General features: G+C 35.2%; 12 protein-coding genes across 16 annotated transcripts; 5 read left to right on the forward strand and 7 right to left on the reverse strand.

The window, feature by feature from the left end:
• Positions 1-34,359: 34,359 nt before the first annotated feature.
• On the reverse strand, positions 34,360-35,354 carry LOC126755318 (C-type lectin domain family 4 member K-like). The gene is made up of 4 exons (XM_050467791.1): positions 35,193-35,354; positions 35,076-35,137; positions 34,874-34,982; positions 34,360-34,801 (listed from the first exon to the last, which is right to left on the reverse strand). Exons 1-4 carry the CDS (start codon positions 35,305-35,307, stop codon positions 34,521-34,523), a joined length of 567 nt encoding a protein of 188 aa, XP_050323748.1. The 5' UTR covers positions 35,308-35,354; the 3' UTR covers positions 34,360-34,520.
• Positions 35,355-136,980: 101,626 nt separating this feature from the next.
• On the reverse strand, positions 136,981-140,965 carry LOC126754436 (uncharacterized). The gene is made up of 5 exons (XM_050466388.1): positions 140,908-140,965; positions 140,337-140,657; positions 137,406-138,012; positions 137,146-137,342; positions 136,981-137,081 (listed from the first exon to the last, which is right to left on the reverse strand). The coding sequence occupies exons 1-5, from the start codon at positions 140,963-140,965 to the stop codon at positions 136,981-136,983; spliced, it is 1,284 nt and encodes a 427-aa protein (XP_050322345.1).
• Positions 140,966-145,202: 4,237 nt separating this feature from the next.
• LOC126754439 (uncharacterized) lies at positions 145,203-148,094 on the reverse strand. Its single transcript, XM_050466397.1, has 4 exons — positions 148,019-148,094; positions 145,618-146,233; positions 145,363-145,559; positions 145,203-145,300 (listed from the first exon to the last, which is right to left on the reverse strand). Exons 1-4 carry the CDS (start codon positions 148,092-148,094, stop codon positions 145,203-145,205), a joined length of 987 nt encoding a protein of 328 aa, XP_050322354.1.
• Positions 148,095-148,589: 495 nt separating this feature from the next.
• LOC126756110 (uncharacterized) lies at positions 148,590-149,807 on the forward strand. Its single transcript, XM_050468949.1, has 3 exons — positions 148,590-149,378; positions 149,445-149,644; positions 149,710-149,807. Exons 1-3 carry the CDS (start codon positions 148,651-148,653, stop codon positions 149,805-149,807), a joined length of 1,026 nt encoding a protein of 341 aa, XP_050324906.1. The 5' UTR covers positions 148,590-148,650.
• A 2,599-nt stretch (positions 149,808-152,406) lies between these two features.
• Positions 152,407-337,371, forward strand: LOC126756957 (calcitonin gene-related peptide type 1 receptor). The gene is given in 11 exon segments (XM_050470466.1): positions 152,407-153,433; positions 278,862-279,870; positions 282,871-282,984; positions 299,621-299,727; positions 300,481-300,572; positions 307,288-307,414; positions 307,879-308,105; positions 308,422-308,598; positions 313,825-313,948; positions 330,199-330,327; positions 332,242-337,371. Coding segments are annotated over 10 exon segments (2,154 nt in total). The 5' UTR covers positions 152,407-153,433; positions 278,862-279,503; the 3' UTR covers positions 332,932-337,371.
• A 4,999-nt stretch (positions 337,372-342,370) lies between these two features.
• Positions 342,371-396,619, reverse strand: LOC126756958 (surface protein-like). The gene is made up of 4 exons (XM_050470467.1): positions 396,275-396,619; positions 345,935-347,070; positions 342,910-342,968; positions 342,371-342,714 (listed from the first exon to the last, which is right to left on the reverse strand). Exons 1-4 carry the CDS (start codon positions 396,315-396,317, stop codon positions 342,603-342,605), a joined length of 1,350 nt encoding a protein of 449 aa, XP_050326424.1. The 5' UTR covers positions 396,318-396,619; the 3' UTR covers positions 342,371-342,602.
• On the reverse strand, positions 350,529-371,436 carry LOC126756959 (VID27-like protein). 2 transcript variants are annotated; one of them, XM_050470468.1, is made up of 6 exons: positions 371,343-371,436; positions 362,772-363,247; positions 355,012-355,163; positions 354,804-354,886; positions 354,306-354,481; positions 350,529-351,079 (listed from the first exon to the last, which is right to left on the reverse strand). In XM_050470468.1, exons 2-6 carry the CDS (start codon positions 362,982-362,984, stop codon positions 350,774-350,776), a joined length of 930 nt encoding a protein of 309 aa, XP_050326425.1. In that variant the 5' UTR covers positions 362,985-363,247; positions 371,343-371,436; the 3' UTR covers positions 350,529-350,773. The 2 variants fall into 2 exon arrangements, with proteins under 2 accessions (XP_050326425.1, XP_050326426.1); XM_050470469.1 differs by lacking the exons at positions 362,772-363,247; positions 371,343-371,436 and adding an exon at positions 355,229-355,423.
• LOC126756956 (dentin sialophosphoprotein) lies at positions 379,307-382,121 on the reverse strand. 4 transcript variants are annotated; one of them, XM_050470464.1, is made up of 2 exons: positions 381,050-382,121; positions 379,307-380,824 (listed from the first exon to the last, which is right to left on the reverse strand). In XM_050470464.1, exons 1-2 carry the CDS (start codon positions 381,936-381,938, stop codon positions 379,506-379,508), a joined length of 2,208 nt encoding a protein of 735 aa, XP_050326421.1. In that variant the 5' UTR covers positions 381,939-382,121; the 3' UTR covers positions 379,307-379,505. The 4 variants fall into 4 exon arrangements, with proteins under 4 accessions (XP_050326421.1, XP_050326420.1, XP_050326422.1 ...); XM_050470463.1 differs by having other exon boundaries at positions 379,307-380,941; XM_050470465.1 differs by having other exon boundaries at positions 379,307-380,080; positions 380,507-382,121.
• A 4,573-nt stretch (positions 396,620-401,192) lies between the features above and the next one.
• On the reverse strand, positions 401,193-404,571 carry LOC126755434 (uncharacterized). Its single transcript, XM_050468006.1, has 4 exons — positions 404,146-404,571; positions 403,588-404,078; positions 402,816-403,182; positions 401,193-401,606 (listed from the first exon to the last, which is right to left on the reverse strand). Exons 1-4 carry the CDS (start codon positions 404,393-404,395, stop codon positions 401,416-401,418), a joined length of 1,299 nt encoding a protein of 432 aa, XP_050323963.1. The 5' UTR covers positions 404,396-404,571; the 3' UTR covers positions 401,193-401,415.
• Positions 404,572-410,345: 5,774 nt separating this feature from the next.
• Positions 410,346-414,460, forward strand: LOC126755435 (rho-associated protein kinase 1-like). Its single transcript, XM_050468007.1, has 4 exons — positions 410,346-411,707; positions 411,803-411,907; positions 413,864-413,951; positions 414,035-414,460. The coding sequence occupies exons 1-4, from the start codon at positions 410,469-410,471 to the stop codon at positions 414,424-414,426; spliced, it is 1,824 nt and encodes a 607-aa protein (XP_050323964.1). The 5' UTR covers positions 410,346-410,468; the 3' UTR covers positions 414,427-414,460.
• A 3,983-nt stretch (positions 414,461-418,443) lies between these two features.
• On the forward strand, positions 418,444-421,687 carry LOC126755463 (coiled-coil domain-containing protein 96-like). The gene is made up of 4 exons (XM_050468046.1): positions 418,444-419,651; positions 419,717-419,821; positions 421,118-421,214; positions 421,292-421,687. Exons 1-4 carry the CDS (start codon positions 418,551-418,553, stop codon positions 421,663-421,665), a joined length of 1,677 nt encoding a protein of 558 aa, XP_050324003.1. The 5' UTR covers positions 418,444-418,550; the 3' UTR covers positions 421,666-421,687.
• A 25,240-nt stretch (positions 421,688-446,927) lies between these two features.
• On the forward strand, positions 446,928-448,550 carry LOC126755970 (muscle-specific protein 20). The gene is made up of 2 exons (XM_050468710.1): positions 446,928-447,056; positions 447,409-448,550. The coding sequence occupies exons 1-2, from the start codon at positions 447,027-447,029 to the stop codon at positions 447,931-447,933; spliced, it is 555 nt and encodes a 184-aa protein (XP_050324667.1). The 5' UTR covers positions 446,928-447,026; the 3' UTR covers positions 447,934-448,550.
• Positions 448,551-496,699: the final 48,149 nt, after the last annotated feature.

Below are 496,699 nucleotides of genomic sequence, written 5' to 3' on the forward strand. Positions count from 1 at the left end.
AATTTATCGGTTATTTTGTTGTTGATCTTTAATATAACCCTCTTAAACGGCACTTTGTTTTCTGTGTGTGGGTAAACAATAATAGTTTGGTATCAAAAAACTTTGTGCTTGAAAACTGGTATAACTCTCAAATCTTTTTTCAAAGAAAATTTCAAAAAAGTAGTGTTCGTCATTAAATAAGTGTGATTCTCTTTTTAGTGAGAGTTAAAGAACTCTCACGTTTTCGAAGTTAAGAGTGCTAGTTGTAAAATAAGCGACTAAAAATTTGGTATTTTGAAACGAATAAATCGTGTCCTTTCTTACTTGCTTGCTAAGACACATACATATGTATGTAGGTCTATCATACAATTAATGCCACATTAATGTTCCACAGCAAACTGTTACATTTTAATTGTTATTCATTTCATTTGCGTGACTTTGACACATACATACATACTGATGCATATACATACGTACTCGAGCACAATTATTTAATTCGCCACTTGGCTGCAACTTAAATGCAAATATTTGCATTTCCCTGCGCTTCAAGCGCTGAGCACGTGGTCTTGCGCCCTAAGCCTACCAGTAAGCGCTTGTAAGCGAAAATATATGCATACATATGTCAATATACATATAAGTATACTATACTTATAAAGTTTGTTGTATATATGTATATATATGCATATGTGTGTATATGGGTATTTTTACTAGAAGCAAGTACCATATATGTATGTATATATGGCTGTGTATTTGTTTGTGTGTGTTGAAAATTGTTTACTTTTCTTTCTCCTTTTTATTTTGCAATGGAAAATATTTAATTAAAGTTGTGAAAAGCGCATGACAAAGGAGAAATTTTAATGTAATTATCTCTTGACGCTTTGCCGCGCTGCTGCTGCGTTATTAAGCGCTCGAAAGTAGGGATAACGGCGATTTTTGTTGTTGACTGATTAAGCGCACAATTGACGTTGACAGAAAACCATGCAAAAATATAAAAAACACATATTAAAGAATACGCAAATTAATTTAAGCGCAAATAAATTTATTAGCAAACAAAAACTTTTGCGGTCACAAATAACAAAACGGTTACTAAATGCATAAATGTTTGTATATGTGTGCTAATTAAACAACTTTATCGATTAATTTGCATTTACATATTTCTAATTATGCTGTTTATTGTGTAGATAATGTAATAATTACATGTTTAGTTAATCACTTAATTTAGAAAATTTATTCTCTTGTTAGTAAAAAAAATAAATTTTTTTGTATAACATTTTTTTCTCATAAATATAAAATAATTTGAGTATGCAATTTAATAATCGGTGATGCATTTTGAAAAATTTTGGATTCAGTTGATCCCTTATCCGATTTTCAGGAGAACCTCTGAAAACAAGTTTCTGGCCTGTAAAGAATATTTTTCGGCTTAAAATTATCTCAAAAACCGAACCAAAAATGTTCATTAATATAACTATAGTAGAAATGCTCTGTGGACTATTAATACTTTGAATTTTGACTATAATTAAAAAAAACACATTTTGTAAAATATAGTTAAACTTTAGAGAAGCCAAGGAACAAAAATCTTAATGTTGTACTTCCATTACCTGACAAATATACATTGTGGCAAGAAAGTACTCGAAAATTGTAAATAAAATTTACATTTAATTATCCATCAATATTTATTTTGTCACATTCAAAGTAAACTCCACCAGATGTAATTCACTTACATATTTTCCTGTCCTCGAAACAACATTTTTCATGAGCTCTTTTTGGAATGGCCTTCAGCTCATTCAGCGAATTTTGTTTTATCTCTTCGATCGACTGAAAACGGGTTCCACGGAGCGGCAATTTCAGTTTGGACAACAAGAAAAAGTCACACTGAACCAAATCTGTTGAATACGCTGGTTGATCGATAGTATTCATTTCGTTTTTGACTTTAAATTTGGTCACAATCGTGGCTCGATGCGAAGGTGTTTTATCAAACCACCAAAAAAAAAACAAGAATTGTTATTTCACAATTCCGGCGTTTTTGACGGGTGGTCTCACGCAAACGTCTCAATACGGACGTCAGTCCCTTCGAAACAAATTTTCAAGCTTTGGCTTTTGGTAAAACTGAATCAAGTCTTAATTAAGAACAGTCCTTCCATCGTAGTAAAATATAATTTTTGAAATATCATTTACTCGGGGAATTTTATTACAATTTCCGTGTTTTTTTTTGTCACAATGTATTAAAATTGGAGTGCATATGATTCACATTTCAATTATGCTCATATTTGCACTGTAGTCTGAAACTAATGCTAATGTACCCTCAGATCAAATATGAACCACATTAATCCATTTAAACTGTGTAAACCAAATCTATAAAAAAATATCTTCCTAGATTGATTGAATCTTTGGTTATCTTCGTATGAATTTTTATCGTCAATATATCAATTTTACGAATTTACGGCGCGAATAGTCTGTTTGAAGATTTTTATTATAGAAAAAACATTAATTATTGAAATTTGAAATTTTGTGGTTACGGCTACGGAGGTTTTAAAAATATTGCAGAAATCTACTTAAACTGAACACAAGTATAAAATATTCGATGAAGATCGGGAAGCCATCGAATAATTGCATCGTCCGAGTCGTCCATCCACCTCTGGTAATGACGATAACAATAAAAAAGTTAAAGAACCAATGTTTAAAAATTATTGTGTTCTCATTAGCGAGATGGCAAAGCATCTCAACATCACTTATGAATCGACTTAAGACATTTTGGTTAATGTTATCTCAAAGCTAGACTCGTCGTACCAAAAGACCTGAATATTTTGCAAAAACGATGTCGTGTAGAGGTCGCACAAAGTTCTTGATGCTTGACAACGTAGCTGAGGACCCCACATTCACATACGCATCATCACTGGTGACGAAACGTGGGATTTCAATATGATGTCGAAACTGTCTGACAATCTAGAAGTCTCTAGTCCCCCTCTCTAGTCTTTAAAAATGAGCCCAAGCCAAATCAGAATTCGATGAAGGTACCGAAGGTATAAGCTTAGGTGCTATTTCGGAAGCGATAATAAAGATTTGTATTAAAATATGTGATAATGTTGTGTTTTGTATCAGTCCGAGTCAAATTTGATCAGATATACCATCGGCCAAATTAAGTATCAAAATTATTGTGAATAAATATTATTTATTTTTCAGTTAAAATTATCGCTTTTTAACATAATTTAATTTTTTTTGTATCAGTCCGGGTCAAATTTGATCAGATGGTATATTAGCCAAATAAAGTATCAAAATTATTGTGAATAAATGTTAATTATTTTTCAGTTCAAATTTTCGCTTTTTAACATAATTTAATTTTTGTTGTATCAGTCCGGGTCAAATTTGATCAGATGGTATATCGGCCAAATTAAGTATCAAAATTATTTTTAATATTATTTAGTTTTGAGTTTATACATTTTTCATAAATATTTATAATTTTTCGCTTCTTAACATAATTTTTAAATTTATTTGTTTAAGTATGTAAATAGTATAATAAAAAATAAAAAAATAGTCTGTGTTAATTTAATTAATTTTAGAAGTAATAAATAATGTTATTAAAAAATATTTAAAATAACTACTGTTACTAATTAAATTAAAATTACTGACATTTATTAATAATAAGTAAGGTTACACTACAACAATTTAAGTATGATTCCGCCATTATACTCTCAAAAGCTATAATATATGCATTTTATGTCATATTGCGCATCCCTTTACTATACGAACATACTGTAACAGCAGTAATCCAAGCATATGGATTGATGGACACATGTAGTCACAAGAAATGTACATAGTATATACATACATATTTACATATGTATGTGTAGGTGTGAGCTTTAAGCTCGAACATACTGCACTCATAAGCATACATACACGCATACTTCCATACATAAATACATACATACATACATTTATATTTATCTCTGCATTTGTATAAATGTAACTTATGCTTGTGCCAGCGTTTGCATATCCATCATGACAGTGCTGCCATGTTGATTAAATAAAAGAAATATTTGTGATTGGCAATGCAAAGTGTTACACAAAATGGACGAATGAGCAAGAGGCCAATGGAGCGAGTGAAGCAACTAGTGGTGGTGAAAAAAAAAAACAAAAAACTAAGAAAATAAAATGAAATGAAATGAAAAAAAAAAATGAAGGAAAATAAAAAAGTGAAAAGCAACACTTTGGATTACCCAGCGCACAACTGTTGCAGCTGCGCGTTGTTGTTAGTGTTGTTGTGTGTGGGGTCAAGGGGCGACCAATGCTGGCTACAAAGTACGAGCAACAGTTGCCATGAATATGTAATTGAATTTAATTTGGCATGCTGCTGCTATGCAAATACTGGGAGCCAACGTCAGTACATGCGCACATACACACATACATGCATAGATTCCACTACAACAACAATTGCAGACAAGCATAAAGCTTCAAAGGTGGACTCCACACAACTCGGGTATAAATTTATGTAAATAAATTGTATTTACATATTCAAATAGGAATGTCTATGTGTGTGTGCTCTCACTTATTGACAGCTGCTCGCTGTCACATTGTATTAGTTGTTGCATTTTTCCACATTTTTCGAAAAAATAAAAGACATTAGTGTTATTTTTATGCATTTCACACATTTTTATTTCCCCACAGCAGTGGTAACTAACACGCTGACCCTCACATCTCACCACACCACACTCACGAGTCAAGCGTTGAGCGCTTGGACTTTTTTCCACCTTGTTATTACTTTGCGTTGTCAACTGCTGTCAACAGGCATTTATTTCAGTTATTCAGTATGCTCGTTAATAACGGTAATATTTATTATTTATTTAAGTGTTTGCTGCTGTTTTTTTTCTGCGTGCCGCCACCCCACCGCAATTTGCAACAGCCACTGGTGGACTGTAAGTGAGCGCAAGTGTGTGTGTGTGTGCGGCACCGGTGCATTCGTACCCTTATCATTCTTTCGCCCCGTGTGTGCATTGTCGACTGGACGGAGAACTGATAAGGGCTCGTATCACCATGACAACATGTAACTGTAAGTTAAAATTTCATAAATCGAAAAAAAAATTACGCAAAAAATTATAATAAAAATAAATAAATATTGTGTGTGGACGGTCTAAAGTGCATATTTAACTTGACAACTAAAACCGTTATGTGATTATTTGCTTTTATGGTGTCAGTTGAAGAGTAAAAAACGTAAAAAACCATCACGTGAGTTGAAACGAAAATTAAATAAACGTCAATGCCTTTATTTATTTACACACACAGTTGAGTTAATAACTAAAGTCGCGTTTTTTCTTTGACACAAAATTAATCTATTTTAAGTTGCTTACAATAACGGTTCATTTTAAATGTCACAGTATATAATTTACATCATAAATCATTTGAATGTCACATTTCATTTTAATTTTTTTGCAACATTAAGCTTAAAGAATATTTTAATCAAAACTTTAGTAATTAATTTAGTTATTAGTACGCAGAAGAACACTATGAATTTAAGCATGCATTTAATAAATGTTACCTAACCAAAGCGAGGATTAAGTGAGAAAAACCTAGACGCAAGAAAAAATCAGAACTAACTAATTTTAGCGGATTAGATTAAGTCATTTAAGCTACCTGATTAGAAAATCTAAAGAAAAAAGTACCGGGAAATAAAACGCAAAACATTTAGTTATTCGTCAAGATTTAATTTGTCGCTTCTAAAGTAATCCCCACCAGTTATAATACACTTATGCCACAATTCCGGTCGTTTTCAACGAATTTTTTCACTCGAACGCCTCAATACAGTCAAATAGACCTACTTATTGACAGGCTGTTCCTCCGCAACAAATTCATGATGCACCCAACCACGAATATCGAAAAAAAACAATAAGCATACGTGGATTTTTGAGCGGCTTTGAGCGGCTTTGGCGTGGTTTTTTGGTTTCGTCTTGTGTTTTCCCTCCATTCCGATGATTGTTGTCTTATTTGCATGTCAAACTCTTAAATCTTGTCTCATCGGCAGTTATAATGCTCTCCATGAATGTGGGATCGATCAAGCATGTGCAAAGAGACCTGTTGACGGCACTCTTAAAAAAAATCAGGTTTTCGGCACGAGTAGATCAAGAAAATCCACCAAAATCTTTCGATCAGACTCGCAAGAGATGTTGAGCTCTCTTACCATCTCTCTAACACTTACCTGACGATTTTCAAGCACCATATTTTTCACTTTTTTTTTAACATTTTCATCAGTTGAAGAGGTCGAAGGTCTTTCAGAAGAGGTCTGTCTTCAACGATCTCTCTACTGTCTTTGAAGGCTTTGTATCACTCTTAGTCCTGTTTTTTCTAATATGACTTAATCACCGTAAGCCTTTTCCACTATTTGCAACGATTCCATACACGAAATTTGGTTGGAAATACAAAATTTGGAACAAATACTATGTGCGATATTTGTATCCATTGTAAAAATCGCAACGCACTACTGAAGTGTACTGACTTAAGCAGCTCCTGTAAGCAAACTGGTTGACAGTTTATTAGGGTGTGTAAAAAAACGAATATTTTTTTCGCTTGGTACTCTGAAAAATTGATTCTTAGACACCTCTAAAAAAGTCTTTCAAAGTATTTATGAGCTTTTAATTGTAGCAGGTAGGTCCTCCGCCTTAGAGTATTATATTTTCTTAGTATTATCAGAAAGAATTCATATCTCGCTTCCAACTACTTGAGCAAATATTTCGTTTTATAGATTTGATGCAACCCCAGCATCCTATTTGTAAAAGTATTCGCAACTCCAGACAAACACTAACCTTTCTTTGGAATCAAAATATAGAGGGAAAATTATCAACCTTTGCAAAGAACAGTTACTAATATTTAAAATTTATTAAAATGTTTATTAAACTATATTTATGATTTCCTATAAGAAATTATTGTAACATTTTCAAACACGGTAAGATTTGAGTGCTCTAATTTCGTTTACAACTGAAATCAACAAACCGTAATTGATTTTATATTTCATATTTAACCTTCTTCATCGCTTTAATAGTGAGACTTAACATCACAAAAAAATTTGTTTAAGAATAACATATTTTATTACATATAAATATTACACTTATATGGATATCCAATTGTATAATTTTTTACGTTTTCCTTGAAGAAATTTTTGAGCCTCTCTGATAACTCTATTAGATATTGAAAGTAGTCAAACTTTCTGCGAGCCATCTGAACTAGCCAATTGGGAATTTTAGACCTCACAACGGACCCGCGAGTTTAGCATTTCATGTGAGTTTCTTAGTGTCCTTTGTAGAACTTATTGGCGTTTAGACCTAGGTCAACTTCACTGCAACCCTTAATTTCAAAGATAATATTTGTAGATTTTTTTTTATTGAGCAAACTACACAACCATACTTCCGGCGTAATTTTTCAGCAATGAATGTACATACGTATGTACGTAACCTTTCATATAGAGAAATTATTTAATTTAATATTTCAGATTTAAGATTATTATTCCCTTCTCCTACTTTTGCTTGTTCAGGGCGGGTTCAGATTTCCTGATTATATGTTACCTTATGAGAGACAAATCTGATAATACTATTCGGTAAAATCGACGGAAAAATTGAAAACTTATATTCTTTTCATTTGTTGTTAGGGACTTACGATATGCGTTCTATCAAGTAATAGTAGTTTGTGCGATATTAAGTAATAGCAGTTTTTTGTAATAAGCTCAATTTCGTAAATCGAAAATATTTAGATTTTGAATGCTAACTGCGAAAAATTGAGAAATTACGTTTTTACTTAGGAAAGAAGCTTTCGAAGAAACTGTTTTTGTCTTATACTCAGTGTGCGGGTTGATTCGGTAGAAGAACTGGAGTTTCTCTTTCATTTTTTAAATTTTGAAAGTATATACATAGTTAGTAGAAACATTAATGACAGTATATGTATGTATGTATATACTTTAACTCTTTAACACTTCTTTAAACGAAATTTTCAAATCGATTGGATTGTTCTTTTTGTAAACTCTTTTGTAAAATTTTTTCTCAAAGATAAACTCTTGACTGATCTCTTGAAGCGATTTCTGTTCTGTATAAGCAAAACTTTTGTGAATTGAAATTCATTATACCATCAATAAGCACAGTTTCTTGATGGAGCTTCACCGCCTAAACTTGAACTAAGTTCATCGATGCACTGTTTGCAGAGATAGTCCACGTCGAAAGTTGTAAATTATAATCGCGAGAAAATGCGAAATATCGATTTAATGCCATTTTTTGGCGGATATGAATATTTTAAGTCACTGTAAAAGAACAAATAGGGTTCGTATATCAAAACGTTCTGAGTATGTATGTTTTCAAAAATGTTAAATTTTACTATAAACAACTCTAGGGTTGCAAAGTGCCCCAGCATAGAAGACAGCCTTATTTGATGGCTTTCCGTACAATTACTTAGCATTTTTTTTGATCTCATCTGATTTGGCAGCCCAAAAATTACACCATTTCGGGTAAAATTTAACTTCCTGTTAAAAAAATTGCCATTATTCAGTTTCAAGATTTTTTTACGACCATTGGTCATTGAACGTTTCTAGAGAGTTGGTTTAGGTTTCATCGCCAGAGAAGGCCGAAATTATTGCAGCTGTTTTTAGCAATCAGAGATCGCGTGTAACTAGAAAAATATTTTAATATTTTTTTCTTAAAAAATTAGTATTTTCAAAATGTAATATTTTCGCTTTGGTACGATAATTTTATTTTAATTTTTGTTTTGAATTCCCAAAATCGCCTTTTTTAGGCTATCACACTAAGTTTACCGACCCCCAATCCGGTATTAATACGCGTTCGAAGCGCTTTCTCTCTGCTCTGTCTGCCATTCCCGTCCAGAATAATTCGCATAAGTATCCGTTACATTTGCATGAGTGTTTTTGCTCAGTTTGTAACGGAATGCGAGCGCACAAGTTTAATGCTTTATTTAACAGCTCCCGCTTAATGGCCAACAAACTAGCCAATTTTGTAATGGCCAACAACGAGCAAAGCAGCGGTTGCGGTGCACATATGCACCAGTGTAGGTGTGTGGCTGAGTAAGCTGAGGGTGGAGCGCGCCATGATTGCATTCTGCTTCAAATCATTGCAAAGTTTTGCCGTTATTGTTGTTGTTGCTGCTGCTGCTGAATAGCAAGCAAACAAATTTTTCATAAATCTAAAATATTTTGGAAAGCAAACAAAAAGTGCAAAGGGAAGCAACAAAAAGCGTTCACAACAAAAACAAGAACAACAACAACACTGAGCAAAACCATTTTTCAACTATGTGTGCACACATTTCCGGCGGTGTGTGTCGACTCTTTCGTGGGTGACTGGGCGAGCAGAATGCGCCGAGTGGCGACTGTTAAAATGTGAAAATGCGCAAAACTTTTCGATGCACCCTTTGCACCACAGCCCAACGTTCACGCGCGGGCACCCTTCGCACTTTGCACTTGCGGCTGCTGGTTAGCAATTTCGGCGTAGCCACTCCGGCCCCCCTCTGTTTCAATTACACTTTCGCTGCAAACAAAAACAAGCGAACGAACAGACAGCGCGTGGGGCCCTGCGTGGTGCAGTGAAGTTAACCCTCCTCCTCGCCTCGTGCATCGCCAGTTTGCGCACAATTTTGCGGTTGCACTTTTATTGCTTTTGTCTGCTGCAATTGTTGTTGGTTTTTCCTGCGTTTGTTGTTGTTGTCGCTGTTATTGTTGTAAATTTTGTTGTTGTTGTTGTAAGTTTTGTTGTCGTTTTTGTGTGGTTTTATATTTTTGTAGTTGTTGTTGTTTTTATTTTGTTGTTGTTGTATTTTTTGTGTTGTTTTTGTTGCTGCCACGTCTGTTGTCATCGTTGTTGTTCTGCGGTGTTGGCGCAAAGTGGAAATAAAATAATAATCCATTATCTAATTCAACGTCAACGCTCGCACGCTGGGGAGCGCACACGAACAAACTAACAAACTCACCGCACGAAGGTGAAACTGGCTTCCGCTGAGCGCAGCAACGTTGACCAGCTCTGGGTTATTTGTATGCGCTTAAATTTTCAGTGAGTTCACATGTGCACGTGTGCGTTTGTGTGAGTGTAGGTACCGGTGCTTCGGTGGCCATCCCTTCATTTGTCGTCATTTGCTCCCAAAAGCTGCAGCAGCTACTTGTGTTGTTGTTGCTGTCGTTGTTTTTGCGTGCATAATATTTTTATTCCATTAAATTTTTCACCACCCCCAGTGGCCCATTGCGTTACACTCGCCACATGCCAGCTTCCAAGTGAATAATACATACATATTTATACATGCTTGCAATTCCGGCGCAGCGTCAGTTGGTCGCACGGTCAGTTGGTCGTAAAATTTATTGCACTCTGTTAAAGGGTGAGGGTGTGCGCAATGTGGGCACGTGTGTGCATACAGAAAGTATATTTGGGCACGAAATTTGTGTTGCAAATTTTGCGTCAGCCAAAGTATTATGCTCAATATAACCCAATATATGCCAGACTCTATGCAAGTACACACACAAATGTAAATGATTGCAACAAATTTCATTAATAAAAGGTGTTAGTTGCTCAGTTGCCTCGGCTGAAAGGTGTTGCATGTTTCATATCCTGGCGAATTTTGCACGTAGACTTCGATTAAGTGGCAACGATTATCTAATTCTGGCAAAGAAATCAATCTGAATTTCGATAAGACACGAAAATGACTGAATTTTGATATTGATCAGCCCATCATGCTGATCATCTTATATATATGTATATGCTATCATGTTCCTGACGTTGTCTTCGGGAAATTACAAACTTCATGGCGAACCTAAATACCCTATTGAGGGTACCAAATCTGGTGAATACGGTGGCTGATCGCTGATATTCATTGCATTTTTGGCTTTTAATTCGGTCACAATCGTACTATTTTTGAAAAAATTCAGCTTTATCAGGATGAATCGAACAAGAACGCGTTTTATACTCAAAATATACACCACAATCATTCGAACGGACTTGGGAAATATGTTGAGCTCTCTTGCCATCTCTTTAACACTTGTCCTTTGATTTTCATTTATCATATCCTTCACTTTGTTAATATTTTCGTCAGCTAAACAGGTGGAAGATCGGCCAGAATGAGGCATGTCTTCAACGATCTCTCGACCGTCGTTGAAGGCTTTGTAAAAATCGTAGGCTTGTGTCTTTGATATGACTGAATCACCGTAAGCCTTTTCCACCAATCGCAAAAATACCGTACACAAAATTTGCTTAGCTGTTGTACACAAACTGGTTGACAGATCGCGCTCATATTTGGCATAGTGACTAACAGTCCTACTAACTTAACAAAATAAATTTACCCGGAAAATTTAAACTACAATTTCTGGATGACTTAAACTTAATACGAGTATAAATAAAAAATTTGCTGCTAATCGGATTTTTATAACTGATTTTTAATTATATAGAAAATGCACACAAAAATTATTAAGTCAAGATTAAAGAGTCTATTCAATAACTTGTTCATTCTAGTAGAAACCTTTGTCCATAATATGAATACACTGGGACAGTCAATTTGATAAAGCTTCTCTTGAGGCGACCTTTTCACCGGCAAAATCTTTTGCCATGAACAGGAACAAGTTAGTAGCTACTTTATGCCAGGTCCAGGTATTATAAGATGTATGCATAAGAACCTTCTTACCAAGTTTTCGCAACTGGCAGTGATGAAACACAATTCCACACTTTTTGGCCAAATATGGCCGCTTCTAGTGATTGGTTTCATCAGACAGTCCTATCATAGATATTGCACATCCGAGCCTAGCAAAACCTACCTGACAATTTCTGGCTTGCCTACCGTTTTTTGTATTTAGCCTTACTTAAAAGATTCCAAACGTTTTTTGTGCAATATTAAGTTCCTGGGCATTCGAAACGGTGCTTACATGACGATAGGACTCGACGAGTTCCATGATTTAAAGCGTAGTACATTTGTGGTGCGTGATCAGGTCCAAACTAGTTTTTTTTATACAAATCTTACATTTCTAACGCCATATATCGTGACCCGATCGCCTTTATTTACACAACACGAGGTACAAATTGCTAAAACTTTCTACAGAAAAAAAGTCTAATTTTTTTACCAGACATATGTACGAGTACATTCAGCCCACATGCCTTCGAGATATTCATGTGAGGGAAATACTCACTGGAGGAGAAGGGCGGTAAACTTTTTTTATAAAAAAATCAAACCTTGGGGGAGTGTTAATAGAGGAGTATACTGTTGAAAACTTTCCATCAGCTTCAGTTTTAGGCTTCCTGACCACTGTAGCGTCTTCTAAGCGGAGGTAGCTGCCATAAAGGTAGCAGTAGATCTATTTCTCCACAGCGCAGCCTCCTTTAGAGTGTGACTATCCATTCCTATAACAGGGCAGCGATATTAGAACCTTGAGTTTGCTGACTGTGCGCACTAAACTAGTGAAAGGATGTCTAGACTCTTTATCTCTAGCATCGAGTTATTTACTTTATTTACTATTTGAGTGATTTTTGTGCTTGGCCACAACGGTATTTCAGGATCTGTAAGGCTAATAAGCTAGCTAGAACAGGTTACTGAGTGTCAATAACGGCGGATTGGGAACGGTTAGGAGCTTTGTTGGCTTATTTTAGTTCACTACTGGATTGTTGGGCCTCAGAACAGCTTATCAAGCGTTGGCCAGCTGTCAGAATCCGACTGGATTTCTGCAGTAAGATTCAACATCTTAACTCGGATGTCAGCTGAATCAGCATGTCAACACTTCTTCTTCGAATGTGCCGTTTTTACCAGATCAAAGCAAAAACACCTTTTTACATCCAAATTAAAAAGCGAATATAGAAATAAAACAGATTTGTTATAAGTTCGGAGCGATTTTTCCATTAGCTGATATTCACCAACAGAAGTTTTTCGTATGTCTCCTCAAAGAAGCCATCTAACCTAACCTCAACTAGGTCATTCTTTATAATATTATAATATTAATAAATCAGTTCTCCTATTTCATATTGCCAATAATTTTAGGTCATCACAGTTTTGAAATTAGGACTGGGCATTAACGCATACTGTTAACCCAGTTTTCCAAGACTTTTTAATGGTCTATCATACGCAGAACTTTCAAGATATTTGCGTTATGGTCGTAAATTATTATAAGGGTGGCAACATTACTCCATGACACTACATATTATCAAAAAAGATTTGGTCATTTATATATGAATATGTCGAAATTCGCAGGCAGTCATATGACGATGTACTAAGATTTTGACGATCACTTCTTATTGAGAAAGTTACCTTATGGAGTACCGTCCTTTGATAAAGATTTTCAACTGAAGATACAAGCTGTAGTTTACTCAAACAAATTAAAAAAAAAAAAAGCTCAACTTATTTGAATAATAGACAACATCTTATACTTGTTAAAATGAAATAAATTATTTATAGCTGGTCAAAATGGGCGCTAAATGGTATCTTCAAGCTTCTCGAGCGTTGCTGGTTGATTGGCCCAAACCTTTAATTCAAATCTACGTGAAAATAATATACAGGCATTAAATCGCACGATCTTGACTAGGAAATTTCTCGAAATTTACGAGCCGCCAAATCGTATACACATTGTGTCCATGAGGCGGCACACCGTCTTGTTAGAAATAGACATCGTCCACTTCCATTCCATCAAATTCCAGGAAAAAAAGTCAGTCTACATCGTGTTATAACGCTCGCTATTGATGGTAACGGCATTTCCGGCCTCATTTCGAAATAAATAAGGCCCGATTATGCCGTCATACCACCACCCGCACCAAACGATAAATTTTTGTGAATATAATTGCGTTTTTTGAATCACAAGAGCCAGAAATGGACAACCACGAGCTGTCAAAATGATGTCCTCGCTATGCTGTACAGGTTAATTGAAAAGCCCCGGCCTGATACATAGATGGCGCTACTATAATTAAATCCTTATGACATTTTGTTAAGCCTAAATTTTAAACTTCTCTATTGACTACCTTGAAAAAGAAGACTATTACATAGCGTTTGAAGAACAAGAAGATGTTGTTTCACCAAGATAATGCATCGTGTCATCAGTCTGTGAAAATGATGTCAAATATTCCTGCTTCGAATTTCTTCCGCATCCAGAAACTTTTTCGTGTTCTCAGATCTCAAAAGAATGTTAAAAAAATGTGTAATTACTACTACAGGCCGAGGACTTTTCAATTGACCTGGTATATGGGGGCTTTGAATTACTTCAACTTCACCGTATACCCCAGATATTGTCTCTCGCGACTATTTTCTGTTCTCAGAATGCTTGCTGGGAATAAATTTTGGTCGAAGAAAAGGTAATCTCCGAAATTGAGGCCTATTTTGAAGCAAGAGACAAATCGCACTGCAAAAATGGTATTGAAAAATTCGAGGGTCACTATAATCAGTGTACCCTTGAAAGGAACTATGTTAAAGAGGAAAAACGAATTTTGGCAAAAAAAAAAAAAATGTATTATACTACCGTAGACCTAGGACTTCTTACTTCACCAGTTATATGGTACTTATTTATTTTGTGAAAACTTCAGAGAAAATTTCTCGCATACTTGGTATGACCCTAATGCTAATACTCATCAATTCTACCCTAAATTAGACGCGTATTTGTAAAACCAATGATTAGGGTAATCTGATTTTTTTATTAGTCGTACGAACCAGTAAATAGGCTAACCAAATTAATTTTTTTTTAGATCTCTCTGAGAGTAAGAACCGACTTGATCTAAGTAATTTCTAGCATGAAAGCTTTTAGAAAAAGGTATTTAATAACAACAGTAAGACTCCGTACCATTGTTTCAGGCTTTGGCGTCTAACTGAGGTTACGAGAATAATAATTAAATGAAACTTCAAAATTCGAGGGATTTGTTCAAGAGTTTCAACCAAATTCAATTTACTATTTCAGTTACTCAAATTGGCAATTTCAGATGTTAAAGACTCTTATTGCAAGTATTGATAGTTCACAAAGTTGAAACTGCTATTTGACAACCATATTCAACTTCTTGGATCCAGAAAATCCGTATCGGTTCTCAATTTTAAAGCTTTTTGGATTAACTGAATGGACTAATATTCGTTTTTCAAAGTATATTGATGTGTTCATTAATGATATCAGTGTTGGAATATATGCTTAAAAGATGTTGAAGGAGTTAGGTGGTTTAGGGGAGAGAGACAGAAGCAGAGAGGGAAAGAGATAGAGAAAAAGAAAGAAAAGTAGAGAGAGAAAGCGAGAAAAAGACATAAATTGAAACAGAGAGCAAAACATATTCTAGAGACACATCGCATAAATGTGTTCATCCCTTTTTCGACCCATTTAAATAATTTTAGAGAGAAATCTGACTTGAAAATTAGTTAAGATCAATATTGAACACTTCTAACAAATCCAATTGAGAGAAGAATCTAGCAGTCACAAAATTGCCTCTGTCTGCAATCACACCTTTTGCTAAAATAAAAAATTATGAGTCATAAAAGGCCGTACAGGCACTCCGATATTTTCTAACTTCTATGCATTTCTTCTAAACCCTCTCCACTTCTCTGCCTCCATTCTAAATATTGCATCAGCATAAAACAATTTGATAAACCAGCACTTTCCAGTAGACGACGCTCAATCACTTTGACTCTTCAAAAATGCAACGGAGTAATGCATTTATGCAGCCGTTGCATGCAACAAATGACTCACTTTGACAATACAAATCTTTATGCCGAGCAGAAAGCAAACAGCAAATCTTCCTTATTTTATTTCCAATGTCCTTTTGTTGAGCGTGCTGTATCGCTGTCATGAGCGCAAATTTGATTGAAATCGCTGATATTGTTGTGACAACAACAACAGCAGCAACCAATACAAAACTGCCGCCATGCAGCAGCAGCAGCAGCAACAATGGGGGCAACGAGGTCACAGTAACACTCCGACTTATTTATTATTGATGAATATGAAATTGCATTGCATGCATTCAACTGAAAACAATCCGTGGCAAAGTTTTTTTGCACAGCGCATGGGGCCAAAGCGCCGAGGCGGCGAGGTGTGTGGCGATATCCGTTGAACCGAGGCGCTTGGGGCCAACCACAGGTAACAATGCATAGAAAAATGCATATATGTGTGTGTTGTCATATGTGTGTTTTAGTGTAAGTGAAATAATATTCGTATGTGTAAGTGTGTGTGTGTGTGCGCTCGAAATTTTCCTCATTTATTGGCAACGCATAAATCATGTGTGCGCGCTGCGCAATTTCTCGCACACAACGGCAAAAACCTCGAGTCCCTCAAGACATGCGACAGCTTTCTCCTAACGATTTAGCAGTGGTTGCAGCAGTGCAAACTTGCAACCAGCAACAATAACAACAACAACCGTTTTAGCGGTAAGTGCGCTTGCACAAGTCAAGAATTATTTTTATGCCAACGCGTGTTGCAAGCTCAAGCACACCACGTACATACATACATATGAGTATGTCTAAATACTATATGTATGTCTAGTTCCGGCGTCTTCACATATGGTCTTCTTACATGCCCATAGCACTTATGCAAGTGTGTGTGTGTGCGCCAGAGTTTCTATTGTACTTTGCCAATGGCTTTCTAAGTAAAAACTTTACTTCTCATTCTGCCTCTTCTCACAATGCAACCGCTTCATTTTGCTTGGCGTTTCAGCCAGCATTGCGCGTTGTCAAATGAAATTTAACAAATTGAATTTTTACGCTGAACAAGAAATTCTGTTTTGGCATTTATTTCCTGTTTTTCAACAATGCCGAATATTAATATTTTTAGCCAACTTGTTGAACACAGGCCAAGGCATATCATAAGGCTCAAAGTGGTTCCCTCCGGTATTTTAGCTTCACATATATTGACCCTGACACCTCTGATAGTTGCTTATTGGCATGTACTTGATATTGCCGGAAAGATGCCCTTTGCTGTGGAATCTTAAATAATAAAGGTTGAGTTCTGAAAGAAAGAAAAAAAGGACAAAACTAAACTATTTTAGTACGAGCTAAAGTTTACGTCGTGCAGGACGTCAACGCTTTTGCAAAGGTTAGTAGATACTTGATATCTAATACTGACACTTCCCCCATTTACTTAAACTGTGACGCTCCTGTACAAGTATATCAAAGCCAATAATGCCGGCCATACGCAGAGTAGGTAATACAGCGTCTCTGCTCATGCCAAGTTCCTAGTACTATGTACATGTCATTAACGTCTATATGGCTAGCATGTGATGCAAGTAAGTTCTGTCCTGTGACTAAGTCAACAAATCATGTGAGTAGAAAGCTTGAGTGTTTTCCTTCAGCTACCTTAGGCATGATCTTGGCGATCCTGCATGCCACTAAGGCATTTAATCTCACTCTTATCCGTCTGTTAGCCCTTTCCGAAATTTCATTGTGTATCGGTTTTGTCTCATGAGATGGTTCGGTAATCGCGCGAATGGTACTCTTTGCCATCTCATCCGCTATTTCGTTTACCGCAAAGCCCTTGTCCAGGCCACAAGGGCTCAGTGTATATGCAGCCATTATATCTACCGCTTTCCTACTTTTAAGAGCATTCTCTTTGAGATTTTTGGTTTAATTTACCGCTTGGCCATGACTTATATATTGATATTGTTTACGTTCTTTCCTGCGTGGTTGCCTATCTCAGCAACTTTCTTGACGGCAGAGACTTCTGCCTGAAAGTTATTGCAATATTCCGGCAACTTGAAGGACTGTTATTCAGCTCGACGTAAAGATCCCGGCGTCACCTCCATCAACCATTTTTTACTAAACCGATTCTCCGCCTATCGAGCTATGGTCGTAGGTTCTTGTGGAAAATTAACCTGTTGCAATGGATCTGCTGCAGCGCTCCCCACTTGTCATGTAAAGTGTTGTCGTTGGAGTGGTTTTTAGTGCTGCCGTTATGCAGAGAGCAGCGAGCCGCTGTATTCGCTCCAACGGGTTCCTGTATGAGGTTTTACTGACAGCGGTATACCACATCAAAGGGAAATAAAGTAAGATTGGCTTGAATGCTGTTGTGAAACACCAACGCTTAAGCAGAGGTGATAAGTCCCATGTTAACCTTAACATATTCTTACATGGGTAGAGGGCAACACTGGCATTTTTTATGGACCAATTGAGCAAATTCGCATTAGGAATTCGCAATAGGAAACATTTCTCGCTTAATGTAAAATAACGCTGAAAAAACATTGATTATTCGGATATTCCAAAATGAGTCATACCAAACAAAAGTTGATCCTTAAATTTACTCTAGCCTAAAAATGACATGAAAACATTTTCCTTAGCTCCTAGATCTTCAAAAAATACCTCTCAAAAGTTCAAAGTTATAGCCGTGTGAGTGGCATGGCAACTCGAGCCGGTTTAGTCGATTAAACGCGTTTTTCTTTAACTATTTTATAAAACCAGTATTTAAATAATTAAAAAAAAAAATCAAGTTAGTTCAAAAATTAGTGAAAAAATTCGATATCAATTATTTAGTAACCGCCGTTTTAGGCCAAAATAAGCGACGTTTCTTCAAAAGGAATGTACAAAAAACGCTTCCATAGTATACCAATTATACGATTGATAAAATATATTATTATGAAACCATTTTTAAAGAGCAATGTTCATTTTTCTAAGAAATCAAATACGATAACAACAACCTCAATGCAGCAATACTATACTTTTTTATGTTATTTTTAGATAGAAAATAAATTTTAGTTCTTTAGATGAGCGCGAACTTTGCATTTTTTTCATATTCAACTAGCATATTGATGAACCAACAATTGCAGGGAATGTTCTCTCAGTCATTTATTCACCAGAATGTTAGTTAATATTTAGTTCATGACGTCACAGCCAAAAACGGCGAAATCATCTAAATTCCACAAAAAACATTTTACTTAGCAAAGTCGCGCTCCACTTCAGTCGCTACAATCAGCAATAATTATTTAGTACTAAATGTTTTTAATCTGTAGCATACTTTTGCGCGTTACTTAGTACACATTCCTTGCGCAGTGCACTTTGCTACTGCTTAAGCTTCCAAATTCCAAGGAATTGCAATTTTCCTGCGCAAGTCAGTGCAGCTAATCAGTTGCCTTTCAGGTGTCGGTCGCGAATGTTGCGTTTGCTAATCGTGTGTGAAAAAGTGATTTATTGTGCGGTTGTAATGCGTTATTAATTAGTGAAAAAGTGAGAAAAATCTTTGAAAAGTGTTGTAGTGTAATTATTTGTGCTTCAAAGTGTGGTGAGAAATGTTGAAAAGTGGTAAAATGTGTGAAGTGTTGTGCTATATAAGCAAATTGTTTGCTAGTGAAAAAGTGAAGTGCGATGTTATAAAATGGCGGCGCAGGCGAAAAGCTAAAGAGAGCCGTGCCGATTTAAGAGTGTTTAATTGTGTGAAAGAGTGTGGAATTTCCTGTTATATAAGGTAAGTAAACAAATATATTTTTATTTTTATTGAGTTTTAAAAATATTTTTATTACAAAATGGAGAGTAAATTGTGATTGCGAATATAAATAGATGATTGAAACTTTTGGTATGAAATATTTATGATTTTCTAGATCGGACTTAATTTTTTCAATGATACAGGGTTCTTGAAAGGATAGCGAATTACATTTTTCGGTTTAAATGGAAGCAATTAGTATTATAGTTTTCAAGTTTTTTGTTCTTAGCTAGCAGATTTTTAAATTTTATTTAATGTGAACGATTATTTAAGAAACGCACGTTCATTGGTATTATTCAAATTATTTCAGATCTGAAACTACTACATTTTCCAATTATTCTGCCAATTTGTTCTTTCGGTTGTGCTGTGAGCCGTACTCCAATGACATCATTCTGTATTATCTGCAAAAAATGGAAGTCAAGAGGGACAAAGTCTGGGCTATAACGTGAAATCAAAACTTAACATCCACTGTTGTTAACCGGCCTCGTGTCTATTCGTTGTTGTGTTTTTGGGCGATCGTGTTTATCCAACTTGTTGAACATAGCTCAAGGCATTTCATAAGGTTCAAAGTGGGTCCCTCCGTTATTTTTATCTTGACATACATCGACCCCTACACCTCTGATAGTTGCTTAATGGCATGTACTTGATTTGCTGTGGTATTCCAAATTATGAGGAATGAGTTCTGAAAGGGTGAAAGAAACGACAAAACTAAACTATTTTTCATTAAAAGATTCCAGCAAGTTATTAACCACTCCAGAACAAAATTAAGTATATATATCTATATTCGCCAATGATATAGGGTTTACATTTTTACCTGAGGACTTCATGTGAAGGTTATGTTACAATGTCTGGCATACGCCAGGTTTTATGTCATCCCAGATGCAGGCTTGGTATTATTACGAACTGAAGTTTTCGTCGTGCAACGATTTTTGCGAAGTTTCGTGGATATTTGATATCTAATTCTGATACTTCCTCCATAAGCGGAGGAGGAATTCCAAAGTCTCTCTCATGCCAACTTGCTTGCAGTTTTTACATGTTTATAACGACCATATGGCTGGCAAATGATGCCAGTAAGTTCTGACCTGTGACTAGGTCACCAACCGTCCTGTTTTTCGAAACCTTGTGAGTAAGATCCGGGCGTCAACTCCATCAACCATTTTTGATCCACCGATTCTCTGCCTATCGAGCTATGTGCGTAGGTTCTTGTGGAAAATTCACCTAGCGCCGCCAGATCTGCAGCTGATTCTGCTGCCGAGCTATAAAAACCAATATCAAGTCGTTGGAGTGGTTTCAGTGCTCCCGTTATGGAGAGAGCAGCGAATTATATCTTTTTATTCCCTTCCTCTGAAGGAATTATTCTGGTTTATTGACTTTTTTGAATTTATTTTGCCGATTGAATAGTGTTTCCATAAGTTTCCACATAAGAAATCACTTTAAGAGAACAACTTACATACCGCTTCTTGGTTTCTGGCTTATATTATATTACTTCTTGCTTTCAAAACATTAACTGTAATTTTCAAACCCTCATAATTTTATATTAAATACATATTAGTAACAACATTTATAATTTTCTCTAGCCTTTCTTCTCCTCCAACATTTAAAATGGCAATTTCGTTCTTGTTGTTGCAACATTAAATAGATTAAAAATGTTTTATGGCTGCAAAATATATGTGTATGTATGTATGTAAGTATTATTTCCTACACTCACGACTATTCGTTGGGCAAACAATCTCTTTCGACTGCCAACAACTCGTAAATTTAGTCGAGTTTACCTACAATATGTAATATTGAGGTCAAATTGATAAAAGTTTCCAAAAACAAAAAGTGAAAAAGTAACAGAGTCACTGAATCTTCTGCTGGTAAATAGAGCTGCTGTTGGCAGTTGCAACTTTCCACCAGCCACCAGCAACTAACAACTTTTAAATTGCAACAAAAACCACTTCGCATAAAATGGCTGGCGATTGCTGACACCAACTGACAATGAGATCGCACGAAGGCAGCCAGTTGCAATAAGGCAGAGTAGCCCAAAAACAAAAATATGCGCACAACTTAAGCCGAAATGTTTTTTGGGTAATTTAAGCGTTTTGCGGTGTGCCAAGGTTGGTTATTTCGCTGCAGTTGTCAGTGTCGTTGCTGGGGTAAGCATTGTGGAATTTGGTCAATTTGTCCTTTTGACACTTTATATATACAAATTTAAGATTGTCTTTGGTATTAAAATGAAATATTTTTTGTGTTCTGCACTGATTTGTAAAGTGTCGTAGAACTTTATTTAGACTTCTGAGTTAATTTTCAGTCAAAGTTAAATGTCATCTATACAGGAACTTTTTCCCTCATTTATGAAAAAATAAAGCGCATATAATTTACTGTTTTGATCAAGAATGACCAAGAATTTACTTGTTATGAAGATAAGGGTTTACCACTATGTATTAAAAATGATCTGGGGCAAGCGACTGTCACTGGCCCGAATAAATTCCACATGAGAGGTTCAAATTTTGATCACTGTTTGCAGAAAATGGATCCAATTACGCGCCGAATATTCTACTTTAAAGCATCTATCGTCTCGCGATTATCTGTGTAGACGAGCTGCGAAATCATTCCATGGGTTCTCGAATTACCGATGCTGCTGGACGATTATATCTACCGTCCATTGACCATTATTCTGAGCCTAAAATACATACGTTATTGAAGGTGCGCATATATGTATGTAGGTTAAAAATTAAAAAAAGAACGGGCATGGTTTCTCTTTATAATAGGTTTGATGTACATATCCCCTAGACCACTGGAGCTACAACAACCAAATCTGCATATAGCAAATATTGTAGGAACTCCTACTGACATTGTGAAAATGGATGAAATCAAATGATAACCTCCATTTAACAGTACTTTTAAAAACTGCTAAAAGCATGATAAATTAATAAATAAATACACCAGAGACACCTGGGCTGTACATAACATTCTTCTAATATTCCTATTTTATAGTGTGAAAATTAATGAAATCGGATTGCTACCACGCCTTCTTTCTATATAACTCAATTTAATATTTCATTTGTTTCTTTCAATTTCTAGTATACAAGTCAAGATTCGATAACGAAATGAAATTTTGGCCTATGCGTAAACACCAGTCCCTATAAATGTGTGAGATATATAATTGAAATTGGGATAGAGTCCTTTCCTGTGTACCAAAAATGGGTTGAATCGGGGGTCAGTGATAGCCGCCATATAATTAGTTTAAAGATTTTTGAACTTCCGGGTGACTTTATACCTCATACTCGTATATCGACCAATATGTGAGTTATCTTAACGAAATTTAGAGAGCGTTAAGACGCACTGTTGACTTTGGGTTTAGAATAAATAAAATCGGGTGAAAACTTACCCTTCTTCTTTATTGGCGGCGCGACGCGGTTATGCCGAGTTTACAACAGCGTGCCAATTGTTCTTGTGGATGTCAACCTTTTCATCTGCTTTCTCCTGCGGGCACTGCGTCGAATACTTTCAGAGCTGGAGTGTTTTCGTACATTCGGACGACATGACCTAGCCGGTCATACAGCTCAGGATTCCATCGAATGCGATATTCGACGTGGCCAACGCGCAAAGGACCATAAATCTTTCGCAGAACTTTTCTCTCGAAAACTCGCAACGTCGACTCATCAGATGTCATCTCGATGCTTATGCGCCATATGTGACCTGGTCTACGAAAAGGGAGCTAACGTGCGAAAACTAGTTTTCTAGGAAAAGCTGTTAAAAATAATCGTCAGTTTCTCGTTATCTCATTAATTGTTCTCCTTTTTTTTGACACCTAAGCCCACTTTCCGTAGACCAGGTCACATATATGTAGCAGGACGGGAATAATGAGTGACTTATAGAGTTCTTTTCATTGGGAGCGTTTTTATGTGACGGATCCCAAAGCCAGCGTATAACCCTGAGGAGGGATGGTTTGCCTTCTCACTTTAGCTCGCCTTCAAAAGGATGTTCATTGGCTACCCAGAGGATACTTGGTCTAAGACCGGAAGTCGGAAGGTGCTGAAGCCATATGTAAACGAATCGTTCCTGGTCTAATTTAACTGCTTTTTCTCAAATTTTTGTGTGGTTTCTAACTTCGTTAGGTTATAATGTATATGAACAAGTTCGAAGTCATAACCGAAATTTGGTGGATCTCTAAATCTTATCTTATACATATGTCAGGTCGCTACTCAATGACTTTTGCTTGAAAGGAAGGGTCTTCGTCGAATTAAATCTTTTCTAATATGTCTCATGCTAACTAACTACCAACTTGTTTTAGCTGAGAAATTCAAGCTGACAATTCTGGTGCTTTTTAGTACCTTTTACTTCGTAAATCTGTTATTTAGCAAAAAATCTTCAACATTCCCTATTCAACATTATTTACTTACGGTTAATTTCAAGTTGAAATTGCCAATCTCCGCATTTGATTGCAGAGTTTAAGATTTCCGCAAATGAACAACAAAAGAACAATTGGTCACAACCAACAACCAACAATGCAGGAACAGCGCTAACAGCAACAACACAAACAACTATGACGGTGCATGTAAAAGTAAACGTTATGTGGCTGCCGCAGAGGTGCTCAATCACATTCAAATTGTCAACCGCACAATGTCCACCGCCATCACCGACTTCAACACGGTTAGTTGTTAACAACAGTTCCATCATTTTCTATTTCCACATCACTTCCTACAATATCGACACTCCTATACACCTACCATGGTCCACATATATGTATGTATATATGTGTATGCTAAAAGTACCGTTATGCTGTTTTGTCGGCGCTACTTAATGTTGAGGGCAAAAGGCAATTCCTGCAGCTAGCGAAAGCAACCTTACTTATGTACTATTTACTAAAGGGTAGCCATGAAGGCATCTTCATTATTTGTAGCCACCGTTGAGGTGGCCATTCAACCGACAATTGGATTGGCATGGCAACACAAAACAGCAAAGCCACTTGTGTTCAAATGCACTGCACCACTTCAATGGAATTGAGTGTATAAAGAATAGCCATGCATACACAATATACACATACATATGCGCCATGTATGTGTGTGTGTGTGCATGTGCTGTGACTGCTCCTCGCCAAATGCCATTGCGCTCCATTACGCGTCGAATGAGATGCTCGTTTCCGGCAGCACTTTCGGATCACAATTTACGTAAATTGATGTCATCAACAGTACACAGGCATTCATACAAGCACACATACCGTTACTTGAACGCACACAGACGCGTATACTCATGTGTTATATGAATCTTTGCACTTATTTGCACAAAATGAGCGATTGCCATATATTCTAGTCAGCAAGTCGAATAAATTTCACTACCGTTGCTTACTAAATACATACATACATAGTAATTTGCTTGTGTATGCATGTGTATTTCTACATTGTTTTAAATATGGCTAATTATAAAATGGTGAAATTAGTTGCTTAAAGATGTGGTGAAGCAATTATCGATTACCAATTGTGGGGAAATTTAATTGGTGTTACTCCAGATGGTTTTGAAAAAAACCTAAAGTTCAAGTCGTCTATCAGGACTAGCACGTTTAATATTGACTTTTAAAGCCTGTAGAGAGTCTGGTTTATTTCTAAAGACCAATAACTTCAAGCAACCGCACAAGAAGTAGCCTAATGATGCTAAATCACAACTTCTTGGAGGTCTTTCAATGTCACAATTTCTAGAAATAATCGAATCTTCAAACTTTTCTCGCAATAATTCGGTTGTTGCACGTGCTGAACGACAAGTAGCCCCGTCTTGTTGGAACCAGATGTTGCCAAAATCCACTTCTTCCAATTGCGGCCATAAACAGTTGGTTATGATCGATCTACAGCGCTCTCCATTGACAGTAACGGTGTTACTGGCTTCATTTCGAAAGAAGTACGGATCGATGATTCCATCATCCTCAAAACCACACCAAAGTGTCAATTTAGGTGAATATAATGGTTGTGATCGACGACAGTTTTGTTTATTTACCGCACCACTCAGAGGAAAGTGAGCCTCAACGGAGAAGATAATTTTCTTGAAAGAAACGCTATCGTTTTCAAGTTGTTCCAAGGCAAAATCAGCAAGTTCACGTCATTTACGGTAGTCAAATGACTTCAGTTGGACAGCTATAGCATTAAGATGTCATATAAACTGTTCAATAAGGATATTGAAGCTTACTTCCTGAGGAGAAACTTTCTAGTTCTTCCAATGCTCCACAGTGGCTCTTGCAACTCAGAGGTCAAATAAGCCAAATTTCATACTCCGCCTCTTCTTAAAATCATTAAAAGTGCTTTGGATTTAAAATTGTTTTCAATGTAGGGCTCAATGTTCTATAGCTGGAAAATAACACTGCCAGCCACATGAACAATATTTTCTTGCTCCTTCAACTAGAGAATCTGGAGGGTGGCATCCTTTTAATGGGCAACATCTTCTTCTTCGTTATTGGCGTATACACCGCTTACGTGGTTATAGCCGAGTTTACAACAGCGCGCTAGTCGTTCTTCCTTTTCGACGATTGGCATTGTACATTTCGTACAGCTCATCGTTCCATCGACTGGGGTAGTCGCTGGGCCAATGCGCTAAAGAACCTTATATGCGATATTCAGGAGGCTTATCCCACCGTAGTTGGCGCAGATTGTGGGTTCTCCTTTTTGGTGGATTAGAGCAAAGTTAAACCCCAATCGTTGGACTTATGCTCCTTATCAGTTCTTCGTCGCCGTACTTGAATAGCTCGGCCGGATATCCACCGCTTTGTTGTTCTTCAGACGGGTAAATGCTATTCAAAGTTCTTCATGGTGGGCAATGGAACGTCCCCTCCATCGTCATCAATTGAGGAATCAGGTTTACCATTTCCTGGTGTTATTTTTATTAAATTAGCTTTCACTGACATTCAGCAGGCTAGAGTAGTGTTCCCTCCATCACTTTAGTATGCTCGAGGTATCAGTTGCTAGATCACCTCTGGGGGTTCTACAAAAGTATGCTCCGGTCGTGAAACCTTCTGTTTGTTGCCGCATGTTTTCGTAGAATTTTCGAGCTTTACCCCTGTCGACCAGCTTGTCAAGCTTTTCATACTTATGCATTTTGGCCGCTATCGTTTTTGGGCTACATAAGATTCAAAAAATCCCTTGTTAGTCTGCTTATCACACACATCGGTTCAGAGCGGTCTTTTCAAATTTCGCTGATAATCTTTTTTGAGAATCTTAAAGCCAGATATGTACATCAAATATGTAACCTAATAACCACCATGTCCGAAAACTTATCTTTTAATCCTTATCGAAATAGATGAGGCCATCTGATTTATAGTGGCAAGTACCCTTTTTGTAAGTGTCTATTAAATATGGTGTAAAATTGATGTAATTATCTTTTACTTTCGGTTTATATAATGCTTTAAGTGTCAGCATTTGAAATAAAAACAATTTATTCTTATTTCAGCAGCTTTGTATATTTTCTTAAGAATATTGAGAATTAGTTTGAGTAATAATTCTAGAATATTCACAATTAGGACACGTTCGGCTGCTTTCGAGAGCCGATGCATTTAATCAAACCCTTATTTACGAAAAGTTAAAGCCACTGCTATTAGGAAGGCTAACTTTGATATTGTTTGGAGCACGGATCGAATCCAAGTTCTTCTGGGCAACAGAGGGCATGTTGAACATATATATTTTTATTTATTTAATGTCGAGGAAGCACATTGAAACTCAAATTGCGTGGTTTTTGTTCAAAGTGGCTCATTTATTTTGCGATAGGGGGACCCTGCAGCCACTAAAAATATCTCTTTTCAGTTTTCAATGAGTCCATGAATCATATGACCGTCTTGTTTATGTATTGGTGTATTTTCTTTAACATATGCATATACGAAGCACCTAATTCCATCATGAATCTATGTGCTTAAGTAAATATTTAACAACAACTGGCCACCCATATAAATATTATTTTAAATTCATAGACACAGCCTTCAATATTCAACGTAGACACACACAAGCATGGAGCCGAGTATTATATGTCTCCATGCATTATACTGTCATCCATCACTTTGCTGCTTAACACCGTTGGCAGTTAAGGCACTAGCAACAAAGACTACACTAACAACAGCTGACAGCCCATAACGGCAGCGCCAGCAACCAACCAACTCAATCGGTTTGAAAAGGCAGCGCACGAAAACTGTGCGATGATAATGCAAAAAAGGGTCAATTCCGGCACAAAAGGGTAACGAGCACAACATGAGTTGGCATAAAGGTTTCATTTTACAAATTTTATTCAATAAAATTTTAACTTCATTTGATTACAACGGTTCTGAATGGTATGATGGAGGAGGGAGGTGGCAGCGGCGCTGCCTGATGGAATTTATCAAAAATGGCAAAAGCGTATGCGGAAAATGCAAGTAGGCGAAAAGTGTTTGTGTTGAAAAGAAAACTAAATGGATTTGGGAGCGGAAGCGTGAAAGTGTGCGGCACATAGAGAATTTGCGGCCATAAGCGCTTAAGTGTGAACACTTGCGCAACAACAATAGCCAGCATAAATGTAGGAAGTCACAAATTGTAACATATTCACGACAGGAAACGTTAACATATTGATGCCACAAATGCTGTTGGCACCGCAAAGAGCTACAGCACGGCTGACTGGCTGGCTGGGTTGGCTGCTTGACTCTGATGTGGCTGACGAAATCAGTACTTGCCGCACCTTGGCTTGTTTCTAGTTGCATTTTGATAAATACAATATCGAGTGCTCTATTGTATATACACTCGCTAAAGCAGCAGCATCTTGTGTGTCTGCAAGGCTGGTGCTATCTTCCGCTAACTGCAATGTGGCAGCAATATGCGCCTGGGAAGAATTATATCGACGTCAGCGTTCTATGTTGGCGCTATGGCTTCAGCTGCCGCTATTCCACGCTGTTGACCGCAATGTGCCACGCGTTTGTCTGGTTGGTGGTTTCGTGTTGCACTCGGGTCGGTTTGGTTCGTGGTTATATACTAAAATATGTCAACCAACGCTGTTAGGTATTACCACCTACTTAAGCGTCTTAAGTTGTTGTTCGATTCGCCTTCTGCAGGTTGATGTATGCATGCGAAGTGGGTCGTTGGGTCGTTCGATTCGTCTTGTTTGAAGGTGTTAGTCTGTTTGCAACACATAGGTATAGTACCGTTAGTTTGGGCGGCAATTTTCACAGTTTGGCATTATGATGCTAATGAAAATTTATTGTTAGTAAATTTGAGTTGACAACTCTCTTACAGCGTTCTGTTGCGCCTGTTTTCTCTATCTTACTCTATCTCTCTCTCTCTCTCTCTCACTCTCTTTAGCTATCCGTGCGCTCCTGCTTCTAAGCTTACTTATTACTTACTCAGGTCATTGCATAAATCGATGGCGCGTAAGTCAAGTGTGCGCCAATAATAGCATAATATGGAAATTGAATGTGAAGCAAAGTGAAGCAAAGTGACGCTAATGCGATTTGAGTGTTGATATCTAATAAAATGTAAATTTATCTGCATAGCTAACGGCATATCATAAGTATGCTTAATAGTGATACCATATTAGTTACTACTTGTATATTCTAAACTGTCCATAATTTTATCTCGCACAATTTTCTGTAATTTTGTAAACAAATGGAAAATATAATTTTTTTTTTACATAAATCGGGTATCTAAAATATACAGTTATACACTTTTTGTCCGCAGGGTCCAGAGTCTGCGCTAGTAACACGAATATAAATAAATTAGAATACCTCATTAGGCTAAGTTAGATTACACTGGCTGGCTGTTATGCCAAATATATACCTTCAGGTCCTTTGTATTACCAGATGGAGGTTTAAAAATACGAGCTGAAGTTTACGTCGTGCAAGACGGCAGCGCTTTTTGCATCCAGATCCTTGAACTGCGAAGCTACTAGTTATCTAATAGCCTTGACAGACGGCAGCGTTAATCCGGATTAACTGCACACTTAATCAGATCCAAATTTGTAGGTGACAGACGGCAGCTATGCGAGTTTGAAACTCTCATAAACAGCTCATTGTCCTTTTTATAATATTTTCAATGAAAATCGATATAAGATAAACATCCGACCAATTTTTACCAAACCATTTTTTATTACAAAAGCATATCAACACATTATTTTTAAAACTGCATCATAACATAGAAGTTTTATTAATATTATATTATTTCATTCACAATAGATGAAAATTGGCCATTTCTAACAATGTTGCCAACGAAAGTCTCACAAACTCCCTAAAATTTTGAGAGTTATTTTTGGATTCAGCAACGGAGTTAGCTGTGGTACCCGAAAAATGCAATTAATCTGGTTTAACGCTGCCGTCTGTCAATGCTATTAGCTGTGTTCGAGATATGGCCGGACATAAGCAGAGGAGGTATTCCAGCGTCTCTCTCAAGACAACTTTCTTGTAGTCTTTATACCCTTCCAATATGTTGCTACAGAGCATAATAGTTTTGCTCACCTAACACTAGGTTAATATTAATATTAAGAGGTATATATATATTAGGGATGGTAAACTTGATTCCGATTCTACACGAGAATAGAGTTTTCTGGTAAAATAATCGATTTTTCGGAATCGATCTTCAGTAGTCGAAGTCGATTAAGAATCGATTCTTGACATTCGAAAAATCGATTATTTTACGAGAAAACTCGATTTTCCAGTAGAATCCGAATCGAGTTTACCATCCCTACTATATAGATATATATATATATAAAATTTGAAAGAGGCACCTCTTAATATTAATATTAAGAGCTCATCTTTTGAGTGACTTTCTTTTTCACATTTTCGAAAGTTTTTAGCCTGTTTTTCAGTTGAAAAAAAAGGTTGACTCAGAATGACACACCCTAATATATATATATGTAAAAGATCAGGAGGCCGAGACGAATGGAAAGCCGTGTGTCGGTCCATACATCCGTGTAAGCTGAAACTTGAGTAAAAATTGAGATATGTATCTTGCTGAAACTTGGTACGAGGGTTTCTTAGTACGAAAAAAATTACGAGTTCTTAGATGGGCGTAATCCGACCACTTCAATAAATCAATATAAATCAATCAATAAATCGATAGTGGTACCGTCCTTTTGGAACCACATATTGTCCAAGTTCATATCATCCAATTCTATTTGGTTATCATTGAGCGGTAGCGATTTCCATTCACAGTAACGTGCCGGTCTTGATCATCACGGAAGAAGTACAGCCCAATGACGCCGCCGGCCCATAAACCGCTGCAAACCGTAACTTTTTCATGATGTAATGGTGATTCTTGGAGTACGTTTGAATGTACAGGAACAAAGAATTTCATTGATATCTCAATTCATCTTTGTTTTATTAAAAAAAAAACTCGTGTAGTGCTCTTAATGAAAAACTTGCTCTTAAAGTTGAGGGCAATGACTACGAATTTCGGTAGTAAATTTTAATAATTTCGACTCATTGTTGGATCGTATATCTTTCAATGATCAAATGACAAATCCTACTTAAGAGAAATATCAAAAGAGCGGGAGAATGTCGTCCCTATTGAAAACCCCGTTGTATCTTAATTTAGTGCTTAATTATGGCACTTTATAGGCTTTCGGGTAATGGCAATGTGTATTTACAAACTCTTAATTTTTTATACTAAGGAACCCGCATACCGAGTCTCATCAAGATATCTCAATTTTTCTCAAATTACAGCTACGGTCGAAATAACTTGAAAAAGATTGGATTTGTCGTGATTTTGCCGTGTTTTGCTATGCATTATGCTTTACAATTGAATAATGAGTAACAGTTTACCACTGACCTAAGGAGACAGTAGTTAGCCTAGCAATGTGCATAAAATAAAGATATAAGGGCATTAGAATCTCGATGAAAATTTTGTTAAAAATATCCTGCAAGAATGAAAGATCGTATGCGGTGCCAAGTCTTAATATGGTCGAGTCATGAACACAAACCCCTTTCCTATAGTTCCAGGGGAAAACTCAACCGCCCATTAAAAAAGAGTGAGTATTTATGTATTCAACTCACCGCTAGTGAGTAATTTGCACTTTGAAAAGTTTTACACCAATACTTGTAAACTAATTGCTCGGAGTACGAGGTACATGTCTTTCGCAGATAAAATAATGCTGGTCAGAGCAAGGAGTATTGATCCAAAAACCAAGTGTCTTGTTACTCGTCGCAACACAACGGTGACTGAAAACTTGCCTCGGTTCACCAACCAGCCAGTGTGTGTATATAAATGGTTTATTAATTGGTATCCATTTCCATTTAGAGAATTCTTCCAAATTGCTGCCACCAATCCAGTAAATGTTTTTTAAATAATCGTGTCGACCATAGATGGTCTGTAAATCTAAAAAAGTGAGATTGGAAACCAGTTATTAATTAAAATACGATATGAGGCAGTCACGCTGCAATTTCCTAATTTTCTCACGACCATTCAAAATCACCAGACGGCCATTATAAAGCTCACAAAAATGATAGGCGCTTTGCCAATTTATCTACGAAAAAAGCATAAACAAGTATACATATGTACATATACATACATATGTTTAAGTTTTCTAAGTTTCTTACTTAAACCAAATCCAAGTAATTATTATAGAATTTCACCTCCCAGTTCGTTTATAACTGCGTACTCCGTATCGCCAATACGCTTCCACATATTTCTCTCATCTGTTAATTAAAATTTTTAAGTCGAAATATTAAATTCAGCCATATTTTCCATTACATATTATTTCTTCTTCAGTGAGTACTTCGAGCATACGGAACAAAACTAGAAAGCAAATATAGCACTGTCTTCCCATCATCGCACTTTTTAATATCTCGCAAGAATGCAGTAAACCTCTTTAAGTAAAATTTTTTTTTACAACTGAATTTTGTTGTTTAATTCATATCAATTGCAATTTTTTCCTTAAGGTGATACTTATGTATATACTTTTCTAACTAATGCGTGCGAAATTAAATTATAATACATCAACATGGATTGCTGTATATATGCTTATAGCAAGTAAGGAAGGGCTAAGTTCGCAACTAGCTAGGTTTAAAGCCAGCGAAGTACCTTCAGGTACATAAGGCTTGTTTATTATATGGGGTCTAGGGCGAATTTTCACCCGATTTTATTCACTCTAAGCATAAAAATGCACCGCAATTACAAAATCTTGCTCTTTCTACTTTATTGAGATAACTCACATACTGGCCGGCATATGCGGCATAAAGTCATTTGGAAGTTCGAAAATCTTTGTATTAAGTATATTCAACCCATTTACTGCACATTTAGGAAAGGATTCTCTCTGAATTTCAATTATATATCTCACACATTGACCCATATTTTCGGCAAAATGTCAACTATAGGCTCTGGGGTCCCCATATTCGGTATCTAGAGGATTGAGCAGTATTGGTTCCATTTATACAATTTTTGGTCATAAGATGACATTTTCTCTTTGCTTGAACTGCGAAAGGGTAAAATTTTTAATAGCAAAACAAGTAAAATACGCCGAAATGCTGTTTTCGATCTTCCATTTTTGATAGGGCATCAAAAAATAAACCAAAGAGAATTATTTAAAAACAAGTCTTAGTATATCAGCTGTTGTCTTCAAACGAAAGGACTTAATGAATGATCTAGTAGTACTCGTAAACTAAATACGTACTATTACTTTGTGCTATTGCTTTGCATTGCAGGGAGGTCTTATATAAATTAGACTCTCCCCAAGTTAAAAACGGATGTGTTGTTAGACGTGTGCTTTTCAAGAATGCAACACTTCGTTCGGATTTGGCCTGTCTGACAGCTGTTACTTGATTTGTGTATATTCAGTTTAGCTTGTCATTTCATAATGAACAAATTTACCTCAGAACACGTGCTTGCATGTTTGGTTAACAGGCCCAAAATGAATTGGCCACCGATCCCGATTTTCTCAAGAAAATTTTGTTCTGTTATGAAGCTCATTTTGGGTTGAATAGGTACTTTAATAAACAACATTGTCTCATTTTGGGGTGATGATAACTTCTAACTCATTGTTGAAGCGCCGTTAAATACTCAAAAAAACCCTGCTTGATATGCTTTGTGGGCAGAGAGAATATTTGGTCTACACTTTTTCAAAAATGAAGCCAGTCATAATTTTATAGTCAATGTAGAACGTCCTGAGTCTGAATTGGAGGATATTTATGTGGACGACGTTTGGCTCCAACATGATGGCGCTACATGCCATACAGCCAACGAAACAGTCAATTTATTGAAGCAGGTTTTTGGTGAACGCATTATCTTGCGTTGTGGTCCTGTGCCGTGTCCTCCAAGATCGTGCGATTTAACACGTCTGCAATATTTTTTATGGGATTATGTGAAGTCGCTTGTCTACGCAGATAAGCCAGAGACGATTGACGTTTTGGAAAAAGATATTCGGTGCATTATTGCTGACAAGCGGTCCCAAGTTATATAAAAAGTATTCGAAAACTGAGTTTCTCGACTGGAATTTATTTGAGCCAGCCACGTCGTTATCTGCGTGAAATAATTATATCCTGAATAAGGTAGGGTTTGTTTGCGACGAAGTTACATAGTAACACCTAGAAGGAAACGTCGGATATGCTATAAAATATATACATGATCAACAAGACTGGTTGAGTCGAGTCGTGAACTAGCCCCTCAGTTTTGGAAATATCGATCTGAAACTTTGAGTACATTCTTTCCTACCCAAGAAGCTGCTGATTTGTTGGAACCGTTGATATCGGATCACTACAGCATATAGCTGCCAAACTTCATGGCATAGTCAATAAACCCTTTTAAGGATATGAAAGGGTGAACAACCAACTACCAGAGTCATAAGCCAAGTTTGTAGTTGGTGTTTTAACATATTTTGACTGTCGTTATCGTAAAATTCCTTTCCTTCTCAGTTCAGAATGCCTAGTAATACCTATGGAGTAGTTTACTTTTTAGTTAACTTAAGTGAACCCTTAATCTCTTAAAGCTTCTATTCCCTCGAAAAACGGTTCAAAGTTAAATAGGTCAATGGATATCATACAGAGTGATCGATTATTTTAAATTATAAGCGCGATATTTCACATATTTGTTCTCTTTTTTTACCTTTATGTTTTGCAATAGTGACTAACAGGTCACTTCTACATGGTCCTGTCTGTTGCTCTTTTGCAAAAATATTGCATTTATTTCGATAATTCAATTATTAATATAGTGCCAATAACCATTTCTACATTACATACTTTGATGAGTACGCGTCGCCACAAATATGCTTTTCAATATTACAATTCAGTCCTTTGTCGCACAGATTTAAAGCTACGTTCACAGATAAAGTAACGCTTGAAAGAACAAGGACTATTACTCCAACGACCAAGCGCCTTGTCACCCATCTCCACACAACGTTGACTAGAAGATCGCGTCGGTTCACCAACCAGCCAGTGTGTGTATGTAAATGGTTTATTGATCGGTATCCACTTCCACTTATTGAGTTCTTCCAAATCGTTGCCACCAATCCAGTAAATGAAGCCTGGCTCCTCGTCGTTAATACGCGCTTGAACGAAATCTAAGCCAAACAAAAAGTTGTTAATGAGCGTTACTTACTAAAACTAATTTTAGTAAAAAACTATGAACTTACTGTTCTTCACTAAAAACATTTGCAATTTGACAATTTTCTCACGATCATTCAAAACCACCAGACTGCTGTTATAGCGCTCACAAAACTCATAAGCACTTTGCCAGCTCAGCTTTGCAGATAAAATAATTAAAATTAAATTTTTAAGTTTCTTCGGTTTCTTAATTATAGTAATTTCAAGTAATTGTTATAGAATTTCACCTACCGGCTGTCTGTGCCAAACTGTGTACTCCGTCTTGCCGAAACGCACCGAATAAGCGCCTTCAGCTGTTAATAAAATTTTTTTAGTCGAAATATTCAAATCACCCAACATTTCCGTTACCATTTGAATACAATTCTCCAGAGTCCATTTCCCATCCTTCAATGTCTGCTCTTGCCAATGCGAGTACTTGGAGCAAAACGAAAGAGACTAGAAAGCAAATATCCTGTCTTCCCATGACCGCACTTTTTAATAAGCTGAAAGAATAAGAAGAACCACTGCCAGTGAAAATATTATTACAATTGAAAACTAAACGACTTAACTTCATCTCAATTCAGCTTTTTCTTCGCAACCGTTTAAAATCGATCTGTTATGCTAATATACATATTTACTTTTTTAATTAATGCGTGCGAAATTAAATTATAATGTATCAACCTAGATCGGTGTATATATAATTATAAAAAATTAATAGGTACGTTAAAAGAGCATAGCATAACTAGGCTAATTTCAAAAAAAAAGCGAATCGAAAATGAAGCAAAAAAGTACAGTGGATTCAGACTGGTAGTAGTGTTTCCTTATAATAAAACTCATTCTTTGCCAAGACAAGACTCCACGGAAAATTATTTATTAAATCAATATATTGAGTGCTCAAAAATGCAGTTCTTTCAGTCGAGATGTATAAGTTGGTTTTCCAGATTTCTTGAAAGACAACTGCCAAATAAATAGTTGTGTGTCACTCAGAATTTACTGCTCTGTACTATTCTAGCCGTATGGTTACGACGTGTCCAGTTTTTCCAAACACAGACAACTCTTTGCTTAGAAGTACTTCGTGCGCGAACACCTTCTGTTGGGTTCCACTCATCTTGAACACTCATACAGTCGATTGTTGTCTACATTCGGGCCTATACGTATTAATTCAAGATTCGTCACCCGTCACGTTGTCACATACGTGTTTTAAAGCATCGCTATCATAAATATTTTTTGGCTTTTCCTTCGACCAATCGACAGGCGTGTTTTTTGAGCGATTAACCAATTGTGAGTGATCCATCGAGAAAAATTTTTGTACAATCAAATTTCCATGCAATATTGAATTTATGCTGGTCCCACTAATGGTTGCAGTTGTCTTAAGCTCACGATAGGTCAGATGACGAACTTTCAATATCTGTCTGCGCATAGCATCATTACTCGCTACTGATTTTGGACGATGATTTTTTTTTGCGAAAATATTTTTCAATTATCATTCAAAAGAACATTCTTTGGAATATATATGTTGAAGATTATCTCTTTCAAATGTTCGCCGCGCAACGTCTCATATAGTCCATCCGTTGAGTCCAATTTTCGGCTAGTGAATGACACGGGTGATGTTTTGCTCCGAGGCCTGATTCGAAGCGAGATTGTCCGTATAAACTTTAAACCTTACATATCCCTACAGGAAAAAGTCTAACTGTGTAACATTACACGAACTTGGTGGCCAATCGATCGCTCCAAAATGTGAAATCATCTGCTCACCGTAGTGTTCTCTATTCTCTCAATAAATCCATTGATTGATGTGATATGTGGGAAGTGGCGTCGTCTTCTTGAAACCAAATTTGGTCGAGATCACGAACTTCAATTTCAGGCATCAAATGACGCGATAACTGGCAACATTTTTAAGAAATGTGGATCAATGATTCCTTTGGCCCACAAACAGTTATATTTTCTGGCTGAAATGGCAGCTCTCGAGTTTCTTCAGATTGCTTTCGTCCCAAATGCGGCAATTTTGCTTGTTTCCATTCTTTACAGAACGTGAATTTTCGTAATAAAGTTGAATGATTTAAATACATACGTTGTTTAGGCGTAAGTCTTTGCGTCATAAAATGCCAAACAATACTGAAGAAAAATAATATGACAGCCTGACACGACTAACGCATAATCTGTCAAAACAAAGCTATTGAAAAAGTACCTCTACTAAGATCAATTTAATGTGTTAGTTCATCACACCCGATATATTTTCTGTTGTTCATATTGGGTCTGTCTATAGTTAAAAAGAATAATGATTTTTGTTAGCTAATTTACACTTTGGGCTCCTACAATCATACTTACTGTAGTAGAATAGTGGGAAAAAATATTTTCACTGATGAAATTGCTGTAGTTCGAACACTTCGGTCAGTCGATTTCAGCAGGTAAAACTTTAAAATTGTTCCAATAAAATTTGGAGATATCGGTCAGACTGAAGTTGCTCATTTAATGGAACCGCCGATATTTTCATTGATTTTCTTTTTATTTGCCATCATTATTGCTCCCTTTCAATCAAATTTTCTTATAACAGTTATCACATATTGCCATTGTCATATATATCGTACTATTTACCTACATTCACTAGCACAATGCGCCTATATTTCTACAAGTGCAGGCAACACTTGTATTATTGTTGTAGTTGTAGCTGAGTTGCTACATTCCGGAAGTGTTTGTCGCTTCCTTTGTTGTTGTACTCGTTATTATGTTACTATTATTTTTTGTTGTTTGTTTAATGTTATTGTTGTTGTGCTCACACTTATTTGTACTTACTTGGTTTTTGCCTGCTGCGCCGTTGTGATAACAATGTTTGTCTTTATTTTGGGTTTCGCGTCTTTTTCCACTTTTCGGCATAGTCAAGAAAGTAGGCAAGCATAGCGCAGAACAACAAGTTTCATTACTTTGTGAGTAAGTGTGAGCAAAATGTAGGAATTTCTTGAGGCTGCATAGACACGTATGTATACAGTTTGCAGGTGCTTATTGAGAAGTGCATGCTTGTAGCGGTAGATATACATACATACATATGCATATACATATTATATGTAGATATACCTGTATACAAAGTGTTAGTGTGTTCGGAAGTTTTCGAAGTATGTGCGAGTGTCTATATTTATATACACATATTTCTTGCTAAACAAATGATAACGTTAACTTTCTGTGACTTTTAAAGATGTTCTTTCCACAGTTAAGCGACAGTCACACAGGTTGCTCATACGCCATGGTATGGTGTAAAGTACATTAGTCTTAAATGGTTTAAGCACTGTTATTTTGTGAAATTGATTTAAAAAATTTTATAATAAACTAAATATGTAAGTTAATTTGATAGTGATAAAATTCCGTTTTCGAATAAAAAAAATCAGTAAAATTTCGAATAATAGAAATCTAAAATTTTTTCACTCGAAAACTGGATTTTATCAATATCATCAAAATATCTACATTTTTAAAAAACAAAATTGTTAATTATTTGATAAAAATAAATTTCTAAAATTAAAAAAACCTCACTTGAAAACAATCAGGCACGTTCCAGCAACCGAATGAAATTGATGTGATTTCATTTTAGCTAACCGAATGATTTCATTTATTTCGAAGCCTTTTTATTTTAGATTGAAACAGCTGTTTTCCAAGCACATGACATTTGCTTTCATTTTTCAAAAAAATAAAATTTCTTGACTAAACTTGAGTGCTGCCGTGAGAGCATTAAAAATGAAGGATTCAGAGTAGACTTTGAATGGGTTAATTCAAATCCGTTTGAAGTTGCTGTTGTACGATTTTTAACACTTTTATTAACTATTTTATATTTGTTGTTATCTCCGTCTCATATTATCAAGAAGACCATGGATTAAGACATCAGGAATTCCACTTTCTCTGCAATTGGGCCCATTATTACGGTTTCTCGCTATCAGAGCGCATACTGTATTAGGAGAATGAATGCTTGACAATGATATAACAAAAACTAAACAGCAATTCTTGGAAAAATTCGGTCCACTTGAAGTGGTTGGTTGTATTGACGATACGCTTCTCAGATAATCAGATTATTACTACAATATCACAGTGGCAAACTCTTTAGCCTCACCAAGTAAGTACCTATAGGACAGTATTCCGTTAAAAGCCCCAGCGTTGTGGTGAGACAAACCTTGCTTGGGCTAAGTAATTCAATGGAACTATTTGGACCAGAAAAACTGCTCTGTCGTACAGGTGACGGTTGTTAACCAATACTTACTGAGCCATACGAAATCCCAATCTGATTAGATTCGATTAAGGATACCCAGACGAGTCTGATAATGAAGTATAATAATGCTATTGATAGTCAGTGCCGACACTTTTTTTACAAACTTTCAGCGCAAAATGCTAGTTTTGCCGCTCTGAAAATGTAGTAAATAATTACCTCTCCATTTTAATAGTAACTACTTCTTCTTAAAAAAAAAAAAACTGTTATCTGGGATACTGAAGCTAGAGTTAATGGAGAGTTCTTATCAAAAAATATTCCCTCCAACTTTCATCCGTCCCCTTTTTTGCTGGTATGCGGAGAAGAAATCACACGTTATAAATTTTTCGTTTTCAAATTACATTTAAATCTGTGGAATCGATTTTCAAAACAAGGCATTTCATTTCGAAATAATTTTTTTCGATTAACAAATATTTGAAAACAAGTGTCGCGAAATTTTCGTTGAAATTTTAATTTTTTTGTAAAAATGTCTGCCAATTCCAATTTTCAATTTTTTTTCCTTCGTGTCAACGCTATTCGTAAAAAGAGGCCGGAATTATAGGCCAATTGTGGCCAAAGGGAATTTCTTTGAGGGGATGACATAGAGGATAAAGAAAAATTAAGAATTTTAAAGGCCTTTTTTCAACAATTTTTTTCATAAAAAAGTTAAATATTTTATGAAAATTTTTTAGTTTTATAAACATACGCTGTTAACAAAGAAATTCTGAAATTTTTGGAAGAAAATGTTTTAAGCTCGGCCATTGTGACGCCATTTCCAGTCACTCCTCGAAAAAAATTGTGCCCGCGTTGGCTGGATAGCTTCTTACTGGATCATCTAAAGTGAAAAAATACTTGTTTTAGTTAAAACCTTAAACGACGCATAACACTCAAGTAGTATTCCTTGTTGACAGTTTGGCTGGTCGGAAGGAATTCGGATGGCACCAAACCTCGATAAGCGAACAAAACTGATTTTTTAACCTGCTTTGAAGTAGTTTTTCGGCTTCGGCTCACCTTTGTCACCATATTTGGTCAATTGTTAGTCAATTTCCGGGCCGTAAGCATTGATTCAATCCTCATCGCCAGTAAAAATACGTTTCATGATGTCCTGGTGGTCGGAAATCATTGTTTCACAGACGATAACGCGACGTGGTTTTTCGAAAAAATTTAGTGATTTTAGAACCAGTCGTGCTTTCACTTTTCTCAGGGCCAAATGATATTTGAAAATAGTTTTCACTGTATCTTCCGATATTCCAACGATACCAGTAAGATCTTTGACTGTTAATCGTCGATTCTCAAGCCTCAATTCCTTTATTTTTATTGTTGATTACGTGTTGATTATCTGTTGATGTTGATGACCGTCCTGGATGTGGTTCATCATCAACGCGTTTGCGACTCTCTTTAAATAACTTGTACCAATGAAAAACACTTTCTCTCGACAAACAATTATTAACGAAAGGCTTTTCCAACATTCTGAACGTTTCGGCTACAGAGATTTGGTTCCGCCACAAGAAAGTTAATGGAACTTCTTTGTTGAATAATTTTACTCATTGTATAAATCGTCGAATGTACATTATGTACTTCAGAAAGACAAGCATAGACTAAACACTAATGATTATTTTGATGTTACAGTTGGCATAGATGGTACTGAGAGTCATATCAACCTAGAAAAAAAAAATATTTCGACAAATGGGTTTTCGCGCGAAATTTAAATGAAAAAGTGTTTTTATATTTTGCCCACAGTAGTAAATATATAAATATAAATGCCTTTATTTACGAGTATGCTTGTATATCAAACCGACATTGTATTGAACTAACCAACCATTATGCATTCTGCCACATACGTGTGATTATATTCATACATGCATTTTAATACACGCGTACATACTTATATTACATATGTATATGTGTTCGTTTCCATTAATAAATTGATATGATACAACTTATGAATTAATAATTTCTGTGGCATTTAATTTATATTCTGTGAAATTATGCATAAGAAATTAGGGTGAAAAGCAAATTTGAGCCGATTTGAGCATACTGTACCGTATGTAACGTTATATTATAGCTTATTTTCCACCCAGATACCGTTAAATGATTAATAAGCATGAAAATGATGCGTCTTTACATACCTATACAGTTATAACTAAGTATGTGCGTATGATTTCTTATTGATATTATTGTGGCTTAGAGAATTAACTAGCTAACGGAAGTAATTTTATTGAGCTACGAACTCATACGTGTAAATTGGAAACAATTATTTAGTTAATTTGTCTAAGCTTATTTAAATGTGATACAGATTCTGGAGGAATTATTAAGGAAAATAAAACAACAACAACAACGGAACCACAACAATAGAAACTTATGTTGAATAATTTTGAGCAAAGAATATATCTTTATAAATAACAAGTGGATTAACTCGCATTCACATGATTAATATCAACTGATCAAAACTTAACTGGACTGATAAAAAAAAACTGCATACATTTTTGCGTTTTTTAATACAAGGAGGAGAATAATCACATTTTAAGCCAAAATAATTTATTACAAATCTTTATTATCGTCTTTAAAATAGACTGAATTTGAGCTAATACAAGCAAAGATGTCAAACACTTGTTCTAAATCTCGGCTGGGATGGTCTTAATTGTCTTCAGCGTATGTTGGTTTTTTTTCGGTTTTCGAGCAGTTTTGAAGGGCCATATATGAGAGATGTTGGGATCCTTCCCTATCTCATAGATTACATACGATTTTAAAGTATAATTTCTTTAACGTTTATCGATTCGGTTTGCAGGCAATTTATTTGGACCAGTCCGGATAAAAACTGAACAGATGGTTTATATGTACTTTTAACTGGATGTCAGACAAATAAATCAAAATTAAAAAGTTCAGAATGTGATCTGAGTTTACAACCGAGTTAACAGATTTAAAGCACAAGGGTATTCCATATCTTCAGGTATTTTTCTTACACTCAAATTGTCAATTTTCAAAGTTTGGGATTTTGATGATATTGATATCATCGGCCTCAATATCTGCGCCGTTAGTTCTGCTTTCTCCAGACTGCGCAAGGAAGCAGAGCAAATGGGTCTGATAGTGAACGAGGGCAAAACGAAATATCTCCTGTCATCAAACAAACAGTCATCGCACTCGCGACTTGGTTCTCACGTCACTGTTGACAGTCATAACTTTGAAGTCGTAGATAATGTCGTCTATCTTGGAACCAGTGTAAACACCACCAACAATGTCAGCCTGGAAATCCAACGCAGGATTGCTCTTGCCAACAGGTGCTACTTCGGACTGAGTAGGCAATTGAGAAGTAAAGTCCTCTCTTGACGAACAAAAACCAAATTCTATAAGTCACTCCTAATGCCCGTCCTGCTAAATGGGCAGAGGCTTGGACGATGACAACAACTGATGAGTTGACGTTGCGAGTTTTCGAGAGAAAAGTTCTGCGAAAGAATTATGGTCTTTGCGCGTTGGCCACGGCGAATATCGCATTCGATGGAACGATGAGCTGTATGAGATATACGTCGATATTGACGTAGTTCAGCGAATTAAAAGACAGCGACTACGCTGGCTCGGTCATGTTGTCCGAATGGACGAAAACCCTCCAGCTCTGAAAGTATTCGACGCTGTACCCGCCGGGGGAAGCAGAGGAAGAGGAAGTTCTCCACTCCGTTGGGGAAGGACCAGGTGGAGAAAGACCTGGCTACGCTTGGAATATCCAATTGGCGCCACGTAGCGAAAAGAAGAAACGACTGGCGCGCTGTTGTTAACTCGGCTTTAAGAAAAAGAAGAAGACGGTGTTAAGGCATTAACCAAAATCAGCCCAAATTAATTCAGAAAAAGGGGTAGGTATATGTAAATGCAAAAATTCTTAATATAGCACTGAAGTAGTGAGCAAATATAAAATATAGTATACGTTAGCAAAATTAAAAAAAATGTCTGAAATTGCGATTCATATACCAACATTTTAGTGGATGAAACGTTGTTCCTGGAATTTTGTTTTAGCCTTTGAAGCGTTCTACTAACTATCCTTAGAAGCAGTTACGGACTATTTTCTAGATGTTTTCTTTGGTATATGTAGTTGCTTTATAAGTTAAAAAAAAATACGGGGTGATTCATACATATATATTCGATATTTAGTAATCGTTTTTATTAACTGAACAGGCAATATATTATATGAATCAAGTGTGCCAGGAAGTTTATAACGTCGGAGACTCTATAATATAATGGGTGATCCAAGTAGAGGTACTTTTTCAGTAGCCTTTTTTGACAGATAATGCGTAAAAATAAAGCTTGTGGAAGAACTGAAACTGCCCGACCTCCAGCAACATCGCCTCGCTCTATGGGCACGTGAAAAGTTCCAAGAAGAGTCAAATTTTGTTCAGCGATGAGGCCTATTTCTGGCTCAATGGGTATGTAAATAAACAAAATTGCCTCATTTGGGAGAGAGCTGTTGCAAATTAGTCGATCTGAAATTTTGCACACATCCTTTTCTTCTAAAGAAGCTGCTCATTTATCCGGACCGTCGATATCGGACCCCTACTATATAAACAGATCAGAATAAAGTCCCTGTACCGAAAACTTATCAATTGGACGAGATATTTTCACGAAATTCGCCATGCATGATTGTCAAAAGTAACGACATAATCTCTGAGGAGATTATCTGATTGATCAAAATCCAGTCCTTTCATGGAAAACTTGTTCATTTGAGAGTTTATACAGTATTCGTCGAAATTGTTCAGATTAGATCAGTACTTGTATAGTAGATAGCTGCCATACAAACTGACCGATACAAATTTGTGAAGGGTATTATAGCTGTTTCTTGTTTGTAATATTTTTTTTTTATTTTGATAGTGCCAGCACTACCTTTTCCTTTAATAATCTTAATCCTTAACTATACGAACTTATTGAATTTCAAACAATTTTGCTTCTCGATTTATGTTTTCTGTTGAAATGCATTTTCTCCTTAAAGGTTGTGTTACCTGGCAGACCTAGTGAGACTGCCAAAAAATTTCATCGGTTTTAGGGTATTAAAAAAACCAACTGCCGCATGAGTTGATTTGAAATTTTCAGGTTGTATTTATTCTTTTTTTTCAAAATTTCACACCTGGTATGCCGCTTAATAAGAAAACTGCGACTTTTGGGCTTTAGAATACCATATGTCAGCTTTAAGATGAAAACATTGTGTCTCAACCTTAGTATGCTTTTAAAGCGACACTAAATTATTTTTTCTGAAGAGAGAACCTTCTTCTGATCATCTTTGTCTAAGTAGAGTTTTTTTTATTTTTTCGAATAAACGAATATTATATGGAAAAGATTTTGTTTTTGTTACTTCATATTCAAAATTTCAGAAAATAGAGATCTGAAGCTAATTTGACGACCTTAAGAAAATGTTATATATTCAAAAGAGAAAGTTAAGAGTTTAATTCATAGTATAGACTATACCTAATTTAGAGGATACATAAAGAATTATTAAATATTGAAGCAACTTACTTATACTTAAATATAAACGTATTTTCCAGCAAATACCAAGCTTCCAGTAAGTTATATATATAAAACTAAAGTCTGTTATGCTCATGTCGCTTCTAGCTCACTATTTCCCACTATTAGTTGTAAATATACCAAATACGCTGGTAAAGCTGCTTACAACATCCTACATGTCATATGTTGCAATGCCGTACACATGCCACATAACACATTTGGCTTGTGTTCGCGCCTTAATATAGTCGTACTTGTAGTTGGGAATTAACATTTAATCCCGTTACAAGCGTTAGTTGTCAATTACATTTTACGATTTAATTTGTGGTTAATTACAAACCTATGCAAGTGGCGAAGCACATATATCATACATATCGACATACATGAACTTAATTTAATGTGGCATAAGCAAGCTGATTTCTGGTGAGTTTTATGTGACAACTGCTGAATTGTTGCTCGATTTTTGCTGCAATCGAAAACCACTTGTTAGGAAAGGCATGCGCATGAAAGGAAAACAGCACAAACATTTTTTTATTGGCTTTTAAAGATCGTATCCGAGTACGGTTTTATATTGTAGGAGGTTTTATTGATCGTAGTTATTGTTGAAGTTGTAATCACATAGAATGCAAAGTTCAAAGTTTAATATATGTAGCTCACTCTTTTTCGTACGGAATGGAGCCATAGCTGAGCTCACACGAAACTTTTAAGCCATGATTCCACGATGTGGGGATTAGTCTTGAAAAAAAGGTAGGTTATATTACCGCCCAACACACCTACATAGTTATTTAACAAACAAATTTGAAGAAACCACACTTTTCTCAAAGCGATATTAGTGTGTTGAAGTTCAGAATGAGCTTTGAAATTCTTAACGACAACGACAATGCTTAAGTATTCGTACATATATCCGTAGCAACATTTTACTTCTGATATTTACCTCCCTTGATATTTAGTTTGATAAAATCGCATACATTCATCGCCGTTCCATTAAATTCGCCATTCATTTATACTTCCTCAAGTTTCTATAGTAACTCAAATTTTTGTTTAACTTGACCAGCATTTAAGAGCCATTTAAATATCTGTTAGGGCCCCATTTTTACCAGCTCATAATTTACTAAAATGTTTTGTTGCTCTCCGAACCTAAAATACCACTTATTGACTAGATTTGAACTAGCATTATTTGAACGTATATTATATTAGATAGAACCCAATTCCTCTCCAGTTAGCTAAAACTGGCCGCTTTTGGAAGATTGCTTCTCTCAAATGGTCCAATTCCTGATATCATAGGTACGAATTAAGAGCTTAGCCGTAAGGAGTAGCTCATGGGATATTATTCTCTGCAAATCTAACCAAACACATAATGAAACCTTCCTGCCCACGCTGCTTCGGCTTACTGCGATTCGGTACCTTCGTGCTTGTTTGACATTCAGCATTCATTCGAAGACGGAAGTTCGACCCTTATGTCGAGATTGTTTTCATATTTAGTCTCATTTCAATGTTTTCAAAACGGTTTTAAGGCAACATGGTTCTCCTGAGCAATCTGCTTGCATTACAGCCGGAATCAAATACTTGCAACATTTTATGAATATTTTTAAAAATTGGTTTGAGTGGTGCAGCTTTTCGAACAAATTTACCTGAACGGAATCGGAAATGCGCTTGTCTGGGTGTTACAATAAGGACGTCGGATGTCAAATAGCTTATCCTAAACGTACTACAAGGTGCTTTTCAAAGTTAACAGGACTTAAAAAAAACAGAACAAATGGTTTTTTCGGCAAAATCAATTTATTTTATTCAAAATAGTCGCCTTCTGCTTCAATACAGCTTTTTGCATGGTCCAGAAGCATGTCGAACGAGTGTTTTAGCTCGTTGGCCGGTATCGCCGCCAGTTTGCCGGTGCAAGCCTTTTGAATGGCCTCTACATCTGCATAACGCTTTCCTTTCATGGGCAAATGCATATTTGCGAAAATGAAGAAGTCGCGCGGTCCCATATCGGCTGAATACGGGGAGTGGTTGATGGTTAAAATGTGATTTTTGGTCAAATAATCGGTCACAAGGATTGATCGATGAAACGGATTTTTGGTCGTTAGTCAATTTGTGCGGAACAAACCGTGCACACACCTTTCGTAAGCCCAAATGTTCGGTCAAAATTCGATAAATCGATGTTTTGGAGATGTTCAATTCCATTTCCATGCAAAGTTATTGTTCGCCGACTGCTCCGACTGTTTTGGTTACTAGCTCCGTCTAGTCAATTATACTATTATGAGCAAAAAGTAGTAAGACGTTTTTCGTAATTTTAGAATTCTTAAAAATGGAAGTCGTCCCCCATAATAAAGCACTAATACCCTTGTGACAATCCTCGAAGCAGCTGTTACAGTCAATTTCCGAAATAACCTTCAATGCGCGTAGCGATTCACGTTTAATGCCTTCAATTGACTCCCGTTTTCCCCCAGAACGATTGTTTGAGTAAGCTGAATAGCTAGGAGTCCCATCAGGCGAACAGGGTGGTTGCAACAGGATATTAGTTGAATTTGGCGAAAAACTTACGAAGAGTCATTGAAGTATGCGGCGGTGCATTATCGTGTTGCGAAAACTAAGAGCTCTCGGTTCATAATTCCGGCCACTTTTCACGAATAGCATGCGCAAACGACGCATAACACACAAATAGAATTTCTTGTTGACAGTTTGGCTGGTCGGAAGTAATTCGGAGTGCACTTCACTTCGATAATCGAAGAAAACTGTCAACATAATCTTTATTTTTGACCTACTTTTATGTAATTTTTTCGGCTTCTACCCAACTTTGCCACGATATTCGGCCGATTGATCGTCTATTTCTGGGTCGTAAGCATAGATTCAAGACTCATCGCCAGTAACAATACATTTCATGATGTTCTGGTAATCGGAAAGCAATGTTTCACAGACGTTAACGCGACGGTGTTGAGTGATTTTGGAACCAATCGTGTTTTCACTTTTTTTGGTCCTAATTATATCTCAAAATGGTTTTCACTGATACTTCTTCCGATATTCCAACGATGCCAGTAAGATCTTATAAATTTGTTTTATTGACGTGTTGGTCATCAGTTGATGTTGATGACCGTCCTAGACGTGGTTTTTCGTCAGTGCCTTCTCATCCCTATTTGAATAATTTGTACCAATCAAAACACTTGCTATATACGAAACACCAATAATTATTTTGATGTTACATTTGGCACAGATGTCACTGACAGTGATACCAACCCAGAATATTGTTTCGATAAATGTGTTTTCGCGCAAAATTTAAATTAAAAAGTCTTACTATATTTGGCCCACAGTGGTATACCGCCGAAAAGTACACTGCCCTATCTTGAAGGGTGTATGCAAGACTAAAAGCTATTTGAACGCCTTATTGTAAATTTAAGTATTAGTAAATTTGATTTAAGAGAAGTATTCGAAGCAATTGAAGACATTACGTACAGCTAACACTCATCATGGTCTTTCTGCCGCTATTGATGTAAGTACTTAAGGAAAGTTCGACAAAATCTCTGCGGCGGCTAATAAACTTCGATAGACGGGTTTGTCAACACTTTCACATTCTAACCTTTTCTAACTCACCCAAACACATACAAATACAAAATACTTAATGGAACTTAAATGGTACAAAAATTGAAAGTGGCGATAAAAGAAAGGTGAACGAGCGAAAAATTGAAAAGTAAAGTGGCGGATGCGGGGGCGCGGATGATGCGGCTTAGTTAAAAACCAGTTTATCTTAAATGTCGGCGCTTAAGTTGAAAAACATGCATCCGTTCAATATATGTGTGTGTGTGTACGCACACACCTTTACACACACATACAACTGCATCTCTCTAAACTTAAACTACTCAAACTTAACCGTTAAGAGTGTTGCTATTGTTACAGTTGTTGCCAAAGCTGTGCGGCTACTGATGCCACTTGGTTTTTGTTGTTGTTGTTAGTGTATTTTCGTGCATTTTGTTTTTGTCAGTCATGCTCACCTCAATCTGTGGCACTGCGAACCGCAAGGCACCTGCTTCGCCACTACGAACTTCAGCTCGCTCAGCTCAACAACTCAGCTTTGACCCACAAATGCAACGGGCGCAAGTAATCGGGACCTTTTTGGTTTCTTTTTTTTTGTTTTTTGCCAACTCAACTCCTACAAAGCCGCTTGAAGCCACACCGCTGCCGGGTTCTTAGCCTTATTGTCTGTTCTACACGTAAGTTCATTGAAAACTTTTGTCAAATAATGTAAGTAAACTTTTGACTGAAGTGTTTATGTTGCCCGGAAGACACAAAAACGGCGCTAGCAACAACAACAGCAAACAGCAAAGAAAACAAAAACAAGATATTCCTCAAACGAGCAGGCGGTTACCAGGCTATAGTATATAGATGTGTGAGTGAGTGTGTATGTGTGCTAGTGCCTAGCGCTTAGTGGCGGCATGCTCAATGTTGTATGCTGTCTGGGAATGCGTGCCAGGATTAGCAAACAGCTGGTGGCAGCAGAGTGTGCGCTGCGTCTGATTTCGGCAAGGCGGAACACAATCCAGGAAATCCACTTTAAACTTACACGCTTACACAATGGCGCAAAAAACAAAAATCAACTTAATATATTAGCAACTACTACTACGATAACAACAACAACAGCAGAAACAATAACAATGTAGCAGCAGCAACAACACCCACTAAAAGAGGCGCAAACGGAAGTTCAAACGCCTGCTTGGTTAGGTTAAAAGCGAATCCTTGCCATTTGCAGCTTACTTAACTGTGTGTATGTATTTGTGTGGGTGTGTGCGTGCGCCGTTTCTGCGGTTGAGTCATGACTGCTAACCGCACTACTCAATAATATGTCTTCGCATGATCAATGGCTGCTGTCAACGGAAAAACAAATATAGTCACATATTAAATAATGATGTGGTGTACACCTCAGTTCGTAATGTAGGAGGCGGGGAACTCGCTTCGGTGACAGAAAAGACCCTGTAGGAAAATGTTCAACAATATTTAATGTGCTTTGGTTTTTGTGAGTTCCAAAATATCTCGAACATGTGTTTCGTGGAAGCTCACAAAGTTTAGTTTATCTGGTATGAACATTATTTTTGCATGAACTGTTCGTTGCAAGGTTTCCTAAGTTTGCTTTAAGTCAGTTTACTACATATATGGTTTTTCTTCTCCTTGATCAATTTAAAATTAATATTTTGTATGAAACCAGTTTGTTCTGCATTTTTCCGAAAAGGAAGAAGTCGCACGGGGCCATATCAGGTGAATACGGGGAGTGGTTAATGGTTAAAATGTGATCATTGGTCAAAAAATCGTCCTTCAAATGTTGGATTCTGAGCAATTTTTGGTCGTCAGTCAATTTGTGCGGGACAAACCGTGCACACACCTTTCGTAAGCCCAAATATTTGGTCAAAATGCGATAAATCCATGTTTTGGAGATGTTCAATTCCATTTCCATGAAATTCAATGATGATTTCGGCTGATTTTTGATGAATTCACGCACAGTTTCGATGGAATTTCCGGTGATCACGGATTTTCATTGGCGTCATTGATGGAGTTGATCGTCATTCATGTCCTCACTCGTGCACTCTGCTACGGGATAGGCAATCCATCGCCATAAACTTCTTTCTTTAATTGAAATGTTTCTGTAAAAGTTTTACCAATTTTAAAACAAAATTTAATGTTCGCTTTTTGTTCGAAATGTTTTTTTTTTCAACTAACTTTCATCACCTAAGCCAACTCTGCACATATTTGTTTAAAATAGCGGAGAGAGAACTATTGGTGAGAACCTGTTGAATAAGAGCAAAGAAAAAGTTTCCGACCTAACAAGAAAGCAAATATCATTAACAAATGAAGCGATAATATTTTGCAGTTCGATATAAAATCTCCCTCTCTTTTTCTCTTTCTATATCTCGCTCTCTCTCTCTCTGAATCTTTTTTCTATCTCCCTCTCTTACTCTTTATCTCTCTTTTCGTCTGCATAAATCGCTTTTTCTCCTAATATTTCTATTTTTATCTCTCTCCCCCACTCTTTGAATATATTTCTTTCTATCTCACTCTACTCTCGTATTTCTCTTTATCTCTGTCTTTGTCTATATACCACCAATACTCATTTAGCAGGCGTGGCGTCAAATTTCGTCGAAGAAATATTTGAAATTCTCCAGATCTATTTTTGGGTACTACTCCAAAATCCAGATTTTGCCAGACTTTATCTTCGACTATATACCTTAAGAAAGCAAACGGACTTAGGTTAAGCTATGCATCTAAATTTTACGTACCTTCCATATAAATCAAATAAAATAATTTTAGTACTTCTTTTTTATCTCGTTCGCAAAATTTATTTAAAAATTATTTTGCTTTTGTCCAATTGTATACTCAGTGGCTTACTATACACTTACCATTTACATTTTTGCTACGACATTTCCTAGTGGCACTTTACGCACACTCTAAAAATATTTACTTATTACTTACGGCGGCGGGTCTTTGTTTTTGCCATGCATCTCACACAACGGATGTGACATAGGCAAAAGTCAAAAATGACAAAGAGATGATGTGCGCACCAAAGCCGTGGCATGACAGCATAAACTTGCCGAATATCGACAACGAAAGGCGAAAAGCGAAGCGAACTCAGAAGGATTTGCCGATAATACCAGTCAGCAAGTTACACTTTCGCTTGTCATATTGGCGCGAATACGCGTAACGGGATGTCGGTTTGTGCTTCGGTGGTTTGGAAGTATTTTTACGCATATTCCCAGGCAGACTTTCGGTATCGGTTTGTCAACAAAATCAATTTTGCGAAAGAAATATTGATTACTAAATTAAATTGTTGTAGAAATAGTATCGCTACTGTGTTGTTAGTTTTTGATATATGTACTTACTTGTAGATTGGGGATTATTTAGTTATCTACACCCGAGTGTGCTGGTAAAGCATTGTCTATAAAGTGGTGAAAGTTGGTTCAGGTAGAGATTAAGATTCAATTCAATGATTCTATAAGGTAATGCATAAAGTTGGGTTGAACTCTATTGTATATTCCGAAAGTTCTACATTTCAGGGTATAGTTGAAAACAAATATAGCTTTGATTTAGAAAATAGTTCGACTGGGTATTTTGAATTTGAGCTTGCTTCTTTCCGTGTATTTGCATTTTTGATTTATTTGTGGCAGTATATTCTGATGGTATATTAAAATATATCAAGTGGTTTGCTTAAAACTTGTGCTTGTTTCTTCAAGCTTTATATACTTTTGGTATAAATGAGGAATTAAAGCCGAAATAGAAACTTTTGAGGATAGAAGTATAAAAAGTTGATGGTGATCCCTTATACTTTTGAAATATTTCTGGTATATTAAAAATAGATTTTTATGCTTCTAGAATATAGAAAATGAAATTTAAGCATATTGTATGAGTTTAGATGTATATGACTTAAATGACATGTGATAATATTGATTCTATTCCGAAGATAGCTATTTATAGAGTTTCGATACTCCGCGATAGCCCCTACCATTTCCTTTGTTATTCACTGTCCACCGAATCGGGATCACTTTTATATCCATCTTTCATATTTAAATGAAACGAGTTAGTTCTTCTGCAAATACAACTCACTAGTTTCTTTCAATCTACTTTTTGGTCGAAGTATTTGTTTGTTTCACTTATAATGGTTTCATGAAACAATTACTTCGATAGTACCTACTATTCCTAAGTTGTGTAACATTTGGATGAATATAATATTAATATGTAGGAGCACTTTAAAAGGACTGAATACAGTAGAGACTAAATAAAACCAAAAGCTTTTACTGGTTATGATCTAATGCATAAATAGCTAATAGCCTTATGAATGCATTGCTATCAATGGTAAAATGAGATGTGAAATAGAATACTACTGAGAAAAGTAAAAAAAAACAAAATTCCAAAGTTCTATGAAACATTATTTTTTCACAAATTCGCGGAAAGTTCCAACTTTGTATAAACTTGGGCTCTTCTATATTTTTCAATCTGCCTCATAACCTGAAAAACTTATTTGCTTTCTATTCATAGGATAAGAAGCTTCCGAATGTTTTATTGCTTACCTAGTTTAATATTTAAGGTTTATAAAAAAAGTAACCACAGGTGCTTCAAACTTTTTAGTTTATATATTAACTTTAGAGAATTTTCGTTCTTGCGTATCCAAATTTATGATTTTGGTGACTACTCGACAATGGTTTTTTAGATTCTAAATAGACTTGCTACAGATCGAATGAGCTGATTCATTAAGGATCGTATATGTTTTGCTAATAATTTCGACAGAAGATTTAAAAAAATACTATGAATTATCCAGTAAATATTGGTACCCACTCTTGAATGAAACTTCTTACAAATTAAATAGGGTATTCAAAGTTTTCGGTTGCTTAACATTTATTCTTCAGATTTGAAAGCAGATTTAATTACCGACCAATGCGCGAATGATCTGTTGATACACGAAAAGCCTTCGTTTATATCTGAATCGAAACTAGAACGGCAACAAACGACTTATTACTCTTATACATAGGACCACTTGAGATTGACCACTTTAAAAAAATGGGTATGGCACTTCCTTTATTAGATTGAAAACACATATATCACAAACCACTGAAGCTATATCAATCCAACTTGCTGAGGATAAGTCCTTCAAGTACCTCCGTGGACAGGGAGTGAAAACGGATGATAAACAACTTCCAAGTCCATATGATCCTACAGTTGTCAAGTTTACCATGTACACGCGTCTTTGAAGGTTCTAGTGTCGCCATCTATGATATGTGCCAGGCCGGGGACTTTTTAATTGACCTTTTACAAAAATCAACACTAAATATTTTTTCCGCTTCCTTTCCTACAAAATTTATTTAAAAGGTTTGTTATTATCGAAAACTAATGCTGCTCATTTAATTTGATTTACTTCTCTATATTTTGTGTATGTTTCTAAGCAAATATTTACTTTCCAACTTACTTCAGCAACTTCTTTAAATTAAGTACGGTATCCGGAGTTAGGAAATGTGTAGTGTAATTTCTAATTTTCCTAAAATTTACACATCCGCCCCACAACTCCTCTTAACGTACAAACACACATACTTGTACAACCCTCCCCTGTAAAAAATACTGCCAATAAATCTGCACTTTCTGGGGCTAAATTGCTCGTAAGACGCCACATCAATAAAGAAATGCGAAAAAAATGAAGGCTGAAAATTGAAACGGCAGCCAAATCAAAGAAAATAAAACACAAACAAAAACAAAAAAACAACAAAAAACATAAGAATCAAATCACTCCGAAAAAATACGTAGACATTCAATTGAGAAACAAAGGACATTGACAAAGCGAAGGTAAGTAAAGTCTATTGGGACAAATAACAGTGGAGAACAGGAAAAACAATAAACCGTGTGCGCACCAGCGTAAAATGTGAATTGGTCGATTGACGAAAAAAGCATGTTCTCGAACATGGGAAGAATGAGAGTACAAAAAGTAAAAGTATCGAAAACAAAGTTACAATTGTATATTAGAATGTTAAAGCAAATGGTTGAGTGCCTTGTAAATTTGTTTGTGTTATGTGTTTTTACATTTACCTGTACTTCCGGATGGTCGGGCATGTAGGGGATTCACACACACATACATGCAAATATAAACAGTCAACGAAAATCAATTCACTTCAGAAATTGATTGTGATTTATTGCGAATTTGTTTCAGGTGCACACATACATACATACATACACATGTATGTTTATTCAGCAACAGATAATTCAATGAAAGAGGCAATGAAGTTGCGAATGTTATGTTTTGAAAGCTTGTAAACTAACAAAGCAATTTAGTTATAAAATAGTAGAGCTAAGCAATGTCATAAGATTCCCAAATCTTTATCTACAGTGTTTTTCAAAATTTCTGCGAATAACAAAAAAAATAAAAAACCCAGAAAGAAATTCACCATTTTTCCAGCAGATAGCTTAAAAAATCGATCGCTTTATGCTATAAAGCGTTAGAGAGATAAGATTTAGTACTAAAAATAATATATCAGACATTTTTGTGACTTCCTGACTCAGTTGTTCCACGCTTTGGAAAGCCAATTGTCCGAAATATCGTTAAAAATAACGAAAATCGTCGAGTTTGAACGTTATCTTAAGGGGTAACGTCGGTTTCATCAGTCAAAAAACCGCCTTTTTTAACAATTTTTTTCTTATATAAAAAATTAAATATAATATGTTATTAGAATTTATTGCTGTTACAAATATACACTAATAACAAAGAAACTCTGAAATTTTTGGGAAAACTCGGTCATTGTGACGCCATTTCCGGTGACCCCTAGGAAAAAAGATGACAGAACAAATCCTTACAGGATCATATAAAGTGCTTTAGTTAAAACTTTACTTAAATCGATCCACTTCTGAAGCGGATAATTACTGAACATCACCATGGGTCACTTGATAAAACGTCAAGCGAAAAGGGCCACTAATGTGTAGAATAATCTGCTATGAGCTACTTCCCTTCTGCCAAACACTTAATTCGAAGCTTTGCTGTCAACAATTAGATCGTTCAAGGGAAGTGATATCCAAAACATGGCCAGTTTGACCAATAAGAGTGAAATTGTGTTCCATCAGCACAATGCTAGTTCCTGAGACGATCTGGAAGATGCTTCGCCATTCACATTGTTGTTCGGAACCTGGCAGCAAATGTTTACTAATAATTCCTGCCTACGACCAATAACTTTGCTGGTGAAAAATTATTTTCAAGAGAATCTTCTGAAAATCATCTGAGTTTTTTTTCAAGTAAAGAATGGCAGAATTATATACTTAGTCCTACTATAAGTTCTGATAGTAGTTTTAGTAAGCCTTTAGCATTTTTCAAACAAATTTAATTTTATAATAATGTGTACTAAATGAGCGATGAACAACATTTTATTCTAATTGGTCACTTTTTGATTCCACACAGTTCCTTTGGTGCTCGAACCAAATATTTCTTGAAGCTTTCCATAATCTATTAAAAAACTGTAACCTAATGGATTCATATCAGGACTCCAGATGGCCAATCAACTGTAGCTAGGAATATTGCTTTCAAGCCACTGATAATTCAGTTTTGCCTCGTCTGCTAGAGTAAAATCTTACCGGAAGACGAAATACTAATATAAGCAAAAAATAGCTTCGCGCAAACGACATATACCACTAAAAAATATACCTTGTTTACAGATCGGCTGCTCGAAAGGAATTCGGAGTGCACCACACATCGATAATCGAAAAAAACTGCCAACATTACTTTGATCATTGACCTGCTTTGACGTGGTTTTTTCGACTTCAACTCCCCTTAGCAAGAATATTCGGTCGATAGGCCGTTTGTTTCCCGGTCGTAAGAAAAAAAATTCAACACTCATCGCCCAAAATAATACATTTTATAACATCCTGGTAGTCAGAAAGCTTTGTTTCAAAGACATTAGCGCGACGCTGTTTTTCGAAAAAATTTAGTGATTTTGACCAATCGTGCTTGCACTTTTCAAATGATTTTTCAGTAAGAATTCACTGATCTTTCCGATGCTCCAATGATACCAATAAGATCTCTGACCGTTAAAAGTTGATCCTCAAGCACCAATTCCTTTATTTTATTGACATGTTGATCATCAGTTGATGTTGATGACCGTTCTGGATGTGGTTCTCGACCCTCGTTGAATAATTTAAGCAATCAAAAACACTTGATCGATACAAACAATAATCACCGAAGGTCTTTTTCAACATTCTGAACGTTTCGGCACCAGAAATTTGATTCCACACACAAGATTTAATGGAACTTTTTTTTTGAATAATTTCACTCATCTTAAAATCTGCCGAATGCACTTTTTGTATTTCAGAAAGATATTTTGTTCACAGTAATACTCTCCATTGAAGAGATTATTACTTAGCCGCTTTACAACGTCTTCGAAAACATACCACTGGTGTACTTTTGCGCCAGTATTAACACTTCCTCACGCGGCCAAGTGGCAATACAAGAAAGCAGATTCAAACATTTATTTAAGAACAAGCAACAAACAAACAACAAAATATGTGTCTCTAACAACGGTGTTATTGAAAGCAGTCATCCTTCATGTGCCATTATTTTAGAAAACTTAAGAAAAATATCTTTCAATTTCTAAAAGACAAATTATTTTGATGAAAAACTTTAGTACCTATCGTACTTTTGAGGGAGGATAACACAATACTGCCACTAATGATGTAAGATCGATTATTTGCTTTCAAGAAAAGACCCAACACTTAAATCATTTTCTACAAAAATATAAGCAAATTAATTTAGATACGTTTTCTATTTCCGTATATGACATCTACGGTAAAGTAAGAAGGGGTTTGACTATATTTAGATCAGAGTGGTCAGAAAAGAGGTTACATATTATACTTCTGTTCAGTTTTATACATTTAGACTAAACTGATTGTATTCAAAATAATCTTTTATGTAAAAAGAAGCTTGATTTCTTCCGATTTCGCTCAAGAGAACATAATATTAATGACCATATTTGGTCAATCTCTTTGTGACCTATTACATTTCAATTGGTTGAGTTCAGTTGCTGTCTCATTTTAAGAATTGTTTGTATGCTTTCGGTTTTTAAGTGGTTTTAAAATTAGATAAGTAGGTAGGGGCTCAATTAGCACGTGCTGTACCATTTTGATGGATTAATCGTAGACCTTGTTACTATTGCTATCACGTTTCACATTCTCTTTCAAATCATTTTGTGGTTTCGATGAGGCTACCGATATACTTTTAGTAGACATCCATTCAAGGTTTGGTGCTTAATGGGTTCCAAATGTCCTGTGTCGGATTTGCGATAGGGCTGTCCATTCACAGAGAAAATTAAGTTTTATCCATTTATAGACCAGCGCTTACCAAATTTTGTTGAGTTGATAGCTTTACAGAGTGGTACAATGTCCACTTAAAAATTATTTCAAAACATACAAGTAAATGAGCTTTCTGGTACCTAAATGACTTCATGCGCCCAATAGCAGTTTAGCTTGTTTATAAATGGGCGCGTCAAGCATCTGATGTTGAATATTTACTAAAGTAGCATTATTAATTTTATTACTTCTTTCACTGTTCCTCATAAATGCGCGTGAGACTTGTGACTCTAAATAAGTCGAAACCGTTCAATAGTGCTCGAAGAATATGTCGAAACTGAAAAAAAAACAAAATTTGGTGTGAGCATTGGCATTATTGTTACAAACATCTCAGAAGCTTATTTTGAAACCGAAAATAAAGATTTATATTGAAGTAAGTGAAAATGTAGTTTTTTGTCAGTCCGCGTCAAATTTGATCAGATGGTATATCAATTTTTTTATTTCTTTATTGATACTAACTTTAAGATAAGCTGCTAATTTAACTTTGTACAATATTCTGTACTCATTTGATTCATAAATTTCTACTTGCACCCAATGAAATGCCATTTCTTGCAGCTTTAAGTAAAAAGAAATTTCACACACACACAAACCTAGAATAAAGCAAATTTGTAATGAGTTACTCTCATAAAACAACAAAAACGTCCTTCTATTTTTCACTACCCGGTTTCGTTTCTTTTCGTTTTTTCATTTCTTTCTCTTAAGCTCGCAATTATGTACATGTGCATGTGTGCATGCATGTATGTGTGTGTGTTTGTTTTGCGTCCACAAAAATTGTGAAGTAATGAAATAACTGATTGTTTGCGAATTATAACAAGTCAAAACAAATTTAGCGGAAAATTGACTTTCGGTACCACTTACCAGCAACCATTTGTATGTGAACATACCACAAATACAAACACACACACGTACCTACATTCACTGTAAGCGTAGCTGGCATGTGACTGGTCAAATTTGTTGTGAAGGAGGTCATTGGAGAGCCATAGTTACAGGATATTGCTGTTATAGTCAAGGAGGTAGCAAAATATTTCCAAATTTTTTCTTGTTTGTTGTTTTTCGCTTTTCAACTTCTTTTTGTGGCATTAAAGTAAGACGGACATTGAAATGAACAGTTTTTTTGCATTTTTCGCATATTCCTTCAGATTCACATACATATATAGTACATATCGAAACTTTAAATAGCTGGGTGTGCTTGAAAGCTTTGTTATGCGTGAGCACTTCACATATGAACCCAGTAAACAGTTTTTGAGGAGGTACTTAATCAACTTCATGCTGAAGAACAGAGCTTTCCTTTCGTATTCATTGAATGGTAACATACTATATCCCTTGATAAAGAAAATAAAAGTACTTAGAGTATTCACTGAGAAATAAACTTATAGATTAATGCCAGATCTCTGACTAACCCAGGTAAGAAATAAAACCTCTCCGAGTTTTACTGGATTTTTCTTGCCTTACAGACCGTCTGAGGCACAAATTTTGAACGTTTTTCGTCTTTAAGCCCCGAGTAAGATATACCAACTGAACTTGAAAGATTTTTTTTTGGATTCATCAAAGAATTTAACTTTTCGTCAACCATTTGAGAGCCAAGTTATTTATATTTTAATTAATTCTAAACTTTCCCTCAGACTTTTAAAAGTCAAACTTTATTTTTTGCTGGTCGGCAGCCATTAGTTCCAGCTACTTTAAGGCGTATTAATATAGTTCTGTAATTTTTACTTCCATCGAACAAATTCGCGCCCCATATCTTCTGTAGTTTTAAACAGATTACTCAAACGTAGAATTTTCAAAAAACGATCCTCGTGATCTTCTTCATTCTTATTCACTACAAACGCATTATTTGACTTCTAGGAACACTGTGTAGGTATTTTAAGTATGAAATACAAATTTTACGCGAACTTTTCACAAAGATACAAGACTATCTAAGTCTGAAGTTTTACTTAAGGATATTTTCTTCAATCATTTAAACCTTTATTATAATACTGTAATTGACCTCTCTTTCTCTTTTTCTAAAGTATACGACCAAGGTCATGAAGAAAGTAAAAGGCCCCCTTCATTTATTTTTTGACGTTATTTATATTGCTAAAATGCTTACTCAACTGACTATTACGAACTTACGGATCATCAGGTTTAAGATAAGACTATATTATCTTCTCCTATATTTCAAAATTGGAGAGCGCCCTTAAGCAATAGCTATAAATTACTATTTGCAGATGGCTTTTGCCCTCCTAATTTGAAGTAAAGGTTCTCCCATTCACCAAATTTTGAGATAGCGGAACAAGCGCCAAGTATAAAAAATATGGTGGGTGTGTAGCACACCCATAGAAGCTGCAAAAGCTTTTGACCGGTCATCAAAATTGAAAGAGGTCTCGCATTACCCTGGTGGGAAACTGCAAATTTTCTATTGATCAATTCTGAACTCTTCTGTTTGAATGCATCACCCAATTCGTCGAGTCGATCGTAATACACTTCACAAGTAACCCTGGTATTGGCGGGCAAAAGCTCAAAATAAACGAGTCCTCTAAAATCTCTCCAAACCGACAACATAACCTTTTTTTGGGGACTATCGGCCTTCGCATTAGATTGAGCTGGTTTATTCTTTTTAGACCATGCTCTCTTGCGCTGTATAGTACATTCTTGTAAATGAACATCATTTTCGTCGCTAGTAACAGTGCACCAAAAATGGATCACTTCTCTGACGTTTGACAAGCAAGCCACAGTCATTAATGTGACTAAGCTAATTACGCTCTGTAAAAACATTGGCATCCCATGCGTCAAGCTTCAAAATCAATCCCAGAAGTTTCATGTCATTCTGAACGGTCGCTTTAGACAAATCAAGAGTTCATCTAGGACATCAAATATGTCCGAAATGCTGTCTTCGATCTTCCATCTTCATTAGGGCATGTTAGCAACATAAACTATTCCAAAAAATTTTGGGAATTTTTTTCAAACAAGCGATTAAGTTTCAGGTTGACTGCGAAATAATTCAATAAGATCAGCTGCAGTCATCAAACGAAATTACTTAGATAGTGACCCAATAAAACACAGGCTGCATTTATGTCTTAAGACAGCTAACTATTCTTTTCGATAATGCTCTTAAATCTACAGTTATCCTTAGTATATAGCCTAAAAATAAAAATTACTTTTCAATACCTGTTATTTGCATTCTTCTACTACCTAGTATATCGCTTGCTAGGATATTTGATGTCGATCCTTCGCTTCCTTCTCACCTTTGCTTAGCGACAGGTTGTCCTAATCTGTTGGACTAGAAAATTGAAATTTTTATTAATTGAAATTGAAAAAAGGAGAAAAAGAAGATTGTTTATAAACGTTCGCACATTGCTTGCCGTTTTACCTTTTCGGAAAAATCTTGTACTTAAAATAATCAGCAATATGGATGAAAACAAAGTTTCCTAACCATACTTGATGCCATTTTAGATAAATGATGCATGGCAACAACTATCGTGCCATTCTGGGCGTGCAGAAGAAAATTTAGATGGTTCCTTGATCAAATGATATTGAAATCGAAAATGACATTCCTCTATCGGTTTTGGCAACATCACCGTTACTTTATGTTCTGCCGGTCGTTATTGAAAGATATATGCAACACACCTTGCCACCGCACTCAAATACGAATGCAACAACACACAATATACACTTGTGAACATTTCGGATATTTTTGTATATTAAGCAAAAATAATCGCCAAAAGAGAATTAAATTTTTTGTTAAAAAATTAATTTGCAAAAGTTGGATTAAACATCTACAAACCGTGGTCGATTGCAGTCGAAAAATTGAAATGAAATTGAATTGTTTATAAACGTTGACTTCAGCTTGTGCCAACATACCGTTACTTTGCTGCCGGTCGTTATTGAAAGATATATGCAATACGCATGCAACAACACACAATATACACTAACATTTCGGATATTTTTGTACATAAAATATTTAAGATATTAATAGTTGCAGTGATAAAAAGCAGAAAAAATTACTATATTTAAGTAAACGGAAAAAAAAAAATAAAAGTCGGTGGATTACATTTACACACAGGTGAATTGTAACCACCATTGCAAGTAGGGGCTCCAAACCGCCTTCGAAGGCTAGGAAAGCCTAGCACAGTTGTGACATTCTGGCAACAACAAATGGCAAATTTAACTTTCAAATTTGCGGTAGCTGTAATCAAGTGGCAGCCACAACTAATTCGTGGACTTGTTTGATTTCTCTTCCCGCTCTGGTGCACCCTTTTTTGTATGATCAACTATGTCAGGCTTTGGTTGAAATATTCAGTCCTACTGCTAACTTTCATATATTTATTTAAATATTTTTATGACTAATACATGAAGGTTGATTCTTAATGGTGTGGATAAGTAAAAAATGCCAAGAAAGGTATTTCAAATTACAATATACTTTAAAGAGGAATTTTTATTTCCACAATATTTTTAGGTCAACTTCCTTACAGGTACATTTTTGATATGGTCTATCTCTGTCTCTATTTCTGACTCTGGTTTTATCTCAGTCTCTCCCTAACTCTGCCTCTTTAGCTTCCCTGTTTTTATCTACATATGTTTCATTTTTTATCTTCATCTATCTTATTGTCTCAGTCTTCATCTCTATCTTTCTCACTCTTCATCTCTGTCTTTCTCACTCGATCTCTGTTTATTTCTCTCTCGTTACCCTCTCTGCATCTTCTTCAATCTTTCCCTCTCAGTTTTTCTACTATTTCGTTAATTTAGAAAATTTTCTATATTTCTTCTATTTATACTTATATATGTATATAGTATAAATAAAATCGCTAACAGATAAGCAAAAATTTTTACTATGACCATTTTGGTACCCAACTTTTGTTACCCTAGCATTCCTTTGCTACTAAATTCTCTCCAAAAGTGGCAGTTCTCATTCCTTAACGCCCTTTGTTCAATTAATGAGCCTCTTGACAGTTTAGTTATGTTTTTGCTTGTTTGTTTTCCTCTCTTTCTCGACTCTTCATCTTTCGGCCGCAATACCCTTTTCGCCGCTCTCCAACTGGCTTTTCTCCTCGGTTATGTTGTTGCTTTGCTTTTGCTTTTGTTGCATGTTGCATTTGTCAGTTGGTTAGTTTTGTTATTGTTCTTGTCCGCGTCCGCGTTCCAATTTTCGTTGCCGCTTTTATTGTTGTCCTTGTTACTTTGGATGCTGTTAGTTTTGTTCTTGTTCTTGTTATTCTTGTGATTTATAGCTTGTGCCACACAAAAGTGTTGAGCAATTTTTCTCCCCCAGCTTGCGCTGCATTTCGCCTACATTCATTTTTGCTGTTCGCTTTTCTTTATTGCTTTCACCGATTTGGTTTAACGCTCACTTGCTCACATTATTTTGTTTGAGCTTTTTCATTTTTATTTCGATTTTTGTGTTATTAATTTAAAGCATTGATCAGGATTAGTTTTCTTAAGAAAAATCTGTTAAAGTCGTTGGCTTAAAGATCACATAAAAATATTAAAATATATTTTGAAAGTCGAGGAACGTAAATAACAAAAGAAAAAACGATTTTAGTAATTGGTAAAGAACAATTTTTAAAATAAAATTGTAGTTTCTTGGGACCACCATCGATTTAAGGTATGACATTACCGAAATGAAAACAAATCCACTTTGTTTGCTGGTAAGCTGGGTCTATAGACCTGCTTAAAATCTATGGTGTAGAGCAGTTATTTAATTTGGTTAAATTAGCAGTTACTATCGATCTTAACTACCCTTAATAAAAACTAACTTTTGGAAAGCTAATAGTGCTCTTAGTTTTGATAAACGTTGGTATGTTTTGATAAGAGAATACTCCAAGGTATTTTAACTAGTCGTTTTATTATTACTTGACGGGCGGGTTGTGACATATTGCCTTGCGTTACCTCAGCTCAGGGATCTCACTTAAACAGCTTAGAGAACTGGTCCATTGTGGTACCTAAAATTCCTATGTAATTGATCATACCTGACCTAAGGAACCAGCAAGGCGTATTCAGCCTATTGGAATTTTTTCAGACAGCTACTGTTAGTTTCGGCTATCTCTCCTGGACCGCCGAAGGTAAGTCTACCGAGATGTTTCGACATTGGTCTTGCAAATGCTGGACCATAGAGGAGAAAGTGATCAATGATTGGATACGTTTATAAAGAAAATAATGTTTCCATCTCACCCTCCGCTATACAACTTTGAGAATTTATGTAAGTCCGACATAATTTTTAGCCTTACGCATGAATGCGATGGTGGCAAGATGAGCTTTGCTAAGGAAAAGTAGTTCAGTTGATCTCCTGTGTTCTACCCTAGGTCAAAATATCTTGCAGTCACACAGAAGCGGGTCGTCGACAAACGACTGCTAAGCGCTCGTCATCTTCATTGATCATAAACTAGATAGCAAGTGGACAACGGAACACCAACTCGTTTCCATTCCCATGTAACTGCTTTTTTTTTTTAGATGGACGTCTTAATATTTGATGCTAAAGACCGATCATCACAAAATTTGTTCTGCGTATTCCATGGAGGATGGAGTCATGTTTAGAAGTTCACTCAAGTGAGGAAGATTTTCTGAGAACCATTCACTTGGGAATGGCAAAAAGCGATTATTTTATATATGGCTCAATCAGTTCACGACTTTGGTCTTAGACCAAAAACACCCATTTGAAGGCGAGCCCCAGGGTTGTGCGCTGGGTTTGGAATCCGCCACGTACAAAACAACCTCAATGAAAGAAACATTTCTCCAGCCTGCTGAATTGCAGTGAAAATATAACACCAGGAGATGGTGAAACCGATTCCCCCATCGATGACGATGGAGCGGACGTTCCATTGCCCGACCATGAAGAAGTTTGAATAGCAATTTTGTTCAGGAACAAAGCTCAGTTTTGGTTGGTTATCCACGTTAATAAACAAAATAATCGCATTTGGATTGACGATCATCCAATAACTATTATTGAGACCCCATTATATCATCAAAAAGTTGGTGTTCGGTGTGCTCTATGGTCGGAGGAAATCGTTTTTCCATATTTCTTTCATATTAATAATATGATTAACGATTCTCTAGTGCCTTTTTTGATGACGTTGATGTGGACGATCTTTTTAAAAAATGGCATTACATGCCATTCAGCCAACGCAGCAATCAATTTATTGAAGGAATCTTTTGATGAACGCATCGTGATCTCTAGGATCGTGCTTTCTAACACCGCTGAACTGTATTTTGTGTGTATTTGAAGTTGAGTTCTGGGATAAGATTTTGAAATAAATTCCGTGCATATGTCTGACATACGTCTTAGTACTCCTTTTCAAACAAATTTAAGAAATAACTCCTCTAGAAACGCAGTTTTGTTACCATAGTTATAGAAAGATGATAGCAAGAGTGGCAAAATTAAATAAATGAGATCATCAACGATGAGTTAGTGTCAGACGAGTACCCATTGGTGGAAAACGTGTTTTATATAAGTAGATAGATGAATCCTATAGCTAACTTATAAATAGGTAGATGTATCCTATAACTACCCGAAATTAGCTGTTCTGGCTGGTCTGCGGTTCTTCTTCCGCATTTCATTTACCTCAGGGGGCTACGCTGGTTCTACAAAGTTTATAAAATCAACTCACACAACAGAAGTTGGACCAGTCTTTAGCATAGTTATATTCTCTCACCTACACTTCAAAATTGAAAATTTGTCTCTTTTCTAGAAAAAAAAATCAATCGCAATTTAAATATGTAATCTATTTTTATCTAAGTCCATTACAGCAATTATTCAAAATTTAAAGAACTGCACGTATTGCTTGAAAACCCCGTTATGCTGTATATGCGGGTGTCTGTTTGCCTGTGTGCCATTTTCCTGGTGTTAATGATGTTGCCAACAGCAAAATTAGTAAAAAAAAAAAACAACAGCAACAGTAACAACACCTACACAACTGCAAAGCACTGTACAAGCAATTATTTCAACATTTCTGGTGTTGATGTTGATGCTGATGCTGTCGTTGCCACATTTGATGTTTAATTTTCCTCTGGCGTCTTGCTGCTTCTTCTTCGCATTTGATATTTATTACTGACAGCATTATTGTGCTACCGCTGCAGCACATGATGCTGTTACTATGTATATATATGTATATATGTATGTACATATGTAAATACCAATTCGCAGCTGAACGCAGCTTAGGAAGGATGAAGTGACAGGCAGCTATTTGTACACCGTGGCGGTTACGTATACGCCATGTAGGCGGATGAGGCGCAGCGCATATACATATGAGATTATCTGTATATATGTAGGTGTCTAGGTGCTATTAATTTTGATTTTTACTTACACCTCGGCACATATGTATTTATGCATGTTTTCGTATAAGTTAAGCAATGTGAAAGGTATCTATATATGTGTAAGGATGGAGAACATTTGCACCTCCACAAACACTTGAATTAATATATGAACCAATAGTGAGTCGTCTAAATCGTGCTTCTTTACACATACTATGTTTACATATAACTGAAATGTCTGCAAGTTTTACTTTTCGTAGTCTTCGCAACGACTGTCTGAGTAGGCCGCCCAGCAGTTTGCTATTCAAGCAATTCTCACTCCCTTTCACTGCTCTGCCTTAGTCTAATGATAATCAAGCCATTGCGAAACCTATAAAAATGATTATTCCTACGAATTATACTAGGTGGCAACAGTAAAATATATTTCCATCGCTTGTCTTAAGTATTTTTTATCTCTTTTGCTCATCTGCTTCCATTTCATCTCGTCTTATCTTCATCTTCAACTGATTTAACTAAATCAGTTTATGACAGCTGTGTCCTTTCTAATTAAATGAGTTTTAATATTAAGAGCAAATTATGAATGCAACTTGTAGTTGGCGCTATGCTCCAGCAGCCGCCACTTTAAGTGCTACTGACACGCTTTTCACGGTAATTTATCACTGACGCAAGTCCGCACTCAAAGCGACACACTGCGAGGTATTGAAAATGATTTTACTTCAGCTATTGCAATTATAATTTTGAAATAATATAGTGCCGGGGTAGTCAAATTTAATTTATAGAGCGAAATAGTTCATTATGCTTTTACGGAATTAAAAATGATTTAGAGTGTTTATGGGGTTTTGGGGCGATACTGGTATCATTTGGTAAATTTTGAATAACGAATGCTCTCTAATCTTTTTGTACTTTTATGGGCCCTCAGGCTCAGAAATCTAGATCGAACTGAAATTTTGAAAATTTAAGTAAGTTAATGTGAATAAAAATTGTTTGTACTCTCAATATAGTGGTTCAGTTTGTTTGATTTTACCACTCATATTGATGTTCGTTCAGTCAATAAAACGTGTCAAACCTTAAGATTTAGGCTTCAGATCATTGTATAACGCGAAATATCATGAAAAAATTGAAGTCACCTGCAGTAGTTACATTAAGATTTCAAGTCTACGGGCAGGAGATCGTTGATGGTCTCCACCGATAAATGTGGTAACACTAACGGTTCTAATTAGCATTGTTTCCTGGGGATTCCCCAACGACACTTGTAGCGTATCATTGTTTTTGTTTCTCTTGCCTGTTCCTTGTTTCCGTGTTCCGTGTTCTGAATATGGACAAGTTAATCGTTTTGGGTTGTGTTATTGCAAAATACTATACGCTGCCTATTGTCGAACCTGCTGGTTATTTGCTTCACAAAGGAATAATGTTTGGTTTACGAGAATTCGAGATTAGAATCATTTATCAGAAAGAAGTAAACAACACAGTTGTTCCAGATTTTCAAGAAAAGAGGCAAAGAAATTTTGATAAATAACTGCTGATCACCGAACTGGAACAGGTCTCTCTGATAGAACTCATGTATAATTCAGTTAGTGTTATTATACGACAAGAATATTGTGAATTGTCTAAAAATGAGTCTCATTCATTATTTCCACAAAAATCATCTTTTTTTGCTGAAGATAAGCTGTACAAAGTTGGCAGGGTTGGCTACAAAGAAGACGAAAAAACCACACCCAAGCAGGTAAAAAATCAAGATTATATAACAGTTTTCTTCGGCTATCATTGTGATGCACTCCAAAATCCTTTCAACAAGCAAAACTGTCAAGAAAGAATACTATTTGATTGTTATGGGTCGTTTGTGCGAAGCTATTCGTAAAAAGCTGCCGGAGTTATGGGCCGACAACACTTGGTTTTCGCACCACGATAAGGCACCCACGCATATTGGATTGATTCTTTGTTTTTCGCCAATTTTTCAAGTAATATCGTGCTCGTGTGAGTTCTGGCTATACAGCAAACTCAAACGATCGTTCCGCGGAAAAAGTTTTGTGTGCGCTTTGAAGACTATTCCGGAAATTGACTTTAGCAACTATTTCGGGGATTGGAAAAAATGTTGGCACATTGTGGTAAAAGGGCATTACAAATTATAAACAAACTCTTACTATTTTATGTTCATATAAATTAAAAATAAATTTTAATTAGATAAAATATTATATAAAAAGAAATACACCTTTGAGGTTTTGAGTCATTTTTCGAATACAAGGTGATTCGAAAGATTTGAAACCTTGAGTGAGTTTGTTGCAAATATATAGTATTGTCGTAAATGTCCTTTCTAAGCTTAGTAAACTTATAGTTCTTCAGGGTCAAAGCCATTTAAGTAGATATGATAGATGATTCTCTTACCTTAGTCATAGTTTTTACTTTAAGTCGACAATATATTCCGCCGAACCCTTTACATTTTCTGCTATGATGGTTTTCCATGAAGAGGTCAATTTCCCATGTAAGTTACATTCTACCTTTTTTTGAACGAATTCACCATAAATCTGAAAAAGCTAACAAATCATGAAGCGTCTTTTAGAGTATTTATGAATTATTGAAACACCATTTTTAGCAAAGTTGCTGCCATTTTCAGGTTCATATAAAAAATTCAATATTATTATTGAGATATGGCTATCGATTTCCAATATATATCAGTTTCATTTTTGATTTTGAAAACTAAAAAGTACGAAAATTACTGTTTTCTGTTTCGTTAAAGTTCCGATAATGTAAAATCTATATTTCGTACTCTCTGATTTTTTAAAATTTCATATATTGCTGCCACATTGTCTATCATAAATTCATAAATATATTTGATATAACTGTGCAAATGTGCTAACTGATACACACAAGCGCATTCATGTATAGCTATGTGCATCTATTCACCTCACAATTGCAGTTATTAATATGTGAACAAACTTGCATTGCAATGTACTTACATTGTTGCAAACGCACACACATACCCACATATACATACATACACTATATTTCTGCATGTATTAAGTGATGTGAGTGCGCATATATGGCGGTAAGTGTGTGTGCCTTATGTTAGCGTCTTTATTAATAAAGTTCACAAATGCAAAATGAGCACAAGAAATGAGTGTTTTTCAGCGCCAACAACATCGTGCCTCACACATTTGCAGTTCTAGCAACTGAGATTAATAAATATGTGCGCATTGTTGGCGTTGTTTTTGTTTTTTTTTTTTTTTTTTGATTTTCTGCTTGTTACTTTTATTGCTTGGCTACAACCAACCAGTGCAAATGTAAAATATACAACATTTTTACAACTACTTCCACTTGGCGGTTTGCTTATTGTTTGTAGTTGTTGCAATTACTATTTTCAGCATAGCTTTAGTATCTGAGTTAATACTACTTTCATATACTTACATGTGCGAGTATATGTATTCGGGTGTACATAAGGGTAGGAAAAATATTAAAATTTTCTTGAATGATCAAACTATTTTTTATATCCTGAACAGGGTATATTAAGTTTGTCACGATGATTCTAACACCTAGAAAGAAGCGTCGGAGACCCTTTAAAGTATACATATAAATGATCAGTATGTTGAGCTGAGTCGATTTAACCGTCCGTCCGTCCATGTCCGTCTGCCTGTCTGTCCGTCTGTCCGTCCGTCCGTCTGTATATATACGAACTAGTCCCTCAGTTTTTAAGATATCCTTTTGAATTTTTGCAAACGTCATTTTCTCTTCAAGAAGCAGCTCATTTGTCGGAACGGCCGATATCGGACCACTTTAACATATAGCTGCCATATAAACTGAACGATCGGAATCAAGTTCTTGTATGGAAAAATTTCACATTTGACAATGTATCTTCATCAAATTTGGTATAGATTATTTTTTAAGACAACAATGTAATCTCCGAAGAAATTGTTCAGATCGGTTAACTATAGCATATAGCTACCATACAAACTGAACGATCGGAATCAAGTTCTTGTATGGAAAACTTTCGCATTTGACGTGGTATCTTCAACAAATTTGGTATAGATTATTTTCTAAGACAACAATGTAATCTCCGGAGAAATTGGTCAGATCGGTTAACTATAGCATATAGCTTCTATACAAACTGAACGCATAGTTACTAAAAGAAATTCACCTGTGAAGGGTATATTAGCTTCGGTGCAGCCGAAGTTAACGTTTTTTCTTGTTTTGGCTTCAATTCGGTCACAATCGTTGCTCGATGCGATTAGTGTCTTATCATTGAGTAAAATCCATGAATTGTTCTTCCACCATGCCGACCGCTTTCGACGCATATTCCTACGCAAACGCCTCAATACGGCCAAATAGAACTCCTTATTGACTGTCGGTCTTTCGGGAACAAATTCATGATGCACCAAACCACGAATAACGAAAAACAGTGAGTATCACCTTGATTTTTGAAGCTTTGGCGTGGTTTTTTCGTTTCGGCTCGTTTTTTCCTCCATTCCGTTGATTGTTGACTTATTTGCATGTCAAACCCATGTCTCATCGGCGGTTTTAATGCTCTCCATGAATATGGGATCGGAATTCGCACGATTAAGCATGTCCAAAGAGACCTGTTTACGGTACTCTTTTTGAAAAAAATTCAGCTTTATCAGGACGATTGAAGCAAGAACGCATTTCGTACCCAAAATATCCACCAGAATCATTCGAACGGTCTCGCAAGAGATTTCGAACTCTCTTGCCATCTCTCTAACATTTGCCTGAGGATTTCCAAGCACCATATCCTTCACATTTTTAATATTTTTATCACTTGAAGAGGTCGAAGGTCGTCCAGTACGAGGCATGTCTTCTAATTCTGCCTAAAAAAAGACTACAGTGACCTGGATTGGCGAGGCGTTTCTTACAGAGAACTCTCCCTCCAACCTTCCCTTCCAGCTTCGACCCATTCTGGATATCACAGCGCCTCTTCCCCAGCGGCTTCTTCCATGTCCCTACGCTTGCTTGAACCTTAGAGCGTACTTCATAGCAATACACATACCAGCATTGTCCGCGAGTGCAACATTTGTTGGTATAGTCCGCAGTGCACCGAGCGTGCTGATGAAAACCGCTCTTTGGACTCGTTCAAACTTCTTAGCCAGTGCAGCCTTTTCGTGTTTTATCGCCATAGAACTTTATTTCTTGACTAAGGTTTCGTAAAACTAAAACACCATTTTTGGTGAGAGTCTACAACTTTTTTCCTAATGCTTTCTATAGCAATATAAGGCAGACGATACCTTCCTTACTCTCACTTCATGTTTGACTTCCATGAGAGCTTTCTGTCAATGATAAGCCATAGGTATTGCACTTTATCCACATATTGAAGACTTCAGCACGGCTAAGCCGCTTCTATTCGCCCAGTTGGATACTTCGTTGAAGTACCCTTCGTTTAGCTCTTAGACGGTATTTAGAAATTTTCCCTTAAACAAAAAAAAAACCTCGTCAGCATAAGTAAAAATCTTATCTAAGATCAATTTCAAAAACGATAACACAAAACCATTTCCTCCATGCTGTTTTGAAAGACTCATATTGCAGATTCATCCAACAAATAATCGCTGCACAGAAAAGTGTTGGATCTAATGTTAAACTCCAGTTTAAAAACCTTCAAAAACAAACATGTTCCTTATTGCAGCAAATTATCTCAGAACCCATAAGCGTTTGTAGCCACCCTAATGCAGTTGTATGCATACAAGCTCACACGCACAATGCGATACAAGTAGTTCCAGCTATGATGAGTATTGCATGTTGCACCACAAAAATTTCGCTGCAGTTGCAGCATCGCTATGTTGCAACACTGACAGCCACATCACAACATTGCGGTTATAGTGTCGTCTCCGCTGACTGGCAGCGCGCCTTCAACGCCTACACCGCCTCTGTCGTCCACGATTCGTATTCATAAATCGTCTGCTACGCCTGCGCATCTGTCTTGATCTACACCAATGTGCTTACATACATACACACACATGTACAGTGACTCAGTTACACATTCACTCACACATATCAGCGAAGTCTCTCCGATGACTGTGTCGCTGTTGCTGCGGTCGCGGCTGTTGCGTCGAGTGCGGCTTTTGTGGGGAAAAATTAAAAATTTCAAGTGGGTTGCAAGTGGTTTCAAGGATTTCCTCATTTCCCTGCTCTCTCTCTCACACAATTTTAATCTGCACAATGAGTATGCAGAAGTGCGAAAGTATATCAAGCTTCAGCGCCAGTACAAAATACTCCGGTATGTAGTCGAATTTGTCGGTTTGTGCGTTACGAATATCGTCGTGATTTTCATGTTCTCATACTCACATATGTACATACATGTATGTTTGTGGTGGTATGCAAACATATTTTGAGGCCTATTTAAATGCCTGACTTTATATGCCAACGGATTGTATGGATATGCATGTACATGTACGTGTACTTATACATGCATATTATATATGTGTATGAAAAGAAATGAAACTTTAACGTCATTTCGGTTATGAAACCCGATAATACTAAAGAGTATTGTTAAAAGTTCCAACAATATGATATTTTTTTCTAACATTACAGTGAAATTACTCTTTTATTATTCAATTTTTATTATAGTATTTGTAATAAAAATTTCATAATCATAATCATCTTAACGAATTCTTAATTTTTTTCTTTAGAAAGGTACAATTATTCTTTAACGGGCTACATCAGTATGACACTTTCAAAAAATCGATTTTTTTCGATAGTTTATATTTTTTTATATATCCTGTGAAATCGGCGAGGGCGTAGCTTGAACAGTTTTTGAAGGGCAGAAATTTCAGAACTGTTAATATTTCGTTACTAACGACAGAACTGCATTTATATACCTGCCTTAACCGCAGTAGCTCAATATCACTAAGAATTGGGTACGTTTCTTCACCCCATCTCATAAATGATTTGACCTATGTTCGTGTTAGAGGCTTTAACCGAGACTCTCAAAAAAATTTAATGACATCAAATTTTAACACCAATAGCACCGATAGGACTGATAAGATGGTTATGGGGCTTGTTATAAAAACTTCTGAATGTGATATGACGCACGTCGTCAATTTAAAGCCAAATAGCCGATTAAAATCTGAGCTAAAAAGTGGCAATTAATGCTTCTAGATTTCCGACCCATAGATCAAAAAGTTTTGTTTGCCAGTATAACACTTGAGAGATTGAACAATTTTAGAGTAAGCGTTTCTACCCTAGATGTGGACATACTAATGTAACGGGTGATCCAAACAGAGGCACTTTTTTCAATAGCCTTTTTTGACAGATCATGCATGAGTCGTGTTAAGCTGTCATGTTATTTTTGTTCAGTATTTTTTGGCCTTTCATCATAGAAAGATTAACGCCTGAACAACGTTTGCAAATCACTCAACTTTATTACGAAAATTCATGTTCTCTAAAGAATGTGCTTGGCGTACTTCGCCCAACTTATGATCAACATAATCGGCCTACTGAACGTATTAAGCGCAATACCAGCTCCCATCTAGAGACCCTGGATTCACTATTGTATAATATTCTGCCGAATAGACCACGTTCTCGAAGACCATGGGGAATCGATTCAGTACAGTTCGAACCAACTTGAACGACTGGGCGCATTTTACGTCGAGATCTTAAATTGAAAACGTACAGCTTGTGCAAGAACTGAAGCCGCTCGACCTTTCCAAGCAACATCGCTTCCCTCTATGGGCTCTTGAAATGTTCCAAGAAGATCCTAAGGTTTCAAGCCAAATTTTGTTCAGAGTTAAGGCCCATTTCTGGTTCAATGGATATATAAACACGCAAAATTGCTGCATTTGGAACGAAGAGCAACTTGAAGAGATTCAGGCGCTGCCATTTCATTCAGAAAAAACAACGGTTTGGTGTAGTTTGTGAGCCGGTGGAATTACCGGTCAATATTTCTTCAAAAATGACGCCGGTTAAAACGTAACCGTCAATGGCGACCGTTATCGTGTCAGTAGTAGTAATCATACTTTAGAATGCCAGCGCTTGATACGAATTTAAACAAATCCTGTGGTCTTATACCTTTTCTAGTGTCTTATACCATGGGTCCTCCGAATGCCTGTGAAAGTGTTGCCTTGCCGATGCGGGAGAAGCGCAAAAAAGTGATTGTTTCTTGCTTTTGTCATTTTCTGCAGTTTTTTCGGTCTGTCAGCCCCATTCTGCAGGTATTTGCTGCAAGCACTCTGTGACCAGTGAGCATTCCAACCATGTTCACACTATATATACTATTTAGTGCCAGTGTAAGAACTTCGTGTATTTCCGATCTACCGCTTTACAAATCTCGGTAAATCGTTCCATCTCACCATTCTTGTCATGCTCCTACTCAGATCATTATGAAGACAATGCATAGGTCTACCAATGTCGGTAATGTTTCCGGCTGACAACCATACACCATTTTTGGCAATCTCGTTCACTATTTCGCTACCCTCGAAGCCATTGTAGTGTTCCAGAAGTTTATAAGGCTTCCTTATACCTATCGAACAGTATCTTCTCGCACCAACTGCGTCTTCCATATCCTTCTAATCAACTGCATTTTAATACGTTTTTATTACCTTCACTTGTATATTTGTAACCGTTTTCAGTGATATTGAAAGTTAATGCAAAAGAGGCCTTTTTGCATCGAGAGAATCGTTTGAAAGAATTTATTTGAGAGAGATGCGCGAGTTATGGCAAAACGTAGAGTTTTTGTTTATAGACGAAATTTCTATGGTGCCTTATGAGATGCTTTGCATAATCGAGTTTCTGAAGATACCGGAGGTTTGTTTTGGTGTTATGAATGTCTAACTCTTTGGTGATCTAATACAGTTACCACCTGTCCGAGGACATCAAGTATTTCAACAGCCAAAACATATGAAACCCGCTACATAACTGTGGCGACAACTCCGCCTGGCTGAACTCCAACAAAACATGCGTTACCATGAAGACACGTCATTTATGGATGAGCTTAAGGCTTTAAGAGTTGGAAGTTTGACGTTCTTCTTGGAAAAGTGTCAACAGGTAGCACTGAAGAAATATCGATTGAGAAAACTTTAAGAATTTACCCAACTTATGACCAAGTTGTTAGTCATAATGAAAAAGTTCTCCAAAGTTTTCAAGATAAAAGGACCAAGACCAACTCATTGATGCTGCATGAAATTTAAGTAATAAGGACTTAATACTATATTGAAAATATTCGTTGCAGCAAAAGTGATGTTAAGGTCGAAGATTGGCGTGTTAAAAGGTTTAGTTAAGGGGGTATTCTGGTCTAGAAATTTAAAAAAATTGAAATTTTTTTTTTATATTTTCAAAGTTTAACTATTCAAGAATATGTGTACAAGAGGATTTTTCAAAATTCAAATTATTTTCGGAGATATAGGCATTTTTCTGACCCGGCATCCAAACTGGTTCGGCCGGAACTAATCGAACAAAAGACTTTACACGAAACTTTAAACGCGTTTTTCTCAAAACTGACTTTTTCGGAACGATACCCACGATTTCTAAGGTTTTACTGGTCCAATTTATGTACTTGAAATTTTTATAGAGTCTTCTTTATAGGCTTGTTTATGGTTGGAACTAGCCCCATCCCCAAATTTGTATTTTCATTATTTTTAAAAAATTCGAAATAGTCAGAAAAAGTGATCCAAAAAAACTTTTTTTTTCAGCCAGTCGCCATTTTGTGAAAAAAATTGTTTCCCACTTTTCCGTAGTTCCGGCCATTGCGACATTATTCTAGATTAATAATCTTTTTTTTTTGGTTTCAGAAAACTAGGAGGGTTGAAATAATGGGTATGGTCACGTGGAAATTTTTAGAGACTCCCACTTCGTCGGCTCATAACTTTTGAAATTTTTTACTTTTTTTAGTTTTTAATTTTTTTCTGTACTCCTCTAAAATTAACAAATAACTAATAAAAAAATGGATATTAAAAATGTTAATTGCCTTGTTTTAAGACACTTTAAAAATTACCTGAAATTCATGCTTCTAGGTCAGAATACCCCCTTAATGGTAACATGGGCTTCGTTAAAGAGCGTGGGGTGCTATTGGTTCATTATTATTGTTAGCTTACACCAAGAATTATTGTTCACTTTTTAGTTTGATGTGCTTTAAAAGCGTATTTTTAGTTTTTTTTTAACTATATTTACTTCTAAGCTTGCTCTGAATCTTCTAACCCAATTAAAAAATGAAATCACTTAGTCGATGCATGCCAAACTGCCTTCACCAACTGAGCTATGCCTCAAGGTTATATATGTAAATACTCCTGCCACCAGCAGTCATCCTGCTAATTTTTAAGCACAAGCTTTAGCGAAAAGTTCTATACAGGACGGGTTTAGTACTGATTCAAGAGCCACCGTGTGTTTCTGCGAGCTTGCGTTATGCACAGCGCAACGAGTCGCTGAACCTTTTCCTTTATATTAACCATAATTCACTGAAGGAAGGTACAAAGTTTCATAAGTCGAAAAAAATGCCTTCTAAAAAACATATAATACGTAAATATATTAAGTACTAGTGACAGGGAAAATCTATTAATATCATCATTAGTGTAAAATTTTTCAGACTATCTCCATAGCTCATACATGTTTATACAGACCTGTTTTGCTAATTTTTTTACCACTCTTACAGCTGTAGCTGTAGCTCGTTCGTGATCAGCTGTAGAGACTGTTCCTATCGCAATAAAAAGAGGACGGCTCTCGTTCATCCACCGTGGTCAGTTAAAAAACACTTTTGAGTGACTCTGCGTAATATTGTGTCAAAATGTCAAGCCACTCGGTAAGGTAAGTGCAAACCAATACAATTTTAGTTTACACAAAAAAAATTTATATAAATTAATTGATTTATACTTACCATATATCAAAATTTTATAAGAGTTCTTTTTGAGTGAGACGGATTAGGACTAGTTTCTTAACTATTATACCCTAAACAACTAATATCGTGCCGCAACCACCGCATTCGCCTGATTTACCTTCGTGTAACTTCTGGCTATTTAGCAAATTCACATGACCACTTCGAGGACACCGTTTTGACTCAATTGAGGATATAAAAGCTGAATCGAAGAAGGCTGTGATGGCCATCATGACGGAGAAGTGCTATGATGACTGTAAAATTCTTTGGCATAAGTGTATTGCAGCGGGAGGGGATTACTTTGAAGGAGATGAAATGGACAAAATTCACCTTTCAACTTGATCACAGTAGTATATATGTATAAATGATCAGCTTAGCCTGTTTAACCATGCCTGTCTGTCCATCTGTGTATACGCGAACTAGTCCTTCAATTTATTGGCATACTGATCTGATATTTTACGTCTAACCTTTTCTCACTAACAAGCTGTTGATATGTCAGAACAGCCAATATCGGACAACTATAGCATTTAGCTGACATACAAATTGAACGATCGGAATCAAATTTTTGTATGAAAAAGTTTTTCATTTGGCGGGATATCTTGTCGACCTAGGATATTGTCCAAAGCAACGGTGTGACCTCCGAAGAAATTGTTCAGACTGAGTCACTATATCATACAGCTGCCGTACAAACTGAACGATAAAGTCCATGTTTGGTAAACATTTTAATTTGACAAGGTATCTTCACAAAATGTGGCATAAATTATTATTCAAAGCATCGCTATAATCTCCAAAGATAATATTCAAATAGAACAACTTTAACATATAACTGCTATACAACTGACCTTTCAAAATCATAATAAATTTGCTTTTCCTTGTTTTCAAAATAAATTTGAACTAAATATTTACAACAATTTCCCGAAAAGTCAAGCTCTTTAGAAACTGTGGAAATCATGACCACACCCTAGTACTAAGATAAGTAAGTAGATAAAGTAACATATTGCCAGCGCTAAGCACAGCTCATAACTATAATAAGCCAAAGCAAATCTTGTATGCTTCCAACACAGCTTGTTTTCTGATTCCACAACCGCATTATTTACATACATATAAATATTTGCTGATATTAGTACAACAAATAAATACGAGTAGTTTAACCCATTTACTGTTTTATTGTTTGTATTGCTGTGCAATAGCATTCAGGACTTATCCGTCTACTTACCGCTTTATGTACTTGGTTTTTTCAAAGAATATTTCTATTTTGTTGCTATTCTCTCGGACACACATTCACCACTGCACATATCTCCGCTCATGTGCTTTTTGTTGGCATTCCATTTCCGCTTCCCTCTTATATGCATATATATGAGCATATGCCACAATACATGTGTATATGCATAAGAGTAAGTACTTTGCTTTATTTTATTTGTGTTGTTGTGGTGCATGGCAAAATCATAATAAAGTTGTTGAACTATTTTACATTTCGCATTCATACACAGTCTCATATGCACAGTTGATGCGCAGCTTCTCAAACACACTTTTTTCCATTTTCCGCGTTTAATGTGTAATATGCGAGCACACACATACACATACACATCCATCTAGATCCCACTCTGCGCGGCTTGCATGCTCTTCAACGTCGAGAAGCTGCCACTGTTGTGTTGCTATTGTTTAAAGCGCCGACTATTGTCAATATGATATTGCGCTGCACTCAGCGGTATTAAAAATAAGGCGCTAGTGTGGCGCTGTGTAGAGTTTAAGCATTTGGGCGCCTTGCGGTATGCAACGAATGCGCTTATAAGCTTGCGGTATGCATTGTGTATAAGTCAAGTGATGTGCGCTATTTTCAAATGAAATAGAAAAAAATCTTATCAATTTGACTTATTATTTCTATTTTGGTACTTGGCCCAAATAACTGTGGTAATAGAGGTGAGGAAATGGTATTAGAAACAAAGAAATAGATATATGTACAAGTGCAGATCAGAGGTGATCGATTTTTTTATATTAAAATTGCGGGAATTGTTCTACAGATTATTTTGAACAACTTTGCCTAAAATAATATGGGTCTAAAACCGTTTTCGAACAAGCGGTTTTTTAGTTGAAGTTTGATTTCTAAGATTAGGAACTGATACCGGGTATGAAATATATTTTCCATTGAACGAATTATAAATTTAAATTAAAAACTCAAAGAGTCAAGAAAAAAGTCTTTCGTATTTTCTGAATAAATGATTGTATAAGAGATATGTATATGTATGACGATAGCCATAAGATCCATTTTTAAGGGGTTGCATGGGTTTCCTCGTGTAAAAGAGCATTTTTTCAACTATTTTTTCCTCATAAGTATAAAAAATGAAATGTTTTATACGAATTTTTTATTGTTAAAAACATGCACTATTAACGAAAAAATTCTGAAATTTTTGGAAAAAAATAATTTAATTGAGAATAATTTAACAGAGAAAATTTCGCGACATTTTTTTTTTTAAATGGTTGTAATCGAAAAAAAGTCCTTTACTCAAGTCTCTAAGAATTGCATCTCAAGGATTTGTGTACATTTTCAATTTTGTGGTTTTTTCACAAATCTCACTACATTCTTTTCCATAGTTGTTGAAATTTTTGGTTTCCGTCCGAGTGTTTCGTATTGCTGTCTACATTTTATTGCATTTTCTAGCATTATTTTAAAGCATTTCAACATATCGTCTTTTATTCGATACAAAAATTCTAATTTATGAAGGTGTTTTATTCTCGAAGATGAGCACCACAATGCCATCTTCTACCAATTTTGAATCACTATCACTTTAACTAATGAAAGATATCTGCTGGGTGTATCAGAAAATGTTAGACGGCGTGATTTTCCTGTAGATATGTGCATTCCGTTCCTAGAATAAGTTTTAAACTTTTTTGGTTCAAGAGTTACTATGGACCCTAATCTTAATTTTAGTCTTCATATTGATACCATAGTCCTGAAAGCGTCGTCTTCTGTTGCGTCGTTGTAAAGGCATGACGGCTCTTCGACTTTTACCATTATTTGGAAGTACTTTTTGAAGTATCCGTAACCGGATAACAGCTGGGTTGTGTAAAAATTCTTCCAACTTACGGCTTTTTCATAAGTCTACAGGGTGCGTTCCAAAGTAAACAGGACTTAAAAAAAACAGAACAAATGGTTTCAATTTATTTTATTCAAAATAGTCTCCTTCTGCTTCAATACAGCTTTTTGCACGGTCCAAAAGCATGTCGAACGAGCGTTTTAGCACGTTGGGCGGTATGGCCGCCAGTATGCCAGTGCAAGCTTTTTAAATAGCCCCTTCGTCTGCATAACGCTTTCCTTTCATGGGCAAATGCATTTTTCCGAAAAGGAAAAGTCGCACGGTGCCATATTAGGTGAATACGGGGAGTGGTTAATAGTTAAAATGTGATTTTTGGTCAAATAATCGTTCTTCGAATCTTGGATTCTGAGCAATTTTTGGTCGTCAGTCAATAAGTGCGGAACAAACCGTGCACACACCTTTCGTAAGCCCAAATGTTCGGTCAAAATGCGATAAGTCGATGTTTTGGAGATGTTCAATTCTATTTCCATGAATTTCAATGATGATTTTGGCTGATTTTTGATGGATTCACTCACAGTTTCGATGGAATTTCCGGTGATCACGGATTTTGATAGGCCCACATGTTGATCGTCATTTATGTTCTCACGACCACTTTGAAAACTTTGAAACCACTCGTGCACTCTTTTACGGGATAGGCAATCAACGTCATTGAAACGTTTCGGTAAAAGTTTTACTATTTTAAAACAAAATTTAATGTTGGCTCATTGTTCGAAGCACATTTTCGCACCGATAACACCAACATACTGACACTTAAAACGCAATAACTTCACTTCCAATATATGAAATGTCATGAAATTCTCACTCGATAATCAATAAAGATAGCAAATTCTTACGCACCAGTCGACATATAGATGGCACCACCAGGGAGCGCTAGATTCAAGTTAATTTGGATCACACCTTGTCGATATATTATTAGTCTGGCCGTCCATCTGCTGCGACTCTCATTTTCCCATCTTTGTTGCCATGTTGTTATTGTATCTTTCTTTATTTGTTCTGTTGTGCTCTTATTATTATCGAATATTTTCTTTAGTTCCCACAGCTTTTTCCTTTTATATGCTAGAAGGTCAATTGGGGCATTACCGCTTATAACTAATATTGCATCACCTACCACTGTTCGGGTGGGAAGATGATATTCGCTGCTTTCGCTACGGCGTGCTGGATTTGCACTCAGAAGGTTAGTTTAGGGCCCAGTCTTACGCCTAGGTAGTTTACTGTTTTTTGTGTCCTAAGAAAATCCGTAGTCGTTTGCATACTTATATCCAGGGGTATGTGCTTATTAGTAGCTCAGTTTTTTTCCGTAGCGTGCTGGAGGTTGTGTGAGTCGAGCCATGCTTGCTTCCGTATCATGAGTTTTTTTATAGCGTCGTAGCCAATGTTCCACAAGTCTGGGCATAAGATGGATCCTTTTTCAAGGGTTCAATGAATATTCCGGCTTCGAGACGAGTGTTGTACTTATTTAATAGTAATGCCGGTCGTTCTGCAGCGATTGTTTTCAGGATTTCTGCTGAGATCCCGTTTGGGCCGGGTAATTTGTTGGCTTTGAGCTTGTCAGTGGCTAGTTGCAGCTCTTCAAGGGAAAACTGGGGGTTTTGCAAAAATTGTAAAGTATGTTCTGGACCACTAGCCCTTTTTTCGTGTGTAGAGAAGAGTGCATCCACGATCTGATCCATTTTGGCAGCGTTTAAGTCAGGCGGCTTTGCTTGAGCGTCGAGTTTTTTCATTATTTTTTTATACCCAAGTCCCCAGAGGTTTTTATACTCTCGCAACAATGTTGCTAAAGGAGAGTATTATAGTTTTGTTCACATAACGGTTGTTTGTAAGTCCTAAAACTAAAAGACCAGGGTTATATATACCAAAGTGATCCTTCGAAATCCGGATGTCTGTCTGTCCGTCCGTCTGTCCGTCCGTATGTCAGTCCGTTCGTCCGTGCAAGCTGTAACTTGAGTAAATATTGAGATATCATAATGAAACTTAGTACACGTATTTCTTGGCTCCATAAGAAGGTTAAGTTCGAAGATGGGCAAAATCGGCAAACTGCCACGCCCACAAAATGGCGGAAACCGAAAACCTATAAAGTGTCATAGCTAAGCCATAAATAAATATATTAAAGTGAAATTTGGCGTTTAACGTCTACTATAGCTATGTCAACCAAATTCTATAGAGTCGTTTCCTTCAGGCATTTCCATATACAGTTCAAAAATGGAAGAAATCGGATAATAACCACGCCCACCTCCCATACAAAGGTTATGTTGAAAATCACTAATGACTAACAAAAAACGTCAGAAACACTAAATTTTACAGAAGAAATGGCCGAAGGCTTACAGGCTTTATTTGAAAATTTTTTACTAGACCCAGTATATAATATTTTCTTAACACCCTGATGACATGTACGAAATATGGGTGAAATCGGTTCACAATCACGCCTTCTTCCAATATAACGCTATTTTGAATTCCATCTGATGCCTTCTCTGTATAATACGAGTATGTATATACATTAGGAACCAATGATGATAGCGGAATAAAACTTTACACAAATACGGTATTTGAAAAATATGTAAATGACTGATAATGAAATCTCGATTATCACTTTATTGTGCGAGAGTATAAAATGTTCGGTGACACCCGAACTTAGCCCTTCCTTACTTGTTGTTATTATCCTCGCGTAGTTTCTCCCACTATCAGAGGTTTTGATGATCCGAATATTACATGTCATTACTTGTTTCATATATGATCCAAAAAATATATCGTTGAGCCGCTAAGTTGTAGTTTTCAGAAATATTTCGACACCAGCCACCACATAATAATAGGATTTCAGTATGATATTTAAAAATCTAAAACTTTTTTTGCATTTGGCGTAGTGAGCTACTAAGTCCAGGGCTGAGCATACCACAAATATGAAACAAAAGTTGACTCCAAATATGAGATAATCCACAACATAATGTGTAAAGTCACTTCTAATTGTTTACGATCTCGAAATTATGCCAACAAACAAAAACTTTATTCAATAATTTACTTTGAACTCCATATTTCCATGCTCTTCTTTCACTTTGCGAAGATGTAAATAAATAAATTTGAGCACTACTACAACAAAAACATCGATTTGTACTCATGCTTCCGGTCATTTTAACACTTTCGGCCATTGCAGTCAACTTTGCCGTTATAGTTTTTACGAAAGTATGTACAAGTATGTCTGTGTGTGGTTTTATTGGGACTGTTGTAGTTATTACTGTTGGAAAAATCAAAAACTTTCAAACAAATTCCCTCGTAAATCTTTGAGAATAGTTTTTATGGCGCTAAAAAAGGGTAAATTATCATACCCCTGCTCGCTAGCGTAGCACACACACTCGTATATGTGCGTATGTATAAGTCACGGCTGAGATTAGTTTTGGGTGACAAACGAACTGTATTATATTTGTGACTGCATCACTCCCCAGCATCTCTAGCCACCCACCCACCCACACATAAGTAAATACTACGAACAGTTGCTGTTACCAGACACCACACATGCACTTTAGCTGACACACACCGTTATTTGCCGCCACTTTTCGGTAACTATTTTCGGAATGACGAAAGAAAAACTATGAAAAACTACGCCAATGCCGACAGCAGTTCAGCAGTTGAATGGTTTAGAGCAGCCACTCGGCGCATATCATATGCACATACACCGAGACGCACATGTTTGAGTGTGTGAGTGTGTGTGCGTTTGTGTTTCGACAAAAAATCAAAATGCAATTTCACATTTCTAAGCCATAAAGTTCGCATAAAAATTCCATTGGTTTGGTGGCTTGCAGACTCAGGACTCTGCTGCTTGCTGACTTCTTCGGTTTTTCGTTTTTGCTCGCTTGCTTACCTCCTCGACCTCAACGCAATCCATCGTTGTTATTGCTGTTGTTTGTTGCTTTGGTGTTTCGTATTAATGCCGTAGTTACCAGTGGGTGATGTGCTGTTCTTCGGGCGTACAGATTTAATGGCACGTTTGCTGCTGGCGCGGTTGAGCTCTTGGTTTATAGTCGAGTCGAGCATACATCGAGTGCGGATGGATTTGTTGGCGAAATGCGTGGAAATAACCTGTGACTTGGCGAATATATGAAATGTAGTCAAGTGGAAAAGGTGTGTGAGATTTTTAAGCACAATTTGTATTTGTATTGAAGGACAAAATTTATTGAAGACTTAATTATGGATGGAAATAAAGCATTAGGAAATTAATATGAGCATGCTTCGTTTAATATTCAATATTTTTCTTGACCACTAATTATATATCAAATCATCACATACATATATATATGACTGGATATATGGTATATATATGACTGAAAGGATAAGCCCAATCTAGATCTCAAAAAATGTTTAACCTTAACTACTTATATTGAGGGTATTTGTATATTAACACACAAAAAGCTGGTTACTGGGTTAATCTTTGTAATCACCTTTTCCAAAAGGCCTCAACGGGCAATGGTGACTCTAGAAAATTGTGTTATCTGAAAGAAGGTAAAAAGCGGGTTATCGATCTATATACAACTCCTCAACGAATTTAACACAGAAGTCCCAGTGGAAGATTTTTAATGTAGTTTCAAAAGTTTTCACAAGAATCTTGTTTTTATTACAACCGATTTCGATAAACATTAAATCCATTAAACGGTTATGATAGAAATAACTAAAAATGTCATAGTTGTCGTAAGAAGGACACTAAAAACCACAAGTTTAGCTATAGAGATGATCTACTAAGCTTTTTTTGTGGATCAGTTCAGAAATCAGATAATGGTCGCAGGCTACTCGCTATAATAATGTAACCATGGAAAATTGGTTACCAGTTGGGGTTATGCTTTTGGCTTGGGACCCGCCATGTAAACATAATATATAATTCCAATGAAAGGTATATGGTATTCCTGCGAAACTCATACATTTATGTAGAAAGTATTTGAACACAATCATCAGCTCCGTCAAAATCGGAAACGACAGCTCCGGGCCGTTCGATAACAGACAAAGTCTGTTTAATCTAAAAGTACAACTATGCTAAGGTACGCGGTTAATATTGACGTAGAAGATCTTAATAATAGAGCCGTAAACGCAACCTCGGGCACAATAGACTTAAGGTCGCGTTGCATTCCTCGTCTAACTCAGCGCAGTCTATCCAGCCTAGAAAAAGAAGCGAGGGAGGTTGGTCTTGTGGTGGACGTGAACAAGTACTTGGAGGAGAGAAACAAAGATTCTTCCCGACTCGTGAACAACGTCACTATTGGGAGCTATAAATTTGAAAAATTGAAGACAGCAGATGATACTTTGGGATCGCTAGGCAATTGATAAGCAGATTCCTCTTTAGACGAACAAAAAGTCTCTCATCCTTCCCAAAATAATAAGAAAACGCTATGAGCATTCGAATGAACAGTTCTCCGCAAGACCTTTGGAGCTATCTGTGTGAGCGATGAATATCGAAGAATCTAGAAACACGAGCTGTATGACCTCTAAGACGACATGAATCTTGTTAATCGCATAAAAATTCAATGAATGCACTGGTTAGGTAATGTCGTTCACTTGGAATCTGATGCTGCTGCGAAAAGTTCCTTCGATTCGAGACCCATGGGTGGACAACGAAAGCAAGAGCGTCCACGCATCCAATGGAAAGACCAAGTTCACAGCGACCCATCTGTACTTGACATGTATAACTGTTGTGACGTCGCAAAGGATAAAGGCAGCTGGTGAAAATTTGTGTTCAAAATCCAGGCTTGCCAGGATTATAGTGCCAAAGAGCATGAAGAGGACATCTAAACGGTGATTCATTTCGAGGTTCTCTACTTTTTTAAAGAAAAAACACAGAAACTGCAATATAGGAATATTTATTATCAGTCGAAAAATCATTCTTTCACAATTATTTTTTGAGGATTATCTCTTTCAAATGTTGGTCGCGGGTACTTCTTCAGATGCTCATCAACCGCTAACGAAAAGCTAAATATTTCCAAAAATACTTGAGAACCAATTTCTGATAACCCTTCGTACAACACATATATAATAATTGGTTGAATTTTGCAAAAATTCATCTTGCCCAAAAATCAGCCAAATAAAACTCATTTATTTAAATATGGAGAAAATCTTATTTCTATCTGTGCACTGGATATGCATCGTATGACATTCAACGCGGTAATTACGCTCAATTACTCAGCCGACCAAGTGAAGGAAGCATTCGGTCAACCGAACGCAAATACAAACAATCATGTGGTGAATTACTTCAGCGGTTACTTGGTGCGCCAATTTCACGTATTCGTAACATACATACAGCTGTCAGTAGTTACGGGCGACCGCTCCTCCACCCTTATAAAAGCTCGCTGCCATTCCCGTAATTCAACTTCAGCTTTTAGCTATCTGATTCACTCCACAACTAACCTTTTCGTCGCCTTTGCTTTCATTTGATTTGAGTGCACATTTTTGTGGTGAAAAACCTTCTAAATTCACTGTTGCTTATTTGGATTTGGGTAGTCCGCTCCCCATCACCGCCTTGATCATTTATCGTCTCTTGTGCTGGTATCGCGGTGTCGGATCCGCCTGCATTGTTAGTTGCTGCCGTTGTGTTTGCCGCAGTCTTTGGCACTTGGCTTGAAAAAGCCTCGACACTTTTGCGTTTTCGTAATTAAATTAGTGTCGACATTAGTTGCCGTTTGCTCTGGTTGCCACCTTCAATTGCATACTTCAACAGTTTGCCATTCTTTGCACTTTGCTTTTTGTCCATTGTTTGCCTGAGCATATCCTTGCATTTGTCTGTCTTGCGTCCACCGCTCGGCTGGCTACCCAGGTATATATGTAAGTATGATTTTGTGTGTGGTGGTAAAACGTATCGTTCTATCACTTTATGCCGTTCTTCTCCATTCGCCGCAGTTCCTCTTTTTTCTACATTCTATCTATTTTGTGGTCATTTTTGCGGTCATTTGTACTTTTAATGGCTGTTGGCTTTGGAGATGCTCGTGCTTTTGTGATTTTCGACGTTTAATTGGGATTTATATACACATGTACCGTTATACCTACATTTGAATATCGCACATAAGTGCGGAATTTGTTCAACTGATTATTCGTACTTTTCTGAATTGTACTTTAGGGGTTTTGGTTGGGGCTGTAAATATTAAAGATTTGTTCGGATTAACATTCACATAGCTGCTGGATTTTATTGTGAGATATTTGATATGTTTTATTATACCAACAACTCGATCGTATTTTATTTGATGTTGTAAATTGTTTTTGGAAGGTATACTTAACGCTTAATATCTAGCCTTTCGAGTAACTTAGGTACATGAGAACTGGTTTATTGTTTTAGTCCTTCAAAGCTTCTTCAATCAATCACAATGAGGTAAATCTATGGCATAGGTTAAGTTTTACCGCTACTTCCAAAAGACTTTTATTATTATACTAAAAAAACGTTTTTGTGAATCCCGAATCAGTGTTTTAGATGGTGATAATATTCCTCAGCGATTTTGTGTGTGAGACTGATCTATTGAGAAATCTCAACCGTAGCCGTAGTTCCGTTACATTCCTCTATGTACTCCTTAGAATGTCTTTGGCTCTTGGACGTGGACTGCTATATGTATATAGTCCTTTGTGAAGCCATTCAAAAGAAAAACTCCTGTATTCGAACTTAAAAATTAGCAAAACGCTTAGTAGTCAATGCGAATTTGCACAGGCGTTTAATTTCCATTCCCGCCAGCTCGGTGGGATGTAAGAAGGTAAGCGCACCCAAGTGTTGTAAGTCTTTACCTCACAAAAGCGGGACAGTTAAGCAGGAAGTGTTGAGTAGTTTCCATCTCATCAGCTTTTGCAGATGGCGCCTGGTAGAATTCCCAGCCTTACGGAGGCCAAAGGGATCACTAGATTTCTTGCCAACGATCTTGAGCCAAAAGGCTTTTGCGACAGCTCCCTTGCTAGCTCATCAGCTTTACAGTTTCGTGCCATTCCGCTGTGGTCTGGCACTTTTCCAGTCTTACCAATGCTATGGATGCGAGGTTAGGCACTTTCCAGCCCTGAACGCACTGTTCGTGGCTTTGCTATCTGAGTGGATGATCCCTCCTCTGAAGGAGGCTACACTCCGGAGCGGTAAATCTATTCTATCTATCTGGAAGACACTGCAATAGTCAGGAGGTCTGAAACTGGAGTTGTCGGCAGACCCCTCCACCAACCTTCCCCCCAAGCTTTGACCCATCCGTGAAGAAGCTCACTGTCCCTCTCCTTCAACGCTTCTTCCCACCAGCTACTTCCTCGTCGGTATGTGGGTAGAGAAAGAGCCGCCTGAGTTCAATTTGGCGAATCCATGATCCAAGTGATCCGGTATGAAGACAAAGTGAGTAAGGATATTCGAGTGTTCACACAGTTAAGAAAGCACTGTCTAAATTACGGTCGTACATTGTCGAAACTTGAACTTATTCTATGATTGGGCGTTGTCTTCAACGCTAGACACCTTGCGTGTATAAAAACCAAATACTAACTCGCAATTTCAAACCTTCTCAGTTAAAAGCCCAGCTTCAGTCCTTATTTCTTCAATCAGTCAATACAATTGCATTTATTTCTCTTCAAAATTTTTTGATTTGGTAAGATTTTTGAACGGTTTGTTGAAAATGTTGTCATAGGGTTTCAATTCTTGTTTACTGTTCTGAAGTTTTAGGTATTTTTACACCACGAAACACACGCTTTTAGTATAGATATATTGGTGGACTCTAAAACAGAATGACCAAACAATATAACTCCGAAGCCATGACAATAATATGAATAAAAACTACACAAAAATTGAAACTATGAACGACAAAAAGTAACCCCGAAGATAGAAGAATAGTCATCGCCTAGTATCTGTGGAAATTTGACCTTAAATACTTATATGCGAAGAACAGATGATCACCTCAGTTAGGTAGATAGGTAGGTAAGACATTGTGAACACCGGAACTGAAATTTTCTTACTGTGTTATATGCTCTCCGCGCCATCTCTCACTTCCTGAATGGTATGTGCTCCTGAAGTTCATCAAAACAACATTTTATATGTACAACTTCTGAGCCATCGTTAAGAAACTCTCATCCGATAATTGGACTCTTTTCTCAGAGGAATTCTTGCATTCGCATAGAAGATATTTATAATTTCTTCTTCTTCTACCTCTTAGTAGCTTCTACAATAGAAGTTGTATGGTAACCGCAGTCTACAGTCTCTGATAAATCAGTGACAAGTTAGAACTCCTAGCACTTATGTCATTCCTTTCGTCGTTCTATCAGTTGTCTGTTTAAAAATGCATCATCCAAATTTAGGAAGGTCTTTTATAAACATACATATGTATAATCAGACCATTATTATCTGATAATATCTGACATGGATATTCCAGTGAGAAAACTTTGCTTTGGTTCGTAAATTCTAATCACAGAACACATTCAGGTTGGGATCCTTTTTTTAACAAAATTATCCCTGAACATCTGCTAGTTAGTTCAAATTTTATTGTGGCATGTGATAGAACCTGAAAAATTTGTAAAAGTAAATCAAATGCTTGCTGAATTTTTCTCATTATATTTAATCTCTGTAACGGTGTTATTTCTATATATTTACTTCTAAACTTCGGTCGGTGACTTTGGCACAACGTGAATTTCGTCGCAGATTTCCTGGCCGTCCGACGCCTACTGGTGAAACACTGCGACGTTTAGCCGCTCGCCTCGAAGAGACTGGCACAACACGAGATGCTGCCAGGGGTGGCAGACCCAGGAGTAGCCGTTCTGCAGAGAATATTGCTGCTGTTGCCGAGGATGTCATGGAAGCGCCGTCGACATTGACCAGACGACGTGCCAAGCAAATGGTTATCAGTCGACGATGTTTACAGCGAATTTTATTACAAGATTTGAAAATATTTCCGTACAAAGTCCAGACGGTGCATCAGCTGTTAGCTGCTGACCGCCAATCGCGTGTAACATACGCTCAAGCCATCCTTAATCACCACCAAGAGGAAGATGATTTTTCATCAAAAATAGTCATAAGTAATGAGGCCCATTTCCATCTTAGCGGGTACGTAAATAGGCAAAATTTACGCTTCTGAGGCACTGAAAATCCGCGTGTAACCCACGATGAGCCATTGCACCCGCTCAAACTCACTGTATGGTGTGCTGTTTTCGCTAGAGGAGTCATCGGACCTTTTTTCTTCGAAGACGTCGTTGGCCAAACGGTTACTGTGAGTGGTGACCGCTACAGAGCAATGATCAACGATTTCTTTTTGCCGCATTTTGATGAATTGGGATTGGAAAACATGTGGTTCCAACAGAACGGTGCAACGGCACACACTGCACGTGCCACAACCCGGGCGTCTAATCTCCCGTTTTGGCGATTTGCACTGGCCAAGAAGATCGCCTGATTTGACCGCTTCAGACTTCTTTTTGTGGGGCTTTTTGAAGTAGCGGGCTTATGTCAATAAGCCTCAGACTCTTGCAGCTCTTAAAGACAATATCCGTCAAGAATGTGAGGATCTATCGCCGGAAGTTCTGGCCAAAGCGATGCAAAATGCCATAAAAAGGGCTCAAATGACAATCAACTGCGGCGGCCATTTACATGATATCATATTTTTGACTTGCTGTAAAAAATTTAAAAGACCAAATAAAAATAATCCACAAGCAGAATCAAAGTTTTTCATTTTTTTTTTTAAATTATTGAAATGTATGTTCGTATGTTCATGTTTGGATTTTCGCTTTTTGCTGCCTTTCTAATATCCGCAAATTCCTTTATGGTTTCGTCTTCTTGGTATATGCCGGTGTCTGAAATGCTATAGGCTAACCAACACCCATTACAAGCTGACACGCATACATATGCATACAAATTTCTTGCCCAGTTGTGGTTAGGAAAACAGCATTGCAGGTCAAGGTGTTGGCAAGGTTTGCTCCTTGATATGTCAGTATTTTGGAAAATAAGAAAAAAAGCAAGCATATGGGCAACAGTCTAAAAGCCCAAAGTTCGAGACCAGACATTAAAGGTGCTTACTATAGTTATATGCGAGTGATTCTATTTTATTTTCTCAATGTATCCATAAATTCATACCATAGCCTGTTTTGACGAAGAACTTTAAGTATCGGTTTACTTTAAAATCTTTCAGGAAAAAGTTAATTATGCTCAGTCTCGACTGATATCCTAAAATTAATTAGAGTTTTTTTTCAAATAATCTTCATTCATTCTCATTATTCGAAGTCATTTGTTGAAAAATACAGACACGTTATAGAATCTTCAATGGCAAATTTGTAATAATAAATATTCCAATTCAAACTGACCGAGGGCGTTATTCCATCTTTCATAAAATAAAAGCCCATTGACCTATACTATACAGCAATATATCTATACTCCGATACTCTCCTTTACATATAAAAACTTCTAAGTATGTATAAAAACTGTAAATGGCAAGTTTGGAGTTTTGTTACTACAATACATGCAGCGGACTTTTTCTACTATTAAAGTCCGACACAGGATATTGCATATTTGCACGCTCAACCAAAAGCTGTGTTGGTGTACTGAAACACACATAAAAGTGAATATGAAATGTTCTGACTAGTGGGTTGAATGAGCTTTGTGATGGATTGTAGGCCTTTAGTGGTTTGGTTGTTCTATTCTAGTTGAGCAAAAAGAACTAGAGAAATGATGGTGTTGCTCCAACTAGAGTTTACATGCAGAAACAATAAAAAATACTTTGGAATACATTCACGTGACATAAAAGTGAAAAAATATATACTGTATGTTCGTATACCATATACGGGACGTTCAAACATTTTTTCAAGTTTTCTTTAGTGGACGATAAGACATGAAGGATGCCGTCTCATGTAGGAGTTGTCCTTTATGAGAGCAGCTATATCTTTGGAGGATCGAATAGCTTACAAATTCACTAGTAGAAAATCGTATTTCAATTATGGTTAGGGAATGTTCAAGCCTGCGCTTAAAAGAACCTTTCTAATAAACTTCAGTTTAAGAACATCAATTGTTTAAAGAGGAAGTTTTTAATCAATAGATTTTATATTATATGAGATCCTATATGAGGCTAATGTCCCGCCAAACAATCGATTCATTATTGTTCGAATAAAACTGTACAATTGAAGTTATCTGTCGTTTAAAATAACGGTTAAAGGTTTATAAATTTAACAAAGGCTGCCCACCTAATTAAGAGTTCCATCACATCTGTCCAAGTTTTGGATTAAAAACTAGACATTTACTATTGTGTTAAATATTATCTTTATATAAGACTCTTTCTGAAAATTGTCAATTTGGCATTAAAAAAACGAACATTTTTACCTAAACAAACGATTTTTTTTTTCAAAATTACACCATTTTATTAATTTTTGATATTTTTCCAAAATCGTAGGTCATTGTATACGAAATACCTTTAACTAAAAAAAGCTTTTTGAATTTTTTTGTTTTAGCTACTCATTCGGCCGGAACCATGTCAGCAAAAGTGGCACTTTTTTTTTACATCTCTGAAGACAGCACATAACTCCGTTCTTTTTCAACATTTTTGTAAAAAAAAATCTTAAAATATAGCTGAAAATATACTTTATTGTATCCAAAGAACTTCGAAACATACGATCGAGTACTTCCCTTTAAAAAAATTCAATCGCCTAATTTTTCATGGCTTGCACTGGTATAGCCCATTAAGAGGTTTTTATAGTCAAGAAAGAAAAAAAATCGTTTTTTATGCCTTTAAAGTTTAAATTTTTAAAAATCTGTCTACAATATGATATTTTAAAAGTCAAAGCTTTGTTTTCGTTGTCTTCAGCGTGCATTGCATTTATTCTGCCTCGGATTCGTCTAGCGAGGCTGTTAGCTTGGCCAAATCGTCCACTTTTTCGTTGCCGAAAATAGCCGAGTACTCAGATTATTGATAAGTTGAATTGTTAAGAATAAAAGTGAGCTTAAGCCTTTCTACAATTGTTGTTGGTGGTATCGACAAAGCCAGCATCTCCACCTTGCTATCCGTGGATATAGTTTTTTGCATCCTCGCGTAGTTATTCCATAGAACATCATATGCCTTCTATTTACATACCGCTTACATCCAAACGTGCAGCTAATTCCTATATCACCCAGATCTCTAATCTCTGAGTACATGGGGCATTTTGCAATTACATGCACCCAGTCCTCTACCCGCACCCCACTAAAATTCCCTGACATATCAGATAGGTGCCTCTGATGAAGAAATGCATTCACTGGCCCATGCCCTGTAAGCAGAAAACCCAAACTCAGATAGAATTTGAAGTTTGGGTTACTCTCAACAAACCCGACATCCTGAATGTACTCATAAGTCACTCGGCTGTTAGGGCTATTGTCCAAAGGGTCTTGCCACCTACACCTGACTTTATCATCCAGAAGCCACCTGCTCTCTAGATATCCCTCCCTCTCCTAGTAATTCCGCAGCAATTACTCACTCAAGCCCTTTCTTAACCTGAATGCTAGTACTGTATGACAATCAGCTCAAGAGGGGAACACCTAACAAAACCTGCATAGCAACCGTTGAGACCGTGCTGCATACAGGCAAATATTCATCGTACAACTCTGTATGGAGCAGAGTTTTTGGCACCCCAAGACTGTTGTAGCTGCTTCTTATCATACATTGTCTGTATAGACGTGAACTAATACCTGAGTTTTTGAGTAATCATTCTAAAATTTTTAACACGTTCATTTCTGCCCAGTAAACTGTCTCGGAACCGCCAATATCGGAGCACCAAAGCAAATAGCTGTCATACGAAGAGACCGATCGAACTCAAGTTTCTGTATGAAAAATACTTTTATTTGGCAAGATACCATTAAGATTTTTGACATGGATTATTGTTCAAGACAGTAGACAAGACGGTCAAAATCAAGGTTAGGTGAGGTTAGATGGCTGATCCCTTAGCGTGGCTATAAAGGTCTTTCTGAACGACATTTTTTGCTTAGTAAGGGACTCCATTCGCTTTTTTGAGTTGGCTGTATATCTTAATAAGAAGTTTTGTTTACTTTCAAAAGTCTAGGGAAGTATGAAACATCAGCATTTATTTATATTGCATATCTACAGACGAAATTTCAGTAAAATTTTATTTAGACTTTTTTAAGAATTTGATGCTGACTTTATATTAAATCTTTTATTATTCAGGTTTCTGAAAATCGTGATTTTGCAAACTAAGGTTTATCTGCAGTCCAGATCCTGTTATAGTTGCATGTTCGCGTACTTATAGCCGCAAGTGTTATGTGGCAATTTCTACCTAAAATAGACAAGCAATGTAATGAGTGACTCCATGAAAATGATGCCAAATAATTTTACCATTTTATTGCTTTTGTAGTTGGTTAGCAGTAATATGTGCCAACAACAGTAATTGGTATGTGTTTCAGTAAGCATATTGTCATAAATACATACATACATATATGTATAGAAGTATATGTACATATGTATATTGGCATATGTGTCTATTTGTATGAACATAGGCGTATGTGGTCGTTTATAATACACTTGAGAAAGCATGTTGCATGTTAGAGGGCGTAAATGAAAATGCCAACTGTGTTTCGCAAGGAAATAAACATACATATATACCAATATATATATATATACATATGTACATGTATTTGCTGCTGGTAGATAGTTCTGTTCAGTTTATTTATGTGTGCCTGCACATTTGGTTGCGTGAATTGGGCTGCACCGGAAATGTGATACACTGGTACAGCGTGCAACTGTATGCCATGTTGCACGAGCAAGTGCACGAGCAGTCACAGTTGCTGGCAAACCAACAGAGTCACATACACACAGCAATAACGCATATCTACGCAATTTTCCATCAATGTCCACTCCCACACAATCACAACCACACATACACACAAACACACACACACACGCGCGCGCATAGCACTGCGGCTCTGTTTGGCCATTGCAACTGTTTTTCATGTTGCAAGCGGAAACGGAAGTGAATCTACTCTGAGCGACCCAACGGATGTTGTTTCTGACGCACTGCCATTCTCTCGGCCTATCGCTCACAATAAAAGCCCTTTGGCCATGCTTTGCTTAATGAAAAATTCGTCTGCCAAAAAATCCTCAAATCGATTGGCACCCACAGCTCACCATGTAGCGCCGCATATAACGCAAAATGGACTGCACCAACACCAAGTACAATAGTTGCAACAGCAACAACAACAATAATTGCATACTTGGTAAGGGTATATGTGCGTTTGTATGGGCATCGAGTTGAAATAATTCGTGCTTGCGATAATTGCGGGCGCAGGCAATCAGTGACAGTCGGAGCTTATGTGTCGGTCGTCAGGTCAGTAGGCAGCAGTCAGTGCCTGCTAGCAGCAGTGTCAATGGTCATTTATTTGGTTCATTCGGTTATCGGCAGTTCGGCTTGATTTATATGTACATAGAGCTGACTTTTTTCCCCTGAGCATGTTTAATGGCGTAAAGTGAGTGAGTAAGACGAGAGTAAGGTGTTGTAATGGATTGGATTGTGAGGGCGGGAGGATTAAGTGTAGGGTTATGCAGTTGCGTTGTAACTGGTGTTCCATTTGGGATTGAAGCATATTCATAACTGAGCTTAAGCAGAAATTTAATTTTAAAAAAATTTCCTGTAGTCCAAATATGTATGCATATACGCAAACTTCAAAATTATACAAAGTCCTTGTACACGCATTACTTGGTACCCAAGAGAGGTTTGCGTTGTAGATGGGCGAAATCGGAGCATTGCCATGGTACACAGAATGACGTTAACAGGAAACTTGAATCTGCTAAACCTGAACTACTACCAAATCATATCTTATCTTTATCACGAAACCAGCGGATTAGGTATTACTTCATGGGAGAGAAAAAGCCATTTAAGTCTCTTCTATTATTCACTGACTCCTAAGCTATTGTAAGTTTCTTAGTTTTGTTTTAATTAGAGCTGACGCTACGCTGACAGATTTCCATTTATCAAAGGACTGACATATATGTGTTGTCAAATTTTCCACCTTTACACTACCGCGCAGTGAAGATTTAGAAGATTCCCTTATGTTTAAAAGAACGGGGGCACTAAAATAATAAGTTTTCAGAGTCTTCTATGCACTCTGTACAATAAAGATTAACGTCATGAATAATTTGGAAAATATACTTTCTTTCGTCCGCATATGCAATTGTTTTCACATTTTTTGGTTGATGTATTCTTAGCACCCCGTCTAACATCAAGTTCCATAATAAAAGGCCTAAGGCCGAGCTTTGCGGTACTCCACTCGCAATGGTGTAGCTTTGACTGCCCACGTCAGTGTTAACTAACAATCTCCTATTTTCAAAATAGCTCATTATAATAATTACTAGATACTAGGGAGCGCGTAATTCATATAGATATTTGATTATATTTGCCCCCAGAGAGTTGGACGTAATATTTTTTTTTTTGTCACCTTTCCACCTTTTGTCACTTCGTCTCTTAGTCCATCAATAGTGGCTTTCCTTTTTATAAAACCGTACGGTCTAATAATCCTGCGAAGTTTTGGATTCCTAATTCCAAGCGGTTCTTTAGTTTGCTTTCGTAAACCTTTCTAATCGTGTCGAGCATACACAAAGGTCTTTAAGATAAAAGTGTCAGAAACTACCTGACCAATTTCAATGAAATTCGTAACATTATATTTCTATCCATACATCACAGTGTGAAAATTGGCAAATCGAACTACAATCACGCCCACTTCCCATATATTTAATTTGTTTAATTTAAATTTTTAAGTTCTTAGATACCGAAAATGTGGACTTCAATACATATAGCTAAATTTTACGGAAATTATCAGTAAAGCTGTGTGGGTCATATTTTTACTAAATGAGAATAAAGTTATAATATTTTTGAAATAAAATTAGCGTTTTCAACACCTAAATCTTTTGGGCGGGCAGAGCACGGGCTGAGCACATTCTATGGTTTAAAAAACTAACAAATATTCGAGCCAGGCTTAGAGTAAGAATACGACTTCCTTTCATTCAAGACATCTTTTGCTGACTTAATATCCTATACTTCCTGAAGTTATACAACTTTTTCTATAAGGTCAGAAACAGGTTACTACTTTTGCAGTCTGACTTTTGCAATCTGTACAAATATATTCATTTCATTATGCCTTGCTTCCGATCAAATAACCGCCTTCTCTTCTAATGGGTTTGCTATACTAATTATAATTTTACATACAATGATACTTGTCATGCAGCTTCAAGCAATGCCATAGCAATCATCCTTCCTAATGGTAGAAGGCAGAGTGCTTTATACTCTTGCAACATGTTGCTATAGAGTGTAATAGTTCTGTTCAACTAACGGTTGTTCTTATTTCCTAAAACTAAACGAGTTTGATAATGGGGTTTATATCGTAAATGTAAATGGTCAGGATGAAGAGGCAAGTTCAAAACTGGGTAACTGTCTTTTCATTCCAATTGTATTTGGTATAGGGGATCGCAGTAATAAGGGGCATCTATGGGCTAAACAATTTTAGAAAAGTTGAAGTGGCTCAGCCCTCAAATTGGTTTAATGTAAAAAGTATCTTCTAAACCAATTAACCTAAAAATAACACATTCGCTCTGGACAAATCCCTCTATCATCGGTGTAAAAATTATTTAAATGAAAAGATAATCCCATCAAATCAATAACTAAATATGGCAGAAAAATAAAATTTTACACCCAATAAGGAGAAGGCTAAATAGAAGCCTGACACGATGGACGTGGCACCTTCTACTTTTGGGTGAAATCACACATCTCAGAACTCGCAACACCGGGTGCGAAATGGACGAAATCGGACTGCAACCACGCCTACTTCCTGTATAACACAATATTAGATTCCATCTGATTCTTTCCTTTCCAATAATAATGCCTTTAAAGTATGCCACCTTATGTCCAAGAATTTTCCAAATTCAACAAAAACTGTTCAAACTCATAGGTACTGAATAATTGGACCCTTGTACCTGTAGGTGACCTTTTATCGTAAATATCGATCAATGTGTGAGATATGTATATAATTTGCCACATATTTCAGCCAAAATGTGAGCTAAATGAAAATGAGAGTGTTTTTTGATAACAGTGTATCTTTGAAAGCACTTTTCGGGCGAGTATCGAAAAAACATTGAGCATCCCCAAAATCCATCGAATGAACTCGTGAGAAATGTCGAGCTCTCTTGCCATCTATCTAATACTTGCCTGACGTTTTTCAAGCACCATAACCTTCACTTTTTTAATATTTTCATTAATTGAAAAGGTCGAAGATCGTCTAGAACAGGCCTGTCCAACATACGGCCCCGGGCCACCATCCGGCCCGCCATCTCTTATAGTCTTTGGGCATCCCAGTTGTATAGGCCTGAAACACGTGATGGATAAAGTAGTGCAGACAGTTAATTTTATACGCGCAAGAGGGCTTAACCACAGACAGTTCCAGGCTTTTCTGGCTGATGTCGGTTCAGATCACGAAGACATTGTACACTTCAGTAGCGTTCGCTGGCTCAGCAGAGCAGCCACACTAAAACGATTATATTCCCTGCTGGACGACTTAAAGATTTTTCTTGGCAACAAAGACCAAGAAATTACTTTCCTTACTGATGAGGAGTGGTTGGCTGATCTGGCTTTCCTGGTTGATATAACTAAATATCTTTCTGATCTTAACTTAAAACTACAAGGGAAAGACCAACTATGCACACAGTTATACGAAAAGCAGCTGGAACAAAAGCAGTTGATTCATTGGGAGACCTTATGTACAAAAAAGCAAGATACCCTGGATTTTGACAAGTACGTGTTGATGTTACAAAGATTAAGGAACGAGTTCGACGACAGATTCGCAGACTTCAAATCACAAACTCCCTCCATGAAAGTATTTCAAAATCCATTTGATGTTGAAATTGAAGGCGCTGCGCAGAGTTTACAGCTGGAGTTAATAGAATTTCAAAGCAGATCTCATCTAAAAACAGCATATAATAATTGTCTTCCAAACTTAATTGAATTTTACAAAAAGTATATTACACCCAGTCAATACCCAAACCTTACTAAGCTGGCTATTCAACATATTTCTTTATTTGGTAGTACATATGTTTGCGAGCAGCTGTTTTCTCGCATGAAATTTAACAAATCAAAAACCAGATCATCTTTATTAGATAGCCATCTTAAAGGCATTTTGCGCATAGCCACTTCTAAAACTCCAGCTCACATAGATGCGCTGTGCAAACAGAAAAAATTTCAGACATCTCATTAATTTGATTTTAAGAATAAGAATATCTTTATATGCTAAGGCCATAGTTACATTAATAATAATATATTAAGATTTATGTGATGTTGCTTATTATAAATAAATAAATATACCAAAACTGAAGGTCATTTTATTTTTTTTTTGGCCCGCTACGGTTATGAAAATGCTAAACCTGGCCCTTCACAAAATTATGTTGGACGGGCCTGGTCTAGAAGAAGGCATGTCTTCAACGATCTCTCGACTTTCCCCTTAAAGGCTTTGTACCACTCGCATGCTTGTGTGTTTGATAAAACTAAATCACCGTAAGCCTTTTCCAACATTCGCAACGATTCCGCTAACGAAATTTGGTTATAAATGCAAAAAATTTATGTATGTATGTATATAGAAGGTGCGTTCCAAAGTAAAGAGGAATTTTTTGAATCTAGTGCCCCCTGGCGCGCCATCTATATATCGACTAGTGCGTTAGAATCTGATATCTTTATGTTTGTGGTATCGGTGCGAAAATGAGCTTCGAACAAAGAGCCAACATTAAATTTTGTTTTAAAATTGGTAAAACCTTTACCGAAACGTTTCAATTGATGAAACAAGTTTATGGCGATGATTGCCTATCCCGTAGCCGAGTGCACGAGTGGTTTCAACGTTTTCAAAGTGGTCGTAAATACATAAATGTCGATCAACATGTGGGCCAATCAAAATCCGTGATCACCGAAAATTCCATCGAAACAGTACGTGAACTCAAATCAAAAATCAGCCGAAATCATTATTGAAATTCATGAAAATGGAATTGAACATCTCCAAAACATCGATTTATCGCATTTTGACCGAACATTTGGGCTTACGAAAGGTGTGTGCACGGTTTGTTCCGCACAAATTGACTGACGACCAACATTCGAATAACATCATTTTGTCCGATTATCTGACCAAAAATCATATTTAACCATTAACCAGAAGTATATTATAGAAGTAGATTATAATTTTTTTAGGAAATCAACACTGAACTTCGCTGCAAGAGTATATAATATATAGACACATACATATATTTGAGATATAACTTTATAACATATTTTTGTATCTTATATTACTATATATTATTTCAAATATGGAAAAATAAGAATTACACTCCTGTAGAGATGATTATCCCTCATAATGATTGTCTCACTGCTCGACATTCGCGTCTTAAGTCCGTAGACTTGACCTCAGTGGACCTAAAATACGTGTTAATTCGTTTTTAATCACATATAATTAGCTATTTGGCTATTATTGTTGGATAATTACCAATTAACTAGACTTCTCACTAAAATTTGTGCTTAGTTCAAAAGGAAGAGCAAATATTCACGCAGCGTTGCACAACGCAAAAAAGCAATTTAGCCATTAAGCACGAACACAAATTAGATATAGAAAGAAAGCAGTCAGAAGAGGAGAAAAACTAAGACACCGTGAATAGCGGTCACTTGTTGCTATGCAATAAAAATAGTAATATTGTAATTAACGTTTGGTAAACTCAATAATTATTTTTATTCACTGCCATTGTTATAATATAATCAGTCTTACTTATGTGCATACGTATGTGTTTAGTTATTGTTTACTGATGATTATTATTTTATGGCGGTTCCCATCTGATGAATGCTTGTGAATTACTCACCTTTTATTGATTTAGATAGTTAAAATGCTTTTTCTGATTTATTTTGCGAAATCACGACGACTTAAAAGAAACGACAATTCGAACACGCGCGTTTTATAGCATGACTGCGACGAAAAAAACTTTTACACGCTTTCAGCGCCAACTAAAAATAAAGACTGTGCATATGTGTTTACAAAATTATTATTTTTGGCGGTTCCCATCTGATAATGCTTGTGAATTATAAAATTGAAAAAAAATTGATTTTCTATTTATTCGAAATCGATTATTTTCATGGTTTTAGTACTGGGAAAAAAACTTTTTTTCTAACATAAACTAGAACAAAAATAAGATATTTTTCTAGACAAGTTATTACAAAATTAAAAAAAAATAATATTGCATATGAAATTCGCTCAAATTTTGCTCTTACATTCTCTTTAAACATTCCTCCCTAACTCCAACTTCATTGATGCCCGCTCATCAATGCTGCTTCAACTTTTCGTCGTGCTTGTCGTTTAACTTTTCTTAAATTTTGTGCGACCTCCAACCCATACTCAACCGCATTAGGTCTTCTGACTACCACATAACACCCCACCTTATGCCACAAATGCACGTATGACAAATTTACAGCTTTACCTAAAACATTAACTACTTATGTACAAGGGATGCTCGATACTTCTGCAATATATAAATATTTGCAAATGTTAAATTTTATCAACATATATCGGATTATTATTCTTCGCATTGAATTTTATAGCATTTTTATTAGCTTCCACATTTTATAACTATTTCGAACAATTTCTCAAGCTTCAAAAAAATTTCTAAAAAAATGAAAAAAATAACATTTGACTCAGTGAACCCTATTCTTTTTGCTCTAGTGATTTTTCAGGGCGAAGCATATCAGTGAGTAACTAGTAGCTGAATATTATCTGCGAAAAGCAAGCAAAAATACGGTAGATAATTTTAATATTTATATTTAAATTATTCCTAAATATTGATATTACAAATATCTATATTAAAATGTTTTCCTTATTTGGATAACCGAAAATTCATTAGATGGTAGTCTATTGGCGATGTGTTTTATAAAAAAAATAATTAAAAAGCTCACTCGCTCACTGAATTCTCAAATCGTCCTCGTTTATATGCACGATTGTCTACTTTACCTCCAGCGTTCATATGTATGCGCGTATTCCACTTCAATTTGTATGAATTTCTGTCGATTCACTTAGCCACTCATCTATTTGCCAAGGTTCTTGCGGTCCTAAGTGTACTAAATGTTAACTGCACTGTGGAAAATTCTACTTCTTTTCTATTTTTCGAGTAAATTTAACGATAAGTTTCCTCTTTTATTTATAAAAATAAATATTTGATTTTAGTTCCCTTTGATTTGGCAAATTTTGGGGAGTAGTAAATCGATCATACAACTGGTATAATTCTCAAAGATTGGTATAAAAAATCCATGATAAAATAACTATAAGATGGAGTCTTAGTTCTGTAAATATGTATTATCTTGCTCGACACTTACTCTAGAAAATCTACTAGGTGAAATAGTTGGAAGCCAGGGTTTCCGGAAGTTGCTGGCCAAGAAAATAAAATTGTTTTTTTTTTTAGAGTGTTAAAATTTCAGCGTGTATGGTATACTACAAATTCTGATCTCTAAATGCTTTAGCGAAGAACTATATTTTTATAAGACAATACAGGTTAAAATGTATGATATCTGAAGTGTCTTAAGCAAATGCTTGACCCGAAATGCTAAGAAAACACTATACGACGTTGTATGTAGAAATAAAAAAACAGCTGGAAGTAATCTGAATGATATTCCTAAAAAAATCCTAGAATGTAATTGTTGGTTAAGACTAAAAATTGTCGGAGCTGTTTCCTTTAGGCCTCAGTTCATTATCAGTGATATTTATACCCTGAGCAGAGTATATTAAGTAGGCGGAAACGTTCAAGATTCTTAAAATATATTTATAAATGATCGAAATGACGATTTAGCCATTTTCGTCTCCGTATACGTGAACTTGTCCCTCAGTTTTTGGGATATGAATCTGAAATTTTGCAAACGTACTTTTCTCTACAAAAAGCTGATCATTTGACGAAACCGTCCATATCTAGCATATAGTTGCCATACAAACTGACCGATCAAGGTTATTGTAAGGAATATTTTGTATTCATGAAGAGTATTATAGCTTCGGTGAAACCTTAGTTAACGTATTTATTTTTGTGTTGTTCTCAGATATTGCTGCTATAGCTTTTAATAACGGTATTGGAAGATATGTGCTTTTGTACTCAGCAATCAAAGCTTAAATTTCGAGAGTGTTTTTGGTTGAAAGGCTTACGACTTACCAATATTTACTCCACAGTCTCTACATATATTTTTCTCAGAGTACCTACTTCTACACGCATCTCACATATGAACTCAAAATGAGTATATTTACGGCTCTTGTCTTAGAACACAGACACAATCACACGCATAATGGTAAAATGACATTCAGCAGTGTGGTCCATGTTCGGCTACTAAATAAGCCAGTTCAGCAGTAAAACTTGGGGGCAGTGAAATTTTGTATATACATATATATTCAATGTACAAGTATATATATGTATATATATACATATAAATGTTTGTACACATGCGCACCCTCACATATGCGGTCAGGTGAAACCGCAAAATGCTTACAAACTTCAGGTGCACATGAGAGCAGCAAAGATACTCGTTTGCGTGGATGTAAAGTTGTAAGCGTGCGTGTATATGTGTATTAACATATGCGTGCATGCATCTGTGTGTGAGTGTGCATTTATAAATATTTAAGTGAAAAGAAGTACGCACATCCTTTAAATGTTTGCTACAATCGAGTGGTATGCGCAACTGGACCATTAAATTAATATTTTATTTCAATAAAACGTGAGCTGTTTTTATGAAATTCATCTCATTTGCTAAAGGATGCATATGGAAATCGCTACACACACATACATAGATGGATACTCATGTATAAGCGCAGATATTAAGTCCCATTTATGCTCTAAAATGCATAAATATATATGCGATTTCTCATTTCGCATATGTTCTCTGCGGCTTGTAGACACTTTAATGTCCTCAGCAGGCACCTTGCGGGTTAGCATAGACCCTTGTAGCGCTGCCTTGACTTCCAATATATGGCTGCACTAGGAGTATGTTGAAGGTCCGTTTACAGAAGTCATTATGATAACTGCGCTATAAGTTAAATTTTGTTATTTCACCCACTTGTGTTCGATTGGTCTCCAGCCAACAGCTGTCGGCTGTCTATGTGTATCCTTTCGGCACTCTTCGCTTGTGTTGCCTTTCCAATCCTTTGGCGCCTTTAACCATTTCATGCCGATTGCGTATGGCAATCAGTTGGCAATAACATAAACCATTTCATGGCAAACGGTCCAATGTCTTGTCTTCGTCCTTATGTATATTAAGTATTTTCGCAATGCTGCCTGCATTTGGCCCCTTTCTTCTGTACTCTTTTTTTGCTTAAGTGCTTAATATTAAAGCGACAATGTATTAGTGAAATGACATTTATGACGATTTATATGCGTCAAATGAGCGATTATGGCGATTAGCTAATTGCTGGTGTCACAGTTGTGGGAGTTTGGGTTTTTATCGCAGAAAATTTCAATATTATATTCACTCTCTTTCCGAAATAAATCATGTGAGTAAATACTCATTTCAATATTTACTATTTATTTTTTTATTTTGTGTGCATTTTAATACACTATTTTTTAGAGATACTCGTATTAGAGTTGAGATAGGCGTGAGTAGTTTTCTCCCATGTTTTGTTCGCCAAATGTTGAAAGAGAAAAAAAAATGATTATGTGTAGTATATTGTCTAATTGTTTCTTTTTTCACGTTGAACAAAAGTAAACAAAAGCAAAACTATGTACATTCTGGTTGTGTAGGTATAATTTACTAACCTATACATTCGAAAAGGGTAAGAAAAGGGAAATTCGTTTATATGTTTAAGCTTACGGGATCATTATTAAGAGGGTGGGTATTAAAGTCTTGAATTAAAATAAAAAATTAACTGTACATTTTTTATACTGAGAAAATTGAAATATTCAATAATATCTCTCTACGATTTTAAACACATTTTCATAGTTAAAGCCGTTTTAGTGTCCTGGTAATCGGCCGTTAGACCTAACATAAAACTCTAAATTCGTTTTCCTAGAAACTACTCGTTACGGACATCACGACATCTCAAGCTCTAGCCATTTGACTGAAATTTGGCATGAATTATTCCTTAAATATTTCACAACCGTACGAATTAAAAAATACTGAAAATTTCCCATTGTTGAATTATTAAATTAAAGTAGAAAATTAAAAAAAAATTGTGAAGAGATCAACCTTTGGTTTTGTGTAAGTTTTAGTTTTGTTGCCATTTGTACTAAATAATAATCCGTCATTATTTTATTATTGATTTGAAAACAGGGCAGAAATCGAGACGAGAACTTTTTTGACTACTCTTCAAGGAGGCATAACATTATGAAAATTTATGTTTTTTTATTTATTTTGTATACACTTGAAATATGAATAAATGTACTAATAACAGAGCAGTTTTTTTTTATCAATTACCAAAAAAAAGAATCTGGAAGTAAGGGTCTCTAGTGTAGAATACCCACTTAACACAGATAATTTTTCCCTTAAATTTTCAGTAAATGACCTAGTTATATTTTATAACTGTCTAGTTCAATTTATATTCTCATGACAAATTTTTAACTGTGTCTTATTAATATTCTTCGCTTAGGATATTCTAATTTTAAAATTGTATGGAGCATGAGCGTCATGTCTCACCCCAGAACAACTTGAAGAATATGCGCATTAGCTGCAAAACGAAGAATTTCAGTTCTATCTCGATTGCTTGATTTACATTCTTTCTGGAAAGTGAAAGAATCAGATGGATTTTAAAAGTCAGTTATATGGGAAATAGGCGTGGTAATAATCAGCTTTCGTTTCTTTTCACACTGAAACATAGCAGTATCTAGGTAACATTACAAACCAAATTTGATCGATATCGGTTTATCGTGTTTTTAGTAGTTTTTAACGGAACCGTTATATGGGCAGTGGTTATGACCCGATTTCATCCTTTTTTACATAGTCAGTTGGGTTGCTTAAGTTATTTGTATAGAGCGAGTTTGGATTTACTCCAGTTATTTTTTTTTTTTTGCCCCTGCGATCCCCTTGTGCCAAATTACAGTTTTGTATCATAATTTAGAACTTGGTTATAAATTTTCGTTTAATGGTGTTTTGTGAGCATGGGAAGCACAATTACGCCCATCTACGAACTCGTTCTCACTTTTTTGTCCAGGAACACATGTGCCAAGTTTCATTAATAGATCACTTGGATTTTGACTTGTCTCTTCATGCTGATCATTAACCAGGTCTACCGGCATAAAATCAAATACTAATTTTGAATGGAAAAGAAAAACAAAATTACTTAAAGTATTGACCTTTGATATTTACACATTTTTATCACCTTTCTGACCATTTATGGATGCCATGCCAATAGAAAAGTTCTTTTGTTCAAGCAAACCAACCAGTCACCCAATTTTCGACTTCTGCGTAGGAATCGAAATGCTGCTCAGCCAATACGTGTCCCATGGATAAAAACAAATGATTATCGGAAGGAGTCAAGTCTGATGAATACGGCGGGTGGGGAAGGAGTGCCCAGCCAAGTACTTTGATTGTATCCTGAATCGATTTTGGTTTCTGTGCAGGTGCATTGTCGTTTAACAAAATTACTTTGCCCATCATTTGTTCTCTATAGCGATTAGTGTTAACAGTTCCATCAGGCTTTAGAAATTCATGATATACCACACCCTTCTGATCCCACCAAACACTGAGCATTGTCTACTTACCGAATCGATCTGTTTTTGCAGTCGTTGTTGATGGTTGTTTCAGATTAACCCATGACTTTCTTCGTTTAGAATTCTTAAAATAAATCAATTTTTCATCGCCAGTGACAATTTGATGCAAAACTGATTTTCTTTCGTGCTTTTGAAGCAAATTTCGAATGTGTTTTATTGGATTTCCCTTTGTCTTTCATTCAATGCATGTGGCACTTTTGGATCTTTCCCATAGCTTTCAAACGATCTGAAATTTATTGTTGTGCAACATTTAACATTGCTGCCATTTGCTTTTGACTCAAAGTATCATCTTCATCCTTCGGCGTCTTCGGGCTTTTTTGGTGGTCTTCCACGTTCTTCATTTCTCACATCAAAATCATTATCTCTTAACCGTTGAAACCATTTTTTGCATTTTGCTTCTGATAGAGCATCATCTCTATATGTCTCGGCAAGCATTTGATACGACTCTGCAGCATTTTTCTTCAAAGGGAAACAAAATTTGTTTATTGTTACAAACACACACTATTAACAAAGAAATTTTTAAATTTTTGATAAAAATATTTTAAACTCGGCCATTGCGACGTCATTTCCGGTGACCCCTCGAACAAATAATGCGCCCGCGTTGGCAGGATAACTGCTTACAGGATCATCTAAAGTGAAAAAATACGTGTTTTAGTTAAAACCTTAATTTAGAACTTGGACGAAGGAAAAAAAACTGAAAATTGGATTTTTGGCAGACATTTTTACAAAAAAAATTAAAATTTCATTGAAAATTTCGCGACATTTTTTTTCAAATAGTTGTAATCGAAAAAAATCCTTCATCCAAGTCTTTAAGAATTGTATCGCAAAGATATGTGTAAAATTTCATGAAGATTGGTTGAGTAGTTTTCGAGAAATCTTGCCAACCGACTTCAAAACCACAGTTCCTCAGCACGTAGCCAAGCTAGTCTCGACCTGACAAATTCTCAACGCTGTATTTCCAAAATTATAACTCTATAACTAGAGATTTTATAAAATTTAATAAGACAATAAAAAATTCGATTATTTTAAACCCGTAAACCCATGTAAAGGGGTTACAAGCTGAAATAACAAATAATTTCTAAAGTTATATTAAAAAGGAAATTAAGCGTTTAGGGGTTTTATTATAGAGAATTACGTCTAACAATACCAAACTGTCTTAATAGTATCTACAGCCTTAGTGCCGGTATATTATTTAGAAGCTTTTGCAGCCACTCGTAGTTTCCATTACCTTTAAATTTGTTGTGTAAAATATAAAAAGTAATAAAAAAATATAAATATGGTCTCTTTAAAATTCAACCAAAGAAATATTTAAATCCGAAATACCTCATTCATTGCTGTAAAAAACATTTAGTGACGCCATTAATTTTCGTTTTCCTTAATCGACGCAATTATATCTGTTAACATTTCCAAATCCTATTATGCTTACACTATGCTTTAAAGAAACAGGCAAATCAGCATTGGCTATTCTCTTTTATTTATCCTGCTTCTCAGCACACACAGCCATACAAACAAACATATTTCGCCGCTTATTTTTTGCGTGTCCACCAACAAAAAAATGACTTTCTGCTGTCCCTCCACCATTATTTTCCATTTTGACAGATTTTGACAGCGATTAAAATTTTCAATTTTCAAAAGCCATCCTCGGCAAATCGTCGCTGGCGGTCATACACAAGCAGTCGAACACAGGCGACACGCGTCGCCGGATAAAAGAGCGATGTGCTATTTACTTGTAAGTGGAGATTATTTATATGACCCATATTTAAGTTGGCCAAAACATTTGTACTCGTTCCGGTATATGTATATGTATTTTACTATTTATGTATATTTGTATGTATTTATGTATGCTTTTATTTTGGTGTACGCATTTGAAAATATCTTTTAAGTGAAATTTCCATTCAGTTTTATTATTCTTTTTAACAAATTGACTTTTTTTCTTTTCAGTAAGAGCGAATTGTCCTGCAAATGACAAACGGAGATTAATGTCGTTGCATAACGGTACCAGTAATAAAAGCAAAATTAATAGCGGGTAAGCCCCTTATAAATAGAAATATTTATATACCGACCTACATCTCCTTATATAGAATAATATATAGTATGTATGCCGTTGCTAAGTTGTTGGTGGTCTCAGGTTACTCTGTAGCTATTCATTTTGGAAACTCTTACTTATATTTAAGCTAATAAAATATTTACTTTTAATGCAGATTGTATAATTAGTCAAAAACTAAGCATTCGGGAATTTAAACCTAAATTTTAATTTGCTGTGCTTTAAACTCCATTTCATTTGTTTGCTAAGATTTCACATGAAATGCCGTCTTTGAGTTGTTTAGCTGCTTTTTAGCTTTGTCTTAGCTAAGACGATTATAAGTCTTCTTCTTTACTGGCGTGGACACCGGTTTCTTTATTCGATATGCTTCTTGCGAAGTTGTCTCGAACAGAATTCACAAAAATGCTTCAACAATATATGTATTATACGACTGATAAAGCATATCATAAAACCGTTTTCTAAGAGATCAAATATAAAAACAAGAATCTTCTTGTTCTTATTACGAGGCCTCAAGTCGTCAAGTATAAATTTTAATTATATTTCTAAAAAGAAAATAAGTTTTATTTCTTTAGTGGATTACAACTTTTGTAAATTCGTATTCAGCTGGCAATTTGATTAACTACCAATCGCAAGGAATGCCCATCTAGCAGTAATTCATTCATTGCACTGCTCTTTGAACGACAGTTAATATTTCGTTTATGACGTCACAGCCAAAAACAGCAAAACCTTCCAAATTCCACAAAAAAACATTTTTCTTAGCAAAGTCACGCTCCACTCACGTCACCACAAACAGCAATAATTATTTAGTACGAAATGTTTTTAATCTGTAGCATACTTTTGCGCGTTACTTAGCGCACATTCCTTTCGTAATGCAATTTGCTTGCTGCTTAAGCTTCCAAATTCCAAGGAATTGCAATTTTCCTGCGCAAGTCAGTGCAGCTAATCAGTTGCCTTTCAGGTGTCGGTCGCGAATGTTGCGTTTGCTAATCGTGTGTGAAAAAGTGAGTTATTGTGCGGTTGTAATGCGTTATTAATTAGTGAAAAAGTGAGAAAAATCTTTGAAAAGTGTTGTAGTGTAATTATTTGTGCTTAAAAGTGTGGTGAGAAATGTTGAAAAGCGGTAAAATGTGTGAAGTGTTGTGCTATATAAGCAAATTGTTTGCTAGTGAAAAAGTGAAGTGCGATGTTATAAAATGGCGGCGCAAGCGAAAAGCTAAAGAGAGCCGTGCCGATTTAAGAGTGTTTAATTGTGTGAAAGAGTGTGGAATTTCCTGTTATATAAGGTAAGTAAACAAATATATTTTTATTTTTATTGAGTTTTATTAATATTTTTATTACAAAAAGGAGAGTAAATTATGATTGCGAATATAAATAAATGATTGAAACATTTGGTATGAAATATGTATGATTTTCTAGATCGGCCTTAATTTTTTTAATCAAACATGTTTCTTGAAGGAAAAGCAAATTACATTTTCCGGTTTAAATTAAGCTATTGCACTAGTTTTAAATTTTTTTGTCCTTAACCTGCAGATTTTTAAATCAAACTGAGTTAGAATGTTTTTTTAAGAAACTCATATTCATTGATATTTTTCAAATTATTGCCGATCTGAAGCTTTTACATTTTCCCATCATTCTGGCAATTGATGGACTGTATTCCAAAATAATCGCGCCGTCTTAGCGGCTCAGGATGGATCGGGTCATTTTTTGATATCCGGTTGTGTTGTGTGTCGTATTCCAGTGATAGCGTTCTGTATTATTCGCAAAAAATGGAACTCAGAAGGGACAAAGTCTGGGATACAACGCGGGTGAAGCAAAACTTACCATCTGCTGTTGTAAATAGTTGATAACCGGTCGTACAACATGAGGCCGAGCGTTGTCATGAAGAAAATTTTGTTACTCTTGTCTAGTTGCAAATTCCTTGCCTTTATCGGCAATCGCTTGCTTCAATTTCATGAGTTGTTGTCGGTAGTGTTAACCATTAATGGTTCTAACCGATTTTAGAAGCTCATAATAAAAAATTTTTGGTCGATAGGACAGTTTTTTTTGAATCCAAAGCAATTTTTTCGAAGATGAAATTTTTCTACTTTAAAATGCTTCCTGATCGGCCTACACCAGATTTTTGCTATATTGACCAAATAGACATTAAAACCTATCCAAAGACTAAAGCCGGGATGTTCACACCATAAGTTGCTTGATTCCATTTGGCTCCCAACAACTTCATTTAACAAAGACTATATTTTTTTAAGAACCACGTGAAACATGATCCCAATGAGCAAGTTAATTTAAGATGGTTCGCCCAAAACTAACAGGCTAATCTTCATTCATTCACTGCTGGCTGATATTGGCTTGCTTTCACTTAACTGTAGCATTGGTTTGTTTTTAGTTCAGTAGAAATTGGCGATTCCAAGTGCCAAGTCCTTCTCCACTTGGTCTTTTCAACCGAGTGGAGGTTTTCCTCTGTTTCTGCTTCCCCGCCGGATGACCTAGTCAGCGTAGCCGTCTCTTAATACGCTGAACTATGTCAATAGCGTCGTATATTTCGTACAATTCACCGTTCTATCGATTGCAGTAGTCGCCGTTGCCAATGCGCAACTGGTCAGTCCGAGGTAGCACCTTTTGGCAAGAGTTATTCTGCGTTGGATTTCGAGGCGAATATTATTGTTGGTGTTAATACTGGTTCCAAGATAGATGAAATTATCTACGACTACGAAGCTATGACTGTCAACAGTGACGTAGAAGCCAGGTCGCGACAGGAGATATTTCGTCTTGTCCTCGTCCACAACCAAATTCATACGCTTCGTTTCCTTTACCTACCTGAAGATAGCTAACTAACGGCGGAACGGGAGATTGCTAATACTCTAATTTAATTGGAGCTTGAGATTTTTGTCGGGCAAGTCAAAGCCCTAGAAAATTGATATCAAGTTGACCAACATTTACATATATAATCAGTAATAACAATTCGAATTTTTGCTAAAAATATTTGTAACCAACTCAACTAGCTTACCATAGCTGAACAACGAAGGTAACCAGTGCTCCAAAATCCTACCCAAAACTAGATTTCATTCACCACATGCTTTGTGAGTTTGCAACCATGCATTTATAGCTGTATTTGTGAGTGTAAAATGCCTGTGTGTGTGTGCGCGCGGAAACTGTAACCCACAAGTGATGATAATTTATGATGCGACTCCGCTATGTTGCATGCCACAACACAGGCAGATTGCTTTTGTTTATTATGGCTAGCCATGGGCAAGCATTTTTTAAAAAACATGACATAAATTTAGAGCCGTGCCGTAACAGCTTTAAACATGGCAAGCTTTCAACGGTAAATTATACACATTTGATATAAGAAAACAGAAAGATAAACGATTTTAAAACGAGAATGAGACTTTAAGCGCCTATTTTAACCGTTTGCAATTTATCTTCGCTATAACTTACGCAAATTGATAAAAATATGCAACACTTTTTTCAATTTTTTTCAGAGTTATTGTATTAACTTTCTACTCAAAGATTAAAATTATTGCCGGCAAAAAAGTTCACATTCAACTTTCGCGCGTTTGCCACTTGATTTATAATCTACCCAAATTGGGAAGCGGAGGAAAGTAATTGTTGATTTTAGTGGTTCACTCACCACATTAAATTGATTGGCTTTATTATTTTGTAATTGAATTTCGTTGCGGTTTTGTATGCCCATGAAAATTTCCAAACCATATCAATTAATGAAAGGAACACACATTTTATATGTATGCCCACACATATGTATAACTATATGTATTGTAGGTAAGTGGCTGCAAACGCCAATGCTTCCGAGTACAATGCTCGTATCCATATTCTATATCCACATAGGTTACATACTTACATTACACATAGTATGTTCATACAGATATGATAATATAAAAATATGTGGGTAAAGAGTTGATACACAGTAGGAAAATTTACTTTACGCCGAAAAACGAAACAAGAAAATATAAAATTAAAATTACGTTAATTTAAACCTTTCAGAATGCTTTCTCTAGCAGCTACTTTCTACAATACATTATTTTGTCCCCAATTGGCTATACATAACATGGTTGCGTAAGAGAGTAATAGCCTTGACAGACGGCAGCGTTAATCCGGATTAACTGCGCACTTAATCAGATCCAAATTTGTAGGTGACAGACGGCAGCTATGCGAGTTTGAAACTCTCATAAACAGCTCATTGTCCTTTTTATAATATTTTCAATGAAAATTGATAGAAGATAAACATTACGGTTGTTAGGCGACCAATTTTTACCAAACCATTTTTTATTACAAAAGCATATCAACACATTATTTTTAAAACTGCATCAAAACATAGAAGTTTTATTGATATTATATTGAGAATTTGATAGCTGTCAGGGTTGCTTGTATTTCATTCACAATAGATGAAAATTGGCCAGTTTTAACAATGTTGCCAACGAAAATCTCACAAACTCCCTAAAATTTTGAGAGTTATTTTTGGATTCAGCAACGGAGTTAGCTGTGGTAACTCCTGAATTAATCCCGAAAAATGCAATTAATCTGGTTTAACGCTGCCGTCTATCAATGCTATAAGGGTCCAGTTTTACCTAGAAGAGTAAGGAGTAAATGTCCTGCAATTATATTAGCTGCAAATCGAGCGGCTAACATTCCACGCCGAATATTTTTATAATAGTTACAAATTCGCGGTGGAATTCTGTCAAAGCGATCGAAAATACAAAACTCCCTGAGGATTTAACTAAGGCTTTAAAAAGTACTTTTTCCGATTCGTTAACAATTTTCATCGACTATAGTCTAATCAAATAAGACAGAACATGCAAGTGAAATTAAGGTACCTCACGTACCATTACCAATCATATTAATTGAAAAGTCATCCGGATGTTATATGGTTGTTATTTGGGGGTTAGCTCCACTTTTCGCTCAATTTTATTTTATCCAGGAACGCTGTTTATAGTAAAACGCGCTCTCTAATTTTATTAAGATAACTCACATAGTGGCTGATGTATGCGGTATAAAGCCTCCCGGAAGATGGAAAATCTGTATATTAGGTATATGGGGGCTAAGCGAAGTATTAACCCGATTCAGCCCATTTGTAGCACACAGACATACTACTATCAGGAAAGGATTCTCTCTGAATTTAAATTATTAACCAACGTTTTCGGTAAAAAATAAACTTTAGGTACTGCGGTCCAAATATTCGATGCCTAGGGTCTTGAACAGTTTTTTTTGGATTTGGACAATTTTTGGCCATAAGGTGGCATACTCTAAAGGCATTAATCGTGCAAAGTTCATCTCGTTATAGCAATTTTTTCCTGATTTGTATATCGGAAATTGAAAGAGTCAAAAGGAATTTAAAATTGTGTTTAATGGGGAGTAGCCTTGGCGGTAGTCCGATTTCGCGCATTTTCACACTGTAAAAAAAGAATGTCAGAGGAATGTCACAGAAATATTTTTGTTGGAATCGGTAGAGCGGATCTCGAGATATGTGATTTCACCTAAAAGTGGGCGGTGCCATGTTCATCGTCCGATTTCAATCCCAAACTACATTAAAGGCCTCTCATAACATCTTGGGGGTAAAATTTAGTGCCTCTGGCGTATTTAGTTTTTATTTATTGGGCTTTTGGTAATTTTTAACAGTACTGTTATATTGGGAGGTTATCATCCGATTTCGTATATTTTTACACTGTCGGTAGGAGTTCCAATAATATTTGCACTGAGCGAATTTGGTTGTTGTAGCTCTAGTGGTTTAGGAGATATGTAGAATAAACTTATTAAAGGGCGGGGCCACGGCCACTTTTTTTTTTAATTTTTGCACACAAATTCTCCTTGCTACTGGGATCCCCTGTACCGAATTCAAGTTTTATATTTTAGTTTAGTGCTTAGTTATGGTGCTTTATGCCCAGCAAAAATGGTCTGAATAACAAAACCTTTAACAAAGCGGTAAGTCCTTACCATATGTTATCAAATTTGCTTCAACTAGCAGGAAATAAAAGCTAAAATAACAAATTTTCTGGAATTTCTTACTTTAACATTTCAATGACGGGACTTTCGTGTATAAAGCCTTTTTTGTAATTTTTATATGTAAGATGAAGAATAAGCAAGAACTCACCAAAGGAAACATGTTATTGATTTTCATAAGTGTTCACACTTTCCTACAGGGTTTATATCCATATAGTCGCACCGCTTCGTCTGCATACCTGTAATTGCATGGTTATGGTATTTGTGGGTGTCTGACTGAAAATACATGTACCTATATTATGTCATGTGACACAAATTACGGTTATATACGTGTTTGTAACTACAATATTCGAAATTCATAATTTGATGAATAAGTATGTATAGTATATGATTTTCTCGCATTTACATAATTCATGTAGCCGAAACTTACATATAAAGAAGCAAGAGAAAGAAACATTACCCAAAATTTAAGCAGTAAAAAACGCCGTTTTAGCTTAGGGTCACATACATTGTGAAATTTAAAAAAATATCCAATAAGCTGTACTTAATTACTTAAGTAACAGACTAAAATTTTAAATCCATATTTCGTAACACCGCTATCATAATTTTTTACCATTTCTCTCCACTTATCTACACGAGCAATTCTAGAGCCATTAACAAATTCTGTGGGATACAATGCGAAGAAATTTTTTCAGTCAAATGTTCATGCTTTTTCCATTAATGCCTATAGTAGTCTCTATATCTCGATGGGTTACATGACGATTTGGCAATGTTAGTTTACGCACAACGTCAATAGTTTCCGGAACAAAAACTGATTTTGGACGACCTTCACCTTGAATTCACCATACCATCGATAATCACTGGTCTAGTTCTTGGTAAATCTTCATCGCCAAACATTTAATTCAGTTTATCAATGCATAGTTGCTGAGCTAATCTACGTCGAAAGTAGTAAAAAATAATCGCGCGAAAATGTTTGCGATGTAATACCATTTTATGGCCAAAACAAGATAAATAGCGCTCGTATGTCAAAACGTTCGAAGTGTGTACTACTGTGGGCAAAAAATAATAAGACTTTTTAATTTAAATTTCGTGCAAAAACCCATTCGCCGAAATATCTTTTTCTAGGTTGATATGACTGTCAGTGACATCTGTGCCAAATGTCACATCAAAATGATCATTAGTGCTTAGTAAACACTTGTCTCTCTGAAGCACATTAAGTGCATTCGGCGATTTTCACGATGAGTCAAGTTATTTAACAAAAAAGTTACATTAAGTTTTGGGTGTGGAATCAAATTTCTGGTGCTGAAACGTCCAGAATGTTGCAAAAGGTTTTCGGTGATATTAGTTTGTCGCGAGCAAGTGTTTTTGATTGAAACAAATTATTCAAATAGGGTCGAGAACACGTTGACGACAAACTAGGTCCAGGACAACCATAAACATCAACACATCAATAAAATAAAGAAACTGCTGCTTGAGAATTAACGATTAACAGCGAGATATTTTACAGACATCGTTAGAATATCGGAAGGATCAGTCAACACCAAGCTGAAAGATAATTTGGGCCTAAACTAAATCTATCTATCTATCACTAAACTATTTCGAAAAGCAGTGTCACGTTAACCGTTTGTGAAATAATACTTTCCGACTAGCAGTATGTCATGAAATGTATTGTTGTTGGCGAGCAGGTCAAAAATCAAGGATATGTTGACAATTTTCTTCGATTATCGAGGTCTGATGTACTCCTATTTGAGTGTTATGCGTCGTTTGCGCGAATGCATTCGTAAAAAGTCGCTTACTGCATTGATTCTTCGTGAGGTTTTCGCCAAATTTCAACCAATATGGTGCCACAACCACCATATCTACCTAACTTAGCTCCATTTGATATCCAACTATTTAGAAAACTCAAACGACTAATCCATTTTTGCGTGAATTGAAGACGTTAAACGTAAATCGCTACGCGCATTAAAGTCTATGCCGGAAATTGACCTTAACAACTGTTTCGAGGAATAGAAAACATGTTGGCACAAGTATATTGTGGCGAAGGAAGACTAATTTGAGGGGGATGACATATGTATGTAGATTTTGAAAAATAAATCAAGAAATTTAAAATTATGAACAGAGTCTTACTAAATTTTTGCTCATAGTAATATAACAAAAATATCAAGCTTTACTATAAAGGCGCGAGTTACCAGCTTTTAACACTAGGATTGTGAAATCGAGAAATATAAAATTCGTACTCAAAGCAACATTTCTCAAATAGTGTTGAGTGATTACTTGAATAGCAATGATATGCCTATTATACTTTTCCATACAATAACCTGCTAGTTTTTTTGTGTGACGGTCCAAAAACTACCAAGCTTCCACTTTTTCTTTGAAATATGTAGCTCCAGATATACAGTATAAGCACTGCTGTGATCAAATTGAAAGGTGGTTTTTGTCCATATCATCTCCTTCAAAGTAATCCCCTCTCGCTGCAATACACTTACGCCAACGAATTTTCTACTCATCATAGTCGATTAAGATTTTATATCCTCAATTGAGTCAAAACGGTGTCCTTGAAGTGGTCATGTGAATTTGCTGAATAGCCAGAAGTTACACGAAGACAAATCAGGTGAATGCGGCAAAATATTAATTGAAAATGTGGCGAAATGAACACGAATAAGTAATGCAGTATGAGGTAGGGCATTATCGCATTTCTTTGTTCAATACATTCAGACATATGTAGTAAAAATCGAAGAATTCACTTTGGAGCCTCAGAAAACGACGCGTATCTCAAATACTAATACAAATTTTTTTACGTGAAATTTTGCACAGATGTGACTAACAGCACTATCAACTTACAAAAAACAAAATTTACTGATTCGAAAAACAAGCCATGTATAAATTATAAATTCACCTTTCAGTTAGTTTCAGGATACAGTCGTTTTTTTTTGTTTTCGGCCCAATATTTAAGTTAATGAAGCAAACAGCATTGAAAGGTTGGAAGCCATTGGCATTGAGTCTCCAAGTTTCCTTGCAAACCAAATTTAGATATATGTATGTGGAATTATTGTGAGCTTTTTTTTTTTAAATGAATAAAAGTAAAGCAATATTAATGTAAAAGGAAAAAGAAAACTACACAGAATTTATTAAATAATGTCAAACTATTTACTTAACTTTAGTAAGAGAACTATAAAATATTTAAAGTTTAAATACGTTTCAAGGAGTCATGAAAATCTCTTTCTCATTTCGAAACTTGTCTTGCTAGCGCTTTAATTAATGTGTCGAAGTGTAGTGCAACGACATTGCCACAAAGTGTGAATGTTACGAATTGCGTTTGTGTTTGCTGCAACGCCAAACCCGCACAGCTTGAGTCGCGCCGCAAATGAGCGCGAAGCCTAAATGTGTCAAAGTGGCGAAGCAAGCGATTGTCTGCATAAATCTATGTTTGCAAACACACCAAAAGTTGCGGTCTCCACACTATAGACGCGGTGTGTGCTATTGTTGTTGTTGTTGCTGGAGTAGGAGCAATCGTATTTGCCCCACTTCAAAATGCAATTTAAATTGTCCACACAGTAAGTCAATGAGCGCGCCATGCAGGCGCAGACAAAACGGCAAATTCTTTGCCTCATCAATGTGGCACAAAATGCAATTGCAACAGTCGCTGTGGCAGTAGCAGCCATTGCAATCAGCAGCTTTAATGCTGAGAAGTATGCAACGAGCGCGATGAGTGGATAAACGACTCATTTCGGTGCAAAAGCGTCGATGTGTATGTATGTATGTGTGTGTTTCGGTAAATTTGCCATCTGCTCGCCAGGCATAACATTTCATTTGCGTACTTTCATAGTCACTTGTTGTTGTAGTTGGCAGTTGTAGGTCGTCACCACACCAATTCGCACTTTTGTCCTGCGCCTGCGTGTATGCAACATTGTTTGACAGAAGTAATTTTCACTGTTCCTCCCTTAAGTCAACAACCGCAACATACCGTCACCAGCACCGTTACCACCGCAACAACGAAAAAATTTTCTTTGCTGCTATCTTCAAGGTTTTGCTGACACAACAAAGCGCCGTGTTCCACTTCAGCGAAAGAAATTTCTGTATTAATGAACTTTACACACCGCATTATGGTTATAGCATACATTCAGAGTTGGAAAGACTGACCGCTTAAATTCTGAGCTCAAGTTAAATCAGAGTAAGGTTCGACTTTTTGTGGGGGACCATAAAGTTGGTCAAAGGAATCATTCCTAGAAGTTTACAGTTTTTCAAACTTTTACTATTCTAAGGAGCGCAAAAATATATAGTCTAGTATCCATAACAGAGGATTTCTAGGCTTCTTTCTGGGTATTAACGATTTAGTATAAAGAAAGAGGATTCTCAAACTGGTCGAGTTTACCACAGCCATGAAGGGAGGAGAAGAAGTAACTTTCCATTCAAACAACGTAACCAGCCACTGAATTTACATTTGTAGCACTAACGGGTTAAGGTTAGGTCAGGTTAGTTTGTAGGGTTGATCCTCACGTCAAAGATACTGCTGGATCTTACTTGGACGGCTACAAACATTAGTCTTTTGTGATATCTAAAAACTTCTAAAATATATCATCTGATCCTCATAGATCGACGAAGCGTCTTGAGCGGTTAATAACAATCCCAATTACTTCATATTACTTCCATAACTCCCCCATCCGAGAGCCTGCCTCCTTATTTAGGACTGCAATCGCTCATCGACATATCTAATGAGCTTATTAAACCCATGGTGCCATCCGATACTCGCATACCTTGGGTGTTGCCCAGGGTTTCTTCTGATCACCTATAGAAAGACTAAGGAAGAGCCTCTCATGGGTCTAGCAGAGGTTACTCTGCTAGTGCTGTCGATTCCCCCGCATATGAAGGCTCTAACACCAGGGTCAGAACTGGGTATCGGTTTCGACCATGCTTCACGAAGCGAACTTCGTCACCTTTCCGTCTACGTTGGTTTTCTTATTATTGTCCACGCAAATAGGGTCCCCACTAAGAGAGCTGGGTGGTAACGTACTCTGAACCCTTCTAGGGTTTTAACGGGACGGGGCGTTTGCGACATTAGCCCGTTAGCCATTTCTTATGAGTGACACCCCATCAAACTCAGATGTTAGAATGCTGCAACTACTAGCTCAGGGTTCTACCAAAATCCTATAGAGCTTATCCTACACATAATCCATTTTCACAGCTAAAGTTGTCGGGAGTTGAAAGACCGTAAAGGCTGCAGATCATTTGCGTTACCCAGGATGCACCAACTTGGAGACGACCTGCAGTATATCTATTAAGTTTGCACCGAATTTTGTTGCAGAACAGAAGTATATACATATATTTGGTATATATAAATTATCAACATGCCGAGCTGAGTGGATTTAGCCAAGTTCATAAGATATCGCTACAGTCTCCCGGGATACTGTTCAGATCATATCAAAACATCGTATAGCTGCCATACAAACTGAACGATCCAATTCAAAATAAAGATATTTTATACCATTTCATGCTATAAAAACGCACCTGTGAAATGTTTTACAGCCGAAGTTAACGTTGCTTCTTGTTCATCATAACTTTCTTTTGTTTTTTAAATTAAAATTTATTAAATTTCAAACGAAAAATTACTATATTTCCATATTAATTTAAACCAACTTTTCGCTGCAACACCTAAGTCGCCTGCCACTGTACTTGTTTTATCGCAGCGTTTAATTACAATGCGGCTGTGTGTGTGTAAGAACACAAAACACCACAATCCCTCGGGCATAACTTGCGAACTGATCATTAAAATGAGTCTTAAGAGTCGCGCGTTCACAGAGCTATATACTAATATGTCATCAGTGTGCTAACGTTCGTCTGTCTGCCGCTTTTTAAATGGTCTCGCTGCACCTCTTGCCTTTCTGACAAACATTTCGCAAACTGCAATCCTTTCGCACTCCTGCACAAGCCCCCCCTGACACACACAAGCGTACAGTCATTGAGTGCTGGCATCTCATCGCCGGCTCTGCCTTTGTATTTGGCGTTAAAATTCATTTTTTCCAACGTTGCACATTTAACAGTTTTGCACCCATCCGCGGCAGCTGGTGTTAGTCATTTTCAGCACATTCACACATCATATCCCCCCACTGCCGACGCGTATGCCATGCAGTCGCATTGTCTATATCTTGCTCGCTTTCTCTCTGTCTTTCTCTCTCTCTCTCTTTCTTACATCCACTCCTTTCATTTGTCTTTAGCTTCCTGTGCCTGCCGGGCGACCAACAATTTGCAAACATTTCAAAATGAAAACTTTTTCTTCAAAAACTTAGTCAATTGTTTGAATGTTCGTAAGCGTGCGTGTTTCTAGGTGTGTGTTTGGGTATACGCGTGATATTTGGAGTGTGGACCCCATATTTGGCACACTTTCATTCACTCTCTTTAGTATGCCTCATTTCGTTAATATGGGAGAATTTTGTTTTATTTTGCTGTTTGATATCATTCACTCATTTTTATTGCTATAAATTGCATTCACGAACTTTTAAAGCTTCATTACGAACTTAAACCGTTATGCGGGATTTTTGATGCTAAAATTTTAAGCTTTAAGCTTTCATTCGTAGCTGACTTAAAGCATTAGAAAGGTCACACTTTTGAATAAGATGATCTCACAATAATTTCTTTTATACATATTTATCACGATTGCAATCTGACCATAACAATGTTCAGAGACGGTGATAACAGTATCAATCCCACGTGATCGCTTTATTTACTCTCTAAAAGCATTGATGTAATAAATTGTGGGGGCCAGTTATGTTTGAAGTAATTATTTCGATTAATTGTAAAAAAACTCAACAGCTCATTTGCATAATGTGCATTCTCTCTTGTAACTAATATGAGTACACTCTCATAAACTCTCTCTCGAAATCTTCATAAATTGAAATTAGATGAAAGCTGAATTATGTTTTTGTCATAATACTCATTAAAAAAATGAGCAAGAATTCACACCACTCTTGGCTACAGAGCAGAAATACTATACTGTATATGAATCACAGTTAAGAGTTTACTTTATAAAGCCTTTTTGAGGAAAATACAAAAATATAAGATGAAAAATATATTTAGTGTGGGGCCTAATTTTAAAAGACCAAGTCCAGAGATCATTGCTTATGTTTATTGAGGTTCTTACAGACGGCAATGACTTCCTTATTTATGTTTATTCACGACTACCGATGTTCTTAGTGACGGCAATGACCTCCTTATTTATCTTTGTTCACGGCTAGCGATGGCAACAACCCATTTTAAGTCAATCATCGCAAGTCATTTAACTTTAATAAGATCAATGACCTATTTATTTGTCAGCTAGTTCACCTATCTTTCTTGAGGTCAATGACCACTGTTTTTACATTTAGCAAAATCAACCGTTGGTGAAGAAAATGAGCAATAAGGTTGTTGACCTCGCTAAGGGTCTTTGATGATTGCGGTAAAATTGGTATAGAAATTTCCGGGAGCAGTCAAATGTGAGATTAGTCTTAAAAATGTCTCCAATTGACTCAATACTGTTTGTGTCTCGCCAAATGTCTACCATATCAGATATTGGAATAAAACTTTCAACAAATAGTATATTATCTTCAAACTAAATATGCTATCTCATATCCAAATAACAAAATTTTTTTCGAAGTTATTGTGCTCTTCTGTCTAAAATGGGTAAAATCGGGCACATGCTTACCTTAACCATATACATTTTTGATATAAAGATTTTCTAACTTCTGTTTGACTTTCTGTCATATATATCGGCCAATATGGAAGTTCTCTTAATAAAACTCTGAGAGCGCCTTTTTCTAATAACTGAATGCCGTTGTGCCTAAAATGGTTAAAATCGAGTCAATACTACGCTTAGCTCTCTTATACCTAATAATATCCGTATTATATAAGGATATTTAAATTTTCGGTGGTCTATTTCATGATTCGGTCAATATGAGAGGTAACTTAATGAAACTCGGAGAGCATCTTTCTCTGCTAACAAAGTGCACAATTGTCAAGAAATGTGTAAAACTGAGTCTAAACTTTCGCCTGCTAGCATATGCCTAATGAAAAAATTTTCAAACTGTACATACAAGTAACCTTAATTAACATTATAAAGCACATTTTTCCAGAAATATTGTGTTCTAATTGCAAAAATGGATAATATCACCCCAAGCTCCATATATGTATGTACCTAAATTAGGAATTTCCTTTTATATTGGTTAATATTTAAGCTATCTGATTGGCTGATTAGAAATATTCGATTGCCTTTTCCTTACTTACCAAAAATTGGAAAGAATTATAAATATTCCGAGAATCCTAGAATCATCATCAATCGCCGAGAATTACTAATAAAATGATTTCCGAATATTTTTCAAGCAGCCGTCATTTTGTACCAAAATATGATTAAAAAAAAATTTTAAATATTGCGATTATATAACATACGAGTATGTATATATTTTTCAGTTACACTCATTTTTACTACAGCTCACTCAACTTCAGTTTCATTTCCGGTTTCCATAAGTTTGTCTCTCCTTTCACTTACACTGTCATTAGTACATGCTTATGTGTAACTGGCAAGTTTATGTTGCATGTTTTACACAAATGTTTATGTTTATAGTGCGAGCTACAACAATAAAACCACTTTGAATGACTTTACTTCACTGCCTTCGGCATTTTTTAATGCAGCCGTTACCGCCATTCTTTGGTTGTCGTTAACTTTGCGCTTTTACCGTTATATGGCTTACACATGCAACACTTGCTCGAAATCCAAGCACACATACAATCATATCAATGTAGACACTTCCATATTACTGTGCTTAAGTGCAAGGTTAGTTAAAAAAAAAGTTAAAAATTTCGCTCATCAAAAATTCATGCTGAAATTAACAAATCTGTTTACAAATTTATTAAAATCTCTTTTCGCCCGCGCGCTCCTATCAACACATTCTCACCTACAACCTTTCTTATTGCACTTGATATCATCAAGTTTTCGTGATATTTCTACAAAGTTTCCACCCTCTTCGCATTCGCTTCAGTCATTCTCGTGCGTTGACTTTTCACAAACATTGTTGTTGTTGTTGTCTCAAAACATATTTTTTGAATTTTGCTGTGTTGCATTGTTCATATTTTTTTTAATTTCCCCAAATTTTTTTAGTTGTGTTTTGTTGTTTTTCTTCTCGGTGTCCGACCTGATGCCATTTCAACTAAATTTTCCGTTTCGGCGCATTTGATACGATTATTGCTCCTTTTCGCACCCTTGTTGCTTGTCCAGCAATTTCCGCGTATAATTTCGTATGTTTTTTTTTTTTTTGTTTTGGAAATTCTTCACTTTGCTTCGTTTCCTGTTGCTCACAACGTTTTGCGCTCGATTGCTCAATTGTTGGCTCCGTGTTACAGTTTTTTTAGTTTTACTTATCATCATCTTCATTCGCTTATGTTGCTGCTTTCAAGTGTGTTGCAAATTGAAAGTAGAAGTATTGAAGCCTTCAATCGACCACGATTTTATGACATATTTTACTGTTTTATTAATAATTTTGGTAAATATAGACGAGTAGTCATTCCTTGGCTGGTTTATAATCCAGTTTTTTTCTAGTTATACCCTTAACTTTTTTCTCCTATATTATAGTTTAAGAAAATAAAATTTAATGGAACGTTTAAAGCTGCTTTCAAAGACTGTATTTATATTATATATAGATACAAATAAATGTGAACTCCATCCAGTCATAAAAACTAGCAATTCAGATATTAAAATTCGAAGCATGAGCTCTAGAGCAAGGTCACATAAAAGTCTTCTAGATTGGATCTCGTAAGCTAACTGAATAAGATAATGTTCTGATAACATGTTCGAATTGAAGTGTACTATGTACTGTAATATTCTTCAAAAGGTTGAGGAAAGTCATTGACCAACAACATCGGATAGTACAGTATTGAACACTAATGGGAACTTTTGAGTTCGTTGTGATACAGATTCTGAGATATTGTAAGGTAGCCTCATTATACGCTACATCTGAAGTCTTATTGTTTATATACAGGTTGTTTATATATAGAAGGTTACTGTAGCTTAATTCTGAGTTCTTCATTGTGACTACGCATTGAATTTGGTCAAGTAACTTATTTTATTACTCGGCTAAAATATTTATTTTCCTTTATGGTATGTATGATCTTGTCAAAAACTGTGACAGTCGATTTCCATAAGCTTTTCACCAGCACAAGCTTTGGCTATAGACAGTAACAGTAACAAGTCACCTCGTGACACTTCCGGATTATAAGGTGGATGCATATGAACCTATCGAGTTTATTTTCGCTGGCTTCCTTCAGACGGTCCAGTTGTTGACTGTTTACATTCGAGTTATGTGTTTGACCGTAGGGGAGCTCATAGTAGATGATTGCTTGATAACCCACTTAAACACAAAACGAAACTCTACCACACATCATACTTAGCTGGGATTCTGTATTCCGGAGACTCGCCGCGTTTCGACATTATGGTGCATAACACACCGTCACCACCAAAAAATTAGATGAAAATTCGTAACTCGTTAGCGTCCAGATTTATTCAAAAATGATGCCGATGAGAACTGATCTCGGCGATCTTTGGTTTCTACAAGACGGTGCCACTTCCCACACATCGCATCAGTCGTTGGATTTATTCAAAGAACACATCGGTGAGCAGATAATTTCACATTTTGTCCGGTCGATTGACCACCAAGATCGTGTGCTATTGCACCGTTAGACTTTTTCCTGAGGGAATATGTGAAGTTCAAAGTCTATGCGAACAATACAGCTTAGAATCAGGCCTTGGAGCAAGAAATTACCAGATACCAGCCGAAATGCTCGAACGAGGCATCGATTTGGACTCAAGGTAAGGACCATCTGAGACTAAGCCGCGACCAACATTTGAAAGAGATAATGTTTCAAAAAATAAATGCCAAAGAATGTTCTTTCGAACGATAATAAGCATTCTCCATTAAATTTGAAGTTTCAGTGTTTTTTCTTCCAACAAGTAGGGAATGGATCACCCTTTATTATCGATATTTTGCACCTTTGACATCAAAATTACTGGAACGGTTGAGCCTACCTATTGCATTATAAGGACCAAAAATATTATTTTATAGCCGCCTGGCGTGCATTTTTGCTTTGGTCGAAGAAAAAGTGTAAAATCTATCGTATTTTATCTAGGTCCATCTTTGACGCGTCCTAAAAATATACTGAGTTAGGTAATTCCACACCTGCCTGAGAAGTACAGATTACTGAAGATATCTATCAGAAAAATTTTTTACTAAACCTCTTTATTGTTGTCTGGGGTTTTAAAACTTTTGAATTGATGGTTGAGAAACCATCGTGCATTCCGCTGCACATAAATTCAGAAATAAGTACTGCCACCCGCGTCATATCAGGAACGAAAGTCTATGTGTGTGTGGCAAATTGTTTGCTGCCATTATTGTAAATTGTTGTGTTAATTAAAAGCAAAAGAAAAACAGAAACAAAGATATGAATGAATAGCCAAATTAAATAAAATATGAAAAAAAGTGAAAAACTCACCTCCGAAATATTTTGTTCTTGTAGAAGCGCAAGGCGAAAGAACCGTAGAGAACCACTGAATATGCGCACGTGCTGCCTTTACATTTTTACACATGCATATTTACATATTTATGTACTCTGAGCCTGTGTGCTTATGCACTGATATGTAATGTTCTGCTTGTGTAGGCAATTCACACATTCGTGATAAAATGTTGGCGGTTGCCAAACGCGCCGGTAGGTCTACGGTGAGCGCGTCGCAACACAAATTGATCGCGTTAAAATGCCCAACCAACAAACGCACACAACAATGCATATGTATTTACATAGCTGCAATTGTCTGCTGCTCACTCACATCTCAATTTCAATTCTCTTATGTGTGTGTATGCACAATGGTTGTTGTGGATTGGTTTGTGTGCAACGTTGAGCTTGTGTTGTTGTGATAAAAATGCCAACAATGCAATTAACTGATTAAAAGCGCATTTATGCTGTTATGTTTGCCGCTATTCACGTATCTACTTGCAACATTTTATGTATCTACTCTTGTTTATACATACTACTGTGAGCAAAAAATAGTAAGATTTTCATAATAAAAAATTCTTAATTTATTCTTCAAAATCTATGTCGTTCCCTCAAAGTAATCACGCTTTTTCAATCCTCCAAACAGTTGCTAAATTAAATTTCCGGAGTTGTCTTCAATGGGCGAAGCTATTCAAGTTTAATGTCTTCAATTGACTCAAAACGGTTTCTCCGAAGCGGTTGAGCTGCTAGAAGTCACACGGAGGTAAATCAGGCGAATACGGTGGTTGCGGCACGTTATTGGTTGGACCAAAAGCTCACTAAGAAACGACGGTGCCTTATCGTGGTGCAAAAACCAATAATTGTCGGCCCATTATTTCGGCCTCTTTAAACGAATAACTTGGCTCAATCGTCGTACAAATTTCAAATAGTATTCCTTGTTGACAGTTTGGCTGGCCGGTCGGAAGGAGTTCGGAGTGCACCACACCTCTATAATCGAAGAAAACTGTCAACCAAACCTTAATTTTGGACCTGCTTTGACGTGTTTTTTTCTTTTTCGGCTCACCTTTGCCACCATATTTGGTTAACTGTTAGTCAATTTCCAGGTCGTAAGCACAGATTCAAGACTCATCGCCAGTAATAATTCGTTTCACGACATCCTGGTAGTCGGAAAGCATTGTTTCACAGACATTAACGCGACGCTGTTTTTCGAAAAAAATTAGTGATTTTGAAAGCAATCGTGCTCCCACTGTCCTTAGGCCCAAATGATCTTCGAAAAATGGTTTTCACTAATCCCTCCAATATTCCAACGATAGCAGTAAAATCTCTGACTATTAATCGTCGATTCACAACCATCAATTCCTTTATTTTATTGACGTGTTGATCATCAGTTGATGCTGATGACCGTCTTGGACGTGGTGTGTCGGAAAGAGATTCTCGACCCTCTTTGAAAAATGTGTACCAATCAAAAACACTTGCTAGCGAAAAATAATTATCACCGAAGGCCTTTAATAACATTCCGAAAATTTGGACACCAGAAATTTGATTCCGCACACAAAATTGAATGGAACTTCTTTGTTGAATAATTTCACTCATCGTAAAAATAGTCGAATGCACTTTAGTATGTACTTCAGAAAGACAACCGTATAGTAAACATTAGTGATTATTTTGATGTGGTATTTGGCACAGACAACACTCGACAATATTTAAAAATCGAAGAAATATAATTTGATAACTCGAATCCACTGCCCCAAAAATGTAAATTCAAAACTTATGAATTAGTAGCCTTAATAAAGTAGTCAAATTTAAAAAAGTTCAATATCTCTAAAAAAATTCCCCTACTTCTATTTAGACAGATCTGTAACTATCGTATTCTCATGTTAATGGTTGTTGATAAGAACAGGTTGATAACATTTTTCAAAAACCGAAGAAAAGGACAAAATTTTTGATAACTCAAAAACTGAGAGACAAGTTCAGGTATATACATACAGACAGGTATGGCTGCATCGACTGGATATTTTAACCCTGTCCAGTGTATAAAATTATGTGTATATAAAGTTCTGAACAAACAAACTACTTGTGAAGTCAGTAAAAAAGTGATTCTATTGAATACGGAACAAGAGGTGATATTGTCAATCTTTATTGATTTCTTTACTCTAGTCTTTTTAATTTATATCAGTTCCTGGATATTTTGTGAATCAGCAAAGCCTCACCCGAATTTTAGTATTTAGTATACATTTTGGAGGAGTGAGGTCGGTAGACTTATCTTTGGCCGATTCTTATGTGGTTAAAATAAAAAATATTATTTGATATTAGCATAACCAGTTGAAACAGAGATCTTACTTAGAATTATGGATTTTTTGATTCGTGTGTCAACAACTAAAATAAGTACAAATATCTTCAAAAGATTCCTAGTCCTATCTGTAAGTTACATTGGAAGAAAATCGTGAAATTAATATAAATATTAAAATATGTATCTTTCATGAGTCGCAGCATTTGAGTACCAAAAAATGATCCAAGTTTCGACATTTCTTACCAAGCTTTGGAAACTTTTTACAAACGTAATTAACATCCTTCCATTTCCAACGCTTTATCTTGATCACGGTCCCTGAGTTTCCATTGAAAAAATAACTTTGGCGCAGATATTTCACCCTCCCTTTCACTTCCATTGATAAAATTTAATAATTCTTGGGAATTTGGCGGTATCATTGTTTCTGACGGCATGTAAACTACTTTTGAAACGCAGACGTAGATTTTCATTGAGTAAAACTGGACATTTTCGCATATTTCCCGTAAAAGCCAAAAAGTGGATGTGATGTATGTGGGGTGCAGAGCCCTAATTAAGACAGGAGAAATAAATTTTACGACTAAAAGATTACTAGTTTCGTAATTTTGACACTTGAAATATCAACATTCGCTAATACTTCCAAGGCAACAAGAAAATATGTATTTTTGTAGAGCTGTGTAATTTACTGTAACTGTAAGTATATTTCATTAAGCAGTAATCAACATGATCCCAAATAAATTGTTATTTGTGTGTGTGCGAAAAAATATATGGAGATAGCGCCGGAGTGAAATGTCAGTGATATTTGTAATCTCTCTGAGTCAATATTTTAATAGGAGTGGTTAAGCCATGTCTTTGATAAAAAAGAAAGGTTTGAACTCAGTAAAGTATGTGTACAACAAAAGTCGTTAAGAAAAAGGCTTAATGAATCTGACAGTAGCAATAACATGGTGGCGAAGAACAGATCACTCAGTATATATATACACGGTCTGTCGCAAAAGAAACAGAACTTTTTAAATATAACTTTTTCAAAAATATGTGCAAATGTGCTAACTCATCATCGCTCCAAATAGGTGTGACTAAAGCATGTGCAAACAAATTTTCTAAATTAAACAGACATTGCCAGACTGACTTTCTTGAAGTGTAAACAACAAAAAATTCCGTCACAATAATATAATTCCAACTATTTATGCAAAGACACTTGCTCGCAGGTCACATAATGACGAGTCCACAAGAATATGGTGGCGTCAAAAATAGTGCTGAGCGCATTTGCATATAAATAGTGGTTACGGTTCATTGAAAAGGCAAGTGCTATTTGACAGCACACAGCCACCACAATGGACAACTATGCAGGTAAACCCAATGTGTACATACATACATATATAATATATTTGTTTAGTTGCCACGAAAGTCACAGCCACAACTCAAAGTATTCAATATGATTTTATCCCTAAGTTTCTTTCTTCCACAAAGCTAGAACTATACATTTCGGTAAACAAATAAGCAAACATAAAAATCCATTAGGAGGCAGTAACAACAACACTAAGTACCACATCAATTGGTCAGTTGCGCTCAGTTCATTATGGAAATGTGTCAAATTAGCGCTCATCGAAATGGCATAAATTGACACCTATCTAAAATCGCCGACAACAACAATGAAGGCTAGAAAAAGCATTGCTTCTTTGAGTATGAATGAGTGAAATGAATCAGTAAAAGTGGCATCTAATTAACTCGTAAGCAATTCCATGCCATGCAAATGTGCCTTGCCACCAAGCCGTGGGTGTTGAGCAAACAAATTGTGTGTGTGCGTGTGTGGGAGTAAGTTGTGTGACCACATTGTTGCAATCAGGCATGCCACAACAACGCCAAACACATTCACAAATCGAAGTCGGCGAGCGCGTCTGTTTGACGTTTGTTTCCATGTATTGGAATGGCTCACACACATGCTGCTGTTTGCCACTTCGCGGTTATTTGCCGTTTATTAACGGTAAAGTTTTTGTTTCGGATTTATTCTTCTTCTATTTTTATCTACATGTTAGACACTTACACTAGTCGTTTGCGTCTAATTTCGTTCGTAAAGTCATTGGAGCCTAATATTTGTCTTAGCCGAATTGATTACTCAAATATTATGATATTTTATCCATAATAATGTGAAATAATTTAATTAGGCCACCTATTCTTGGAGAAATGTCGCCTTAAAATATTAGTAAAGCTGTAAATAATACCGTTATACTGTGTAGCTGTTGTCTATGTGATATCATACCCTGTAGGAAATCGGAAAGAAGTTAAACAAACATGGAAGAGATAAGTTCGGGTGTAATCGAACACTTCATACTCTTTCAACTTGCCAGGATCAAATTCAGGCAAAAACTTTCAGGTGCATAAGGTTTCTAAGTTATATGGGGTCCAGGGAAAGTTTTCACCCGATTTTATTCATTTTAGGCACAAAGATGCACCGTTATTACAAAAACATATATGAGGGCTTGAAAAGTTTTGGTCTGATTTGGAAAATTTTTGGTGGACTACTTTAAGGCGCACTTTCGGGCAGAATTTTATCGCAATACATACATTGGAGCTCAATTTGCATACTGGAAAGTGAAAAATAGAAAATAAAATTGTGCTGCACGTAAATAGGCGTGGCTGTAGATCAAGTTCTCTCATTTCCGCTGTAGAACATAGGAAGATCACCAAAATGGTACCAAATTTGGTCGATATTGGTCAAGTAGGTCCTGAATATGAGTTTTCACCGAAATGTGGGCGATCCCACGCTCACCGTCCAATTTTGAACAAAGCTCCCATAAAGTCTTCTCATCATCATCCTAGGTGTAAAATTACATGTTTCTGGCGAATTTATTTACTGATTTATCGCGTTTTTAGTTTGTTCTATGTGGGATATGAACGGAGTCAACACCCTATTTCATGCATTTGCAGAATGTCAGTTGGGATGCTTAAAAGATTTGTCGGGAGCGAATTTGGATATCATATCTTAAAATATATGTACATATATACACTAAACCTCTTAACGTTGATCCCCGGTAATTTTGTCAAACAATTTTGACGACAAGTGGCACAGACCATTCGAATGATTTTGTGGAATATTTTGGGTATGAAATGTGTCCTTGCTCGACTCGTCTCGATAAAGCTGAATTTTCTTCAAAAAGAGTACCGTAAATAGGTATCTTTAAAAATGTCTGATCGTGAGAATTTTAATCCCACATTCATGGAGAGCTTTATTACTGCTGATAAGGCAAGAGTTTATGAATTTCACATGCAAACATGTCAACAATCAACGGAATGGAGTGAAAAAACGAACCGAACCCAAAAAGCTACGCCAAAGCTGCTCAAAAACTAAGATGTCATCATGAATTTGTTCCGTAGGAATCACCCACGGTATTCACCAGATTCGACTCGACCCGTTTTCAGTCGATGAAACAAAATTCGCTGAGTTAGCTGAGGGCCATCGCAAAAAAATGCTTATGGAAAGTGTTTCGATGATTGAAAAATTGTTGGCATAAGTTTATTACATCTCGTGGGGAATACTTTGACGAATAATTAAATATTTTACGTTTTATTTACAATTTCCGGGTACATTTTTATCACAATGTTTACTGAATATGTTTTTATATTTTGAGTTACAGACTTTCAAAGTGAGCCGCTCGGTTCAATCAGCACCATCAGCTTATCTTTAAAAGTATTTTTCTCAAAACATCATTTTTCGAATTTGCTGCAGTGATTACTCGGAAACAACTGTTCCGATCACTATTGACTTTCTGTCTCTGTATAGTTCCCCATGCAATTACCTACCAGATTCTTGAATTGATTCGCCAAATATGCTTGTTCCCATCTTAGTTGTTTTTTTTTAAGGGTGTCGTTTCCAGCGAGCTTAGCGGCTTCACAGTTTCCCACGATTCCGGTATGACCCGGCACTCAGCCAAGTACAATATAGAAGATGCTTGATGCCACATACATATAGCGAGGTCATACACTGCTTGACTAGCTTTGAGCTCACTGTCAGCGAGTTGAAGACCTGTAAAGCAGCACTGCTAACGGAATGGATGCATACTTTCTAGAAAGCTAAGGCAAATAAATTCTTGTTTTTCGTTTATTTATTTATTTATAATAAATATTTTGGAAGCATGACATGTTAGATTTTTTTTCTAGAACTCAGTACAGCTCAATTCAATTCTTAAGAAAAAACCTTTCATTTAAAGAAAAAGACTTTATAAACTAGTGTACTCAACTTCAGCTAATACTTTGTTCCAGCATTGACTCATTTTTCAAGCTCAACTAACTGACCTAATTTTCCAAATTTACACACGTTGTCAAACAACCATCAACAACTTCTAGAACTAAGATTCCTCATCGAAAACAAATAACTACTTAAAAGCGTAAACAAATGCATGAAATAATAAATTCACTTGACATTCACATTGATGTGTGGAAATACAAAAAGCACCACATGACAAACATTAAGTAGCCGATAATGTTGGTTTCTATTATTTATCTGCCATTTTTGCCTAAACTATTGCAGTAAGTAGAAACATTTAATGGGCAACTGTTAGTTGTCTGTTAAGTGCCGCTGTTAAACGTCAAACACTACTGAAACCACACAGTCGCAGAACAGTTTTGTTTTTTTTTTCAAGCATATTCACATATGTCTAGTTGTTTGCATAAACATTGTTGTATATACACTGGCGGTCAATAAAAACGCACCACCACTTTTGTGGACTATAAATGATTTTTTTTTTATGAAATTATGTTGAACACTGTTCCGTTATAATCGCATTTTAGTTGTGGATTTGAAAATTTGTGAAAAATCCCAAATAACCACAAGAAATTAACGCGTGACAAAAAAATTCCAATATTGGCATTAGATGTAGAAAAGTGATCTTCCCCGCAAATAGCAGATAGTAGATATCAACTATTGTTTTTTTTTTGGAGTCTAAGACGAGGTCAGGTCATCCTCGAAAGTCAACTGAGAACTTACTGTGGCCGATAAATTTAAGCGACCGCTTTCAAAGTACACTTTCTATAAGAGAGGAGATGCAAAATTTTCACCAAAGGGATTTAAGTGTCGAAATTATACTTTGACGGTTTAGAGATGTGAGTGTATGGAGGACGCCCTGCCAAAAAGCCACTATTAACATAAAAATAAAGGCTGCACGACTTTCTTGGACTAAAAATGACCAAAATTGGGAACAAAATGATTGGCAAAAAATTATGTGGTCTGTCGAAAGTAAATTTAAGGGGGTATTCTCATGTAATCACTTCGAAAAATCGATTTTTTTTTTATTTTGACAGTAAAACCTATTGAACACATGCTGTGAAAAATTCAGACCGAAATTCATAGTATTTGATAAGTTACTGCTCATAGTCGCCGACGTGTCGTAAGCGACTGTCTACCAGGCGCCATGACTAGTCTGCAGCTGCTACGTTTCTAAACGCATTTTTCTCGAATCATCATTTTCTGTCCCTAGCAGAATTGTTTATTTTCGAAATATTTTCATATTTTTTTTAAACGACTTTTAACGAAAAAAAAACAACATTTTCGTAACTTTTTTTTGAAGTCCGACATTTTTTTTTTTTTTTGTAATGAAATTGATTATATTTGGTAGGGACGATAGCCGCAGAACTACTGAATAATAATCCATTCGATTTTTTTACTTCAGGCAACATGAACAGCTGCTATCACCATGACCAGTGAACAACTTTTTTTGTTGGGGACTACTTTGATTTAGAAAAAAAAGATATTAAATATGTAAAAAACGAAAAAAAAAAAAAAAATTTGTACATTTCAAAATACAAATAAAAATATATTAAAAAATTAAAATGATTGAATTTCGTTGTCACACAAAAAAAATTTTCGTAAAAAATGATAAAATGTATGCGTTCACATGAGAGTACCTCCTTAATTTGCTAAGCTCACAAAATTAGCTTTGCGTGCGCCGTTCAGATAGTGATCGGTTCCAGGATAAATAATAAAAGAAAATTAAGTTCCTTAAGGAAAAATGATTAGGGTCTGCTCTCCATACCATGTTTTTGGACCTCCACACAAATATGCTCGGCCTGGAAACTCGCGCTATTTAAACGCTATTGAGCACTTACATATGTCACATAATGAACTGTGAAATTACTAAACACAAGCCAGAAAATAAAAGTCAATTGAAAAAGATTTTGGGAGAGGTTTGGTACGGTCTCATTTTAAGGAATCATCATCAATTGAGGTCCCAGTGAATTCCACGCCATCAAGAATTAGGGCAGTATTGAGGCTAATGGAGAAATGACTCGTATATAGTAGTTTTGAAGCCTATTTTCAGACTCACTCACTTAAAATTAATTTAACTTTTTTTTTTTTTAATTAGTCATGAATATCATCGAATGTACATTTTAATTAATGTTTTGTAATTAATTGGCTATTTGGTATAAAAACCAGTTTCGAGTAAAATTTTTGTGTATAACTAATTGATACTATGTGTTCAAAAAAACAAAAATTTTCGTAATATTCTACATTTATAAATTTTTCAATTATATTTGGTGGTGCGTTTTTATTGACCGCAAGTGTACATATTATTTAATGTAAATGTGTACTCTATTAGGGTGTGTCTTATAAAGTTGTGATCAAACTTTTTTTGTTGTCTGCTCTACATACGAATACTGATTTTATAGATTTAATTTTTAAGTTTTAGACGCTGAAAAACATTTGGGATAGTTTTGTTTAACCGTTTCATACCCAAAACATTAACCAAAATATATTAAGTTGATCCATAAGAGACTATTTTCCACAAAGTTGTATGAACGACTCACATGAGGAAAGTTTTTGACGACTTCACCACCTTCACTGAAAGCTTTCGTGTCACTCAAATACCTGTGTTCAATAGAAAATTGGAATCAACGCTGGTATGCTTGTAATGCTTCAAAAATAGCCTATTTTGTAGTCGGTAATAATGATTTGTATTAAAATAGGTAGAAATATGAACAGTCCGGGTCAAGTTTGATAACGTGGTAATTGCCCATTCTTTAATGGAATGGAGCGCCAAACAACTTTTTCTCTGCTTGCTATAAAATAATTATTGGATACCTGTATATTTCTTAGAGAATGCTGTAATTATTTTCAGTGTGCCTTAAAAGTCTAAAATTTTACCCTCCTGATACTCATATAAATTTGTTTCTAACGCAACCTGCTTGTAGTTATGAGGCGATGACTAAAATCGTTGTGAAGATATATTATAACGATAATGAGGATTTACTCTTTATTTGGAGCCCACCCTAACGCAGAAACAAAATATGTTCCGTAGTTGCTTTAAAAAAGTTCCGCCCAATCACGCTAAGTGTTTTAATTAACACGTCTGCCGCCATATTTGCCTAGCACAATATTGTTCTTATGGCAATCATTCATTCGTTGGCTTTCTTTCAAAGACAGCGCTTTCTTTGTATAATTAACAGTTTATTGTAATTAGATGCAATAAATAAAATTTAAAAAAATAATTGAATATTTTCAAATCTAACTACAATATTATACATATTCCATAGAATTTTTATACAGCGAATGTGAAATGATACATTTTTCCTGCAATACGAAATTCTTCTAGCATTCTTGATATCTACTCTTAAATATTCTCAAATAATTTTCCTACACTTCAAAAATTAAATTTTCTTCCCACATAAATATTTTTTCTTAATAAAATATCACTCGAATTGCATTTATTGCTATAGTTTCGCTAACCCCACGTAGATTTTATTTTAGGCTTTCATCTGAATTGAAGCATCTTTTTCATCAGTCGACTTGCACAAATTAACAGCGCCCCCTCCGAACTGCTGACATCTCGCAGTTGGCCAACACTTGATGTGGTTAGTTAGTTAATTACTACTAAAAGGATAATCATGTCGCAGCCTAGAAGTGCGTTAATGCGTTTTTCTCATTTATTTAAGAAGTATTTGCACTAACTCTCCCAGCCCTTTACATATTTTTTCCTCGTTATATACTTTTTTGTTTATTGTACTATTTTCTTTTTCTTTCATATTGGAGCTAAGAGCATAACAGTACAGACATTTAAGTATGTGGATTTTGCAATTAAATATTTGTCGAAAATTTACTGTAATTTCTTATTAAAGAGGTGAATATTTCGTCCCGATGTCGGCACAGGAATTTTAAAAAATACACACAAAACACTTCAGATATTTTAAGAGCAAAAATGCAGCAAAACTCCCTCGCCATATAACGGTTACAACCCCTCGAAGATGACCATTTACTAGACATAGGTCCTTGCCAGGACTCAGGAACCTAACCCTTGGCTTGGGTCTCAAAAGCATCCTAGACTTCGGTAGGGTTCCAACTATCGAAGCTGCAGCGACTTGCAGGCATCTGCTCGGGATGATATTTGCAGAGGCAACCTCAGTAGCACCTAGCAGTATATTGGAATTCATCAATATGCTGGGGCTAGGTAGGTCGTTATGATTTAGGAGAGGGCACAATAGACCTAAGGTCGCGTTGTATGTCTCATCTATTTATCTTATCTTATCTTATATGTCTATTAGATATCTTCAACTAGCCAGAGGCGTATAAACACCCTCTTTTCTGGAGTCTGATTGTAAGGTGGTGTCCGCTCCGGTTAGTTCATCTGCTTCTACGTCCTGCAGGTTCGTCGCGATATATGGAAAGATGTTATGGATCCTTTAAGAGATCAAGACAATTCACTATTATCAAGGTCAAAAAAGTAATATATAGCAGCAGAAGACCGAACTCCTTTGACTTGGCTAACTTTATATATGTAAATAACGCGTGTTTTTTTTACGTGTGGTTTTCAATGAGGTCACACTTTTTTCGGTTTTTTGTCAACAGTTACTTGAATTATACTCAGTTTGGTTTGACTTTCCGGTTATTTTCTGAACACATCTCGTATAATAATTTGAGGAAACTTTAAGCTCAATCGCAATGACCTGATTTTCTAATTTTTCTCTTTATTCAATTGCAATTTTTTTTATAAAAATTCTTAATTTAACCAATAAATATGCATATTAATTCTGAAAAATGTCGACTCTTAGCAATGTTATTAACTTATGGCCGATTTCACTCGATATGATATGCTGAACCCGGTTTCCACACTACTCCACTGGTCATCGCTATTGAAGTACATTTGATACGGAGCGGTTGCTAAAAAACGAATCAAAGCAGTTAACAGTAAATTGTGTTTACTAAAGAGCACCATATAACATACCAACTAGTTCCTGACCGGCGCTCAGAGCCTGTCCACAAAAGTAAGTCGGCTGCATGGTTGCATCGTCCTTGAACATCGCATTCCATATCATGAGATAATCATTTTGACGACCATCGGTTAATATCAGCGGGTGGCAATTTTCGTCGTAGAAATTGTCAGTTAGCTCCGCTGATAAAGAGAACCTATTCACTGTGTATCTGAAATATAAAATAACCACTTTATTACCAACATATTTATTACATGTCTTCCGCCACACTCACTCGATCACCGAAGGGCCCGGTAACGGCTGTATGCAGATTGTGTAATGCAGATTTTCCATATAGTATATATCTCCGAAACTTTTAATTGTACCGGTCGTTTGACGGAAATACTGACTACAGCCGGGCGGCGCTAGTAATTCCCAATCGCTATGTTTCGCCGAGAATATCTTACGTAGATCTGGTAAATTTGTTTGACCCATGAATGGCATCACCATATTACTGGCACCGAAACGTTTCTTCGGCTGTGGACACTCCAGTTGTGTAACAATCAAATTCCATGAGGATTGCGCCCATTTCGTGGGAAATGAGAATTCCAATGTAACTTGCGTAGCGCCGGCCGCAACATCGTAGGGCAAATATATGTGTTGACCGCTATTTTCGCCGCAGAGCGTAAAGTCGCCCACTACGAATTTATCACCGCAAGTTGAGGTGCCAAGAGTGGCATCATTGGTCGGTTGATTCAATTCGAACTGTTCAAATTCGATGAGTAACTGACAAACATTGCTGCTGTAGGGCGTAATCACATATTGACACACGGTCGGCAACTGAACGGGATTTTTGATTATTATGCGCTTCGAGCTGGAAACTTGGCCACATTGTAGATTTGCTGGAGATGCAAAGCGGCGTGAAATTAAAAAAAAAAAATATTTTAAATAATCTGGTTTACTACAAGAGACGTTTTTAAGTATTTATGATTTTTTTGTTTAATATGCATTATTTGCAAATTATTTTTAGATGTGTTTCTTTGGTATACCTTTTCCTTAATTTAAATAGTACACACAGACCGCCCCTAGAATTTGTTTGAGTTTTAGCGACTAGCCTTTTTACCATAAAGTCACTGCTCCGCAAGAAAAAAGGATTAGCAAAAGAGAGATATACGCAACAACTCCAAGGCATACGCAATGCCTAGTTGCTAATGGAAGTTGTAACCTCAGCAGGTTTAAATATGTAATTAACCGCCCTAGGGACAAATTCAGACTACTTGTCGCATTCTGCAATGCCCACTGCAAGCTGAAAAAGCACTTATACAACAAGGGCCTAGCTTCTTATGTAAATTGCCGGCCGTCAGGGAGTCTAAAACACCAGATCACCTGCTAATAGACTGCATGTTTCGAAATAAGGATCACATCGCTTCGCTAGCACCCATCAGTATATTGGACTTTATCATTATGTTGGGGCGGGGAGATCTTAGTCATAATCTTCTAACCTAACATGATGATAATTTCCATTTTTTAAACCACAAACGACTTTTTTTGGGAAAGCCGCCGGTTTTTGAAAAATCAGGATTTTAATGGGTCCTTTGATTATATTCATCTATAGTACATAAATTGCTTTTTTTTCTGGATTTGAGATCATTTTCAGCAAAAAAAAATTTAATCAAACAGACACCTTTCTCTGGAGGTTACTGGAGATCGGCTGCGGCAAAAAAATGTAAACAAAAAAATTATTTTTTTCTGATTTTGAAGTAGTTATAATCGCTTAATAAAAATAATTATTCGATAGTTTTAAATATCCTAAGCGGGTCTGACTCTTAAGGACGAGATATCGGTTTTTAAGTGGGGAATAATAACAATAATTTGAATAGAACTTACGTATAAAAATTTCGAAAAAAATTATTTTAAATATATGATTTCACCAATATTCCTCATCAAGTACTTTATATCACTAAATGCCGCTTAAATTTGTTGGCTAAGTTAAAAACAAGCAAACATTTCCAGTTCCAAAACTTTTTTTCTTAACTTCTTCTTAACTCGAATGTCTGCTGGAAAATCCTCAGGGATATAATTGAAACAGTAATAGTTCCGATAGTATTCAGTGGGTTCAAATTTTTTGGATTTTTCTTTGGTCCAAATAAACATTAATAATGTTACTTATACTCTCCTGCGTATTAGGCAGATTGCAATATAAATTGTTTCATAACCCTGCACTTTCTCAAACTATAAATACTTATTTGATCCAAAGGTTTTTTTTACCTAAATACAAGAAGATTTCAAATAAATCTAACTATAAATCTATACAAACTAAGGGTTCTCTTAGAACTTGTTACTGGGTTATTGAGTATTGATAGATCATCATGACTTCTTCTCATGGACCTGGTAACATAACTCCATTTGGTAAAGGACCATGGTCTATGCGTGGCTTATTGGTCTACCAGACTAACCTAATCTTTGAGTATCATTTTGATTGCGTTGGTTAATAATTTCAACGTTTGAAGGCCTTAAGGGTTTACGGGTTTCAAAAAATCAAATTTTTTTTATCGTATTATTAAATTCTTTAACACCTTTTGAATATTGTCCTAAATTTTCAAGTTGATCTGAGTAATAGTTTCGGAGATACAGGCTTGAGAACTTGTGTGCTCGAGGCCAGCTTGACTAAGTGCGTAGTCTTTAAACGTGTTTTTCTCGAAACAGTGTTTTTGTAGTCGGTTGACAAGACTTCTCGAGAACTACTCAACCGATCTTCATGAAATTTGGCACAGGATTTTTTTTCGATACCAACAATTTGAAAAAAATAAGTGTCGCGAAATTATCATTTTTTTGTAAAAATGTCTGCAAAAAATTTAAATTTCATTTTTATCCAAGTTCTAAGTGAAGGTTTTAACTAAAACACGTATTTTTTCACTTTAGATGATCCTGTAAGGTATTATCCTGCCAACGCGGGCGCATCTTTTTTCCGAGGGGTCATCGGAAATGGCGTCGCAATGGCCGAGTTTAAAATATTATTTCCCAAAAATTTTAGAATCCTTTTGTTAATAGTGTATGTTTGTAACAATAAAAAATTCTAATAAAATAGTTCATTTTTTATATGAGAAAAAATTGTTGAAAAAAAGACTGTTTTCAACCGAAGGGAACCCATTTAACCCTTTAAAAACGGTATCTTCGGTATTTATTAGACATATTCACGCTCTCCAGCAATTATTTAGTCACTCACTTTCACAACACACGCCATAGGTGCTGCAATAACCTTTGGGTATGCCACCCTGACGCATACAATTGAAGCGCGACAGACAAGTGCCCGAAGTGCCTTCGTTTGTGGTGCAAGCATTGCTAGCCGCACTGCGACGCGCCTGCCGAAACATGCTCGAATCGTCTATATCCTGCGTCGGTTTATACGAATATGCATAACTTGCATTTACATTGTTGTAAAGCACATTATCCTTCCACAAGGCACAACGTACCGCATGACCACATATTAAAACTAGGGCTATAATTTTCCACAGCGATGGCACCATATTTGTAAAGTTATTGATTTCTCAGTATGTTTAATTCAAATAAAAATATTCCAAATTCACTAACACTTTACACTTTTCTTAAAGTCTTTTCGTTTATTTCTTCCTGCTTTAAACACTTTTGTCACTTTTTAAATAGCTAATTATTGCCAATCACCAATTCACTAACGCTCTCGCCCACACTCGTATAACGCACGCGCACGCACCGCAAACTGTGCCGTTACTTACACGAAGCTTTCATTTTATAGATCTGTCATAGCACACCTGACCGACCTGACATGACGTACAATGCGTTGCCGCCATCTCGGCGATTATTGGGTTGAGTGCTCATTCTTCGTTGCACCAATCGAACGCTCGTTGGCTCGATCTTAGCTTGCCGAGCAGCCGAGTAATGGTATGCGTCTTGTAGACCAGCCAACACAAGTCATAGCGTACACTGATCAAATTTATTCTTTCGCTCACACGCTTTACACAAACACTTATACACTGATAGATACCGTTCTACGCTGGTTTGCAAAAACAACAGCGCTGAACTCGAGTGTACGGCTACCTTAGTTATGTGCAAATATTTACAAGCGTTTTAAGTGCTCGAAAGTGATATGCAAACTCGCAAAATAGCGAAATGGTATTAACCAAAATTTGCCGTTTGTTTTAAATTCACCAAATTTTTATTTGTTGTTGTGTTGGAAGTTTTTTTTTATATTTGCCATTATAACGCTAGTCTTCCCGAGAAGTTGTGTGGTCTCTATTGGAGCAATAAATGTGCACCACAGCGTTTCCAACCAACCAAAGCCGCTTCGTTCTATCTACTGTTATTCGGTGGTCATTTCCGCGTATGTATGTTTTTCACACCCATTGACTTGCATGATTTGAGCTACTAATTTGTTTCGCTTTGTTTTTGGTCACAAATTTTGTTAGTTGGAATTTCTAAATTGGGCAATGTTTGCTCGTTCATATCTTAAACAAATATTGATTTTTCTCTGTGAGTACACATATACAGTTATTGATGTAAGCACTTCAGTTTAACGGTATACTAAGAACCTTTGTGGGATTTGGTGAACGAATTCAGCATCGTTTTTCCTTTGCTTTTAAATATCTCATTTGCAAATGTGTTTACCAATAAATCGATACCAATTCGAAAAAAGTGCATTTGAGAATTCAAATTCATGAATCATGATCCTCTCTGTAATAGAATTTGTTAAAGGTGCGGTCCAATGAATATCGAACAAATATTTGTATATAATTGGTAGTTAAAATCTTTCGCTATATTTTCTTTAAATTGGGTCATTCGTGAGACAATTTAATATGCTTCAAAAGGCTTTGTTAGAGAACTTAGGCCAGAAAGTGTTTATGCCAGTTGATGAGTTGAGAAAAACTATGGATAATGTACGCCTCCCATTGAGCCGTATAGTTCTGATGATTCTAGTCAAATCCTTCCTGGTATTTTTCACCTTTATATATACGATTGAATTTAATTTTGACTAAATAAAATATTGTTTTGCAGTTGTAGATATATCGGGTGATTTTTTTGAGGTTAGGATTTTCATGCATTAGTATTTGACAGATCACGTGGGATTTCAGACATGGTGTCAAAGAGAAAGATGCTCAGTATGCTTTGACATTTCATCATGAATAGACTTACTAACGAGCAACGCTTGCAAATCATTGAATTTTATTACCAAAATCAGTGTTCGGTTCGAAATGTGTTTCGCGCTTTACGTCCGATTTATGGTCTACATAATCGACCAAGTGAGCAAACAATTAATGCGATTGTGACCAAGTTTCGCACTCAGTTTACTTTATTGGACATTAAACCAACCACACGAATGCGTACAGTGCGTACAGAAGAGAATATTGCGTCTGTTTCTGAGAGTGTGGCTGAAGACCGTGAAATGTCGATTCGTCGCCGTTCGCAGCAATTGGGTTTGTGTTATTCGACCACATGGAAGATTTTACGCAAAGATCTTGGTGTAAAACCGTATAAAATACAGCTCGTGCAAGAACTGAAGCCGAACGATCTGCCACAACGTCGAATTTTCAGTGAATGGGCCCTAGAAAAGTTGGCAGAAATTCAAAGATGCTGTTGGACGCAACGTTACGGTGAATGGCGATCGCTATCGTTCGATGCTAACAAACTTTTTGTTGCCAAAAATGGAAGAACTGAACTTGGTTGACATGTGGTTTCAACAAGATGGCGCTACATGCCACACAGCTCGCGATTCTATGGCCATTTTGAGGGAAAACTTCGGAGAACAATTCATCTCAAGAAATGGACCCGTAAGTTGGCCACCAAGATCATGCGATTTAACGCCTTTAGACTATTTTTTGTGGGGCTACGTCAAGTCTAAAGTCTACAGAAATAAGCCAGCAACTATTCCAGCTTTGGAAGACAACATTTCCGAAGAAATTCGGGCTATTCCGGCCGAAATGCTCGAAAAAGTTGCCCAAAATTGGACTTTCCGAATGGACCACCTAAGACGCAGCCGCGGTCAACATTTAAATGAAATTATCTTCAAAAAGTAAATGTCATGAACCAATCTAACGTTTCAAATAAAGAACCGATGAGATTTTGCAAATTTTATGCGTTTTTTTTTTTAAAAAAGTTATCAAGCTCTTAAAAAATCACCCGATATATGTGTGAAGATTCACATACCATAAATTAAGTCCATATTAAATAATTCCATCCTTTTCTCTTGTTACGTTATTTGAAATATAAATACATATATACTATATATAAATATCAGAAAGATATTAGTTCAACTGCTCTTTGCTAATTGCTAGCATAGTCCAAAGTGATTTTGTTTTTTGTGGTTTGGTGAGAAAAGGGCAGTTGAAATTTTTCGGATCGAAATCTCCAAAATTGAGGGACTAGTTCGCAAACAGACGGACTGGGCTAAATAGAGTCAGCTCGTCATCTTTATCTTTGATATAGGGAGATCTAAGTAGAAGTACCTTTTACAAAAGCCTTATTTTGAAAGATCTCTCGTAAGTCGTGTCAAGCTGTCATGTTATTTTTATTTATTATTGCTTGGCATTTCATCATGGAAAGACTTATACCTGAAGAACGTTTACGAATTGTTCAATACAGCTTGTGCAAGAAGAACTAAAGCCACTCGAATTTCCCAAGCGGCATTGCTCTATGGGCTCTTGAAAAGTTCCAAGAACATCCGAAGTTTTCAAGCCAAATTTTGTTCAGCAATGAAGCCCATTTCTGGCTCAATGGGTATTTAAACAAGCAAAATTGCTATTATAATATTTGGAACTAAGAGCAACCTGAAGAGTTTCAGGAGCTGCCATTTCATGCAGAAAAAACAACGGCTTGGTGTGGTTTATTCAGTTTGTATGGCACCTTTATATATATTCTATTGGTCCGATATAATCCGTTCTGACAAATGATCAACCTCTTGGTGAGAAGAGGGCGGTTGAAAATTTCCAGATCAAAATCTAAAAAATTTAAGAACTAGTTCTCGTATATGCGTGCAGACAGACGGATAGGGCTAAATCGACTCAGCTCGTCATGCTTATCATTACCTGTATATACAGCGACTACCAAAATGGGTTTTACTTTTTTGTTATTCAGTTAATTTATGGCCTTTAACATTTGAAAAACTGTCGACCAAACGGCAACTACGACTCCGTTTGTATGTATTCACTCCGTTTATGATGATCCAAAGCAACATTGCGGCTGGAATTGCAGCGTTTCGGAATTTTAGTGCGTTGAATGTTGTCGTTTAGATCCTCGAGCGTTGCTAGTTGATTGGCGTAAACTTTTAATTTAATACACCCCCAGAGAAAATATTGTAAAGGCGTTAAAATACCGTGATCTTGAACACATTTGACTGAGCCACATCGAAGCAACGAGCCACCAAATTTTGCACGCAATATGTCCATGTATAGACATGAAACATGAGAGAGCACACCGTCGATGTCATAAAAATTCGGGAAAAAAGGCAGTCAACATCATGTTATAACCCTCGCTAATGATGATAACGGCATTTTCTGCTTCATTTCGAAAGCATGCATGTATCGAAAATGAAATGAAACCGAAAAAATTGAAACTCGCTGAAGGCCACCCCAGTTGAGGCTTACATGAAGTATATGCAAAATTGGATTGAACGTTGGAATGCTAGCAGTCGGATCATATTTTGAAGCCCATATAGACATTTGTATTAAAATAAGTGAAAGTGAAAATTTCATTTTTTTTTTCGTCCGGTAAAAATTTGGGTTTATGGGATCTGAAGAAGGTTAATGTTAGAAGTATTATTCTTCCTCAAATAACACCGTCTGGATATAGATCGAATTCATCATAAAGCCACATTTGTTTCTATTTCCCGAAAGATCATGCTACTTGAACACTTTTTCTTTCATATCAAAGTGCTTTTTCTTTTATCTAGTAGTGTGATTTTTGAAATTGAAAGATACAGTTTCGTGGCACCTACGAAGTCGACTGCAGTAACGGAAATACAGGCTTTTTGCTGCCGAAATTTTGTACATATATATTTTAAGAACTAATGCTCTCTTTGAAACACACATATTTAAAAATTCATATTGAGCCACAGCTCTTAAATTTAAGCGGCCGCCTTAGTGCGGTATTCAATGCTGAAGCCTGTTTCCTCCGAATGCCATTGCTCATCGCTAGAGAAATGCATTATAAATGGTCTGGAACCTGGAATATTAAAACAAAAAATAAATAAAATGCTGAGTCACACCAAATCAAGGAAATCTCACCGATGACAACTTGACCCGCTGTAAGGCCTTGACCACAAAAGTACGTCGGCTGAACAGCAGCATTGTCGGCGAAGTGCGAATTGGGTATCATAAGATAATCGCTCTGGCGCCCCTCGGTGAATATGAAAGGATGGCAAGCCTCGTTGTAAAATTCGGACGGCAACTCGGAAGACAACGAAAACTTTTTGACGGTGTATCTAAAAAAAATAAAGTGTAATGAAAGCTTCGCGGCAAAATCACAAATTCGCCACTCACTCGATCGCATTTGCCGTCATCGTTTGTTTAATACAAATCGTATACTTCAGATTGGTCATATAGTGCGTGTTGATGCCATCATGATAATTGAAACTCTTTATTATCCCCGATGGTTCAGTATAATATTGATCACAACCAGCTGGCGCCAGCAAATCCATGTCACTGATGAACCTCGAGAAAACATTACGCAAGTCTAGTAGATCTTTGATCATGCCACCAATGAGCGGTGGTAAGCCGTCAGCTACATGACTCGGTGCCGGTGGACACTCGAGTTGCTCGACAATCAAATGCCAATTCGCTTGCGCCGAACGCGAGGGTAAATTGAAGTTTAGAACCGCCGAGTCTCCCTCAAATGGTATATAAATGTGTTGTCCGCTATTATCACCACACAGTGTAAACCGTCCGGCTGTGAAGGAGTCGATGCAAGTTAAAGTATTCGTAACGGAGTTGGTGGTCGGCTGTTGCAACTCGAATTGCTGAAAACGTACGAGTAATTGGCAAACATGAGTGCTCTGACGTCGGATCGTGTATTGGCATGTGGATGAGGAAAATGGTTGTGTAGGGCTGCGTATAACAATCCGCTTAAGACGTGTCGTTTGGCCACATTGGAAATTTGCTGTGAGAGAAAGAGATGAAAATAGTATGCAATATGAAGTGATTTGGTAGTTTTTCAAATTGAAATGTAATCAGCAAGACTAAGTGAGGATATTTTGTATAAAGATGTACACTGGTCACTGATATAAAAAATAAGCTATAAGAACTGAACGAAATCGGTTATTAACAACACTGCATAATGGTATAATGATTTCATTAGTCCAAATTACTCCAATTACTAAGAAAAACAGCATCTCTCTTAACCTTGGGTTCAGGTGTACGTCGAAAAATATCGAATAAATCTATGAAATGATCCAAGGAAGAACCGACGACCTTGAATTTATCAAGGAACTTAACCGAGGGGTAAATGATTCTACCTATTATTATGTATTTGTTAACCTCTGGAACTGGAATCATTGAAAATATTGCAAAAGTCTTTTGGGGAGTCTACTTTAACACGAACACAAGTATTTATGCACAACGTATTCAGTGAACGAATACTTGCCTCATGCGAGTCGTCCATCCACCTCTGTTATTGACGAGTGCTTGAAAATCGTCCTGTTGACAGCTGAGAGATTGCAGCGAATGTGAATCGACTCAACACATTTTGGTTAATGTTGTAGGTATAAAGCGTGTCAATGCTAGACTCGTACCGAAGCACCTGCATCTTTCGCAACAAAACCGTTAAGTATAGGCCACAAAAGATATGCTTGACATCATAGCTGAGCACCGTACATTTATCAAATGCACCATTGTTGGTGATGAGAAGTGGGTTTATGAAAATTACGTCTAAACTGTTCAACAATGTAACGTGGAGCGCTTCAAAAATTAGTCCGAAACCGGAAGAAAATACCTTAATCGGAATACCGCAGTATCCGCCATATGGAAGTCTTTCTAGTCAATAATTTCATATCGTAGAGAAGTCTCTAGAATCATGAAGACAGTAGACGTAGTGGCTGCCGGAACTTGGCTGCATGTATACCGGGTTCCAGCCCGCAAAGAATTCCGCGAAAGTAAATAACTGATAAGATTGCCAAAAGTGTCATCCGTCTAGCTACCAAACCAGTACAGATACGGAGGTCACTAAAAACGAGTTTCAGTGTAATTTTTGGACAAATCAGAGCTAGATGGAATGCTTAGAGATATGCAGGATCGCCCAAATCATGTTGAAGATCATGATCTCGACTGCAGGGTGATCGTTGGCCAAATAACAGGTCACAATATACTGACTTCACCTTCAAGCCGGATGGGCATAAGTAATGACCATACAATCAGAAAGTTCAAGAAAGTAGGCATAAGAGAGACGCTAGATCGCCTCCTATGCTTCTGTACAGCCTTATATAAAACTTTTCTTTGACATCTAGGAACTTCGCAGTTCAAAATTAACTCACTCTTAAAACTTGCAAAAATTATTGATATCTTCTATGACGGATATTAGAGCTCAAATTAAACTGAACCTCCATCTGGCATTACAACTGCTTCGGGTTGGTTCGTATCACTTTGTTACTATCTGGTATTGCCAATGAATATGGTATTTTAATAATTAAGAATTTTATTTCATATATTATAATTTCTTGCGAGTCCTTCACCGTTCTCCAAAGTTGGAATTATCTTTCGACCTATCCGAACTTAACCTAATATTTTGACGTTATGTGCCCAAAGAACATATTCTCTTGACCTTTAACTTCTTTAACGAATCTTTGAAGACTTTAAGGAATATTAGAGGACATCAATAAGGAATGTTAGAAGATAAAAAAAAAGGATTTTCCTCTACAATTTGACTTTCACCTGTACTATGTATACTCACATATTTGCGCCGAGGACCAACCGAAGCACGCAATAAGCGAAACGAGGTACACCAAATGCTTAATGCGAAACAACATTACACCAGAAACGAATCAATTTAACTAAGAAAAAATTATTTCTTATTTGCCATTAAATATTTCATAAGAGCAGTATGAGTTTGCAAGAGACTTAGCAGATGCAGAACAACAACAGATTGCAAAACAGCCTAGATACACGCCCAAAAACATTAGAAAACAAAAAGAATCAATTATAATTAGATAATGAGTTGTTCGATATTTGGGCAATACTGCCGAAAACGTCGCTAGAGGCCAGTTCTCGATCAGTTATGACACATCTTCGACGCTGCTTGTTCACAACAAATAAAAGTAAACAGTTGGATGCGCGATAACAGTTTGAGATAACGGCAATATCAATTACTGATTTTACTGATTGCAGCAGCCATGTCAAGGGCGATAAAAAGGTAGCACCGATGGCGCTGAAAAAATAATTGATTATTAGTCGACTAAGTTTCAGCAAGCGAACTCAAATGGCAGCTGAATAGTTTAAATTTTGAAAGCCAATAAATAATTTTGAAATTTAAGTCAATATTCGTGTAACCGTCCCATTGTAATTTGAGTTATCAAATCGGAAAATATGCGCACCAACGCTCAACTCTTCTTCACGGCAGCGACGCTTATTGTTTCTGGCACACCTGTTGTCTATGCCTTCAGCAACGCCGCCAAGCCCAACTGCGGCGCCAGCACTGCCGCAAAGCACATTCAACTGACGCAGCCGGAGACTCCCCCACAAGAATGCAACTATCGCATTAACGCCTACAACAACAATATTTGTCAGCTACGCATCGATTTCTCGCTGACACTCGCACAGCCCAGCATACCCGACGCGCAGAACGGTTTATGGTACGTGCAATGCATGAAAGACTACTTCGCCGTGAACGGGTTAAAACTTTGCGGAACTGAGGTCGGACAACATATTTATGTGCCTTTCAATCGCACTGCCGGCGTCGAAAGCATCGATTTAAGTATAGTTACTGCGCCGCGTTCGGGCGACGGAAAACTGGCAGCGCCACGCTGGAATATGCACATAAGGCAATTGGAGTATCCATCAAAGTCAGCATTACGTGGTACTATCGATTCTCTTGAGGTGGAGGAGAATGATAAAGAGCACCTTGAAAGCGATATAGGCCCACGAGCTAGCGTCGCTGACAATTACCTACTTGCACCACCTGGTTGCTTGCAATACTTTCCAGAAGCCGTTGGCACTATCACTTCGTTCAATTATAATGGCGGTTCGGGTGTTTATCCGGCGAATCTAAATTATGCTATCTGCTTCCGCCGTCAACAGTCGTCGAAATCGCTCGAGTAAACTTTCATTAACAATGCTACAAATTGACATGCTAATAACGGTAAATCTGTTTATGTTCACAGAATTAAGATGCGCTACTTCAGGTTGGGCGCCGAATACAGCCGCCAGAAATTTCACGAATTGGACAATTATTGCCGACCACAATTGCGTAGCGAGGGCTTAAGTGAAGATTATTTACTGATACCCCAAGCGACTGTTGTGGAAAGCAATATACGCGCAACATATTTCTGTGGCAGCAGCATTCAGGGTGACACAGTAGCAAGTACATTATTTTTATGGCAATAAAGTTGATTTTCGTGCATATAATTTGAAGCGCGCCAATTTCAGGCACCAACCCAGGACCACTAGTGCTGATTTTCAACAGTGATGGCAATTACAAAGCTGGACAGGAAGTTGGATACGCTTTAAGCTACAAAGTTGTGTAATAGCAAAATACTGTAAATAAAAGCTCAAGAAAGCTCTGGAAGCTGCAATATGAAGTTTTAATAAAACTTATTTAGTTAAAAGCTTTGTGGTGATTTGAGTGGTGGCAAAGCTAAAAGCAAGTGGGGTTGAAAAGCTTATGTTGACCTGCGCAGTGCAGTTATATTTTAGTGCTTTTTTAATACAGTACCTTAAAGCTTTTAAGACATACATATGTGAAATTGCAAGAAGTTTTATGTAACATCGAGCTTGTTCGTAAAGTTTTTATTGACCGAATATTGAAAACCGCCTGCGTGCTTTTTTAGCCGGTTTTGTCAAGCTTTTTATGTTTAAGTTGTACTTAAGAGTTTAAACTTTGCCACACAGAATTTATTTCTTTCAAAAAAGTCAAAGTTTTAGATTAGTTAAGATTATTATTTTTTTCTTGCTTCCAACTGAAATCACAAAAGAGTCACTTCATTTATGTTTGTAGAGTATCAAATGTGACGAAAGGAGCTTATATGTTCGACTTTGGAAAATAAATGTTTATTATGTATTGTATGTATATCTATATTATTTCATATGAGAACCGGAATCTATTGCTCGGAGCTGGTTCTCAGGCAACCCTTCAAGCTTCTCGAATGCTGCAGTATCTTCGAGGCGATGGTCTTTGCGGTACGGGCAGCGGCTGAAATAGCTAATCACGCAGGAAGCAACCTGAAGAAGATTTATGTATATATATATAGAAGCAGGGGGTCAGTAGAAGTAGCGGCTGCTATACTGGGTTCCAGGCCACAAAGCAATTCCGAGAAACTAAATATGTAGCTGGTGAGATTGAAAAACTGCCATCCGTCCAGTATTCAAAATACGGAAGTTACTATAAACAATATACAATGAAATTTCTGAAAGGTCTTACAGATCCCCAAAATTACGTGCAAGAGCCCCTAAGAAAACCATGCATGCTTTTTACTCATGCGATCTCGAAAGAACTGAAGAATGGTTGTTGGCCTAATAACTGTTTTTGTTGTTATAACGGCATAATTTTGCCGGGTTGGCAGTTCTTGCCCGGATAAAAAATCCTGGGCCGTTCCGGTACGTAGTCGGGTCTACTTATTAGCAATCTTAGTGTTAAAATTTAATGTTAAATACAATACAATAATATTTTTCTAAAGCCACTTTCGCTTGATACCAATATGGCAATGTTCAATTTATTTTCTCAATACTGTGTGAACTACAATTTTTATATAGCTGAAAACTCTTTTCAAAAATATATCCCGCAAAATTGTTTTTAGTTTTAAGCCTACATACTTACATATATGGTAAGTTATTAAATATATTAAATAAAAATGTAATAAAAATTGAAACGTGTGGCAACCCGTTTTAAAATAATTTTCATTCTAAGCTAAAATAAAAATATATTTTCGGTACCCATATTGCAATTATTCGGTTATATTATATTTTATGAAAACAAAATGAAACATGTGGCAACCTTGCTTCAAAACGTATACGTCTTTCAAACGCGTGTCGGCTTTCCAAACTATTTTAATTTAACCAACCCAAATATAAAACTGTTGCAGTTGGTTTTTCTTCGTTGAAATTGTTAAAAATACATACATACACATAATAATATGAGTTTGAACGGACCCTAACTAATAATAATAATTAAATTTAATTTTAATTTATTTCATTTTATTTTATATTATTTTAATTGAATTTGTAATATTTTTTATTTCCAGAAATGTGGCCAAATCTGTTACCCTTTTGTTTCCCTGGCAACACTTTATCTGTCCAGCTTACCCATCCACCACCCATCGAACATGTTGCGACATGTTATTGCGCGTTGTAGTTGGATACCGGCGAGCCGGACGAACAAAACACAACCAAATTGCCGGCTGCTGACAAACACGAACATATACAAAAGCGACGCCAGCATTTAGCAAACTTACACAGAAAACGACGCTAATCGCACACATGAATATCATGCTGTTGTCCAGGCAACGAAGCTGCGAACTTTGCTGCAACCCAATCGGAAAATTATTGGTTAACAACCAAATGTTGCGCAACATGTTGCTGGCAAGTGTATTTAAAAGGAAGAGGAGGAAATTTACGCAGACAAGCCGTAAATATAAGGTAGGAAATGTAAATACAAATATATTCAAATTATATTAATTTCGATAGATTTAAATATTCGTATATAACCAAATGATTAAAATAATTTTTCGATGTTGGTTAGGCATTAAATATTCATAACTTAATTGACTTATAATTGCAGCGTGAGCTATTATGAGCTTAATTTCCCTTCCTATATTTGTCACGCACACTTTTTACCCATTAAATAATATTTTAATTTAATAAATAATTAATACTAAAGCTCATAATGTTGCCTTGAAATGTTGCTAACAAATACTGCGGGCACATGTTGCGTCTCAGTTGCCTCAGATAAATGTTGCAAAGAAATGTTGCTCGTTGTGGTTGTGTGGGTGTTTAAGTGCATGTAGCTTTGCATGTGCTCCAAAAGTGTTGTTAGTGAAGCCGGTAGCGAACGCCAAACACCACCCATCTAACGAACAAGTCGCCACTCGTTGTTCGCTGCCCGCTGCCGTTGTCGTTGCTGTCTTGTACTTTGCATGTTGGCGCAATTCAGTCTTTGCCGAACAGCCGCGAAATATTAGCGCAAATAACGGATAAGTGAAAATGGCAAGTTTCGGTGATTAGTTCAATTAATTATGAAATTAGTGAAATTCATCTTAGTAAATTGGTGTTGGAAAAGTGAAAATAACTAAATACTTATTATTTGATGAATAATAATAATGTGCAAAAGTGAAAAGTTTCAATGCAGAAAAGGCAGGAATAAGTGTTCTTATTCAACAGAGTGAAAAATAACGGTAGTATCGAGTGAATTCAGTGTTACCTACAGACTTTAAATTCGTGAAATGGTGAAAAAAATTACTTTCATTGAGTTTTAAAGCCAATTACAGTAAGTTCCAAGGAAACTAAGATATTTTAAGTATTTGTTAAGAAAAAAGAAAATTCATAATAAAAAATAGTTGAAATAAATTTAAAAGAAGTTAAAAAATAAATACCTTTTTGATGAGTGTGCAAAGACTTTTAATTTCTAGTTGAAAAAATAATAAAATATAACGGTAATGTGTTTTTTAATCTAAAATATACCACGCATTTGAAACCTAAAAAATACAATACTATTTGTCCTAATTTCTGCTTTCAAACTTCTGCCGCAGAAATAAAATTTTAGATTTTATTGCAAAAAAATATAAAAAATAAGATCCAACTAGATTTTAAATCGCTTAAAAACCAAGTGAAAGTAAAATTGAATCAATTAAGCAAATAAGATAATCTTAAGTGCTTGCCTACTCACCGAAGAGAAATGTTTATTGTGTTTGTTAAAAAACCAGATGTGCAAATCAAATGAAAATATACTTAAATTAGGCATAGCTAAATAAAATAAAATGAAGTCATAATTGATACAACGATAACAACAAATAATAATAATCTGAAAATTACAAAAATTAAAATAAAAATTATTTTCCAGTTTATAATAAACAAAAAATTTAATGATGCAATTTTAAAAAATTTAATTGAATTTTTCTGCTTGCCATTTGGATTTTTGGATAGTTACAATTAATTACAGGTGAGTAACATATATTTACAAAATTTCTTTATTATAATAGGGTTCAGTTCAATTTTTAATACATAAAAACACTCAAAACGGAACACCACGGTGGGCAAAAAATAGTAAGATTTTTTAATTTAAATTTCGCGTGAAAACCCATTCGTCTAAATATATTTTTTCTAGGTTGGTATGACTGTCAGTAATACATATGTGCCAAATGTCAAATCAAAATAATCATTAGTGTTTAGTATAAGCTTGTCCTTTTGAATTACATAAAGTGCATTCGGCGATTTTTACGATGAGTGACTTTATTAAATATAGAAATTCCATTCAATTTTGTGTGCGGAATCAAATTTCTGATGCCGAAACATTCAGAACGTTGAAAAGGTCTTCTGTGATAATTGTTTGTCGTGGGCGTTGTGTTTTTAATGGGTACAAATTATTCAAAGTCGAGAACGCTTTGACGATGAACCACATTCAGGACGACCATCGACATCAACTGATGATCAACACATCAATAAAATAAAGGAATTTGTGCTTTGGAATCGACGATTAACAGTTAGTGATCTTATTTTCAATGTTGGAATATCGGAAGAATTAGCGAAAACCTTTTTGAAAGATCGTTTTTGTCTAAGAAGAGTGAAAGCACGATTGGTTCCATAATCACTAAACTTTTTCGAAAAACCATGTTGTAATACTACATTACCTTCGCAGCGCTCTTTCCATAGTCTCACTGATACGTAAGTGAAGTGACAAGATCAATTCGGTATATTTTCCATGGAAGAAAAAATACACCCAGCAGGGTTATTTTTATCCCTCTGGTTTTACTTTATTAAGGATAAATCTTTCTAAAATTACCTTTTATTAAGAACAAATCCGTTCAGTCGGTATATTTTAGAAATAAGTGACTCAATTAATTTGAAAAATGCTTCTTGGAAATGCGTTCATTCAAATTAATGTATAGTTAAATAGTAGATATGTGCTATAGTAGTTCGATCTGAAAAATTTGTTTGAAGATTAGAGCTCTCTTAGACAATAGTGATATCTTGTCAAATAAAAAAGTTTTTGGTTCTTATGGATCACTTCGTATGGCAGCTATGTATATTGTATGGTGGTCCGATATCGGTGGATCTAACAAATGAACAGTTTCTTAGGAGAACAAGACTTATACGTAAATTCAGCCCGATATCTCAAAATGTGAGAGGCTAGTTCGTGTATATATCATACTAACAGACGGATATACCTAAATACACGCAGCTAGTCATAGGATTATTTAGATATGTATTTTATTGGGCCTCTGAACTTTTAGGATATAAAAATAGCTGCTATTTAGACCTTCATCAGAACATTTATCAGAACTGAAACTATTGGTTCTATTTTTGGACACTGTAGCCACAACAAGGTAAATGTGAAGAAGGAACCCTGCGGAGCAACTGTTTATTTAATTAAATCAATACCACTTAATTGCTACAAATAAAATTAAATATCCAGGAATAGCCAGTAGCTAAATAGCCGTCAACTTGTTACTCACCAGTGGCTATATCTATGTAAACAACTACTCATTTGGCAGATGGGCGGCCATTAAACGGTCGGCCCATTTAGGAAATAAGCGTCTACGTAGTAATTGAGCAATGGCTTACAATAACAACAAGAACACGATTGTTTTTATTTAATGTAGCCAACAATTGATTTTCCATTTTCGGCTTTTTGGATTTTGTTGTTGGATTTATAATGAATAAACAAACAACGAATTAAAAAGCCTTTTGATTACTCGCTGATTCCTCAAAGTTTTAGAGTATCTTTCGTCGGCCGTAATTGCGTGAATTTCAAATGTGCGGAAACTCGGAATTTACTGCCAATGCTTCTGCACCACAGTCACATATTTTTTGCTCTGCATTACGTAAACAAGCAGCAGTTCAGCACTTGACATAGACAGTTTGGACGTGGAGTTCGCGCCATGCGCGGATAAACACACAAAGCCAAAGCATTCTCGACGAACCAGCCGAGCGTCTCGTGCGCGCCGTTAGATGACTGAACACCTTCACATGCAAATATATATACATTTGTATTATAATTGTAGTGGTGATTAAAATACGGTGGCTCGCCAAGTCAAAGTCAAGGCTAGTCCTTTCAATAAACGGCTGAAATTCATTTAACAACACTTCTCACTGTTTTCGCTTTTTTGTTTTACAATTGTGTTGTTGTTGTTGCGCGTTGTTGCTTTGTATACGCTGATGCGCTTCGAGTGGAAAAATATTTCAGTAAATTTACGTTCAATTCAATTACCAAGTGGCATTGAGGTGCTGCCAGCAAACGCCCCACCCACAAATTCAAACGAATTCACTGTAACGGTAAGGTCGAGGCGGTGCTCGGAGGCACAAAGCTTACGCTATGAGTGTTGGTAGCTGGAATAGCAACAGTTTGAAATGGTGTTGACAGATTCAACAAGCGGCTGACCTATCCTGCAACACACACACACATATATACATGCACACACACATACATACAAATAAAAAACAACAACAGCAGCCACGACAGGTGGAATGAGCTATCGTTGGCGTGCGGAAAGTAACTGTAAAAGCATCTTAACAGTATTCCTTTCAGCTGGTTGCTCGATAAAAGGTTCTAAAAGCTGCCAACTGAAGGGGGTGAAACACACACTTATACCTACTATACTCGTATGTATGTAGGTGTAAAAATAGCAGCAAAACAAAGCAAAACACACGTTTGGTCGACTACCTGTTTTCACTTTGGAAAACAAAAAGCAAAATAAGCATATTAGTAGCGAAACATACTTTGAGACTTTGGGAATAGCATTTGCTGTAAATTATCTTTTGCCCAAGAGCAGCAACGGTGCATGAAAAAAGTGAGCAGTAAAAATCCAAATAGTAGATGCTAAAGTAAACAAGCGCATAGGAGATGTGGAAAACGAAAACAAAAAAAAAATTGAAAGTAAACAGAAAACCACTCGGACTGAAAATGGTTGAGAGGCTATAATACGAAAAAGTGGCAGGATGGACCTGGCAGTGTGGCAGGTTGAGAGCGAAATCCGACAGGCGAACAGTGAGATTCAAACTTGCCCTGCCGGAAAGTGCGTTAGTTCTGAACTTTTGTGGCTCCAAACAAGCCCCACTTCTGTTTCTCTTATATAGTGTTTCTGTTAGGTAAGGTTAGGTTCACTTTGATTGAAATTGAGCTCTTTTCTGTAAATGTGTGTAAATATCAGATGATTCTATAGTCGTTAAGATTTCCTTATTCGTCCATGTTCCTTCCGTTGAACTGGTCCAACATCTAACGATCTGTCGAGAACGAAACTGCACAAAGTTATGCAGGGTAACAAAACTGTTATGTTGCTGTCTAAATGATAGATAATTCTGACAGTTACTAACTGATTGAGTTGGTTAGTTATGTTTTGGATAGAACAGCCCGAAATAGTTCTTCAGTTAGCTTGTGGTTAGAGAAATTGTTGCCGCGAATTCCCAAGAGTCATGCCGTAACTCTTTTTCGTGTAACCAGCTCACTAGAAAAATCGGGGATCCCAGGTACTGTTATCAATTCATCTCTGTTACGAAAAAAATTATGTATTAACATTATATTATATTATGTTCATCGAGTAGTCCAAAACTCGAATCTTGTAATAGAAACTACCCCATCCGACTCTTGAATCAATGATTCTTCCTACCCACATAAGACTAGGTTGATAAACAGACTTGTAAAGCTCCTGACATAAACATAGATAAAGTCATAAATAAAAGCCTGAAAATAAACACGACTGTTACGAAACTATTTATACGACTCTCGAAGATATTTAATGATACTACATTCCTTCCGAGATAACGTAGGATCGGTGAACTTTCATAAACATTCGAGAGCGATAAGTCTTAGCGATAAACTGAAAATAAATCAAATGTTTCAAAACCTTTATTAAACTACTTAGTTTGATCGCGCTCTTACTCCTTCAACAATAACTGGCGATGTTTTTTTTATTCGGTATAAGGTTTACGGGTAAAGCAAGAGGGATCAGTGTTACCTTGAACTTGAAATAAAGCAGAGTACCTTTGAACTATCATGAAGTGGCATGCATTTTTCGGAACTCTTCCAATTTGGCAAAAGAAATCAATAATACTAGTTTTATATTTCCTACAGGGCATTCATGGGTGTGTATATTCGTCTATGCGAACAATTTCAGGCGCTCGAATTCCCATAAAGCAAATTGTGTAAGAAAGTAAAATTATGTTTATTTTTGATATACAAGTAATAACATCATTATTAAAAGTTTTGAATTGTGTTGTCAGCGGCAGAACACAACTGTCAGCATGGCACAATAAGCGAAAGACACTTGTAGCGTCGAGCAGAAAATAAGACACAAGCATATGCAAACAAAAATTAAAAATAATACAAAGTTTACAATAAACCCAAAAAAAAAACTAGAAAAAACTTTAGCAAAGGTCCGCTTGGGCACTAAGCAAAGCATAGCGTTGGGCAAACAAAGATACTCTCCGTCTGTGGTTAGATTTAGTTATTTGCAGGATAATACGCACACGAACACAAATTCACTCTTGAGCCCACTTGTTTGCAGTTGATGATGTATGGTTTATGTCATTGTGGGTGGCGAGGTGTGTGGACATAAGCGCCACTTGTTCGCTTGAAGGTGTCGAAGCACACGTGCTGGAGATTTCTTTTCTAAATATAGTAAAGTGTATAAGAAAGTACTAAAAGTTTTCGGTCAAATAAATGTGAAGTGTTTGTATGAGATGCTGGATGATCATTATTCTGGTCATTTAAGGCCGAAAATGTGTGTAAGAGGAGATGACGAGTGTTTGCGAAAAGTTGAGAAATGTTGTAAATTATGTTGGCTGGTAGTAGAACATTTCGAAGAAACAGAGTACTTTTAATTTTTCGTTACACTGTCAGAAAATATAATTTTAATGTCATTAGATTATTATTTTTTTAATATTATTTTATAAATATTATTTCAAAGGCCTTCACGGTTTTCTTTTTCTAACCCAGCAAGGACATCACCGTTGAACTAAAATTATATAAGGGACTATACATATGTTTTAAAACTCCGTTAATAATTATAATAATTAAAGTGTGATCCATTCCAAGGTTCCCTACTATTTTAAAGGCAAAACACAGAAATATTTATTATATATACATACGAGTATATTATTCGTAAGAACATTTTTTGTCATTTATTTTTTGAAGATTATCTCTTTCAAATATTGACCGCGGCTACGTCTCAGATAGCCTATCCGTTAAGTCCAATTTTCGTTGACTTATTCGAGTATTTCGACCGGTAACTGGCGAATTACACGCGTGATGTTTTACTTCAAGATTTGAATCGAAGCGAGATTGTTCGCATAGACTTTAGACTTTACTTCACATCACAGGAAAAAGTCTAAAGGTGTGATAACACACGATCTTGGTGGCCAATCGATCGGCTCAAAACGTGAAATTATCTGCTCACCGAAATGTTCTCTCAATAAATCCATTGATTGGTGCTATTTGTGGAAACAGGCGCCATCTTGTAGAAATCAAATGTCGCCAAGATCACGAACTTCAATCTCAGGCATCAAATAGTCGGTTATCACGGCGCGATAACTGTTGTCATTGACGATTACGTTCTCATTAATTTTTGAAAAAATGTGGACCGATGATTCCACCAGCCCATAAACCACACCAAACCGTTTTTTTTTCTAGATAAAATGACTGCTCTGGAATCTTTTCAGGTTGCTGTTCGTCTCAAATGCGGCAATTTTGCTTGTTTACATACCCATTGAACCAGAAATGAGCCTCATCGCTGAACAAAATTTGGTTCGAAAACGTCGGATCTTCTTGAAACTTTTCAAGCGCCCATCGAACGAAGCGATGACGCTTGGGAAGGTCGAGTGGGTGCAGTTCTTGCACAAGCTTTCACTTAACATCTTGAGTCCGGGCTCTTTGTAGAACGTGGATTTTCTTAATTGAACGATTTGGAAACGTTGTTCAGGTGTAAGTCTATCCATGATATTCTAAGCAATACTGAATAAACATAACATGATATATAACATAATATATATGTATGTATACATATATATACGTACGTGCAGTTATCCAGTGGAATTTCTACAACTTTGAGAAAGATCCATAATGTAAAGCTGATATGCTACGAAGAGCCAAGTAAATATGAAATCGTCTGCTTACCGGTATATCGGAAGGCGGTAACACGTCATTTTCGAAAGTTCGTGGTATACTTATGATTCTCAACTGCTTTCAAGAAATTTATTTATTTACGATATTGAAATATGTAAGTAGGTATTAAGTTTTGTGTTGATGATACTGTTTCACTGATCCCTGTTTATTAAATTTCAAAGCCATAAATTCAGAAGAGGCGTCATCTACCTATACTCTTTTATAATTTCACTGCTGTAAATCCAAAGATGAGTTTAAAAAAGATAAAAGGCTCATGTGAAAACAGTCATAAATACTTAAACAAATAATTATCTTTGCATCCCCAAGTAGAACTGGTCAAATTGTATTTATTGAATTGTTTTCAAATGCTTATCTATGCGTAAACTTTATTTGTATTTGAATTTGGCTCATTGCGGATGTCATTAATTTAAACTAAATAATTAATTAATCACTGCGGTTATCACAGGAACTAATAAATTTGTAGTTTTCCACTTCACGGTTGTTATAATTAGCCTTTTCTCACGTTTACTTTTGCCTTGTTTAATCAATTTGAATGTTCAAGTTCAAAAATGTAGCTCAAGATAAAAAGTGCGAATACTTTTCCAGCGATAACAGTTGGTATAGATTGTACAGGGTTTTCCAATATGGGTGATATTATTTATTAAAAACAAAACACACTAACTTTTAAAAAATTCAAATGTTTTTTATTTAGTGTGTAGTGCAATCGATACAATTAAGTTCAGAATAAGTATGACATCTTTCAAATGGCCTGCACGACTTCTTTTTACAGGAACGATGTCGTATTATTAGATTTTCTTCGCGCCAGAATCGACAGTTTTGTTTATTTACCGTACCACTCAGATGAAAATGAGTATCAGCAGAGAAGATGATTTTCTTAAAAAAATCGTTATCACTTTGAAGTTTCTTTAAGGCAAAATCAGCAAATTCTCTACTTTTACGGTCGTCCAATGGCTTCAATTTTTGAGTTAGAACAATTTTATTCGGATGTAAGCCCAAATCCTTTCTCCAAATCCACCAGGTTGTGGCTTGAGACGGTCCCAATTCTTGAGAATGTTTGGAATTGACAAATTGCGGTCTTCAGCAACACTTTCCTAAACAGCAGCAATATTTTCATTACTTCGAGCGGTTCTACATACGCTCGAAATGCTCGAACAATTCGGCGAATAGCGAGCACAGGTGGACGATTAGTACGACCACAAAATGGCAAAAGCGCACGAAGTTGCAATTGGAGCAAATTTTAACGTAGGGAGTTGGTAAATATTTGGTCATTAGTCAATTTCATAGGTCAAAAGACTCAATTATTGAATGAAATCGGTTTGGTATCGTTGGACTGTCATCTTGAACAGATAAACATTCCTACGAACTTGGCAGAGGGATTAATTCATTCGACCAAATTATTGGTAATAATTCACGTATACTCTCTCCTAATTTCTGCCATATTTGAAAATCATGTTTTAAGCAATATTTGATACAAATGTTATAAATCTCGACTGGTATGGCCTTCAGGACCTTTGGCTTGGATTATTTGATAATTTCAACGTCTTATTATGAATTCACATCTTGTCATCTGCATTTGAAAATATGGGGTCTTCAACTACGTTGTCAAGTATTTCTTTTAAGATCTCTATTCGACGTAGTTTTTGCAAAAGATTCTGGAATTTGGTAGGAGTTCAGGATTGATACGCTTCATACCCAAAGCATTAAGTAAAATGGTTGAATTGCTCCATAAATGATGTTGCCCCCTCTCATTGTTGCACTCAAATGAATATGTTCGTAATAAATTAAACTCCTTAAAACACTACTGCAACATTTTCTATAGACGGGATTCCATTGGAAATACTAAATTGCAAGCAAACTCCGTATTAATTTTTTCCCATAGTATAAAGATCGCCAGACAAAGTTTTCGCGTCATAAAGAAACAACTGCCAAACACACACTAATTGCGATATAGAGATGAAACTTCAGATTTAAAAAATTTTGTTTCATTCTAAAACAAAATTTTATAGATACGTGTAATAGTTTGCGCCGTTTAAATGCATCAGTCCGGATCAAATTTGATCTTGAGTATATTTTTCTCTTATATACATTTTTAGTGTCTCATAATGTAAATTTTCCTTATATTAAGTACAACAAATATGACTTGAATGTAGGGATCCACCAGCAAATCGCTCCACTTTTCTTAAGTATGTGTTGCCATATTAATGCAAAATTAAATGATGAACTTTACAAAAATTTTCAATTTTTTGGCATTTAAACAGTTAAATCTTTATTTCTATGTAAAATTCTAGGAATTAAATAACATAATATTCTCAAAAAGAATTCAACTCAGTATTGTAAATATATTTGTTGAACATACTTGATTTCCACAGCAAAAATTTTAATATCCGTTTCCTAATAATGCTTCAGCGCGAGTATTAATATTTGGAAATGGAATTTTTTGTTTGTCGTCGCAGCTAAATTTTTACTTTCAAATATATTAAACTGGAAAAATGTGAATCACCGGCTTTACTATACATACATATGTATATGTATATGGTACTTCCACGAAGTCACAGAATAAACACCCCAACAGCTGATTCGGTCAAAAAATTTGTGCATTTTTCGTATGTAAATGAATTGATAAATTCATTTAAACATTTTCTTTTATTTAATTTTTTTTTTGTTTTTCGCTCCGAAAGGGTTTAACGCGCAACAGCTGTTTATTAAATAACAGTTCAAAGCACGAGAATCAGTGGAACAACAAAAAGGAAAAGAGAGTTTTGCCGCCGGAAAAGCAGCTTTAATTTATTTAATACCATTGCCGGCGATGGAAAAATGGCAAAAGTCAAAGGATTTAAAAAAGGTTTGACTTGGGAGTAAACGTTGGGGATTTTCATGGCAAAATGTATTGAAGCGGTTGCATGAGGGATCAGCAAGAAAGCAATATGACTGCCATTCAAGTAAATTGACTTCATTTATTCTATTGTCATTTTCATGATTTTCGTTATCATCATCAAGTGTAAGCGAAAAAAACCCGATGCAACTGTTTGTATGTATATTCGTATGTATATCTGTATGTTTTTATGTGTGTGTCTTGGGGTTTCATTTACTTTGTTTACTCTTTTGATGTTGCCAAACTTTTCGTTACAGATTTGCTACTGTCGCATACTACTTTGATTAGCGCTGCTTGAAGCCTCTGTGCTCCTTCTGTATCCTTTTACATATACATACATATACAATACATATACTTATATGCATAATATTTTGGGGTATTCTAACTTTTGCTGACTTTTTGACCATTTTGCCTTTTATTATTTAACCTTTTCTGTTTTGTTATTATTATTATTACTTCTTCGGTTTTCCTATGCAAACTCCAGCTTGACAGCAAAAAATATATATAATAGAATATTTCTGACTTTTGTCTCTTGGGATGATTAGCAAATAAGAGCTTTGATAAGCACAAACAATATTTTTAGGTTCTGTGGCTTATGGGAGTATGCTTTTCTTACGTGATTAGCACTTGAAAGGGATCAATAACTTTGGCAACCACTTGTGAGTTGCTTAAAATCACACATCATACTTACCCTCATATAAACTACCGATTTTCCTGCAGCAGTACTTCAGGCGTAGTAAACGGCCTTTTATTATTAAGGGGTATTTTAGTCTAGAGGTAAGAATTTCAGATAATTTTTGTAGTGTCTTAAAAAAAGGCAGTTTTTATTTGAGTATACATTTTTTATTGGTTATTTATTAACATTCGAAGAATGTTGGAAAAAATTTAAAAATAAAAAGCTTAAATTTTCAAAAACTAGCAGGTGATGAAGTGCAAGGTCTCCAAAAATTGACACTTGACCATAACAACGATTTCAACCCTTCCAGCAAACAAAAAAAATTATTAATCTGGAAAAATTTTTTCATATATAAAACAACAAAAAAGTAGGAAAAAAATTGTATAAAGAAATAGCGACTCTTGAATAAAAACCGTTTTTTATCACTTTTTTGACTGTTTCGAAATTTTTAAAAATAGTAAAAATTGAAATTCGGGGATATGGCTAGTTCCGGATATAGACAAGTTTATGAAGAAGACTCTCATAAATTGTTAAAAAAATCAGCCCGGTAAAACCGAGAAATCAAAGATTTGGAAAAAGATAGTTTCTAGAAAGACGTGTTTGAAGTTTTACATTGACGTTTTCCGGTCTAGTTGCAACGGTTATAACTTTGAAAATAATTCGAATTTTTAACAATTTTTTGATTATCTAAATATTTTGAATATCTAAACTGTCTACATATGTCAAAAAAAGTTTAGATATTATATTTTAAAAGTTCTAGACTAGAATACTCATTCAACGCATAACTAACTCTGAAAACGTAACCAGATAAGGATGTCGGGCATTGGAAAATGTTTTTCTAGTTCTTTCTGACAAACAACTTTTAACTTAGTAAGGAAATTTTTCAGCTTAGTAAGGAAAAGGATCTCTTCTATCATGAGCTACGGCTCAGATGGTCCATCCGTTGAGTCCAATTTTCGATGACTCGTTTGAACAATTCAACTGCCATCAAATAGTCGCTTATCACGACGCCATTGTCGGTTACGTTCTCACCGGCATCGTTTTGAAGAAATATGGACCACACCAAACCGCGGTTTTTTCTGGATGAAATGGCAGCTCTTGAATCTCTTCAGGTTGCTCTTCATCCCAAATGCGATAATTTTGCTTGTTTAAATAGCCATTGAGCCAGAAAGGGGCCTCGTAGTCGAAACTTCTTGGAGCTTTTTAAGAACCCATAGAGCGAAGCGATGTCGCTTGAGAAGGTCGAGCCTCTTCAGTTCTTGCACAAGCTGTATTTTGTAGACTTCCAATTTAAGAACTCGCCATAAAATGCGGCAATTCGTTTCATACGTCAGTCCGAGTTGCCGAATCGACTCTGTACACTTTCGGCTACTCCTGTTATATTTTCTTCACTGCGTGCTGGATTTGGTCTATCCGTTTGAATATTATCCAATAATGATGGATCTTAAGATGGGTGATGGTGCTGCGAATAATACGCTCAGTGGACCAATTATGTTGACCAAAAGTTGAGCGAAACACATTCTTTACAGAATGTGAATTTTCGTAATAAAGTTGAACGATTTGTAAAAGTTGTTCTCCGTCGCCATTGAGCTGGGTTTAATTTGAAGCACAAAATTCCTCTTAAAGTTAGAGATTGAGAATTATGGTCGGACTAACCGTTGATTTTATACTCGTTTAAATATATTGTGTCGACATAAAGTTTATACAACTTTGAATTTCATTTTGTTTGCCATTTCAGAACACCCTAAAGTCACTTGATCAGTTTTTTTTTTTAATATTTTTTTCTTTTGCGATTTCTGTTAGTTTTGTTTACCGATGGTAATTTATTACTTAATGGCTTATTCTGACAAATTCCGTCTCCTTTTCGTGCTCTATACCTGAGCACTGCAGGCTCAAGAAATACTTGTCCGATATGGACATAGTCTCATGCGCAAACTGCCGGTTTGGCGGGATGGAACAGGAAACTTCTTGAAAACACTTGATTCTAGATTGCGAGCAATTTATAGAAGCAGGTTCAAGGCCCTAGGATCATTCTGTATGGACAAGGATGCTATTGCTGATAAACCCCATTTGACATAATTGTCAATTGTGATATAGGAGAGGGCTTAGACCACCGGTCGCAGTATAAACCCATGTAAGATGGTTTTTATATTGACAATGCTTTAAATTGTTCAAAACTCAAGGCTTATTTTTTATCAACATTTGTATTGCTTAAAAACCCCGTTAAACAGAATTGTATTTTTCGTTTCGTGGTATAACCAGATGGTTCCATTCGAAATTGATTTTTTCTAGAAACAATAATGTTTTTCACGACGAAGAATTATCAGAGGCATATATATGTGTGTAACTTAATACCACTGAATTTTCGCACTAGTAATAACAGGAAATTCTTCGAGATCATAAAACAGATTAATCAGAAATTATAGCATTTGTATAACTGGCATTTTTTATATCTTACAATTTGGGCAATATGCTTAGCTAAGTGTTCACCGACACGTGAAGAGCATTAACTTTTTAATTCGCAGCCACTTCGGCTTTATTTCACATATTCCCTATCATAAATTCTCTAACTTTGTTTACTCATGCTTCGAAGCGCCTCTGAAACCTGCTCATATTTGAAGTTCCCGTTAACAGTGAAATCAATGAAATGATCATTGACCGGCTTTATAGCACTAACTTTGCTTTATGGATCTAGGTGTAAAATAAATGGTGGCGACTCAAAGGCATTGCATTTACACGCACATTTCTCCTTATTGCATATGAAACGCAATTTTCACAGAGTCATTTCAAATTCCAAGTGGCTTCATACCACCAACGAACGAATTTACAATGATTTTGCAAAATGACAATCACCTCTGCTACGATTTGCGCAAACATTTCCAGCGAAATGACATTTAAATGCTGATACTTGCTTTGCTCAGCGCTAACTGTAAGCGTTCGTAAGCACCGAAATGACTGACAAATCAACTCATATTTGAACTTTACTTATGTAGGTGTGTATATATGTGTTCATATATGCATACATACATATGTGATTATGTATGTAACTCAGTCTACTTGGCCAGACAGCAAACAATTAGTTGGCACACTCGTATTGTCTCCTGTCATGGCGACGGCTGTGCGAGTGTCATAAATGTCAACGGCACTGATTTGACTTAGTCCGATTCAAAGCTGACATATTAACATGCAAATACACATATTATATGTGTATGTGTGCGTATGAGAATTTGTAACTACAAGTGCTTAAAAATACCTACAATGTGCAATAAAATTGTGCTACACTTTTGCTTATGTATTATTGCGAGTCTACATATACATATATATACATATGTGCATACGTACGTACATATATGTATATGGGAGTATAAAAGTGAGCGGCGAGTGTAATTTGGTAGCATCAATTTATGAGACGAATGTAAGTGCATACGACAGATTTGCACTAAAGCCCACTTGATTGCGAGATGCGTCAACTCTACTTAGCCATAATATATGGCACATAACCACATACCAACGCACACACCTAAATTCACGCAATTATATACATTCTCATACGCATTTGTATACATGTACCGCTCCTTTGGATTAATGCAAACCAAGTAGTTTTATTGTCATCGCCGATGAACGACGAAATTTATACTCCCATTTTTATGACTCAATGCGGTTTCTTGTGTTATCTCGGCGTTTGTATATGTATGTGTGTGTGTTTTGCACACAAAACACTAAAACGGAATCTGCAATATAAAACTGTATTTACTGGTTTTTCGTGTGTGCGATAAGAAATGGCAGCATGCTGCAGCGCTGCTGCTGCTGACGTGGAAAAATGAATATTAAACTTGGTGAAAAACTAACTGTGTGTATTTATGATGACATTTCCTTGATAGTTTCTGCAATTTTTTCACTATCATAATGGGTTGAAAGATAAAACTAAGTGGGTAAAATTTTTATGAAAATTAAAAAAATATTTTTTTTTACTCTCCAATTTACGCATTTTTGCCATCTTCTTCAGTAAGTTGTGATACGGCGCATTGTCTTGGTAAAACTCACTTCTTCTTTAAATGCGGGCATAATCGCTGTTGAGAATCTTTTCTTATTCCATGCGCATGCCACAGAAGTCTTAACCTTGCTACCAACTGTTTCGTTTTCCACGCTTTGCAGCGGGTTCATCGTGTGCACTCCACTTGCATGACTGTCGATTGGACTTCGAAGGAAATGATGGAGCCATGTTTCATTGATTGTCACATATCGTTGAATAAACAAGGGTATATTACTCTTGAATCTCCAAACACTGCTACGAGTCATCAATTCGTTGTTGGTTTTGGTCAAAAGTGAACTTGCGGGGCACCCATTTTATAGAGAGCATTCTCATAGTCAAATTTTCATGAATGATATCTTGTAAATGTTCAATTGATATCTTTAGAGTGCCGGCTTTCTCAAATAACCGAAATTATTCTGTGGACTTTTTTTAAATATTTTCAACGGTCACAACCTCTTTTGTGCGTCCACTGTTGACGGCCTTTGTCTTCGGTCCTCATTTCGCAACGTCTGAACTATCGCATACCGATTTTTGATGGTTGATTTTCCTGGGACAGTGGTCGGAATCTCACCATTAAGTTCAGTTTTTACTTTAACTGTATTTTTTTACTTCAAAAGCAATATTTTACCAACAGGCGAAGTTCATTTTACCAAGTTTTTAACGATAACAAAATACACAAACTAATGATCCATTAAAATTTAAATCTATTAGAGTAGTCTATGCCTGCTAAGATATCTGGATAAAACATCCACTAATGGCTGCTATCTTCGAAACTGTTCAAATGTCCTCGAAAAATTGCCTTCGTCAAATAATTGACATTTTAAATGTCAAATTTGGAATGTTAAGAGATCAATAGGGTAATCTGGCCTGTTTTTTTGACATTTTCTTTTTTATAGAAATTTTTAAAATGGGTCAGTTAAACATTAAACAACATGCGTAAGACTAAAAACGTTTATCCCATAAATAAAGCTAAATTGGTCATTTCCCATATAACGATGTTTTGAACAACAGCAGTCTATTTTAATTCAAAATCTATATTTTTAGTGTCTCAATCGATATTGAAAAAGGCTCTAATAGATGCCAACTTTTTTCTGAAATGGGTTCATACCTTTTCTAGTTTCCCCGAAACTAGGTATAGAAACACCGAGATTACGATTGTCTTTATATTGGCCGTTCAGTATATGAAGTGTCCAATCAAACTCATATTAAAAATAGATAAAGTCAGCATAGATCTTTTCATAGCCCCCACAAACCAAATATAATGATTTAAGTAATTATTTTCGACGAATTCGTCGGATAAAAGCCGACTCAATTGTCATTGTGGAGAAAGACTTTCCTAAATGCCTTATTTTTATAATAATTAATACCATGTCTCCAAGCGATTTTATACCGTCTCGCTTCAGGTGGAGATGTCTCATTAAAATGCAACATGGGTCAGTAAAATCGGTATATAAATTTCTCAGCATTAATATAGAGAATCAAAGATTTCTGTTATGATAGATATTTCTCATATAAAGTTCCTCCGAATCAATTATATTAAGACAATTTTAAGGTTAGTTTCAAAACTATAGTCATTTAATGTAAAAACTCCAAATAGTCGGTTTTATTGGACATAGTTGACTTAATAATTTTTTGTTAACCTGTTTCGACCCATGGTTAGATTACTTTCCCAATCTTTAGTTAATCACGTTGAACACTCTTTTGAGTTTCCGAAAATTCTTAAATTCTGGTTCAACCATCAAAACACCGTTACGAAAATATGGTTTCATATTTCCACTGCAAAGAATACTTTTGTCTAGCAAAATGAGTACTTCACACCACTGTGCGGTTTGTATTAACTTTTTTCCAGTACCTTTTTATATTCAGTCTGTTAGTATTATCGCAAAACTTTGAAATAAATTTTTTATTAATAATATTTTCATAGCAAACACACACATATGTATATGCACCCAAAAAACCTCTCACACTCGTGCACATCAACCATGCTTTCACAAATTCAATATTTCAATTTTTTATTAAATATGAAAGCGCTTTTTCACCTTAAGTGCGAAAGTAAACAATTTCAGCCGCTCTGCATACAATCCATTAGTTTGTATTTACTTTTTTTCAAACGATTTTTTTTTCGTCTACTTGCCACATTTAATAATAGTACATAGTTTGTTGCTTTTGTTATTTTTGGATTCACTGTTTGGAATGTTGGGTGCGAGTTTAGGTGTGGTCTCACAGAATAAATACTTTTCATATTTACATTTGTGATGCTATCTTTGTTGTGTTGTGCGTAGGCAGTGTTTAGGCTAATAATGAATTCTAATTAAATGCTTTATAAACATTTTATCGAGATCATAATTACTTCAAAGTGATATTAAGGTAGTGAGAACAATAAAAAATGGACAGAAGTCTCTTCAGTAATTTTAGTTTATTGTATTGGCTATGGCCTTGGGTGTGGAACTATACTTTTTCATTTTAATTCCTTTAAGATTACTTTTCGAAACACTTTTTTAATCATTTTCAGAATCAAATTATAAATATAAAAATTCTAGGAAAAATTGTTGTAATTAAAAACAAATTATAACATAATGCAAATTTATTTATGCACATTCTCATTTACAAAGTTGTTTGTATATACTATATATGAGTCTATCAGTTATTTTACATTATCAGGTAAACAATTAGAACTAAGCAAGCTGCTCGCAATCTCACTGCTCGTTGATGGCGTCTACTTCACTAGATTATGAAAGCAAAGCAAATATTATATGTGCATCTGGTGATAAGTATGTGTAACGTTTTAAATAATTCATAAACCTCCACAAATAATTATAGCGAGGCTTAAATATTATTTCTAATAACTCTTTAATCTAATCTGGACAACATTTTTAATCTGAGTCTGTCGAGCCTAAAATTTCTAAAATTAAGACCACTGACTTACTACTTCTTCTTCTTAATTGGCATACACCGCTTACGCGATTATTTAACAACAGCGCGCCAGTCGTTTCATCTTTTCGCTGCGTGGCGCCAATTGGATATTCCAAGCGAAGCCAGGTCCTTCTCCACTTGGTCCTTCCAACGGAGTCTTCCTCTTCCTCTGCTATCAAGTTGTCGAATACTTTCAGGCTGGAGTGTTTTATCCATCCGGACAACATGACTGAGCGTAGCCTGTCTTTTAATTCGCTGAACTATGTCAATGTCGTCGTATATCTCGTACAGCTCATCGTTCCATCGGATGCGATATTTATTAATGCGCAAAACCATTCTTTCGCAGAATTTTTCTCTCGAAAGTAACGTCGACTCATCGGTTGCTGTCATCGCCCAAGCCTCTGCACCATATAGCAGGACGGGAATTATGAGCGACTTATAGAGTTTAGCTTTTGTTCGTCGAGAGAGGACTTTACTTTTCAATTGCCTACTTAGTCCGAAGTAGCACCTGTTGGCAAGAGCAATCCTGCGTTGGATTTCCAGGCTGACATTATTAGTGGTGTTAATGCTGGTTCCACGAAATTATGTTGTACTTCAAAGTTATGACTGTCAACAGTGACGTTGAGCCAAGTCGCGAGTGCGACGACTGTTTGTTTGATGACAGGAGATATTTCGTTTTGCCCTCGTTCACTACCAGACCCATTTTCTGTGCTTCCTTGTCCAGCCTAGAGAAAGCAGAACTAACGGCGCGGGTGTTGAGGCCGATGATATCAATATCTCGGCATACGCCAGCAGCTGTACACTCTTATAGAAGATGGTACCTTCTCTGTTTAGTTCTGCAGCTCGAACTATTTTCTCCAGGAGCAGGTTGAAGAAGTCGCACGATAGGGAGTCGCCTTGTCTGAAACCTCGTTTGGTATCGAACGGCTCGGAGAGGTCCTTCCCGATCCTGACGGAGCTTTTCGTGTTGTTCAACGTCAGTTTACACAGCCGTATTAGTTTTGCGGGGATACCAAATTCAGACATCGCGGCATAAAGGCAGCTCCTTTTCGTGCTGTCGAAAGCAGCTTTGAAATCGACGAAGAGGTGGTGTGTGTCGATTCTCCTTTCACGGGTCTTTTCCAAGATTTGGCGCATGGTGAATATCTGGTCGGTTGTTGATTTTCCAGGTCTGAAGCCACACTGATAAGGTCCAATCAGTTTGTTGACGGTGGGCTTTAATCTTTCACACAATACGCTCGATAGAACCTTATATGCGATGTTGAGGAGGCTAATCCCACGGGAGTTGGCGCAGATTGTGGGGTCTCCTTTTTTATCGATTGGGCATAGCACACTTAAATTCCAATCGTTGGGCATGCTTTCGTCCGACCATATTTTAGAAAGAAGCTGATGCATGCTCCCTATTAGTTCTTCGCCGCCGTGTTTGAATAGCTCGGCCGGTAGTCCGTCGGCCCCTGCCGCTGTTGTTCTTGAAATTGCTATTCGAACTTCTTCATGGTCGGGTAATGGAACGTCTGCTCCATTCATCGATTGGGGAGCTCCTTCTCCTGGTGTTGTGCGTTCACTGCCATTCAGCAGGCTGGAGAAGTGTTCCTCCATTATTGCTCTGGGCATCAGTGACTAGATCACCTTTGGGGGTCCTAAAAGTATGTTCCGGTCTTGAAACCTTCTGTAAGCGTTACCCTGGCCAGCTTATCAAGCTCTTCGTACTCATATAGTTGCGTCTCGCTTTTCAACTTCGGTATCTATCCCATAAAGAAGTAAATTACAGTGTCATCCAAGTAGAGGTAATTTTTTCAATAGCCTTTTTTGACAGATCAGCGTGAGTCGTGTCAAGCTATCAAGTTGTTTTTTGGCATTTTATCATGGAAAGACTGACACTGCACAACATTTACAAATCGTTCAAATTTATTACGAAAATTCACGTTCTATAAAGAATGTGTTTCTAGCGTTTCGCTCAACCTACTGAGCATACTATTCGCAACACCATCTCCTAGCTTCATACCCACCATTCAGTATTGAATAATACTTGATCGAATAGACCACGTCCATACCGCAGTGAAGAAAATATAGCAGCCGTAGCTGAAATTGTACACGTAGATCGTGGAGAGTCAATTCGGCGCCGTTCATTGCAACTCGGACTGAAGTATGTTTCACGTCAAGATCCAAAATTGAAAACGTACAAAATACAGCTTGTGCACCGTATGGATTTATTGAGAGAACACTTCAGTGAGTACGTAATTTCTCGTTTTGGGCTGGTCGATTGGCCACTAAGATCGTGTGACATCACACCGTTAGACTTTTTTCTGTGGGAATATGTGAAGTCCAAATCAATGCGACAATCCCCCTTTGATTCAGGCCTTGACATCACACCTGCCATTCGCCAATTAACAGTCGAAATGCTCGAACGAGTCATTGAAAATTGGACTCAACGGATGGTCCATCTGAGACGTAACCGCTGCCAACATTTGAAAGAGATAATCTCCAAAATATAAATGCGAAAAAATGTTCTTTCGAATGATAATAATAATTTCCCATTAAATTTGAAGTTTCTGTGTTTTTTCTTTCAAAAAGTAGGGTACTTCGAAATTAATCACCCTAGATTACCCAATAATCACTATGGCTTCCACATGTTTATGACTTTTTGTAGTGAGGGGGTCCATAGGTGTTTTTACTAACTTGTTTTCTGACACATATTAATACTAACAATGCGTTGAGAGGCATTTTCAAGATCGTCTTTACTTTAAGCGAAAGGGAATTAGCAACTTTTTCAAAAGGATATTTAAGCCCCAAGATTGTTTAAGACTTTTTTGATAGCAAATATTAAACCGTATGAAATCTAAAAACAGGATGCACTCTTCAGTTATACATTATATTCGCTATCTAGAGGTTACATTAGGTGAGGTAAAATGGTTGATCCCTCCATAGGACGGAAAGTTCACACAAATCTGCTTAGTGGTTTTATGGCTTTTTCCGCTATTTCAAGTAGATGTCTAAAAGTGTGAAATCTGTGCTGTATTTGCCTTAATCTTGCCAAAGCGGAACATTCGAGAAATAAGTGTTGATATGATTCTATCTCATATTCTTCCAAACAGTTTAATCGTACCGCATGAATCTCGATCGTACAGTGTTCAGTTAGAAATCCTAAGAGTATTGAAAAATAAACTTTTGCTTAGACCTATTACGATTTATACTGGGTCAGAAAGACCTTGCGACTGCACACCTGCTGGTAATTGGCCAACACTTGCTGAGCTGGTTTAAGGCCCAACAATGCAGTAGTGTACGACGAGAAGCATACGCAGCGGAGACTGAAGTACCTGTCTTATGCAACTTTTTAGCCTTGCAGTTTCCTGCAATACCGCTTTCGCCGGGCACTCAAATCGATCTAATCATGTACTAACTCGATGTCTGGAGATCAGAAGTCTAGATATTACTTCACTAGTTTGAGTGCACAGTCAGTGAGCTGTAGGCTAATACCGCTGACATACTATCGGAGTGGGTAGTTATTACTGCTACCTTTAAGATGCTGCATTGGTCATGAACTGGAGCTGACAGATAGTTCCCGAAAGTGTACTCATCCATCAACCCTCCTCACAGGCCTCGACTCATTCCTAAGCTCGCTATGTAGAATACAGACAAGTTTTCTAACAGAGCTGATTTCAGTTTGCTCGACCACTGATCGATTATAGACTTTTTAATCGACTAGCTTACTCTTACAATTTCCCAGTTATACTATTCAAGAGCTAATATTTTTATTAACTAAATTCTTCAGATAATTTTTGCTCCTTTTTCTTCTTATATCATTTCTTGTATACTTACTGATTAATTTATGTATATCTACAACAAATATATCGCTGTGTTTCTTCTACGTTTCACTCATCACATCATCCAATTACAAGCTCGTTTATTTAATTTCACTCCAACGGCATAACTTATGTTCTCAAGGCCATAATAAAATTCAGTGTTAAGTACATTACAATGCCTTTGTAATTGTGAACGAATTTATAAATTACATTAAAAAGCTTTCTAACAGTGATTATGATATTCTACGCCGCATTTAATCGAGCTCAATGGATTCGACTCGTCGATAAAGTTTTTAGCCTTTGCGCCAATGATGCCTAAGTCTATAATTAGTTTTAGCTGAATTACCAGAATGGAAAAGTCACTGCGACAAAGCAAAAAAGAGAAAAGAATAAGTAAGAAAAAATGTAATACTAATAATGAAATAAAGAGCATCTGGAATTTTGCTATCTGCGCTTTGTGATCAGCGAAATACACAAAAGCTGCACGAACAGTAGCAATGGGAATTTTAATGAGCTCGTCGTTGATAGGAATTATGAAAAACTGCGAAGCACTGCCAAATGAAGCAAAGATGTACAAATTTATTTATCTGCAGAAAGACAGGCACTTACGGCTATGACTAAAACAGGCGACGGCAAAGACTAGCAATGCAGTGAGCAGTGTCGGTTCCATGGCAAGTTGTTAAATAAACAAATGAAATACTAGGGTTGATACATGCAATTTGTCGGTGGAAAAATTTGTATTATGTATGTTATTTGTGAAAATGCATTTACTTCCTCTTTCACAAAAGTGAAATTAAGTAGGCTTCGAAATTCGATTTTTTTTAAGAATATGTCAGAATAACATCTCGAAGATTACCAGTTCCTCATTAGAAGAGAGCATTTTTGATACGTAGGTAAGTAGAAGTGCAGACCTTTCGGGGTCAAATTGGCGCAAGTTAGCTTTGATGCACTATCGTGAGACCTTTAAATCTTGATACTACGTTTCATCGTTGTGTTCAAAACATTTGGTGCCCCCATTATTTATGTTATGCTTTTTGTAGATAGGTATGCCCTGTTTGGTACTTGGTGGATTTCGAAAGTTCGATATCGGGTCGCAAGCAGGAAGTGAAAAACCGTTTCATACTCTTCAAACGGCCAATCCTTTTATGCCTGCTGTAAATCTGTGTATATTTTTAGTGAACCTTAGAAATAAATCTTGCCACATTTTAGCCTTATCTTCTTCGCTATCTTGCATTTGGATGCAGATTTGTATCTGTTCTCAACTGTTTGTTTAAACTGAGCATTGAGCTCTCTTGATCGTTTCCACATCGAGTTCAGCTAGTAAAGCTTGTCACTTGGCCAACTGTCTGCTTTTTCGTTGGCAAATATGTTTAAGTGACCATCAATCCAAATGATGGTCAAGTGAAGTTGACCTGCCAGTGAGCTTAAAGTCTTCCTACATTTTTTGGCTATACAGGAATTATGTAATCTTTGCCTAACAATGCCACCTGGCTATCTATGTAACATATATGGTAGCTTTTGGTATGCTCCCTTAGTTATTCAGAAAAACTGCACAGGCCTTCTCTATGCATAGCACTTTCGCTTGGAGGACGATATTTGAGTTTAATAGATGGATAGAGAGAGATAGTGATATCAACATCTTTGAAGTATACCGCCGTACCCACTCCGAAGTCCATTTTGGATCCGTCGGTAAAGATTGAGATAGGAGCCTCCTCCATTTCTGAACATTTCCTCTATTCATGTCTTAACCTGGAAGTAACTATTGAAACCCAATGTATTTCCCTTTTTCAACACAAGTCCTCTTCCTCTTCGTATGTGCAGCTATTTTTGTCATTTTAGTAAATGGTGATGGTTTGACCCCCTACATCTCCTGACTACAACTCTAAAAACTCTACACATTAGGAAATTTTTACTATCAATTTCGGGATTAGCAATCCACAATTTGCAAGAAAAGTCATCTAGCATCACAGTCGCAAAATGACTGTAGACTAGTGTAATCTATTATATGCTAGGAATAATGTTTGGTAAAAGTGATTGAAAATAAAATAATCTGGTTAATACTATTATTTTTATTAAGTCTTTGATTTCATTTCTCCCTCTGCACTTTTACATTAAAAAAACCTTTTCACAATGTTCCCATAGCTAAAAAAACTTCCTATTTCCTAGAACATCGACTCGATGTTGGCCATCCTAGTGACCCATATGATAAAGCAATACAACCAGCTATTCTTTGCTTTGAACCTTTAGTCTTGTCGGATTGCCTTTTGTTTAAGTGTTTAATTTTTTCCGGATTTAGACCAATCTCACGTAATATTTCCCATTCTTATGTTGTTTCCTTGTCACTTCATTCTAATGCATAGGACCTCTATAAGGTCGAGCCATCTCTCATAGATTAAAGGGTCTGGTTTTAGTGAAAGTGGGATGATTGGCCGACTAAATCAGTATTTATATATTTCAAAATTGCTTTCAAATCCCTTATAATCAATTTATATTGAACCAACCTACCTGAGCATCCGAAAGTTAGCACTTTTAAGCCCCTTTGACTTGTTGTATAGACTGATGGCACGATTTTTAGGCCTATATTATGTTCGCTGGCATTATGTTTCAGAAACACCATCGTAAAAACAATCAGGTTTTATGATATTCTAAATGAAGGTCTCTTTTTCCAACTCAAACGCACCTTTTTGAGCCAAATTCCAAAGATATTGTGATGCAATGAATTAGTGATGCTTCAATATACTCTCCTATCTATAATATTAATCGACAAATAGTAAAAAATATAAATAATGGTTATAGAAGCTAATTACAATCCTTTAACTATCAGCAGCTATATATTCCGAAACTCGTCCTACAGCTGTTTTGAAATATTCATCTTATCACTGCTCATGTAGTTTATAGTGTATTTTTAAACAAAGAGTTCTACAAAATATAGTAGCATTCGAGTTTCGAATAAGATGATGGTGTTTTACATATGATCTCTATAATATTATTTGATGTTGGAGACTGTCACAAGAGTTGCGACCTACTCCGACCACACCTATTCCGTACACTAACCAATCAAATGAGACAGAAAAATCAAGTGCATAGGACGGACTGAATGAAGAGATCATCAGAGAAACAAATTGTAACAAAAAAAAAAATTTATTTCATAATAATTGCCATTGTGTAAAAATTCTCAGATAACGTTTGACGCATTTACTTTGAAATTTGACTTGGGCACTTCACACCTGTTCAGAGTCAGTCGGGAACATTCCAAGTTACGCAGAAATTTATATAATAAAAAATTGAAATTAGATGTACTGTTTTCATAACTCCACCGAAAATCCAATTTTAAAAGATTCCAGGTACTGACAATTCAGCAGATGGTTGGAAGTTCCGTTTATATCTATCTATCTAGTATTCCCTCTAACAAATTAATTAAGAAAATCATATATGATGCGATTGACTTTTTTATAATATTTTTAATTTTAATCTTAAAAATCCTAAAAATATTTTTGATACGGTATAGCCGCAACAGAATCTATGGAGTAAAAAACCTGGATTTTATAATTTTTCCCAGTTCCTCAAAGTTCAATTTCAAATAAGTTTTATTAGCTCATCACACATATTCATTAATTAACTAATTAGTTACGCTAGCCCTAGTAAACGCCAAGATTCGTCTTCACATTCGTCTTCCTGCTGCAGTATATCTTACTTTATATATACACCCATCTTTCAGCATACCAAATGCTGCGGAATGCCTCGCACTAATATAATTTTTATGTACTGATTCAATAAACTCGCTGCTTGTTAGAACTGTCTAAATGAAGTGCAAAAGGAAAAACAGCGACGCAGTGCGTAGTCAGCAAAAGTAAATAGTAGAAAATCCCGCTTAAGAATATTTCTTATCGCAGACAGAATTGCAGGAATCCAGCGTAGCAAACAACGCTGCCACCCAACAATACATCAAACAAATCCAAGCGTCTATCCAGTTATGTTGCATTAGCTCAGCTGAAGCGAATGCCGCGGCAACATGCTCACGGACAATTAAGGCGACTCGTCGTGACCTTAAAAGGTCAATGACGACGGTTGGCAACACCAACGCCAATGCCGCTATGAAATGAAGCATTAACTGCCACACAATTATTGCTATCTATCATGCGCGCATGAAGCATGTTGCCGACAAACATACCGTTGGGATATGCCACAAACATCAAATGGTTGCGAATAATAAATGCAAACAGAGGGAAAAAATTAACGAATTCTCATTTTTAAAGCGTTTTTAGCACTGCTAACGACTTGCGACTTGTTGTTGTGGCAAATCTAGTACCACTCTTGTGTCTTGTTATCTATACTCCATATTGTAGAGTGTGCAGTGCGACGCGTTGTTGTTGGCAACGATGGTGGCGTTGGTTAGCACCATAGCTGGCGTTTGAGCCACTTGTTAATTGAATCTGAACAAGCGCTCTAAAATTGGCTAATAAGTTGCAATTTCCAATTCAATCTGGGCGAACGCTACCACCGGCGGACAGCTATTGACGCTGTGCTATCTGTTTCACATTGGAAATATTGTGGCGGAAAAAATTCTGCCTACTCACTTACCAACTTACCACTTGCCACATCGATCCACCACGCTCTGCGCTTGCGTTATCTGCCTGCCTCATGGGTGTCGTATTGCAAGCGACGAGGCACCCAAAGCCGCAAGTCATCCTCACACTCGCGCCGGCAGTCTGCACGTTTCGGCGCGTAAGTTGGTGGCAGCATTGCTATCAACAACATATTAAATGACAAATGTGGCCCAAAGGCGGTCACGGAGGTAGACAAATTGTGTATGCTCCATATACTGTGTGGGTAATAAATTATTGCTATATTATGTACATATGTATATTAGGGTCTCGGAGTATAATTGCGTATAAGTATACCGGAAAACATAATCGAAATTCATAAATTGGAAAAATGCGAAAATTTCTAAAACCACAATAAGCTTTAAATAAGGATTGCACTTTAGCATCAAAACGTGGGACAACTTTCATAAATTCCTTGCAAAAAACAACAGAAAAAACGAAGCTATTGTTTAGAATATTCATTTAAATATTTATAAATATTTTTTTTTGGGGTTTAAAACAAAACTGCAAAAAAGGCACCAGGGAAACAATGGAGCATATCTTATGCGCTGTAAACATCTGGGGTCCCCAAGGTATGATACACTGGAGGAGTGATCGATAGAGGCCACAGAGCCTGTTGAAATGCACGTCAATTGCAGGCATCTTAAAGGATGTCTACTACTCATGGTTCTAGTAACTGAACTCCATCTGGTATCGCAAAGGACTAAAACTGGTCTATGCGTGGCTCATTGTTCTACCAGATTAACCTAACCTAAAACAAAACAGCGAATGTTCATGTTGTGGTAGGCCTGAGTGGATAATATTCTTATATGTTTTAACTCTAGAGAGGCATAAGAGGCTGAAATCGCTCAAATTTTTATTTTCAGCTTGAATTATTTTTTTTTTTTTAGAAAATTCTTTAGAAAATCGAGCCTCGTAGGACACCTCAACTGCACTGAAACTCCAGTTCTGTTGTCCTACCGTTTTTTTTTTTTACTTTTTTCCCCACTATATGATGAATGAACTAGCATTAGCCAGGAGCAGAAGAATAGTTTAGAGCGATTTTTATTTTTATTGCCTGTATTTTTTTAACTAACATATAGTAACTATATTGTTTAAATTTTGATAAGATGCCTTCCAGATCCAGTAGTTAGGGCAAACTTTCTTAATTTCTCTTACCTATTAACAGTTCGAAAAGTTTGTAAATCATTATTTTCGATTGTATAATATGGCAACACAACAAGGCTCGCCCAAAATACAATTTAAGTTTATCCAATAAAAAAACCCTTTCAATTTCGAATCTGAAACAAATGCTGGATATACTAACTGATCATTCAGTGTACATAGGTCATACAGTAGTCGAAAACTTTGCTCATGCATGCATCGAATCGTCCTTTGAACTCTGTTAATGACGATAACTCGAGAAAGTTAAAGAAATAGTGCTTGAAAATAGGCCTGCAGCGCATCTCAACATCTCTTATGGCTCCACACAACATATTCAGGTTAATTTTTTGGGTATAAAACGAGGTCAATGCCACGCAAATTCTGAAGTTCCAAAATTTTCACAATACGGTTTTTGAGGAAATTGATAGTAAATTTACAAGACATCTTATTAAAAGCCATAGAAAAAAACCCATTTTCGCCCTATATCTTGTACACTTTTGACACAATTTGCATGAATTTTTGCCCGAATTGGAGTTTTTAAATACCATTTTGCCGCCCCCAAGACGTTGCGCCCGGGGTGACGGCCCCCTTCGCCCCCCCTCCCCCCTAGCTACGCCACTGCTGTTATGTAATCAAGTGCTAATAAGAAACACTACATGGCCGTTTTAAGGCATCTACGATGAGCAATTAGTCTCAAACGACCGGATTTGTAAGCGCAAATTCATGGGCTTTTACTATCGTAACGTGCCGTTTTGGTCGAACCCGAAACGAGAGTCAACTCTCGGCCATCGTAATGGCCAAATTTTTTTCCCTGTGACTTTTTTCTATTTTTGAAACTGAAAAAGTATTATTTTTTTATATTTTTTTATTAGTATTTTTTTCTTCTGCAAACCGGTTTTTTCACGAATTTTTTCCTTCAACTGGTCCAAAGATTGCAATAATATTCGGAACTAATTGTTTTACCAGTTTGCAATTAATTAAATTTAATGATAAAAAGAACTATTTATGGAATCCTTTATCTCTTCTTTACGTTATCAAACCCTGAAGACTTTTCTTATTGAGTTCCCTAGACCCAACAGAAAAACAGGTAATAAAAAATGCTTTTGTTGTTTTCCATAGTCTTAACTCATACCCAAAACCAAACTTCTTGATTGATTAACTTTCAGACAATAAATTTTAAATGAGAACTTTAACAGCGACAAAAGAGTCATCTTGCTCAATCAGTCAGCGCTTAATCAATTCTGAATACACATATGTATATGCTTTACACATCCTCCCATACATATGTATATATGTATAGATACCTCCATATAACCGCGCCCAGCAAATCCAAATTCACTTTTCCCTCTATCTTTATTGGCAACACAGCAAAGACCAAGTGCATTTCGCTAGCTGTTGCACGTTTGCTGCAGCGTGGCATATTGCGCGCTTTGTGCGGCAACCGCCATATACCCGCTATCACTGTTTGTTGCAACTAGTTATTCAATCGCTGGCATTATTCTTGTAGCCTCAAGTCGTGTTTTTTGTTTCATTTTCATTTGTCTTTGCAACAGATTTAGATATTCTCTTTCCACTTTGGATTTGCTTGACATACCTTTGGCGTTGCTTCCTTCGGGTTCTAAACATACAAGCTGGTATACGAGGAATGAAGCATGTGTAAGCTTTCCCAATGCACTGTGTATTCCCGTGAACGTTTGTTATGCTGTTGTGCGAGAGAGTTGCATGTTGCTGATAAAGTTTCTGGTTGCACAATGGACAAAGCACTGACAGTGTTTATGTAGCAAGTGAAATGTTGTCAAAATTGTTATACCTCAAATGTAGAAATTAATTTTGAAATATTTAGAGCGACTACGGACTCCATAAGCTCATAAAAGATTTGTAATATAGTGCAGACAGTCACTGAAAATTGTTTCAATACCCTATCACAACTATGAAACCTTGTCTTGGTACCTTTACCGTCGCTTCTATAAAACTCTTTCGAAAATATTTGTCCACTGTAATTTCCCGCATATTTGACAGCCTTTGAGGTTCTTAATTTTCACTCTTTGCTCACCCAACAGCAATATATTTCGAGAGCAATAAACAACTGCTTCGCGATAGTGATAGCATTTGCTGCCAACTGCAGCGTTGCATTAGTTATGACTTAGCCGCTAACCCTACTGCTAGCAGACGATAGAAATTCCGCGGTGAATTCAACATTGAATGGTGCAATATCTCTAGCTTATCTGTACACTTCCAGCTGGCATAGCCGTGGCGAGTGTCCGTGTGGGTAAGCTCGGGCGAACAGCAAAAAGCAGTAAAAGTTTCACCAGTAAGACGCACATAAGCCATGGAAAATGTCACTGACACAGCTTCGCCGGCTGCCACCGACGTCATGCCACAACAAATAGCAGGAATTGTACAGGCGGTGGTTGCCACAACATAGTGCGGTGGAGTTGGCTTTGACAAATTTAAACCCTACGGAATTTTAAATGTTTAGGTTTGTGGTTCGAAGCACTTGAGACAAATTAAAGCTACTACATTGTTTACTAGTTGTGGAGAGTCAAAGAGGAGAAAAGCATGTAGTGTATTTTTTTTTACTTTCATATAATTTGCCGTGGGTCTCCGTGGAACCGAATGGTTGGGTGTATTATTAGGTTTTTTTGTGGATGTTTTATTGGCATGACATATGACCCGTTTTGGTCCTAATTGGAGCATGGAAATATAGTACATGTTACGATCATTCGCTATTATTGCAAAAGCTGTCTAGGAAAGCTTTCAAAGCCTAATTTTAACTCCAAAAATCTTTTTACTGAATAATAAGCAGTTTTGAAAGCTCATAATTCAAGTCGGATAAATCCTCGAACAAATAATGTTAAGCGCAATCCGGGTGCCTAAGTATATGAGTGCTATTTTGTAGCAGCATTAAAACTGTATTACTATAAAAGCCTTCTTACTTTTTTCATAAAAAATTTTAACAAAGCTCCTTAGAGCTCAATCATAAAAAGAAAAAGTTTCTCTGTTTTGAAGAAGCTTTAAGCTTACCCTCATTTTATGAAGTATATCAATTAGCTATCCAATGACTCACATAAAAGCTGTGTTATTATAAAAGCCTTCTTTCTTCTCTTATAGAGCTTTTTAATAAAGCTCATTTTAAGAAGTACTGACAAAAAACAATAAAAGCTGTTTTATTAAAAAAGCCTTCTTACTTCTCTAATAAAGCTTTTTAGAGTCCAGCCCCAAAAACAAAAAGTTTCTTACTGAATATCAAGCAGTTTCGAAGAAGCTTTCAGTTTGCCCCCATTTTATTAAATATATCATGCAGCTTTCCCCTCACTCGTCAAAGTCATACTGAATATTAAAGCATTTTCAAGATGCTTGAAGCTTACAGTTTTCTAAAATTCATAAAAAAAACTCATGTTGCTAACCAGAAGTCAATGGTTAAGCTCGAAGAAGCAACTCTACAACTTAACCAGGCGATCTACACAAGTAACTACCACACGTTGGCTTTGTTGTTTTTGTTGTGGAAGCATAAACGGAGTGTTCTTATAGTGAAAGCTTTCTAATAAAGCTCTGCAAAGCTATCTTCTGACATAAAAAATTTTATCCATAAACATCAAAGCTTTTAGTTATCTAGAAAAAGTGGATAAGATCTTTTGTGAATTTCACTTTGAAGCAAAAGCTCAAAAACTGACTAGTATTATTAAATTTAAGCTTATTGCAATTGTAACCGATATTTTATGAATCATGCTTGTTTTATCAGAACTCTATACTATAAAATAAAAATTCACAAAAACAACAACGCCCTTACTTTTTCCCATCACAACCAGTATACTCATTTGTTATATATTTTCTTATCGAAGTGTCGCTCATTCTTCGGATATGACAGCGTCACTTGTTGGAGATAATAGTGTCACTTTTATCATAATGTATTTAAGCAGATACACACATACATATATGCAAACAGCAGTCGTAGCAATATACATATTATATACTTCCACGCCCTGTCATTCGCATTATTTAGTCATGCCAACACACTTCGGCACTGTTTTTGTTTTTGGAAGCGCGCTAACAATCTCTTTAAGTCACCTGTGAGAAATTTATTGCCTTTCAACGATTTCTTACAATTTTTTTGGAAACCTGTTGGGTGAGTGTGCTATGATTTAAGCGACGCTGTCAGCCGCGTTTCTAAGAATCTTGGCGTGCGAGTCTTAAATTTTGTGATAAACGAATTTATTATTAAATACCGTTAGGTCCGTCGAAAGGTGATGAGTGCATATGATAGTTATGCCAGAATATATACTATACTTTGCAGTTACAACTGTACGTTAAATAAATCTTTCTAGAGTAATCCAAGGTTATGGTTATATTAAGTATGAGGTTTCTTCGTAACCAAACCACTTTTAAAACATATATTGTATGATTTTTGTTTGTTTAAAAATTATTTTTTTTTTACTTATACCCTTTGTAGCCGTTATGTTATGTTTAACGCAGCCAGGCGGTCAATTCTCACAGCACACTTGACACGCACTTTTTGATACGATGGTGAAGTATATAGAATTATATGTTGTCTCTGACATTAAAAGACATACTACGCACCTCTTTAATAGGTGTTTCAGTATAAGTTCATTCACATTCTAATATAGGCATATATCATTAAAATATTATGTTTGTCCAACTACAAACACGCAATTGACGATAAGTGCTAATAAGTCCAGATTAGGTCATCCTTTGTCTTTCAAAAGTAAAATTATATTATATGGGTGGCTCATACGGTAGATTAGTTTTATGTTCTAGCATAGACCGTATGTTTCGCTCTCAGAGCTACATAAAAACCCCTTTAAATCCAATCCTCACCATCTTGAAGGTACCTTTCCAAATATTAAGTCATCATAGGAAAAAGTTTTCAGTTTGTTGCTAGTAAGATCGACCAATCGAATCTGACTTCCACTAAGCTTTAAAAGAAGTTGAAGTCGTTTCTGGAACTCTCATTCTCCAAATTTAAGTGTTTAAAAAATCACGATAATTTAAGTTCTTCTTCTTTATTGGTGTAGACATGGCTTACGCGGTTAAAGCCAAGTTTAAAACAACGCGTCAGTGGTGTTTCCTCTTCGCTCCATGTCGCCAATTAGAGATTCCAAGTGTTCCCAGGTCCTTCTCCACCTGGCCATTCCAACGGAGTGAAAGTTTTCCTCTTCCTCTGCTTGCCCTGGCGGGAACTGCCTCGAATACTTTCAGAGCTGGAGTGTTTTCATCCATACGGACGACATGACGCTGAACTCTGCCAATGTCGTCGTATATCTCATACAGCTCATTATTCCATCGATTGCCGTACTCGTATTCGCCATTGCCAATGCGCGATATATTTGGTCTTTTTTTGTCAAATGAGGACTTTACTTCCCAATCGTCAACCCAGTCCGAAGTAGCACCTGTTGGCAAGACATATTCTGCGTTGGATTTCGAGGCTGACGTTATTGTTGGTGTTAATGCTGGTTTCAAAAGAGACGAAATTATCTACCACTTCGACGTTATGACAGTAATGTGGGAGCCAAGTCACGAGTAGAGATGCATTAAAATAGTATTTAATGTATTAAAGAGACATTTTTGACCCTATTTCTGATTCAATTATCTATTCTAAAATATTCTAGTCATACATTATGACACTAATTATCAATCCTAATCAAATCGGTGGTCGGACACAAGTAGTCAAAGTTATATTGAAAAGGAAGAGGTGGAAACAACCGGGCATTTTCTCAGCCGTTGCAAGACATGAAATATTTCGGAAGTATGTATTGTCTTTGGCGAACCAGAAGACAATTCCGGAACTGGCATCAGTTGTCTCAACAAATTTGTGATAAGCTCAAAGCGTTTTGTCGATTTGTAATGGTTTTATGATATATTATAAAGGGGTTTGAGGTATGACAAGAAACCGTCGTTCTAAGGTGTCCAAGTGAGATCCCTGAGCCGTGGTATCGCAAGGCAAAATATCATAGTCTGTCCGTCAGGTAATGATCGAACGACTAGGCGAAATTCCTTTGATCATTATCTTATCAAAACATACCATCGTTTATCAAAACTAAGAGCACCATTAGCTTTCAAAAAGTTAGTTTATAATAAAAGTAGTAGTTAGGATCTATAGTAACTGTTAATTTAACCAAATTAAATGCCTGCTCTACACCTTAGACATTAAGGAAGTCTATAGATCAAGCTTAGAAGCAAACAAGTGGCTTTGTTTCCACTTCGATAAGTACGATCTCAGTGATTATTATTTGATAAAATGGAGCTGGGATGATTTTGAGAGCTTGCGGAGACAAAAGCATAAAGTTCTAAGCTCTAAAATGGCTGACTAAACGAATAAAGCCTACAGCGGTCTTGAACCGAGTTAGCAATGATTTTTACTGTGAGATTTTAATCAGTAAAAGGGCTATTTAAATTTACCATATAAAAAGTTTAGAATCAACAATTCGTCAACGGTAGAGCACTGCGACCAATACGTTTATACCTAAGAGAAGAGTACATTGCTGCTAGAATTCCTTAAATACAATATATCTCTTGCAACTTACTCAGCGCGTTGACTCCACAGTGTCTAAAATTAACTAATTTTGACAATTTTAAAATATATCAGAATTTCTGAAAATAATGTCACGCTCTTAAACTACATTCTCCACCAAAAGCAACATTACTCATAGGTATGTCAGTTGACACGAAATATTTAATCCCACTGCTGCTATTTGACAACAAATTTAATGGAGAATCAATAAGAAACTGTCAACGATAATAAATTGTTTAGCGAACTTTGTGAGATTCAGATTTGTCAGCATGAGATAACTCTGCAGAAAGCAATGACGATGCGTTAGGTTTATTTGATTTAAACATACACACACACAGACATATGTAGGGAATGAATGCGTGCGTGTGTGCTTACGTCTGTTTGTAATTGATAGCTGAACATGTGGGTGGTTATTGCAAGTTAAATCAATATTACAACGATGATAAATTATGCTTCTTAATGTAAACTTAATTCACGTGAGCCAGTGAATGTGTGCGATTGTATTTGTGTGCCTCTGTGCTTTTTAGTATGTGTATGCGTGCATTTGTGCGTATGCATGTCTGGCCGCTTTTGCGACAAATTCGTTTTTATCAGGTCAATGTGCCAGCGGCCGCCGACACTTATTCATTAAAAAGAAAATTATACACACACACATTTAAGCAAGCATACGTGTGTGTTTACGCGTGTGCATAAATAAATAAATGATATACGCTTTTGGTGGGAATTATTTGCGCAAATGCAAGAGGCGATTGACAGTGTGGCGGTTTGGTGAATGCATAAGTGAATGCTTGAGTAATATAATTAATGGGGGCGTACATAACTTGACAGCATACATTCATATGTATATGTGCGTATGAATGTATCAACACACGTTGACATACCAACAAATCCTTGCTGTTTGTCCCCAGCGCATAATACACGAAAAAGCCCAATTCCCCTACAGAGTATACATATAATATTAGTATTAATGACATGCTTATTATTACAGTGACCTCTTGGCAGGCTTTTGCTTCAGTAATACGAGTATATGGTAGGTTCAGCATTACTTACAAAAAGTCTTATAATGGGCATTAGTCATTGAACGAATTTTCCTAGAGTGGCGCAAAAATAAATTCATATCTGTTGTGGTATTGTTGCGCACTTCGGCTTAGTAAAATATAAATCAGTTTACTTTTTTTGTATTAAATTGTCATTAGGCTCGTTCATTGGAAAACAAAAAAAATATTATGAAAAAACTTGGTCGAATTTTAATCGTCAATTATAAGTCCGTGGCATTACTCATTGACAATAGGAGGCGGACAAACTTATTGAGAAATGTCAATTGAACAAATTTAAGAATTGTAAAAGATTATGTTGTTATGATTTCAGTGCAAGTAAAAACGTTAATGTACAATCGCTATAATACCCTTTACAGGTGCATTTTTAATTAAAGGGTGATAAATTTTGAGGTTCCCTAACTTTCTAAAAACATAAACAAATTTATTGGGGAATGTCTAATATCATTCGAAAGAAGATTCTTTGGGATTCATTTTGTTGAAATTTTGATGATTTCTTCGAGCATTTGACGGGTAACTAGCGAATGATATGCGATGTTTGCTCTAAGACCTGATTCGAAGCGGGATTATCCTCATAGACTTTAGACTTTACATATCCCCATAGGAAAAAGTCTGACGGTGTTATATCAAACGATCTTGGTGGTCAATCGACCAGCCAAAACGTGATTTTATCTGCTCACCGAAGTGTTTTCTCAATAAATCCATTGATTGATACGATGTGTGGTTAGTGGCGCCATCTTGTTGAAACCACATAACGCCGAAATCGCGAGCTTCGATTTCAGGCATCAAATAATCGGTTATCATGACTGGATAACAGTTGTCATTGACGATTGCGTTTTCACTGGCATCAATTTTGAAGAAATATGAACAGATGATTCCATCGGCCCACAAACCTTACCAAACCGTTGTTTGGCAACTCTTGAATCTCTTTAGGTTGTTCTTTATTTAAGCCAGAAGCTGCTCTGTCATTAAGCCAGAAATGGGCCTCACCGCTGAAGCAAATTTGTCTCGTAAACGTCGGATCTTCTTGGAACTTTCAAGAGCCTTTAGCGCAAAGCGATGTCTTTTTAGAAGGTCAAGCGGCATCAGCTCTTGCACAAGCTATATTTTGTATGCTTTGAAGATCTTTACGTAAAATGCGCCAAGTCGTCCCATCCGTTAGTCCAAGTTGCTGCGAACGGCACTGAATCGACTCAAAAATGTATGCAAAATTTCACACGGATGGATTGGCGGACATGGCTAAATCGAAATTACCCTCTGACTGACACGGAATGAATACTTCTTCTCGAATTTTTAGTGCGTCGATCATAATGTCTTTTTCAACTGCTCTGATAATGAAACCGCCTGGTCTAAAGCCACGTTGTCGCTCTGATAGACCTCCAGCATTGTTTGTAGTAGCTTTTCAGTGGTCTGTATGCTGAAAGTATTTCTGGGTCTCATTTGTCTTTGCTTATCAGGGTCAGATGCAGTTTCTTCCGCACTTTTTCATCCATTTGTAATGGTCGGTTTTGTTCTCGTTTGTTCTTATTCATGTTGTAAGGGGACGCTTCAAGTAGCTGTCTCCGCATTATCATATAGTTTAATCCTCAGTCCTTACAGTTATATTTGTATGGCAGGAAGCCCAAACGTTGTTTAATTTATGGGTTTTCGTGCTTGGAACCTAAACCATTGCACTAGTCAGTATTTAAAACATTAAAGCTTGTACGGCCGACCTAATGGCAAAGTAGCAAAACCATCTCGAGTTCAATGTTTCCAAATAAATAGTCCTACTTCGTAGATTTCTTAGTTTTCCGTCCATGCTATGCTCCTGGCTGGGGCCTGCTGATTTGTTATTCACATTCAATCTACTTCTCTCAGATCATTCACTGTCTACCAACTGTTCGGTTTGTTCGCAATTTGGGATTTTTTGCCTAACGGCTTTCATTTGTAGAAATCCATGCTGCTGTGTAGTCTCCCTCTCATATATAGCGTTACTCTCATTTCATCTCTCTAGGTAGCCTCTTAAGGATTTTGGATGCATGTTTCTAGGCGGCATCTATTCACTTCGTCACCAGAGATTTATAACATGTTTCAGATCTTTTAAGCCGAACCCTGTTTTTCTGTCGCTCTTGGTCAGAGGCTGCTTATTGGATATTAACAGCTAACATAAGTATTTAGACCGTCAACAGTTCACCAAGGCTTTAACCGTTGGACACCTAAGCTCAGCCATAATACCATCATTGATCTCAATATTCAGAGAATAGTTCAAAATATGCCAAAATCTTTTTCTGAAAGTAATTTCATTTGACACTGCATCTCTCTAATCTCCCGAAATGCCTACAAAACTTGCCAATGGAAATGATTTCTACAAATACTCTGATTTATGTACATATTATAACATTACATATGTATATACTGCTAGTACTTTCAAATACTGCATAGCATATCCAGAAACTCTTCCACTTCGCTCGCACAGCAGGTTGCCACACTTGCAACATTACATTTCAGCAGGCATAAAAAATGTGCGACCGCATGCTGTGCCCTAACATGCAACCTGCTATATTATTGGATATTTACATGATCACTTACAAGCTCACAGACTACATATATATACATATTTACATGGAAGTGGTATGCACAGTGTGCTTGAAGCAACAGTTCGCTTTTCACTCCGTGACTATGGAAACTGAATTATTAGAGATTATTCTGAAGCTGTAAATTTCGTTATAATAAAGTTAAAATTGTATAAAACTGGAAAATATATTGAATGAATATAGGGATCTTATGATAATCGATTCATCTACACTTAATAAGGGACATGAGAATTTATTTTTGTAATAAAACTTTGTGGAGGCTTAGACTTGAAGCCTGTCAGACTTGATCACTGTGTACTTGAAAATGATTCGCATGCTTCAGCGCTGTTTTTTATGCCTTTAAAGAATATTTAGATAGGTTAAAGTAGGTGTACCATCTATGTACATATATAAATAAAAGTTCAGTTCTGCTCTGATTCACACCTTCAAATCAATGTCACATTGAGATCCTGATCTTAAAAGACCACCTATCGAATTTTTATTATAATATGCAATACTCTTAATACCATAATTTGAAGTATTATTAAATCTGTGCTTAATGGTCTGCCTGCTCAAATTTGTTTCTGCATTACAAGAAAGAACTTGCAAAGTTACACCAACTAAAGTGCCGCGTTGAGAGCTATCAGCCTTTCGGTTCAGTGTATTTTTCTCCAATAAAGAAATTATTTTTACCTGTACAAGCTTGCATCGCGCATTGCAAAATTCTTTGCTCAGCTGACTATACTTGTATAAATATGTATGCCACGCATCTGGACACTTTCAGTTGATCACCTCTGCACATTTGTGCTTTTACCACATCCAGTCAGGCGGCCGGTAAACAAGCAACAGCATTTTTTCGCCAGTCTTGTTGCAGTTTATTTTGCTGCTGCAGCTGCAACGTGACAATTGTTGCAGGTACTACGTGAGTGGTGCGTTCCCAGCGCTGCCCACTTTTTCACTGTGCATTTCGCACTTTTTACGCATTTTGCTCTTATTTGTGCATGTCCAGCTTTTATCCAGCGCTTTATGGCCTTTGGGGTTTTTACACTCGGCAATATTTCATACCTTTGTTTACTTAAAAGAATTGTGTACACACATAATATTTAAGCCTTTTGTTGTTGTAGTTGCTTGTCTGTGGCACACGATTAATGGTGTGCATTCTTACACATCACTTTATCTCTGTCGGAATGCTTAAAACACCGTAAACTAACGGAGATGTAAACAAATGAAAATTAAAATTAAACCGGGTTTTCACGATAGTGTGATAGCTCGATATGAGCAATATATTACAGGTAGGAGGAACTGAAAATTTTTTAAGAAAATTTCTGCAGAATACTGGTACACCGCTAGCAAGCTGATATATGCAAAGAAGCTGATGCATGCACCTTGTCAGCTCGCCATCTCCAGATGTTACACTTTCATTGCCGGTGAACATGCTGGAAAAAATGCCCTCCATAACTTCAGTATGCTCTGAGCATCAGTTACTAGATTACCAATTTGAGTCCTGCAAGAGTATTCACCTTTCTTGAAACCTTCCGCTTCCCTGTTCAACTTTCGGTATCTATTCCACCCAGTTTGTATTATGGTTGTCCGCTTTCTCTGTACGCAACACGACAGTCCTCATCCAGCTGTTCTTTCGACTTTTACGAAAACCAATGGTTTCGGTTGCTGCTGCCTTATACCGAGTTGCTGATGAGTGCTCTCAGAGAGCAGAAGTGCAAGTCGAGCAGAAAATCGTTCGACTGTCTCTTGTGATGGTAGCTTCTCAAACCTTCTCTGTGTTTGTTGACGGTCATGTTTTGCCATACAGAGGCTGGCATGTATCTTCGCTGCAAAAAGATAGTGGTCCGAGTCGATGTTAGAACCTCGGAGCATATGCACGTATAAAACACTGTCTTCCGTCTTCCGTCTATCACAACATGATCGATCTGGTTGGTGGCTTTTTGATCCGGAGACAGCCAGGTAGCTTGATAAATTGTCTTGTGCTGGAATCTAGTACTACAGACAACCATATTGCGGACCCCTGCGAAGTCGACTAGCCTGAGCCCATTTGAAGAGGTTTCGGCATGGAAGATGACTTTTCCAACGGTTGTACCAAAGATGACTTCTTCGCTCACCCTGAAAATAGCCTAGCACAATTTTTACATCGAGGCGGTGGCAGTCATCATAAGCCGCTCATAAAAGGCATCTTTGGTAATATCGTCCTTTTCTAACGTCGGGACGTGGGCGCAAATCAGTGTTAGGTTGAAAGATTATGCTCTGATGCTGACTGCGGCTGTGGATGAACGAGGTGAATGCCAGGATTCGGCGACGGAATCTCTCTCTCACCAAGAATCCCACACCGAATTTGCGCTCACGTATAAGGCTGCTATAGTAATTGCGCAAAGACCTATTCGCCTCTGTCCATGTCCAGTACACCGCTTTTCTTGGACGGACCCAGCGCACAATCTCGCTAAACGAGTAGTTAAAAGTCTTTTGCACATTTATATAGCGAGCGGCTTATTTCAAAACCGACGTCCGCTCGCAGCCGCACCTCTGGTGAACAGACGCTGCAATTAGACTTCAGCGAACCCTTAAACTTATATTTTCATTAATTTTCTTACTTTAAGTACGCAAGCACCCAATTTGGGTACCCAGCCAAGCTTGGTTATCAGAATACAAGTTCCACCAGAATTTTTCGTTTTTTTTTTTAAGAAAAATATACCCGTTAATCATTCACAGTTATTTAAAATCATTTCTATAAAGCTGCCAACAAATCTCTATTACTCTGCAGCATATAATATACAAGTATGTATGTATATTTATCGTTCAAGTAAATCAATTGTAACTGAAAATTGAATTTATGCCCATAATTTTCAGTTTTGGAATCATAAAGCATTGGCAGGCTTCTAGCACGCCGCTTGTGGTGTATAATAAATCATAACGGGCCACATGCCGTGTGCATAAGATATTGGAGCTGCAATAAAGGAAAAAGAGCCTTAGTCGATATCACTAAATATGGAATAATATTAGGATTATGACAAAAACTGTACAACAAAATGGCTGTAGTTCACTAAATAATATTTTTATGTACAGCTAATGTGGTTAAGCAGAAAATTTAAATATATTTAGTTACATATTAGCGTTCAACAGACCCTTTAAATCTCTTTTTAAAAGTCGACTTATCGAACTTTTAATTTTTATTTATATTCGGGAGCTGTAAAAACGAAACAGCAGGTTAAAGGTTTAAATTCATACTCCCGTGTGCTATATATAAATATATTTCACGTTATTTGTAAGTAAGTTTATTACTGTTACAAGCGTTAGGATTATAACCGAGATTTATTGGGTTTTAAGCTAACTGGTATGCTGCATGCTGACTTCTGTGGATAAAATATGTTAGCTTATGAGCTTAGCTGACGGAAAAAGAAGTGTAATAAATTCGGCACTTGAAAATATATTATACATACTTTTGGACCCTCAATCCCATTTCGATACCAAAAATAATGAGTGAAAGTATTTATAATAATTTTTAATATATTACAAAAAAATAAAATAGAGCAAAAGCTTCAAAATAATAATTCTTGAAACTATAATTCTATTTTGAAAAATTCAATTAACCGTTTGCCTATTATTTAACGACAATAAGAAGCTCATTCTGGTAGAATGGGGAGCTACATATGTATATATTTTCCTAACTCAATCAAGGTGCCATTGATTTCCTCTTCAACTTTATTTATTTTTTATTTCATTACTTACCACCTTCTAAAAAAAAAATCGTTCCGAATAATTACCCAAAGTGTGCTATAAGCGAGTCTGATTCTCTTGCAACATCATTTGTATATGCTACCAATTTACTTTAGTAGTTGGTAGTATTCGAAGCGAACTCGGTGTGAGTAACTCTTCATGAATTGCTGCGTAGTTTTGCTTGCCAACCCACAAAACTCTACGTTTTTGATTGTATTGTAAAGTTTTTATTTTCATTTCCTCAATTTTTTTTTTGAAATTCTAATCAAAATTCCGTTTCAGTTCAGAGTAATTGTAAGTGGTTGGCTGGCTCTGCGCCACAAGCCACATTTGCAGCAAATTTTTGTGTAAATTAATTTATTCGAAACTGCACGTTATAATAGAGAGCAGCATTTTGAGTTGGTTTTAGGAGGAACAAGGGTTAGACGACGCAAAAATTTAATATCTTTTTATAACAAAAATTGTTAGAAAAAACTTACAAAAATTGTTAGTAAAACTATTGACAAAAATGTTCCCAAAATTTTGTGTGAAAACTCCGACTTCTATTATTATCAGCCATTAAAATGATTAATTTTCTTTACGTGACGAGTGAGTGAATTGTTCAAACGTATTATTCGTACAATGCGTTCCGTACTAGCTAGGGATTTTCAAAAAGTTCTTTAAATAAAAATCTGTTTAAAAAATGTCTCGCGCGGAGCCTGAAGGAAAGCTACTCACTTAAAGGGCTTATGACCATAGGACGAGTTCGAATTTAATGCTATAATTTTGGTTCCTTCTTTTCAATAATGCACTTTATTTCTATTCTTGTACTCTAAATGTACCTAAAATCTTATATTCGGATTTTTTACATAATTTTTTTTTGCCACAAAAGTGGAAAAATTTACAAAAATTCATTATTTTTTATATTGGCCTGTAAAAAAATTAAATTTTATACTTGTTGAGGGTATTTAGTCTCATAAAGTAGAGTGAAATATAATACAGGTATCTTCGTATACATATTGACATCAGATGGAAAATGCGAATCCCAGAATCTTCCCATAATGCTGAGTCTGCTTGTGACCTGCAATATGAGGTTGCTAATACCTTCTTTGTTTTTGGAAAAATTAACAAAAAAAACTTATAGCGTCTATTTAAATAGCTGTTTATAATAAAATTTCCAAAGTTCTAATAAATTATATTAATTTTCCAACTGCGAAATTTCATGAAGATCTTTGGGAAATTGCATTTTTACTCCATTTCCCTTCATATACGATTTCTTCAATACAATTCTTTGCGCTATATAATATGAGTACGTAACTATATTATTGTTTCAATTGCATGTTTTTAAATAAATATATCGTCTTGTAAAATACAGACTAAAGTTTCAGTATATATAATAATTTCATTATATATAATAATACTTTTATACAAAGTTTTAAGCTACTGTTACCCGAAAATAACCAAGTTATAACCGAAACTCAACTTATGTTTCAATATGAATAATTTCTGTTTTATACCATTTTTCCTGCTTTTCTAAGCTTCTAGAAATGACACATTATTTTGCATTTTGGGTAACTGCAGTGTCGAACAAAACATATTGGACTACACTCAGATTTGAAGAATAACTATTTATTTTATGAAAACATACAAAACCTTAAAAATTATTTGACTCCATGCCATTTCATACGAAAAAAATTAAACTTTTTCAATATTCAGTTCGACAAAACATATTGGAATAATGATTGTTATTTAAAATTTATAGCACAACCATTATTTTTAATTACTTCACTGCATCTATTTATCAAAGAAGCTATAAGATTGTTAATAACTTCTTGAGAAATGCTTAACCAGACTTATTTTGCAGCTTCGAACAATTTGTTTTTATCTCCATCCATTCCATTCCATTCCTTCTCTATCTATTCTTACATTTGTTATCTTCTTATCTTTATTTTGAAGAGGGTTGAGATCCGGCGATTGAGCTGGCCACCTTAGGACATTCATATTTTGAGCTACGACCCAATTGCCACTAGCTTCGATGTTTGGTTTGGGTCGTTGTCGTTTTGAAACGACTTTGAAAGTATAATATTCCATCGGCATGGGGAAGCATAACGTTCTTAAGATTGGCCTTGTATATGAATCGTTCCATAATGCCATTGATTCGATGAAGAGGTTCAATATCAACACACGGAAAACATCCCCATACCATAATGCCACCTCCACCATGCTTAACCATACCTTGGCAGTATCGGGAATCTAACCTCTTATTTTTTTGGTGGGCGAACTCTTTTCATTTCGTCTGAATATTTCAAATGAAATTTTTTATCGTTTCACTGACCAGTTGATGTGTTCCCGAGCAAATTGCAATCGCCTTAGTCAATTTTTCCTTGATATAAAAAGCTTTTTAGCAGCGCTATAACTTGTTAGCCGACCTGCACACGCTCTTCTTTGTACAGTACAGCTGCTAACTTTCAAATTTAAGGCTTTAACCACGCTCGTTGCCGACTTCTTTGAATATTTTTTTTAATTCTCCAAGTATTTTTAAATTGTCATCTCGCGTTCTAGCTTTGGGTCTTCCTCCACAATTGTGAGTTTTCACATATCCACTAACCCTCAATTTCTTTATAATAAAGCTCACAGTTGATTTTTTCACATAAAATTTGTTACAAATGTCATTTTGTGATTATCTATTCTTCTAGTCTTTAATAATTATCTTTATAATTTATTGAATTGAATGTTTGTTTCCAGCCATGGACACTTTTTATACTCTTGCAACCAGTTGGTACAGAGTATTAAGTTTTGTTCACCTAACGATTGTACGTATCACCTAAAACTAATTGAGATAGATAAATATACAATATATATTATATGTATATAAATTATCAATCAAAAAGTATCTGAGTAAAAATCGCCATTAACTTCACATAAAGTGCCATAACTAATTTCATTAATTAAATTTAAAAATTGTAATTTGGTACATAGGATCCTAGTACCAAAGGGCACGTGTGGGCAAAATTTTTTTGAAGAAGGCGTGGAAAAGTGCGCATGGCCCATCCTTTAACAAGTTTAATGTATATATCTCTTAAACCATTTAAGCTACAACAAAATTCGCCCAGCACGAATATTACAAGAACCAATGGTGTGAAAATGGATGAAAGGCATTCTTTTCCTATTCCTATCTCACGTTGTGAAAATAAGCGAAATCGGGACAACAACCACGCCTACTTCCCATATAGCTTAACTTTAATTCCACTTGATTCGTTCAGTTTCCAGTACACAAATTAAGAAGCAATTAATATAACGAAATTAGACTTTGCACGAATAAAGCATTTAGTGTATGCCACCTTATGACCAAAATTTGTTCAAATCCCACAAAAACTGTTCAAGCCCCTAGGTACCGAATATTTGGACCCAAAACCTATTGTTGACTTTTGTTCGAAAATATCGGCCAATGCCTAAGAAATTCAGGGATAATCTTTCTCTTATAACGGTGTGTCTGTATGTCAAAAATGGGTTGAATCGGACCAATACTTCGCTTAGCCTCCATAGACAGTGAATCAATAAAGTTTACATACACCTAGTTCTATTAAATTATGAGAAGTTTATTTGTTTTAAAAAGAGTAAATTTTGTTTTTTTTTTCTATCCATTTCAAAAAATGTGTATTTGACATTAAATATAGCATATAAAAGTATTTTCTTTTAACACAAATAAATAAATTAATGCTAATGCTTAAAATGTGCCTTATTCATATCAAAAAAGTTTACATACACCAATAATTACTTATACAATTCAAAAGTAATTACAAAAGTTTTAGCGGTTTTTGCCTACATTTTGTTGCAATTATTGTCCTTAGACGTTGACACATGCTCCCCACTCAATTTCTACTATTATTTCCGGATATTTTGATCCACTAAGTCAATGATCAAATTTTTTGCCCTTATTTTGATGAAATTCGTTGTTTTCGAATACGGTTTTTCAAAAAGTTCCAGATATTTTGAATAGGATTAATGTCTGGTGATTGCGGGTCCTATGGAGTTATTTTAATTCCATAACAAACCTGCCCTGTCCGACCTGTATATGTACTATATTTTATAATTTACGGATTTGGCCAGAGGCATTATGTAAATCCCACTAGTAAGATCAACTCCCTATAAAATTTTTTAAAATTTCGAAAATTGTTTTATAAATACCTTATAAATAAAATTATTTAATAGAAAATAGCCAAGAAAATCGCGAAAAGTAAAAATGAATTTTCGACATGAGAAGCAAGCTCGACGAAGTATTAAAAATTTTACGGATTCACGTTTTGATAACTTAAGCTTAACTCTGTGAGTGAAAAAACCTATTTGCGTCTTTTTTTGGTTTTTTGGTAATCTGAAAGATATGCTCTTAAAACCCTTTTAAAAGGTCTCACCAAGTATCAACCCTTAATTGTATCGGTCCTCCGCCTTACGGTTTTCTACTTTTTTCTTGTTGCCAACTAGAAAAATATAGAAAACCATAAGCTGCAGAATCTTTCCGCTATAATTAAGAGCTCATAAGAACTTTGAGAAATTTTTTTAGAGATATCTAAGAATCTTTTTTCAGAGTACCAAGCGAAAAGAAAATATTATGTTATTTACGCACCCCAATGCATATGTATACACATTTATGCGTCACATATTTATTAATTTTACAGAGATAAGAGCTATTTTACTATATTATAGTACCATACAACAAAAAATCGTGTGTTTGTCATAAACACGCTTATAAAAATAATCGAATTCAATCTCTTACACAAACTTTGCACTCAATTAAAAAAAATATTAAAAATGAAATAAATTAAAATAGATTAATTAAATTATGCTCCATGTTACTCTTGCATACATGTTGTTGATCATATTGTATGAAACGTGTACTATATATGTATGTGTGTATATATTTTAAAACATGTTTGTATGTGTGAATATACCGCTTATTGAATTTTTATTGTATTATCAGCAATTTCTGTGCGATGAGCCGAGCCAATTGCTTGAGTGCGCGCCTATTGACTCGTCAACCGAAGCAAATTTAATTATTCACATATGATTTCAACTGGAGATACTGGTACATTTTTAAATAAAAGTACAAGAGATGAGCAAGCCGAAAGATGAGCCCATCGTAAATACGTAAAAATATCATGAGATTTACAAACATACATTTGTATGAGCTATAATGAAGCCAATTTAATTTGAACTAATTTCATGTGCCTCTGTCAAGGTTATCAATCAACTGTCACTCAATTCAAGTCAATTCAACTCAACTCAGCCTCTGAAAATGTTAATGAATCTGCTAAGAAGCTATGACTAGATTTGCTTATCTACAAACACATGCCATTGATTTTAATTAATTTGGTGGGCTGAATCTGAATCTATGAGTTGACGTTTATTTGAGCACGTGTGGAATATATTATACATAAAATAGCGCATATGGACCCTGAACCATGGGCGCCATACTATCGAAAAAGTTGCTACCCAAACATGAACTTTAGTCCAAAATAATAACAAATTTATAAGTTGCGAGCGAAATTGTTATATTTAGTTGCTATAAATAAATGACAAAGCAAATAGTAAATAAGAAGCGAAAGCGTTCGGATTCGATAATTTAGTGCCCAGTTGCCTCTGTGTCAAGATGTATGTATGTATTACGAGCACTTTGGTAAAGCAAAAGAATTCCCATTGTCATGCCACGCACTTGCTTACATATACATATGTGTGTATGTACATAAATCAAGTGCTAAAACTTTTTAATGGAAAATAAAGTGAGTGGAAAAATGGCGGAATGGCTTTGTTGCACTTTCACATACATATATGTATATGTACATAGTTTTATATATGTACGTGTTTGTAGGTCCATATGAAAAATTGCAAAAGTTTAATGGAAAGAAAATGGTGACTGCCACGCTTGCTACAAGATTTTTGTGCATAAAATAACATAGCTCCTGAATTCAAATTTGCAAAGATAATATTAATGTTGCAAGGACACTAACTCTTGAAGAAAATAATTAATTTTTAATATGATTGGACGTTATATTAGCCAAAAAGAAGTCGTATTTATCCACTATTTATCTAAAAAGTTAAATATTTATAATATTATATCACTATTTCATCACCATAACATGAGCGACAGATCCAAATTAGGTTAGGTCGTAGCGCAGATCCTCGCACCAAAATTAATGCAGGATCTCACTTGGACAGCTATGAACTTGTAATTCCCAAAACTCTTAGATATACAGGTATATAATCAGCCTATGAAAAATTTGCTAAGGTGGCAAATAAATATTACTCCTAACCCCTTCGCTAGGTTCGCCGAGCTGTATCTTCTGAACTTTTTCCACATTGTTTGGCAAGAGTTAGGCATTTAAGAAAAGATTTTAGTTTAGAATTTCAATTTATTGGGTACTTAAATGTATTCGTTCAGTTTACCAAGAAATGGCGTAACTTGATTATTATACCTTTGCTCCAACATTCTTAACATGCGTTGGAATGCTAGTGACCTTGTGTGTTCTTTTCAGTGTAAGGCATAAGTTTGAAGTGTAAAACACAATATTTTTTTCACACTGAATAAGTGTTTTGGCATGAAGCTCTTCTTCATTACTTTAATACGAAGAAAATCTCAGCTGAAAGCCGTCATATTTTGGTGGAAGTTTATGACGAACATGCTCTAGCTGAGCGAATGTGCCAAAAAGGTTTGCATGATTTAAAAATTGTTAATTTGGCTTGGAAGATAGGACATTCTTCGCGGACAAAAAAGTTTGAAGATGAGAAATTGGAGGCATTTATCTGTCAAGTTTATTGCCAAATACAAAAAGAGTTCGAAGAATCTTTGAAAGTCACTCAAGCAGCTATTTCAAAACGTTTCAAGGTAGTCGAATACATTCTAAAGTACGGAATTTGGCTGTATTTAAATGAGTTAAGCCTCTTCCACTCTACCCGGGATAAAAAGGCGCATCAACAAAACCAATATACACACCATATGATCACCAATACACCGCATCTGGGAACAAATTGGAAACCACCATAGTCGATGACACCACACTCATACACAACACAACTCACCACAATACAGCAACCCCGTAAAGCAAAAAGGATGGTCAACAGGATGGCAGGCACATTTCGTTACACATCTCATCAACACCACATGAACATTCGTTTTCGACACCCATCCCGCCCGCTACAATTGCGATTAAAAACGACGTCGTACTGTTCCTGCTCGATACCAGTCCTTCGATATTCAACCCAACGTCGATCCTGTGTGCTACGAAGATATAAACAGATGCTCAGCGATCCTGGGCGATATTGTAGACGTTATCTGGCACAGTCATTCTTTATATTTATGCTTATATTAAATTTCAATAAAGTTGAACCTTTACAATAACCTTAGTAAGTTTACGACCACACACGAGTCAAGAATTTTCAATCTTGTCAGCGTTTTTGTCATGTTACAAGACCGGTTACAAAACCAATTGAATAAGAGAGGTTAGAAAGTTTAGAATTATACGTCTTACAGTCCAGATTTTGCCCCTTCAGACCAACCAATTTTTTAGGTCGCTACATGATCTTCTTAAAGAAAACTTTACATTTTGAATAAAAAATGCCCGAATGTAGTTATATACCTAATAGAAATGCATTTTGAACCCTTGTAAATAAAACAAAAAGTCGGTTTTGATATCTAGCAGGAATCGAAGCTATCGTGGGGTCTTGAAAAATACGAATTACGAAATACTTCATTTTTAAATGAATCTTAGACAACTTCGTTGAACAATCTTCTGTTGTGTTGTGGCGAGAAAATATCACAACCAAAATTTGTTCACAAATTGGTACCGGTTATCCTGAGGTGCTCACTAGATAACGTACTATACTTAGAACTTATAGGAAATAATGAATATCATTACAATGTGTATTTAGAAGCTTATACCATGTTCAGACCGACACTTAATCACGCGATTTCGACTGTTGAGTAGTTTATCCTACTAATCTTATAAACTTAACAAGATTTCGGCATTCAAAAATGACACTTCAAAACCACTTCATCGAAGTGATTTGAAACTGATCCACTCTAAATCTCTTGGTGCGACTCTGATTTTGCGCTATTTACTTGTCAGCATTGGAAATCTATTACATTATCACAGCTGATTTAGACACTACAAAGAGAAAAAAATGTAAACAAAGAAATGAATTAAACCCAATGAATCTGAATTCACCTGAAAATCGATTTCCAAAATAAAAAAAATGCGTCCATTATTTCCATTATAGGGAAAATATTTAAAATAAGGCGGCTTTTATAACAAAATACTTGGAATTCTTGAATGGCAAGAACATCTGTTTTACCATCTTTCCAAAGATAGTGAGAACAGCTATATTAGTGAAGAGATTAAATGTAATCTAATCACTTAAAATTTTTGATGAGAACATAGTATTAGGAAAAGGTATGAGCCGAATTCGATAATGTTTAACGTAGACTTGGCAGAACTTTGAGAGTTGCGATTGTTGCCTTAAAAATTAATAATACAATGAGAATGATCAATTATTTGAACCGATCTTCCTGAATTCTTTAAAATAGCACCAGCAGTTTGTGTGACGTTCGAATTATTTTGGGAATAGTTTGATCATTATGGCCAGATCAATAAATTTTAAGTAATCAAATTTGATATCTAAGTCATTTATTTTTATATAATATCTTAGAAACAACCATTAGGTTAACAATCTATAATACTCTGTGCCATATATTGTGAGACTAATTTATTTCCTAGAATTTTTATATTTTTTGAAATGATAATTTCATTTCCTTTTAACGTGGCAAATTCTTTCTTCAACTCAACGAAATCTCTTCTCCGCTCACGAATGCTAGTTGTCTACAAGAAAGCTATTTATTATTTCTTACTACTTTATTTTTTGGTGAATATCGCAATCTAAAATGATAAATTTGGTTTCTTAATGTTTCAAGACATCTTAGGAGATTGTACGATAACTATATGAAACTTTGAATTTCTTAATGGAACTGTGTAAATGTAATAATTGATGGATAATAGGTTCCCCCAGCCACATACATGTCCTAAATATATGAAACGAACTGGTTGCTCATTTACCTTTCACCCTCAGATGTCAAAGCTGGCAAGGTCTGCAGTCTCTTAGTTATTACAGTTACTTATTCTCCATTTAACATTAATAAACACACACACACATATCTTGGCAAAAGACAATAAATTTTATATTTCAATTAAATTGAGCTGACATGACAATTATGCTGCTCAACCAACAACAATGAACGCAAACGAACGCACGCATACATAGTCAACTCATTGGATGACAGCTCAATCGATTTGTCAACTTTGAACATTTAATCGACGGCGAAGGAATTTAAATGAGATGTTCGCAAACTAATATCGTCTTTTTCATTTTGCTTGTCTACTTTTAATTGCAGAGCTGAAATAGCAGAGCGCAGGGACGTCCGTACTTCTTGTTAGTTGTCCGATTAGTTATGGATGAGTACTAGAGGAAAGTGAAATGTCTGAACTGAAGTGTTTTTGTTTTGATGTAATGTTTCCTACAATTTTTTAGGTTTAAGATAAATTCTTGCGGTTTCAAGATAATTATAATGATTTTAGTCTTTGCAGTAATATTCCAAATGTAATTTTATCAATAAAACTCAAATTCTCTGTTTTTAATTACAAGAAAAAATATGAATTGCCAAGTTAGTTTCAAGTAAAAGCCAAATAAAAAAGCTGCAGCACATAAATTTTTATACTGCACTTTTCAAATCAGGGAGTTAAGTACTCGTCCTTAATAAACTGATTATATCGTTGACTGTAATGCATGTACTGGACATCCCGTTGGAACCAAAGGTTGTCTACAACAACATCCTCCAATTCAAGTCATGGATCTGTAGCGTTCCCCATAGACTGTAATAATATGTCCGATTTCATTTTTGACGAAATATGAACTAATGAGTCCCTCTAACCATTGAGCACACCAAACAATGATCTTTTGAGGATGTAGCGTCGTCTGTTGAATTATCACTCCAAATTCGACAATGTTTTTTATTTATGGAGCCATTCAATCAAAAGTGAGCTTCATTTCTGAACAAAATTTTCTCGTAAAAATCTGAATCGTTGGACATCTAGTTTTGCACATATTCACGGAACGTGCGACGTGCTGTATGGTCGTTCGGCTTCAATTCTTGCACGAGCTTTATTTTCTAAGCCCGTAAACCAAATTCCTTTCGCTAATTCTTCCATAAAGTTGATCGGCACAGCTCCAATTGTTACGGTTGCGATGGCAGATGGATTCACTCGGGTTTTCCTCAACAATCTGCTCTACAGGAGCTTCGGTGCGCGCTGTAAAAGATCAGCTCCGCTATTTGGCGCCAAATGGAGATTCCAAGCGAAGCCAGTTCCTTCTCCACCTGGTCCTTCTAATGGAGTGGAGGTCTTCCTATTCCTCTGCTTCCCTCTATGGGCAGTACCCGATTAGTCGAATAGTTTTAGAGCTAGAGTGTTTTAGTCCATTTAGACGACATGACCTAGCCAGCGTAGCCACTGTCCCTTAATTCACTAAAATATGTCAATGCCGTCGTATATCCCACACAGTTCATCGTTCCTTCGACGGCGGTATTCGCCGTTGCCAATGCGTAAAGGACCATATATCTTCCGCAGAACCTTTTTTTTCGAAAACTCCTAACACCGACTCATCAGATGTTGTCATTTTCCAAGCCTCTGCATCATATAGCAGGACGGAAATAATGAGTGACTTATGGAGTTTGGTCTTTATTTGTCGAGAGAGGACTTTACTTCTCAATTGCCTACTCAGTCCGAAGTAGCATCTGTTGGTAAGAGTTATTCTGCGTTGGGTTTGAAGGCTGACATTGTTGTTGCTGGTTGTACTGGTTCCAAGATAGACGAAATTATCTATAACTTCGTCAATAGTGACGTGGGAGCCAAGATGCGAGTGCGACGACTGTTTGTTTGATGATAGGAGATATTTCGTCTTGCCTACGTTCACTATCAGACCCATTTTCATCGCTTCTTTGTCGAACTTGGAGAAAGCAGAACTAATGGCGTGGATTTAAAGTCAGTAACTTAGCAATCGCACTGGTATATTTAATTCCATAATTTTGAGTTGTTGCAATGGTTCAGTCATTTATCGGTAATTTCTTCGTTAAAATTGTTCAATTTTACAAGTGTCTAATGTATAAAATTGGCGCCAAACAGTGAAAAGGAAGGGCGACTGACATAACCGCGTAAGCGGTGTCCACGCCAACGAAGAAGAAGAATTTCTCAAATTGTCAAATTTGGAAAAAACTAACGCGTTACAAAAAGTGTATTGTGATATATTTGACAGCAAACGCTAATTTCACCGCCTTGTGGGCAACACTGTTCGCGGAGTTAGTGTCGCATTGCCAATTTAAAACGCATTTATACTGCAGCGTGGCAATTTGTTTTCTCCTTCGCATTTGCAACTCAACAATAACAATTTACACGCTTGAAACGCTGCCAAGAAACGTACGAAAGTGGCAAAATGACAAGTAGGCGACTGCAATAAAGGGAAAAGCGTAATTAATTTCGGTGAATTAATTATTTATCTTTATGCTTTCAACCACAATTTCAATCAACTCGAATGCATTTTCATTTTTGCATATTAACGGTTTCACTTATGCGTGCTTTAATTGGATTTTTCGCACAATTAAATGAGGCGGAAGCGAAAACGCATGAGTGTGGCAGCCTACGCGCAGAGGTTGCATCTTCATTTGCTTGCAGCTGGGCAACTTTTTTTACTGCATTTAATGGGCACATGCAACTGTTGCATGCAACATATATGCAATTAAATGCGTTTTTCATGTATGGTACAATGGTGATGCGGCGCAGAAGGCGCACGTGTTGCAAGTATGCATGTACTTGGACCACCACAACAACAACATAAATCCGCAATCTATTTCGTGCTGCGATTTGCGTTTATTCTTCGGCTGTCAGTGGCGTATGAGGCAACTTGTGTGCCAGGCTAAATCGCTGAAATGGCAAACATAGGTGAACAAATTGTTGGACACTTGCCACATGTGCTGCATGCCAACAGCGTACAAAATGCAACTACTTAGCTGCGTACAAATGTATATATGTGTATATATGTGTGCGTGTGTATGTTGCTGCGGCATAAAAAATCAAGAAATGTTGCTTCTAAATGCAAATAGTCAAAGCTGCAACACGCACGCCAAGACAGTCTGGCGCTGTTGCATGGCAAGCGGACACATATTTCGCGTGCAACGCTAATGCGGCTATGGTGTGTCACGGATGGCTCTTATGTGCATAGTTTGTGGCACGTCGCGGTAACTCGCGGCTTTGCCACGCTAATTCAATGTGTCATAACAACTAGTAGATACATAAAATAATATTTTTTTCATACATACATATATACACTATATATACATACATACCTACACTTTTACTTGCAAACATACTCTTCTACTTGCTTTTATATTTAAATATGCGCCGCATGCCACACTGTCATTTATGCTTATAAACTATGCATTTCATTTGTTAAGCTTCATTGTTGTTTTTATTGTTATTATTTTTTCATAATTTAAATGCCTCATTGTCGGCGGTCAGCGTGAAATGGCATGTAAAATCACACAAATTAAAATACAAGTGAAAATATTTGCCTTTACCCACCTCCACCTTTCAACGCACACTCACACCACCACACACACAAACACCGCCATTGTTGTTATTATGCAAATCAGCAGACAGTGAAAACATTAAATAATTGTGTAAAGCATACCGTTTACCGCGATTGTTGTCATTCTTATTTACATTTGAATGGCTCATCCTGACATTTGTGGTCGATGATATGCTGAGTATGTATGCCTCTGTGTGGCACAGCGTTGTGGCACGCAGCCCGAAACACCGCAAAAGGTGTCACCTTCTATATGTAGATTTGTATTTTTGCGTCAGAAGCGAGGTGATTAATATTATTTTCAATTTTACGAGTATGTTTTCTTCATGTCAACACTTCGTGCATTTTAAATGATAATCGTTCGGAAAACTAACCTACTTTTGTGGTTATGCAGCCATGGAGGAGCAATATGGAAAATTAATATTGCATATGAAGTACATAATTACTGTCCTAGATTTCTTTAGTTTAACAGCTTTAAATTGCTTACTTGCTTACAAACATTAAATGAATTTAATACTCCTTAAGCTATTTTTTCTTTCCACAAGGGTTTCCTCGGATAAAATGAGGTATTTTTTTAATAATTTTTTTCTCATATAAAAAATTAAATATTTTATTAGAGTTTCTTATTGTTACAAACATACACTGAAATCTGGAATTTTTGGAAAAAAATATTTTAAACTCGGCCTTTGCGACACCATTTCCGGTGACCCCTCGCGTTGGCGGAATAACTCCTTACAGGATCATCTAAAGTGAAAAAATACAAGTTTTGGTTAAAACCTTATCTTTGAACTTGGACGAAGGAAAAAACTGAAAATTTCGCCAATAATTGTAATCGAAAACAAATCCTTCTAATCTAAGTCTTTAAGAATTGTATCTCAAAGACTTGTGTTTTGTATCACTTGTGTACTTTGAAATTAAACTAAATATAAATAACATGGGTTACTATACTCAGCCCATTGCGGAATATTCGCATACGCTCAGAACTCCTCAAAATAAGGTTTGCCGGGATCAAAGCGCGAATTTCAGGTGTCATATCATATTCATGTAGTGAAATATTTGCGAAATATGGGAAATTGCATCTGTTGTCATTATATTCATTATTGCGATGGATAAATAGCCTTGTTCTTTATGGTAAAAACGTTGCACGTTAAACGTCACGTCATGTTTATATTATCATATTATCCTGAAGTATCGACAATAAAAAACTGATTTTACCAAAATTACTATCACTATATCTTTATTCCATGTATCTCATTTTTATTTTTATCTTCCCACTTATTGCTCTGCTTTGCAAAACAAATGTAAAAAATAATTATAATGAAATTTATTTTTTTTTTCAGGTACGTCTTCTTGATTCTTAAAGTTCTTGGCTGGAAATGGTTTCATATACAATAATAATATCAGGTCAGATTGTATGCAAAACATTCAATTTAGTACATTATATTTATATTAACAAGAATGAAATCGATAAAAGGTGACCAAAAACCCGTTTTCGAAAAAGGCCTGATATAAATTACCATGCAAATGTGAATTGTTCAATGATGCAACTCACATACATATGTGTATACTAGTCATCTTCTACGTCTAATTTACGGCATATCCATATCATATTTTCGAGATATTTTGAACCATATAAGAGTACTTTTGGAAACATAAAAACCTAACTTTATTTGTTTCCAATTTTTTTAACCAATTGTGCCTAACAAAATCTGTCGGATATAGAAACTTACAACTGTGTTTTAGGAAGGTCTTGAAACAATTATTTTTAGTGCAATATTTCTTCCAATTATTATACCATTTAACATAAAAATGTAAAAATTTTCTATAAGTATATAAGTATATATACTATTCACATATTTTTTGAACAGAAATAGAAAGAAAAGAGTTGAATAGTAAACGAAAATGTTTACGACAGAATCAAATAAAGTTGTGACTACTGTGCAATGGCTTAAGTGTAGTATGAAAGTATCCTACAACACTTTAAAAAGTTTCCTTGTTTTCTGGTGATTTATCACTTCTTCGCATTGCTAGCATTTCGTACTCTCTATTAGCTAAAAGATACATCCAAATCCAATGCACCTCTCTGCTTTAATAAATTTAATGTTTTTCTCTGGTCTGCAATAATTGTCACTGCTAAAAATAAAAGCCAATGATATATGAGAGTTGGGAAGTTATAAATGTTGTCAGACTTACCACGGAGACAAGCGAACGGGTGTAGGATTAGCACCGTTTATTTCCAACTATTCACACGTGGCTAATGCAACGCTATTGTATGTATGTTACAATGAATAGTGCTATTTTGATATGAGCGTCACTTAGAGTCGCATTTACTTGGAGTGTGAAAACGGATGCGCAAATAACACCTTAATTTCCCGTTTTGCTGTCAGTACGAAGTTTTTGCAATGTGTGTTTGAAGGTTTTAGTTCAAGAGGGTTTACATTTCAATATAGTTGCATAAGCCGCATAAGTTGGAATTGTATACATATGTACATATATCGGTTAGTTACGAATGAAAATTCATTCCTCATTCCTTGATCCTTTATTAGGGTCTCAACAAAAAGAAATTTCATTTAAAAGCATGAAAATTATTTGACTGTTTGACTGACATTGTGTCAAGAGTAAAGCGGAGGGTTATAAAAACGTTCTCAATAAATTATATTCCAACGGATATGAACTCAGTTTCGCATGCATAAGAGAGCGTTTCAGTTAGTAATAAAGGCTGGCCGAAGAGATGAAGCATTAGTCTATATAAGGAAATCGTAAAGGTTGTTGAAAGATGGAGACCTCACGGTTATATATATTATATTACAATAGACGTTTCAGGTTTGTAAAGCAAATGTCCTACCATTATGACATGTATGGTACTTCAAAAATTTTGCACATTTTCAATACATTCCTCGAACTTAGGATACGATCGGAACAATATCAAAAGTACTTCACTGGTTAGTAAAGTTCCTTCATGAAGTTCTCAACACGTCAAATTCAATGGCATCCAGTTTCAAACCAATCAAATCATTGACAATTTGTTTTCGTAGAAAAAACTTGATTATGACCTAATTAGTCAGCAGTTTCAATTACTTTTCTTTATGAAGTGGAAACACAACCAACAAATTTATTCGATTGTGAGTTTATTGTCATTAAATTTGACAAAATTGTTGAAGAGTATGTACTAGCAAAAAAGCGTGTTCTCTTTTATCGAAAACTTTAGAGACCCTATAAAGTATATATTTAAAGAATCAGCGTGACGAGCTGAGTCAATTTAGCCATGTCCTTCTGTCTATCTGTCCGTCCTTCCATAAAAGTGTATATCTGCCATTTTTTAGAGTTCCAAGCAAAAAAAAAGCTTTTAAATTTTTTTTGACCCACCCTAATATATACATATGTGTATATATACTTAAATAATTTTTAATAAATATCTCAAGTATCTATTGTTTCTTCGTTGTAGATATTTTTTTCTAGTATTTCATGAATTTTCTTCTATTATTATAACCTTTATGATCTATACGACCTCCCCAGCTACAGCAGTAAAACAAAATTGCTGCACATAATAACATGCACGCATACTGTAATCAATATGCATTCATCGTTATGTGGAGTTTGGTAATGAAAAAGTTATCAATTGCCATAAAATGGCTATAAAATACGTATTCCATTTATGAGGAACCACCAAAGCAATGAAGCAGTATATCGGCAAATACCAACAACATAAAATAATCAGAAATTTCGCTTGCAACTCAAATTAAAGTTGACACCATATTCCAGGCTAAAAGCTCAGGCGTGCTTATGTGGGTTGGCGATTCTTTTAGCACCAAAGTGTCACGCCAAACAAGGGTCAAATGGGCAGCTTTCAATCTGTTTCTCCAGCTCCTTTATTACGCACACAACAAAGCACATAAAATAAACTCACACATAAAACGCAAATAAAGTGAAAATAATAAATGCGCGCACATAAAAGCACGGACCACACAAAACAAATAAAAATGACACACTGGGGGTGAGCAGCGCAGGGGCGTTGGGTCAACTGAAAAACGCTTAAAAGAAAGCTGGCAAAAACAATAGTGAAATGTCAAGCTCGTTTATGGGCGCGTCATGGCAATGGACAATATTTACACATTACAATGTGCTGGGGTCAACGTGAATCCGGCACTGTCCAGAAAGAGAGCGTTAAAAAAATACTAGAACAACATAAACACGTCATAGAATGTGCTGAATAAATATGTCAAACAAAAAAATTGTGTAAATGCTTTTGTGCTGTAAGAATGCGCCGAATTTCTATACCGTTATCCTACGCAATTTGACGCATTCATTTATGTTAACAACACCGGAATGTGGCAAATTATCGAAAAACAATAAACACTGCCATAATAATGCAAACAATGGACAATCGAGGGCGGGAAAAGCCAAAATAATGCCAAATTGCGGGAGTTGGACGCACCTATTCAGCCACTGTGTTGGTATTTGTGTTAGTGAATGGCCGGCGGTGCAGGCCCACGCAGCCATTTTACTTAGAATTAAGTGCTCATACACCCTTATGAATATGTATACAAGTATGTATGTATATACTCTAATATGTATCTGTTGCAAGCGTGTTCTGGGTGTGTCCTCTAGTGCAATCCATTATTGACTACTTAGCAATTTTCGCTTTCTAATTTGGTAGCACTTATCTAGAGCTGGTCGGTATTTATTTATACACCACTTTGTTGTTCTCCATCTCCGTGCAATACTTTTCTATTTCACATATACTCCAACGCCTTTCACGCCTTAACTTAAGTTATGGTATGTACCCGTAACGCCTCTCGAATGTTTATTTGTAGTTATTTCTTGCTTTCTCCATGGAAAACATTCGCAGGAAATTCATTGAACTTACAAATATTTATTGACTGTTTACGAAATTGAAACAAATAAATGGTTTCGAATTGGTGAAACCGCACCATTCAGATTGTAGGAAGCGGAAATGCCGAAGAAAACTAAGTAGTGTGCAAACTCATAAATTAAAACTTAAATAAATAAAAATTTGTGGTTAGAAGGAATCACTGCTAAACTCAATTTTGTGAAATCTTAAGAATTTTCGTTACTTAGAATAGATTCTTAATATCCTTATATCACTATTTTGTCTTTAAACCTCTATATTTCGAAATAGTAAAGTCTGATCTGTTTGAGAAACATCTTTGGATAATAAAATATTAACAATTCTTGTGAGTCTGAGCTCGATGATAACGTTTTGCATAGTGGTCGCAACACTTTCCGATACCAGGTGTGCAGATTCGTGTGATCCGAAAAAAATCCGGAAAATCGTTACACCATATTCCCTACACCCAATACCCTATAATCCTTTTGCATTTTCAGATCCTACACATTCTTTTGTTTATACAAAAGTCATCGTTATTATTGATTGGATTGCGGCTTCAATATTAGAATAAATTATTGTTTCTTTGAGAAGGAAGGCTGTCGTAAATAGACATAATGTAAACGCGGTTCGTACTATACTGGTGTTATCTATTTTTCAAGTTCTCTGGCAAAATAGTATAGCTGGAAATGGCACTCTATAGACTCCTTACACGCTCTAACGTTCACTCTAAATTAGTATAATAGCAAGTAAAGAAGCTATTAAGATCATTCAATCTAAAAAAGACTTTGACTCACATTGGAATGATTTTAAATCCAATCATATTGGAAATCTTTTCTTGATAAATACCTTTTAATCCTACGTGGACTGATAAATAATAGATAAAATACATTTCATATATTTTAATACAACTCTTTACTATCGCCTTCAAACTAGGCTCATAAGCCCAATCAGGCATGTCACCTCTTAATCCAATTGAAAATTCCATACCCTTGTTTTAAGCCTTGGCTGTAAGTGCTTTCAGTGTCTTCAGCGAATTTCTTTTTTTTTCTCTTTCGACTAATTTCTAGAGCGCCATATGCTTAGTTATTTGAAAGCTAAAACGTCAAATTCATAAATCCAAGTATTTTTACCTGTAATGATGCGTTTGATGAATGAAGGGTTTTCAGCTACTTTGTCAAGCATCTCTTTGGCGACCTCAACTCGTCGTCATTTTCGAAAAAGACTAAGGTCTTTTGGTATCTTCATAACCAAAACTGTTTCATTAACTTTTTCCTTATTGTTTTCTATCCTAAGTAAGATTGGAATCTAGACCTTAAGTGTTGATAGTACACGTGTATTCGAAGAATTTAGAAGAAACTGCAATTACACTGATTCAATTTCTTGTTGACTAAATAGTTTTCATTACAATAACTATTTGCTGGGAGTTTTAAGCTGATCTTATCGGTTCACTGAAGTAATATCCGAGATACAGTGAAGTGAATTTGTTTTTTGAAGCTACGTAACGTTGAGCTTCATGTGCAGACAAAGAGATAAGCTTCCAGAGGCACAGACACAAAAAACTGCACCGTTATTAGAAAAAACACGCTCTCTCAATTTTATTAAGATATCTCACATATTGACCGATATATGCGGTACAAAGTACCCGGAAGTTCAAAAAATCTTTGTATTTGGTATATGGGGGCTAAGGGAAGTATTGACCCGATTCAACCCAATTGTACCACACAGACATACTACTATCAGGAAAGGCTTCTCTCTAAATTTCAATAGTATATATCACACCTTGACCGATATTTTCGGTAAAAAGTTAACAATAGGCTCTGGGGTCAACATATTCGGTGCTCAGAGTCTTTTACAATTTTGGTTTCGTTCATATAATTTTTGGTGATAAGGTGGCATACTTCGAAGCGATTATTCTTGCAAAGTCTTATCTCGTTACATTAATTGCTTCTGGATTTGTACATAGGAAAGTGAAAGCATCAAGTGGAATTTAAAATTGTGTTAAATGGGAAGTAGGCGTGGATGTAGTCGGATTTCAGTTATCATGTGCCGAATTTGGATGCAATCAGTCAGGCAGGTCTCGAGATATGTGCTTTTACCTAAAAGTCGGTGGTGTCATGCTCATCATCAAATGTTGACCCCGGCTCCATTAAAACTCTGTCATACTAACTTAAGGTTAAAATTTAATTTTTAGGGCGAATAGTTATTGATTTTTCGTGTTTTTAGTAGTTTTTAACACTACCGTTATATGGGGAGTGCCGGGTTAACATCCGATCTCATCCATTTTCGCAATGTCCTTATAATATTTGCGCAAGGCGAATTTGGTTATTGTAGCTTAAGTGGTTTAAGAGATACATATATACATTAAACTTATTAGAGGGCGAGGCTGATATTAGACCCCTATAGCATATAACTGCATATACTAGCATGTATGTAGTTGTCATCAAGCATGTAGAAATCAAGTTCCTGTAAGGAATATTTTGCATCTGTGAAAGGTATTATTGCTTAGGTGCAACTGAAGTTAACATTTTTTCTTGTTAGAAGAAAAATTCAGATAATTTGTTTCGATGAAAGTTAAGGGGGTTTAGTTGTGATGTGATGTGATCTTGATGAAAAATTCTCAAATTCGGGAGTCGAATGGGCATATAACAATAGTTCAAGTTGGTTATAATGCGATTAATGGTTTTTAAATGTTGGCAGAACTTTTAGCTCTAATTTATCTTTAAGGTACCTCTTTTAATTAACGGAAGTACTTAACAATTATGTCACTGCAGTGTAATCGCATCTCATGTAATTGAAAATATACACCACACCATTTAAATACAATATTTACAAAAACTAATTAACAGCAAATAAATTTAGTACGAGACAAGAGAGCATAACAAAGAAAGCCTAACTCACTTTTGCCACACTGTTCCAGCTCCACTCCACTCCGCTCAGTGCTCATGCGGAGCGAATCGGCGACTGTAATGCAAATATTTGACATTTCGTGCGATGATTGCATGATGTCGCACGAATGCAGCGCCAACTGCAGGAATGGCAATAACCATGAAGATAGTAAGTAGGTCTACACGCAAACATCTATGACTGTAGTCAATCATGACGCCGAACGTAAGAATCTAATGTAGAAATTTAATTAAAAGCGAACTAGCAATGCCATTGTCGTAAACCGACTAACAACAATAAAAGCAGCAGCTATTGCTCTATTATATGTATGTATGTATGTACATATGTGTGTATGTATTCAAGTGAGGATAAACGTAACAGTGCTAAATTGAAAAGCGAAAGCTATGTGCGTGTATCATAGAGTGCAATGTGTCATATAGACCACAGTTCAGACACGTCTTCATATTACATTAATAACGGTAATGCAGCCGCATTTATAGTACCGACGGCTGTCGAGGCCGCAGTTTTAGAATTATAAAATTAAAAATAAGAGAAAACTTTAAATTCCGCTGGACCGAAGATGTAAACCCTTCACATGAGCATAGTATTAAGTATAAAAAAGCTGGCTGATCTGCCAGTTTACATATATAGTAGTAACTATATGCTACAATACTGCCATCTGAAAAATTTTTTTGAGGTTATAGCGCTAACGTCCACAATAACCCTTGCCGAAAAACATCTATCCGGTAAGGGGATATAGTTTAAACTATATTAATACATTAGACTAGTACCACCTAAGGGGTCAAAAGCACAACTAGTTAACATGAAAAAGATAAAAAGCTCAAAATATCTTCAAACTTATTTCCAAAGAAATCCTTAGACCGTACGCTTTTCGAAACATATACATAAATAAGTTTCGATATTCCTATTTGATTTCCAACACAGCAACTACACTTCTTGCCTTCGAAGCAAACACACATATAACCAGCGTGTTCGCTCTTTTAACATTCACTTTCCAAAACAGCACGAATAAGCTGCATTCAACTAGAAATTACTTAAGTGAATAGGAGCGAAATTAATAAAACGTTCTAACGACAGAAGACGACGCCAAATGCCGAACATTAACACCTAACCACCTCTGCACATATGGCAGGTCGCCATACAACACCAGCATGTTTGTTGGATTCTTTGTTTGCATATTCGTTTCAGCGACAGCCATCATCAGACACCGCAATCACCTCACTGTGTTCATACATCAGACGACGGCTCGCTCAATGGTTCCCATTACCAACCACAGTATGTGGTAAAAGTATATGACAGAACACAGTGCATTCACTTTGCTTGCATGAATTTTGCGAAATTACAAAGCAACGCGTACTATTCAGCGCCTCTGTAAATGCAATGTACAGACGTTTGTAACAGAGGTACATACATACATGTGTATGTATGTAAAGAAGGGTCCATAGACGCTGTATGTGGCAGCCAAGCGGCCCGCACCTTTTAATGAGATCAACATTTGTAGCGCGAAATTGAAAAGGCTCACTGCAGCGTAGGATGGTCCCTACTAACATATAAACTGGTATTTACATATATCCATATAGCCAAACTAATATGCGTACACGTGTGTATGTGTGTTCCCCTTTCATCCACAATGTGTGACCTTTAACTGAAAATGAACCCGCTTGTTTAATTGAAGTCTGCTTACAAGCATACTTACATGCATTTGTAAATGGCACTTTATTGACACCGTCTATGCACCAGTATTCCCTGAGCGTCCCTAGCTGCTTTATTATCTACGCTCTGCTGCTCTCAATTTTCACTCGCTTTGTTAATTGCGATTAAATTCTGCTCGTTTGTGAGTACTGAATATTTTGCTTAATTAAATTTGTGTGCATTTAAATAGAGTTAGTGGCGTTAAATCACTTCTTATCGAAGTATTTATTCAATATATCGGTCGCCTTTCATATACAAACATTTGATTTTGAAAATATGATTTTAGAACACTCGCAGACTAAAAACCTATTAAATCTGATTCCATACCTCCATTATTAAGTTCAATCTGGGTAATATTTTGCCTGCCGAAGAGATCATTTGAAAGGCGTATAGATAAATATTGTCCTTATAGTAAAGAGTTCGGATAGTTCAGAGCCATATTTAGTGGTAGTTCTTATCAAAAAATGTATTGGTCATGAGAATACCGCTAAACTCTTAGTCATGCTTTAAGCAATTTTGTCCTTTCACTCTTTTTTGGTCTCTGTTGAATTTGAATAGTTGAAGAGTAAGTAAAAGTGTTATATGTGATAACATGACCGTTTAGTTGAGAGTTTTTGAGGTTAGGGTCTCTCCACCGCCTATTATTTATGAATCCATCGCTCTATTTCAATAATAGTGTGCCGCTTTTACTAGAGACACAGAGAGCATCGCAATATCTTCAATGTTTCGACTGTTAATCTCCTTCCTGAATATACAGGAAGTCACAGAGTTTTGTGTAATGAAATCATATCTACTAAATAACCGAGTCAATAAGTTTAAATTTGATTCAGACTGACCCCTTTAAACTGTGCTCCGAAACCGAAACGGTACATATTTCTTTCCTAGATGAGTACAACCTTTTTTTAAGTTCGTGTGAAGCTTCAAATTCATATGCCAATTAGTGCCGTGAACAATGCTGTTGGTTTACGACCCGAAAAGTTGGACTGGTAATTCTCACTATAAAAAAATTAGCAGCACGTTTACTTAAAATATTATATTTCCAATCGAATCACTGCTAGAGAATCATTGAAAATGTCGCAAAAATATTTTGTGGAGTCTACTTAGTCACGAACATGTGTATTTGAGTGGCATAAATAATTAAATGAAGGCTCTGAAATCATCGTAAACTTACCTCATGCGAGACGTCAGTCGACCGCTGTTAATGACGATAATAATGAAAAAGTTAAATAGTACTTTTCGTCAAGTTGCCATCAAAGAGATAGCAAAGGATCTCATCATCTTTAATGGATAGACTGAAGACATTTTGGTTATCATTTTGGGTATTAAGCGTACTAGGCTCGTCCCAGAAGACCAGCACATTTCGCAAAAACGAAGTGGAGTACATAGAGTTCAACAAACAGATGCTTAACAACATAACTGAGGACCCTACATTCATCAAACGCAACATAATTGGTGACGAAGCGTGGGTTTATGAATATGGTGACGACATTATCCAAAAATCAGCCAAATGGCGCCAAAACCGAAATAAATTAAATTCGCTAAAGACACTGAAGGCAAGGAGGCTCTTCAAGCCGTGGCTTATGGAAAATTAGACTAAGTCTTAGCATACCCATATTGACGTAAAAAGGAGCCTATAATAAAGATTTGTATTAAAATAGGTGTAGAGGTCAGTCTGGTACAAATCTGATCAAATGTATGTAGTCCTGATGAGGCGGAGAGGGCGCTAAATATGAAACCGGTATCTCAAAGCAAAAGCACCTACTAAATTTGCATCTAGGTTAGATCTTCTTAGAATGAAGGTCGACGCCATTGTTATTCAGTGCATGTTGAGAAAAAAATAATGCGGCCTTATGGACCAATTGTTACTGATCATACTGATCAAACTTTCTGAATAGCAAACCGATAAATTAACGATAGCTTTCAATGCTCGCATGTCAGAGGGGACTCTATGGATAAGTTAGTTACGTTGGTTACAGTAAGTCACTGTTAGGAGAGAAAGATATGTTTAACTGAATAGTATAACAAAGCAGCTCACTGTCGAAGCTTTTTACTTAGTTAGTATGCTCTGCAAACGATTCCCAAAGCTGTGTACTTTCCTATCGACATGAAAGCAAAAGCAAAACTCATAAAGTTGAATAGCGAACAGATAAGTTCACGACAGTTTCCAATCTTTAGCTTTAGAGGGAACCTCCGTCCAATAACACCAACGATCTAATAAACATTTAAAATCTGTCACTCAAGGCATCCGCGAAATCTTAAAAATTTCCCGTTACTATTGTCAAACAACGCATTTAGTGAAACGCAGACCTCCAGCCTTGAACAAGATAAGCCATTCGCGCATGAAAGCCATCGCATACACGCACGACTTGAACTCGTGTGCAACCTTTTCCAGCGATGCCAATCTATTCATTCATTACCATGCAACGAATAGTTTTGTTTATGTTTTTTTCTCCGGCAATCTATTGACTGCTGCCAAGAAAAATGCTTCTTTTTTCGCCTACTATTTGCATTTCAAATGACGCAGCCTGGCAGTGCGCACTCCATTAGCCGGCTCGCTGGCTGCTGAGCGCTGTCCACGGCGTTGATCACATGTGGCTGTGCGGCTGTCATTTCAATGCGCTTCAGCGGCCACTGTTGCCGCAACAATAACAAATTCAAATCAATTCCGCCGCAAAGCGAAACGCAACTGTGGCGGGTCTTGCCTTTTATCTGATTCTTTTCACCATATTTGCGGCGGACGAAAAGCAATCTTCGAGTTGTTGCAGCAATTGTTTTTATTGTTATTGCTGTAGTAACTGCAGCTGCCTGTGCAGTCGTTTGTTTGTTTGTATGTAACTTGTATTTTTGCTTGTTAGTTTGCAGTGATTGAACACAGTTTTAATGCCAATTAAATTTAAAGATAACCGCTTTGATGACTTGAACTTGTGATCGCACACAGACACACAGACACACTTGCAATCATATCTCGTTGGTCTGTCTTGCAAATATAAATGCCAACTCTGAGTAATAGGTGTATGTCCACACAGACGTCTTTGGTAATTTTCTAAATGCTGCATCTGCAAATATTTTATTAATGTATCCATGAACATATACTACATATATTGGGGTGTGTCAGTTTTAAGCTTTTGTTTTCAACTAAAAAAGAGGACAATAATTTTCAAAAGGAAAGATTTAATAATTACTTTGGAAAATAATCCTTGCTAAATTTCGTGAAGATATCTCGTCAAATACGAAAGTTTTCTGTTCGTGGGTTTCCTTTTACATTTGAGGATTACAGCTCAGCAAATTTTTCTCCAAAAGAATAAATATCTCTATTTTGGATACGTTTGAACCAATTCTCAAAGCACTTTTCCACTCTAATTGAGGTACAGGGTTTGTCCGGAAAGTACTCAGTACTATTACTTTAGTAAACTTAAAAAAAAATTATTGAAGCAATCGTTACAATTCTTTAAAAATTTCAAAATAGGCTCCTTCTGCGTCGATGCAGCGCTGCCAGCGTGATTTCCAAGCATTGAAGTCGTCACGGAAGGCTTTCTCCAGAATAGTCTTGAGAGCCGAGGTGCATGCTGCTTGGATCTCCTCCGTCGTCTCAAAATGCTTGGAAGATTGCTTCTTTGTTTCGATTTTGATAAATTTAACATCTGGGCAATTAAATGAGTACTTTTTCGACGGTCTGAGTTCAAAACTTTGCGTATATGAGTCACATTATCGATGTTTGTCGAAGTTGCAAGTCTCCCAGCACGGTCTTCATCAGCGACCTCTTCTCGGCCCTCCAAAAAGACATGATGCCGCCGAAACACACCAGTTCTTGCTAAAGCAACATCTGGTTAAGCCTGCTTGATTATATCAAACGTTTTCGGCTTGTTCCACTCACAGAAACACAGCGCGAAAATGTGTGTCCTGACTCTCCAGGTGCTCGTAGACAACTAACCAGCCGCTCGTTTCTTAGCTAGGAACGCGCTATACCGAATGCAGTCGGTGCGCGCACGCTCCGAAGTACACTCGCGGCAGAAGAGAATAAATCTTATTACTTTTCGGACAACTACTGTATCTGCAAAACTAGTGTTCAGAAGACATCAACCGCCTACACAGGAGTCGAAAATCGTTGATCTCCTAGTTTATGTCGTGCGGTATTAAAAAGAAGTCATTCGTTCTGAAGTACAGTGATTGATGAGTAATTCACCATACGATGGTTAAAGTGCTCACAAGTGAATTTGTTTCAATCGATGTGTGAGAGCTCGCATTGTCCTGGCGAAGAGTGAACCGTCTTCGGCTATTGACTTTCCTGATTACTTGAACGACAACTGGCAAAAAGGTTGGGTACCACTAAGCATTGTCTGTTCTGTGTTCTGCGTGGTTCTAGAACTATGGTTGCCTAGTTTTCCAAAAAAAAAGACAACCTTTTGCTTTGGAAGTATTTCGGGCGTGAACAACTTTATACACCTGTAGTTGTTTCAATTTCACAATAGATTACATGACAATCGTACAATATCAGTTTGAACGTAAAATCTGTAGTTTCCAGAACAACAACTTTAGACGACCTTCACGAAATTTTTCTGGGATCGGCCCACCACCTTGATAGAATTCATAATAATATCGATAAACGCTGGTCCTTGATGGAACTTTATCACTCAAAATTAAATTAAGTTCTCCGATGCACTGCTGCTGAAGTAATTCTCACGTGGCAATGCACAACGAAAGTTGTAAGAAGAACGGAGTGAAAATGTTTTCGAGCTAATTCCATTTTTGGGCTGAGATGAATATTTCAAAAGACTGTAAACTACACAAATAGCGCTCGTATATCGAAACGTTCTGAGTATGTACACCTTCAAACATGTGAAACTTTACCATAAAGTTGTGGTCTGTCATACCAGTGTAGCCATATTCCGAAATACAAAAGGCAACCTACGTACAACAACTTGATTTTGATCGGCCAGTTTATACGGCAGTTATATTCCATAGAGGTATGATACCGCTGGTTCCGACAAATGCATAACTGCTTGTGGAGAAAAGGACGTATGCGAATATTCAGTTTGATATTGCTAAGCTTGACGATTAGTTCGAGTATACCAGGTATACAGACATAGTTAAATCGATGCTTCCACTCAATTATGTTTATAAAAAGTACAAGTATATATGTACTTTTAGGATTTCCGATGTTTCCTACTGGGTGCTACAAAATTTTACTCTGCAAAACAGCTCCTTCATTTTTTCAGAAAAATAAGAAAAAAAAGTTTCCCATATCTAGTAAATAAAAATTGAAACCTACTTAGGAACAGATACCTTCTAATACATAGTAATATTAGAATCTACAATTTTTAAAGGCTTCCTTTTTTACCTGCTTTAATGTTTTTAGCCTATTAAAAACGTTGCCTGAACATGACACACCCTAGCCTATTTATTTATATATTTGTATATGTATATACAAGTATATATATCTATGGATACGTATTTATTTCTATAAGCACATGCACGCACCTCCTGTCGTTTGAAAACTATTTTCTGCATTTGGCAGCTCAATCGACGGAAGCGCCGTTTGTCTATGAAACTTAATTGGCGAAAATTGCTAGGCGGCCACGAGCTGCAATCTGCAATCTGCCAAACGTCCGATGATCAAAAGCAATTTATGCAATTTATGTAATTACTTTTGATATTGGAAAAATAATATTCAAAAAGATAAACGAAGCATAAAAATAAATAAAGGTATGTTTGAACATAGATGCTGCATTCAAGTTATATGAAAATGAAATGGTTATAATGCAAGTGGAGGCAATAGTAAGGGCGATAAATTAAATAGTTATTATAGAGAAACCGCTCAACTTGGTCATGGCAGTTATTAGTTAGGCGGGATAGAATTTGTCTAGAAGAAATTTCTTCAAAATTATTATTTGTTAAATTTATATTGGGATGCTCATTATCATAATTCATAAGTCAGATAAATAATTATCTATCGATTTATACAAGTTTTCTGTAGCTTTTTTACCTAACTACACTTGAGAGTCGTACCGAAATGCTTTGAATATTTTCGACGGTTAAACTACTCTAAGGATGGCTATTTTTATGTCAGATCATGTTTTTGCTCTGCCGTTAAATTCATACTCTCTTTAAGGTAGATATGTATGTCCATAGATGAAGTAGAATGTGCATCGATAGCCAGGTGCCTTCAATTATGCTTATTGATTTATTTCGGTAAGTTTGTATAATTTATATATTTCAAAAGCAGAATTTTTGATGGATTTAGTTCTCTACCTGAACATTTTGATTAATCTTACAATTTCCAGGCAACCAGCTTTTGAGACTCAGAGCCAAAGGAAAAGTTAATTAGTTTGGAAAAAATAGAATTAAGTAAGCATTTTCTTTAAGAAAAATCTGAACTCATGTTAGCTGATTTACCCCCGAATGGACGAAAAAATTGTCTTCTTTCTTACAAAATACCGCAAGACTTTTTGACAACCTATTATGCCTACGATTTAATGGATTCAGGCTCTCATTTTAAATCGACAATTTCCTTAATCTAGTTTTTCATGTACTTTTATTAACCTCGGCATACCTATCAAAAAAAAAAATCTGAAGTCATCAGTGTCTTCAACTCTTTTTGTTTGTTCAATTTCGACTCATTTTTTAAAGCGCCATTAGCTAAGTTGTTGGCGAGTTTTGACGTCAAATTCATAAACGCACCTCTCCACAGAAATAATGATGCATTTTATGGATGTACAGTTCACAGCTAAGTTGTCAAGCATCTCGTTTACGAGCTCTACTCGACGTCGATTTTCAAAAATTCGGGCTTTTCTTTAGGAGTTTAGCATTGACACGTTTCATAGCCAAAATATTAACTAAAATGTGTAGAAACGATCTTCTCCCTGATCGCAATACCACGATTTTCAAGTTTTCTTTAACTTTTTCGATATTATCATCATTAAGAACGGTGGTAGCACAAGTCGCATGAGACGAGTTTTCGATGACATCATGACCTTCACTGAATGGTTTTCAAGTATTTGATTTTAGAGTAGTGGAAGGCTACCCAAAACTCTGCTGCAACATTTTCAACTATTTCGTAGGCCCGATTCTAACGGAAACACAAGATTACATGAAAATCGTTGTAAATTTTTTTTTAAGTAATTGTTAAACCTTTCGCGTTGTAAATAAACAGCTGTCGAACACACACTGATCGACATGTGGTGGTCAGGCTGTACACGAACATAAAACGGAAACCAATCTAGGAAAAAGATATGTATGGCTTGGGTTTGCAGTTTGTATATTTAAATGGACCAGTCAGTCAATTTTAATCCAATGCCTACATTTTAAGTTCAAACAACCGTGGATGTCTTAAGCTACACAAAAGTGGTTGAAAATGAGAGGAAATGAATTTTACTTTAGACTTTTCACACATCCAACTACTTATTTCAGTGACGAATCCAGAGGGCTGCTGATTTATTGGAACCGCCAATATCAGACCACTTTATTATTGTATATAACTGTCATACAAACTGAACCGTCAAAATGGGAATATTTTATAGATTATAATACTCGGCTAAATATCTTCACACTATTTAACATGTATTATTGTCAAAGACAACTTTACAATCTTCGAAAAAATTGTTCAGATCGGACCATTATAAAATTTAGCTGCCATACAAACATAACAATCAAAATCAAGGTCTTTTATGGAAACTGTTTATTGGTAAAGGATCGGTGTAAACGAGGTTAAAGCGTTTTTCTTGTTTATACAGTATACGACGATCAATAATTATCAGACAAGAGCTTTTCGAAAAGCAGATTACTTTTGGAATAAATTTAGTCTGTTAGATTAATTTTCGAATGAGATGTTTAAAGAATGAATTAGTCTTTAGTAAGCTTTGTTGGAATATTACAAATCGTCAATATATTAAACCCACTGATTCCTGTTCTGTCGTTGCTGGTAATAAGGCCTAGATTCGTGCTCTGTCCGAGAAGTAGGTGACATAAATTGTAGTATTTAGTAGTATTTTAAGTATGTTAATTCTAAAGTTGTTTTGTTTACTCTATAAAAACAAAAAATCTATTTCAAAATAAAGTTCGCCTATATACGATGTGACTTTATGCAATTCGCTGTGATCTTTATTGGGATTACGTTAGCAGCATTTGTCTTCCCACGAACACACTTCCTCCCCAAGCAACAAACAGCCTCTCTTGAATTTATGGCTTCTCAGTGACTATTTGTTTTTTCTAATTCCGACTAACCCGCTTCCACAGCCGTTTACTTATGCGATTATGAGAATATTTACAAGCTGTGGCGCTGGCGTTCGCTGTGACTCGCAGCTTGTTTGCCTTAGATTACTTATCGCCACAAAATTAATCTGTTGAAAAATACTACCATGCATACCGTTATCTGCCGTTAGATAGTATTGGTAGTGGGCTGCTGATAAGATGCTGGCGGAGCAAAAAGCCAACAGCGGAAAATAATATACAAATAGTGCGAGAATAACATGCCTACGTATATGTACATATGTAGTATGGTTCGTTATGTACAAAGAGGATGTGAAAATAAGAAAAAGGAGGAAAAACGCAGCAATCAAATGCAATTATAGTCACAGTGAACATGCAAAAAGTAAAGCATTTAACTGCAACTGCAGCAAGCTGGCTAAGTTAAGAAGGTTCCTGAGATGTAGACAGCCAGTGGGTACCGGAGCAATACGCCAGGGGTGTGAGTGCTGCAGTGGAAGGTGGGGTAAAGATAAGGAAAGATAACTTTTGTCGACTTCACGCGTGAGTTTCATGGTTTCTTTGCATGGGAATGCACTTAACGACCCACACACATACATACATATGTATGTATGTGCATATGTATGTACGTATGCGAGGACACATGTGAGCGTTTATTGCTTATAATTAATGAGTACATCATTAGCGTTGAATGCATTAGGCGGTGCCGCACCAAGAGCGAAAACAAGCGGCAGCGGCGGCGGCGGCAAGCAAAAACACACTGAAAGATGGCAACTAATTGAATTTGTGGCGGCTGGCAAAGGCAGCGCCGCAGCAAAAGCAAGTGCCAATGGCAAAAAGCGCCAGCGAGTTCAACTTGGCGAATTCGTGAGCTTGTCTGCGGCTTTCGCAGTACTACACGCTTGTCTGTTTACTTAACTGAAATTGTTTACTTATTTTGTCGTGTATTAGTTTAACGCGTTGTTGCTGTTGTTGAGCTTGTTGAAACGCCTTATATGCGGTCATGTAAAACAGCAGTTTAGTTGCAGACATTTGTTCGGTCATGCAATCTGCCTGTTGCCGACATTAGTTGACTGTTTGTTGTTGGTGGGGCGGATATTTGTGTGAATAAAGCTATCATTGGGTCCGTGAGTGTATATGCGTATATACATATGTACATACATATATTTGTTCCGATTTATGTAGTTTATTTGCTCTGTGATTTGTTGGCTCGTTAGGCACTGCTTGTAACGCTAAATTTGTACTGAAAGCGACTAATTTTGCATGTAATGTCGTCACAGGTTATTTATACGTTCGTGTGTAATTTTCATAGAGAGAGATCCCATATCGGCGATTACCACAAATATGTAGGGAGAAAAGAACGTATACAAACTTTCTAAACGATATCCAAAAAAAAATGAGGTGGCTGAAGTCGGTTTCTGGATATGTCGTCTGGTTCACCGAAAGTATAACTGCCAAGGTGTTTCAATTTAAGACTTACAAAGGCTGGACAATAGTGGTGAAAGTGCGTCAATTTTTCCAACTCATCCTTTCCTTACAACTTTAACAATTTGCGTCTGACGGGATTTTTAGCCTTACAGCGTGAATTCATATTAGTTTTAGAACTCTCACAATTGCGGGGGATGAATTTGGCTAAGGGCCAGTAGTACAGTAGAGCTCCTACGTTCTACCTTAGACCAGAAAGATCTTGTAATCGCGCAGAGACTAGGCATTGACCAACTCCCGCTAAGAACACTGGAGGTCCATAGGTCCCTAGTGCTAGAAGGCAATATAACATCGCAGATCCAACTCGTTCTCATTGGATGATCAATTTTATGAAAATTTCATTATATGAGGGCTGCTATATATATTTCTGGCCTAATAATGAAAATAGGAATATTTATCAACGAAAATGGTTTCATTGTTTTTCAAAATATTCTCCATCAAGATTTATACACTTTTGCATGCGTGTTGCCCAGGCCAGAAATATATATAGCAGCCTCCGTAATAATGCAATTATTTCGTTTCGAATTTAAGAGGGTTACTGGCTAAACTCCTACGAATTCCGAAGTTCAATAACTTCAAGATTTTAAAATAGATTTTTATTTTCTTTCTTGGAGAACTTCTCGGATTTTTTCTATTTCAGAAAATGACATTATGATTTCAACTATGAGTTAAAGGTTGTTTGACTGAATGATATAATTTATATATAAGTAAATGGCAAAAAGCAACTGTTTTAAACACTTTCGTTTACACTTTAGAAAACCTCGTCCAAGCAGTGTGATCTCTTTTACTTTATTTGTGGGGTATCTATCAAAATATATTTTTTACCTTTATTAGTATTCGAAGCCACAAACTTTGCAGTCGCAGCATTACGTTTTGTATTTTGAAAAAAGAATGACCTTGAGTAAGGGTAAACCAAAGTCTGAACAACCCAACTATGAGAACTGGGCTGCGATTTCTACAGTCTTATATTACCAGATTTTATGCTCTTAAGCAAATTTGTTAACATTAGTAGACACTACCGATTATTTCTTAGCTCAAACTTCAGCTTTATTACAGGTCAGATCTATTTGAAATTTACTAGCTTAATTCTCTACGTTTCTGATAAAATTTTTCTTGTTCAGTATAAAGCTTATAGAGCACTCATTTACATGAAATAACTGGATAGCTTTTAATATTGAATAATAATATATGTAGTTTACATTGTAATGTGATTTGTAATTTTTAACGGCGTAATAAAATATAGTTCCAACTGTGATAATAAAGTTGTCGCCTTTAAAGTAATCCCCACCAGACGTGAAGCACTTATGCACAGTCATCATAGCACTTGGAAAAATTCCCCATCCTAATGGCCATCAGAGCCTACTTCGATTCAGCTGTTATATCCTCAATTGATTCAAAACGGTGTCCTCGCAGTTGTCATGTGAATTTGCTGAATAGCCAGAAGTTACACGAAGTTAAATCAGTGGTTGCGGCGCGATATTGGTTGAAAATGTGGCGAAATGATCACGAATAACGAAGAACGCAGTATGAGATGGTGCATTGTCGCACTTCTTTGTTCAATAAATTCAGACATATGTAGTAAAAATCGAAGAATTCACTTTTAGAGCTTCACTAAACGAGTCGTATCTAATGAATATTTTTATATTTATATGATACGTGGAATTTAGCATAGATGTCATTAACAGTACTACCAACTTACTGAAAAAAAAAATTACCGATTCGTATTAGAATAAATTAAAAATTCACCTTTCAATTTGATCACAGTAGTAGATACATATAAAATGTATCCTATGGCAACGTTGAGGAGAAAATACCTACAAATGAGGTAGATAGGAAGAAGTTATGAAAATTAATATCCTGTTGGAAAAATTCCAGATATTCAAAATCTAATAGATAAATAATTCTCAATTACTACAGTATTTGCTCAAACACAAAATCTTCAGAAATAAAGTTCAAAATTCCAAACCAAACCCTCAAAAGTATCACAATCAAAAGCAGCAGTAAAGAAGCACAGAGTTGGCTTTATGGTATTTAAGTACTCATCAACCATACTTATGCATGTACATATGTACTTATATGTTAAGCAGCTAATAGAAGGGTATATGGTATACCCTTGATAACATGGCGAGCATAATTCAGCAGAAGACAGCTTTTCCGTTGATGAAGATTGAGCGCTAAAGTTCGAGCAAAAAGAAAAAGACAAAGAAATTAGGCACAGATTGAAAGAAGCTCATTTAACTTTTGGATAATTTATACTAATCACAAGAGTAACCCAATTTTTCATGAATTTTAATTTTCTTGGTAATTGAGATGGGTTTATTGTGGGTATTTATCATAATATATGGTATATACTTATAAACTAAACACGCTCGTCAGCTACTAAGCCTGTAAAACAAATGATTATGATGTCGAATAATCTGTGCATTTTCTCAAAGTGATTGATGATTGGTTGCTGCTACTGCTTCATCGTTTGTGATTAACACGCTAACTTGCATAACTATAGCATTTGTTTTGTAGTTTTCGCAAGCTAGTGAAAAATCGATTAATAAGCACTAAATAAATACAGGGTGTGATGAATTGGACTGGCAAGTGTTATATATAAGAGTGAAGGGATGTATAAATAAGTATAAAAAAAATAAATATTCACTTAAATGAGTTTACAGTGTCTGTCAAAAAGGAATCTGTTCGCTCATCTGCTTTCCGCTTTTGTATAAATAGCGTTAACTAAATATTTAGTGATAGCTGTCCGTAATAAGTGATGGAAGAGTTTGCAGTTCAATTTAAACAAATATCGTAAATTTTTTCTGGCAAATTTGTGCTTTAATTTGTTTGAGTTCTAGCTATATTTAAAAGAGTAAATAAATATGTAGAATGGAATTAAATTTGTATTTATAAATTTATGTACATATGTATTTAAAGACACGTATATAAATACCCGTTTATTTATATTTGCTTGCAATATTGGTAAATGCTTAACATCAATGTTTGGTGTAAATATGGAAGCAATTTAATATAGTATAAATGGGCGTCAATTATGATGTATGTTGATTGTCGATTGTGAACCAGAACAGTTGGAAGGCAGTATCACAAAATGAATTTGCTTTCAGTGTTCCTAAAAATAGATGGTCTAAGAAATGAATCAAGGAAGGAGTATCGATTTTTGGTCTTCTACTACTTGCTCTTGAGTTGTATTGTTTCTCAATAAAATTCAATTTCACAAAAAAGGTAGAGAATGCATGAAATAACAGAGATGATATTCAGTGATATTTTAAGCTATTATTGAGATGAAGTAAATTTCGAATAAAAACTATCAGATTTTCATTTGCAAAATTATATTAAAAATTTTCGATTGATTTAAAAAACAATATAGACAGTTTACTTTGAATTGAATAAGCTTATGCCTCCCATATAACAGTGGCATTTAAAAAGAATATAGACAGTTTACTTTGAATTAAATAAGTATATCCCCGACATCATATAAACGTACTGGGGATTTTAAAAAAAACGTTAGCAACCATTTCGATATCAAAAACAAAATTAGATTAACAATCAATAAAATTCTTTATTCCTGTGAAAGTACATTTGAAAATCCGGATCATTTTCAAGTTGTTGCTCAGCCCGATTCACGAATATACAACGATTCTGTTGGTCAAGCGGCTTCAGTTCTTGCATCAATGTGATCTTGTAAGGATGAAATGCAAGATCTTTTCGTAAAATTTGCCACAACAGTGTGACAGAGATGCCCAACGCTTGAGAAGGACATGTGAGAGACTGATTTGGGTCTTCTTCAATTGATGTGCTAGCGGCAGCAATAATCTCGACACTGCAGGCACTTCTTTGTCTCCCTGGCACGGAAACAATTTGTACTATGCCTGTGGATACAAATTTTTTCACTAAACGCTCAATTCTTGGTCCGACAGGACTATTGTGTCCACCATAAATAGAACGTAGCGTTCAGGCCACTGTCTTCGAATTTCGCTACTCAATTTTAATAACTTCGATTCCTTGTTGGATCGTATATCTTTCCTTGTTGAAATGGCAAACCTTACTGAAGAGAAATGTCAAAAGAGCGAGAAAAATATGGCATCGTATGCTGTCCCTATCGATCTACTTTGGCAGAGTTCCTATTGAAAAAGCCGTTAAAACATATTTCATACAAGAACTTGATTTTCATCGGTAAGTTTGTATGCCTGAGCAATCAAATCATTACAAAATTTGGTGAAGATATCTCGTCAAATAAAAAATCAATTCAGCAGCATCTTAGGAAAAAAGGGACATAGGAAAATTTTCAGACAGATATCTCAAAACTGAGGGTCTAGTAAGCCTATATACAAATAAGTCGGCGACGCTGGGTGTTACAAACTTCGTGACACACTTAATATGGCCTGTTTTTATACCTAGAACTCTTGAAAGGATAAACAGAGACTACTTTTACTTCACTTTGCTGCTCTTACATTTTGTAGGTGGGTTAAAAAAGTACGTTTTCCAGAGGGCTGCAAACTAGATCTCTGTGACGGCGATAATCTCCTCACATGACTAAAATTCCTCACTTAACTAAATTTTCTACCCAACGAGTTGATTTCATAAGTTTTTTAAACAAAAAGAAGTTAACAGTATCAAATCTGGAGAATAAGTTGGATAAGGCAGTAGATCGTAGTCTAATTCGATAAATTTGCTCCTTTCAACTTTAAATACTTAAACTTTAGAAAGATATTGGCTAAATTTCACTGTCCATTTAAAAATTTCGCCTAGATTTTTTCCAATAGATGGATGTTTTTAAAAGTCTAGGCCAATTTTAAAATTAAGAAATGCTAGAAAACAAGGACATGTTTGCCATTGCACTCCAATTAAACTAAAAAAGAAATTACGTATACGCCCTGTTGGCATGACCATAATATTTCCTTGGCGATAGGAAGCTAAGATTACAAAGCACTTTTTTCTGATAGAATTGAAGATCAATTTATCTTTTAAAACCATTTGTATTAGCTTCGAAAAAAAATTAAAGTTCAATTATTTCTGCTGTACGAATAATTGAGATTAAAAAATGCAGAGAAAACTCGATTTGTATCACAAAGTAAAGAACTGCTTTGAACAAATAACTTTGGTAATTAGTTAACCGAATAACGCTGAAAACTTTCCAAGTATTTAATAAGAATAACTTTTATTGCTTTTTAAAAATATGCTGTTATCAAAGAACGCAATAAAAGTAAGGGAATAATAAGTAAGCGACTTTAAGTTGACAGTATGCAGGCCAGTCATGTAAAACGGAGATGTTAGTATTCAATGTCAGCGACTGTGTGGCAGTGGCAGCGTAAATACCAAAAAACAAAAAGATCCATCCGCCGTCAAAGTAAATGAGGAAACCCAGAGCCAAAGCACATAATGAAATGTGCAAAATTTTATGCGCGTACAAGCAATGAATTTTCTCAAAGAACGCATGATAAACAGTCGAACGACCGAAAGGCTACAGCCATAGCAGTTTTATTACAGAAACAGAAAGAAAAGGGAAAAGTATTGCAAAAATTTCATTGACCAAGTATTTGTGGGAAAGGAGTGGCGCTACATGGAAATCAATGAATATTGAGTAGCTTTCAGGGATCGCATGAGATTATGCTGCTCCGAGATTGGTTGAAATTTGTCATGAAAATGAATGTTGCTTACATTACTACTAGATACATACATACACATATACGTACATACACATACACACATTTACATGTCTACGTACATATACCAACGTATGCCATATAGTCAGATAGACGGATGTGTGTCTGGCAGGATGCTGAGTTATTAATAAGGCTTTGCCGTTGTAAGTCTTTAATCTGCTTTAGCTTCAGCAATAGTTGTTTGTATGGTTGTATGTGTATATTACATATGTACATTAATGCTGGAGGGACACTGCCATTGATATTTGACGAAGCGCCTGCTGTGAAGCTCCAGTAAGAGTAAAGAGGCGAATGCTGGAATCGTAAACTTTGCAGCAATGTGTGTATGCAAGATCAGGGCTATTAAAATCGATAAAAAGCTGTTTAAAAATGAATGCATATTTAAGCGCGGCCATATCCTTGTGCTACAAGAAATAAAACAATGTAAATTATCTGGCTTAAAGCTATATCGAATTTAATTTTTTTTACGCTTCGAAAGAGCGCAATATTGGTGCGACTCGAATCGCGAATTTGAGCCCAGAATTTGTTTCTCTTAAAGAGTTTAGTATTTTCTAAAGAATAAATAAATAGGTTCGAATAATAAGTGCTTAATTTTTGCATAAAAAAATAATTTCATTACCTTGTTGTTCAGAAATTCTTACCTTCTTTCTTTTTGTTTCTATATACCAAATTCTGGCCGTTTCAATGATGGATCTGAGAATTTCTCAGCCTTAGCCAATAAGTGGAACTTTTTGATTCTCAACAGTATTGTGGCCATTCGGGCTATATAAATATTTTTTGTTTTTCCTGAGGATACAGGACAAAGTAAAAGCTTACCTCAAGGTCTTAAAACACGAAATTTAATATTACTAGAAATAAAATCTATATAATCTTGGAGAAGTGACCCATAATTATTCACTTACCTAATTTACTGAATGTTTGAGCAAACCATTCAAAAACAATGGTTTTAGTGGTTGTAAGGAGAGCCGCAGTAGCGCCGGATCGCAGGCAGGTCCTTATTAGGCCGATTTCCTCTTCCAATTTTTTGAAGGTAGGTTCTTATATTATATTATACAATATTCCAAACATACCTTTTGCTAGTGTTCGAAGGCCTGAGGTGTTCCTAAAGGGTTCACTGCTTCAAACAACTCTTGAGGGAGTTGAGTGGTCTGGGGCAGCTTATGGAAATTATGTTTTCAGTAGCCCCCCAGCGGGTTAACTCATCTCCCTTTTTATTTCCTACACTTCTGATATGATTCAGTGTACAGATGATGAAAGAGTTATCAACTGAAACCCAGGTAAAAAAACTAAAGTAAGTTCAGGTTCATCATTAAATTTTTTTCAAATGGGTAATCTTTCGAACTTAGGATGTATTAAATACGGAAAGTATTTTAAAATGTCGTTATATTTAACTGCAATAATTAATACAGAATCGACAATATCTGGAAAGTTTTAATATCTAGGAAAGTTTTGTTTAATAAAGATAGGTATCTGGTTAATATTTATAAAAACATATATGTCATATATAGTCGGAAGATGTACCTGTTTTATAAAATGAAAGTCACAGCTGTGTCTTTGAAGGAAATAATTAAAATATTTTTCTTCGGAAAAATAAAAGGCAATTTGACAACATACATAGAATTAAAAATTTGAAGTTACGTTCTTTTCCGAATAGTTCAGATGTCCAAAAGTTTTATTATCGAAAGGGCACCCATTTGGAAACAGTTAAATATAAAGACATAATATACTTAATAAAGCTCAAGACTGATTCGTCAGACCATTCTTGATATACTAATCTGACCATATATGAAATGTTAAAAGCACTTCCGACCAGAGATCAAGAACTCATCCTCGGTCTTTAAATTGTTTTCATATTATATTTCCTTACTATTATAGGAACATGATTTCTCGATGTTTTCCACATGTTTCCATTTATATTATCCTCCGATAAGGGTATTTCAAAATCACCTCTTTGAAAACTTCTAAGGCTTCCATAATTTTTGTATGTTGATACTCCCTCTAAGTGCAAAATTGATTGGTGCCCGTCAATTTGTTGAAAGTGCAAAAGTAAATCATAACAAGACCACAACAATACAATTCCATTATTAATATTTTTCACTTCACTCTTCTCCCACATTCGTTTTCCAATGCGTAACAATTGCAGCAGGATATAAAATGAAGATGTAATAGTAGAAAACACATGCATCAAAATATATGGATTCAATGCAAGAAAATGACAATCAAACGGCGCCATTATCGTCAACAATCAACAAATCGCATGAAATATGCGAAAACAAGGCGAAATTGAAGAAAATAATCATGGCGATTGCACATGTGCGTTCGCTGCCAGTTACCTGTACGGTGTGAAATTGCTCAAAGTGAGTCAAAGTCAACGAGCGTGAATTAATAAAAAGTACATACCTACATACATATGTTCCTTTCCTTGCTCCTTTGCGCATTGAAGACGACGGGAAAACAAGTAAAGCTGGAGCCACGAAGTTGTTGCAACGGCAATCAACTTGTTGTCTGTCATCAGTGTGCAGCAGCGTAAAAAAGATGAGGGAGTGCCAACACGTTGCAATCAGGATAGTTCATCAACTGTGAATGTTAAATGTGCGCACAGTTGGTTTCTGATATATTATATGGAATAAAGAAGTGTGTTTAAAATATATATTGAAACACTACATAAAGTGTTGAAAAACACTGCTATAATAAGAGAGAAAAATATTATTTTCGAAAATGATTTTTGATAAAAATTTTGTGTAAACATTTTTTATCAATAATAATAACTAAACTGCCCTTAAGGCTGCTTTTATGAAATTTACACCTGAGTTGAAGTAGTTGCGGACTAGTTGCTTTTGTTTTTATAATATAACAGAAATTTAAAAATTTAGATAAAATCAGGTGGTATCCGTAGTTGCTAGAGTTTGTTTTCATATTTATTGTAATTTCAATTATAATAAATAATAACTAATAATAATAAAAATAAAAATAGGTGGCAACATCATATAATTTTAATGTAATTTCTTAAATATTTGTAAGTAATTCACGACTTTCTGTGAATTTCACTTAATATTATACGTAGAAATTTCGAAAATATGGCAACCCCATTCCACTTAATTAATTTTTTTAAATTAATAAAGTTAAAGTTGTTATTAAACTTTTTTCATTCAAAATTTTAATTAAACTTTATTTTGAAACAGATGGCAACCCCATAAAATAAATTTGTTTTGTCAAAAAACTATTTCAACACACAAATTTTAGAAATTTTAATCGTTTTAATTGGTGTTATTAACCAATTTTATATATTGATTTTAAATAATTGTGCTCGACTACAGGTGGCAACTCCATAAAAAAATTGTCAGAAATTTGCCTCAGATGTTAACTTTAAGTGATAAGACTCCATAAAAAAAAAACACACAATTGGGATTTGTGTCAGGTGGCAACTGCTTAATTTTTGTTTCCAGAAAATTAATCTATATGTATATGTATGTGAATTTATGTGTTTTAGACTAAATGAATAGCCAATTGTATATAAATTTCATATAATTTAATTTTGTGTTAGGTGGCAACTTCATTTTTTTTTGTTAAAAAGACTTCATTTAAATGGCAAGTGGCAACTCAACAAAAAAAAAACTTCAGAAATTTACTTCGTATGTTAACTTTAAGTGTTAAGACTCTTTTAGTTTTCAATTGCATATAAAATAAAAATAATCGCAATTTGTGACAGGTGGCAACTACATAGTTTTTTTTTTTTTAGAAAATTAATCTGCATGTAAATTATATGTGTTTTAGACTAAATAAATAGCCAATTGTATGTGAATTTCAAATAATTTCAATTTGTGTTAGGTGGCAGCACTATTTTTTTTTTTGTTCAAAATACTTCATTTTAACTCTCAACACTATATTAATCTCCAATTTTTCAATATTGCAAACATGTAGTAAAATATATATAGATTTTTAATTTCCATAGCCTTAAAGTCACAAACACTCATAAATGTCAAATAAGTGAAATCCCCTACTGGGTGCTGACAGCGCGACATATTGCCTGTGTGTAAAGAAAAGAAAGAGTTAAGAAAGGCAGCGCGCCGAGTTTGCTGAAGACATGGTAAGTTTGCTTTGATACGGCATGACAGGTAAACTGACACTGTCACATGCGCGCCCACGCATGCATACATACATATGTATACACAAACATATACATACATACATATGCGCATTCATATATTCATAGCCATTACGGCATGTGGCTCGAGCTGTCGCTGCGTAGTAGTGGGCTGCCACATATTGTGTTACATTATTGTGCAACATATTGTCTTTTAATGCCACACACACATATGTACATACCATTCAGTATAACGTACATATGTATGTATATACAAAGATAATGGCGCTTGTAAGTATGCTGTTTCTTGTAGACATTTCCGCAATGGCATATGTGCATGCGTGTGATTTTGCCACAAAGTTGCCATGAATACTTTGTGGCCTCCGAAAGCTTAGCCCCTGCGTGCAATTCGTTTTCTTTTTTACTACATAAATCTTCCCTTGTAAAACATCTTTTTATTGCCATAATAAATGTAGCACATATTCGAGACGTGCACACATACATACATGTGTATATAAACCACATATTGCCACATAATGGGTGACTCATTTGGAAATGTGGTATTTTTTGTTTACTTTTAGAGCTGCGAATTGACAGTAAAAAGCGGTCATAATTGAGTTTTACTGACTAAATTTGTAGTGAATATGGTCTAAAAGCAAGATAGAAAAAACTTACAAATGTTAGCTTAGCTTTGTTCCAAATAAACAGTGGTCTAAAAAAAAACTCGTATAAAAATGACTAAAACCAACTTTAGCTGTAGCACTGCTTCGCCAGGAATGGCCCTTGACATGCTTACCACTGCCATGACTACTTACATATGTACATATATGAGTGAGAGTACATTTGCCTGCCCACAGAATGGTTTCCATTAATTTTCATCAACGACCTTTCTATTACATAGTAGTTGGAATCGACTTTTAGTGGAATGCAATTAAATGGTCATTAAAACTTTAATTACGCAATACAAAGTACGAGACGATTAATTTCATATATGTATGTATTAAACATAGAAGATAGCACCAGTGTAGTTATATAACACATATTTGCTAACCTGACACTAGATTTTATTTCGACCATGCCTTCATACTAAGTGTAAATATGTACTTGCAAATTATTACCCAGTGATGACTACTAATATCAAGTACCGTGCCTATATCTGGTAGTTGTTCAGTTGATTGGTTAAAAAAATAAGTAGTTCAGAGCCAGATACTTAGAAACTTTGAAACACATTGAAAATAATTAATTTTTCTGGTTGCATCCTTACTACTTAACTATACCTTACCATAGCTGTTTTCGCGAGGTCGACCATAGAGAAGGAATTAAGTTAAATAAGTGTGTTTAATAAATCATGCAAAGACTTGGTTAGCGGTGATTAGTTCATGTAGCATGTAGGGTAGGAATGTTGAGTATGTCGTGATCAAGTCTCCACAAACCGGAGTTTAAATTATTATAGTATTCAGATCGTTATTACCCGAGCGTCCATCTGGTTTTCCAAAGCAACTCAAGCTATTTATATTTGATGAATGGTGATTTGGTTCACTGGTAAAGAGTTTGAGAAGGTGTTAGTAAATGTTATATTCTCTTCTCGTAAGCTTCTCCTTTTTCTTTATTGCCGTAGATAACGCTTTGGCGGTTATAGCCGAATGCTTACGAGATTGTTTCTGGAACAAATCAGCCACTCTTATTTCTAAATACAGCCAAACTCAAGGTTGCGATTTTCATTGAGATATTCAGATTATAAAAATGGCCAATGCAAGAAATGTGAAGTGTTATTAAGAAGAGTGTGTGGATTTATGAAACCAATGTGGATTTTTTTTGTTGTATGCATTATAATATTCTTATAACTAATTGTAAGCAAAAACAAGTAAGGAAGCGCTAAGTTCGGATATAACCAAAAATTGTATACTCTTGATTATTTGCGCTTGCAAATTGATTAGATTCAAGTACATAAGGCTTAATAGTTATATGGTGTCTAAGGGGAGTTTCCACTCTTCACTCTTAGCACCGAAATGCACCATTTAAAAAAAAAAAATAAGATAACTCACATATTGCCGGATATATGCGGTATAAAGTCTCCCGGAAGTTTGAAAGTCTTTATACTAGGTATGTGGTGGCTATGGAAAGTATTGACTGGATTCAACCCATTTGTAGCACATAGACTCACTTCTTTAAGGAAAGGATTCTCTCTAATTTCAATTATATATCTCACACATCGACCGATATTTTCGGTCAAAAGTCAACAATAGGCTCTGGCATCCACATATTCGGTACCTAGGAGCCTGAGCAGTTTTAATTTAATTTTTTTTGTAAAATTTTTTTGATGATAAAAGAAAGTTTTAAATAGATTTTAAAATTATGTTATTTTGGAAGTCGCCTGATGTACGATTTCATCTAAAACTGGGCGGTGCCGTTCCCATCGTCCAATTTTGACCGCGGCTCCATTAAAAGCCTCTCATGCCATCTTGGAGGTAAAATTTAATGTCTCTGACGTAGTTATTTAATGATTTATTGCCTTTATACCTTTCGAATAGTGGCGTTTTGTCGGCGTGGCAGTGGTCCGATTATGCCCATCAACAAACTCCTTCTTACTTTTTTGCCAAGGAACGCGTATACCAAGATATCTAAATTTTTACTGAAGTTACAACTTTCACGGACGGACGGACGGACAGACAGTCACCCGGACTCAACACTGCCTAGTGCATAGAAGAGAGGTTGTTATTAAAAATTTTTTAATTGCTGTTTGATATTACATTAGGTATGGCAGGCATGCTTGTGGAGTAAAAGGTAAAGTAACATTAACCAATGAAATTAAAGAAGTAGAAAGCATATGTATGTAAATAAATAGTGAGAGCTGTAATGCGACATTAGACATGCGAAAGGTGAACAGAAAAAGTTTGGACTTCGGTAAAAAATTTCACCTGAATTATCTCAGAAAATATCTTTCTCAGTAGAAGGCACTACCAAATATTTCTCTTGAGCCATAATAAATAGGTTGATAATAATAGTTTGGAATTATTTCACTCCACTTCGATATCAGAGTACTTTAAATTAGAGGATACTTACAGAGTTATTTTCACTAAAAGATCATAATTTTCGAATAATTAAAGCATAAAGTCAGCTATTAAAGAAGATCCGTCACATTTCAGCTAGAGGACAGTGGGGTCTGATATAACTCAATTTTGGTACCTAAGTAATATACTAATCAAAAAAATTGTATTCAATAATACCAAACATCTTAACCTGACCGATGTATCATACAGAGACAGAAGCTTTTTTATGAGTGTGGATAAGGAATAGTAGTAAAACTCAATTTCTGCACTAATTTTATCTGTTTTGACTTTAATAGTTTACAAGATAAATCCACCACAACTACTAGAGCTTGCTCTGCCTTAAGTTTGGCAGTCGCATTAAGCCTCTTTTTGTACTTTGCTTCTCTATGTCATTTCGAGTTAGTTTCACTTAATTAGTGAATAAGTTATAAAAGTATCCGTCGTTTAAATAAGGCATAATTAAGAAATGTAAAAAAACCCTTATTTCTATAAGTGAATCATTTTTAGAGGTTTTAATATAGTAAACCTTATTAGAAAGCAAAAACTAGCTTTAGTAATAAATTATTTTCTCTTTACACTTTACGCACTGAACTAATGACTTTAAAATGTCCTTACTATGGACATATTTACACAAGGTTTTACATGCGCCATCTCACCATGCGCTTACATAAAGTGTCAACGTTTTTCCTGTTAATCAGAAATTTTGCTCACGCCAATAAACTTAAATGATTGCTGAATTCCAAGAAAACGGTTCCCAGCAAGAATGAATATTACTAATGCCGGAGGAGTTCGAGTATATAGAGAGAGCGCTGAAAGATTCTTGATTTCCTCAAAGTCCGATCTGAAGTCGATATGAGAATCAAACTGTTCTTCATTTTATTTGGAATGAAAAATTAAATTTTTGAAAAAAAGTGACAGCAATATGTAATTACATAACACTGGCTATATAAAAAACAGAATATTTTATAGTTTAAAATATATGTGTTTTTGATGATTTTAAGTATTTTTTCTTTTAAAATTCTAGCTTATTTTATCCACCAATTATCCCTACATGGCACTTCAAATATGGTTATGCAAATAATAATAATTATTATTTAGCGTTCATAATGCGTACGTGCTAAGCTATAAAAAAAATAAAAATTGCCGCTTCAATGCAGCGAATGTCACTTGAGCAATCACTTGAAAGCACTCGGCGGCAACATACCCACTCCACTCGACAACAATTGCACTCAACGCGCTTAAGTGCAATGGCGCTGACAAGTCGCGTGTGTTGCCTATCTAAATATGTGTGTTTGTATGAGTACATATAAACGCTAACCGCAAGTCAAGCCATTACACGAGCTGTTTACCTTTGCATAATTTTTTCCCGTTAAACATTAATAGAACGTCAATTTATTCTCAAGTGAGTGCAGTAGGTGTGTATTCTTGTAGTCTTGTATATATGTATATGTGCATATACAAGTACAAGTATATATTTGTACACTATGTATGTATGTACTTCTCTCTTATATTTATAAACACAAGCTCACGCAAGAAGAGTGGTTCCTCGTAATTACACAGTAATTTACGTGCCTGTCAATTTTGCACTTATTTACACACATACACACAAATTAAAATATGTATGTTCACGTTGCTTTCGCCAATGGGTTTCCAATCGACTGAGTTCTTCCTGCATGAATCATCATCATTACAAATGAAATGAAAATTTCATGAATGAGCTTTAGATGTGTGTGTGTAATGTAGGACAATTTAAATGATTTCAAGTTAAGTGCTTATAAAGAACGCCTCTTTAATAGAGTTTACGATTTTAGAAATTCCTTTGTTATTTTTATACAATTTGCTTGCTTCTAATTTTCTGTCAGAAATAAGAAGAAAGTAAAGTCAATATTGGCCTGTCGCTGTAATTATGCCCTAATTAATATTAAGTCACGCTGTTTATAACGAAATACTTTCTGAAATATTCAAGAACAGCATATACAACTGGAGGTTCTGCTATACCCTAAAGAGAAGGGGATTAATTTTGGTCCTAGCACTAACCAAACTTTCTGGAATTTTTGCTCTCAAAGTTTGCTTTTTACTCTTACTAAAGGGCTGATTTGTCCATACGAACATAAAACAAGAAAAAAAACGTTAACTTCGGCTGCACTGAAGCTAATATACCCTTCACAGGTGCATTTCTTTTAGTAACTACGTGTTCAAGTAAATCTAAGGACGTAACCGGCCAGTGGTGTTCATCCAAAGGAAAACATTTTACTAGTTATTTTTAGCAAAGTGGTTTGCTAGAAACATTAAGGTTATTTAATAAAGAAAATGGATCTTTAAGACGTTTATAGTTATTTGAAATTTTAAGAAGATTTATTATTAATATAAACTTAATGGAAAAAAATTGTAATTTTTTCGCATGGATGCTATATGCTATAGTAATCCGATTTGAACATTTTTTTCTGAGATTATATTATTTCCTTAAGCAGTAATCCATGTTAAATTTCGTGAAGACGGCACATCAAATGCGAAAGTTTTCCATACAAGAACTTTTTTCCGATCGTTCAGTTTGTATGGCAGCTATATGTTATAGTGGTCCGTCCGATATCGGCAGTTTCGATAAATGAGCAGCTTCTTGAAAAGAAATTGACGTTTGCAAATTTCAAGATGATATCTTAAAAACTGAGGGACTAGTGTATATATATACAGACGGACAGACGGACATGGCTAAATCGACTCAGCTCAACATACTGATCATTTAAATATATACTTTATAGGGTCTCCGTCGCTTCCTGCTGGGTGTTACAAAATTCGTGGCAAACTTAATATACCCTGTTCAGGGTATAAAAATACGAAAATAGTGTCTATGAAGCCAAACTGTAGTTAAACAACACCTTTTTTTTGGTGTAGAGGAAACTGAAATTTAACATGCAGAAGTAAGATCCAAAAATCGTATCGTCATCTACGCAAATATGTCCCAGTTTCCTCCGGTGCTAATATGAATCGAAGAACCATCAATGTATTATAGAATACTAGATATGATGTCGTGATTAGTGGAGCACACCACCTCTGAACATGTTCTGGGATCGATGAGAAGAGATTCACTTCAAGCCTTTTGCCTCCCATCTACTTAGATATATTGGAATACCATCTAATCAAATTTGACTCAGACTGACAAAAAAATAACTTCATTTTCATACATTTTATTTCAAAGTTTTATTATCATCTTCAAAACTTTTGACCTAATTTAATGATGCCAACGATTCACCCAATCTTCCGAATATTGAATTTTGGTTCCTTTGATCTTGACTTATTTTCAGAGCGCCGTTCGCTAGATCGTTGCATAGTTTCGATGTCATATTCACAAACCCACGTTTCATCATCAGTAACATTGCCAAGCATGTTTTTACGCGACTTAAAATCGACGCCATTTTTGCAAAATACTTAGGACTTTAGGACCAAAACATTAACAAAATTGTATTGAGTTGATCCATTGAAGTTGTTGAGAACTTCTAAGCTTTTCAGCAATTTTGTAGGCATAGTTTCAAATTCTTTTCAGTGCTAAAAATTGACAGAAAAACTTTTTGTAAAAAAATAGCTGTCAATCCAACACTAATTGATGATTGGAGATTAATCTTCATTCGAACTTTGGAAAGGGTCAATCAATGTAAGACTTTAATACTAATATATAAGATGATTAGGATTTGCACTAGTTTGGAGTAGAATTTGGGAACTTTGGTAATTATCTTTTATATAACTTTGGGAGAATAAATTTAGAAGTTCAAATAATGCTAAAGTTAATATTATTTATATATAATAATTGCATAGCTTTTAGCTTTTTAAACAAAAAACCACTAAAAGGACAAAGTTCGGAAAATAATAAAAGGACAATCTGATGTAATGACCGCACCCAGTATGTACAACTAATAGAGTTCATTAAAATATTTTACAAAGCTTAAACTGAAACCAAATTAATTAATAAAGGTCCTTTAAATTCTTAATGACTTTGATGCGAATCTTAAATTTAAACCATTAAAGAGCTTCGTGGGAATTCTGTCATAAACTGGTATTTATCTTTTCAGTTAATCAAAAATGTATGGTTAGCACGTTTTCATGAATACACTAACTCTGTCACACAAGTATTAACTTCATCAGACGAAAGAAACCAAAGCTTTTCATATGTAAACTAAGCCTTTTGAATAAGTGGCTTCATGGGTTTCATTGAGTTTGAATGAGCCTGCTGAATATAAATAAGTCCGTGATTATATAAACACACACATGTGAGCAGAAAGGTATATATTTGTATGTAAATCGGTTTATAACGGGTGTTCCAATAAGGATGATAAAATTTCTCAGCATCGTATCGGCCATTTTCAATATGTCTTGAGCTGCAACCCGTTGCTACAGAGTATTATGGTTTTGTTCACCTAACGGTTGTACGTAACACCTAAAACTAATCGAAATAGATATAACGTTATATATAGTATATACATATACTATATATAAATGATCAGGGTGACGAGAAAAGTTGAAATCCGGTTTACTGTCTGTCTGTCCGCCGTCCGTTCGTACAAGCTGTAACTTGAATAAAAATGTAGATATCTTGATGGAACTTTGTATACAGGTTTCTTAGTACAAAAAAATTACGAGTTCGTAGATGGGCGTAATCGGATCATTGCCACGCTCCCAAATCGCCATTAACCGAAAACCTATAATGATATCCTATAAAATCAAACTGTTGGGAAATAGTCCCTTCTCTTCCTGTTTCTTTACAATAAATAGGGAAAAGATTTTTTTCTCGTTCCTTAGTTAATAAAATACCTTCAGATTACTTGCTATAACAATAAACTTCGCATAGGCTGATGAGTGTCAACATACAAAATGCGTTCCAAAGTAAACAGACTTTTTGAATCTAGCGCTCCATGGTGGCGCCATCTATATGTCGACTGGTGCGTTAGAATCTGCTATTTTTATCGATTGTCCAGTGAGAATGACACTTAATCGATTGGAAGTGAAGTTATTGCATTTTAAGTATCAGTATGTTTGTGGTATCGGTGCGAAAATGAGCTTCGAACAAAGAGCCAACATAAAATTTTGTTTTAAAATTGGTAAAACTTTTACCGAAACGTTTCAATTCATGAAACAAGTTTATGGCGATGATTGCCTATCCCGTAGTAAAGTATACGAATGGTTTCAACGTTTTCAAAGTAGTCGTGAAGACTTACATAAATGACGATCAACACGCGGGCCAATCAAAATCCGTGATTACCGGAAACTCCATCGAAACTGTGCGTGAATTCATCAAAAATCAGCCGAAATTATCATTCAAATTCATGGAAATGGAATTGAACATCTCCAAAACACCAATTTATCACATTTTGACCGAACATTTGGACTTACGAAAGGTGTATGCAAAGTTTGTTCCGCACAAATTGACTGACGACCAAAAATTGCTCAGAATCCAACATTCGAAGGACGTCATTAAAGAGGTCAAAAAGGACAAAACCTTTTTTTTACAATATTGTGACTGGTGACGAAACGTGGTGTTTCCAATATGATCTCGAAACGAAACGCCAGAGTGCTGAATGGAAGGCACCGGACGAGCCGAAACCCAAAAAAACGCGCATGGAGAAGTCAAAAGTGAGACAATACTGATTTGTTTTTATGATTCCAAAGGTATTGTTCTCAAAGAATTTGTTCCACCCGGCCAAAGCGTTAATGCAGTATTCTACCTTGGAGTTTTGGGGCGTTTGGTGCGCCGTATTCGACGTGTTCGGCCCGAATGTCGCGGAGATGGAAGTTGGCGTTTATTGCACGATAATGCGCCGTCTCATCGATCGACGCTTGTGACCGATTATTTTACCAAAAATCACATTTAACCATTAACCACTCCCCGTATTCACCTTATATGGCTCCATGCGACTTCTTCCTTTTCGGAAAAATGCATTTGCCCATGAAAGGAAAGCGTTATGCAGACGTTGAGGTCATTCAAAAGGCTTGCACCGCCATACTGGCGACCATACAGACCAACGAGCTAAAGCTCTTGTGCTATTTGGACCGTGCAAAAAGCTCATTGAGGCAGAAGGAGACTATTTTGAATAAAATCAATTGATTTTGCCGAAAAACCCATTTGTTCTGTTTTTTCCAAAGACTTGTTTACTTTAGAACACAGCTTGTATTAGAAATCTACATATGTGTCACTAAGCTGGTACATGATCCTCTGATCTTATTGTGATATAGAATTCTCTGCTTTATTTATCTTCAATTATTATCCATATTTATATATAGTTTGAGGTTCAAGAAGTTATATCGAAAATTTTTCCTACTGCACAATTTTGGTGCACCCTATTAATCCCATAAGAATGCTCTGGCAAATATGCCTGCATGTGGTTTCATCTAAGCAGCTCATACAATGGAGTGTAAATATTTCAATAGCTCCAGCAGCAAAAGCCCGCACAAGCCCACAACCATTAAGAGTTCTTATAAATGAGCGCCTAGGTACACCACACTCCTGCTGCTCCTCACTGACTATGGCTGTGTACAAACATGTATGTATATGTCTCACTTTACTTTCGTCACAAGCACTTCTTTCACTATTGACAGACAAGTTAGTCCTAAGCATTAGCAAAGAAAGCGGGGCACTTCCAACCCCCACTACCCGCTTCAGAGATATGTATGTGACATTTGAATGCGTTGCTCCTCTGGGTTTACACTAACAGGCACTTCATTGCCGCAGCATTGTCTGGCAGTATTGTATGTATGTAGAGATGTGTGTATTAAAATGTGTGTGTATATAAGTATGTATGCATATATGCGCGTTTATGTATTATTCATGCCTAACATCTTTTCATCATTTTGCCGCCTTTCTTCGTCGATTTTGTTTTCGTGTGCCGTGCACAGATTTTTGCCTTTTCATACTTTAATTTTGCATAAGAAAACAGCTTGCGACGATTGGGCGTGAATGCTAAGGCAACAATAGCGACTCGAACAAAGGCATGCTGCCGACAGAAGCTGCTGCCAGTCGGCAATTTCATTGGCCCCATTTTGCTTGTAATTTACAATTTAATCTTGTCGAGCGCCAAGCAAAATAAATACACTCGTGCGATTACGTAGAAGGCAAGCAAAATCAGGTAGCTAACTGTAAAATGCAAGCACAAGCAAATATCGTATTTTTTCATTAAGTTACTATTTTTTAATCCACCGAAGAGTATATTTAAATTATTTCACATTTTACATTTGCGTTGTGTAAGAAAACTTTTCTTTAAGTAAAAAAAAACAAAATTTTTTCGCCCACGTCCAACCACACACCCTTTTAGCTTCCGGTGTTCATCGAGAATTTTTTAAGACTTTTTTTATTCTTTTTTGGTTTAATATTATTTTTTTGCATTGTGCTACTAAGTGTCTTGTTCTGCAGTGGTTTGTGTGTAAGACCCTTTGCTCGTTCTGCACTGTTTCCTTCATCTTTATTTGTGGTGTTGACGACATGAAAGATTTTCGCTTTTTTCCTTTTCGCAATTTCTTTGAATTATATTCTTCGTTGTTTGTTGAAAGTAATTAAACTTGCAATTTTTACACTTTATTGCAGCGTATGACACGCATTTTTTTCGCATGAAGCAAAATTAATTTTGTACGTTTTATATGATAGCTGGAGTTAAATGAAACTGGAGTTTGTAAAATATGGAAAGGCCGAAAAACTTATGGGAAAATTATGAAAAAACTTATATTTTACAGAAAGAGACTTTACTGGATTAGAGGATATTCACCTTCTTAATATGTATAAAGCACTTTCAACTCAAAAGCTTCTCTGAACTATGATATTGGGTTATAGGTACAAGGTAGGTAGGAGTGCAGCCCTATCGGGCTCAATTAGCACTTGCTGTGCCATTTTGATACACTGTTCGTAGAACCTCCTGTATCTGCTATTACGTTTCATTTCCCCTCTCAAAACATTTTGAGGTTTCGATGAAACTACTTATGTCCGATATGCTTTTAGTGGAAATCCATCCAAGGTTTGGTGCTTGATGGATTCCAAGTGTTTTGTGTCGGATCTGTGCTAGAGCTGAGCATTCGCAGAGAAAGTGGAAGATTGCTTCCTTGTTCCTTGCTACTCCGCAGCCACGGCAGATGTCGTTGTAGGGCATACCCATTTTGGATGCGTGTTCCCCAAATGGCCAGTGCCATGTTGTGGCAGCTGTTACTCTGTAAATACTTTTTCTTGACCTATTTAGTAGGTCGTTGGTTCTTTTCCTGTCATATGTTGGCCATAATTGTTTAGTTATGACGCATTTTGTAATGTTTTTCCACCTGTTATTTGCAACTTGTTGAAATTGTCTATTGATCTCTCCTTTGATCGATCCTAGCGGGCTTGGTATTAGCTCCGCCTCGGATTCGTTGAGGAAAGCTCCTGCCTTTGCCAACTCGTCTGCTTTTTCGTTACCGAAAATGTTCCTGTGGCCGGGAACCCAGATCAAGTTTAGTTGGAGCTTGTCTTTTATTGAACTTAGTGCTCTCTTGAAGTTGTTAACTATGCTGGAATTTGTCGTGGGTGAAGACAAGGCTAAGAGCGCCGCTTGGCTATCCGTAAATATAGTTGCTTCATTTATATTCCCGTGGTTTTCTAATAGAGCTTCGCAGGCTTTTTCTATGCCTAATACTTCTGCTTGGAAGATGCTAGCCGTGTTCGGTAGACGTACAGAGAGAGATGTGCCTAGATCAGCTCCTTTGAGAATACGTGCCTACTCCGCAGTCCAGATATTGGGTTATAGTAAGCGATATCTTTAAATTTTAGTTTTTATGGCATCGTCTATGGTATGTTAAAGAAACCGAACATTTTTAATTTTTTTGATGTCAGAACAATGTTTGTTTCAGTCTTGCATCTCTAGATCTGTAACATAAAAGGAAGCATTGAATTCATGCGAGTTAAGGCATACCGATAATGTAAGCAATAGAATTAAATTCACTTATCATTTTGTTCTACTATTTTATTCTAATACAATTAAGTATATTTGACTTCTCTAAGAAAACCTTTGCCTCTCGCCTTTTCACTTCCCTATAGATCTGAAATCTGCATAGTTTCATGTGTACTTTTTTATCGATTACCACAATTTCCATAGATGACCTTTGCCGGATTTTTAACTCAGACTAGTCTTCGAGTTGATATTCTGCAAAGCTGTCCATATGAATAATTTTATTGGTACTTTATTTTTTCTTCTTCTTCTTAGCTTACGTAAGCACCGCTTACGCATTTATAGCCGAGTTAACAAGAGTGCGCCAGTCCTTTCTACTTTTCGCCATTTGGCGCCTATTTGAAGGTACCAAGTGCCGCCAGTTCTGCTCTACCAATCTCTCCAATGAATTGTAGGTTTTCGTTTTTCACCGGCGGGTATCCTTGTCGCGAGTGAGACGACTATTTTTTGATGACAGGAGATATTTCGTCAGCATCGTGTCACGTTTCACTGTGGTACCACGCTTGGAAATTGTTCAAGATTATTATGGAAATTCACGTTCTCCGAATAATTCACAAATCCACATTCATCGAAAAATTATCTACTCAGATAAGGCCTGTTTTTGGTGTAATTGCTTCGTCAGCTAGCAATATTGCTAGTGGAGTGTGTTAAATCATCCTGCGATTCACCAAACGTAATTCCATCCCAAGATAATTAACCGTTTGTTGCTAATTATGGTATGGTGGTATCATTAAGTCCCATTTCTTTTGAAAGGAGGCAGGTAATGCCATTACCATCAATAGAAAGCTATTTAACACAATGTTGGCTGACTTTTTTTCCAATAAATTTGATGAAATCGACGCGAACGATTTCGCTGTTGCCACGTCTCATGTTTCACATCTAAATATGGACCACAATGTGAGCGATCATGCGATTTTACGTTTTTAGATTACTTTTTTTAGAGCTCAGTTTTCAGTGAATTTTCTTTCGGTGCCTACCATCCGAATTTACAGAGTATAAAGAGAAAATTTAATTCATTTTCTTGATATTTCTACTTTTCTACTTAATTTCAAAATATAAATACTTTATCTTAATATTTGCCAAAAACTTGAAGAATTCGAAGCAAAGCTTTAGTATCAATCGTCTCATATATTATTATATAATTAAATCCACCATGAAATTTGTCCGAGGCTTAATCCTTTCTCATTATTAATGCACGACTTTCCAACTAAGCGCCAGCATTTGCTCTTTGCCACTTTTGAATAAAAGCCAACTCGCATTAAACAATAATTATTAAAGAAGGATTTTCCTTGCATTGGTTTATAGCATATTTTATATGCACACAACAGTATAATAAATAATTATCATATTAAACCAAAACTCCAGCCTTATAAGCTTGCTGCTTTGTGCTCTTAATTGTGATTTTACACAAAATTTATTAGCATCATAAACCATAACATTAAGCTACCTAATTAGTCGTATTTGCTGTTCTTACTGTTATTATTTCTCCTTCACTCACACTCTTCCACTCATTCCACTTGTTTTGCTATGCTATTTTAATCATTTTTGGAATGGTGTACGCTCTTAATTACACCCGAGCGTAACATATACGAGCATATTAGAACTTCGTTTAGCTAGCGGATATTTGTGACATACACGAATGATTGGCATGCCTATAACAATAATTTTACATTTTGAGTGATATTTCTGCGAGCTTCTGTTCCCAGTTTAGATGTCTAGACTTCTACTAGAAATAATCGAAAGTCGTATAAAGCGGCCATAAAATTTAATTTTGTGAGCAGTATTTCCATGTCAGAAGTTCTTGTTGAGCGTACGTGTACTCCGTTTTTCTTTTTTCCAAATTTCGAGCGTTGATTTTATAACTGTTTGCATTAATTAGACCTTTCCTACCGCACTCATTTTCATTTCCCTTTCATTTACCTCCGATTTGCTACTCTCTGTACCAACCAAGTAATTCTGTTCTCGTTCCAATTTATGTCTGTTAATTACATTTTGTCACATGCAACCTTCTGGCTGTAAACAACATTGTTGTTCATTTGTTTAGGGTAAAGTTAATTGGTTGCAGGATATTTGTTCAACTAAATTGTTGGTAAAACGAGAATGCTTTTCAGTTTTGTCCAAAATTGGATTGCTGAAGGCTAATGTCCTAATGTCATTAAAGCTCAATGTTTATGCCATGTGACGTACGGAACTGGACTATAATGATTCATTTAAACTAAGTGTTGATATATAAATAAGGTCTAATAAAAATAAATCAAAATCCAAATTTTTTTTGAATTAATTTGCATGCCCGATTTAGCATAATTAGAATGATCCATTTAAGTAAAATTTAGTCCTGTTTTGAGGTAATTTCATAATGCCCTCTTACCTCTTTATAGAGGCGATTTTTCACCAGCAAAATCATTAACTATAGAGAGAAATACTTGGTCTTAAATCCAAAATTTAAGGTGGATGCATAAAAAACTAAACTCCAGAAACTTCTGGTGAGAAGCTATCGATATGTCGGCCTGGCGCTGTCCAGATGGCACACAGGACCGCTTCAATTCGGCAAAGCTGACCGCTTCTTGGCGCCTGCTTCCTTCAGACGATTAAATTGGTGACAGTGTAGGTCCGTATTGGAAATGTGGCCGTAGGAAAGCAGCTTATAGTTAATGATTCCTTACCAATCCCACCGAATACATAGCAAACTCTTCCTGACCGTCAATAATAGCTTGAAAATTGTTTGCGCCGGCTCACCGCGATTCGACCACAGCCGTTTGGGTTTGATATTGCCGTAAGTGATGCACTTTTCATAACTAGTAACCATGCGCTTTGGAAATGTATCGATTTTGTTGCGAGTCAACAGCGATTTACAGATGGAAATTCGATCAATTTGTTTGTTATTAGACTGTTTCCGTTAACTCGTCTGGCATCTATATATCGAGCTTGTTTTTGTATCCAGCCTTATTCAAATAGTACCAAGGGTTTTGAGGGCTTTGTAATTTTTTTTCATGTCTTCAGATAGACCTCAGTGAGATTATTCGAAAAAGCAAGCGTTTCTTGAAATAATTATTCTTGTTATTAATACTTTAGATATTTATCAAATAATTTACTTAGCACCCATACAAAAATTTTATTGTGGAATTTTCTAGCTTTATTCACTTCAAGTGGTTTATGAATTTTAAGGAAAGCCTTTTCATGTCAAAATAATATTTTCTTGACTAAAATTAACAGTGAAAAAATACAACTGCATGATAGCAAAACCTTTTACTTTATTTTCTGTCGCTGATACGACCCTACAATCAAGGAAAGGTAATCAACACTTTGGTAAGACCGCCACAGAATAACTGGAAATTTGAAATTGGCACTTACTATTTGAATAATATTCTCCAAATCCTTAGAGCCTTTGCTCCTTCATTCAACGTATTTTTTATCTCCGAATATATTTTCCTTTTATATTCCCAAAGACTTGTCATAAGCACTTTTTAGGATGGCCTTCAGCTCCTTCAGCGAATTTTGTTTTATCGCTTCAATCGACTGAAAACGGGTTCCACCGAGCAGCAAATTCAGTTTGGAAAACAAGAGAACATCACACGGAGCCAAATGTGGTGAATACGTTGGTTGATCGATGGTATTCATTTCGTGTTTGGCTTTAAATTCGATCACAATCGTTCTTCTTCTCTTGGAAAAAAAATCAGCTTTATCGGGACGAGTGAAGCAAGAACGTGTTTCATACCCAAAACATCCACCAAAATCATTCGAACGGACACGCGAGGATATCGACCTCTCTTGCCATCCCTCTAACAATTTCCTGATGATTTTCAGGCTCCATATCCTTTACGTTTTTAATTTTAATATTTGGTCCTCACAGAGGTAAAAGCGGTGTGGCGAATACAGCGGTACTGTTTCTGATCGATTTCTACCAAAAATATATTTTTTTTTATTAATTTATTATGTGAAAAAGTCTAAAACAACGAAGGGAAGAGCGGTCGCCAATTAGTTGGATCATAGTTTTTTATTATTTGTCAGATTCTGTTAAATTTGCCGTGATTTCTTTCGTCGTTTTCTAATTCAAAAAAAATAAAAAAGTCAAATGATAATCATTTTGTATCAGTGATGTGAGAGGGGAACAGCATGAATTAAAAGACACCGTTCTTCTTTTATGTTATTGTTACTATTGCATACCATCTGCATCATTCTACTTCCGCAACTTTGTTTTTTTCCTCCACCTTCAATTCTAACTGCACTTAAATCACTTACACTTCGTAATTAACAGCAGAATGCTTCAAACTGTGTGAGATTAAAATTAAATTCTCTAACAATGAAAATCATTTAAGAAAGTTAACAGAGAGCAGAGGAAATCAATTTTCTACTTGATTACAGCAGTGAAAGAAATAGCAGAGTTCTCAACTATCAACTTGCTAACAAACAGAAGAATTCAACGTTCATTATCAAGTTTAAATTAAATGCGCTTAGAAACTAAGTTAAACGAGTAATTTTCTCATTAACTAGCTGCAGTGGAACAAATGAAGCTAGAGATTAGTAAGTGACAAGGCGAAATATGGTAAAGAGCAAAGAAAAACTGGTGATTTTTCGCTTTTTTGTTTTTTTTTGGAAAGAAGTGTAATGTTTAAGAAAAAAAAATTAAAAGAAATTACAGAAAGGAGATAGATATGTACATATTTATTTTCTTTTCTTCATCATCTATTTTCTTACCATTTTCTTGCTTAATATATGTATGTATATACTTGTATATTTATACTATAATGAAGTAACTTTTGTGTCTTCGGATCTAAAATTTGCTTTATACAAAAAACCCCACAAAATAATACGGTACAAACAGCTCCATCTAAATTGTGACAGCTCAATTACTTTAAAAGATTTATGATATGCATATGTCAAGAATTCTTACTTACTTATTTTTCACTTAAGCTGCAAAAATTGCAAATTTATCTAACATCAGTAGTTTATCATCCTTCGGTTGAATTGTCATTTTCCAGCAAACACAATCAATTAACTTCAAACTTTGCTGGCGGACTGTGCCACTACAGTTCAGGGATAGCCAAGCGCAAACGTACATATTGTCAGCTAAACTGCAAAACGACGTATCTGCAAAAAAGTCGAATTTGAGCTTTTATTGATAACGATTCACTATATTATAAATTTCGGCCTTCTGCTATCAGTTGTACGCGAGTTATGAATAAAACTGAATTTTTTTGCAATATCAGTAGTAAAAAACCAGTAAAAAAAAAAAAATGTTAGCAGTTCCCATTTCGTATCGTTTTTCCAACTCCAACTTACGAAAAGTGGAGTTATGTTATTTTGCATTTTCGGTGGCGATACATGCATATATATATATATGTTTATAATATATTCATGTTGTATACTCGTAGTATTCACAGTAAATTTTCGTTTATGTGTGAATCACATTTGCAATGAATATGTGCAATTAGTCAACAAGCAAATGGCGCCCTCGATCTCCGATTGGCAAATTGCAAATTGCAATATTCAAAATATTTACGCACTTGAGCTAAATAAGTATTAATGTGTTGGGTAAATAAACAGCGATATCGCAGAGAGTTAGTATTACGAGTGCAGTATGGAAAGTCATTGACATTTTGTCTTGAAGGCCATTCAATGTCACAATTTCTTGAAAGAACCGAATCTCCAAACTTTTCCCGCAATAATTTGGTCGTAGCGCATAACACGAAGAACGTAACCCCGTATTATTGAAACCAGATGTAGTCAAAATTAACTTCTTCCAGGCCATAAAAAGTTAGTTATCTTCGGTCCATACCGCTAACGGTGTCACCAGTTTCAAGAAAGAAGTACGGATCGATGATTCCACCACACCAAAAGCCACACCAAACTGTCAATTAAGGTGAATGTAGTGGTTTTTCGCTAATAATTTCTGGATTTTCTTTGCACCAGAATCGACAGTTTTGTTTATTTACCGCACCACTCAGATGAAAGTAAGCATCAACGGAGAAGATGATTTTCTTTAAAAAATCGTCATGGTTTTCAAGTTGTACCAAGGCAAAATTAGCAAATTCACAACATTTGAAGTGGTCCAAAGGTTTCAGTTCTTGAGTGAGAACAATTTTATACGGATGAAAGTCCAAATCCTTTCCCAAATTCACAAGGTTGTACCCGGTACTTTATAGGGTATCCTGCGTTACCTTCTTGCAGTTAGAAACTTCGTAGCAAACTTAATGTACCCATTTCAGAGTATTAAAACTCACCGCCATTTTTACCACCCCTGTTTTTTACATATATGAAGTAAATATATAAGTATTGCTTGCATATGTAAGTGATTGTTATGTTGTAGACAAGCATTCTAAAAACTGAAATAAGATAAATAAATATTAGTAAATCTATGTATTTTTAACCGATCCCAAAATAAGCTGTTAATATGTTAGCTAGTAATACATAGATACAAATGCCAATTAGATTTTCATTTCCTTCTAAACAGCACAGATGTGCATTTAGATCAGCCGCTAGACTTGAAAGGGAAGGAAAAAAATCACATATTTTTAATTGGTTAAAACATCTCATCAAGGCCAGCCACTTCTATGGTGACTCATCAGAAGTTTAGTGGCTTGATTTAAAGACTGTTGGTGGATGCATACCTCATTGTAATTTAAATACTCGTTGGGTTATAATAGTTATAGGATCGAATGATTAATCCTTTAAGCATTTTTATTTTGTTTTCAATAATCAACTTTAGTTTTGATAATATATTTATTCAGTATCATAATCCATAAACGATATTAACTGAAACAAATGAAAAGAAAAATTACAACTATGAGTGGCTAATTCTTCTTTGCTATGTAATTAAAGACTTAATTCCCCTCATTCAATTATTAATCCTCTTTAATTTTACGAGTATGTATGTGATTATACTATACATGATCTCTACAATTTGATGACAGGAGTGAAGTTAAATTTCATTTAGAGAAAGCTCAAATAGTGCAGTTGAAGTCCGGTCCATAAAATGTACTGCTCTATTTCAAGTTAAAACGATCAATCCTTTAGTACTTAAAATTTCAAGCGTCGATCGCTGAAGGAAGCCAGAGATAAAGAAGACTTCGTTTCCTATGCTCTTTTAAAGAGGAAAGAAAAAAAGGTCAGACATTAAACCTTACTCGAGCGCGGGTACTAGCATTTAAGTAATTTTTGCACACAGAGTGTTAAATTGTCTGAAAGTTGATGGATATATTTTCTTTACCCTTCGTTAGGCTTCCAAATTTTGTAAAGATTTTAAAAGAAAAATAATACATTTTAAAATGTTCATATATTTTTCCGTACATTCGAAATTCGTTTAAATATTACATTAGGCTGAGCCAAAAATCTAGCTTATTGAGTTTGTGGGTTAAATAGAACCTATAAACAGGAAAAAAATTGCCCTTCAAGGCAGGATTAGCTAATTTTAAAAATTTTGGAGAACATTCAAAGTTTTTCACTTAAATAAAATGTAAAAAATTTAAATAACCAGAACAAAAACCTTGCAGATTCTTGCAAATATCTTTGCCTTCCAATTCAAAACTTCGAATTTTTAATTAAAAGCTTTGAAAAGTGAAAATAAGTAGTTAATGATACGAAAAAAATCAAGTACAAAATTTATGAAAGCAAAATTAAAACACAAATTGAAACGATTTAAAAAAAGATAACAACTGTTTTATCACTAAACATCATAAGAATTTTTTAGCTTTGAAGAGTAATTATTATCTCTGAATAGTATTTCATTTTAACCTATTAATTCGTTCGATTAGTTTTTCGACTCACCTTAATGTAAATATATCTAATAATTTAAACTCACAGCCCACCATCGAAGCCATTTATTTGCATTTTATTCAACAAATTCATTCAAACGTGCCACTGTAGCGCCAATTTATGATACCGCCACGCTGATCGTTTGCACAGCCAACACGGCGTATACGTATCATTTATTAAATGCAAATAAATCGTAACTTATGCCAATATAATGGCTTACCTAACTGTTATACGGCGACCAAACACAACGAACAAGCAAACAAATGCAACGAAAAAACAAGCAAAAGCAGGGGCATTCGGTTGTGGCTGCTGTTGAATAGATTGGAAAAACAAATAAAAATGTTGAGTTTATGACAACAACAGAGAAGCAGAGAGACACCACTGCATAGCAGCTACCAGGCAGCACTCGCAGTAGTCAGTTAATTTGTAGGCATCAACGGCTTATTGACTTTAAGCGATGCTGGCATGCATGCCTGCAGCAATAAGCGGCAATGATGCAGAGATTTTTCATGTGATATTTTTTTATATTTATTTATTCTATTATTCATTATTAATAATAATTTTGTATGCCTATATTTGACTCATGCCCACACAGCTCATGCTCATTTATTACAATTATAAATTCGCATTTGAGGCAAGTAACCCGCGTGCTCGTGGAATGCCGTGCAACGCAAATTAGTGCCTGACGTTGACACTTTTTGCCACTTGCCGCTGGCTATTTACCATTTACCGTTTGTCGACTAAGCAAATTAGATTTGGCTAAACAGCAACATAGCTGACATTTCGCAAATTATTTTGATACGCACGCATAACTGGCTGAGAAAGCAGGCCACATTTTACAGGTGGAAAATGAAAATGCAAAGCTGTGATATTATAAATGCATGTATCTATGTATAGTTTACATATGCATGGGTATGCTACATGCTTATGCAACATTTGGTGCGCGTAAAATGTATGATTTAATTTGAAAGCTATTTGCTTGCCAAATTTATTCCCTAGTTTTTCGTGCGACAGCATATTTTATTTCAATGCATGCGCATACAAATTGACACATGTATTTATAAATTTGGCCAACAGCGATATCGGCACGCATTATATTTGACAGGCTGTGTTTATAGCGAATTTACGGTGGTGTATTTTAAAAATTCAGTACTCGAGGGTGAATACATTTACAAATTTGCAGCATTTGTATGTTATACGTTTATTATAACTTTCGATATACATTATTCACACATATGTATAAAAATATTTTAGGACGAGGATGACTTTCAAAATTTAAGCTACACAAGAAAAAACGTTAACTTCGGCTGCAGCGAAGCTAATATACCATTCACAGGTACATTTCTTTTAATAACTATGTGTTCAGTTTGTATGGCAGCTATCTGCTATAGTAATCCGATCTGAACAATTTTTTCGGAGATTATATTATTACCTTAAGCAGTAATCCATGCCAAATTTCGTGAAGATACCACGTCAAATGCGAAAGTTTTCCATACAAGAGCTTGATTCCGATCGTTCGGTTTATATGGCAGCTATATGTTATAGTGGTCCGATATCGGCAGTTGCGACAAATGAGCAGCTTCTTGAAGAGAAAATGACGTTCGCAAAATTTCAAAAAAAATATCTTAAAAACTGAGGGACTAGTTCGTATATATACAGACGGACGGACGGACAGACGGACGGACGGACAGACGGACGGACGGACATATTGTTTGATAATTACATTGGCTAACTTTATACTCAAGAGATTATATACAGTTAGAAGGCCGAACAAGTGATTTTTCCAGAATTTTTTTGAGAAAACTGTTAAATTTATTGATCTAAACGTTTGTACACATATTATGATAACTTTTAACTGTATTTTAAGACTTAGTATTAGTGAAAATATGTATCGGGTGATTTTTTAAGAGCTTGATAACTTTTTTAAAAAAAAAAACGCATAAAATTTGCAAAATCTCATCGGTTCTTTATTTGAAACGTTAGATTGGTTCATGACATTTACTTTTTGAAGATAATTTCATTTAAATGTTGACCGCGGCTGCGTCTTAAACCATTCGGAAAGTCAATTTTGGGCAACTTTTTCGTTTTCGGCCGAATAGCCAAAAAATGTTTCTTCCAAAGCAATAGTTGCTGGCTTATTTCTGTAGACTTTAGACTTGACGTAACCCAACAAAAAATAGTCTAAAGGCGTTAAATCGCATGATCTTGGTGGCCAACTTACGGGTCCATTTCTTGAGATGAATTGTTCTCCGAAGTTTTCCCTCAAAATGGCCATAGAATAGCGAGCTGTGTGGCATGTAGCGCCATCTTGTTGAAACCACATGTCAACCAAGTTCAGTTCTTCCATTTTTGGCAACAAAAAGTTTGTTAGCATCGAACGATAGCGATCGCCATTCACCGTAACGTTGCGTCCAACAGCATCTTTGAAAAAATACGGTCCAATGATTCCACCAGCGTACAAACCACACCAAACAGTGCATTTTTCGGGATGCATGGGCAGTTGGCCACCAAGATCATGCGATTTAACGCCTTTAGACTATTTTTTGTGGGGCTACGTCAAGTCTAAAGTCTATAGAAATAAGCCAGCAACTATTCCAGCTTTGGAAGACAACATTTCCGAAGAAATTCGAAATTCCGGCCGAAATGCTCGAAAAAGTTGCCCAAAATTGGACTTTCCGAATGGACCATCTAAGACGCAGCCGCGGTCAACATTTAAATGAAATTATCTTCAAAAAGTAAATGTCATGAACCAATCTAACGTTTCAAATAAAGAACCGATGAGATTTTGCAAATTTTATGCGTTTTTTTTAAAAAAAGTTATCAAGCTCTTAAAAAATCACCCGATATTTGGATAGGACCTACAGCTGATCTCCGGGAGCTCCTCTCAAAAAGGACGTTTTGCGGTGATCACTATATCTCTGAACTGGATCCACCGAAATTAAAAAACCAAACATATTTCGATAAAGTAATGTTTAATCTAGTAAAACAAATCGAAGGATGAAGCAAACTACATTTTTTTGACAAAATGGCGGTTTCTAAAAAAAATCGAGTTTTAACCAAAATTTCGGACTTAAATTGTTTGTACAAAAAAAATATTTACCGGTGAGAAAAAATCTTCCATTAATTACCAAACAACCAAACAACCAAACAATATATTTAAGAAGAAACATTTTTCAACTAGTGAAAACTATACATCACAACTTGAATTCATTCTCATAACAGTAAACCTTTTCAAAGACGATTTGGCAGTCCTCTGAGAATATATGAAGGCGTGTAAAAAATTTGATTTAGGGTTATGTTATCCCCTCCTAATTGCATTATAAATAAATGCCTAATAACACTGAGCACAAATATAATGACAGCTTGACACTGCTCACACGTGATCTGTCAAAAAAAGTTATTGCAAAAAGTACCTTTACTTGGATCACCCGTAACTAAACTCACTGAGTATGGTGAGACCAAAAATAAAAATATCGAATTTATGAGTCAAAATTAACCTACGATATATGTATATATAGAAAAACACAGGCATATTGTTTTCAAGGCGTGTGGAGCTAGACAGGGGATTTTAAAACAACATAAATATGTATGAATTGATAAACGACTACCTTTTAATACAGATGTTTATCGTAATGGTATTTATACCATTATGTCTTTCTAGGGAATGGAGAGAGAGAGAGTTTTAAGACCACCGATTTTAGACGAAAAATTTTAATGCATAGTAACTCCAGTTGTGTAAATTCAATTATTATATTTACAGATACTGTGTGACTCTTAAACTGCTTTCAAGACACACTTAATACTAATAAACTATTTTCAAAATTTTTTGCACCGACTTATCTAACAGCATTTCCACTGTTGTGACTTTTCTTTTCATTGGGTATTAAAAATGGATAAAGGCTAAAAATTGCAGCCACTTCAATAAATTTACAAATATCCTAAAAAAAAAATATTTCGTCTCAAGTTAAGCAGTTTTCTTTTATATTTGTATATGTTAAATGTAATTAGAGAATAAGTGGATGGGCTAAACTCGGGTGTTACCTAATATTTTACGCTCTTGCAAATTGCAAGAATCAACGTTCGAGAAATTCCTTTAGGAAAATATGGGAGTTAGGGTAATATAGACCCGATTTTATCTATTTTTGCCAGTAACACATACTAATACCCCCTTATATTCTGGTGCAGAAATTATAAAAAAATCGAAATTCAAGAATTCAAGAATATGTGTACAAGAGGATTTTTCAAAATTCAAATTATTTTCGGAGACATGTATAGGCATTTTTCCCATCCGGCATTCAAACTGGTTCGGCCGGAACTAATCGAACAAAAGACATTAAGCGAAACTTTAAACGCGTTTTTCTCAAAACTGAATTTTTGTGAAAAAAAATTTTTCCCAAAATTTTTTGGACATTATTTAGATAACTTTTTTTTTTCAGATAACTAGGAGGGCTGAAATCATGGGTATGGTCACGTGGATATTTTTAGAGACCCCCCCCCCCCCCCTTCGTCAGCTCATAATTTTTGAAATTTATTACTTTTTTAAGTTTTTAATTGTTTTCAGTACTCTTCTAAAATTAGCAAGTAACTAATAAAAAAATGGGTAGTAAAAATATTAATTGCCCTTTTTTACGACACTTTGAAAATTACCTGAAATTCATACTTCTAGACCAGAATACCCTCTTAACATGCTACATACAAAAACAATGTTCCCTGACTTTCATAAAGTACTTCACATGCGATCAACAATCATGTGGAGTAAAGTCAACCAAATGTTCGAAGATCCTGATATTAGTTATATGGGGCTAGGTTAATTATATCTATTTTAGGCATAAAGATATAGCGTTAAGAGTAAAACACGTTCACTTTTTTTCATTGCGTTAACTCATGTATTTGCCGATATACGCGGTATAAAGACTCCCGGGAGTTCGAAAATATATATATTTGGTATATAGGGGCTCAGGGTGCTTGAACAGTTTTTGGTCAATTTTTGGTCATAAGTTAGCATACTTTAAAGAAGTTATAAGTGCATAGTTGTATCCCGTTATATCAATTGCTTCTTGATTTGTGAACTGGAAAGTGAAAAAATCAAATGAAATTTTAAATTGTGCTATATGAGAAGTAGACGTGGCTGTCGCCCGATTTCGCTAATTTTTGCATTGTAACATAGGAATGTGAGAAGAATGTCAGTGCAAATTTAGTTAAAATCTGTAGGTCGGATCCCAAGATATGTGATCTTACCTAAAAGTGGGCAGTGCCACGCTCATCGTTACTCCGGCTCCTCTCATACCATCTCGACTGATAAATTTTATCTTTCTACCGTGTTTTGTTATTGATTTATCGCACTTTTAGTAGTTTTTAACAGTACCGTTATATGATTAGTAATCTCTTAATTTTAACAAGTTTGACAGTTTCAGTAGAGGTACTTAAGAACAAAGCAGTATTTGCCAAAACTAACTAACATTTAGTCAACTAACGTGTTCTTTACATATTTTCAAAATTGTATTTCGAAAACTTAATACGCCGCCAAATAGTATATACGAATGTTCCACCTCACTAAAGTCGCCGTTATTTGGGTGAATTTATGCGTTTCGGCATTTGGTAAAGACACGTTTTCCCAATGCATGCACCAGCCTGCATGTAGCGTGTTTGTGGCACGCCTGTCAAAGTGTCAAACGGCACTGAGGCACGTACGAAAAAAGAGAGCGTGGAAATTTTGTGCGAAAAAAGAAAACTATTTGCTGCCCCGCGATAATTTGCCGAAATTTTAAGAATTTCTAGCCTCACATCCACTGACCAACGTCATGTGCAAGCACTCCTGTCATTAGAAGCAAATGTTTATGTGACGCCACGTTGCACATGTGGCGCAGCAAAACGTCAAAAAAATATCAAAACCAAATCAGCGAAAGGAACACAAAAAGCTGAAGATTATTTCCACGGCGATTTGCGATTTTCGGTCGAGAGATAGCATAAGTTGCGGAAAATATGATTTTTTACTCTCTCCATCAGCGCTAAACGCTAACCAGTTTCGTGCTGCGGTTGGATTTTATCATGTCCATGTCCTCTGCAGTTTTAAGTATGTTGAGGGCCCCATGCAGGCTTGTGGCATTTCAGTGTTGTGGGCATTATGACATGTTGAGCACAAAGCGCAAACTGACATGCTGCCTATTCGCTGTTTTTCTCGCTTGCTGCTGATTTGATTTATGATTGAATGACACACAGATAAGTTGAACATGACAGTAGTCGAGTTTGTGGCACAAATGTATTCGGGGTATTCAAAAATTCTCTCTTCATAATTTTACCAACGCGGAAGAACTGTTTGTAGTTTTCGTCTGCTAAGAGTTTGTGTACTCTAAAAAGTAGAAACTCGAGTTCTGATCAAATCGCCTTTACTTGAGAATGTTATGATGGGCTACTTTTTCCAAGTATATTGTTTTCTGAACCATTTTTTTACATGTTGTTTCTTTTAGAAACATCATTATTTTAGAGCTTTTAGCTTTTATTATAATTTTAATACTTTATGTAGGTCAATTTATTTTAGGTAAAACCGAGAAGCTAAATTCGTTAAAGCAAAGTTCAGTAAAGGATCTCAGCGATTTCCTTCCAGCGACCATTATGTTGAAACTTCAGCGCAGAAAAAAGTCCCTGGAATCCAGATCCAGAGTATTTGATAGATAACTTAGCAATTCAAAGCCAATAAGAAAGCATTTCTACTATCGTTTTTAAGCTTTGAATCGGTCCATTGTGAACTTTCATGGTACCTACTTAGCACAGAACTTTCAAATATGCGATTATTCATGAGCGTTTTCTGAACAGGTTTCTTTTTTATCTTAAAAGTGTCAGCCACCATTATAAACCTCATTTTGGTGCCACTCAAAGTTATTTGTATTTTTAATACTTTCTGCGACCATTACAACGTTTTTGAAGATCCGTAACCGCCTCTTTTATGTACGCACCTTTTATAGCTTAGCTTTAACTTCAAGACACATTGCCTAAATTCTATTGTTTTCCACTCAAAAAAACAAGAAAACGATGAGTATTCACAAAATCGTAATCATACACATATTTAACCTGAGAAAAGAGCAATTTATTCCGAGATTATTCAATTTATTTATTGTTGCCTCCTTTTTATGCCTTCGAAAGCAGCCCATTTTACCTGAATAATAGGTTCATTTCGACACATAATATGTTTAGTACTCGCATGGCTGCAGTATGCGCACTCAAGCACTCATGATTTTATTCCATTAAGATAACCGTAGCCAAGTAAATAAAAGTGTATCCATTAAATGATCAAAATGCCAGACATTGCGAATATTGCGAATATTGAGTTGGCATAACAAATTGAATTCATTTAGCGGGCGACACACAGAAGTGGAAAGAAAAGCAACGAAATAAAGCAAAAATGTGTAAGTGCATTGGAATAAGTCAAATTGAAGTGTGCAGGAAAGTGTAAGTAATACGTAATTTATTAGCTACGAAGTCAACAATCAACGGCTTCATTTTTTTATAAGCATACAAATGCATTTGGTACAGAAATATGTTAGTTTAATATTTGAATTGGGCTAATGATGCTCCTTTGTTGGGTAATATATTTCGGAGGCCTGAAGCGCCAATTTGTCGAGGTCTTTTTAAGTCTACCAGAAGAAAATGTCTTAGGCAGTCGAACTTATACAATACCATTGGCTTAGTAAGTAAGTGGTAGGAGGTTAACTTTCCTTAATCTATGCGCTTTCTATTGAGAGCTGTTAATTTGGATATCTCGAGAATTGATTTTTTTTAACGAGATGAAGTTTGAAGTCTAGTTGATTTCACTTACTGGTATAGTTGTATTGTGACTGAAAAAAATGTCTGGTAAAAATAAGTTCTTGGAATATTCATACACACATTTGTTCATAGATTAGTGCAGAATCCTTTAAAAATAATAAAAAAAACGAAAGATAATATAATTAGCGTCTTCTTCTTTATTGGCGTATTTTACGCGGATACAGCCGAGTTTATAATAGCGTGCCAGTTTCTTTTCGCTGTTTGGCGCCAGGTGTATTAGCATTAAGGCAAACTAAATTTCCGGCGATCTGAGGTCGGGAAAAGAAAGGGTAGAGGCGTTGCTGAATTTTTTTATGGATAGGAATGGTTTATTATGATTTACGGCGAAACTACAAGTCTTATAGAAAAAAGTTATATAGCAAAGTTATATGTAGGTAATAAATAGGTCAATAACTTTTCCATATAGATTTTTTTTATATAACCTCAAAATTCAAGTAAAAGATTCACATAAGCAAATTCTTGGTTCTTTTTTCTTTATCTTCTACAAAAAAAATTACGAAATTTGGTAGAAACCTAACTACTTATATCCAAGCATATTGAAACTTTTTTATGTCAAATGCTTATTATTTTTCCTTGCACTGACTTAATATCCGAAAAAGCCGAACTTTTGTATATAGACTTTTTTAAGATAGCCTCAAAATTTATATCAAAAATTCACATAACCAAATTTTTGAGTTTTTTATTTTTATCTTGTACAAAAAAACAATTCTTTTACGAAACTTGGTGGAAACTTACTGTTTAATGTTCAAAGCTTACTGTACTTTTTTATGCCAAATATTTATTATTTCTCCTTGTATTGATCTTATAACCTAAAAGGCCCTAATTTTCAATCAAAAGCTGTCAAGTCAAAATAATTTTTTTTTACATACAATAACACATAACTAGGGTAAACTTTCTCAGAAAACGCAACAAAAGACACCACTATCCAGCAAAGGTCTTCATACATTTTTTTATGTTATTTACTTTACTTAATAAAAAAAATTAAGAAGGTGATTTATTTGAAAAATTTTGGGAACCTGAACTCCAGGAAGGCCTGCAAAAAAAGGCAGCGAGGAAGAGCTAAGAAAATCAAAAGTCAGTACACACCAAACAACTTGTGAATAATGAGCATACCTATTTACTGCGACTCAAAAAAAAAGACAGTTTAGGTCAGTGCAGAAACATTTTAAAATGTTAAAAAGGGTATAAACCTATAATGGGTTGAAACTCTTTGCTAGAGGAAGTTAAAATAACGAAAATGAAAAGAAAATGTTAACTGAGAAAAAAATATAGATTTAAGCATTTTTTGCAATCATATAAATATCACCAAATTTATAAAATAAGCTGCTATTTCGATGAGAGAATTTGTGATAACGAATTGTGGTCCATTTCCGATATTTAAATCAATATAAAAGTAAAACAATAAAAAATACCAATAATACCTTTAACATGCATATATAAAAAATTCCTTACAAAAAGTTTTTTCGGCTAGTTTGTGTGGTAGATACATATGTGCTATAGGGACTCGATTTAAATATTATATGACGCAATCATTACGTCAAATGAAAAAGCTGTCCATATAAGCACTTTATTAAGATCGTTCAGTTTCTATTACAGCTATATTCTTTAGGGATCAGATCGAAACTATTTCTTTAGAGATTACACCATTGTCTTAGACAATAATCCAATATATTTTATTTCTTACGTTTTTGTTGTTCTTTCTTTCTTTTTCAATGGGAATCATTCTACTATGATTTATTTTTGTTTTTTTTTTTAAGAAATTGTCTACCTTAGCTTATTTGTGCCAAGTCATTTCTCGCAAACTTTATACATTTAATGGCTTGTTAATCCCCAATAGAATCTGGTTTATATTTACATTTGACATGAAGCTATTTAAGCTTAAAATAACTAAAGAAATTCGTAAAAGGTAAGCACAAATCGAAATTGACTATAAAGTCAAATATGTCGAAATGTGAAGCATAAAATTAGGCGTGAGCGCTTATAAAGGAAACGATTGAAAGCATAAGTGTTTTTTTCACGAATATAAGAAGACAAATTCAATATAAAAATATGAAAGGCTGCTTGAGGCTTATTACTTGCTTCCCAATAATATGGATACGTCCTTTGCAACTGTGACACAATATGCGTCAATCACTCATTTTAACACATAGCTCACAACATTTGAGATGTATGTGTACCACATACTTTACTATATGAGTACTTGTGTGAAAGTATCTTTTTCGCATATTTTCTCTTCGGCAGAAGCTTCTTGCTTCTTACATATTTTTTTGGTTTAAAGCACTCAGCACTGCTGTCAAATGTCGACTGACAAGTTACAGATTGACAGTGCAATAAAAGACATACTAATTTACATAAGTATGCATGTATGAGCATAAAACCTCATATATTGTAGGGCAAGAGAATTTAAAAATAATGTGAGCACAGGCAGGACTTGGTGCAGATAACAGGAGCACATGTGTGATATGTATGAAGTGTAAATAACATACTCATATTATACATACATATACATATGTGCGTCTCTAAATACGCTTTTGCTTTTGCACAGCTACTATTGATGTCTAATTTGCATACATTGAGCAATATGGATATTTATGTGTGCATATATGGTGTATTTATGTATATTGGGGTGCGCTTAGGACTTTGAAACAAATATTGTGACTTACAGTTTAGTTTATATTTAGTTTGAGTATATGTTTAAAATTAAGTTTATGTTGAAGTTTAAGTTTAAGTTTAAGATTAAGTTTATGTTTGAGTTGAAATTCAAATATAAGTCTAAGTTTATGTTTGAGTTTAAGTTTAAATTTTAGTTTAAGTTTGTGTTTAAGTTTAAGTTCAAATTTAATTTTAAGTTTTTGTTTGAGCTAAGTTTAAGTTTGAGTTTAAATTTAAGTTTAAGTTTAAGTTTGAGCTTAAGTTTAAGTTTAAATTTAAGTTTGAATTTATGTCTATGTTTAAGTTTAAATTCAAATTTAAGTTTAATTTTGAGCTTAAGTTTAAGTTTAAGTTTGAGTTTTAGTTTAAGTTTAATTTAAGTTTAAGTTTAAGTTTAAATTTAAGTTTATGTTTAAGTTTAGGTTTCAAGTTTAAGCTTCAATTTAGGTTTATGTTTAAGTTTAAATTCAAATTTAAGTTTAGGTTTGAGCTTAAGTTTGAGTTTGAGTTTTAGTTTAAGTATAAGTTTAATTTAAGTTTAAGTTTAAGTTTAAATTTAAGTTTATGTGTAGGTTTAAATTTAAGTTTAAGTTTCAAGTTTAAGTTTCAATTTAGGTTTAAATTTAAGTTTATGTTTAAGTTTAAATTTAAGTTTAAGTTTAAGTTTAAATTCAAATTTAAGCCTAAGTTTAAGTTTGAGCCAAATTAAGTTTAAGTTTAAGTTTAAATTTAAGTTTATGTTTAATTTTAATTTTAATTTTAAGTTTATTTATTTTTTTAGTTTAATTTAAGTTTAAAATTAAGCCTAAGTTTCAGTTTCAATTTATACTTAGTTTTATGTACAAGTTTAAGTTTACATTATAAATATATATATTTCATTTCTAAGAACACCTTAACTTACATACATATTATTTCCATCAAAAATCAGCTTGGCATATTTATGCAAATTTTCACAAATTTCTTCTGACACTAAACAAACAAGCAAGTTTATTTACACATACCCACATACATATAAGGCTACACATTTTATTAGTTCTCGTATAATCAAAATTGGTGCAGCATGTCAATATCCTTTTGCAGGCATTCGAGCGACTGAGCTGAAATTTCATAGCACAGCACTTAAAAGTACCGTAATAAATACGACATTTCCATATTTGCGTTACTGTATCAAAGGTCTGCACATATGAATCTAGAATTTTGTGAGCGTTTATCTGTAACCAAAACAAATTCAAAGTTACTCTAAAACCTCTGTAATGTATAAAGTATCCTTAAGCGGTAGAATTTCAGACATTTCATGACATTTACTAGGGTTCAAATGAGATCTTAAAATATTTTCAGTGAATACCTCATTTCGTTACTGAACCTAAAATAATTTAATTTATTGGGTTTCGCTTTAAGAAGCTCTTAAATTGCATGATTCGTATAACAGCTTTTTCTGCAAGCTTGCATATATTTAGTATTTATAGAAGTATGTGTGAGTGCAAGAATTTATAGGTAAATAAGTAGCCAACTTTTCTACTATTTTACGTGCAATGTATTTAATGTTCGTTTGTGCATGTAAATATGTACCGAAGAAAGTTTAATAACAAAACACCAATACATGTAAGCGTAAATATACATACGTTTGTTGAAAATTGGCCTCACAACTTTTTCCATAAACCCCAAGGTGCAAGTAAGCTGTATCTACATACATACATATACACTTTGTACTTGCATCTGACACATTTATTTGTTTGCGGCCCAGCAGACTTTTATATGACCTCTTTCATTTCGCAATAAATAAGTTAGGTTAGGGTAAATAATCGATCCTAACAAAGATCTCACATGGACGAATTATAACTGGACAGTTATGATATCTAGAATACCTTTAATATTCATCATAAAGACACTCATAAATCGATGAAGTGATTTGAACCGATCACAAATTTGGGAAGGCGGCTGATGTTTCGGCTATGTCTCCCACTTCACCGATGGCATGACTGCCCAGATGTTTCAACCTCAGCCTAGCAAAATCTGTACAATTAAGGAGAAAGTGCTTGGCTGTTTCGCGCTGATCATCATCCAATATAAAGTGATATTTTGCGTCCGAATAGATTTTCTGCTTGCTATGTCCAGTAAGAACTTCTTCAAATGCGGCCAGATGAACTTTACTAAAGGTAACTAGTTCAGTAGATCTTCTACGTTCACTGCCAAGCGCACGCGTAAATCATGGTCAAATGCTAGAGCGCAAAATGATAACGGGGATAAACTCGTTTCCGATCCGCCGCTATGATCTCTTGCTAGCTCCAATATGATCAGGCACTCAAACGAGTCTGATAACGAAGTTGCTTAATGCTATATCTGGTGAATTTAGAAACTCCTTGAACGCAAAGATTGCAAACTCAATGCTAGAATGCTCACCTCCCTAAAAGAAGCGGGAAAAGTACATCTGTTGGCACATTAATGGCTGCCACTTCTTCTTGAAAGACATTGTAGTAGTCTGGTAGCTGAAAGCAGAATTGATTAAGAACTCCGACATAAGACTCTTCTCCAATTTTCTCCCTGAGCTTCGAACCATTCGTGAAAAAGGTCAATGCGCCTCTTCGCCATCGTCTTTGCCCATCCATACATCCCTCGTAGGAGTAGGAGTAGCCTCACCGACGCAGTGGAATGTAATTGAGGTAGGAGAGAACTTCAGCGTAACCGTGTTTGAATCTCTATATATACCCGTTTCTCTGAGCCTTAGAGCGACTTTCAAGAATAAAATTGAAATAATTTATATACAGAAGACCTCAAAAAATATTAAAAATGATTAAATGTACTCATATTTCATAAAGTAAATTTTTGTCGAGAACATTCTTAAATGAAGCTAACCACAGATCGAGCGCCAAGCTTAGCAGTTCTAATTAAGTGATTTCAGTACGATAGCTTTCGAACTTATTGACTGCTTAAAATTCGCATTTGCTATATTTCGGCGGGCATCTCAATTTCTTGATAACTATATTGAGATAGGACTACAGTTAGTGAATAAACTTAGTAATCTGTTTTAGTTTTCTGAGTAAATCAAGTGAAAATACCAACAGAATATAATAATGAACTTGTAGAATTTCAATTTTAAAACACAAAAATATATTCCGCTGCTCCAATATAGTGCTTGTATATGCGATTTGCGCGCTTACTTATCTTCAAACCTATTACCGAACGCTGCTTCGCCATAAATAAATTCAGAAGGAAGGCATAATTTTGCTATTTTGATAATTTTCTCACTTTCGCTATTTCATAAATATGTCTGGAAATAGTTCTCCAACACCTGCATATAAAGCTTCATACCTACATACCTACATACGTAGTATATACATTATAGTATACTGCTTATATGCATATACAACAAATATAGGCATAGGAATGCTGAAGCCCCGTACGCCATTCATATGTTACCATATTGTAGTGTTTAAGCACCTAATAAAAATCACATTATTCAATTTTATTGAATAAACAAAAGCTTTTTCCCAAAGAAATTATTATAAAGTTTTTACTTTTTTGTGAAAATAAAAATTAATGATTTACGAATATATCACTTTTATTACGAAATATTAAAAATTTCATCGTTGTATTGTACAAATATTTTGTTGCCAACTTTTTTTGTTTATACTATTAAATTATTTCATATTACTTTTAATTGCTGCAATAAAAATTTGATTGATGTTTCATGGGAAATTTGTTTAAAAGTTTCATCTGAAACACCTACTAATGTTTCATTTGCTTACGCGTTACCAAATATAATTGTGGCAATTAAATTGATAAATGAAGTTACGATATTGAAAAATAAAATTTAAATTTTAAGTTCAAATTTAAGAACAAGTAAGGAGGAGCTATATTCGGTTGTAACCGAACATGTTATACTCTTGCAAGTTCGTAGAATCATAGTCAGGGAAATACCTTAATGTGCAAAAGGTCAACTAGAGGATCAGAATGCAAGCAGTTTTATATACATATATACAACTCATACCTACATTGAACGCCATATTTGGCATAAGATTTGTTAGAGTAACGAAAAAAAAAATTATATGTAGTACTAAATGCGAATTTAGAAATTCGTAGTATGCCAGATATTTCAAGATTCCCCACATTTTTAAAGGAAAACACAGAAAGTGGACCTCATCGTTGAATGAAATGTGGCTCCAAACGTTGTATCTTCTCGGAACTCTGCAAGAGCCCAAAGAAGGAAGCGATGTCGCTTGGGAAGGTCGAACGGCTTCACTTCTTGCATAAGCTGTATTTTGTAATTTAAGATCTCGACGTAAAATGCGCAAAGTCGTTCTGTATGTCAGTCCGAGTTGTTGCGAACGGCACCGAATCGACTCTCCACTGTTTCCATGTTTACTCAGTTACGGCTGCTATATTTTCTTCACTGCGTGTAGGCGTGGTCAATTCAGTCGAATATTAAACAATAATGAATGCTGGGTCTCAAGATGGGTGATGGTCCGATTATGTTGAGCATAAATTGAGTGAAGCATGCGAAACACATTCTTTACAGAACGTAAATTTTCGTAATAAAGTTGAACGATTTGTTTACGTTATTCATGCGTAAGTCTTCCCATGATTAAATGTCAAGAAATACTGAACAAAAGTAATAGGACAGCGTGACACGACTCACTCGTGATCCGTCAAAAAAAACAACAAAGATATTGAAAAAAGTATCTCTACAAGTAATTGGATGCTGTTTTTAGGGTCGGTGAGAAAAATTTCTCCGGAACAGCTGGATCAACAAAATTAAATTGTCACATGATCTTCTTAGACATGTTTATCAAGTAAGGATTGAAGGAATAAGATTTGCTTTATGAAGTATATAAATAATATTGCATAATCGATAAAGTAAGCAGTCGTATATCTAAAGTGCTATCAATCAATTGTATCATACCATTTAGTGTGGGAAAGGTTAAAATCTCAGCTTCATTTAACCAAACCAAAACCAAACAAGAAAAAACGTTAACTTCGGCTGCACCAAAGCTAATATACCCTTCACAGGTGCATTTCTTTTAGTAACTATGTGTTCAGTTTGTATGGCAGCTATATGTTATAATAATCAGAACTGAACAACTTTCTCGGATATTATATTATTACCTTAAGTAGTAATCCATGTCAAATTTCGTGAAGATACCACGTCAAATGCAAAAGTTTTCCATATAAGCGCTTGATTCTGATCGTTCAGTTTGTATGGCTGCTATATGTTATTGTGGTCCGATATCGGCAGTTCCGACAAATGAGCAGCATTTTGAAGAGAAAATGACTTTGCAAAATTTCAAATCGATATCTTAAAAACTGAGGGACTGGTTCGTATATAACAGATGACGTGGCTAAAAATAATAGATCATTTATATAAATACTTTATAGGGTCTCAATATTTATACCTTGTTCAATAAAAATTTTGTATGAGCGAAAATAAAGAATGACGAAATTCGCTATATTTATAAAAGGGAAGAATGCCACGCAAGCCACCATTGAAATTTGTGAAGCTTACGGAGACGATGCTGTATCAGTTCGTGTAGCACAACAATGGTTCGCTCGCTTCCGTTCCGGAAATTTCTAAATTTCGATTTACATCCGATGAAAGTTTTACACTGTTGGAATAATGTCTCTAATGGAAAAATTGCAAAAAGTGGTCGACCAAAATCGTACATATTTGAATATTTATTTATTATTATAAACACAAAAAAAAATTAGTTGAAATTTGATTTGAAATACGAAAAGACTTTTTCGACTACCAATATTTCATATATTCCTAAGGATTAAATATTTCTGGTGATATATCAAAATCTTCCTACTCTAATTAACTTCCTACGGAAAGAATCCATAAGCTTTATTAACTATTATAATTAGTTAATTGCAACAATTACCTACAATTAAATTTATTCAAGCTTATTTGCGATATCCACACAAGCAATAATAATAATTTTGCCTAGAAATTAACCAAAAATATTTTTACTCATTAAGTCCATATAGAATTTTGTGTGGCAAAATAACTTTACACATATACATTGGCATGTCTATTAGAAAGAAATTGCTTTAAAATTACGCTAATTCATGCATATTTAACTCGCCATTCATTGCTGCACACACACACATATATATACGCCCACTCACTCACGCGCCTTAAAATAATTAATTTACGCACTAATTAAAGCTTGCAATTTTAATGCAATAAATACTACACTTATTTTTGTTTCGTTGTGTGCGTTGCACATTTTCCACAACAACAATAAATCAATTTTATATTCCCCAAACAATTACGAGTATGATGCACACCGGGCGCTGATGAACTCGATAGCCATCAATGTAATAAAGTGAGATTTAATTGCTTCCGCTTAGTGACTTTCAATGCAAGATAAATTGCGGCTCAACGGAGTATATTCATGCATTTTATAATTTTGTGAATGACAGCAAAAACAGTTGGCAATCCCTGCTTTTCATTTCAGTAGCAAAAATGCAATTCAATAAGCGGGTAAATTAATGAAAAATTGTGAATAAAAAATACAATTAAGTTTAATGTGAAGAGAAATGAGCAACATAAATGTTTATTTTGTCAATAAAAACATGCAGGCGCTTGCTTATGAGCAAAGAATGTGTGTGTTTGATTAGCATGTCGGTACTTATATGCAACTTCATTCATTCGCTTGCCACACAACAACAATTGGCTACGTGCGCCGCTGCATGTAGTCAAAACATTGTAGCAAAGTGTGACATTAAGAGCCCGATTAATTGATTATTAAATTATTAATAATAAAAATGGAAAACGCAACGAAATTACAGCAACAATTCATAAATGTAATAAAGAACCAAAATAGAGATTATGAGTTGAAAGCTTAAACGTGCATGCACAGGTATGCAACTATTTTTCTATAAATACAATTATGTATATATGTATATGTATGTATTTCTGTAAGCACACTTGTTTGTGTTATGTATATATGCATTTGTACGTATTTGTAAGCCTGAACACGTGCATCTCTATGCCTTAAATAGTTTGGCGTCAATTATCGCCCAGGTGTCAATGTGTGGCATGTAACTCATGCATGCAGCGGCTTATTTGAATCTGTGTTAATTGAAAACACCGCACAGAAATTCCAGCAAACAAATTTAAAAAATTAAATGAGCAAACTAAAAATAAGTAAAAAACGCACGCTTATTTGTTGTTGACAGCATTAATTATTTGCTATGGTAGAATAGAGAAAAAACGCATAAAAGAATTAATGATATGCGTGAAGTAATTATCTTTGTGAAAACAAATTGATTATTTCTTTTTTGTTGCAAAAACGCCAGTGATAATCCGCATATTTGTTGTAAGCTCAAGCGGACCATGAAAGTAGAAAATCTGGTGCTGATAGTATAGTAGGTGCTTGTGAATAGGTTTTTTATTTAGAGGGCTATAAGTTTCATTCATTATTGTAATTTGGTTTCTCACTTAAAGAGTAATATACAGTTAAAAGGCCGAAAAAAGCGAAATTTTCCAGAATTTTTTCTGAGAAAGTTGTTAAATTTATTGATCCAAAAATTTGTATACATATGTATTATGGTACCTATTATTTTTTTTAAGACTTTGTATTAGTAAAAATATTTATTTGGAAAGGAACTAAAAAAATATTTAGCAGTGAAAAAAAATCTACAATTAATTATTAAAAAATCTGTTTAAGAAGCTAGTGTTAAAATTTGAGACTAATCGGTTTAGCCACTTACGAGTGATGTTGGTCACCGACTTTGAAAACACCTTTACATGCACTCTGAAACGCCTTTTCAAATTTGCGTGTAACTTCGAAAATATTCACCGAAACTATATGAAATTTTCTGTGTGTATTTTTAATTATATGTATATTTAAGAAAATAAAATAAAAACAAGGAAAAACGTTAACTTCGGCTGCACCGAAGCTAATATACCCTTCACGGGTGCATTTCTTTTAGTAACTATGTGTTCAGTTTGTATGGTAGCTGAATGATATATATTGATATGCCGATCCGATCAATTTCTTCGGAGATTACATTGTTGCCTTAGAAAATAATCTATACCAAATTTGGTGAAGATACATTGTCAAATGTGAAAGTTTTCCATACAAAACTTGATTCCGATCGTTCAGTTTATATGGCAGCTATATGTTATAGTGATCCGATATCGGCCGTTCCGACAAATGAGCAGCTTCTTGAATAGAAAATGACGTTTGCAAAATTTCAAAACGATACCTTTAAAACTGAGGGGCTAGTTCATATATATATATAGACAGGCGGACGGACAGACGGACAGACAGACAGACAGACAGACGGACATGGTTAAATCGACTCAGCTCAACATACTGATCATTTATATACTATACTTTATAGGGTCTCCGATAGGGTCTTCTTTCTGGGTGTTATAAACATCGTGACCAACTTAATATACCCTGTTCAGGGTATAAAAATCGGTTTTTTGAAAATTCTAACTGTATATAACCTCTTAATGCAAAGTTCAGAAAGCGACGTTTTTCTAAAAAATTAAGGCTGGAAACAGTATATTCAATAAGTTTTATCCAACAAACAATAAAAGATAACAAGTAAATATTCACAATAACAATTACAATATCTTCCAGACCTGAATTCGTAAAACATCAGTGCATTAAGCTAACGTTACACCAATAAATTTTAACCAACTATATAAAAGTAGATTGACACGAACCAAAATATTTACCAAAGGCAAGTCGTATAAAAATGCAAGATTTCTGAATCAAAGGGTTGTTATGTTTTATTACATTTGCTCAAAGTACATGGTATTATTTTGAATTTAATTATTCTAAATTTCATAATGAGCTGAACACCAGGGCCAAACTTACAGTTGTCAACGGCGCGCTCTTCCCATGTTTCCCAAGTTTTAAAGGCGGTAGCAGTGATCAAGGTTTCTTAAGAACTATATGACCTATCGATTTAATTTTTGATTTTTGTTTGGCTACTTAAAAACTGATAAGTGTATTTAAATTCTTAACAATGTCTTCATCTGCTTTCAAATAATAGGTATAATCACATAGAAGGCATTGACTAACACTAACACACTTTACAACCAGTTTCGTTCATCAATCGAACTATTTTTTTATATAAGAACCGCCATTGATTCGCCAAGCATTGGAGAATGCGAATAGAATAAACTATAACAGATGAATAAACGAGTTGGCAGCGCATCAAAAAAAATCTTAGTAACCGTTCAGATTTGTTTTCTATAAACAATTATAAAAATATCTTTTCATTTCAGTCATTCAAAATGGTAAAACTGAGCTAAAATATACAACACAAAAGTTGGTAGAATAAAGACAGGTCAGATCGAGGTCAGCTAATATTAGAGAACTTACCTAAAGCATTAGAAACCGACTACCCTATTGCAATCTTATGAAGATCGTACTTTTTTGGTATGTTGATGGCAGCGACATGCCGCAAGTTTTTTACTTCAGATTTCATATCAAATAGACGCACACATTAAAAAAATCATCTCCAATCATAACAAAATACCATAAGCATCGTAAGTCAGATGTTATTAGTTTTAACAATCATAAACTACAGATTTTACACCAACGACTCTTTATAACAGTATCTTAAAATTCTAAATTTGAATCCATAGTTAGTCTCAAGTAGTTGATATGTATGTAATGTATTTCATAGGTGCATTCTATTTCTGTCTCTTTAATAATCCTTTCTATTAGTTCCTCGTACCAAATCTATTAAGTAAACAATAGATTCGATCCAATGAGGAAAGTCTTTAACTGTGTAACATAAAATTATTTTGCATAGGATTCTAAGCTATTTTCGCCTTATAGATGGTAATGAAAGAAATATAAGTTTATGTTGACTGAACGAAACTTTCTAATGCTAGACTTTCGAATGATCAAATTAACTTGAATATTCCCTCAACTAGTAACCTTACTGCTATTAACGATTTAATCGACTATTTAACTTTTCGGAACTTCAGCACTTATTAGCGCATTTTATTAAAGGATCTTAAGCAAGTAATTATTCATAAATATATTGATTTCAGTAATAGGTACATTTTTATTTTTTCGTTTAATTTCAAAAACACTTTTTTTTTTGATAACGAAAATCATTTTATAGATTTAATTTTTTGTATTTTAGTATTTACAGATTTATCTCAAATAATTTTCACGAAAATATCTCCAATTGATTACAGTAATAGTAGAGATTGCTTTTTTTTTTCATCAACATTTAATTTCATTCAAGAAACATATTTTTTTTTGAATTTCTTCGTTTAAGTTTTGAGCTATAGCATTTTATAGATCCATTTACTTAATTTTTGTATTTTAAAAAAAGGCCTTTACATAGACTTAAGTTATTTACACCTAAAATTGAGTTTTCTCTGAAAAAGTGATTTTAAATAACCTTTGTAAGTACACACTTCATCCGATTTCTTCCATTTTTGAAAAAATATATATCTTTTGGGTATTGAGATATAGTAATGAAATTTGAATATAAATACGCTAAAAGTATTACTGAATCAATTACGGTTGATCGGTAGACAATTCAATTTAGAGTTTTAGAAAAAATTTTACACAAATATTTTTGCTATTTAAAGCCAAACAACCGTAAACAAAACTATTATATTAGCAACTTTGTTGCCTACTCGGTATTACTGAATCAATTTCGGTACAATTAAATAAAGAGTTTTTGAAACAAGTTTTACACAAATATTTTTGCTTTTAAAGCAAATTAATTAATTGCCTGCCGCAAATAAATTCGAACATAGGTATATATTTATATACGAATATATATAATTGGTGAAAATAGATGAATATATTATATAAAATATACATATACAATGTATGTGCATATTTCTGCACAAAAATTTAATTAAATGAAGCTTTGGAAAAATAATATCAATTGCCACTGGATATTTGTATATAAAAATGTTCTATACAATTACATTTTATGCTACATAGGATTCAACTCCATATCCACACATACGCAGAACTAATCACACTTGTCACACACATACTTATGCACATGAAATACACATTATATAAATATTTAATTTATTTTTTCGTAAATGCCCCAAAACATGTGTATATCCGCTTAGAGGCTTTTTTATATTTCCACTGAAACACATAACACATTCATACATACTATGTTATAATTCCATATTGCATGACCTGTGCGCCAGTATTGAATTACTTGTTTGCCTTCCGATCAGTCAACCGATTCGCGTTTAGAGTTAGTTTGACCTGAATTGTGTATTTCGAAGGATAAAGACACATTCACCTGCTATATATATTCTGTATATATTTCTGCATAACTGTTGGTTAGATAAAAAAAAAAAAACAAAAATAAATAAGAATGGAAATCACCGAACCATTTTTAAAAAATAACGCCTCTTTAAATACCATTTATGGTTTTTTATCCAATAATCTTTTATTTTTTAAACACAGCCGTTACGCGCATGATAAAGTTTTGAATAAATGAAATATGATATTTCCACGCTTCATAAATAAGGATTTAGGATGAGGAAGTACATCCATAAATAATGAAGTCGATATCGATGGTAGTTGGATGTTTGTAGAATTGGAATTCGTATAATTGGAAAAGCGATGCGCCAAATGTTGCTTTGTTTGCTGGTTTTTGGTATTAAATTCAAAATATAAAACTAAAAATGAGTTCAAATTAAAAAAAAAAGATGTTCGAATATTATTTTCATGCAATTTCATGAAATCGTAACTAGAAATGGCATGAAATGCGTTAACTATTTGTGGTGAGTCTTGCTAGATGAAACATACACTTCACCACAATAAGTTTATACTCGAATTATTTATTTAAGAATACGTATTCTATTCCCCAAATCTGGTTAAATTGGTTAAAATTGAAAAAATACATATCAATGCTAAGATACCAACAAAAAAGAATAAGGTTAAGGAAAGAAAGTCACCCTTGTTTAAAAATTATAACTAGTTATATTAGCTATTTTGTTCAGACCCAATGCTTCCGCAAAAAAGGTTAAAATTTCCCGATGAAAAACAAAACTCAATTGTCGCCAGGTTTTTGACTATAAAAATATTAAATTCAAATATGTTTTAGTACAAAGCAGATATTACTAAAGCACTTTCAAAGCTCTGGACTTAGAAGTGGTGATTTTATGAGCACCGAAGAAGGTGAATGCAGTGGATGCCCCAAAGAAGTTTTTACCCACGAAAACATCAAAAAGGTCCAGAAAATAATTTTAGATGGCCGTAAAATGAAGTTGTTCAAGATAACTGATACTCCAAATATATCAAATGAATGTACACAACATGTCATTCACGAATATTTGGGTATAAGAAAGTTCTGTGTAAAGTGAGTGCCACGCGTGCTGACTTTTGACTAAAAATAATGACGAGTTGATGATTCGGAGCAGTGTTTGGAAATGTTTAAGGGTAATAAGCAAAAGTTTTTGCGTCGACGCGTGACAAACATGGCTCCAGAATTTCACTCGCAAGTCCAATCGACAGTCATCCAAGTGGACTGTATGCGATGAAGCTGCTTCAAAGCGTGAAAGAACGCATTTGTTGGCTGGCAAGCTTATGAATGACTGACTTAAAAAAAGAAAAAATAATCACTAACGACTTTAACATAGCTTTATTGATCTGTTCAAGAGACGAAAGCGAAAAAGACAGCCACATTTAAAGAAAACGAGAGTGCTGTTCCAGTGACAAATGTGTAACAATGCACCGATTCGCAAGTCAGTGAAAGAAAACGATGCAGAAATCCATGAATTGTGCCTCGAATTCGCTTCTACATCCACAGTATTCTCCAGATCTGGTCTCTATCAATTATTTCCTATTCTCGGTAGTAAGTAATTTTCGTCGAATGAAGAGCTGATCGCCGATAGTGAGGCCTACATTGAAAAAAGGACAAATTGTACTACAAAAATGGTATATTTGGAGGATCGCTATAATTAGTGTATCACCTTTGAAGATAACTATGTGGAATTAAGAAACATATTTTGCCAAAAAAATTCTTTTCAATCAAGTTGTTAGTTCTTTATAAGATAACCCACCATTTTTTGGTTTGAAATCGAAAATTAAATTTCGACAGATCAAAAACTACTGTTGAGTTCAACTTTTTTTTTCAAAACGAAGACATTTTGTCAATTTTCGATATTTTCTGAACATAAGTGATTTTGAGATATCTTCTCAATCTAATATCATATCTTTAATATAGGCAAGAAAAACTTTATATTTCTAGATTTTCCCGAGTGAAATTGAGTATTCTCTTTTCAAAAAGTTTACTCTATTATTGCTATAAAATGCAAACATATATCTATTTACATATACATATATATGTATATATACAATTATTTATTTATGACAATTGATGAACTAGTAGTATAGTACTGACCGATTTTGATCCGTTTTATGCCATAAGAAATGCACCTGAAAAGGGTGTTATAGCTTCGATGCAGTTGAAGGTAAAGTTTTATTTTTGTCTTTATTGTATGTTCATAAAATGTTGAATATTATTCATCAGTGAATTGTTTATATAAAAACTTAATATATGATTTAAAGTCAACATTATTTTTTAATGCTTTCTTAATTTTTATTTACTTACAGTGCACTAAATGGAAACGAATGGCTGTTCATATTCAATACTTAAAAATTCAAATCCAAAATAAACCCAAAGATATACAAAATTTAAATAATTGAAAAGGCCGCTAGCTTTATTTGAAAGCCGGAACATCAAAGAAGATAGAAAATGAGTTAATAAACGAAATCCACCAGCTGAAAATGGTGTAAATACAAAAGTAAACTGGTGTATATACAGTGAAGATATCAGCGGAAGCGGAAACTGAGGTCAAGCGAAAGATTGAAAGAGATTTACCTTATAAATAAGTAATGCTAAGAGTACTTATACATATGTATAAAGGCACATAAATCACAAGGCATGTAAGACATCCCGCGCTGTACACTGCTATAAACCGTTAGATGTGCATACCCACCTTTTGATAAGTATTAGAGGCAAGCAAGTACTCTGAAAGAATATATGTGTATGTATCTGCATAGCCATAGCCGCTGCTCCTTTGTCTCTATTTAGTTGAAGCGGTGACCTTAACACTTGCCACACTAACCAATGCTAATGAATCAGCGTCAAAAACAACAACGCGGAAAACAATTGCACAATCTGCACCCAAAAACCAACAACTCGTTGTAGCTCCAACAACGAATAACTAAACAAAGGCTAGCGGTGTAACAACAATGAATGTAATCGCCAAGGTCCAACAATTCGCACAGACATTAGCAGTAGTTGGCTTCACCAGCGTCACTGCAGCGGCCACTCATGCGACGGCACACAATCCAAGGACGGATAATTTACTAGCCGCAGCCGCAGCAGAAACAACTCGTTCCACTTTAACGCTAGCTGCCAGAATGTTGGCTGGCTTACCGACATCCGCCTCCGACATTGCTGACTCAGCGATAACGGATATGGCGGCGGTGGACAGCACGAGCAGCAATGAAAGTGCTGAGGGTGAGGGTGTGGCTGAAGCAGAGCCGGATGCGTTGGATGTGTTGCGAGATGAATGTTATAAACGCTTGAATGAAACCGCGACACAGTTTACAGCAGGTGAGTGGGATTGTGGGTGTGGGTGAAGGTGTGATGTGTGTGTGCGCGAATCCTTTGTTTAAATGCGTGCTAAAAGTGGTCTTAAAATAGGTTAGTATAGCGGAAATTAGCATGGTACAAAGACCATTATCCCCTAGAATATAATTTCTAATTACTTTAGAAGTTGAATTAGACTGACGAAGTGAAATTGTACTTTAAATAAACATAGAATAATGTATTAAAGTAATTGTATTCTTTATGACATTTCATGTGTTAGTAAACTACAGGAAAAGTCATAATTTGTTAGCAGATTTTTAACTTTAAAGCTGATACCCTTCTAGAATATAATTTCTAATTACTTTGATTACTTTATATATGTAGGTATGTCCTAAACCATGTTTAACCGAAGTGCTATTCGACTTTCTTTCTGTCCAATGCAACGTATTTGAAGTTAGGCTCGAGCGGCTAACACAATATTTTCTTGATGCAAAACGCTTTTATCGGTCTTGTATTAATTATGAATTTTCTGGAATTCTGACTTGGAACCCAACCTCTTCCTACCTACTGGAATATTGAACGGCCATCCACATATACAAAGGAAATTTTTTCTGATTTTTTTCAGCAATTTATGGCAACAATCTTAAATTTTTGTATCAAACCTATTATGCAAAGTAAAATCTATATTATATGATATATCTTCCTTAGTAATCATTCTAAAGTCAACCAGAAAAGTCTAAACTGCAATAGTGTACATATGAATAGAGGCAAGGAAAGGCCAATGTCAGCTCTATTTAATTTTCATATCCCATGTATTCGATATATGGGTACATTATATATAGCGTTATACATATATGTTAAAAGGACCAAAATTATGACGACCAAAAATTGATCAGAATCCGAAGGACGATTATTTGACCAAAAATATCTTCCCCACTTCACGGATATTAATCATTTAAAAGAGAAGGAGACTATTTTGAATAAAATAAATCGATTTTGCCAAAAAAACATTTATTCTGATTTTTTTCTTAAGGTCCTATTTACTTTGGAATGCACCTTGTATATGCATATATCTCGTTAAGGTTCTGGATACTATATCATACTCTTGTGGACAAAACCATTTGTAAAATTCGGATATTCGGAGAGAAAGTGTTGATTTAATTCTATCTCGACTTCTTCCAAACAGCTGCAATCACTGAAAGATATACCTTGCTAAGAGTGGAGTTCTCTAGAACTCTTACAATTTACTCGGGGCCAAAGGGACCTTGCAACGGCATAGAGGTTCAGCAGTGAACCATCAAAACCAAACGAAGCTCCCTTCCATTCCCATTCCGCAGTTATTGAGGTTGTGATACCAGTCCTAGTAATGTCATCAGCCTTGAGATCTCACATAGCTTTTGCTAGAAGATAATTGATTTTACTGTTATTTTTGTTAGGCGAAGAAGAAAATTATGAAAACTGTTGTCGCGGGCATTTCTTAAAAAAATGACGAGAACCATTTTCATACGATGATACGTCTTAGCAAAGTAGGATGGTCGGAGTAGTTTTATCTTCGTCAACTGTGAAGAGATTTTGAAATGGCGGCATAACCACCCAACTTAGAATGCAAAAAAACGTATTTCATCAAAGGATCGGGTTATCGCCATGGCTTAGTAGACAGACAGACTGACGGCAATTAGTTTCTTCCGAGGTTCTGATATAAGTGGATACATATTAAAGTTTTTTTCGTGCAAATATCGTCCGAAATTACGGAAAAATCGGATAGTAGTTCTAGGTAGCATCATTAATTTGGCCTTATCAAATATTTATACACTTAGATCTATCTAACCAAATAATTAACTAATAAATTTAATTATGTAGGTACTAAAATAATCTATAAAAATCAAAAAAATAAAAATAAAAAACTTAATTTAATCAAAATTGGACTAAGCTCACTATATATAATATGTTTCAAAAAATATAATTTAATAATTAATATTGTCTTTAGGTTAGAGTAGTTGTCCTAAATTTTCAAGTTGATTCGAGTAATAGTTTCGGAGATACAGCCTAGAGAGCTTGTGCGCTCGAGGCCAGCTTGGCTAAGTGCGTAGTCTTTAAACGTGTTTTTCTCGAAACAGTGTTTTTGAAGTCGGATGGGGAGATTTCTCGAGAACTACTAAACCGATTTTCACGAAATTTTACACATGTTTTGAGCTACAATTCTTAAAGGCTTGGACGAAGAATTTTGAAAGAAAAGTCCGCCAAAAATTCAATTTTCATTTTTTTTTCTTTCGTCCAAATTCTAAGTTAAGATTTTAACTAAAACACATATTTTTTTCACTTTAGGGGATTCTGTAAGGAGTAAGGAAATAGCGTCGCAACAGTCGAGTTTTAAAATCTTTTTTTCTAAAAATTTCAGAATTTCTTTGCTAATAGTGTATGTTCCTAACAATAAATAATTCTAATAAAATATTTCATTTTTTATATGAAAAAGAATTTTGAAAAAAAGCTGTGTTTTACCCGCGGAAACATATATGTATGTATAACCCCTTAAGGCAATATTTGCCATATCTGCAATGTCATGAACGAGATTAAAATGAAAATGCCAAAATAAACAAATTGCAAAATTAAAATTTGCACAAAAACTTTTAGTACCAAGGTAAGCCAGATTTATTATGAATTAGCATTTTGCAAAACAAACAGCATTGTGTACAGAGCGATATTTTTCAACCGGAAAAAAGGGAAAAGCATAACAAGCAACTGAAAATATGAAACAAAGTTTGAATTTTTTCACCACGTGTCAAAACAAAAGGCAACGCACACACACACAAGGAACGATATGCCTTGACAATGTATCTAACTCTGGCTAATTTTTTGGCGGTCAACCAACACACTCACATTGCTGAAAAAATACGACACAATAGCAGTGACAAATATATATATGTACATATATGTACATGTATTTGTATATGAATATATTTATTTAAACATTTCACCTTTCTTTCCTATTCATATATTCTCATTTCATCTTTTACTTGCACCCAGGTGAATCTTACTGCGCTGGCACATTTGATGGTTGGCTCTGTTGGCCGGATACTGCCGCCGGCACTTCCGCCTATGAGCGCTGCCCGGAATTCATAACCGGCTTCGATCCGACAAGTAAGTTTGAAAACATCAAAGAAATATTTACAACGATAAAAACACTTTTTGTAATATATATTGCATATATGTAACTGTCTGAGTGTTTGTGTGCCACTTTGCGTCAGAAGGAAATTGCACAAATGAAAGAGGAAAAGGAAACTGCCAGCTGGCAGCTTAACCTTAACCGATTGCACGCTTAAAGCGGGTCATATAAAACTGTCAACAGCAATTTAAACGAGCGTCAATACACACACATAAATACACACATACATACATATTATGAATTTAATATATACCTGCTTTTACATGTTTGCATACTCTAGGGCGTATTTTGCTCGCCCACCACCACCTGCGTTCGCATGAGCGTTTGATATTACATTTTGTCTCCTTTTTTTTTGCTTGTGCGCTTTGTGCTTTTGCTTTTATCCGCTGAGACGCACATTAAATTGAAATGAAAACTCAACCGCCAACAGCAGACAGTCGTGTGGAAGGAAAACATAAACAGCTAACCAATACCCAAAGGATCAGCCAACAACAACAAAATGTTTTACTTTTCTTTCATTTTATTTGTAAGAAAAGTAGCAAGTAGCAGTAGAAAATTGCACAAAACGAAAATGCTAATACTTAAATGCTGCAATAGACAGGCTTAGCATCTTGCGGAAACCAATAGTTAACCGCTTGCTGCCTAAAGTAGCCCCAAACAAATCCGCATAACAAATCCGCAATGACAGAAAGACCTTCTTTGGCAATAGCGTGTAATTGTTTGAAATAAATTCAGATTTCTCTATTGAGTAGGGTGCTTTGCCTGCAGCTTAACCTCAGTAATCTAAATTTACATATTCCCTCATACTTATGTAACATTTTATCCTACTCAACTGCACTGAGCAAGTTACTTTCGCTGGTTGTAGTATATTCTATCCAAATGCAGACCAACATTCAATGCGTTTTGCTAAAGAGCCTTTTACTATTTTTAGCCAAATTGGAACTTACATCTAAAGCCGATTTATTGCTTTTCTATTTCTATGTCTGCCATTTCACGTTGATTAATTCGATTTTGAAATGATATGCGTACTCGGCTTTCGGCTCAAGTTAATCCACCCCAGTTGTTGTAATTAATTTGATTTATTATTGTTGATTGGCAAAAGTATTATATGTTCCTAAGCATTTATATTGCTCTTTCGTTGCTTTAACGGTAAAAAGTCATACTTCTGCTCTTCCTGAGATTCTAGTACTAAAAATTCAATCAGAGTGTGCATTGTAATTTCTAAAAATAGAGGCCATACGCTCCCTATCGGAAAGTGATGCGGACTATTTCCTGGCCAATCTAATGAAGTAATATCCAAATGTTCTTTTATTTTCCAATCTGAAATGTCAAAATGAACGAGCTAACTGAAAATATGACGAGAGTAAATAATTTTCATTATGTAACTTACCTAGCGAGCGCGATAGGAAAGTGCAGATATATGTATATATGTACATATGAGTAGGATGATAAGCCGATTATATCGGTGACTTTTTGATACCATTTTTGTAGTTCAATTTGAATTTTACTTCAAATAATTTCATCGATTACCCTTTCAATACCACTAAATTCCTTTCCAGCGAATATTTTTTGAGATCTACAAGTATGAACAGAAAAGAGATAGATAGGTCGGTAGTAAAATTGAGCCTTTGCACTGCGACCTATAGTCTATTGTGCCCTCCCCTATATCACATATGGTGGCAAAGGTCCAGCATCCTGAAAAATTCCAGGAGCCTGCTGGGCGCGACTGAGGTGATGTGATCCCTGTCCACGTTGATGGAACTCAGGGCCTTAGACCTGCTTCTGCAAATTGCTAGACAAATCAGAATCAGATGTTCTGGAAATTCCTGTACCATGTAGCAGAACCGCCAGTTTGCGCAAGAGGCTATGCCAATGAAGTCGGAATTTGTTTCGTGGGGATATTAATAATTTCCTTAAACCTTGCAAGGTTGCATCGTCTCAGAAGTAATGGCGCATTCCTGTTGTCTGCTGCCAATGTAGTTCCCTTCCCACTCTCTCCTCCGTGCGGAGCAGCTCCTTTAAAGTATGGGACTCCACTGCAATGCATGACCCATCATCCTGAAAGCTGCCACAGAGCAGGATAGTTCGTCGACCAGCTTATTGGCTGCCCCTTTATGCCTAGGCACCAAGATAAGGTGTACCCTGTTGCACACTGATAGGCGGTGGAGCCTTCCTTCATACTCCCCCACTAAAAGCGATTTAACCTCTTACGCTGAGAACGCCTTTAGTGCCGCTTGACTATCGCTAAGTATAGCGATATGCTGGTTGCGATAATTCCGGTGTAGATTGAGTTCTGCACACTAATTTATAGCAAAAGCTTCTGCTTGAAAGTTGCTTGGAAAACGTCCCATTGGTATGGATAGTTTGGTATGCGATCCCACAATGCCTACTCTAATGCCTTTCGGTGTTTTCGAGCGGTCAGTGAACCACTGGATAGTGCTCAGTAGTACATACTTATGTCGAGCGTGGAATCATTCCACTCCATCTCACTGCCGAGTGTAACTCTGAACTTCTATATAAAGTTAACCGTCTTCGAAACGCCGTACCTCGAAAGTAGGATCAGTGCCTACTCCATCATAAGGTGGGGTCAAATGTGAGGCCAAGGAATTTGACCTCCTTAGACACCTCCAACTCCTTGCCACCGAGTGTTAGGGTTCTCAAGCCCGGAAGAGATCGTCGCTTTCTAAAAAGGACAACGATTGTTTTTCAACCATTTTTTTTCATATAAAAAATTAAATATTTTATTCGATTTTTTTTTTGTTACAACCATACCCTATTGACAAAATGAAATTTTTGGTAAAAAAATATTTTAAACTCGGTCATTGTGACGATATATCCTGTGGCGCCTCAGAAAGAAAGATGCGCCCGCGTTGGCAGGATGACTCCTTAAATTATCATCTAAAGTAAAACATACGTATTTTAGTTAAAACCTTAACTTAGAATTTGGACAAAGGAAAAAAAAACTGAAAAACTTTGATTTTTGGCAGACATTTTTATACAAAAATTAAAATTTCGCGAAAATTGCGCGATATTTTTTCCCAAATAGTTGTAATCGAAGAAAAAAATCCTTCGTCCAAGTATTTAAGAATTGTATCTCAAACACCTTTGTAAAGTTTCATGTAGATCGGGTGAGTAGTTCTCAAGAAATCTTGTCAACCGACTTCAAAAACACAGTTTCATGAAAAACGAGTCTAAAGACGACGCACTAAGCCTAGCGCACAAGTTCTTAAGATTTTATCTCCGAAACTATTACTCGGATCAACTTCAATTCGAATTTTTGAAATCCGTAACCCATATAACTCCTTAAGCATTACTGTTTTTGATTTATGTAGCTACCATTCAGCTACATTTTAAGAGGTAACACATATACATATAATTAATTAGTAATTATAAAATCTCATAAATTTCAAAATTCAAAAACAAAAATTAATTTTCCACCCATTTTCTATGGATTTGTAGTCCTTGTCACATGTTTTGACATCTCAAACCCCACTTGAAAGCATTCAATCATTAGTTACAAAATCTTGCATAACAAGACCTACCACACGCTAAATTACAAATGTTTATTTAATGAAAACTGCAAGCGTGTTAATGAATAGCAGAAACGTGATATTTATAAATGACAAATACTAATAAAAAATGCCAACCGAGCTCGTAAAGCAAAACCAAAAACAGCTGCACAAACAAAAATACGCGAAATGCTCATGACACATACTAACTACTATATGGTTTAAGTAATATATGGTATATGCTTATATGCAGCTAAAAATAAAACCAGTGCAAGAGTGTGCCAACTCGAGCTTTAAACGACAAGTAATGAGCGAGCAAACAAGAACCACAAGCAGATTCACCAACAGCAGCACTAACACCAACGACTTGAAATGATATTTAACACATGAACCAGAGCAACAGGAACACAACCAACCAAGCAACAATGGCTGCAGAACAAATATAACGACACATGTACATACAAATAACAAATAAATTGGATGGCAACTCACCGAATAACCAAGTCAAACAAGCATTCGGCTCAATAACTTAGCAAGCCATATTTTATCACCCGCAGGCCAACATTTTGCGCGCTCGCAGAGCACACAACCGCAGCTTCATCGTCCTTTATGCGCCGTTTTCACGGTGCCGAATGCTCAGGCACTCAAATTTCTATTTCTCCTTTTGTTTTGTGGAACAAGTCAAATTGATAACACGCGAAATGCTATCGGTCTACATACAAATATAAGTATATATGTACATAGTAGCTCGTGTTGAACGAGCATGCTGATAAGATATATGACTGCATGGTACCACAGACGAGCATGCCACAATGCCTAATTGGCAAACATTTCGCAGCGTGTTAGTCTCCCGCAATGTTTCAAGCGTCACAGGTCTCAGCATACAAAGTCTGCTATATCATATACTTATTTATGTCGTGGGCAGATTAAATCAAATATTACGAGTGAGGAAGTTCAAGTTTACGAGGAAGCCAATTCTTCATATCCACGCTCACATTTGTTCTTTCTATTTTACGTATTGAAGACCCTTTTCTGTATTCAAAGAAAATTATAACCTTTGGTATTTTATTGTACCCAAAAATACTTGTGGTTTAAGAAAAGGCAGATTGCAAAGGCAATATGTTCCAATTTGGTCATGTTCACATGTCAGTCGACTTTTCCGCCAGTTCAAGATCAAAGTTTTTCTCCGATTTTAAATATTTAAATGAAATATTTATATTCTTTTGAACTGAATCTACTTAATATCAGTATTAAAGAACGTGAATTATATATATATAACTTGGCAAAAAATAGCTTCAAGGTCCCTCATTTCTTGATATCAACTAACTTTAGTTTAGGGGTTATATTCACTTGGGAAATTCAAAAAAATAATTTTTTTGCTATATACCATATGCCATATATTATACATTACATTGTATATAGAATTTACATTTGAGAATATTCTCCGAAGTTGAAATAGTTTCGGATATATGATCGTATTTGTAAAGGTTTTTTTACTTGGTGTAATCGGCTCTAATAACATTAAAAGCGTTTTTCTCAAAACGCTGTTTTCAGAGTCGTTGAGAAAATTTTCTCCGGAACGGTTGAACCGATCAGCTTGAACTTTGCACTCAACCTTGGTAAATATATTTGACAGGTAATTATTATACTAAAACTCTCTGAAGTGTACAATTAAAGAAAACACGACTTTTTTGTGAAGCCGCTATTTTGTCAAAAATCAAAATTTTGACTAGTCCTTCAATCAATACCTGTGTACATACATCTGTATTTATAATATTTTTTGGATTTGAGAGAACTTTAGCAGAAAGCTCTTTCCAACTCCTGAAATTGCTTTTCGAAGGTGCTCCTGGACTCTTCACAGAAAAAAATTGTTTCCATACAAGTATTTGATTTTGATCGGTCTAATTGTATGACAGCTACATATATCTTAACAATTTTTTCGAAGATTGTACTGTTGCCTTGCACAATAATCTATTCCCAATTTCATGAAGATATCCTGTCAAATTGAAGAGTTTTCTATACCATTTGATTTTGATCGGCAGTTTGTATGATCCGATATCGAAGGTGACGACAAATGAGCAGTTTCGGAGGTAGGAAAAGACCCTTCCAAAATTTTAGATCTATATCTCAAAAGCGTATATACTGATAGGCGGACAGAAGGACATGGCTAAATAGACTTAGCGCATCATGCTGATCATTAATAACTATATATGTATCACATCATCAAATACTTTTTGTAATTTGTATATTAGAATCAACGCAGCACAGGTTCTTAGATGCTAGCTAATGTAATGGTTAGCTGTAAACTTGTCTAGCAGCATTTCCAGAAGCCTTCGCCATCGGCTTAACTAACACCCACAATGAAACACTTGTTCTAGTAATATTCCTGTAATATTCTCTTTTCCCTAAAACATAAAAGTACTAAATTTAGTTTACTGGGTTTTTACACCCACTTACATACTTATTTACTTAAGTAAAGCAGTGAATGTATTTTTTCCGTTGTGTTTTTGGTTCCATTTTTGGTCGCTTTTTTCGCTTCTCTCGTGTGCAATGTACGTGACGTTTACATGTTACCATTAGCATTTTGTTTTTATACTTGCCATACTTACTTGCTATACATGTGAGCACATTCATACATACATATATAGGTATGTATAGAGACAAGAGAAAATACACTTTCACTCTGAAAGCAGACATATAAATTCACTATAAAAGTGCGCTGCATACTTACAGGCTTCATAGCTTTTATTATTTAAATTTAAAGCGTTTAATGAAAAAGTTTATATATTTCATACTTGATTTTTACTTAAAAATATTCTTACTTTTCAAATGTTATACGAATGCGAAATTAAAGAAATTCTTGTATATCTCTTAAGTAAAGTGGTGAAATGTAACAAAACACACAATCAGGCTTAAAATTCTTGAATAGATTAATTAAGCTAAAAGTTGAGTAAGTACTTCTAATCTCTTAAGCTAGAACATTAAGTACAGCTAGAATAAGTTTTTCACCATCCGATAGTAGGTAGTAAGAAGAAAAAAACTTTAAGCGGATGGCGATACCGTTAATCGATGTTTAGTACTTAAATTCACTATTTATAAAAGAAGGTTATCTATATATTTTTTTTTAACTATTCATTTGTTTTTATAGTTCTTAAAAAAAAACACTTTCTTTTAATTGAATCATCAACCCATAAACCACAGTAAACCGTTGTTTTTCTGTATGAAATGACAGCTCTTGTATCTCTTTAGTTTTCCCTTCGTCCCCAATGCAGCAATTTTGCTTGTTTTCATACCCATTGAGCTAGAAATGGACTTCATCGGTGAAAAAATTTGGCTCGAAAAGGAAGGTGGGATTTTCTTTTAATTTTTCAAGAGCGCATAAGTCACTTGGTAAGGTCGACCGTCTTCTGTTGTTGCAGAAGCTGTATTTTGTACGCTGTCAATGTGAAGTCTCGACGTAAAATGCGCCAAGTCGTTCCATACGTGAGTCCGAGTTGCTGCGAACGAATCGACACTCCTCGGTCTGCGTGTACACTCTCAGCTCATCGATGATAACCAACTTTTTATGACCGAAATTGAAAGAAGTTGATCTTGACAATATCTCATTCCAACAAGACGGGCCTATGTGCCGCACAGAACGTGCAACAACCAAATTATTGCGATAAAAGTTTGGAGATATGATTATTTCAATAAATTGTCAGATTGAATGGCCTCCAAAAGGTGGTGATTTAACACCATTATACTACTTCTTGTGGGGTTTTTTGAAGTCATTGGTCTTTAGTAATAAATCAGACCAATTTATTCAATACAACACACAACCGACTGTTATGCCTTTTAATGCAAAGTTTCCATCATTTAGCTCTGGCCACAATCATAATATGAAACTATTTCAACAGAAATAACAATACGGAAATTAAGTATTCTAAATAAAATACTTTCCTCTAACGATTTTTCTGTACTTGCTTCTATAAATCTGTATTAAGTCGATATTAAATGACTCATAGCGACTTGGCAAAATTTAGTTCACTACTACATATCTGCTTTAATTGAGCGCAAAAATAATCCAATGTTAAGGAGGCAAGTGCCGAAGAACCAATAAAATTTTGCCGACATTTCGTAGAGACACTTAAACACACATTATCCGGCTTCCATAAAGATTATACTGAAACATTTGGCCCAAGAACCGAGCATAACCGGCAAGAGCACAGATGGACTTAAAGTGATTTGGTTATTTATGAAAGGATTAAATGGCGCAGCATACTAAGGCCTACTAACTGTACACAAAGGACAATATAAAATTACGTTACGTATACGACATGTCGTCTGCTAATGGAGTCTCACGTATGTACAAACACAAACCGCTCATTCAACAATAGTGTTGAGTGTGAAAGGACAAACTGAAATTAGATATTTGGTTGTCTGTAATGACTAGCGAAGAGTGCGTGTCTGGCAATGCGTTTACCCAAACACACACACACACATGCATGCATAACAGGCTTACATTCAGTATCAAATCGACAGTGTCTGTTAATACGAAATGCGGTTTATTTGCGGTGATGGTTACGCAATTTTAAGCGAAAAGGCCATCAATATGCGCATACAATATGCCGGCAATGTTGGAGGAAAGTGGTGAACTGCTAAAAATAGGCCCAAACCATAGAAATACCTTTCTACATCCGACTACAAAACTTTAAGTGCTTGAATTGCCATCCCTTCGTCCACTTCTTAAGCGCATTAGTGTAGTACTGGCCATACTTCTCACTAAAGTCTCACACCAGCAGCGTGGAATGTGTGCAAAAAGGAATTTGGGTTACAATTTAAGTAGTGCTTGGCTACCCAAAACTTGCCACGCACTCCTCTCCCACACTTGCTGACTAATATTACGCGTGGTGTTAACACTGTCCTTTGGCTAACACTTGCCACTTGGCTAGCTGACTGGCTCGTCGCGGCTAGGCAATTTAACTAGCATGGCGCTCACTCCCATCAACTCTTGGCCTCCCGTGTCTGTGCGTGCTTGAGTGCTGCTTTGGCGAAGGCGGCGCTGTTTTCGCCAGTTTTTTTTATTTTATGTGAAAAAATATTTTCGCTTTTTGTAGGCCAACTGACTGCGCTAGCTAGTGGCTGGTTCATTATGATTGAAAGCGAGGAAGCATATTTATTAAAGCAGCTTAACTACATACACTAAATATATACGTGCTTTGCTTTGAAGGCTGGTCGCGTCTGCCGGCAGCACGTGTGTGTGCTGTTTTTGTGTTTCCTGCGGTTTCAATTGCGGTCTTTCGGTTTCTATTTCGTTGAGCTGCGCTCGTGTTTGTATTTGTAAACTTTAATGCTGCACGACTATGGGCTTATACCTTTTGTTTTCTCTTTACAGTTAGTTTTTTCTGTTTGTTGTGGGGCGAAATAGAAAAACGTAGACGGTCTTCCGATACGATGCGGTTACTTTTATTGCATTCTGTGGTCAACTTGGGTTCGTTGAGTCGCTAGGAGGCTTTAGTGGCGGTTGACTTTGCTTTGATTTTCTTTTTTATGCTGGCTAGTGGCTAGTATACCATTTTTTTTTGTTGTTTGATGCAAGTGTAAAATGTTGCTAAGGGTTTTTTAACTTTGCTGAGTGCTCTTCTGAAGTTTCTGGTATAACTTTCAGTTATAGTTTCAGTTTTGTTTGTTTTTGAGAATTTTAATCACATACTTGACTATGAGAAAACCCACAGAATAAATAAAAATATTACTAAACTTTTCTTTTAATTATTATTATTTACTACACCAATTCCCATTTTGTTTTTTAATTTATTAAATCTTCCTTTCACTTTAAAAATTATTTTTCTTTGTGTCGTATGAAATACCTGTCTCTGTCTTTTCTACTTATGTTATGCTTCTTTATAATACTTTCATAATTTTTGCAAAAGTATGTACCTTATAAACCTTCAACTTGGTAGTATATCATCTAAATATTATTATTTCGATCTGTTTAGAAATCATCTGCTGCTTAAGATATATCTACATACTTCTTCCCATACCTGCCTACATTCATATCTATGAACCGTTAAAGATTCTAAACTTCATTAACTAAACCTTACAAGAGTACCAAGACTAAACCTTCATCCTTTTTAGCCTAACCAAACTCTATAAATAAGCAATATTTAAGCACTAGGTGAGCGCCTAGGTCAAAACGAAGATCTCTGTAAAAGAAAGCAGAATTTGTATGCAATTAAATAGTATATATGTAGATTTACCGCTCCACATAAAGTCTGTGTATGAGTATGGAACTCATTTGGATTTCAGAGCTCTATTCACTTTGATCTATATAAAGTTCTTCTTCTTGAAAAAAAGTTATTGCAACTATTTTTTTTTCAAAAATATCTTACGGAGTGCTTTGCAAAGCTCTTCGCGTCATATGACAGAGGGATTTTAAGAGTCGCTGTGAAGGTTTATCATATGTACATTGCGTAATATGTGTATGTAGCTAGTTTATTATTCTATTACTCAATATCCATTACTCAAATCATTCCTTAGAAAGCTGCTGTCCAATAATGATTTGCATTATTTATAAGTAGTGATTTCGATTTGGAAGGCGAAGAACGTCCTGTACGACCGAAAAAAATTGGAAGAAAAATAACTGACATAAAATTAGCTCGCAGAAACTTTGTGAGTCTCTCAGGCAGCCATTTCCAAACGTTTAAAAGCAGATATATTCAAAATCAGGAAAATCGGGTGTCAAATGGACTTAAGCCAGCAGACATTAAAAGCGAATTTTGCCTGCTATAAAAAGAAGTAATTTTTGAATCTCATTATAACTGGTAATGAGAAATGGTTTCATCACGAAACCCTAAAAAATCATATGTATATGCAACCTGACCAACGAGTTTAATCAACGGCAAAGCCAAATATCCACGACGCCAAAGTAATTATCTGTATTAAGTTGGATCAGGGAATAGAACACGTCCGTATTATGAGCTCTATACCCAAATGAACTCATACATGAGAAACGCTTTCGACAAAAATACATCTAATTGTACGTGATTGCTGAAAAATGCCCGAAATTGTCGACTAGTCACGACATCTATCATAACAATGTGCAGTATAATGTTGCAAAGCCGCCTAAAACCTATTTGGAAAACAGCGGCTGGGAAATTTTGACTTTTCCCCTTTATAGCCCAGATCTTGCCCCTTCGGACCATCATTTGTTTTGGTCGATGCAGAATAACCTCACGGTAAAGTGTGAATATCAGAACAGGATGTTATAAAGTGGTTTAATTCATTCTTGGTCATTAGGGCCAGTTCCTTTATGATAGAATTCACAAACTGCCCGAAAGATAACAAAACGTAGGAGTTTTAGATTGTCAGTATATTCAGTAATGTTGGAAGTCGAAAAAGCCTTTTCGTATTTTGTCAATAGATGTCGTTGCAATCGTATACCTCCAGTGCTACCAATCACATTGTGTCATACAATCTAGTGTTGGAAAGGTGCGATTTTAAGCTTAATTTAACCAAGAAAAAACTAAATTCGAGGAAGTTGAAAAACAAGTTACTTCAAAAGTGAGTGAAAATAATGAAGAAATTCGCTATATTTTGAAATTTTTTTTGTATAAAAAAGGGAAGAATGCCACGCAAGCCACCAATGAAATTTGTGAAGTTTACGGAGACAATGCTGTATCAGTTCGTGTAGCATAACAATGGTTCGCTCGCTTCCGTTCTGGAAATTTCGAAATTTTGATTTACATTGATGGAATAATTTCTCCAGCGGAAAAATGGCAAAAAGTGGGCGACCAAAATGGTACATACATATTTGTTTATCTTTAGTAAACGTTAAAATTTCGAAAAAAAAAATTCCACGAATACTTATTGACCAAATTTATGAGGATTTGTGCACATCACACTAAACGTTTCTCTTGTGTATAAAATTTCTATAAACAATTTTCCAAATTCTTCCAGTAAAAATCCGAACTTGCTTTTTATTACACTATGGTTTGCATAGACTGTGCCTTACAAATGCGGTCTATGGTAAGTTCTAATAATGTTGAATCATAATCGGATCTTTTTGGAAGGGTGTATGTTCCCTTACCAATATGCTTTAAGTATTGAAGGGATGAGGTCAAGCAGCAGTGCACACTCACATTAATACCAAAACCGAAACAAGCGATTAGTTTTAAAGGCAATAATCTCTTAAGGTTACCAAATCCAGAGTTGAAATAACGAAATTCGTCTAATAAATTCAGCAACAAAAGAAAGTGGCTACGTGTAATTTGATACTTTCTGCAACGATGTAGACACTGAAGCTTGCAATAAAAATAAGGTTTGAGCTCTTTATACAAATTGTAAAACAAATTTTTTTATCCTTTTTAGCTTAGAGTTATTCCTTCCACTTAAAACAACTTTCGGCCACAGTCGAATTTTTCATTTCCTTTCTTTTGCATTATACCCACAAGTTATTTACAGCCACTTGAGCATTTGGGATGTGGTTGGCTAACTTGTGCGCTCCTGCTGTTTGCTCTTTAAAACAAGCAAAAGCATTTTTTGCTGCTCACATTGATTTTCTTCGTTTTTCCTAAGCTCCTTTACCGACATGTAACCATAAAATCCCAGTCGCGTGCAGCATATAAAATCATCTCGGGGGTGTCGTTTCGTCCACGTCATGGGTGTAATTGTGGCAACACTTGCAGTGTGAGCTCTGGTAGCCTTCGTGATTTCGATTTTGCAAAAGTCTTCCTTCATATTTGCTGCAGCAGTTCGGTTATCTTCAGCGTGCGCGCACGATCGATTTTCTAAACACTTAACCCCGTTATTTCAGTGCAGTCATTAGTTTTTATGGCACATCCTGTCAACGGATGCTTTTCAAATGCGGTTTTATTCTTGTTTTTTTTTTGCATTCCTCTCCCTGCAGTTTCACCAGTATAGTGCTCGTGTTGCCCTGCTGCGAAATCCGCTGACCCATCGACTGTTGAAGCGCCTGCAACGTGATACCATTTTGACACTCAATTTGGCCGTGTCGATAAGTGCTACTACATGAATTTACCGTTATTTGTAGCATACGAGCTAAATGGTCAGTATTTGCGGTCAAGTTGTTGGTTTTGTTTGAGCTAAATCTGTTTATGTGGAAATTTTGCGGCGAATGAAACGATATGTTATGATTTAATAAGTAATATACTTCCTGTTAGTTCACCATCCACCACAGCTTTTGTGTTTGATTCGTATTATGGCAAGCTAAATTGGGTTATGAAGGGATAAAAATGTTTTCATATTTTATGACTCATTTTACTGGCGCGTTTTCCTCTTCAATTCTTAACATCCTATAATAGAAAAATGGAATAAATATTGTTATGATTCCCTTTTTATAATCTGAACATGAAGGAAGAGAAGGAAGCGATATATTTAAATGATCGTCTAAATGGAGCCATGTTCGTATATCTGCATTTATATAAAGTTGGTCTACATTATTTTTCTCGTATTGAATCCACCGATATCGAAACACTATAAGATATAGATATCATACAAACTAATTGGATCAGAAATTTGCCCGACCGAGATGCTTCAACCAAGGTGGATAGTGGAAGAGAAAATGTCTTTATGTACCTACCTCAACTTCCTACCCGCGACTTTAAAAAATAAGCTTCACCGCTAAAACTTATCATTGCGGTGATATTAGCCTTGCTAAGAGCTAGTAGCTCAATGGAATTTTTTAATTTCACTCTGAGCCAGAAGGCTTTCGCAACTCCACAAGTGCTGTTTTTTGACCAATATTTTCTGAGAACGCGCGAGACGTATAAATCCCACGCCCTGACTGCAAGAAGATAGATAGATATAAAGAAATATCTACTCATATCCATCTTGATGGGTTCTACCATTTTAGGAAACCTCATTGGCTTTACAGTTTCCGACGAAGGCACAAAGCGAATTTTAATTAGGAAGTATTATAATAATGCTGCTACCGAAGTCATGTACTCCTTGACTAGCTTTAAGTCGGTAAATAGCTCTCTAAAAGAACTTGAAGTTTGCAGAAGTACATATATCAGCTGCTATTTTGCCTTGTTAATTCTGCTTAAATGGCCCTACAACAGCTTACCTATTTGAAACATGAGCTGATTGAGAGCACTCTACTGAAGACTCCCTCTCCAAAATTCTTCCTGGGCTTCGATCCATCCATGCAAAACCTCATTCCGCCTGAGACTCTTAGTGTTTGCGGTTACATGAAGTCTGATAGCAACCTTAGCAACAACGCATCTGCTGGCCATGTCCACGAATGCTGTAAATAGAATAGCATTTAGTTTCATCTTTGGTGTTTGGTGTGGCTTTACAGAACACTTACCATCTCTCTAAAGGAACGTAATCTAGCTTTTTTGTGAGTGTGGCTTTACCGAAAGCTCTCCACAAAAAAAGTAGACTATAGAACAGTATTGGCTTAACCATGATAAAGCAAAGCATAACTTTTGGTCAGAGACGCCATCGCTTCCCAATTACAATACAAGGTGTGTTCCAAAGAAAACAGAACTTAAAAAAAAAAAAAACAAATGGTTTTTTCGGCAAAATCAATTTATTTTATTCAAAATAGTCTCCCTCTGCTTCAATACAGCTTTTTTACGGTCCAAAAGCATGTCGAACGAGTGTTTTAGCTCTTTGGCCGGTATGGCCGCCAGTATGCCGGGCAAGCCTTTTGAATGGCCTCTACGTATGCATAACGCTTTCCTTTCATGGGAAAATACATTTTTTCGAAAAGGAAGAAGTCGTACGGTGCCATATCAGGTGTATACCGGGAGTGATTAATAGTTAAAATGTGATTTTTGGTCAAATAATCGGTCACAAGCGTCGATCGAATGTTGGATTCTGAGCAATTTTTGGTCATCAGTCAATTTGTGCGGAACAAACCGTGCACACACCTTTCGTAAGCCCAAATGTTCAGTCAAAATGCGATAAATCGATGTTTTGGAGATGTTCAATTCCATTTCCATGAATTTCAATGATGATTTCGGCTGATTTTTGATGAATTCACGCACAGTTTCGATGGAATTTCCGGTGATCACGGATTCTGATTGGCCCGCATGTTGATCGTAATTTATGTCTTCACGACCACTTTGAAAACGTTGAAACCACGCGTGCACTCTGCTACGAGATGAACAATCATCACCATAAACATCCTTCATCAATTGAAACGTTTCGGAAAAAGTTTTACCAATTTTAAAACAAACTTTAATGTTGCCTCTTTGTTCGAAGCTCATTTTCGCACCGATAACACAAACATACTGACACTTAAAACGCAATATCTTCACTTCCAATCATGAAATATCATGAAATTCTCACTCAATAAAGATAGCGGATTCTATCGCAACAGTCGTCAATAGATGGCGCCACCAGGGGGTCCTAGATTCAAAAAGTCCTTTTTACTTTAGAACATAACTTGTCAACATTTAACTTCCATGAAAACTTTATTTGATGTCCAAGTACTTCAAGTTATCGAGAGGATGGGCAAGTTCGACCTGCCCAAAGAATAAAGGCCGCTTCTGGTCGCACATTTTTGAGTGTTCCCTTAATGACGCGAAATGTCCTTACCGCATATTCCTTATGGATAAGAGCTCCTCCAATCATTACACAACTTTTGCAGTAGGCATATTGATATACTATAGTAGCAGTAAATTTGAAATCTTTAGCATTAACATGAGAACTTCTACCGACCTTCGGTCTTAACGCCACCCTTAACTGCATCCAAGCCTTAAGAATGTGGCTATCTCGAAAAACTTCACTTTACAGCCATCTACAATTTTTTTGTATACCTTGTTGATGTGATTTCGTAATTGTATTTTATGCCAAAAAAATCGATTTCTTGAAAATCATAGACTAGAGCCTTGATATGAAGTTTTATGTTTTGCGTATACTTGCTAATTTGTCTTTGTTTAATTCTTAGTTAAGCTGCTTAAGAAAAAAGTACACGAAAATTAAACTAATTTGTTACATTCTCTCTATAAAGTTGTTTCTTTTGTCTCGTTTTCAACAAAAAAGCTCTCAAGATTCGATCTACATATTCTTCAACTAAAACACTATGAGGATTCATACCAAAAATTCTAATAAAGACTCGACGCTCAGGGCAAAGTTTTCTAGGAAATATGGAATAACTGTTCATTTCATTAAGCAGAAAAATGCATGCGTTCGCATAAATGCATTTAGTATTTGAACAGTGACAGCTTCAACTTCACTGTCAGCTATCTTCCAAAATTTATAATTCACTACACAATTAAATGAGAGCTATAATGCTTGAATTTAGTTGTGCGCAAGTATATATTTCAGCATCAAAATTTAATTAGAAACCGCAAAGTGAGTTGCCACACAACGCTTGCTGCAAAATTTTAACGAGAAATACAATAAAATCGAACAAAACCGAAATTTCCAAAAGACACAGCCACAAACCGCTGAACAAGCATATTCATAGTAATTTTATACGCTATAATATTGCCACTTGCACACCTATGCAACTGCGCACTGCATACTTTTACATATGCGGTAGCACACCCACAAAACAACGTGTTGGCTGTGGCGTATACGTAACATTCTGCTTGAATGCATTGACTGCAATATGGCAAAAGCATGCGTTCACGCCTAAATGCACACAAAACAGACACAAATTTATGAAGCATATAAACTTGAAAAGTTCAAAAGTGCCTGCAGAAGTTTTTATGAAAACTCAAAGTGCACGCAAAAGCAAAAACAATTTAATATTCATTAAAGCAAAAAGTAAGTATGCGGTGGCAGTTGGTTTCACCGGTGCTACAGAAAAATGCAATTACCTTATTTCGCAATCATTAGCAGAATATAATATATATAACATATATATATATGTATGTATATATAAACAACATTCACTACACAAATGCATATTTTATTTTCCGCAAATATTCTTTTCTATATATTTCATCACATGTGCTGCGTACAAATTACTTACATTTTTATATGTGTATAATAAAAGATATGCTGCACTTAGCAAATACTCTCACAACAAACTCATTAAAATTTTATTCCACATTTTGTATTCTTCTTACGCATCCGCACCCCTCTACACCACCTGCAATATCATGCTGTTATCTGCCACACGTGCCATTCCGTTTGCCGTACACAGGATTTGCGCATAAGGAATGCGGAAACGACGGTGAGTGGTACAAACATCCGCTCACGAATAAGACCTGGTCCAATTACACGACCTGCATTAATTTCGATGATTTAGAGGTGAGTAGAATGTGAAAAAATAATATGAATATAAAACTAGAATTTTCTCAACTCAAATTATGTTTTACGCGGCAAGAGCATTTGCTTTTATAAATGATACTAGCATATTATTATTTGCATTTAAATCTAATAATTGATGTCGCGCTACTCAATATACAAAATATGGTGAAAATTCTAATACAATCCACTTTAAATAGAATAATTAAATTAAATTAGAATAAGATTGCTTGGTTAAATGTTTACCGCTTTAAGTGGAATTTATTATAGTTGGGTTTTTACTATATCAATAATATCCATAATCTAAATCTCATTTAGTAAAAATAAAAATTTTTCAATGCTTACATACCGGCATAAATACCTTGTACTAAATTCCTAATTATACAGTGAAAAAATCAAAAACTGTTTAGTATAAATAAAACCAAAAATTTTACATTTTGATTAAAGTTCGTATTTGTACATAAATCTCCTTTTTGAAAACATTTAAGCATTATCTTTAATTTCATTTCATAAGCTAACTGATCTGAGGATCTTTTCGACTTTATTGAATATTTCCAAGGAAATAATAAAATTAATTATTTTTTTATTCAATGCGAAAAATATATTCTACATAATAAATATATAAAATGCATTTATAACAAGAAATTTATTTCGATATGCTAGCAATGAATTTTGAAAAATTTGTTTGCAATATTTTGTTTCCATATTTTTAATAAAATACAATTTTTAATGAACTTTTAATATTTTTTATTTTAGTGGAAGCACAGCATTAATCTCTTTTATAAGACTGGTTATGGCATATCCCTTATAGCGATACTCCTATCTCTCGCTATATACACTTATTTCAAGTAAGTATTAGTGAAAATAAAATTTTTTGTTTCATTTGTAAATATTATACTATTTTTTAATGCAACTTTTGTGGAATATTATGAAATATTTTTATAATGATACACAAATTTATTTTGACTCGTTCGAGTACTTCGACTGGTAACTTGCGAATGACAAGCGTGATGTTTTCCTCCAAGGCCTGAATCGAAGCGGGATTGCCCGCATAGACTTTAGACTTTACATATCCCTACAGAATAAAGTCTAACGCTATGATATTATGCAATCTTAGTGGCCAATCCGCCGGCCCTAAACGTGAAATTAACTGCACATTCTCTCAATAAATCTATTAATTGATGCGATGCGGTGGCCCCGTCTTGTTGAAACCAAATGTCGCTAAGATCACGAGCTTCAATTTCAAGTAACAAATAGTCGGTTATCATAACGCGATAACGGTTAGCATTGACGGTTAAGTTATCATCGGCATCATTTTTTAAGAAATATGGACCGATGTTTCCACTGACCTACAAACACCACCAAACCGTTGTTTTTTTTTAATGAAATGGCCGCTCTTGAACTTCTTTAGGTTACTTTTCGTCCCAAATGCGGCAGTTGTGCTTCTTTACATACCCATTAAGCCAGAAGTGGGCCTTATCGCTAAACAAATATTAACTTTGGTTGCACCGGAGCTATAATACTCTTTACAGGTGGATTTTTACATCATAAAGGAGTATTATCGGTCAGTTTAAATGGCAGCTATAAGCTTTAGTGGTCCAATCTAAACAATATATGCGAAAATTGTAGCACTTCTTTGGAAAATAGTCCATGTCAAATTTCGTTAAGATATCGTGGATCCCATACGAAGACGTGAGTTTGATACACCGATATTACGTTTCTGAAAACTAGTAGTTCCTTGAAGAGAAAAGGACGTGTACTAAATTTCACTTTATGTAAAGCTCAGGGACTAATTCGCGTATACCATACACAGACGAACAGTTTGGCAGAAACCCGTAAGTGTCTCAGCTCATCATCCTGATACTTTATATAGTCTCCGAAGCTTCCTCTTGGGTATGGCAAACATAGTGGCAAACTTAATATGCCTTGTTCAGAGTGTTAAAACGTAATACGAAAGATGTACTTTAAATTTTTGCAATAAATTCTATGACAACATGAAGCGACTTTTCACGATCTTTTAGACCATTATTTTTTTTTTTGTTTTCATTTATTTATTTACAATCTATCAATAAGACAATAAGTAAATTAGTTCAAAAATAATATTATAACATAAATAGTTGAACTCCAGTGAGAACAGCTATTATATTCAAAATTCTATAATTAAGAATTTATTTACAATATTTACAAAGTTTAATCTCTAAAAGGTAAATCTAAAACGTGATTTCTTTTAAGCCTTCGAGTTGTATCGCTATTATCCAGTAGAGTTATTGCCAGAACATTTTCATGACCATGTAGCTTTTCAACATACCTTGTGCTTATACTTTTTATTTCTTCTTTAACATATTTAATATTTAATTCTTTGTGTATTTGATCATTAGCCACAAACCAAGGGGCGTCAACAATAAGTCTAAGAGTGATGGACTGATATCGTTGAAGGATTTCAATATTTGATATTATTTCGTAATTTTCGGTGAATTTTCTCTGCAATAATCTCTAAATAATTATGGTTTTTTGAACTATGGCCATTTCCGAAGCATTTTCTTATTTGCCATTTCTTATGGTCCTATCAAGGTACCGTTCCTAAACTGAGCTATTTACGTCTCTGCTACACCCAGCGAAATATTTATAAAGCCACTTTCGTTAAGCTCAATAATGAAAGAAAAACCTATAATTTTGCTATTATTTATTATTTTTTCGAATAAATATTTAATTCAATTAATGTTATGCTTAGTTTTAGGAAAAATAAATAAATTTTGCAAGTTTTCTCAAACATATTTTAAATAACCCGAACAAAATAATATAAAGCCACTTTGATTATGCATTATATTTTTAGTATTTAAGACAAAAATGAAATGTTTAATAAGATTAATATTAATATTAAGGACTGGACCAAGGCACGTAAAAATTTTCCATTGAAAATACACGGGAATCGTGATTTTGTATCTTTAAATTTCTATAGCTCAGAGGCATTTTATGGCATTGCTTTGACTTTAGACACATATTCCTCAGAATTGAACACTCTACAAAAGTGCCCATTGCGACAAAATCGAAACTCACACAGGCGATGTAGTACTCTAAACCTGATTCTTCCCCGAAACTCCCATGTTGTATAGTATATATCTCGTAAATGACAACAACTATACATAGAAATAATGTACATGACAAACTTGTAGGAGAATTTTATTTGCTACAGGAGTAGGAGGAAATGGATTGAAAAAAATTAATATATCTAAAACACCCTAATATATTTGTATTCCAAAAATTAAAATTATTATATTTTATGAATTCACTTTTCTCCGCAAGTTCGAACACTTTAAGCAAAAGTCTCAAAATTGGTCACGCTTGACTTCCCAGAGGATCCTTGGTCTAAGACCGGGAGTCGTGAGCGGCTTGAGCCATGTTTAAAAGAATCTTTTCTGGCCATTCCCAAGTGAATGGTGCTCAGAGAACTTTCCTCGCTTGCGTGAACTTCTACACATGACTCCTTCCTCCAACTACGTATACTAAATACGTGTACTTTTATATTCTTTATTTTTTATAATTTTATTTAAAATCATAAAATTTTTAGTAAATTCAAACTCAAAAAAATCCTTTAAATAACCTTACTTTTCATAACATTCTACATTTTTAATATAATTTAGGTTTGTAGATACAATAATTCATACATATATACATTTTATGCCTCCAACGGAAATAGAAATTTAAATGCTGATAAATAGCTTCATTTGTAAGTTCCAGACAACCAAATTATTTGCTTCAAGATACCCAATAAGCAGTAAATACAAGTGATTGTTCGATTCAATACCAATTTTCGCCGATTAAAATTTCGTATGAGAGAACAGAATCCAAAAAAAAAACAAAATCAATAAAAAATCTCTTTCTAAAATAAATCCAGTAAAATAAAACCTTACTGCAATAAATAACAGATTGAAGATTAATTTAAATTTATTCTGTGATATTTTTTCATTTTCTCAAGACCTTCAATAAATGTTCGGTGGTGTTTTTTCGCCGTCATTGTGACACCCTAAGCGTGCTTCGTATAATTTTATTTTATTATATTTTATCTGCATTTATGAAGTCAATTCCAATACTGGCTTTGGCATTTCGATAATTATGAATAACGCCTTCAGGCGGCGAGATGGGTTTCAGCTAAATGGTGCTGCTTGTATTGTCCATTGCCTTTGAATGCGCAAACTCGTATTAGAAACTTCAATAAAATGCGCTAGAAATAACGAGAGTTGTTGTATGGAAAATATAAAGTGTTACATTTTATCATAATCGTATATACATACATATGTATAATATTGTAGATATTTAGCAGAAGTGTTCATTTCTGCGCTTTATTTCAAATGCGGTTTTGTATGCTGTGAGGCGCTTTCCTTGCTCCTCAAAAGTATTCAAAGTTATTAATTCGAGCATAAAATCTCTCATGACTCCTTTTCAAAGGATGTGGAACGAGCTTTTGGAAAATTTTAATATAATCTGGAATATCTTTTATTTAATACCAATAATAAGGGATACCAATATCAGAAATTCCTCAAACCCATTACAAAAAGTGAAATTGCACTTAAAATGCCTTTACATTTTCTTCCTTTATGCTTTACCTTCTTAGGCAATAAAAATTGCTTTGTGCACTTTGTATTGTGTTGTATTGAAAAATAGCATGAACAGGCGATCAGAAATTATCAATAGTTGTTATTACATTAAAATGCGCAAAAAAAATTAATATGTAACATCTTCTGCTGTATGACCTTGGCGCAAAAATATTTCCTGTTTCAATTCCCATATTGTTCCTACTTAAAATTGCACTCAGCGACTTTTATGTAGTTTGTTATTGTGATTTGTATTTGCCATTTCTCATCTTCGCCACAATAGCAACCAAAATTCATTTCTCTCAGTTTGTTGAAGGCTTGTTGTTGCATAATTCGAAGTTCGCAAATTGTGGGAGAGACTCAATATAAATTATTGTGATCTTCATTTCTTCGCTTAGTACATTGTATTAGTTCGTATGGTAAGCTTTCGTAAGAGTGGTTTGAGTGTTGTGCGTGTTTTTTGTTTTGTTTTAAAACATTCACTGTTCGATTTTGTGCTATTTGATTTTATTTCATATTTGACCACTTTAAGGTAAGCATAATTTTTGACTTATTGCACATATTTCTTTGTTATATCTGTTCTAATTATTCGTACAATATCAATACAACTGTATTGTGAACAATTTTTTTGGTACAAAATTTGCTTTGACTTTCTCGTATTAAATATGCAGTGGCTCATATAATTTTTTTTTTTTGTTTTTGAGAAATGTGTGCGAATGATGTCCAACAAAAAAATAAATAGATTTATATACGTATACACATACCACTGTGAGCAAAATATATGAAGTCTTTTTGAGTTAAATTTCGCGCGAATCGTTCGTTAAAATATCTTTTTTCTATGTTGGTATGTATGTCCGTCAGTGAAATCTGTGCCAAATGTCACATCCAAATGATCATTAGTGTTGTCTTGTCTTTTTGAGGAACATAAAATGCATTCGGCAATCTTTACGATGAGCGAAAATAATCAAGAAAGAAGTTGCATTAAATTTTGTGTGTGGAATCAAATTTATGGTGCTGAAACGAGAAAAGGCTTTCGGTGATAATTGTTTGTCGCGAGCAAGTGTTTCTGATTGGTACAAATTATTCAAAGAGGGTCGAGTACGCGGTGACGACGAACCACGGCCAGGACGGCCATCAACATTAATTGATTATCAACATGTCAATAAAATACATAAAGGAATTGATGCTTGAGAATCGACGATTAGCAGTCAGAGATCGTACTGGCATCGTTGGAATATCGGAAGGATCATTGAAAACCATTTCGAAATATAATTTGAATCTACGAAAAGTGAAAGTACGAAAAGAAAAAAAGATAACATTGGCCTAAAAAAAGTGAAAGTACGTTGACTACCAGCATGTCATGGAAACATATGATCAATCGGCCGAATATCGTGGCAAAGGTGAGCCGAAGCTGAAAAAAACACGTCAAACTTGGATTATCGAAGTGTGGTGCACTCCGAACTCCTTCCGACCGGACGTTAACAAATTCATTGCATTGATTCTTCTTGAGTTTTTCGCTAAATATCGTACCGTATTCGCCTGATTTAGCTTCGTGACTTCTGGCTATTCAGCAAACTCAAACGACCGCTCCTGGGAAATCGTTTTGAGTCAACTGAAGACATTAAATCAGAATCGCTACGCGCCTTGAAGACTTTTCCGAAAATTTACTTTAACAAGTGTTTCGAGAATTGGAAAAAATGTTAGCACAAGTATATTGGGGCCAAGGGGGGTTCATTTGTTATTTGTTGCTCAAAATAGTATGTGTTTTTTATTAACCTACTAAAGAACAACTACAAAAAACATTTTCTTTCTTTTTTTGTTTCTTTTTATATGAACAAGGGTTCAACCAATTAATTTGGTGCTAATCGAATTTCTGTTACCAATGTCTTTAAAAAAATTATTTACAAATATATGGCAATAATTTTACAAATATATTCGAGTGAAACAATCGAGGCGTAATCTTAAATTTTTTCTTTTATTTACCCGTTTTCGTAGATTTTTTTGATTACATACCATCACATATGAAATTTAAAGTGGTGGTATAAAATGACTTACTTAAAAAACGCGTGTGCAAACATGTCGAAGAAATATATAATCATAGAACAGACGAATGAACAGACGGATATGGCTAAGTCGATTCAGTTTATTTTTCTGGTCATTTATATATATATATATCCTTTAATGCAAGTTTGTCATGCAAAATATTTTTTTTGTATGGAATTTCTATAAAATTCTATAAAGACTTATTAAAAAGCCGAATATGTCGAGAAGTATTAATCATATATATAGTAATATATACATTTTTTCTATAGTATTTACGAGATAAAAAAAAATGCGAATTTCGTGAAAAAGTCAGGTTTAGAGCCCCGTACTACCTCGCCGGTGTGAGTTTCGACTTTGTCACACTGGGCACTTTGGTAGAGTCTTCAATTGTGAGAAATATGTGTCTAAAGTCAAAGCGATGCCATAAAATGCTTCTGAGCTATAGAAGTTTAAAGATAAAAAATCACGATTGTCCTGTTTTTTCTATGGAAAATTGTTCATGCCTTGGTCCAGTCCTTAATGTTAATATTAAGGGCTCAAATTTTCAGGGAATTTTTTTTAGGGTATTTCCAAGGAAATTTCATGATGGAACGGCAAAATATTAATAGTTAAAAAAACTCCTTAATGTATGTATATGTATTGCTAAAATATACATATATGTAGAATTAATTGCTAAATTAAGATATTAAAAAAAAATTATAAAAATAATGAATAATTAATTTTAGTGTTCTTAAAGAAATTTTGTAAAAAAGGTCGTTTCTTGTGCTGTAAGTTATAAATAATTTCATATTTTCACATCTCTACTCACAAAAATGAAATCATTTTAATCCGACATATTTTAATTTTTAAACAAACAATAACATTTTACTGCCACCACTTTTGCACATTCAGTGGCTAATAATTCATCTACGCTTACCGTCCATTGCAGATCGCTGAAATGTGCGCGCATAACACTTCACATGAATTTATTCACATCCTTCGCCGCGAACAATTCACTCTGGCTGGTTTGGTACTTCGTCGTGATACCCGAAACGGAGATGCTGAAACGGAGTCCGGTAAGTGACAGACTACACACACACAGCCACACGTACAAACTGCTGCCAGCGGCGCAAAGAGCAATAACTGTACATTTGAAAAAACGAAATTTCACTTTATACACACACACACACAATTGCAAAGTTATCCTTTTGCATATGTTCGCTGAAGAAATTTGCATACTGTAATTGCATGCAGGCAGTAAATTCGCAAAATAATCGTAAATATTACGTGCGTGTAGGTGCGACACGCAGGCGTGTATGTATGCATGCAAAGCTTCTTTACGGCGCTTTCATTGCGATTTTTTTTCAATTTTCCACAAACGAATTCAATTTCAATAATAGTTACCATAGCAACTATTTTATTGCTGCATACAAGCAGGCAGACTCACACACATATACACTATTAAATATATGTACATATGTATGTATGTTACATTTACCTTTCATTTATCACATGTGTGCGATTTTTTCTTCCTCCGCAGCCACCCTGTATTGCGCTGCACATAATACTCCACTACTTCCTGCTAACCAACTACTCGTGGATGCTCTGCGAGGGCTTCTACTTGCACACGGTGCTGGTGTCCGCCTTCATATCGGAGAAGAAATTGGTGAAATGGCTGATTGCCCTCGGCTGGGGCACGCCGGCAATTGTTATCTTCATTTACGCTTTGGCGCGTGGCCTCGGCGGCTCCGGCGATGAAGTCAAACAGTGAGTACAAGCGTCCGTACATAAATTGCTTATATAAATTGCAACAACCAGCAACGAGTTGACAATTGCAAAAGGGCATTCAAGTTAATAGTGAAAAATATACAATAATAAAAAACAAAAGCAACAACGATTCCAAGCGCGTTGCATACTATGATTTGCATAATTCTCATCTTCTTATTGCCTTAGCAAATGCCTTGAATTGCCAACCCTTTTGCTGTCTGCCAATTTGATGCTCATTAAAATTCACTAAAACTTTAATCATTTTGTTTTCCACACTTCTTTTATTTTCATTAATTGCACGCTTCTGCCCGCCCAGCTGTTGGATGCATAGCACGAGCTTCGAGAATATTCTCGTTGTGCCCGTTTGTATTTCCATTTTTCTTAATTTGCTATTTCTATGCAATATTGTGCGCGTCGTGCTGCTTAAGCTGAAGGCACCGGCGAGCATACAAGGCAGCTGTGGACCCTCACGCACCGTCCTGCAAGCATTCCGGTAAGTATTATTGTTGCGTAGTGATGGATGGAGTGTGGCAAGTGAGTTGCCAGTTTTAATGCTTTCCGGTGATTTCACCATTTTTACTTTACAAACAATATTGTACACACTTCCGTACCCATTCATACTATATATATGTTTTATATATACGACTAGCATATTTTACTATATATTTATTATGTATATCTCTATATTTTCATATAATATTTATTTTTCCCTCTGCTTATCAAAGGTATTTCTATTTAAGCTTTACAGCAAAATGTTTAGATGTACATTTTAGGAAATATTTTTTCAAGAATTCAACTGCTTTTTATTACTTGAAAGTTTCAGCAGTGTATTAGTGTTAGAAAAAAAAGCTAATTTAGCCAGTTTTCGGAGCGAAATAAATGAAATACTTTAACCAGAAGTAAATCAAGTAGCTTTGCTTTGAAAAATGAAAAAAGTATTTAGAAAAGTCGTAAAAGCATACACATTAATACGCAAAAAATACGTTTATTTACGTAATTCACCCTGTGATTCCACCGTAGTAGCAAATTTATAAGTTTTGTACTCGACAGATTTTTGGTATTCATTTACTCGTACGATTCGTAATGCATAACCTTTCTCAATACGCTTCGCACGAATTCCCTACAAGTGTTAAACAATTTTCAGATTTGAACTTGTTACCTGCTATAATGTCTTTACTACCTTGACTTCCTGTTTGCAGGGCACCTCTTTTTAATGATACAACATAAGGAGGGTACTATTTTCAAATATAGATATATGGTTGAGGTAGAACCAAATTTAGTAAACACATTCATCATTGGCTTAGTTTACATTGCGAAAGAGAATGAAGAATGAAGAACTTCAAACACTTTCCATATAGTCTTCCCTAAAGTAGATTAGAAGATATGTAAGTAGAAGAGAAGGTGAGAATTTGTTTTAAGGGGGTAAGGCTTTTAAGGTAAAAAAAGAAATTTTTTGCTAATTTGGATGCAGAAATATTGAAGCATAAGCCGGTAACAGCGCTTCTCCTAGAACGTGTTGAGAAAAAACACTTTGTGGTGTTCACCATAACTCAGCTGGAAAATATCCGAAAATAAAAAAAACAAGAAAAATTAGTCAATTATAATCAAATCCTCTCACCTATCGTTCGCCGATAATTTTTTTTTAATTTAAAAACTTTTAGCGATCATTTAAAGTGAAAACTGCTCAAAATATCAAAAAAAAATATTTTTGAAATAACGGTGAATAGTTTTGAGAAAAACACGTCTAAATTTTTTAAACTACAACAGCGACAAGAGAATAAATTACTTTACATTGTCAAAAGTGTGCTCAAAAATGTACAAAAAGTCCGAATCAAATTACTCAATCCATATTTAAGAAATAAATTCGCAAAAAAAGTCATATTTTTTACCGTGAAAACTTTATCCTTACCTTAAAACAAGTAAGAAAGCGCTAAGTTCGAGTGGAACCAAAGAATTTATACTCTTGTAACTGGCAAGAATCAAAGCCAGGGAAATACCTTAAAATGTAAAACGTCAATTATATGTATATACAGTTGAATTTCCCTAACTCGAATCATCACAATCCACAAAAAAACTTCGAGTTAGGGAGACTTCGAGTTATTCGAGGAAATTTGTTTTAAATTTGACTTCTATTACCAATTCAAGAGTTCGAGTTATAGATGTTCGAGTTATGGAATGTATATAATATATATATATAACTCAAAATCATTATACATATGTAGTATGCGGCAGTTGGAGGTAGTATCGACCCGACTTTATCCGATACTCCATACTATTAATATGCCACATACTAATAAATGTTCCCTGAGATTCATTAAGGTTCCTCACATACAATCACCAATCAAATGGAGTTAAGTCACCCGGATGTTATATGTTTGTTATATGGGGCTAGGTCTAGTTTTCAATAAAACACGCTCTCTCAAGATGGCTCACATATTGGCCGGTGTAAAGTCGAACAGGTCTCTAGAAATATGTTTTCACCTAAAAGTGAGCGGTGCAAGCCCATCGTCCAATCTTGACTCCGGCTTCATTAAAGCGCTGTCACACTATCTTGGTGGTAAAATTTGATGTCTCTGGCGTATTTAGTTATTGATTTATCGCGCTCTTAGTACTTTTTAATAGTAACGTTAAATGTGAAGTGAGTGGAGTTACCAACCGACTTCAAACATTTGCACACTGTTGGTAGAAGTTTTTTTTTTGCCAAAGAACGCGCATATTCATTCATTCAGTTTCATCCAGATATCTCAACTTTTAGTCAAGTTACAGCTTGTACGGATGGACGACAATAACACAGATTTCAACTCGTCTCATCATCCTGATCACCTATATCATATCTCCTATATCTAACTCGATTAGTTTTAGGTGATATATAGAACCGTTAGTTGAACAAAACTATTATACTCTGTGCCAACATATTGCAAATGTATAAAAATGTATTCAAGTATTATAGCAGGATCTCTATATAGCAATGACGAAATATGTTATTTAACGAAGAGAAACATTTTCAGAAATCACAAATAATTCCATTATTATTTAACATAAAATAGTGCTTAGACTACAGGTATTACATGATGTCAGTAAGTCAAACAACTACTCAACGAAGTTGAGTTTGAGAAACTGGTTATTCATAAAGCATTATTTGCAATTAAAGAGATGATTAGATCTTTAGGAAAATGTAAAGATGTATTAAAAGGGTATTTTAATCTAGAAGTTCGAGTTTCGAGCGATTTGCCCCGATAATGCCTCCGTACAGGAGAGAAGAAAACTAGCCTCGTCCCTGTCGTCACGGCAAATATCGTAAATCGATGCGCAAATTGTTGGCCAATACCGATGCCAATTTGTTACAAAAACTACCCAAATATTATTCTAAATGTATAAATAATATAACAAAATCAAAAAATAAACAAATAATATCACAAAATAAACAAGTATTCCAGACTCACTTGCTTATGAATAAATCAATATTTATTAAAATTGCTTTGCATTACAATACTTGGCTCCATAGTATTTTTCTTATTTAATATAAAATAAAAATAAATATTTCAGTCGAAATTACATTTCCTAGTTGTACTGATGGTAGTAGCTACTACGGACTAGATACATTATGTATGTATTTTCAATACATTCCTTAATAAAGAGTAATTATACATTTTAAAATAATATAAATGTATAATAAACAAAAAAATTCAGTTGATACGTCAATTCGAAAATGCGAACCATTATACATACAAATGTAAGTATGTATATCCGCGTTTGTTTGATTTTCCTTAATAGTCAAAATATATAATTTAATATTTTAGTGTATAAAAACAGTTTATTAGCGTTTCTCTAAGCAAATTGATTAGGCAATACCATAGGAGCGCCTGCTATAGTTATTTGTGTTGACCCAGTTCCAGAAAAAGGTACTTGCGGTGACAACCATAAGTCCTTGGAGATTCATCTAAAATCAATCGGACAAAAAAATTAGTTTTATAAATAGTAAAATATACTCGGGCCTGATCGCAGGATTTTTTTTTTTGTAATTAACAAAATGGCGGCCTCAGGGAATTTTTGTCTAAATTTTTGGGAAACACAGTTAATTGATCCTAAAAAATCGAAATTTTTGAAAAAAATCCTTCAATCAGGCCCGAGTTTATTATGTATTCTAAAATCTGTATAAATTTCATTAAAATCTACTGAGCTGTTTTCAAGTTACATAGTTTTGAGAAAAACGCGTTTAAAGTTTCACACTAACGCTTTGAAATGCCCGAGCTTTCTTTGTTATTTGTCGAATAACTCAAAAACTAATTATCGGATCAACGTGAAATTTTTAGAGAATATTTTTAAGATATTACACTTAATGAAAATGCAAAAAAAAATTAATTTTTTGAAAATTCTGACTACACCTAACCCCTTAACAGATAGAGCTTTAAGTTTTTTATCATTTATTAAGATATATTTGGACAGTATAAATTTTAAGCAAAAAATATTATGTAGAACATAAGTTACAGTGAAGTTATATTGGTCAAAAAAGAATTAGTGGCATTTTAATTTATAAGCTTAACTGCACGAAATGGACTATTATCAAATGAATATACCAAAAATTGGACTTTCGGTAGATATTGGAAAAAAAATTTGTGATTTTTATAGTGGTTTTGTTATTTTGCTATAAAAAATTGAATTTTTGTAATTTTAGATTTAGATTAGCCATTCATTAATTTGGATGTAGCGAGTGTAACCTTCAAATTTCATGTCATTCAGTCAAGCAGTTTTCGAGATACGATGTAGGAAAGTTTGAAAAACACATTTTGAAAAAAAAAACGCGTTTTCAGTTTCAAATCAGCCACTCCGCACAGCTGCTTTTTCTAGCTGATGTATCTTTAAAATGACATCGAAAAAAATAACTTTACTACTGTACAAAGAATCAATTTTCTGGCCGGCAATGGCTCGATAAAAAGCAAAAACGATTAATCCGAAAAAAGTACAAAGAATCGTTTTCTTGGCCGACAATGGCCGATGCCGATTAATCGGTCGGACACCAACGACAATACGACGTGTTTTTGTTCTTCTTATTTAGTCAAAATGTCATTATAATATGAAAAATTAAACAGAAAAAAGTTCATAAAATGGCGGCTACTTAAAAATAGAGGTCATTGTGTCACCAAATTTTTATTTTAGCGAATTTTTTTAAAATATTGCAAATATTAAATATTATATAAAAGTTTAAAAATAAATTAAGGAGATCTTTTTAATATAAAATTTAATCTAGCAAAATTTAAAATAAAAATGTTTTGCATATTTTTAGATAGAAAGAGAACGGTTTTTTATGAGTAACTTATCAAACAAGGAGATTCATAAATAGACATTATCCATATAATTTTTCAGAAAAAAATTTTGAAAATAACTTCACCGAAATAATCATTATTAGTAACATTGCTATTTTAAGCCCGATTTAATGAATTTAAACTAAAAATTTATTTCATCTCCACATTCTTCTGTAGGTAGAACCTTGAAAATAAAACCGCCACCTTTCCTAAAATTTAATTTAATCACAAAAACGCATTAACTCGAATGTGAACACTACCTACTTCTAATTACAAGGAAGAGTACACTTTAAAAATTGCACTCCAATAAAATTTAATTAAATTCAAAAATGTAACAGTACTTGTGTGTATTTTGCATTTTTACTCCACTACACCACAATGTGCTTATCTTCCTCTACACATACATATACTTACAGCGCAACACTTTTGCTTGTACCACTATTGGGATTGCAGTACATCTTGACGCCATTTCACCCGGATGCAGGCCATCCATGGGAGCAGACATACGAAGTAATCTCAGCGTTTACGGCCTCATTTCAGGTGAGTTAAGTCAAGTGTTAATGAACTGACAGAATACAAAATGAGTTTCAGCAAGCACTTATATGCTTGTGTATATGTGTAGGTATGTTGTAGATGTGTGTTGGTAAGCGGTATATACACGTCGGTTGGTTTATTGGTGCTGGAATTTGTGCCAAGACTGTGTCTACTGTCGTGTTCCTCTCCTGTCTTCCGTTATTTACAACCGTTCATCAGCAATTATTCCGACGAAATAATCGAGCACTAGATAGTCAACTAAACTAGGCAGGCAGAGGTGAATTCACCTGAACAGTTTTGCTTAAGTATGCATGGGTTTTCAAATTAGGCAGCAATGTTCGAGCAAATGACAGATGCAGTAAATGACATCAACTGCTTTTAAGATTAAGTGCACAACAAAAGCAACTGCATTTTAATTGGTTTGATGTGCAATGAAAGGGCACAATGATGTGCCTTTGTGCCAATCAAATTTGAAGTGTGGTTAGTCAGTACATCGAATATTGTTTGGGGATTTTCGTATAATAGATTTTAGCAGTTGTTTGTCTAATTTAATAATCATCAGAGATTCTGGCGTTAATTTTGAAATAAAAAAGCCTTGAAATATATCTCGTGGCAAAAAAATACCCGGAAATTGTAAATTAAACACGAAATATTTACTTACTCATAAATTTTTATTTTGTCGCCTTCAAAGTAATCCCCATCATTTGTAATACCAGTATGCCAGCGATTTTCCAGTACTCGAAACACTTTTCGTAAGCACTTTTTGGTATGGCTTGGCATCCTTTATTTTATTTTATCGCTTCGATGGACTGAAAACGTATTCCACGGAAAGGCAATTTCAGTTTGGGGAACAAGAAAAAATAACATGAAGCCAAATCGGGTGAATACGGTATTTAATCGATGGTATTCATTGCGTTTTTGGCTTTAAATTAGGTCACAATCATGACTCGATGCGATGCTGCATTATCATCGTATAAAATCGGTGAATTGTTCTTCCACAATTCCGCCCTTTTTCGTCGCAAGTTCTCGCGCAAACGCCTCAATACGGTTAAATAGAACTTCTTATTGACTGTCTGTCCCTCCGGAACAAATTCATGATGCACCAAACCAAGAATATCGAAAAAACAATCAGCATCACCTTGATTTTTGAGCGGCATTTGCTTAATTTTTTTTTTTTTTGATTTCGACTCGTTTCTTCCCCCTTCTTTCCGATTTTTGTTGACTTGTTTGCATGCGACTCCAGCCAGAACGCCTTTTATACCCAAAATATCAACCAAAATCATTCGAACGGACTCTCGAGAGATGTCAAACTCTCCTTTCATCCAAAAATATCCTTCACTTTTTTAATATTTTCATTAGTTGAATAGGTCGAAGGTCGTCCAGAAGAAGGCATGTATTCAACGATCTCTCGACCGTTGTTGAAGGCTTTGTACAACGATTCCGCACACGAAATCTGGTTAGAAATACAAATTTTGAGACAAACTCTTAGTTCGATATTTTTATACATTGTAAAAATCGCGCTCATATTTAGCATAGTAATTAAGGACTGTCCTGCCAACATCGCAAAATATATATTTTTTAATTTAATAATTTAATTACAATATCCGTGTACTTTCTTGTCACTATGTAAATCAATAAAAAGTATCCCACCTGATATAGTCATTTCTTTCCATTATATTTGTTGTACCCATTTCTGAAACTCTTTTTAATGTTGAGAAACTAAAAGCTGTTATTGACATAATCTCGGCCACAGTACAATCAAAACGAGCAAAAGGACGCTATAAGAAAACTGGTTTGACACAAGAAACCCCTTGAAGGCCGTCGCATTCAGAGCCTACATTTCGAACGTCAAAATCGGATCTTGAAAATAGAATTTTATCTTCTATATAATTCGTGCTCATTGTGTGACTTTTGTCTCACGTGTCAGTTCGTCTTTATGTCCAAAATGTATACCCCGAATAGGTCTCAACTAGGTAGAACATTTACGAAAGTGTTGCTAGCTTCTTTGTGAATGGTATATTAATAAGAAACGGTATCGGCTGTGTGCTATTGAAATGTCTGAATATTCTCAGAAGTCGGTTCTGGCAAACATTATAAAATATAAAATTTCGAAAATAGCTCGCTACGCTCCGTAACAGTGAGTTAGTGAGAACACTCACATATTAGTGAGGATGGGGGTGATGTTCGAATGCCTTCAAGATTTTCTTCCAAAATCGAAATATGGTGTTTGTAGCATATTTTGTTGTAGCATACATTTGCTTCTGTCTGATTGCACTTTCTCTTAAGCTTTAGAGTAGCTTAAAATATATTTAAAACCCATGTACTACTGTGATGAAATTGAATTTTTAATTTATACTTCGCGTATTTTTCGAATCGGTAAATTTTTTTTTCTGTAAGTTAGTAGTATTGTTACTGACATCTATGCTAAATTTCCCGTATCATATAAATATAAAAATTTTCATTAGATACGAGTCGTTTAGTGAAGATCTGAAAGTAAATTCTTCGATTTTGACTATGTTTGAATTTATTGAACAAAGAAGTGCGATAATGCACCATCTCATACTGCATTTGTTATTCGTGATCATTTCGCCACATTTTAAACTAATATCGTGCCGCAACCACCGCATTCGCCTGATTTACCTTCGTGTAACTTCTGGCTATTCAGCAAATTCACATGACCACTCCGAGGACACCGTTCTGAATCAATTGAGGATATAAAAGCTAAATTGAAGAAGCTTTTGATGGCCATCTCGATGGAAGATTTTTGCAAGTGCTATGATGACTGGCATAAGTGTATTGCAGCGGGAGGGGATTACTTTGAAGGAGATGAAATGGAAAAAATTCACCTTTCAATTTGATCACGGTAGTATATTTTAGTATTCTATTAATTATTGATCGAAACAATTGATATATTTCCCCCGTTTACTCGTTCTCCTCAATATTTGGTTATATTTATTTTCTCTACTGTTAAACATATCTTCTTATACAGAAAATATGCGCTTTAATAGCACAAGAAAATTCCAAGTAGAATAGTGATAGAAAACATTCAAGATATAAAAAAATAATTTCACTTTAATTTTGAATTCACTACTTGCAACATTATCAATTTTCTCTAAGGTATTAAATTTCTAAACAAGCTTTTGCATCCCGAGAATTACAAAAAAAAAAATAATTACATTTTTTGTACGTTATTCTCAAACTTGAATAACGTACGAGAAATGGGGCTTTTTATTTCCAACATAATGCAGAAATTGTGCGAATGTAAAATTCGATACTGTTAGCAAGCAGAAAATATATTTTTCATTTTATTCACCATCATTTAAGTTATAAAATTCTTTACCGCACTCGTTCCTGAAACTTTACAATGGCATATATATGTGCTTGTTATGCAGAAATTTCAGTTGAGGGTAAACTGATATGAAGAAGATTTATATTTCCGAAACGAAAAACTGAATCTCTAAGAATAATTGTAAAATTCAAAATAAGTTAACATGCTACTGTACTTACCTCGTCAAGGACTTTGAATTTTTAAATATTTATAGCTCATACTAGTATATAAACCAAAACTCTAGAAAGTTTCCAAAACAAAAATTTGGCTCTAAGTATCACATAGTATAATACTTTGAAATGTTTAAACAAATTAACAAATGAATCTCAAAATATTTACTTCCGAAATTGGTTCATTACAGCAGCTTAAATTAAAGACACTCACATTATTAATTCCAACACGTACATGTGAACACAGAACCACACTTTTCTTCAAGCTCTCATTTTCTATGAGTATATTGAAGTGTGGTGCTCCACGTCGTATGAGTAACTTTTCTTATGTAGTCTACTATACCACTCAACAATTTGCTATACTGAGATTTTGTAACGCACTTGCTATATATGTACATACATACATGTGTGCACTGCTGTATGTGCGGGTGTTTTTGGTAAACGTGTTGGCAAACACTTTGTTTACTTTTGCTTTTCGCTTATTTCAAATTGCTGGATACTTGGAGTTTTGATGACTGTGTTAAAATTGAGCTGTTTACTTTTTAAGCATGTGTGCACAAAATGTGCAGAGATAGTAGCTATATAACTCTAAGCAGAACATTGATGCTAGCTCTAGAATTCTTTGGTTATTACCCAGCATAGCACTGATGTCTGAAGAGTTCAAATATAGTCTAAATTATTGTTTAATCAATTGACGATTTAAATTAAAGTTAAAGATATGCATAAGTGATTCCCATAAAACTCAGTTTTTTACTTATACTTCATTTACTTTACTTTAAAAAATTGGACTTTTTAGTAGCTTCAATATTCCTCTTTAAAATTATCTCAGGGCTATCTCAAATATAAAAAGTAGACAATCTTATCTGAAATAGCTTTTTCTAGTACACTTATATACTTGTATGTTGATTATTAGACCAAAACTATATAAACAAGCATTTTCATACTAAATGTATTAGTCAATATCAGAAGTTACTCAAACTAATTAAAAATCAATGACTCCACAAAAATTAACCTAAAAGCGCCAAAACGGGATTAGTTTGAAACAATTAAGTTTCCTAGTAGTTAGTGTCTGCATATATATATACAAAACCAGCATGTGTGTTAAACTTTTTACAAATTGTGTTATTTTATTTTCTCTGCACAGTACTTTTATGCGTATGTGTGCAGTCTGGTAAGATACACAAAAAGTTTGAACATCAATTGCGCAGGAATAACAGGGAGTTAAATGTTGCACGGTTGCCATTTGGGTGCAACAAAGTTATATTTTACCAATTAGTCTCTATTTACTTAGTAATTAAGGATAAATATTTGAGATTTAATAACATTTTGTCTGCTCAGAAATAAAAGATAATTAAGAGTATTCTATGAAAACATTTTAGTTTGAAAATACAACTGTGATCAAATTGAAAGGAGAACTTTGTCCATTTCATTTCCTTCAAATTAATCCCCCTCCCGCTGCAATACACTTAAGCGCGCCAACGAATTTTCCAGTCATCGTAGCACTTGGAAAAATCCTCCGTCGTGATGGCCATCAGAGCCTCCTTCAATTCAGGCTTTGTATCTTCAAATGAGTCAAAATGATGTTCTCGGAGTGGTCATGTGAACTTGCTGAATAGCCAGAAGTTACACGAAGGTAAATCAGGCGAATGCAGTTGTTGCGGCATGATATAGTTGAAAATGTGTGATCACGAATAACGAAGAACGCAGTATGAAATGGTGCATTATCGCACCTCTTTGTTCAATAAATACAGACATATGTAGTAAAAATCGAAGAATTCACTTTTAGAGCCTCACAAAACGACGCCTATCTTATATACTATTGAATATTTTGAAGTGAAATTTAGCATAGATGTCATTAACAATACTACCAACTTTCAGAGAAAAAATTACCGATTCGAAAAACGCGCGAAGTATAAATTAAAAATCACCTTTCAATTTGATCACAGTAGTTTATAAGGATTAGTAAAAATAAATTCATTGGTTTTGTAATGATTTTAGTAGCGTAGTTAAAATGATCCAATTTAAATGAAATATTCACCTTTCCGCTCGATAACTTAATGGCAGTTTAAGCATAATGGCATAATGTCACTCTCATTGATACCTTCATTCCTATTGACAAAAAACTTTAACAGTAAATTTTTACAAATCTCTCTGGATAAACAGTAGTAAACTCTTGGTACCAGGCACGCACCAATAAGTGAATGCATAAAAACATCCCAACAAAGATTCTGACGATTCACAATCGTAGTGTTGTCTTGATAGAACACATTTCCAATCCTATTAGCTAAAGCTGTCCACCTCTGGGTGATTTCTTACCTCAAACTGTCCAATAGTTCGCAGTACACATACGAATTCAGAGTTTGGTTGCAGAGGAGAAGCTGATAGTATGTATGATGCTTCCCTGCCACTTCCCTCGAACTTACAGCAAATCCTTCCTGACTGTTAATGCTGGCAACTATTTTCGCCCACTCACCAGAATCCACTAGCGTTTTCGCTTGAAACTGCGTTAGTTAGCTCATTTTCATTAACAGCAACCATCCGCGCCAAAAATGTATTGATTTGCCAGCAGTCAAAAGAGATTTTCAGATGAAGGCCCGGTCGAGCTACTTTAGGTGCATACTTGACATCAAAACTACCGGAACGTAATAGAAGAAAATTTCGCCTGATTTACTGTTACAGTATCAGTGTTTTCAGACACTCTGGTTGCTTTTTCACGTTTATCAAAGAAGCACTGTACAACTAGGCATATTTTCTTTACTGGTGACCGTTTTTAGTATGAATCGAATCGAGGTACAGATTATTAAAGCCATCTGTGGGAAAAATAATGTATTTCTATTATTAAACATAATTTGTATTTTATTTGAAATGTTATATATTTTATCTTCTCTTCATAAGACTATCAATTTTCTCACAAAATTTATGCGACTCAACTAATTTTTTACACGAAGTAAAGTCTAGCGCTTTCCCTTCTCGTTAGACTGGAAACTGCCCTTAATGTGAAAACCGAATCATAGCCATAAAAGCTAAATTTCTGGAACTCTTCGAATTATCCGAAGTTCGCGAATGATTAGAGTTTTTCTGAAAGCCTAACTTTTTGACAGAAAAGCAGTTTCTTATAAGATTTTTGTCCTTTTTGTAATATCCAAAAAAGTTTTTGTACCATACATTATTATAAAAAGCATATGTATACATTGCAGAAAGGTTTTTTTGTTTTTTGCAAGCGACAAATTTTCTAAAAGATATTTTTTTTGCTTCTTTATAGGCGTAGACACCGCTTACGTGGTTTTTCAAAATTACTTACGGATATTTCCGTCGATTGTTTTCTCAAATAAGCAAATAAATTGGACATATATTTTGTATGTATTTTGAAAGTCACACACCTGTTATAATTTCTTATTCCGAACAAAACTTATGCCGGTCTTAAAAATTTCCGAAATTATTAGAATTTTCGAAAATTTTCCACTCATCGTATAATTGACACATTTTCTGCTCAGACTTCTCCCAACAAGCAAGTCGGTTCTAAGTTATGCGCGGTATTCGGCAATTCCTATTTGTTTATTATTTTCCCAGGTAAAGACTACCTCCTTTAAATACGGATACACTCTTTCATCATACCTAATTTTATATAGAAAATCTGTTTGTACAACTCATAATTGCTTACCTTGCAAAGTAATAAAAAGGGTCGTTATTTTCTTGTGGATTAATAAGAATCAGTGTTTGAGAAATAATTCAAATTCATGGCCGACGCCTTTTGAGACAGCGAATTTTTCCAAAAACAAAGTAAATTCCGCCAATTTTATTTCTGCTTTTCTTTTATGTGTGAATCAATAAAAAGAAAATGAAAATCTTATTCTTGCAAAGTTTTGCTGGATACGTGAGGAAAGAAAACGAAAAATAATGCAATAAAGGAACGAAATTGCTGCTAATGCCTTGAAGTGACCAAAGTAAATAGAGAAATCATAATGAGTGCTTGAAGAAAGCTGATCAAAAAGGTCAACGACGCGAAGCCATAAAAAATATTTATATATGTATGTGTATGTATGTATGAATAAAAGTGAAAGCGAGTACAATGAAAAAATAAAAACAATTTTGTGATAATAACTGCAAAAATCCTTAAACATACCGTTGTTGTTTCTAAGAGAGAAGTAGAGAAATGCGCTCAAGGAAAAATATAAAATTTAGAAATGGTTTTATATAAAATTATGGCTGATGATGGAAAAATATTTTGAGTAAACACGAAAACGAAAAAACTAAGTGCTTTGAGATATAGCAACGTACTTCTATCAACAACAAAGCGCTGAGCGTGTAAAAGCATTTGAAAATAATACGTATGTCCTTAGTAATTCAGAAATTAAATGCACTTGGCAATGTTGTTGTGTTTAACTCAGCAAATAATGATGATAACAAGCAGTCATAAAGACAGCAAAGGATAACTACTATCTTAGCTGATGCTTAAAGCAAGACAAATGATACTGACTATAAAAGCAAAAGAGCAAAAAATGACAGAAAGAAAAATAATAACAGTAATCGCAAAAAGCTGTTTATACACTTGTTGAGGCGCTAGAGCGAGCGAAAGTGCAGTAAACAGAAAAACTAAAATAAATAAAAAACTTATATGTGGCAAGTGTCGTGTGTCGAGTGCCAAGCGCCGAGCTTATGCAATATATTCCAGCAGACACATTAGATGAAGGCGTATAACTGTACATATAACATATTTTCACATCTCGCTGCACTATATTTAAGCGTAAGTGCACATTGTGGCGCACAGAGCCACCGTGTCATGGCGGCTCCCATCAATTTCACGCACGTCTTATGCCCGTTTTTATGTTGTCTCAACCGTTGTCACAATATTCTTTATTGCCTTTGCAGTCGGTGGAAAGTGGAGAATATACCCAATTTATTTCCTCATTAAAGCGTAACCATGCAACAAATTCCACCACAACGCTTACTAATAACGCAATATTAATGTGTATTGTCTTGTATAAATTTCCCTTTGTAGTGTCATTGTAGTTGTAGTTATAAATGTAAAGAGTAAGCTGCTAACATTTATTTGTGAGGAATGTGAAAAAAGGTCCAAAGAAAGATATGCCAACAAAGGTTAAAGACAATTGGAGCAACACATTAAACTAATTAATGAAATGACAAAAAATATAAAAAAAAAATATTTACGCGGCGGTATAATCTCTTCTGACAGTCATTTGAAATTTAAGTTATCTCTGATAATTAGTATATTTCCGTCTCTTGAAGCGAATATTTCCCCATCAAAATTATTATTTATAGACAAAAACTGGTAGTAATCACGTGATACAAGGTCCGGCTTATAAGATTAACGCATAAGAACCTCCCAACCAAGCTCTCGGAGTCTCTGAGAAGTCACTATCGAAGTGTGTGGCCGTGCGTTGATTTCACAGAACTCAATTATTCTTCTTTACTGACGTTGACAACGCTTACGAGGTTTTAGCTGAATTAACAACAGCACGTTTCTTCATTTTACTATTGGCGCCAATTCGAAATACCAAGTGCAAGCAGTACCTTCTCTCTCTACCTGATTTCTCCAACAGAGTAGAGGCCTTTCTCTTCCATTTTTTTCCACCGGCGGGTACTGAATGGAATATCTTCAGAGTTGGAGTATTCTCATTCATTCTGACTACATGACCTAACCAGGTCATTGTCTCTTGGATTGCTGAACTATGTCAATGTCATCGAGTATTTCGCACAGCTCATCGTTGACATCGACAGATGTAATCGCCATTGCCAAAACGCAAAGGTCCATAAATCTTCCGTAAAACCTTTCTTTCGAACACTCCTAAGGCCGACTCTTAAAATAATGTCATTGTCTATGCCTCCGCACCATATAGGAGGATTCAGGATAATAAGGTACTTATAGAGTTTGGTCGTTGTTTGTCCAGAAAGGACTCTACTTTTCAATTGCCTGATCAGTCATAAGTAGAAGCTGTCGGCAAGAGTGACACCTTTTATAGGTATTTTCCAAGTTTTGGCACATGGTAAAAGTCCAGTCGATTTTCCGGGTCTATAGCCACACTAATAAGGTCCAATCAGTTTGTTGATGATAGGTTTTTTCTTTGGGAGTAGTTTCTACTTGGCGGGACCCAAACCCAGCGCACAACCACGCTAGCTTACCCAGAAGCATGAAAAACCCCATTACACTCCAGAATTTAATTCCACTTCTATTATCCAAAACTGGCCACGTCTACTCATTCGGGTCAATTATCATATTGGCAAAGCTGGTAAAATTTAAACTTTGGCCTGAGGTGAAATTTATTTAGCGTATCCCAAAATTAGCGCGATATTGAAATTAAATACAGGATGTCCCAGCTGAAATGGTCACGAATAGTTTTTTATGCAATAATTAGCTCCAGGGCAATTGAAACAACGCTTACATTATTCTCAGACTTGACGATTTTTATTATTTTATTGATAACTTTGACATTTGGCATTCCAGTATGTAATATTATATTATCTGATTTTTTCAGTATTTGTCAGTATTTCAGTCATTGCCTATTCACTACAAATAGAAGATGAGACCAGATCTAGGTAAAGCAGCTAACCTTACCAGTACAAATAGATCATATTTATTTGAGTTCAATTTTCAAACAAAATATAAACCAAAATCCCTAAAACGCCTTCAGGTATCTATCAGATTCCACTACTAGTGTTTTGTTTCTGTTTACGAAACTACATTTTCTATACCGGAAAATTGTATTTAAGTGTTTAAACTTGATGAGAAAGTATTAGAAACTGCTTTTGAAATTATAAAATTAAGATTATAGCTTATTGCTTGAAATCAATTCTGCCCCTTCTTACTTATGCCATCACTTGATCCAATATTCAAAACAATTTTTGTACCAGGAATTCGGCTCTGCATGGTTTTCTTTGATTTCTCAATTACCCATTCACGGCTGTTAAAACCTGTTCATCGAAACAGCTTTTGAGTCCATCGAACACAGAATCATCTTAAGACCATACATCAAATTAATTAGGTGATTGTGGGATAGTACATCTTGTATTTGTTTCTGTTTAAAAAATTTGGGTGGTGTGTTCCACAAATCTGGTTTTTCCGGCCCAATTCGTTTAACTATAAGGTCTTGAACTTAGCCAAGTAAGATTTTGATCTTCTCTGCCACCTTTCTTTTAGTTACTTTACAATTTTTGAATAAAATTTATTTCATTTTTATACCGTTAAAACTATTTTTAACGCAAAATTTAATGCAAATGTTTGGGTAAACTTGATTTCCTCATGAGACTCGCACACGCATATTCAAACTTTATTTCAGTCAAAAATTTGCGGTTCGTATTTAACTTTCATTTGGTAAGTTGAAGAGTTCAACACGCAACTGTGCTCTCACGGCGTGTAGCGAAACTTTACGCTCGTTTGATGGCAACAAAGGAAGCATTTTGTTGACAAAGCAAATTTTATTTTAAGACAAAAAAAATATGAAAATGAGAAATAAGTAGAAAGTTACAAGACATTAGCTTAACGTTATTATTTCTTTTCTTTTTTCTTGTCTTCATTTTTGTTTTTTTCTGAATTTTTTTTTTTGTTTTAGTTTTGCTTTCGTTTTTGCGCTCAGCAGACAATTTGGAAGCTGAATTTCCCTGGTTCAATTTTCAATTGTTGTCTTTGTTTTTGTGTTGCTGCGGAGTAACGTTGCTTTCACTTCAAGGTTTTTGTATGTATTATTATAATAAAAGCAGTTACTTTTCGTGTAAATATTTAAGTTCGCACATTTACAGTAAGTGAGCAAGGAAATGGAGACACAAATGGATGAGTAAAGTCAATGCACATGAAAAAATGGTTTTATACCTAAATTGTGTAACCATAGTTTGAAAAAAATATATGCTTTACTCCTGAATTCAATTTATAACAGTTTTTATGATTTTGTTGCTCAAGGTTTTCGAAGGAAATGGAGTTGAGGATAGGCCAATAACAACGGATTATGCAAGTTTACCAAATTTTTGAATTCATGTTTTCTACTACCACATATTTTTTTGGATTTTGAAAATTTGTTTGGATTTTGAAAATATTTTTATCAGAAAGCTGAGAGTTTTTTACATAAAATTGTATAACTTCAAAATTTTGCACTCAATTTTCAGGCCGTTAAAAAATAAAAGAAGTAGTCATTTTTTGATCGGAATACGGGTACAAAACCATGTCGCCAATTGATGGAATGGCTTATATATTTAAAAAAATATTATTTGATTTTTTAAAAACTTATAAAACATTCCATTTTAAGCCGATTCAGCTATAAGCTCTCTCAAAATCAATATTTTTTTCCCAAATATTTTATACTCAGAAACTCACTTTCTGTTTCCAGTCATTTCTATTGTCTATAGTTTAAAGCAGATATTCTCTGGAAGTAAAAATATTTATGCAGTTTTGCGTTTATATCAACTAAGTCCACAAACATTGAAAGCCTCTTTATGGTGAATTTATGGTCAGCTTTATTTCCTTTATCAGGGAGTGAACCAGTAACTGATTGTACTATGTTAACATGAAACAAAATATGTGTGTTATCGAAACTTAATTTCACGGTATTCTGTTGAAATACCTCCAGGACCTTTTTAACTTTCTTACAAAAAAGCTTTGAAAGCATTTTTTCTTTGTCAAATTTAATTTCTTTGCCGAAATAATTGAAAACATGAAGAGAAAACCCAAAGCAAAATAATTTAATATATTTTCTAAGCAATTTTAAGTACTAAAAATTGTATACTCCCGCCGTTGAGACCTAAAGAAGAGCCTTTATTCCTTATTCTCCCGCCATTGAGACCTCATTTTGACAGCGAGAAAAGTCTTTATTGCCTTTTTCGGACCCATGTGGTTTAATCTTCTTTGCATCGTTCGATTTCTGCATGTGCTTTCCATAGTGCCAAAGAGATTTCTTCAAAGTTTTCAAGCAAAGATAAAACAATCCATGAGGTATAATTGTTTTAAAGGTCCCTCTTGCCTCAAAAGAATCAATGCAGTATTCAACGGTGCATTATCGTGGTGGAAAAACCAAGTGTTGTCGCCCATATTTCCGGTTTTTTTTTACGAATAGATTCCCGCAAATGACGCAGAATACTCAAATAGTATTTCATGTTGACAGTTTGGTCGATCGAAAGGAATTCAAAGTACACCACATCTCCATAATCAAAGAAAACTGTCATTATAACCTTGATTTTTGACCTTCATTAATGTGATGTTTTCGGCTTCGGCTCATCTTTGTCAGGACATTCGGCCATTTGATCGTCCATTTCTGGTTCAAAAACATAGATCCAAGGATCATCGCCAGTAACATAGTACTATTTATTACTTTCTTAATACGTTTCATGGCATCCTGGTAATAGCAGAGCAGTATTTCACAGACGTTAATGTGACGCTGTTTAAAAAAAAATAGTGATTTGGTTGCAGCCAATCGTTTAAATTTTCTTAGCCTCAAATGATCTTTCAAAATTGTTTTCACTGATCCTTCTGATATTTGAACGATGCCAGTAAGATCTCTGACTGTTAATCGTCGATTCTCAAGTAGCAATTATATTATTGACGTGTTGATCATCGGGTGATGCTGAGGGCCGTCCTGGAGGTGGTTCGTCATCAACGCGTTCTCGACCCTCTTTGAATAATTTGTATCAATCAAAAACATTTGCTCGCAACAAAAAATTATCACCGATGGCCTTTTCCTACATTTTGAACGTTTCAGCAACAGAAATTTGATTCCGCACACAAAACCGTAAAAATCGCCGAATGCACTTTATGTACTTCAGAAAGACAAGCGTATACTAAACACTAATAATTATTTTCATGTGATATTTGGCACCAATGTCACAGACAATCATACCAACCAAGAAAAAAAATATTTCGACGAACGGGTTTTCGCGCGGAATTAAAATTAAAAAGTCTCACTATTTTTTGACCACAGTAGTATATGTCAATATGATAACAAAATGTTTCTAATTTTTTGACATGCATGCTCACCACTTACGGTGCTTTGTTTTGAGCGCAACTTTTTTAACTCTCTCCCTCGCTTTTTTGCACAAAGTGGGTCAAGTGCATTGGCTTTCCGTCGGGAATTGCACTCGAATGGTAGTTTGCCGTAACTTTCGTCTTTGGCGCTTTGAAGCTTACAAAGTGAAATGCGAACTAAGCGCATTTGCGACATGCTTATACACATATATTAGATGCATACACACATTCACATATCAAAAGCAAGGACACTGCTCAAAATGTTGCGCAAAGCTGATAAAAATAACATTTAAAAAGTTAGATGTACGCGATAGAAATGCGTTGAAATTAATGATCTGTGTGGAATATTTTCAACTGACTTATTTTTAATGGCTAAGTAAAACTTTTGTTTTACTCTAAATATGCACATGTGAACATCCATTTGCATATCTATGTATGTGTACATATGCGTTTGAGTTAACTGGAGAACTGGTTACAGTTTGCTCAATAAATAATTGTCGTAGCTGTGGATCTTGAGCGCGTGACTACCGGTGGTTTAGGATTTGAAACCTCACCAGCAGCAAAACTCTCTGTGACATACATACATTACAATGAGTAATGATTAAATGAGAACGTGACAATATACGAAAATTATTTTGTAACAAATTTTTCTCATTCAACATTTCATGGATTGCTTTTTCGCAAACCATAAGCCTGTGTGTGTTTATTGTTGCTTCTCCACAGTTTACAGTATAAGTAATGTTATATAAAATTATACCACATTACATTTCTGTGGAGTTTATTCATTTTATTAATATATTTTTTTTTGTTGTTTTCTTCAACTAATGTTTGCTTGAAAGGTCCATAAATGGTATAAAATATAAATATGGACCACACATCTCATTTAAAAATGGTAGAACTCAATTTAAACGTTTGCTCCCTCATATACTACCGGATATAACGGCATGCGTAGCTACAAGGACTTGATTTTAATCGATCAGTTTGTAGGGCAGCTACGTCTTAAAGTGATCCAATATCGGCAGTTGCGACAAATCAACAGCATCTGGGTGAGAAAAGGACGTAAGCAAATCTTCAGATCAATATGTCAAAAAGTCTAGTCTCTAAGTTTTTCGATATTGATTAGCATATTTACAAACAGACGTACGGAGTTCATGGCAAACTAAATGCAAACTTAGTACAAACTTAATATTCCCTACTTTATTCAGGGTACAAAAATAGGTTCAAATTTTATAGATTTCCTTTACTGGAAATTATTTCAATGTTTTACAAACATTTTGTATAAAATCCTGTATGTTAGATTCACCGTAAATGGTGAGCATACAGTCAGCAAATTAGATACAAAATATGTTGCTTTAAGGTGTTATATGCAGTTAGAAGGCCGAAAAAAGAGATTTTTCTAAAATTTTTTCTGAGAAAACTTTTAAATTTAATGACCCAAAAATATTATAGTGTCCTTTAACTGTATTCTAAAGCTTAATATTAGTAAAAATACTTATTCGGAAAGGAACCACAGCTGATCTCCGGGAGCTTCTCTCCAAAAAGCCCGGTGACCAACATATCTCTGAACTGGATCCTCAGAAATTAAAACACCAAACAGATTTCAGTAAAGTAATGTTAAATTAAGTGTTTAATCGAAATAATAGCAAAATAAAATCGATTTTTGATAAAATTTCGGCCTTAAATCGTTTATAACAAAATATTTATTGTTGTGAAAATATTTTCGATTAATTACTAAAAAATATGTTAAAATAAAAATCTCCGGCCAACCATAGTGAAACACATATTTTTTAGATTTGTTTTTTTTTTATGCCACATAATGCCCTTCAAAACTGATACATTAGTGATAACAATTCTCCAACTTTTCTATACCATTTTTGTAGTACGATTTGTCCTTTGCTTCAATGCGAAGCAATTGGAAGTCCAATTCAAGCATATTTTCCACCATTTTCACTGACTTGCGTCTTAATGAAACAGCGCTTCTTTTTTCTTCAAATGCGGCCATATTTCGGCGATTTTATCCTCCAAACAGTTCAATAACGTTATGTAACAGTCGATGTTGGTGAACCTGCTTTATCAAACAACTTCAGTTTGCGGTCATCCAATATTATTTGGTGGATTTTTTTTTTATGTTTTCGTCAGTTTCAACCTCTTTTCTTTTTCATCATCTTATGTAGGTGCTCATTTTACTCTATCTAAACTTAGTATACCAATCCTTTATGGTTGATTTTTCCGTGGTGGTGTCCGGAAACTCAATATCAAGTCAAATTTTAGCTGCCTTAGATTTTTAATTGTATTGTTTCCCTTCAAAAGGCAACATTTTATCAACGCTCGAAATTCCTTTTATCCAGTTTTCACAAAAACAAAAGTTGCTTCTCTCAAAATGATATACTTAATTCAGAAACTAATGATCCGACAGCGTTATCATTCAAATATTTGGAATCTATTGCATAAAAAATCAAAGAAATAACACTAAAACATAATGCCCATATTGTATCGACAAATATTTCCCTAAATTTTTGGTATATTCACTGATAACCTTAAATACCTAAAATGGAACAAGAAATATGTTTAAATATTGGGCTGCGTTTTTTCACCTCAAGTGTATTATTTCTCAAATAAGTTAATTAAAAAAAAATAAAGGCTTACATAATCATAAAATATTTTACCAACTTTTCTGGGGAAAATATGATTTTTTCAATATATATCCTACCCTTGAAACAGTTGTTCTTCCTTATTTTTCTTCTTATTATTTTCTCGACGTATTTTAAATTAGATTTTCCACTTCTCTTTTCAGGGTCTCTTTGTTGCCACACTCTTCTGCTTCTTCAATGGCGAAGTTATTGCGCAGGTGAAGCGCCGCTGGCGTACGGCTTGGTTTAGCAACAGAGCGCGTGCAAATTCCTACACAGCAACCCAGGTCTCGGTAAGATTTTGTTGGTTTTGCATATGTTTTCGCTTATGCTAGTTGTATATATGTCCTTACAAAGCTTTAAGTAATTTGTATTTGTGAAGTATTTGTTACTGTTGTAAATAATGTAATTGTGTGTGTTAAAATAAGTTAAAACTGCATTTATTATTACTAAATTTGTTTTCAATGTAAATCGTTTGAGATTATTTGTTCTTTAATATTCCTCGTATATGTTTAATATATTATTAAGTAGAAAAATGTTCCTCTAATAAAAAAAAGATTTACTTTCGCAACAAATAACAATATTCTGATATTTATTTTCTATTTTTTTCTAATATTTTCTGTTAACAAATATAAATGTGTACTTTTTTCGAATCACTTCCTGCATACCTTTTGCCGTTCAGAAAAGTTTGTTTCTTTAGTCATATTATGTTAATAACATTCCTTTCCATATTAACGCCTCTTGGTCTTGCATGGCGTATGAGCAACATTAATTTAGCCAAAAGCCACATTTGTGTTGAATTGGTACTCCATGACGTATGAGTGACATTAATTTAACCATAACCCACATGTGTGGTGTATTGGTACTACATGTCGCATGAGCAACCCGGTAACTAATAAGAGTACTCTTGGCCATTAAATGTTTTTGTGTTGCATTTGTTAAGCAAAAATAACTCGAGGTTGATAGATAATGAGTTTGACGAAGCTTACATAGATTTAATGTTATAGCACAGTTCCATGAATTCATTGTTCTTTTTTGTATATAGGGCTTAGTAGAAGATTGGAAGTATTACTTGGACTTAGTAAATCTGCCTTAAGATATTAGAAATTAGCTGAAATACATATGTTTCACTTTTAGAACTCAACTAAAACTGAATACTGAAATATTTTTCACGCCTTATAAATATTCTCATACATGTTATGCTCGGCATATTATCACATGGCTTCCAAACTTTGCGCTTTTAACCCCATAACAGGATTTTTAAAACCAAACAATCATACTTTTGAATACGCTGCACACTTAGCCTATTAACCCATCTGAATTATAATTATTTCCGCTAAGTTCGAGCACTAAAATGAAAGATTTTTAAGCTCTGTGCAGAGAAATTGTCTCTTAGTTTCCCATAAAAGCATATCGTCAACTAAGTTGCAAAAAAAAAGGAAAATCCCTTTTCAGCCACTCATATTGAAAGAAAATTTGAGTTTTGGTTATATATTGGTTATCTTGAAGAGATTTGAAGAGTGTTGCCAAATATTTTAAACAATGCGGCTGAAAAATGTCAACTCAGGATTGTTATCAAGCATGTTGACATCAGTAGCTTTTCGTAATATAAAACTCTGTTATAATGGCCAGGGCAAGTAGACCGGCAACAATACAACAATAGCGTTACCCAGTTGAAGTATTAGAGTCAAAATAATGTTAAAAGTAGTATATTTGATTTGATTTATAGCGTTAGGGTGATGCTTAAATGTCTGTAAAAGCCACGTCTTCCCATTTTGAACCCCAATTAGCCTAACCCGGAAAATATCAATTGATTAAAACCTTTCATAATATATTTTGAATTTTAAAATTTTGAATCTAAATAAAATTGTAAAAAGTAATTATCGTTTTTGCAGTACTTTAAACCAATCCAAGTGTTGTTTTGTCGATTTGTTTGTCGTTGTTTTCCCACTGCACTCTATCACCTCGTACATAAATAATCAATTAGTAACTACCAAAAAAAATTAAGTTAAAAATCACCACTGCTCTCCACTTTCCAATGTGTTTCGTTTCTTTTCTTTTCTTTACACACATCTATGTATAAACGTACCATACATCGTATTGTAACCATGAAACAAACCAAACCACCAATGCAAAAACAAAAAAAAAATCCAAAAACTCCTTAAAAAACACGCAATTATTTCAAACCGCAGTTCTTCTGATTATAGTTCGTGCGATGTGGCCCGCCCTTGCCCGGCGAAGAGAAGGTATGACTAAAGAGCTTGTCGTCGACGAAATCGCGTCGCGCCTCCAGCGCCGTCACCGGACGCAGCGGCGGCGATGCACCAAACGCTGCCGGCAGCAGTCAAGGCGCCACGCGCCTGCGCAGCAACAGCAGCGCACCCGCCACTCAAAAGTCGCCCGCGAATGCCACAGCGACGCCCGGTCTGTTGGGCGGTCTGCGAAAGTTCCAATTTCTGCGACGAAAAACCGTCGATCAGCTGCGCATACGGCAACCGCTAATGGAGGAGGGCGGTTGTGCTGCCGATGGCGGCGCGCAAACATGCAACTGGAATAGTCATAGGAAAAATGCGACCGAAAATGTGACGGCGTTAGCCGAGAATTCGACGTCGACGGCGTTAGCAACTACAGCAGCGGCAACAGCAACAACGGAAGCAGCGAACAACAGCGCTCTAGCAGCAGGGACAACAACGAGTAATTACTACAATAACAATAGCAACAATCGGCTTAGCAGCAGCGGCAGTTATAGCATCGAAGGCAGCAGCACGGAGGGCAGCAATCGTGCCGGCGGCATTTTGCTTGTCACCACCACAGCTGTGCACGCAAATCCCAACACATGCACCTACAACAATAATTTGCATTTGGATGGCAACAAAATCGCCGACGAGGCATTGTAAGCGCATTAAAATGCAGCCGAACGCGATGTGACATGTGTGGCATGTGACTTGTTGTGGTTGGAGGTGGCTTGGCTCTATGTATGTATGTATGTATGTATGTATATGGTTTTAATGTCAGCGTAGTTGTAAGTAATTGTAGTTAACACGTGATTAACTGGTACTACGATAGTTGATATATTTATTGCCATTTTCCAATTTGTGTGTGCGTGTCGACAATGTCATTTAGTAGTAGGTGGCAAACAGGCTATGCTAACAACTACATATGTATGCTTATTTGTTTAGTTAAGTGCGAATTATGTTTTGTAATTTCGGTTATAAGTTGAAAATGTGAGAGTACAGAGTAGTTGTAAATTAACACTAAGCTTTTTAATGCTTTATTGTGCAATATTATTGAATAGATTATTTTTAGAATTTTATCCGTTTCTATGTTAGACTTATTGTATAAGAGCATTGTCCAAATAACAGTTGTTCGTAGCACTATACAGTAGCTGAGAAAGATAGATTTTGATTTATGTATGTATATCAGAAGTAATCATATGACGAATTGTTAGAATAATGTTTATTTGTCCGTCCGTCCGCGCATCTATTTAGATCCAAGCAACTTTTCACGTTATAGCATTTTTCGAAGTCACTGAAAGGTTCCTAAAATCAGATCACATTTACAACCACATCTCATATGAGAATATTTGAATTGCAAATAATTGTTGTTGAGGTATTAGTGCCATCCTTGTAATATGCTCTGACTAACCTGATGGAACTTGAGACCGATTGATTGTTCCTGAAGTAGAATTACCTCTTGCGTGGAGGTTTATTAGATCCCTCTTAGTACAGTCGTATTGCGTGGATAGCGACGAGTTGCAGTACCTAATTATATCCTCATTATCTCGAGTGGGGGAGGACTATTTCACACACCTGTTCCACCCAACATACTGGTTCCTTAAAACGGCTGACGATCATTAATCAGCATATTCGATATTATAACCTTAGCTCGTACAATTATCCGACAATCTAACATCTTGGAGGTGACCCAGGTCTTCCTTTCACTATTTTCGAAAATACTACAAAACCACCGCTATCCGATTGCAGTCCTCTCGAGATATAGCACCTCTGAACTCTGAATTAATAAAGTTTTTAAACAAAACAGGGTGCACTTACCATCCGGACTGTTTGAGCCATATAATAATCATAAAACGTCTTTCACACTATCTCATATTCCGCTAGAGGGGTATAATTTAATCGCTAATTAAGTTGCGTAAAAATTTCATATTACCAAGAAGTGAAAGACCGTTTTCCAAAACTCTTTGTTTTCCAAACAAATGTAAATGTTAACTTGCACTACAAAAATAGATCTTCAGACATTAAGAAAACCAGGTTAATCAGCCACATATACCATTCAAAAAAAAGTACACGAAAATTGTAAATAAAACGCAAAATACAATATTTATTTTGTCGCCTTCAAAGTAATCCCCACTAGATATAATACACTTATGATAACGATTTTACCAGTCCTCGAAACACATTTTTAAGCAATTTTTTAGCGAATTTTTTTATCTCTTCGATCAACTGAAAACGGGTTCCATTCCGATGATTGTTAACTTGTTTGCATGTCAAACTTATAACTCCATGTCTCACTGTTTACGGTACTCTTTTTGAGAAAAAAATCAGCTTTGTCGGAATGAAAATAGCCACCAAAATCATTCGAAGGAACTCTCGAGAGATGTGGAGCTCCCTTGCCATTTTCAAGCGCCATATCCTTCACTTTTTTAAAATTTTCTTCAGCTGAAGAGGTCGGAAGTGTTCCAGAGCGAGGCATGCTTTCCACGGTCTCTCGACCGTCTTTGAAGGCTTCGCACCACTCTTAGGCATGTGTTTTTGATAAAACTGAATCACCGTAAGCCTCTTCCAATATTCGAAATGATTCCGCACACATAATTTTCTTAGAAATACAAAATTGTAGACAAATTCTCTCTTCAATATTTTTATCCATTGTAAAAATCGCAACGCACTACTGAGGTGTACCGATTTGGCAGATCGCGCTCATATTTAGTTCAGTAATTAACGTCAATCCTATCAACCTAGCAAAATACAATCTTTTGAAATAGCACTTACCCGTGGAATTTAATTACAATTTCCGGGTGCTTGTTGTCTTATGTAATGTATATCCTCGGTATTAAAACGAAGCGAGGACAGTCATTACCTTCTCGTAACCACGAATATACCAAGCTCCATTAAATTATTCTTTTCACGTCAATATCCCGATATTCACCCTCAAGATATTCTGAAAGTCTCCAAAAGGAACTAATTTTTGGTTCTGATGAAATAAGTGTTTTATGATTTCTTCTGTGTATTTTTTTATCATTATACATATACGTACATATTATAAAAGTTTTACTAAATTTAAGAGAACATAAAATGCATTTGAAAATCTTTATAAAATAATATTACTGCACAAGATTTAAACTAACAAAATGATGAAATTTTTCCTGTGGTATTTTAAACATTTAAATGGTATTTGCAGTAATAACTTAAACCAACTTCAGTTTTCCTAGCAATTAATATCTAAATGTATCCGTTTTATACATTTGAACGTTATTTCCAGTTTCTGATTCTATTTTTTGTTGCATTTATTGTTTGACATATTTTTTTCTAAAAATACTTGATAAGAATAACTTAAGATAGCTGCTTTTGATTCGTCAAACGCTATTCTAACGAATCGAACAAACTATAACGGATGCCCATTAGTTGGCTTAGTTGCTAAAATTGATTTTAAGTCATAAGTTTTAAAGATACAAAAAAATATATATATTTTCATTTGAAATTTAAACCATTCACAATAATATAACTGATCTAAATTTTGCAAAGGAAAACTTAGTAGCATTGAAGATAAGGTCCAAACCGCTTTAATGCCACTTTTGCACGTAATTTTTTAGCGAATAGATCAGAAATGGACAGAGAAATGACTAGTCGAAGAGAGATCATGTTCCATTAACATCACTGGACTTACGCTATTTTTACAATTCTTTGAATTTTTATATACCGCAATGGGTTACAATGAACTCAGTCTTCCTTTAACTGCCTTGAAACACTTAATAAAAGTACATTATAGTTTATAAAAAACGGAACTAATTTTTGGTAAAATATATAGTAAAAAAGAAGATTTGGATTTATGCTGTGTCAACCACTGTAAATTAATTCTAATGATGGTGGCGGCAGCTTAAAGCTATCGAAGCATAATGATATATATACTCACTCGACTTCAGATATTAAAATAACTATATGTTTAATGATTTATAACTTTTAATTAAAACCATCATTATAAATCATTTATAAATTATATTGTATTATTTAAATTACTATATTAAGCAAATTTGTCCTATTAGACAAACACTCAAACCTCATTCCTTATCTTCATTAACTTTCAAATTTTACGAGATTTTTAAATTTTGCATTTACAAATTTAATAAGACAATTTGTACTTCCTCATTAGCTTAAATTAATTGTATTGTTAGTGAAACATTTTTAGATTAATACTTAATTTAAGACAAGCCACCTTCAGTAAACCACAAACAGCTGCAGCACATATTCGCAAGCGTTGGCCGAAATGTCAACAGTCAGCTGTCAACAGTCAACTGTCAGCAGTCAGTCATCTGTCAGCAGTCATCTACCAACAAGAAAAACATGGCGCAAAATGTCAAATATTGCCATAACAGCTGAAAGAGTTGTGTTCTAAATACATACATATGTACTTAGTCATCTAAATCCGTGCAGAATATAATCAAAAAATGAGCTTTTACGGCAACTACAATTGGTGCAAATTACTATAAAACTAAGTAGAGAGATTGTAGGCATACAAAAGAGAGCAGAGAGTAAGTAAAATTCAACAAAAAGTCGTGGTAAAACAATTGGGCAAAAAGGGGTAACAGAAAAAATTCAAATTATTATGTAATAACTGTGACAACTAAGTTTTAATTAAAATACTAAATGTATATTTAACTATACAAATGAAATTGTACGTAAATTGTTGTGTGTGTATTAGAAATCTAAAACTCAACAAATCAGGAGTGTCAGCTTTGAATTGAAATTACTTTTTAGCGCTTTCTTCAGGAAAATCATTTATTTCACGCATTGCATTTTAGTTGCTACAAGTACTTTTAAATAATTTTAGATAAATCAAATATTATTAAATAAATTACATATTTTTAATTAATTTATTAAATAAGCAGCGATGTAAACTCGCAAAAGAAAACTATATATTTTAGGTGTGCAATGTCTAACTTGGCTTTAATTAGTATGCAACTTGCTGAATTTTCATATAATATCTACTTTTTAAGCAAACATATTTTGATATTTAGCCAAATAAGTTCATTTAAAACTTGTGTATTATGATTTGATATGATGATTAGATGAAGGCAATAAATGTATAAACACTAAAACTGTGTAGGGTTGTCTACTTTATTATATTTTGGCTTAAATGGTAAGTGAGAGTTAATAAAACAAATCTGGAACAATTATGACGCAAGGAATTTCACAAGCAACCCACTGTGAGAAACGAAAACCGCAACCGCCATTTGCTCCAAAATGTCTAAAATGCAGCCTCCTTTCTACCAGGCGCCCATAACAGCACAGTAGACATGTTATGCCAGCAGCATTATTCGTTACCAGTCACCAACAACATGCATTGTTTTCAGTTGCCAAATCGTTCCTAAAACAATAGTATCAAATTTCGAATTTCGAAGTCGATTTTGTTAACTCTCTCCCTGTCTTTGTCTGTTATGATCGCCTGATGCATTGCGGGGTTCTTTTGCAGAAAATGTATGAAATTGTAGCGCATCGAGGCGACTGTCATCATCATGATCATTACTGACAGACAGGGGCTCCGAAAATCTATACTTACTTCGCATCACTTTTCACCAAGTGAACATAAAAAGCAACAGGTGCTTCGCTTTCAGTAAAGCGCCTATGGTTTACCAATAAAAATTAGTTCCAAATCTCAAATCGTAACTAAGAATGTAAAGGTAAATATTTTTTGCTATAGGATAAAGAATTTAGTTTGGTACCTGCGGTTTTTAATGATTTCCTGGTAATTGCCGTACTGATTACGCAGTCATAGCGGAGTTTTGGAGACTCCCAAGTCCTTCCTTCTCCACTAATCTTTACAACGGAGTGGAAGGTCAATTTTCATAATAGAAGTCTCGAAAACGTCTTTTCTACCAGGTGCACATAACAGCACAGTAGGTGTCTCAAAATAATATATGTACTAAAATTGCCTACAACAACTTCCACTGGTTTCAGTTTGCTTTCGTTCCTAAAACAATAATAAAGTTAAAAGTTCGAATTTCTATATCGAATTTGCAATTTTTCACTTCCACTCTTTGTGTCTCTCTTATGATCGCCTGGTAAATTGTGCAGAACTTTTAAAGAAATACAAACTTATCAAATGGAAGAAGAAGAATTGTAGAGGGCGCCAACTAGCATAGAAAAAATTTAATGGAATTTCGACAAGTTACAAACTAAAGCAGCATCACTTGCTACCAGGCGTACAAAACAGCTCAACAGGTGATTCGAACACTTTGAAATTACTAATTGTTGTTTGCTCCATTAAAAGTACAGGAACAAAAATTCGTTCCGATCTTCAAATTTGTTCCTAAACGACACTTCGTTCCGATTTTAAAATTGGTTCCTAAACAACACTATGCAATGCATTTATTTTGTTATTATAAACTTAAACTTTTATTAGTTGCGTCCTTTTATGATTGCCTGGTATATGCACATATATAGCGCCCCGATTTTTCGCACAAAATATGTAAATATTTAAAAGGCTGAGAAAAATATTTGGTGGGGGATGTTGTATGTCTAGTAAAATATAATTTAAACAAGGCAGCTAGCATCGCTTAACAGCAGGCAAACATAACAACACAGTAGGTGTTTCGAATATAAAAAAATCCTTCCAGTTTATAACAATGAGCCGACATAACAACAGATATTAGCTCCAATTTTCACAACATTCCTCTGATAAAAAGCATTAAATAGGTCATAGATATGTTGTTGTTGTGGATTTAAAATAATTTTCTTTATTATGATCCTTTTATGATCGCTTGATATATGTATATCAGTTAATTGTGAGATAACATCGATCATAATAAATAAATTTTTTATTTGTTTAATATTTTTAAAGCTTCCTGCTGCAATGCTTATGGTTCTAAATAAAGTGCAGGAATGAACTATAAAATGACAACAATTAGCGCTGTTCATTTATGTATATATGAATTTGTCATATTTATTCATAAATCTTGTTAATAAAATTTTATTTCGTTTTAGCAAAAAATAGCATTTTTTATAGTTGTATAATTGCTCCTAAAGAGCACAAACAACAGCACATAGACAATTTAGTTGTTATTTTATTTTATTTCTACCCATGGTACATACCGTTTATCATATACGATGCAATTGCAGCGAGAGTGCACATAACTGCACTGCAAAAAGTGTTGTTTCATCATATGCTTTGAGCATCATCTTCTGCAATAGCACACATTAGTTCCTAATGTTCCGGTCGTTCCTAAAATAACAAATACTAAGCATGTTACTCTATGTTATATTTACAGCAAAGCTTAGCTTCGTCGAAATCTTGTTGTTGCACTATTCGAACTTCAATGAGTTTGTTTTTGTGTGAGAGCAATACATCGTGTATTTATTTTCTTACCTTCCTTTTATCCTTATCGCCTGGTGCCTTTCAATAATTTGTAAACAAAGTTTTCGATATAAAAAGAAGAAGAAGAGGAAAACAACAACATGTAATATGTAATGAAGGTGGTGCGTCTGTTACAACAGTTGTTGCCATCGTTTTACGTTTCCTTTTCATACGTGCTATTTAATTCTAAGTTCCACTGCTTCGCGGCAGTCTTGCAAACATATATTGAGAACTTAATGTGGTTATTTCATATGTAATAAAATGTCGATTCTACAATAACATACATACATATAGCATACATATCCCAGAATCCAGCATTTTATCTAACCAGACTGACTTGCAGTAAATTTATGTCAAACAAAATGTTTCCACTTTTAAGGGGTTACATGGGTTTCCTCGGGTAAAAAACTGAATTTTTTCAATAATTCTGTTTTCCTAAATTATTTTTGTATTTAAATATTTTATTATAATTTTTTATTGTCACAAACATACACTAATAACAAAAAAAATCTGAAATTTTCTGAAAAAAAAAATTTTGAACTCGGCGATTGCGACGTCATTTCCGCAGACCCTCTCGGAAGAAGAAAAAAAAACTGAAAATTGTATTTTTGGCAGACATTTTAACAAAAAATTAATATTTCAGTGAAAATTTCGCGACATTTTTATTTTGCAAATATTTTTAATCGAAAAAAAGTTCTTCGTACAAGTCCTTAAGAATTGTATCTCAAAGACCAGTGTAAGATTTCATGAAGATCGGTTGAGTAGTTCTCGAGAAATCTCGCCAATAGACTTCAAAAATAATGCTTCGAGAAAAATTCGTTTAAAGACGGGGCACTTAGCCTAGCTAGGCTCGAGCCCACAAGCTCTCAAGGCTGTACCTCGGATCAACTCGGATCAACTTAAAAATTTACGACAATACTCGTATTATAGAGGTGTTGTAGATTTTAATAAGTTAATTAAACAAATGATTTTTTGAAACCCGTAAGCCCATGTCACCCCTCAATCCAAATGTCTTGGAAAAAGTGAGGTCTCTGAGAGTTCTTCTGAAATGAAAGAGAAGCAAAAAATTTTTCAAATTGAAATAAAAATTAGTAAATATGAAAGCAAAGCCAAAACCAAAACCAGCGCTTTGAGTAATAATCTAAGAAAGAATCTCAGGTCAGTCAAATCAAAGTAACCGAGTTGCACCCGGATTTTTATTCAGCCAAGCACTATCAACCCGGCACCATTTCTCGAAATTACTACTGCAATGTTTTCTGTCGCTACAACAATATCGACATAATCAAAGAAAATTCGAAATGCTAATGGTGCATTTTAAGGGTTAATAAAATTTGCGCCTAAAAGTATGCTACAGTATAAATAATAGCAAGTGTCAATTGGTACAAAGCGATTGATGCGGAAATTCATTCACGAATTATTTTTTTTTGTTATTATTAGCAAAAATCATTATTAAAATTCTTAAAACAATACTCTAATCTTTCCAAAGCCGGGTCATGCAATTTGTTTCACAGATAGCCGCATTGAACTAATTATTTGTTATCAAATGGTTGTCTAATTGCTCAAGCGCTAAAAAAAATATTTTTTTTCTTTTGTGTAACTATATAGAGAAGATACCACAAATACACTTTTGTATACGTCGGTTTTCTTGCCATTAAGATTCTTATTGAATGTTGAGCTTCATACGTTGTTTGCCTGTGTATCACCGGTGATCACGACAAAAATCTACTAGCAAGGTGCCAAGCAAAAAAAAGACGTGTTGCGCTTTGGTCTAGGCGTGTATTATTATAAAAAATATTGCTAAATAAGAAGCGAAATAAATTTCTTTATATAAACACTTCATACAATTATTAACATAAAAAATTAGTTCTGCAAGTAATTGAGTAAAAAAATACACTGAATAAATACGAAAAAATAAATATTTATAAAAATTCTTCTTACCTTCAAACAAAGTAACACTTAATGGCAAGCATGGACATGCAAATGAAAAATAAAAACAATTTAACTCACTCACAAAATTTAATAATGTTTGTATAGCCAAAAACATCGTACAGCTAACGATCCTCTCTTACGAACTGCTACAATGTACTACACGAGAAAATGAGGATTACAATAATTTGAATTGACTCGCTCCCACAATTTCTGAGAACTTCGAATTATGCAACAACAAGTCTTAAACGAACTGACCAAAACTATGTTTGGTTGTTATTGTAATGAAGTTGAGAAATTGCAAATACAAATCACATAAAAATCGCCCAATGCAATTTTAAGTAGGAACGATATGGGAATTGGAATACGAAATATTTGTGCGCCAAGGTCATACAGCAGTTGATGTTACATATTTATGTTTGGTGCAGTAAACATTTCGTTTTTTATATAATAGCAACTATGGTTGATTTATGAACGCCTGTTTAAGTTATTTCTCAACACACTGGATATTTTTTTATTCAATTAGGGATTTTTTTCTGCTTAAAGAAATCAAGTTATAGGAAAAGAAAATACAATCATACCAACCTAAAAAATATGGCGACGAATGCGGTTTCGAGCAAAATTTAAATTAATAAGTCTTACTATTTTTTGCCCACAGTAGTAAGTACTCGTATTTATGTTAGTAATACCCATTCCAAATTATATATATTAAAATCTTACAACAGCTCGTTCAAATATACAATACATAAATATATACATATAAGAACATATGTTTCGTTATATCCACCTCTTTGTCACTCCTTCACTTGAAATTAAATCCCCAGACACTTTTAAAAACAACGCTTTATTCAAAATGAAATATGCAAATGGGCGCTAATATAGCTAAATAACGATTTAATATGACATTCTTTCGATAAATATAAGGATTATATAAACAATATATAATATGTATTTTGCTAGCAGTATATTAATAATGGCAGTTCTCATAGCATATCAACCCAATTCCGCAATGTCAATGCAACTGTTGCCAATAACCTGTCCAAGCAATGATTTAATTTCACTGCAGCTGTCGTTCCAAGCTGTCGCTCAGATTCTGTTTAGCCAATAATTTGATGCGCTGCTCAACCAAACCCAAAGGACGGCGACGTACCAGGTGACAAGTTGATTGCCTGAGAAGAAGATGGAAATCATACGTGAGTAGCGTTCTTTGCGCTTAATTTATGTACTCCAAGCACAAGGGGTGAGGGAAAAATTACTATATATAAAATATATAGTCACAAGATTGTACCATATACATATACGTATGTTCCATCATAGGTAGGTAGCTGAAAATATACGCACCTTAGCATGTTTCCATTACTTACTTGTATATAATTTTCTCGCGATCTGCCCAGGGCCAAGAGCGCTCCAATTTATCGGCAAACTAAAAAAAGTTAATGAAATGTTGATTTTATTTTTAATAAAATATTTTATGCCTTATTATCTAGCTGACGCAGCGGACTTATACCGTATAACAAAAGAGTGATTAACACCACTCCAATGGATGGCGGAGGACTTTTATTCTTTTCATTTTCGTTCAAATGTCAATATAATTGGTTATCTTACCAAGTAATTTCTTTTAAATAAATATTTTCGATATTATATAATTTGTTCACCTTACTGAATGAATTTCTATTTTATCCACTCGTTCTTGAGTTATAAATGGTGAAACTAACCCGAAATTGTTGTTTATAAACCGTCTGATCAAAAATAATCCGGACTAGGAAAAAATAAACAACATTTTTATCCACTTGTATTTTATTATTTTCTGCAAAATGAACTTCTTTTGAGCGAATATAAACAACACCTAATTCAATTTCCCATATATTTTTATAAATCTCGTCTGGGACGAACTTCAGTAAATTACTTTTAATGGCTTCAATGAACTCAAATCGTGCTCGCCGAAAAAGATTTCCCAGTTTCAAAATCAGAAGAAGTTGCAGTTAACTAAATCTGGCGAATTCGATGACTGAGCGATGACTCTCGCTCTGTGTTTTTGGGCAAAAAATCAGCGTCGTACTTTTAACAGTTTTATCTTAGTTTTGGATCACCATTCAATAGATTATTCGCGGTCTTGTCACCAGTAACGATGTGTTTGATGAGTGAAGGATCTTCAGCTACGTTGTCAAGCATCTTTTTTGCGCCTTCAACATACTTGATACGGTTTTGAAAATGGTCAGGTCTTTTGATACGAGTCTAGCATTAACACGATTCGTACCCAAATAACGGGGCTTTTAATAAGAGAGCTACAAACGTTTTTTTAAATAAAATAAAAACGGTTTGAAATATCAATGAAATTCTTTATTCCTGTGAAAGTACATTCGTTGCCATTATGTATGGAACTCGGTTTCTTTTGCACTTCTCCTGCACGCTTGCAGAAGTTCAGACGCTAAACCCAATTTTCGACGGGTTTTAAGCATAAATCGGCTAATACTGCTGCAATTTCTCTTTCGATATTCGTACGAAGTTCAACAACCGACGCTGGCTTATTAGCATGGACCACTTAACGTAGCCCCACAGGAAATAGTCTGACGGCGTCAAATTTCACGAGCGAGGCGGCAATTGACTGGGCCATTTCGTGAGATAACACGTTCACCAAACTTGGTTTCCAATAAATCGTGTGGCTTGTAGCGCCGTCCTGTTGGAACCATATCAACCAATTCGGGCCAAAAATATTCAGTTCTAATTAAGCGGTAGCGATTCCCATTCACAGTAACGTCCCAGCCTTAATCATCACGGAAGAAGTACGACGAAACGACGCCGCCGACCCATAAGCCGCACCAAATCGTATTTTTTCGGGATGCGATAGTGACTCATGGAGTACGTGTGGATTACTGCCTGACCAATAACACATATTTTTCTTATTGATGAAGCTATTCAGCCAAAAATGAGCCTCATCGCTGAAGATGATTTATCGATGAAAATCGAAATCATTTTCAAGTTGTTGCTCAGCCCAATTCACGAATGTACAACGATTCTGTTGGTCAAGCGACTTTAGTTCTTGGTTCAATTTTATTTTGTAAGGATGTAGGCCAAGATCTTTTTACAAAATTCACCGCAACGACGTTACAGAAATTCCTAACGCTTGAGAACGAAAGACTGATTTGGGTCTTCCTCAATTGATGCGCTACCGACAGTAATATTCTCGACACTGCAGGCATTTTTTTGTCTCACTGGTATGGGAACATTTTATACTGAGCCCGTGGATTCAAATTTTTCTACTAGACGCTCAATTGTTAATCTGACAGCACGATTATGACGACCATAAATTGGACTTAGCGCTCTTGAAGTTCAGACCACTGACTCCGAATTTCGGTAGTAAGTTTCAATAATTTATTAATACGAAGATACTACAGATAATTCTTTTTTATATAATCTAATCAAAACGCTATAATTTTATTTTCTTTTGTGTAGATGTTCGCCGTTTCCAACACCTTTTTTTTAAGTCGGATGATTGTCAGAAAAAATAGTACTAAGCAATAATAATGTATAATGTTACTTAACCAATAATAATCCTGATAAATAGTTCTCGACACAAATTCAAATAGTCATAGAGTTCCAGATTAAATAAATAGATTAATTCCGAATAAATATACTCAAGGCAGAAAATCGTTGGAATGAAGCAATATATTTTAGAATCTCATAAACATAGACGCTAAACTGCTTTAGAAACAGTTACGCTTCAAGGGAAGTTTAACCCAACTAAAGCTGCCGATTTTGATCAGGGTTTTAAACGTACTTTTGTCGTTTTCAATGGGATATAAAATTTAACTATTCATCACTGTATAATGCTGTGAAGAATTTTCAACTGCCTGAATTTCGATTTACCATTTGAAATAACTCTAATTAAACGACAACTCTAATTAACTGTTAACCCTTTTACTAAAAAATTTTCTTAGAGCTTGTGGTGTCTTCAAAGGTAACTTGGTTACTTATTAGAGGGTGTTTCAAATATCAACCTCAAAAAAACTTGCAATAATTAGATGATTTTCACGTAACCGGAAACTGCGTAAAAACCTACATACTTGAATAGTCTGCAAGGAAGAAATATTCATAATAAAACGCTATTGGCCTTAATGAAGTAATTAAAATTATAGATCAATCAAAAAATAAATAATCACACGTAATCAAACCAAGCGCAGACCCGGTTCACCTTTAGGTTATTAAAAGTGATGTTTAAACTAAAACTTTATGGCTCATCACTTCACTTTTGACAGCGCACACTCAACGCAAACATTAGCCATTTTAAAAGTTTCCTGCTTGATGGCTTTCATCCCACCTTCCACGAAAAACCGCACAAATCAGAAAAATGTGCACACAAATATTTATGAAACAGCAGACGGCACTTACCTTCTTCTCCTTTTCATCCTCCGCATCGACCCACTGCAAATGTTTTTCCTTCTGCAAGTCATCGTCAGTATGGCACCAACGCGCTTTCTTTTTCGGCTTTTCCTCATCCGTGTCATCCATGTCAATCTGATCCTTATATGAATTGCTCTCGTCGCCCGATTGTTTCTCGTCATTCAACTGTAACTTAGGTATTTTGTTCAAATTCCAGGTGTAGGTGGCAGTTAGGAAATCTTCGTCATCATCAGCTTCGTCATCATAAGTGGCATCGTCATCGTCATCAACACTATTGCCTGCCACGTCAGCGGCCTCCGTTTCAACATCACTACCTGAGTCGTCACTAACGAGTCTGGCTGTTACAACATCTTCGTCGGAATCCTCGTTGTCATCATCATCGACATAATCCTGAGCTTCATCATCCGTCGTCGTTATATCGCCGTAATCTTTGTCACCTGCAATAACATTAACGCTGTCATTGACATTGTCATGATGATGTTGTTGCTTATATTGTTTGCGCTGCGGCACACTCGACTTGGCCGGTCTCATTCGTGTCAGAAACGCATATGGTATAGCGGCTTCTGCCTCACTGCCAGTGTTGATTTTTACCGGATCCACTGCGCGCAAAACGTAATTACTTGTTCCACTTTCAACGCCCTGAAAACAGGCTGCTTTGCGCGCTCCATTACGTTCTTTCATATTTCTACTCTCGCAAGCATTTTCATCATCATCATCGTCAGCGTCACCGTCGCCGCCGCCGACATCAGCAACGTCATAATCGTCATCCGTGTCTGCTTCATTTGATTCATAATTGCCTTCCGATGCATAATCCGATTCCGGCGTCGAGTCTTTTGCCAAGTACATTTTCGCGCCGCCGAATGGCTCAGCGGTTTTGGCGTTTGCTTTTCCTTTAGCCTTCAACTTGAGACGTTGCTCGGCGTTGGCGCCACTTAGCTCGTAATCCAGTGCATCCTCATCGTAGGAATGCTTGCGGTGTTGCTGCAAATCACTGGGATTCAATTTCTCGAATGTTTGCGACACGGTGGCGAGTGTGGAGGAGAGTATTTTCGGTATTTCCGCAATTTCCGATAATTTACGTTGCATCTCGCGCAGGCGAGCCTCTATTGAAGCAGCCGATTTCACTATTTACAGTGATGGAGCAATTTTATGGAAATTAAATATTAAACGGAAATTAATATAAACGAGGAAAAACACGCAAATGAGAGATGTAAGCGTATAGCTTACAATTGGAAATAAAATGGAATGGAAGAGTTATTATAGTAATAAAAATTTGATTATTAGTAAAAAATATTAAAAAATTTAGCAAATAATAATATTAGTATTTGAAATAAGTATAAAAAGATATATTATTTTTTCCTGATATTTTGAGGTAATAAAATTGTGATATTAAAAAAAAATTATTAAAAATTTAGTTGTGAATTTAGTTTTTATATTTTCTCTTCTAATATTATTATGTTCAATGATTTTGCAATGCTAAATGGAAACACTTTGATGTCGCAAGTAAAGCAGTATGGCAAGTACTATTGTATTGGTTTTTGTAAATGCCTAACGCTATTATGAAAACTTTTCAATGTTACTCGGAAGTGGTATCTGGGTGGCGCACGCCATTAAAATGTAAACCACGGCAACATTAGAGAAATACTATATACAAGGTTGAAGGTTTGCGGATATTCAAAGTCTTTTCTATTTTTGGAGCCTAGTATTTCATCTTTATTAGAAACAGTAGATCACTCTATTCATCCATCACACTTGGTGGTTGATGACGTCATAGAGTTGATGAAATATGGAGATCGAACTTTTAATATTACTTATATTCAATTCCGCACACGACCGCTTTGTAAGTAGCTAATTGGGCGAGTTAAACGCGTTTTATTTCAAGAAATATTGACTCTCCTCACTTTTGTACTATCATAAAATGTAACCTACATCTGGTATTATCATACGTTGCAGCCTAGTCGAACGGGTCGCCCATCACTACGCGATTTTTGTCTAATACTTGCATTTTGATATTCGTCTTATCATCCGAATATCCGAATCAAATAATTCAAAAAAATTTATAAAAATAATGAATCTTGTCTTGGGTATAAAGTATTTAATTTTACTAAGGATTAATAATAAGCTACAATTTTTTAATAAAATAACTCTTATTGTGACTTAACTCATGAAAAGACTTATGACTGAACAACGTTAGCAAGTCGTTTAACTTTATTACAAAAATTCACGTTCTATAAAGAATGAACGGAATAAACGGATGGACCAGCTGAGACGTAGCCGTGGTCGAAATTTGAAAGAGATAATCTTCAAAAAATAAATGCCAAAGAATGTTCTTTCGAATGGTAATAAACGTTCGCCAATAAATGTAAAGTTTCTGTGTTTTTTCTTTAAAAAAGTAGGGAACCTCGAAATGGGTCACCCTTTATAACAGTTTGACATATGTTGTCTTAAAATTTTTGTAGATAATTATATGCTCTGCTAAGTCGTAGCATATTGTTTTATTTTATAATCAACATTTTTGATCATATTCTACAGCTTGGTTTAAACGTTTTGACATTTCAGTAAGGATTTCTTGAAAATGTAATATTTATTATATTGGAACAATGTTGCTTCTCAACAGTGAAAGAATTTTTCAAATCTGTCATGTAGGTTCGGAAGACTATTCAATTCAAACAAACAAATAATCAAATCCTTTATTATAATATTAGTATTCTTAACGGCCAGGTCTCCAGCTTTGAAATCTTCGGTTCCACAGATCACTAAAACTGCTCAAATTCAATCCGAAAGCAGTTTCCGTGTTTTGAGATAACTGATTCAGCCAAATCTTTAATTAAGTTGTCTTTAAAATGTAGTCGTATTATGTATCGGAGCATGAGTACAAGGTGCGTTCCAAAGTAAACAGGACTTTCAATTGATGAAACAAGTTTATGGCGATGATTGCCTATCCGGTCGCAAAGTGCGCGAGTGGTTTCAACGTTTTCAAAGAATGTTTGTGTTATCATGAGCTTCGAACAAAGAGAGAACATTAAATTTTGTTTTAAAATTGGTAAAACTTTTACCGAAACGCTTCAATTGATGAAACAAGTTTATGGCGATCATTGCCTATCCCGTAGCAGAAACGAGTGGCTTCAACGTTTTCAAAAAGGTCAAAATCAATGACGATCAACATGTGGGCCAATCAAAATCCGTGATCAATTCATGAAACTGGAATTGAACAAAATCTCCAAAACATTATCGAAATTTGTAAATGGAATTTGAACCTCCAAAACATCGATTTATAGCATTTTGACCGAAAGGTATGCACACGGTTTGTTCCGCTCAAATTGACTCACGACCAAAAATTGCTGAGAAGCCAACATTCGAAGGACAACTTGTGACCGATTATTTGACCAAAAATCACATTTTAACCATTAACCACTCTCCGTATTCACCTGATATGGCACCCTGCGACTTCTTCCTTTTCGGAAAAATGCATTTCCCCTTGAAAGGAAAGCGTTATGCAGGCGTAGAGGCCATTCAAAAAGCTTGCACCAGCATCCTGGCGGCCATACCGGCCAACGAGCTAAAACACTCGTTCGACATACTTTTGGACCATGCGAAAAGCCGTATTGAAGCAGAAGGAGACTATTTTGAATAAAATAAATTGATTTTGCCGAAAAATTCATTATTTAATAGTTATATCAATACTTTCCACTCAGATGTGCCACATTTGCCAGATCAAGATTAAAATGTCTCGGATCTCATACTTTTAGAAATCCAGATGAAATAAGGGAAAGGAAATAAAGCACCAGAACAGATGTGTGAAGGTTCAAGGCGCTTTGTCAAGAGTTAATTTCCAATCACAAAAGTGTGTATCTGGTCTTACAAAGGCTATATTTAGCAGCCTAAATGTAATCTCCCTGCTATTTTGAGTGATCAGTTAGGTTAGATAACTGACTTAAAGTAATCTTAGAACTGTCCAATTAATTACACTCGGCTGGTACCAAACTAATTTTTTGTGCTTAGGAATTGTATGATACAATTTTTTCATACCAAGCTTCCAAAATCGAAATTTTTGCCTTCAAAGTTTTAAATTGAACTTACTGAAAATTTTATTAATGAATATTATCCATATTTCTTCATATTCCAATGTAATATAAAAATATTCAATCAATAATATTGAAATAATTTTTTTTCGGAGATCCCACTTTGATCCCACATAACAACTGTCATATAAGTTAGACCGAAAGATGTTGTAGACCATTGAATTAGGAGGAAAATGTAGATTATATCCATCTTTTTTAATTTTTAGTAACTATATACTATACTAAAATAAATAATGATATTTCCCAATAAGCTTAATTTCGAAGAATGCAGAGATTGATTTTTTACACATGCCTCAATTTACGCGAAAAATTTTGATTTGGTCGAATACCCAGAAAAAAGTCATTTTTGCAACACAGTGTTGTTAACTTAGATATAATTTGTAAATAATTTAAAAATGAAAATTCCATGCAAATTTATCAAACAAAGGTTAAAAAAATTCAAAAACTTCAAAAACCATATTTACAACTCACACACATTGGTTCAAAAACATTTCAACATATTCAAAATATATAATACATGTTTATATTTCATTTACTGTGCGCAAATCCTGTTCCCTCCATATTTTCATAAGCATTATATATATATACATACACATATACAACTTCAACATACTTCTTTGGTTGGTTATCAGCAAAAATGTATTTTAATTAATTATAATTTCATATTGTGATTTATGTAAAGCGGACAAAATTTCAAAACGCAATAATATTTATTCGCAGGCTCATCACCCCTAGCCAAGCTAATCTAATCCTCATCACTATCATATTCGTCTTTATCCTCGTCCGTATCCTCATCATCTGAGTCCTTTGCCGTTTTGCGACCACTCTTGCGACCCGTTTGACGTCCACCGCGTCGTTTGGCGTTCGACGCATTGACATTGCGTCGACCCCTGGTCTCCTCACGCGGCTGCGTGGTCGGTTTCATTGAACGCGAGGCGGTGGGCAGCGCCAGCAGCATATCCTCAATGGTACGTTCTCTCAGCTCATGATTTTCGCCCACCTCGGCGAAGAAGCGGCGTATATTGCGTATGATGCGATGGTGTGGCAACTCCTACGATTGCACGGTGGCGGTGGCGAAGTACAAAGTCGATTCAAATGGCGGAAAGCGTTTGGCGTTTCACGGTGGTTTGGTTTCGTTGGGGCGTAACAAAGCATGGTTTAAAGCAGCGGCGGCGGCGGCAGCGCGGGTTGTGAATAGAGAATTTTGGTTTATTTTTTTTTTTTTTAATTTTTATTGTACAGTTATGGTTGTGACAGTCGTAAAGTGGAATATACATTAGTAGGTGGCTGCTGTGGATGGCTTTGGAGTTTTGTGTGGAAGTGGATGCGTTTTAATGTCAAGGTACTTTACGGTGTTAACGGCATCTTAACGGACTGAGATGTTTATATGCTGGGTATTTTATTTTTAAGCATATCTTTTGCCAAGAATTATTTGGGTAGTAAACAAATTTTTCTTTGCTTTTAGTATATTTCTGGTTCAGAAATTTGATTTGTGTGAATGCCGGGTGTTTTTATATTGAAGTTTATGGTAATGTTAGGAAAGGCTTATCAAAATTATTTTGGCATAATCAGTTCCAAAAATTATTTAACTAAAATAATTATGTCCTACTCTAGTAATAATAATTTGATATTTATTTATTTTTAACGGAAATTAACCAGTTTATTTTTTCTGAAATGGATTGAATGGGATTAAATTTGAAATTTTTGATGGACTGTAATATTTACATCTTAAAAAGTTTTATCTATTAAATATTTTCTGGTTGTAATTTGAGGAGAAAATCGACATGTTCTAGGCTATTTCTTAAAACGTTTAAAAGGAATATTTCTTTTAGTTTTGTAAGTAGGCAGCAGATTGCTCTCAGATTGGAGGGTTCTTGATGACCAGCTCAGCTCTGGCCACTGGTACTAAACTCTTCTGTTGGATCTTAGGTTAGAAATCGGGGAATCTTGCAGACGCTTATTCAATAAGACTATCCGGGGGAGATTTAATGACGTTTTATATGAAACTGGATTATCAATATACAATTACGAGACAAGAAAGCTCAAGAGAACTTCATAGAAAATCTTCTGTGAGAAAGTAGAGGATAGTCAGGAGTCCGCTATGTTCAGGCGCATCCTCGCAAAGAACCCCATTCCCTCGTTGTCTTAAGGATGTCAATAAAAAGAAAAACTTTCCAGGAAATACACTCCTCTCTTAGTGCTACAAGAGGATTGATTAGCATTTGTCGACTTTGAACGGCACGTGACTTGACTAGTTCAAATCATTCAAATCCTCGCGGCCAGCTGGCATCACCCCAGCGCAACTGCAACAGGATATTAGAGTGTCATGAAACTGGCTGATATATATCTACGCGAACTTCATAAGACTGGGGTTTACCAGGGCTTTGAGAAAGGTCAGAGTTACGTTGATACCAAAAAATGGTAAGAGCTCTCTCGTCACGGTAAAGAATTTTAGGCTCACCAGGCTCTCCTCTTTCTTAATAAAAAGTTTGAAAGGCTGTAGAAGGATCGGCTGACACATAAGTGGAGTATTCCAAAAGATCCTTTATCGGGGAGGCAACATGCTTATTGTAAGAGTATGTCAGTAGACCTATACATACTATCGTGATTATGAAATTTGGAAGGGCTTTTCATTAAATAAATCTAAGCTCAAATCATTCAATTAAAGAAAAATTCTAAAATCTAGCCCAACTCTATCCGCTTTTAAAGTCAGTACATTTAGAACAGATCTAACCATGGATCCTTTCGCGCCGTAACGAACGGCAGAGACAACGACGCTTGAACCATGGTCTTGACAGTAACTGATTTCAAGAATATCGTCATGCTGTGAACTCATTTCAGAAAACGTCCCTGCACATATGCGGTAAGGGTTTGATTAAAGGCAGATCATACTACAAGCGCCAACAGGGATTTTACTTAGACAACTTAGAACGTCATTTAGTTGTGATACCTAAAACTTTTATATATTGATCGTAAAGACCCGCATAATTTCACAAAGCGGTTAGAGCCTGTCCCAAATTTTTGAGGCGGCATCTCTTCTGGTCCGCCAAAAGTATAGCAGACGAGCCGTTTGAATCTTAGTCTAGCAAGAACCGGACAATGGAGGAAAAAATGGCTGCATGTTTCTACCTCACCTTCTTCGAAAAACTTTGACAGTTTGCGTTCGACAAGACTTTTAGCTGTACCGCATGAATGCTTATTGGACGATGTATTAAGTACAAGAACTTCTGCGATTGCGGCAAGATAGTAGTAACAAGTAGTTCAGTAAGTCCACTCTGTTTTACCCTGGGCCAGAAGGATGTTGCAGTCGCAGAGGGTCCGTATCGGTCTACGAATACTAAGCTCACGAGAGGTCCATAGTTTCAGTGCTAGACTGCAAGAGGAATGTACAGGGAAAGCCAAAGAAGCTCCTTCTTCATATCTCATTGGATTTGCTGTTTCCAGCGATTCCGCTAAGGACAGGTACCCAAACGAGTGTGATAATGAAGTAAATAAATGCTTTCAGTGAAGAGGAAAAAGACGGAATGAAAGTTCATCCCTTGAAAACGGCTGTAAATCGGTGCCACGAATCAAACCTTAAAATACATAAAATATTGTAGTCTCATATTTGTTTTAGTGCAAAGAATATCCTCTAAAAATTTTTTTTAAACACCATAAGACCCAGAGATCTTCTTAACTCCAGTTTAGTGTCAATTTCTGTATACCAGACATGATAATATGTCCATCTATCGGCGCGCAAGAATTATACGAATTAAGAGCTTCATCACAATGATAAATAAATTTGTTAGCTTTTATCCTCTTAATAAATAATAGCCCTTTAAAATCTACGGAAGCTTTTCCAAATGATTTCGTACCTCTAAGCTGAGGCTATTATCTCTACTAAATATCTCTCAAATTTTTTTCTTAAGAATCATTGTCCTTCTTAATTGTTTCCTATCCTACATTGATCTCAATAGACAAAAGTACTACAAGGACATGACCTTTTCTTAGCGCACTATGAAATAGAATCTACATTACGTATGTATGTAAATGCCTTTAACCCATAGAGTTTACTATGTATCTTTGTACGACTGTATTCTGACAGAGTTACTACGCGTTTATCAAATTTTACTTCTGACGCAACTCGTCAATTATGTATGAATGTTTGGCACGCAACCGTCAGTGTGTCAATTAGCGGTAGTAGTGATAGTAGTAGTGGTAGTAGTTGGGAAAAAGGAGTAAAGCGTGAAAGGATAAATTATCATATCGAATGTTACGATGTGCATTAAGCAAATCACCTTTTCCTCTTCATCCTCTGAGGATTCATCCTCACTCAATTCAATGATAACTTCATTGCCCTCTTCATCGACTTCGGTTTTGGTTTTCTTTTTCTTCGGTTTCGGTGGCTCGGGTGGATCGATCCACATGATGGGATGCCAAAAACGGGTGCCTAGCAATGGGGTTGGGGTGAACTCTACAGAAAATAAAAATAAACGAAATTGATAAACCAAGAAAACCGCGTTAGTAAGTGAGTACAAAGCGAAAAGCAAAACAAAAAAAAAAAAAACAAAAGCAACGACAAAAAAGGTTCAGAATATACATGCAAAGGTAAGAAGAAAGTGCGGAAACGCGGATTAAATATGCGTTGGATACATGCGAATGCAAGCGTACAAGCAACATGTCACTAAGTGAAGGAAATTGGGATTAAGTGCATGCCACACAAAATACAAACGGTTGCATGCCACAACTGTCGAAAGATTGCCAGTTTGCAAAAAATGCAGTCGTTTCACACTCACCCTTCGGCGGTGGTGCCGGTTTTGGCACACGCAGCACAATAGACTTTTCCTCGCCCAACTCGAAATCTGGATCTTCCTCCATGCTGCAAAGTACAGAAGACATAATATTTCGTTTTTACTCGCACAGGAAATGATATACGGAAACTATAACGCAACTGCAAAGCACAAAACAGGCTACAACAACAACAGTTTTAAAAAAGCTACTCACTTCTTCACAAGGAAATGGATTTTCTTGCCGCAAGCTGCAATTTTCTCATGCGCTTGAGTAAGTGTAAGCTCAGTAGCGTCTTCTTCGTTAATTTCTAGTATAATATCACCCAAACGGATGCCACCTTTGTCCGCTAAACCGTCTGGCGTCACCTAAAAATATACAGACACAACAACTTTTATCAGTTTTAAGCAAGTTATGGCGGAGAAAGACGCACAAAACTACAGTGAAATTGTTTTTGACAATAACTTTTGGTACTTTTTTATATGTCTTTCCGTTACGATTTTTCTTATGCAAGTGCCAAAAGGATGGTATTTATATTTTATCCACCAGCTCCCGGCGAATACGCACGAACAAGTAATGCTTTCAATGAAACGTTCAACACAGCAATGAGCACACACAATTTTTGAATGCACAATATTGAGTTCAAAAATGTTTCTTAAGCAAAATTAAAAAGTACATACATGTATATATAAGTATATGCTCATATGTATGTATAATATATATTTACAAAAAAAAATCAACACAATGCTCATATATACTTTAAGTAAAATATAGTATGTTCTTTTGTGTGCCTCCTTCAGTTGTTCTGGCGCTTATTGCGCAGCTCGTGCGTCGCGCTGACGTACGCTGAACAACATGCATAAATATTCGTATGAGTACAAGTACATACATATCCATATTAATACAACCTACTTTCCACCGCACCATGCCCACAACGCCCTTTTGCTTGCCAATTGACGGCTGTCGTGTGCTTCAAATTTGCCAAAACTATGTACACAAATAAATAAACAGTAATTTGGCCGTAATAGCGGGACTCTGGTTGGACGACTAATATTTTTTTTTGGCAAGCAGCGATCGGCGCAGACAAATATGAATATTTAAAATTTATTTATATTGGCAGTTATACACAAATGGATTGATTTTTGAAATCGTAGGTCCAAATATCTCTTAAGAATTCTGTAGACAATGCAGTTTAATAATTTAGTATGTTCGGTAAGATTTGCCAGTCCAACATATCACGTTTCACATTGGTTCAACGCTTGGGAATCACTCGGAAGCGAGGCCGTAAATGCTGTTACCATCAAAAATAGCCACCTTATAATATGACTTTGGCCGTCCTTTTTTCACGAAATTTGATAATATTCACGCAGCCGATATCTGTTTCCAACAAGATTGCCGCCGCCTCATGTTTCACTTCTGAACAGGGACATATTGCATGCAAAGTTTGGCGACTCGGTAATTTTGAGAAATGATCTAATCAAATGGCCGTCAATATCATGCGATTTAACGCCTCTATATTATTTTCTCTACCGTTATGTCAAATCAAAGGTTTACGGCAATTAACCAGGAACGCTCGAGAAGCGTGAAGGCAACATTCAGCGCACTAAAGCCGAAGTTCTAGTCGAAATGCTGTATTGGGTCATCAAAAGTTGTCGTAATTGATTGGAGGTAGCCAGCATTTTGTTCAAATCATAAATGGCATACGATCATAATTAGCCATTTTGCCGAAATTTGACTGTTTTATGTGACTTTAACAAAACGTCATTCCTGTTGATAGACCCTTTATTATATAATTTATATATTGTAATCTCATTTCCTCCCCCCTCTTCTTCATTAGCACATAAGTGCAAACGTACGAGACTATTTCTCATGTAATAAAAGCTTTCGCACCTGTTCAAGCGAACACCTGTTATGAATTGAATTTTGCGGCAGCCGAGCCCACTCTTCTCATCAAGCTATACATAATTGCCAAAATTACTCAAATAATGCTTTTCAATTGTTTTCATACTTGTATGTCAAGTATGTTTAACGGGTGATCCAAGTAGAGGTATTTTTCAATAATCTTTTTTTGACAGATCAAGCGTGAGTCGTGTCAAACTGTCATGTTATTTTTGTTCAGTATTGTGTGGTATTTCATCACAGAAACTTTAAAGAATGTGTTTCACGCGCTTCGCTCAACTTATGGTCAACATAATCGGCCTACTGAGCGTAGTATTTACCACATTATCACCCAGTTTGAGACCCAGCTTTCTTTATCTGATAATATTCGACCGAATAGACCACGTCCAGAACGTAGTGAAGAAAATATAGCAGCCGTTTTTACTTCAAATATTATGCCGGTGAGAACGTAATCACCAATGCCTGAGTAGTAGAAAATTAAAGTGGAGCATTCATATATTCAAATCACAAATGTTCGATTTATGAACGATTTGCTAAAAGGTAGCCAGTAGACTTAATTATGGCATTGTTCAAACATTATTTATTAGCTTATCTAAAAAGCAAACAAACATTCAATAAAAAATAGAAAAATAACTAAAAAATAGAATCTACGGCTAACTTGATATCAATTGTTAAACGTTCAACAGGGCGTATACGTAATTCTCGTTTAGATTTGTGCTTTAATTAACCGTTTATTTAGCACATTATGCCAACGAACGCTCGAAGCAAAATAAAAACTCTTATTGTGTAATACTAAATACATTAAAAATTTAATAAAAATAATTTCCTTTTTTACGCTATAATTCTGTATATGTAGTATCTCCATACATTGCGCCTAACGGGATAACACAGAAAAAAGCCGGATAACTTTTTGCTGCCTCATTATTGCAAATCTCTGACTAATTACCTGTTTTGCAAACTTTTGCAGTAAAAAAATTGTTGTGTTTGCCTCGACACTTTTATGCTCATTTATCTCATTTCATCTCATAATGAATGACTTTGGGCAAGTGGTTGGCTAACTCACTAACAAGCTTATAAAAATGTAAATACAGAAAACATAAATTATGTTATACGAGTATATACATAGTACATTCATAATTCTTAGATATGTGTGTGATGTAGCCAATACCCTTTAGAGAAATATCTATATAAATAAAAGTTTTTCGAAACTCGGTTGAGGTTGACAATTCTCATTATCATTTTCTCATAAAATATGTAAAATGCTCTTTGGTGGTAAAATACGTTTTACAATAAAATTTCTAAAAAGGAGTATGCGTTATATTTACGGAGCACTTTCAATACTTATGTGCTGAGATATAATCCTACATGAAATCATCAATCTTTTGGGATTTCACTTTATTGGCATTCCTTGACCGATTCATATCATCTTGGTTATGTGAGTTTAAAAGTTAAGCCATTCCAGGGTTTAAAAACAAATTAAAAATCTGTTTTGGCTTAAAGCATACTTTTATAACAAACAAAAATTATTCAATTGATAGAAGATTTTCCTGTAGTCAGTTCAGTCAGTCAGCTTTAGCGTAAAGCTTTAAAATTTTTAAAGCAATTTTCGAAAAATTGCATTTCTTACATTGAGCGACGATGGTGCTCCAATACACTTGTGTCAACATGTTTTAAAATCCAGTCAAGTTCCGGAATAGCCTTCAATGCGCGAAGCGAACCACGTTTAATGTCTTCAATTGACTCAAAACGATTTTCCCCGAGCGGTCGTTTAAGTTTACTGAATATCCACGGAGCTAAATCAGTCGAATACGGTGGTTGTGGCATTATATTGGTTAAGAATTTCACGAAAAACTCACGAAGAATAGGTGCATTATCGTGGTGCAAAAACCAAGACCTCGTAGTTCCATAGCCTCTTTTTATGAATAGCTTCGCGCGAACGACGCATAACACTCCAATAGTGTTCTTAATTGACAGTTTGGCTGGTCGGAAACAATTCGGAGTGCACCAGACCTCGAAGGAAACTATCAACATAACCTTGAATTTTAACCTGCTTTGATGTGGTTTGTTCGACTTCGGCTCACGTTTGCCACAATATTCGGCCGATTGATCGTCTGTTTCTGCTTGGTAAGCATAGATCCAAAACTCATCGCCATCCTAGTAGTTGTTTCACAAACAGTTACCACAATGCTGTTTTTCGAGAAAATTTAATGATATATGATAATTTAATGAGTATATATATAAATGATCAATGTTGAGCTGAGTCGATTTAGCCATGTGCGTCTGTCTGTCTGTCCGTCTGTCTGTATATATACGAACTAGTCGCTCAGTTTTTAAGATAGTTTTAAAGTTTTGCAAATGTCATTTTCTCTTCAAGAAGCTGCTCATTTGTCGAAACTGCCGGTATGGGACCACTATAACATACAGCTGCCATATAAACTGAACGATCGGAATCAAGCTCTTGTATGGAAAACTTTTGCATTTGACAAGATACATATATTCACGAAATTTGGTATGAGTTATTGTTCATAGAAATAATATAATCTCCAAAAAAATTTTTCAAATCGGATTACTATTGCATATAGCTTCCATACAAACTGAACACATAGTTACTAAAAGAAATGCACCTATGAAGGGTATATTAGCTTCGGTGCAGCCTAAGTTAATGTTTTTTCATGTTTTATTGACGTGTTGATCATCAGTTGATGTCGATGACCGTCCTGGACGTGGTGCGTCGTCAACGCATTATCGACAATTTTTGAATAATTTATACCAATCAAAAACATTTCTGATTCCGCATACAAAATTTAATGGAAATTCTTTGTTGAATAATTTCACTCATCGTAAAAATCGCCGAATGCACTTTATGTACTTCAGAAAGATAAGCTTATACTAAACACTAATAATTATTAATTAATTAATTATTATATATTATAATATTTCAGTAGAAAAGCTTTTGGTTAGAACTTTTTATAGCTTCTATAGCATTCAAAATTTAATGTTCAACCTTATAAACTCGCATAAAGCAGAGATGTAAAATTTCCTACAGGGTATTATTTAACGACGCACGTAAATATAATAAATTGTTCTACATGTACATGCATATATTGTGTATATATGTATTTCAAATGATGCATCTGGCGCGAGACTTTAGCGAATTGGGAGCAGCGTAATCTATGCCGCTATTTATTATTGGCGTAAATTTGTTGTTCTGAAAAGCATATTGTCTGGTGCATTAAATTTTGGAAGCGTTTTGGGGTAAATTTAAGTATAGAAAATAATTAAACTCGAGATACATATATGCGCATTTGGCATAGATACTAATTACTTTTATTTATTTTTTTTTTAAGAGAGAGCAAAGCCAATAAGTGAAGGAAATGAGGTAAATTTTGTGATTTTGAATAATTACAGAAGAACTTGTACTTTTACTTTTCCATATATTTCACATATTTTTAAATTTATGAAAGCAGAACTTTGAACTATGCTTTAAACTTTAAACTATCCTAAACCTCTGAAAATTCTTTGTATAACAGTTATGGTCTTATGCCCATATTATTTTTTTTGAATAAGTATTCGATGTGTAACTAAACTCCCGCTGTTTGTCAATAGATGGCTCTAGTAGTTAGTAAGTGGTGACCGAGTTTTATAAATCCAAAACTCGATAAACTTAACCCAAACGCTTGGAAGGAAGTGTATTTCCACATTAGCAACTTTGTATATGTGTCGTACTTGTATACTTTCGCCCGATTTCTTGGCATCGTCATTTACGTGAAATGTTGATGTTTTTCTTTCAGTCGCTTCAAAGACGGCGATTTCGATATAAAAGGCCGTCCGCCTGAACGAAGGCCAACACCTTCTAAAACGCGTCAAAGGCAAGGACAGCAAAGAGTGTCACCCGCCAAGCCATTTTAAAGCGACTATATGCGCTGGGAATGATTCAAAAACAAGGAAGTTGGGCTCAATACCAGAAGAGGTACGCAAACGTGATTCTATCTGATGTCTATATAACAATATTCCCTGTTCAAATACACCCGTCATATTCCCCAGATATTGCACCGTCCGATTATTATTTTTACCCTTCGATGGCACATGGTCTGGCTCAGGGGCAGTTCCACTGACAAGATGACATAGAAAAATGGGTTGATTCTTGGATAGCATCACAAAATGAACAGTTTTACCGCATTCGAGCTTAGCCAGAAAGATGGGATATCGTTTTACTTAGTTCAATAATACTGGGTTTGCCCATTTTCAATATTTTATTTTAAAATTTTTTTTATTGTATTCAGTATGTATGTACGCAAGAACAACCTTTACAAAATATTCAATATTATTATCAAAATAATTGTTCTCCAATTGCAACTTTTCGTGCGCCTTTGCCATTTCATGGTCGTAATAATCGTCCACTTATGCTCCGTATTCGTGGAATTATTGAAAATTTCGAGCTAACATTTTCTTTACATAATGTTTGAGTGCCAATAAGACAAAGACCCAGTTGGCAAAAGGCAAGTGTTGCTGATGACCCCAATTTGTCTATTCCAAGACGTTCTCAAGAACTGGGACTGTCTGAAATCACTCCTTGGCGGTTTTTGTGAAAGGATTTGAGCTTACGTCTGAATATAAAATTGTTCTCACTCAAGAATTAAAGTCATTAGACCACCGTAAACGTCGTAAATTTGCTTTGAAACCACTTGAAAACGATAATGATTTTTTAAGAAAACCTTCTTTTGTGATGAGGGTCACTTTCATTTAAATAATGCAGTAAATAAATAAAATTGTCGATTCTGGTGCGAAGAAAATCTACAAATTATTCATGAACAACCATTGCATTTGATGAGACTTTTGGTCTATGGAATCATCAGTCCGTACTTTTTCGAAATGAAGTTGGTGATACTGTTACTGCCAATGGAGAGCGGTACAGATCTATGATAACCAAATTGTAACCAAAATCTGGTTCTAACAAGGCGTGGCTATGTGTCACACATCTCGAACTACAACCAAGTTAATGCGAGAAAAGTTTGGAGAATCGATTATTTCAAAAGATTTTGATGTTGAATTGCCTCCTAGAAATTGTGGTTTACCAGCATTAGACTACTTCTTGTTGGGTTATTTGAACTTATTGAACTTTGGCAATAAACCAGACTCTCTTCAAGTTTTAGAAATAAAATTTGAAAGTGCTATTCATGAAATATGGCTTGATTTAGTGGAAAAAGTACTCGAAAATTGGGCTCATCGAATTCGTTCCTGCAAAAAAAACGATTTTATATTCAGAACTTAATTGTTGAAATTGAGTAAAAACCATTTAAATTTTCTTAGCCAACAAAGTGTTTTGTTTTTGTAAAGAAATCATATCACTCCTAGTGAAAAACCCTGTAGTTTGTGTGGCTAACTGACCGAAATCAATTTCCAGTATGGAAAATTTTTTTATTTGACACAGTATCTTCATAATACAATCTTCTAACACATTGTTCAGATCAGATCTCCATAGATCAAAATCAAGATAAAACTCTTTTTATACCCTTGGATGTTTAAAAAAAATACACTTTTGAAGCATATCCAGGCGAGGTTAAGTAATGAGATCGATCCAAACAGGGATCTCGCAGGTCCCTTGTGATGTCTAAAACCCCTATATAATTGATCAAGACGGACGGCGAAGCTCAGTTTGGTTATGTTTTCTGGCTTGACGCAGGCAAAACTGCCAAGATGCTTCAACCTCATTCTTACAAAGGTTGGATAACTTGTGATCTAAGTTTTCAAGAATGCAGTTGAAGGAAGTTCGTAATTAAAAATATTTTACAACCTCACTTTGTGGCTTTTGATTATTCATGTTATATTTTTACTTATTTGTCTTTAATAAAAAGTATCTTTCTACGATAAACGCCTTTCTTTACTTAAAAATACGTGCGAAAACTCACATCCACTTGTTTAAGAATAAAGCAAATAAACATTTAACATGCACACACGCTTTTATCCACCTCTCCCCTCAATTCTCATTCAAACACACGTAAAACCACAACTGCAAGTATAATTTATGAATGCACATAAATGAATAAGCAGCAGCAACAAAGAAATGCGTCTCTCACCTGAAATACGGTCAACGGCATGTGAAACTCAGCGCCGCCTGTGATTAGGAAACCCCACTTGGGATCATCTTTGGCCGCATAGGCGTCCGAGTCGACATCAAAGGCGGGAAATCCATCCGTATCGCCGATGCCACATGAGAGTTTTATGATGGGCGCCTTCTTAGGCGGTTCCGGTGTGTACACAAAGGGGAAAGTTGATGTGGCTTCCGGCATTGTTGTGGTTGTTGCTTTTATTGTGATTGTTATTCAAATAAATATGTAGAATATTTTGCTAGTCTCTATTTTGGCTTTCCTCTCAAGTTTTGCGCATGTATTGATATATTTGAGCTCGTAACTTTATTTTTACCAAAATCGTGTATTTATATTGAGCACTTTATTTTACACCTCTTTTTGCCGTTTGTTTATTTTATTTCTTGTGTGTCGTCTGTTTCCACGCCTTCACATTATTTTCGCACTTTACGCATTTATTTTTATCACTACTCATTTGAGCGCTCTCAGCGAGATAAATAAATAAATAAATACATACATGCATATACTATATACACAAACATTTTATATAGTTTTTTTCATTCACATTTTATTTAGTTTTCACACACACTTCTGCTTTTATTTATTGCCGGCAAATCATTTAAAAGCAAATGTGAGCGTTGCGATAAGCTCCCATACAACGAACATGAATAAAACATATACTCGAAAGAGGAGCAGATAAGAGATAAATGGGTATATCTTGTCGCAAAACGATTGATTTACCGTAAATGTGTGCGAGTATGTGTGATTTTGTATGTAAAGAGCGTCAACTTGAAAAGCTTTTCTCTCGATCAGCATAAAATAATAGATTCCACAAACGCATACACTACACAAAACCGAGTAAAATCAAATACAATACGAAATTGAGAGAATGCAAAATTTGAGCAATAGAACGCACATGTTTAGCTTTAAATATACCTATAGTGTTGCCACACTCAACGCGTTACTGCCAAAAGTGGTGCATTCGTTGAAAGATAATATTATGTGAGTTCCATGAAAAAAATATTACGGCATATCACAATTGAGGTCGATAAAAAGAACCATGTCCGTGTGACAAAAGGGCTTTCTAATTTCAGGGAGTATTCTAGTACATAAATATGAAAAAAAAAATTTGTTCCAGTTTTCATTTTTGATATTTCAAAACACTTTTATACTAAAAATTATTCAGCTCTCCATGTTTGTATCGAAAACTTCGAAAAAGATATTTATTTGTGAAAATAGAATGTTTCTTCTGATCGATTATTGTTAACATAAGCGGCCCACTGAGCGTACTATTCACAACACCATAACCCATCTTGAGACATAATCCAGCATTTATTATTGGATACTATTCGATAATATTCCGAATAAACCACGTCCAACATGCAGTGAGGAAAATATAGCAGCCTTAGCTGAGAGTGTACACGAAAACCGTAGAGAGTCGATTCGACGCCGTTGGCAGCATCTCGGACCGACGTATGGAACAACCTGGTACATTTTACGTAGAGATTTTAAATTGAAAGCGTACAAAATACAGCTTGTGCAAGAGCTGAAGCCGATCGACCTTTCCAAGCGACATCACTACGCTTATCGGCTCTCGAAAAGATGATCTGAGGTTTTTGGGGCCAAAAATTGTTCAGCGATTTGCCAGATTTCTGGCTCAATGGGTATGTAAATAAGCAAAATTGCCGCATGTAGGTCGAAAAGCAACCTGATAAGAGATTCAAGATCTGCCATTTCATCTAGAAAAAACAAAAGTTTGATATAGTTTTGTAGGCCGGTGGAATTATCGCTCCATATTTCATCAAAAATGATACGTGTGAGAACCATAACCATCAATGGCCATGATACGGTTATTTATTTGATGCCTGAAATTGAAGCTCGTGATCTCGACGACATTTGATTTCAACAAGACGGTGCCACTTCCCACACATCGCATCAATCAATGTATTTATTTAGAGAACAATTCGGTTAGCCACCACGATCGTGTGATATCACACCCTTAGACATTTTCCTGTGGGGATATAAAATTTAACCTCTATGTAGGCAATCTTGCTTCGATTCAGACCTTGGAGCAAGACAAAACCCGTGTCATTCGAAAATCACCAGTCAAAATGCTCCAATGTAGGTCGAAAAGCAACCTGATAAGAGATTCAAGATCTGCCATTTCATCTAGAAAAAAACAAAAGTTTGATATAGTTTTGTAGGCCGGTGGAATTATCGTTCCATATTTCATCAAAAATGATACTTGAGAACATAACCAAATGGCCAAATGATGCCTGGATTGAAACTCGTGATCTTTCGACATTTGATTTCAACAAGCCGGTGCCAACCCACATTCAATCAATTAGAACAATTCGGTAACCACGATCGTGTGATATCACACCCTTTTTCCTGTGGGGATAAAAAATTTAACCTCTATGTAGGCAATCCTTCGATTCAATGGAGCAAGACAAAACCCGTTCATTCGAAATCACCAGTCAAAATGCTTCTTTTTTTAAGTAAGGAACCTCGAAATGGATCACTCTTTAAAAAAGTTCTTAATACTTGTGATATCGTATGAGAACACTCTCTTCCGCTTATGCTGGTCATTTGCAGTTGATAACTATATACATACATACACACATACTACGTGCTTATGTATTGTATTCCTACCACAGAAACAGTTCAGAGATTTATGACTTCCGCTTCGTTCTCTCATTACTACACACGCAATGCTATACCCAAATAACACTAAAGATAAATACGAAAGAAATCGGGCAAATGATAATTGGGTTGGCTGCCTTTCAAGAGTGGATATTGCCCTAAAAACCGTTCTAATAACAGGTCAATTGAAAAACCTACGGCCTACCATAGTAAAACAAATTTTTTAAAGCAAAATTCGCTTTTTTTATTCCACAAAAGTGATACATTGATTACAGCGGCCCTCCAGACTTTCGATACCATTTTTGTAGCGCGATTTGTCCTTTGCTACAATATACTTGTAGGTCTCAGTTTCTGCGATCACTTCTTCATTCGACGAAAATTTTTTCCCAGCGGGCATTTTGTGGCCAGATATGGAGAATACCGGGAAATGCAAAGCAATTCGAGGCCTTCTAGCTTGAATAAAATAAATAATAAAATAAAAAATAAATTTTGTACATTACAGTTTGTAGCGTGCTCCTTGGATATCAGAAATTTACTAATATTAAGCCATATTTTCGCGAGCTTCAAAAAGGTATGCATGTCAGAGTGACCCGTGCTAAAGTATCTAAATTGATGTGATCAGATATTGTATTCCTAACAAGATCAAGTATGTATGTATGATGTCTTGTGATTCACTTAGCGCTGTTTAGACATTTTTGCAAACAAAACGAAGGGTGTCTCGGAAGCATGAAACATCCTCAATGGGATTCAATTCTTCTGATCTAGAAGCTTCTGGTCAAGAAGCATGAATTTCAGGTAATTTTTAAAGTGTCGTAAAAAAAGGCATTAATATTTTTACTATCCATTTCTTTATTAGTTATTTGTTAATTTTAGAAGAGTACAGAAAAAATTAAAAACTAAAAAAAGTAAAAAATTTCAAAAATTATGAGCTGACGAAGTGGGGGGTCTCTTAAAATTTCCACGTGACCATACCCATGATTTCAACCCTCCTAGTTATCTGAAACCAAAAAAAAAAAGATTATTAATCTAGAATAATGTCGCAATGGCCGGAACTACGGAAAAGTGGGAAAAAAATTTTTTCACAAAATGGCGACTGCCTGAAAAAAAAAAGTTTTTTTGGATCACTTTTTCTGACTATTTTGAATTTTTTTTTAAAAATAATAAAAATAAAAATTTGGAGATGGGGCTAGTTCCAACCATAACAAGCCTATAAAGAAGACTCTTTCAAGTTTTCAAAAATCAGTCCAGTAGAACCTGAGAAATCGTGGTTCGTTCCGAAAAAGTTCTTTGAAAAAACGTTTAAAGTTTCGCGTAATGTCTTTTGTTCGATTGGTTCCGGCCGAACCAGTTTGGATGCCGGGTCAGAAAATAATTTGAATTTTTAAAAATCTTCTTGCACACATATTCTTGAACAGTTAAACTTTGAAAATATAAACAAGAAAACTTAGATTTTTTGAAATTTCTAGACCAGAATATATATATATGTATGTATATATATGTATATATCTAAGTGATCACTTTGACGAGCTGGGTGATTTATAACCCAAAGATTACCCTCCCCCCGGCCAACCGACGATAGTGGCGCTTCCGCATACTTGCGGAATCAGCCGAGTCATGAAAGGCAAGATAGTTTTTAAGCGTGGAGATCTAATACTACTAAATAAGTTATAAGCAATTGTTACGATTTTATTTAAAAAGGGAAAGAAGTATGGTCTTTTTAATTTCCAAACGAGACTCAAATAAATCAAATATGCAGGAATGCGAATTAAAATCATGACATATACGAACGTTATGTTCAAAATTTGATATAAAAGATTTTAATAGTAAGGGTCTAAACTGACTTGGAAAGCGAACCGGGATATTAAATTTAACTTCTGACAGGAGAAAAAATTTGCTAACTGTTCCATTTGAAATTTTTATTAAAAATATAACAACAAGCATTACCCTACGACCCGAAAGTCTGGGTAGATTTATAAGCTTTAGACGACTAGTGTATGGAGGAAGGCTTAACATAGAATCCCAACGGAAGTGCCCTAAGGCGAAAAGTAAAATTTGTATTTCAACCGATTCTAACTTGTCAAAATAGATTTGGTAACTAGGATTTCATACAACTAAGCCATATTCTAATACAGGTCTAACCAAAGTTGTAAAAAGTATTTTAGTAACATACGGATCTTTAAATTCTTTAGACCAACGTTTAGCAAAAGTGATAATAACTTTTGCTTTCAAGACTATGTTTTCAATATGAGAAATAAAATTAAGCTTAGAATCCATATTAATTCCCAAATCAACAAAACTAAAAACTGTTTTAATTTTTATATTTTATTACATAAGAAGGAGAGAACCCAGATCTTCAAGAAAACCACATTGCTTTACATTTTTTGAGATTCAGTGTCAAATTGCAATCGCACCTTTCATCAGTTGAGGTACATATGTATATGCCTAAAAAAAAGCTTTACGTCGTCGGCATATAATAAAATATTTGAGAATTCTATTACAGAAGAAGTATCGTTAATAAATAACAAGAACAAAATCGGGCCAAGATGACTACACTGCGGAACACCTGAAGAAACAACAATTGAATCTAATAGAGTACCTTCAAATATCACTCGTTGTGTTCTATTATAAAGATAAGAAGTTGCCAATTGAAGAAATCTTGCTTGAAAGCCCAGAAGATCAAGTTTATGTACGAGTATCGAGAGATTTTATTTATTGAAAGTTTTGCCAAAGTCAGTGTATATAACATGCTTTCATTCCTTAAATTCCAATGATGCATGGTTTACATATTCACGTAAATTTGTTAGAAATCGAACATCAAAACAGTTATATGGACTGCAATAATAGCTTTCAAAGGTTTAGGTATAGCTTATAGTTTTGCAATACCATTATAGTTTTCAATGTATAACCTAAATTCACTTTTATGCAAAGGGATTATAAAGTACTGTTTCCATATTGAAGGAAATATACCTTCTTTAAGAGAGGAATTAAGAATCCTTGTCAAAGGCAAAAAGATGTGCTTTGTGACACTATTTTTAAGGAAATATGAGGGTATCTAACTGGGCATATATACAGACAAAGAGACGGTCGGTATATAAATTAGTTTCTTAGTTTTTGATATAACGTTCTGAATTGTGCACATGCTTTTTTTCAGTTTAAGGAGATATGTTTCCGAAATTTGACATGGATTCTGGTCTAAGGCAACGGAGAATCTCTGAAGAAATCTCCATGCAAATTAACGTATCTTTTATTTGTGAATGGTATTATTGACCATAATGAAGTTCGAATAACATTTACCCGCCTGAAAAACAACATAGTAGCGGTGTCGATGGGTTGCCGCCCGCGCTATTCAAGTACGGCGCCAAAGAACTGGTAAGGAGTATGCATCAGCATCTTTGTAGAAAATGGTCGGATGAAAGCATGACCGACGATTAGAATTTAAGAGTGCTCTGCAATCCACAAAAAGGGAGACCCCACCATCTGCGCCAACTACCGTGAGATAAGCCTCCTTAACAACGCAAATAAAGTACTATTGAGTATCTTGGAAAAGACGGAATTCTTCAATCTACTCTTGAAGAAAATAATTCGATAATAATTTTTGGAAAAGACCGGATTCTTCAATCTACTCCTGAAGAAAATAATTCGAGGTGCAAAACTAAATAGAGAAGGCACAATCTTCTATAAGAGTATAAAGGTGCTACTTCGGACTGAGTAGGCAATAGAGAAGTAAAGTTCTCTCTCGACGAACAATAATAAAACTTTACAAGTCACTCATCATTTCTGTCCTACTATATGGTGCATACATATGGACGATGACAACAGCTTATGAGTCGGAACTACGGGTTTTCGACAGAAAGGTTCTGCAGCAGATTTATGGTCCATTGCGTATTGGCAACGGCGAATACCGCAGTCGACATTCACTCCACTCCGTTAGAAAAACCAGGTGGAGAAGGACCTGACTACGCTTAGAATCTCCAGCGCTATTGTAACCTCAACGCGCGTAAGCGGTGTCTACGGCAATAAAGAAGACGATTATAGTTGATGCAGTTGAATCTAATGTTTTTTCTTGTTTTTTAATTATTCCAGTAACTCTTCATCACTTAAATAACAAAAAAATAAAATCGCGTTTGATCCACCCTGTACATATCTTTGTTTTTTTATACTCTCGCAACAATGTTGCTAACGAGAGTATTATAGTTTTGTTCACATAACGGTTGTTTGTAAGTCCTAAAACTAAAAGACTCAGATATAGGGTTATATATACCAAAGTGATCAGGGCGACGAGTAGAGTCGAAATCCGGATGTCTGTCTGTCCGTCCGTCCGTCTGTCCGTCCGTCTGTCCGTCCGTCCGTGCAAGCTGTAACTTGAGTAAAAATTGAGATATCATGATGAAACTTGGTACACGTATTCCCTGGCTCCATAAGAAGGTTAAGTTCGAAGATGGGCAAAATCGGCCCACTGCCACGCCCACAAAATGGCGGAAACCGAAAACTTATAAAGTGTCATAACTAAGCCATAAATAAAGATATTAAAGTGAAATTTGGCACAAAGGATCGCATTAGGGAGGGGCATATTTGGACGCAATTGTTTTGGAAAAGTGGGCTTGGCCCCGCCCCCTACTAAGTTTTTTGTACATATCTCGGAAACTACTATAGCTATATCATCCAAAGTCTACAGAGTCGTTTTCTTCAGGTATCTCCATATACAGTTCAAAAATGGAAGAAATCGGATAATAACCACGCCCACCTCCCATACAAAGGTTATGTTCAAAATCACTAAAAGTGCGTTGACCGACTAACAAAAAACGTCAGAAACACTAAATTTTACGGAAGAAGTGGCAGAAGGAAGCTGCACCCAGGCTTTGCTTAAAAATTGAAAATGGGCGTGGCGCCGCCCACTTATGGACCAAGAACCATATCTCAGGAGCTATTAGACCGATTTCAATGAAATTCGGTATATAATATTTTCTTAACACCCTGATGACATGTACGAAATATGGGTGAAATCGGTTCACAACCACGCCTTCTTCCAATATAAAGCTATTTTGAATTCCATCTGACGCCTTCTCTGTATAATACGAGTATAAACATTAGGAACCAATGATGATAGCGGAATAAAACTTTACAAAAATACGGTATTTGAAAAATATGTAAATGACGTATTATGAAATCTCGATTATCACTTTACCATGCGAGAGTATAAAATGTTCGGTGACACCCGAACTTAGCCCTTCCTTACTTGTTTTGTTTCAGATTTAGTTCCACTATCAAATTCATCAATATCTGCATATACATATGTATGTATGTACCCCTATAGATGGATTTATGTATTCGCCCCCATTCGCTATGTCAACACACACTGGCGTCAGTGGCACAAAGTCGTGGTACTCAACACTTTTAGCATTACTAAAAACCGTTTAAATGCCAAGTAAATATTTATTTATATATGCAATGTATGTATGTATGTATATATGCGTTGCAGTTGCAACTTGCCAACAAATTGCTCGCTACTTGGACATGCAACCGTGTGTATGACTCGTAGATTTTGAACGAATATGAGTGTGCTCAATTTTTCATGCAAACGAGCAGCAGAACACACTTCATATGAGGACACGAATTTTGAGTGATTTTCACTTGCAACCGGCTTCTAGGCATACATTTACATATTTATTGTTGTCGTGTTAATTTAGTTTATTTATGCGCCTTCATTTTGAATTATACACTGTTTCTTTTAAGGAGCTTGTGTGTTATATAATTAATTACGCTTGTGTTGCACAATATATTTTATGCAGTGCGAATTTAAGCCGATTGCTTATCAATGATTTATAACAAGTTATCTTGATTTTTTCATTTCTTTCCGCCTTCGGACACACAATACACAGAACCGACACACTCTGGCTGCTGCCGCAATAATAATATTACATTTTTCCACTAATTTGCTTGACAAATGCGACAACATTTATTGCTGATTTTATTTCTGTACTTCGCTGCTGCCACTTCACTGCCACACGCGACTGCAATTCGCCAACTGAAAATGGCTCACTTCAGCAATTTGTAGCAGCTCCACCATATGCTGCGCTGGGCTATTGCCGCAATAGATAAATAGAAGAGCAGCACATCAGTCAATTTGTTGTTCTTAATCACATACATATACACACACAGACATACATACAAACCAATGCTCGCTTAAATAGCTTTTTGGCTATTTTATTTATGCTGTTACTTCATCGGCTCCAATAGCAATGTGTATGTGTGTTTGTGCGCGCGTCTGTGTTGCCAAATAGCTTTGCGCCACTTTCGACGCCTTCATCATCTTCTACGTGTGCACCGTTAACTCGGCGACTAATTCCTGCGTGCGCTCATAAAAAACCAAAACATAAAAACATACGCACATACAATATACTATGTATGTATGTATGTATGTATGTATATACATCTAAAAAGGGTGTTTCTTCAGAAATGTGGTCTTCAAAAGAAAACAAAACACATATAATTCTATGTTATGACCAAAAACGCTTTATTATAGAGATAAGGGTTTGATGTTGTTTAAAAATAACTTCAGTCAAGTGACTGCCGCGGCTTGTTCGAATAAATTCTAGCCCAGAGACCCAATTTTCGACCACTTTTTACAGCAATTGGAGCCGTATGTCAGCAATAACGAGCCGCATATTCTCTCTCAAGACGTCAATCGTCTCAGGCTTATTATAACCCCGCAAAAAATAGTCCAACTTTGTTGAATAGTTCGAATAAATTCTAGCCTAGCGAGCAATGGACGCATTCTGAGCATCTTTCAACCCTTCTTGCTATAAGTCAGTGTGCAGAAATGAAACTCCACCGCAACTATCGTAACCAGCGTATCGCTATACTTAGCGATAGTCAAGCGGCAGTAAAGACGATCTCAGCGTATGAGATCAAATCGCTCTTAGTGGAGGAATATATAAAAGGCTATCAGTTTGCAACCTTATACACCTAATCTAGTTGCCGGGCATAAAGAGGTAGCCAGCAATGAGCTGGCCAACGAACTAGCCCACTCTGTGATAGCGCTTAAGATCATGGAGCCAAAACCATGCATTGTGGTGGGGTTCCAAACTATAAATGAGTTGCTCCGCACGGAGGAAAGAGTGGGAAGAAAACAGCATTGGCCACAGGCAGCAAGAATGCGCCATGCCAAGCTTCTCCTGGGAGGGTGCAACCCTGTATGGTTTAAGGAAGTAATCAAGTTCCCACTAGAAAAATTCCGCATCCTTGTCGCGCCCTATACAGGGCACTGCTGGCTGTGGAAGCACTTGTCCAACATGAGCATAGTCTCTTGCGCAAACTACCGGTTCTGCGACATGGAACAGGAAACTCCAGAACACTTGATTCTGGAGTATGCAGCAATTTGCAGAAGCAGATTCCTGGCCCTAGGTTCCATATACGTGGGAATCAGGGATCACATCACCTTAGTCGCGCCCAGCAGGCTCCTGGAATTTTTAAGAATGCTGGACCTTTGTGAACATATGTGATATAGGATACAATAGATCATAGGTCGCAGTGCAAAGCCACAATTTTTTTAATATCTATCTGTCTAAAATCACTCCAAATGCGTTTTTTTTTTGTTTATTACCGTATCCACCTAAAGTGAGCTTCATGGCTGAATAAAATTTTCTAGTGAAAATCGGGATCTATGGTCATTCTTTGAAGGACCCGCAAACTAAAATACTTCCATCAAATTTTTCATAAAGTGAATGAGTCAAGCTCCAATTGTTACGCGCGATGGCGGATAGACGAGTCTGCTTCGATTCATTCGGCTCTTCTTCGATACTCCGCTTCACAGCAGCGATAGCATATTCGGTGCACAGTATACGACATCACAGAGTATGTCCACCAGAGTAATCAAGAGTATCCACTAAACTAAACGTGGTACGAAACCGACCCGTCGTTGCTCGAATTACTCACTCCACTTCGAGATTATGTCGACCGTATATTGAACGGAGCGTTGTCAAAAAGACGAACTCTGTAAGTAAAGTATTGCACAATTGAAAACCAAAAATTAAAAAAAAAAAAACACCCATTATATATTCAAACAAATACACAAAAACAGCGCGTTCCGTCACAACATTTCCACATTTCTCTTCTATCTATTTATGCAATACCGTTGCGCCATCTCCCGCTCTTCTAGCGTCAAAATACAATTTCGGCGTTCCATTATTATGCTTGCTTCGAGCTATTCTTGTGCTTTCGCCTGACTAATTTGGCTGAACACAACACGCAAGGGCCAATGGTTTGCCTTTTGGGATAGGTCCATCAATTTGTTTACTCGCAAATGCTTCGCTGAAAGCTAGCTGCTGCCTCTGGCAATTCAAAGCACATTGTAGTATGCATAAAACATTAGTATATATATAAGTATGTATGGAATATATATGTGTGTGTGTGTGTGTGTATATACGTCATTGTTGCTTATTTTCGTTAGATTCCAAGTGCATACAATGTTGCGTAGAATTCTCAACAGCATGCGGTGAATGAACGCGGACATATGTAACCACAGCAATACATTATTTTTATTTGGCACAGTAGGTAAGAAAAGTTTTCAGACAAAAAATTATTCATATGTATGAATGTACTTGGTTTGAAAACACGCGCTGATGTTATCGATTTTAATTTAAATTTGAAAAAATAAAAGACTTTCAGATTTGGCTCATAAAACGCTTAACTTTCAATAGGGTTAAGTGCAAAGAGTATATAAATTCTAACGCTCCTAGTCTCCTTCTAGCTTGATATTTTTTGGTCAGCAATTTTGAAGTTAACTAGCCTTCCCTTTCGAGTCAAATTGCTGTTCTGCACGCAAAGAGTTCGAGAATATCTCCAATCAGCTCTTTACATTCTCTTTGAAAGCAACTTATTTAATAACCCTCTCCCTATGGTCCGTCAACGTCGAAACTGCGTTTTTCCCGGTGGTCCTTTGATGCTAATTAACTGCCTCCTTGGCACCCAAGCAGAATCTTCACAATCGTTACATTAACTCAACTTTCTATCGACGACTGACTTTTTCATCGTTAGAAATAAAAAGAAATCGCCGAATCTTAAAGTAATTCGCCAATCGGGACCGTTTCTTCTGCAATCCGATGTCTGGTTGGACCAATAATTCGATACAGAACAGCCTTGTAGTTCTTCTCCTCTACCTCAAGTATCTGACGATCTCATCTTATAAATGGTGGCTAACACCTTTCCCACTTAAACGACAGATTTAACCTGCTTCACCGGGTGAAGTACACTGTATCACCAAAGACTGCTATGAAGTTTCATACACAGAAAGCTTTATCATATCGAAAAATTCACCAGTTTGAAACTTGTTAAAACAATTTTTGAAGTGAAGCAAAAGAGTCACATAACGAAGCACAGAAGCGCTCTATGATTACAGCACGCGGGTTTTCAAAACAAACATCGATTCATCGACAGATATTGCTCTTTTTCCACTTTTCTAAAAAGCGTCAATTTCAGCCATCAAATAGTCGGTTATCATGGCACGACAACGGTCACCATTAAAAGGTACGTTCTCACCGGTATCATATTTTGAAGAAATATGGACTGATGATTCCACCGAACTACAAACTACACCATACCGTTCTTTTTTTCTAGACGAAATGGCAGGTCTTTAATCTCTTCAGAATGCTTTTCGTCGAAAATGTGGCAATTTTGCTTGGTTACATGCACGATGAGCCAAAAATAGGTCCCATCGCTAAACAAAACTTGGCTCGAAAACATCGGATCTTCGTGGAACTTTTCAAGAGCCCATAGAGCGAAGCGTTGTCACTTGGGAAGGTCGAGCAGTTACAGTTCTTGCACAACCTGTATTTTGTATGCTTTCATTTTAAGATCTAGGCATAAAATGCATAAAGTCGTTCCATACGTCCGAATTGCTGCGAACGGCGCCGAATCGACTCGCATGATCTTCGTGTACACTCCCAGCTACGACTGCAATATTTTCTTCACTACGTGCTGGGCGTGGTCTATTCTTTCGAATATTGTCCAATAATGAATGCTGATCAATATGGGCGATGGTTTGAATTATATGCTCAGCAGGCCGATTATATTGACCATAAGTTGAGCGAAGCGCGCGAAACACATTTTTTATAGAACGTGAATTTTCGTAGTAAAGTTGAATGATTTGTAAACGTTGTTCAGGCGTAAATCTTTCAATGTTGAAATGCCAAACAAAACTGAACAAAAACAAGTAAGGAAGGGCTAAGTTCGGATGTCACCGAACATTTTATACTCTCGCATGATAAAGTGATAATCGAGATTTCATTATACGTCATTTACATATTTTTCAAATACCGTATTTTTGTAAAGTTTTATTCCGCTATCATCATTGGTTCCTAATGTATATACTCGTATTATACAGAGAAGGCATCAGATGGAATTCAAAATAGCGTTATATTGGAAGAAGGCGTGGTTGTGAACCGATTTCACCCATATTTCGTACATGTCATCAGGGTGTTAAGAAAATATTATATACCAAATTTCATTGAAATCGGTGGAGTAGTTCCTGAGATATGGTTTTTGGTCCATAAGTGGGCGACGCCACGCCCATTTTCAATTTTTAAAAAAAGCCTGGGTGCAGCTTCCTTGTGCCATTTCTTCCGTAAAATTTAGTGTTTCTGACGTTTTTTGTTAGTCGGTTAACGCACTTTTAGTGATTTTCAGCATAACCTTTGTATGGGAGGTGGGCGTGGTTATTATCCGATTTCTTCCATTTTTGAACTGTATATGGAAATGCCTGAAGAAAACGACTTTGTGGAGTTTGGTTGACATAGCTATAGTAGTTTCCGAGATATGTACAAAACACTTAGTAGGGGGCGGGGCCACGCCCACTTTTCCATAAAAATTGCGTCCAAATATGCCCCTCCCTAATGCAATCCTTTGTGCCAAATTTCACTTTAATATCTTTATTTATGGCTTAGTTATGACACTTTATAGGTTTTCGCCATTTTGTGGGCGTGGCAGTGGGCCGATTTTGCCCATCTTCGAACTTAACCTTCTTATGGAGCCAAGGAATACGTGTACCAAGTTTCATCATGATATCTCAATTTTTACTCAAGTTACAGCTTGCACGGACGGACGGACAGACGGACGGACGGACAGACAGACATCCGGATTTCGACTCTACTGGTCACCCTGATCACTTTGGTATATATAACCCTATATCTGACTCTTTTAGTTTTAGGACTTACAAACAACCGTTATGTAAACAAAACTATAATACTCTCCTTAGCAACATTGTTGCGAGAGTATAATAACATGACATTTTGATACGACTTACGCGTGATCTGTCAAAAAAAAGGCTATTGAGAGTGCCTCTACTGGATCACCCGTTAATATATGTATATGTACATATATTTTGTGATACTTGAATTCTACGATTTTATTTTACGAAAACGTTTTATATTATATATACAAGTATTTCAATCTGATAAGAGAAATTAAATATTTTCAAAATTTGCTTACTTAAAGTAACTACTATTAACTGTTTAGACAGATTTCTTACATGCATTATGTTTACTAAGTTGAGTTTATAAGATTGATTTATAACCCAAACAAATCAGTGAATATTAATGATATAATTTATATAAATGGGTGGTGTATAACCAGTCTGTTTATTTACGTTAATAAGTACACATACATATATTCCACATATTATATATAGGTATAGTATATACATTTACAAGTAGATTAAAGAACTCTTAGAAAAATGGTGTAGCTTCTTCAACATACAAAAGTGAGAAGAACGCATAAGTAAAGTATTTGAATAAAGGACATCGAACTTCGATCACCAATATTGCCTTCACTTCCAGAGAATAGTGAAAATGGGGCGAGGTAGACAAGGGCGTAGAGCTAAGCAAATATACGGCTCCAAACTAGAAAACAGTGTGGGAGAAAATATCTTCTCTGCTAAACTAGATACCAGACCACTGTACTAGTTCCAAGCGAAGAACACAGCAATTAAAGAAAGACTTCTTGTTCTGACAAGGATTGTGCTCACATCAAAGAATATATAGATATATATATACACTGTATTATACAGATATACATATATACAGATATATAGATAACCAAGCGGCTTTGAGATCACTAAAGTCTCTTAGAGTTTCATCAAAGACAGTGAAAGAATGCATTGATCTCTTAGTGGATCTAAAGTCCTATTTCACGATAAACCTGTATTAAGTTCCAGAACATAGTGATCAGGGAACCGTGAAGCAGAGAGAACAGGCACTACCTTACAAGTAGACTTCGGAATAGAGAGAACTTTATACCTCTGGCCACTTGAAGATATCTTATCGACAAATATATTAAAAGTTTAGCTGAGTCTCGGTAGAGTAAAACCCCTCAACAAGCAGGCGTGGTATGAATGGATTATACAAGGTGCATTCCAAAGTAAACATCAATTGAAACGTTTCAGTAAAAGTTTCACCAATTTTAAACAAATTTTAATGTTGGCTCTTTATTCGAAGCCCATTTTCGCACCGATAACACAAACATACTGACATTTAAAACGCAATAACTTCACTTACAATCGATGAAATGTCATGACACTAAACAATCGATAAAGATAGCAGATTCTAACGCACCAGTCGAAATATAGATTGCGTCACTAGGGGGCGCTAGATTCAAAAAGTCCTGTTTACTTTGGAAAGCACTGTAGGTCGCATATGCAGAATATTAAAATTTTAAAGAAATGATATACTTTAAGAACTCTAGTAGGGAGTAGCAGATCACTGTCAAAAAGGCAGACATACCAGTAGGCTAGGAACACCTTATAACGACTGCTGTAGAAGAAGAGAAGACTACCAAACATCATCTATGCGATTGTGATATTTTATATAGGAAAATATTCGCAACTATTGGTCGAGGGTTTCTAGACGCCGTCTCGGAGGAGCGTCATCAGAAGGACGGGATGGTTCCGAGAGGAGCCAATAGATTGAAGAGCGTTTAGATAACAAGCGTTCTTCACTAAATTTCAAATTTCTGTGTTTTTTCTTTAAAAAGTTGTTAATTCGGCTATAACGGCGTAAGCAGTGTCTACGCCAATAAAGAAAAATATGAATGATATGAGTCTGTACTCAATAAACAGTACTGGCAGTTAATATATTTAACATCTTAAATTTCATTAATTATTACTTCCGTACTACAACATAATCTAAAACAGTTTACAGCAACGCTGATAATATTTTGTTTACGAAATCGGCTTATCTTACATAATTTCCAAGAAATCACAATTACATTTATTTGGCCTTTTGATTTTTGTATGTAAACAAAGAAATCCGTGCACCCGGCACACATTTGCCAAATAATAAATACTTCATCGCAATTTAAAAAAATTACAAAAAATAATTCATTGATAGCAAAAGACACTAGGGTAGCCATTATGAGTCACAAGACTTTAAAACAGCGAACAGTGAGTGAGAGAAACGCTCCGCCTATGACAACAACATATTAATAGTCTTTTAATTCATTATTGTTTATTGGCCCAAAGAGCCGTACCGCTCAAATGCGCATCACCATGTCACTTGGGTTAAATATTTAACGCTTATCAACTGACGTGACCAGCGGCGATATCAACAAAAGCAACAGCAACAAAACTCATGGTTCAGCAACAAAATGCCTCAGAATCAACTGTTGGCGGGCGTCTGCCAGCAACACGAGCAAGCAAAGATAACCCTAAGGCGTGAGCACATACATATACATAAGTAGTACAAGTGTAACTGGGCGAAGCTCCGAGTCAGTTGGAGCTCGCACACTTAGTCAAGCCGACAATTGCCGGCAGCGCTGATAAGAAGCCTCCATGCGCGTTGATATATTTAGTTTTTGCAACAACATTACAGAGGTTAATATAAACAAACTGCAAATTATCTGTTATGTTCGTTTTTCTAGTACAACAAATTTGTTTAAGAATGTATGTACATAATTTATTATTTAAAGACATATTAACATGAAACTTAAAAAATACAGCATCAAATTGTTATATATTATTATTAAAGCGCAGTAAATCATTTGGGCACCTAGAGTGGCTCGCTCCTAAGTTGTTTAACACATCACGGCGAAAACCTAGTCATCTTCCTCGCTTTCTTCAGATTCGGCTTCAGGAATAACTTGTTTACCATTTGGGCGTTCGTTCGAAATTTGTTGGGATTCGTCTGCGCTATCAGCTACTGCATCGTTTTCTTCACTTGTATTGTCTTCTGCACTTTGTTTGGAACTCTCAACCGATTCTTTGGCGCTTTCAGTTTTCTCTACACTCTCTAATGATCGTTTACGTCTGTCTTCAATATAGGTCGTTTCGTTGGCTTCATCCGAATCTGCATCCATTACTTCACATCCCTGCACGTAATCTTCCAGAGAGGAATCTTTTTTAAGTTCCAATACTTCATTGGACTCTCTGTTTTCATCGGAGTTCGAACTGAAGTTCAGCACGTCGTTCAAATCTTCATTGCTCTTAGGTACAATTTTCTTGTCGCCTTTTCGTTTTAAGCGCCGGATGTCCAGCTTGTTTGCTCCACTACCTTTTGCTTTAGCCTTTTCTTCGGATGAATCTTCCTCCGATGAACTATCGTTAGTTTTGCGTTTGCGACGCGCTCCATCTGATCCCTTTTCCCCTTCGCCACCGCCAGCACCCGTTGCACCTTTTTTGCTTTTTTCCTCGGATGAATCTTCTTCCGATGAACTATCGTCAGTTTTGCGTTTTCTACGCGGTCCACCTGATCCCTTTTTACCATGGCCGTCGCCACCACCTGGCTTGACTTTCTCCTCGGATGAATTTTCTTCCGATGAAATAGAATTTGTGGTCGATTCTTCTTCTGATGAAGTGGTGTCTGTAGTCGAATCTTCTTCTGATGAATATTTAGTCGAATCTTCTACTGAAAAGCTATCATCAACTTCGCGTTTTCGACGAGCTCCTTCTGAACCTTTGGCACCTTCGCCACTGCTTGCACCTGCTTTATCTTTCTCCTCGGATGAATCTTCTTCTGAAGAACTATCGTCAGTTTTGCGTTTTCGACGCGCTCCATCTGATCCCTTTTCCCCTTCGCCACCGCCAGCACCCGATGCACCTTTTTTGCCTTTTTCCTCGGATGAATCTTCTTCTGACGAACTATCGTCAGTTTTGCGTTTTCTACGCGGTCCACCTGATCCCTTTTTACCATGGCCGTCGCCACCACCTGGCTTGACTTTCTCCTCGGATGAATTTTCTTCCGATGAAATGGAATTTGTGGTCGATTCTTCTTCTGATGAAGTGGTGTCTGTAGTTGAATCTTCTTCTGATGTATCATTAGTCGAATCTTCTACTGAAAAGCTATTATCCGCTTCACGTTTTCGACGAGCGCCGTCTGAACCTTTGGCACTTTCGCCACCGCTTGCACCAGGTGCACCTGCTTTACCTTTCTCCTCCGATGAATCTTCTTCTGATGAGCTATCATCAGCTTTGCGTTTCCTACGAGCTCCGTCTGAGCCTTTAGCACCTTCACCACCGCTTGCACCTGGTGCACCTGCTTTACCTTTCTCCTCCGATGAATCTTCTTCTGATGAGCTATCATCAGCTTTGCGTTTCCTACGAGCTCCGTCTGAACCTTTGGCACCTTCGCCACTGCTTGCACCTGCTTTGCCTTTCTCCTCGGATGAATCTTCTTCTGAAGAACTATCGTCAGTTTTGCGTTTTCGACGCGGTCCATCTGATCCTTTTTTACCGTGGCCATCACCCGCACCTGGCTTGACTTTCTCCTCGGATGAATCTTCTTCTGATGAAATCGAATTTGTGGTCGATTCTTCTTCTGATGAAATAGTATTTGTAGTCGACTCTTCTTCTAATGAATCTTTAGACGAATCTTCTTCTGATGAACTATCGTCGGTTTTTCGTTTCCTACGAGCTCCTTCTGAACCTTTGGCTCCTTTACCTTCGCTCGCCCCAGGTGCACCTGGCTTACCTTTCTCCTCTGATGAATCTTCTTCAGATGAACTATCGTCCGATTTTCGTTTTCTGCGCGCTCCGTCTGAACTTTTGGCAACTTCGCTTGCTGCGGCGCCTCCCGATTTGCCTTTCTCTTCGGATGAATCCTCTTCAGATGTACTATCCTCAGTTTTGCGTTTTCTACGTAATTCCAGTGCTAACACATCACTGCCTGCCAGCTCGGAGGAATCCTCTTGTGATGAGCCTTTCTTGTCAATTTTCTGACGTTTCCTTCGAAGTTCATTATTATATGCTTTTTCAAGTTGATAATAACGCTCGTAAGCATCTTCACTCCCAAATTCATTACTGTCTTTATTGTGCTTGTGGTGTTTGCACAAGTCTACGTCGGGTATGGCGTCAGCGGAACGCTTTTCAAGTAACTTTGTGTCTTCTAGTGTCTCGTCCGACCCCGCGTCAGGCGTATCAACTTCTTCTACGGAAAGGGAAGTGGATTCATCCTTATCCTTGACAGGCAGTGGTACCGCAGTGGTTAACGCGACCGCCAACAATAGCAACGCCACCGGCGGAAGTAAGCGCATCTCGAATAAACGCGTCGACTACACTCTTCAACAGGCAATTTTATTGTCAAACCAAATCCTTTACGACTTAATTTAAGTGATTTGAAATGTTGTTCGGGTTACTCGATAAACTAATGGATTTGTTCTTGTCGCAAAACCGTTTCGTTGCAAGCGCGTTTTTGCACTGACTGCAATGCTTTTGTGTCAGTCTAATTAAGGCTATCAGTTCGGACAGCAATCAGTAGCAGCGCTCATACTAGCGACTTAATCAGTGCTTTAGTTATACAGTCTGGCAAATAAAAAGCTTTTCATATGCTTACAAGTGCAAGTGTAGTTGCTTTTTAACTTTTATTTCGGACGTCAAGCTTGTCATACTCAACTGACAACGTTTTGTTAGTTTCTGATGAATTAATTCCCACAGAGGACGTAGCGATAAGGAACAATATTTTGGTTTGGTTGTTTTTGTCATGGTGCGTAAACTGAAGATAAACCACTTGCGATACAATAAAGTTTGCTCTATACCAAGGGAAGGAAGCGTTACATGCGTGGTCGCAAAGAAATGAAAAGTACATATGTATATGTAGATATTATGAGATATACATAATTGTAAATATTATGAGATATAATTACTTTCATAAGATCATATCAAATAAACATTTGTACCTAGTAGATATTTGCTAATAAATCTCAAACTTAATTCGGTTCATCACTCAGCATACAGCAATTATAATCCTACTGTAGCCAAATTATCTACTAATGATTCATTAAAGAAAGAATAACGGAAATGTTTTTAGCTGGAATTCAAGCTTATTACCGTATTTGCAATGTAGAACGATAAGTATCTTACTAAAGCTTCAAGACGATTAAATTACTAAGATTTTGATCTAGATTAAAGACACTAAAGCAACAGTATTTATGCAAAATAATATACCGGATAAGGTGAAGGTCTTTTAATTCTGGAATAAGCCACTATGTGGTTATTTAATTCTCAACAGTGCTCTTAATTACTAACGAGTCAACAATTCTTTTACTCACGAATTTTTGTTTAAAATAACCGGAATAAAAATTTGGACTTCAAATGGTTTCAACAATAATTGAACCATTACCGAAATGTTCCCAAATTTTAACAGAATCAGAAAACTATACTAGACGATCAGACTATATAATCAAAAACGTTGTGGGTTCCTAAAATAGCCCAAAACTACATTTACCAAAGCTCTGGGAATACGGAGTTTTTCTAACAATGCTAGAGATATATAGCATAAGTCAGACAGCAGTCAATAATGATTAAGTCGTATTTAGATTTGATCTAACAAAACGAAATATCCAAACAGTTCGAAACCTCTGATTGATTTCTCTACCGCATCGGATTTAACTATTTATAATACGTAGTAAAAATAATTTTAGACACTGATTTGTTTTAACATCTCTCGGTTATAACCGCGTAAGAAGAAGAAAAAGAAGATTTATGATCAACTTATCTATGTATATGGTCTTCAGAACTTCCAGCATATGGATCAAACAAGCTATGTACATAAGTAAAGAGAAATTTCACAACCAATACGATCCTTACCTCTCAGCAACTATACCATACTACCTCATACATGTCTTCCACAAACATCTCTTTCTAAGCACAATATATAATTTTATCCGACAAATCAAGAATTATATAACATAAGGAATTCTAGAAGAAGTTAGAAATAGGCACATACATAAATGATTACGCATTAGCTGCTGAACCGTGGAATAATATGAGTTATGCATTGTTCTAGTTTTGACATTTTTTAGTTTTTCCAAAAAAACAGGCAAACGCTTGCTTGAAAATGCTTCATGAGCGAACAACTTTTTTTGGTTTCGGCTCATCTTGAAATACCTAAGCAGGCAACTACTGTTGATTTTCGTGTTCATACGTACAATTTTTCTCGATCAATCGAAACGAGCTTTTTGAGTGATCCACAAATTGTGTGGTATTGCAAGTGAAAAATTTGTTTCTTTTTTTTTGGAATATATTCTGATTGCATTAATGCCTACAGTTTCATCAATCTCACGATATGGTATCTGCAGCAATAACACTCTACGCACAGCCCGATAGTTTCCGGAATAACAACTAATATTGGACGACCTTCACGAAATTTGTCTTAGAGTGATTTACGACCACGTTTGAATTCACTATACCATCGATAAGCTTTGATTTTTGATGGTGCTTCAACGCCATTAATTTAAGTAAGTTCATCAGTTCACTGTTGCCGAGTTAAACTACGTCGAAATTTGTAAAAAATAGTGGTGAGAAAATGTTCGTGATTTAATCCCATTTTTTGCTGAGACAAATAGCGCTCGTATGTGAAAACATTCTGAGTCAAAAATAGGGTTGTCAAACCCAGAAGTATTAAAGCTAACTGCTCTCTCAGGTTACAGAATCCAAGGTCTAGCTTGATGGATTCAGAAATCTTTCGTAGAAGTGACATACATACTTACATATATATATGTACAGAATATATTGGTTTTAAGTAGTTTAGAACTATTACCATTTATTACATAATTTTTAAAATCTTGGTTTTATAAAGTCTATATTGGTCATCACCCAAATTCAATTAGGAGTTTACTGATACCTATGATGAAACCAGGATTTAGCTATTTAATCATTTCGCAAAAAATAGCGCGAATAGTAAACAAGCGATTACAGTTTTTAATCAACAATATTTGAGTAATATTCATTTTCAGCGATTATTATAATTACATTTTGAACTACATAGGGGAAGAGATCAAATGATTAGCGCATAACTGCAGTAAATATGCAAAAATGGCAACTGCAACTCAAATTCACACATATTTTATTAATATGAATTTAATATATAAGTGTGTTTATTAGAAAATTAAATACAATTCGATGATGATAAGAATTTTATATTTTATAAAAAATATCACGCAATTAAATGCTAGGAATTCAGTATGAGTAAAGCATTTATTTAGGAAGTAATTATAAATAAAAAATATGTATATAAAGTGGCATGTGTCTAATCAAAATGGCTTTACTAAGCCATAAGAGACTTGCTTGAAAACTCACAAAAAATGTCAGAATAATATGGACAAAACTGCAATTAACTGCACTAAGCTGTAAAAAAGATCGCATTTCAAGCGAGAGCCACATGTGGCAAATCCATTTTTAATACAACATAGAACCACAGTTCGTTATAATGCATATATCGTCACCTGAAATGCAAAATAACGTATCATCAAAAAATTCGAAATTGAATGTCTTATTGATTACGCTTCACTACTTCAAATTACATACATAATATTACATATGTTCAACATTTTCTGGTTTTACGATCAAATATGAACTAGTTTTAACCAATACTAAAATTTTGTTTCACTCATGTTCCATTTTATTTCGTGTTTCATTCATGCCTCTGTAAATTTCCGAAAATGTTGTTACGTTATTTTGCATTTCAGGTGACGATATGTACATATGTACATATATGAGGCGCTTCAAACGCTTCAAAGCATGGCGGCTGCGTTTCAGTAAGAAATGAATTCAGCTGCAAATCGTACTTCGGCGGCTTGTATATCAACATAATAAAAAAATTGACAATTGGACTCGAAATTTCAAAATTACCGTTAGTTTTTGAAAACATCTCTTATATCTTATATATAATAAAAATTTGACTCTTCAAAGAATTCAATTTTTAACATGGGAATCTTTGATTGAAATTTAGAAGGTTTCCGCTCTTAAATCGAAATAAAAACAAGTTAGGAAGCGCTAAGTTCGGGTGTAACAAACACTACTTTATACTTTCGCAACTTGTAAGAATCGAAGCCAGGGGAATATCTTAAGGTGCAAAACGTCAACCACACGATTGCATTTCAAGCAATTATATGTATGTATTCATACACTGACCGACATATTCTACACAAGGTATGTTAGAAAAACGAAAATCATTGTATGTAGTGCATGGGAGTTGGTGGATAGTAACAACGTCCAGCCCTCAAAGACGAAAATATAACAGTCGTAGCTGAAAGTGCACAAGAAGACCTAGGAGTGTCCATTAGGCACCGTTCGCAGCAACTCGGACTGACGTATGGAACGATTTGGCGCATTTTGTGCAAGAACTAAAGCCACTCAACCTTCCCAAGCGACACCGCTCCGACGTTTTCGAGCCAAATTTTGTTCCATTTCACAATTTTTCAATGAAGATATGCAAAATTGCCGCATTTGGGACGAAAAGCAACCTGAAGAGATTCATTCCATTTCATTCAGAAAAAACAACGAAATAGTGTGCTTTGTGGGCCAGTGGAATCATCAATCCATATTTCTTCAAAAATGATGTCGGTGAGAACGTAACCGTCAATGGCGACCGTTATCGCGTCTTGACAACCTACTATTTGATGCCTGAAATCAAGGAATTGAATTGATCTCGTTGACATTTGGTTTCAACAATACAGCGCAACTTCCCATACACAGCATCAATGGATTTATTGAGAGAACACTTCGGTGAATAGATAATTTCACGTTTTGGGCCGGTCTTTTGGCCACCAAGATCGTGTGATATCACATCATTACACTTTTTTCTGTGGGGATATGTAAAGTCTAAAATCTATGCGGACAATCCGGCTTCGATCCAGGCCTTGGAGTAAAACATCACGCGTGTCATTTAGTCATTTAAAATTGGACTCAACGACCATCTGAGACGGAGTCACAGGCGCATTTGAAAGCAAAAAAATTAGTGTCAAAGAATGTTCTTTCGAAAGATAAAACCCCTCCCCATTAGATTTGAAGTTTATGTGTTTTTATTTTAAAAAAGTACGGAACCTTGAAATAGCTCACTCTTCATATGAGAGCTATGTTAACTATTAACCCGTTTCAACCCATTTTTGACACGTATGCATACCATTGTATAGAAAGGATTATCCTTGCATTTCAATTATATATGTCAAACATTGACCGATATTTGCAGTCAAAAGTCAACTATAGATAGGTACTGGTGTCCAACTATACGGTACATAGGGAGTTGAACAGTTAAATTCTTTAATTGAAAAATAGGCATCGATTTTTTAAGATTGTAATTCAAATACGACAAACTAAATTTTATTAGAATCGATCAACTAGTAGTTTCTGAAGTAAGAAATTCCTTCTCTTCAAGTGTGGCCTACGACGCTTAAAGTCCAATTATATGTTAAACTAAATCACTAACTACAAGTTTGAACAGAACCTAATGTCAATATATGCATCTTCTCTCATATTCATACAAACATACATTCATATTATATATGTAGACATGCCATGGTCCTAAAACGTGTCACGAATTTCGAATTTGAACGTCAACAGATGTCACCAATCAATACGAAGAATATCATGCAAAGATATGCAGTAACGATGGAAGTAACATATTACAAATGACAATAAAAAAAAGGTACACCAGTTAACAAGGACCGCAAAACCAACAGAAAAAATACAATAAAATTAGATTAAGGTGACTTGTGAATTTGATTTTTTGTTTGTATATCGAATATAGATATCTTTGCGAATCTTGTCCATCCTCTTTTCACGGATATATTCCAAGACTTGGCGTATGGTGAATATCTAATTATTTGTTGATTTTCAGACCTAAAGCCAAACTGGTTCGAGCCAATTAGTTTTTTGACGATGGGCTTTAATCGTTCATACAATAGGCTCGATAGAATCTTAAATGCAATGGACGAAGGTCTAAGCGATGGTCTAAGACCAAAAGTCGTGAGCTCCTTGAGACATATGTAAAATAATCGTTTCTGCCCACTCCCAAGTTAATGGCGCTCAGAAAATTTTCCTCACTTGCATGAACTTCTACAAATGGATGAAGCCATTTTGATATTTGAAAACTTTCTCAGAAATAAAATTTAAGTTAATCCGGTAACTTAGTGTAATCGGCTTCCAAAACTTTAAGCGCATTTCTTAGAGTTCTTCGAAACTGTTGAATACCGTCTTCCTCACCGTCAGATATCTTTTTTCGACGGACATCATAGATATCGGCTACGGGATCAATGGAAACCAATATTTTTCAAAATGAATCGCCAGTTCGCCATCCTGGAAACTTTCTTTCTCAAAGCCGGAGGAGCTTTTCGAAATTTTTCTCTCTTAACTCATCATAATCGATCACGGATGAATAATACAACAAAAACTGGAGATATATTTGAAAATGAGACAGAACTAAAAATGTTTGCTGGACTTCCAGTTGTTACCAATTTCTGTTGCGTTAACCAATACTTATGCAACAGTAAGCGCAAGCTTAAAGGAGGTCGCAATTGTAGTTTGTATAAAATCCAATCACATGCATGTGTACATAAACTATACTAGGTAGTTGAGTACATACAGCATGAGGTTCCTGCAGTCAAAAGGAGCCTTTGTCGCGGCAATGCCAGAAATCGCTTGGCGACTTTCAAATGTACAACTGCATGTTTATAAATGCACACAACAAGTACAGACTGTGTACAAACAACAACTACTACTAGTATAAGCAATCACACAGTCACTCACATTCCTCCGATCACAGCTTTATTGTGCGGTGCATGCAACTATGTATGCATACCTATGTGTGGTATATTGGCTTTCCAGTTGTTGAATTCGATTAAGAATCCAATTTCATCGTGGCAGACAGGCTATTCAACGATTTTCCTTTACAGCGCATTCTAAACTATTCAATTTGGTAAAGCTCAAATGGCGTGACTTCTTCACGTCACTCAGGCCTTAGTGAACTTTGGATTGTTGGCCGCCGTTGCAGACATTTTGGGGTTTTCGCTCGCTGGTGATGCCTATTGGCAAATCGATATATTTATTCATTGTCATTCACAATTGTCATGAAGTTCTCATTTACAGTTTTCACTGAAAATTGTAGTGGAGGAATTTTACATGAAATCCACTTTTAATAGCATGCAAACGGCAATATTGGGACATTGAGTTCAAAAGCCAACTATGTACGAAGGCCAACAATGCTAAAGTTGGATGAACTTTTCGAATGACTTCCATACAAGTATGTGTGTAAATATGTTGAATTTCTAAGCATAAACTATTTACTTTCATGCAAAAAACTTCACTAACGGAATACGCAAAGGAGAGAAACAGAGACCTGATTGTTTTCAGTGCATACTATTACCTTTAACAGAGGTTGATGTATGACTCGTGTGAGGAAACTTTTCAACAAATTCTTAAGCCCTTATTGCTTTATAACAAAGGTGTATATTTTGTTGCAACTTTTAGTCAAACAAAAATATAAAAATGCGTTCACTTTCTAAATTCACAAAAATAAAGTTCGTGACTCCTCCTTCCATCCACCATTGTGTATAGATGAACAAATGTACACATTAGCAGAATGCATTACACTAAGTAGAAGCATATAGAATTTAAGTAGTTTTTCACACATGAAATGGTTAATATAACAGATGCCGTTAAGAGATGCAAACCTGTTTTTTATTCAAGCAACTTATGTAGGAGTAAATGCAAATGCATTAGGACGCAACTGCGTATACGTTACCGAAGGCGCACCAACGCACGAAAGTGAGCAATAGTCAGCAGGGAAATTCACAAATTGCTGTGGCACTTGCATCAGTCATACATCGCTAAAATTTCAACGTTTCTAGTAAGCAACTTTTGACAATTTGAAAGGATTCTTACGAAAGTTTTAGAGCGTTATCAACATGTTTCTACGAAATATACTACCAAGAAAACATAATGAAACTTTTTGTATAAGGCAGTCTCACAATCTTAAATTTAAGTTTAAAGTATATTATTAATATTGCTAAATAGTGAATGAGTAGAATGGAATTGAAGAGCTGGCTAGCAATTGGCGTGGAATCAATCAAAATCTCTCTTTGGCGTGCTATTAATTTGTTCACTAAGTCACAACAAGCAGGAAAGTAAAAAAGAAAAGGTGCAATAAATTTCAGGGCCGTGGTGATCAATAGATTAAATGGATGTTTTCAAACGATTGTAGGTTCAAAAAAAAAATCCATTTATGTTAATATTCTAAAATATTCAAGTCACAGCCAAGTCAGATATATTAATTTGACAAACAAACGCAAGTAAGACTTTTGCCTCGGTCTGAGCGATATCAATCGCTTACTTAAAATGGAAAGGAGAAGACAATTCAATTAAATAAAGTAGTGTCGATAGCCCAAAAACAACAATTTGTCAGAAGTAATTGAATTTATAAAATTAAAATAAGCCATTTTCTTCTATATTTTTTTGGTTTTATAATTCAAGAATAAAGTTTAAAATTGTCAAAATGTAAATTCATTCGAAGATTGCAACATATCCTTAAAAAAAATAATCTTGCCATCTCCTCACATGAAAAAGTTTTCCATATATATTTGATTCTGATTCTTCAGTTTGTATGGCAGATGTACGCCATAGTGGTCCAATATCGGCGTTTTGACAAAAGAGCTGCTTCTTTGAGAGAAAAGGATTTGGGCAAAAATTCAAATCGAAATGTCAAAACCTGAAGGCAGACGAACAGACGGACGGACAGACAAACAGTCGGATATGGCTAAATCATAAATAAACACAATTCATCATGTTGCTCATTTAGATATAGATATAGATATAGATATAGATATAGATATAGATATAGATATAGATATAGATATAGATATAGATATAGATATAGATATAGATATAGATATAGATATAGATATAGATATAGATATAGATATAGATATAGATATAGATATAGATATAGATATAGATATAGATATAGATATAGATATAGATATAGATATAGATATAGATATAGATATAGATATAGATATAGATGTATTAAAATACGTGAAAATTATTTTTTTTTTATTGTCAGTCCGAGTCAAATTTGATCAGATAGTATATCATCTTCAGCAGGACAATATAACCCCAACCTGCCTGAAAGATTTAGTTTGCATAGAAAAATAACGAAGACGAAGCGTGCTAATATGCAACACCATGTGATAAAAATATAAGTCCAGAAATGTGCTCACCAACGAAAAGTAAAAAAAAAATATGCTAATCTACATAAGTGAAGGATTACTGTCTACTCTGACTGCCGGACTACAAGAGGATGCCTCTTGATGTCTCCCATCGAACACCTACATAGTGAGTAGGAGCATAAAGAACTACTTTCCAAGCAGTTCCTGCTGAGGTGCTTTCGTAGAAATCATCTCTGCAGTCACCTGCTTGTAGCGGAACCGCCTCCTAGGAGCATCAAGAGATCATTCCTCAACTACGACGACGACATAAAACAATGCGGCAACTAAACTTCTGACGCAACTAACTCCCGAAAAGCACTGACCGTCATTCACCGTGGAGCCATTAACACATTCACCGACTCCCTTTCAGTGAATGGCATATTTGGAGTCAAATCACCACCCATTGCAGGCGTAGAGCTTCGTTCTGCATACTGTAGCAGGTTAAACTGCTACTTATCCAGAATAGACCCCAACATATCAAACATATTTCGAGTGTGCAATGAGTCCACGCATGACACTAGCACCTCTTTGCATTCCCTGCTAACCCTACACATCTGACATCCTTCTCCCTTTGGTCCGACCCCGTCGAAACAGCACTTTTCCTGGGCCTACCGTGAGATGACGTCGATAACAATTTATCTAATTCTTACCATCCGAACGGGGATTAAGTACCCGTTACAACAACCAAAACAACACTGCCAACCTATCTTTGAAACCAAACTTTGTGCAATTGTAAACGTTACTCGTATTTTATACATTAGAACCACGGAAACCGCTATTTTCACTTTCCTAAAGCATATTTATTCGAGGATCTTGAATTTAGCATTTGCTCATAGTACGCAATTTTATCGACTATTTTCTTATATTGACTACGTAAAGCTTCAACGATTATCCTTTTCTCATCTATCGCCTCCTCAGTTCGATCATAATCAACCATCAGTGAGGGCTTCGACAATATACCACCTTGAAAGGTGCACTCCTTGATTTCTTTACGGATTTGTGCGCGTATCTGCTTCTGTTTATATACATTGCGGCGGGCAATTTGCGATTGCCTCAATAATTCGCGGAAGGTCAACTTCTGCACACTCAATCTATTGCGCAGCATTAGTATGCGCTCTCTCAGATGCGAGCTAATGTGAACGTCGAGTTGTTGCTGAGTGCGGGCTTTAGCCAGCTCCGAGTCGCGTTCTGTCATGGTAATGAAGAACAGCTAGATTTAATGCACATCAAACTAACTGTAAATTATATATGTGGTACACACCATCATTTTTCTTGAACAATTGTATGACATCGTTTTGCAGATTCTCGAATTGAAATAATTTTAGACCATTGCCGATGTTTTGTATTTGATTGAGACGCTAAGAAAATAAGAATACTACAACAAAAGCTTAAGCATAGAAATATATTTTCTTTACTTGTTGCAGATCAGTGAATAAGTGCTGCTTTTTGATTAAGATAAGTCGAACTTTAGACAGTTCCCTGCGCGCCACAACCAATTTCTTCAAAAATATCGATATAATCTGCAAAAGAGTTAGAGTCTTGCAATGCACTTTTTTTAAACCCACTACTCGTTGGTCAGCTTACTCTGGAGCGTTCCACATTTTCCGCGCTATCGAATACATTCAAATCGATCTCACCCTCATTTATGTCCCTTTTTTGTTTTTGTAGTATCACGCGGTAAGCAAGCGTCTCAAACTCGCTAATCTTCTCATCCACTTGACACTGTTTTTTCTCGAATATCTCATGCAATTTGTCAATTTTGGCTTTGGTCACACGTTCAAGTTCCTCCTCTTTGCCCAATACTTCGTTGTATTTTTGCAAAAAAGAGTGATATTTTGCCATTCGAAACTCCAAATTTTCGGCAGAGTCCTCTGTTATTGCGCGATACATATGCTTACGCCTGTGATGATCGACGACTTTTCGATTGAGATATAAACGCACGCCCTGCTCCATTTCGAGTGTTCGCACTTTTTCATTAATTTCATCCATTAACCGACGCTTGTCGACGGATTTGCGCAATATCTCTTGCGGATCCTTATATTGAGTTGCTTTGGCAACTATTTGAAATAGATCTTCAATGAAAGCAGCTACGATTTCTTCGTTTTGCCGCCGTGTATCCTCCGCTATCAGCTGTTCGATATCCTGCACATCAACAGCTTGCATGATTTTCTGTATATAATCCAAATCGAATTGCGCATTGTCAACGTCTTCAGTTTCTTCTGAAACCTCATGTCCCAGCAGTTGTAGTAATTCGCTATCTTCGGTAATATCGAATGGTTCGTAACCCTCGTCTTCCTCCTCGTAAGACTCTTCGATTTCCATATATTCATATTCTTCCTCTTTATCGGATTCTATTATGTCTAAGCCGGTTAATGGATCGACAAATTTACCCGATAATGTCATATCAATCGTTTTCTCTTCCACTTGTTCGATAATAGTTTCGGTGGACTCAGAAGAAATTTCATCGATATTTGGTAAACCCGTAAATTTATCCAAAAAACTCATTCGCAGCGTATGTTCTAATTGCACCAAGTGCTCATCATAGTTCAAAAAATCTTCACATTCGTAATCTTCATTGTCATATGACTCTAAACTAGTTCTGATTTGGAAACCAGCGCGATTAAGGTCGTCAGTGGTAATCTTTGAAGCGCGGAACGATTGTTTACCAGTCCGACTTGAACTGCGGGATCTTCGGTTCTTTGCATCTTGCTGCGAGTCATGCGATCTATGTAGTTCGGTATTCTGCGTTTGAATATGTGGCACATAATCGGACTCAGTATTTTCGTACTCTTCGGCGTAGTCGCTTTCTTGATCCATTTTGCCAAAATTTTAGAAAGCAAAATGTGTAAAAAATTTAAAAAAAAAATATTTACAAAACGGTATAAAAGTATAAAAAATATAAAAAAAAAACTAACAACTATATCAAACGACAGTCGGTAAAAGACTGAATTTTATTGCCATCAAATTTGATTGGAGAGAATTTGTGAACTACTTTAAAAAGAAAAATGAAAGTTTTGTGAGTGTTGCAAACCTTGTAGGTTATAAATAAAGCATCGGTACAATCAGAACAAAAATTACTTTAATAATCTTCTTTGGTTTCCGATATAGTTTTATGGATTGTTGTCTTTGTCCGTATTTGAATTCGGAAACATTCCAGTTAGGTAGACCCATTCGTTTCATAACTCAACTTATTGAAACTAAGACGAATCAAGATCTATTTTTTTAAAAGTTTAAAGTAAATGAGTCGAAAGAAGCATATCGCGCTTCCTCAAAATAATACAACCTAACACAAATCCAGCCGATGAAGTACCAAAACATTGAAACAAAAGAGTGCTTTCTGTCAAATGAGAGTTTCTTAAATTTACAGCAGTAAAACCATTTTAATCTCATTCTCATTAATATAATTTAAGCACTTTTGATGATTAAAGCTTAAACCAGATAACAACAACATTTCCGATAATATTCTTTTTTGGACCCGACCATCCCTAACTTGCTTACTTATTCGCTGATATTTTCTATATGGGCTAAACAAAGCGACATTTTCGATTACTCATTCTGCTTTGATTTATTTAGATACCGAAAAAGTAGTAGAATAAAAGTAATTGCCAAAAAATATTCTAAATCGAAAACTGCTAGGTCTACAGTTTGGCCAATTTTTCCTCATTACTTGTCATCTCGGTTAAGTACAACTGCTGTTGCTCTTCTTCGCTATCGCTCAGTCTTAGATCTGTCAATGATGTCACCAACGGCTCGCGTTCTAAATAGTCATATGATTGCGTATTTGAATTTATCGAATCATCCGAATCCGTGGACAGCTCAGCTGGGTCTACAATTGCATAGCGCCAATCTTTCTTTGTTTGGCTACCATCACTTTTAACATTAATCGGCGCATTTTTATGTCTTCTCGATTTTGAAAGCGATGAGCCACGCGATGATGTGTCGCTTAAAGATGTCTCCTCTATGCTGCTCTGTTCGTTATCATCTAGTTTTGTATAGTCGGTGATTTTCAAAATTACCGAGCCATTTATTGTGCGCGTCTGATTCGTTGTACGCTCTTGTTCGGTTTGTGTTGATTTATTTATGAGCGGTTGGCGACTGTATTTTCTTCTACTTTTTCTCCTGTCACGTGATTGTGACATTTTGGTTTGGTGTCCTGTAGATTTTGTATTGTTTTTAAAATTTCGAAAGATTTTTTGTTAAACATTTTTATAGTTTATTTCGACTTGATGTTTACTTTCTCTTCATTGTGACACTTTCTTCTTATTGAAGTAACGCTGGTTCACTATAGCACAATATATTAGGACTAAGTTCAGTTTGTTTATACAATTCAATAATATTGATTTAAAGTGTTTTGCATGATATTACTCATCGGGGATGGAAAATTAATATTTAGTATTGCCACAACCACCGAGGTCCAAACAAAGAAAACAGTTCAAAGAAAAAATTTTCAACATCCAAATAGTCACAGCCATGATCAGATAACGATCTTGAAAAGTTTGGCTAAAAGTGACGATTAACAATACCTTTAGAAACCATTCATATTTGCTATAAAAGGATTCCCGATCTCTACCGTTAATTGAGCGCAAAATCACCAAACTAACAAAAATGCTCACCATAATTACCCACAATAATACCGATGAGCCCCCGATGGTCAAAGTACATAACCCATATCAAAACATTAGCTTAAGCTTAGGAACCCTGAACTCAACACAGTTCCCTATATCGACAATAGAAGCACCACGAGGCATACATATACGTATTGAAAAGTTCATATTTTTCCAAGAGGGGAATACAATTCATGTAATAACTAAGCCTGGAAATTCGGCCATCGGTTTCCACGATGCCACGATGCTTGACGTTTCAATATATCCTGTATGAAGATTAAGAGAACATAATTTTAATCAATGAGTTTGTATACTAAGTATACCGACAAACGAGCAGCTTATTGAGGAGAAAAAGTTATGACCAAAATTTCATATCGATAACTCGAAAACTAAGGAAAAAATTTCCGTATATGCAAACTGACAGACAGACGTACGTGTATATGGCTAAATCGTCTCAGCTCGTCGCTGCTTATTATATTTATAGGGTTTCCTACGTTTTCTTCTGTGTCTTACGTACTTCGTGGCAAACTTAATTACATTGGATAAAAATACATACAAAATAAATTCAATTGAAACACTATCCTTAATTAAAAGATTATGTGGATGATACCATCTGCCCACAATCTTTAAGAGCATACCTATTTAGGTACATATATAAGTATGCACATATTTATTACACACAAATATTTTTTAGACTTACTCAAATATATCACAAAGAATTATAAAATAACATAAGTATCTAAGAATAAATAAAACCAATAACATTGCATTTCCTTATCGACTTACCTGTTAAACGCATGAACATGTTTTTGCATGCAGCTGCGAACATAAACGAGCCACACACGACGCACAATCTTTTATCAATTTGCAAAAAATATAACAAAAAACCTTATTGCATTTAATAACATAATTTTTTGGTAACACAAATACTTTAAAACACAATTCACACATTTTTTTCCACTTTTCCACAAAAGATTGGCAAATTTCAATTGCATACGGAAAATTTGCTCTCACTCACGTAGCGATGCACAATTTGAGACTTTTTGCTTCACACGCGATATTTACAGACATTACACAATTAATTACTCAAACTTATTCATTTCACTTTACACTTTTGATTTCAGAATTTTAAATTACATAATTTTAAATCATATATTAAGATTTTTAAAGAAAACACTAACTTAATTGTTTTGATTTGCTTGTTCACAGCAATTTATTCACTTAACCGCGAATGTAAACAAAAGCGCAAGGCTGCATTCCTTGATGTTATATTTTAATACAGGGCGACTCAAATAAAATATAACGAAAGTTAATATTATATTAATTAAAATTAATGTATTTTTTTATTTTCTTTTACACAAAAAGGGCAACAAATATACATACCTGTGTAAAAAATTGCATATAATTATTAAGGCTCAGACTATAAGAGATACGCAAATAACTTACAAGAAAAATTAATCAAACTCAAAATATCCGTATTCTACAAAAGTACCAAAAACCACAGAACTTGTAGTTACATTTAAAGCACCAGTTTGAACCGATATTCAATAATATCTGTTATGTTTGCGAATGAGATTGTACGCTACTACCTCTTCTACAACCAGAGCGCCCTAAATTATGTGAAAGCCATTCGACTCATCGGCCATATTGACTGAATTTTAAACGCTCGAGCGAAAGTCAACGGCCCAAAGCCGAGCATGCAAGAAATATAACCTACCATTTGGCGCAGTCAAGTGGAAGTATCGAATTGGCGGCACAATTGCTATGGGCTCTACAAACAAAAAGCGTGTATACATACACACACAGCTACATATAAGTATGCTTACACCCACAAGTATATTATGTATAATATAGCTGCTAGAGACGATGTTGCACTGGCTTTAAAATTGCTGAATTATGCATGAAACTCTAGTTACTACCAAATTGCTTGTTTTCGTAAATTTTCTAAATACAAAATACACTATGTTGTAGTTGTTTTAAGAAAACACTTGTTATGTGCCAGTAATTGCTTGGCTGCACGTGATGGCTTAGGCCGATAGGCAATGCTTGGCGACACCGATGCCGATAAAGACTACAGCTGTTGGCAAAAATTAAAAAAAAAAAAAAACTATTAAATTTTAAAATTCGATTCTTTGAATATTTTAATTACTACACAAGGTTTTCTACTAAAATTTTTCTGAACGTACTCAATTTAGATATTTGCACAAAGCTTGAAAATGATATAAACAAAGGCAGTATAATATATTAAACCATTAAATCTAACTATAATCCCATTATAAAAACTTACTAGCACAAATATTTAATAATTCTGTACATTTTAAATTATAAACTTATATCTCCCACATGCACATGCTAATGACATAAGACTTTAATTATCATTGAGACTTTGTTTGCCTATTTACATATATAATTAATTGCTTATTTAACCAATAGGAATGCAAATGGGATAATTAATTGTCATTATTCATACAACCGACTATTAATCTTAGCGTAAAATTAATATCCACATTCTGTATACAATTTTTGTGGGTTCAATCACTGAAGAGAAAGTTTGTGACATATACAAAGAAGAGGCACAGTAACAATGTAAGGAGATAGGAGCGAATTCAATACTGTTACTGGTAAAAAATTTAATGGCTTCGCTACCAGTTCTTATTGTCGCATTAGATATCCTTTGAATAACAAAGCTCGTAAATCATTTATAATAAGTAACTACGAAAGTGTCAGTACTGTTGTGAGTATTTGCCCCTACGATCTAAACGGAGTTTAAGGAAATAATATATAATTGTATGCGAAATAAGTTTCGCTTGTGATCAATTTTTTTAAGGAAGTAGTATTAATTATAGTTAGAAGAACATTTGAACTTAAAATGCTGTTCAAAAACTCTCTCATTAAATTTGACGTCTCATAACAGAAATAACAACTCAATTTCTGTAGTTCACACTTACAGCTATCTCCATTTCCGTATTTATCAACTACTTAATATCTATTACCCTTGTCTATTAGATAACAGACAGATAACAGAATTGTCATTGCAGAATGTTTGTCATTCGTGTTTTGGAGCTCTTAAAACGCGATTGCAACGCAATACAAAAACAAAACAAATACAATACCCACTCGAGATAACGGGACACAGATATAACAAAGTTAGGTCACATTTTATAAGTCACGTAAGTGCAGACTGAAAGTCGCGATAGTAAAAAAATGCTAAAAGAAAGCAGTTGCATATGTTTATGTATTCATATACTATATAATGTTATAATAATTTAAATATATTATTGTCTTTAATAAATTTGTAGTATCTCTTTAATATGAGTTTAAGGCTTTAAATTATTCACAAACTGCTATAGTAAAATAGGTTTAAAAATAGGAAAAAGTTATTGATCATTTTATTACCTACAACCTTACCATATAAATTTTTTCGATACCCTAGTTTTTTAACCTTAAAACTTTAACTTTAACTTTAACTTTAACTTTAACTTTAACTTTAACTTTAACTTTAACTTTAACTTTAACTTTAACTTTAACTTTAACTTTAACTTTAACTTTAACTTTAACTTTAACTTTAACTTTAACTTTAACTTTAACTTTAACTTTAACTTTAACTTTAACTTTAACTTTAACTTTAACTTTAACTTTAACTTTAACTTTAACTTTAACTTTAACTTTAACCTTAACTTTAACTTTAACTTTAACTTTAACTTTAACTTTAACTTTAACTTTAACTTTAACTTTAACTTTAACTTTAACTTTAACTTTAACTTTAACTTTAACTTTAACTTTAACTTTAACTTTAACTTTAACTTTAACTTTAACTTTAACTTTAACTTTAACTTTAACTTTAACTTTAACTTTATCAATGCGTTTTCAACTCGAGTGAAATTTCAGCACAACTTCTACTATGAGCAAAAAATAGTAAGACTTTTTTTATAATTTTAAAATACTTTATTTATTCTTTAAAATTTATGTCGTCCCTCCCAAAGTAATCCCCCATGGCCCCAATATACTTGTTCAAACGTTTTTTTCAATCCTCGAAACAGTCGTTAAAGTGAATTTCTTCAATTGACACAAAGTAGTTTCCCCGGGGCGGTCGTTTGAGTTTGCTAAATAGTCAGAAGTCACACGGAGCTATAGTAAATCAGGCGAATACGGTGATTGCGGCATGATATTGGTTCAAAATTTAGCAAAAAACTCCCGAAGAATCAATGCAGTACGCGACGGTGTATGATCATGGTGACATATAATCAAAGAAAACACAAACCTTGATTACTGACCTACTTTGGTGTGTTTTTTTCGGCTTCGGCTCAACTTTGCCACGATTTTCGATTTTCGGCCGATTGATCGGCTGTTTCCGGGTCATAAGCATAGATCCAAGTTTCGTCGCCATTAATAATATGTTTCATAACACCGGAAAGCATTATTTCACAAACGTTAACGCCACGCTGTTTTTCGAAAAAAGTGATGTGAGTAATTTTGGCAATCATGCTTTCACTTTTCGAAGGTCCAAATGATCTTTCAAAATGGTTTTTGCTGATTCCTCTGATATGCAAACGATGCCAGTAAGATCTCTGTCTATTAATCATCGGTTCTCAAGAACCAATTCTTTCATTTTATTGACGTGTTGATCATCAGTTGACGATCAAACACACTTGCTCGCGACAAGCAATTATCACCGAAAGCCTTTTCGAACATTCCGAACATTTCGGCAACACAAATTTGATTCCGATCACAAAATTTAATGGAACTTCTTTGTTAAATAATTTCACTCATTGTAAAAATCGTCCAATCATTGGGTTTTTTATAGAAAATTTACAATTTTTCTGATGATATACAAATAAAAATTTTGAATAATGAAATTTTCGAAACTAGAGTCATCTTAAAAGATATTGGTTAAAACAAGTATTTGGATGAATGGACTAACAGAAAAGCTTAATATTATCTAGTCTAGGATATATTTTTGCGTCATTTGGAATGCTGAGACAAGCAATTACATAAAAACTGTCTATAATGTTTGTTTTTGTAAAATCTTATCGTTCCAGCTTTGTATGGCGTCGAAAACTTCACCTAACTAATGATTGAGTAATGAACACAATAGCTTCTATTATAAAATGAGAATCACACTTGCTTATTGCGTACTACAAATACAAAAAAACTGGAAAAAAAAAAAACAAGAAAAACGTTAACTTGTGTGCACCGAAACTATAATACCCATCACATGCAAAAACAATTTCATACAAGAACTTGATTTGGATTTATATGGTCGCTGCAAGCTTCAGCGCTCCGATCTGAACAATTTCTTTGACAAGTTTTTGATGGATTAGCTGTATGCCATAAAGCTCCGATATCGATGGTTCTAACAAATGAACAGCTTCTTTAAAAAAAGGGACTTGCACAAATCTTCAAGTCGTTATCTCAAAAACTGAGAGACTCGTTCGCGTATGTATAGACAGATGGACATACAGGTAGCTAAATCGAGTCAGCTCGTCATGCTGATGATTTACCTCTATATTTTATAAGGTCTCCGACGTTTCCATCTGGGTTTGTTTGTGGCAAACTTAATATACCCTGTTCAGGGTATAAATAGACATGATTAGAGCGTTAAATGTATCTGGACGACAAGCAATTAACTGCCGTTACTCAGCATGCATATTTTAATACACGTATACACACATCCATACAAGTTTTCAAATAGCAAAAACAATCATTCGTAGTCGCAATGCACAACAAAACACAATATTTTATTAAGTCAAAAGCTCTCCACCATTCTAATTGTTCATCGTGAAATAAATTGCATATCATACACGTCTGTATAGAAAACATTTTTCAACAATAATTACTAATATACCGATTAAATGGGTGTGTATATAAAGTAAGTAAGAATGTGACTGTTTGTATAAAGTATTTACAGCTTAAATACCATATGTGTTTTACTCAAAAGCACCGCGATAATAAAGCCATGGCAAGACAACTTCGGCGTGTTCTCGATATCTTTTGCTCAGATACATTCGCTTTTTGAATTCCACACTTTCCGGCGAAGTGCCCATTAAGTTTTCCAGTGTAGCATCAGGACTTGGTTCGAGAAGCACAATAGCCATATGACCATGAGCAGCAAATAAACCTGTAAGATAGTAAAACGATTTAGAATACAAAAATTTTAAAAACAAAAAAAAAATTCGAAATAGTTTCGAAGAAGAAAGATTTAAGTTAAAAAACAAGTTAACTAAAGCAGAAATGTTTAGTAATAATGATGAAGTAGAACAAATTAATATACATATTTTATTCCGATAAGAGAAAAAAAAGTTAAAAATAAAAAAAAATCGGAATAATTTTGAAAAAGAAAACTTATAATTAAAAATCAACATAAAAAAACATAAATATTGAATGATAACTATGAGAATTATCAAGTTGATTATTATTATTAATTATATGTAATTTTGTAATGAAAAACTTTTTAAAAATATTTTAAAAAACTTTTTGAAGTATGTTATTCATTAATAGAAAGTTGTTGACTAAATACTAAAAAAAATATTTGGGTACGTGAAAGACGCCAGCTTCATGAAAATATTTCACTTTGCAGAGTTGCCATACCGTTTTAAGTATAATATCCGTATCGTTAATTTGAAAATGTATAATGCTAATGGTGATCTAAATATTCCTGTATTTGCCAAAGCTTAATTCTTTCAAAAAATTTTGGAATAGGGTTGCCACATTTATCATTTTTTAGAAAAATAATACTATAAAAATGTTAAATGAAAATATTCACACATTTCCAAATGCTTAATTTAAAAAAAAAATCGGAACAGGGTTGCCACCGCTTAAATTTTTTTAGATAAATGACAGTATCAAATGTTAACAATTAATATTTATATAATTTCTAAAGATTAATTTTTCAAAAATATTGCAACAGAGTTGCCACAGTTTAATTTTTTTTGAATAAATGACAATGCAAATATAGACTAAACAGAGATATTTACGCATATGTATGTATATAAAAAAATATTTATATGGTATTTGGTGGCTTATTTTCCAAAAAAAAAAAAAATTTAAAGCAGGGTTGCCACATTTAATTTTTAAACAAGTATGTATTTCTATATATTTAGAGGCTCATTTTTTAAAAAAATATTGGTGCAGGGTTGTCACATTTCAATTGTTTTAAATAAATGATATAACAAAAATTCAAAAATTTTTGGCTTAAAACTTTTTTACTAAAAATGATGTGTGCAAAAAAATCTTACTGAGACAAAAATATTTTTTTTTGTAAAATACTCAACCAATTTCAAATTTCAGCCAAGCATCAAATTTTTCCACTTCTTAACACAATACTCACCAAAAATACCATTTTTATAAAGCGCTATATGAATATCCTTCAAGGTGGGCAGCTTCTTGGGATATTTCAACAGCTTCAAATTTTCCACTAGATTATCATGATAATACTTTACAAAGTAATCGAAATGTTTCAGCTTGACTTCCAAGCTCGTTGAAGATATCAACAAATTATAGAGATCATGCACCGGTGTGCCATAACGGCAACATTGAAAATCGACGAAATAAGTTTCCTTGATCTTGCCGGCAGCATCATATTGAAACATTATATTGTTCACCCAGAAATCGCCATGATTTAGTACATTAAATTCATTTGGATCGCTCTGCAACATGGACCCAAAATCGCCAGCCACTCTTTTCTGACATTGTTCCTGCAGGGATGTCAAGTCGAATTTACATATATTAAATATTTATTATATTACGTACGCTACTAAGTGCACACAAGGTAAAATTGATTTAATCGCAACTTTTTAGTTTATTTGATGCGGGTGCAAATGTGTCTACGTGTATTTGATAAAACAACTTAACTCACTTTTTACACTTAATTCACTTAATTCGCTTGTAAACATTTAATTTGGGCGCTCATATGCAAATTTAATATTTTATATTAATTTTAAAGGTCATAACTTTTCTAAGTCCATTTTTGCCTTAATTCATTTCTACTTCAAAGAAAGACCTATACACTTACACCTTACAGCTTGAGAGATAAAAAATGCCAAGTCAAGTTAGGTTTTTTTATCAAATAGTCACCGAAATGTATGCACATAAACACTTACCATGGCATCTTTGTACACTTCGTAACCGTTAAAAGCGCTCACACACTCGTTGAATAATTTTGTTGATTGCTCATTCAAATCTTTCATCATTACTATGAATTCTTCGGTGAAAATGCCAGTGCTTACAACTTTGTCATATTCACCTTTGAGCGCTACGCGTGTAGCGGTGCCAGCATGCCATTGCGCCAACTTTATCAATGCCCTTTCGGTGTGTTCTTTATCGAGACCTTCTAAGCGTTTAGCATTTCTACAGCCAAGCAGTCGCAAATCTTCCATGAGTATAACACCGTATTTGGATGGTGTTTCGAGTTCATAATAATTTGCGCCGAATTTCACTTCAACACCCGCATCACTATAGAGTTTCTCCAGCTCTGGTATGACAGTATGATACATCATGGTCTCTACATCGAACACATTGGTACCCTTCAACAAGTTCTGCACCCATTCTATTGGCAGTTTTAACATATAAGACACCTGCTGCGTGTTTCCGGCTAAAATTTAGAGTTTTTTTGGTTAATATTGTGCACTACTTATTTGAATTTCAAGGTCAAACTCAACTTTTTAACTCAACTACGAGCCGCACTGAGGTCATAATCGTGCTATAGTTATCGCCCGCCTCTTGTGTTGGCTCGATGGAAAAACTTTTGATTTGCTTAAAGTCGGGAACATTTTGTTCGAGCAGTTTCACAAATAAATCAGCCTTAAGCCAGTCGGGAAATTTATTAGCATTATTAGCGGTAGTTTGTGTAGCACATTTGTCCGTGTCCGGTTCGGTCTTATTGTTTACATTTGCATCAGCTGTTGACATGTTTGTAATGTTTTATTACTCTCTCGTGTCGCTCAAGATAACGCGCTCTCACTTGAAATTCGTTTCACACAAAATAACACGAATATTATTTTAGCAGTAGAAGTTATATGTCTGGCACGATCGGTGTCTGGCGCGAAACTATTTGTATATTAGTGGCGCACTGGCACAAATGGGCAAACAAGTCAACTGTCTGCGCTTTACTACTAATTTGTGTAACTACAGATATGTGGGTATTTATGGTATATATACATATACATATATGAGAAAGCGTCAAAAATTCAGTAAAGCTTTTTGTGGCCCCTATTAAATGTGCATGTGTGAAAGCTGATATCTAATAATTGTATTTCATCATTTAGTATCTTTATGAAATTCGATTGAAGAACTTTTATAATTGAGAAATATGACGCAATTCAATAAACAGCACTACATATGGCGAACTTTTAAATGAAATTTATAATTTCACACTCTTGAAAAATAGCTTCTTTTATTCTGTTTCTATTAGAAAATTACATAATAATTTTTACAAAATTTTCATAATTTATACAAGGCGACAACAAAATAATAATGACAATACATTTATAAGTAATACTTATTTCATACACTAACTGATTTATTATTAAAAAAATTATTATTTAAAAAATCCATAAATAATAAAATTTAAAAAATGTGGCAACCCTGTTCAAAATTTAATTAGTATTAATTAAAAAATTAAGGATTAAACAATTAAAGTAAGAAAAATAAATTTCAAATTTTAAAAATCTATATAATATATATAATTGATTTAAAAAACGTGGCAACCCTGTTTAAAATTGTATTATTATTAATTTAAAAAAATCAAACCTTAAATAATTCTCTAAGTTTTCTCAAAAAATCAATTTAAAATTTTTTAACTTTTTTATTAAAACCAGATGGCAACTCTAAAAAATAGTTCTTATTTTTATATGTTAATGGTATATACATTTGCATTATATGCATCTTTTTTAATCAAGTTTTTATTAATGACCTTGGGAATATTCTTCTTCCTTTACTATGTTTCTATTACCGATAATTGTAGTATATAATATATATTTTATTTAACTATATACATATATAAGGAAATTTAAAAAAAAATGTTAGCTCTGTTTTATTTATTTTCTTAAAAAATCAAACCCTTAAACATTTCTTTAAGTTTTCTCAAAAAATCAATTTAAAGTTTTAAAACATTTTTTATAATTTTTTATATAAAGAAATTCAAAAAATCATTTTTTGATAATTTTCTTAAAAAATGTAACCTTCAAAGAATTCTATGCTTCCTCAAAAAACCGATTTAACATTTTAAAACCTTTTTATTAAAATAAGATGGTAACTCCAAACAGAAATTAATAATTTTATAAACCAAAATTATTAAATTTTCATAAAAGACTTTCCTCGACATCCGATATTGTGAATATATACATATGTAGTTTAGTTTATTAATTATTAGAACAAAAAAAAATAAAAGATTGGCAACACTATCAAAGTTTTTGTCAGCTTCAAAATTTCGAATTATTTTGTATGTATATAACTCTACAAGTCAAGTTCAATGCCCATTAACAGTAAACGTATTATTTATTTAGCAGCTAATTGCTCCTCTGTAGCGCAACATGAATGGGAATTTACATTTTCGGTGCAAATGCACTCGTTTGTAGACGTGAGAAGTGTATTCAAGATATAAATTTCAAAGAGAATATAATTGAAAAGTAAATCGCTACTAGTTAGTATGCGAAATGAAAATAAGCCAGAGCGATTTCTTTCAACTCCAGAAATTCAGTTCCAGTTGAACTGAACTTAAATCAAGTGTGATTTAAAACCTTTTAGAGTATACCAAATTCATTGACATAACACTATCAGCAGAAAATAGTAAGACTTTCTTCAGAATTTTAAAATTCTTAATTTATTCTTCAAAATCTATGTCGTCCCCCTCAAAGTAATCCCCATTTGCCCCAATACAGTTGTGTCAACGTTTTTCCAATCATCGACGCAGTTGTTAAAGTCAATTTAAGAAGAAACATTCAATGCGCACAGCGAATGTCTTCCATTGACTCAAGAACGTTTGAGTTTGCTGAAAAGCCAGAAGTTACACGGAGCTAAATTAGGTGGTTCCGGCACGATATTGGTTGAAAATTTGGCGAAAAACTCACAAAGAATCAATGCAATATTCGACGTTACATTATCATGGTACAAAAACCAAAAGTTTTCGGCCTATAATTCCAGCCTTTTTTACATACATACATATAGCTTAGCGCAAACGACGCATAATTATCAAACAGTATTCGTTGTTGAAAGTTTGGCCGGTCGGAATAAATTAGGAAGGCACTACACCTTGATAATCGACGAAAACTGTCAACGTTTTTTCGGATCATCTTTGCCACGATATTCGGCCGATTGATTTTTAAAAATCAATCATTTTTAAGTTTCATTTGACACAAATGGCACTGACATACCAACCAAGAAAAAAGTATTGACGAATCGGTTTTATTTTATTGCTTTTTTGCACTCACTTTAATGGTAGCAAAAAGTGAAAAAAAATATTTTTTGTAAACAATCAGAGTAAAAAGGCAGATCTTGTGTCTAAGGTTGATCAAAAGGAAACGAGTTTTATAAAGATAAAATATTCGGTCCAAAAAATTAGCAATAAATCCAGTTAAGTCTTCCAAATTCAAGATGTAGTTTTTTTTGTTTTAGCGGTGTAAAACATTGCAAATTTTTCGTCCGATGCTGGTTGGCAGTCCAGGGTCGGCCCGTCCATTTTGGCAAGTTAGGAAATTGCCCAGGGCGCAAAAATTTTAAGACGGCATTTTGGATTAATATTCTTTATAAGAAGAGCGCAGTGACGAAATGAAAGCAGTCTCCTTATATTTTTTGATACATTATACCACAACTGGGGTGGCAGCCCTGAATACAAAACTTGTTAAAACTAAGGCAAAATACGCTTAGACATTGTCATGGAAATAGTTCTAAACACATACTTTTTATACCCCGAACTCAGTATATGTATTAAGTTTGTCAGGATCACTTCAAATGATCAGCGAGATGAGCTGAGTCGTCTGATCCGCGACCATCTGTCTGTATATACGCGAACTAGTTTTTGAGATAGATCTGAAATTTTACAAAGTCAAAGTTCTGGTGCGGACACGTTCAGAATGTTGGAAAAGGCCTTAGGGGATAATTGTTTGTCGCGAGCAAGTGTTTTTTATTGGTACTAGATATTCAAAGATAGTCGAGAACGCGTTGACGACAAACCACGTCCAGGACGGCCATCAATATCAACTGATGATCAACACATCAATCAAATAAAGGAATTTATGCTTGAGAATCGACTTCTTTCGTGAATTTTTCATTAAATTTTCAAACAACATCGGGTTTTGGCTATTCAGCAAACTCAAAGGACCGCTCCGAATCGTTTTGAGTAAATTGAAAACATTAATCCAGAATTTTTTTGGAAAAAATTTAAAATTAATGTTATATTATTTTATATAAATATTCATCAAAAAATTTGTAAACATATCTATCCTTTAACTATATTTTAAGACTTAGTATTAACAAAAATATTTATTTGGAAATGAACTACTGCTGATCTCCGGGAGCTCCTCCCAAGAAAGACGATTTGCGGTGACCACCATATCTCTAAACTGAATTAGTATTACATTTTTTCTTACTTTTTCTTTTCCCTTTTTTGCTTTGTCGCAGTGACTTTTCCATTCTGGTAATTCAGCTAAAACTAATTATATACTTAGGCATCTTTGGCGCAAAATCTAAAAACTTTATCGACGAGTCGAATCCATTGAGCTCGATCAAATACGGCGTAGAATATCATAATCACTGCTAGAAAGCTTTTTAATGTAATTTATAAATTCGTTCACAATTACAAAGGCATTGTAATGTACTTAACACTGGATTTTATTATGGCCTTGAGAACATAAGTTATGCCGTTGGAGTGAAATTAAATAAACGAGCTTGTAATTGGATGATGTGATGAGTGAAACGTAGAAGAAACACAGCGATATATTTGTTGTAGATATACATAAGTTAATCAGTAAGTATACAAGAAATGATATAAGAAGAAAAAGGAGCAAAAATTATCTTAAGAATTTAGTTAATAAAAATATTAGCTCTTGAATAGTATAACTGGGAAATTGTAAGATTAAGCTAGTCGATTAAAAATTCCTTAAGGCTTTATAATCGATCAGTGGTCGAGCAAACTGAAATCAGCTCTGTTAGAAAATTTGTCTGTATTCTACATAGTGAGCTTAGGAATGAGTCGAGGCTTGTGAGGAGGGTTGATGGATGAGTACACTATCGGGAACTATCCGTCAGCTCCAATTCCTGACCAATGCAACATCTTAAAGGTAGCAGTAATAACTACCCACTCCGATAGTATGTTAGCGGTATTAGCCCACAGCTCACTGACTGTGCATTCAAACTAGTGAAGTAATATCTAGACTTCTGATCTCCAGACATCGAGTTAGTACACGATTAGATTGATTTGAGTGCCCGGCGAAAGCGGTATTGCAGTATAGACTCAGTCTCCGTTTGTTTCTCGTCGTACTCTTATGTATATACACACTAGTTAATATAGCCAATACAATTACTTGTTGCTTAATGTGTAAAGACATAACTGTTTATGTTCAATTTTATTATTCCTAAGTAATAAACTTCCCATACACCCTTATTTGCATACCATAATGGATGGCCTAAATGTGAAATATATTAAGAGAACATAATGTGTTAGCTATTTAGCTAAATGATTGATTATCATTTTGTTAATAAAGAGGAAGTTTATGATGACATCGCAAACAATATGACGAGAGTAATGTTAGTACTTGTATACATATATTTACCAAAAACATTGAATCATCAAACAATTACAGATAATTTATTAGAATTTTGTAAACATTTAAATTTATTAGGTATGAAAGGATATAAAAAACAACTAAGTGGTGGACATAAATAGATTTGAACAATGCACTAAATGGTGATTATACCTCACTTATTGAATGAGTTAAAGTCGCGGAATACATATATCACAAAACACTTCTTTCTACAACAGCCATAAAATTTAACTTCGTCCACAATAATATAACAAATAATGATTTTGTTTATCGAAATAGAAAGATATACTTGTACGTAGGTCACAAATTATAATTCCGAATTCGATTTTGTTATCAAAGGTTAACATCGAAAACCACTTTTTTGTTTCACAAAATATTCTCAATTAAGATCATCTTGGAGGATGAGTCATGTGTAGAAGTTAACAACAGAACTGCTGGTCTTTCCAACGGAGTAAAGGTCTACTTCTTCCTCTTCACAGCTGGAGTGTTTTCGTCCATTCGGACGACATGACCTAGCCAGAGTAGCCGCAGTCTTTCAATTCGCTGAATTATTTCAATATCGTCGTGTAACTCGTACAGCTCATCGTTTTATCGATTGTGATATTCGCCCTTGCCAATGGGCAAAAAACCATAAATCTTCCGTAGAACCTTTATCCCGAAAACTCGTAACGTCAACTCATCGTCCATGCCTTTGCACCATATAATGAATAATGGTGACTTATAGAGTTTGGTTTTTTTATTCATCGAGAGATGACTTTAGTTCTTCACTCAGTCCGAGTAGTAGCTGTTGGCAAGAGTTATTCTGCGTTCGATTTCGAGGCCGATATTGTTGTTGCTATTAATACTGGTCCCAAGATAGACAAAGAAGAGTGTTAGTCAGAATTAAAATTGAGGATCTGCGGTGTTTGCAACGCTGTACTTACACGACGGTAAACGATGAAGTAGCAAATACATCCAAGCAAAAGACAGCAATACATTTAGAGAAACCCCACATTTATTTTAGAAATTATTGGCTTATATGGGTGCTTAGGTTTTTACTTCAGCTTTTGATTTGTTTTATTTTCATTTAAAAATATTTTATACACGGGGGGTACGCATTTAATTTCAGTAACTAAATTACTGAATACTAGTATAACACATAAAAATATATCTTTATATATATACATATATTATAATTATATATTCATTTTGTAACTGTAAACTCGGAATACGGTCACCAAGTCATGGCGGAACAACCAACTTTAGTTTTACGTAAGAAGAAGAAGACACATACCTACGTGAAAGTGTCGAAGGAGGAAGCCGAAACCGAACAACCCAAAGACGTAGACAGCCTTTTACGCGCACAAAAAAGTGACGTGTCTTTGCCGGAAAGTATTGCATCAAAAGCCGCGCGATCATTTACAGCTGAAGAAAACCGTGAGTCGGACATTATGTCGCGAATATTTGATGACTCAATATTGTATGAAAGCGATTATTCAACTACCGAGACGGACGAAAGTGCATCGCAACATGGCGTCCCAGTAATGGAGAGTATGTATGTTGACTTACTACAAGTTTATGGAGGTATACCAGATATCGACGAAGTCTCCGAAGATAAAGACTCTCGAAAAAGTGTTCGAACTACAGTCGAAATTGAACCGGAGCCTACGGACGAAGGAATATTTGTGGATCCACTAACTGGTGAGACTTTATTTGAGCGAAAAGTGCCGCCCATTCCAACTGCCGCCGTCGTCGAAGTTGGCGAAATGGGAGATGAAGAAGAAGAAGAAGAGGAAACTGAGACGGTGGAATTGCAAGCGGACATATCGATGTCTGAAGATAGTGAGATACTACAATTATTGGAACTCGAAAAAATAGAAACGCAAGTAGTTGCCAAAGATGAGCTTCAAGCTGATTCTTTAGAAGATTTTTTAACGAAACTAAAGGTGACTATAGTGGAGAAACCAAATTTTATGCAGCTTAAAGCAGAAAAGCTCGAACGTGAGAGAGTATTGAAAATAATGATGGCGGAAGCTGAAAAATTTCTAAATACCTTAATCGGAGAGGTTGTGGATGTCGTCGAGTATAAGCAACCTATGGAAATATTACGTAATAATTTAGATAAACATGCTGTAATGGAAGAAATCTTAGAGAAGGTGAACGAATTGGAAGTAGAACGTACCATACGAGCCGTCCTCAATCGCAGAGCTATCGAATTCTACAAACGTAAAAGATTATATCAAGCCATTACAGACGATTTACCCGATCAGGTTATGGAGTATAGAGAAAAGCTCAATTATGCTACGAAACAGTTGGACCGGGCACTCGGAATGGAACATGCGATGAAAATGAAATGGGAACACGAACAAAGCCAATTAAATGCAAGGCTCACGAAGATGCAAGAAAGTGCACAAGAGAAAGAGGACGAGTTTAAAGCATTGGTACTCCAGTCGCTTGTAAAAGAGAAAGGAAATTCCGAACCAGTGAGTTTATAGTGCCAAAAGCATTACCATGAATTAAATGAACAACAAAAATATGATAATTCTTTTAATTGCATATTATACTTTCATTCCTTTAGATTATTACGAATATTTTGAACGAAATGTTTACAACATATAATGAAGTGTGCAAAACGTATCACGATCTCATTCAAGTACAACACACGAAAGCAGAACTTCAGAAGGTAAATGTTGCTAAACCAATATATCTGCTATACAGATATTCTATATGATTTCAATTTTTATATATGCTGATCTCAAAGTTGAAACGTCACGAAACTTTCGAAAGCCAGGAGTTTTAATTGAACTTAGGAATTAGGTTATACTGGCTGACTGTCACCAGATTAAGGTTCAGTTTATTATAGACTAGAAAGAAGCATAAGAAGTGTTCCAGCGTCTCTCGTATGTCTAATTCCCTGCACTTTCAGCATGTAACCTCGTTACTTATACCCATCCGACTCATATATGAAATCAGTAGGTAGTCCTGCAGTCTTTTCGAGACCGTGTTAGTAAAAAACATGCGTATTTTTCTTCGCTGATCTTGATGATCCTGCATGTCCTTAACATTCCATCCGACGGAAATTTCATTATATTCCCTTTCATTTATTTTCTTCTTGTGCTGGTACGGTAGAACCAGACGGAGGACAATCTGATCTGCTAAAGAGTGATACAAATAAAGGTACTTTTTCAATAGACTTTTTTTTGACAGATCACGTGTGAGTCGTGTCAAGCTGTCATGTTATTTTTATTCAATGCCATCTTGAGACCTAGCATTCATTATTGGATAATATTCGACCGAATAGACCAGTACGCAGTGAAGAAAATATAACAGCCGCAACTTAGACTGTCCACGAGGACCGTGGAGAGTCGATTCAGTAGCGTTCACTGCAACCCGGACTGACGTATGGAAAAAAAGCGTACAAAATACAGTTTTTGCAAGAACTGAAGTCGATCGACCTTCCACAGCGACATCGCTTTGCTCTATGGGCTCTTGAAAAGTTCTAAGAATATCATACGACTTCGAGCCAAATTTCGTTCAGCGATGGGGCCCATTTCTGGCTCAATGGGTATGTAAAAAAGTAAAATTGACACATTTGGCATGAAGATCAACCTGAAGAGATTGAAGAACTGTCAATTCATCCTGAAAAACCAACGGTTTTGTGCGGTTTGTGGGCCGGTGGAATTATCAGTCCATATTTCTTTAAAAATGATGCTGGTGAGAACGTAACCGTTATTAATCGACTATTTGATACCTAACATTGAAACTCGTTGTGCGACGTAACCGCGGCCAATACCTATGATAATAAATTTTAATTAGTCTGAAATATTGACGACGACAACAGTAACCGTAACTTGGAAAAACAAGTGTTGACTGCTGTTGCACCGAAGCTATAATAACTTTCACAGGTGCATTTCTTATATTCTATAACTGAATCTCAAAACCGTTTGGTTTGTATCCAACAGAAAAGCGTTTGCTTGTTCTCTCTGCCCACGTTGTTTGCTATAAACAACCTTCAAGTCGAATTATGGTTACTCAGTAACAGAGAACAATATTTTGTAAACTGCCTTATCTCGATTTTTATCGGTGAGTTTCAACAGCAGCTTTGTGCTAAAGCGGTTCCGTCAAAACAATGTATGCAAAGACTTTAGCGTTGCCTTGAACTAAAATCTAAGCCACATTTTGGGAAGATATCTTGCCAAATAAAAAAGTTTCCCTTACAAAGGCTTGATATCTCAAAAACTAAGAGACTTGTTCACGTATAAACAGACGGAACATTTTATATAGATATATATTATAGGGTCTCGGACGTTTCCTTCTGTGTGTTACAACCTTTATGGTAAACTTAATATACTCTGTTTAGGGTAAGTTTTCTTTGTTGCCTCAAAACCTTTCAACGTAAAGTATTGAAAATTATTATGAGTTAATGTGCTGATGGAGAAACTTTAGGTTATGATAATTTGGCTAAATATTGAATGTTACAAAATGAGATATGTGATGTATTACATTTGAGAGGTTTCCTGTTAACAAACCGTCCCTTTTGCAAACCTTTATTTAAGAGTACTAAAGATGAGATGGTTTATCAGAAACGAATATATTGTTTTCTAAATTTTATATTGGTTATAATACTTTTAACTTTCAGAAAGACGACTACATAGAATACGGCAAGGGATTGAAACAATATGTGATCTTACAAACGGAAACAAAAGACTTGCACAAGAAAGTTGAAGGTATACATAACATACAAGTATATAAAAAATATATAGAAAACTACTCTTACTCTCTTTTATTGGCGCCATTGTTTTCGAAATAGATCGCAGCGTGGAATTGGGCTATGTTCGTGCGCGTTGCAATCGCGATATTCATGCGCTCTCGAATATAAAAGTTAAAGGCGATATTGCGCGCATTATAAACGGCATAAAGAAGCAGAACCTAGCTTGTTTGCTGGAGGATAAGAAAAAATCTCGCGAGAAATTAGTTCATTTGAAGGAAGAACGCTTACGTTTACAGCGACAAATACGCGATTTGACATTTCAAACTGGTTTGTCCAGCAAACCGGTGCTGTTGAAAGATTACGATTCCACCGTTGAACAAGCTGAGGTGTTGGCTAAAAATATTGCGGCGTTACGTAAGCAGAAAAAAGATTTATTGGATAAAATAGCTAAAATTGAAACAAAGTGTAAAGCAAGGGAAGCACGCGGATAAACAATAAATATAACATTTTTCACATTCGTGGAAAACCGCAGGAAACTTATTTTTATTTGACGCTAGATTAGTTTTGTACTCTTCCCTCGAACACGACAAGGAACATAGTTTTTAATTTTCGAGTCGGGCTTGGAAAGTCGATCTGGTAGAAGGTTAATTCCATTTGTCAGTAAGTCTCCAACTTAGATTTTCCGAGTTCAGTAAATAATATACAATCTGCTCAAATTTGACCCGGACTGACGAAAAGTTTAACTTTTTCACGTATTTTAACACAAATCTTTTCACCCACAAAATCCAATTTTCCATATCTATATTTGTTAGAAGCCTTGGTAGTGTCCCTCGTGCATAGCCTTTTCAATGAACTCATGGCTCGTTAACCGGAGCGAATTTTTCAGTTTCGAAATCAAATAAAAGTCATAGGGAGTCAAATCTGGTGAATACGTTATCTGAGCAATGTCTAACGCTTTGTGTTTGGCCAAACCGTCAGTCTGTGACTCCATCTGTCATTTACGACAAATTACTTCACATCGGTGGCCGCAACATCCACGCCATTGGTTCCGCTTTCTTCAGACTGAATAAGGAAGCGAAGCAAATGGGTCTGGTAATGAACGAGGGCAAGAAGAAATGTCTCCTGCGCGCCAGTCGTTCCGTTTTTTCGCTGTTTGGCGCCAATTGCAAATTCCAAGTCAAGCCAAGTCCTTCTCCACCAGGTCTTTCCAACGGAGTGGAGGTCTTCCTCTGCTTCCCCGGCGAGCACTGCATCAAACACTATCTGCCTGGAGTATTTTCATCCATTTGGACTAGCCTAGACGAGAGCCTAGTCAGCGTAGCCGCTGTCTTTTAATTCACTGAACTATGTCCATGTCGCCGTATATCTCATACAGCTCATCGTTCCATCGACTGCGGTATTCGCCGTTGCCAATGCGCAAAGAAGCATAAATCTTCCGCAAAACCTTTATCTCGATAACTCGTAACGCCGACTCATCAGATATTGTCATCGTCCAAGCCTCTACACCACATAGCAGGACGGGGTTGATAAGTGACTTGTAGAGTTTGGTCTTTGTTCGTCGAGAGAGGACTTTACTTCTCCATTGCCTGCTCAGTCTGAAATAGCACCTAGAACAAGAGTTATACTACGTTGGGTTTCGAGGCTAAGATTGTTGTTGCTGTTAATGCTGGTTTCAAGATAGACGAAATTTTCTACGACTTCGAAGTTATGAAAGTTATGGCTGTCAGCAGTGACGTGGGAGCCAAGTCGCGAGTGCGACTACTGTTTATTTGATGACAGAAAATATCGTCTTTCGATAAATAAATACTTCGCTAAAATGTACTATACAAAATAAATATGTATTTTAATCACATTGGCTTTATGCTTCAACTAATTTTAAACTCATTATAATTTAATAAATCTCCATAAATTATACAGACTTTAATTCTATATCAAGTACATTTGTAAGAGAAACATATATATTTTTTTATTTATTTAACCATAACTTTACAATGAAGAAAAAGCGCCTAAGCGCTGATAATAGCAAAAAAACAACCGGAAGAATGAAAACTTCCGTAAGACATATCGGTTTGGCGATCCAAACTATGGGGTATCAACCCGTAGAAGAATTTGTTCGTTCAACAATCAACGAGGGGGAACAAACGCAGAATCGGCTCTTACGAATGAAATCTCAATATAAGATTAATGATACGGAGCATGAACCTAAAGAGCAAGTTATCGATTACCAAGAACCAGAAGATAAAAGCCAAGCTGAAGTTATATACTCAACGTTTTCTTATATATCATTGCTGAGAAAGTTAGAGCTTCTTAAGAAAAAACCTTCACCACTAAAATCACATTCATCTACTTTTCTTCAGAGCTTATTTCCATTGCCAGACACAAGTAATATGCTCAAACTTGAAGATAATCAAAGCTCTACTGAATCGACTGCTGAACAGTCAACGGACATTAATATTGATGAAACAAACGAAGCACACGGGGAACTTATGAAACCAGACGATAATGAGGTCTCAACAGAATTCTCTTCGGAGACGACTGAAGACGATGAATTGTTGACCTGTCCGAGTATTTGTTTAGAAACTGAAACGAAAAAAGAGTTAAATTATGAAGATATTCATAATATAACACTGGAGAATAGAGAGGATACTGATGAAGAAGAACCGAATAAGTCACAGGTATTACCGCAAATACAGGATTCAATGAATAAACAGATGGTGTTTGACACGGAAGCCTTTCTCAGTGCACTTATTGCTGATGCTGCAGACAAATGCAAAAATAATGAACCGAATATGTTTCTTCGGCATAACCTCGATAAGCCGCTATTATTAAATGAGCTAATAGAAAAGCTCAGGGAATTAGAAGTTGAGCGAAAGAAGCGCATGTATCTAATCAAAGGTGTAGGCATGTTTTGCAACAGCAAAGGTAAACATCGGGTTTTAGCTGAAGACGTTCCGCATAATATTGAGGCACTGAAGCAAAACTACCAAGAAGCTTTAATAAAACTCGATCGAACTTTAGGTAAAGAAGAAATCCTTAAAAAAGAAGTGGAAGTGAAAAAAACTGAACTTGAACGCAAGCTCTCAATGCTGCAGGGTAAAGACGATACAAAATTGCTGGAGTTGGAACGACTCATTGCAGAAACCTTTGGCGACAAAACAGAACACTTAAAAATGGTAAATTTGTTTCTTTTTAAATCATAAAATTTAGATTTTTGTTTATGTATTAATAGATTGTTAAGACCGAACTAAATACAATGAGAAAAGTACGCGATGAAGTATCGGCACGACGTTGCGAGTTGATCCGAATACAGCATACGCATTTCATACTTAAGGAGGTAAGGTTGAATAATAAAAATTTAACATATAAGCAGCCAACATTTTTAAAATTTTCTTACTGAACTAAAAAAACTTTAAATTATACACAGAAAGTAGATAAGTTCAGAGATCTGAGCGATAGCGTGACATATTCTGACTATGAGCAAATGTATGGTACTGTTCTGGAGTTGGAAAAGAAATTGAGAGGCAAGAAAATTTTGCTTAATTCAATATTTATTCAATACCTATTTAATAATCCACTTCTGCCCAACTTATGTATATATTTTTAAAGAACGCAACGCTCGATGGGACAGAATGCGATCACAATTTCATAAGGCTGTACAAAAAAAGGGACACTACATGGAGCAGAAGACTTCACTTCAAGCAAAAGTTAGTATCCAAAAATCGATACTCCAGCAATTACAACTGGAATTGTATACTACTCGGGAAATAGTATCTAAACTAAAGAAAGAACGAATGCGCATAAAAAATCAAATTTCAAAAGTGCATCTCGAATGTAGCTTATTCGATAAGCCGGCACTACTAATGGACTACGACGCGACCTTAGAGAAAATAAACAAAGCCAGTATAGATGTAAAGGTATTGCGTCAGCGTCATGATGATATTATATGTAAAATAGCACAACTTGAGCGTAATAATTTATTAAATTTTTGATTTTTTTTATAACTTAAAACATTGTTTCAGACTTTCATTTATTTCATTCACTATCTAGCAAGGATATTAGATTCTAGATGGGGTAAGTAATAGTTTCTACCGTTTTATTTTAGTTCGTGATAGGAAAAGTTGCGAAACTTCAACTCTTGCTCGATTTGTGATTCCTAATATTGGATGCCAGAAAATAGAATGTTTTATCTTGCAAAGTTATCCTTGAGGTTTTCAATTTCTCAATAACTATTTCGGACACTTCGACGAGAATATATTTTGTCAAACAGGCGGTCAAAGTACGCTCAGTACCTAAAAACAAGGATTGTGTTCATGTTTACTTCTTTTTGATTTCGTAATGATCTAGAAACCACGCTTTTTACAAACTATTGCGAAGGTATTGAAACTATGTGCTCTAGAGAGCTTGCATTCAAAACTATTTCAACCCAATACCGATACTACTTGTTTATATAATTTACATACATGTATGTTTTGTTTTTTTAAGGTAATATTTGTAAAGATTTTCTTGTTATTACACACAACATTACAACTGGGAGACACAGGAAAAAGATATTTTCATTGCTTTATTAGAATCAGACAAATATACACAATTATATTTTATAATAACAGCATTTAACATGGAGAAAGACTCCGTTAGAATTGTAGAGGGGGAAGATGTCACATCTTATAAAAAAGAAGATTCAAAGTACAACTTTCAAGTAGGGAAATCAGCACTTAAGTCTAGTAAAGTAATGGAGCCCGAAGCTCCGGAGGAAAGGATATCGATTGAGGAAACGGCAAAAGTCACAACGGTGTTTGAAGTACTTGATGAAGATCTCTTGAGCAGTGAATCCGAATCAACAACATCATCGCGGGATGTTCGAGAAAGTGAAGAATCATCTGAAGATTTTTTTGAAAAATTAGGCACCATACCAGATATAGCTGCAATTGCCGTTGGAGAAACACAGATGGGCAAAGATGTTGGTTCTTTTGTTGATCCGCTAACCGGTATGTTGTATGAAAGTACCGAGGAGGAGGAAGAGGGCGATGAAGAAGGAATGGTTGAGGAAGAATCATCCACCACAGAAGATGAAGATATATCTGAAGATGAAGAATTATTGGAATTGCTTAAACGTGATGAAGAGGTTGAAGCGCCAAAAGTAATGGACGAATCAGAGGTTTTCGAAACATTTATGGAAATGGAGAAAAAGCAAGTCATTGAAGAAATAACGGAATTCGACTGGATTGCATACGAGCGTGAAAAGGAATTAAAAAGCATAGCTGCGGACACAGTTATATTTCTTAAAGAACTAATCGTAGAGGTGGTTGAAAAGTCTGAATACGTCGATCCAAATATTTTCCTGCGACAACATTTGGACAAAGCCTCACTTATTGAGGAGATAACCAAAAAAATGAAGCTGCTTGAGGTAGAACAAAAGGCGCGTAGCTTTCTTAATCGGCGCGTTGCCGAATTTTTCTATCGTAAAGGGCAATATCGTGTTTTTACCGATGACCCACCAGAAACCATACTCGACGAAATGAACAAGCTAAAAGATGCCACCAATAAATTGGATCAAATGCTTTGCCGTGAGGAGGATCTTAAAAGTTCGACACAACAAGAAATTGCTAACACTCAGCAAGATGTGTCCGTTTTGCAAATAAAAAATCAAGAAAAACTGCAGGAGTTCGAAGAACTTGTAAAAAAATCTCTAGCTAAAAAGGGTGAGCACTTAACATTGGTAAGAGCGAGCAATTTTTACCGTTATGGGAACATTTCTATAACATCTTTTTCTGTTTGTAATAGGAGGTCGATAAGGATTTGCGAAAGATGGCAAAGTTACGTGAAGAAATCTCAGATGCACGATATATTCTAGTACAGAAACAACACTCAAACGCCACATTATCGGAGGTAAGTTCCAAGCTTTGTTACAAAGCTCTTATATATGGTAAAGTTTAAATAGTTTGGAAAGCATATTCGAAAATTATTTCAAAATTTTTTTTTTATTAGTTGTCTCTTGCGTTTTATCTCAGCTCGTATAAAGGTTCATCAAATTTTTTTTCACGTTTGTTGTCGAACAGACATAAAGATGTGAAATTTTTCCAAATATTGTGATTTTTATGAGCGAATTTTTTTTACTTATTCCTGGTTCCAGTAAAATTACATCCTTTCGAATGTCACTTCGAACCCACTTATTTTATCCAGGAACAACGGCTGATATCCAAAGTGTTTAATACTCAGAATAATTGTTTAATATTTAGAATCTGTCTACTTTACGCTCGATGGATCCTTAAACCGACTGTTTTTTCCTCTAGTCGAAGGTCGCTTGCGGTCTGAGCTAGAGCGGACGGGAAGACATCTCTTAGAGATTATAAATACTTGGAGTTTAAGTGTGGGGGTGGACATATCGATGGAAAAAACGGTGACAATACTGCTTAAGGTCAGTTTGTCCTGAATACATTTTTGTATCAGAGGCAGCTATCTGATAGGTCGAGTTTGTTTTTGTTGGGCGGGGGGCCCGATGTACTCGGACATTAGGGATCTGGGTGGTTTGGTAATTAGCTGGACTGATGGACGTTAATATGTTAGCGGTGTGATCTTCACTAGTTGGAAAGCCGAACAGTTGGGGTCGTTTGCGCGTGAGTTGTTTAAGCTGCATTTAACTGTTTAACTGGAAGTTACGATTAGTTTTGTATGAGTGGTGTGTGTATGTGATGTGTGTATGGGATCTAACCTCTGGCCACCAGTACAAGGTCTAAACGGAGACATAACCTGCTCATGCAGACTGGCCCCTCGGGGAGTATCGTGGTCTTATGGTTACAACTCAAATGCGGGAAGAATTGACGCTTTGTCAGTTGAATGTGGAGATGCATTGCAACCGAGTGACGCACCCAAAGTAGGGCAAGGTTTAAGATGTGCCGCGAACACTACCAAGGAGGTTAGTGTGTCCATTTCATACTGACAGTTATACTGAAAATGTCTGGCATTTTCATGGCGCTGATCAGCGCTTTGACTTGGTCCGCTGTCGTCAGCAGGTACCCACATTAAACACACCGGGCGTTGTTTCGGAATAATTTTACTAAAATTTACTTTCATTCGGTTAAATTTTAATTTAAATTTAGTTACAGTTTTGCCAAGGGTTTTAAAATTATAGATAATCTCTAGATTTACAAATTTTACTTACTTTTTCAATTTAATATTCCACAGCAATTGAAGAAACTAGAGAATCTTGGCAATAATTTCCAGATGCGCGAATTTGAATCCTTACAAAATGAATGTCAAGCCTTGGATAAAAAAATTGAGGGTAAGTCATTTTTTCCCATTCAAATCCTTTCCCAAGCTTTATGTTTTATTAATATCGATTTACATTTGCCACCGCAGAACGCAATGCTGAATTAGTTCGGTCACGTGTGCGCTGCAATGCTGACTTGCACGTTTTGGGTCATTTGAAGGAGAAGCAAGCTATGATTCGTAGCAAGATCAAAATTCAAAAATCATGTCTAGCAATGTTGCAGGCACAAAAATATACGGCACGCAAATGTATTTTCGATTCGAAGAAGCAACGCTCCGAAATGCGTAAAGAAATCAAAGAACTGAGCTACCAATGCGGCTTACTCGATAAACCGGCTCTAATGTTGGACTTTGACAATACGGTGGAACAGATCAATATTGTCATGGAAAAAGTGGATAAACTACGTAATAAGCACGATGAAATTCTACGTAAAATAGTTAAACTCGAAGCCAAATGCTTGTAAGCTCGTAACTGTGCATATTGCACCGGCCTTAGATTAATCAATAAATGATTGCGTAATCATTTTCAATATAATATCGAGTTTTTTGCGCCACATCAGGGCAATTTTTGTTCTGGAGAGTATATGCTAATGTATGGACTCGGTGTTGATACCATTCCATAGGTGAGTCACGGTTCTACATACAGTATTCAGTTGTATCTGCCGTTTTCTGGAAGCAGTATTAGGGTTGCCACATCAAGGAACACAGCAGAGCTGTTTGTATCCCAACACCGTCAAAAACCTGAGTAAAAATATTCTTTCGAATAATTACCAGTAGACTGATTGGTCGATAAGAATTAACCAGATATTCAGGTTTTCCGGGTTTAAGAATTAAAATAACCCCAGCACATTTCTATTGCGATGAGAAATGACAAAGTCTGAGCATTCCGTTAAAAAGCTTGACAATCATGCTGATTACTTTTTTCGGTAGCGCTTTAAGTACAAACGCAACGCATTAATTCTGTAATAACTTGTGACTTTTTGTTTACCAATGCCTTGATCCCCTGCTGCACTTCTACAGCATCTATTTCAGCAAACGGAAATTCCATTTGACAAACAACATCCACAAAATTGCCGACTGTCGCATTGCTAGATCCATCACTAAACTCGTTAGGAGTAAACGTGTCTTGGAGGTGTGTGGCAAACACCTCGGCTTTCATTGCATAGGTCCTGCACCAATGGCCTCTGCTGTTTAAAATTGTTAGATATCTAGCTATCGGCTTATTGTTTTGTCTAGTCGCATTTCAAAGACTGTTTACTGGATATCATTGTTTGGCATAAATCCTAACGCCTCTAGGGACTTGTTGCGAAATTTCTAGAGAACATGCATCAGCTCTTTTGTGACACAATTGAGAATGGCTTTGTCGTTAGGATTTCTACTGACTTTCCTTGCATGCCGAGAACACAAGAGATTGAGAAAGAATAATAATTGTATCGGCTTTGGTAATATGTAAGAGATAAATATTTTCGACACCTGCCTTTATACTACGAGATCATAATTTTTGGCAGAAAAACTCTGCATATAAGTTGCCAAGAAAAACGACCAATCAACCAACAAGACTATTTGTAACGACGGACAACTTTATTTTATACACTTCAGCTTCAAGACGTGGTGCATACTCACCAAGTTTGGCGAATCAATTTTTGTATTGACATTCGTTCAAGGCATCTTCTCCATACACATCACATAATTTTCGCATTTTCATTATTCTTTTTATACAACTGCATTTTTTTTGTTCACATAACGGTTGTTTGTAAGTCCNAAAACTAANAGAGTGAGATATAGGGTTATATATACCAAAGTGATCAGGGTGACGAGTAGAGTTGAAATCCGGATGTCTGTCTGTCCGTCCGTCCGTCTGTCCGTCCGTTCGATCAAAAATCTTGAGATATCTTGATGAAACTTGGTACACGTATTTCTTGGCTCCACCAAAATCGGCACACTGCCACGCCCACAAAATGGCGGAAACCGAAAACCTATAAAGTGTCATAACTAAGCCATAAATAAAGATATTAAAAACTGAAATTTGGCACAAAGGATCGCATTAGGGAGGGGCATATTTACATTATCTCGGAAACTACTATAGCTATGTCAACCAAACTCTACAGAGTCGTTTTTTTCAGGCATTTCCATATACAGTTTAAAAATGGAAGAAATCGGATAATAACCACGCCCACCTCCCATACAAAGGTTATGTTGAAAATCACTAAAAGTGCGTTAACGGACTAACAAAAAACGTCAGAAACACAAAATTTTACGGAAGAAATTGCAGAAGGAAGCTGCACCCAGGCGTTTTTTTAAAATTGAAAATGGGCGTGGCCTCGCCCACTTATGGACCAAAAATCATATCTCAGGAACTACTAGACCGATTTCAATGAAATTCGGTATATAATATTTTCTTAACACCCTGATGACATGTACAAAATATAGGTGAAATCAGTTCACAACCACGCCTTCTTCCAATATAACGCTATTTTGAATTCCATCTGATGCCTTTTCTGTATAATACGAGTACATACATTAGGAGCCAATGATGACAGCGGAATAAAACTTTACAATTACACAAATACGGTATTTGAAAAATATGTAAATGACGGATAATGAAATCTCGATTATCACTTTATCATTTTGTTTAGCTCCAGTAACATTTGCCGTGCGTTGTTTTCGTCAAAAATCGACCCAAAATCAACTATTTCAAAAAACTTAAGAATTTTTTTTTACAAACAAGCTTTACATTATCAGCGGTTGTGAAGTTAGCTGCAAAAAAATCCAGTAAGACCAGCTGTAAACACTTATAGTTTGTTCGACAAAGTTCTTCACAATGATCCGCAGAACATTTTCCGCATACGCAATTTTTTCGTTTTTTTTTTTAGCTCCCTGTAAATCGACCCGCTCTAATGCATATTTATATGTATGGGTTTCTTCGTCGAGGCATAAGTTTTTCTCACAAGTAGCGGTAATAATCTCTTGTTTCCTGTCTCATTTTAATCAAAATAAATACGATGAGCATGACACTTCAATTATTAGCACACACCCGCAGATGTTGTTTTTGCCATTATTGTAGTTTGTTTATCACACAACTGTTATTATAGATGCTTTCACTCATCTTTTTCGCTAGAAGTATAAAGTAGCTAGAATAAGTAGAAAAATAGACTCAAATTATCAAAAGTTATAGCCAAAAGAGCGCTACTCTCGGAGTATGAATTAAACGACAATATATGTATAGCATGCATGTATGTATGTACATAAGTATGTGGGCCTAAGGGGCTATAAAATTCGTGTAAACATATATATCGTCACCTGAAATGCAAACTAACGTAACAACATTTTCGGAAATTTAGAGTGGCATGAATGAAGCACGAAATAAAATGGAAAATGAGTGAAAAAAAATTGAAAATTGGTTAAAACTGGTTTATATCTGAGCGCAGAACCTGAAAATGTTGGACATATGTAATATTATGTGTATGATTTGAAGTAGTGAGTCGTAATCAATAAGACACTCAATTTCAAATTTTTTGATGATACGTTATTTTGCATTTCAGATGACGATATATACATACAAGTATATGTATATAATTTGTATTAAGAGCTTTTTTGTGCTTTTAAATAAATAAAATTTTTATCTATGTTTAGACAACAACATACATATAAACAGGGCTTCAATAAAAGTGAATCGATATTAAAAGGAAACAAGAAAAAGTCAGCTTTGGCTGCACCGAAGCTATAATATCTTTCACTAATGTATTTCTTATAACAAGCAAGAGCATAATATCTTGATTTTGGTCGGCCGAATTGTATGACAACTATATACTACATGTGAACAATATCTTCAGACTTCAAGCAATTTGTTCGACAGCTATATGGGTGGGCATAGAAGGTGTCTTTGGTACAACGGTCAGTATATTCAGCCATGGAAGCTGATGAAATATCCTCAAATGGGTTAAGGCTGATCGACTTAGCCGGAGTATGTTATCTGCAGTACGAGATTTCAGCATAGGAAAATTTCTCAAGCTACCTGGATGTCTCCAGATCGAAAACCACAAACCATATCGATCATGTTGTTATAGACGGAAGACAGTTCTTCAGTGTTTTAAATGTACGTACGCTCCGACGGTCTAACATTGACTCGGACCCTTATCTTGTTGCAGTCAAGATACACACCCGCCTCTGTGCAGCAAAAAATGCAGACAGCCGACCGATTTTCTGCTCGACTTGCAGAGAAAGAGGAAGTTCTCCACTCTGTTGAAAAAACCAGGTGGAGAAGGACTTGGTTACACTCGAAATCTCCAATTGGCGCCAAACAGCGAAAAGGAAGAATGACTGGCGCGCTGCTGTTAACTCGACTATAACCTCGTGTGCGGTGTCTACGCCAATAAAGAAGAAGAAAAAATCTTCAACGTTTCTTTCGTCGTGTTACACACTTCATGACAAAATAAATTATATCCTCTTCAGGATATATTAATATACATTTTTATGAGGACTTGTGTTCAACTCGCTTGCAAAAGGTCTACCAGGATAGTTTTATGTCATTTTTGTTTTGAACAAAATGTCAGCCAATTGGCCACCACGGCTCTATTTGCATATGTTCACCCTCTTACTCCAATTTTCGATGACCCGGCTAGAATTTCAACTATAGTGCGCTGAATGTTGTCTTCGAACTCCTCGAGCATTGCTGGTTGATTGGTGTAAGCCTTTGATTTGACATACTCACAGGGAAAATAAACTAGAGACGTTAATTCGCATGATTTTGGCGGCCGTTTGATTCAGTTTTTTCTCGATATTAACGAGTAGCCAAACTTTGCACACAATGTATCCATGTTATAGGCGGGAAACATGAGTTGGCGTATCGTCTTGTTCTAAATAGAGATCATTTTCGTCGATTTCATTGAATTCCGGGGGAGAAAATGTCGGTCGTTTTATAACGCTCGCTATTGATGGTAACACTATTTCGAAAAATATCCATATATCTGTTTTTTCTACTTAACATTTTTTTAATAAGTACAGTATAATACTTATACTTTCTGCTAACAAACACATAATTCCCTCGAAAAGAAGCGAAATAAAAAGGAATGAAAATAATTCCAAACTGTCAGCAATATGTGAGTATACATACATACATATGTACGTACCAAAACTGTCAATATATTGTATAATGTGTCTGGCAAACTGGCTTGCGAAAGGACATCCGATATGTTGTTGTTATGACGCGTGTGATGACAATTTTATTTCCGTTATTTCGTTGATGATGAAAAGGAAATGATGGCCAGTCACATAGGCAGCTACCCAGCACGAATAGTGTAGAGATTTTTTTAGTTCAGGAAATATACGGATTTTACAAAGATAAAAACAGAAAACTTTATTAAGAAATATGCTCTATAAAGTTTATATGGAAAGCATCAGACTACTGCTTGGTGTAATTCCTAGCTGAAGTGCGGTGAGTTATCAAATACGACAGTATTTATTACTTTCATAACATAATATACTTTATTATATTATAAATTGTTCGGATATTACTACGAAAATACTTTATTTGAAATGCATAATTATACTAGGTCCACACTTTCCTACAAGTTATTAATTACCCAGATACATAAGCTTATGTTTGGCATATACTGCCGTTGGTCAAACAAAAACTAATATTTACTTGCTTCAACTAGTAATACATAAATCGCAAAATTACATAATATTTCCATCGCTTATCATCTATTTTGTATTCACACGCATCCGGTTGTGTTGACAATATACTCTCTTTACCACACAATTTACTATAGGTAAGCCGTTGAATTGAGAGATTCCCAATGTGTGCAGAGAGCTGAATTTGTTTAGCCAGATATATACGCATAATTATAACTGAATACGCTTACACATGAATACATACTTACATATGTATATAGAATTATATGAATGTTTTACCGCACCGTCCAGTTGTGTATCATCCGTACACTTGAGCTTAAATTCGCCGTCACTAAGCACATTTCGGTCAGCGCCTAAAGGTTGGCAACGTTCACATTAAATTTGTAGTAGAAAGATATTCCATTTAACCCATTTAGCGCCACGGCATTTTTTAAATACAATTAGAAAAGAATAACTCTTGTATTAAAGTGTTTTATTTGTAAAAAAAAAACTCTGACCTGTTGTCAAATTACAAAAAAAAGTATATTTTGATAGTATAAACCTTTATATATAAGATACTCACATTTTAAATGGATATTTTAAAATAGTTTTTGAATTACAGCATTCCAATGTGTAGCTTCTCAGTTCAATTAGCTACAAGAGTTAACCTTTAAACTTGTTTTTCGCGAGAAAACATACGAATTCGCCTGCATTTTCTATATAAAATCCTTACAATAATCCAACAGTTTTTTAACCTAATCAAAAGATCGATTTCAGCAGGCGAAACCGGCCAAATTTTAGGTAAGTAAGATTCAAAATAGTTTTAAGCGCCGCATTTATTATTTTTTTCGATTCTTAGCTCTTTTTACGAACAATATCTTCTGGAATTCAAAAATTTACCGTGTATTTATTACATATCTCGCAAAAATCGGCGTTTTTAAGCTGTCACACTAGGTTTCCGAGCTCTTCTGAATATTAAATTTCGCAATATATACCGCGCCATCGTAGTGAATTTAAATAATTACACAGCCTATTGTTGAGAAAAACACTAGAAGGGCTTAAATAGGTCTAGAAAAATACGGTGCAACTGATATTTCAAAAATAAATATGGCTCTGGTTGGGCGAATGAAACTCCCAGTTGATTATGAGCGGCACTTGAATGATGTCACCGCTCGAATCGATTCATCAGAAGTACTTAGAAAATATCATGGGCTACAAGTATAACAATATCCCTAGGGGTGGCTCCAACTGGGTTCAGATCATTGTATAATATAGAATTAGAATGAAGAGCTGTTTGAACTGTATATTGACATTAATATTGTTAATACGACGTTGGAAAGTACCTACATATGTATATGTATGTAGTATCAACTCATGAACGACCAAAACAAACCAGGAATGCTTCAATTTATTTGACCCTTTGAATAGGCGCCAGCCTCAGAGCTGTTTGTCACGGTTTTTCTTTAAAAAATTTTTCATTTCTTTTCATTTCTGTTTTTACCCAAAAATATTACCATATATGTACTATATACTAATATCTCGCTCCTAAGTTTCCGTTGTTTGCCAATAGATGGCTCCAGCAGTTAGTAGTGATCCATTTTGATATATCCAAAGAGTGATAAACTTAAAGGGTTAGTAGGGTAATCTGGCCTGTTTTTTGACATTTTTTTTTCATAGAAATTTTTATTCTACGATAGAACTTTTTTCACATATCATGAGGTATATCGTGGAGTGCATAAACAAACTTTTTTGGAATTTTTTGATGACATCTGTCGGAGAAATGGCTGGGTGAATGAGATGCGCTTTTTCATTGGCGGACACGATTTCTCATGTTTGGATCATCTGAAACCCAATTTATTCTTAAATAGTACGTAAATGGTTATTGTAACTACTAGAATCATGACAAAATGTTGATAAATAAAAAGGAATTAACGTTTTTTTTTAATTTTCCTCATGTTTTTTTACTTCAATTTTGTCATAATAATGTCAATAAATTATAAAAAATATAGGGACGATAGCCAGGCGTTTTGTGAACAAAAAATTAAGCAAATCGGTTGAGTAGTTCGACCGGAATCATGTCCGCCAGTTTAAAAAAGTGTGTTCTGAGAAAAACGCGTTTAAAGTTTGAGGTGTGCACTCCGAGCGCTCCGAACGTCGAGCGGTATTATTATTTTTGAGCCTTTTTCGAAACCTTTCAAAGGTAAAGTGAGTTTCTCCATTAATTCTAAGGGTATAAGGGAACAGAAAATGCAAAAAAAAAAAAATTGAAAAAAGATCACCCTACTGACCCCGTAACCTAGACATTTCAAAAAGAAACTTCATTTTTAAATTAGTGACCTCGTTTGCTTGTCAAATACTTTTGTGCGAATATGTCCAATTTTTCGCCTAATTATCGCCATTTGCGTAAATGTTGATTTTCTTTTTTCAGACAAAGAAATCGGCGGCTGAAGCACATCGGGCATTCCAAAGAATTTACGGAGGCGCTGCCCCTATTGAAACAACGTGCCGTGGGTGGAGAGGCGTTAAAACGTGATTCTGCTGCATGACTACGCTCGGCCTCACCCGTTTAAACCTACCTGTAAACGCTTAAATGGGAAGTTCTATCCCATCCGCCATATTCCCCAGATATTGCGCCGTCCGATTATTATCTGTTTCGTTCGGTGGCACTTAGTCTGGCTCAGAAGCAGTTCCACTCACAAGACGACTTCGACAGTTTTAGCGTAATTTGATTCGAACTTTGCCAGAAAGATGGGAAAAAGTTGAGACTAGCGATGGTCAATACTCCGTATAATTATTTTGTAACCATTTTCTTACAACAAAATTGCATTTTTTTCAAAAAAAACTGCGAGAAAGATGAAAATCTTGAACGAATGTAATGACTTTTCATAGAAGCGTAGAAGCTACGAATTTTCATTCCTTCATAAAAATAGTCAAAAGAATCCAAATTTAATCTTTCACACTTAGAGATCACCTTTAGGATTTTTTATATAGCTTTTTTAATATCGTTGTTTAACTTGTTGAGAAACTTCTTTATATATTCGGAAAGTATTACATTTTGGTAATCAGCAAGAGTTAATGCTTACATACCACCCAAACCTTCATAAGTTATTTTTTATCAAAATAGCGATAACCTAAAATTTGGCTTTAAGTTATAAAGAAACAACTTTTGTTATTGTAAAAAAAAATTAATAAATATATATTTCGCCTGTTGATAAAATAATGCTTTTGAAAAGAAAAATTAGTTTCTGGTTACTGCTCCGGGAAAATTAACCATCGTTGGTATGGTTTCGTATGCTAAGTTTAGACGTAATGAAATGAGCACCGACGACGACGAACGCAGTGAGCTCACTTTTGACCAAAAACAACGACAAGTGGATGATTCAGACAAGTGTTTGGAGACGCTCCAGCATAATAAACCAGCGTTTTTGCATCAATATGTGACAATGGCTAAAACATGACGCCAAAATTTCACTCCGAAGTCAAATCGACAGTCATCCGAGCGGACTGCACACGATAAGCTCACTACAAATAGTCGGTAGCAAGGTTATGGCGTCTGTATTTTGTAATGCACATGGAATACTTTTTATTGACTTCCTTGAAAAAAGAAGGACTATCAACAGTCACTATTACATACCCTCAATAAATCGTTTGAAGTACGAAATCTCCATAAAACAGACGCATTTGAAGAAAAAAATGCTCTTTCCCCAAGACAATGCACTGTGTCACAAGTGAGTGAAGACGATGACAAAAATCCATGACTTGGTCTTCAAATTGCTTCCCCAGCCGCAGTATTATATGTATGTATTATAGCAAATTTTATAGGTTACTATAAAACGACTACTTCACTACCAAAGCATCCAAATACCATCCAAATACCCATAGTATAGAAGCACATATGCCAACATATTATTATAAAGTATAAATAAATACTTACTTATATATCCATACTTAATAAGCACACTTGTAAGCTTCGAAAAACTACACATGCTCAGCAAGCACTTCAATCCTACATATACGCATGTGTTTGTGAATGTGTGGGGTAAATTTTTCCGCAATGACTTTTCGAAATTTCTAAAATAGCACGCTTTGGTCATTCACAGCAAAATGCCATTGCGCTTTTCGTCGCTCATTAAGTTTAAGTTTAAATTATAAATAACATGCATACGTCAATGTCGTCATTTTCACACACCCACACACACGCACACGCATGCAGCGGCGGCGAAAAGTAAATTGTATGAATAAAAACATATTTTTAAAAATGAAATCTATAAAAACAAAGCAACTAGACGCGAAAGTAATCAACGCAGTGGCCACATGTGGCCTGTTCGTGAATTCATATTTACAGTTTTTTCTTGTATTTATTGAATTTATTAATATAACATCTTGTACACAAACATACACATGCATTTGTGTATGCTTATCTGCGATTCGAGACACTTCCAAAAGGCAATAAAAGAGAGTGTGCCAAAAAAATTATAAGTGTTTGTTTGTGCATATTAATAACTTTAAAGGGTGTCTCGTGGTGTTTGTATTATTTTACTATTCTTTGGAGACTATAATCATTATAGTTTCTTGTTATTTTATTTTATTTGTGAAGGAGTTTCGGATATATTATTCAGATATAGTTTTCTGCTCCCTGAAAAACATGCTTACCTATATATTATTTTCTATAGAAATAAAATATAAATATTATTCTAAAATAGAGCATATAATAAAATTTAAAATACTTGCATGCTACCATCTTGCGACACCTTATATTTTTGTCTTTAAGTTTGTATGGGCACTCGCCTTGATGCGTAGGCGTATTTTCGTTTATTCTGAACCCATGTTCATGATAGCAAGACAGCAATGTCAAAAATTAAGTTTTTTTCTGTTTAGACAACGAGATGTCACATTTTGTTAAAAATAAAATGATGATTGTTTTCAGAAGCGTTTACTGAAATATATACAAATATAATTTCTTTGTTTTTGTTTCTTTTACACAGACAAATTTTTTGACTTTGAACCACAGTATTTTGGCTCCAACATAGTTTCATTAGTTTTGCAAGTAGACAATGTTAATTAGAGGGCAATAAGTGCTAGTTATCGTACCAAGTAAGGTCTCCTTGATACGTCCATTACTCCGAAATGCCGTTAGGGATACGCAAACATCTCCGTACGCCTTCAAAATCATAATTTGCCTGCATCAATGGTTACTTTAGCGGAAAATAATTCTTTATTTTTTATATTTAGAGTTAGGTGGCAACACCATAAGTTCATAATTTTAATAATCCTCTTTTTGATTTTGTGCCCATATTGCTTAAATTTCACTTTTTAAAACTTTTTAAATAATAAATTGTATTAAGGTGGCAACGCCAAAAAAAATTAAGAGCAAACTTGTACAAGCAAACAATTGGTTTAAATTTTACTTTTCAGAATTTTAAATTAATAAATTTTAATAAGATGGCAACGCCAAAAAAAATTAAAAAGGCATACTTGTGAAAGCGAAATAAATCTTTTACTCGCGCTGTTTTTTAATTTTTTTATTATTTTTAATTCTGGAAAAAAGCGGGTGGCAACGGCATTTTTTTTGACTTAGTTAAAAAATTCTTTAGAAGAAAAACAAATGAAGTATATGTAGATTTTTCAATGCTGGATTCCTACAGCTTTAGGGGCAATCTAAAAATTTAACAAAAAAATTATTTTAATCATAATTAAAAAATAGGAATTTTCATTTGCAGCATTTTAAAAAGCGCTACTGATTTTGTTATTTTATAGTTTTTCCGGCACGTGTCGGACATTTAACGCGATCTCTAAACAAAAATACACTATTATACTATAAATACGCCATGGCGTATACGTGACACACAATAATTCAACACAACCTTAAGCAGCTAAAAGGCAATAACAATGCCAAATAACCTTTATGAGTCGCACACACACATTGTAGCTGTATTAAAAGCGCAAACTAAACAAAAACACATTGCCAGCAGTCAACAGCGCTTCATGAATTTGGTTAATTTACATATGTATGTATGTACATATATGTTTAAGACATTTCTGTTGGACGCTTAAGTGATTTTCTGCCGTTTGCAAGCATCTAAATAAATTCACTGCTTTATTTTTATTATTATAATTGCACAGTTACGCTTTGTCTAATTTTATTATTTTTAATTTTCTTATTAAAATGCGACAACTGTTTGCTGTTAATTAAAATATAAATAAAATTTCAAATTGCAGGTGTGAAATGTATACAAACATACAATGGCTGGTAAATGCTAAGGCGTCTATAATATAATTTACTATAATTAAAATGTAAAAGGTGTCATAAAGTATATGTTTTACATAGTAACACTTACATTTTACTGAATTTAGAGATTTTATAAATTAATTAGTGAACGCTCTTTACTTTTGCGCTCAATACAATGTATGGAAAATATTCGTTTGTACTTATAATGTAATAATATTTTTAAATTTATAGCTCGTGACACTACAAAAAAAATTTCGCAAATGAAGAATATGTCAATAATATGTATGTCAGTAAATTATTTTACATTAGGGTTGCCAATTTTTGAATTAAAAAATTTGGAATGAAAAATTTTTAATTTTATTTTAAATCCAAAATCGGAAATAGAAAAAAAATAAAATAAAAAATAAAAAAAATAAAATTTTGTAGCAATAATTAATTTTTATAATTACAAATTTAATTTTTTTATTTAATTAATTAATTTTTATAATTATAATTAATTTAAAATTTTAATTTTAAAACCAAAATTTTGTAATTAAAAGTGTAATTCTAACAAAAATTAAAATTAGTTAATTTTTTTAATTAATTTATTTTTTTATAATTTCATTTTTAATTGCAAAATTTAATTTTTTATCCCCAAAAATATTTTTCTAATTTTTAATAAAACAAATAAGAACTTTTTTTCATATTAAAGGTGGAATGAAATGAGATAAGACTAACATGCTTCTAAGTGAAAAACTATAATTAAGAGAGAAAAGTGCTACACTTTATTGTTATTTTATTAAAAAATAAAATTAAAAAATAATTATTATTAAAAAATGTACTAAAAATTATATAAAATTCGTAAATATTTCTAAGTCAAAAAATTTATAAAAAAAATTTATATGTTTTAGCACTTAAATTTATGTATCTATAAGAGGTATATTCTAACATAGAATAACCAAAATTGTTTCAAAACGCACAAATCTTAACATTCCGACTTTAAGCTCAAACTAAAAATCTTAAAATTCCAGCAATAAACTCAATATAAAGGCATATCGTAGCATAAACAAACAACAGCTGGTATACACCAGATGTTTTCCACTTCTTATGTCCATAAACCGCTAATATTTAACTAAATTCTGAAACCACAATTCGAATTTGCATTAGCAATGCTCATCCAGCCAAGAGCAAAATTTAATTGAGCCGGCTGACGGAAATCTTGTTTATCATTTGTATATTTACATTTGCGAAAAGCATCCTCATTTCCAGCTCACGCCGCTAATTCTTATTAGATAATCAACTGCACTCAGGTCACGTATTCACTTACATGAAATGACTAACTTTCAGCAAAAATTTATGAACTAATGTATATATGGTAACTATGCAGAGCTTTTATACTTATATGTAAAATAAAGCTACAATATTTATTACATTGACAACAAACATAAATATATAATATAATTTCATATTATGTTATGCATTATTTGTTTTATCAAAACTGCCAAGCGCATTTCCGCTCAATTTGCTTACAAATTCAATAATATGCGATGCATGGCGTATACGCAACATTTGTTACGAAGCCTTATTTCCGTAGCAAATTGGATAGGAAACAGTTTGACATTGACAATTTTAACTGATCATTGGAATTAAAAATTTAATTGAAAATTAAAGCCAAAATTAACATATATGTATTATTATTATATTTAATATATATGTACATTTGGATTTATTACTTTAATTCGGACATGATTATAGGCCTACAGTTCGATAGATAACATGAACACAGTTCTGACCTTTTTTTTAACAAAAACAACAAAATAATGGACATTTAACTTTTTATTTTCAATTTATTACTTATTTACTACATATATACGTACATATGTATAACAATATTATTATTGTTATCATCTTAGTGCTCTCTAGGCACCGAACTGTTTTTTATTAATACTTGATTTTTTCCCTTCTATGTTACTTAACCACAAGAAATTAACGCACTACAATTAACTACATTAAAGAGAGAAATATTAATTGTATCCAAGCTGTTTTGATCATTTTAAAATTCCATTTTTATTGATAATTTGTGCTTTAACTGCGAAACAGGCAGGCTTGCTTGATAAATTCAGATCATCTGCTCAGTGATTTTTCAGCAATATTCGATGAGCTTTTTTCTTATCATTTTTATGAATATGAATTCGAGAATCATTTCAGAATTAATTTGATTCGAGATTTTACTAAAATGAAGGAACTATTTAGAGCCGAAAAGCTAAACCGCCAAATATATAGAACATCTTAACAAACTCAGATCACCTGCTGGATGATTTTTATGCAATTTATATCTTAGAGTTTTTCTGCATACGTACTTGTATATATATTTTTTCTGTTAAATACTTCATTTTATAAACTTTCCGCAAAATTTTATTTACATTTACCATGCTTAACCCTATAAACAATTGTATGGATTTCCTCAAAATTTGTGAGTAAACAATATGCTAACTTTTGTTTGTTTTTCTAAAGTGAGTTGTGTGAGCTCATGGGGAAAGAGTGTGCAAATCTTCAGCTGTCATAGTACCATAACAAACAAACCAGCTAAATAATGTAAATTTTTAAGTAATTGTAATTTTATAAAATTATGGTTAATGTAAAACTGTTAAATTTTACAAATTGTTAAATTTTACAAACATCAATTAAGTTTGCCGAAAACCGTGTTTCGAATATATTTCTTTTTTTTTACAGAATTTAGGTGAACGCAGAACTAATGTTGACGATCTTGCGCATTGATTTAAAATAATTTAGAATTTAAGAAATATGGTTCATAGAAATATGCGAAATAAAACTTAAATGAGTCAAAATTAAAACCTTGATGAAAAAGTTTTTATGAAATATGTTGAATTTACTAAAAAAAAAATAGTTTTCAAATATATATTTTTTTCAAAGTATGAAATACCGTTAAGACTTTTTCGCGTAATTTTTAATCAAAAGAAAAAAATAATTGCTGATGAATAAATATTAAACAAAAAATAGTAGAAATCAAAATTTTTAATTCTTTACATTTCAAAAATCTAAAAAAAATACACCTTTATGTCGCAGTTAATGTTATATTTCATAATATTTTCGATAGAATTAATTTAATAATTTTTTTTTTTAATTTAATAATTATTTACATCTTATCAAAAATATAAAAAAATTCAACTTTATGTCGAAGTTTATATTTTCCTTCATAAAACATAATTCACAGATTAAAAAAGTTTAATTTAATTCTTTATGAAACCCGCAACTTAAAACACTGTGGTATTTATAAATAATCTGAGAAACAAAAGTAATAAATTTATTGCAGCAAATTTGTCCAAACCTACATTTGTTTGGCATTATAGAATATTTTGACCCAAAAGAATAATACCATTAATAATTTTAAAATTAATTCAAGCTTATATCTTTTATCAGCGTTTCAAGGCTTTCAACTATAATTCATTCAAATAACACCAGCCGTAAGTCAAAAAAACATTTCAAGTAAACATCGTTCAAAAACTAAAATGTGCACTTTTTTCAAACACAATTTTGCATATTAATCACAAGAATGCTTTCAAATTAATGACAGAGTAGGCTTTTTACTATGTTTGTTTTAACTAAAAACATGATATCTCAAGAAAATTGTGTTAAATTTTCGGTCGATTGAATCAAAATTTATGATGTTAGGTCTATATTTATGTCTTGTAAACGTTTTCAATCAAATTTTAAAGCTCTAAAGTATTTTTCCCACAACTCACGTCAAAGTCGCTGCCCCCAATAACTTCAAAACTTAAGGGGTCAGTAGGATAATCTAGTCTGTTTTTTAGCATTTTTTTTTCATAGAAATTTTTATTCTACAATAGAACCTTTTTCACATATCATGAGGTATATCGTGAAGTGTATAAACAATTTTTTTCGGAATTTTTTGATGACATCTGTCGGAGAAATGGCTGGGGTAATGAGATGCGTTTTTTCACTAGCGGAAACGATTGCTCCTGTTCGGATCATCTGACACGCAAAAACTCAATTTATTCTTAAAAAGCACGTGAATGGTTATCGTTCCTACTAGAATCATGAAATAATGTTGATAAATAAAAAAGTAATTCATGTTTTTCTTTTAAATCTTTCCCCATTTTTTTTACATAAATTTTGTAATAGCATTGTCAATAAATTATAGAAAACATAGGGGCGATAGCCAGGCGTTTTGTGAACATTTAAAAAATTAAAAGTAAAAATTAAGCAAATCGGTTGAGTAGTTCGACCTGAATCATGTCCGGCAGTTTAAAAAGTGTGTGTTTGAGAAAAACGCGTTTGAGGTGTGCACTCCGAGCACTCGGAACGAGCGGTATTATTATTTTTGGGTCTTTTTCGAAACCTTTCAATGGTAAAGTGGGTTTCTACATTACTTCTAAAGGTATAAGAGAAGAGTAAATGCAAACAAAAATAAAAAAAAAAATTTACGAAGATTACCCTACTGACCCCTAAATACTTCATCGATCGGTTCGCAATTTTGAACACTAATTCTAAACTTCTTTTATGAGGAAACGTTGGAGAATTTTTTTTTCAAATTTGTTAATAATTTTAATTTTACATTAACAAATTAACCGATTTTTGGCAAAAATTGAATTTTTTTCTTCTGAAAAGTGAAGAGTTTAAATATCAGTAACCCGTTATCTGGGCAAAGCAATTATCAAATAATATGACTTTGATATTTTGATTTTATATAAACCAGCACCGCGTTCTGAGGAGCACCACAATTCAACTTTTTTCCGAGACGCTCAAGATAATTGAGGCCATTGCCGTATCTTTTTTGATATTTTTCCATGAAAATGTCATACCATGATAAATTATTGGTTTTAAAAAAAAGATTTCAATTCTGTTATCAAACAAAAATTATAAAAATTGACCTTTATTTACACAAATTAAACCCACTGTCTTCTTAAATAAAAAATCACAAATTAAAAAAAAAATATATATTTATATAAATAAATAAATGTAGAATACATGTACGTAAACTCATTTAACACATTTTTTTTTGTATTTTTCACATAAAAGTAAACTAAAAAACTGAACATCACAATTTTTATTTATTTTTTTTGAGTTTTTTTTTAAATTTAATTAAACACTTGAGAGCAAAATTTTTCCGTTCACCTTTTCGACATGATATGTTCTTTTTCCAAGTAGCAGTAATTCATACGTGAATTAAAACACTGCATAACGCGTCCTTGCGCAAATTGACAAGCACAGCACAACAACAACAATGCAAAAAGTTATGAATTTTTGCTTAAAAAGCGTAAATGCACTTGAGTGAATCTGTCAGCAGCAACTCTTTCAACAAAACGCACAATTAGTGAAGGTTCACCGTTACATAATCTATGTACAGACCTTAGCGTCTTTGAACCACAGAAAAAAATTAACCAATTATTATTAATTTTTTTTTAAACTCAAAGCCTTTAAAAACTGGGCACATTTCTGACACTTAAAATCTCATTAGCAACATTTTCATAATTAATTTTAAGTGGTTTGAAAGAAAGCAAAAAACACAAAAAAAAACAAAAAAAAAACAAAAAATGCAATTAATTTGGCACATTGCAAATAAAGGACCTAGACGCAATTTACTTTGCAATTACGCAAAACGGAAAATTTGTGTGTAAAGAAAAATGCCCGCAACGACCTGCCCGCGGCAGCCGCAGCTGCTGCTATGATAATGCTGTCGCCAGCGGCATATTTGCGATGCTGCTGTGCTGCGCCCCGTCCGCAATTGTTCCAACGCCTGCAGCAGTGCCGCCATGCTGGCGAGCTGGTTGGCGTTGAATTGTCATTTTTGGTTGATTACGAATTGGACGAGGCATGCGGGTAATGACTGGTGACTGCTGTCCGTCATACAGTCATACAAGCGTCAAGCGCAAGCGAACTAAGTTTGCCCAACTGACAATAAAAAAAACGTATGCTTCATCGTTGAAATTACATTTTTACATACACGCACACACGCTTACACTTACCGCTGGGAATATCCTATGATCAACTTGTTTTGCTAGCGAAATATTTTTCCACTTACGCGCCTAACTGTTGAGCTTTTCAATAACATGCTGTGTTATTGTTGCTTTAGTTCGTCCATATTTTCGCATGCCTACCGACAATTATTCTTTATGCTTCTGGAAGTTCTCGCAAAATGACGAATCTCAGCTATTTTTAGTCGTAAAACTAGGAGATAGCCAATAAACAGTCGATCGCAGCATCGCGCTGCGCACTGCCAAATGTTATTTGTAGTTGTACACCTGTTTTACGTCTTAGCAGCAACAGGAATTTTCTTGTTTTTCACGGCGGAATTTTTATTTTGCTGCTACCTCAATAATCACAAAGCATGTGTGTTTGTGTATTGCGTTTTTATGGCACCAAATCGCTTGTTTGTCTTGCTAACTAGCTGCGCTGGTTGGATTTATTTACGTTTTGTTTGTTCTTGTTTGTTGTTTTTGTAATTTTCCAATATAAAAAATTAATAGAAAGCACGAACTGCTGCGCGATAGTTTTTATTACGCATTTAGTAATAAATATAAGTAATAAAATAAATTTTTTATTAAAATTTCATGGGTTGACAAGTCTTAAGTATAATAAAATATATTATATAATATATTATAGCTTCGATTAGTATATGTCATGAACAAAGATTCAAAATTATTTTCCTTTTCGTTTTCAAAGTAAGAATATATGATAATTTTATTTAATGAAGGCAATTGGAATCAGTTTAACCCTTTGTTAAAGAGAGATAGGGTTTGTCATTGTTTTCGAGAAAAAAAATCCGCGCTTTTTGTAAGATATTTTTTAATGCAAATATACCCTTACAATGTAACCCAACTACTTTTTTTTTAAAACAACAACAATTAAGCGGTCGCTCTAAAATAAAATAATTAATTTTTGTTGTATTTTTTCTTTACCTTTTGGCCGTCAACAGTTCGAGTACTGCTTCCGTAGACTTTGTTTTTCAAATCGGCAGATCTGAGGTTACAAAATCAATCTTAAATCAAATATAACCCGGACTGAAAAAAATCTAAATTTTCACTTATTTTAGTAAGAATCATTTCGTAATTATCGCTTTCAAAATAGACTCTTGAGCCCAATAAAAGCATGCTTAATTCAATTTTTCATACACTTGATATAAACCTTAATTTTGGAGGCCTTCAGTGTCTTCAGCGAATTCTGATTGCGGCTCATGTTTGGAGCGCCATTCGCTTGATTGGTGAACAGTTTCGACGACAACACACGACACAAGGGCCCCCTGTGAATAAAGAATTTTGAAAAAGTGGGACTGACACCGCCCTCTAATATGTTTAATGTGCATATCTCCTAAACCACTAAAGCTACAACAAGCAAATTTGACCAAATAACACATATTACAAAACCTCCTACCGATAGTGTAACAATGTATGAAATCGGATGAAAACCCCGCTCACCCCCCATATAACAGCACTGTTCAAAACTACTGAAAGCGCGATAAGTCGATAACTATATGCGCAAGAAAAGTAAAAACTTGCCGCAAAATGGTATGACAAGGCTTTATAGGGATCGTGGTAAAAATTGGACGATGCGCGTGGCATGATTCCTTCAAATTTTCCAAAGCAACTCAAATTTAAAGACGGAATATTTTTCTGATTGGCTTTATATATATAGTATAACTGCTTACATTCTCTTAGTAATCAGCGCATAATTTAAATTAAGCGTTGTAATAATTCATTTTTATTTTCATATATAAATTTTAAAAATTGTCAGACAAGTCGCATATATAAATTAATATAATTTACTGTTATGACAATTTTATTTTTGGATTATAATGCAAAATAAAAATATTTCATATAATATATGAATTGCAAAAAAATACCAAGATGAGGTATAGGCCAGTATTGAAAACAAAAAGTATGGAATTGCTAAGAAGTAAAGCGAAAATTGAAAATAATTTTTAAATTTAATGATTTAAACAAATACATAATTCCATTTTATTCAAAAGTAAAAAAATGGAAAATTATATATTCAATTTCAATTTCATACAATAGTACACAATTTTCTTAATTCTTCACCACACAAAAACAACCGTCAAACCATTCACTCGAACTCAAAGTAAAAATACAATTCATTCCCATTGGATTAAAAAAATGTTTCAATTTTAAAAATATCTCGTTTCGCATTCAATTTTTCATGTCTATAACTCACTCACACTAAGTGATTCACACACTATCGCGCGATTCTAAAAATACAATTTAATTTTTTATAACTTAAATAACACTTTGTTTTTTTCTTTAAATACGAGTTATTCTTAACAATATCTCGAAAATCGCATACAAAAAGATATTTTCAAAACATCAATCATAAAAAACGAAAATAGTCTTCATAGTCATGATATCTCAAAGTGCGCAAAACATTTTTTTAATATACAACAACCAAATTTTCCACGATTGTTTTGCACAACATCATAGCTAAAATTAGATTTTAATTGCGGTGATATCTCGAAAACAAGGTGAAATAAACCGAATATAAATTTTTCGTCTGAAAACCCAAATTTCACGCTATAAATTTACAGTTGTTTTCGCTTTAGCTATAAATAAATTTTTCATCACAACATCTCGAAATCTTGGAGGCGTATCAAAATAGCGCACTGTGAAAAATTGGCTCACAAAAATGAAAACACAATAGTAAGATTTAGAAAAGTTTAGTATTGGGCCAAAGAGAAAAGGTAAACATAAATTTTTCATTCAATATAACCTTTTAATATGATTGGAAGTGGAACTTGGAATGAAAGTATTGTCAAGAGAATAAAATAATATTTGGTTGCTTAAGGGAAGGAATAGGGAAAGAAAAGGTAATTTTTTTTTATTTTCATTATGGGAGAATAAAAACAGATCAAATCCAATTTTTTTGCATACATATTAAGAGGTATTATTGAACTACAAAATAAAAGTTATTTTATGTAAAAAAATGGCGCAAATACAGGTATCAACGATCCCGTTGATTGGAATATTTTCGGCAGTCAACTTCCTGGCTAGACTTCTTATTTGAAAGGAAAAAGGTAAATTCTTTTTAATCAAGAAACTTTTATCAATTGCATAGCAGAGGGGTTTTGAGAATTTCGTAAAATTGGGAAAGTAGTCCTGGATTTAGTAAAAAGTGCCATTTTCCCCTGTGTTTTCCGACATCAAAATAGTTAAACAACTGTTAAAGTGCCATTTTTTTCGGAAAATACGCTTTAGTTCTAGTAAATCGGTTAAATAATTCGCTCGCAATTTTGACGGACGGATAAAAAAAAGTTAGTTTCGAGGAAACGAGTCTCAAAGTTTTGTTACCTATAAAGCCGCTGCTTGAAGTGCAGTGGTTCTGGGTCTATTTCTTCGAAAATATTCGGAGTAAACCAATGAAACTTCGGGATTATATTTTTGAATTGTGTTTCAATTGATTAGAACGAAATTTTGTTTTAATTTTTTTTTTAATTCTAGAGGTATCTCAGCCTTTAAAAAAAATATTCAATTTTTTATACGAAATATAGGTTTTTGTCATTAAATTCGGTTACAATCGTGGCTCATTGTGGTGGTGCATTATCATCTTGTAACAAATATGATTTTTTCTTCCACAATTCCATTTTCGACGGAGTTTCGAAAAACCAAAGCAATGAGCATCACCTTTTTTCTTAGTTTCAGTTCGTTTGACCGGCTTTGACGTGGTTTCTTCAACGATCTCTCGATAGTATTTGAAGGCTTTGTACCACTCGTAGTCTTGTGTCTTTGATAAAACTGAGACACCATAAGTCTTTTCTAACATTCGCAACAATTCCGCATACGAAATTTGCATAGAAATACATACAAAATTTGAAACAAAGTATTTGTTCGATATTTTTTCCATTGAAAAGAATTCTGTTTTATCGGGTACCGACAAGAACACGTTGTAAAAAACTGGTCCACACAATCATCGAACGAACTCGCGATATTTGAGCATAGTAATCTCTCTAACACTTGTCTGATGATTAAAGACAAATTTTCACCAGTCTGAAGAGGTCGAAGGTCGTCCGGAACGAACATATATAAAAATCAAGATGCGGTATGTCTACTATTTGATCACATAAAATTCCAAACACATTATATTTTGTTCTCAATTACCAAACCTTAACTCAATAGAACATGCTTGGGCTGAGGTTAAACGTGCGATTTCTGGTACGCCAGGCGAGTGTCAAAATCGTAAAGATTTATGGTAGAAGACTTAAAATTTATGGAAAAATATTAGCGGAGATTTCTGCTGAGCCCATGCCCAAAAAAATTGAGGCAGTAATCAAAATTGGGTCATATTAAATATTCAGGAAAAAAATCGTTTTTTTAAGCAATTGATCACATGTGCAGGGAGATATTTTTAATAATTTTATCAAATTAAACATTTGTTTCAAAAAGTGTTAGTTTTACTGCCTTTAACTATTTTGTATATGAAAAAAAGTGGATTGCCATTACAAATAAAAAAAGTTGCAAAGAAAAATCTTTTTCATGTACCCAGATGTGTTCAATTAGTTGACATACAGTAAATATGAAAGAACTTGTTTCATTGTTAAGCAACGTTTTAACGCTTTTTTTGTATAAATAAGTTTTCTCAGAAATTAAAAATAAGCATATGGAATAGCACTGGCTGGACCTCCATAAATGTGCATTATTCACAGATAACGAAACTTTCTGCAATTTTTTTGAGCATTTCAACTGAGGTTTGTCATTAAAATTTTCTGAGCATTAATAATACAAGCGGAATTTTCCAATGATATCAGCACATCAATTATTCAATCTCTTTTTTCACTCCATTGCATTTCGCTGCAGTATAAGAGAAAAAGATTGGGAAAGTATTTGCCCCAAATACTCGTACACCATAATTAGAAAAAAAAGTGCTATTTCGCTGCATGAATATGTAAAATATATACATACATACATACATAGAAACCTAAAGCGAAACTCGACATTGTTTACACGAATTAATGAGAGAGAAAATCAAATATTTCGTTTTATACTCACATACAAACCTTAATTTTTCCACTACAACAACAAAATAATATGTAAATATTTAATGGAGTTACAGTGCGGTGCAATTTTTTAGCACTCAAGATGTCGTGTAATGAGGTAAGAAGTATAAATGTATTTAGTTGGTAAGTAAACAAAATTAAGAGTAGTTCAGAGTAAAGATATAATATATTGAACAAAAGTTTATATATCTTGCATTTTTCAAATGAGAGATAAATGCACACAATAAGTTAAATGGTTGACCGACAGGTAACACCCTTTAGGTCAACTACTTCAAACATATCGTCCCAACTTTGTAGCACTACTTCATTTTACTATAGTATTCTAGGACTCTATGTGCCAAAACTTCGAGGAATCTTACTGAGAGCATCAAATTTAATAAAAAATATCATATTTGGCTAAGATATCATATTATGGCCAAAAAATTTAAAGATAAAATCAACAATAATTGAAAGATTTCATCACTAAAGTGGTATAAGTGCTACATTCAATGCTGTCAAGTTTTTCTTCCAAATGTTTGACCAGCTTTACTATTGTTAATGACTTTTAGAACAAATTCCTCTAAAAAATTAAAATACTATACATAAAGTTTTCATAACTTAAAACTTCATATAAAGTATAACAGCTTATAGAAAATGTAAGCCTAGAAACTAAAAGGTTTTAAAAAAGGTTTCTTATAGCGAACAGAAGAATATTTCCATCAAAGAAAGAGGCACGATACATTTTCGCATGCGTCAGAGGACAAGATGTTTGAGCATCTGTGATAATTTGTTCGCTTCACCACTTTCCTCCTCACCACAATTCTCATAACAATTTTGTTAAAATATATCAATTGTCTTAAATCAATTTGAGAAGATATCTTCTTAATTTATGCCTGAATTTATTTTTTATTTATTATTCAGTGAAGGAAATAGAAACACGGACAAGTAGCAAGGTAGCAGTTATGGCGAAAAAGCATCATGTAGGTGTAAGATTTCATTGAAAAAGGACATTCTGTGGGTCTGTGAGTAGAAAACCAAGCTCAGGTGGAGCAAGGAAACCATCTTCTAGGGAGGATCGGCAAAAAAACGCATTAGCTTAAAGGATCGATTCAAAACCGCTGAGAACATCAAGATGGAGATCATAGAAGACCTTGGAATCGAAACCACTGCTAGAAATATATGAAACAAGCTTCAGGATGCTGGTTTGAACGCTCGACGACCCGCAAAAAAACTACTTTTGACTAAGAAATCGCGTCAACAACCGGTGGGCTATAAAGAATCAAAACTGGACTGAAGTCGATTGGCAGAAATCTGACGTGTCCAAGTTCAACATATTATGTAACGACGGGATGTCGTACGTAAGAGAAAAACTGATGAACACTATAGCGAAGAGTGCGTCCGAAGAACGGTTAAGCAGGGAGGCAGCCGAGTGGTTTGGAGATGTTTTTTACCATGAACTTAGAAGACTGGCTCCAATAAATGGAACAGTAAATGCAATTAAGTACCACCAAATACTGGAGGAATATTTAACATATTCAATTAAAGAGCACTTGCATTCTGCAATTTTTATTTTCATGCCTTTAGTTTACCCAAATTATTTCATTAGCAATATTAATTTTTCCTTTTTTATTTTTTTCTAGGTAAAAGAGCAAAATGGAATTTTGACATTAGAATGGCCAAGTAACAGTCCAGTTTTAAACCTCATTGAGGACCTTTGGTATATTATGAAGACCAAGGTAGCAAAGAAACGACCCAGCTGAGTTGAATAAAATTCTCTAGGATGTCTGGTATAACGAAATCGCAGCAATGGGGCTTTAAAAATTATTTTTGTCAAAAAATTTGCATTAAAGATATGTAAACATTTATTATTCACTTCTAAAACACAAAAATATGCAAAAATTAAAAAATAAAATACATTTTGATAAGAAAACAAATTTTTTTTCTCATTTAACTTTATTTGGAAATATAGTAAGAACAATATTAAAACCTATTCCAGCATGTTGCATAATTACACATCACTACTGTACTTTATTGCTCAGCGAAAGGAATGTAAATACATTTTTTCTCAAATGCTTCGTATAATTGGTCCACATTTTCAGGCAATTCAATTAAAATTTTTGATTTAAAGCGCTAAAACAATCATAAATTGTGTTAAACCAACAACAAAAATGTGCAGCAAATGCAAGCCTTTGTGGCACAATCAGTAAAATAAATAATAAACCGCTAGATTTCATATTGGAAATAAACCAAAACTAACTGAATAATTTTCACTTTAAATTAGGACAATCAAATGCCAGCTGCAAAGCGCAAAAATTCGTTGACCATTTCGAAGAGGGAAGCGAATTGCTATGAATTAATAAAAACTCGAGAAATTCATAAAAGTACTAGAAAATAGTTTACATATATATGTATAGATATATATATATATATACATGTGTATAAATGGCTGTGTGTATGAGCGTTTCATGGCTGGAGGGCGCGCAGCCGACGCTGCAGCAAAATATTTAATATACGAAGTGGCTATTTTCAAAAACTTGTGTGAATTTATTTCGCTAAAATTAAACAAGCACACTCATCGTGCCGCTCTATAGCAAAATAAAATAACAACAACAACAGCAGGCATTATGCCTAACAACGTTGTACAAGAACTTACGCCCACACCATTTCATACGCCAGCCAGCCAGCTGAGACCATAACGGATTGCGGCTGAGCAACGGGAAAATTTCTCATCACAGGTATTTTTGGAAAAATGCTATCATGCTCAGCATATGCATTTTGTTGTTGTGATTTTGAGATTTTTACAAAATTATTCCGCATTTTTGTTATTGAAATTTTGAGCGAACGAAATCGACTCTCCGATCACTTTATAAGCGACGAACACAGCGAGGAAAGGCATCAGTAACAGACAGTCTTCCTTCTAGCGAGGATCACAAGTAAAAGCTTCAAACTTTTCCAAAAAAGCAACAAAAACACAAACACACAAAATGTCTCTTGAACGTGCTATTCGTGCTAAGGTGAATATCAAAAAAAAAAATTTCAAAAAATCGAAGTGCGAAGAAAAGGATATTTTTGAAAACAAAGTGTTTTGAAGAAAAAATCATTTAGTGAAAATTTACAGTGAATTATTTAGACACGAAAAAAGACATTGAAAATTTCTTAAATTTTAAATTATGTGAAACTTTAACGGTTTGCCACAACATGCCTAAAATGCGCAGTTTGCATATATTTCACATATTCGAAATGTTTTCGAACATAATTTTCAAAACACTTGCAAAAAGTTCCAAATATGGCAGCAATATAATATTTTTATTAGTCAATTCTTATTTTTATTAATTATTATCTCTTTTTCGCTCCCTCCCTGTATAGATTGCTGGCAAGCGCAATCCCGAGATGGACAAAGAAGCTCAGGAATGGATTGAGGCTATTCTTGGTTCCAAATTCCCTGCTGGTGTTGAGTATGAGGAACATCTCCGCGACGGTCAGGTGTTCTGCGCTCTGATCAACAAGCTTGCCCCCAACTCCGTGCCCAAGATCAACTCCTCCGGTGGTCAATTCAAAATGATGGAAAACATCAACAACTTCCAAAAGGCCCTGAAGGAATACGGTGTACCCGATTTGGATGTCTTCCAAACTGTTGATCTGTGGGAGAAGAAGGATATCGCTCAAGTGACCAACACCGTCTTCGCTCTCGGTCGTGCCGCCTACAAACACCCCGAATTCCAAGGACCCTTCTTGGGACCCAAACCCGCCGATGAATGCAAACGTGACTTCTCTGAGGAACAATTGCGCGCTGGCCATGGTATCATTGGTCTGCAAGCCGGCTCCAACAAGGGTGCCACACAAGCTGGCCAAAACATCGGTGCCAGCCGTAAAATCTTGCTCGGCAAGTAAACAGTATACGCACAAAATACACGAAGGTGAAAGAATTCGAGCACACCAACAACGGTTAGTCTAACTGACGCGGCTCGTCAACCAACATATTAAGTGACAAACAACAACTACGTTAACTAGTTGGTTTAAGCGAAATTTTTGTACTACATATTTAATTTGTATAATTTATAAACTGATTATTTTTATATTAAAAAAAAAATTATAATTTTTTATGTAATAAGTAAACAACAAAACAAACAAAAAAACTACACACCAAAACACACTCATACAAAACACACAATTTCAAAAACCACAACAATAAAAATAAAAAAACAATTTTGAAAAAAATGATATTGATGTAAAAGTAAAAAGAAGAAGAGGTAACATTATGGAATGAAAAGAAAAGTGAAACGCTAATTGTATTTTATACAAGAAATAATCTTAAGTTTATACTTAAGCTATTTTATATATAAAAAATAAATTGTTGAAAATGTATCTCATAACTCACACATTTGTAATGATGACAGAGCATCGATAATCAGGGAAAGTTATTGAAATAAAGTGAAGAGTAAACGTTGCGGCAGCACTGATCAAAACAACAAACGCCGAAACGAAACTCGTGAAAAAGTGATTGAAAATTGTGTTCTCTGTTATTGAGGGGGAGCAGGGCATGGGTAAGGGTAGAAAAATTGGGTTGAAAGTTAAAAAAAAATAGTTAAAAGTTCATCCAACAAAAGCTGTTACAGAAAATTGAGCTTTAATGACTAGTTTTGTAATTCTGAAACACCGAAAATATTTCACAAAAAAAAATTTTTTTCTTATAAAGAATAGCTATTCACAGCAAATATTATGGACATTTGTGGTACCTGATTTTTTCCTTTAAAATTATTTATTCTAATTTTTAAAATAGAAAATTTGATTCGGCAACTTTATTTTCTATTTTTGTACCAAAAAAATTATGACAATGCTTGCTAGCCTTTAGAAATTATAGAAAATACAAATAAAGTAGAAATCCTTTTGTAAAATAAAAATATTAGTCTTGACAACATGCAGAATCTAAAAAGCTTTCAAAACAACATCATGCAATTTCAGCAAATCCAACTACGTATTAGCTATCGAAGTCAAACGATGGAACATAAACTCAAATATTAAGATACAAATCGTAAAAATTATAAAGCTGGAAATAACTTTGAGATTCTGAATGCCATAAAGGACAGAAAAACATTAAGAAGACAATATAATTAACCACAATTTCAAAACAAAAATATTTTTTAACTGAAAATATATATTTTATCAAAAAAAACTTAATACTAATCCCAAAAATCCTAAAAAATATCATTCACAAACAGACTAAAGCAAATAATAATCTTCGAAAAACTATAAATCTTCCACGTACACCTCATTTCTTTCAGCAGCTTATACAACAACAATCAGCGCAACAACAAAAACTGAAATAAACAAAACATTATTCAAAACTTTCCATGAAATTTGCCAAGATTTCATTTTGTAGTTAAAGCAATAAAAGTATTAGTACAAAAATGTAAAATTTTGATACACAATTGCAATTACAACAATAAATTTAATCAAATTAATAAGCTCATTAATTTTTATGTTAAAACAGCATTGCCCACAATATGCGCTGCAATTATTGCCGAGAACAACTATTTAGGGTTTATTAAGGAAATAGAAAAGCTTGAAGCCTTCACTAAAAACAAAATAGTACATTTCTCTAAAGGCGACATTTAACATTTTTTCGAAATAAAAACAAAAAAAACTAGATTAAAGAGCGAAAAAATCGTCACATCAAAACCTTTTTTTTTTTTTTTTTTTTTTTTTTTTTTTTTGTTTTTGAAAATTAATGAGCTATGCGTGGGCATGAATTTATGATACACACATATCTAGAGGCCTGGTTGTTTCACTTCATCTTACACATGGAAGAAAGCAAAGAAAAAGGAGCAAAAATTCACCAGAATCCGTTGAGCTGTAAACCGACCAGCCAGCCGCCAAAAGCAAATTTCAAACAAATTAAATATTCAGTCTTTCCACACTTTCGTTTATTAAAAATTTTACAATTTCACACACTGAAATATATGTATTTACCCACACATACATACATTTGTTCATTTGAGTGTGTAAATTAAATTCAAATTAGAGCAAAAAAAATTTTCAAAAGCCTGACAAGGTCAAAACACTAATATATTCGAGGGCAATCAGCATTTTTGTTTATCTTTGGCTGCAAGCTACAGTATGCAGGCACTCGTGTACGTACATATGTATGTATGTATGTACATATATTTTTCGAGGAAAACTACGCCCAAACAGATATATTTTTTTCAGGCGTAAAATTAAAGGTAAACAAGCTGTCCAAATGAAATAAATTGTTGGATGCATGATTTAGTCAATACTTTAGAGGTGCATATATTTTTTCTGGTTAATATAATCCATAAATATTTTATAGGTTCAAAGACTTTCACACTAGAACCACTATATTTTTGCATTCATCATGATTTTCTTTATAGAAATTATCTATTTACTAATGATAAGAAAAAAAGGTCTAAATAAGTTTTATTTTATTTATATTCAAACTTGATCAATATACAAGATGGTAATGCTTTAAAAGTAGTAAGAAAGTAAATATGGAAAAAAATGTAAAACACTATTTGAGTGAAACCTCTCAAGAACCGAAAAATTAGAGATTTTTCGAAAAATCTGTCATCTACCAATTTCTCTTTTAATTTTATGCTATTACACTTTAAGCGCTTAAAAATTTGTGGGAAAAATCCAGAAAATGATGTTAGAATGAGAATATACAGGTTGGTTGAGGCTATAAGCATCATATCTAAGTCCCTTAAGGGGTCAGTAGGGTAATCTGACCTTTTTTTTGACCTTTTTTTCATAGAAATTTTTATTCTACAATATAACTTTTTTCACACATCATCAGGTATGTCGTGGAGTGTATAAAAAATGTTATCGGAATTTTTTGATGACATCTGTCGGAGAAATGGGTGGGTAAATGAGATGCGTTTTTTCCCTGGCGGACACGATTTCTCCTGTGCGGATCATCTAAAACACAAAAACCCAATTTATTCTTAAAAAGTACTTGAATGGTTATCGTCCCTACTAGAATCATGAAAAAATATTGATAAATAAAAAAAGTAATTAACGTTTTCTTTTTAATTTTTCTCCATGTTTTTTTACATAAATTGTGTCATAACGTTGTTAATAAATTATAAAAAATATAGGGCCGATAGCCAGGCGTTTTATGAACATTAAAAAAAAATTAAGCAAATCGGTTGAGTAATTCGACCGGAATCATGTCCGCCAATTTAAAAAAGTGTGTTTTGAGAAAAACGCGTTTAAAGTTTGAGGTGTGAGCGCTCCGAACGTCGAGCGGTATTATTATTTTGCAAAACAAAAAAAAAAAACTTGAAAAAAGATTACCCTACTTAACTCAATCGTAAATGTAACTAAGTTACGACTTCAAAGGAAAATTCAGACAACCAGAAACCAATAAACCATCACACATCGTATACAACACTATAGTTACTTTATAATAATAATTCACGAATTTTGACAGACATTCTAATATCCCAAACACATTATATGTACTATATATATTTTTAACCCTGGTCGAGACCAACGGTCTGATACACTTAGTCGAGACCAATTTGTTGGAAAGTGGTGTTTACGCTCATACATTTGTATGGAATATAGATGTTTTGAAATTTCTTACCTCTCGATTTGGTTGAAATCAAATTGACTGCCTTGTTCACGCTTGGCGTGGCAATAGCGTATACAAAAAAAAATAAACATGTTGAGAAAAATGACATTTTTCTTAACCTTTAAAACGCTCTAACGGCTAAAATTCACCCCCAAGGCCCCACCGGGGGCGTGGCAATAGGCGAAAATGGGTTTTCACCATGTCGCCCCTTTTGTTTCACTACAGTTGGGGGGGGTATGGGACCGGGGGAGATCAAATCCATTTTGCAAGTTAGTTCACCCCTGGGGCTTTCAGGAAAGCCTTCAACCTCCCCTCCATCTCTACCAGGGGCGTGGCAATAGCGTTCACAAAAAATGTAACATTTTGAGAAAAATTACATTTTTCTTAACCTTTAAAATGCTCTAGCGGCTAAATTATTTGACCTAGATAAACATACAAACCAATTTTGACATGTAACGATCATGAAAACAGATAAATCAACCGTGCGAAGTGATAGAAACATACCAAAGTTCATATATTTTCATACAAAATATATGGGGTCTAGTCAAGCACCATTGGTGCACTAAGGTGTAATATTATAATATCCTTTTTTCGTCCTTTTCGATACGATATCCTAGAATTTTTTTTCTGAATTCTATAGACAATAAAATTCTAGGAAGCTACCTGGAAGCGCAAGTCGTTTGCTACACTCTAAATATATTTAAATATTATTTAAAAACAAAATTTGCCTGGCCAGACCCGAGGGTCTCGATGAGGGTTAATATAAACGATGCAGCTACTGCTACTACGAAATAAAAGGTAGATGAAATAAATATATTAATTTTAAATAGATTTTCAGCTGTATAGTGAGGTCTGCTTTTGCGTTTTTAAGCAAAATTGTTTATAACAAATTTCGTGGAAAAATTTTGAGATTAGGTGAAAAAGTCTGTATACAAAAGTTATTGACCTTCTCATTACCTAAAACATATCCATATAACAATTTTATAGTATTGCGGAAAACTGAAATAAACCAATATTAGCGTTAAAAATTCAGTCACGGCCCTCATTTCCTTTTCCCGACCTCAGTTCGCCCGTACATTCATTTCCCTTAATTCCCTTTGGAAAGCCCAAAAGTACATGAAACCACCAGTCGACACCAAAATGCCTATACAAGACTTGAGAGGCAATTTGGCTCGAAGGGACAAGACTAGACTAATTGTTTTGCAAATCACCTTGAAAACGTTTTTCAATCTAATTGCCCAAAGAACAACTTTAAGCTGTCAAAGTTACCTAAAACAGCACTAACGAGTAGCTCGAGTCTTTTAAGACTTCACTTTCTGAAATTATTAGAATCATAAAAAAACTTAATCCAAAAAAGTTACCAGGACATGATGCTAAATGAGTTAGCAAATATTGCTATAGAAGAGCCCTCTTTGCTCTTAAATGCAATTCTTATTTTTGGATACTATCCAATATCGTGGAAAAAGTCGCTGATTATCTTGATAGATAAGCCTGGGAAAAAACATACATAACTCAGCCGTCTTATACAGACCAATCAGTCTTCTACCCTATCTTTCGAAAATATTTGAAAATATGTTACTATCAAAGATGTTTCTTTTCCTTCATGAAAATAATATAATACCAAAGCATCAACACGGGTTTCGTGCAAAACATAGCAACATAGCAAATAAGTAGAATAACTAACGAAATAAGAAAAGCATTTGAACACAGAGACTACTCTTCAGCTATATTTCTAGGCGTAGCTCAGGCGTTTGATAAGGTGAGTCACGAAGGCCTTTTATATAAGATTAAAAACATTGGATTCTTACTTAGACAATTTATGGTAAAAGTGGGAGATTTCATATCTGATGAACGACAGATAAGGGCTGGGGTACCACCAACTCTATACATCATATATACAGCAGATCTTCCAACACATAATGTATTGACATCAACTTTTGCGGATGCACCAGCTTTAGTGAGTCGTAACAAATGCCACATTATAGCATCAAGAATATTAGGAGAGCACAAGTGTAAGCATCTTACATATTCGGTAAGCACAAAAATGCGACGCCAGCCACCAATGAAATTTGTGAAGTTTACGGAGACGATGCTGTATTACTCATAGTTCGTGTAGCACAACAGAAGTTCGCTCCCTTTCGTTCTGGAAATTTCGATATTTCGTTTTACACTGATGGAATAATGTCTCTAGCGGAAAAATAGCAAAAAGTAGTCGACCAAAATGGTACATATTTGTTTATTTATTTATTAATATAAATATACAAAAATTAAAATTTGATTAGATATACGAAAAAACTTTTTCGACTACCCAATATATGTATATCTTAACTCCGAGATCAACCAAAACCCATTGCCTAATGCTTTAGTACATTCCTGCGATCAAACATGCCTAAAAAGAAGAGCTAAGCCTGCGTATCAAAGAGCAACGTATCACCAAAGCAACTTAATCACTTGCTTGAGCTTGTCTAGTTTTTAAATAGATTTAAGATTTTACCACTTAATGTTAGGCTAAAAACAAGCAGATCTAATAAATGAAGAAATATTGAAAAAAAAAATTTGTTATTCTATTTTTCGTTTCCGAAATTTTCAAGGTCCTTAGTTGACTATTAAAAATTAAAATTAAAAAAATTAAAACTTGCGCACCAAAATTTGTGGAGCTAAGTATCTTGGCAGTTTATAAAAATGTTGACTGAAGTAAATTATTTCCAAACAATACATTTAAATCTAGTTTTACTTGCAGTAGCTGACTATTATTCAGATTTGAAAAATATTTCATGCATATTTTATATATAATAATAACAATATTTAAAATATAACTGGAAAAATGAGAGATATTAAAAAGCATTGATAATTTTGTTAGAAATTAGAGGTAAATTCTTGCGTTTAAAAGCTCACGTCAATACGAAAAAATTATTTAAGGGTTTACTATTATCGAATTTATTGCTATTCTAGTAAATTATTACATTCACAAGATACTCGTACATAATAACAATAAAAAAATTTTATCAAAAATTTGCAGCTGCGGGAAATTTAAGCTTCGCATATAAAATAATGATAAACAAATAAAACTGTATAATAAAATATATATATTTGTAAATTCGTATGTATATATTATCAAATAATCAATTTATCAAATAAACTTTCAAAAATTTGCATTTACAACCATTAGTGGGCGACCGTTATTTGCTTTTAATAATTTCTATGATAAAATATTTGTGGTTTGTGGAGTGTGTATGTAAGTAAATATTTTTATTGCTAACCAAATAAATGTGTATGCAATAGATTAAAAAATAACAAAAATAAAAATTTAATAAACACGCAATTTAGCATTCAAAAGGCTGTTCTGCTATTAGATATGTCATATGTACACATAAGTACGCATATATTTATTTTATAGAAACATATGTATGCATTTAACAAATTATTTAACAAGAATTCATTACAATACCAACCACAAGTTTCATTTACACCTTTTATTGCACAAAAGCATGTTAAATGCTTGTTTTGTTTTTTTTTTATGCCCCATGAATTCCCTAAGTTTCTCCAAAGCTCAGCAAAACTTAGGAAAACGTAAGCAAAATAAATTGCAACATTGACAATGAAAATTTGTACATTTCGAATTTTTAGAATTTGTTTATGTATACGTATTCAAATTTAAATAGTCATAAGTTTTGTGTAGGTGTTTTATATAGTATCTCTCGGTTGCAGACCAGCGCTCACTATAAAATATATGTTTTTATATTGTTATGGATGGGTTTCTAAATATAAGTACTCAATTAAATAATGCAAAAATATAAAAAAAATTTTTTCTTTTCTTAATAATTCTGTCAAAGTTTATTGCTTATTCAAAAAACTAATTGGAGTAATTTATGCCGAAATACCCTATCAACTGAATAAATTGTGAACAACTTTCATGCTTTCAAAATCCATTTTTGCGATCAAATAAAAGGAAAATCTATTTAATTGAGCGAAGGTGAAAAAAACTGAACTGGAACAGTTGTTAATAACGGTTTATTGCCTCGTTGACATAAATGTTTATGTATTAAAGTATTATCTAGTAAGTTGGGTCTATTAATTAATAAGTGGATTTTCACGCTTTTAAAAGGTGATCTATTTCGAGGTTCCCTACATTAAAAAAAAACATTAGCTTTAAACTTAATGGTAAATGTTTATTATCTTTCGATAGAACATTCTTTGATATTTATTTTTTGAAGATTATCTCTTTCAAATGTTGGCCGCGGCTACGTCTCAGATGGTCCATCTCTTGAGTTCAATTTTCAATAACTCGTTCGAGCATTTCGAATCGTAACTGGCGAATGACACGCGTGATGTTTTGCTCCAAGGCCTAAATCAAAGCGGTATTGCCCGCATAGACTTTAGACTTTACCTATCCCCACAGAAAAAAGTCTAACAGTGTTATATTAGGTTGTCAAATATCTCCCTCCGCCTTTGAATTTCGCGGCTATGTATAAAGCGCGCGCAACGCCTGCTGAAAAGTAACGAACTCGACCTATTTTTAAAGCGGATGGTGACTGACGACGAAAAATGGATCACATACGACAAGTTGAGTCGTCCCAAACAGTGGCCAAGCCGGGATTGACGCCCAGGACGGTATTTCTGTGTGTTTGGTGGGATCATCCACTATGAGCTGCTCACATATGGCCAGACGCTTAATTCTACCATCTACTGCGAACAACTGGACCGCTTGAAGCAGGTGATCGACCAGAAGCGTCCAGAATTGGCCAACAGGAAGGGTGTAATGTGCCACCAGAACAACCCCAGACCACACACTTCGTTGATGACTCGTCAGAAGCTACGAGAGCTCGGATGAGATGTTTATCGTATCCACCATATAGCCCGGTCATAGAGCCAAGTGAATACGACCTGTTCCTGTCCATGGCGAACGCCTTTGTTGGTGTAAAGTTGAACTCAAAAGAGGCTTGTGAAAAGTGGCTGTCCGAGTTGTTCGCAAATAAGAAAGGGGCTTCTACGAGGGGAGTATTATTAAGTTGCCATCTAGATGAAAAAAGATTATCGAACGAAACGACGCATATTTGAACTAAATCCGATTACTGTAGCATTTTTTATAAAGCATTGAATAAAGAGCAAAAAAGCGGTAGGGAGATATTTGACAACCTAATATCACACGATCTTGGTGGCAAATCGACCGGCCTAAAACGTGAAATTATCTGCTCACCGAAGTGTTCACTCAAGAAATCCATTGAGATCAAATGTCGCCAAGATCTCGATCTTAGATTTCCAACATCAAATAGTCATGGTCCGATTGATCGTTAGCATAGAAACAGCTAATTTATGTAATGATAAGTATGATTTTGTAAAATGTAAGTTTGAATGTATTCCGAGTATATGACCAATATTACAGCTTTATTATAGAAATACGCGCCATATATTTTCTTCCAAGGTGTCAATCGTTTCACATAAGCCACAAAAGTTTCCTTGCTGCCAATTAAATTAGGTCCCCAAATTCGGTCCCCGATATTGGCTTCCTTTCGCAGAGAAGATTGGATATAGGGAGATTGTCGGGAGATGGAGTCTTTTCATCAAAATTAGATATCAAATTAGATAGAAAAATCGCCTTCTGTTTACCAGACTACATCAGTGTCTTCCAAGCAGAGATCCCAGCTATCAAAGAAAGTCTTATTGTTCTGAGCGAAGCGTGCTCATAACAAGGATTAGATTTTTATATACAGATAGCCAAGCGGCATTGAAATCACTGAAGTCTCTTAGGGTCTTGTAAAAATTAGTGAAATAATAACTTTATCTTTTAATATATCTAATAGCGTATTTCACGATAAACCTGCAATATGTTCCAGGGCATAAAGATATCCTTGGTAACTGTGAAGCAAATAAGCTAGCCAGAATAGGCACCAACCAGCAATTAAACCCCGAAGAAAAAGGTATTTACCTATGTCTGACCATTTGTAGACATTTAATCGACTAAAATATTAAAAATTTAACTGATTCTCAAGTGGATTCATTCCATGACTTGTGCAACAAGCAGACAAACGTGGTATGAATAGAAAAGAGACCTCAAATTATTAAAATTCGATAGAAATGATGTCTATTTAGCAGATACGCCAGCAAACTATGTGCACTATACAATAAGTATTATAGAAGCTGTCAGGACTGGAAGGAGAGAAGACAGAAAAAGAATCGCAACTATCGGTCGAGTGTGTCTAGATGTCGTTTCATCGGTTGCTCAGATAAAACTATTCACACTGATGAACTGCATCAGAAGCACGGAGTGATTCAGAGCGGTGACAATAGAGTGAGGGAATATTAGTCCCCAGGGTATCATAATAGGCCTCCTAAAGTCCTATGTGTGTCGTCAGTCAGCCACTCTACCAAACCTACCTCCTTTCCTTCAATAAATTAATTATTTTATTGGCTGTATCACATAAAGCGCCGCGTATTGGGAACCAAAGGTCGTCCACATCAACATCTTCCAATTTAGGTAAGAAAAAGTCATTAAAAATGGAAGAAATATGGACTAATTCGACCCATAGAGCGCCCCAAACAATGGTTGGCGAATTTTCATCCCTCCAAACACAACACTTTTGTTTATTAACGTACCTATTAAACCAAAAGTACTATATACTTCATCGCTGAACAGACACAGCCCGCGTTGCGTTTCTCCAGAGTACATATGACATGTCTGTTCATTATGAAATGGAAAACTAAACTGAGATGAAAACAAGTATCAGCTGTCAAAAAGATCAATTTTGAAGTAAGTATTGCCTCATTGAAAACCACACGTCTAAAAACCACGCGTTAACATTCATTTTTAAATTCAGAAAGTCAAATGGTTTTAATCCTTGCTAAGTTACCCAAATCACTGGTCGAGGAAGATAAGCCGTACATCAGAAAGCAAAATATTGTGTTTCCATTCGCTAAACAGTATGGGTAATATGTTGAGTGAAAATTCCAGCTAGACTTTTCAAGCTATGTAAATACAAAATAATTTATTCTAATATCTCATATACTAAAATATCATGAATAAAATAATGCTGTCGGTGAGATTTGATCATGAATCTTTAGTCCCAAAATTAATCTTACGCAGACATATCATTTGTGGAAATACTTTTTTATTATGCCACACATAAACTTCCACTGTGTCTGATGCCTCAAAAAAAGTTAAATGTGGAGAAAAGTTTTTCGCAGAAGCAGACCACCGTTGGTAAACAAAATCTGGAAATAAAAGAAAAGTTTTCGGATGACCCAAATGTATGCTGGAACTGCATATATACTGAGAAGCGTGTCTACATACACATATAAATATATTTTAGTCTAAGTAACAACTTTTGTTGCACAAATATTTTTTTATGAATGTACACATATTATATCAGGGACATTAATCCCATAGCAAAAGCTTAAGTGTTAGAAATGTTCATTAAGTTTTTCTTTTTTGTGTTTCTTTTTTCACTTTCTTTGGTGTTTGCGCAAACGCTCTCAAAGTTTAAGCTTCTTAATAAACAATATCACAGCAAAAATAACTGCAACATCAGAGCAGCTGGCCGCAAGCACAGACATTACGACACTATGAATAGATGAACGAAGATGAGCTGACACTTAAATACCGAGCAGACAACATTTGGGAAACTGTGTCAGTATTATATATATATATATGAAAGTAATAAACAAACAAGAAATTGGGAGAAAATTACCGGATTTGTCATGGTAATGAATTTATAAGTACTACCAAACAAAGGCCAACAAGAATTGAGCGTCTCGGAAATGAAATTATTAAGGCAGGAAAAATAAACACAAACGGATGTAATGTAATAAAGTACGATGATAGAAACTCTTTTAATATTTGGTAAGTTTTGTCATCCCTTGACTGAGATCAGCAATCTCACATTAGCGCCATTTTTTTCGCATGGCCACCACGGACACGCCTGCAGCAGTCCAGACGCTAAACCCAATTTTCGACGGTTTTCAAGCATAGATCGGCCGACACTGTTGCAATTTCACGTTCGATATTCGAACGAAGTTAATCAATCGTCACTGGATTGTTGGCATAGACCATAGACTTGATGTAGCCCTACAGGAAACAGACTAACGACGTCAAATCGCACGATCGAGGCGTCCAATTGACTGAGCCATTACCTGAGATAACACATTCACCAAACTTGGTTTTCAATAAAACGATTGTAACATTCACTGTGTGGCTTGTGGCGCCGTCCTATTGGAAGCACATATTATCCATGTCGATATTATCCCATTCGGGCCAAAAATATTCGGTTATCATTGAGCGGTAGCGATTCCCATTCACAGTAACGTGCCGGTCTTTATCATCACGAAAGAAGTACGGCGCAATGACGCCGCCGACCCACAAACCGTACCATACCGTAACTTTTTCCGGATACACTGGTGAGTCATGGAGTACGTGTGGATTGCTGCCTGATCAATACCGCATATTTTTCTTATTGACGAGATGATTTTTCGACGAAAATCCGGATCATTTTCAAGTTGTTGCTCAGCCCAATTCACGAAAATACGACGATTCTGGTAGTCAGGCCGCCTCTGTTCTTGCGTCAATTTGATCTTGTAAGGATGTGATGCGCTATCGCAAAATTCGCCACAACGGACCTCACAGAGATGCCACAAACATTTTGAACTACGTGTGAGAATTAATTTGGGTTTCTACAAGATGCTTTGTCTGATCTTCAGGAACATTTTATACCATAAATTGCACGTAGCGCTCTTAAAATTGAGGCCACTGACTCCGTATTTCGGTAATAAACGTTAATAAATTTTCCTCGTTGTTGGATCGTATATCCTTCCATGATAAAATGACAAACCTCACTGAAGAGAAATGTCAAAATAGCACGAAAAAATTGGCATCGTTTGCGTCCCAATTGAGAAACCCATTATTTTCTTCCTAAATATATTTAAAAAAGCTTGAATCAACTTTGAGTTTTTGTAAAAATCTTTGAGTTGACCCTTTATGCGCTTCATTGCTTTACACTTGCTTTCGTCACACACACACATACACAGGCAGACAGAACCATTTAAGAAGATGATATCCTTTCGCAATAGCATTCACTAAGCCTCGTCAAGTTTGCTTTATCATTTCTCTGCCGCCCAACTGGCATTGACTACTTTCAGCCTAATTATGGTTAACCCCCATCGAGCACATTTATAGCCTCGATTATGTGTCTGTGGCTAATTAAGCCCTCAAGTGTCACTTAAGTATTAAACAAATTTTACGAATATTTACCACATCCGTTCAAAGCAATTACTTCGCAGATATCAACACAACGCATACAACAACATAAACAACAATAACAACAACATAAGCAACAATAACAACAAATGCCGCTTTAGGCCAGCCTTGTCCATTAAAATGTGGAAAAAGGAAGAAAAGCAACTTTAAAGAGCTGTCAACGTCAGTGCGGTTGATCATAACTGTTCAAAGAGTGAAGGACACCCGCTGTTGAAAAGTTGAGCTGAGCTGCTGTTTAAGTGTTGCTGACTGCTGACGGGTTTTGTGTGTTCTTGACATGATTAGTGATACTCATAAATTTATACGCGTATTGTACGGTTTCAACACACAAAGCAACAAAGCAAAATGTTTGTTGTGGAAATGTTGCAAATGACCTTCAATTTAGTAGCCATATGTATGTATATGCATGTGCAAATAAATTAGGTATTTTTGTACAATATTGTCAATTATTTAAATAGGATTAGTTAAATGCAATCTCAATTTTGTAAGGAATTGCATTAATTTGAATAAATATTTTGTCATTATGCAAATTACGCCTGCCAGCAACAAGACATGATCCAATATAATGGGAAATGATCTGCTGACATAATGGGGTGAGATAGAATAACATAAATGGTGTTACGAGAAGGAATAGAAGTGCGATGATTTATGATGTGATGCGAGGTAAAATGATACGATGGTTTTATTTATTGAGAATTTTTCGATATCAGAAATGAAATGATCATATATTTCTATATGATATATGATTTCACAAGTATTGACGTGACATGTGATATCAAATAATATGAAAAAGGTGACGAAAATTACATGATGTGATGTGACATGTTCAAGAAAAATGTGACGAAAATTACATGATATGATGTGAAATGATATAATTTAAGGGGACAGTAAAAACCGATACGAGGTGATGTGTAATGGCTTGACATAGATTAATTTACATACATATATTTAGTGATATGACACGGCATGTTACGACATGAATTGATAAAAATTTATATGATTAGATCAGTGGTGATGAGTTATGATATTTTATGATGTGATGTAAGATAAAGGTATGGATGACGTGATATCATATGCTACAAAAAAAAACTAATATGATCAGGAGAGGTGTGATGTAACATCAAGCGATTGAACGTGATAATAATAGTAGTAAAAATTAATATACTCTGCACTAACGTCAATTAAAGCAGGTAATGCGTTATAATGATGTGATGAGAAATAATGCTATAATAAATAATAAAATTGTGTCATAATTTAATAGATATTAAGATGTTAATGTGATGGGTTACAAAGTCATACAAAAACATGGTCGTGATATCATGGAAATAATAATGAATGAGGTGATTTGAAATCTAATGGCCCCAAATCACATCATGCGATATGTAATGAAATTATAATGACATTAAAGACTTTTAAATTATTTTATCTTTTAATAATGTGAGTGAAAACCTACGTGTTAAAATGTCAAAAGTAAGATTTCAATTACAGTTAACTTCTACATGATATGCGGTATTAAATATACAGAAACTTTTAGAACATGAACTTTTAGACCATTCTGTTATTCGAATATACGAAACCTAGGACGTCAGTTTTTGAAAGTATCGAGCTGAAATTTTATTAACGTCCTTATCTCACCAACAAGCCACAAGTTCCGACAAGTAGGAACCGCCGATATCGGACTATTATAGCATATAGCTGCCATACAAACTGGCCGATCAAAATCAAGTGCTTGCGTGGAAAACTTTTTATTTGACAAGACAACTTCGCGAAATTCAGCATAGAATATTACCCAAAACAACACCACAATCTCCGAGCATATTGTGCAGATCGGATTACTATAAACAAACTGACCGTTCAGTATCTAATTCTTGACGACAGACGACATGACCTAGCCAGCGTAGCCCCTGGATCAAAATCGCTGAACTACTATGTCAATGTCGTCGTATAACTCGTATAGCTCATCGTTCCATCGAATGCGATATTCGCCGTTGCCAATAATATTCCACAGTTCTATCGAAAACTCGTTACTTCGATTCATCAGATGTTGTCACTGTCCGTGCCCCTGCCCCATATAGCAGGATGGGAATAATGAGGGACTTATAGAGTGATGTTAGGTTAGGTTAATCTGGTAGTCATCGTTTAGGATGCCTACGCTTGAGGCGAATTTTAACATCATGTGTCCCATTTATAGGAAGGAACATATAAGTAGATGTAGAGAGCTATTCATACCGCTGATTGAAATTAAACTTAATAAAAAACTTTACATAAAAAGATCTGTTTCCTTATCAATTAACTGTAATTCGACTAGAAGGTTGTTTCCGATGGATGCAAATCGTTCGGATTTAGTTATACATATATTTGCTATAAGAAATGCACCTATGATGGGTATTAATTATGAATGCTGCCACTTCGGGCTAAATCGCGATGGATTTGCCATTGTGCGATGGGTATTACAGCTTATTTTTTAGTCATAAGTTTATTCTTAATATGAACTTTACTACACAATAAATAAAAAATATTGTTCTATATCGACTTTAGCGCCACCTTCAGGACAAGTAACTCATAAATAACGCACTTTGTTAAGAATATGTCAAATGTTTGAAAATATGTAGTTATTGTGACATGTGATACATACGTACAAAATAAAATGTGATTATTAATATGCTGACCCTGATTTGCTACTCTTCTCATTAACTACCTTTCAGCAATTACATCACCCTAACGCCAGCTGTCTCAGCAGGATGTTCCCATTTAATCAAATTACAAGTTTGTATACATTTGTTAAGCGTCAAAATTAGTGTTTTCCTGTGTTGAAGAAAATTCCTTGAATACATCTCTTCTTTCATTCAGTATTTGCCTACAACCACTACTACTGTCACTTGGCATTTTTCGTCAGGGACACTAAGGAAATGAGCTCAACTGTGGCTACAGAAAGCCTTCGCACGTATAAATCATTTGTCAGTGGTCGTGCTGTTGTCATGTTTACATCACTCAACGGCCCCCTTCATGCCTAATGCGGCCACACAAATCTCTTTTCAGCCCACCCAAGTAGGCTACACAAATGTGCGGTATGTAAATGCCTGCCACTTGTCTTCTCTATTATAGGCATTATATTGCCAGTTCATTGCTGCCATTGGAACTCCTGAACGTTTAAGGTTTTTTAACATTTCACCTCAATGCTTGCACTACTTATTTTTCTCATCCGCTGTTTTCTTATTTATCTGCTTTGCTACTGTTCCGCTTTGCATGTTATGGCCAACATTCCAAAGCTATCAAGTACAGCCAGCGAGAGGAAGTGGCACTGTTAACAGCAGCAAGCGTATTTTTCGCATTTAATTTATCAGCAATTAAATTGATTTGCGTCATTTAGGCGTCTAGTGGAATGCTGGCAATACGCTGCTGCCTCGTATATACAGACTAAAAAGTATGTGTGGCGGTTTCGTTCAGCTCAAGGCGCTTTGAATGGGAAATTGAATTAGATCGTAAAAGAAATGAGCGAACATCTTGCCAAGAAAAAAGTCTTATAGTGTTACATATAAATGTTTTCTGTTTTAAAGTATTTGTGAATGAGCATAAAATGTCTGTTTAATGTTGTGATAAGTATCTTGGGAACTTTAAATGTGCGTATTGTGAATAAAATATATACACTGTGTTAATGTCGACACAATTATCACGAATAAGCAGATTTTTGTGTATGCTTTACCAGTATATTTTCTCTAGTATCGAAACACCGAGACGCGTCAAAGAATGATACCACGAATTACTTCATCTTAGATCATACCCGATCACAATTATGGGATGAAAAGAGATCACATAATCACGACTTTATACTGTCTTAAATGTGTCTCGTGATTCTGATATATCGTCACCCATCAACTTTAAGAAGAGATTCCAAGAAGCAAAAAAAGACAAACCTAAAACCTTATATACGAGTGTGCATGTTATGTGCAAGTATAAAACACATCGAATACTTTCTTTAAAAATTGGACAAGTTTTGTATTCCAAAAACCACACTAATAACGAATAATAGCCATGACGGTACCATTCAGCCTCCACAAAGAAACATCCCTAAATGGTTTGAGGTTGATCGACTTCGCCGGGGCACGAAATATGGTTATCTGTAGTTCTAGATTCCAGCATAAGAAGATTCATCAAGCTACCTGGCTGTATCCGGATCGAAAAACTACCAACCAGATCGATCATGTTGTGTTTGACGGAAGACTCGTCTTCAATGTCCTAGACGTGCGTAAGCTGCGAGATCCTAATATCGACTCGGACCACTATATTGTTGCAGCCAAGATTCGCACCCGTCTCTGTGCAGCAAAAAACGCACGTCAACAAACACAAGGAAGGTTTGACGTCTAGAAGCTTGCGCTTATGCTCTCCGAGAGCACTCGTCAACAACTCGGTATAAGGGAACTTTGGGGCGGCATTTCAACCGAAATGGAATGGAAGAGCTGGTACGACGAGTAGTACCTTGTCGCAGCAGAGCAACACCAAAAACTCCGTTAGGATCGGGAAAGACCTCTCAGAGCCGTTCGATACCAAACGAAGTTTCAGACAAGGCGACTTCCTATAGTGTGACTTCTTCAATCTACTTCTGGAGAAAATAATTCGAGCTGCAGAAGTAAACCGAGAAGGTACAATCTTCTATAAGAGTGTACAGCTGCTGGCGTATGCTGATGATATTGATATCATTGGCCTTAACAACCGCGCCGTTAGTTCTGCTTTCTCCTGACTGGACTAGGAAGAAAAGTAAATGGGTCTGGTGGTGAACGAGGGCAAGACGGAATATCTCCTGTCATCAAACAAACAGCCGTCGCACTCGCGACTAGGCACCCACGTCACTGTTGACAGTCATAACTTCGAAGGTTTAGATAATTTCGTCTATCGTGGAACCAGCATCAACACCAACAACAAAGTCAGCCTCGAAATCCAACGCAGGATATCTTTTGCCAACAGCTGCTACTTTGGACTACTTGGCATAGTTCAGCGATTTAAAAGACAGCGGCTACGCTGGCTGGGTCATGTCGTCCGAACAGACGAAAACACTCCAGCTCTGAAAGTACCCTCCGGGGGAAGCAGAGGAATTATTCCACTCCGTTGGAAGGACCAGGTGGAGAAGGACTTGACTTCACTTGGAATCTCCAATTGACGACACCTTGCGAAAAGAAGAAACGACTGGCGCGCTGTTGCTCACTCGGCTATAACCGCATAAGCGGTTTCTACGCCAATAAAGAAGAAGAAGACCTTGCTTATTAAACGATAATTAGTTCTAATCCGCCATAAAACTCTGAGAACTCTTTCATTTGTCGGATAATTACGGGAACCCTTTCATGGTTATCAATATTTCTACACGATAATACACTAATTGAGATTAGAGAAGCTAATGTAGGCAAACTGTATTTAAATTCTTTTTGTCTATTGATTAAATCATTACCAGCTTTATTCAATATAATTCTGTTATTTTAACTTATTTTCCTAAGTCTAACTGAGTTACTCATACATTATGCATGCCTCAACAAACAAGTTTAAACATTGTTTTCTAACTGGCAAAAGTCAATGCTCTGACGCGTAGTAAAACTCAAACAAAGAACTCTTAAATAAATAAATTTCTTGCGCTTAAGTTGCCGACGTTATTTTAATTAATCGAGTTAATGAAACTCAACTGACTTTTATGCGAGCATCTCACTGTAAGGCACGCCAACTTAATAACAAAAGTTACCCCTTTCGGCGATGATGTCTTCACGGGGGCTCAAACTCATAGGCGAACATTTTTATATGACTTTTTGTCTATTATTCGCTACTTATGGCGAACTCTTGCGACTGCTCTAAGCAGCTTGTAGAGCAAAGAATGTGGAAAACACTCCAACACATTGTTGCTGAGCTCTTGTGGCGCAGCACAGAAAGGCGTATAAGTACTTTGGTGTAAGAATGTAATGTACATAAATAGTATTAAGACTGTAAAAGTTCAGTTAAGGACAAAATATTTAATTTCTTTATATACTTTGGAAGTGTTATTCCCTGAAAATGTGAAACTCAACAAGAAATTTAATTATTTCACATGAAACCAAACAATGTTTACTTATGACACACTTTTTTTTTGATGTCACTAAAAGTTAACTGCTATTCTTTTAATAACTGTTACCCTTGACTAAGTTGAAAAGGTAGGTTATGTTAGCAAATTCCGGTTTCGCAACGTTTCGAAGATTCATCCAAAAAGAAGATGCTTGAAATTTATGAAGTTAGGATAGGTTAAATAGATTGCTCCATAGTTTACGAAACTGAAACAAGATTTTTATTTCAGAGCTATTTTACAGAATTTATTTATCACTTGGCCTTTGCAACACTGCTTACTTCCCTTTCCTTGTATAGTCAATTTCAAGCATTTCTTGTGATCCGCAAACCGAAGTCAACTGGACGAAGATTGTTTCCAAACACAAGAAGACCTCGCGGACTCTATCGGTGTCACTCCAGCATTGAAAAGTCCATTCAAAAAAATGTAAAAATTAAGTCCCATATGATTTGAAGCCAAGAAATGTTGAAAAAATCATATGTGACCACCTCACTAACCAACTAATCTACGGAAAAACAGAACATCCATGACGCGACGATCTATATTTGGTGGGATCAGAAGGGTAAGCTGTATTATAAGCTTCTAAAACTGGAGGGAACCATGAATAGCGAACGCTACCGACAGCAACTTAACAAATTGAAGCGAGACGAAAAACGCCTGACATTTGCGGCTAGACACGAGGCAATCATTTTCTATTATACAATGCTCGGCCTTATGTTGCAAAACCGGTTAAAAACTATGTGGAACACGGTAATACTCGTATACAACTCCGGGGACCTTTAATAATTTATTGTAATTGCAATAACCTTCAAGAAAGAACCATAAATTTGAATATACATTGTGAAACAAAATGTACATGTGATTTATTTATAGATTTAAGAATAAAAAGGACGGGTGCAAAATTTCAGATCGCTATCTCAAATACTGAACTCTATATAATAGACGCACAGACAGACTTTTTCTTTTTTATTTGCGTAGACACCGCATACGCGGTTATAGCCGAATTTGCAAAAGCGCGCCTATCGTTATTCCTTTTCGCTGTTTGGCGCCTATTGGAAATTCCAAATGTAGCCAGGTCCTTCTCCACCTGGTCTTTCCAACGGAGTGGAGGTTTTTCCTTTCCTCTACTTCACCCAGCGGGTACTAAATCGAAAACCTTCAAATTGCCGCTGTCTCTTGATTTGCTGAACTATGTCTATGTCGACGTATATCTCGTACAGGTCATCGTTCCATCGACTGCTCTACTCCCCCTTCCCAACCTGCCTCAGAACCTATCTCTTAAAAACTTATAACGCCGACTCATCAGATGTTGTCATCGTATATACCTCTTCACCATTTAGCAGGACGGGGAATGACTTGTAGAATTCGGTCTTCGAAGTTACGACTGTCAACAGTGACGAGGGAGCCAAGTCACGAATACGACGCCCTTGTTCACTACCAAGCCCATTTGCTTTGCTTCTTGGTTCAACCTAGAGAAAGCAGAACTAATGGCGCAGTTGCTATAGCCAACGATATCAATATCATCGGCGTACACCAGCAGCTGTACACTCTTATAGAAGGATTTAGCTCTGCACCTGGAATTATTTCCTCCAGCAGTAGATTGAAGAAATCAGACGATAGGGAGTCGCCTTGTCTGAAACCTCATTTGGTATCGAACGGCACGGAGAGGTCCTTCCCGATCCGCTGGTTTTTTCCAAGATTTGGCGCATGGTGAATATCTGGTCAGTTCTTGATTTGAGGCTTAACCCAGGGTATGCGCCCTGCATGCGCTGATATCAGTTCTTCACCTCCGTGTTTGAATAGCTCGGCCGGCAATTCATCGGCCCCCGCCGCTTTGTTGTTCTTCAGGCGGGTAATTGCTATTCGAACTTCTTCATGGTCGGGCAATGGAACGTCTGCTCCATCGTCATCATTGGGGAATCGGGTTCGACTTCTCCTGGCGTTGTACGTTCACTGCCATTCAGCAGGCTGAAGAAGTGTTCCCTCCATAATTTAAGCATGCTCTGGGCATCGGTGACTAGATCACCTTTGGAGGTTCTACAAGGGTATGCTCCGGTTTTGAAACCTTCTGTAAGCCGCCGCATTTTTTTGTAGAATTTTCGAGCATTACTCCTGTCGGCCAGCTTATCAAGCTCTTCGTACTCACGCATTTCGGCCTCTTTCTTTTTCTGTCTGTAAATGCGTCTCGCTTCCCTCTTCAACTCTCAATCGTCATCTTCATCTTTCCATAATTTTAGTATGATCTGGGCATCAGTCACTAGATCACCTGAGGGGGGTTCTACAAAAGTAATGAACTAGTTTGTATATATACCGACGGGTAGGCGGACATGACTAAATCGACATAGCTCGGTACGCTGATCATTTATATGTAGTATACAATTTATAAGATCTCTAACATATCTCTTTGGTTCCCCAATACACCAGCAAATTTCTAATAGTCTTTGATCCAAATATCTAACCTCATAAACAGATAGTATCGCCACAGTCTTAAAAACTCTTAAACAAACTGTAATTCTTTTCTAACAGAAGAATAGAGTACAGCATGCTAACTCATAGCTTTAAGTGTGAAATATGTTCCATCTACTTAATATTTAAATTTGAACTCATTACTACGATCTACTATTCATAATTTACTTTCATTTCACTGTAACTTAACTACGTCATACAGGTCTGGTTAGATTAAACTAAATTTTTTAGAATACTATCTGAATAAATTATAAATTTCAGCAATATTATGTAATCAAACAAATAAAATACTGCCACAGACATCATGAATTTACATGCAATATGTTTACGCCAAAATTTAATTTCCCCGAATAGCCAAATTAAATAGTTCAAACATTCACAGCAAACACTCGTTCAATTAACCACAAATTCCGTAGATAAAACATTTAATTAATTTAGCACGTAACAGCAGCTGAACCTTTGTGTAGCTATCTAACGGTATATTTACAAATTTCTATCTTAACTAACCGTAAATTGCCCAAGATACATAAACTATAAATTACAACTAATTACAAGTGCTATCCTTTCGAAAGCCTGTATACACAGCACAGACACATTTGTTTGGATGGTTATACGAGTACCCCAAATTATGCTATAAGAATACCTTCCTGTTCACACGAACAATTTCTTCATTATACCATATATAAGTGTGTGCATGCGTAAACACACATGCACTTCACTGAATCCACACGAAACGAATCCTTTCAAATATCCTTTTAGACACCTCACGCACGAAAACTGTGTTAATTAAGTTGTAGGTGCCTGAGTGGAAGTGCAAGAGCATTGAGAGCGATTAAGAAGCGATATAATCGAAGAAACAAACCCGCAATAAGTGGCACTTACGTTCCATGTGCGTCATGCGTATTCAAGAGTAAGCTGGATAAGTAGCGGCAGATAAGCGTGTGTAGCACACAAGTTATAAACTGAAAGGTAAGCAAAACGTGAATAGAGGCAATTACTATTAATGTGTTAAGAAACACACAGCTGAGCTGAAAGGCTGCTAAATGAATAGAATTGAATTGAAAGGATGAGAAGATAAGCACACAAGTGTCTGAGTACAGGTAGGTATAAAGAAAATATGAAAGAATATATACATACATGTGCACTAGGAAGTAATTATATAAAGATATTTACGATAAATGGATATTGTGGCCAGTTTTGATAATTTCCTTTTCTTTAATAAAAAAACTAAAATCTAAGTTTGGGAAATTATTCAACTTTAAGGAACCTGTTAGCTTCAACTGGTTAAAAATCCCTAGTAATTAAATTTATTGATTGCCGAAACTACTTCCTTATACAAACTTGTTGAACTTCTTGCTTATAAAATTTTATCACAGGTTTAACTGGGGATCAATTGAAAGTCTTATTCAATAGACTGATTTAACATAAGTCTGGTAAACATACTCGTATAAGTGACCGAGAATTCCCTCTACTGATGACATATACTCAGTGGTTTCACAGGTTCTGCTAAAAGTTTAGACTGCTCGAAAAAGTTTTTTCTTTGTGGTGGTTACTATCCAAATTTCTGCTTCACCAAGCATTCTAAAACATCCTGCTTGTACGCTTTTGTCCCAGTTTTAACCCCTTTTTCATAGAATTGAAGAGATATAATTTCAAGAGAAGATCAATTTTTTTTACATAATTTTAAGTAATGCGATTCCTGCGAATGAGTTTACGAACAGTTTTCATGGTTTATAAAAGATAACCACTTCTCTTTCTGTCATAAATTTCACTAGTAACAGCTCGATATGGTTCCCAATATTGCCTGACTGATGTCATATTGATGAAATAACAAGTAAACTCAAATTTCATATATTCGTGAATACTTTTGCCCTTGTTGTATCTCAGAATAACGATAAAAATATTTGACTTTTCAGGAACACCAAACATCTTATATTTTACTCAAATTACGTATTCACTCAAATTACGTATTCACTCAAATTACGTCCAGCACGCAGTGAAGGAAATATAGCAGCCGTACCTGAGAGTGTACACGAAGACCTAGGAAAGTCGATTCGACGCCGTTCGCAGCAACTGGAACTGACGTATGAAACGACTTGGCGCATTTTACACCGAGATCTTAAATTGCAATCGTACATAATTAATATTGTACAAGAACTCAAGCGACATCACTTTGCTCTAAGGGCTCTTGAAAAGTCCCAAGAAGATCCGACGTTTTCGAGCCAAATTTTGTTCAGCGATGAGGCCCATTTGTAGCAAAATGGGTATGTAAACAAGTAAAATTGCCGCATTTTGGGACGAAGAGCAACCTGAAGAAATTCAAGAGCTGTCTTTTCATCTGGAAAAAATAAGGGTTGAGTGTGGTTTTTGGGCTGATGGAATCGTCGGTCCATGTTTCTTCAAAAATGATGACGGTGAGAACGTAACATGATATCTGACTATTTGATGATTGAAAATGAAGCTTGTGATCTCGGCGACATTTGGTTTCAACAAAACGGCGCCGCTTCCCATGAATCGCATCAGTCAATGAATTTATTTAGAGAACATTTCGGTGAGCAGATAATTATCCACCAACATGGTGTGAAATCACACCGTTAGACTTTTTCCTGTGGGAATATTTAAAGTCAAAAGTCCATGCGGACAATCCTGCTTCGATTCAGGCCAGTTACCAGTCGAAATGCTCGAACGAGTCATCGAAAGTTGGACTCAACGGTTGGACCATCTGAGACATATAATAAATATATGTCCTCTGGAATTGAAGTAATCGTAACGTTTATCTTAAATATTAAAAATAGAAAGCAGACTTAACATTTCTACAACTTATGGCTTAGTTTTCTATTTGTCTCTGCTAAAGCCTTAAGCTCATCGTTTAAGAGGTCAGTGACCTGTGTCTTAGGCTGGGATAGTATAAGAACTTGCAAGATCGGGAAAATCTTCTGACCAAAGATAAGTTGGGTCCATTCTTATGTCATTCACCAAACTATAGTCATGAATTCTTGTCTGCAAACGTTCTATTCATCTGACTTAGGAAATTGTATGTGAAATATGAAGATAAAGGTATCATGTTATTTTTAACTCAGAAGACTGAGTCACAAGCCTTTTTATTAAGCAATCGGTACGTTTTGTGAAAAAGTATTAGTACTATATATACAACACATGCAATTTAAAAGTTCCGCAAATACCACGGTTATATAACTCTATGCTTAGCCACTTCTCCAACTACTTAAATTATAAGTCTTGCAGTTATTTGACAAGTATAGAGTTCAACAACACTTAAACGGCTTCAAATGCTGAAATGAATTTTTGTGTGACAAATACTATCGAAGAGGTACTTTTGCTTGCTGTTGTCAAAAAAACTTTCGATACTCAGGCTTGCGGAGTGGCCGGGTGCACATTTACCCACAACAACACAACCAACGTGCCGCCATTATTTAAGGATTAAAAGGGTAGACTTTTTGGCTTTTGGCTTAAAGTCTATTTGTAGCAGAAAACAACTTTCAGTCGCACGTAACCACAATACGGTGTACTCCACTTTTTAAAATTCACTCAACCACAAATATAAATCGTGTTGACATCATTCAGACATATACACGCCACAACAGAAACAGAGAAAGGTGTAAACAAAATGCCAGAAATTCGGTTAACTGTAAAAAGGGCAAGCACATTTGTCACTAATTCAATCAATCACTTAATCCAACCGAACTTAAAGCGAAAAGTGGCTCAAACAAGTTGGATTTCACTTTGAGTGACCTTAATTTAGTGAAAAGCCGATCAGTGGAGCTGCGCGAAATAAAAGAAGCAATGAGCCGAAATGGTGCTTTCCACACGTTAAATTAAGGAAACTCGAACCTGTGTTAACACACAGCTAACTTAGACAAATGATTACAACGTGACTGCCGAACAATATAACCCACACCATATAAACAAGGCCTAAGCGTGTCGCTCATCAGTCTATGCCAGTTAAACGCCACCTGACAGGACGAGAGTGTGTGCTTGGCATTTTAAAAGAAAACTAAAACTGCTGCGGCTTTTTACGATCTTTTTTCTATATATCTATTATGTATGTTTGTGTGTTTGTACTCCTTTTTGTCTTTTTGAAAACAGGTGGCTGAGTAAAAGGTGCCTAATCAACTAAAAGTGAAGGGCACACTCAAAGCAATTGCTTATGTAGATATGTAGCGCAAATACATGCGTGCGGGCGTGCGTGGGTATAAGTGAATTGTACGAAACTTGAATAGCTAAATAATTGCATTTGAATAGACAAATAAGTGGGCTGTCATAACTTTCAACCGCCAGAAGATCTATGTAGTTTATAAGCAAATTATTTCGAAAAGCTTGCAGCTGTGTCAGTATTTGCATATATTTATAATAAAATGTATCTGTTGAAATGCTGTGAAACTAAATTTATAAAGTCAGTGTTGTAAGCTGATGAAATTTCTGTATTAAAAATTCTAAAAGCTTTAGGATAATTGAATTTCCAACTTTTTTCACCAAATTAAGGTAAGCATGCGCTCATTTACTATTTGATCATATCTGACTCCGACTGGTACAGTTAAACTACGTAAACTGAGTTAATAATAAATTGCTTTCTAGGTTAGTAATGCTTTTATTTATTTATGTTCATCTACAGTTCAATCTTCCTATGTCAATCAGTGTGTGTTTGGAAACTGATTGTTTACGATGCCAAACGCTTGCTCGGCGATTTTTGCGATGAAATCCGATGGATTGCCGGCCGAACTATTCAAACACGGCGGCTGATAAAAAAACTGATAAGGAGCAAGCGTCAGCTTCTTTGTAGAATATGGTTGGACGAAGGCATGTTCGACGATGGTTTTGTTTTAAGTGTACTCTACCCAATCCACAAAAAAGGAGTCCCCACAATCTGCGCCAACTACCATAGGATAAAGCCTCCTCAACATCGCATTTAAGGTTCTGTCGAGCGTATGGTGCGAAAGATCAAAGCGCACCGTCAACTAACTGATCGGACCCTATCACTGTGGCTTTAGACCTGAAGAATCAACAACTGACCAGATATTCACCATGCGCCAAATCTTGTAAAAGACCCATGAAAAGAGAATCGACACGTACCACCTCTTCGTCGATTTCAAAGCTGCTTTTGACAGCACGAATGTCTGAATATTTGGTATCCCCGCAAAACTAATACGGTTGTATAAACTGACGTTGAGCAGTACCAAAAGCTCCGTCAGAATCGGGAAGAACCTCTCCCAGCCATTCGATACCAAACGAGGTTTCAAACAAGGCGACTCCTTTTCGTGGGACTTCTTTAAACTACTCTTGAAGAAAATAATTCGAGCTGCTGAGCCAAATAGAGAAGGTCCAATCTTCTATAACAGTGTACAGCTGCTGGCGTACGCCGAAGATATTGATATCATTGGCCTCAGCAACCGCGCCGTTAGTTCTGCTTTCTCCAGAATGGATAATGAAGCGAATGACAATATCTGATAAGCAGACGTCACAAGTTTTCCAGAGGAAGGTTCTGTGGTAGATTTATGGTCTCTTGCATTGGACACGGCGAATACCGCATTCGATGGAGTGATGAACTGTGTGAGATATACGACGACATTGGCATAGTTCAGCGAATTAAAGAACAGCCACTACGCTGGCTAAAAATACTCCAGCTCTGAAAGTATTCAACGCAGTACCCGCCAAGGGAAGCAGAGGAAGAGAAAGACATCCACACCGTTGGAAAGGGCAGGTGAAGAAGGGTCTGGCCGCGCTTGGAATCTCCAATTGACACCACATTGCAAAAAGAATAAACGACTGGCGCGCTGTTGTTAACTCGGCTATAACCGCGTAAGCGATGTCTACGCCAGTAAAGAAGAAAATATTTTATCATGTTCTTAGAGTGCCGTGTTGTGGGCCAATGTGTGTGAATTCGTTACACGGAGTCCAACGGTCATTAAAGAATACTACTTGGCCACTTTGAGGCTTCTACGTGAAGCAAATCATCGTAAACAACTCGTTTTTTAGACAGAAAGTTCATGCTTTTTTCACCAGGGTAATGTGACGTCCTATTCTGGCATAGTTGTGACTGACTTTTTGAACAAAAACGAATGGAGAGTCAACGATCAGCACCAATATATCCCAGATTTTCAGAATACGCGCCCCGTCGAAACCATTAAAAGTCACTCACTGAAAGGTGAATACTATCCCAGCCGAGACTTATAATAGCTGTTGCGAAAACTGAATGAACCTATGACAAGCTTGTATATCTCAAATGGAGCCTATTTCGAAGGCGATAATAAAGGTTTGTCGTAAAATACGTGAAGATGATGTTTTTTTGGCCACTACTAGTCACTAGTAAAGCAAATATTTGGAGACCTATTTTTCTTAAACTTCTTATAAAGTCTCACAGGTTACATTTTGTTGTTGTACAAAACTTAAATATTCATTTTTATTCTTAAATTTTATTAGCAAGTCCGTTGATTTTTATTTTTCACAATTTTCTTATACTTTAACAAAATTAGGTATATATTTAGTGGCATCATTTGAACTAAACACCTGAGAGAGCAGCAGCAACTCTCATACTCCTTATATTTCTTTCAATAATTTACCGAACTTCCGTGACTTCCGTGCAAAGTGAAGTCAATTATTCTTCTCAATTCATAATTTGTTTTTCTTTTCGCAGCCAACAGCTGCTGCAACTCTGACATTCGCCAACGGCAACTAATTTACAAGACACTTCTTGCTATTATGCAAGCATTTCACTCCTCCGGCGAGTAAATGAAATTTCCGTCCTGAGTTCTGTGCTAAATTTGAACTTTCACCTGATTCATACCGTTTCCCAGCACTCTTTATTTAACTTTCATATTTCTGCTTTCTCGTTTTTTCTTTGATTTCTGTGCGTAACAAAGTTCGCTTACGGCAATTGAGGTTGTTCAATGTCGATTGTGGTCCAAATTGCAGCGGCGCTTATAAATCAATTCCGCGGAAGTACACTGGAGCGATATAGCAACAAAATTCAGCTATGAAATCGAGCTATCTTTATGTGAAGACTTTTGAAAAATTACACTTCCTCAACATCGGCAGTTACACATACATGCTCGCATATACCGGTATTTGCCTGCAGGCAATACACTGCGTATACGCAACAATACACCTTCATATGGGATGGGAGAAAAAGAAACCCAAAAATTCTTATCGCAAAGTCAAAATATGTGTCGTTGTTGTTTTTAACTTTCACATAACTCTAAAGACGTGGCATGACTCGAGCCTTTACTGGAGAAACACAAACTTTAACAAACACAATTTTGGCATCATTTGTTGCGCGGGTAACGTTTTGAGTATGAAATTTTTGTATAATGAAATATCTGTTGTATGGAAAAGTATGCCAACACACTCGAAAAAGTTTGTGATTTAAGTTGAAAGTTGAAATTAAATGAATTTTAAAATTTAATAAACTCGACGTCTGTTCACACGAAAACGCGCAAAGTTAAACTTTTGCCCAATTCTATTTTGAGCGTATTTTTAACATAATGTTGATGTTTTCTTTTTCATTGTTGTCTGCAATCACAATACAAATAATCATAAATCAAGTTCGGCGCACCAGTTTTGAATACCGAAGAGATTTGGTTAATGAAAGGCCAGTAGGTAAATTGTCTTATTCGGAGATAGACAACACTTTTTTCCATTCTCACAATAGTGTAACAACACTTTTCAAAAGTTTACAGGCGAAGAAAGAACAATATAATAGAAATCACTCACAGTGAAACAAAATTTGAGTTTTGGTTATAAAACGGTTATATATTGGTTTGATATTGGTATATGTTGGTTATTACAAGGTTACCGGACCTAAAAAAAACAAAACAAATGTTTTTTTCGGAAAAATCAATTTATTTTATTCAAAATGGTCTCCTTCTGCTTCAATACAGCTTTTTGCACGGTCCAAAAGCATGTCGAACGAGTGTTTTAGCTCGTTGGCCGGTATGGCCGCCAGTATGCCGGTGCAAGCCTTTTGAATGGCCTCGACGTCTGCATAACGCTTTCCTTTCAAGGGGAAATGCATTTTTCCGAAAAGGAAGAAGTCGCACGTTGCCAATGGTTAAAATGTGATTTTTGGTCAAATAATCGTCTTTCGAATGCTGGATTCTGAACAATTTTTGGTCGTCAGTCAATTCGTGCGGAACAAACCGTGTACACACCTTTCGTAAGCCCAAATGTTCGGTAAAAATGCGATAAATCGATGTTTTGGAGATGTTCAATTTCATTTCCATGAATTTCAGTGATGATTTCGGCTGATTTTTGATGCATTCACGCACAGTTTCGATAGAATTTCCGGTGATCACGGATTTTGATTGGCCCACATGTTGATCGTCATTTAAGTCCTCACGACCACTTTGAAAACGTTGAAACCACTCGTGCACTCTGCTACGGGATAGGCAATCATCGCCATAAACTTGTTTCATCAATTGAAACGTTTCGGTAAAAGTTTTACCAATTTTAAAACAAAATTGAATGTTGGCTCTTTGTTCGAAGCTCATTTTCGCACCGATAACACAAACATACTGACACTTAAAACGCAATAATTTCACTTCCAATCAATGAAATGTCATGAAATTCTCACTGGACAATCGATAAAGATATCAGATTCTAACGCACTAGTCGACATATAGATGGCTCCACCAGGACGCGCAGAATTCAAAAAGTCCTGTTTACTTTGTAACGCCGATTTTTCGCCGATAACAACCCCTTTTGGGCGTACGCTGCATTCACCGTCTTCGGAGCTCATTTCACCACGTCTAAACTTAGCAAGTCCTCGATGTTTGATTTTCCTTAAGTAATGTTCGGAAACTCGTCACTTAACCAAGTTTTTGCTTAAATTTTGTTTCTCTTCAAAAATCAATATTTTATCAAGACGCGAAATTATTTTTTAAAAATTTTTTTGACTCAAAAAAAAAAATGATTCACAAACTAATCACCGACTTTTGAAGGTTGGTGCTAAATAAAAACCTTTGGATTTAATTCTAGTAGCGCTATCTTCATACCATATGTGTCAGGCCGAGCTTTTTCAATTGGCCTGTTTCAGAGCAGTATTAAATACAATTATTTCTTAAAATAAAGTAAAACATAGCAAATATTTAACAAATAGAAAAAAAAAATAAATAAAATAGTAAGTTTAAAATTCTTTATTTGATAAATTTTCTATAATTTATTTAATCTATACTTTATATCCTTATATGCATATTTCTCATATGTACTACATGGCGTATGAGTAACATTATTTCTTTAAGGGGTTACATGGGTTTACAGGTTTCAAAAAATCGATTGTTTTATTGTCTTATTAAATTCTACAACATCTTTAGAATATTGTCTTGAATTTTCGGTTGATCCGAGCAATAGTTTCGGAGATACATTCTTGAGAACTTATGCGCTCAAGGCTAGGTAGGCTAAGTGCGCCGACTTTATACCCGTTTTTTTCTAAACTGTGTTTTTATAAGTCGGTTCGCATCACTTCCCGAGAACTACTTAACCGATCTTCATGAAATTTTGCACAGGTCTTTAGATACAATTCTTAGACTCTTAAAGACTTGGACAAACAATTTTTTTTTTCAATTACAACTATTCGTCGAAATTTTGACTGAAATTTTACTTTTTTTTTTTGTAAAAATGTCTGTCATCCATGTTCTAAATTAAAGTTTTAACTACATAAAATCCTGTAAGCAGTTATCCTGCCAACGTGGTGACCGAGGGGTCACCGTCGCAATGGCTGAGTTTAAAATATTTTTTTTTTCAAAACTTTCAGAATTTCTTTGTTAATAGTGTACATTTGTAACAATGAAAATTTTAATAAAATATTTAATAAAACAATAAAAAATTCTAATAAAATATTTAATTTTTTATATAAGAAAAAAATTGTTGACCAAAGGCTGTTTTGTTTTCTTGTAAGATCGCTCTTTCCGCCAAGCACGTTTTTCAAGTTCTCTACACAACGCGCTTCGAACTGTTTGATAACGTAAATAATTCATTCATGCACTCAAAGCATTGCGAGCGAATTGCCATTTGTTATGAATTTAAGATATGAAGTTTGTTACATTTTGATATCCCACACCGAAGAAAGTAACAAATACGTCATTGCGCTCGTACTTGTAAATGGCTGGGTGTGTATGCATTACATCTAATTTTAATCTGCTGAAAGCATCAAGCTTGCTTCAAGAGTCATTTACATGCTCAAGTAAATCAAATGTATTGCGCCAGTAAATAAAATAAGAAAAAATTTCAAAAATTTGCGAACATAGATTCACTTTTGTGGTGAAGTTGGATTTTTCAGCCAAAATTTATTGAATGAGGCTTCTTCGAATTCCAAAATAATATTTTATATTAATAATTTTATAAGCTTTATCAAATGGACAAATATCTATATATACGAGTATACATATTGTATATATTAGGGTGTTTTTTTTGAACTATTCATTTTTTTTAGTCCCGTCACGAAAATTCCTCAGAAATACCCTAAAGAAAATTCCCTGAAAATTTTAGCCCTTAATATTAACATTAAAAACTGGACCAAGACATGAAAAAATTTTCCATAGAAAATACACTACAATCGTGATATTTTATCTTTAAATTTCTACAGATCAGAGGTATTTTATGGCATCGCTTTGACTTTAGACGCATATTTCTCACAATTTTTCATTCTACAAAAGTGCTCAGTGCAACAAAGACGTAACTCACAGCGGCGAAGTAGGACGGGGCTCTAAACCTGATTTTTCTATGAAATTCGCATTTTTTTGTATATATCTCGTAAATAACAAGAGCTATAGAAAAAATGTTGATGACAAACTTGAAGGAATTTTCATAGATTTTTTTTTTACATACCATCTATGAAAATTCTATAAAGCCTTACTTAAAAAGCCGAATATCTCGAGAAGTATTATTGATAGCGATTTTGACCTTTGATCTTTTTTGTAGCAAATAAAATTTCCTACAAATTTGTCATTTTCTATAGCTCTTGTCATTTCCGAGATACATATATAGTATACAAAAAAATGCGAATTTCATGGGAAAATCAGGTTTAGAGCCCCGTCCTAACACGCCGCTGTGAGTTACGTCTTTGTTGCACTGAGCACTTTTGTAGAATGAACAATTCTGAGAAATATGCGTTGCCATAAAATACCTCTGATCCGTAGAAATTTAAAGATAAAATATCACGATTGTAGTGTATTTTCTATGGAAAATTTTTACATGCTTTGGTCCAGTTTTTAATGTTAATATTAAGGGCTAACATTTTCAGGGAATTTTTTTTTAGGGTATTTCTACGGAATTTTCAAAAAATTAATAGTTCGAAAAAAACTCCTTAATATTTATACTACATATTATAGAATGATATATACATATAGTAAATATATATGTATATCATTATTTGGGCCTCAAAATGCAAATGTTGCAACTTAATCAGCAAGTGGCAACATTTAGTAATGAATTAATCAGTTAACAAACACAAGCAGAATTCAATATAAATAGATGTATAAATAGATGTCTACTTTTTCATTTACAGTTATTACATGCAATCATCTTAAATAGATGGGAGATAAACTCTGCTCCTCTAATGCACAAATATAACATACGAAATTTATGTGGATTGAGAAATTTAGACAAGCAATTATGCAAATGGACTTAAATTTTCAATTTGGCAAAAATGACAATTGAATCTCTGCACAATTTGCTGAACAAAGTTTCAAAACAAATTGGGCTAAAAGTGTGCTTAAAATGCATCAACAACTTTATCATGGTATCCATATATACATATATATAATACGTATATAGAGTATATATATAGTACAAGTATGTGTGTGGGTATCTACAAAATTTCCGAGCACATGGCAAATGTCTAAAGTTATGTGAACTGGAAAAGGGATAAATTTGGTTGAATTGAATATTTAAATATGTGGGTGCATGCAGATGTTCAATATCAGAGCTGCTGAAATTTATACAATTTGCAGACGTGTAAGTATTAAGACTAAGAAGTGTTACGATGGTAAGTCAACTTTTTATACTTATTTATAATTTTAATTTAATTTCGACCACTTATACCATACAAATAAGTGTTTTAACAATTAGTTTTTAGAGTGTAAAACAAGTTATTTCTAAAATCGATTTCTTAATTTCTTTCATTAAGATTTTTGAACATAAATGCGAGTTTGCCAACTAAAAAATAATATAGCCACCACTAAAACTGCAGACGGATTATATAATTTATTTATTTAGCAATGTGTTTAAATAGTTTATGTCTATCTAGGTTAAGGGATTATATACAGTTAGAATTTTCCAAAAAATCTTTTTTTTCATTTTTTTTCTTAATGGACATATAGTATATTTAAGAATACAGAAGATTACAGACAGAAAATTTCATATCATTTCGATGAATATTTTCGAAGTTACACGCAAATTAAAAAAAAAAAATACCCTTTCAGAGTGTTTGGAAGTAACAAACCATACTTTAAATGTGTTTTTCTCAAAATGGTGTTTTCAAAGTCGGTGACCAACATTACTTGAAAACGGCTAAACTGATTAGTCTTCAACAGAAGCTTCTTAAACATATTTTTTTTAGTTAATATAATTTTTTTAATCAGTAAATATTTTTTATAAACAATTTAAAGACGAAATTTTGGTCAAAAATATTATCAAACAAGTAAGGAAGGGCAAAGTTCGGGTGTCACCGAACATTTTATACTCTCGCATGATAAAGTGATAATCGAGATTTCATTATCCGTCATTTACATATTTTTTTTATTTTGCTGTAAAATTAATTAGATTAGTAGTTCCTGAGATATGGTTTTTGGTCCATAAGTGGGCGACGCCACGCCCATTTTCAATTTTTAAAAAAAGCCTGGGTGCAGCTTCTTTCTGCCATTTCAACATAACCTTTGTATGGGAGGTGGGCGTGGTTATTATCCGATTTCTTCCATTTTTAAACTGTATATGGAAATGCCTGAAGAAAACGACTTTGTAGACTTTGGTTGACATAGCTATAGTAGTTTCCGAGATATGTACAAACAACTTAGTAGGGGGCGGGGCCACGCCCACTTTTCCAAAAAATTACGTCCAAATATGCCCCTTCCTTATGCGATCCTTTGTGCCAAATTACTTTAATATCTTTATTTATGGCTTAGTTATGACACTTTATAGGTTTTCGGTTTTCGCCATTTTGTCGGCGTGGCAGTGGGCCGATTTTGCCTATCTTCGAACTTAACCTTCTTATGAAGCCAAGAAATATATGTACCAAGTATCATAATGATATCTCAATTTTTACTCAAGTTACAGCTTGCACGGACGGACGGACGGACAGACGGACAACTTAGCAACTTTGTTGCGAGAGTATAAAAAAGATAAAAGACTAGGGCGAGTTACGAAAACAAAAATTTCATATTTGTTCCTATGGAATGTCTAAGTGGTTTAAATTCATCATCTTTTGGACTAAATACGAAAGTTACTTTTTTTAAGATTTAACATTTGAACAAAATAATATTTTATTTAAGTCAATCTGATTTTCAATTAACTAATTTTAATTATTTGTATGTATGAAATAAAATAAATAATTTTTCGTAATACCAAAACTAAGTCCACTACTTTCATTTCGATTCCATAACTTGCACTTTGATATTTTTAATCTAGTAAAACTGGATATACCAAATTTGACTCCAACCGGTCAATTCAAACAGCGCGTGGAAACCAAATCGATAAAAAGTTGTTTATTTTTAGTAGGTACAACTTTTGTAATGTTCGAGTGAAATTCGATCTTCATTTTTCAATGTAAATTGTGTGCGCTTTGCAGCGTTTGCTTACGACACGAAATGCTTGGCGATGTTTACCATGAAAAAAATATAATATAACAGCGAGTTTCCTTGAAATTTTTTATTTCCAATGAAAGCACCGTACAGAATCTTTCAAATTGTTGCAAAAATATATTGGCAAGTGTACTTTATCACGAACACTTATATTTGAGTGGCACAAAGCATTCAACAAAGGTTGTGCATTTATCGAAAGCTTGCCTCTTGCGACTTGTCCTTCGACCACTGTTAATAACCATAACATCAAGAAAGTTAAAGAAACTCTGCTTGACAATCGTCGTGTTGGCAACAGAACATTTGCAGAGGATCTTATAGATCGACTAAACACATTTTCTTTAATAAAGTGCGGATGAAGTGTGTCAAAGCTAACCTCAGAGCAAAAGAACTGATTTTTTTGCGAAAATGGTGTCACAAAACAGAAGCTTGTCAACGTATCTCAGCCTACATTCAATGTCACTCCAAGAATGACCCGAAACCGTAAAAACCAAGAATCTCTGAAGACAGCCGAGGTTTATAACAAGTGTATAGAAAATTGGATTATGTATTGACATGCTTTCATAGGCTCAGAATCCCATTTTTAAGGCGTTAGTAAGGATTTGTATTATAATAAGTGAAAATATGGTTTTTTTTAGCAAAACAACTATTATTTTAAACAAGTACAGATGTCCAAGTTTAGGCGTAGGCTTATATTAGACTTTGATATTCCTGATAATCTATATCAAATTATTTAATATAGCGTATTAACCAATTTCCTTCATCATCACGTATACGCAGCGTCTTCTTTTCAAAAAAATTCTATTGTCGTACACATTTTTACCGTTTCCTTCCAAAGCAAAAAAATATTTTTTATAATCAGTTAGTCCCTGAAAAATGTATATTAATTAATTCATATAATTCATTATTTCGCCTACTAGGAATGCTGTGACGTCATGTGCGTGTACGGAACGCTGACGCATCACTGATAAATAGATTTTTTCAGGACGAATGTAACAGAAATAAACCATTTGTAATTGCATAAAGTAACTATTTTTCCAGTAAAGATTTGCAAATGATTGGCTTGGAGCACTATACCCTATATGATTTTTATGGTATTAGTGAAATTTTTATAATTAATTTACGAAATTCCAAAGCATGCTAATTTGGGACACCCTTTACGCACTAGCTCTTACAGAATCTTCGAATTAAATCATTCATGAATCAATTGTAAATTTGTTACTCTCCTTTTATTTATTTTCAAAACTGAAATGATTTAATTACCCCTACTACATTATATTTTCCCTTTCAAGCATGTAACCTTTACGAAAAGGCACTGAAATAAGAAAATTAAAAAAAAAATACTACGGAAGCGCAAAACCGAACCTCGTTCTATCGATACTCAGCAGTAACACCTTAAAAATCATAAAACCACGTTTACTCGAAGCCATAACACTTGCCCGCATATATACATACCCTACCTACTCGCATATAAAATGTTTGCGATATTTACACACATCAATGTAAGTCATATGACTTAAATTTTCAGCCATTGTGCGGATAAACTTTTACTCCTCTTTTTACGTTTTTATTTGGTAACAAGCGAACAGCCAATAATCGAAAAACACTCGAAAAGTGCTTACACTTTAATCACTGAAAATTGCCAGCCGCGAGGAATTTTTGCGCTACTCGCAATTTTACCTCAACAAAGTTACATTGCAAACATATTTATCGAGTTAAAGCAAGTTAAATTGGATTATTGGAAAAGGGGAAGCTTTGTCGAAAGTTTAGTAAATGTGTGAAAGCGAAAAGCTTTAAATTTCGCACGAGCTTGTAAACTGTTCACGTGGGAGAGCGGTTTATATTTATTTGAGCAACGAAAAATTGTTAAAAAGTTGCAGACATTCCAATTACATTTTACGCAGGAGTGAAGGAAGGCATTTTAATTCGTATTAAAAAGTAAGACTTTTATGAGCAAATCAAGAAATCCGTCGCATTGAATTCAAAATCATGTGCTGGAACTCGAATTTATGAGGAGAAAATATAATAAAATCATGGTGATACCAAGAGTTACACTAGGCTTTCGAGAGCCTATTATTCAATAAATCAACAGAGGTTAAACGGCTAGAAATAACTACTTCTGAGCTTCTGTAATGCGAAAATATGGTATAATGTTACCACTTAGCATATTTTTCAAAACATTGGAGAAGTAGGATGCGATATATTTCCTTTACTAACAGTTAGTCGAAAATCGACGAAGTTTGAAACATGTAGAAGGTAACATTGGAGACCCTATAAAATATATACTTACACATAGATTGGGACAAAAAGGACCCGGAAAATGTAATTAAATTCCCCGGGTAAGTAATATTTCAAAAAAATTAGTTTTATTAAGTTGGTAGGACTGTCCTGTATTTCTATGCCAATATTAGCGCGATCTGTCAACCAGTTTGTGGCAATTTATACAATGGATAAAAATATCGGACTAAGAATTTGTCTCACATTTTATATTTCTAACGAATTTTCGTGTGTGGAATCGTTGCGAATGTTGGAAAACGCATACAGTAATTCAGTTTCATCAAAAACACAATTCTACGAATGGTACAAAGCTTTCAAAGACGGTCGAGAGATTGTTGAAGACATGCCTCGTTCTGGACGACCTTCGACCTCTTTAAATGATGAAAATCTTCAGACAAGTGTTAGAGAGATGGTGTGACATCGACATCTCTGGAGAGTCCGTTCGAATGATTTTGTTGGAATAAAGACTAAAAAGATTGTGACCGAATTTAAAGCTAAAAACGCAATGAATATTCACCTGACCTGGCTCAATGTGATTTTTTTTCTTATTCACTAAACTGAAACTCCGTGGAACCGTGGTTTTCAGTCGATTGAAGAGACAAAATAAAATTCGCTGAAGGAGCTGAAGGCCATCGCAAAAAGAGCTGTTGAAAAGTGTTTCGAGAACTGGAAAAATCGTTGGCATAAATATATTACATCTGGCGGTGATCACTTTGAAGGCGACAAAATAAATATTGATGAATAATTAAATATTTTGTGTTTTATTAAAAACTTCCGGGTACTTTTTTGTCATAATGTGTTAATGACGACTTAGTTCGTTTTGTATATTATATTTTTTTATAATATTATTCATATTTCTGTATATACGAACTATAGTACTTCAGTTTTTGAGATATTGATCTGAAAATTTGAATATTTCTTTTTCTGCTCATTTGTCGGAGCTGCCGATATCGGACCACTATCGCATATAGTTGGCATACATACAAATTGGCCAATCAAAATTAAGTTCTTGTAAGCAATATTTTGTATTTGTATAGCTTCAGTGCAACCAATGTCAATGTTTTTCTTGTTTTATTTTTCTTTATTTTAGAGGCCATAAAAATGTGACAATGCGGTATACTTCAGTAATCTCTTTAATACAAACACAGAGAAGCGTAAAAACATAAAAACATTCAGAGCAATTAAAAACCGCGCGAAAATAATTAATTGGACTCTGGTCCGTTTGCTGTACGCTCAGCGGCGACATTTCGAATAAAAAAGTAGTTGAATACTGGCACTACAACTCAGCTGGTAGAGGATACAGAGCCGGCGCTTTCACAGCCCTCACTTAATAAAAAACTTTCTGTGTTTATTTATATATAAATACAAGGACTTTCCGATAAATGCTTAGCGTCACCGGCAATTTTAGAAATTGTAAAAAGGGCAATATCGGTCGATGATTAAATTAATGTTTTAGAATGAGAAATATCTTAGTGAAAAAAATGCTTGGATGCTGTATACAGTGGCTCTTCTCTTTCAGAGGTGACAGTTAGAAATTGTTTTAATGAGATCGCACGTCGAATTTCTATGAACCTCATCTAAGTGGCCGGAAAACGGACACCGCACAGGATAATGTGAAAAAAGTCAACGATCTCATGTTGATAGACCGCCGAGACGTCTAAGCATAGCAACCTTTGACGCCATTTAAGCGCAATTCGAAGTAATTAATGCGAAGTTGCATGACGGTCAACATATATGGTTCCATTGGTACACCGGCCAAGAAACAATTGAAATAATATACAAATCCACAGAAGACAAAGGCTGTCAATAAGTGAAAAGAGATATATCCATCGTTATCAGAATGAGTTTTTATCGGAAGAGTGGCAGAACGGCGATTTTTATCGAATTAGTGCCATCGATGATTACAGAAATAAGCAATGTTCAACAAAGAAAAAGTGCTATTTCAAGCTGTGGTTCACACCTCCACAATCGTCACTGCCAAATGGTCAAATTAGGCAACGAACTGGCAGAAAACATCTTTTTTGGAAAGGTTAAAGAAGCTAGAATATCACAGGGACAATTATATCGAAATTTTGTTCATAAATAGCTCTTTTCCAAAATTATCCATTTTCTTTCGAAAACTAAATACTTACCGGAACACCCTTGTATTTGTATGACCGCCTACTTGCAAAATAAAGTAAAATTCAGTGTATCTTTGCAAAAGCAAAACAAGCGAAGCAAAATTGCATAAAATTACTGCTTTCAGCTTTCAACACTCAATAAGATCCGCAACACTGCATTATAATGCCATGACAACACAGGCGCAGGCAGACAAGTTCACAGTCGAGCCCTCAGCAAAGTGTCAAAGTGGAATCGAGAGTGGCTGAAATGTGTTTAAGTGAAGCATTTCAAGCTCGAACGAACGACCGAATAAACTGCGAACAGAAAGCAAATTGACTACAGACAAAGTTGGTTTTTTGGCATTACGCGTGAAATTCATTTATTCAGCGCAGAGTTTGCATTTCAAATTTTACGCTATTGCAGCAACGATCAGGAGGTACTCGAACGAAAACTTGAACGAAATTATCTAAATACTCCCAATAAATATTAGTCCATGTTATCCAGTCGAATCTCGTGCCTGCACGTACTCAAACGGTGGCAGCTGAGTAAATGCACAGGAAGTCATAAACAAAGAGTGTACTAACGCATTCACTAAGCACTGCAGCTACGATTCATATCTAACCCCTGGGGGGAGCATGTTACAATAACCAGCAAGAACAAGTAAGAAAGGGCTAAGTTCGGGTGCAACCGAACATTTTATTCTATTGTAACATGCAAGAAACAAACCAGGGAAATACCTCAACATGTAAAACGTCAACCAGAGGATCGGAATCTAAACAATTTTATATATATACTCTATATACAGTGGCGGATTCAGAAGGAATTTCCCACACCCCCAAAAAACGGATGAGGAACATTTTCGATCCATTTATTCAGACACGACAAAAATTGCGGCAGAACTGAAAGGCGGCGGAGTGAAACCAAGAATCTGCGGTCCACAAACAAAACGCGAATATTTCTGCGTGAGAATTTGTGAAGAATACTACAGGGTTTCAGTGTACACTCCTCTGTTGGATACAAAATTATGTGCTTTGAAAACCAAAGAAATGGAAAATCTTATTGACTGCTTGATAGATAGATTCAAAGGCCTATGGATAATGACAACGTCGGGCGCCGTTTGAAGCTCAAAGGTGAACTTGATCACTGGCAATGCCATTGGGAGCAGAAGCGAAAGTCAAAAGACAATAAGTTACCGACTACTGCATTGGAAACGTTGAAGAACTGCCTTTAGTCCTATGTCCCATAATTCATACTTTTCTTTGCATATTCTGTACACTTTCTCCGACGAATGTAAGCTCTGAATGCTCTTTTTCGCCACATCGAATGGAAACGTGGCTGAGGACGATCATGCTTCTAGATAGATTGATCGGCCTGGCGTTGCTGCACACGCATCTTGTTATTGAAATCACTGCAAAAGAAGTTCTCGAAAAATTCTCAAAACTTGGCCCACATCGTTTTGTTTTGTGAAATTTTTCTATTCAAAAACGAAAGCATATGGGAGTTGAACTAATATCGACCCGATTTTAAGTATCTATTAACTATTATCATTTCACATACTAAACGATTTTCCCTGGGTTTCATTAAGGTACCTCACATACAATCACCACAGCCGGATGTTCGAAAATCCTGGTAATAATTATTTGGGGTAGGTCAAGTTTTCGCCCTATTGTATCTATTTTAGACACAAACATCTTCTGTAATTTTCATTGAGATAACTGAAATAATGGCCGATATATCCAGTATTAAGTCACCTGGAAGTTCGAAAATTTTTATATTAGGTATATGGGTGCTCAGGGAAGTATTGACCCGATTCAACCCATTTTTGATAAATAGAAAAACTATTTTCAGAAAAGGTTTCTGCCTGAATTTCAATTGTATATCTCACACATTGACCTATATTTTCAGTCAAAAGTCAAGCAAAGGTACTATAAATATTCGGTACCTAGGGGCTTGAACAGTTTGGTAGTATTTGAAGAATTTTTGATTATAAAGTGGCCTACTTTAAAAGAGTAATGAGCGCATAGTCTTAGCCCGTTAGAAACTGAAAATCAAGTAGTATTTTAAATTGTGTTATATGGAAAGTGGGCGTGGTTGTGAACCGATTCACACTGTGGCATAAGAATGTAAGTTTCATCAAGATATCTCAATTTTTACAGACGGACGGACTGACAGACAGTCAACCGGCTTTCAACTTTTCTCGTCATCCTGATCATTTATATAAACATAACCCTATATCTATTACACTTAGTTATAGGGCATAGAACCGTTAGGTGAACAAAGCTATTATACTTAGGTTGCAAGGGTATAAAAAACGTTAACTTCGGCTGTACCGAAGCTATAATACCCTTCACACATGCATACAAAAACTCCTTACAAGAACTTTGATCGGTCAGTTTGTATGGTAGCTATATGCGTTTCGATCCAAATGATTTCTTTGGAGAATGCACCATTGTCTTGGATAATAACTGGTGCCAAATTTGATGAAGACATATTGTCAAATGAAAAAAAAAATCCATTAAGGCAATTGATTCCGATCGTTCAGTTTGTATACCTGCTATCTGCTAAACAATTCGATCTAAACGATTTCTTCGGGGACTACATCATTTCATATATAAAACATTAGACAGATATCGGCCTTTCAGACAAATGAGCAGCTTTTAAGGCCGTTGTTGAAGTCTCTGTCTCGGGTTCAATAATTTTAGCTAGGATTCTATGTACTGAAGTTCGGGAGTTATGGATTGTTGCGAGTTTTTTTTTAAGAAGCTAAAATTCAGAGGTTTCAGACTTCTGTCCATAGTGAATTCAGTATCATATTAGGATGGTAAGAAGAAAAGTCTTTGCAGAGTGAATCTTATTTTGAAAATATTTTATCTAAATGTACTTATATGTATCTATATTACACACACATTTACATATATATATACAGCGAAACATTGTATCTACAGAATGTTGCAAATCGTAGATTTTCGTGACACTATTTAATGTGTAAAGAAGCTACGAGTCTGAGTAGTGCGATATTTTACAGCGATTACATTGTCTGCTTAGAAATGCGAATACATGCATACTACAAGTAAAGTGCTGGGTTTCCAAATTAATTTAGGGGATTTTTTGGATACTTTGTTTTACAACTGTGACGGAGAAAAGAAGTTCATTCACAATTTTGCTTGTATATATTTCATTCACATTTATTACATTCTCGATTTCAAGGACTCAAGACATACCAGTGAGTAGTCACAGACACTCACTCATTCTATAAACGGAAATAAATTAAGTTAAGAATTTATAAATCTAGTTAAAGAAGTATTGGAGGATAATTGTCAAATCAGATTTGAACTTTAGGTCATTAATTTAGCATTTATGTGAAGGCTGAAACAATTGCAAGCATTGAGAACATGGATATATTGCCGAGACAAATTTGGGCAATAAGATAACATACATAAAGAACTATTCCATAAATGTTACGGGAACAATTTAAAAAGACTTTCTAAGCGATTTCTTACCCAAAATATATTACAGTATTGTAAGCTTTACATGTCAAAGGGATCAGTGATCTATATATAGAAGGTCAACGGGAAAGCAAATGATTCGCAGATTCGCTTTGGTTCCCTATGTGATTTCAACAGAAGTGGCCATCTAGGACACGTAATTGAATGCCGTGAGACAACTTTTTATAGGGTACGTCAAATCAAAAAACTATGCTGAAGAACCAGCTACGGTCAGCACGTTACTGGAAGGTAAAACTGGTTGACCAGCCTATTATCATTCATAATCCACGTCTAAAATTTGCTAGTTAATAAATTCAAAATAATAATTTTCTATTTTTGAAATACTTTCTTCACCTCTAAAAAAGCACCCTCTATAATTACAGTTTCTACACTTATGGTCAATGCACTTTTCAAAAGCTTCATTCACTTGTATTAGATGAAATATTTAAGCGTTTGTGGTATTTTTCATTATTCCCATATGTCAATATTTATTCATGTTAACTAATTTTAATCTCAGCAATCGAATTTCATTTCAGCTTTTTGATTCCTGCATTGACCGCAGAAATTATGCACATATAATAATTCAACGGAAAACTTATAATATCCAATTAATAAATATATGAATACAAAATCTACTTAAAGACTTTACTTGGCACTTGTGTCTAATTGGATCAAAGCTATGACCATAAACTTTGCAGTATGACAATAATTTGAAATCGTTCGGTCAGAAACTTACTATACGCATCAATTAAGGAACTTTTGAACTTTACAAATGACTGCAGTATAATTCGTATTTCCAAATCGGCAGCCGCAGTGCAATTGTGTATTCCTGCCAACTTTATTCGAGTAGATGTGAAAGTTCGATACAAAATGAATGAATCGGAAAAACAAGGCAAATTATGGCTTGATTATAAGCAATTGCTAACTGCAGCGCATTAAATATTTTCGTATAAATGCCCATATATAATATAAAATATTGACATGAATGCAAAACAATAATTGGCATTGTGTAGATGTGAATATAAGCGCAAGTAATTATGCAGAGATTGTGAGTTATTTATTGCTCAAATAATTGTCGATTGAACATTTAATTTTACTACTAAATATATTCCTAATTTTTGCTATCAAAGAGGACCTTATCACAAACCAAATTGTTGTGAAACATGTTATCAATTGAAAAAATTACTCCTGACACTAAAACTTTGATTATAAGTACATCTACATTTTTAGAAATGTACAAAACAAATTTGTAAACAGTTTTGATTGCAGTAAAGATAAAGGGTACATCATATTTTATAGTTTTGTCTTCAATAAAGGCGAAAATGCATCGAGGACTTCTTCTGCAGTGGCTTCAATGCCATGATGCGTGTGATGCAACGCCAGGCCGATCAAGTCCTCAGCCACGTTTTCATGCGGCGAAGTGTCGAAAACGCTCCCATTCGTCACAGGAGTCACAGCACTACTTCGCATCGTTTCCAATGCAATGGTCGGTAACTGACTTTTGCTTCTGTCCCCAATGGCACTGCCAGTGGTCAAAGTCTCTTTTGAGCTTCAAACGTGGCCCGTCGTTGTCATTATCCAAAAGGCCTTTGAATCTATCTATCAAGCAGTCAAAAAAATATTCCATTACTTTGGTTTTCAAAACACATACTTTTTCTAAAAGCAGCAAACTCAATTGAAATCCATCAAATACTTCTCTAGAAAAGCGCGTCTTCAAATCTTCGCCGATTGTATCCAACAGAGGAATGTACTCTGAGACCTTTTGGTATTCATCGCAAGTTCTCACACAGAAATTTTCACGTTGTGTTTGTCGGCCGCAAGTTCTTGGTTTTTCTTCGTCAACGTTCAGTTCTGCCGCCATTTTTTTGTGCCTAAATAAATGGATCGCTAATGCTCAGCTTTTTGTCTTCGATTTCGGAATGTTACAGTTACTAATTTTTGTTAGAAAATGGAAATTTCTAGAATATATTTCTATTAATTTATATTTTTTCAGAGCATTTCCATTCCCCTCTCTGAATGCGCTACTGATAACAGTTGTTTGTAAATCGAGATAGCTAGAATACTTTTCATGGGGGGTGTCTTTTACATGACGGGTCCCAAACCCAGTGCAATGGAATGAGTTCAAAGAGATATATAGTGTCATAACTAAGCTCTAATAAAACTGTAATTTGGTATAGGGGATCACAGTGGTAAGGGGCACCTTTGGGCTAAAAATTTCGAAATTGTGCGCGTGACCCCGAACCTTAATAGGTTTACCGACAGTGTAAAAATTAACAAAATCCATTGACGTTGAATCTTCATGAAAGCCATGTCATTATCTGACAAAGTTCTTGAACCTAACTGGTTTAACTAATGCAAGTGGTTTCTTCGGTGTCACGCATCGGCCATGAAAGTAACCTTTCTACGGTTAAAACAGTTTTCACTATCAAGGAAAAGCTCCATAAAAACTTCCAAAAACACAAAAAATATTTCTCCTAGGAATCAACATTGTCACCATTCAACTGGTCTAATGGTTTTGTGGAAGTGATGGTTTATAACTCTTCACTTCTGTAAAACCGAGATTGAAACTTGGGAAGAAGAGTACCCACAAGGTGTTTTAGAAGACGTGAATAGCAATTCAGCCATACTCTCTCGAAGGGAGCGCAGAGTTGAAGAACATCGCTTGTCGAATACCCCACCGATATTTGAAGAGTCTCAAAAAACCTTCAGTTCGTCTTCAATATCAACAGAAACTGTACGAGTTGCGGATTTGCTGAAAGCATTTATTAAAAATTTTATTATAATTGCGTTTTTATGACTGTCTGAACTTTTAAGAGATTTATAAAGTCCAACATCAACAACTTCCATTATAATCTTTGAACCGACAGACACTTTTGCTTTCTTAAACTGAAGACGAGTTTTAATTAACAATATGAAGGAAAAGTCACTTAAGAGTTTCACCACTTAGGAAACCTAACGAAGGCGAATAGAACGAAGAAGAAGTTAACAAATAAAGATTATTTATTAGAATCATTTTTTGTAAGTTGTAGATTTCAGAAATGTTTGGACCTTTGCTCGGCTTATACACTACCTTTTTCTACAATGTCTCTCTCAAGCCGGATTTACCCCATAAAAAACTTAATAGTTAGTCATACATTTATCGCTGCCGCCAGGGCCCTACTCTAATTTATGATATCAAATTAAAAGAACTGACCCCGTTAATTTGATGCTATAAGCTTGACAATTATACCTAATTTTAAAAGAGTGATCGCAGCTACCCACACATAATTTGCAAACCTGTTGGTTGGGGGGGAATTTAATGAAATTGTAAACAGGATACTTTACACAACAACCCAAGCAGATGACAATGTGTTTCATTGTAATTAGCCTAAGCCGAAAGGGAAACAATAATAATAATATCAACAGCAAAAGCAAATGCAAAGAACAACGTAATCAAAAGTGACCACGGCCTTTGGGACCTTGTGACTTTTTCGGAATGTAAAGTAATTGCATTAAAAAGCCTTTTGCCGCATTAACGGACTTAAATGATGTAAAATATTGGTTTGATTTAATTGCCACAGCAGCTGGAAAGTCAAATGCTGTGTAATATATAGATTTATTTTATATACGCTTTTTTCCTTTTTACCATAAAGATTTTTATGAATCCTGCGGGTGTCTGCCGATTTATAACCTGTTACAAATTTTTTATGTGCAACATTTCCAGCAGTGGCTGTGACGGAAATCATGTCATGGGACATAAATGTGGCGTGAATGTGAAATAGATATAAATATATATACATATAAATGAATACATATGTATGTGTGTAACGTATTTTTCGTAATTTCTTGCAATATAAACCTCAACGGGAACGGCTTCCGCGTAATATCCCATACACTTACATACTCTTCGTGTATGTTTTCGTACCCAACTCATTACTTTGATAGGGTATTAATGTCTTTCGGTTTGTTTTGCGCACTCGTTGGTTTTGTTTTTCTTTTTTTTTTTGTATTGGTTAGGCGCTTGTTTGCCCTCCGAGGGCTCTTTTTCATTTTTTAGACCTCCGCCTGTCTGACCTCGTACCAGCCAGGCATCGATAAGTACTTGTTTTTATGAGTTGTTGTCATGGTCATCACGGCCCTATGTGTGCATTAGGCAAATATCTTTGTATGCACAACATAGTCATCTGCCTGCTTTTACGGTTGAACATTAAACTCGAGCTCTACGCACTGGCATCCGGTTACATATTGATGATTTGACCGTCATCTGAATTTCACCCTCACACCCTTCGCTATTCGCAATTCAAGCCGAAATTGTGTTGGTTTTGTGTTTATTGTTTGCAACTCGGAAATTATTGTCAAGGCTTTTGTTATCAACTTTCATGCGTTATTCTCAAACCTTTTATGTTTCGCCTACACATAAGTCCACTGTCGTTTAAGGACACACGAATTGTTAATGCGTTGAAGTATAATTGAAAACGTGCGTTCAAAAAGTGGTTGCACTTATTGTGAGGGTCTTGTTAAAAGTTCGGGAAATGGGTGGAGGTCAGAAACGGGCAAAAAACGACAGATTTGTCGATCAGATGTACAAGATACATATAATACGAGTATATTGACATAACTCAATTTTTAAGTAAGGTAGGTAGGAAGGTATGGATGAGCCATTTTGATGCACTATCATCGAACTTCTTTAAACTTGCGTTTTCGATTCGTCTTTGCGCTCAAACCACTTTGTGTTTTAAATGAAGCCACTTATGTCCGCTTTACTATTTGTAGACGGCCATTCAAAGTTTGGTGCCTGATGTGTCTGGTTTGTGCTAGAGCTGTACACACACAAAGAAAGTGGAAGACTGTTTCCATACTGACACCTCAGAAACCCTTAGGTGTTAAAGGGTCAACAAGTGTGCGGACCAGGCTTCATTGGATTTCTTGACGGGTAGTGTCGCTTAAATTAGGAAATTGAATCTTATACCCGCCAAGATCAAGGAGGAGAGGTCAATAAAGAAAGTAAACCCATACGGGTGGCCATTTGCAAGGAGTCGTTTGGGGCTCTTTCGAAAGCTGATTGTAAAATCAGTAAAGAAATTAAAGATATTCCAAAGCGACAAAACGGTTGACGAGGACGACACGGAAGGGGTCGACGACGCTAAGGAAGGTGGCGTTAAAAAATAATGCTTCAGAGTCTTAAAAGCGTACAGATCAGTCTGCAACTCTCAAAATGTGCTACAGCAAATCTGACAACCCTCTTATGCGAAAGGGACATGAACATCAGCTGAATCCAACGGCCCTCGGTGAAAGACGAAGCGATCAAAGACCAAAACAGAAGAAAATACAACATTTATTACAAGCGAATTTAAGGTAACCTATGGGAATGTATTATTATTATAAAATATAGCGAAGCACCAATACAAACGCTAGAAGTGAGTCGCTATTGCAATATATTTTAATCTAAATCAGTATAGAATGATAGACCCACTTTCTCTTTCCAAAGTGTGGCAAATTTTGCGAGTTGGGAGGAAGTCTTGGATGTCACACTGTCAACAGAATCAGATAGCCTGGTCGTCAATGACTGAAAGGTATCCGAGGAGCAGTCTATGTTGGGACACTCCTGGATACTCTTCAGAATTCGCAAGAAGT

Source organism: Bactrocera neohumeralis, chromosome 4, assembly GCF_024586455.1.
Source record: "Bactrocera neohumeralis isolate Rockhampton chromosome 4, APGP_CSIRO_Bneo_wtdbg2-racon-allhic-juicebox.fasta_v2, whole genome shotgun sequence".
NCBI classification, from domain to species: domain Eukaryota; kingdom Metazoa; phylum Arthropoda; class Insecta; order Diptera; family Tephritidae; genus Bactrocera; species Bactrocera neohumeralis.

What these genes read in the sequence shown, in the direction of transcription:
- LOC126755318 (XM_050467791.1), bottom strand. Translation starts at nt 35,307, where the DNA reads ATGGGAAGACAGGATATTTGCTTTCTAGTCTCTTTCGTTTTGCTCCAA. An exon ending in CAGTTTGGCACAGACAGCCG is followed by an intron (nt 34,983 to 35,075) that starts GTAGGTGAAATT and finishes TTATCTGCAAAG; the next exon opens with CTGAGCTGGCAAAGTGCTTA. An exon ending in AATGTTTTTAGTGAAGAACA is followed by an intron (nt 34,802 to 34,873) that starts GTAAGTTCATAG and finishes TGTTTGGCTTAG; the next exon opens with ATTTCGTTCAAGCGCGTATT.
- LOC126754436 (XM_050466388.1), bottom strand. Translation starts at nt 140,965, where the DNA reads ATGAGCACTCAACCCAATAATCGCCGAGATGGCGGCAACGCATTGTAC. An exon ending in CCGGGCCCTTCGGTGATCGA is followed by an intron (nt 137,343 to 137,405) that starts GTGAGTGTGGCG and finishes TTTATATTTCAG; the next exon opens with ATACACAGTGAATAGGTTCT. An exon ending in CGCCGGTCAGGAACTAGTTG is followed by an intron (nt 137,082 to 137,145) that starts GTATGTTATATG and finishes TTCGTTTTTTAG; the next exon opens with CAACCGCTCCGTATCAAATG.
- LOC126755434 (XM_050468006.1), bottom strand. Translation starts at nt 404,395, where the DNA reads ATGTCAACAGCTGATGCAAATGTAAACAATAAGACCGAACCGGACACG. An exon ending in GCTCGTAGTTGAGTTAAAAA is followed by an intron (nt 404,079 to 404,145) that starts GTTGAGTTTGAC and finishes TCTAAATTTTAG; the next exon opens with CCGGAAACACGCAGCAGGTG. An exon ending in AAGTGTACAAAGATGCCATG is followed by an intron (nt 403,183 to 403,587) that starts GTAAGTGTTTAT and finishes ACATCCCTGCAG; the next exon opens with GAACAATGTCAGAAAAGAGT.
- LOC126755463 (XM_050468046.1), top strand. Translation starts at nt 418,551, where the DNA reads ATGGAGAAAGACTCCGTTAGAATTGTAGAGGGGGAAGATGTCACATCT. An exon ending in AGGGTGAGCACTTAACATTG is followed by an intron (nt 419,652 to 419,716) that starts GTAAGAGCGAGC and finishes TGTTTGTAATAG; the next exon opens with GAGGTCGATAAGGATTTGCG. An exon ending in CAAACGCCACATTATCGGAG is followed by an intron (nt 419,822 to 421,117) that starts GTAAGTTCCAAG and finishes AATATTCCACAG; the next exon opens with CAATTGAAGAAACTAGAGAA.
- LOC126755435 (XM_050468007.1), top strand. Translation starts at nt 410,469, where the DNA reads ATGGCGGAACAACCAACTTTAGTTTTACGTAAGAAGAAGAAGACACAT. An exon ending in AGAAAGGAAATTCCGAACCA is followed by an intron (nt 411,708 to 411,802) that starts GTGAGTTTATAG and finishes TCATTCCTTTAG; the next exon opens with ATTATTACGAATATTTTGAA. An exon ending in CGAAAGCAGAACTTCAGAAG is followed by an intron (nt 411,908 to 413,863) that starts GTAAATGTTGCT and finishes TTTAACTTTCAG; the next exon opens with AAAGACGACTACATAGAATA.
- LOC126754439 (XM_050466397.1), bottom strand. Translation starts at nt 148,094, where the DNA reads ATGTTGTTTCGCATTAAGCATTTGGTGTACCTCGTTTCGCTTATTGCG. An exon ending in ATGACGGCAAATGCGATCGA is followed by an intron (nt 145,560 to 145,617) that starts GTGAGTGGCGAA and finishes TATTTTTTTTAG; the next exon opens with ATACACCGTCAAAAAGTTTT. An exon ending in AGCGGGTCAAGTTGTCATCG is followed by an intron (nt 145,301 to 145,362) that starts GTGAGATTTCCT and finishes TTAATATTCCAG; the next exon opens with GTTCCAGACCATTTATAATG.
- LOC126755970 (XM_050468710.1), top strand. Translation starts at nt 447,027, where the DNA reads ATGTCTCTTGAACGTGCTATTCGTGCTAAG. An exon ending in AACGTGCTATTCGTGCTAAG is followed by an intron (nt 447,057 to 447,408) that starts GTGAATATCAAA and finishes CTCCCTGTATAG; the next exon opens with ATTGCTGGCAAGCGCAATCC.
- LOC126756959 (XM_050470468.1), bottom strand. Translation starts at nt 362,984, where the DNA reads ATGCCGGAAGCCACATCAACTTTCCCCTTTGTGTACACACCGGAACCG. An exon ending in ACCGGCACCACCGCCGAAGG is followed by an intron (nt 354,482 to 354,803) that starts GTGAGTGTGAAA and finishes TATTTTCTGTAG; the next exon opens with AGTTCACCCCAACCCCATTG. An exon ending in CAGAGGATGAAGAGGAAAAG is followed by an intron (nt 351,080 to 354,305) that starts GTGATTTGCTTA and finishes GTGCAATCGTAG; the next exon opens with GAGTTGCCACACCATCGCAT.
- LOC126756958 (XM_050470467.1), bottom strand. Translation starts at nt 396,317, where the DNA reads ATGTTCGCAGCTGCATGCAAAAACATGTTCATGCGTTTAACAG. An exon ending in CATGTTCATGCGTTTAACAG is followed by an intron (nt 347,071 to 396,274) that starts GTAAGTCGATAA and finishes CACTGTAAATAG; the next exon opens with TGAAATCGGCTGCTTCAATA. An exon ending in AGGATGAAAAGGAGAAGAAG is followed by an intron (nt 342,969 to 345,934) that starts GTAAGTGCCGTC and finishes AACTTTTTTTAG; the next exon opens with TTTGCCGATAAATTGGAGCG.
- LOC126756956 (XM_050470462.1), bottom strand. Translation starts at nt 381,938, where the DNA reads ATGCGCTTACTTCCGCCGGTGGCGTTGCTATTGTTGGCGGTCGCGTTA.
- LOC126756110 (XM_050468949.1), top strand. Translation starts at nt 148,651, where the DNA reads ATGCGCACCAACGCTCAACTCTTCTTCACGGCAGCGACGCTTATTGTT. An exon ending in CAGTCGTCGAAATCGCTCGA is followed by an intron (nt 149,379 to 149,444) that starts GTAAACTTTCAT and finishes TTATGTTCACAG; the next exon opens with AATTAAGATGCGCTACTTCA. An exon ending in TCAGGGTGACACAGTAGCAA is followed by an intron (nt 149,645 to 149,709) that starts GTACATTATTTT and finishes CGCCAATTTCAG; the next exon opens with GCACCAACCCAGGACCACTA.